General features: G+C 39.2%; 14 protein-coding genes and 22 non-coding genes across 40 annotated transcripts in view; 24 read left to right on the plus strand and 12 right to left on the minus strand.

Annotated features, from left to right (window-relative positions):
• Positions 1–2,024: 2,024 nt before the first annotated feature.
• On the minus strand, positions 2,025–182,859 carry LOC110958865 (nuclear receptor ROR-alpha A-like). 2 transcript variants are annotated; one of them, XM_051937230.1, is made up of 12 exons: positions 182,468–182,859; positions 54,952–54,984; positions 29,859–29,944; positions 21,944–22,085; positions 19,999–20,258; positions 19,076–19,271; positions 15,548–15,669; positions 15,098–15,230; positions 14,571–14,678; positions 12,907–13,017; positions 12,714–12,826; positions 2,025–8,023 (listed from the first exon to the last, which is right to left on the minus strand). In XM_051937230.1, the coding sequence occupies exons 1-12, from the start codon at positions 182,613–182,615 to the stop codon at positions 7,859–7,861; spliced, it is 1,617 nt and encodes a 538-aa protein (XP_051793190.1). In that variant the 5' UTR covers positions 182,616–182,859; the 3' UTR covers positions 2,025–7,858. The 2 variants fall into 2 exon arrangements, with proteins under 2 accessions (XP_051793190.1, XP_022061271.1); XM_022205579.2 differs by lacking the exons at positions 54,952–54,984; positions 182,468–182,859 and adding an exon at positions 47,839–48,029.
• Positions 71,347–71,428, minus strand: trnas-gcu (transfer RNA serine (anticodon GCU)). The gene has a single exon. It is a non-coding gene; the product is annotated as a tRNA-Ser (tRNA).
• On the plus strand, positions 77,194–77,266 carry trnav-uac (transfer RNA valine (anticodon UAC)). The gene has a single exon. It is a non-coding gene; the product is annotated as a tRNA-Val (tRNA).
• On the plus strand, positions 80,969–81,041 carry trnav-uac (transfer RNA valine (anticodon UAC)). Its single transcript has one exon. It is a non-coding gene; the product is annotated as a tRNA-Val (tRNA).
• Positions 82,198–82,270, plus strand: trnav-uac (transfer RNA valine (anticodon UAC)). The gene has a single exon. It is a non-coding gene; the product is annotated as a tRNA-Val (tRNA).
• Positions 84,002–84,074, plus strand: trnav-uac (transfer RNA valine (anticodon UAC)). Its single transcript has one exon. It is a non-coding gene; the product is annotated as a tRNA-Val (tRNA).
• On the plus strand, positions 90,933–91,014 carry trnas-gcu (transfer RNA serine (anticodon GCU)). Its single transcript has one exon. It is a non-coding gene; the product is annotated as a tRNA-Ser (tRNA).
• Positions 93,273–93,354, plus strand: trnas-gcu (transfer RNA serine (anticodon GCU)). Its single transcript has one exon. It is a non-coding gene; the product is annotated as a tRNA-Ser (tRNA).
• On the plus strand, positions 93,964–94,045 carry trnas-gcu (transfer RNA serine (anticodon GCU)). The gene has a single exon. It is a non-coding gene; the product is annotated as a tRNA-Ser (tRNA).
• On the plus strand, positions 124,553–124,634 carry trnas-gcu (transfer RNA serine (anticodon GCU)). The gene has a single exon. It is a non-coding gene; the product is annotated as a tRNA-Ser (tRNA).
• trnas-gcu (transfer RNA serine (anticodon GCU)) lies at positions 126,284–126,365 on the plus strand. The gene has a single exon. It is a non-coding gene; the product is annotated as a tRNA-Ser (tRNA).
• On the plus strand, positions 127,168–127,249 carry trnas-gcu (transfer RNA serine (anticodon GCU)). The gene has a single exon. It is a non-coding gene; the product is annotated as a tRNA-Ser (tRNA).
• On the plus strand, positions 127,662–127,743 carry trnas-gcu (transfer RNA serine (anticodon GCU)). Its single transcript has one exon. It is a non-coding gene; the product is annotated as a tRNA-Ser (tRNA).
• trnas-gcu (transfer RNA serine (anticodon GCU)) lies at positions 129,005–129,086 on the plus strand. The gene has a single exon. It is a non-coding gene; the product is annotated as a tRNA-Ser (tRNA).
• trnas-gcu (transfer RNA serine (anticodon GCU)) lies at positions 129,893–129,974 on the plus strand. The gene has a single exon. It is a non-coding gene; the product is annotated as a tRNA-Ser (tRNA).
• Positions 131,237–131,318, plus strand: trnas-gcu (transfer RNA serine (anticodon GCU)). Its single transcript has one exon. It is a non-coding gene; the product is annotated as a tRNA-Ser (tRNA).
• trnas-gcu (transfer RNA serine (anticodon GCU)) lies at positions 132,125–132,206 on the plus strand. Its single transcript has one exon. It is a non-coding gene; the product is annotated as a tRNA-Ser (tRNA).
• trnas-gcu (transfer RNA serine (anticodon GCU)) lies at positions 133,469–133,550 on the plus strand. Its single transcript has one exon. It is a non-coding gene; the product is annotated as a tRNA-Ser (tRNA).
• On the plus strand, positions 134,356–134,437 carry trnas-gcu (transfer RNA serine (anticodon GCU)). Its single transcript has one exon. It is a non-coding gene; the product is annotated as a tRNA-Ser (tRNA).
• On the plus strand, positions 140,279–140,360 carry trnas-gcu (transfer RNA serine (anticodon GCU)). Its single transcript has one exon. It is a non-coding gene; the product is annotated as a tRNA-Ser (tRNA).
• On the minus strand, positions 148,378–148,459 carry trnas-gcu (transfer RNA serine (anticodon GCU)). The gene has a single exon. It is a non-coding gene; the product is annotated as a tRNA-Ser (tRNA).
• Positions 182,860–221,352: 38,493 nt separating the features above from the next.
• On the minus strand, positions 221,353–224,329 carry LOC110958866 (beta-1,3-galactosyltransferase 1). Its single transcript, XM_022205580.2, has 2 exons — positions 224,089–224,329; positions 221,353–222,677 (listed from the first exon to the last, which is right to left on the minus strand). Exons 1-2 carry the CDS (start codon positions 224,121–224,123, stop codon positions 221,486–221,488), a joined length of 1,227 nt encoding a protein of 408 aa, XP_022061272.2. The 5' UTR covers positions 224,124–224,329; the 3' UTR covers positions 221,353–221,485.
• A 26,526-nt stretch (positions 224,330–250,855) lies between these two features.
• kiaa0895l lies at positions 250,856–266,412 on the plus strand. Its single transcript, XM_022212768.2, has 7 exons — positions 250,856–251,087; positions 253,389–254,169; positions 255,443–255,586; positions 255,686–255,818; positions 259,253–259,558; positions 260,930–261,027; positions 262,802–266,412. Exons 2-7 carry the CDS (start codon positions 253,444–253,446, stop codon positions 262,961–262,963), a joined length of 1,569 nt encoding a protein of 522 aa, XP_022068460.2. The 5' UTR covers positions 250,856–251,087; positions 253,389–253,443; the 3' UTR covers positions 262,964–266,412.
• Positions 266,413–272,700: 6,288 nt separating this feature from the next.
• On the minus strand, positions 272,701–285,666 carry csnk2a2a (casein kinase 2, alpha prime polypeptide a). 2 transcript variants are annotated; one of them, XM_022212769.2, is made up of 13 exons: positions 285,616–285,666; positions 284,376–284,752; positions 283,477–283,588; positions 280,597–280,698; positions 280,403–280,453; positions 280,194–280,253; positions 278,528–278,611; positions 277,296–277,406; positions 277,103–277,204; positions 276,684–276,784; positions 275,306–275,454; positions 274,478–274,559; positions 272,701–273,152 (listed from the first exon to the last, which is right to left on the minus strand). In XM_022212769.2, exons 1-12 carry the CDS (start codon positions 285,649–285,651, stop codon positions 274,492–274,494), a joined length of 1,353 nt encoding a protein of 450 aa, XP_022068461.1. In that variant the 5' UTR covers positions 285,652–285,666; the 3' UTR covers positions 272,701–273,152; positions 274,478–274,491. The 2 variants fall into 2 exon arrangements, with proteins under 2 accessions (XP_022068461.1, XP_051793203.1); XM_051937243.1 differs by lacking the exon at positions 280,403–280,453.
• A 5,654-nt stretch (positions 285,667–291,320) lies between these two features.
• Positions 291,321–296,739, minus strand: LOC110964139 (zinc finger protein 319). The gene is made up of 2 exons (XM_022212762.2): positions 295,800–296,739; positions 291,321–294,758 (listed from the first exon to the last, which is right to left on the minus strand). Exon 2 carries the CDS (start codon positions 294,610–294,612, stop codon positions 292,849–292,851), a length of 1,764 nt encoding a protein of 587 aa, XP_022068454.1. The 5' UTR covers positions 294,613–294,758; positions 295,800–296,739; the 3' UTR covers positions 291,321–292,848.
• A 5,378-nt stretch (positions 296,740–302,117) lies between these two features.
• Positions 302,118–324,974, minus strand: jph3a (junctophilin 3a). The gene is made up of 5 exons (XM_022212763.2): positions 323,549–324,974; positions 312,957–313,737; positions 311,253–311,377; positions 307,668–308,914; positions 302,118–304,019 (listed from the first exon to the last, which is right to left on the minus strand). Exons 1-5 carry the CDS (start codon positions 323,928–323,930, stop codon positions 303,939–303,941), a joined length of 2,616 nt encoding a protein of 871 aa, XP_022068455.2. The 5' UTR covers positions 323,931–324,974; the 3' UTR covers positions 302,118–303,938.
• A 5,257-nt stretch (positions 324,975–330,231) lies between these two features.
• On the minus strand, positions 330,232–340,948 carry psmd13 (proteasome 26S subunit, non-ATPase 13). The gene is made up of 13 exons (XM_022212764.2): positions 340,740–340,948; positions 339,477–339,555; positions 335,561–335,595; positions 335,399–335,454; positions 335,265–335,308; positions 335,070–335,156; positions 333,789–333,960; positions 333,616–333,695; positions 333,400–333,525; positions 332,080–332,142; positions 330,902–330,982; positions 330,579–330,695; positions 330,232–330,490 (listed from the first exon to the last, which is right to left on the minus strand). The coding sequence occupies exons 1-13, from the start codon at positions 340,838–340,840 to the stop codon at positions 330,395–330,397; spliced, it is 1,137 nt and encodes a 378-aa protein (XP_022068456.1). The 5' UTR covers positions 340,841–340,948; the 3' UTR covers positions 330,232–330,394.
• Positions 340,949–340,957: 9 nt separating this feature from the next.
• Positions 340,958–355,618, plus strand: sirt3 (sirtuin 3). The gene is made up of 8 exons (XM_022212761.2): positions 340,958–341,525; positions 341,607–341,658; positions 342,544–342,723; positions 342,825–343,057; positions 351,773–351,873; positions 352,622–352,783; positions 353,161–353,370; positions 353,898–355,618. The coding sequence occupies exons 1-8, from the start codon at positions 341,426–341,428 to the stop codon at positions 353,919–353,921; spliced, it is 1,062 nt and encodes a 353-aa protein (XP_022068453.2). The 5' UTR covers positions 340,958–341,425; the 3' UTR covers positions 353,922–355,618.
• On the minus strand, positions 344,504–349,544 carry LOC110964136 (uncharacterized). Its single transcript, XM_022212760.2, has 3 exons — positions 349,422–349,544; positions 349,273–349,340; positions 344,504–348,444 (listed from the first exon to the last, which is right to left on the minus strand). Exon 3 carries the CDS (start codon positions 347,410–347,412, stop codon positions 345,448–345,450), a length of 1,965 nt encoding a protein of 654 aa, XP_022068452.2. The 5' UTR covers positions 347,413–348,444; positions 349,273–349,340; positions 349,422–349,544; the 3' UTR covers positions 344,504–345,447.
• A 6,822-nt stretch (positions 355,619–362,440) lies between the features above and the next one.
• drd4b (dopamine receptor D4b) lies at positions 362,441–388,571 on the minus strand. Its single transcript, XM_022212766.2, has 4 exons — positions 387,986–388,571; positions 384,802–384,914; positions 382,008–382,600; positions 362,441–367,204 (listed from the first exon to the last, which is right to left on the minus strand). The coding sequence occupies exons 1-4, from the start codon at positions 388,226–388,228 to the stop codon at positions 367,002–367,004; spliced, it is 1,152 nt and encodes a 383-aa protein (XP_022068458.1). The 5' UTR covers positions 388,229–388,571; the 3' UTR covers positions 362,441–367,001.
• Positions 388,572–406,838: 18,267 nt separating this feature from the next.
• Positions 406,839–421,474, plus strand: cdhr5a (cadherin-related family member 5a). The gene is made up of 14 exons (XM_022212770.2): positions 406,839–407,070; positions 409,283–409,455; positions 411,440–411,499; positions 411,612–411,701; positions 411,783–411,869; positions 413,353–413,457; positions 413,543–413,728; positions 414,025–414,115; positions 415,398–415,495; positions 415,617–415,823; positions 416,122–416,235; positions 416,388–416,454; positions 418,925–419,085; positions 420,381–421,474. The coding sequence occupies exons 1-14, from the start codon at positions 406,980–406,982 to the stop codon at positions 420,978–420,980; spliced, it is 2,130 nt and encodes a 709-aa protein (XP_022068462.2). The 5' UTR covers positions 406,839–406,979; the 3' UTR covers positions 420,981–421,474.
• Positions 421,475–434,703: 13,229 nt separating this feature from the next.
• Positions 434,704–483,820, minus strand: ctsd (cathepsin D). 3 transcript variants are annotated; one of them, XM_051937254.1, is made up of 9 exons: positions 483,642–483,820; positions 451,512–451,668; positions 447,361–447,484; positions 447,156–447,274; positions 443,128–443,327; positions 441,736–441,858; positions 440,196–440,340; positions 439,030–439,128; positions 434,704–435,175 (listed from the first exon to the last, which is right to left on the minus strand). In XM_051937254.1, exons 1-9 carry the CDS (start codon positions 483,701–483,703, stop codon positions 435,014–435,016), a joined length of 1,191 nt encoding a protein of 396 aa, XP_051793214.1. In that variant the 5' UTR covers positions 483,704–483,820; the 3' UTR covers positions 434,704–435,013. The 3 variants fall into 3 exon arrangements, with proteins under 3 accessions (XP_051793214.1, XP_051793219.1, XP_051793212.1); XM_051937259.1 differs by lacking the exon at positions 483,642–483,820 and adding an exon at positions 455,860–455,985; XM_051937252.1 differs by lacking the exons at positions 434,704–435,175; positions 439,030–439,128; positions 440,196–440,340; ... (3 more) ...; positions 447,361–447,484; positions 451,512–451,668 and adding exons at positions 465,207–465,763; positions 468,131–468,229; positions 469,416–469,560; ... (3 more) ...; positions 477,128–477,251; positions 480,586–480,742 and having other exon boundaries at positions 483,642–483,806.
• LOC127530484 (nicotinamide riboside kinase 2-like) lies at positions 462,831–464,434 on the plus strand. Its single transcript, XM_051937303.1, has one exon. It carries the CDS (start codon positions 462,831–462,833, stop codon positions 463,347–463,349), a length of 519 nt encoding a protein of 172 aa, XP_051793263.1. The 3' UTR covers positions 463,350–464,434.
• A 76,641-nt stretch (positions 483,821–560,461) lies between the features above and the next one.
• Positions 560,462–560,543, plus strand: trnas-gcu (transfer RNA serine (anticodon GCU)). The gene has a single exon. It is a non-coding gene; the product is annotated as a tRNA-Ser (tRNA).
• Positions 560,544–560,869: 326 nt separating this feature from the next.
• trnas-gcu (transfer RNA serine (anticodon GCU)) lies at positions 560,870–560,951 on the plus strand. The gene has a single exon. It is a non-coding gene; the product is annotated as a tRNA-Ser (tRNA).
• An 8,632-nt stretch (positions 560,952–569,583) lies between these two features.
• Positions 569,584–576,716, minus strand: part of LOC110953411 (alpha-2Db adrenergic receptor-like) — an 11,976-nt gene continuing 4,843 nt past the window's right edge. Inside the window, exon 2 of the mRNA XM_022197395.2 lies at positions 569,584–572,772. Coding sequence (XP_022053087.2) covers positions 571,636–572,772 — 1,137 coding nt within the window. The 3' untranslated portion in view covers positions 569,584–571,635. The remainder of the gene's footprint in view (positions 572,773–576,716) is intronic.

Genomic DNA, 576,716 nt, shown 5'->3' on the forward strand with positions numbered 1-576,716 from the left:
AAATTACCACACACATCACCATTGACCCAAGGAACAACACTGTATGCATCTCGGCACTGCACATGCTATAGCGCCCCCTACAGTATTTTTAACAAACAGCCCCCCCAGCACGTTTCACCTACATCCATGAAATTTGGGAGGCTTATAGAGCACATCAGGACGCACAAAAAAGCCTCTTGGAGCCATGTCCTAAACCCAACAGGAAGTCGGCCATCTTGGATTAATTGTGAGATTTTTGATGATTTTTCTCATTTTTGAGAGTTAATACCTCCTAGGGGATAATTCCAGGAGACCTGAAATTTTGTCAGTCCACACAGCAGGACTTGGTTTGGAAAAGTTATCAAAAGTTTAACCAGAAGCCAAATGGCGTGGCCATGGCGACCATCAGCGTTTTGATGCTTCGCCATGAAACATCAACTGCTGTATAACTCTCCTCTGCATGCTCCAATCTGCCTCAAACTTTCCATGTGTGATCACAATCCAATCCTGATCACATCTACAGGCCAACAGACACTCTCAGTCGCAGCGCCACCTGATGGAGGGACAGTAAATGCTGTATAACTGGCCTCTACATGATCAAATCAGCCTGAAACTTTTCATGAGTGATCAGAGTCCAACCCTCATCACATCCACTGTGTGAAATACACTCTGAGTTACAGCGCCACCTGGTGGATAGACAGGAAATGCTCTATAACTGCTCTGAACATGCTGCAGTCTGGCTGAAATTTTAAATGTATGATTGGACTCTGGTCCAGATGCGATTCAGAGGCCGACATACACTCTCAGTCACAGCGCCACCTGGTGGACGTGCGTGGATTCACGACCAGCGTGGATGCGAGGACCCGTCCATCGCTGCTTGCAGCTTTAATTTGGTTTTATTGTGCTGTCACATTGTCACCTCTTTCTTTTTTTCCAACACACTGCTGCATTCCTGGTTAAATCAGAATAAAATAAAGCCTCAGAGGCCCACAGAGTGATTCTTGTCATGTGAAACAGTGAATCTACACCCTGAAACTGAGCCTCAGCACGGACTCAAACTGTGGCAGGAACACAGTCATGTGTGATCCGAGCTTTACCGTCAGTGTCACACAGAAAATTGGTTTAATCTGCTTGTTCCCTGCTGAAAAACTGACTCTGCTGCAGGTGAAACGTATACACCTGTGCTCTACTGCCATCTACTGGACAGAGGGAGAGATGCAGGCGGCAGCTGAACTGTTTCATGTACTTGTGCTGGAGAAAATGTACTTTACTGAAGTAAAAGTAAAAATACTACTTTATGGAATTATTGTGCTACAAGTGAAATCAATAAAAAGAAATGTCACATTTCCATCAGGTTTTCTGTTTTCTTTTTCATCATTAGAGCATCGACTGGAACTCTTTTAATGACATAAGTGAATGGAAACTATCATAAATGTACGTTTTCTTTTGCTCATGTACCCAACATTGGATTAATATGTTCGCATAGCATTTTGGTAGAAAAAAAAAAAGATATTCCCTACAACAAGTGTTCCTTTTAATTAAATAGAAATTGAAATTTAAGCCAGTTGACTAAACTAAAAGTGCAAAAACACTTGGAAACAGTCCAAATTTAGCCCAATTACATGATAAAATTATACACTGGCTTCAAAAATAAAAAGCACTGCATGTATTTAGGAGCTGTAAAAAAAGTGGCTTTTAAAAGGTGCTAATCTAAAACTAAAAGGGGAATAAAATGAACAGCAAAGGGAAAATCATTATTCTCAGTTATTTGCATGACAATAAAACATCAATTAAACTTTCTTTATCGTCCTTAATGAAAAAGCCAGTCACTTAGATTTCCTCTAAATGATCCAGTTTTGTCACAAATTGTGAAGTTGGAGAATCATCTTTGAGCTGCTAAAATCTTATAAAACTCACCTGGGCCTTATTTAAAGCGACAGTTTCAGCCACAGAAAGTTCTGGATGAATCTAGATTCATTGACTTTTATTATAGTTTGTAACTAAATCAGAAATAAATGACATTTAAAAGAAAGCCAACACAGACATGCATTTCTCTCTTCTCTGTTTTATTGTTTTTTTTACATGTCAGATACAGCAGCTCTGTTTTGTATCAAAAAAAGTCACGTTTTAGCAACTTAAACAAAGAAACCGACAGTCCGAGTCTGACACGCTGATACAGGTGCAGCCTCGGCAATAACGTCCTGTACTATGACGATTCAGCATCACAATACTTCAAAGCAAAATTCTGGTTTTGTACAACTTAGGACGGAAATCCGGTGGAAATTTCCTGCTTTGAAAATCCCTCCAAAGAGATGACCCTGAATTTTAGTTTCTGTAAAAGCTGCGTTTTGATTGGGCGTCATTAAACGACCTGCTGCCGTTCTGAAAATGTTCCCGTCACGTTGTTAAAAACCAGAATATTCCTTTTCCGCGTGTTTGTTACCCTGTGAAGAAACATACAATGTGGCATAGTTGGTAAAATCCAGACCTCTGCTAACAAAAAGCACCACACGCTTATTAAAAACACAAAACGCTCTCCGTTACTAAACTAAAGCTAAACTGAGAGCTGTGCATATCAAACCAGATATCTTACACGATGATGCTCAGAAATCAACAGATGCATCGGTCGCCGTGTTTTTCCTGTACAGAATAATTCATAAAGTCACCGTAAAGTGGCCCGGAGGGAGAAAAACGTGTGATTACCATACGGGTCGAGACGAAAATAACACAGAAGAGTCAGAAGATAAATTAATCCTAACTTTAAATTAGAATCCGCATCGACATGCCGTGTTTTAAAAACTATACACAAAGATTAAAAATACAACATTTACATTATTGCTTGACATTCGGTTATGGCTAAAGTTCATTATTTGCCAGAAATACTGATTGTTGTTGGGGCTTTGGAGATGAAGCAGGTGGTTGATTGATGTTAATCCAGTTTGGTTGGTTGTTTGAAGGTAGCTGAAGAGTTACTGACTGATTCATGCTGTAGGTGGGAGAAGAGGAGCCACTTTTCAGCTGATCTAAACCACTGTGATGTGACTCTCCCGTAAAATGTCTTTGAGATCCCACTGCATTGTCATATCTTAAAAATACAGTCATCAGATGGCTTTAAAATGAAGATTAGAATCTACAGATGTTAACATTTCACCCAAATTTAGTCTAGTTTTACTGTTAGTGCTACAGCAAAGTGGCACTGTAGAGGAATATATAAACCCATAAATGTCTCCTGTGACTTTTTTCAAATCTGAAGTTACTCTTTTTATTTTTACTGAAGGAAACAAGATAAATTCAGCTCAGTTTCACCTCCCAGAGACACCAGGCAGGGAGTCGTCTTCGTGTTTAATTAGGGTCTTCAACCTTTTTAAGAAATAGTTTGGTTTGAGTGGTTTATGGCTGACTGAGTGAAGACCACACTCATTTGTTGCACATTTAATTCTTTCACAGACTGATTTGCTCCTTTTTCTTGAAGCTTTAGACTCACTGTGAAAACACAAATATCAATACGTTGAAAATTCCTGCACATTACCGAATGGGAAGCTAAACTTTTGGTGAAGAAACACCTGCTAGTGGGGAGTTTGACATGTGACATGCCCGTTGAATCATGGGAGATGTAGGATTTGAGAGTTTTTGGGAAAGTCAGGATGTCTGAGCCGCTGGTCTTTGGCCTTTTTTAAAGAATTAACCTGAATAATAAAAAGCTCCCAGCACTCTGTTAGACTGTAGATAGTGCAACACATTGTTATTTCCTGCTCTTCACTCAGCATAGTTCGTTTCGTTATATTGCTTTAATCACGCTGAATCCTGAATCCATTGATGCTGGAATGATTTTTCTTCTGTTTTCTGGCGTGTAAATGCAGATTATGATCAATATGAGAATCCAGAATTCACTCTGGATCATTTTTGATAATTAATGAATCATTTACCAGCTCCTGTTTTCTGGTCTGAGCTTCACACATGTGAGGATTTCTTCTGTTTTATGCTTTTATTTAAAATTATACTTTTATGAACGACACTGTCAGCTGTTTAAATGTAGTTTTTGAATGTTTTATCGGTTGACCTGCTTCACAGATTGACACAAATATGTATTAAGATGAGTTTAATTAACTCATAATGAATGTAACTGTTAGTGGAAAAGTGTTGCTGCTCATGCAAACGTAAAAAACATGAATTGCAAGGAAATTAAAATATTCTGCATTTTAGCGTCAGCGCCACCAGGGGGAGCTACTGACTCACTGCTGACAGGTGAGATCAGCTAAAGCAGCAGCAGACAAACAGGTGAGGAAGAAGAAAGACGTACTGCAGGTGTTTTCTTTCACTTCAAAGTCCAGAATGACTTGAATCTGCAGGAATTATATTCAGTTATGTGGACGGTCCTGTTCTAGATGTGGAGTTAAGCTCTATCTAGATTTGTGACAGCTCTCTTATTTTTTCTTGCTAGTTTTTGTTCGGTTTCCTTTGTGACACTACCGGCACCAGTACAAGACAAAAATCATCTGCAGGATGCTTGAAGGATCGAACAATAAGTGCTTAATTTACCACAAACTTGTGGGATTTGTGCAGACTTTACTCATGAGATCTCCAAAAAAAAGTGTAAAAACCTCACAAATTAGTTTAGATGATACTGTCTGATAAAGTAGAACCAGTATTAATTTTTTTTTTATCTTTTGCATCTACAACTTAGAGCATTGCCGTTTTAAATGTTTAAAAAAAAAAAAAGGTCCAGACAGGGTCAGTGAGCACCACAGAGCAGAGACACGACATTTGAAGTTCTACAGTTCTGAAAAACAGCAGAATGTCCTGGTTTCAATCCGATTCATGGCTTCTGCCTCCGTCACCGCAGACAGCTGCAGACTCAAAACTACAATCTCGGGTTTGCACATGTGGTCGACTGCTAGAAAACAAGATGACAACCTTCTGACTGGAGGAAGAAACGCTGCTTTGTTGTCTTGTTTTGTCTGGAAAAGAAAAAGTCAGGAAGAAAAACAAAACGACTGACTGCTCAACAGGAACATGACTGAGGATGTGGATTAGGACTCAAACTAACAGTTGTTTTAATCTGTAGGGTTTCTGGTTGATAAAATCAGTGTTTCTCAAAGCCTCAAATGTCTTGTTTTGTCTTGTCTATTTTTCTCAAAAACTACAGAAATTAAGTTAGACCACCCTGCTTAAAAACCCTTCAGTGGATCAGTTTCCTTCCACGCTTTTGTCCGTTTCCGTCATCTGACTCTAAATAGCGAGTGTTTCAAAAAATAAACAGGAGTTTTTTAACTTACGGATCAACCAGATGTGTTCACTGACCTTCAAGAATATGTATTTTCAGCCTTCTGAGCCTTTTTGTAGCTGATAATCAAATAAAACAAGCTGAGAGGAAAGATGAAGGTGAACATCTTCCATAAACTGAATAATCCAAACAAAACAACAGAAATCTGAACTGATGCATTTGATGCAAAGCAACAAACTGAGAGAAGGAAGTAGAGATTTAGCTGGAGTGTTGACATCAGTGTTTGTCTGACCTGCAATAGAAAGGGGCTGTGTACCATTTCAAGGCTTTAATTGGAGCATTGGACGGATTTTTAATAAATCTCCGGACAGCAGTTGATCAGTGTCTTCCTGAACTATACACTATAAAATGTCAGATTGGTTGTTGGATGTTGTTCTTCTGTGTTTGGATTGGCCAACCCCTGTTGGTGATAGTTGGGGATCGGAGGTCTCCGGCGGCGTTATTTTTGGGGTTGAAAAGTTTAGGAGTCGCTGCTGCAGACCAGTGAAGTGTTGGTGCTGCTCTGGAACCAGTTTCCTCCAGAGATCCGGTTCCTTGTCTGCTGTAGAACCAATGTGGGATTTTTCACCCAGCTGTCCTGGTGTAAAAGGGGTAACAGCTAGCAGGTTGAGTTGATTCTAGTTCAAAAACTTGTCTTTTTCAAATGAGATATCTGCAGATGTGACAGTTTTGGGTTGAAAAACCTCCTCAGTAAGGTGGATGAGAGTTGCAGCTCTGACTAATTATCTGTCAGTGTTAGCTGATCAGTACTGAACAAAAATGAGCCGTTTTCTGTCAGTCTTTAGATTAGATTTTCACATCTACATTAATACAACGCTGTTACAACTGTGATCATTCCTTCTCTCCATACTGACTCCTACAGCCTTTGTTCTGTGTTGGGATGTTTATAAAGTTCAGCTGAAGCTAACATGAGGCTTCATCAGTCAAATTTTGTTATTTATTGTCCTCTACATTTCTGAGAAAATAATCTTGCTTTTCATAGCACTTTATGTGAAAACTTTAGTCCTTGAACAAATTTTGCTTTTCATACACAAAACATATGAAAACTTAATAAAATCTGTTGCTTTGTTTTGAATTTAACAACCAGATAGTTTACTTAAAGAGAACCCAAATGCTCAGATTGATCAGACGCTTGACAAATCAGGGAGTCACTGGAAACTATTTTGTGATCATTCCGGCAAAAATGTCATAAATAACCAGATTTTAGCATCTCAAACATACAAATCAACTACCTTACCTTTTATTTGAAATGATTTTTTCTTGAAATATAATAAGTTTTTAGTTTGATTGTTGTGGGTTAGGCATTCATCAACTAATGTTTTTGGTCTCTGCTGGATATTTAAACTGTGCAAGAAAAGGAGGTAAACGTAATGCAGAAGCAATGATGGAAATGAGCCATTTGTCAGGTTTATATGGTAATGTGTGAAAGCTTTCCTCATTACTCCACACAAATCTCACTTTTTGCTGATATTTTTTCTATTCATTTTTTTTGAGTGGTTCAGACAGGATCTAACCAATTAGGAAAAAATGCAGATTTAATTGCATTTTTTCTGAAAGATGTTGTAGTTTTTTTTGCAATATAACTTTTTAAAGTGAATCTCCAGTCCACTGTATAACAGATTTAAAACAAGTGAAAAAGCATTAGCAAATGAGATACTATGAAAAGTGTGACTGTTACAGAAGTAGTACGGCATGAATTTATAAAAAAACCCATTGTAACAGCAGTTTAAACTCTGGGTCAGACTTGCCGTATAATGTACTAATTGGACATTTCTGTATTGTAAATGCATTTTTTACTAATTTGGGTTGATGTTAGGTAATTTTCTAATATTCTGCGACACTAAATTTCTGATTTTCATGAGCTATTAAGCCTTAATTATCTAAATAAAAACAAAAAAAGGCTTGAAGATTTCACTTTGCATGTAATTAATACAGAAGATACAAAAGTCTACCTTTTTTAAATTAAATTACACAAAACTTTTTTCCGTTATGTTTTCATTTTCAAAAATGCATGAGCATATCTGTAATGCATTGTTTGAAATTGCGATTTCAAGTCAGACTGTTAAAGCCTCATATTAAGTACAGGAACTGTGTATTTTGTTGTTCATCCTTTATGCTGTTGTTACTGCGCAGTCAGTATGCAGAAGAGGAATAATTACAGTATCTCCATGTCTTTATGCCAGGTGACTGCTGTGTTAAAGTAGTTTAGCTGCATGAGTCTGGTCCTTTGAGCTGGTTATTGGTCAGCAACCGTTAATCCTGTAAAGAGTCGTCATGTTTCCGAAGTAAAAGTAACTGAAAATGTCTTTATATTCCCGTGAAGGAAACACAAACCAGGTTTCAGTGTGAGAACTGAAAGTGCTTTTTAACGTCAGAGTGTTTCTGATCCAGGTCCGTGATCCTGATGTGTTAATGAAGGTGGAGAGAGAAAACCACCTGATCCTCGCTGAATCCGCACAAGTTTGTGTCTCTGTTTGTCCACGAGGAGTTCAGCGTCCACACACAGTCTCTGGAGGTGAGAGTCGCCGGTCCGTTCTCAGGGTCTGTAGAAACCAGGATCTGGATACAGAAGCTCGGTCCTGCAGGGAGCGTCTGTCAGTCGCTGGTCTGCAGAGCAAGTTCCAGGTCGGCTCCAAACAGCTCCTTGTACAGAGGAGGGAAGTGTGATCGAACGATGTCGGGATAAACTGCTCTGAATGCCGACAGCTTCTCTGTGTGACGACTGCAGAGGGAACGCAACGCCGACACCTTCGCTCTGAGCTGAAGAGGAGAAAGGAGGAGGGAAGAGGAGTAGAGCAAGTAAAAACAAGAGGAGTGAATGGTAAGAAGAGAAAAAATAAAGCAAAGAGGAGACGAGAAGAGAATAGAAACGGAAGAGGACAGGAGGAGGTGAAAGGAAGAGAGGGAAGGAATAAAGGAGAGGAGATGAGCAGAGGAGCAGAAGAGAGAGGGAATTAGGAGACCAGGAGAAGAGATGAAAAGTAGAAAATGATGGGAAGAGAAAAGTGGAAATAGTAGACAAGGAGAGAAGACCAGAGGATAAGAGGAAAGAACGAGGATAATGGAGAGGAACAGAGAAGGAGAGGAAAGAGGAGAGAGATGTGAAAGAGAGAGGAGAGGGGAGGATAAGAAAGAGTGGAAAGAGAAAGGAGGAGGAGGAGGAGGAGGAAGTGAGAAGAACAGAAAGAAGTGGTTGAGAAGCACACAAAGAAGAGGAGAGAAGAAAGATGAGAGGGAAGGAGGGAGACACAAGAAGAAATGAGATGAAGAAAAGGGAGGAAAAGCATGAAGAGTAGATGTAGTAGTAAGGAAAGAGAAGAGACCAGAGGAGGGTATGAGAAGAACGGGAAGAAGAGTGGAAATAGAAGAGGAGGGAAAACATGAAAGTGGTGAGGGACAGAGGGAAGAGATGGCAGCAAATGAGTTGGAGGAAATACAGGAGGAGGGAGTGGAAGAGCAAGAAGAGTAGACAAGTAGAGGAAAGGTGAGGAGACCAAAAAAGAGGTGGTGCAGAAAGAGAAGTGGAAATAGGGAAGAAGAAGCAAAAAGAGGAGATGAGGAGAGAAGGGAAGGAGGTGAAATGAGAAAGTTAGTACAAACTAGTTGATGTGTTTAAGACAGTGGTCACAACAGAATCTGTTACAACCGTTTCTTTTTGTAGCGTCTAAAGGTCTGTTGAAGACGTTTCATCAGAAAAGCTTCTTCACTCTGAAGGAGTATCTGACTGGATGTTAGACCTTCTGTGGAGGAAACTCAGGACTGCATTATCAGTCTCTGATAGGTGGTGTTGTAGAGCACCTCCTCTGTTTGCTCATGTTGTTCCTACTGTCTGTCTTCATCCAAATGTGTCCATTGTTGACCCCCAGACTGAAGATTCCCGACTTGAAGAGTTTACTCTCCTGTGATGGAGCAGTTGTTTAGTTTCTCCTCATTGTGTTGAAGTGTGGACACGACACTGCTCTGCTTATTTCTGTTTATTTTGTCTTCAGGATGGACAAACGTCTGCCTCAGTGTGTTTTTGGGTGTCAAAGATCCACCCAAGTTTTCAGATGCATAATGAATAACGGTGTTGTTTTGTTGTGGGTCTTTTTGTGCTTCTGACAAAGGTCCAGTTTGGTTAAAAACAAGTTTGAAGTGCTCCTCTGATGTGTTTGTGTTTCTTCTCCTTCCCTTCTGTCTTTGTGGACTCATTCTGACCTGATGGTGTCAGGTTCTGATAACCTCCAGCTTGGACTACTGAGACTTAAACAGTAAATTTTTTCTGTGTGGATTTTGTGTCATCTTTTTAATGTGAACCACTCAGTTCAAGAAAGCCAAACTGTTTCCTCTGACGTCTTTCAGAGTGAACTGTGTTTTGATTCTAGTTCAGGTGTGATCCATGTACCTGAACTAGTGGGTAGAGCAGTTCTTCACCAGGAGATCAGTGCTCTATTCTCGACATTTTCCACATTGGAGTCATTGATGAGTTCTGTAGAAACCTCATTATGTTGTCAGTAGGGCTGAACCCGAATATCCGAGTATTTGGTCGTGAAGGTGGTATTCGAATATTTGAGATCCCGTCAGACGATGTCGTGTGATCGGTATTCATCTTGTCAATTCGCCCGACGTCGGATGTTACGATATGCACTGATCCTAATATTCAGCTCGTCCTCCATCCATTCCCACCCCTCACCCTCGTCGGACGTTATAAGCCGAACTGAATATTTTGGATATTTGTGATTAATCGGGCCGAATATCCAGAGCCCAGAAATTGCTATTTGGGCCAGCCCTAGTTGCAAGTAGGTGATGGTCTGAGGTGAGGTTGGTTCTGGTGGACAGAGTTTTGTTCTTCAGCAGAAGTTTCCTGAAAGTTTTTGCTGCTTCCAGGGTGAAGGGGCATTGTAGGTTACCATGGTTTCACCTGAGTCCAACTTTATTTTTCTTACCTTCTTGGTACAATCTCGAAGTTTCTGATGTTGAGTGTTTACAACCAGCGGAGTTGAGATGGTGCCTAGCTGTTTTGGCAGTATACAAAGGGTAATGCAGTGGTTGGTAACTTTCTTTGTCTTTTTTCAAGTTGTCGTCTGTTTTCATGTTTTTCTTGTAGTTGCTGGATCTTACCTCAGTGTCTCCTCAGTGGCCATAAGAAGATTGATGACCTTGGTAAACTGCTTAGTTCAGCACCGCTCCATATCTTCCTTTATCAGCCAGCAGGATGGTGATGTGCTGGTGCAATTTTAGCAAATAGCTACTTATTTCATATATGGTGAGGTTGGAAGTTGGGGCTTTTACACTGCTGATACCTTCATTCTGAGTTGTTCCACATAGATAGAGACAGAGAGATAGATACTTCATTAATCCCAAGGCAAATTCAGATTCACATGATGAGGTTTACTTCTGGTAACTGTTGAGATGTTTTCACCAAGTTCAGTGCCGTGAGTAAGACTTCCTCCTTTGGTTGGTTGAGCTCTGTTGACTAAGGTCCTCACATACTGCTAATGAATGCCAGCTGTGTTGTGTTTTCATCATTTCCCTTTCAGGTCAGTTGTTCTGTTTTACGGGAATTGCTAACTTGTGACTGTAACGTTTGGAATCTGTACATCTTGCATGTCCTTGATGTGTTGTGATGTCTGGGTCTTTTCCACATTCTTCTTCCAGGACTTCACTGGGTAGATGTGATGTCAGCTCCTTAAGCATCTGGCCTTTTACCTTTTGTTGAGCATCTGTTTCCAAGCCTTCTGAGGAATTCTTTCAGCTCTGCTGCCCTTTATGGTGGAACCAGGGCGTAAGCTGCTCGGACTTATTCTGTGTTGGCTGCAACTTACGATGAAGCACAAAAAACAGCTGCTCAGTGAGACCTGAGAAGAACGTCCAGATGGTGGCGGAGCTGACATCACATCTACATAATTAAGTCCTGGAGGAAATCAGTAAGTTGGTGGAAAAGGTACAAACATCACAACACACCAAGGGCAAGGAATGACAAATACATTCTAAGCATTACAATCAACACCTAGAGATTCCCACAGAACAGAAGAACTGGAGAAAAAAGGATGAGAACCCAATACAGCTGAACATCCATGAGAAGTAGGTAAAGAACTTGACCGACAGAGTTTATCCAACCAGAAGAGACCCCTGAGCCAAGGGGGACTGAATTTTGCAGTAACATCAGAACAGAAACACAGTAGTACACCTGATCATGATGACAGACTCAGTGATCAGAAATGGTGGTAATATGGAAGATACAGAGGCAGAACAGCTCAGGTTGCAAGTATCAGCTATAGCACCCCCTTCTAACTGCATCATCTAAGAAATTAAAGCACAGGCTTCACAAGAAAGACACCAGAACAACGTCATGCTGCCACTGATACAGGATGATGTACAGTGGTGCTTAACAAAGTAGTTTACTGAGGTAATCAGTCAAAATGAATATCCGGATACCACCGTCACAACCGAATATTCGGGTCCAGCCCTACCACCTACTAACTATATAATAAGGGTTTCTCAATGCCGTTGAACAGAGTATATGGAAGATGTACGGAATAGAGCACTGATCTCCTTCACAGTAAATGTTCCATCCACTGGTTCAGTAGCAACACTCAGAGAGTAGAATCCTTCACAGATCAACAGTGCAGTGGGAAACATCAAATCCATTCAGGAGGACATCAGAGGAAACAATCTGGTCTTCTTGGTCTGAGTGGGTCACATTGAAGATGACAGAAAACTTCACCACTGACCAATATTTACTGTTTGAGTCTCAGCAGCCCTGGAGAACGAGCTGGAGGTTTTACTGTTCCTGAGAATTCACAAACATTTTTTGTTTGTGAATTCCATCGGGCACCATCGGGTCAGAGTGGGATAATAAAGACAGAAGGGAAGGAGCACAAACACATCAGAGAAGAACTTTAAACATGTATTGACCCAAACTGGACCTTTGTCAGAATCATAGACTCAGAACAGACAGAGAGGAAAGAACCATCAACAGAACAACACTGTTATTCCTTATGTTGCAGGAAGATCTGAGAAACTCAGACAACAAACATCACTTCTCCGAGGACAAAACACCCAGAAATAAACGCAGCAGTATTATGAACATAGTTCAGTGCAGTGATGAAACTAAACTTCTGCTTAATAACCCAGGAGAGTGAACTTCTCATGTCAGAACTAAACAATCCAACTACATCTTAAGGACAATGGACCCTCATTGGAGGACAAGTTGAACATGTTGACTTGAGAAGACTGATGGAAAGAAGACTGATCCCTATGTCAAACACACCACTATCAAAGAGGAGGTTGTCTATGATGCAATTTATCAGATGCTTACTATGCAGTCCTGAGATCCTGACCCAGACAGATTAACACCCAGCTCCACTCAGGGGAATGCAAAAAACATCAAACATCCCCAAAAACTCCAGCTGCCTTTGATTAAACATTTACATATTCTCTATTAGAGGGCAGGACGTTGAGACTTTACCTTGTTGAGAACTCCGTCCTCCCTCTGGTTTTTCTGCAGGACGTGCTGCAGAGCCAGCTGGGTTTTCTGCTGCAGCTTCTCCACCTGCAGCTTCTCCTGCAGCCACGACCGATCTACACAAACACACAGTTATTTCACATGAGAAGCTGCTGCAGATACAGTTATCATGATAAACTCTGGTGACAATTCGTACCTGCAGAAAGCAGAACGAACGCTGAGAACAGAGCCAGTTCGTCCTCTGACAGGTGCAGTGAAGACATGCTCTTAGCGAAGTCAAACACAGACGAGATTAAATCATCACAGCCTGGAAAAACACAAGAAAACTGTGACAAACCCATCCAGTGACTTATAGGAGCTTCGTTTTACTTCCCTATTTAGATAAGTGTAATTTTTTGTGTCTGCATGTGTGATCACACTGTGTTTGAACAGTTTGCCAGTAAATGTGCTCTCACTCTGATGTTTTACTATTTATACACTAAATGCAAATCTGTGAAAGTATGCGATAAATTAAACGTGAACTTCTAAATTATTTCTGTGTTTAGGTGCTGAAGGTTTGTGGGCTTATCAGCTTGTCAGTCAACAACATCATTATTAGTTTTTCTTTTTTGCAACTTTCTGTTGATCTGAAGCTGTATTAAGTCATGAAAGATCACACATTATGCAGATTTACAGTTTTCTAATGTTATTTTTGGGTTTTACTGGAATAATCAAGCATTTTTAATTAAGGACAAACATTAGAGGAAGAGAAGTTATTTTAAGGTGCTGCATTTCCATCCAAATGTAGCGCATGTTTTAACTCAAGTTTGAAGTCAAATTGGCCAAAAAACATGAATTAATGCCAGTTTTATTCTGATAATATCAGCATAATATTAGTAGTTGGTTCACTGAGGTAAACAGCTCAAGAAGACGACAGGAAGACTGAACTGACAGAACACAAGCCGAAGCTCAAAAGGTGGAAATAATATAGAAAATATGAGGATGTTCTCTTCTAAATTAGTCCAGTATATTTAATTAAATAAATAAAATACAGGGTTTTTTCCATTAATATTTAAATTAGGAAGGTACATTTCTATAATAAATAATTTAGGTTAACCATGTTACATAAATAATATTGTAAGTTTTCAATAATAATTTAAATTAGTCCTTTAATATTTAAATAGTGTGGGTTATTAACATAATTATCATTCATTATATTATTAATAAATGATATTGTAGGGTCTTGACCTTGTTATTCATAGTTTATTCTACTGTTTAAATGATAGTGCTGGGCTTATCCTAGTTATTTATTATTGATGCTATTATTCAGATAATATTGTAGGGTTTTAACCTCATTCATTAATGATTTTACTATTATTTAAACGATATTGTCGGATCATAACCTTGTTAATTATTAATTCCGTTATTACTGAAATGATAGTGTAGGGTCTTAACCTTATTTATTATAAATGTTATTAATATTTAAATAATATTGTAGGGTCTTCACCTTGTTATCATTAAAATCATTAAAATAATATTGTGACATCTTAAACTTATTATTTACATAAATCAGGGAAAATTTGCTGTTTTTATCTTATGTCTCTATTGGAAAGCATATTGGGTCAACATCTTTTCTAAATGAGTTGTATTAATAATAGTGATTTAACCGATTTTTACATTTTTTTGGAAGTTTAGTTTTTATTACATTTTGCTTTTGTTGACGCACCAACTTTTCCACTACGTCCAAACATAATTGTATAATATTAGAGATTCTTTTATATACAAATTAAGAATGCAAATAAAACCATTTGAATGGAAATGCCTGTGCTATAGCTCACTGTGATTTGTAGTTTCTCTTTTCTACACTACATCTTCACTCACCTAAAGCTTTGAAGACATCAGGACCCGCAAACTTTCCATCGAAGTAAACCGTGTTGTTCTGGGAGTCAAACACTCGACACATTCGGACCAAGACGACCTCCAGAGAACCTGAGAGAGAAAACAAAGGCACTGATGATTAACTGAAGTCTAACCAACTGATTCATCTGATTAACCGGTCATGTTAAGGATTCGAACAGATGACCAATCCCATTGCCATTAAAACAATATTTTGGTAGTTGAAAATACCAAAGAGTCCTTTTTTTCTGAGTGGAAAAATGAAACAAATTGTGTTTTGTATCAAGAGGAGATAGTTTTAAGGCTTTTTACAAAGAAAAAGGTTTCATTTTTGAACCAGGTATCACCGTCCTTTACACACCCCGGTGATTTTACACCATGAAACACGTCTGTAAGTTGACATCCATCATTTCTAGTAACTGCACAACAGGCTAAAAAATAAAACAGCTTCTAAAGCGGCCTCCTTTAGATATATCAATCTGTGGAGACATAAGATCAAACTGTTCTCTCACCAGCCTTCAGCAGGACGATCTGGTCGTTCTGGCAGAGATCCATGAAGCCGTCGATGCGTTTGGCGAACTCCACCACATACTGGATGGCCTCGGTGATCTTCACGGCACACAGCTGCCACATCACCTCCCTCGGCTAAACAGAAAACACAGCAGAAGGAAGTTAAAACACTTAACAGCTAAAGAGACTCTAAACTCAATCACAATGCACACGTACACTGTCTGGTTTTGTCTTATTGGCCAGAAAGGAGCCGGTTGATTGGCGCGAGCATCTTTAAGAGATTTTCTGAGCTATTAGACTCTGAGGTTGAATCAGAACATGATGGAGCAGTTAAATATCTCATCCAGCTTTAAAATGCTTTGAGGGAAGCCTGATATTCATTGGTGGGTAGAGAGCGGGTTGAACTACCTCGCGTAGCGTTAGAAAATGTTTTCATGTGTGAGTAAACCCACCTTGCTCTGGTACGTCTCCACCTCGTCCTGCTCGAAGCTCTGCCAGCTCATCTGCTGCAGCTCCTCCTTCAGGTACTGACACGTCTCCAGGTGAGACTTGGAGATGATCTGGACCAGGTGATCTGGTACAAAACAAACACGGTGGTGAGGGGGATCCAGACAGGAGGTCCAGGGACTATACGATAGTCAGATTCCTTCACACACCAGTCACAGCAGACTCATGACTCTGATTCCTGCTCCTGAAGTGTTCAACGTCTCAGAGCACCAAGGGTAAACCATCACCATGGAGGGAAACATCACTGTTGTATTACAGCCCGATCTCACGAGGATTCGTGAAACTGTCACGTAAGTTTTAGTTTCGGCTTCGTGCGCACCAACACGATTTCGTCATGTTTTTCGTGCCGCTCACCACGAAATGCACACCAATGTATTTTAAACGGCGGACTTTTCGTGCCACTCAGAACGTATTTCAAAAGAATGTGTATATTATATTTTTAATGTAAAACCGTGGCGAATCCAACGCTATATTTTGCATGACATCGTCCCTAACCATAACCCTAACCATAACTTAACCATAAGCCGGTGGTACACTTACCAATTTGCATAGGAATTCCAAGAATGTCCGGCGGCCGGCGGCCGCAAACGCGATCACACAAGCAGTATACGCCGATGGACAGCTTAGATCGTCATGAATCCGCCGGTATAAACCACTTTCAGATGTGATTACCACAGCGAAAAACATTTCGTGGTGAGCGGCACGAAAAACATGACGAAATCGTGTTGGTGCGCACGAAACCGAAACTAAAACTTACGTGACAGTTTCACGAATCCCCGTGAGACCGGGTTTAGGAGAGCTGGATAAAGAGCTGCCAATTTTTACCTGGGGTCACCAATGGTGTTAGAATAAAACAATGGAAATGCCTTTTATGTAAGAACTGATGAGACTTTGGAATTTTTAAGTCACTGCTGAAGAACTACCTTGAGCTTGATACCCTGACTTCATCTTTTACTGTGTTCTATCTTTGCTTTTCCTTTATTTTACTGTGATTTATTCAGCCACTGTGTCTATATCAATGGGGTTGCTATTTATAATTATACAGCACTATTGTTCAGCTCTTGCTGTTTCTGAAAGTGTTTTATAAATAAATTTTACTTGACTATTCACTTCCTGTCTGGTTAAGTTTAGACATTAAATCCATTTGGTTTAGTTTTGAAAAAGACAACTTCTTACTGAGTAAAAAGCAGCAACAGTAACGAGAATCTTTACAAACAGATTCCTGACATCTACATCTGATGTTCAGGTTTTTATACATCTATTATATTACATTACCCTGCACATGGAAAAAAAACACTGTAAAGTACCAAGGAGTCTTGATACAGCAGTAGTATTTGATAAGTTGGAAGTGAGAATTCTGTGTTCAGACTAGCAGTAAAATAGTCAGTTTTGATCGATTTTGCAATTTGAAACTATAGACCGACATCAAAGTTGAACTGGCATTGACTTTTGTTGGCATTTCACAATGGCTGCCTGTCCATTTTAGAATTCATTTTAAAATTCCTTTATTTGGTTTTAAATCCCTAAATGGTCTTGACCCTCCATACTTCTGAGCTTTTACACCTCTATACACTGAGCCGATCTCTCAGGTCAGCTGACCAAGACAAGGCAGAAGCTCAGAGAGGATCGAACGTTTTCTGTTGCAGCTCCAAAACTTTGGAATTAACTGCCGCTGCACATCAGACAGGTCTCCTCACTGTATAATTTCTAAACCTTTCTTAAAACCCACCGGTTTTCTTTGGCTTTTCACATCACGTAGGTTTGTTGTTCCGTGTGCACTTATATTATATCTGTGATGAGCAGTCCAGTCCATTTAGTCTATTTATTGTGTATTTTGGTTTTAGTTCTATTATTTATATCTTCTGACTGTGTCTTTACTCTTCTGTACAGCACCTTGGTCAACTCTGGTTGTTTAAAAGTACTTTATAAATAAATTTGACTTGACTTCATTTGGTGAAACATCAGCCATTCATATGTTTTTGTTCCACCATCTCCAAATACAGTTTTCACTGTTGATTACTGTGGATTAATCTATCAGTTGTTTGATCTATAAAATGTTGAAAAACTTCCTTGGCGTCGACCTAAAATGTCTTATGTCCACAGTCCAGATATATTCAGTTTACTGTCACAGAGACGGAAAAAAAAATGAAAATTTTCACATTTAAGTCGCTGCAATCTGAAAATTTTGATGTTTTGTGACGACTGATTTAATGGTTGACGACTAATCGATAAATCATTGCAGCTCTAATGTCGAACACCAAATTTGGACGCCATCAGAGGTCCAAGCTGAGTCAAAATAACAACCTGTACTTTGTTGCGTTTTCAACTTTGTCTGAAAATGTGTCAACAAAATGTTCCTGAACGCGGCCCAGATAAGAAACAAACTGTTGTTGTGTTGAGCTTCTCTGCTCTGCTGCTAATTGTGCAGCTCCAGTGACTGAACATGAAATAACAGCAGAGATCAAAACAACACAGTACAAGGTTGGAAAATAAAGCCAGTGTTTGGCCTGTCGGGGTTAGCACAATAAGAAGTGAGCAGAAAAACCTCCAGAGACAATAAGAGGATGATTTCCCCCAACGAGCGCCCCGCCACGTCCCAATTGGCCCTAATTAACAGACAGCTAATTACCACACAGAGATTTTAATGAGCTCTGAAGATGAGTTTCCAACCTCCTGCTATTTTAAACCACCTTTCTGTCTCCCTCTTTGTGTCTCCGGCTCTCCTCCGTGGCTCCTTTTTCTTCTGCTTCACCTCTTTCAGCAGATTTCCTCATCTTCTCTGTTTGCTTTTTCCCCCCGCAGCCCTCGACAACCTTCCACCCAAACGCCGGATCCTTTATTTGTTTCTCTGTTTTCAGAGCGCCGCGACTGGACACTGTTGTTGTAGCCGTTACAGGAGGTCACAGTCAAACTGAGCAGCTCTGCAGGGATTTAAGATGCAGAAACACTCCGAATTCTTCCTCCTTTGTTTCTCCTCAGCGCTTCTTTGCCCAGAAGCAATTTTTCAGTGATGCTGTTCAGTCATTTAGACACACAGTTGGAGACTTTTACCTTAATATTTCTTATATCTTCTTACTTTTGCCTCTGTTTTCCACCAGTCTCATTATTTAATGTTACCAGAGAGCAGCTTGCTCTCTCTAAAGACTGACTGTCCTTGTTATCTGTTCAATGCTGAATGTGTTAACACTTATAGAAATGTTTCATAAAGGGGCCAAGGAAACCAGAAGTCAACTGAAGTGTAGTATCTGGCACCAAGATGTTAGCAGGAGATCCTTTAAGTTCTGGAAGCTGGGAGGTGGGGCCTCCATGGATCAGACTTGTCTGTCCGATCCATGGAGATGTTGGATTTGATTGAGATCCGGGGAATTTGGAGGAAGCTTCAGACGAGAGTCGGTTCGTTAACATCTGAATATTTCCTCTATTCCATCATACAGTATCAACAGTGTGTTTTACTCAGTAGTTTGTCGACTCACCGAGTTCTGCCATGGACACTGTGGGTGAAGCGTCTCCGTTGCTGAAGGAACAGTACGGGAAGAATCCGTTACTGGACCCGTAGTCGCACAGCGGCTCCGGTTTGATGCCGTTAATGTCGAGCCCTGATTGGTCCGGAGACGGCTGGATGTCCAGGTAGAAACCTCCACCATCTCCTCCTCCTCCACCAGAGTCGGCCTGTTTGTGGAAGAAGAGGTTAGAACTAGTAGATTATTCAGTTTTTCTCTCAAGATCATCACTACCTCAATTCACCCGTTCATGTTGAATACTGATTGAGTTGATCATGTGCAAAATCTGGGCTCATCAGGAACATTAGTTCTTGAGTTAAACATTCTTTAAAGATGATGGGGACGATTTTTTTTGTTTTTTGTTTTGTTTTCTTCGCACCAATCTGTGGATCAACGTTTGAAGAGTCATAACTTGAGAAATAATGTAGTTAGAGGCCTGAAATTTTGCAGGTCACCATTTCAGGTTCTACCTCATGAAGCTCATCCAGAGAATGCGAAGAGTGTGCAAAGCAGTAATCAAAGCAAAGGGTGGCTATTTTGAAGAATCTGAAGTATAAAACATGTTCAGACTTATTTCACCCTTTGTTGTTCCCTACATAATTCCATGTGTTCATCCATTGTTTTGATGCCTTTAGTGAGAATCTACAATGTAAAGTCATGAAAATAAAGAAAACACATTAATTGAGGAGGTGTGTCCACACTTTTGACTGTATGTCATTTCTCAAATTTAGACACTTCAAACATTGATCCACGGATTGGCGTGAAGAAAACGACGTGACTGTAGGAACTTTTCACTCAAATTGTTACACCTTTTACTTAATAACATGCACAAATACAACAATAAGACAAACGTGAGATGGTCAGGTGTAAACTGTCCAGAAGGTTACATCACAGACCTTGGACGACAGAGAGCCTCCCTCAGGTGAGTCCTGCTCCAGGTAGCGTCCAGCCTCATCAGGCAGCTCTGTGAGGCCGCTGGAGGACAGCGTGTAGTGGGGGGACAGAGACTCGGCCTCCCCAGGACTCGGGCTGCCGATGCTGGGTCGGCTCAGGAGGACGGATCCCTGCTGCTGCTGCTGCTGCTGGAGACGATGCTTCTGGACCTCAGCGTACAAACTGTCCCGCTGCTTCTTAGACATGCGACCAAACTTTACAGCTGCAAGACAAAAAGAGAAGTCAGCTCACAGGTACCCTGAAACAGCACTGAAGTACTGTGTTTTACTTCAAATACTGTATTCACATTCGTTGGATTTTAAACTAACTTGTGACAGAAAATTTATCGGCACTTATTAGTCGATAAAGTTTTATCTTAATCTAACAATAATACATTGGAATTTAATTGTTGATCATATTTGGTAAAAATTAGAATGTTTGGAAGCCAAAAATGTAGCAGGAAATTAAATACTCAGACACAGGTACTGAAAAATTGTACTGACGTACTTTAATCCAATAACAATACACTGGAAAATGGAACCATATCCTTAAAAACTGTATTCAAGTATTGTACTTAAAATTAGTAGTACTAGTTGGACTGATCATTAACATTTTATAGATAAGCTCTACCTGAGCTGACTACATACATAGGACATATATCAATCAAATATCTAGCAAATGTTAATGACCAGTCCAACTAGTACTACTAATTTTAAGTACAATACTTGAATACAGTTTTTAAGGATATGGTTCCATTTCCAGTGTATTGTTATTGGATTAAAGTACTTTGGATTGGTTGGATTACTCTAAAAATTATATAGTAAACTAATATTTAATGTTTTGCATATAGTTGTTGAATACTTAACTAAAATGTGTCAGAAAAGTTGTTTATTGGATACTTTACTCACATTTGTTGGGTAGTAAACTAATATTTTACCAAATTTTATACAGATATTTGTTGGATGTTTTATTAAAATGCGTCAGAAAAGTGAGCAGCACTTATTAGTTTATAAAGTTTTTGCCTTTATGAACATTTTATTGATATTAGCTGGATATTTTATTTGCAGGATATTTCATTGATAATTGTTGGATATTTTATTGATATTACTTGAATTGTTTTATTGATATTAGTTGGATTTTTTAAAATTGAAATTAGCTGGATATTTTACTGTTATTTGTTGGATATTTTTCTAAAATGCGACAAACATTACCAGCATTTACTCATTAGTACAGTCTCGTCATAATCTAATAATATATTTGAATTTACAGTTGATTATATTTGGCGTGATTAATTTAGTAGCTAATGTTGTAAAAAGTACAATAGTGAATTAGCAGAAAATGGACCTGTACCCCAAAATTGTATCAAAGAATTGTGCTTTAATTTAGTAGTAATAGTTGGATCATTCAGCTAAATTTGTTGGACATTTAACAGATATTTGTCTGATATTTTATTATTAATTAATGTACTACGTGTGAAGAAGAGGAGAAATCAGCTCAGATGGAGAGAAAACCGGGAAATAAATTACATTTAAACTCTCTCTGAAGCATCTTTATCTTCAGCAGTGAAGTAGAACATGTAGGTGCAGGTAGTTTGGACTAAACTAAACTTTTAGATGTGATTGGACGGCTTTAAAAAGCAGATGTTGCCGTTTCCGTTCTCCTCATCTGTGTTGTGTTAATATTAAACCAGAAGAAGGAGAACAAATAGCAGATTAGATCTTTCTAACTCACTGACATAAATGAATAAAGTGCAGACTTCTGGTACCAAACTGCTGACAACATGTTGCAGTTTGTGTTTCCAGACAAACATCCTGCAAACTGCTGACCGCCAGATGTTTCTGCAGGTGACAGTGTGTGCTTCGGTGTGTATTTCCGTGTGCTGTGTGTGTTGGAGGTTGTGAGTCTCACCGTCTCGGGACATTCCCACAGCCAGACATTTCTGCAGACGGCAGTGCTGGCAGCGGTTCCGGCTCGTTCGGTCGATCAGACAGTTTTTCTGGCGAGGACACGAGTAGGTGGCGTTACTCTGCTGACTCCGTCTGAAGAAGCCCTGAACGGGGACAGAAAATATATTACAGCGTCAGTGATTTTATTTGTATAGCACATATTAATAACAACCAAGGTTGACCAAAGTGCTTTACAGATTAAAAAAAAGAAAACAAGTCACAATCTGTAAGGAAATGTACAGAGCAGGATGAACAATGCCGTGTATCAGGTGTCAGTGCTCAGCTACAACTGAAAGCCAAGGAGAGCATGTGTGTCTTCAGTAGGCACTTGAAGGTGTCAAGAGACCAAGCAGCTCTAATCTGGACAGTTAAGTAGTTCCACAGACTGGGTGCAGCTACAGAAAAGGCTCGGTCACCTCCGTTTCTGAGCCTGGATCTGGGAACTTTAAGGACCATCTGACTGGCCAACCTCAGCGATAAACCTGGAGTCTGGACAGTTAAAAGCTCAGAAAAATAAGAAGGTGCAAACCCATTTAACACCTTAAAAACAAGCACTTTCAAAAATCTTCAACACAATTCTAAAATAGACAGGAAGCCAGTGGAGTGAGGCTAAAGCTGGAGTGATGTGCTCCCGTTTCTTTGTCCCTGTTAGAAGCCGGGCAGCAGCAGCAGCATCAAGCTTTCAGGGGTTTCCAGTTTAAACTTTAATGCCTCGATCTCACCTAGTTTGTCTGAATGTCTGTAAATCTGTATAATATAAAAACTCTGTACCTTAGAGTTCAACACAAGGAAACAGGCTTCATTACACATGGATGAAAACTGGACTTTCTGTCGCTCAGTTTTATGGATTAACAGGATCAACAAAACATGGAAATTAATACACTATCATTGAAAATGATAGTGTATTAATTTCCATGTGTATTAATGGGTCTGTTTTTCCACAAAAACTCACACTTTTATTCATGTGCTAACAAAACTGCACAAGGGTTTTCTAACCATCAATGAGCCTTTCAACACCATTAGCTAACACAATGTAGCATTAGAACACAGGAGTGATGGTTGCTGGAAATGTTCCTCTGTACCCCTATGGAGATATTCCATTAAAAATCAGCTGTTTCCAGCTAGAATAGTCATTTACCACATTAACAATGTCTAGACTAGATTTCTGATTCATTTAATGTTATCTTCATTGGAAAAAAAGTGTAACCTGGCAATAGCCAGATTAATAATTGTGTAGTACTTGATAGTACTCCACAATATCAATCAGGGACCGCTCCATGTAAATCCGTTCGGAGGAAAGAGGCACGGATTGGACAATGCAACAGTATGTCCCGCCTCTGACAGGTTTGTTTTTAGCCAATCGAGGGATCTTCACAACGAGCGGAGCCAATTGGTAGATTAAACTCTTACCAAAACCCGTAGGTAAAAAAAGCACAAACATCTTTACCATCCAGAAATGCGCAAAGCGCCTCTCGTTGTTCTTCCTTCAAAGAAGCGATAGGAGATTCAGCTAAAACTGACTTAATAGCAGCATCTACACGATCGTTGTCCTCGGTTGCCATGTTTGTTTTGATCTACTGGCGCTTGGTGTCGTCTTCACACCCGGATATCCCGCCCCACACACGAACACTGCTGCGTGATTGGCCCGTGCCAACTTGGCTCTGTACGAACAGTGAATGCGGGAGCGGAGCAAGATGGTTTCTTGAGAGATTTGTGAACTCACAAATATCGCGAGAAATCAACTTGCTGGCAAGGTTAAAAAAAGTGATCTTCTTTGAAAAATAAAATAAGGACATTTCTAAGTGACCCCAAACTTTTGAACAGCACTGTACGAGAGGATGTTATTCTGCCACATGTGGAGCCAGTTTATGGAAATATTTTGCAACAGAACATATGAACCACTACAGTATGTGTGTTCTGTGTATGTTAAGATTCAGAATCAGAAAAGCCTTTATTGCCAAGTGAGTTCACACATACAAGGGATCTGACATGGTGCACAGAGTTGCAGTACTCAGCAAAAGCAACAACAGACAGCAAAAGAATAAATATACAAATATAAATCTAAGAATTTCTAAATATAAATGCTATAGGTATAACAAGTACTGCACAGAAGTAAGTGTAAACAAAGTGCTGTAAAAAAAAAATACAAATTTGCTTAACCAGGGTAATAAATTCCAATGCAAATTAAATTACAATATTGCACATTGTTATTAAGGTATTGCACAGGACATAGAATTATTGTCCATGTATTGGATATTGCAGTGGTAGTTAAACAGGAGTCCTTAATGATTTCCCGATTTATTGTTCATGAGGGATATGGCTTCTGGTGCAGCTTCTTCCATGGTTACACGGCTAGCATATGTTAACTACATTAGTTTCTCTCCCAATTACACATTTACACAATTTATCTGTCAATATAGTCAAACAACTGAATAGCCTGTTAGCTCATTTATTTCTCCAACTTCATACCACACAGTCCTTAATCACATTCTCCTTAATCTGCTGCAAATATTTTTAACGTACTCAAGGAAAATTCTGAAATTTCTTTTTTAAAGTGGTGCAAAATCTATAGTGTGTACTCATCTCTTTTTTCTCATTGTTAGTAACACCTGTGGACACTCAGAGAAACGCTGCACATGCTGACTGCAAGTTTTTACGATTTTTCTAAGATCAAAGAAATTGTAACTTCTGTTTTTTTTTTAACCTTATTTTTTGACTTCTAGACAAGGTTTTACTGTTTCCATAGGGGTGAAGGATTTTATATTGCAATGAAAAATGAATCCAGTAAAAAAAAAAAAAAAAAAAAAAAAAAAAAACGCCAGAAGCAGCCACTATGTCTAAATATTGAAGTTCCTCTGGTGGCCACTAGGTGTCAACTCCAAGAAAACTGTAAAACCAGCATGTTGCTGTGATGCTTCCACCAAAGTTCAGGTCCCAGTGGATGACTTAAACCTGAGATATTAAGGCTTGTTTTTCAGAGGTGCGTCTTCTTTCCTCCACGGCTCCCATCAGCTTATTTTCTCTCTCCGGTGATTGTGAGAAGATAAATCTCCATCAGCTGCTCGGCGGCTGTGAAATGAGCCTCCAGCTGTCTCATCAGCAGCTGCTGCAGCTGAACATACCAGCTTGTTTGGGGAAGCGTTTGAACTGGAGGGACAAAGATTTCTGAGCCAAACGGTCCAGACTGATGGTCCAGACCGGCGTCAAATGTTTCCTCTGATTCGGTTAATGAGGCTCAGTCTGTGGAGGAAACTAGAAGAAGCTGCACAGCTGTCTGAGCAACGCGGAGGAAAACAGGAAAACATGCGGTAATGTCTGTTTGATTATTATTTACAGTTCATGGCTGATAGGAATCAATATCTGTCCCTATACTAATAATATTTATATTGCAGCCACTTAACAGATTTATTTACAGTTTCATGTCTCCGATTAGTGAATTAAAGGCAGCTGAACCACCACACTTGATTCATTTTATTTTACTTTTGGTTTAACGGCTGCTTTATGTAATTACGTTAGATGCAATAACAAACTGAATAACCAAAATATAAAGGATGTCAGTCACTTAGAGACAATAACAAGTGGAAAATAAAGCTTTTGTGTCTGCAAAGGCAGCTTTAGCAGTTAGCTTTCAGTTTGAGCCCAGCAAAGCCAACATGCAAACAAATTTTAACACATACCAGAAAAATGTGTCATTTTAAGAGAAAAACACTTGAAAATTCACAAAAACTAGAAAACGTATAACTCTCGTTGTTTAATTAACAATTTTTCTGTTATTTAGCTGTGCAGTTAGTTTTCCAGATACGATTTTCATGGCGTAGTTTACCGTTTTTACAACTTCAGCTGCGTGAGCTGCGCGATTCCTCATTTAGTTATACAGCTCCAAAAAACACTGTAAAAATACAGTCAACACGGCAGCATGGGTGCCAAAAAAACAAAAACAAATGATGAAATAATGTGACATTCGAACTGGAAACACAAACCTGCTTACATCTATAAATTAATGATATTTGTTAGCAGATTTAATTCCAGTAAAATGGTGTAATATTACAGTAACACACTGTTAAAGACTGTATTACTATTTGTAAAAATAATGATTTTTGCTGTGGAAATTATGTACAATTTGGGTTAACATGTGAATTATTAATTTATTCTGTGATATTATCTTTAATTTTTCAAAACAGGGAAAACTTGTAAAATAACAGTTAAAAATGATCTCACATTTTTTAATGCTTAATCTGTTCTTTTTCTTTTAAAAATAGCAGCAAACATGTAAAATAATAATATTTATCTGATCTAAATACAGTAAAAAAAAAAATTGTAATTTTACAGGACCAGAACATCGTCAGTGGGTGCATCTTATTTAAAAAGGAAAAAATGTAAAACAGTTGTGAATAAAAACATATTACATAACATTTATTGTCCAGGTCTGTGGTACTCTAATGCCCATAATGAGCTCATGTAACTGTTGTACTGATGCAAATATTTACAGTAAGATGCTTAAAGTTTGTAGTTAAACAGACGACGTCACCACGGTGGTTTAAAACAAGACTGTTGCTCAGGAAACACCACATTCCTGCTACAAACTGGTGGAAATGCTGCATTTTAGGGAGTTTTTTGAGGCTTAGTTTTAGCAAATTTAAAAAACTCTTCGAGGAATTCACTCATTTTTCCACTTCTGTTTCGCAGTATTTCTCTATATCGTAAAAACAGACGTTAGAAAGACACACGCAGTGAACATTTGTACGGTTATCTTTAAAATCTTACCACTAAACTGACTTGAAATGCGAAACTCCAAAGTGGTGAACCAACAGAGATGAGTCAGTCCTATAGATTAAAAAAGTTCCCCACCGACAACCTCAAAATCTGACTTACAGGAGTCTAAATGTCAGTCTAAATTTGGCCCTTTTATGTTCAAGGTAGCCACATGACACATTGTCAATAAGTTACACCAAAAAAAAGATTTGCTTTTTGCCTACATTTGATATAAGCTTCATCTTCAAGCAATGATTCCTTCTGAGTCAAAAAGATTTTCCAATATGTACGCTACCATTCAAAAGTTTGTAGTCACTTAGAAATGTCCTTATTTCTAAAAGAAAAGCAGTTTTTCAATGAAGATAACATTAAATTAATCAGAAATCCAGTCTAGACATTGTTCATGTGATAAATGACTATTCTAGCTGGAAACGGCTGATTTTTAATGGAATCTCTCCAGAGGGGTACAGAGGAACATTTCCAGCAACCATCACTCCTGTGTTCTAATGCTACACTGTGTTAGCTAATGGTGTTGAAAGGCTAATTGATGATTAGAAAACCCTTGTGCAGTTATGTTAGCACATGAATAAAAGTGTGAGTTTTTGTGGAAAAACATGAAATTGACTGGGTGACCCCAAACTTTTTGAGTAGTGTATGTATCTGAATTTAAATTCCACTAGTTTTGGTCAACCAACCATCCCACAGGACCCCTGGAATATAAAGTTTTCTCTGGTGAATTATCAAAAAACAGAAAACACATGCAGGGTACCAATGATTGTTTCTATGATGAAAGTTCATCATTAAACTGGGGCACTTTTGCCTTTGAAAAAATGATACATCCCATAATACTGATGTTTGAAGTTGGTTCTAGAAAAAGAAAAATTGTCCTTAAGAAAAAAGTTAAGGTTTTGGCTTGAGATTGTGACACCTGCAGCCGATGTAAAATCAGTTGGTTGCAGTTTTTAACAGAGATAAAATGAGTATTTCAACTCTGAAAATCTAAAGCATCTATCTTGTGTATTTCTGAAGTCATAAAGGATCAAAAATACTGAAAAAAGTAATGCATATTTGAAAAAGAGAAAAATTCAACCTCCTCTTAGGAACTTCAAGGGCCTATAACTAAAAATATTCATAGTATGAAAGTAGAATTTTACCTGTTTTAGTAAATACAGTGCCTATCATAAGTATTCACCCCCTTTGATGTTTTACCCTTTTATTGCTTTCATAAATCAATCATGGTCAATAAAATTTAGCTTTTTTAACCAAAAAATTATTGGAAAAAAACTCTTTAATGTCAAAGTGAAAACAGATTTCTATAAAGTAATGTTAATGAAAGAAAATTATATAAATGAAAATAATTGTTTGCATAATTATTCACCCCCTTCAAGTCAGTATTTAGTAGATGCACCTTTGGCTGCAATCACAGCAGTGAGTCTGTGTGGATAGGTCTCAATCAGTCTTGCACATCTGCCCACTGCAATTTTGCTCCATTCTTCTTTGCAAAACTGCTCAAGCTCTCAGGTTGCGCGGGTATCGGGCATGAACCGCCCTTTTCAAGTCCAGCCACAAATTCTCTGTAGGACTGAGGTCTGGGCTTTGACTTGGCCACTCCAGAACATTTACCTGGTTCTTTTTAAACCATTCCTGTGTAGCTTTTGCAGTATGTTTTGGATCATTGTCTTGCTGGAAAATAAATCTTCTCCCAAGACGTAGTTCTCTTGCAGACTGAAAAAGATTGTCCCCCAGGATTTCAGTGTATTTTGCAGCATTCATTCTGCCCTCTATCTTTACAAGCCTTCCAGGTCCAGTTGCTGAGAAACATCCCCACAACATGATGCTGCCACCACCATGCTTCACAGTGGGGATGGTGTGTTTTTGGTGATGTGCAGTGTTTGGTTTCCGCCAAACATGACGTCTTGTCTGATGGCCAAAAAGCTCAATTTTGGTCTCATCAGACCAAAGAATCTTCTTCCACGTGACCATTGAGTCTTCCACGTGCTTTTTGGCAAACTCTAGTCCAGATCTAATATGACTTTTCTTCAACAACGGCTTTCTCATTGCCACTCTCCCATAAAGCTTTGACCGGTGAAGAACCCGGGCAGCAGTTGCTACATGCACAGTCTCTCCCATCTCAGCAGCTGAAGCTTGTAACTCCTTCAGAGTAGTTGTAGGGGTCTTGGTGGCTTCTCTCACTAGTCTCCTACTTGCACGGTCACTCAGTTAACGAGGGCGGCCTGATCTAGGCAGATTCACACAAGTGCCATATTCTTTCCATTTCTTGATAATTGATTTCACTGAACTCCGGGGGATGTTCAGTGCCTTGGAAATTTTTTTGTAACCATCTCCTGAATTGTACTTCTCAATAACCCTTTCCCTGAGTTGCTTAGAGTGTTCTTCTGTCTTCATGGTGTAATGGTAGCCAGGAATACTGATCAATCACTCTCTGGACCCTTCAGACACAGGTGTTTTACAACTCAGTCACTTGAAACACACCCACACCACTCAGGTGATCTTCATTTCACTAATTGTGAGACTATTGGCAACAATTTGATGGACCTCTATTGAATTAGACCATTAAATTAAAAAGGGGGTGAATAATTATGCAAACACTTATTTTCATTTATATAATTTTCTTTCATTAATATTACTTCATAGAAATCTGTGTTCACTTTGACATTAAAGAGTTTTTTCCAATATTTTTTTCTGTTAAGAGAGCCAAATTTTATTGACCATGATTGATTTATGAAAGCAATAAAAGGGTAAAACATCAAAGGGGGTGAATACTTATGATAGGCACTGTACATTAAAGTTATTGTACATAAAAAACTGCTGATTCTGGAGGAGTCAGGTGACATACAGCTGTGCTCATTAGTTTATATATCCTGGCAAAATTTGTGAAATATTGTCCTTTTTTTGTTTTAGAAAATGTGTTTGATCACAGAAAAACTTTTCTTTCATTTCGGGTAAGACAAATTTTTTTTATTATCACGCAGTTCTATCTGCTCTGATCATTCATGTTTTCATTACAAAATGGTTCACATTTTACCAATTCTGCCAAACTTACGAGCATGACTGTACGAGGAGGCAGGAAGCTGAACAGGTGATGAGGAGGGGGCGGGGCTTACCTTGCAGCCCTCGCAGGTGATCACTCCGTAGTGGATCCCTGATGATTTATCTCCACAGATCTTACAGGGGATGATTTCAATTTGAGCTGCAGGCAGAAAATAAAACCAGTTAGACGCAATTGGGATATCCAAACATCGTGATGCAGCAGCTGCGGAAACATTCAGGACTGAAGTGCAGCACCTGAGCTACAGGTTTGGAGCAGAACTGCATTTTAGAATCTGAACAATTCTGCAACTAAAGTTGGAATTGAGGAACTGCTGAAGGTGATGAGTTGGCGTTTGCACATCATTTACAAGCAGAACCAGAGCATTAAAACGAGCAATAATAAGCTTGAAATGGCAAAAAACAAAACAAAAACAGAACATGTAATTAGCTTCTCAAGAAAAGTTTGGACAGATGAGAAACTTCACTAGCTTCAAACTTTCTGTTGTAAACACAAAAGTAGTTTTCCAGGACTAAATTTGCAGCTTGATGCCAGAAAATCTCACAAACTCTCAAAGGAAACATCGACTTTCAGCTTCAGAAAAAGAAAGAAAAGCTATGACTTCCAAAAGTTGATAGAAGCTTTAAAAGTCTTTAGTTTGTCCAGAATCAGAACCGCTTCAGCTGAAAATCGACATAAAAACATGCCTCATCTCCGTTCACATGAGCAGTTCTGTCCAAAAATCACAAGAATATGTTGAATAATTTGGGTTTACAGGTGTCACATATGAAGTTATAGATCATCTGTGTGCATCATAATACAGTAGAAACATAATATGTAACAGCCCGTACTGAGAAATAATCATGAATTTAGTATAAAAAACACATTTTCTGATGTGTACAAATGAGTGCAAAAATTCCGAAATTCCAAAAATCTATTTTTGTCTGCTTGTTTTTGTTAGTACTACGCTCTGAAAAGCTTAAAAGCATCAGGATTTTTAATATATGGCTTAATCTGCCTTATGTAAGTGCCTGGCAGCGGGCGAGGATGTATGTAGGAGGAAATAAAACAACCCAACGCATTAGAGGGTTTAGCCTTTAGCCACGGTTCTCTGATGTTTTGTTATTAGCCATCTGAATTCCGAGCAGTTTCTGGGTTTCTGTCACATTTTTGCTCTCTGTGGGTTCATTTTCACTTTGATATAAAGTCCTGGGAACAGAAAAACCATGACGAGAAGTAGACAGAACTCAGAAATGTCTTTTTCTGGACAGTATGACACACAATTTAATACTGCAATGATAAAAAAATTATACAACTTGAATTTAGTACAAAAATTGAAAAATCTTGGAAACAGCATGTACAACATACTTCAAAATCTTTGAATACACATTTAACTACTTACATTATTGTGTTTGTTGCACTACTTTGCCCCTCAGCTCTGCAAAGCTGTTTCACCATGCTGAATGTATCTTCCAACAACTCGCCTCTCTGTATACAATGTTTGAGCCATGCTGTATTTATTTTATTGATATTTTATGTTTTATTTTGTTCTCAAGCTCTCAAATTTATTTGAAAACATCTTTCCTCTCCGCTTTGTGTAAACACTGCCTGCACTTCAGCCGAATATTCACAGAATTTTGGTCAACTAATAAGTTTATTGGGTTTAAAATGTAGATTTTCTTTCTTCCTGGATATAAAGAAACTCCAGCAGCTGCTTCCATTTTCTGCATAATTAGTACAAAATGACATGTTTTAGTTGTAGAAAACCTCAGTGGAACCTATAAAATAATGAAAATAAACTGCATTAAGTCGCATCTGGAGAGAAAAACTGCAAACCTGTACCTAATAAGTGAAGCAGGTTGTGCTCTTAAAGAAATACGACAGTTTCTATGTTCGAAGCTTAGATTTGGTATCGATATATTGTAATTTGCTTTCAAGTCTCCTCTTCACTTTGTGTAAACACTGCCTGCAGTTCAGTCAAATAGTCACTGAATTTTGGTTACTTAATTATTCATCATGTTCAACATTCTCAGTTGTGTTGAGAGAGGATGAAATCTTTGATTTAGTTTTGGAGATTTATTTTTTAAATGAGACAGAAAATAAATTATTTTGATTAAATTTAAGCTTAGATTTTCATTTTAAAACTGTATATTAAATGATATGTTCAAGGACTGTGAGAAAAATCCAATGATTCTTGTTCCTTTTACGGTTTTCATCTCTGATTAAGAGGACTAAACCTGTAAAATCTGAAGGGCCCACAGACAGTTTAGTCTAAAAACGGGTCAAGTTCAGCAGGAGTTTAACAGCAGCATCTCATGTTTCAGACGGCAGCTCAGACTGAACCTGAAAACACACTGACTGAGTGTATTTATACTCGCAGCAGTTTGCAGCAGAGTGACAGCTCGGCTCGGAGACGCTAAATTTAGCTGAGGGAAGTTATGTAAGTGTGCAGCCACATTAACACAACAAACACACAACACCCTCTTACCACACGCAAGCTTTAACCCACACGCTGCAAAACAAGGTGCAGAGAAGCTGTTTGTCAGCACCAAGACACTTCTTCTCCCTTTTGTCTGGGGCTAAAATCTGCTGCTGGATGGGACTGAATTTGTACATTTAGACAGGAAACGCGTCCTCAGGTCGGATATGAATGTTTAAATCAACCATGCTGCAGTTAAAAACTGCTACTGCTCATTTTATGTGGAATTAAACTCATAAAAACACGTGTTTACCTATTATCAAGTGAAAATTAAGTGTTTAGAAAAATTAACTGTTTAAAAGATGAAGTCTCAGACAAGCACAACTGATTCATGTCAACATCTATTAATGTTCCAGTTGTTCTACTGTATGACTAGTTTGTCTGTAACATGTTAGAAATGAGTGAAAAAGGCTTCAAAATTACTTGTTTTTGGTAGATAAACACCAAAACATTATGTTTACTATCATGTGCGACAAAGAAAAGAATCAAATTCTAACTTTGCTAAACAAAAATCATTACGTAAATAGTTGTAGATTAATATCCTGTCAGTTCCTGGACTTGTTTTTGCGGCTCTGTAATCCAAACACTGCTTGTTGTGTGACATAACTCCACTCTCTCTCTCTCCCTTTCTGTCCAACTGAGCCTCAGTGTCTGTCGCTCGCCCCCACAGCAGCACTGACCACCTGACCCAGTGAATGAAGATCTGCATGATCCAGTGTCGAACCCGGTGAACCACAGCAGGAGTCAGATTAACTCCAGAGCCTCTCCTCGCTAAATCTCTCTGGCAGCCCTCTTCAGCTTCAGCCAGTCTCGTCTCAGAGGAACTTATTCTTCTTATTTTTCACGGCTGTAAAGCGAGCAGGGCCGCTTTGGTATTGTAGCGTCCATTTTAGCACAGGAAACAAACTAAATGCTCAGAGAAAATGCACAGAAATTACACAATAATAGCTAAAATTAAGGCTTTTACCATCATTAGTTGTTCATTTTTGAGATAAAATACATTTAAATAAACAGAGCACTGCTACACTTCTGTTAAAGTACATATTACTGCGTTAAAATGATGCTTCAGAACATTTCATAGAAGCTAAATATGAATAAAATTGTACTCAAAGAGCCTCCCTTGTTGAACATTTGCTTAAATATAGACACTGCCATTTACAGATGCTCCGTAAATGCCTCACATACAGACTACAGTAGATGCTAGCTAGACAGCTGTGCACTGAGAAGCCTCTAGTCTCCATCTGTTACTACAGTAACAGCTAGGTGACCCAAAGTTAGTTTGAAAAGAGTAAAACGAAGTGCTATTATCTACACTTGCTGTTTTCTATGAGTGGAACGCTTTAAATGTCAATATTACAGTTGATCTGGCAATAGCAATTAATATTTAATCAATGTACAATGTTTAAATGTAAATAAATGAGTTAAAGTAATGAACGGATTTAAATCAGTGTAAAATGTGTTGATTTATTGGACTCCTGCTCTGTAAAATGTATTCTTCAAAACAAGCACTTCACTTCTACTTATTACCAATGTATTTGGGAACACTTGGTCATTTTACAAACTTTGCTGTTTGTAGGGTGAACTTAATAGTAGAGCTTCAACTACGAATATTCAGTTAAGAAATTGGTTGATTGACAGAATAATAATAGACTACTGTACTCATCAAATTATTGTCATTTTTCATGATAAAATCCCAAATATTTTCTGCTTTGTGGCTCCAACGTGAGATTTTGTTACTGACATTGCTGTAGATTTAATAAATAACCAAAAAAGCACTAGGAGAGCGCAGTACTCCGCCAAGGCTGCTCAGTTGTATCATTTCCAACGAATGAAATCTTGAAAAAAATTTGTGGCAGAAATCACCACAGCACCATAGAATGTGTACGTTACGTATGGATTCCGAATCGGGTGATGTAATATGTATAACATGTATTAAATATGTAGCGGGCAGCAGGAATTGATGGGACTCAGAAACACCCCCACAATTTAATCAGTTGTTCCTTGTGTCATTCCTGATGGATAAGTCCCGATAAGTCCACAGCGGTGGATTTGGAGTAGGATCACAATCATGTGATCATCAGCAGGCAGCTGATACAGTGTTCACTTGTTGTCATGGTTACAGTGACACCTGTTGAAATTCTAGTATCATGACAAGCCTAGTGGCTAAATGTGGCTAAGCAAAATTCTAGCACTTTAGCCACAGCGCCTAGAGACAAATTTTCCCTAGTGCAAGAATAGCAATGATATTATTAAAAACAAGACATTCAGGGACATCACTTCAGGCTTTTTCACCATGTTTACACGTCTTATTTACCTTTTTATTTTCAATTAATTGAGAAAGTAACTAGCAGATTAAGTGATAATAAAAAAACAATCCCCTGTCATGCTTCACTGTGTTTATGTTCATTATATCTCATACAATTCATGATACAAAGTGAGTCCATTGAAAAACTACACACATTACTATGATTGGATATTTCCTTGTGTCTGTGCCCCTTTAAAACTTCATTTGTAGTAAAAGTAGCATTTAGTGTCTGCATGATTTGACCATTTATTTGACTATTTACTGTAGAAATAAAGCTGAAATAGTTTGGGTTGATGCGGACATATAATAGCTTCCTTCATATTTCTATTGCAGAAGCTACATAACTTAAATGCACAAGATCTTCTGCTTCATGCTAGCAAGGTTAAAAGAATTCATAGTGAGGCAATGAAAGGTAAAATCTGAAGTTTTGCGATGTCTCAGCACACTTTCTAAAAAAAACCCAAACACTTTTGATTTGATGACATGTACAGGTGTCACCGGTGGTTTCCTGCTGTGGACTGTACACACCACATGTTTTTACAGCTACCGTCTCAAAAACAGGAGCTGAATGTGGTAACCTGACTGTTTCACAATCTTCACTTCAGAAGGAACAAGATGTTATCGTGAGAGCACAGAACACTGCAAGTTGATTGCTTCTGAGTCTTGAAATCCAGACAAAAGGACTTGAAATGTCACCAGTCATTGAATTAATTAGAACAATAAGCGGAATTCTTCTGCAGGTACATCATATTTACACACCAGTCAGAAACCTAGAACATGGCATTAGGAGCTAGCATTTATGATTGCTACATGCTATGCTATTGTTTTTAGATATAAAATTAAATGGCTCCTCTGTCAGTTTAACTTCTTATAACGAGAGGAATTTGCAACAAATTCAAGAAAAATCTCATGTGGTTTGGGAGTGGGCGACCATGTCAGTGTTCATTCAGAAACTGAGTCTTAATTAAAACAGCTTGAGATGTGACAGGGTTAGCGCTACGCTGTCGACACACTGTAACCAAGACCTACATTGCAACTGTCTTGAGGTGCTACAAACAGGAAACTATTCCATTTCCACCTTATCCTATAAGAAATTTAAAAAGCATTTTCCAGGTACTCTGCCATTTCCGAACAGCTGGAATAAAAGGAGAGGAGGCCATTTCACAGGCCATTTACCACCAAACCAGCAGCTTTTAAATTTGCAAATCTCATAAATGTTTCAAATCTGTGAATCCTAAAAGGTTTAGTAAAAAAAGCAAGAAGCTTCAAGGATGAGAGAGGCGACATCTTCAAGAACCAAAAAGCAAAGTCCAGTCGCTTTTTACTGAAGATGTCATGATCACCGTGACCTGGATGACTGAGAATCTACACAGACACATTTTTAAATATGTGGCAGCAATAAAGGGTCAAATCCGATGGTGCAAAAGTTCTTATCACCAAACGGATTCTGCAAGATTACAGCGAGCTCAAACACACAGCCTTAGTAATAAAAATTATCACGAGAATAAACAGAAAGCGGCAGATTCCTGTCTGATTGGTGCTATAAGCTCAAAACTGTCACAAATCAGTGGTTTTCTAGTACAGAACTAGCAGCTTGAAGCTAGAAAATCTCACGAATTCTCCAAGAAAATGTCGACTTTCAGCTGCTGCAGAAAAGGAAAGAAGACCCACGACTTCCAGAAGCTAATAGAGGCTTTAGAAGTGTTTAGTTTGTCAAGAATTTTACAGAAAAAGACGCCCCCATCTATGTTCAAACCAACAGCATCCCCCGCAAAGCGGTTCACGGAAGTCAGAAATGGTTTTTATGGAAGAGTTACAACCTAAAATACAAAACTAAGAGATTCACCAAAGAATGAAAAGTGCTCCAGACAGAATTTTTTTAAATAAATGGCTCAAATTGAATTTCCCTTCAGGGATGAATAAAGTGATTTTATTCTATTCTATTCAAATATTGTTTGTAGAAGATCTGCAGAGCACCTGGTGGAGGATCACTGCAGGGCTGCAGCTGCATTTCTGAAAATGGAGTTTGGGATTGGCTCAAAGTTGAGAAGCAATGGGTTCTTCTCCATGAAAAAAATCCCATCAGAAAGCTGTGAGATTGGTCCAAACTTTATTCTCCAGCATAACAAGAATATACATCCAGACAGAGTCATAAAGAACGATCCTCAAAGAAAAGAAGAACAAGGAGTCCTGCAGCACATGTTCTGAAGTCAGTATCACAGAGTCACTCTGGAATAACACGAAGAGACAGGCTGTTCTCATAGAACCATTCCAAAACCAGATCCCAAACAACAATCACAATCATTTTAAAAACAGTTCACAACCAGCCTAAAATTAAACTGTTCCAAAATCTGATCCAAAACCAGATCTGCAACCAAGCTGAAAATAGCTTAAAGCTAATCATAACACTATTCCAAAATATCAGGTCCAAAGCTAGTCCTCAATATTCCAAAATCAGGTCCAAAACTAGTCCCCAACATACCAAAATCTGGTGCACAAACAGGCACGAAATGACGTTTTAGGGTGAAAAACATATTTGAGTTCTAGTAAAAAAAAATTGACACTAGAACAGAAAAAAAAATGTAATTGCCCCCTTGGGTCCCAAATAATCTAAACTAAGGGTATACAACTGTCAAACGTCTGAAACTGGTCCTTCACTATACCGAAAGCAGGTTCAAAACCAGTGACAAGGAACTAAAACTAGTCCTAAATGTTCCAAAATTATGTCCAAAATCTGGTCGTCAAAAGTAAATAATAAAACAAACAAAACACTCACTAAACCAAAATCAAGTCCATGACCAGGTCCAAAACTAGCTCTAAAGCAGCCATGATTTAGATCCACAACTAGATTCATAAAAGGTAAGTAAAACAGGTCAAAACAAATTCTAAATGATTCTAAAATGAAGCCTACAAGCTGATCCAAAACTAGTCCAAAATCATGACCAAAACCAGGCTGCCAAACTCATTAAAACTCCTTCTAAAGTCTTCCAAACCAATGTTAACAACCAGGTCAACATTAGTCTAAAACTAGTCCTAAATTATTCCAAAATCAGGTCCACAAAATAATAGTATAATGAGATACACAACAGTAAAACAAAAATCTGAAACTGGCCCTTTACAGCAGATCCAAAACCAAGGACAAGAATCTATAACTAGTCCTGACGTATTTAAAAATCCCAAACCAGGTCAACAAAAGAAAAAACAACAAAACAAACAAAACATGTAAAACCAGCATTAAATGATTCGTAAAAGCAGAACCATATTAAAATCCATGACCAGGTCCAAAACTAGCCGTAAGGCAGTCCAATATTAGGTCCACAACAAGGTTCACAAAAGTAAATATGACAGGCCCAAACACAGCCGAAATGATTCTAAAATCCAGCCCACAACCAGTTCCAAAACTAGTTCAAATTAAGGAGTCAAAACCAGGTTGGCAAATGTCAATAAAAAGTCTAAAACTGACCCTAAACTCGTCCACAATCAGGTACTAACCAGGGTCAAAGTGCTTCAAACTCATCCTAAAGTCAACAACCAGTTCCACATTAGTCTAAAACTAGTCCTAAATTACTCCAAAATCAGGTCCACAAGAGTCTAAACACCAATACCAAAGTAATTCTAAACCAAGCTTGAAATGAGCTGAAGCCCTGAGCTCTAACCTCAGTGTCAGGAAGTCACTCTGGGACTACATGAAGCCACAGAAGAAGTGTGGAGAGTTTTCCAAGAACCCTGAAAAACTGAAGCGTACCACGGAGACCTGGAGCTGTTTTAAAAAGCAAAAGGTGCTCATAGCAAATATTATCTTGATTTAGTTTTTCCTCTTTCATGCACAGTGATGAACTCTACAAACACACCCTAAAATTGTATAAAAAGCCTCTCGCATACAAACAGCCTCTTCGTCAGAACAGCCACACACACTCAGGCTTCTGCAGCTTCCTCTCTGCAGTAATTAGCTCTCTGAGTGTTAATCCCGTCTGAATTCTGCAGTTCAACATCAAAGAGGACGTTCAACAAAGCCACCGCCTGAAATTAGAGCCGATGTGGGAGCAGTAGTTATTTATACACCCAGCTGCAAACATCTGCCTGGTGTTTTTTTTTTTTTTTTCTTTAAAGTCCAACTGCTTCCTCCTAACAGACTGAGTGGAGGAGCTGCGAAGGCCATCGAGTGTTTTTGTGTTTCTTCTTCTTCTGTGGCTGATAAGAAAAATGAAAGTGTGATGAGGAAGATGACTGGAAATGCAAATACTTTTATTTTTTTTCCCAGCATTCTGTCTCCTTATGATGAACCTGAGGTGTAAAAAAGTGTAAATTGACACTGAAAAAACAGGATTTGTACCACTTTAACCCTTAAATGTAGAGTGTCTGAGTGTTCCAGCTCGTGGGTTACAGGTTTGGTGCAGAACTGCATTTTCTTTGTTACTGGACGTTTTATGACTGCAGATGAAGATGACCCCGACGCTGCTGCGCATTAAGGGTTAGTTTAGTGCCATTCATGTATAGGATCCTTCTGAAAGCATAAAAGTTACAACGGCATCACTGAAGTCCTTGAATTTGTGTCGTGTCTTTTGGTTGCAGCCGAGTCAACGATGGCTTCTTGCTTTGCTATGGAGCGTAGAACTGTTTCTCTTTTACAAAATCTAATGCAAACAGTTTATTTTTGGTCAATTTTGTAGAAAAAAAAAGTATAGTGACAGAACATATGAATTTATAGCATTAAATATGGTTATTTTTGGGGGGGCGGGGACTATCACACAATTAGTTCAAGTCTCAGAAAGTTGAAAATCAAAACAAATGTTCTATTTGCTGTTTCTGGCTCTTCTAAAGGATGTAACTGATGTAGAATATAAAGCATCATTTCACGCTTAAATTTGTTTATTTTTTGTCACAGGATTAGTTCCATAACTCAAAATGCATTTTTTTTAATGTTTTGAGCTCTGATAAAAGATGTGATTTTGATGATTTTTTTAAAACAAGAAATGTAAAATAAAGTCATTTTAATTAAAACAAAAACATGATTGAAAGCTTAAATAGTTTTTTGTCACAGAAGAAGTTAAATGACTGATAGAAAGCTGCAAATCTAACTATTCTATTTTATAGATTCTTGCTCTGATAAAAGATGTAATTTTGGCAATTTTTAAAACAAGACGTTTTAAAAATAAAGTGATTTTATTTTGAAATAATCATGATTTAATGCTTAAATTTGGTTAGTTTTTAGTTAAATGACTCAGAGAGCTGAAAATCCAAACATTTTTTCTTATTTCATATCCTTCCTGGCTCTTATAAACTACGTAATTTTGGGGATTTTTAAAATGATGCATGTAAAATAAAGTGATATTGATTGAAAAAAAAATCACGATTTAAAGCTTACATTTGTTTATTTTCTTGTCATGGGAGTTAAATGACTGATAGAAAGCTGAAAATCCAACCATTCTTTCTATTTTTACCGTTTCTGGCTGCTGCTGCCTCTAAATTGAATAAACTACACTGAGATGGAGCAATGATCATCACAATGATATTGATTTTGTCCTGCAGCTCCGGCTGACCTTTGGTTTGATAAGTAAGATGTGACAAGACGCCGTCCTCCTCAGCGAGTCTTTACATCAGCCATCCTGAGGGGAAATTGTTTTAATGACTCATCAGCCGTCAGAGCTGCAGCCGTCAAACCACAGAGAGCTTTTCATGTTCGTCAGACAGCAGAGCAGCGACGCACAATCGCTGCTTGTGAATCGGTTGAAGCAGAGGAGTGTTGCTCCTGCGTATGAAACTCCCTCAGAAAGCTCAGCCTTCTTCATCCTCCTCCTCCTCACAGATTCAACACCGATCGTTCTCGTCTTCCTCAGTGCAGTCAAGCTGAGGAGGGACTTCTGTCACAGCTTCATGTGTTTCTAATGTGGATGTAGAAAAGTCAGAACTCGTAGCCACTTCATTCCGACAACGACAAGTTTTCATTTTCAGTGTTTAACAGGGAGAAGATGAAAATTGACTGACTTTATCACCTGCAGTGGTTTTGTTTAGAACCCAACCAGTGACAATAACAAAACCAAAGCAAGTAAAGTGACTAACACTGATTATCTCGTCACAATGGCAGGTATCATAGGAGTTTAAGTATTATCACTGTTTGGAAAAAGAAAACAAAGCCAAAGAAATTAAAAAATAAAAATAAAAAAATTAAGAAAGCTAAAAAGGCCAAAAATCTATCATTTAAAAAGAAAAAATAAATACATTTTTCAAAATAAAAACTGGAACAAAAAGAAAGTTTTACAAAATTTAAAAAAAAGTAGAAAAAAACAAAAAAAATACTAAAAAGAGAGACATAAATAATGTTTTAAAAAGTTAAAATCGGAAATAAAAAAAGATTTTGGAAATATTTTAAGTAATTCAAGGCGCCTATTGCCACCATTTCATGAAATGCATGGCTGAATGATAAAAAAAAAAAGCTGATTATGGGTCTGATGGGTTGGGTTGAAATAATATTTGCAGTAACTGAATGAGCTTAATAAAATGTGTAACTAAAGCTAAAATTTCTCGATTAATTGATTGAAAGCTAAAGTCAACTTGAGGTAACTTAATGAAACTGACCTGATAACTTCATTTTTCAGGACCTTGAAGTCCACTCTCCTACGCATTTAAAATTAGAGCAAGTTCATGTTTTAAAGTTGCCAACTGTTGTTCACAACTAACTGATAGTTAATTAACATTTAAAATAATAAAAAGTAATTGGAATAACTACATTTTGATGAGTAAACAACTTTAAAACTTGTGTTTATGGTATTTATCATTGATGACGTTTATTTTATTGGTTGAATATAATTTCATCAGAACTAATTTTTTTTTTGAGTCAGAGTGTAGTTAGTGCTTCCTTTAATGCTGCTGCAGGTTTCACACCTTTTCACACAACTGCAACGTCCACATAATCTGCTTTAGTTCCTGTTTGTTGTTGATCAGTGGAAAACAAAGTGCAGCTAGTTCGATCTACGATGAGATAACGGCTGATAGCATCTATTTAATGGACTGATAACATCTCAGCGTTTACATGGACAAAGTTCTGTGTGTCTTGAGGTTTCAGATGTTTGAGTCCACATCAGGTTCACTTTATATCGCAGCTGCTGCTGGTGTGAAGGATGGAGTCGACGGTGGACGAAGGCCTCGCTCACGGGCAGGTGTGGTAGGAGGGAACAACACGTTGCTAACAGATTCAGTCCTTTAATCTCCTCGTCCAGTGTCCACGGCGTCTCAGAGTGGATGTAATAACGGCAGACATATGGCGGTACACATGGAGCAGCATCGCGCCAGCTCAGCCTGTCAGCAGATGAAGCAGCAGCTTGTTCATCAGCCACAGTTGGAGGGTCGATTAGTCACCGATCCAGCAGGTCGGCTCAGTAATCCCCGTCTCTGCTTCACCTCCACACACAGCAACGTTACGTCACTTTAAATTCTTCCGTCTCCGTCCAAAAACTGTTTGCTTTGGGCTGAGGTTTAACCCGAACTGTTGACAAACAAATCCAAACAATACTTGCTAAAATAATGGGAAAAGTCCAGTGACAGCACATCTGGAAACAGGTGGTAGATTTCTGCCTGCAAGAAGCTTCACTGACCTCACAACTCTCACAATACAGTCAAGGTTCATTAAAATACCGTTCCCTCCCAGCTCTGCAGAGTCCAGACATATAGAAGAAAAAAAGAGATTTTTTTGAAAAAAATATATATTAAAAGACAAAAAGTTAAGAACAAAAAAATTATAATAAAACAAACAGGGGAAAAATTAAACATACAAAAAGAGGGGTAAAAATAATCAAAAGGAAAAAAATCTAGGATAGATCTAAGAAAAATAAAACGGTATATTAAAACAGAAAAAAGAAAAAACAACAAATACAAGAAAAAGGTTCAGAAAGGAGAAAATTTTTGAAATAACCTTAAAAGAATAATTGTTTCATTCAAATGAAGAAAGAAAAAATATTTTCTGTGGAAAAGTAATTAAAAAAGAAAACCAAATTTAAAAATGTTTTAAAGGAAGGAAAAATAAAAAAAAATAAAAATCGGAATTATATAAAGAAAAAAGTATTTTTAAAAAGGTCAAAAGAGAAATAAAATGTGAGGGAAATATACATAAAAATGTAAAACATTTAAATAAAGGCACAAAAATAAAAAGAGGGAAAAAAATCAACAAAGTAAAATACAAAAATCAAAAAAAAAAAATCAGGTCAGATTTGCAGATAAAATCCAGTGTTTTTCCTCTACACAGCTGTTATTATTGTGTTTGTTAGCAGCCATTTGGTAAAATACTCTCATAATACACTGATATTTTTCCTTTTATCTGTAAAATTCTTTCGTAACATAAAAAATGTACTCCCCTATTTGCAAAAATCACTTTCCCCTAAAATGTGAACAGATCCAGTCTGAAATCTGAGTTTATCTGCAGCTTCTTCACACTGAGGCAGCAGAAGTTCACATGCAGGTGTCTGCTTCTCGTCTGCACTGATTTTATTCACAGAGTTTTCCCTGCAGACGGCCAACAGAAACCACAGCATCATGTGCAATTAGCAGGACGGCGGCGCTAAGTGAAGGCTAATGAGCTGGAAGAATTTCATGAGAGCCACCACTGTTTACTCCAAAAATGCTAAAGCTCGGGCAAAAACGAATCCCTGATGGATAAATTATAAGAAACGGAGCTCTGAAGAAATAATAAGCAGATCAAAGCAGGAGGAGAGAGGAGAGACGCCGCTCAGCCTCTGAAACGTGTCGGGGTTTGTTGGGAATAAAAAATTACATTAAAAAAACGCCTCCCGCTTTATCTTCTGCCGCAGCTCAAGTTCAGCTGAAGTGTGATTTTACTTTTTTTATTTTTATGGTTTTCCAGGTTTTATCGTTTCCTGAGGCTAGCTGAATGTTCAGAGTAAAATTCCTGGATAAAAACTCTAAGGAGAAGAGTTCACAGTTTACACACTACAGCTGCTCCACAAAGCAGGGGAAAAAAGTCCAGGATGCACTTGAACGCACCATGAGCCAACAGGAAACTAGATTAATTATTTACATGGTTTAACAAATAAGCAGATGACGAACCGTGGCCATGGATATTTCTTGGTTGTTTATACTGGACAGTGTAGAATTCCTGGACATGTTCAGTTATACAGGGAACTAGATAATTCCTGGTTGACAATAGGTTGTGCTTGTTTATATGGAGTAGCAAATATTTCCAGATCAACCGTAGATTTTTCTCCTTTAGACAGGGTATTGGATAATTCCTGGTTGACTGGTGTTTGTGACTGTTCATGAGCTTAGTGGATGCTTTGGGTTGTGCTTGGTGGTAAAGGGTAGCTGGTAATTTTTCATTGCTGCAGCTTGAGTATGATGGTACAAGATAATTCCTGGATGCTCTGGTTTGCATTCAGTGGTACAGGGAATAGAACAATTTTTGAATTCTGCAGCTTCTGTACAGTGGCACGAGGTAGTAGATATTTCCTGGATGCTGCAGCTTATGCATGTTGGCATACGGTGGTGGATAATTCCTGGATGCTCAAATTTCCGTATAGTTGCACAGGGTATAAGATGATTCCTGGATGCTCCAGTTTGTGTTTGGTGGCATGGGGTAGTGGATAATTTCTGGATGGTCCAACTTGGTAGTAAATAATTCCTGGATACTCTAGTTTATATTTGGTGGTACAGGGTGGTGGATGCTTTCTGGATGTTCCAGCTTTCTGCTTGTTGGTTAAGGTAGTGGGTAGTTTTTCAATGCAACAACTAGAGTATGATGGTACAGGGTAGTGGATAGTTCCTGGATGCTGCAGGTTATGTATAGTGGCACAGGGCAGTAGATACTTCCTGGATCTTGTTATTTTTTGATGCTACAACTTGAGTATGACGGTAAAGAGAGCTCCATTTTACATTTTGTGGTGGTAGTAGTAGTAGGTTGGTGTTATGTGACAGTAGATCAGGTCTGGATGCTCCAGTTTTTGCTTGTTGATGCAGTGGATGAAAAATTCCTGGATGCTCCAGCTCGTGCTTGCTGGTGCAGGAGATTGGATAATTTCTGGATGACAATCGCTTGTTCTTTTCTATATAGGACAGGATGAATCCTGGATAAGTGGAAGTAATGATTTTTCTCTGCAGTGCAGTGAATAATTCTGGAACGTCTCAAACATGTACATGCTGATAGAGTATAAGTCCTGTTTGATTTGGTTTTTTAGGGCTAAGGATAATTCCTGGATGACAGCATCTTGTGTTTTCTTAGATGTGTTCGAAGGAAATGATGGACATCAAGTTATGATTGTTACACAAATGGCAGTGGATAATTGCTGGATGGCTGCAGATCGTATTCTTTCACACAGGACAGTGAATAATTAACAGATGACTTAAGACATGAGGAGACATTACATTATTCAAGCACAGTCCAGTTAATAGACACATTCAGCTAGTGCTGTTGCAAAGAGTGTGCTCTGTATTTTCCCTTCTCATAAGAACTGTCTTAAAAACCACAGCATAAGAAATCAATCGAAGGGCGTTGGACTGATGTTTGTCCCATTCAGACATTTCTTTCTGCGTTTCAGTGGCTGAGGATGGAGTGATGTCACCACTGATGTCATCCCCTCCCCTCCTCCCGCCGCCGAACAGTTAAATAATCTCCTGGCTGTTGTAATCCTGTGACATAACAGGCTGGCTAAACGCCTCCTGCAGCGTTTTCTCACAGACTGCAAATCTGGACCAGACGGGTTTAAAACACACACATGTACACACACACAAAGACACACACTGCAGCTGCCAAGACCACTGGAAAATACAGATCTGATCGGTTTGAATGAATGAAAAGTTTCTTCCTGGAGGAGAAACACTCGAAACAAACGACCGTCTGCATCGAAGTAAAGCACAGAAAATATACTGCAGATTTAAAAATTAAAGTCTGACAATGAGCTTCACTCGTAACTGAGTGCGAGTAAAATTTGATGCAGACACTCGACACACTACAGTTTGGCTGAATATCTGAAGCGCTGATGCATTGTGGGAACAGCTGGATCTGCAGATATAAACTTGCAGTGAACTCTGCAGATCCAGACTGAATCAGGAGGGAATTTGCTTTTTTTCAGTTCAACAGTGTTTCAGACACAAACAGTGAATTCAGTCCATAAGTTCTGAGCAACAGGTCACATAAATAACTACTCAGAAAAACATCATCCACCGTTTATACGTAACAAACTGATGCTGAATATCTGCAACAAATTACGGATCTGTCACTGTTCAGGACTGTATTCAGGATTCTCACTCAGAAGATGTCCTCAAACAAGAGTAAAAAGAAAAAAATGACCTTAAACAAAAACAATATGACACTAGAAGATGCAATAGGACCAAAAGAGAACACAAAATGACACAAGTGAGACACCAAATGACCACAAATACATGCAAAATGACACAAGAGAGCTGCCAAATGACCCCAAAGCTACAAAAAGACACTAAAGAGACAAAACTCGTCAAGAAAAAAACGCAGAAACAGCTGCCTGCAAAATGGCACCAAAGGATCACAAAATAGACAAAACTAAAATCTACAGACATAAAACGGCAACAAACTATTCTAAATAAGGCTTCAAAAATATATATTTATCAACAAAGACACAAAATAATACCAAAAGTATTGCAAAAACACACCCCAAAAGATGTAAAAATCTACCAAAGAATCACAAAAAATGTCCACAGAGACATAAAAACACTAAGAAGTTCCAAATGAAGACTGACAAGATGCAAAAATCCATCAAATAAACATAGAAAGACACAAAGGAAATAAAAAAATTCCACAAAGACAGTCAATGACACTAAAAAGATGTTAAAGTAAAATGACACCAGAGAAAAATGAGCGCTAAATACCATGCAAATGGCATAAAAAAAACAAAAGGCAACAAAAAATTACATAAAAGACATAAAACGTCTGCAAGAGATTAAAAAAATAGACAAAATAACACCAGTAAGACACAATGTGGCCACAAGGGGCACAAATTCACCACAAAAATGTTCAGAACAAACAAAATATCTTTAAAGTAACACGAATTGACCACAAAGAGACACAAAACGGTCAGAGAGAAACAAAACACCTGTAAAGAGACAAAATGACAACAAAGAGCCAAAAACGACCACAAAAAGACACAAAACAGCCTTAAAGAGACACAAAATGACCACAGACATAAAACAACCACAGAGAAATGCAAAATTTCTTGGCCAAAACGACACAAAAGAGACCAAAAATTACCCAAACAAGGTGCTAAACTTAAGTAAAGCCACACAACACGACTTGAAAAGAGACCAACGACCACAAAGAGGCAAACTGGTCTAGAATGACACAAAAAATGATGGTAGAAAATACAACCACACAGATATACAAAACCACACCAAAGAATTAAAAAAAACAACATAAAAATGTGTCCAAGGAGACACAAAACAGAAACAAAGAAATACAAAAATTGACTGAAAAGACGCAAACTGACCTTCGAGAGTCATAGAAACACACAAGAGTCCAAAAATGCACACAAAGAGGTGCAAAATGTGACAGAAGAGACACAAAATAACCCCAAAGAGATGCAAGATGACCACAGAACCACATTGATGAGGCAAACGTAGCAGAAACCAGCATCGCAAACACCTGCACAGGTGCACAGTCACAGTTTTCAGTGTGGAATTTGTCTTAAAAAAAAAGTACAGATGTTAGACTTCTACATGTCTCTGATGAGGAGTCCAACACTTTCAGCTTTTACACAATTTTACAACAGTTCATGCAGCAGTTGTTGAGATATCTGAGTGTGAATCAAAGTGTTGTAACTGGAGCAGCATGAACAAAATGCTCAGACATGGAATAACCGAGCACTGATCTTCCTCTGTTTTTAATCAAATATTCCACATTCTGGTCTGCAGTGGTCGACATGAATTTAATCAGCTTCTGACAGAACTGAAACCTTGTCACATCTCGTTCTGACCAACAACTCCTGTCACACAACATAAAAACATGGTCGACTTTCATGTGTCACATCCTCATCTGGTCCACTGCACACATCCTCTCACAACTCTGAAGCTGCAAAATAAATCTCAACTACACAACCAGAGAAAGAGAAAACAACCAGAGGAGAGAGCAGGTGATCACAGCTGACAGCAGGAGAGCGAGCAGTGCAAACACAGGCAGAGTGGAGCATCTCCCCGGAATAAAACACACATCTTTGACTGAACTCATGTGCAGCACAAACAGACAAACTCTGAGAGTGAAGTAACACAACTCACAGACACACACACACAGCTTCAACTAACCTTTCATGGCAGAAATGACAAAATACATATTTATAATCCAGAGTCATGGAGGAGGAATCAGCAGCAGCAGCGTCCGGTGTGAGATCAGCAGCAGCTCTGACAGACTCTCACTGCTCTGCACAGCATGTGGAGCCATGTGACCGTGATGTCAGCATACAGGGCCCGCCCTCCACATGACTGACACGGCTCTCAGCCAGTGACAGGACAGAGCAGGTGCTGAGCAGGTGTGAGGCATAAAATGACCACAAAGTGACATTATATGATACAAAATAACAAGGAGACACAAAATGACCATGAAGAGACAAAATGACACCAAAGAGAAATAACATGATGCAAAATGATCAGAAAGAGATACAAAGTGACCCTAATGAAACACTAAATGACCACAAAGAGACACAAAATGACCACAATGAAAGACAAACAACATGATACAAAGTGCTCAGAAAGAGACATAAAATGGGCCATAACAGACACAAAATGACCACAAAAAGACATTTATGGATCCCAAAGAAACTCAAAATGATCACAAAAAGACACAAACTGACCACAAAATGAAACTAAAGAAACACAAAATGATCACAAAATGACACCAAAGACAAAGAACATGATACAAAATGACGAGAAAGAGACAGAAAAAATCCCCAAAGACACAAAATGACCACCGAAGCCCACAAAATGATTCTAAACAAATACAAAATGACCACAAAAAGACTCTAAATGATCCTAAGAAACACAAAACTATCACAAAAAGTCACAAAATTACCATAAATTGACCATGAAGTGACAACAAAGACAAATAATATGGTACAAAATAAGTAGAAGGAGACATAAAATGTCCACAAAGACACAAAATGACACCAAAGAGAAACAGCGTGATACCAAATGATCAGAGAGACACAAAATGATCCTGAAGAAACACAAGATGATCACAAAGAGACACAAAATGACCACATATGATACCAAAGACATACAAAATTAGACTCAAAATGACCCTACAGAGTGTTACAACTTTAAACCAAAGAAACTAAATGACTACAAAAAGTCACAAAATGACGCTAAAGAAACACAAAATGGCCACAAAAAGATACAAGTGGAACACAAAACAAAGCAATGACGCAAAAGAAAGACAAAATAAAACACAATAGCATTCTGTGGCCAAACTTCCCTTCTCCTGATGAGGACAAAGAAAGTTTAAAATGACACCAATCAGACACTAAACAACCTCAAAGAGACACAAAATGACACCAAAGACAAACAACTTGCTACACAATGACTATTTAGACACACAAAATGACCCTAAACAGACTCAAAATTGCACAAAAAATCATAAAGACACAAAATGGCCACAAAAATACACAAAATGATCCTAAAGAAACACAAAATGATCACTAAGAGACACAAAATGTAAAAAGACCACGAAGATACACACCATGATTACAAAGACCCAAAACACCAAAGAGATACAAAACAAGACTCAAAATGACCCCACAGAAACACTAAATAACCACAGAGATACAACATCAAACCAAAGAAACTAAATGACTACAAAAAGACACTAAATGATGCTAAAGAAACACAAAATGACTACAAAGAGACATAAAAGGATTCAAGTGGGACACGAAACAAAGCAATGACGCAAAAGAAAGACAAAATGACGCACAATGAATAAAACACAACAGTATTCTGTGGTCAACTTTCCTTTCCCCCGATGAAGGAAGTTTAAAATGACACCAGTCGGACCTAAACAACCACAAAGCGTCACAAAATGAAACGGACAAACACAAAATGATCACAAAGAGATGAAACAGTTACATGAAAGAGCCAAAAAAATGTCGACAAAATGAACACAAATGCAACGCTGCTCTAAATGCGATTTTAAAAAAGGATGGATTGGTTCAAGCTGCTATTTGTGTCACGGCTTCGTATTCACTGAGTTTTCTCTCCGCCATTAAAAATGAGTTTTCCTCTTCAGGACAGACTCGCACAGATCAGCATCACAAAAACCCCCACACACCATGTTTGTGCTGCCGCCCTCCTTCACTGCGGTTCACAAAACAAACGGTTCAAAGAAACAAGAGGGAGGAGAGACATGAAGAGGAAGGAAGAGAAACAAACTCAGAGAGAGAGAGAGAAAAGAACACACAACAAAAAATAACCAAAGAGGAAGATAACACGGCGAGAAACCGCTGAGAGACGCAGCTTCAGCAGAAATCTGTCAAACACTCACATCCAAGCATCCAGCAGCACAAATCTAAACATATCCAGCAACACAAGAGAGGAAAATCACTGCTTACTGTCAAAAAATTCAACACTTTCACTCACTACATGTACAGCAGACTGTTTATCGGCTCCTACAGAACAAACCATAGCACCATTAAGGTAAAAAAAATCTTCTATTGCACTTATTTTTCTACGATCAGGTGCAGCTGGAGGTCCTTAAAAATCCCCCAACCCAAACGACGCCAACAGCACCACTGCTAACATAACTTTAACAAGCTAAAAGAAGAGTTTAAGCATTTTACTAAATCAGAATCCTTTCAAATACGTTTGTTAGCTTAAAAAATGCAGTTTTTGTTTCACCCAAAGCAGCACAAGTTTCAACAATTTTTGAAGAAAAGGAATTTAATAATTACCTTTTCTAATCACTTTAATGGTTATAAGATGAGACTAACTTTACTGAACTTTCACCAGGAGAATTTATATATAACAGCAGCTAAATTCAAATGAGACCTGGAAGAAGCAAAATAAGAAATATAAAAGTACATTAAAGCTGCTGTCCGGAGTTTGAATCGCAGCGTCTCCCAAAACGCTGTTGGTCCCACCCTCCCTCTGATTTCGCCCCTTTATTTGTGCACGCGCGCAGTACCTGAGGAGTGCCCGGAGTGCTGCAGCAACTCGCCTGTTTTGCTGTTTTCCCCTCTTCTACATTTAGTACATTTAGTAAATAATAAAGGAATTACGTTAGAATTCTGTATTGAGTCTAACTTGTCCTAATACCAAAATAACATGAATCTGCTAGGACGAACTAGTAAAGTTTCAATATGTGATTACACTCGTGTATCCCTCTCGATGACGTTGTTTATCAAACTTAGTGCATTTACGCGTGTATATGTGTTACATTGTTTATTTATTTCTATCTAGAGTTCAGAATTGCATGACTCCTCTGACGAAGAGTATGTCCCAGACGCCCCAACATCTTCCTCCAGAGGTTGGGCATCTAAACGAAGCCGTCAGGCGGGCTATGGAGGCCGTGGTCGGGGAGCGACGCGAGCACCCCGAGCCAAAAAACGTCCTGCAGTCTCTTGGCCTGACAAGCCGTGGGATTGGTAACTTTTCTGGAAGTTGCTGAGCCCTGATGCTCTCTCCTCCACAAGCAAAACAAATGTGCTCGTGGTTGCGTAGTGCGTAGCTCGCCCACCTCTGCATGGGCTTGCTGGCTGTGCGCGTAACCGTTGATTGACAGCATGACAAAGCTGAAGCTCGAACTTGATTGGTCGGCAGCAACCGGCGCTTTTTGGAATAACATGGGGGTCTATGAGAGGAAGGCGGAGCTCAGCAATAAATTTTCATATCGCGTTATACTAACTTTATATTATAGTATCGAACTAGACTAACACATTTAAGCTTTGTTAAACAATGATACATAAATTGAAAACAAACGGAAACTCCGGACAGCAGCTTTAAGGCTTAAAATAAAACTATTACAATAAACACAAGACTCTGTATACCTTTCATTCTCTTGCTAAATGGGCTTTTTGATGACTTTAAACCAGTCTGTCATGTTTGTTCCCTATGCTCTGTGTTGCTAAATTATTTGTATTCATCATCATTGGGTTGTGATGCCTGTAGCATGAACTAGAGGCAAAAAACACACAAAACACACACAAAAAAACAACTAAACAGTAAACCTTATGAACAGAGGGAATCAGTGGCTTCAGAAGCTAACAGGTATAAACTTGGAACTACGTCCAAATATGAAGTATTTTAGAGTTAGACCCAGAATTTAATGTTGTATCTCAAATACTAAAATAATAGGTACTACCCAAAGTACAAACAAGCCAAAAACAAGGGCTCATCCTTTGGTCTAGCACATGATGTCATCCAGATAAGCATATTAACACTGTACCGCTCAGTTTTGGCCAATAGTACACAAGGCTCACTTGTATTCTTCGATCTGAATCCTAAAAATTCCCAAACGGAGTGTTGTTCCCCACAGGTGGTCGTCATCTTTCTCAGCTCAGCTGCCTGCCTGTATCACCGCTGTTCTCTGGTGATTTGTGTTTTGTGTATCACATTAATGAAGTGTCTCTGTATCAGTTTAAATAGAAAAATGCTATCAGGAGTGCTCCAGGTTCAAACTAAACACTGCACTTCTGTCAGGATCCTCTCCTCACCCTATTCCTACCTCGCATTCCAAATATCCTATCTGTCTCCCTCCTTTTTCTCTCATTCTCTTGCTCTCCTCTCCCTCTCTCTCTGCTCTCCCTCCTCAGCGCTTCACCTAAGTGGAATGTGGCCTCACAGCTGCCGCCACTCAGGTGATTAGCTTCACCGTGACACCCGGACAGCTGAAACTCATCGCCAAGATTACACCTGCTGCAATAAAGACCAGCTGAACCGTCCACACCCTGCCAGATCGTTGAACTTGACTACCCGTCAGTACGTTCTTCGAAGGTACGTTGCAATATTGGAGGTTTTCTAACATCTCTGTGTTTTCTGCCCTGCCCAGACCTCAGCTGTCCGGGTTCCCTCCTGCCCAATCTCCTTGGAACCCATCGGAAACCATTCAGCTCTTGTCTTTTTCCCCTGGACTCCCGGATCCACTTCACCTGCGTATGTCTCCCCACCGGCTTCCCTCCTTCGTCTGCCGCCGGCCGCCAGGACTCACCCACCTCCATAACTCATTCACCCAACAATAAAACCGTTTCATTCCACCCAGCCCTGGTCGTGTGGCTCTCTGCTCGGGTCCAGATTCCTAGATTCGTGACAACTTCCTTGCTTTTTGTGCGTCCACCTCCCTTAGAGCCAAAGTCAATCTAATAGAAGCAGATCATAAAGCATTCTGGTGATGGTAGGATTATTAATTTCTTACAAAAATAAGAAGTTAATAGAATGCTTTGTCACAGATTTCTCTGGTCATAAATGATCAATTTGACAAAATGCACATAGCTTGGCGTAACTCATACTCCTCTTGAACCCAAAAGTCTGTTGATTGATTTGACATGTCCTCAAAAAATCACAGAGATTACACCATTCAGCAGCCAGAAAAACTGTGAAAAAAGATTTTCAACTCAACAAATTTTTTAACAGCCTTTGAACAAAATGTGATCAATGGGTCCGTTTGTAAAAACCAACCAAATCCAAGTTTAAAATGTTGGTATTTCATCTAAATCAGTTCAAATCATACAAAGAGTTTGCAACAGATCCTGAAAAAATGACTAATTCTGCACATCTTAGCTCAGCTGAAGGAGCCCTGAATGGCTCAAATGTGACCAACAGTCAAGTGGCAAAATTTCAGGGACTACACTGTGTTTACAAGCAGAGAGGAGACAAGTGTGCATTAGAGCTCCAGAAAAGACAATTAGACACACGTGAGCAACAAAATATTTGCAGCATGGCTCAAAAACGGTATACAGAGGAGCAATATGTTAACCAGTTGTTAGAGGATACATTTAGAACGGTGAAACATCTTTCTGAAGTTGATAGGACTATGGAATAGTTTGCTGGGTTGTAAAAATGTAGATGGCAGAATATCTATTGCATGTGAAGCCATCATTGTTTCCATTACTGGTAACACGTGCACATGTACAAAAAGTAGTAGTAGAATTTTATACTTGAAAAATTAAATTTAAGGACCTTTTAACTCTTTCTACTTCTAGTCATGATTGAGCAGCTCCCACAGATGTGCAGAAGTTTAAAGTACAGAAACAAAATGAGCACACGGTGAGTAAAAAAGAGACAGGAACATACAAACTCCCAGAAACTGCTCTGAGCTCAAAGGGTTCAGGATCATGATTTTACCAGAAACCTGCCCTCTCCACAGTGACTGTGTGACATTTAAGTGCTTCTCCTGCTTTCATGTAGTTTCGGTGAATCTGTGCAGAAACACAGAAAACTTCCTTCACAAAGCAAAGGTAAATAAGACACATTTCAGCGGTAACTGAAAGGACTGAAGCTAACAGGGCACTTCACTGAACATCCCACTCTGCTTCATAAAACAAACCCCGACTGAGCTGCGGAGCATCAGTGAAAACGATTAAGTTCCCTGAAAACAGCCGTGCTGAGTAAATATCGGAGTGCTGCAGGCGAGAACGACTCCTGCCAGCAGAGAGAGGAAACTGAGGAGCAGCAGGAGCTTCATTCTTCCTCCAAATTGGCAGAACAGGGGGATGATTTACGCTTGGAAAGGCTGGTCGGCTGTCGCTGGAGCTCTCCGCCTCCCCTCATCAGAGCCAGTCAATAGATTCACAGCAGCATGTTACGAGTTGTTTGGAAAATGCCTCCACAGCGCCTGGAGGATCAGCGTTCCTCCCTCCGATCGTCCCACGCACGGCCGACTGCATGGAGGATCTCACATTCATTATCCATCCTTATCAGCTCTAATGAGAGAGACTCCACTCTGGCAGCAGTCCCCCGCCACACATTCGTCCTCATCTATCCAGCACACTCACACGTCTTACGCGTTTTACAGTAAAAACGGGTTATACTGTAATGTGAAGAAGAATGACTTTCTGTGCACCGCAGAGATCGGAAATTGCATCAAAACCTCATCTAGTGAATCAGCTGAGACCTCCTGCCCTCAGAATCTCGGTTCAACGGTCAGTTCAGTCACATCACAAACACAGAAAGACCTTCAGCGGGGTCTGGTCATGCAAATAGTTTGGATTTATGCGCTCTGGACTGACTGAGGTGGCTGCAGTCTGGCTCTGGAAGCATTAGCACATTACAGTGAAATGAACAGGCCAGTTAAAGAGCTCAGGGCTGTGGGAAGTGAGTTTAACTTCTGAGCTAATAAAGCAGAAATTGTGACTGAACCACAGATCACCGGACTTCTGTGCTCATTTCCAGTCGCCCAACCACCAGACAGATGAAGAAAGAAGACAGTGAACTTACATGAGTGAGTTTTCTTCACAGCTACTGACAAACCTGCAACAGAACAGAGACAAGAGGAGGTTTTCAGGTTATTGTGGAAAACTTAAATACTTCAAGCTCCCACCCACTTTCATCGCTTGTTCCATTTACTGTTCATCGTCTAAGTTTAAAGTCTCGGTTCTGATTGTTCCACACATCCTGTTGAAATGTTTCTCAAAGGCTGAAAGGTGAGTCAACATGTCCACTTCCACCACAGATATCAGACAAATTCAATCCAATGCAATCCAACTTTATTTATAAAGCACTTTAAACAACCACAGATTGAAACAAAGTGCTGTACATCCAGAATAGGACAAATAAAATGAGAAATACACAATAGAAGCACTAAAAACAAATAAAATCAAAAATACACAATAAAGGCACTAAAAACAAATAAAATCAAAAACACACAATAAAGGCACTAAAAACAAATAAAATTAAAGTCTCATGCTGGACGGAAAGCCAGGGGAAAAAGTGTGTTTCAAGACGAGTTTTCAGAACGGACACTGTCTAAGGTGCAAACACCACTAAACAAAACTATCATTGGGCAAAACTGTCGATGCCGTTAAACTTTCTTAACAACTTAAATGTGTGTTGTGTCTTTACAACACACCTAATGGGGTGGCCTGTGAGTGCGAAAATTCTGATTTAAAGGGTGTATTAGGTTGCTGCTGATGCCAAATGAACAATTGTTGCTGCTGCTTCTCCACTAAAAACATTTGATTTGCAAAAAAATCCAGTGTCTTTTATTGTGAAGCAGCGACAAAAACCCATTGTGCAGCAAAAAGACAATCGGGACTGAAATCTTAAGGATTAAAATTAACATTTTAGCTGTGTAAGAGTTTTAGCATGTCTTTTAATGTTCAAACATTTTAAAAAACTAATAGCTATTAATATTATTTGCAATTGCCACAATAGAGCACTAAAATTGCATTGTTGTTTTATAAATATGAACTGAACTGTAGTTTTTATTCAACTATGCAAAACATAGTATGTATCTGTATTTTGTAATGGTCTTGTAAACACGTCTGGATTGTGTGTAACTGAAGGCGGGACTGTCGATAGAGAAATATTGTGTATTAGCATGTCTTAAAGGGAAAATTTACATCGTATTTTTATAAATCCACAATAAAAACACAAATACCAACAGTGTGACCAGTCACAACCACTATCATACTTTCTTTCGTAAACAGTAAAGCTCAACTTCAACAGTCTTCCAGGATTTTTCCATTTTTTTTCCAGTGACAGGAGGAACAGACTACCTCTGAATGCCCTCAGCTTTAAACTGGTCCAACCTAACGGAGACTGCTGGGTATAACTTATTGAACTTTTATGAAACGTTCACTCCTAGTTGCTCAAAAACAACTGACATCGTGTCAAAGAAGTCGCTGGTGTCGCTGCATTTTGTACAAACCGATGCCTAAAAAGTTGAGTACAAAACTTTTCAAACAGCAGTTTCATATGACAGCAGAACAGCCAACATGAGCAATGATAAAAGCAGCAGCTAATTTATATTCCTGAACAGTTCTTGTGCTGGAATCACCTGTTGATGTAGCTCAATCCTCAGAAACCATGTAAATACGGACAGCTCGGTTGCTCTGGGTCTGTTGGTATCATTTCAATATAAATTAACAGGTTCAAATGATCCAATATACCGCAAATACGAGCTCCTTATGCTGATTTAGACTTTAGATAGAGTGCATTCAGTGTCCCAAGAACATTTGGTTCATCAACAGATAAAGTGCAGAATTTTTTCCCCCTGTGACCGATCGGTTAAAGAGCTCAACCAAGATTTTCTTTAAACAGCTGCAGCTGTGGTTATATTGTAAAACTGCTCAGGTATTTACAGGTGCAGGTTCACCAAAGCAGCAAGTAGATGTACACAGAGTGACACAACTACTCTTTCAGTGTAAACAGGAACTTAACCCCTACAGCGCCAGTGCTACGACTGCATACTCATTTTTGATTGGTGGTAGATTTGAAACCAGATAAGATGGATGGATCATTCTTTTTGCAGATAAGATCTGGGGAGTTCCACTAACATTTCACACATTTGCCACGTCACAGAGCACTTTTTCGATGCAGTGATGGGTTTGTGAAAATACACAATAAAGCGCACATGACAAAAATCTTTATAAATAAGACCATGGCATATTGTGCAACTTTTTGGCATTTACAAATTTAGGTCTGTATTTTGAAATATATGCAAAAAAAACTAAAACAATTCAGATTTTTTTTTAGGTTTATTGCATTTTTAAGCAACTTATTATAGCAGTAAAGTCAATACATATTATTAAAACTTGGGATATAAGGGTTATGCAAATACTCAAAAAAAATGCACAGCAGTATCTAAAAATGATATGTCTTCGTGGATTTGCATAATGGTAGGTCTTAAAGGGCTACAGGACAAAATCAAGACATCTTGATTTTGACAACTTAATTAGCAAATGCTTAAAATGACTTGAAGGCTCATTTGTTTGGTCAAGACATTTTAGTGTGTCCTTTTTGTTTAGAACAACAGCAATCATGACCATCAGGACATACTGTATCACAGCAATGACGTTGTTTAAAATAAATAAATGTCAAACTGATTGCTGGTTTCCTTTTTTTTCCTGGTGGTTCATGGCTCCAGTTAGAGCCTTAAATCCTCAACACAACGAGACAGCGACAGAACAGATTAACACTGAGAGTCTGCGTCTTCCCCAGATGTCTGAGACCTAAAGTGAGGCTGATTATTTCAGGGTAAACGCTGATGCACGGCGGCAGAGCGTGACACAGAGCTGCAGCAGCACGCCGGCCTCCGTCTGAGGGTGGAGGATGGAGGTGGTGGAGCTAAGAAAAAGTCCTGGGGCCAAAATCTGTCGGGGCCTCGGTGACTCGGCCTCCTGGTGACGCTCGGCTCGCTCGGCCCATCTGGACAAGGTCACCGGAGAGAGAGAGAGCGTGTGCGTGATCACAGCCCGTCTGTATCATACGTGTGTGTGTGTGTGTGTGTGTGTGTGTCCACCACCATCGATGCTGACAGACAGGAAGATGCTGTTACCGTGGCGACTAGGTCTCATCTTAGTCCAAAGATCACAGATTACACATTTCCTGCCTCCTTTAGGGCTGTGTGTTTGCTCTTGTCTACAGACGGACAGTGAATGCAGCACCATTGTTTATCTTGTTTTGTTTAATCTGGACGTGGAATATATTTGCACATCTGGTTCACGTAGGAACAGTGTGTAGTCTGTGTGCGGTCGTGTGCTTGTGTATGTGTCTGTGTCGGGTACATATGGATGATTATGTAACGTAAAGTATGCAGCTGTGTGGAGACAGATTCCCCTCCAGCAACACTAAAGTGCATCTTATCTGCTGATTTCACGCGGCATCATGATGGCAGTTTAATTACAACATCTTTTGTATATTGCATAAATCAAAATATTGAAACTATAATTTCAGGGTGTAGATCATCCATATCATTATGGGCTTTTATTCATTCAGCAAAAACAAGTTGAAAATAAGCTCATGTTTGTCTTCAGTTCAATTAAATTGTGGCTATTTATTCATATCTTACACTGAACTGTCAGTTTTAGGAAGTCACTTCTGTTATTTTGATGTTTTATGTATTGTCTTTATTTTTAATTAAAATAAGTTGTTTATTTGATTTTTAAAAAGTGTAAAGTTGTATAAAAAGTTGATAAAGGGAGGAGGTTGGGGTGGATGGATGGATGAACAGAGCACTAGAAGTTATCATAGGACATTGCTTGTGTTAGTTCAACATTTCAAAATTTGCATTGTTTCACTTTAAAAAAAGACTAGAGCTTGACTTTTTATGGCTATCTTTGCATAATAACATGAGAGTAGAGAGTAGGTCAGGATGGCGGAATATATCAATAAAACACTGGACTTTAACATATGACATCACTTGTCTTAGCTTAACTTCTTATATATTTTCTTTTAATTTTGCCTTGTATTCCATTATTTTTGCTAAAAAAATGACACATAATATAGTTTATGTTTCTGTCACTGAACTAATTAACCATTCCAGCTTGACTGACTGAATTTTATTTGTAGTTTTAGACTGCCCTCCTTTAAAATCAGCTGAATAGGCACAGAGAGGAGGTTGGGGTGGATGGATGTATCAACAAAACACTGGGCTTTAAAACAGGAGATCGCAGGTTTTTCCTGTTTCAAATAGAAAGCCAATGTTTTTTTTTTCTTTTAATCGTAACTCATACTTAAACAGGTTGTTTTTGTGCTTAAACATAACCAAACCTTTACCATAACAGTCATGAAAGGGTAATTATTTGTGTTTAAACAGTGATTTTTCTTGCAGTTTATCTACGATGTGCTGTATTTCCTGCTGCTATGGTTCATATCAGTCAAAATCTAAAAAAATATGGTCAAACAGGCTCAAAAACTTGCATGTGTTGTGAGCTGTCATAGAGAATTTGTGTGTCTGAATGACAAAAATCCATCACTTTTTGCAGATGTTATTCCATATGGAGAACTGGTTTACAGCACTTTTTTGTTTCACATGTTGTTGTTTATTCATTGGAACTTGCAAGACGCTGCTCCTCAGTGTGACTGGGTTCAGACAGAATGTCAAATCCAGATTTCAACTCAAGTTTCTGAATTATAGAGAATCGCTTTTAAAACCCAGATCAAATTCTCGGGCGATCGCCGTGTGCTACGCATGTTTTTCCATTCAGCTCTGCCCCTCCGGTGCAGTTCACCTCTCCTGTCAAGTTTTCCCATCAGCCATCTGGTCGCCTGCCATCACACGCACAATGCAACAGGACGGTCCATCACTGTCGAACGCGACCGTGGAGGCAGACGTGTAGCGCGAGGTCTCCTTGTTCAGTCCTCCCAGTCACCTGAACTTTCAGTTTTTACGTTTTTTTAAGAGCAGTCATTAAAATTAAGTCCTTACCTAGATTTAAGGAGGATTTTTTAAAAGCATACCAACTATGCAAATTCTCTTTTTGAGCTCCGGCAAAGTGAGGAAGCCCACACTGGTTTGTCTGTTTCTTGGCCACCACAGACTCAAATCTGGCTTCCTCTTTGGCCAAACCACAGCTAATAGTGAAGTCCATTAGACGGCTTCACACAGCCTACAGTAACTACTATTTTTCTGGAAGAATCTTTTTGTTTAAGCTGTTCTCTCCAGCTGTTGTTGCCACACAGATGCGGTTACTGCTGATGTTGACCAATACTGATTATTATGACTCAAACAAACCGATACTTGGAACCAATATACAGACATTTGCAGTAAAAATACAAAATGTTGCTGGCAAGATTTAGAAGAACTCAAACTCCAGATACAGAACTGTGTTGGAGTACCTTTGTTTAATATAATGCATTTCAAAATTTAATTAATTTACCTGGAATTAAAAGAAAACTAAACAAAACAAGAAAAAAAACAATATCACTATTTAGAAAAATGCTGAATATCAGATCCAATTAACAGCCAGGTTGATAATCAGTCAAATTAAAACAAATAATTAATTTTAATGACAATTAAGGCATTAATTTGGCATAAATAAATTGAGGAATCACAGTGCCTAGCCTAGCCCTGGACTAAACTGACTTTTATTTGAAGATTCTTCATTTAAAATTCAGTTGTTTCAATCTGTGTTTGAAAAACCACCCAAAGATGTCAAGTTACTCACTGAATTAACATGAATTAATAACAGCTGATATGACATGCCAGGAGAGACGTTTATTAATGTAACAACAGATGTTTTAAAAGTAGTGATTCATGATTCAATTGTCAAAAATGACTTTATTCTCACTTTGTCTGTAAAAAACTAAATAAAACCGTTTCCATCCATCATATTCATCCGTCATGTATTATAAACATAGCTTAAGAGGCAAAAAACAATCAGTTCATTGAACAAGTTGCCAGGTATGAAATTAATCATCAACTAAGTTGGTTATTGATAAACTGCTCAAGTAATTTTTAAGAAAAAGCGAGTAAAGAGTATTTTCTAGTTTCTTTCATCTTCCAGTAAACTGAATATCTTTGGTTTGTGGACACAACATTTATCATTGTGGACATCAAGAAAAACAGATCAACATTTTTCACCATTTTCTGACATTTTAGAGACCGAACAACTCATTGAGTAATCAGGAAATAAATAGAAATTAATCAACAATTTAATCAACAGTGAAACAAATGGTTGTTTAATATATCCAGCTGAGATGTAATGAGACGGTATAATGAAAATAACCATACTAATTTCTAAAGCTCTTATCAAATCCCTGATGACCTGAACTGTCTCAGTTTCTTTATTTCCTGCTTCTGGTCACATTTAATGGATTTTCAGTGGAGTCTGAACAGCAGGAAGACAAACTGCTGCTGCTGCTGCTTCAGCTCCCAGATATCAGTGTTAAACTGTCATTTTACCTCCAGCTGCCTCCTGAAGGACAAAGACGACGATGTGCCGGTAAAGTGGAAAATAAACATCTTCATGGTTGTAACTGACAGCAGTTTGTCCTAAAACCATCCGGGGAACAGTTTCAAATAAAACCCTGGAACAACCTTGGCAGCTTATTAAAAACCAAAGCAGGAAAACTGACCTTCATAGATTGAAGTAACCTTTTCAGGTGTCAGCAGAGGAGGAAATGTTCAGATTGTTTACTTAAAGCAAGCACAAGAACAAATCCTATTTGAGTGTAGGAGTATTAATAGGTTCTTGTACTTAAAATATGAGAGTAGAAGTATTTGGAGCAGAGTGTTGTGGAAGTAAGAAGGAAAAACCAGGAATATATGAGAAAAAAGTAGAATTTTAGCTACACTTTTATGTAAATTACTGTACAAAAACATGAGCTAATTAGCTATTAGCTTCTTTATTAGCTTTCTATGGTGAAGATACTTATTTTTGCCATTGATATATTATCTATAGTTTGTCTTTTAATAAATATAATGTAATGCAAGGCACACAGAATGCAAATAACAACAATAGAGCCAAACAAAATAATGCAAAATGAAGATATAGAAAAAAATAGAGGGAAAAAGTTGCAACACATCAATATAAATGTATACAAATAAAACAATAAAGCAAGAAAAACCTTAATAACGAATGAAAAGTTGATTACACTTAAGTTCCTGAATCAGATTTTAGCATGCTAGCATTTATTTAGCACCTATTATCATACATTTAACTATAATGTTACCATATTATAGATTCTTTTGCAGGCTTTTCCTTTCAAACTGACAGAGTTGTTGACATAAAGTCGACAGGATGTGCAGTTTTCAGCCACTTACATATGTAGGGTTAGAAAGCACAGCTGATAGCATCTGCGGGTAAAAGGTGTCACTTCAGTCGACAAACTTACTGGTTTCGATGGTGAATCTGCAAGGTCAGCTTAAAGTTTTGTTCTTACAATAGCAATGGAGGATAAAACTTCCAACACTACGCTTAAAGCTGCTGTTTTTCTGAAGCAGACGATCTCTGTGAGACAAAAAGTGGAGCATTATCTGCAGATTAAAGCAGCTCTCAGAGGAAGCTCACGTTATTTACCTCAGCAGCATCAGTCTGTCCTCAGCCAACATGAGCGGTTTCAGATAACACTCACACCTAAAGTTTCCATCCTCCTCGTTTCATCTGCTTCCTATCAGATGACTCAGAGCAAACAAAGCTGCGGTATAAACCAGGAAACCTGAACGACAAGAGCGCAGTCACGCATGCAGCATCAGCAGAAGAAACAGAAAGAATAAATGATCCGCTTGATTTCATTGATCATCGAACCCTGACCTGGAAAACTACTTGATTTAAGGAGGCTGCAAAAGCCCTCCTCAGCAGAAACTCGCTCTGCTGTTTCCAGGTCCAGCGGTGGCGTCGTTTATCTGCAGCGACCTTTGACTGCCTCCAAAAATTAATCCTGCCTGCACACCAACAAAACGCATTCCCCTCCATGCACTTCATATTTCAAAGACATGATAATAGGCGCTGTCCTCCAGCACCTACAAGGCTTTATCACAGAATCTAGGCCAGATTAGAATATTCATTAGCTCTGGCCTTTTCAACTCCAGGCTGCAGGAGGAGAAGCTGCAGCTCCAAGAAACACACAAAAACGCAGAACTTCAGGCATCAAAACAATGCGAATCAACACAACAGCCTGAGGAGGAGAAACATCTCTGCTAAGGCCTCATGGTTTCTTTGTATGTTTGATATTCTGTTGAATGGAAAACATGAAACTCAGGCTTTTTGACACTTTTTGAAGTAATATTTTGCATCGTTTTGTGCTTCCATTTGTAGGTAATTTGTGCCTCTTTGTCGTCGTTTTTTGCCATTTCATGCCTTTGTTGACATTTTTTTGTCTCCGAAGACGTCTTAATTCTCTTTGTAGTCATTTTGTGTCATAGTGTTAATTGTGTCTCTTTGTAGATGATTTGCTACTCTTTATTTAATTTTTTTTCTCGTTGTTTCTTCTCATTTTTTGTCTTTGTTGCACTTCATTTTTTGTATATCTTTGTTTTTAGTCTTTTGTTGGATGTAGCACTTCTGTCTGTCGATCATTTTCGACTATTTCTTCTTGTTTTTTTCTCTTTGTAGCCATTTTGCATCTTTGTAGACATTTTGTTTTAGATTATCTACTTTTTTTGTAGTCATTTTTGCATCCCTTTGTGAATTAAGTGCATCTCTTTGCAAATCATTTGTGTCTGTTTGTATAAGAGTTGCATCGTTTTATGCCTCTTTGTAGTCAGTTTGCATCTCTTGCAGAGTATTTGTACTTTATTGGTCATTCTGTATCTCTTTGTAGATGCTTTGTTTCTCTTTATTTTCATTTTCTGTCCTTGATGCATCTCAATTTTGTGTCTCTGTTTTTTGTCTTTTGTCAGATGTAGCACCTCTCCATGTAGATAATCTTTGATTCTTTCTTGTCGTTTCTTTTTTTCTCTTTGTAGCATTTGGTGTCTTTGTAGACTTTTTTTTGAGATGATCTGCTTTTTGGTGTTCATTTTGCATCTTATTGTGTCTTTTATTAGACAAGTTCCATTGCTTTGTAGATGATTTGTGTCGCTTTGTGGTCAGTTTGTGTTTTATTGTAGATTATTTGCATCCCTTTATAAGTAATTTGTGTCTGTAGACAAGGTTTTTTTTTGTCTTGATGACATATTTCTAGTCATTTTGTAAATAATTTGCGTCTGTAGAAGAGTTGCATATTTTTGTGTCTCTCTGTAGTCAGTTTGCGTCTCTTGGAGAGTATTTGCACACTTTGTTGGTCATTCTGTATCTCTTTGTAGACAATGTGCTTCTTTTTATTCTGTATCTCTTTGTGGTCCGTTTATATCTTATTGTATATTATTTGCATCCCCCATTTTAGGTAATTTGTGTCTTTTTGTAGACAAGAGGTTTTTTTTGTCTTGATGATACCATTTCATTTACAATTTCATCTAGCAGATCCTTTTATCCAAAGCGACATATATCTCAGAGTAGATACACATTTCGAGTCTTTTTGCCTCTCCTTGTAGAAATTTGGGTCATTTTGTTGTCAGTTTGCATCTTATGGTAGATTCTTTGTATCTTTTTGTAAATAATTTGTGTCTGTTTCACATTGTGGTCACATTTTGTGTCTCTTTGTCAGACAGTGCAAGTCTCTGTGTGGAAATCTGTGCCTCTTTGTTGCCATGATTCAGTGTCTGTGGCCATTTTATGTCTTTTTAGACGTGTTTAGATGATTTGTGTCTCTTTGTTGTTGTTAATTATTTATTTGTTGCCATTTTGCATTCTTTTTCTCACACCTTAAAGTCTTTTGTTTCGTAAACCAGAGTATGGATGAAAAACCTGGCCTCAAATTGAGAGTTTTGAATGGCCAACATCCACCCTGACCACCTCCTTGTGACTTCCCTGCACTTCATTTACAAAAAATTGTTGCCTGTGAATGTAATCCAACCAGAGAATGCAATTGTCAGTATACAGTTTAGGTGGGTATCAGGGTTTGTGTTCAGGTGCAGCAACGACTGACTACTTCAGGACTGCAGAAGCTACAGGTTTGTTGGTATTACAGTGTAGCATCCTGCTTTATAGACATGTAAGAATGTAGTATCACCAGTTAGAGACTTACTGGGTGAACTCTCCTCCACCTCCTCCTTCATCCTCAGTCGGCTCAGACTGTTTCCTCCTCCCTCCTTCAGTTTCCGTCACAGCAGATCACACACTGACACACTGACCCAAAACCTGCAGCTCACTGCTGAAATATTCAGAGCTTCACCGAGTCGACTCTGTCTGTCTGCAGAGAACAGCCGGGTTTCATTATGTGCAACATTTAGGCCGCAGTCATGCTACATGAAAGTGCGTAAATGTAAACGGACCAGCTGGTGAAACAAGAAAATCCCACAGATGTCATGTGCAACGTATAAATTGCTCACGGGCGAAAGCCAGAGAATTACTGTCCAAATGAAGTGGAACTGTTTTCTTTAGTGACTAAGCTGCAGTTTATTATTTTCACAGTGATTACAAAATAGTGATAATGTGAGTTAGAATTGCCGACATCCCACTTCATCACGTCTGAGACACTGGAATCATCAAATGGTGTCATTATTGCCCATTAATATGACTAAAATGCTATTTGTCAAATGTTACTTAACTCCCAAAGCCAGGTTTAAACGGCATGTTTCCTTTAAAAAATAATAATAATAAAAGCAGCCAAAACTAACCTAAAACATGAAATTTCATCAAAATGAATTTCTTTTTCACGTCTCATTTAAAAATTCACCAAAATAAACCATTTGCACCACATCCTATTAAAAAAAAAATCTGCATACGTGCTGCAGCTGAGGAGCATTGACTGACTCAGCTGTGACCAAGATTGATGTGCTAAAAATTTAGGGACTTTTCACCTGAAGCGCAGGCTGTGTTTACACAGAACAGAGAGGAAACGACAAGCGAGACTGAGAAAAAAATACAACATACTGGACCAATAAACTAAATGTAGCATGGCTCAGTATCTGCATAGAGAGGAACAAGTTATCATGAAGTAGTTAGAAGACACATTCAGCACGGTGAAACATCTCACAACACCTGAGAGAACTTAAAAAAAAAGTTCTACATGTTGATTCCATTCTTTTTTTTCTTTTTGGAGTAAAAATAGTTAAAGAAATGTAACTTTCACTTTGTTTGTATGAATGATTTATGGTACTATAACTTCACTACGTTGCACAAAACACATTTCTGAGTTCTCTCTTCTTCTAGTCATGGTTGTGCTGTTTCCATAGAGGTGCATGACTTTAAAATGAAGTAAAAAAAATGAGTCCACAGCAAGAAAAAATCTGACAGGAGCAAATAAGCGGCTAGAAACTGCTTCACGTTCAGAAGGTTAGCTTATCTCTGCAGCTGTAGAATGACAAGTGACAAACTTCAGCTGGTCAGCTTTAATACAAGGAGTCCTCGACTTATGTCAGAGCTCTGTTCCTACAGATTGATGTAAGTTGATTGTCGTCGTAAGTTGGAACTCCGGAGAAAATGTAAACAAAGCCATTACATGCATCACAATATTGATCAGTTCTTAATTTTTAATAAAGACAAAAGAATATGTTGCACTGTTTGTACAACTTGATCTAATAATGCTGATATTTGTCTGTGGTTCGCCTTGTTCTGAGGGTTTTATTCAATTTAATTTCACTACCATGGTGTATTGCCCTTAAGGCAGAATTATTGATGTATTTTATTTTTAAAAAGCCTTTATTTTGAAATGGTCTGTTGACAGTTGTATTTCTGTTGTTTTATTCTGTTTTTGTTGCAGTTCTCACTCTGTTTGTAATGTTTAGCAAGAGTCATAGTAAAGAAGTCATGTTTGCTACGACTCATCATTCATTTTGCAAGCACGAGTTTAACTAGTTGGACAGCTGCAGCTTTTACGTTGCAGTGAAGACAGCACAGATGGAGATGGCTTTCCTTTTCTTCGTAGCATCAGAAGAGTCTGACTTACACTTGGGAGCCATAATGAAGGGCAAAAAGTTTGTGAATGTAGGACAATCCAAGGTAGCGTACAACCGATGAATGCAAATAAAACCATTATATAGCGTCACGTGGTGACGTGTTCGTCCACTCTGCTCACCAACTAGTTCTACATAACCAGTTCTGACGTACCAATTTCTAGGTCGAGGACGTCCTAAACCAAGGACCCCCTGTATTTTGAACAGAAGTTCAATATTTCTTCTGGTTTCATGTAACAGCGCCCCCTGGCTTCAACACTGCAGCTCAATCCTGCATTGCGATAAAACGTTTCTAATGATGGTGCAAAGTCCAACAATGCGTGATGTTGATTATTTGTGGTTTGATGTGTCTGAAAAGTATACCTTCCCAGTTTCACATTGGACGACAAATCTGTTTCCTACTAAAGACAAAATCATTCAGCAGAAAGTTAAACTGTTTCAGCAATAATTCTGTTTTTATATCTACATTCCCATTAGGGGTAAAAAGGTGAAGTATTAAAGTATCATCTTGAGATCTCCTGACAAGGCAGCTGAAGTTTCTGTTAACACCTCTCGTGCAACACTCTACAGTTTGGTCTTTCTCCGGTTTATTCCAAACAAACCTGGATACTGAAAACAGAAGAAAAGTTGAAACTAGTTTTGTTTCTGTGATAGTTTGGTGTCAGTCTGTCATAGAGAAGAGAAGAAGAAAGAATAAAGCTTAACTCCAGGCACAGAAAAACAAGCATTACTCTTTAAACACAGCAACAAACTTTACACCCCGTTCACACACACTGAAGACACGACAGCCTGTCATTCACTGTTGAAGTGAACCCGCTGCCCACCGACGCTCAAAGACTCCTAATAAGGCTCACGGCTGCACAACGAAGGGGAACTGAGCGATGCTGACACCTGAATTTGTTTTCTTTTCAATGCTTCTGTGTAAAAATGCTTCAAAACAAGATGGAAGAAAAAGCTGACTGGCTTTGCAATTCTCTGTGATATTATTTCAGTGAGCCGGCAGGATTTAGAAACCGAGCGATGACGATCTGTGACAAGAATGTTGTACTGACAAACTGTCAGCATATGACGACAAAAACCTCCAAATATTGATGTTCTACCCATGTGTGTTGGAGTCTACCTATCACACACCACCTTGGGCTTTGTGTGGACGTCTTCCACCAGGTAGAAATAAAGACACAATATGTTCAAGAGGATCTGAGGGATATTAAAAATAGTGTTCAAAAAAGAGCAAGTTGTGTCTGAAATCGCACACTACACGCTCTATACACATGTGGACAAAATTGTTGGTACCCCTCAGTTAAAGAAGGAAAAACCCACAATTCTCACTGAAATCACTTGAAACTCACAAAAGTAACAATAAATAAAAATTTATTGAAAATTAAATAATCAAAAACAGCCATTACTTTTGAATTGTTGATTAACATAATTATTTAAAAAACAAACTAATGAAACAGGCCTGGACAAAAATGATGGTACCTCTATAAAAGATTGAAAACTATTTGACCAGAGTGACATGATTAACTCAGGTGTGTCATTTAATTGACATCACAGGTGTTTCCAAACTCATAATCAGTCAGTCTGCCTATTTAAAGGGAGACAAGTAGTCACCCTGCTGTTTGGTGAAAAGGTGTGTACCACACTGAACATGGACAACAGAAAGCGAAGGAGAGAATTGTCCCAGGACATCCGAAAAAAAATTATAGACAAACATCTTAAAGGTAAAGGCTATAAGACCATCTCTAAACAGCTTGAAGTTCCTGTGACAACAGTGGCTCATATTATTCAGAAGTTCAAGACCCACGGGACAGTAGCCAACCTCCCTGGACGTGGCCGCAAGAGGAAAATTGATGACAAATTGAAGAGACGAATCGTTGGAATTGTATCCAAAGAGCCCAGAGCAACCTCCAAAGAAATTAAAGGTGAACTCCAAGGCCAAGGTACATCAGTGTCAGATCGCACCATTCGTCGTCGTTTGAGCCAAAGTGAACTTCATGGGAGACGACCAAGGAGGACACCACTGCTGAAAAAAACTCATAAAAAAGCCAGACTGGAATTTGCAAAAATGCATGTTGACAAGCCACAAAGCTTCTGGGAGAATGTCCTTTGGACAGATGAGACCAAACTGGAGCTTTTTGGTAAGGCACATCAACTCTATGTTCATAGACTCAAAAACCAAGCATACGAAGAAAAGAACACTGTCCCTACGGTGAAACATGGAGGAGGCTCAGTAATGTTTTGGGGCTGCTTTGCTGCATCTGGCACAGGGTGTCTTGAAAGTGTGCAAGGTACGATGAAATCTGAAGACTATCAAGGCATTCTGGAGAGAAATGTGCTGCCTAGTGTCAGAAAGCTTGGTCTCAGTCGCAGGTCATGGGTCTTCCAACAGGACAACGATCCAAAACACACAGCCAAAAACACCCAAGAATGGCTGAGAGAAAAGCGTTGGACTATTCTAAAGTGGCCTTCTATGAGCCCAGATCTGAATCCCATTGAACATATGTGGAAGGAGCTGAAACATGCCATTTGGAGAAGACACCCATCAAACCTGAGACAACTGGAGCTGTTTGCTCATGAGGAGTGGGTCAAAATACCTGTTGACAGCTGCAGAACGCTCATTGACAAATACAGAAATCGTTTAATTGCAGTGATTGCCTCAAAAGGTTGTGCAACAAAATATTAAGTTATGGGTACCATCATTTTTGTCCAGCCCTATTTCATTAGTTTGTTTTTTTAAATAATTATGTTAATCAACAATTCAAAAGTGATGGTTGATTTTGATTATTTAATTTTCAATAAATTTTTATTTATTGTTACTTTTGTGAGTTTCAAGTGATTTCAGTGAGAATTGTGGGTTTTTCCTTCTTTAACTGAGGGGTACCAACAATTTTGTCCACGTGTGTATAATGTTCACCATTGTATAGTGCTGTTCAAATGCTAAGTGACAATATATGTTCACTCAAAGAATCTCTCAATGCATTGTGAAAAGCAGTGAACAACCGATGGTCACTAACGATACGTACCATCATGCATTGCGTCGAAAAAAGAATAGCAGATAAACAAGAGAGCACACTGAAGATTGGTGGCATTTCCACAGATTTCTCACGACAATTTTTTTTGTATTTTCTACAGAATGCATGCTAAGTTTTAGAGATTCAAGCAGTGTCCAAAGCGTTGCTTTTGCCGAGAAGCTCCTACATAGTTTATTATATGGTAGTTCTGAGATAGGGAGGAGGGAAGGAGTGGATAATTTTGGACAAAGCACCAACAGACGCTGCCAGAACTGCTGCTAAACTGGTGCACAACACAATCCAACTTCCTGGTCGTGTTGGACATGTGCCCTTCCATTTTGGTTACTCTTAAACAGAAACTGTATGGATAAGTGGCACAAATGTATGAATACTTGTGTAACTGGACCAGGAGATTCATTATTATATAGTTAAGATGTGTTATTCAAATAATTTGATTAAACAAAATAATGATGTGGGCTGCACAGTTGTGTAGTGGTTAGCACTTTTGCCTGCAGCAAGAAAATCCCCAGTTCAAATCCCAGCCTGAGCCTGGGATCTTTCTGCATGGAGTTTGCATGTTCTCCCTGTGCATGCGTAGGTTTTCTCATGTCATGTGACAATGTTGTGTCCTGCGAGTGACCGCCCACCATCTGTGTGATTTTCAGGTGCATTTACGGGTGGGAGGATCGCATCGAGTGGACACGTGGCTTTACTGTGTGGCATTGAGTCCCAATCTGTAATGACAACGTAGAAGGAAATACAGGTCTCTAACATCAAACTGATCATACTTGTTTCAGACCAGTGTATTTCCTGGTTTCCCATGATCATGTAATTCCAGTATAGTCCTTATTGTGGTGGTAGTCTTTGGGTGATCCACTGATTGATACTTTGGTAGGAGGGACTTGAATCCTGCTGGTAGGGTCTTAGCCATAATAGAAGTTGGTCTAAACATGTTGGAATCCGAACCCACGCGTGCAGAGCACAATGGATTAGCAATCCATCGCCTTAACCACTCGGCCACCTCGTCTGTTGTAACTGTTACCTTCTTGAGTGTAAATGTTTCACCAAAACAATTTCCTGTCACTATATTTAGGACACACCAAAGCTGCATCTTTTGCTTAGCTCCACCAAATACGACTGTGATGGTTTAAAGAATCACAAACAAGCTGGAGAGTTTTCTCTCTGAAACACAATGGTAATGAGTAATAAAATTTACACTGCACCTTAAACTAAGTTTTTTTCTTAATCAAGCAGTTTTAGAGTTGTTGCTCTTTGGGTGATGTGCTGAGTGACACTTTGTCCTTTGGTAAGAAAGACTTGAATTCTGCTGACCTTCGAATCACTGCTGCCAAAAACCTGACAAGTTCCGGAGCTTGTCACTGGATGAAATTTTACAGGAGCTAAATTAAAGCCACCACAACTGCTAGAAAGCTTACACACCGACGAGGATGGGATTTGAACCCACGCGTGCAGAGCACAATGGATTAGCAGTCCATCGCCTTAACCACTCGGCCACCTCGTCTGTTGTAACTGTTATTTTTTTGTTTGCAAATGCTCTACAATTCCTTGTAGCTATATTTAGGGTAAACACACTGGATCGCAGACTGTACAGTGACGTAGTGGTTAGCGCTTTCGCCTTGCAGCAAGAAGATCCCTGGTTCAAATCCCGGGGTGGGCCTGGGATCTTTCTGCATGGAGTTTGCATGTTCTCCCTGTGCATGTGTGGGTTTTCTCCGGGTATTCCGGCTTCCTCCCACAGTCCAAAAATATGCTGAGGTTAATTGATCACTCTAAATTGCTCATAGGTGTGAATGTGAGTGTGATTGTTTGTCTGTATATGTAGCCCTGCGACAGAGTGGCGACCTGTCCAGGGTGTCCCTGGTGTCCCTTCGCCCGAGTCGGCCGGGATAGGCTCCAGCACCCCCTGCGCCCCTAGTGAGGATAAAGCGGTGTATAGAGAATGGATGGAAAATAATGACATTGACAGGCGACTAAAATAGAGAGCACTGTCACAACGATAAAAATATAAATTACTCTGGTTTTAAATGTTGTTGGAAACCTTTGTAATAATGTAAGTGCACAAGTCAAGAAATGATGTCATTCTTGTCAGTTTTAGACATTTTAATCCAGAAATGTCACATTTCATTGCTTTCAATCAAAATGAAAGGACCGTCTAGACAGTCTGGCCCCCATGGCCAGTATTCTTTTAGGAAACAAAACCTAATGCCTGTAACCTCATAGATGTATTGTTTGCTAAGTTAGATATTTTTGAAAATTAATTATTTACAGTATTTTTGCCTGTTTATTTTGTCTTTGCTTTGTGCTTAACCGAGCGTCCTGCATTCCTCCAGGGAGCATGGTGGGCGGTAAAAATATTAAATCGTTTGAAAAAGAAAAAACAATAAAATAAAACATTTGAATAAGTCTAATCAAACACTGAGTATGCACTCAGTACTGGGGCGTTTCTGTCGTCCTGCTCTCCTCCATAATTCATCGGCAGAGCTGAGCAGAAAGCAGCGACATGAGGAAACACATGAGGGACGTAGCGGCTGCTTCCAGCTGGATGCCCCGCTGGAGGGAGGAGGCTTTAAGAAGAAAAGCAGGCGACAGAGTGAGTGGATCCCTCAGGGCTCTGACGGATGGAGCACAAAACCAGCAGAGGCTCAAGGAGGCTGAATAAAGAGAGTCGAGAAACAGCTCTGACAACCAGCTACTAATGCAGCAAGAAGAGCTTTACTATGAATACCACATCTGTGTCTTTACCTTTGATTCCTTTCCCACCAGTGTCTCCTCTCCTGTAGCTGTGTCTTGTGGCATTTTCCAGATCCCAAACTCAAACCAAAATGAACCAAAAAAGCAGTTCATCATGTTGCTTAGTATACACATAGATTTCAGTTCAGCTCCTTATTGTATTAGTGAGTGGATATATCGAATGGGCAGAGGTCTCAGTGCTTTGGGGGTCAAAGAGCCTCTTACAAGTTTAATGGGACTTTTGGGTTATCTTTTTTATTGGACATTTCATCAAAGGGCTAGAAAGGAGGTGCAAAAATAATCACAGAGAGAGGCAAAAGAGAAACACTATAAAGAAATGTAAAATCATGACAAGGAAGCTCAAAAAGACCACACGAAGACAAAAAACAACAAAAAGAGACACACATGACCACAGGGAGATTCAAAATACCCACAAAGACACTCAAAACTCCTGTGAAGACACACAAACAACCACAGACATAAATAGACTATAAACAGATTTAAAACAACCACAGATTAAAAACTACCATTAATGCGCTCAAAAAGACCTCAAACACAAAAATAAGGAACACAGAGACACACAAAGCAACCACAAAGGCAAATAAATGGACCACAAACATATTTAAAACAACCAAAAAGAGAATCCAAACTACGATGAATGTGCTCAAAATGACCACAAAAACAAAAAACGAACAGCAATGAGACACAAAACAACCACAGAGAGACAAAACAACCACAAAGAGACATAAATGGGCTACAAACAGATATAAAACAACCATAGAGAGAATCCAAACTGGCATTAAGCTGCTCAAAAAGACCCCAACCACAAAAAAAGAATCACAAAGAGACACAAAACAACCACAAAGAGACATAAATGGACCAGAAACTGCCATGATGGTGCCCAAAAAGACCATAAAGACAAAAAAAGAATCACAAAGAGACACAAAACTACCACAAAAAGACAAAAAACTATCACAAAAAGACAAAAACTACTGCCTAGACACTGGAAACAACCACAAGGAGATTCAATATAATCACCCAGATGCTCAAACCAATCGCAAAAGGACATCAACAACTACACAGAGACTTAAAAAAGGCCAGAGAGAGATTTAAAACAACCATGAAGATGCTCACAAGCCATGAAGTCACACATAATAGTCATACAAATAACCACAAGTCAGAACAACCACAAAGAGATTCAATATAATCACCCAAATGATTTACCAGGAACCATGAAGATACTGAAAAAGACACACAAAAGAACCACAAAGAGACATGAAACAATCACCACTTCAAGAGATTAAAAAGACCTAAAACTGACTGAAAGATTCACAGAGACAAGAAACAATGTCAATGAAGCTCCTCCAAAGAACCACAAAAACACGCAAAACAACCACAAAGACACTTAAAAAGAGCACAATGTGACAAGAAGCAAACATAAGGAGACTCAAAACTACCATCAATGCATTCAAAAATATCTCAAACATAAAATAGAACCACAAAGAGACAACCACAAAGCAATTTCAAACGCCATGAAGGTGCTCAAAAAGACCACAAAGACAAAGAAAAAGAACCGCAAACAGAAAAAACAACAACCAAGACATTAGAAACAACCACGTAGAGATTCAATATAATCACCCAGACACTCAAACCAATCGCAGAGACACAAATGATCACAATGAGACTCAAACTATACATAAGACCACTGAATGATTTACCATGAACCATGAAGACACTCAAAAATACCATAAACACACAAAACAACCACAAAGAGACAGGAAACAATCACCACGACACTCAATGAGACTCAGAAAGACCAAAAACTGATGAAAAATGGCTGTGAAGATGCTCAGACGATCCACAAAGAGACAAGAGACAACTACAAAGGGACACATAACAATCACATGCAAAATAGCAACAAAGAAATTCAAGGAGGCCAAAATAGATTTAAAATACCAATGAAGATCCTCAAAAGAAGCACAAAAACACACAAAAGAAGCACAAAGACACTTAAAAAGACTACTAAGTGGCAAGAAACAACCATAAGGAGACTCAAAATGCTCGGTTGGTTTTCAGACGTGTTGGGAGCTTTTAAAAACCTAAAGTTCACTGGTAAACTGAAGCTCAGACTGTGTAAGGTTTCATTTTGCTGGTTGACAGTTTATATTTCCAAAAACACATCTGACAGGATCTAAACTAAAGTTCAGGCCTCCAGGCTGCAGCAGGTACAACCTGTGCTGTCAAACACTGCAGTCAGAGCTGCTTCACTGTGTCTGAAATCTGCTTTAAAGCTGTGGAAGATGTAAAACACGGCAGGCTGACACTCCAAAGATGAAGACAAGCAGCCTCCGTCTCCCTCAGCAGAGTTTGCAGCTCCTGCATCTTATAATTGTTCAGAGCGAGCGGCTCCTCGTACCAATTATAGCGCATTAGCAGCCGCCGCCAAAGTCATTTCACCACTGCTCATCAGGGAGCTCACAACAAAAAGAAAGAAAGGAAAAAAAAAGAGAAACCGCCTTCCTCTCGCTGCCTCAGTCGCCCGCAGCATCAAATGAACTGCAGATTTAAGATGGTGGTGATAAAATGAGATTTAAGGATTAGACGGAGAGATGTGAGTGAACTCTCAGTGACTTGTTTAAAAATGACAAGAGGAAGTGAGTAAGAGTGCTGCAGAGTCTTCCTCTGAAATGAAGCACAGGAGAGACGGTTAAAATAAAAACTCCTGCATGTCGAATGAAGGCAAAAACAACCTTATGATAAAATAATGACTTATATTCAGAATATTCTACATGCTTCTAGATGTTTTATCAGCGTCTCACCTGCTGTCACTGAGTAGTAAAGCAGCAAATGTGTCACTAAAGACAGAAAGACAAGTTTTAATACAATTCATTTTGAGTGTGTGTCTCCTACATGATGTGAAAAATCATCACCAACATGGTAAAACACAGCAGCTCTGAACTCTGCTGTCATGTCCACTTGTTTCTTCGGTTTAAAGGAGAAGTCCATGAATCTCATCCAACACACTTTCCATCAGATTCAATAAGTATCTCCTTCTTTAGAGGAGTCATAGCTGTATTAGTGGCCTCACTCCCTCGACTCTTTTTTTATTCAGTTTCTGATTACAGCTTGTTTTGGAGAAATTTGTATATGCACTATATTTATTCCATTTCTTTGTAATGGATTTAACTGTATTGCAAGTTATATTCAGTAATTATCCACACCTGATGTACGTCAGCGGGGTTACTGCATTCGCTTCGGTATCTGGCTGGGTAAGTATGTATGTGGGTGTGTGTGTGTGTGGGTGGGTATGTCCGGTCAGATATCTCTGCAAGTGCTGAAGTCAGGATAATCAAACTTGGCACTGAAGATCAGTCTAAGGTCCCCTGCTCAGTTGTGGAGTTAGAGGTCAGCAGATCAAGTAGGAAGGGATATACGTACAATGATCAAAATTGATACATAGTATCATGCATGGGCGTGGTTCTGCCCTCTACTGGAGGCTCGTCTAGTTTTCTTCTATCAACCCCTGATTATGCGTTCCAGTAACTTGTTCACAAAGCTACTTGGAGTGTCTTCTAGTCTTCATGGTGTAGTTCTATCCAGGACTGGACCTTCCAGATACACGTCTTTATACTATGATCACCGAGGCTACAATTCTAGAGTTCATTTGGCAGACACTTTTACCCAAAATGATGTAGATACAACACAAGCAACGATCTAGTCAGGAGAAAACAACCTGGGTAAGAGCCATAAAACAAGCACAGTTTTATGGGTACTCCAATGAAAATGGAGGGAAGAAAGATGCTAACTATCTGAATACGATAGCTAGCTAAACATCATGCAGTATCGGTGTAGACTGATTCACTAGATATAGATAAAACCCCACCATTGGCTGCACATTTGTTGCGGTATTCCCCTCCAATTCTATTGTCTAAATGTCACTATCTGTAAAAGTCCCCGCTGCTACAGAAAACAACAACAACTACCTCTGAGGACAGGTCACACACTATGGAAGCCAACCACCAACATCACAAGGCAAGCCCTCAGATGGAACCCCCAAGGAAAAAGGAAGAGAAGCAGGCCACGAAAGACCTGGCGACGCGACCTTGATGCCGACGCCATAAAGACGGGCTACACCTGGGGACAGCTGGAGAGACTGGCCCAGGACAGAGACGGCTGGAGAGACCTTGTCGGTGGCCTATGTACCAGGAGGGGCGACAGGGATAGATAGATAGAGAGACCAAAACATTTTCCTTGTCACTGCTTTAAGGGCATAATGTTGCTGCATCTTCTGCTTGCTCTTCCCAATACGACTGTGATTGGTCTAAAGAAATACAATCAGTCTTACAGCAGAAAGATAATGAGATGCAGCCAGACCATTCAGTGCTGGAAAGCTTACCAATGCTACACTGTGAAAATAAACAAATGCCTCTAAAACAGTGGGAATCTGGCAGTAAGGGTGCCAGAAAAAATATGTGAAAAATTAGTCACATACTATAATTTTTTAGTGAAAAAAAAGGAATGCTGAGATTGCATCAGGGTTCCATAGTGTAGTGGTCATCACGTCTGTTTTACACGCAGAAGGTCCTGGGTTCAATCCCCAGTGGAACCAAGATTTAGTGTGAGCAACATCAGTAAAGTCAGAGTACAAGCAAAGTTCTGTCTAAAGACTGCGGCCTGCTCCATATATGCAGTCTTGCTGGTGCTTCACAGTTATTTAAAGGTAGTGCTTCCTTTTGCTGTGTTTTAGTTAATGCTACATTTGATTTTTTTTTCCCCTCTGCTTCAATTTGATGCTACCAGGCACTGAATTGCTGCAGGTGGGGGAGGTACTCTGTCAGCCACATGTCTATCTGCTTCTAAATGCTTCACTTCAAAGGACTGATGCTCTAGTAAAAGTTCTTTTCTCGACCGTGCTTTGGCCCACACTTTACAATAAATGCAACACATAAGTTGTCTGTTTTATCATATCTAGTGTTTCCCCACAGGTTGAGAGTTTACTCATGGTTTTAGATGACGTGGTGTGACCTGTGTGCATGCAGAGGTGGGGAGTGTAACACAGGTTGTTTTCTGAAGTTTACAGATGTCCTCCAAACGCCCATCAGTAAATGCTAGCTAGTCGACTGTGCACGGAGAAGCTTGTAGTCTCCACTCAGATACTGCAGAGTAGATAAAATTCATTTGAAAAGTAAGTAAAAGTCAGTACAATTTCTGTTTCTAATGTTAGTTTTAGCTCAGTTGCATATACATACAGAAAGACCTGCTAAATACATGTTTAGGTGGACCCAACAGATTTATGGTTGCATTTAAAACCAAATAAAAGCCCTGGGTGAGTTTAGTACAAAAGTGTACAAAAGTCTCATCAGCCAAAGTCAATTATAGGCAGTTAAATGCTGAAATTGAGTTGTTATTACTCTATAGTGGCCAAGCACAGTGCTTTTAACCTTCACAACTCCTCCACTGCAGACATCAGTAGTGTTTTTGCCATCAGTTTGCATACTATATATGATGCTTCTGGAAGGACACTCTGAAGGGTATGTGACTTGCAGGTTGACAAGAAATAGTCTTTGTAGGAATCAAACAAGTAACATCTAAAATGTGGAAGTGGAAGCTGTTACTTGGTGGATATTTAGACAAATTTTAGTTTTTGTGCCAAACTACATAAACCATAACTCCACAGTTGATTCACATAAATATTCTCCTTTAACTCTCAATGAGCAAGCAAACAAGAGTATTCCCTGAGATGTTGAACTTTAAAAGTCATTAAGTTTGTTTGGTAAAACTCCCCTTTCTGATCACACTGGAACTGTACAGGAGGATATAAAAGGTTTCTACAATGCATATACACTCTGAGAACAGACAAACACACACACTTTTGCAGCTCCTGGTAGTTGTTTCCTGTCTAACCGCAGTAACGTTCGCTGCCACCTCAGACAGCGACACATGAAAGAGCTACAGCTTATCACTAGCAGCCAAACACAACTGACACTCTGCTGCTGCAACTGAAGCAACTCAAACACTGCAGGTACACACACTGATGAAGTAACAGCAGTAAACAGCATACAACTAGATACATAACCAAACAGCCAGCAGGACGTCTGTGGTCACTTAAAGTCTCAGTCATCCCACCTTCTTCACCTGTCCCGTTACCTGTCTGACCAGAACACTCTCTATAACATTATTAATGCAACCAGAAGTTGGATATTTTGTTCAAACGAGAGAAAACTAAACATTTGTTAACAATTAATCAATATCTGGTGCTGTTGTGAGTCATGTTGTTGTCAAGTGTTTACTGGCATTGATATAAAAAACAAAGCAAACAATCAGAAATCAGAGCTGAAAATAATTAACTGTATTCACAATCAATTTGTTGATTATTTTCTTGATTACATGATTAGTTGCTTGGTTTAGAAACTTTCAGAAATTGGTGAAAATTTCAAAAACATCAATGTTTCAGGCAAACGGTTTGGCACAAAAAGCTCAATCAAACTATAAGGCTCTCATTCATTATATGTGACTTTTTGTGCTTCATAGATTTGTGTTAGATGCCAAATATTATGCAAAAGTCACATCAGATTCTGCAACAGAGCGGCAACTATATGTCGATTAATTACTTTCAAATGTTAAATTAATTTAATTTAATTTATAATTATTATGTCTACTACATTCACAGATCACTGCAAACTCAAAGTGTAATTATAGCGATTATATTCAACATTTTAAGACTTTGTGTAAACTCAAGCGCATTCAGTGTCTTGAAAAGTGGGATGGCTACACTGTTTGCCGGTACCAGCACTGTCGTAGCTAACGTTAGCTCTGGTGCTAACAGCAACATGTTTTCATTGAGGTGATACCGTCGGCTTGATGTGCTGCAGTGACGAGAAAACAATTTGTTGCACAGTTTGCACACAACCACGCTTTTATCTAAGCTTCCATCAGGAAGATTTTTAAAAGAAAACTTTCTGCTCAACAAGCTCAATGTGGTCTCGTGTTCCTTCACTGTTCATCAAACTTCCTTGTGCACTGACATTACTCAGTCCTGTGTATCTTCTTCGTGACAGCTAAACAGACTTTAGGTTCATTAACGCCACCTACTGGGCTGGAGTGCTCATCAGTGTTACCAGTGTGCCAGAAATCAGGGAACTGAGAAAGGTGTGATTAAATGTGTTACTTTTTTTAATACGTTATTTTTTCTGTAATTGATTAATCGAAATGAACGCGTTAAAGTCCCAGCCCTAAAAAATATGATAAACAAAAATCATACATAAGAAGTAGCTCTTCGATATGTGGATATTAAAATTGTCCAAATTTCTAGGGATGTGGAACAATATAACAATATTGCACATATCAAAGGTATTGCACAAGTAGAAATACCGAAAGAGAAGTATTAGTACTGCACATCGTTTAATAATTTTTGAATAAGTCTCAATTCTCTGACTTCATCTTACATGAGGATATTTTCTGGTTTCTATCCTTTATGACAGGAAAACTGAATATCCAAGAGTCGTAGACAAAACAGGACCCTTGTTATCTTGGGCTTTGGGAAACACTGACAGATCTAATTTAGCATTTTCCGATATTTTATAGACCAAACAACTAATGATTAATTAGGAAAAAATATTTACAATGAAAAACCATACAGAGCATTAACACCACCACATCTGAATGCTTTAGCAGCAAAATCCGCAGCTGAAGCGGACTAAAATAAACAGTGTGTGCGTTCATGGTGATGTCAGTCAGTGCAACAGTGTGGCTCATAAATGTGTGTTAACAATGTCCGTTAAAGTCTGGTCAGACAATCAAGCTCTGACACACAACACAGCTTAGTTGATAGACAAATTGCTGGTTTGTATCTGATGACAATAAATAAGGTGTAGAGGAACATCAGACTGATACCTAAACTGCTTCTCACAGACACTCCAATCGCCTCCTATCATGCTTATTAAATATAATAAAGAGGTGGTCTGAGCCTCCAGTTGGTTTTCATACTGGGAGAGAAACATGCTGCTCAGCCTTCTGTGCCCACTCCCCAACCACATAAACACAACCACACACTCACACAGACACAGAAGCACGCACACAGACACACAACCACACATTACATGCCATCCCTTCCCGCCCTCAGGGCCCCCATATGGACCTGATGGATGAGCCGTTTGAAAGCTGCTCGAGCAGACACGAGCAGAAACCCTCCACATGGCAAACAGAGCAGGGCAGTGATAATAAAGTACAGTAGCAGTTCAGTGCAGCTCCTCTGAGTGAGGTTTGGATTTTTGCTGCAATACTGTACAGTGTGGGACACAGATCAATGGGGGGTTCCATAGTGTAGTGGTCATCACGTCTGCTTTACACGCAGAAGGTCCTGGGTTCAATCCCCAGTGGAACCACATTATGTACACACAGTATGTCCTGTTGCAAATAAATGCAGGTTGACCATTTGTCCCGTGTCCCTTCTGAGTATAGTTTCTACAAGTCTCAAGATGTGAAGCTACAGGTCTGTAAAATGCAATTCTGGACTAGGGCTGGATCCGAATATTTGGCCATTACGGTGGCACCCGAATATTCAGATCTCCCCCTGTCGGACGATGTTGTGTGATCGGTATTCATGTCTGTCATCCCTTCGTGCTCCTCCTCCGTCACTCTGGTCCAAATATTCAACTCGTTCAATCGTCCCATTCCCTCCGTCGGACGTTACCATCTGATCCGAATATTCGGATATTCGTTGTTAATCGGGGCCAAATATCCCAGAAATTGCTATTCGGGGAAGCCCAATTCTAGACATGACCAAAACTTGATTTTTTCAACAAGAAGGATTACATGGATGTACTGTGGGAACTGTAATCTGCAAACTAGAAAATCTACTTCATAATCCTCCACGTACACACAAAGTACACATGCAAGTATACATAGATACAATGATGGTGCCATCACAACGAATAACGAGAATCTCAAAAGTCTATTTTTAGGCAAAAAGCCCACAAAATACACCCCAGGTACCGAAATATATTCAGATATGTAAGAATCCTCCTACCAACAGTAAAGGTTGTGTAAAAACCATCTAGTGGACCTCAGGTTTTGTCACAATAGTCGTATTTTTAAGTAAATTTTGAAGTATCACATTAAGAAATTGAGTTTTTACACTCACTGCAGGTGGTTTTTGACCTTTTGAAGAAGGGTTAAGATCTTTTTTAGTTTTAATGTAGTCAACATCTAACTAATGTCACTGATAAGCTGTTTCTGTTTCTGTCGTTGACGTCATCTCTGGGCATCATGAAACATGAGCGATACCCAGCATGAAAGAATGATTTTAATTTTCCTGATTGAAAACAGTCCCTGAAAACTCCTCATCTCGTAGATGGACTGTGCTCTGTTTTCTTCTTCTTATTCTTCTGTGAGGATTTCTGACAGTTGGCGAACAACAACTCTGCTCCATCTATTCATGTACTCTGTTTATTACAGCCATGTGTAATGTCGTTTTATACCACAACCTTCTGACAACACTGCGCAGTCAAATTCATGTCGCTCCATTCCAAACAACACAGAGGTTCCATAGTGTAGTGGGCATCACATCTGCTTTACACGCAGAAGGTCCTGGGTTCAATCCCCAGTGGAACCATGTATCTGTCATATTGTCACAAATGCCGGCTGAAGCCATGATGTGTTGCTTGGGAGCAAAGATTCAGCACTTTTTCAGACATTAAATCACTTAAAGTTGTCTGTAAGTGCAATTCAGGACGTGAACCTGAATTGAACTGAAGAGCCCTTTTCGGCGAGGATGATTACACGGATGACTTATAAGAACATTAATCTGTGAACTAGTGGATCTACTTTATAATCCTCTGGATACGTATGAAGTGCAAATGTAGGAACATGTACAGATTGGTAAAGCAGCATCAATGCTGCTGTCAAATAGACCTTGTGACCTCCTAATCACAGCACAGGAAGGTGTGTACGGGGATTGCTTAGCGATTAATCTGTCATAAGTCATGAGAACACTGATGTTAGGCAACATGGACGAATGTGGATGTCTAGAGGCCACCAAGGCTATCTATTTAGCAAGCTAATGAGTGGATAACCTAACGTAGAAAATGCAAAGGCATAATAAAAGATGAGGCCATTGGGAACACAGACATTGTCCTCAGACATTCTAATATTTCATAGAGATAATACTCTACACGACTAAAATTGCAGCATATGTTTTACCATCCACTGAAAAATGTATGGCCTCCACCATTTCTGAAAATGTCAAGAAACATGTCACAACTCATGAAGTTCTCGGAATATTTCCAGATAAGAGGTTGTGACAACAGGAGGAGGACATTCATAGGAAATCTTCTCAGGAACATGGTGCACAATCCTACCGAATCCACAATCCTGAAGCCCCTGTAATACCATAACTATAAACCTTTAATATACAGCCTTTATGAGGATAATCTCACTGGATCACGAAATATGCATGTTCTGCAAGGCTTCAGGATTGAATCAGAGATGGCTCAGATTGTGATTGGATGTCAGTAGGTGCAAATGTAATCAGTGTGGCCACAGTCTAAAGAAAATAATCCTCACAATAACTTGAAAGGTCATCTGGTTTCTCCCTGTGGAACGGAAACGTTTTCATGTTAGACATGTTTCGATCATTTTTATGGACATATTTAAGGTACCGCATCACAATAGAAATGGCAAAATTCCAGAATTACTACATGCAAAATCAGGTGTGAAGCTGACAAATGTAAGATTGTATCTTAGCAAAACAGGAAACCCCGAACAAAACCTTTCCTAGCTCCACAGAACTACACAGTAACTATATGTAACTATATAAACAGAACAGTATGACTGTGTTCACAACCACGTTTAAACCAAGATTCTGCTTCCCATACAGACAGTTGTGGCTTCAACCCCCAATGAACTCATGACTTGTAACCACATGGCCAAAGTCCATGTTGGAATAACGAATACAGGACTGTGCCACAATCAAAGGAAACCCTGACTGTGGAACCAAGCTGAAAGCAAAATATTTCAGCCAAACTCAACTGCAGTACATGAAAATAAACCAGAAACATAAATATCATTATGGTACAAACTCTAGGTTGTAAAGTACAGTCAACAAAACAGAGGCCATGACATAAACTTTGGCCAAAACTGTCTTTAAACCAAAATATACTCACTAAAACTAAAAAACATCTGCAACACATCAAAAATACAGCAATATCTGTAAGAAGTACATGGTGTTGTGGTGTTTATAGCAGCTGGGACATTATCCCTATACAACATTCATACACTTCACTGTAGCAATCTAAGAAGGCTCAAAGGTTGTTCCTACATTTAGAAAGCTGAAACAGCTCACAGAGGTTCCATAGTGTAGTGGTCATCACATCTGCTTTACACACAGAAGGTCCTGGGGTCAATCCCCAGTGGAACCACAACCTTTCTTATGAGTCACCTCCACCTTCATGAGTTCATTAACATAATTAAAGAGAAACACTGATCTGACCAGAATATCATCACTTTCCTAAAATTGTGGCCTGAGTTGTTTTTGTAAAAGGTTTTTTTTTTTTTTGCCTTAATTCTCTCCTCATGATGCTGGCCACCTCTGGTAAAATCACCTAAATCCTCAGTTGAACACATCTTGCGATTCTACCCCTGTAGTATAATGGCCTAGGTTCAATGTAGTGTGGTTCAGTTTTTTGTGTTTCCAGAAAAACTTGAGAAAAAGACTTAGGCCATTATTTTTAGAGGGTGTCGATATATAACAGATATGTAATATGTAGGCAGCCTGAGGCTGATTTACCAGTTTCACCTCCTATAACAGTTGTGATAGAAATGAGGTCTGGTTTCAATGGTCTGAACCAATGTTTGATAATGTGAAGAGTTTACATTTTCAGTGTGAAACCTCCTGGCCTCCTCCCAAACTAATGATCTCAAACATGTTCAGGATAAGATACAACTTCACTACTCCTGAAGGAAATTCTTTTGCTGATATTTCTAAAAAAAAAAAATCATATATATGTGTGTGTGTATATATATATATATATATATATATATATATACACACACACACACACACACACACACGTGGACAAAATTGTTGGTACCCCTCAGTTAAAGAAGGAAAAACCCACAATTCTCACTGAAATCACTTGAAACTCACAAAAGTAACAATAAATAAAAATTTATTGAAAATTAAATAATCAAAATCAGCCATCACTTTTGAATTGTTGATTAACATAATTATTTAAAAAAAAACAAACTAATGAAATAGGGCTGGACAAAAATGATGGTACCCATAACTTAATATTTTGTTGCACAACCTTTTGAGGCAATCACTGCAATTAAACGATTTCTGTATTTGTCAATGAGCGTTCTGCAGCTGTCAACAGGTATTTTGGCCCACTCCTCATGAGCAAACAGCTCCAGTTGTCTCAGGCTTGATGGGTGTCTTCTCCAAATGGCATGTTTCAGCTCCTTCCACATATGTTCAATGGGATTCAGATCTGGGCTCATAGAAGGCCACTTTAGAATAGTCCAACACTTTTCTCTCAGCCATTCTTGGGTGTTTTTGGCTGTGTGTTTTGGATCGTTGTCCTGTTGGAAGACCCATGACCTGCGACTGAGACCAAGCTTTCTGACACTAGGCAGCACATTTCTCTCCAGAATGCCTTGATAGTCTTCAGATTTCATCGTACCTTGCACACTTTCAAGACACCCTGTGCCAGATGCAGCAAAGCAGCCCCAAAACATTACTGAGCCTCCTCCATGTTTCACCGTAGGGACAGTGTTCTTTTCTTCGTATGCTTGGTTTTTGAGTCTACGAACATAGAGTTGATGTACCTTACCAAAAAGCTCCAGTTTGGTCTCATCTGTCCAAAGGACATTCTCCCAGAAGCTTTGTGGCTTGTCAACATGCATTTTTGCAAATTCCAGTCTGGCTTTTTTATGAGTTTTTTTCAGCAGTGGTGTCCTCCTTGGTCGTCTCCCATGAAGTCCACTTTGACTCAAACAACGACGAATGGTGCGATCTGACACTGATGTACCTTGGCCTTGGAGTTCACCTTTAATTTCTTTGGAGGTTGCTCTGGGCTCTTTGGATACAATTCCAACTATCCGTCTCTTCAATTTGTCATCAATTTTCCTCTTGCGGCCACGTCCTGGGAGGTTGGCTACTGTCCCGTGGGTCTTGAACTTCTGAATAATATGAGCCACTGTTGTCACAGGAACTTCAAGCTGTTTAGAGATGGTCTTATAGCCTTTACCTTTAAGATGTTTGTCTATCATTTTTTTTCGGATGTCCTGGGACAATTCTCTCCTTCGCTTTCTGTTGTCCATGTTCAGTGTGGTACACACCTTTTCACCAAACAGCAGGGTGACTACTTGTCTCCCTTTAAATAGGCAGACTGACTGATTATGAGTTTGGAAACACCTGTGATGTCAATTAAATGACACACCTGAGTTAATCATGTCACTCTGGTCAAATAGTTTTCAATCTTTTATAGAGGTACCATCGGATTCTGCACTAGGCATGCGTTACAGCATCAAACGCGGAAGTGAGCACACTGTGCAACAGAAATAACCATCCTGGACATGCACTCTACTTCCCATTAGCTAGTGATGTTAGTTTGGTTTTGAGCAAAGCTGTGTTCCCCTCATTCCATTGGTAAACAAACTCAATTGACCTTTTTTTTTTTTTGAGCCAAACGCCGGCACCGCACGCTGGAATTCAGACAAGATGCTTGAATGCTTACAGAAAACATACAGTAAAGGTACGTGTCCGCTAGATGCGTTTTTTCTGCATTTAAACAAGCCACGGTCACTAGCGGGCCACAACATTGTCAAATGACAGTGCTTTGCCGTAAACAACAGAAAAGCTGCGCTGCTTTAAATAGAAGCTTCCCGTCAAATTTAAGGACCCAGTTTGTATTGAATGAAGTCTGGGTCCGGCATTTTGTGACCTGGGGTCTAGTATGTAGTTGCTTAAACGAAGCCTCGATTTACAGAATTTTGCCTCGAGAAATTTTAGTAATCGAATAACTCGAGGAATCGTTTCAGCCCTAGTTGACTTCCATTAGGCCAGACTAAATACAGGTTTGTACTATCAGTAGCATCTGTAGACCTGCTTACTCATGCAAATATCCAATCAGCCGGTCATGTGGCAACAGTGCAGATACAGATCAGGAGCTTCAGTTAATGTCGATGTAATCTCAGGGACCGCTGTAATCTCTGATGGGTGGTTTAAGTTAATGTGAACCTGTTCATCTCGTGGATTTTCACACATCTCACCAAGAGCTGACAGTAAAGCCAGCCCCGAATTAGTGATCCTGATGAAGTGAGATACACACACACACACACACATATAGTGAGAGAGAGAGAGAGAGAGAGAGAGAGAGAGAGAGAGAGAGAGAGAGAGAGAGAGAGAGAGAGAGAGAGAGAGAGAGAAATTTTGCTGCCTCAAAATAGAAAACTACGTGGTCTGAAGAGATGCAAAAAAGTGCTGATTTTTTTTGTTCACCTCCTACTAGAGCTTTTCAGATCATTGCCAATAGCTTCCACATTTGTTGTAGGACTGTTTACCTCCACCCACACATCCTTCAGCCTTCAGATCAGACCTCAGTCACATTCTTCACAAATGTCTGGAAATGTGTGGTTTTATGTGAAGGGTGGGGTTAACTCAATGCTTCAAGACCAGTCAGACGAAAATATTTTTATGCTTTTACAAGAGGAGAGAGGTGGCACGTAACAAGACGTGAACGAACACTAAAGCAGGGATTGTTTTATTTTGCGGCGTCTTTAACAGCAGGTTTCTCTCCAGAAGAACTCCAGAAAACACCAATATGTAAATAAATCTGCCTTTTCGTGCATCTGACAAGTGACGTGTTGGAGGTTTTTAACAAGATCTGTGTGTTGTGAGGCCTCGGGGGTAAACAGCTCTGTGACACTGCAGTGTGTTATCAGCACTAACTGCTCTGTTGTGCAGATAGATGAGATGCTGAAGGACTGAAGATACTCCAGCTGTATGCACGTCTGTGTGATTCCATCTCTCTCCTGGTTTCCCTGTAGGTTTATTCCCTCCATATTTGCAATAAACCCATCACTGCCTGAGAAACGCTTTGTTTTTTTTTTCCACTCTGCATGTGCACGGTGCTACTTCATATTTTTGGAAAGGCAACTTCGCATTCAGAGAGAAAAGTTTTCAGTTTGGATGTGGATACAGTTTGTCGTGGATAAGTCTTATGGTTGACGTCCACAGAGATTGGAGGGGCTGGAGAGAAATGATCGCCTACACTGAATGGCATGGCACTTGATTGATTGAAATTCAAATTCAGAGAGAAAAGTTTTCAGTTTGGATGTGAATACAGTTTGTCAGTGATAAATATTATGGTTCGTGTCAACAGGGGTGTTTTGGTTGATTGATAGGTCAATATGATCTAATACAACCAAATTCTCATTGGTTGGATAGGAGCTGGTGATACTTACACAAGGAGAAAAGCTCTACATCAATGGCCTTCCAGGATTAATCCACTATTTTTAGTGGTGGGAGCAACAGACTACCAGTGACCACCTCTGTGTTCACAATTTTAAACTCTTCAACCTAATGAAGACTACGAGGTATAACTTTTTAAACATTTACTGAACATTTACTCAGCGTCAGCTCCATACTAACTGACGCCATGCCAAAGAATTAGTCCACGTTGCTGCAATTTATTCAAACGGATGGAAAAAAAAATCCAACAAGCAACATTGCAGATAATCTAAAAGCAGCAGCTAACTTGTTTTTTTAAATTAATCAATACTTCTACTGTTGGAAAGGCAACTTCATGTTCAACGGTAAAGAAAAGTTTTCAGTTTGAAGGTGGATACAGTTTGTTGTGGATCACTCTTACAGCAACTGTACACAGGTGTGAAGGAAAAACTACTCCTGCCCCTTTCTAAGGTATTCCCTTGCTGCTGTTAGCTGACGTCATCCCAAATTATCTTCCGGCTGGCAGATGCTGTAGGAGGAAGATATGCCAGGATTCTCTGCTCTAGTTCAGGTTAGATACGGTCTATTCTGACGTGACTAAGCAGACAAGTTGTCTCCATATTGGTTTGTCATCTAAATCTGACCCCTTTCCCAACTACAGTATAGACCTGAAGGTCAGAGAGAATCCTCAGAACCGATTGCTTGCATGTACTGCTGCTCTGTTGGTGTCACTTCTCCTGATGTCAGTAAACCTTTACTCCAAACCTAAGTCATCTGAGTCTCCAGTGTGTCTCTCTGTGTCTGCCTTTAAATGTAATAACATGCTGCAAATACTAGCTTTTTATGTTAACGTATAATTAATTTTGGTTGATAAGGCTAGCAGGTAGAAAACAGAGTAGGTACAATTTCAGTTCGCCATAATTTTTCTGTTGACTTCAGGCGTAGAGACTACAACTACAAAATCCAAAAATAAATACAACACCAGCTAAAAAATAGTTTATAGTTGAATTTCAATCTAGCTATTTGTATGCACATTTTCAAATTGCATATAACAGCTAAGTGGAAACAGCAAAAACATATCGAATTATCACACAAAACTTTTCATGCTTGTGTGAGGTTAAAAAACTTGGAGTAGTAATGTAAAGTGTAATAGAACCAGCAAATAAACAACGACATACAGAAATCCTGGACTTAAATGTCACTCCAATTTTGGTTCGTTACCAGAGATCTTCTAAGCGCTCACAGCTGTAACATCAGTTCTTCTAAACTCTACATTCCTTTGCTCGGTGTGCTCTGTGTTACTAAGCTGTCCTGCGTGTTAGTATTCATTCATAGTTTAGTTTGATCTCATCGCTTTGTTGACTTTTGTTGCACAACAGTGACTGGAAAGTAAACGCCAGTTGCTGCTTATGTAATGATTTGATATTTGCATAATGGGCAGAAACGCCCATAAATTGGTATTTTATTTTGCAAATTTTCTGGAAATTTGACTAGAATTCACAACAAATTTGAAAGGAAACACAGCTATAGGCTGTATATAACAATGTGTCACCATTTCCACCAGCAAAGTCAATGTATATTTCACAGTATGTGTAGAGCTATAAGGTAAATGTAGAAAATGACAAAACAACAAGGATGTATCCACCCTCAAAAGACTACATGTAGTCTGAGGTAATTCTGCTACACTGAGAAGTAGTTCAGTGATTTAAATACAATATTAATAAGCATGGCTGTGCATGGTTACTGTACAGACTGACTTTACCAGCCGTGAGCAGAAGCCGAGCGCAACATGACGCCATGAATGGAAGCGTGACTCGTTGTCAGACTGGTTATTTCACTGATAATTCAAAGAACAGATGCAGTAACAGCAGGACAGCCGGTGACATGAGGTAACATCACCTGCCTGTAAGAAGTCATCAGACAGGCCACGCTGTTCCTTCAGTCTAATCTTTCATTGAAATCTTATCTCACTTTACGCAGCAGCTCATGAACAAGAGTCACATGCTGGTTGTTGCTCTGAGCCTGTCAGTGATCGTCTTATCAATGGAAATCAGACTAAATGTCAGTATTGTATTTAGTGGCAATAAACGTCCGATTAATGAATCTCTGCAACTGTATAAAAATGTCTAGAAGTAATGGTTTTGCACTAATAACAACAAAACAATCAATATATGAAATTAAGCGTATAAATACAGTGCATATACTTCCAATAGCAGTAAATGCATACAGAAACAGAAAATCAACTGGAAAGTGAATTCTAATACAAACAAAAAATATTTCATTCTATGTGTCACATATTTTGACAGCAATTTTGTATCTTATATATATATATATATATATATATATATATATATATTCTCTGATCTTGAAGGTCATGTTTGGGATCCATCCATCCATCCATTCTCTATACACTGCTTTATGATCACTAGGGTCGCGGGGGGTGCTGGAGGCTATCCCAGCTGACTCAGGCGAAGGCAGGGGACACCCTGGACAGATCACCACTCTGTCGCAGGGCTACAAATACAGACAGACAATCACTCTCACATTCACACCTATGAGCAATTTAGAGTCATGAATTAACCTCAGCATATTTCTGGATTGTGGGAGGACCCAGAGAAAACCCACACATGCACAGGGAGAACATGCAAACTCCATGCAGAAAGATCCCAGGCCCACCCCGGGATTTGAACCGGGACCTTCTTGCTGCAAGGCGAAAGTGCTGACCACTACGTCACTGTGCAGCCTGCAAGCCAGTGTGTTTACCCTAAATATAGCTACAAGGAATTGTGGAGCATTTGCAAACAAGAAAACAGTAGTTACAACAGATGAGGTGGCTGAGTGGTTAAGGCAATGGACTGCTACTCTATTGTGCTTTGCTTGTGTGGGTTCAAATCCCATCTTTGTCAATGTGTAAGCTTTCTAGGAGTTCAGACAAAGTGCCAACCACCACCCCTTTCATTTTCAACTTTGTCAGTGCTAAATAAGTGCTGGGTTTTGGACCACCTGACTTATTCTACCCCTAAGGTGGAGTCAGATTAAGTGCCTAGGTGTTCTCTGAACAATTGAGTCTTCAATTGTCTCTTAAAAGTAGAAAGGGACTCAGCAGAACGCACAGAGTTTGGTAGTTTGTTCCACCATTTGGGAACAACAGAGGAGAAGAGTCTGGTTAGAGATTTCGAGCCGTGCTGGGCTGGAGGCACCAGGCGTCTCTCACATGCAGAGCGAAGTGGGCGTGAAGGGGAGTAGAACTGGATCAGGGAATCCAGGTAGGCTGGGGCCTTGCTTGTAAATGTTTTGTAAGCCAGGAGGAAAGTTTTGAATTTGATTCTGGCTGCAATGGAAGCCAGTGAAGGGAGATGAACAGGGGAGTGACACGAGCTCTCTTGGGCTGGTTGAAGACCAGACGTGCTGCTGCATTCTGGATCATCTGTAGAGGTTTGACTGTACATGCAGAGAGACCTGCCAGAAGTGAGTTGCAGTAGTCAATGCGTGACATCACAAGAGCCTGAACCAGAAGTTGTGTGGCCTGTTGGGTCAGGAAGGGTCTGATCTTCCTGATGTTGTAGAGGGCTTAACGACAAGATCGAGAAACTGAGGCCACGTGAACCTTAAAGGTCAGCTGGTCATCAATCATGACACCCAGGTTTCTGGCTGAGTTTGTGGGCACAAGTAGGCTCGAGTGAAGTTGGACACTGATCTGAGGCTGAACAGATGGACAAGCTGGAAAGACCATGAGTTCAGTCTTAGACAGATTTAGCTGAAGGTGCCGTTCCTTCATCCATGTGGAGATATCAGCCATGCTGATATCCGAGCTGAAACTGTTGTGTCATCAGGTGGAAAAGAGAGGAAAAGCTGAGTGTCATCAGCATAACAGTGGTAGGAGAAGCCATGGGAGCGGATCACCACATCAAGTGAGGTGGTGTACAGAAAGAAGAGTAAGGGACCAAGCACTGAACCCCGGAGGGACCCCTGTTGATAGGCCATGTGACCTTGACACCTCCCCTCGCCATGACACTCTTAAGAATCTGCCTCTGAGGTAGGACTTGAACCACAACAGGACAGAACCTGAGATGCCGAGCTCAGAGAGTGTGGAGAGGAGGATTTGATGGTTCACGGTGTCAAAGGCAGCAGACAAGTCCAGCAGCAGTAGGACAGAGGACTGACCAGCAGCTCTCGCCAGTCGCAGAGATTCTGTGACTGATAGGAGTGCAGTCTCAGTGGAGTGGTCGCACCTGAAGCCCGACTGAAAAGGGGCAAGTTGGTTGTTGTTCCGCAGATGTTCAGAGACTTGGTTAAATACTGAGTGCTCCGGTATTTTCGACAGGAGTGGTAGAAGTGAGACTGGCCTGTAGTTTTCAACCTGGGCTGGGTTGAGATGAGGCTTTTTGAGCAGTGGGGTGACGCGGGCTTGTTTAAAAGTAGCAGGAAAAATGCCAGTTTCCAGGGAGGAGTTGACAATGTGCGTGACTGCAGGTTTGATTGTGGGCAAGATGGTCTGCGGGATGCTGGTGGGTATTGGATCGAGAGGACATGTTGTAGGTTTTGAGCTCAGAAGAAGTCTGGAAACCTCATCTTCGCTCAGAGGAGCAAAAGAGCAGAGAGAAGGAGCAGAAGTGGGTTTGAGATGACTGGACTGGTCAGGCTCAGAGAACTGGTTGCTGATTGCAGCCACCTTTTCTGTGAAAAAGGAGGCAAACATGTCTGGAGTCAGCTCAGTGGACGGCTGAGCAGCTGGAGGAGAAAGCAAGGAGTTGAATGCCATAAACAAGAGTTGCGGTGGCTTTAATTTAGCTCCTGTAAAATTTCATCCAGTGACAAGCTCCAGAGCTTGTCAGGTTTTTGGCAGCAGTGATTCAAAGGTCAGCAGAATTCAAGTCTTTCTTACCAAAGGACAAAGTGTCACTCAGCACATCACCCAAAGAGCAACACCTTTAAAACTGCTTGATTAAGAAAAAAACTTAGTTTCAGGTGCAGTGTAAATTTTATTACTCATTACTATTGTGTTTTGGAGGGAAAACTCTCTACCTTGTTTGTGATTCTTTAAACCATCACAATCGTATTTGGTGGAACTAAGCAAAAGATGCAGCTTTGGTGTGTCCTAAATATAGTGACAGGAAATTGTTTTGATGCAACATTTACACACAAGAAGGTGACAGTTACAACAGACGAGGTGGCCGAGTGGTTAAGGCGATGGACTGCTAATCCATTGTGCTCTGCACGCGTGGGTTCGAATCCCATCCTTGTCGGATTCCAAGACATTTGGACAAAGCTCTATTATGGCTAAGACCCTACCAGCAGGACTATGCTGGAATTACATGACCATGGGAAACTGGGAAATACACTGGTCTGAATGTTAGAGACCTGTATTGCCTTCTACGTTGCAGATTGGGATTCAATGCCACATACTAAAGCCACGTGTCCACTAGGTGTGATTTTCCCACACGTAAATGCACCTGAAAATCGCACAGATGGTGGGCAGTCACTAGCAGGAAACAACAATCTCACATGACAGCACTTGAGCTTCAGCACTCCACTAAATTGGCACGTGAGCGAGCTGTCAGCTTGATGGTCTTGTAGGCATGTAGGATAAACAAAGCGGCTCAGCTGTAAACTTTCCCTTCTATTTCAAAAACACTTCAGCAAAAAGCATTTCTGAAAGCATTTGAGGCAATAAATAAGCTGTGCAGTAGCTGAATCTCTCCTTTTTCTAGGTCAGCGATGGCTAGTTTAGATGTTTGAGGACAGTTTCACGATACGTGGGATCTCCGCACGTTGCATCAAATTTGCATGAAGTAGAAGTCAAGCCTACTTTATGCAAATGAGACAAATGAAACAAGAAAATAGCAGTTACAACAGATGAGGTGGCTGAGTGGTTAAGGCGATGGACTGCTAATCCATTGTGCTCTGCACGCATGGGTTTGAATCCCATTCTCGTCGGTGTGTAAGCTTTCTAGGAGTTGCAGTGGCTTTAATTTAGCTGCATCCAGCTTGTCAGGTTTTTGGAAGTAGTGATTTGAAGGTCAGCAGAATTCAAGTCTTTCTTACCAACGGACAAAGTGTCACTCAGCACATCACCCAAAGAGCAACACCTTTAAAACTGCTTGGTGATTGCTGGGATTTGAACCGGGGATCTTCTTGCTGCAAGGCAAAAGTGCTAACCACTAATCCACTGTGCAGCCCACGTTCAGGATCGTTGAAAGCATTTTTAACTGATTGGTATCGGCACAAACCTAAACCTGATTCTTTCTTTGTTTCAGCTGTCATACAGGTGCTGTAAAGAGAGAACACAGTTTGTGGCAGGATGCTGATAGTGCTAATTTTGAACAGTTTTCCTAGTCACTAATTGGCAGCATTATCAATCGATAATAGACAAATTAATAAACCAGCTCAGTAGACATCTGTCCTTAGATGAAGTTGCAGTTTTATTTAAAAGACACATGGTATTGTCCCCAACGGTAGCTCTGTTACACACGTTATTGGGATATGGGAACACTGTTATGGTGATCCCAGCTTGTCTTACAAACACTGGCTCTGGTCTGAGGTCTTTAAGAGTCACAAAAGTGTTTGTCATGGTGCCCATTGCAGCAAAACCCTCACAATCCTCTCTGCTCATCAACACAGAACAGCCTATTGTCCAAGCGGCTGCCTCCTCAGGTTGCTACAGTGTTAAATCAGTAAGATCTACAATGTATTTCCTGACATGCATGTAGGCAATGCAGATTTCCCCTGTTCTTTGACGCTTATGGAGCCACAGAACCTTTTCCTCTCTACATTTCAAACAGTGTCCTACCAAAGATTTACAACAGTGTTTGTGAACACAAACAAAACAGTGAGGAACAACTTGGAAGAAGAAATGCACTTTTTTCTCAATGCATTGTGGAGCGATTCAGTTGTCAAGTATACATTTCGAATTATAAATGGTTGCATCCAAGCTCAAAACTCAGTGCCCATAGTGCCTGTCCTGTTGCTGCCTTATGCCTAAGGTAGTGTCTACGGATACGGGTACGTATCCGTAGCCCACAGGCTACGGGTACGGCACTTTCCATTTGCCAGACAGATACGGACCCGTACGCGAGTCTCGCGAGTCAAGAAGCTGCTAACCACTGCAAACTGTTGAAAGGTAAGCAAAGGTTAAGGTTAGGGTTAGTGTTAGGGTCAGGTTTAGGGTCCGTACCTGTCGTACCGATGCTACGGGTCCGTACAGCTAGCGTCTACCGGGAGTCACGTGACCAGATCTCGCGTATCCGATTGGCAAATGGAAAGTGCCGTATCCGTAGTCCACAGGCTACGGGTACGGGTCCGTACCTCTAGCAACAACCTATGCCTAACCCTGACCTCCTAATTAAATACTATCCAGGAAAACGCTGTTAGATTGGGAACTGGTAGATAATAAATATTAAATGACTCGGATTGAGGAAGATGTGAGAGAGACAAAGAGGTTTGTAATATTTATGGCAAAGTTTAAATGCATTGCTTTTGTGTTGAATTTTGCACAAAATTCTGATTAGCACAGGGCTGATTGCATAAGCTGCCTCTTGTAAACCTGAATTATTTTAAACTCAGCTTAAAAATCCCAAAACCAAATACATAAATGTTTCCTGAGGAATGCTGAGAAGGGTCAGTTATGTCTTCCAAGACTTAAATAATAGTCTATAAAAGACATCTGAACTATTTACCGACCCACATCAAACACGTACATGACCAGTCAAAAGTCAATGCTTTTTGTTTATTTGCATTATTTTCTACATTGCAGATTAATATTGGAGAGTGACATTTTTTGTTTACAACATAACTGCATATGTATTCCACAATCTACAAAATAATTAAATAAAAACCACTGAATGGGAAGGTGTGTCCAAACCTTTGACTGGTAGTGTATCTCATGCAAATGGTGCAAAAATATTTGTCATTTAGCATGAAATACTGCAAAAATTTACTTAACATTAAACTTTATACTCCTCTTGATTGATGATTGAATTTCCTTTTGAGGATAGATACATTTCTTGTATTGTATTGTATTATATTATATTGTATTATATCTTTCAACCTTTGTTCTTTAGTAGCTTTTTATAATTGTGCAGATATTGGATAAGGCTCACATCAGATGGACCTAATCAGGGACCCTTTTTTAAAAGAAACCATGCTTGAATCACGAGCTTTAAACAACACACCGAACTGCTGACGTATTTAAGCAAAATGAAAGTAGTATTTTATATGGTTTCATTGTGAAAACAGATCAACCCTGATACACTGTGACATTTAAAGCAATACATGCCAACAGTCGCCACAGCAATTCAGTATTTTTTGTGTTCAATGCAGAAAAAGAAAAGCCTGACATCCACTGTGTGTAAAGTTAAACATGGAACCAAACAGCTGTCCAGTCCACCTCCTCAGACTGTGCAGTGGCTGCCTGATGTTTCCAGCTGTTTCGACTGCATTCGTCCCAGAGATCACTGTGTGTTTCCTCATCTGTTCACGCCAGTGAGCGCATGCTGTGTGTGAGAGTGTTACATCAGAGAGTCATTATGTAACACTGACATCTGCTGGGAGCAGAGTGGGTGTTGGTGATGGGCTGCAGATTCACTGCTGCTGCCATGCGTGTGTTTATCTGTCTGTTTACAAATGCTTGTTTGTTTGTTTGCTCGGTGCTGCTTTTACTCGCTCCGTCAGGCTACGTCTACGTTAAGCAGTTCCGGCGCGAAAAGCCACTTGTGTCCACGCTAGCAGTGTTTGAGCAGAGAGCTCAGTCCACAGTGGAACAACTGAACGGCAAGAAAACAGATAAAATTCTTCAGACTGTTTTCAGCAGGCAAACAACAAAACTGCATCAGAAAAACATGGATTAGATTATTATTTTATAGTCCTGCCAGTGTCTTTTCAAAAAAAAAAACACGACACGGCAACGGGAGAAAACATTAAATAAAGATTTTGCAGATGTGACAAAAATAGACTGTGGTGCAAGATACAGAGACACAAAAAATACAAGGACGACGCAAAACCTACTGCGTAATGACGAAAAATCCAAAATGTAGTAATAATGCTGGTAGCAGTGATAATAATAAGAATAAATTCTATATGTAATGTATGATATTAAGAAATGGAAAGAAAAAAGATAAAAGGTCGGAGGAAAAAATTCAGAATTATTGGGAAATGAAACAAAGTAAATTGACAGTTTTTTTTTATGTCATCTGACTAAATCGATATGAATTCTGGGTAAAAACAGCAGCATGAATCTGCAGTAATGATGTTTATGATGAATGAAAACTGAAAAAGACACAACAGCAACCGACTTGACACAAGAACATAATAGTGTCATAATGAAAAAAAAGGCAACTAAGATTGTTAAATGTCTGTTTTCTTTCTTTCCTATTGGCCTGCATCTATGACACATGCAAGTCTTTTACTGTACACATAAAAAGAGCAATAAAGTCTCCAAAAGGAAGCTGGACGGACAGAGAAGGCCTAAATCACTGGACTTTCACCCAAGAGAATGAGGTCCAAGTCCCCCGTGGGCTTCTGTTTATGCTACAAACTGGTAAAGCCACGAGTCGACATTCATTGTTGCACCAAGGATTAAAACCCCAAACGTCCAAAGTGAAAGCCCTCCGTCTAACTCATTACACTCCAATCTCCAGTCTCCAATCAAAAACGAGCAAACAGGGGCAAGATGAGATACAGAAATCTAGTTTGTATCTAGAGCACTTGAGTTAGAGTAAAAGTTTGCATGGAATTTTTGACTAATGGCATCAAAAATACGCCAAGCCCAGATTTAAGTTTAAAAAATGGTCACTGTTTAGGATAAAGATCCTTTCTGGTGAAAATGCAGCTTTTTGCCTTGTCCATATGATGTTTTAAACATATTTGAAGACACATCGCAGCCAAAATAAGCAATCAGCAACGTGACTGAGCATGTCCACCTTCAAACTAGACTGCACCATGTCTCAAAAACACAGAATCAGACTTCCAGGATTAAACATGAAAACAGTCCTGTCAGTTGGCAGTGTGGGGATATTTGGACCATTATTCTTCAGAAGCGGTTTCTGGTACCAACAGGGACTTCATAGATCTTTATACTCTGAAGAAATCAACTCTGGAGTTACATCTAAGCTATTTTAATGCAGGAAGGGGTCATTTTATTGAAAAAAAATCCAACTTTGGGACACAGAGATGAGTTGTTTGGAGTTTAATGAGCAACTTTAAAATACACGACTGCAGTTACTTTTCAGTGATTTTTTTCCATCACTATTTTTAACGGCTTAAGGTTGTTATATACAGTAATTTTGTGTCCTTTTTCTATCACACTTTGCCTTCTTTTTTTTACGCTACAAAAGTACTTGGTCAACTTCAGATGCCCACATGACACATTCAAGTTCAGGAAAAGTTCATAGTTTGGGTAGAAATACACCCATAAAAACCCAACCACAAAGTTACAGTTGTTTTCTACATTGCTACAGTGATGAGCTCCTAAAACGACAGTAGTATCTCATCATTTTACATTACACCTTTTTTGATCGTGAGACTTGGTGAGATCTAAAATGTGCTGCCTTGCTGTGTTTTAATGGATAACCCTTTAGTACACAGTAAGTCATTCTTGTCTTTAATTACTTACCTTGACAGTGTTCTGTTGTAAAATATCTATTAGTTGATTGCTTGGTGGGGCATTTTATCTATCTATCTATCTATCTATCTATGTAAACATATTAAACAAACTAAGCTCCTCTAAAGACCAGATGGCACTGAATTCTGTGATATGAAATGGAAAAAATTACATTTCTGACCGATACAGCTTCTTAGTTGAAAGCAAGCAAACACACCCAGACATTTAAAGCTGCAGTAATTTAATGTCTGTCCACCTGACATACACACAACCCTGATGCACAATCACCATATAAAGTATAGTATCACCACATGCCGCAGAAACAGGAATATTCATCTTCCTTTGAGCTCTGCTTTGGTCTCTACCATCCTAAGTTAAGCTCCACATGAGTGACCCCTTTCACAATTATCAATTGCTTCATTATTTAAAAATACCAAACAGTGGAGCTTAAAGGCAGTCCTTGACTACATCCTACCTGGTCACACTGCTGCATATGTGTCTTTGCTGCTTCCCCCATCTTTCAGCCTCCAAACTCTCCGGGCTTTAAACATCAACATCTCTCTGTGTAATAAACAGGGGAAATGAATTTAACATGTACTGAAAGGAGCCTCTCTGGCATCCATCTTTTCAATTTTCAGGGGGGCCGTCAGGCTGAGTTTAAGAGCTCTAAACTGGTAGACGATAAGTTAATCCTTTTATGCGAATCCTTGCCGCGGGGCGACCGAAATAAACGCTGAAATGGGAGCTGGGAGGAATCTGGTGGTGGAAGGGAAATATAAGAGAAAGGAAGAGAAAAAAAACAGCACAGAAGGAGAGAAATCAGAAGGCATTAATAACGATGGAGGAGATGTGAAGCGTGTTTTTATTTGACTGGGAGGTGAAAAAGTGAATAAATGTGACTGCTGCCTAAAATATTTAGTGCAGGCGACTTCTCCTCGGCTTCCTCGTGTCTGGTATCTGTAAGTCCTGGTGTGGATTAAAGGGCAGGGTGGCTGAGGTTGGGGGTTGAAGTCACACTGGGAAGCTCCCAGTCTCAAGGCTTTTACCAAGTGGAATAAATTGTGTTAAAACCTCCAGTTTGTGTGGGTGACTTTTCAATAAGCTGCAAAAATACTCCAACAAAGGACCGATCAGACCTTTCAGCTGACACCCGCTTGTTTCCAACCCAATCGCCTTAAAGAAACTTCAAGACTGGATTCTGAAAGTCGATACTGACATCCGACAATATTTGAATATAGCAACTACAATAGTAAAAGCATTCATAATTTCATGTGTCCATGTGAACACTGAGACTTCCTTGCTGTCAACCGACATTTCAACATCTTTTACCACTAAAAAAACACAAAACAACACCGCTGCTTCTTTTACATTTACACTTCGTGACACTTCAACCCTCAGTTTTGGTGCTTTTTTCTGCAGCTTTTATTTGGCAAGCAACAGCTACGTCACTTCAACTGCTTTGACTTTTTGTGTGATGCATCATTGGACAAGCAGAGAAATTTTAAAGGATAAATATATAAAAAGCAGAAGTAAAACAAGAAAAGCACTCAAAAATCGCGGTACTTGCCATGCTGCTCAGTCATTGTATCATTTCCGACGGATGAAATGTTTAATAAAAAAATGACCTTATGGTGAGCACAAGTGCGCGCTATGCATGCATACATTAGGTATGGATACCGAATCGCGTGACCTAAATATGTAGCAGGTGGCGGGAATTGATGGGACCCAGAAACACCCCCACAATTTAATCAACTGTTACTTGTATCATTTCCGTTAAGTCCTGATAAGTCCGCAGCAGCCGATTTGTAGTAAGATCACAATCATGTGTTCGTCAGCAGACAGTTGACGTAGTGTTCACTTGTTGTCATAGTTACAGTGACGCTGTGCCACTATCTCACAATGATTCAGAAATCTTTAATAAATCTGTGGATCCAGACTATCAGTCACATCAGTTGGTCCTTGTGTCTTTTCTGACCTTCTATGAAAATTTCAACCAAATCCGTTAATCTGTTTTTGAGTAATGTTGCTAACAGATACACAGAGAGACGGACAAAGGTACACCAATCAACACATCGGCATTCCTTGGCGGAGTAATTAAAGATTAATTATTAGCATTCACATTCAGTAATGTTATGTTACTGTAATTAATACTATCAAAATAGGTACATTTAAGAAAATCGACAACAAAACAGCACAGACAAATTGCAAGCAGCAGCTGACATTTTTAAAAAGTTAGATTAACATAGGTCTAACACTGCTAATCTAATATTAACAGGTGATGCAACATTAACATTAGCTTCAGATGCATATTTTCACGCTGTTGTGAGAATGAATGAGTCAGTTCCATAATAAATAATGACAGGACTTTATCTAAATCAACACATTTACATGCCAATTGGACTGAAACTAACAAACACTTTTATGTAAGATTGGAACAAAAATCAGAATTAGATGCCAAATGTATTGCTAAACAGACTTTTTTATGTTTAGAACCAAGATCTAGTAGAATCAGGGTCTCAATATTATTTGAAGCATAAATAGTCACATAATTATTTTTTAAATGCAATTTGAAGGAATCATTTAAAACCTAGTGTATTTTTGCATTCAAATGAATCATTCTGCTTGTAAAAGTCTTCTTGTGTGCCTTCATTTAAAGAAAAACTCATCATCTGATACATTTTCATTGCATCCCTTAAGCTCTTTAAGTGCGTCTTAGTTTTTCAACTCAGACCCATATGTTCCTTTTGGGAAAACTCCTTTAACTCCTTTTTATACTTGTAATTCCACCAAAGGGAATAAGCTGCGTTAAAGCCAAGTGTTTATGTGTTGCTTAAATGGACGTAAAGGAGCGCACAGTAAATAAAAACAGATGCTCCTGTCTGCTATTTCTGCAGCCTAAAATAACTGAATGTGAGAGCAGGTGTGACAGCCGTTCATTCATCCTGTTGGTACAGTCGACTCTCACCTGAGCAGCAGCAGAGAGGCTGAATAAATCACAGCGCCGTCTCCAGACATTCAGAAGCTAAAAACAGGACAGCGGAGACGGAGCGAGGCCGGTTCGGTTGTTCCCCGAGGAGAGTCCTGCAACATCTGAAATATCTCCGCTGCCCTGCAAAGGCCGCGGGCTACAGCTCTTGAAGCTACACCGAGAAAAATGGATCCAAAGTTTCCACTGCTGCCCCGGAAAATGACTCAGAACAACATCTCTGCACAGCAACATGAGCTATCTCACTGTTGCTGTTTTTGTTTCCTCTGATTTAAATCTTGGTCCCACCATGACCAAACTCTTTTTTAACCTACATTGACGAGCCAAGACATTACGACCACCACTGCCGAATATCAGTGCCAAAACAGCTCCCGCCCACAGAGGCCTCGGCTCTACAATCCTACAGTGATTTTTTCTGTTCTTTTTACTCTAGTAATATTAACCAGATAGCTTCCAATGTCACTTCATATCAACAATTAATAATAATGAATCTTCCAGGCACACGATATTTAGTCATGGAGTTCCACAGGGTTCTGTGCTAGGACCGATACTTTCCCCACTTTTTACATGTTCCCTTTAGGAAATATTATTAGGAAACACAGATAATTTCCATCACTATGCAGATGACACCCTGCTAGTTATCTATAGGTGATTTTCCACTGCAGTAACTTGGAAAGGCACATGCTTGGTGCAAACATTTACAGGTCCTGCCTTGTAATCTGCCCTTTTTTTAATTGGGCTGTAGGATCCAGCAACATCGATTGAATGCACCAGAACAATGACAAATGGTAGCTACTGGGCATAAATCCACTTCTATGAGCAGTAAGGGAATAGAACAATAGAGAGTTAGGCTGTTATAGTGAGTTTTTCATTGTTGATGACAATGTGAGACTACAAGTAAACTCCAAGTAAAAATGGTACTATTTTTGTCCTTCAAAAGGTTCTACAAGGGCAGTTCTTGCAAGAAACAAGAACAAGAACAAGGGTTTCTGCCACCCTAAAACAAACCCACTGTTCTGAGCAACTTTAGACTTATCTAGGATATAGGGATGTTAATCATTAATCATTAATTGGGAAATTGCCAACAAAAGTTTAACGAATTAAAATAATTTTGTGGGTAAGGCAGAAGACATAAATGTTAGAAAATGTGTTGCAGATTGGGTGTAGTACCAGGTGGAGCTTTGAAAGGTACATGTCCACGAGATAAGGCAATTTCCTGCATACTATTCATTGTCTTTGTGAAACGCACCTTGTTGCATGCTGGTCTGGTTGCAGCGCGTTTCGTGCAACCCAGACCGGGCTGCACTTCATTTAAAATAAACATAAAGAAGATGTAACTTCTACTTTATGCAAATTCAATGCGACATGCTGAGATCTGACGCATAACAAAACTTTCGTCAAATGTCTAAACTAGCCCTTGGTGAACTAAAACAAGGACAGATTCAGCTACTGCAGAGGTTATTTCTCGCCTCAAATGCGAATAAGAACTGTTTTCGTAATAAAATAGAAAGTCTGTGGCAGTCTCTAGGACGGCCTTCTGTCACCTTTATTATATTGTTAAAATTGGGAACATTCTGTCTCAAAGATATGCTGAAAAATTAGTCTATGTATTTGCAACTTTTAGGCTGGATTATTGTAATTTCTAACTGTCAGGATGTGCAAATAAATCTCTAAAATACCTCCAGTTGAGCCAAAACATTGCTGCGAGACAGGAGCTAGCAAGAGAGATCCTACTTCTCCTGTATTAGCTTTTCTTCATTCACTCCTTCTAAAACCCTTCTCCTAACATATAAAGCTCTTAATGACAAGCTCCGTCGTATCTTAAACACCTTATTGTATGATATTATCCAGACTGGGCAGTCTGTTCTCAGACTGCACATTTACTTGAGGTGCCAAGGGTTTCCAAAGCAGAATAGGAGGCAGAAGCTTCAGCTATCAGGCTTTCAAGGTTCCCCTCCATTGTCTTGGTTAGTCACATCTAAAAGGACAGCACCTTTTGGAACATTTCAAGATTTTACACCCACCTATCTGTTATAATCTCCTTAAATAGTCACCAAGTACTGTTGTTTTTCTGCTGAGGTCGAACTACTGTCCATCTGTGATTTCGTGCTTCAAAAATTTAATCAAGAGATGCACTACCCCTCTCGTAGACATTTTGTGAATCTTTTTTTTTTAAATTTTGTCAGAAAAAATATTAAACATCCTCTAAAAGGTGATGCTGGCATCATCAAAGATATATCGTTCACTAATTATACATGGCAAAGGAAAACCTGACATATGAGAAGCAGAAATTTTCTGAATGTTGACTTTAATTTTGGCTTTAATAGTTCAGTTAATCAGCGAACCTCCTAATAAATGGACGGCTTTATCTCAGGTTGTGTTTCCACATTAAGACAGAATAAAACCGACACCGCTGCACAGAGAAAACTGAGCCCAGCATCCATCACGCTGCTGTTTTCTGTCGTTAATTACCCACAATCACTGTTTCCCTGTTGATGCGGACACAACAAAGATTGATACTCCCACTCCAATAAAAGCATTGTTAGCCAATGACCAATGGTGTGACGGGATGCAGGGAGGGATGCTGGGAGTCGGGGGTGTTTGGGGTTTGTCATTAATATCTCCCTGGGCTCGTGGCCGATGCGAAGCAGCAGCAGCAGCAGCTCCGGGGCTCCAGCACATCTTTATCTTCCTCGACCGAGTCTCAGCTCACCGGGCCAGGTGAGAATCCATCACGGCTATTATTACCTGAGGATCCACAATGCATCCATCACACAAACACACACGCAGAAACACACACACAAAGCAGTGTGTTCTGTCTTTGTCTCTTTTTCACACCACTCTGATCTATGGGGAATTATTGCAGCAATATCTCTGTTAATGTGTAAAGTGTTGAGATACTACATCATGAGAATCATTTGTAAATGATTCTCATGAAATCAAACTAAGCTACGAATGCGACTAATTCATGAAAACTTAAATAATTAGCTTAAATTACAATGTACACCTCATTTTTACGTGCTAAAGTTTATTGTCTCGTACCAGAATACTGATTTCAATGTGTTGTTGCAGATTTTTGAATCACAAATTCATTGTACAATAATATCTACCTACTATACGTTCATACTGCAAACTCTGTATATAATGTAAATCATTGCACTATTGTACATACTGTATAAACCTTCCCCGTTTTAACCCTCCTGTTATGTTGAGCGTCAAATTCACCCATTTTAAAATACAAAAAAAACGAAAAATGTGAAAAGCATTTTGGAGTGTAATCAACATGTAAAACGAAAATGCTTCGTTTCACATATTTGCAACCCCAACCTGAACAAAAGCGTGTTAGTTTATCACTGTCAACATAGATAGATAGATAGATAGATAGATAGATAGATAGATAGATAGATAGATAGATAGATAGATGGTTCAAGACTTCATCACTCCATAAAATGAAAAAAAAATCAAAAAGTAAAATAAAATTTTTAAAAAATCAAGCTAAAAGGAGGATGAACATTTATGTTTCTGCTGGTTATGGAGATATTACTGCTTCATATGGTGATCAGTATTGCGTGTCTGTCAGTTTCTTGTGTAGCTTTTCTGTCTTACTGTGGAAAACATTAAATCAGTACAGCTTTAAATGTCTGGGTGCATTTGCTTGCATCCAACTAACAAGCTGCATTTGTCAGAAATGTATTTTTTCCGTTTCTTATCACAGAATTCACCGCCATCTGGTCTTTAGAGGTGCAGTCAGCTTTGATTTTCAACTTTAGTAATCCTTTAATGCAATTTAATAATACTTAATAGCTTAGTGTCTTTAATTTGGACGGATGGATGGATGGATGGATGGATGGATGGATGAATGGATGGATGGATGGATGGATAGATGGATAGATAGATGGATGGATGGATAGATAGATAAATACTTTATTAATCCTGAGGGAAATTCAAGGTGTCTCACTCAATAAAAAGAAAAAAATTCAAAATCTATTTTTTTAAATCAATGGTATATAAAACTATTGTATTGCATATGTAGGTCTTTCCAGTGTACATTAAAAAAGTTGTAATATTAAATTCTTAAAATGAAAAAAAGAGTGAATTATCATCATTGAACCATAATCTGTGAGAAGTAAAGAACATCATTGCACTAAATATTGATTGAAAAGGTTAGAAATTGGGTAAATAATGAGATATAAACAGTGTTTATTGAGATGTTTTGGTTTCTGACATTTGTGGATAATTAAACATGCCCCAGGTCAAACTGACCCAAGAACATCATTGCTGTTCCTGACAAACCAAAATAACAGGAGGGTTAATGAGCACAATTTGCACCTCCGTACTTACTGTGTATTATCCATTTTTATATTACACATTTCTGTATATTGCTACTGCAGTATGCACTTCTGGTTAGATATACTCTGCATTTCGTTGTCTTGCTCTTGTAGCGTGCAATAAGAATAAAGTTAAATCTGATCTAATCTAATTATCACAATGCATCTGATAAAAGAGTTCACGGATTCATGTCAATTTAGCAAAGTAAAGTTTTAATCAAGTTTTAAATTTAAATATAAACTTGCCTGAAGTTGTGTAGTTTTACAGATTGTAATCAGATATAATGGTTTTACACAATCAATAATTGTTGGGGTGAGCACTGAAGAACTGAAGAAGCCTCTTGGGTGAGACTACAAACATCTTCAAGAACCTAAACGAGAAGTCCAGTTGCTCTTTACAGAAAGCTTCTAGAACCTCAAAATACCAAATGTACCCGGAATTCTGTCAAAAGTGAAGTCTTTCAGTATTTAGCTTCTGTTTTTACATGTGATATTTGCAGCAATCCTGACCAGCCTGACACAGAAATGTAACATAAAAGTGGAATCAGAGCAAGCAATCGTTGATCATGTAATCAAAAGAACTTATCAATAAATCGTATTTGTTCACTTTTTTAAGTCAGTAGTTAAGTTGATTTTCTTGTCTTAAACTGAGGGTTTGGTGCATTAGTTCCTTTTAGTTTGTATCCATTTTCTAGCTGGGGTGTACTGATTTTTGCTGTGATCAGACGAGATATTTCCCTGCTTACAGTCCATCTAATCTAACTACAACCTGACTCTGTGCGTAACATGCGGGAATGAAATTGGAAATTAAAGAAAAGAAAAACCACCGAAGCTGAAACAATGACTCAGTAGGGGGATGATTTTCTTCCACTGTGTCGTGTTTTCAGTCGTCTGCCTGGATCTTTCCTTTCAGTTTCCGTCGTGTTTATCCAATGGTTTACATTCCTCTGAGCCCACATTGTGTAACACAATTTAACATTAAACATGCGATCTCCTGCTGCTGAGGCCGGTGACGTGGGCGATCAGACAGGCAGCAGAGGATCCCAAACAGCCTGATTAACTCCCGCTCGGCTCCTCATCCTCGGCTCCAGATGAAGCTCGGCCTGCAGGAGAGCGACAGCCGGCTAATGAAGGAAGAGGCTGTTTGCTCTGCCACCACGGGAGGCCGACGGCAGAGGAGGCCGGTGTTACTGGAAGGTTATTTAACACACACAGAACAAAAAGAGGAGAGCTGGGAAGAGACTGGAAACACTTGTAGCGAGACAGGAGGGATCAGAGCACCACAACAAGTCTGACTTTAGGAAAAGAGGCCAGGACTTCCAGACTCGCATAGTTTCTCTGCAGGAGAAGGTGAAGTGCAGACGCTCATTAGACTGTTATGAAATCTGAGAGAATGATGTATTCACATTTTTGTAAGAAGTATAACAAGTCAGAGTCTGAGAGCAGCCAGAGTTATCACAGAGGAACTGAACTCGTGTTTAATAACAACTGCGATCACAAACAGAATAAATCTTTTACCTCGGCTTCTGAACTTTTGCAGTTTGTCGTTGTATAAATGTCTTTCTCCTCTTTGCATGATTTAGTTCAAATTTGAAATGCTGATTTTTAAAATAAGTTCTCAAGTTTGTTTTCCACTTCTAATTGTATATATCGGAGTTATGTGGCGATCGGTGTGGTCTGTCTGTCTGTCTGTTAGCAACATTACTCAAAAAAAGACGAATGGATTTGGATGAAATTTTCAGGAAAAGTCAAAAATGACACAATCACCAAATGATTAGATTTTGACAGTGATGTGGCTTATCGTCTGGATCCACGGATCTGTTAAAGATTTCTGTATCATTGCCAGATAGAGGCCTGGTGTCACTGTAACTATGACAACAAGTGCACACTACATCAGCTGCCTGCTGACGATCACATGATTGCGATTCTACTAGAAATCAGCCACTTCAGACTTATTGGGACTTAACCGTCAGAAATCATACAAGGAACAGCTGATTAAATTGTTTCTGAGTCCCATCAATTCCTGCCACCCACTTCATATTTAGGTCAAATGATGCGGTATCTGTACATAACGTACACATTCATAACACATGCCTGTGCTATGAACAACATCAATTTGTTTGTGGGTACATCTACATTAAATGGCCACATTCTATGTTCCTGTGATTTCTGATTATCAATAACTAATAAATAAACAAATGCTGCATTTCTAAAAAAAAAATAAATAAATAAATAAATAAAAATGTTGCATTTCTGGCAATGCCATTTGGGGGAATGGACAGCCTTAGGGGAGTACTGTGCTCTCTGAGTGCTTTTCTAGTTATTGTTTCACTGCTGGTCACTTCACAGAGTAATCAGACTTCTTCATTTTTTTCCCCATTTTATTGTGTGGCATATTTAATTTGAAATACATAAAACAGTTTTTGAAACAGAAATACTTTATTGATCCCCCACAAAGAAATTGCTTCTACTATTACTACTTTTAAGAGGCTGAAGTCCCAGTTTTATACCCTCAGTCAGGTCCAGATGGGATCTAGGTGTATCTAACGATATCTATAATACCCAAATGGTAGCTTGGAAAATCCAAACTGGATCTCCATGTAATCTCCTATCTCCATGTTAGGAGATACAGGAGAATCAGTTTGGCATTGGGCGAACTGAATCGCGTTTCCCTCCCGGGAAAGTTTGGTACGACCAATCATAGCACGGGAGGCGGGAGTTAATGTTGCCTCTTTTCACTTGACGTTTCCGACGATGAGGAGGCAGTGGATAACTCGTTACTTTCGGCTTCTTGCCATTGTTTGTACAGAGGAAAATCCCGTTCCAAACGTGTGAGTAAATTTAAGCAACTTTTACACATACGCACCGACTTGGTTTGGCTCCGATTTAAAGTTATTCCTAACACCGCTAATCATTCGGAAGGAGTCTTTTGTTGCGTAGCCTTTTCAAAAATAAGTGTTGTACTTGAGAGTACCCCACGTATTCGCAGATTTTTGTGACAAAAACGGCAGTAATCATTCACCACGACGCTTTCTCGACTGCATGCCATTGTTGTTTGGACTACATGGACTTCAAGGTCGATTTGTCTGTGCGTCACATCTGTGTTACGCTGATTGGTTCTTTCTCGTTCAAGCTGCATTCGTTAGCCCCTCCTTTTTGAAATCGTCTCCTATCATCACAATGCCAGACTGCCTTTATTTGTATTTATATTAATACATAAATAAAGTCAATCTGGATTTTCCAGGCAACCCAAATGGATCTGAGAAGATCCAGCTGTGATCAGGGGGTCAGATTCCTCTAAAATATATTTATCATGCTGGACAACAAAACCGCAAAAAAAGCTGAATCTAAACGAGTCATATTTGTCATTCGTCACTGTGACAGTAGGTGGACTTTAAAGCCGCCTTAGTCATGTTGTTTCAATCAGCCAGAGAGGATTAACAGAAAACCTGGACGTATTTTACCAACTTTCTGAGTAAGCAGGATGGATTAAGTGTCAGAGTCAGGCTCGGAGGAGGAGGCTACTAATATTGCATCGGGTAAGACACAAAGTTTGGTATTTACAACTTGCAAATTAACTTGTTAACAGAGATCATCTGTGAAATCAGAGGATATCTGGTTTGTATTTTAATGACACCATCTGTACAAGGTAAACACTTCGCACATCTATCAAAAAACAGGTGCGTAGAGGAAAAACAGACCATAAAGTTGCAAAAAGAGGCCCCCGCACACTGTCCAACTTGCAATATATCCTTTATTGTGACGTTTCGGTACTAGACCTTCATCAAACAAACATCAAACATGTTTGTTTTCTTTTTGCAACTTAATGACACCATCTGGCATTTTAAGGACTAGTTGGGTGTAATTTAGTTCCTGTAGCACATTTATGGGTCTTTGTGGGTTCAGACTCAAATTTTTGGACTGTAAAAATTCTTTTTATCTACACTTATTTACTCTCGATGATGCCAGGAGTGCTTTCTTTAGAAAGCTTAAATCTCTCATTTATAAGATCCCTTTCTAGCGTTCCACACTGTGATATGTGTTGATAAGTTAATTGGAATCCACATGTGGCAAATTTAATGGTTTAAACAGACGCTTGTCAGGAAAAAAAATGAGCCAAAAACTCTGAGAACTTTAAAAATGCTTGAAGAAATTATGCAAATCTGGCAGTGGGTGTCACAAAATTAACAATAATTAAAAAAAAAAAGAAAGAAAAAAAGGTTGAAGATTGTGACATTAAAAACTGTAAAAAAAAAATATATATATATATATATATCTGTAAAAAACATACTTTTTTGTGGATTAAAATACAGCGAAAAAAGTGTGACTTTATGGACATTATTTACAGTTCTGGCACATTTTTTATTTCTTTTTTTGTAGTCAACATGCAAATTGTTACAGTTTTTTTAAGAGTAACATGTAAATAACAGTAATTTTCCTACATTTTACTAGCTATTATCTATAATTCAACAAAACGGGAAACAGGAAATCTGTAAAACAACAGTTAAAAAATTATTTACTACTTTTCAAACCTTAATGTGCATGTTTTTTCTTCTAAATAATCTATAAAATAATGTTTTTTTGTTGTTGTTTTTTTTAACAATTTTGATAAAACAGTATAATTTTACAGTCAGGTGTTGTAAAATAAAAAATTAACATTTTGAAAACAGACAAGTATTTGCTGTGGACATTATTTTTATACTTTTGGCCTATTTTTTTAATGGTAAACATGTAAATTAAAACTTTTTCCTTCTGACTTTACAAACTATTTTATATAATTTAGCAATACACGGAATATAGCAGTAAATTATTAATATAAAAAAATAATTATTAAATATGGAGCTCATGAAAGAAAATCAGGACCAGAATGAAAAACTGTTACAAGCTAAGTTTTGGCTAAACAAGACACCAAAATAAGCCAACATAAATAAAATAAAAAAAAATTGGTGCAAATGAGAAAAAACCAGCCATGAAGTAAGGCTAGCAGTTTCCCCCCGCTTCCAGTCTTTATGCTAAGCTAGGCTAAAGACATCTAGAGAGATGAAGCTGACATCTGACTCTGGGGAAACTTATGTTTCTGCTCACACGCTGTACTGCAGCATAAATAACCAGGTCTTAGTTGGTATTCTACTGAGGACAGTGCAACGACTCCCATCTGTATTCTGGCTGCTTCCCCTCACCTGAACGTTTGCTAAATCCAGCAGTCGTAAAACCAAACAGTTTTTGACTTCAGTTAAACAGGCTTCCCCTGATTTACTGCTCTGTAGCCCAAAATCTGTCCCTAATCTGTCCACAGATTCATTAACACACATCCAGGTTCAGACTGGCTTCATCTATCAGGGGACTCAGCAGAGAAAAATCAATGTCTGAAGGACAATGAAGAAGAAAGTGGAACCAGAGGAAGCAGAGCAGCTGGTTTAACTATGAGTGATGCAATAAACCTCAGCAGACGACACTCAGGAGCACAGAGTGACCCTGAACACACCGTCATTTACAGGATCACTGTCCTGAAGCTGCGGCGTTACATTTAACAGAGTCAAAACAATAAAGCGTGTCACTGACAAAGAGAAACACCGTGTTGTATTTGGTTTTTATCTCACAGCCAAGTAGGAACTCAAAGATACACGAGCATTCGGGCTACTGCACTGGATCTGTCACATGCCTGTATCTGAATCAAAAATTGGTAAATCACTATAAACTGACTAAAATTATGTATAAATTAGTCTTCCTGCTACACTCCAAGTTGAATTGAGTCTATAAATGTTCAGGTTTGGCTCCTGTATCATTTGGGGGTTTTTTTTCACTTGTTTCACTCAATCTGGAAAAAAAATAACAAAGAAGCACAATGACTGTGCCTGTTTCAATCTTAAAATGGGTTTTAAAATGCACAGAAAACTCATTTCTGTAGTCATGTGCTGCCTTTTTCCTCCATCTCTTTGTGCGGCTTTAACTGCAGCTCCCCGAGTTAAAAGAAACATTTCAAAATTGTTGGAAAAATGCTTTAAATTTGAGATAATAACCTTCGCTTTCTGATTGTGTGCATTATTAAATAGCATTCCTCACATAAACAGAAACCTGCAGGATTAACACACACACACACACACACACACACACACACATTGTCATAATATTTTACTGTCCTTTATGATTTTTCACCCTGTGGTGCGCAGCTAATAGTTATCAACTTAATAATTCTTTCATTTAAAATGATCACATTATTAAACTGTAACTGAACACCTATTAGATAATAACTGAATGACTTCCACAGAGAGCCTGCTAATGATTTGTGACAAAATGAGGTGTGCCTAAAACTCAGAAATCATTAAAATGTCAGCTCAGATTCTACTTCATGATTCTGCACCTTTTTTTTGGTGTACAAAACCCCAATTCTGACTTGGCTTCCAGATCTAATAAAATAACTGAATAAACACATGATAAGGAGCTTTTTGGGGCCTCATTAGCATCAAATTATGGCTAGGACGGTGTTCTTAAACACTTTGTGGAAACTGGATCAGAAGGCCAACAAATACTGAGATATTCTGACATTTGTGGACATTTTCACTGATTCTACTGACATTGTTAAGTTGATCTAATTTGTAACGAAAATTTCTGGAATAAATTCAGAACAAATGCAAACTAGAATAATCTGCAGTCGTGCTCTCAGACTTCTGGACCTCACTGTATGCGCTGTACGTCCTGACGCTGTTTGTTGTGTACTTTACAAACAGCTCCGATGGTTCCTGTTACATCAGGGTTTCATCATCCTGACATCACAGACCAACAGCTCCTCTGGGAGCCTGAACACAGCGTTTGGTTCGTCTACTGCCTCTGCAGCTACGAACTGTCAGAGAGAAATCAAAGGCCAAAACATTTCTGTTCAACACCAGCCAAACTATGTATGCATATTTAAAAAACAACCACGCAGTAAATAAATAGATAAATAAACCTCAGTCAGACGAATCAAACAAATCCCATTAGAAGAATCAGAGTCTGAGAAGACAAAAGTATCAAAGGCTGGAGATCCAAATAGACTAAAAGGTCATCCTGGTCAAGTTTCTCTGGGGCCTGATCCCAATCAGAGTGGTTTAGTTTTGGCTTTGACTGATAGAGAGTCTGATCTGTCACCTAGATGTGGATTTAATTTGTATCTGACACTCTGACAAATCACAGCTGCAGCCTCCAAATCCACAAGCTCCTTTTTTAAAAAATACAGAAGGTTCTGGTTCAAAACTATCAATCAAATCAGCCGAAGCCGCTCCTATGAAATGACACAGTCCCTACTGAAACAGATGAGAGGCTGGAGAGGAGATGTCTTGCCATGTTTAAGTTGTTGGGATACAAAAAGACTACTACAGATTATATGAAAATAAACTCAGCCATGAGTTCATATGTGTTCATACTGCATATACTGTACACTGCCTGGCCAAAAAGAGTTGCACACTAATATTTTATTGTACTGCCTTTAGCTTTGAGTCTGGCACTCATTCGGCGTGGCATCATTTCGATCAGCTTCTGCAATGTCACAGCTTTTATTTCTGTCCAGAGATACACTGATTTTTCACTAAGATCTTATATTGATGATGGGAGTTGGACCGCTGCACAAAGTCTTCTCCAGAACATCCCAAAAATTCTCAGTGGGTTTTAGGTCTGGACTCTGGAGGCCAACCCATGTGTGAAAATGACGTCTCATGCTCTCTGATCCACTCATTCTCAGTGTGAGCCTCATGAATCCTGGCATCGTCATCTTGAAACATGCCCATGCCATCAGGGAAGAAAAACTCCACTGATGTAAAGACCTGGTCATTCAGTATATTCAGGTAGTCAGCTGACCTCATTCTTTGGGAACAGAACGCTGTTGAACCTGACCAACCCCAGATCATAACCCTAACCCCCACAGGCTGGTAGACACTAGACATGATGAGTTCATCACTTCATCTGCCTCTCTTCTTACCCTGGTGCCCCCATCACTTTGGAGCAGGGTAAATCTGGACTCATCACACTACATGACCAAGCATATTTGTGCCTCAAAGACGATGCTTCACCACTATCCTTCAGGTTTTAATCATGCGTTGGACAGTTCTTAACCTGATTTTAGTAATTTCAGAAATCTCCTTAGTTGTTTTCTTTGCGTGATGCAGGCCAATAATTTAACTCTTCTGAGACAGATTAACATCCTTTCCATGACCACAGGATATGTCTTCCAACATGGATGTTTAAGACATGAGAAGCTCCTCACTGCATCAGCTAGGCTTAAATAAGTTGTTGCAGCTGAAACGTATTCATCACTGCAGTAATTATCCAGTGGAAGGCTCTTACCTATTTGCTTTGTTAAATCCAGGTGGCGACTTGTTTTTTTTGGACAGTGTATATTTTCAGGTTTAAGCTGAACACTGCTTCCAGTTTAGTACATGTGTATGTTACATAAAAAAGGGAACAAAAGAGAGACCTCAGGCCCTAATAAATAAAGTCTGTAAATGAAGTCAGACTGATGACGAGTGAAGTTCGAGTCTCAGGAAGCTTTTAGATCAAAGTATGTAATGCCAACTTTGAGTTTCTGATATGATCAAGAAAGACTGTACAAATGACTTGTCAGAGATAGGGATACACATTTTTTTAATCAGGAATGAAATAACCGGATAGACTGGTGACCTGTCCAGCGTATCCCCTGCCTTCCCCCTAAGTCAGCTACATTGTTGATTTTTAGATTACTTCACCTGCAGCATGTGAGCACAAACTTTGGTTAATCAATTAAGGCTTCAACAGTGAAACGAAATCTTGTTGAACATCTTCAAAAGTTAATCAGGTGCATTCTGAGGATAGGAATCTGCTCTGCCACCTCAGTGTGTCGGAGCAGGAGGAGTTGATGGAGCGTCTCCTCCTCCATCTGCTCCCAGCAGGCCGAGGAGGTGAGAGGTGACAATCCACCCGCCTCGCTGTCAGGAGCTGAGAGCCAAGAGAATGAATCAAACGCACACCATCACACGTCGTCGCTTACACAACCTGATGATTATAACCGTGCGTCCGACTTATATGCCACTGTGTTTACATCGGCAACTTGGAGTACTATGATCGTACAGGAGAAATGAGGTGAACACGAACACGAGAAGAGATACAGTTCTTTAAGTCCCGCATATGTAGGATATTTATTTTAAACAAGCATATAAGCTCATTCAATTATTCTATCGAGCATATTTGCACTACTTGGACTGTTGTTACTCATTTGCACTGTGTTGAATATTCTGCACGATATCTGCTACTTTATGTCATGTTTACATTTCACTCACTTCTGCTTTTCTTAGTTCTTAGTTGTTGCTTAGTTTTACTTTCTTTGTTCTTAGTTTACCTGATTCTTGCTTTCTAGTTCTTAATTTACTTAGTTTTTGCCATTTTAAATCTTATTTTGTACATTATATTTCTAAATTTATATTAGATTTTCTATCTTCTAAGTGTTAATTTAATGTCTACTGTTGCATGAAGAGACAGTAATGTAATTTTGGTCCTTGGAATGTCATGTACATATTGAAGAATTGACAATAAAGCTGGCTTTGACTTGACTTTTGATGAATGTATAGACATATAAAATCAAGAAATACTTTAAGAGCAACTTGCAATTAGATTTTTTTATCAAATGTATACTTAATATTACTTGAAAATGGTAATCTGAAACGTAAATGTGTGATTTTGCATGTTTCATGGGACAAAAAGGCAGAAATTGAGATGAAAAGTGGACATTTTGAGCACAAAATATTATATTACATAATGTAAAGGAGTCGTTTCTGCCTCAGTGCACTGTGCAGTAGTAGGAGTTGGTGAGTCTGAGCAGCTGTGATTCAAGTTGGTCTTTTTTGCTGATTTGTATTTCTTCTAATCCTCATCTGTTTCTGGTCTCTGCAACATATATTATCGTCAAAAGTATAAAAATGTGGCTCATAATTCTCCTCCTATGGTTAAACTATGCCTAGATTGGTTAATCTCCCTTTTGTAATGTCACAATCAAGGCATTTTGTTTAAGCAGGCTGACATAGAATTTAACATAAAGGTGTGCATGTTTGAAATAGGCCTAAATGCTACTGTACTGCATATATAGAAATGTCTACTTTCTGATTCCTACACATAATGAAATGGGGTCACCAACCTACAAGTTGCTCTTAAACATGAATACCAGGAACTCAAGTGGTCAGACAGCCCTGATAAATTGTAAATTTAATTACACCAGCAATGCAAGTCACTAACCCAGTGGCAATTAACTGTCTTGCTTTTTATCACCTCCGCCATTCTTCTGATCGAAATCAGAGAGGAACCAAATGGTGTGTCTTTACAATCTAATCAGTTGTTGGAAGCTGTGAATCAGACGTCTTGTAGGTGCCCTAAACATAATAAAAGATGGACACACACACACTCTCTGAAACATGTAGGGTAAACCGGGGAAGATGACCCCCTCTATAACAATGTCCACTCTTTAATAAAAGCATATTTTTTTGGGATATCAAGATATTATTGACATAGAAGCATGCATGAGCAAATCTCAGGGTAGTTAAGTCACGACAGACTGCAACTTTGTTCATATCCATTCTAACCCCACAAGTCACTTGTGGAAACACACACTTGTCACTGATTATCTATATTCTAGAATTTCAAAGCAGATTTTCCTTTTTAACAGTTGGATTATTTCCAATTTATTGTAAATGGACAGGCCTGTAGGACAAAAGTGATGACTTTACTATGTCATAACTGATATTTAAATTCATGACATAAAAATATTAGCAAAACAGCCTGGCTGTTTAGCTGATAGCAGCAAAGAATTCAAGCCAGTTAGCTAGTGCTACAGCAAGCTAATAGAGGGCAGCATTAATACAAAGTGAGCTAGTTGACCTTTCAGACACATAATAATATATGTAGATTTTTTTTAGCAGTCTGATTGTTGCCACCTAATTTGCATGAGATGGGCCTGTGGGACTTTACTTAATTATCAATGATATTTCAATAAAAAAATGTCAAAGCAGCAGTGATATTTAGCTGACGGTAGCAAGCTATCTAGCTAGTGCTACAGAAAGCTATTATAGCATGATAATATTAGCTTAACATAAAGTCAGATAGTTAGCATTAAGACAGATAATACATTTTTACTGCTGCTTAGCTTTCCTGCAACTGTATTAGATAACAGTGTACGTTATTTATTATAAATACAACATTGGTAGTGTCTACGGATACGGGTCCGTATCCGTAGCCCACAGGCTACGGGTACGGCACTTTCCATTTGCCAGACAGATACGGACCCGTACGCGAGTCTCGCGAGTCAAGAAGCTGCTAACCACTGCAAACTGTTGAAAGGTAAGCAAAGGTTAAGGTTAGGGTTAGTGTTAGGGTCAGGTTTAGGGTCCGTACCTGTCGTACCGATGCTACGGGTCCGTACAGCTAGCGTCTACCGGGAGTCACGTGACCAGATCTCGCATATCTGATTGGCAAATGGCAAGTGCCGTATCCGTAGTCCACAGGCTACGGGTACGGGTCCGTACCTCTAGCAACAACCTACAACATTAGCAAGGCTAAAGTTTTGAAGAGCCAGGATGTCTGGGGAAAGTCTTCCTTTAAATGCCGTATTCTTACATTTCCAAGTATTACAGAAAACATTTTGGTTATTTTTTTGTTTAAATGAATGGATAATCATCCACATTACTGTCAAGTTAACAGTAAATAAAAGTCTGTATAGTAATATTCTGAAAAAATAACACAGAAGCGTATTTTGTATATTACGATTTTTGACACCAAAAGCACTTCTTTTGGTTTTCCCAGAGCAGAAAATGATTTCAGTACTACTAAATTATTAGTAGGGTCACCATCACCCAAGAAAAGGCCTGAAATTAAAACTGACTACATCTTTCCTCAGGCTTCTCACCCCCGGTTTGCTCTACGTCTCCGCTGGTTTCTGCTACTAATGACTTCCTACAAGGAGGCTTCTTTTAATGATTTATTATTCTTCCTTTTAACTTACTTGTTTTATGTCCCTGGCTTGTTACTGTTTGTGATGTAAAACCAATCTATCATCTGTGCAGAAATGGAAATATAAAGTCTGTTCTTGAAATAATGAAAATCCTACATGCACACGCTGTCAAATCTAAACTTTTGAAGGACCTGCAGAGGTGGATTCAGTGCAGAAATCACACAGCAATGAACATAATGTCAGAGAAAATGGATTCCTCATTAAAAATTGGAGGAGCGGTGATATAACCCTGCAGGTCGTTACGCAACGTGCTCTCCAAATTCAGAGTGAAATACGAGGGAGTGCGTTCAAACACCACCTGTGTGTGTGTTTTCCACATAATCCAGTTTTATAGAGCCAACACAAGCAGAGGAGGCTTATTAGAAACTTCCCATTTGTGAGGAGGGAAGGAGGCTTTCTAGTATCCGAACAAGGAGGAATGAAGATTTATGTTCTCATAAGGAGAAGAGGAAGACAGAAGATGGTGTTCACAGTAGGAGGCAAGACTGGAAAACATGCAATTTTAAAGAAAGGAAGACAGAAGCTTCCTCCCGAGTTATTAAGATGTGTCTTATCCAATTATACATCTCACCCATACTGTAAAAAACTGGTTTAACTGTAATTTTATTAACAATTTACTGTTGTTTCATAGATTTCCCATGTTTTGTAAAATGTCAGATAGTAACCAATAAAATTAAAGAAAAATCTGTATTCATTTAACACTTACTACATATATTTGTTACTTTCGACTACCTATTTATTCAATTTATTTGGACTGTTTCTTATTTTTATTTGTCTATTACAACCAATTATTTGGTCTAAGTAGTAAGGATCTCTGCTTTTTTGCTGTAAACAGACAAGAACTGTCAACATTGTCCACATCAAAAATCTAGATTGTTTAGAATTATTTATTTATGTATTTATTTGATCATCTGCAAGGTCTGACCATAAAACGTGACTAGTATTACTGCCTTTAAATCAGCAAAAAATGTTGTTAATTTGTAGGTATTTGCAATTTTCTAAAAGAAAAATTATGCATACTAAAGTCTGGAAAATGCAAAATAATTCTTCAACTGTTATTTTATAGATTTTGTCTGTTTATAGATTAAATGACAGAAATCAGTATATAAATTTATATGCGAACATTTAAAAACAAAAACAGGCCAAAACTTAACAATGTCCACATGAATAGTACTTTTTTATTTTTGCAATGTGTGACACATTTTTTCTTGCACCTTTACTGCTGCATTGTCTTTTCTTTTTTCTTTATATGGATTTTTTTACAGTGTACATGACTGTTTAAATGCAAGCCCTGTTGGTCATCTGTCAGTGTCCTCCCTCGGCTGCTTAAAAGACTTTGAATAAGCCATTCTTTTAAATGTTTGCCTAAAAATCGCCTACATTCAGTCAGTAACAGCTCCCAAACTGCCAGGTTAACAAAATAAACAATGTTGTATGTATCAGAGAAACTTGAGAGAATTTAGAAATAGCACTTCTCTTTATCAAGTCTCCTTTTCGGCATCTGTGAAATCTGAAAAACTGCAGCAAAACATTTTACATTTTTACATCCACCTCATCAAAATTCTAAATTAGAGCATGAATAACAGCTTCATAACAATGACTCAGCGCCACTGATGTTATTGAATCTGTTCTAAAAACTGCCAACTGCAACACAAATCTGATGCAGCAGAACAGAGGCACAACAATGCTGCCTCTATTTTAATTACAGTACTCAGTAACTCCTACATTTTTAGTCATTTGGAGGGTTCTGGGGTGCATTAAACTTCACAAAATGGCAGCGGGTCACATTTTAATAGCAAATATGATCATTTTCACACCAAAAACGGTCCATAATGTATCTGCTTAGCCCTACACTCTTCACGCCAGCTCCCAATAAAACTCAAATTTAATCCGGGATTATTTTTTAAAGATCTACTGACTCCGGACATCAGCAGGTCTCTGAGGTCTTCAGATCTGGCTGCGTTGGCTGAAGGTGTAGTTTGTTGCTTTGAAATGGGGGCTCCTAAACTTCAGAACCTTCTCCTCGAATTTAAGCAGTGATTTCTTATTTTTATATGGCGTCTCTGTTTGCTTCATCTTTCTTTTATATTTCATTGTGAAGAACTTTGTGGCATCTGATCCAAAATGTATACATGAACTTTTAAAATTTTCTAAATCATTCTAATGGAAAAGAAAACAGAGAAGACACTTCCTAAATACCAAGAGAAAGATAAGTACTGTAGTGGGAAATTTCTTAAGCAGGGAAGAAAGCAGGTTGGAAGCTTTTCATTTAGAAAGGAAAGAAGAAAAGTTACTTAAAACAGCTAGTTAAAACAGTACTTAATTGTTTTAGAGGACCTCGATGTGGTATTATGTTGTACAGGACTGCAGTTAAATATGATTGTCATTAAAAAAAAAAACAATTTGCTGATTAATTTAGTTATTAATTAAATTACAGTTTGGCTTATAGAATAAAGAAAACGGACAAACACCATGAGGCTAAAAGATCCAAACCTCTAAATTATTAACAATCAATTAACATTGTTAAAAGAATTACAAGAAAAGGCAGCAAATCTCACATTTAAGAAGCAGAATTTGCTGGACGCTAGTAAACCAAAATGAAATCAAAATTAATTTTCTTTCATCTAAAAAAACAATTTATCAACCATTTGTTTCTACTTTGTATTGCTAAGTTGTTTGGGTAAAAAGAAAAAGAGCATCACACTATTTAAATCGTTTCAAAGAAAAAGTTAAGACTCAATTCAATTAAATTTCTCTTGTGAGGGCTCAATAAAGTTTTATCTTATATCTGTTTATTTAAATCTTGTGAATTAGTGTAGTGGAGTAAAAATACTTAATTATGTACAAGAACCTCACAATTGTATTTGAGTAAATGTACTTGGATACATTAAATCCATAAGAGAGGACTGTGTTCGGCTGTGTCAAAACGATTAAGGTGAACCAAACTCATATAAACAGATTTGATTGCTCAAAAAAAAACTTGAATTACATTTAAATTTTTAATCGTCCAATATGACCAGAAGTCGTCGTGACACTAGGCAGGTCAAAAAGTAAACCATTCTCCAGGTGCTGTACGGCTCCTGCTAACCCTTCCCCTCCACCCTGCCCACCAATCACCAACTGATCGCACAGAAATCACACAGACCTAAAAATTCAATTTCCAGAAGTTAATTTACTCCTCCAAGCAGGGAGTGAGCAGCCAATCTGAGTTTAATTTGTGCAGGAGGGAGAGGTGACGGAGGAGAGGTGACTCCGAGAATATTAACGAGCACGCGCTTTTATTTTGAAAAAAAACATCTGCACATTTTATACTTGGGAGGAAAAAAATAAGTGTATTAATCTAAACATCCCTATAGATCACCAACACACACTTTGATGGTGTGATGACACGCCGTGAGTTTTTCTGACACGTGACCAAACAACTGGGTTCTAATTACAGTTTCTGTAAATAAAAAAAATATATAGAAAACAGCTGTCAGACTGCAGTGTGAATGATAAGTCCTGATATTGGAATTTAAATGGGTTTGGAAATGCCAGCCTCCTACTCACACATGTGGCTCAGAGATAACACACACACTGGACAGAGAGTGTGTGTGTGTGTGTGTGTGTGTGTGTGTGTGTGTGTGTGTGTGTGTGTGTGTGTGTGTGTGTGTGTGTGTGTGTGTGTGTGTGTGTGTTTGTATAACTGCTGGTATTACTCATATTGTGGGGACAAAAATCTGTTGGCAGAGTCACATTGTGGGAAACTTATGCATCTTCTGGAGACAAAAATCTAATACAAGTCAATGTGGATTTTAGGACGTAGACTTCATTATACTGATAATTATCAGGTGAAGTCAGTGTAACATTAGAGGTAACGTTAAGGTTGAGGTGATTAGTATGCTACCCGTATCGTTTAAAGTTCTTGAAAAAGTTGTAGCTTACAAGTTCATGTTGAATCAAACATCTTTCTTTTTACACCCTTCGAGCTTCTGTCTGACAACTGATTGTTTCCTTATTGAACAGCTCAAAATGGCACTAGACAGGTCTTTTGTTTGAATTTGTCATTATGAATTAATTGCACAATGTCGTGGATATAGAATAATGGCGCCATCAGTGTTTCGGTTGGTTTAATGATTCATGTTAGACATTACAACAGTTCCTACTTGATCAGGTAGTTTTAATGGTGTTGACTTAGCCTAGCCGCGCTAGACCCAGCTCTTAAGACACAAGGGTCTAGGAACACTCGACAGGGAGGGAGGCGGCTAAAAGGTTGTCTTTCAAATCACTCTGCAACAATTGGGTAGGTATACAACCAATCAGCGCAACAAATAGGCTGACGTAGTTCCTAGAGCGCCGGATTGTGGCTAAGTCCCATTAGCTTCCCAACCAGCGGAGCCAACTGGTATATTAAGGATCTGCCATATCCCGTCGGCATAAGTCCAAATACGTCTTTCTTCTCAATGAAACACTTCAGTGCCGTCCTTTGTTTCTCTTTCAAGTTGAATTTTAGCTTCAAATCTTTAAGGGCTGTGGCCAAAGCCGAGTCGAAAGATAACTGTTTATTGTGCGCTGGTTGTTTCTGTCAGAATCGTTGCGCCTCTGTCGTCACTTAGTTACGCCCGCCTTCTGACTCTACACTTCATGGTGATTCGTCCGGCCAATTTTAGGAGCATCCAACCTCGAGCCTTATGGAGGGTAACGAGACCAATCCTGGCAGAGAATTAAATTCCTTGCCGTGGGTTGTCTAGCGTGGCTAGGCTAGTGTTGACTTTTAATCAGACAAAATGCTCTCATCACCACTCTGTAAAAATACTGCTTGGATCTATATTGTCTCCAACTCCAATAGACCTCTACTCTAAATGTACTAAAAAAAACAATGGATTGTGATCTTTTTTCTGAGTTTTCTAAGCTGTTATCGTTGCTGGTTCATCTTTTTTTCCCACTAGAGCGGCCATGGCTCAGGAAGTAGAGTGAGTGGTTTATTAATTAAAGAGTTGATGGTTTAATCCATGCTCCAAATGTCCCTAGGCAAGACACTAAACCCCAAGTTGCTCCCAAAGGTTGGCAACTGCCTTCCACAGCAGCTCTGCTACAATTGGTGTGTGAACAGATGAATGACAAACATATTGTAAAGCACTTTGTAGAACTTCCCAAAGGTTGAAAAGTCCCTGTATAAGTTTTTACCATTTAGTCTCACTTTGCCAAACCATTCATTATCTTTCAGCTATGGGGGGAGAAACTCTCTGGCTGTTTGTGGTTTCTTTAAATCCACACAATCATATTGGGTGGAGCAAAGTGAAGGATGCAGTCTCGGTGCATTCATAGACAGGGAGGGGGTGACCTATAACAGACGAGATTGACTGGCCGAGTGGTTAAGGCGATGGACTGCTAATCTATTGTGCTCTGCACGCGTAGGTTTAAATCCCATCCTTGCTGGATTCCGAGATGTTCAGACAAAGCTCTCCTACCAAAGTGTCAATCAGTGCATCACCCAAAGACTACCACCAAAATAAGGACTATGCTATCATGGGAAACCAGGAAACATACTGGTCTGGAAAAAGTATGATCAGTTTGGTGGGTGGTTTCTAGCAAGACACAACATTGTCACATGACAGCACTTGAGCTTCAGCACTCCACTAAATGGGCATGTGACCGAGCTGTCAGCTTGATGGTCTTGTAGGCATGTAGGATAAACAAAGCGGCTCGGCTGCAAACTCTCCCTTTAATTTCGAAAACACTTCAGCAAAAAGCATTTCTGAAAGCATTTGAGGCGAGAAATAAGCTGTGCAGTAGCTCAATCTGTCCTTTTTCTAGGTCAGCGATGGCTTGTTTAGATGTTTGAGGACAGTTTCACGATGTGTGGGATCTCCGCACGTCGCATCAAATTTGCATAAAGTAGAAGTCGACTCTACTTTATGCAAATGAGCTCTGGGGAAACACACTGGATCGCAGCTCGAAACACACCACATGTTGCATGCTGGTCCAGTTGCGGTGCATCCAGCTGCGATCCAGTGTCCATCCATCCTTTCTCTATACACCGCTCCATCCTCACTAGGGTCACGGGGGGTGCTGGAGCCCATCCCAGCCAACTCGGGCGAAGGCAGGGGACACCCCGGACAGGTCGCCAGTCCGTCGCAGGGCTACATATACAGACAAACAATCACACTCACATTCACACCTACGGACAATTTAGAGTCATCAGTTATTCTCAGCATATTTTTGGACTGTGGGAGGAAGCCGGAGTACCCGGAGAAAACCCACGCATGCACAGAGAGAACATGCAAACTCCATGCAGAAAGATCCCAGGCCCACCCCGGGATTTGAACCAGGGATCTTCTTGCTGCAAGGCGAATGTGCTAACCATTCTCCACTGTGCAGCCTTAAATCTGCTTGGAATCTTTCACTTCCTGTTTTGTAGTGATGGTGAGATGAAGCCTCATGAGGCATTGAACCACTTGAGCCAATTGGTTTGTGATCCAGTGTGTTTACCCTAAATAGAGCTACAAGGAATTGTGGAAGATTTGCACACAAGAAGATAGCACTTACAACAGATGAGGTGGCCGAGTGGTTAAGGCGATGGATTGCTAATCCATTGTGCTCTGCACGCGTGGGTTCGAATCCCATCCTCGTCGGATTCCAACATGTTCAGACAAAGCTCTATTATGGCTAAGACCCTACCAGCAGGATTCAAGTCTCTCTTACCAAAGCGTCAATCAGCGGATCACTCAAAGACTACGACCAAAATAAGGACTATGCTCGAATTACATGATCATGGGAAACCAGGAAATACACTGGTCTGGAAAAAGTATGATCACTTTGATGTTAGAGACCTGCATTGCCTTCTACGTTGTCATTGCAGATTGCGACTCAATGCCTCATTTCCACTTGATGCAATTTTCCCACACTACAGGGAGGAGGTTGCACTCCTGTACACATGGTGTGGGAACAACAACCTCCAGCTGAACATCAGCAAAACCAAAGAAATCATCATCGACTTCCGGAGAGGCCACAACCAACACCTGCCACTGACCATCAACGATGCTGCTGTGGAAAGGGTACGCAGGACCAAATTCCTGGGGGTGCACATCAGTGAGGACCTCTCCTGGACCACCAACACCACCTTCCTGGTCAACAAAGCTCGGCAGCGCCTCCACTTCCTGCGGAGACTTAAGCAGGCAAGTGCCACACCATCTATCTCAATTCTACAGGGGGACAATTGAGAGCATCCTCACAAGCTGCATCACTGTGTGGGGTGGAAGCTGCACTGACTATGACAGGAGAACCCTGCAGCACATAGTGAATGCGGCTGGGAGAATCATTGGCATAACTCTCCCCTCCATACAGAACATATACACCACCCGCCTCACCCGCAAAGCACTCACAATTGTGAACGACACACACCATCCTGCACACAACCTGTTCAATCCCCTTCCCCCCGGCAGGAGATATACAAGCCTCCGTTCCCGCACTACCAGACTCACCAACAGTTTTATACACCAGGCTGTAAGACTGCTGAACTCCCTCCCCTCTACACCCCCCAGACCCTGCCAGTAGAGCCAACCGATTGACTGGAGTATAGACCCCCAAATAGACCCCCCCCCCCCCCCCCCCCAATCCATCCCATATAAGAATTCACTCTGGATTCTGACACACTATGTAAACTGTATATTCACCCTGGACTCTGACCCACTGATGCTCTATGTAAGACTGTATATATCCTCTGCTGCTATTATCATCAATATTGTTGCTGCTAAATTATTACTGACCCTGCACTACCATTGCACCCTAGCAAACTGGTCAACTGGGACTCAGCACCTTACTCTGCCACTGGATCCTGGACTCACTGACCTTGCACAACAAACCTACCTCACAGTGCACTACCATTTCTTTATCTTATCTTGTCTTTTATAAGAACCACAGTGTCTTTATTAGCATTCTTTATTATTTATTTTTCCTTGTCTAACTTGTGTGTTTTGTTGTGTCTGTGCACTTCACTGTTTGTCCTGTCTTTATACTTGTCCATATGGGACAGCGGGGAAGGCAATTTTGATTCCTTTGTATGTTTAATGCATGTGAAGTAATTGACAAATTAAACTGATTTGACTTGACTTGACATTGTGTTTTGGAGGGAAAACTCTCCAGCTTGTTTGTGATTCTTTAAACCATCACAATCGTATTTGGTGGAGCTAAGCAAAAGATGCAGCTTTGGTGTGTCCTAGATATAGTGAGAGGAAATTGTTTTGGTGAAACACTTACACACAAGAAGGTGACAGTTACAAGAGTCGAGTTGGCCGAGTGGTTAAGGCGATGGACTGCTAATCCATTGTGCTCTGCACACGTGGGTTTGAATCCCATCCTCGTCGGTTTCCAACATGTTCAGACAAGGCTCCATTATGGCTAAGACCCTACCAGCAGGATTCAAGTCTCTCCTACCAAAGTATCAATCAGTGGATCACCCAAAGACTACCACCAAAATAAGGACTATGCTGGAATTACAATAACATGGAAAACCAGGAAATACACTGGCCTGATTTTAAGGGACCTGTATTGCCTTCTATGTTGTCACTGTAGATTGGGACTCAATGCCAAACAGTGAAGCCACGTGTGCACTCGATGCGAATTTCCCACACGTAAATGCACTGCACCTGAAAATCACACAGATGGTGGGCGGTCACTAGCAGGACACAACATTGTCACATGAAAGCACTTGAGCTTCAGCGCTCCACTAAATGGGCACGTGAGCGAGCTGTCAGCTTGATGGTCATGTAGGATAAACAAAGCGGCTCGGCTGCAAACTCGCCCTTTTATTTCGAAAACACTTCAGCAAAAAGCATTTCTGAAAGCATTTGAGGTGAGAAATAAGCTGTGCGGTAGCTGAATCTGTCCTTTCTCTCGGTCAGCGATGGCTAGTTTAGATGTTTGAGGACAATTTCACGATGCGTGGGATCGCCGCACATCGCATCAAATTTGCATAAAGTAGAAGTCAAGTCTACTTTATGCAAATGAGCTGTGGGGAAACACACTGGATCGCAGCTCGAAACACACCACATGTTGCATGCTGGTCCAGTTGCGCTGCATTTCAAGCTGCGATCCAGTGTGTTTATCCTAAAAATAGCTACAAGGAATTGTGGAGCATTTGCACACAAGAAAACAACATTTACAACAGATGAGGTGGCCGAGTGGTTAAGGCGATGGACTGCTAATCCATTGTGCTCTGCACGCGTGGGTTCGAATCCCATCCTCATCGGTGTGTAAGCTTTCTAGGAGTGACAGTGGCTTAAATTTTGCTTCTGTAAAATTTCATCCAGTGACAAGCTCCGGAGCTTGTCAGGTTTTGGCAGTAATGATTCGAAGGTCAGCAGAATTCAAGTCTTTCTTACCGAAGGACAAACTGTCATTCAGCACATCACCCAAAGAGCAACACCTTTAAAACTGCCTGATTAAGAAAACAACTTGGTTTAAGGTGCAGTGTAAATTTTATTACTCATTACCATTCCGTTTTGGAGGGAAAACTCTCCAGCTTGTTTGTGATTCTTTAAACCATCACAATCATATTTGATGGAGCTAAGCAAAAGATGCAGCTTTGGTGTGTCCTAAATATAGTGACAGGAAAATGTTTTGGTGCAACATTTACACACAAGAAGGTAACAGTTACAACAGACGAGGTGGCCGAGTGGTTAAGGCGATGGATTGCTAATCCATTGTGCTCTGCACGCGTGGGTTCGAATCCCATCCTCGTCGGATTCCAACATGTTTAGACAAAGCTCTATTATGGCTAAGACCCTACCAGCAGTATTCATGTCTCTCTTGCCAGAGCATTACCCAAAGACTACCACAAAAAAAGGACGATGCTCAAATTACATGTTCATGGGAAACCAGGAAATACACCGGTCTGGTGAAAGTATGATCAGCTTGATGTTAGAGACCTGCATTGCCTTCTACGTTGTCATTGCAGATTGCGACTCAATGACATGTGTCCACTCGATGCGAATTTCCCACACGTAAATGCACTGCACCTGAAAATCACACAGATGGTGGGCGGTCACTAGCAGGACACAACATTGTCACATGAAAGCACTTGAGCTTCAGCGCTCCACTAAATGGGCACGTGAGCGAGCTGTCAGCTTGATGGTCATGTAGGATAAACAAAGCGGCTCGGCTGCAAACTCTCCCTTTAATTTCGAAAACACTTCAGCAAAAAGCATTTCTGAAAGCATTTGAGGCGAGAAATAAGCTGTGCAGTAGCTCAATCTGTCCTTTTTCTAGGTCAGCGATGGCTTGTTTAGATGTTTGAGGACAGTTTCACGATGTGTGGGATCTCCGCACGTCGCATCAAATTTACATAAAGTAGAAGGCGAGCCTACTTTATGCAAATGAGCTCTGGGGAAACACACTGGATCGCAGCTCGAAACACACCACATGTTGCATGCTGGTCCAGTTGCGGTGCATCCAGCTGCGATCCAGTGTCCATCCATCCTTTCTCTATACACCGCTCCATCCTCACTAGGGTCACGGGGGGTGCTGGAGCCCATCCCAGCCAACTCGGGCGAAGGCAGGGGACACCCCGGACAGGTTGCCAGTCCGTCGCAGGGCTACATATACAGACAAACAATCACACTCGCATTCACACCTACGGGCAATTTAGAGTACTCAATTAACCTCAGCATATTTCTGGACTGTGGGAGGAAGCCGGAGTACCCGGAGAAAACCCACGCATGCACAGAGAGAACATGCAAACTCCATGCAGAAAGATCCCAGGCCCACCCCGGGATTTGAACCAGGGATCTTCTTGCTGCAAGGCGAATGTGCTAACCATTCTCCACTGTGCAGCCTTAAATCTGCTTGGAATCTTTCACTTCCTGTTTTGTAGTGATGGTGAGATGAAGCCTCATGAGGCATTGAACCACTTGAGCCAATTGGTTTGTGATCCAGTGTGTTTACCCTAAATAGAGCTACAAGGAATTGTGGAAGATTTGCACACAAGAAGATAGCACTTACAACAGATGAGGTGGCTGAGTGGTTAAGGCGATGGATTGCTAATCCATTGTGCTCTGCACGCGTGGGTTCGAATCCCATCCTCGTCGGATTCCAACATGTTCAGACAAAGCTCTATTATGGCTAAGACCCTACCAGCAGGATTCAAGTCTCTCTTACCAAAGCATCAATCAGTGGATCACCCAAAGACGACGACCAAAATAAGGACTATGCTCGAATTACATGATCATGGGAAACCAGGAAATACACTGGTCTGGAAAAAGTATGATCACTTTGATGTTAGAGACCTGCATTGCCTTCTACGTTGTCATTGCAGATTGTGACTCAATGACATGTGTCCACTCGATGCGAATTTCCCACACGTAAATGCACTGCACCTGAAAATCACACAGATGGTGGGCGGTCACTAGCAGGACACAACATTTTCACATGAAAGCACTTGAGCTTCAGCGCTCCACTAAATGGGCACGTGAGCGAGCTGTCAGCTTGATGGTCATGTAGGATAAACAAAGCGGCTCGGCTGCAAACTCTCCCTTTAATTTCGAAAACACTTCAGCAAAAAGCATTTCTGAAAGCATTTGAGGCGAGAAATGAGCTGTGCAGTAGCTGAATCTGTCCTTTTTCTAGGTCAGCGATGGCTTGTTTAGATGTTTGATGACAGTTTCACGATGCGTGGGATCGCCGCACGTCGCATCAAATTTGCATAAAGTAGAAGTCAACTCTACTTTATGCAAATGAGCTCTGGGGAAACACACTGGATCGCAGCTCAAAACACACCGCATGTTGCATGCTGGTCCAGTTGCGGTGTATCCAGCTGCGATCCAGTGTATTTATCCTCAATATAGCTACGAGGAATTGTGGAGCATTTGCAAACAAGAGAACAACATTTACAACAGATGAGGTGGCCGAGTGGTTAAGGCGATGGATTGCTAATCCATTGTGCTCTGCATGCGTGGGTTCGAATCCCATCCTCGTCGGATTCCAACATGTTTAGACAAAGCTCTATTATGGCTAAGACCCTACCAGCAGTATTCATGTCTCTCTTGCCAGAGCATTACCCAAAGACTACCACAAAAAAAAGGACTATGCTCGAATTACATGTTCATGGGAAACCAGGAAATACACCGGTCTGGTGAAAGTATGATCAGCTTGATGTTAGAGACCTGCATTGCCTTCTACGTTGTCATTGCAGATTGCGACTCAATGACATGTGTCCACTCGATGCGAATTTCCCACACGTAAATGCACTGCACCTGAAAATCACACAGATGGTGGGCGGTCACTAGCAGGACACAACATTGTCACATGAAAGCACTTGAGCTTCAGCGCTCCACTAAATGGGCACGTGAGCGAGCTGTCAGCTTGATGGTCATGTAGGATAAACAAAGCGGCTCGGCTGCAAACTCTCCCTTTAATTTCGAAAACACTTCAGCAAAAAGCATTTCTGAAAGCATTTGAGGCGAGAAATAAGCTGTGCAGTAGCTCAATCTGTCCTTTTTCTAGGTCAGCGATGGCTTGTTTAGATGTTTGAGGACAGTTTCACGATGTGTGGGATCTCCGCACGTCGCATCAAATTTACATAAAGTAGAAGGCGAGCCTACTTTATGCAAATGAGCTCTGGGGAAACACACTGGATCGCAGCTCGAAACACACCACATGTTGCATGCTGGTCCAGTTGCGGTGCATCCAGCTGCGATCCAGTGTCCATCCATCCTTTCTCTATACACCGCTCCATCCTCACTAGGGTCACGGGGGGTGCTGGAGCCCATCCCAGCCAACTCGGGCGAAGGCAGGGGACACCCCGGACAGGTTGCCAGTCCGTCGCAGGGCTACATATACAGACAAACAATCACACTCGCATTCACACCTACGGGCAATTTAGAGTACTCAATTAACCTCAGCATATTTCTGGACTGTGGGAGGAAGCCGGAGTACCCGGAGAAAACCCACGCATGCACAGAGAGAACATGCAAACTCCATGCAGAAAGATCCCAGGCCCACCCCGGGATTTGAACCAGGGATCTTCTTGCTGCAAGGCGAATGTGCTAACCATTCTCCACTGTGCAGCCTTAAATCTGCTTGGAATCTTTCACTTCCTGTTTTGTAGTGATGGTGAGATGAAGCCTCATGAGGCATTGAACCACTTGAGCCAATTGGTTTGTGATCCAGTGTGTTTACCCTAAATAGAGCTACAAGGAATTGTGGAAGATTTGCACACAAGAAGATAGCACTTACAACAGATGAGGTGGCTGAGTGGTTAAGGCGATGGATTGCTAATCCATTGTGCTCTGCACGCGTGGGTTCGAATCCCATCCTCGTCGGATTCCAACATGTTCAGACAAAGCTCTATTATGGCTAAGACCCTACCAGCAGGATTCAAGTCTCTCTTACCAAAGCATCAATCAGTGGATCACCCAAAGACGACGACCAAAATAAGGACTATGCTCGAATTACATGATCATGGGAAACCAGGAAATACACTGGTCTGGAAAAAGTATGATCACTTTGATGTTAGAGACCTGCATTGCCTTCTACGTTGTCATTGCAGATTGTGACTCAATGACATGTGTCCACTCGATGCGAATTTCCCACACGTAAATGCACTGCACCTGAAAATCACACAGATGGTGGGCGGTCACTAGCAGGACACAACATTTTCACATGAAAGCACTTGAGCTTCAGCGCTCCACTAAATGGGCACGTGAGCGAGCTGTCAGCTTGATGGTCATGTAGGATAAACAAAGCGGCTCGGCTGCAAACTCTCCCTTTAATTTCGAAAACACTTCAGCAAAAAGCATTTCTGAAAGCATTTGAGGCGAGAAATGAGCTGTGCAGTAGCTGAATCTGTCCTTTTTCTAGGTCAGCGATGGCTTGTTTAGATGTTTGATGACAGTTTCACGATGCGTGGGATCGCCGCACGTCGCATCAAATTTGCATAAAGTAGAAGTCAACTCTACTTTATGCAAATGAGCTCTGGGGAAACACACTGGATCGCAGCTCAAAACACACCGCATGTTGCATGCTGGTCCAGTTGCGGTGTATCCAGCTGCGATCCAGTGTATTTATCCTCAATATAGCTACGAGGAATTGTGGAGCATTTGCAAACAAGAGAACAACATTTACAACAGATGAGGTGGCCGAGTGGTTAAGGCGATGGATTGCTAATCCATTGTGCTCTGCATGCGTGGGTTCGAATCCCATCCTCGTCGGATTCCAACATGTTTAGACAAAGCTCTATTATGGCTAAGACCCTACCAGCAGTATTCATGTCTCTCTTGCCAGAGCATTACCCAAAGACTACCACAAAAAAAAGGACTATGCTCGAATTACATGTTCATGGGAAACCAGGAAATACACCGGTCTGGTGAAAGTATGATCAGCTTGATGTTAGAGACCTGCATTGCCTTCTACGTTGTCATTGCAGATTGCGACTCAATGACATGTGTCCACTCGATGCGAATTTCCCACACGTAAATGCACTGCACCTGAAAATCACACAGATGGTGGGCGGTCACTAGCAGGACACAACATTGTCACATGAAAGCACTTGAGCTTCAGCGCTCCACTAAATGGGCACGTGAGCGAGCTGTCAGCTTGATGGTCATGTAGGATAAACAAAGCGGCTCGGCTGCAAACTCTCCCTTTAATTTCGAAAACACTTCAGCAAAAAGCATTTCTGAAAGCATTTGAGGCGAGAAATAAGCTGTGCAGTAGCTCAATCTGTCCTTTTTCTAGGTCAGCGATGGCTTGTTTAGATGTTTGAGGACAGTTTCACGATGTGTGGGATCTCCGCACGTCGCATCAAATTTGCATAAAGTAGAAGTCAACTCTACTTTATGCAAATGAGCTCTGGGGAAACACACTGGATCGCAGCTCGAAACACACCACATGTTGCATGCTGGTCCAGTTGCGGTGCATCCAGCTGCGATCCAGTGTCCATCCATCCTTTCTCTATACACCGCTCCATCCTCACTAGGGTCACGGGGGGTGCTGGAGCCCATCCCAGCCAACTCGGGCGAAGGCAGGGGACACCCCGGACAGGTCGCCAGTCCGTCGCAGGGCTACATATACAGACAAACAATCACACTCGCATTCACACCTACGGGCAATTTAGAGTACTCAATTAACCTCAGCATATTTCTGGACTGTGGGAGGAAGCCGGAGTACCCGGAGAAATCCCACGCATGCACAGAGAGAACATGCAAACTCCATGCAGAAAGATCCCAGGCCCACCCCGGGATTTGAACCAGGGATCTTCTTGCTGCAAGGCGAATGTGCTAACCATTCTCCACTGTGCAGCCTTAAATCTGCTTGGAATCTTTCACTTCCTGTTTTGTAGTGATGGTGAGATGAAGCCTCATGAGGCATTGAACCACTTGAGCCAATTGGTTTGTGATCCAGTGTGTTTACCCTAAATAGAGCTACAAGGAATTGTGGAAGATTTGCACACAAGAAGATAGCACTTACAACAGATGAGGTGGCCGAGTGGTTAAGGCGATGGATTGCTAATCCATTGTGCTCTGCACGCGTGGGTTCGAATCCCATCCTCGTCGGATTCCAACATGTTCAGACAAAGCTCTATTATGGCTAAGACCCTACCAGCAGGATTCAAGTCTCTCTTACCAAAGCGTCAATCAGTGGATCACCCAAAGACGACGACCAAAATAAGGACTATGCTCGAATTACATGATCATGGAAACCAGGAAATACACTGGTCTGGAAAAAGTATGATCACTTTGATGTTAGAGACCTGCATTGCCTTCTACGTTGTCATTGCAGATTGTGACTCAATGACATGTGTCCACTCGATGCAAATTTCCCACACGTAAATGCACTGCACCTGAAAATCACACAGATGGTGGGCGGTCACTAGCAGGACACAACATTTTCACATGAAAGCACTTGAGCTTCAGCGCTCCACTAAATGGGCACGTGAGCGAGCTGTCAGCTTGATGGTCATGTAGGATAAACAAAGCGGCTCGGCTGCAAACTCTCCCTTTAATTTCGAAAACACTTCAGCAAAAAGCATTTCTGAAAGCATTTGAGGCGAGAAATGAGCTGTGCAGTAGCTGAATCTGTCCTTTTTCTAGGTCAGCAATGGCTTGTTTAGATGTTTGATGACAGTTTCACGATGCGTGGGATCGCCGCACGTCGCATCAAATTTGCATAAAGTAGAAGTCAACTCTACTTTATGCAAATGAGCTCTGGGGAAACACACTGGATCGCAGCTCAAAACACACCGCATGTTGCATGCTGGTCCAGTTGCGGTGTATCCAGCTGCGATCCAGTGTATTTATCCTCAATATAGCTACGAGGAATTGTGGAGCATTTGCAAACAAGAGAACAACATTTACAACAGATGAGGTGGCCGAGTGGTTAAGGTGATGGATTGCTAATCCATTGTGCTCTGCATGCGTGGGTTCGAATCCCATCCTCGTCGGATTCCAACATGTTTAGACAAAGCTCTATTATGGCTAAGACCCTACCAGCAGCATTCATGTCTCTTCTACCAAAGCATCGATCAGTGCATCACCCAAAGACTACCACCAAAATAAGGACTTTGCTGGAATTACATGATCATGGGAAACCAGGAAATACACTGGTCTGGACAAGGTTGTATCTGCAAAGATGTATATTAAGGACTGAACAATGCTAAGTACTTCTTCAACTCTTATAAATTTCCTCTGTTTTGCTAAAAAAAAAACAAACAGACAATACTAAGAAAAATCTCAGAAAAAAGATGATATAAAGAGTTCATTTGCAAAAACAGATAACTCTGTTTGGATAAATTTTCAGAAAACATTTTTTTTATTGTTTACTTGAGATAATATCAGTCAAACTCAAGTTGAGTGGATTTGACTCAGTCGAAAAATATATGACAAAATAGAGAAAAAATGAATTATTAATGTTATTATTATTATTATCTCAAGTAAACAATAAAAAAATGAGTTTTCTGAAAACGGAGTTACCTGCTTTTGCAAATGAACTCTTCATATGTTTAAATGTTGAACTATAAAAAACATGAAATAAAGAAAGGAACTAACAGGACATGATGTCCACATCAAAAGTGTCAATTGTCATAATTGTTTTACTGTATTTAAATTTAATTGTATTTAATTAATCAGCATTATTTTACAGATTATTTATGTTACCATCACAGTTTTTTAAATTTTTGAACATTACAGCATTCCACTGTTTTTCAACCTATATTTTGTGGCACCTGCGCTGTCAATATTTTCAATATTTTTAACATGATCTTTTTTTACAGTGTATTAGTTACTCACATAACTATTGACGAAGCCTTCAAGAAGGCAAGTCGTGAGGAAAAGTCTGACGTTGAGCAGGCAGAGAAAACCATCTTAGAATGGACTTTGAGTTGGATCTACTCAGTTTAGGACCCCTGTTCTAAAACTGTAAAAAAAAAAGAAATTTTAAACTGCTTCTGCTTCATTCAGTGTGGATGCTAAAATTCTGAAACAAAAGCGAATCAGAAGCTTGACATTCTTTGAAAAGAATAAGATTAGTGACTTTATGACAGCATGGTGTTAAATGATCTGTCTCTGGAAAAAATAAATTAAAGAAACATTTAACAATTCAACACATTAGAGCTATAAACTGATTTTAGACAGTCTGTCAACATCAGAAAGCAGACACATAAAAATAAGTCTGTCTTTGACAAAAACTAAATGCTTTTAATATTCTTTAATATTCTGCAAAGTTCTGTCACCTGAGGACAAAAGTTCCCTGCTGTCCTTTAAAAAAACAGCCTGCCTGTTTTCTCTTTGTGTTGTCAGTCACTTTGTGAGTCTGTATGCGGGGTTTTCTCCCTAAATATCTCGTCTGGGAAACAGAAGTGGATCATTATGAGACGCTGCCGAGTTCCTGAAGGTGAACAAGAGAGATGAAGATGAAATAATAAAAAAAAAAAAAAACAGAAACTCCTGCAGCAAAGTGAAACATCACTTTAACTTCAACTTCGGTTAACTTTGCTCAAAGTTACCGATGACAAATAAAGCATCAAAAGTTGATAAATCACGACACAGCAAAAAAGACACGTCGACCTCCTTCAGAAAAATTATCATCTAAAGACAGCGCAGTGTGTGTCAGGTCAGTCTAAGAATACCAGCTGTAAAAGATGGAAGAAACCTCCTCATCGATCACCAGCTCCTCAAACATTGTCCCACTTTCAGAGGATAAGACGGCCGAAGCCTCTTTGCTCTCCCTCCTGGAGATTCTGAAACGCAAACGGTGATCAAGGTGAGCAAAGTCATCGCCGAGGACTTGACCGATGTACCAGAGCTCCAGAAGAAATGAACTTCTCTCAGGTGCTTCAGTGCTCAATTGGGATACAAAGATATCAATGAAAAGGATTCAGAGCACTTTCTTCCTCTGTAAAGGTTCCATACGGTGACAATACATTTTTATTGTGTTTTGTGATTGCTATAAATTTGAGGGTGTAAACTAAAGGCTGTTATGACATAAAGACATTCACGTCTATCATTCATTGAGCCCCCCACAACTAGATAGCCTCTCAGCTCTGAGACAACTGGAGCTGTTTGCTCATGAGGAGTGGGCCAAAATACCTGTTGACAGCTGCAGAACGCTCACTGACAAATACAGAAATCGTTTAATTGCAGTGATTGCCTCAAAAGGTTGTGCAACAAAATATTAAGTTATGGGTACCATCATTTTTGTCCAGCCCTATTTCATTAGTTTGTTTTTTTAAATAATTATGTTAATCAACAATTCAAAAGTAATGGCTGTTTTTGATTATTTAATTTTCAATAAATTTTTATTTATTGTTACTTTTGTGAGTTTCAAGTGATTTCAGTGAGAATTGTGGGTTTTTCCTTCTTTAACTGAGGGGTACCAACAATTTTGTCCACGTGTGTATATTACAGACATGTTAACAGAAAGATTATTCAGAGTCGGTGCTAATGGAGCTCCACGACTGTTGTCGTTTTTGTTGTCGACCCTGGCAGAGAATTAAATTCGTTGCAGTGGGTTGTCTAGCACGGCTAGGCTAGTTGTTTCCAGTTGTTTCTGTCAGAATCGTTGCACCTCTGTCGTCACTTAGTTACGCCCACCTTCTGACTCTACACTTCATGGTGATTCGTCCGGCCAGTTTTAGGAGCATCCAACCTCGAACCTTATGGAGTGTAACTAGACCCACCCTGGCAGAGAATTAAATTCGTTGCCGTGGGTTGTCTAGCGCGGCTAGGCTACTCCTTCACGACTTCCATTCAGAAAGAGCAGCTGCTTCACAGTTCAGCTTTATTTACTTTCTAGAGCTAACGTGCTTTTTTTCCCCAGGGTCATTCCTACTATTTGGTGCCATTTCGGCCTTGTTTAATCTTTTAAAAAAATGTTAAAATTTCCAATTTTTTCATCTTTTATCTGAAGGATTACTTATCAAACTATAAGAAAACTATATTGGTCCAGCTCAGGATATCAGTAATCTAATATTTTTACCAAAGTCTTTGCATGTGACAGACAGCAAATGTCCACCCTGTTACGGGACATTCTCACATCTATTACACTATGTTTCCAAACCACTCTAGCTATAATAATTACATTTAGTAAGAGCTAAAATGTCCCTTAATTTACCCTTGAAATATCTATTTTGAGAAATATTAACAAAGAAGTATATGTACAAAAAATGTGCTCTATTGTAAGGCACAACACAATTTGAACACATTTCTTTTCAATTTTAAGATAATTTCAATGGAATCTGCCTTTATTTTTTTGTGATTTCATTATACTAATTAGAAACTGCAAGTAAACACAAAGACATGCTTAATATTTCAGACTTTTTATCTAATCAAAAAAATAATGAGGTAACAGGGTGGACAGACAAGTAACAGGGTGGACAAGACGTCACAGAATGGACCTAATATTTGTGAACAAAATTTTATTTAAAAAAGTAAATTTATTTAACCTTTACATAAACATTAAAATTATTTTAAAAAAAATACTTCCAACAAATAAATAAAAATATCATTAACTAGTCATATGAAAAACATCAAAAACTTCATTAGCATCAGCTTTACATACGAATTCACTGAACAATATAATTCATTAACAATTACAAATTCATTCAATAATTTAAAATAGGAAATTCATTCAATAACTAAAAATAGGAAATTCATTCAATAAAAAAAACAGAAATTTGATCAGTAATTAATGATAGGAAATTCATTCAATAATTAAAGGCAAGAAATCAGTTCAATACTGTTATGTCCACCCTGTTACTGTGTGTCCACCCTGTTACTGTGTGTCCACCCTGTTACTCTACAAAATGGTAACAGAGTGGACGGTAACAGGGGGGACATTTAATGCTAAAGTTGTCCCTTACTGCTCATGTGATGAAAAACAAGTTAGCACTTAGTGACAACCAAGGAAGATTTTTAACATATTTTTTAACCATATTTTTGAAATTACCACAAAAATATAATTTTCTGCTATAAAACAGGGTAACAGGGTGGACATCTTATGCTTTACCACGTCAGTCAAGCATTCTAAAACACTTAAAAAAAGGTTGTTTAAAGAGAGGTACTTACTTTGCTTCCATTAGTTTGATTTTCCCTCCAAAAGTGTAAGCTACTTCCTGTATCATGTGACTAGATGATGTATTGGGGGGGCGTTTGCAGAGATCTTTGTATCAAAGTAACAGGGTGGACAGTTGACTCAGGGACACAACATATTTTGAATATTTTAAGCAGTAAAAATGTATAAATAACAAAAAATAACATTTGGGGAGGTAGATTATAAACGAAGCTGTGCAACAATAGTGAAAAGTGTTGGGTTTATTTCATTACTATTTCTTTTATATGTATTTTTAATTGAGCAAACATGATTTGGGACATGGGAATTTGGCCTACTTATCCAAAAATAAGGGTAATTGTTTAAAATTGAAATATTCCTGCATACAATCATTGTACATTATGGAAGAGAACTGTTAACCATATAAGCCAGGCTTTTGAAAATTAGTATTAGAACATTTTTACCAAAAATATGCAATACTCTGTCATGGGGACTCAAATGGCACCGAATAGTAGGAATGACCCCCCACACTGATCGGCTCGGATGTCTCAATGAGGGTCCCACAACATACTAGAGATGAGAATTGAACGAAAACCTCCACATTACCTGGCGATCGCTCTTTGTTGTGGTCTGTATCCAAAGCTCAGGAAAGCAAATCTCGTTCCGAAATCGCGCGATAGCTCGTGCCAAAACACTGGTTTTGGCGCCAAAACCTGGGCACCTGGAGCTCGAAAATTCATTTCTCCATCACTCACATGTATGAAATGACATATGGAAACAGACCCCAGGTTGAAAAAAACCGACGTTCTCCTTTAACTGTATGCCCACAGGTCAGAAACTCTGGAAACTGTAACGCAAAGTATATTCAGAGATGGCAGAAACTTTAAGATAGATTTTCAAGCAATAAAGAAGGACTCGTTGGGTTACTGTGCTCAAAGTTTCCTACTGTACATCAGTGCAACTTAAATTCAGACTGTGTGTGCACCTGTTTCCTTCTCTCCTGTAAATGGCCAAATTACCAATAAAGTTGTTCTCATTTACAGATTTTCTGTTTCTGTTGTCAGACAGCAGAACACAGCTGATTAAGACTACATGTTAACTAGCAGTCACTTCAGAGTTACTTTGACGTTGCAGCTCTGTACTGCTAAATTACCGACTTTTTAAGTCATGTTTGGTGAGTTTGTCAGATGACTTTGCAGTTATAAACAACAGCTGTAGTGAGAATTCAGTAGTACGTCTATGTACAGTGGTCATTCAGAGTTTAACCTTTAACTATTTGGCCGTATGGGACAGAGCTTATAGTACCATCGCCACAGCATCTGTGGATCAGGTGTAGAGTAGGTTTCCACAGATCAAAAGGTTGGAGGCTTGATCCATGTGACAAAGAATCCTTAGGCAAGCCACTAAAACCACAGGTTGCTCCAATAAGTAGCAAGCTCTACAGCCATTGGTGTTTGAGTGTGAACTGATGCATGAGAGACACATTATGAAGTCCTTTGTAGAATCCAGCTTGGGTTAAATGGTGCTATGTAAGTTGTATGATTTATTCTCACATAGCCAAACCATTTATTATCATTGTGTTATGGGGGAAAACTTTCTGGCTCGGTTTTGGACATATAATATTGGGTGGGAGCTAAACGGAGCGAAGCAAAAGATGCAGCTGCTGTTTGCTTTCAAAACAGAGATGGGGAATTGTTTTGGTAGAACATTAGCACACAGGCCGCTGAGCATTACAACAGACGAGGTGGCCGAGTGGTTAAGGCGATGGACTGCTAATCCATTGTGCTCTGCACGCGTGGGTTCGAATCCCATCCTTGTCGGGGTGTAAGCTTTATAGCAGTGTGTTGGCTCCTAATTTAGCTGATGTATATTAAAATTAAAATTTGTCTAGTGTGAATGTTGGATCACTGAAACATGGAGCGAGTCAGGAGTTTTAAAAATATGTAAAAGGACAGCATAGGGGTAAGTGCTCTGGTTTCCAAAATCTGACTTGTTCCACGTCAAACAACAGATTGCAGAAGGGCAGGTGATGTAAAAACAACAGAGCAGGCAACTTTATGTTCCTGCACGTTTTCTAGAAACATGTTAACAGAATGAGTTGCAGGATAAAAACCACAAACCACAGAGCAATGATGGAAGAATCAGGACAAAATATCTGGAATAAATGTGAGAATGTATTGTGGAACATTAGCACACAGGCTGGTGAGCATTACAACGGATGAGGTGGCCGTACCCGCCAGTAAATGGACTGCTCCGAGTTCCTAACACATCCAAACAAGTTCCTAACACATCAGAACAGTTCCGAACACATTCTTAACAAGATCAAAGAATTCTAAACAATGTCTGAACACAGGTCCGAACCGATCCGAACAGCATGCCGGGTCACGTGATGTAAAAGGGGCGTGGGTATCTCTTCAGAATGTCGGCCCTGTTTTTCACCACATAAGACCCGGGAAAAGTGCAGAAAAGGTTTGGAAACTTGATTAAAACTCAGAAAAGTAACGCAGTGTTTAAGCCGAATATAAAATGATCTGACAAAACAGTATGAGATTCAATTTCCCATCAAGTTAGCAGGTTATTCAACTTGTATTTCTACTTTTCTTCTTAAGTAGCCGCTTTGCTAACGGAGTTCTGCCTGTAATAGCGTCACTGTACATACCAGCATAGTGTGGCGACGGTACGAATATTGGTGATGTGACAGAATCAGAAGACCAAAAATAACTTATTTATTTCTTTGAGTGCCGTGAAAACTTACTTTGCCAATTTCACAGGAAAAGCCTTAAGATTTGATTGAATTGTGGCAAGTTTCATTTTTCGCTAGTATAACAGTAATTTATTGGCTATGTGTGGCATTTTCTCCCCGCCGGTAATGGAGCCTGGTTATGTGTTTGAACATAGCAGACAGATGTATCCAGCTGTATTAAACATGCATAATAAGTAGTATAATAATAATTTAACAATTAAAAATTAAATGTATAATAATTAGTTTAATTTTTCATTCGTTTTACATCTGTCTGTGTAAGACTAATGATAAAAATATAAACAGCAATATTTATATAGCAGGTTTGAATACATTGAGTGTTGTAAATGTGAAAACATTTACAAAGTGCTTCACAACAACAATATAAACATACTTACATGCATAATATCCTCTGTTCTTTGTGTCCACCTACTAGCTTGGCATTAACCTGTTTTATATTTACTGTTTGCAGATGACTAAGAAATGAAAACCAGATAGTTACTGGAAGGACATATGCCTAAAATATGCCCAGGGGCAATACTATTTTTCAACTGGCAAACGGCCAGGGGCCAAGAAATGGAAAGAGGCCTTGGAAAAAATAGATGCTTGCCCCCTGCAGAGCCATACGAGGGATCTGTTTGGGAGAAGTCTGAGGTGCTCCTGTGGGTTCCATAAGGTAAGTGAAATTATTTACTAAGTCATGATGAGTCACTGTAGCATGTGGATTTGTTTATTGAGCAATATGTAGTTGCAGAATTCTGGAGAAAATTAGCAGTGTAGGATTCCTATTTGCATGTAGCATGACCCTGTTTTTGTACATCCTCTCCTAGTCAGCAGATCTGCCATCAGGTGCTGGCTCCAGTGAGGCAGGAGAGTTTGAGACGGAAGCAGGGTGAGTCCGGTTCGACACAGGGAAAGGGAAAGGAGACACGGAGGCAAGAAAAGGAGACACAGAGACAAAGAGAGGAGACACAGAGGCAAGGAAAGGAGACACAGAGACAGGGAGAGAAGACATGGAGGCAAGGAGAGGAGACACAGAGGCAAAGAGAGGAGACAGAGGCAAGGAAAGGAGACACAGAGGCAAAGAGAGGAGACACAGAGGCAAAGAGAGGAGACACAGAGGCAAGGAGAGGAGACACAGAGACAGGGAGAGAAGACATGGAGGCAAGGAGAGGAGACACAGAGGCAAAGAGAGGAGACAGAGGCAAGGAAAGGAGACACAGAGACAAGGAAAGGAGACACAGAGACAGGGAGAGAAGACATGGAGGCAAGGAGAGGAGACACAGAGGCAAAGAGAGGAGACAGAGGCAAGGAAAGGAGACACAGAGACAAGGAAAGGAGACATAAAGACAGGAGCATCAGTGACAGGACAAGGAGTGCAATGCTATAAGTGGAACGAGCTTGTGGAGGCAGAAAAATTCTCTGAACACCTGTCTGATCATCATACGGAGGAGGTGTGTGACACCTGTGGGGCCAAGGTGCAGGGTACTGTAGGTCTTTTGAATCATATTCAAGTGGCTCACTATTCAGCGTTCATGATAACACCATCACCGCAGAAGCCAACACAATCACCGCAAAAGCAAACGCTACCACCACTGAAGCCAGTGCCATCCTTGCTGCCTCCTTCAAATAGCTCTGCCACACCACACTACTCTGCAGCTCCACTTAAACCAGCTTCAGTTAATTGGAAAAGTTTTCTTCCCGAACAGTTTCAGAAAGTGATCCAGGAAGCAGACAAAGTGTGGATTGCAAAGTGCCTTTATGAGCCCTCAGGCAAGCTCAAACAAAAAATCAAGGTTTGCTGGTTTCATCCACCACTGGAGCCCAAACCATCTCCTCCTGAAGCCTGGGTGGTACTACCGGCAGAGGATGTTCATCTGGGCACCAATGAGGATGTGGGGAATTCCACTGAAATGCCCACAGTGTTCCCGTAAAATGAACAGCTCAGGCATCTACAGAAAAGTCAGGGAGGTGATTGATGTGGATAGCCGCTTTTACCTGGTGGGAGGGGACTATCCACGTTGCAGCAAGTGCTCTCAGCCTGTCTGTCCATGGAGCCAGGGTATTCTCTCCCAGCTGGATGTGGCACACAGGAGCTTGTTCCCCACTGTCCTCACTACAGTGCTGGCTCTGGACAGAAAATGTGTGACTTTCCTTAAGCCGAGGACCAGCGGTAACAGTTCCTCCTACATCCAGTCAGTAATAGAGGAAGCACACAGTGAGGAGTGGGCACGTCAGACCATCCACTACCTCTCTGACTGTGAGCGCCATAAGAAGATGGCGAATTTGTCCCCTCATTTTAAAGTCATGTTTGTTTTACAGATCACCAAGAAGCTGGCTGGTGGGATCGCTGACAGCGCGGCATGGATGACCAACATTGGCAATGTGTTTGGCCACGTCTTGAACTCCGTTCTGACGATGGGTGAAGGTGCAGGGTTGGAGGAATTGTGCCAGGGCATCATCACTCGTTTTAAGAATGCAGGCCAAGCTCAGCCTGAAGTCATCTATGTTGACCGGGACTTTTGCAGCCAGTCAGGTGATTGAAATTTGCTTCTTTTCTGCTTCTTTTAATACACATGTGGAAAAATGTTACACATGTATACACACACACACTGTTAGAGCCATTTGTATTGAATGTGTTCATTTTTATTTTTGTTACACTCCAACTACTTGGGAGATTAGTGGTACTGGCAATTGGGCAGCGCCTGAGTTTACTTAATCAAGGTGTAACCACACACAGGTGTCATGGTTTGTGTAATTATCAATGGTTGTTTTTCTCAGGTGTCTCTCCAGTCCTTAAACTCTTTCATCCATGGACATCTGCAGTGCGCTTGGATAGTTTCCATTTTATGCGCCGCTTTAATTGTGGTCTCACCACCGAACACCACCCTCTTTATGGCCTTTTTTGTGCAAAGCTCTCCTCTTGTGTTTTTGAATGGGACAAGGAGGATGTGCAACGCCTGAAAGATGCCAAAAGAGAAGAGTGGAAGAGAAACCACAGTGGGCTTGTTCCCACTGAGGCACAACTCATGGCCACCATCAGACCAGGGGAACTGAAGAGGCACTGCAGGAGGAGGACGCGAGGAGTGGAAGAGATGCGCAGTATGATTTCAGGGCTCCTGGAGTCAGTGTGGGAGATGACAGACACCACAGGGCTGCATCTGGTGAGCCACGAAAGCATGCACCACGTGTGGGAGGTACAGCAAAAGCACCTGGAGTGCCTGCAAGATCCTGCAGGAGTTGCGCTGTACACAAAGGTGGGGACACTCCAGAAGGGTGGGAAAGAACTGGACATTATCAGGTGTGGTAGGGGATCCTCCTCTTTGGAGAGTTTTCACCGACACCAGTGTGCATTGATTCCAGGTACAGTCGCATCAAGTGTCTATGTTATGAGAGAGAATGTGTCAAGACAACACAATTACCACTTCACGTATTCACTTTACAACAGTGGTTGACTAAAGCATTTTGTTTGTTAGGCTTGCGCTGCAATGCAGTACACATGCAGATGTACATGCTGGAAGGAGCATCCAGGTGGAACATGGGTCGGTCCAAGGAGGCACTAGCTGTGGAGGCTGCCTCAACCCTCAGAACATTTGACGTACAATTGATGTCTCACCTCAACAACATGAGCCGGCGAGTCCATGGCTGTGATCTGGTTCCAGAGTTCACCCCACCTGGGAAACCTACTGGTAAGAGAGGCTGGTACAGTAGACTATTGCATCCCCTCAACCCAGGTGACTTGTGTCTTGGGTGCAAAGTTTGTGCTATACATATAGGAGATGTGTATATGTATGTCATTTGTGCATCTTTGTGTTTATACGGTTTACAGGGGAGCGAATTGCTGTCGAATATTTACTAGCCCAGACCAACAGAGGTGACCTGCTCACTCCAGAACAGATGCCTGAAATCCCCTCGCAGGTGCTTGAGGAGGACAAGGACAAGCCAGATGAGCCTGACGCCAGTGTTGTTTTCGTTAACGATGACGATGACAAAATTATTTCGTTGACGCGCCTTTTTTTCATGACGAAAACGAAACAATGACGAAATAAACGCGGCTCTCTGATGACCAAAACATGACGAGACGTGTGCTAGTTTTCGTTCAAGAGACGAGACTGGACGAAAACGTTAATGGATGGTTTCGATCAACTGGTGATATTCAGTGAGTGAGACAGCTGTTACAACGGCAACACATAGCATAGGTGACTGTACCGATGCCTGTTCAAAACACACAGACGTCAATAAACTGTTCCGAAATGTTCTTGTTGTCAGCTTTAGCATTGTCGTTATTGCTCTGTTGGGACTCACGGCTGTTCTGTCTACCAGTAAAATTCTTGGTTTAATGAGGACCTCCACCTAACGGAGTGGAAATATCGCTTCACTGCGGCAGAGTGTGACGATCAGATTAACTGGTGACAGTCTGTGGTCTCAGTCCGACGGTCAGACAGAAACGGCAAGAGAAGTTCTAATACCGTTTTCAAAGCTTACTGCGATAAACCAGTTGGACCTGAGTTGTTATACTTTTAAACAGATTTTAAGTAAAACAATAACATCATATAAACCATCTGACCACATTCTAACCAGAGATTTCACATTCCAGCCTTCAGAACATCAATATGCTTCATCTAATTTTTCCCCCGTTATTCAGGATTTATTTATTTTACTGGGGCATTGCAAGTTAATCAACATTGTATTCTATAGAATCAATGCATTGTAAATTAAATGCACTGACTTTACAGAACACAGAATTAAAGGTATTTTTTATTTCTAAAGACGTAGAACAATAATAGAGACGAGGATATTTATTCTACAAAACCTTAACCTTAACATACTACTCTAAACTGACAAAAAATAAACCCGCAAAAGAATATCTTTGTTGGCTTTTTTGTAGTAATGAACACTGATTCCACTGTCATTTTGTCAGTGAGGTTAATAATACTTAATTTGTTAAAAGGCTAATATGTCTAGACTAAAACAAGACTAAAACCTTTTGAGTTTTCGTCGACTAAAACTGGACTAAAACTATCACTTATAGAAATGACTAAATTGTGACTAAATAGAATAAGGATTTCGTCCAAAAGACTAAAACTAAGACTAAATCTAAATTGGCTGCCAAAAACAACACTGCCTGACGCTACTCTCTGCTTGTCAGCTGAGCTTGGGGCTGGTGATCTCGATCCTCCTGAAGACCAGGTGTTGCTGGAGGGTGACACTGAACCTGGAGCCCTGGTCACAGAGGTTAATAACACTTTCTGTAAGACTATACTGAAAAACACAATACTTGATTGGTTCCATTCCTGGTTATAATCTGGTTACATTTTAATAAGATAATTCAATGTAAAATCAACATTACTCACATAATTAGAAACAAATGTACATTTATTTACTTTTTTCACTTGTCACTTTTTAGACCAGCCAACATGACTCAAGAGGCGTTGTGGGGTGGAAAGCAGTTGATGCCCTAGCAGCTTATCTAGTTTGCTTGAATCGAACAATCACTGCCTTGTCAGCCAAGGAGGAGGCAGACATTGTCCACCTGTACACGGCTCTCCATACCATGGATAAAGCGCCTTTAAGGTACAAAATAATGTTTATTTTGTACACCACAATTAAACAAGCATTCCATAGAATGAATGAAGCATATGGATGTCTCTTTCACTGTTTAGATATGACCAGAAGGCTAAAAAGAAAGGACGTGCATCAGGAGGACCGTGGAGATCACCCTGCATCAACCAGCTCCTCCAGCGCAGCAACTTCCACTGTTGGAGCAAGCGTGTCTTCCACCTCTGCCACATTTTCAGCCAAGGCAACATGCCTGGAGACTGCGCAAAGCTGCCAAGGAAGATAAGGAGCTAGTGGCTAGAGGCGAACCACCAAAGAAAAGGCTGGCGAAGCAGCATTATCACTACACCTGCAAGGAAAAAAATAAAAGGACTGGACACACCCAGCTGAAGGGGTGGTGGTATTGTCCTGACTCAGGACTGACCCTGGATCAGTGGAAGAACAGCTTGTAACGCTGTTGTCTCTCACTCTCTGTCTGTCTCTCTGTTATCTGTTTATTGTTCTTGTCACTATTAATACACTGTTTTGGTGTGTGCTGCCACCTACAGAAGGTTTTAGGAATGTTCAAATCCCTGTGATACGTTGGGTTGTTGCCACTGCTGTAGGTTCGAATCCCAAAAGAGCCATGAAAATCATAACAATGATAAATCTTGCAATTCGTTCAGAAGTGTGTGTAAACATTGTTGAGAAGGTAAGAGAATAAAGAAAAAATGAATAGAGTACATGGTTTCCTCCTTTTTTTCTTTTCTCTTTCCCTCCCTTCTCCCTCACTCTTCTCTCTCTCTGTTTTGGTGGAATATTTGCACACAGAGAACTTAGGTACAATGGACGAGGTGCCTAAGTGGCTCTGCATGCATGGGTTCAGATCCCATTCTTCTAATAGCAAGTTTTCTAGGGGTTGTGGTGGTTGGAAATTGAAAGGTCGGGATTCAAGTCTTCTTGCCCCTTAAATCCTATCTACCCGCTGCATACTGTCAGTTTATTAATAAAATTTCTTATAAACACTGTCCTCCTGAACAGTCGCTCATAGCCTCAATCCCTTTTTTCGTCTTTAAACCAATCAGTTGTATCGGGCGGAGCTAAATTAAAGATGCAGCTTTGGTGTGGACTCAAGACAATGAGGGAATTGTGCTGTTGGAACATTTGCACAGAGGGAGGAGGCCTTTACAGCATATGAGGTGGCTGAGTGGTTAAGACGATGGACTGCTAATCCATTGTGCTCTGCATGCGTGGGTTCAAATCCCATCCCTGTCGGATCTTAAGATTAAATTTTATTTTGGCAAAGACCCTGCCTTAATGTGTAGCATTGATACCCAATTAGCAATGACAACACAGAAGGCAATAGAGGCCCCAACATCACACTGGTCATACTTGTCTAGATCAGTGTTTTTTCCTGGTTGATCATAATCATGGAAGGTAATTCCAGCAATATCTGTCTTTCAGTGACCTGCAGAGTGACGCTTTTTTTTTGGTAAGAAAGACTTGAATCCTGTTGATCTTCCAGTCAGCATCCCTTAACCACTGAAAAACTCATAACTCGACAAGGATGGGATTCGAACCCACGCGTGCAGAGCACAATGGATTAGCAGTCCATCGCCTTAACCACTCGGCCACCTCGTCTGTTGCACTGGTTGCAATTCTGTGTGCAAGTGTTCTACAAAAATAGGTTTTTGTCATTATTTCGAGGGCACATCACGGCTGTATCTTTGCTTAGCTCCTCCCAATACGACTGTGCCTGGTATAAAAAAAATCACAAACAAGTGTACAATAGTCCAAAACTCATTCACAAATGTCAGCTGTTGTGTGTTTAAGTGTTTTTCTCCATGCCATCGATCACTGATGCAGAGAGTCTTCCTCTTGAAGGGGACGGGCATTGCAGCAGCTCAGCTGTATTTAAAGCTACAGATGCTGAAACGGCTTTAAAACAGGACTAAAATCAAGGGTTATACAATCCCGGAGCAATAAACCATCTTTGAGGTATTTTAAACTGAAAAATTGAAAGACACATTCGGAATGTGTCCAGCCCATAAATAACCTTCACATCTTGGAGTCAGTCTGTGATTGCATGAAGACACTGAGTGAATCCTTATCAGAACCGGGATAAATTCACCAAGATGCTGGGACAAAATTCCTGCAAAGAACCTTGAAAATCGCTACAACAGATGCAAATAAGTGACAAAAAAAGACGTATGTAAACAAGGGCGTCCACATACATATGGCAGCATAGAGCATCTAGTCTCCCTCCTGCACAGTCTCACTCTGCTGTCTCCCAGCAGGAGACGATGATTGGTCGAAGCCGGTGGCTGTCAGGCTCCTGATTGGCTGAGACACGGCAGAGTCAGATCAAAGTGATGTGAGCTGTTTTGGCCTGAAGCTCAGAGAGCAGGCAGGAGGCCACGCTGTGCGTTAGTGTCACTGCATCGGCCTCACAGCAGGAGAAGCAACACTTTGGGAAAACAAGGCAAAGAGCTCCGGAGCTGCTGCACAGATACAAAATTTGTCTATTTTCATATTTCAACTTTAAACTGGAAGGGCTCCCTGCTGCTGTGCAGGGTTTTTGAGGAAACTACATGTCTGTCTTGTCTCAGAAAAGACTTTGAAAACAACCCAAAAACCTTTCAACGCCCTTTAGAACATCATTATACAGTAATAATGATGAAGACTCGTCGAAGGAGGAGGCGGGGTGACAGAATTTAATTTTATGTGATGGGGAAAAAAGCATCACTTCTGTTACTCTGTGTGATCGTCACGATCTTGTAAGAGGTTAAAAGGCTGGCTGTAACAAACCTCATCCTCCTCAAAGCTCAAAAGTTTTGCAATTTAGGAGATAGTAACACCTCTTTTTGTGCTCTCTAGCCCTCCAAAACCCGTCAACCCATTTTAAAACCTTTTCAAAGCCATAAAGTCCTTTGAAGCTCCATCAAATTCTGTCAAAACCTTCAAATCCCTTCACACATCCTTCGAAAACACCTACACTTCACCACTTTTAACTCTTTCCATACCATACTGATGCCCAAAACAACATTTTAATACCCCTGACTATACAGCATTGTTGATGTGAACAGAATGTGTCGATGTTGATGTGTTTCAATTCTGGTCATTTTATTTCCAAGTCCCACCTCAAGGTTTTAAGACGTTTTCTTTCTGGCGAGACCTCAATTGTGCTTATAGTCTGGATGATTCAGAAGCTATGGCCACATTTTTGCTCCACAACAGCAGGAAGTCTGAATGGTTAAACAGCACCACATGATCACACAGGGATTTATATGTGACTTTCCAGTGAGCTATGGTGTCAGAGTGCAGTGACGGCTCCCGTAAAGACGAGGTTGCGGTGATGTGTTGTCGTCAGCGGCTGCAGACGGTTTACTCGAGTCTGCAGAAGAGACGTCAACAGCGTGATGAGGCATCAAAACTCCAGCAGCAGCAGCAGCTTGTTTGGCGCTGCAGACTGACATCAGATCAGCCTGTCAGGAAACACCTGCTTTGATCTCAGCTGAGCGGTTTAGTTTTACATTTTAAAGAGCTGCCGGCTGCCAGTGATTGGAAGTCTCTACAGTCCAGAAAAGAGATGAAACGATGCCGAGGAGGTTCAGTGGATTTACAACGCATCACTGCAGCGGCTGAATATCAGCGCTGATATCGATTCACAGACTAAAAATCAATTTCTTTTGGTTTGATTCAATTCTGATGAGTGGATTACATCATATAAATACACATGTTGCAAAAGAACCTCTCTTTTATGCTGGGAACTTTATTTCATGCAATTTCAACAACAAATAAACAACATTGTGAACATATTTGCTGGTTATAAAAGTGAAGATTACTGCACCTGACTTTTAACACTTCGATGGATATTATAAATAGGGCTGCACCATTATCAACTCATTTGCATAGATTTTTAAAGAACAGACAAAGTAAACTCAAGGGTACTAAACTATGAATTAAACCACAAAAAACAAATTATATATTTTGAAAAATTACTATTCCGTAATTGCTCAAACATTACAACACAGCAAACAAGCAGCCGTCCTCCACAATAATAGCCTGTATTGTTATTAATCTCTTCCCAATGGTTTCATGGCACAATAATCTTCATAGCTGATCCAAGTGAAGGAGTAAATGTTTAACCAGCTGCTGCAAACAGCTGCTCAACTGGAAAGTTGTCAACAAACACTGTCGAACTTTATCAGTCCAGGAAATCTGAGTATTTACATCCTCCTCTAAAATGTATTTGTACTCAGAGCAGAGAGTCCCTGATACACTTCTTTGCTTTAGTCTGAATGTTGGTGAATGAGTGCAATCAGATACAGCTGATCATGAACATTAGCAGCTCTCAGACTCTGCTAGTGTTTAAAAAGTATGGTTTAGGATACCCGTGTAGCTCAACAGGTTGAGCTGGTGAGCTATGAACAGGTTCCATAGTCCACCAGCTGTGGCCATGGGTTTGAGTCCAACTCATGGCTGTTTTGCTACATGTCTTCTCCCCATGTTTGTATCGCCCTCTCCTCTATACTAAAGGCCAAAATGGGCCAAAAGATAACTTTGAAAACAATTAAAAATATATAAATTGATATAAAAATTGTAGCTTAGCATGAGCATAAGCCTCACGTTTCTAGCTAATTAGAACAACAACACGACACCATTTCACAAACAAACCATTCTAACCGCAGTTAGACAGCAGGGAGAGGTGATCATTTATGGACGGTCAGCAAACACATCTGTAACTCCATCTCATTAAACAACAAAAAAAAGCACTCAGAGAGCACAATACTCTGCCAAGGCTGCTCCGTCACTGTATGATTTCTGACAGATAAGTCCCAATAAGTCTGAACCAGTCGATCTGTAGTGGGATCGCAATCATGTTATCATCAGCAGGCAGCTGACATGGTGTTCACTTGTTGTCATAGTTACAGTGACGTTGTGCTGCTATCTCGCAATGATACGGAAATCTTTAACAAATCCGTGGATCCAGACTGTGAATCTAATCATTTGGTCCTCGTCTCATTTCTCAATTTTCTGAAAATTTCATTCAAATCCATTGGCTCATTCCTGAGTAATGTTGCAAACAGACAACAATCCTCACATAACTTTGCTGCATTCCTTGGCAGAGCAATAAATGATTTTAGTGGACCATAAATCTTTGGACTATTTTCAGGACATCACCGCAAAGCATTTGTAATGAAACAATCCCAATGTGTTTTAAGTGCAGACTTTCAGCTTTAATATGAGGATACTTACATCCAAATCAGGTGAACGGTGTAGAAATTAAACACATTTTATATGTGCTCTCCACATTTTTAAGGGGCCAAAAGTAACTGGGAAAACTATCACAATCATAAGTCAAATTGTCACTTGCAAATTCTTCTCGAACCTATAGACATCTCCAGATGCTGGGTTTGGTCCCTGGTAGATGCTCTGGCAGGCCTCTACTCAAATGTGTTGTAATTCCTGCAATATTCACCTGATTTGAACGTAAATACCCTCAAATTAAAGGTGGAAGTCTGTACTTAAAGCACATCAGGATTGTTTAATTTCAAATCCATTGTGGTGGTATACAGAGACAAAATGCTGAAAACTGTGTCAACGTCCAAATATTTATGGACCTCACTCTATAGTACATTTTCTTCTGTCTTACTAATTAATGTATTTTTAATCAATGAAATGAATCATTCACATCCCTATTTGTTTTGGATATGTAAGGAATATTTGCTCCTGAGCAGAAAAGGGGTTAAACAGATTAATAAGCATGAGAACTTTCTTAACCTGTAAAGGAAAATGTGATTCTTCCATTTGAAAGAGATTCATAAATTCTGTGGGCATGTGCAGCTGTGCACTAACAAATGGACTAACTGTGGCCTGATGGGAGCTGCTGGACCCACAGGGATCGGTGTGGATGTGTCTTACGTCTTGCCCTCAGCTCTCGCTTTCTTTGAAGGTGTGTGCAGCGATATAAATCAAACAGACAGTCGTCTCTTGTGAGATCAGCCTGTCGCTTTAACTCTGTAACTGATTCATACAGAAGCACAAGTGAGTTCGAGGACGGAAACGTTCTGATACAAACGTGTCTCTATCACTGCTCTGTCATTTACAGGTTAAGAAATGTGGAGGATGACACAATAACTTTGGTTATTTATAAAATTTTTAAATGGTTAATTACATTTAATGACATAATTTATACATTTGCAACGCAATATGCATATGGACTAAACACAGTCTACATTTAAAGGGAAAGTCCATCAATTCTGACTGATAAAATTTGGTTTAGAAATAAGCACATAAATACAAAGGGTGGAGTTTAACATTAACCAGGCAGGTAAATGATACTACTTAGTTGCCGTAGGAGGTAGGATCCAGTGTTTCTGGAGGTAGACAGAGGATATTTTGTGATTCTAGTGCTTCAATTTTGTTTTTCTGTTTTTAAATCTGTTCCTTATGAGTCTACCATCTTAACAGAAGCACAACACTGCTGCCTTTATAAAGCTGCTTTTAAGGAAGCATATGTTTTTGTTTTCCTTTTATTTATGTGCTGTTATATGCTAATGTTTACAATTTTGCCACTAGAGCCACAGATTTAAAACACAGACCTAGAAATGAGCAACATTGTCTAATATTAAATCAGTTAGTGAAGGTGTTTTGGGACAAGCTACAGAGAAACATGTTTGTGTTTTGTCACCTTCAACATGCTGCTGCTTTTCTTTTTTCTACAGGTGACAAACTGAAGGATGAGCTGCTTCTGCACACGTACACAGTCCACCACCTCAGAGGGTATTTTATTGACTTACATTCATTTACTGCAGATTTTACCCAACCACAACCAATAGTGGCCCATACCAAAACCTTACCCTGTGATTTACTTTTTGTTCCTACAAGCAGTAATTCTTAACCAGAGGTATAACATAATACCTATAATCCTTCTGCATTAACCACAGGGGATGTGGAAAGCTCAGCCTAACTTCTCTCAAATACAGAAATTACAATTTAATTCAAGAAGTGTTTGGACCTGAACAGGTTTGAGCAGAATAGTAAACCATTAACTAAAAATAATGGATAACTGATAGAAGTGGACTGTCACAATTAAGTAAATGATTACCATATACATGCAGTGGTTAAAAAAGTGAATAATAGTAAAGATTACATGTAAAACTGTTAGCTAATGGTATGGATATCAGTTGAAACTGCTAATAATATGGATAAAAAGGTTAAACTGTTCACCAACAGTAAGCCTAATAGTTTAAATTGTCAGCTAAAAGTATGGGTAACAGTTTGAATTGATATTTAATACTAGGGATAACAGCTGAACTTGTTAGCCAATAGTAACACTGACAGTTTAATTGCTAGTTAATAGTATGGATAACAGTTTAAATTGGTAGCTAATAGTATGGATAACAGATGAATTTGTGAGCTAACAGTATAGGTAAATGTTGGAGTTGTTAGCTAACAGTAGAGTACTATTAGGTTAGGTTATTAGGTTAGTACTATTAGTTAGCTAATAGTACTAACCCGGAACCTGCGCCTGTGAAAGTGGCTGCAAAGTTTGGTGTCTCCTAACTGTTTTCAGTTTTTGCTGTATTTTTGCGATATTTTTTAAATATTTTGTCGTGTATCATCGACTGCTGATGGAGGTTTCTGCTGGGAGACCGAAAGATTTAGCAAATCTTTCTTGCCATCAGCAGTCAGGCTATTCAATTCAAAATTAAACAGATAAGAACCCTGACAACTGAATTTCCCTTCGGGGATGAATAAAGTGATTCTGATTCTGATTCTGATTCTGAGAAAACAGTTTACATTAGCTAAAAGTATGGATAGCAATTGAAATTGTTAATTAAAGTATACATAACAGTTGAAATTGTTAAAAGTATAGATAATAGTTGTAAATGTGAGCGAACACTATAGGTAAAAGTTGGAGCTGTTAGCTAATAGTAAAGATTAAAGTTAAAATTGTTAGTTAACAATATGGATAAAAAGGTTGAATTGTTAGCTGGTAGTATGGATAACAGTTGAAATTGTTAGTTAATATATGGATAATGGTTGTAAATGTTAGCTAACAGTATAGGTAAAAGGTTAAGTTGTTAGCTAATAGTAGCACTAACAGTTTATATTAGCTAATAGTATGGATAACAGTTGAAATTGTTAGTTAATAGTATGTTTAGTAGTTGAAATTATTCGTCAACAGTATGATAACAGTTGAAATTGTTGGTTAATAGTATGTTTAATAGTTGAAATCAAGTCATCAAGTCATAGTCAACAGTATGGATAATAGTTGTAGTAGTAAAAGTTGGAGCTGTAGCTAATAATAGAGCTAACAGTTTAAATTGTTGGCTAATAGTATAGATACCAGTTTAAATTTTTAGCTAGAAGGTTAAATTGTTAGCTAAAATATGTATAACTGTTTAAATTGTTAGCTAATAGTACAGTATGTATGACAGTTTGAATTGTTAGCTAATAGCAGGGACATCTGGTATAAATAGGCTAACAGGGCTAAGCCCTCCCAGGCCAACACAAAAAAAGATGAGAAAATTATTTTTTAAATAACTTACAACAGATTGTTTTAAGTTTAGGTGAAAAAAAAAGGTAGCAACAGCACCAATCAGTCAAAAGAAAAACATAGAATTTCTCTAAATGAGCTTATTTTCTACAGCCCCAGCAGATACAGTTCGCTTTCATTCATTTCATTCTTGTAAGTGATTGACAGGTGTCATGTCCCGCCCCCGTGATTTACTGATCATTTGGGCTAACTTCAGGCAGCCCACAGGCCTTTGACGCAGCGAGAAAAGGTTAAACTATGGCGGGCGTTAGCATGAACGAGGTGGTTTATTTTCTTTCATGTCCATTTTCCTCAATGTCTTTGGAGGAAAAGCTGGAAGTTAAGAGACTGGGATCAAATCGGCCATCGATGTGAGCTTCTTTTCAAATAAGGTAGGCCCATGTTGACCTGTTAAAGGACTGTGACACCTTGTTTTTGCTGAGGTCATCTGTTGTACTGAAGGCATGTTTTGCACTACATGTCGCCAAACAGTTGTAATAAGACAGATGCAGCAGGCTATCTGTTGGCAGTCGTTGCAGTTGGAACACATTTTGTAGTGGTGTGTGTGTGTGTGTGTGTGTGTGTGTGTGTGTGTGTGTGTGTGTGTGTGTGTGTGTGTGTGTGTGAGAGAGAGAGAGAGAGTGAGAGAGTGAGGGAGAGTGTTGATGTAGAGCACTAAAAAAGTATAGTGTACCTGTAGTTGATGTAACTGTGTGTATCATAGGTGATGTTGCTTTTGCAGCGGTGTTAACCATTTAATCGGTATTATGCATTTGTTAGCCCACCCAACAAATTTCACCACCAGCCACCACTGGCTAATAGTATCGATAACAGTTGACTTTTTTAGCTGCTACTATGGCTAGAAGGTTAAATTTAATTTCTTTAGGTTTAATTTCTTAGCTAATAGTATGTATAACAGTTTAAATTGTTAGTTAATAGTATGGACAAACAGCTAAAAGAGTCAGCTGATAGTCTGGCTAACAGTTGGTACTGTTTACTTAATGTGAATAAATAGCTAAAACAGCTAGCTAAGAGTACGTATAAACATTTGTATGAAAATGTTATATAAAAGAGTGGAATAACAGTTGAAAGCTGTAAGTAATGGATAGAGAGCTCTGACCAAACTGGACTCAATATTAACTACTCAACTAGATTAAAAAAAATATTTAACAATATTTGCTTTTAAGATTTCATTTAAAATGTTCAAGTGAACGCTTTTGAACATGAGAGGTGGTGTTGATGAAGGAGTTCTTTAGTCCATCTGACAGGCCTCTGAGGTTACATCAGATTAAAAACTTTGGTAAACCACAGCCTAGGAGGAAGCAGAGACCTTACAATATGAGCAATACACATATACTTTTAACTGAACAGAAAAACAAACATGTTTGCATCATGTGTGGCTCCCTGGTGGATTCTCAGAGAGAGAGGCAGCAGAACGTCTTTCATTTTCCTTTTGGTTTTAGACTTCAGGGACTCAGCGACGCTTGCAACTGGAACACCTAAGATCTGATGGTGGGTAGCTGGTGGATGCTGCATGACGCGGCTGGTGCAATATAATGCAGCAGAGGTTCAATTAAGAATAGGAAAAAAACCCACACAGATTTAGTTCAAATTCATCATCAGCATCTCTGTCACTTTTTTATGTCATTTCAAGCCAATGGGAACCTTATTGGTCAAATTAAAAACTCTAAACTGGACGCGGGTATGAATAATTCTAGGCTTAACTGTATATAAAACTGAGATATAGCTGGTGAAAGTGTGAAAGAGGGTGAATGTTGAAGGGCTGGAACTGATCTCCTTCCCTTCACTGTGAGGCGTTCAGCACTGATCTGACACAACAATACCACCGTCTTCAGCACTAATCCCGGGCAAGAATTATTCCCATTCTGCATTTTCAGCCGTCGCCCAACGTCACGCCAAATCTGCGTTGAACGAACGAGATAAACACTTCTGACTGATGAAGACAATTACTCTTTCCACACTCAGCGCAAGAACAAAGAGGAGGCGAGAATAGCTTTGTATGCAAATCAAACCCTCCCCCTCCCTCCACACCCACTCCAACCTCCACCGACGCTGGGAAAAACGCACCGACATCAAAGGCAGCGGCTGACATGCCTCCAGTGTGCAGGAGAAAAGGCTGATCGGTTAAACGATGGTTCGCTCTAATCCTGCGGGGAAACTTCACCTGAAACATCAACACATACATCCTCACACATCAGAATAATATTAATACAACAACTGCATTTATGCGGCATCATCGCTGCAGAGTTACAGAGCGCTTCAAAGAAAGAAAAGACACAGAGAAACAAGAGGCTTTGTCTCTGCCGGCTGCTCTGTGAGGCTGTACCTTCAGCTAAATGCTAACAGAATGCTAACATGCTGATGTTTAGCAGGTTTAATGCTAACTGTGTAACAGGTACCAAACAGAAAGTACAGCTGAGGCTGATGGGAATGTCAGTTTTTCAGGGATTTGATCAGAAATTTGAAATGGCTTGGCCCATATATTCCATTGGATCAACAAAAATACATTGTACCGTACCATTTTGATGATGTGTTTTGCATTGTTTCTAGTTTGTTACTGCATGTTTGGTTCATCTCTTTCTGTGTAATTTTTATTTTGTTGCTACTCTCTCCTGCCTGTCACACATGGCTTAAATGTTTTTTTTCTTTCTACAATGCATAAATTGGTCATAACAAATGCTTTCCTCGCATCAGTCCGTTGTGACTACAGTTGAAGACAATGGCGGCTGCAGTAGAGTTCGACTCCAGAGACCAAAATTACGAAGACGTCAGTCTTCAGCTGCTGTAGAAAAATAAAAAGGAGCTACAAATTCTAAGAATCAATAAAGACTCTAAACCTTTTTATTTAGTCCAGAATCAGAAATGCTTAAGCTGACAAAACTACCACAAAAAGACGCCTCATCTGTCTATCCATGATCTAACACATGATTAAAATGAGTGATTATTGTACCAACTTCCTCGGGTTTGGCTTCATTCTGAGAGAAGTTACAGCAGGTTGACAGAAGAAGCATGAAATACAACAAGTTTAAATTGAATTTCCTATAGCAAACAACAGGAACAAATGATTCTAAAAATGCTTTAAATGACAAACCATATTTATTTAGTGTGTGTTATTGGTAATGATACCGAGAAAATGCCTCCTATAAGCGGAAAAACGAAACATGTATTTGAGGCTTAAAATGCTAAATTGTTGGTGTGATGATGGCACTAATTGAAAAGTCAGAGATTCAGCAAACTTACCAGAATTCAATGAATGATTTTTAAAAAATTACTGGCAACTCATCCCTCATTTGACATACATATAAGCCTCTTTGAAAAGTGGTAAACCGACTCACCAAGCATGATTAAAAAGAAAAAATAATGTAAAAAGTGTCGCCATTTGACAGACGTGAAAGATTTTTATCTGTGAGTATCAACTTTGCCGTAACACAAATGAGGATTCTGCTTCTTTCTAAGGAAAATAACTGAAAACACTGTTTGAGGAGCTTCTCGATTGTCATGATATCCAAGACTTTTCTGCTTTGGAGTGAAAGCTCCACATATTTTGGTGTCCCAAAATATCCTGCGAGACCAAACCGCTACAGGCTCCAAATGAATTTGACACTTCTATTAGCGAGGAAGAAATGAAATGATTCTAAATTTGACATTTTAATTAATTCAATTGATTAAGCAATTAAAGCTGACTCTAATGAAAACGTGCAGCCGGAAGCTCATAGATAACACTCAAACTGTGGGGATCAGCAGACAGTCTGCTGTGTTTCTGATCTGCAGAGTTTATCAGCTGTCGGTCGGCCGTCACTCAGACAGATCAGCCTCGTTATTTTATCATTAAAGCCCGACGTATCGACGGCCGTGAAGGATTGTCGTTCAGCTTCCCCTCAGCAGGTTCATTATCTCAATCGTCCTCTCAGGAGCAAAAACCACATTGTGTTTCACTACATGCATCACTTTTGTTTATGAAATATCAACCTCTAAGTCTGTAAAACTCTGTCACATCTATCTGGTAAAGTTATGTCATATTGAAAGATTCTCTTACCTCTCCAGTCGACTTACATATTGAGAAAACAGTTAAGAAAGATGTACGTGAAATACAAGATGTGAAAGAAGAGGCTTTGCAAAGGGACAGTGTTATACAGTAAGTATAGTAGAGACTTTTTATGATAAATCAAAGACTATGTCCAGATCAAGCTTTGGCTCTGATCTGACTCCTTGAACATCATGTATCTTCCAATGCTGGAACCAAACCAAAACTTGCATTAACTTGAATGTTGAACAAATCCACTACTTTTTCATACTGTATATCAATATAAATAGTTTTTACTTATAAACCAATATTGTACTTTAGTGGTACTTAATATTGTTTTCCAATCACACACTCACACAATGGCGGCAGAACTGTCATGCAAGGTGTATTTTTGCGATCGGGAGCAACTTTTTGTTTAGTGACTTGCCAAAGGCCACCTAAGCACACAAATGGATGACAACCTTGATTAAGTACTACCACCAACAGGTCAGATCCACAGCATGCAAACAAAAACATCTGTCAAACATTTTCACTGAGATTTAGCAGGTTTGTTTTTATCTCTGGACATCCACCCAGTTAGATAATCTCACTCTGTTTAAAAACTTTGTCTAATTTTACTGTTTTCAGACTGGGTACACACCTGTAAGATGCTGAGCTGCAGTAACTCAATGGAGACTAGAAGCTTCTCTGTGCACAGCTGGATGGTAGCATCTACTAGAAGTGTTTAGGGATAATCGGTACATTCTAGTTTTACAAAACAACCTGGGTTACACTCTCTAAACTGCATTAAACTTTGGACACACATCAGTCGCATTGCACCTCCCGAGGACATTCTTAACTCGTGGGAAACACCAAGATATGATAAATAACAGCTAACATCATAGCATTTATTGCAAAGAGTGCATCCAAAGAAAAGCTACAAACAATGCTTTTGCTGTAGGAGCATTCGAGTTCCATACTGAGACATCAAAAAAGCAAAAAGTCCCTAAGAAACTCATCTTGTGGTCGAAGTATCTGCAGTATTTCAGCACCAAGTAGTGGCAACCTGAGGCAGTGAGGAGTCGACAACAAGAGGACGAGCTCCTTTTAATAGCTTTGGATCATCTTCATCTATATGTCCAAAGCAGTGCTGGGTAAAATCCTAGTTAACTTACCAACAGCTGTTATAACTTTCAGTCATCTCAATGGCTTCAATGCAGGATATCCAGAATTTAGTCTTAACTTGGTAAAGCTGCAGTCTTCTATTTCACTTTCTGGTCCTGGAATAAACTTCAGAACAAACTGCAGTTTAATGATTTTGTCACACTGAGAGTTAAAAGCTTCAATGAGTAGATATTTACTTGAAAAGTGTCATTAATCCAAAACTGGATTTTAGTTATGTTTATTATGTTTGATTTCATAATGTTTTAACTTTATAATGGCATGACTTCTTGGACAGGTCTTCCTCAAAAAGAGATTTTATTTATCTTTGTTTAAAAATAAATATATAAATGTGCACCTTTGTACTGTTTGTGTGTGAAGAAAAACAAAACACTGTGTGTGGGGAAAAAATCTGCAGTAAAAAAATCTTGAAAATGAAAGTTCACATGGAACCCTGCAGCTGTAGCCTTTTAAAACCAACTAACTTATTCATCACAGCAACTTTATCCAAATACTGAAGCTGATAGGTTTAAGTTATTGATAATATATGAATGAGAGCTAAACTAGGAGATGTGATTCCTGAAACTGTAGTGAACTTTGAAGACGTCTCACTCTGCTGCAGCTGCTGGATCAACAGGAACAGTCTGCTGGTGGCTGCACAGCTGCGTTAAAAACAGTCTTTGGTGAGGCGTCTCGCCGACCAAACACCACAAAAATGCAACATCCGCTGTTAGACTCTGGCCTGAGGATCTTTGTTGCATGTTGTGGCCTTATTTCTTTCTCACACACACACGTTTCCTGTTGCCGTCTGCAATGACTGCCCAAATAAAGGCACGATCTGTGGTGGAAAACTCCACAACCAGACAGAACTCAAGTCCAACTTTGGTCAGACAGGTTTTAGACAAGTGAAAGGCATGAAGGACATTTATAAGAAGCAGCAGAGGGATTTTCTGGAAGTTTTGGTGCTAAGACCTGTGAATTTACTGAAATTCTAAACAAATCAATGTGTGCAGGTTTCATATATATATATATATATATATATATATATGGATATGTTATTATTTATTATAAATTTAATTTATTCTGCTGGGATCAATTCTGTCTTGCGAGATTTCGTCCCTGTGGGAGCTCTATTTGTGGAGATATTGAACCCTTAAAATGACATCTCAGATCTCAGATAAGTTGGAGGGTTTTAGACTAAAAATCCTCCCCAAAATATTTACATGTCTTAAAACATACAAAGTTCTCAAAATCCAGTTAAAACCATTTTTACAGAACCTAGTTTTGGGTCCCGAATAACAAATAATAAGTAAACTTGAACAACATTTGAGATAATGGAGCAACATGGCTATCTGAAATGTTACGAACTGACCTAAATGTCACTTTCTGTAGCTGTAAACCAGCTCCAAACCCAGACACTTTGTACATAAAATGGTTTTGCTCATTTGAAACTCAGAGTATAGATTAAAAAAAATACAAAACACCATCAGCCTTTCAACAGTTTCATCAACCTGTGAACAAAGCAGCAGCCAAGCTCATAAAAGAAACAGAAAAGCATGAGCTAAATTATATTTTTTTATCTGTTTTGGAGTAATAGAAAATCTTGTGTACATCTTATTAATTGTATTTTGGTGGTTTTGGTAAACCTGTGGAGGAATCAATCACAGAAATAATCAAGTTCCCAAAAATGTTGGCTGATAAATTGTGAACTAAATGCAGTAATTAATCCCACTATAATCCTACAAGTTGGTGTGAAGCTTCATTTGAACATTTCCTGACCAGAATGATTTGCAGCAATTTTCTTCCTCTGCGTCTGAACATTTTGATCTCAGCTCGCCTCGCTGCGATCCTGCTGCTGGATCGGGTTCTGATGGAGATAATGAAATTTCCGCGACAGCTCTCTTCTGTCTTTATCGGGGAGCAGCGAAGCGTGTTGGTCCAAACGGGCCTCACAAAGCAGCCGTCAACACTCTCATTAACAGCTGGCTTCAGCCCAGAACCGAGGGGATAATTATCATCGGTACCTCACCTCATGTACGAGTCAGGAGGGAGGAAGAGGAGGAGGAAGGTGATGAGTAAATAACTAGAAGAGGAGTTTCTCAACAAGTAGGAAGAAAACTAAGAAACATCCTACTGTGGATTTATATCATGTTTCCGCTTTGTTACCAGAGTGCCACAATTTCCCAAATGTGAGGAGAACTGGAGGGAAATTGTCTAATATTGTCTCACCAAATCTTACAGTTACTTATTATGTAGCTGTATAAATAATTTATTGAATTTTATTTTTATTATTTAATAAACTCTCATGTAGTTTTTTAGGTTTTTAAGTTTATTCACCTATACTGTCCTGTTCTGGAATTTTCTGAACATTCAGGCTACATTTTTTAAGTTTAATTGTTGGTTAAGACCCATTAATATTTTTTAAAAAATAAGAAAATTTACCTGAGTAATATAAACATTAAAACAACCATAAATCTACCCAAGTTATTTAACAAATTAAGACTAAGATTCTGCAATTAAAATTTACCAGACCAGTTTAAAAATTATAGCTATGAACCTACAATTTAACTACTTATGTAAATTTATCAAAGTAATTTAAATATTAAAGTTACAACCATGCAATATTATTAATTATGTACATCTACTTAATTAATACAAAGTCCTATAATGTTACTACCTGTGTAAATTTACCAGAATAATTTAAATATTAAAGTTAAGATCAGTCAATATACAATTTTATCTCAGTAATTTAAATATAAAACCCAATAATATTTTATATTGTGTAAATCTATTTAACACCCTTCAAAATAAAATAAGTATTTAAATAGCAAGATTAAAACCTGACCATGTAAAATCCAATTTTACCTATATGATTTACATATTAGGGCATACAATATGTTTTATTATACAAATTTACTTGAGAAATTTATATATTATTATCCAGACCCTACATTATAACATAAAATACATACACCCGTTGCGGTTCAGCGGCCCGCCGATGGAAAGCTTAGATTCTCGTGAATCCGCTGGTATAAACCACTTTCAGATGTGATTACCACAGCGGGTAATATAAACACATTTCTCCAACAAACAACAAAACATTTAAAGGGCACATAAAGGGCACAACTCACCTTTGGACGCTCTTTTACTGGTCAAAGACGAAAATAATCCACAAAAACCGGCCAGAATCCAAGCTTCGGCATCCAGACAATACTAGCAAGTATAATATTTTGTCCAAAACATGTCTTGAAATAAGTAAATAATCCACAAATAGCTCGGCTCCGTGTGCGGACACGCGGCTCGTGGCAGCGCTGCTCGTTTCATATTCACTGTATTTATGCGCATATTATTATTCAGTGTGCAGAGATCCATGCGGTCTTGGACTCAAAATGGCGACTGAAGTCTTTCCTTTATGTTTACACCGCGTTTCAACCAATCAAGTGACTCTGACCTGCCTTCAAGCCCTAAACAGCCAACAGTAGCCGAGACTGACCGATCTGGACCTACCTTATTTCGTCAGTAAATTCTGAGCAAATCACGTCAGAGGAAACGTTTGACTGACAGGGCTGATAGCCAATGAGCCTGGTGAATAGCATGATTATAAATACAGCCTCTGCCATCGGGGTTGTGTGACGTTTCACACCTCGGCTGAGGGCAGAATCTGCAGCCTGTCTCTCCCCCTCCGAGTCTATTGTGTCTGATCCCACACTGAAGCTTATCTGAAGTGATTTTTTTGAGTTCTTTATGAGTTTTTGGAGTGAAAATAATGTGAAAACGGGCTATAAAATGAACATATACCATTTTTGCGCAGGGTGTGCAGAGGATGTACAGAGGATGTCCAAAATTGACAGCGCCTGGCCATATCAGTACAGATACATGTGTGAAACACTCATTTCTTGTAGTATTGCTCTGAAATTTTGACCTGAACTATGTAAGACCCCAGGCTGTTGCCTTTTTGTGTTTTCAAGCTGTCACAGTGCTGCCACACTTATTTTCAGGTGTTTTATTAGGGAAAAAATTTAGTCGAGAATAAAAGTCATCCTAATTCAGTGTGTTCCAACATAAAATACTCTGTGCCAGTTGCACCTAGAGTAATTCTGACTACACTGGGTGAACATTCAGGTTGTCAGCTTTCACAGGAGACCCCAACCATGCCTGTACTCCAAACAGTTCAAGAACAGCATTCAGTTTACTTTCCGTACATCTTCAGTAGAAATTTCAGGCGGAAATTGACTGAACCTTTGGCTGCAAAAAACTGAATTAAAGGGAAAGGAAGAAAAATTTTGCGGAAGTTAAAAAATGTGTTGTTTTAAAACCTTTAGGCCAAAATTTTGTAAAGCAACACATTAATATCATGTAAATCCTTATATTAAGCTAAATTAAGTTAAATTTTACACCAATGTTAGACAAATATGCGACCCTCTTATGTAGTTTGTTTGTATTGCAGATCAACTGTTCTCTACTGATTTGCTCTAATATGTTAATTATGTGGGCTGCACAGTGAAGTAGTGGTTAGCACTTTCGCTTTGCAGCAAGAAGATCCCCGGTTCAAATCCCGGCCTGGGCCTGGGATCTTTCTGCTTGGAGTTTGCATGTTCTCCCTGTGCATGTGTGGGTTTTCTCCGGCTTCCTCCCACATTGCCCGTAGGTGCTGCTCTCACACTGGTGTATAAATGCGTGTGAATGTTGGTGGTGGTCGGAGGGGCCGAAGGCATGGATTGGCAGCCACGCTTCCATCAGTCTGCCCCAGGGCAGCTGTGGCTACAAATGTAGCTTACCACCACTAGAGTGAGAATGTGTGAGTGAATAAATAATGGATCCATTGTGAAGCGCTTTGAATGCCTTAAAAAGCGCTATATAAATCTAATCCATTAATGTGAGTGTGATTGTTTGTCTGTATATGTAGCCCTGTGACAGACTGGTGACCTGTCCAGGGTGTTCCCTGCCTTCCCCCGAGTCAGCTGGGATAGGCTCCAGCACCCCCCGCGACCCTAGTGAGGATAAAGCGGTGTAGAGAGAATGGATGGATGTTAATTATGTGTCACGTTAGTTCAGGCAGACCATAAAGTCCATCTGAATCCCAGAACATCAGCTGATTCCTTCAGTCTGCTACACTTCCTGTTCCTTCAACCACTTTCAGCACAGCTTCTCCCTTCATGCTAAATTGGACTTAATCACTGTTGTCACTGATGCTTCTCTGCTCTCAACCTGAAGGGGTTTGTTGTTGCTGCTGCTGCTGCTGCTTTTCCCACCTCAGACGTGCACACGGAACAACTACTGCAGATGAGGTAACAGTTTTCTTTAACTACCGTGGCCCTGACTGGCAAAAAAAAGCTTAATTTCATCCTGTATCATCTCGTGCAATCAGAACTTTAGATTAGTTTTTCAGTGTTCCTTGTGTAAATGGCCGGTCCCTAGTTAATATTTGTACAGATTTTTTTATATATGGAAATTCAAGTATTGCACAGGTTCCATTAAGAATAACGTGGAGAACTGTAAATAAATAACAATAATAATAATAATAAATAACTTCACTGCTGCTTTTGCACTTCTGGGTAGATGCTAAACAGCATTTCATTGTCATAGCACTTGTACTCTGCAGAATGGCAATAAAGTTGAATCTAATCTCATTTAACCTACAAATAACCATATTGCAAATGATTTATGTTTTATAAAGAATGACATTAGTATCGCAGAGATTCTTCCGTGAATTAAAAACATAACAATGATACATAAACGGAAGGCTTTTCTTCTTATCATTAATAATAAAGAGCAAGACAAGAAACAGGAGCTTTCCTTAGCTGGTGTTCAAAGTTCGCCTCTTTTATAAAGCTCTTGTGACGGAGTGGGAGGGCAGAGGGGTCGGCGTGGAAAAAAAGGGTTGAAATGCTGTTAAACTGTTGAGGCGAATGTTAAAAATAAGGAAGGTTTTCCTGCTGCCACCGAGCCAATCAAACACTCCCAGAGCCCACGAGTCTTCAGAGGCTTCAACCCCAGCTTGTCTTTGAGGAAATAATAAATAAAGTCTGGCTGGTCACATGCGAAAACAGATAATTAAATCCCGTTAGTGGCGGTTGTCAGGAGCTGCTGCCAACCACATATCAAAACACTGGAAATCACATCCAGAACCTCCAACGTAACCCTAAAAATCACACACATCAACATGGCGGATGGACACACATTCGCTTCAAATGTTGTGTAGAACTTCTCGGAGAGTAAACACAGAGCTGGTGCACTGAGTTCAGAGTGAAACATCATCTGAACGTCATTCAATCTTTGACCTTGTGGAGCTGCTTTGACGACTTTCTCTTAGACATCCTGTACACATACAGCCGTTGCTTTGTTTCGCACTCATCAGTATCTGTAATTATCACAGTCATCATTAGTGCGTGTAAAAATAACCCGTTTGTTTGCAAGAAAATCCCACAGGGAAGCTTTTAATTTGAAGTTCAGGAGGTAAATTAATATTCAGCTTATTAACCAAAATTAATCAAATGAAGGTTTGTGAAGGTTCAAACTATTTTTGATTCCGACGTTTTTTTCCCCAACGAGGCATCAGCAGCAATGATAGACCGGATATTAATATTTAAAATGCTTTACTCAGAAAACTCAGCCGCATATCCTTCCTAAATAAACATCCAGTCACTAGGGATTGGTCCAGATGTTTCAGCTTCACTTTTTCGAAGACGTAATGCTTCTGCATCCCCATCAAAATACCACTTAATGAAATGCTATTAATCCATTGACTTAGTTAAACTTAAGCTGAAAACATTGCTTTAATGAGTTGTGTTGGCATCATAATGTTGGTGATTGCATCAACTTAATGTTGTGTGTGATTTAAATCAGAAGTTATGCATTAGATGGTTTAAAACAAAATCCAAGTGGCAGTGAATTCATTATATATGAAGTTTTTTTTGCGATACCAGATATTTAAAAACTTGTTAATGCTACCTTTGTTTGTAGTAATACAATACCATCGGTTTCAAAGGGAAAGACTAATTCTACAAACTAAACACAGTTTGTTGGTTGAACATGATATCATTTAAAGCTGTCATAACTCAAAGACTGATGCAAACTGTTTTTTGCAGATCCTAAACATTTGTTTTAGGACTGCATGGAACCCTGTGTAAAATTCTCCTCGATGCTGCACTACAAGTCGCATTAATTTCACCTATTTGTCACTCCAGTAGCGAGTATGATTGTGTCTGATGTATACTTGGGTTTTTAGTTTATTCTTTTAAATTATTCTTAGTTTTTTAAAGTATTAACACTTTTATTTCTGCACTGTGAATGGATGCCAGAAATGTCATTTTGTTTCAGCGTATCCGTACGTGGCTGAATGACAATAAAGCTGAAGTTGAAGTTGTACAAGAGTGATAAACACAAATTCAGATGTCTGGAGCAGACAGTGAGGAGCTGAGAGCCGAACTACAAAGTGAGATTAGTGAGTTAGTGAGGTATTTTGAGCCAAAAGTCAGAGTTTTTAGTGTCCTGAAGGAGGCTCTCTTTTTATTTGGCTAGATCTCCGTGGTAACCAATGCTGTGGAGTTAAGCTGGTCAGGAGCAGGTTCTGTTCAGAGTTTTTGGATTTAAATCATGTGTAAGAAGCATCTTTCTTTAAACAAAGCACTTCCTGGTAATTGTTTATGAGTGATTCCTTTTCTCAGCTGAGGGAAAATGTTTTATCTGCAAACATGCAGAGCTGTATGTTAACCCTTTAAACCACTCCCATTTAATGAGCGCTCTTTAAATTACCGTAACTCCTCAACCATTTGTGCTAGAGAAATTTCAAACGGTTCCTGAAAGAAGAGAACATGCACTTTACGGGGTATTACGGTGTGTCAAAGGAACCATGTGCAATGACGTCCATCACAAAATCCCATGGAAGCGGTGCTGCTCTCATTTTACAGGTATTATAAAATTTAAATTTTTGTAAATATGTATTATAGTTCAAATTTTACATTTTTGATGTCTAATATTTTGATCAGTTTAGTAAAATCCATATCAGTGCTTTGTTTTTTTCCACTTTAAGCTATTGTTATATCGTCTAAACACATAGCTATGTCAAATATTGCCAGATATTGAAAGCTTTGGTTGTTCTGAAAAAAAAGGGTAAAAGCAATCACTCATAGTATGATTTCTGACGCTTTCACAGCCCAGGCAAAAAAATCCAGGTGGCCTGTATGACCCTTTGGTCTTAAACGGTTAATAAAACCACTGAACAAAGCCGTTACATGTACAGTTTACTCATGTAAATAGTCTTCTTAAAAAATAAATAAATACATCTTCTGTGTATATATTGCTCTCTGCATTTTTTGCACTGTGTGTTTCAAATTTTTTCTTCTTGGAGCTGCTGTAACGGTGAACTTTCCCCACACTGTAAATGGTTGTATTTATATAGTGCTTTTATACAAAGCGCTTTACATGATACATCACATTCACATTCACACACTGATGGTGGAAGCTGCCATGCAAGGCGCTAACCACGACCCACCAGGAGCAATTAGGGGTTTGGTGTCTTGCTCAGGGACACCTCGACATGAGCTTGACAGGCCGAGGATCGAACGGGCAACCTTCCAGTTACAAGACGGCCACTCTACCCACTGAGCCATGCCGCCCCCGGCTACACTGTATGTATCACGTTGCCATGGGAACCCGACATTCATTTAGTTGGAACGAACAAACGTTTGATATTTTTGCACAAAAAAACCTGAAATCACCATTAAATTATCAAAACATGTGCTCGTTAATTTTCTGGTAACTGACAGAATCATTCAGCTGTAAAATCTACATGTTACTTTACTATTCATTGTCGAGGTCTGCACAAAAGAGAGTTTTCTTCAAAGGCTCTTCTTAGATTGAAACGCTGCCTTTAAAAACAATGCTTAAATGACATTTAAATGACTTGTTTTGAAGCTAAAAGTGCAAACTATCCTCTGGAATGTAGTTACATTTACCGTCTTGCACTTTAAACGTTTTAATTCGATATGTGCACATTTGGGTTGTCTCTGATTCCACCTGGAGACTCACATCATGCTATAGGAGTAATTTATCATCTCCAAAATAGATATACATGTGTAGATTATGAAACAATATGACCAGGAATTAGAGAAATTGCATGAGTATGAAGCTTTAGGTTAAAAAAAAAATGTAATGATGCAGAAACTGACAGACACTACTACATAAAGAATTGTCTTAGTTTGTTCTAAAAGTTTGAACATCTCAACCTCTGCTTCCGTGTTTGTATTTAACTCATAATCATTAAAGTTCTCCTTGTTATAATAATCAATCATAGATCATTCAGGTCTCTTCGTGTTCCGTCTGTCTTTTAGCATGAATCAGTTCAATCTGACAACATGACGGGAGGTCAGAGTCATCGGAATAACAGCAAATAAAAAACTTCCCGTCTCGCTGAAGCGGCTTCATTATCCACCAAAACCCAGCCGAGACGTTGCTCCGAGCCGCTGAGGGCACGAGATAAAGGTTTAGGTTTATTGTTTGTAATGATGCTCAAACCGACTGCAAAGAGCCACGTAGGCGACACCGACGAACCTCAAGGGGCTGAGACACTGAGTCGTCCCAGAGGAGGAGGAGAAGAAAAAATAACATGAAATGATGAAGGAAGACTGAGCGACATCAAAACCGAGTGAGGACAGAAACGCTGCAGAGACGACAAGGACGAACACAAGCTGAAGAAACAGACCTGATGCAGATTTCTGACGCAGTGAGTTTTAAAACCAAGATTTTAGAAAGGGAGGACATTTTTGGAACATGGAGACCGTCCTGTTTTTGCTGTTTTATTCTTTCTAGAGCTGCACAATGTATTGTTTTAGCAGCAACACCACAATGGAAAGAGAAAGTATGATGTGAAGGAAGGCAAATGAAAGAAATCTCATACAGTTCTCGTTTTCTGTGATTTATCTTAACATCACTTACTCTGATTGAAGGAAAATCTACAAACTTTTCATCTGTAATGTGCCCTATCTTCTCATAAAGTGTAACGAAACTTGCAACATTTAATACAAAGATGGAAAAGCTAAAATATTCTAGAAATGTTAATAAAATGCCTGAAACATCTCTGAGGAAATTAATAAAATACTGGACACTTGGTTTAAATTGACTAATTTTTTTAAAGTTTAAAACACCACCTAAAAGTCAGAAAAAAATAAATTTACTAAACAATGATTAAAAAAATCCAGAATGTCATCAATATATTAATCAAAATATTTTAAAATATTAATAATGTGGGTAAAAATTATTTGTAAAATGTCAGAAAAATTTTTAAATATTAGAAAAATGTATAACATTATGTCATAAAGGTAGAATGTTAGATGAAAAATATTCATCAAATTATGAGAAAAATGCTAATGAAATATGTAAATATAATTATATCAGAAAATAAAATGTCTAAACCTGAAATTTGCTTAATGAGAGCATCTCTAGAAAATACGAAATGTCTGAAAAGAAGACAGTTTTTTTTTTTACATTTTTGTGATTTAATATTGCTGTTTTTTTAAGATATTTTAAAATATTTTTAAAGTTATATCTTCAAAATAAATAATAAAACCATCAGAAAAATGTTAAAACATGAAATAAAATGTCGGATGTTAAAATAAGGTAGAATGTTAGATGACAAATGAAATGCCTGATAAATAGCTATCAAAATATTAGAAAAAATGTGAATAAAACGTCTAAAAATAAGTAAGCTATCAGAACAAAACAATTAAATGTCTGAATCTGAATTTAGCATAGTGAGTGTCACTAGAAAGCATCTGAAAAGAAGACATTTTTGCACATTTGTGATTTAATTTTGCTGTTTTTTAGGATATTTTTTCTTAAAAAAGAGAGGAACAAGGTTATTGAGAAGTGAGATATTAAAAAGATGTTGTAAATGAAAACACGTTTGGTCATAATCCTGCATACTGTACAGATCATGTATATGAGGAGATGAATAATCAAGCTTCTTATTTAATGTGGAGAGAAATCCCTGAATCAATCACATCATGCTATATAAGGAATTCATCATCTCCAAAATAAATAATAAAAATGACAGAAAAATGTTAACATAGGAAGTAAAATGTCTGATTGAAAAAAGGTAGAATGTTAAATGAAAGATGAAATGCCAGACAAATAGCAAAAAATGTTAATAAAATGTCTAAAAATAAATCAAATATCAGAATTAAATAAATGTCTGAACCCAAATTAAGCATAGTGAGAGCATGTCTAGAAAGTATAAACTATCTGAAAAAAGACAGTTTTGCACATTTTCTGATTTAATTTTGCTGTTTTTAAGGATGTTTTGTTAAAAGTGAGCACATTTGTGGTGATGTAAGACATTTTGTAGAGGAACAACATGAGGAGATGAGTAGCCAAGTTTCTGTGAATATAATGAAAACCAGACGTGTGTCACCTACTGTGCTCTCTGAAATCATTAGTCTGTGTAATTTTAGGTCTTTAACTTCCAGGATTATTATTCATAATCGCCTCCGTGTCAATGAATCAGACACCTGTCATTAAAATGCTGCTCAGTTTGCTGTTCTGCAGGAATGTGGGTCAGCAGGTTAGTTTGCGGTCTTAAAGCTGTTCCCAGGTCTGTTTTAAAGCCGTCACTCTGATTCGCTGCCCTTCTCTGCTGTCACCTCTTACATAACACACACTGCTGCCTTCAAGGGCAGTCAGAAAAAGCAGTACTACAAGAACACTACAAGCCAGCTGGAAGTGTTTGTTTAGTCATTAAGTCCTTCACAGTTTTTTAAAATTTACTTTTAATAAATATAAACTAATAATTTTCTTGAGCTGAGTTGATACAAGTTTCAAATTTTACAGCTCAAAGGATTTAGAATTCCACAGTGATATTAATATATTTACAGCCACTTTTCGAATAATTTATATTCTAAAAAAATTGTATTATTTCTTTTTACATTTATTACACAAGCTACATTATATTGTTGTTGTCTACAGCGTGTTAATACTGTATTTATTCATTGTATTTTTCATCCTTCTACATATTGTTGTTATTATTATTATGTTTATGTGTATTACTTCTGTAACAATGTGAATTTCCCCTGGCATGGGGAGCAATAAAGGATTATCATATCTTATATTATTATTTATTTTTTATATTTTACTTATTATTTTTAATTAAGATTTTTATTGATTTAACTAATTGTTTTTGGGATATTTTGTAAAGAAATTGTCAGACATTTTATTGAATTTGGTTTTACATTCTATAAGCAGTTTTTAGTCATATTTTGGCTTTTTAATACATTGTTAAAATATAATACATATTAAATATATTTCAAATAATTCTTTTTTCCCGACATTATATTTTTAATATTTCTTGATAATGTTCTCGTTAATATTCCTCCAACACTTTATCAACATTTTTCTTTTAATTTCAATTTATCAGATGTTTTAAGAATTTTTTAGACATTTTAGAATTTTTCCAGATACGTGTATTTAATATTTTTAAAGCACAATAATAATAATTTTTTACAAATATTTTCCAGACATGTTTCATTTTTTTAAATTTTTTTCCTAATATTTAAATTGAGAATTTTCTGTTATTTTATTAAATGCTGTACATTTTTCACTAAGATAGCTTTTAATCCACAAAGCTCAGCAAAATCAGAAAATAATATTCCAAAGCATGCTAAGAACAGTACAGGTTTTGTAATGGTTTTATACTCCAGGCTTAATTATTAGATATAAGCTGATTTAAAGGTTTTGATGCTGAGTGTCAGTCTGACTGCTTCTTCATTTTTGGGATGGTTAGAATGCCATGAGTCTAAATAAAACATAAAATAAACAGGATGATCTAAATAAATACAATAATAATGAATAATTAAGGAAGTAAGTAAGCATAAATTTAAAAAATGTTTACAGAAACTACCAAAAACAGCCTGAAGAGAAGAATCACTGACAACTACAAGTACATTCTTTTCCACAAAGTGAACAGTTGCTGCTGAAGCTCTCTGAAACAGTAAATATACGAGCAGTAAAACTTCAAACTCCTCACATCATCTTTAAAATATTCCAAAGGAAAGACGTCAGATGTTCGGTCAGTCAGAGTAAAACACTTTGACAGTTTAAGTGTGGCTGCACAAACTAACCGTCACACCTCATGTTAGTTTAATGAGCTACGGGAAGTTCGTCTGTTCAGCGACAGTAAAACTCCTCAGCAGCAGGTCTGAGGTCAGAGGTCACATGTTTCTGCAGCCAGCGACACATTTAAGGTCCTCATTTTATTGTTTTTCTTCTATGTAGAAAAGCGCAAAAACCTTCACAGCGGCAAACTGAGTAAAGTCTGAGTGAGGCGATTTAATTTCTTACAGTTTTAACATGTTTAAAGTTACAGAAACTTCAAATCTGTGCAGCTGAAGCTCTTTTATTGCTTTTACAGTCAAACTCTACGTGTTGAGTTCACGCTGACGATCGGAGGGGAAACTGGGCTTTGACGCAGAGCAGCGGTGGTGAGTCACAGGCTGCTGAACCGAGCGAGTTCAAGGGGAAATCACTGCTCTGATCACGCACAATTATTACACCGAGCGGCACAAGACGACGAGTAAAAGCAGAATTTATCAGCTTTGCAGACCCTCTGAAACTGAAAAATGATCTTCAAACCTCTTTTGACGGAGTGAAGCCACAATAACTGTTCAACTATTTAATCGGAGGAAAATCAGATTGTCTGGTTTAACCATGTAAAACACACTGTTGAAGAAATACTACATCAGTTTTATTTTCTTAAAATATTATTTTTAATATTTTTTTTCTCAAAACTTTCCCAAAAATATATATCTAATTACATATATATTTTTGCATATATTTTTTCTATATTTAGCTTTATATTTTTTTCTTTTTTGTTTATTATTTTTTTTGCTCAGTTTTATTGTTATTATTATTGTTTATATTTTTTAGCTTTATATTATTTTTGGCTATTTTTTTCTAGATTTGGGTTTATAAATATATAATATATGAAACTGAAAATGTCGAGTTTCTTCATCAGAGGCGGCTGGAGTTTGTTAAAGTGCAGCAGTGTGTTTGTCAGCGTTGTAGTTTATTGCGCTGCTAATTTTACTCTGCAGGTAACAACACTATCTGAAGTAGAGCCAGATAGCATCGGCTGTATTTGCCGCAGTCTGCCACAACATCAGATTTTATATTTTACTTCATATTTAAAAATGGATAACTCTTATTTCACTGTACACCTGCTTCCTGCTTTCTTTCTGTTTGTCTGAAAAATACATTAATAATGAATCGAAACGTGTCGGAGGCCTGAACATTAATTTGCTTGCTTTTTCCTGCAGAACACAATCGATCAAAGTTCACAACCGGTTAGTGTCATGAAGCAAAGCCTTCATGCTAACTTTGATAAATCAGGCTGTCTGTTCTTAAAACAATGCCGTCTGTCTGGGAGACTCACCTCAGGTGAGTTATAAGCATGAAAGAAGCTGAGTTAGCTTTACTGAGCCTCTCCTCCTAACTGTGGCAGGAAAACATCAGGTTTGATTGTCTTTACTGTAAACTGGTTCACAGCTGCTGCCCAGTGTTCAGTGATGAGGACACACCAAGACATGTTTAGGATATTTATTAACATTTCACTCACATTTTAAAGGTGTTTATTAATATTAATATCAGATAATTCTTAAAAATCATTTTCAGACATTTAATTATAATTTCTACCATGTAATACATTATTTATTTCCAATATTGCATTCATATTTCTCAGATATTTTAAGCAATATTTGTTTAGACATTTTATAAATGTTATTCATATGTTTTAATTATTATTTGCAGTTACATTTTTATAGATTTGAATTAATATAATTTAGATATTGTATTCATATATTTCCAATACTGTATTTCTCATTTTTCTGATATTTCAAGAAATCTTGTTTGATATAATTTAAACTTTTTCAAAGAAATTTCAATTAATATTTTCTGACATTTTCTTAACATATTTAATAAACTCGTAATCAAGTTTTTAGACCTTTTTGTGTTTTAAGTAACATACTTTAGAGATTTTCTAAATGTTTTTTCATATGTTTTATTTCGTATCTGTAAATGTTTTGGAAATGTTTTTAAAATGTTTTAATTCATACTTTTAACACTTTTATTCATATTTGTCTGGCATTTTATTAACATAACAAAAGATCTCTCCCCACATATTTCCATCTTTCATTTTTAAAAAACATTTTTCTGAGATTTCAATTTATATTTTATTCAGATTTCTGTATATTTTAAAAAATCTGATGTATTTAATATTTTCTGGGACATTTTATTGACATATTTTTTAGATCTTTTCGTAGAATGATTTAAGTCATATTTTAGAGATTTCATAAATGTTTTTCATATGCTTATTTTGTATCTGTAAATGTTTTATTAACATTTTTCAGAGGTTTTCAATTCCTATTTTTGAACATTTTTATTCATATTTTTCCGATGTTTTATTAACTTTTTTTTTTTTAAGGAGATATTTCCATGCATTTCCTTCTGGCATTTTTTAGAATTTTTTTTTTAAAATTTCAAATAATATTTTATTGACATTTTATTCAGATATTCTGCCATTTTATAAACTTTTTTAATGTTGTATTCAATATTTTTCAGACATTTTATTAACATATTTAAGATATTTGTAATCATTTTTAGACCTTTTTGTCAAATGTTTTCAGTCACATATTTTTGAAATTTTGTAAAAAAAAAAAATCATATAGTTCTATTTTATATCTGTAGACATTTTATTTATATTGCTGAATATTTTATTCATATTTTTCTGATGTTTTATTAACATTATTATTTCCATATATTTCTTTCTGCCATTTTTTTAAACATTTTTGTGAAATTTCAATTCAATTCAAGTTTTTTACATATATTTGAATATTTCCTGATATTTAATTGTTGTTTTAACATTTTTCTTACATTGTATTAATATTTTACTAAGGTAGCGAAACACCTTTGCATTGTTTTTTAATGGGTCTTCATTACCAGCGAACATTTTGGACAATATTTGTGTAACTGTTCTACGTACTTAAAGTCGTGTTTCTGTACTTTAATCCAGTCCAGTTATACATTTAAAAAAATCCCACTTACATCCTGTTACATCTGACCCTGATGTAATAAAACGTTATCAGATCCATTTAACAGCTTGTAAGTTTGTTTTTTTATACATCCAGGCTTCAGGCGAACGGCGTCCCAGGAAGAGACACGTTCTCCCTGCAGCAGAATGCAAATCACACGGAAATCAGCCTTGTTTGATTTTATTCTCAGTACTTAAATTAAGTCTATGTTCTGGCTCCACAGCTTCTTTTAAATGTTTCACTATGACCCTAACAACCATTTCTTTCTGTGACTTTTACTAACATGACCTTAGGGTGATTTCACACCATCCACAGCGCTTTAAATGTCGCACTCGAACACATCTCCAGCTGGAAGTTTGGGTTACTCATTACTCATTATTTTCTTTTGCGTCCATTTGTGGTCATTAAGTGTCTTTCAGTGGTTGCTCTGAGTCTCTTTGGAGCCTTTTGGAGTCTGGCACTGGTCATTTTGTGGTCATCTATAGTTGTTTTATGGTAGTTTTATGTTACTTGTGGTAGTTTTGTGTCTCTCTTTACTCATTTTAAATCACTTTGTAGTAATTTTGAGTTGCTTTGTGGTTGTTTTCGGTTGTTTTGTTTATTTTGTGTCTCTTCAGGGTCATTTTGTGTCCCTCTACAGTTTTTTTCAGTCATCCTGTAGTCGTTCAGAGTTGCTTTATGGTCGTTTTGTGTTACTTGTGGTAGTTTTGTGTCTCTCTTTACTCATTTTAAATCACTTTGTAGTCATTTTAAGTTGCTTTGTGGTTGTTTTGAGTCTCTTTGTAGTCGAGTTATGGTCTTTTTGCGTCTACTTGTGGTCAACTTGTGTCTTTTGGCAGTCATTTTGCACCTCTTTGTGGTCAGTTTTTCCATCTATGTGGTTGTCTTGCATGTATTTGTAGTCATATGGTGCTGTTATGTGGTCATTTAGTGTCTCTGTAGTCATTTTGTGTCTCTAAACACTCATTTTAAATCCCTTTGTAGTTATTTTATGTTGCTTTGTGGTTGTTTTGAGTCTCTTTGTAGTCGAGTTATGGTCTTTTTGCGTCTACTTGTGGTCAACTTGTGTCTTTTGGCAGTCATTTTGCACCTCTTTGTGGTCAGTTTTTCCATCTATGTGGTTGTCTTGCATGTATTTGTAGTCATATGGTGCTGTTATGTGGTCATTTAGTGTCTCTGTAGTCATTTTGTGTCTCTAAACACTCATTTTAAATCCCTTTGTAGTTATTTTATGTTGCTTTGTGGTTGTTTTGTGTCTCTTTGTGGTTGTTTTGTGCCTCTTCGCAATCATTCTGTATCTCTTTGTAGTAATTTTGTGTCTCTTTTTAGTTCTTTTAAGCCACTTTGTAGTCATTTGGATTCAAGATATGTTCATTTATTGTTGCTTTCTGGTCAGTTTGTCCATCTTTGTGGTTGTCTGGCATGCTTTTGTAGTTGTTCTGTGTCTCTTTATGGGCGGTTTGTCCATCTTTGTGATCATTGCATGTTTTTGTAGTCATATGTAGTCGTTTTTGCGTCTTTTATGGTTGTTTTGTACATTTCTGCTGTAATTCTCTGTTGGTTTGTGTACTTTGTAGTCCCTTTGAGTCACTTTGTAGCCATTTTGAGCAATTTTGTAGTTATTTTGAGTTGCTTTGTGGTTGTTTTGGATCTCTTTGTGGTCATTGTGAGTCTCTTTCTGGTCATTTTGTGTCTCTAAACTTCCTTGTATTCATCAGCATGCAGCTACTTCTTTCTGTGACCTTTGATAAGAAAACCTGGAGGAGAATTCACCCACTCCACAGCTCTTTAGGTCTACAAATTGCACTCGAACGCATCATCTGACCCACTGATCTCCGCCTGGAAGTTTGGCGTAATTCATCTTTCATTATTTACTTTGGTCCCGGCTCCCCTGCTTTGACTGAACGTCTCAGAAACAGTCTCACTATCTGCTCGTCTCCATTTCCACACAGCCCGAACACTCGCTGTGATTTTTTTTCCCTTTCTCCTTGAACAGCTGTTACGTAACCGGCTCTGCTCTGAGAAACTCAATGAAGCTCGATCTGACCGCCTCTCTCTCTCTCTCTCTCTCTCTCTCTCTCTCTCACTCCAGTCTGCATACCAATAATGAGCTGCAGGAAAATCTGCCGTCAGGCCCGAGAGCTGCACACAGGGGACGTATGACTTCACTCGCTGCTATTAATTATGTGTGCAAGAGTGTGGTTCTGCGTTTATCGGGCTGTTTCCAATCAAATAACATCAGCGCTTATCGTTTAATCAATATAAATAGCGGCAGAATGTTGCTGCACAGCCAATTATACTGTGATTAACTGTGATATACTGTTGCTCTACTAAGTGTGAAGAAGCAATGAGAAAACTCCCACTTCAAACTCCCAGAGGACCAGGTGACGTCTTCAAATCTCAGTTTACTGTCAGACATGGCCAAGAAAAACAACTGGATCCAGACCTTGTGGCACATTTCGCACTTGATAAATAAATGAAATTCTTAACGGATTGTCAAAACAGCTGCTAGTTGCTGATATTTTTCTGCCAATTACAAATCAGAAGAGACAAAGACAAAGTAAAACTCCACAAAAAGCCTTAACTAATGCACTCAACTAGTAATATACTCCAACTACATGGCAAAAACTATATGGACGAATGACAGCATGTTCATGAATGAGCTCCTGGATGGATTATGAAACAACAGATCCCCACCCCTCCTACAGAGAAGCAAGACCACAGGTTGAAAGGGGACTCATATGTTGCCTCCAGCTATGTATATTGCAGATGTTTTGCATCTTTTTGTGTCTCTTTGTGGCCAATTTGACCAATAGTGTGGTCATTTTAAATCTGTTTGTTGTTGCTTTGACACTGCTTGGGGTCATTCTGAGTCATTTGTGATGCTTTGAGTCCTTCTGTGGTCATTTTGTGGTCTCTTTCTGGTCACCAAGTGTCTCTTTCTGGTCATTTTGAGTCTCTTTGTGATGCTTTGAGTCCTTCTGTGGTCATTTAGTATTTCTTTGTTGTCATCAAGTGTCTCTCTGTGGTTGTTTTGTGATTCTGTAGTCATCTTGAGTCTCTTTATAGTCATTTTGAGTCTCTTTATGGTCGTTTTGAGTCTCACTGTGGTCGTTTTGAGTCTCTTTGTGATGCTTCGAGTCTTTTCATGGTCCTTTAGTATCTCTCTTTGGTTACCATGTGTCTCTTTGTGATTGTTGTGTGGTTCTGTAGTCATCTTGAGTCTCTTTATGGTCGTTTTGAGTCTCACTGTGGTCGTTTTGAGTCTCTTTGTGATGCTTTGACTCTTTTCATGGTCCTTTAGTATCTCTCTGTGGTCGCCAAGTGTCTCTTTGTGGTTATTTTGGGGTTCTGTAGTCATCTTGAGTCTCTTTATGGTCGTTTTGAGTCTCTTTGTGATGCTTTGAGTCTTTTCATGGTCCTTTAGTATCTCTCTGTGGTCGCCAAGTGTATCTTTGTGGTTATTTTGGGGTTCTGTAGTCATCTTGAGTCTCTTTATGGTCGTTTTGAGTCTCTTTGTGATGCTTTGAGTCTTTTCATGGTCCTTTAGTATCTCTCTGTGGTCGCCAAGTGTATCTTTGTGGTTATTTTGGGGTTCTGTAGTCATCTTGAGTCTCTTTATGGTCGTTTTGAGTCTCTTTGTGATGCTTTGAGTCTTTTCATGGTCCTTTAGTATCTCTCTGTGGTCGCCAAGTGTCTCTTTGTGGTTATTTTGGGGTTCTGTAGTCATCTTGAGTCTCTTTATGGTCGTTTTGAGTCTCTTTGTGATGCTTTGAGTCTTTTCATGGTCCTTTAGTATCTCTCTGTGGTCGCCAAGTGTATCTTTGTGGTTATTTTGGGGTTCTGTAGTCAGTGTGAGGCTTTTTGTGGTAATTTTGAGTGTCTTTGTGGTCGTTTTGAGTCTCTTTGTGATGCTTCGAGTCTTTTCATGGTCCTTTAGTATCTCTTTGTGGTCGCTAATGAGGCTCCTTGTGGTCATTTTGTGTCCCTTTGTACATGTTCTGAGTCTCTTCTGTTCACTTTTATTCTTTTTGTGTTAAATGAAGGCCTGTTTGTGCTCGCTATGGAACGCTTTGTGGTCACGCAGCCTCTTTTTGTGGTTATTTTGTGATTCTGTGGTCATTTTGTATCCCTCTGTGCTTGTTTTGAGTCTCTTTACGGTCATTCTGTGTATTTTTGTTGTCACTATGAGTCAGCTTGTGGTCACTGGCAAGTCACATTGTTATCCAGCTCAGTCTTTTCTAGTTGTTTTGTGTCTTTTTCTGTCTTCCTCCCATCTGCTTATATTCTATTCCTTTCTCATCAAACTGTCTCTCTTTGTGGTCATTTTTCAGTGTCTTTGTGGTTGTGCCGTTTCATTTAGTGGTCCTTTTGTGTCTCTGTGGTGGTTTTGTGTCTTTTTCCGGTCTTCCTGTGGTCATTTGGCCTCTGGTTTTATTGTGTCTTTTTCTTATCATTGTCAGTCTCTTTCTGGTCAATTTGATTGTCTTTCTAGTCATCTTAAGCGTCTTTCTGGTTGTTTTGCACCTCTGTCTGGCTGTGTCGTTCTACTTTGTATCTCTTGGTGCTGATTTTGTACATTTTTCTGGTCTTTTTGCAGTCATTTTGCTTCTTGTTGTGGCTATATTGTGTCTCCTTGAGTTCACATTTCCTGTATTTGTGGTCATTTTATTTCTTCTTGTGGTTATTCCAAGTCTATTTGTGGTTGTTTCAAGTGTCATTTTGATCATTTTACATCTATTTTACATACTTTTCTGATTATTTTGCATAGTCATTTTCTATCTAATTTCAGTCATTTTAGGTTTCTTTGTGGCTGTTTAAAAACTCATTTTGGTAATTTTACTTCTCTTTCTGATCATTTTTCTTTTTTGTGCTTATTTTGTGTGATTTTGTTGTCATTTTGCTTTTCTTTGTGGTTGTTTTGTGCATGTCACAGTGCCCAATGACACCTTATTCCCCTTGTCCTGAGCCCCGTAGGCCGGTTCAGCCTCCTCTGTTCTCATTTCAGTCTTATGTTAGACCTGGCTCTACTGTTATCTTCCTCGATTCATCTTTTTTGTCGATAAAATGGCATGAAGAAGTGATGAAAGCTTCTGAACATTTCCTAGAGCCAAATGAATCACAGCTAGAGCCGGAAAATTTCCAGCAATTTTCCAATAAGCTGATTATCAAAATAATCCCCAGTTAATTTTCTGCTGATCCACAAATCAATATATTATTAATATCATCATCCACTGATCATTTCTGGTTCCAGTTCAGTAAAGTTCTTCCACTGGAAACTGGAAAACCATTTGTTTCTCATGTTGATCAAGATACAAACTGTTGACTCAAAGTTAGAAGAACACTGTTGTTTAAAATATAAGTGTTTCATATGTTGCTGTATTACAGTGAAGATTTTCCATCACTGGAACTAAAGCTACCAGAAGAAAGCCGACAAAGGCTCAACTATGAAGACAAACGTGTCAGATTCATTTAGTTTCATCTTTTAAATGAATTATTTCGTTCAGGTGATTAATTAATTATAAGAAACGGGGGTTAAGTTAGAAAATCCAGAGGTTTTGTTCCTCCACCTCCAGCTGCAGACTCAGTGGCTGTCAGCTCTGTCTGCAGCCGAGTTTGAGCTACCTTTCGCGGCTTCACAAACACCGGAGCCTCGTCAAAGTGATGCGTTCAAGCGGTGTTAACGTGCATAAAAATCAGTGGATGTTTGCGCTCCGACGCACATCAAACTGCTCCACAAAACCGTTTGAAGTTGCTGCTGCAGCCTGACAGCTCAAACACTCTCCGGCTGCTGTGACTCACACCGTTAAAATAATTATCATTTTAAAGATCCACGGACCTACCTTTGGAGCCGGAGCCACCGTGAGTCCTGACCGGTGCCGGGTGCGGAGTCTCCAGCTTCTGGCTCGCCGGCGTCTCCGCGGCTGGTGTAGCGGGCTCAGAGACGCTCCTGCCCGGCTCGCTCGCCGAATCCTGCGGGGACGACTCCATCCATGAACCGGAGAAATACAAAAAACTCCCTCAAAAACGAGTGCAATATCCCTTCTCAGTGGTGAGTAGGTGTCTTTAAAGGGCAGAAAAGGTGAGGAGAAGAGGAGCGGGTGAAGCGCGGCTGCAGGTCGCTGCTGTGAGCGGCGTGTGGAGGAGAAGAAGCCCGGCGGAGGGAGAGGGAGGGCGGCGCTGTGGAGAGCTCGGCAGCCCTCCCTGGAGGCTGGGACCCGGACTGGATCCACACTTCACGGCTGCACGAAGTCCTGAAGTTGAGTCTGAAAACAGAAAAAAAAGCCACATGTACTCAAACAACAATTCAAACAAACTGCAAAAAGTGAATCCAGGTGTTTCTGCAAACTCCTGTACCCTGTAGAGAGTTTCTGCTGGAGGACACCTGGAGCTGCAAAGGAAACTGGGATGTCTGCACACTATCATGTGAAAGTTTATGGCTGTTGTCATTAAATCTGCAGAGCAGTGTTAGAAGAAGCACACATTTCATCACACATGTACATCTGTGCTCTTATAATACTGTATTTTAATTGTACATAACACCAATTTGCCCTTTATGATAAATATTAACCATTTTTTGTTCTGTAAATACCACCATTTTAGACACCTTATGCTGTTTGTTTGATGTATGCATCTTACAGTTGTATAGTCTTTTTGCTAAAAAAAAAAAAAAAAAAGTATTTTACACTGTGGACCAATTGTGGACCTATTCCACATTTCTTTCAGTAAGTGTCCTCCTGTCCTCTGTGCTAACCTTGGCTATGGTTTACTGGATAACCTCCAGTATCTATCTATCTATCTATCTATCTATCTATCTATCTATCTATCTATCTATCTATCTATCTATCTATCTATCTATCTATCTATCTATCACACAAAAGCACCACTGCGGTAAGTTCTGCATTTAAAATCCTACTGAAAGTATCAAAAGTCAAGTAAAAAAAAAAAACTCAATTAGAGGTGTTTATTAGGATCTTGACACTTAAGTGAAGGGATTAAATAAGAGAAGATAAATCTTTATTGTCATATTTTTGTACAATATTACAACAAAAAATGAGTGCATTATAAAAACATCAAAAATGCAGTCATCAAAAAATAAACAAGAAAAATAATAAACATTCTAAACATATATCAAAATACAATTATCAAAAAAAGAATAAAGATTATGTACACAATAACATTACTTACATTTTTTGGAAGAAATAATGTGCAGAATAAAGTGAAATCTTTTAATTATAATCTTATAATCGGTCTGTTTTTGAGCTACTCCAGAGTAAAATGAAAATAAAGCATGAGATATTGTGCTCTCTGCAATGGAAGGTCATCCTTTCCCATTTTAATGCTTACTGCATGGTCCACATTATTATGACAATGAGTGGTGAGCCACGGTTCTGTAACTGTGTCTGATTTCGCCTGACTTACAGCTGTAATTACAGTATATGCAACGATAAAGTTGTACCTCATTACAAAAATGTCTGCAAATCACTGAGCTACACTAGTTTTAGCTACAAGGATAGCTGTGTTTCGCAATCTGTGTGTCTTGACATTAGTCCAATTAATGATGATTTACAGCTATAATCATCTTCAAAGGTGTGTCTTATGGCAAAAATGTTGCAGAACCACTGAGCTAAACTACAGTTTTAGCTACCAGTTGGAGTTACAGTGACAAATGTTACAGGTCACTTATACTTAAATCAGGGCGACCGACCTTTGAGACTTTAGAAAGTGACTGCTAAAGACTCGTCTTTTCTCAACCTCCCATCTGAGGAAAGCTTTCCCCCCCGATTTCACTGTGTTTGTATTCAGATTTGCCTTTTTAGTCCTTGTGTTCATGTCTTATGAGTTACTGATTTATACATTTACAAGAATTTTGATGAATTAAAAATATTTTCAGAATCACTATCTAGCAAGTTTGCTATGGCCAGTTCCAGTTAATAAATTCAGCTTTGTGTGTGTGAGAGTGTGTGTTAGAGTGCTTGTCTGCATTTATAAAAATATATAAGAAACAAATGTGCACTTTAACAATTCCACTTGTTTGTGAGACGACTAAAGTTAGGATAAAACTAATAACTGCAATTATCCAAGCTAATACGAAATTTGTTTTTCTAGCAAATGTAACTCAACATTCTAAATTTAAATGTATAAATATCAAGTCATTTTGGCTTAAATTTAATGGTAAAATATCGTAATGCTAAAATATCACAAAAAATCGTGATATTTATTTTTACTCTAGGATATCAAGAGTGCTATGCTAACAAGGCTAACACCAGCAGTAATTCTTGTGAAGAGGCTTTTTCCTTCAAATATGTTTAGCAGCTACACCACTGGCTTCCAAATCTTTTATCAAAATACAGCTCATTCATGTGTCTATTCAGCAGACGTAAAACATTTCCAAAATCTGTCTAACACAGTTTTATATAATGCTTAGTCCATAGAACACGTTTAAAACTTTGGGGTTTCTGTATAAATATTGTTGGGTCATAACCAATGTTTAAGTTAGACAAATAAATTTGTATAGTACATAATATTCTAGACTCTCAAGTTTATTTTTATACTTGTTAGATTTGTAACATTAATCTAAAATTACACATTTTTATGGCATTTAAATCAGTGAAAATATTGTTATTTTACAGATATTTGCTGTTATTTGAAAGAAAAACTGGGTAAATTAAAGATTGAAAAATGGCAGTTTTTGAAAAAAACTCTTTCACAGATGGTCCCTGTTCTGTTAAATTACAGAAAAAAGGTACCAGTAGTTGTTTTTATTGTAAAAAATAAAACAAAACTGTCCTTAATGTCCACAACAAAAATCAGTATTACTGTTATTGAAAAGAAAGTAGCAAAATCATGAAAAAATATAAATATTTATTTACATTTTAACCATAAAACACCAGGGCAAAAACAATACATCAATCCACATCATAAATCTGCATTTTTTAAAAAATAGTTATTGTTCTTTTACAATGACTTAAATAGTTTAGCTGTAGTTAAATCAGCTGAAATATCTTTATTTTGGCAGATATTTGCTGTTATTTTCACAGTGTATACAGTTTTGAAAGCTATAATATTCCACTGTTTCTTAATGTGTTTTTATGGCACCTTTGCGTTCTAGTTTCAGCATTTTTACAGTGTATTATAAGGTACATTTCTTTGTGGAGTTGCTTCCTACTTCCTATACAATAAGTGCAGCATAATACAACATTCCCACTAAATAGATTCTCTTTGATAAACTAACTTGCCACATGTAGGAATATTGTAGTGTAGTACATTAAAACTGTAATTACTGCCTGTTGTCCAACACTAGACGTAGTTTTCACCAGTTTTCATCTGATTCTGGACTCTCCCTGTAGTCCTGCTGTCTTACCGCCTCATTTCTACCTTTTCATCATCACCAGCTTCTGCGTTCACCGATTTCCTTTTGGCCAAAATGCCTCACAATGCCTGGAATGGTTTAAAAGGAGGGATATTGCTCCAGATTTCATCACTTAATTAGTTCCGATGAAATAAAAGAGCTGAATATTATGATTATTTAGAGGGCTGAAGCGGCTGGCAGCCTTCTGTAGCCTGCAGTGGAAAAGGCCTCAGGAACGATCACACGTTTTACTCATTTCCATCTCACTGCAGTGTAAAGAAGTCGTCCAACCGTGTTTTTTTTTTTTAAACTGCGCTCAGATTAGAGAAGCGATACTCCGCATTTTAAGCATTGATCAGGGGTTTTCACAAGTCTGAGCTCAGCACATCAGGATAAAGTCGGTGTTTGAAGGCAGTGTGAGGAAGATTTGTTGGAATTTTTGCGACCGTTCTCACGTAAAAATCGACCTTGTGGATTGTTAGATCAGCAGCTTTTTACTTCTCATTTATGATTTATTGGTAAGCGCCCTTAGAGGTCACTTTAGCAAATCCCTCAAGTGAACATAACACATATGTTTACAGTGTTGTATGTATCAGGAAGAGCCTAATTATTGAGCTATGGAGGAAGTTGGGGTGGATAATGGGTCAGCTATGAGAATGCTGTTTGTTTTCCATTTCAAACTAACAGTCAACTAGGGCTAGTTCAGCATTAGCATTTTGGCATTTTGTCTTCTGCTTTACAAACACGAGTGAAGTGAAGTTGGTAGGTCTGCGTGATGCAGCCAAGCAACTGGCCAATGAAAAGTAATGCTGACCCAGAAGGTAACTGCAGTCCACAAGACTGTGATATAACAATGCTTAATAACGGTAATACAAGCTGTTGATGTTTGGATCAATATTCCGATACCATCACCATGACTGAATATTTGGATATTCGGGTCCACCAGCCCTATAGTCACATTGGATTTGTTTGTTTGTTTGTTGTTTGTCCATCTATTATCCAAACACTGCTTAATCTTCATTAGGGTCGCGGGGGCTGGAGTCTATCCCAGCTGACCATCACAGGGCTACAAATACAGACAAACAGTCACCTCACATTCACAGCTACGGATAATTTAGAGTTACCAATTAACCTCAGCATGTTTTTGGACTGTGGGAGAAGTCAGAGAACCTGGAGAAAACCCACACATGTACAGGAAGAACATGCAAACTCCATGCAGAAAGATCCCAGGAAGGCCGGGACGTGAACCAGAGATCTTCCAGCTGCAAGCAACAGTGCTAAACACCAAGCAACTGTGCCAGCCCCACCATAAACATATTTAAACAAGTAAAAACATTAAATAAACATCTGAGTAATCATAGTGGACATATTCTCTTAAAATAAACAAAAGGACATCAAGAAAACAACCATTTATGAGACCGTTCTGCAAAAAATTAACATTATAACTTCTCAATGACATTAATTGTTGGATAACTCAGAACCTTCTTCATTAAACAAATCAGAATCTGAAGTAATTACTTTGGGAGGGAAGCTGGAGCACCTGGAGAAAACCTACGAATGCACAGGGAGAACATGCAGCAAGAAAGGCCGGGGACGCAAACCTGCAAGGCGACGGTGCCAACCACTGAGTCACTGTGCACCCCCAATGGACAACATTGTACTTTGTGTTACATTGTTATTTTAAATGGCAGTTTCAGTGGTTAAGGTTGTGTTCTTCCTGGGATCTCAACCCTGTCTGATCTAATAAGCCGAGATATGGGAAGATTGCGTTATGTTATGCAACGACATAAAGTACATCTTAAGTGCAACAAAGGATCTCTACCTGCAGGATTAGTCCTGATTGCAGTGGCAGCGTCAGTCAGTGCAGTTACCATAACCGCTAAAAGCCTTTTAACTCGCGGTGCAAATGAGTTTAAAGCGTGCAAATGTACAAATTAGCTGGCCACGAGTGACTCCTGAGACACTCGTTAGCCAAAAGCTCACTGTTAGGAAATTCACCTAGCCAGTCCTTCTTTTAGCCGGTGCCGGGATAAACAGCGGCGTATCGGCTGTCGTTAACCAACTAATGACTTAAACTGATGAACAGCGAGGCATTAAACTGTCTGCGAACTGTGGTGGGCAAAGAAACGTCAACACCAACACAACACAGCTTGTCTGCACTCAGGAAGCAGCTGCAAGACTTTAAACTAGTACAGGGAAAACACAGCACGACACACCGGGTCTGGCTCATTTGCTATTGGATTACTAGAGACAATACAGCGCTTGAGTTTAACTGTTATATTTTTTGGTTGAGCCCTTCAAGGCCCCTGATGAAATTTCAGTTTTTGTACTTTGTTAATATGACCACATGATGTTTTTTAATATCTAAAAGCGCATTCTCATGAGAGAAATCGATAATTTCTACCCCTTTAAACTGCAGTCAAATGATGACAGTCTCAAAAACAAGCTTAAAACTTTACTTCCTCCATGGATTACATCGCCACTTGTCATTTTATAAACTGTAACACTGAATAGCGCTGCACCGGTGACTATTTTGTCCTTTTTAACTTCTTATTAGCCGCGTAATTTGTTGTGTAAATTCTTCGAAACATAAGCCCTTTGGATTTGTTTTCAATGTGTTATATAAAAATTACCAGACAAACCTTCACAGTTTGTCAAATTATACAAGATTAGATGAGCACAGAGAACAAGTACTAAGGACAATGAAAATTTTACAAGCCACTTTGTATTGGTGTTGTCTACAGTATATAAATACTGTATTCATTTTCATCTTTCATCCTTGTACATATTATCATTATTATTATAGTTATCATTGTTTATTGCCTGCTGTAAAAAACACTCTGCTGTAGCAATGTAAATTTCCCCTGGCATGGGAAGCAATAAAGGCTTATCTCATCTTAAATGCAGTTAGGGTCTAACCAGAAAGGTTGTTGCTAGAGGTACGGACCCGTACCCGTAGCCTGTGGACTACGGATACGGCACTTGCCATTTGCCAATCAGATATTGCGAGATCTGGTCACGTGACTCCCGGTAGACGCTAGCTGTACGGACCCGTAGCATCGGTACGACAGGTACGGACCCTAAACCTGACCCTAACACTAACCCTAACCTTAACCTTTGCTTACCTTTCAACAGTTTGCAGTGGTTAGCAGCTTCTTGACTCGTGAGACTCGCGTACGGGTCCGTATCTGTCTGGCAAATGGAAGTGCCGTATCCGTAGACACTACCAACCAGAAATGGAAAGACAGCAGAAAGTCATTATAACAAGGTAAAGTGAAAGTCAAACTTAACTATATTGTCAATATCTCTACATGCACAGAGAAACTGAAATGCTGTTTCTCAGTACACAGTATTCAGTATGTGACAGTATAAAGAGAAAAGGGTATTTATTATTTACATCTGAAGAGGTTTTTTTTATAGTTTATCTATAAACTGCAATGCTCGGGAACAAGGGTGACCAGATTAAATGGGGAAGCATCTTCAGTGTCTCTTCAAGAATCTTTTTAAAACTTTGTCTTTTTGGATTTTTAAAATAAATGTTTGATACATATCTGTGTTTTATAATCTCCTTTTCTTTCTCTTTTGTTTTAATAATATGATTTTGAAATCTACACTACCGTTCAAAGTTTGGAGTCACTTACAAATGTCCTCATTTTTGAAAGAAAAGCATTTTTTTTGCAACAAAGATAACATTAAATGAATCCAGTCTAGACATTGTTAATGTGGTGAATGACTGTTCTAGCGGGAAACAGCTGATTTTTAATAGAATATCTCCATAGGGGTACAGAGGAACATTTCAGCAACCATCACTCCTGTGTTCTAATGCTACATTGTGTTAGCTAATGGTGTTGAAAGGCTCATTGATGGTTAGAAAACCCTTGTGCAGTTATGTTAGCACATGGATAAAGGTGAGAGTTCTCAGTGAAAACATGAAATTGTCTGGATGACCCCAAACTTTTGAGTAGTGTATGTTTTCTTGTTTTGTTCCACTCATTTTTTGTTGATGTTTTATTAATTTTTTAACTTAAAAAAGTGCTATGTGAATTTATTTGTCAAACGTATCATTTGAGGTCACCAGTTGTAAAAAGAGGTGAGGATGAAGTGGCATAAGTCACTTCATCCTCACCGGTACGAGCAACTCTTCATGCCTCTGGAGGAATAATAAAAGAAAACAGCTCCGCCTCCACTAAGCTGCACTAATTAGGCCTATTTTTAGCGATTGCTAATAATCAAAGCGGCTTGACGTCGTTAAAACAACCGGTTCAGCCTTTCACAAAAGAAGTCTGTGCAGGTGTGATAAAGGCAGCGACTGGTGTTTCCCGCTCGTCGTCACGGTGACGCCCTGTTGTGATTTCAGAGCAGATCAGGTGAGATTTGTGTCGAGCAGCAGGTGGAGCTCAGCGAAAGAAACGTCAGCAGCTGCTTCGACATCTATAAACTCTCTTCATGCAAATCACAGCCCGAGGGTTTGAAGAAACGACACACGACTCTGCAACAACGCTCGATCCGCTTCATTCCACCACAAACTGTTAACCTTTATGAGGACTATGTGCCAAAATGCAGCTTTTAAAACCATCATTGTTATAATTATATTAAACTCATTTGATGTAAAGTTGTGTTGCGTCTAACAGTAATTTCCATTACTTAAGAATCTGTCATTTGATAGTCTCTATCCAACGAATGTCCAGAAAGACTAAAAAAATAAAGTCTTTCAAAATTCCCTCAGTATTTCTTGAATGCAGTATTCATGACTGTAAGCAGTAAGTAAGTAAACAGACTCAAAGATGACATGTTCTACAAAAAATGAATATTTCAACAGGCCGCAACAACAGAAGGTGTCACTAAAATAATAATGCGCATTCATTTTTGATGTCTTCAATATGCTTGTTTTATCTGACTCACAGCCTAAAACCTTAATATATTCAATTTACACACATTCATCGCAAAGAAAAACAGGAAATCAACGCATGAACCAACACTGGAAGCAGCAAATACTGGATGTTTTTGCTTGTAAAGTGTCTAAAATTATGAATCAGTCACCAAAACAGTTGCAGATTAGTTTTCTATGACTAATTAATCAGTTGTGTAATCAAACTGGTAAATTATCCGCACACTTGGGTGAGGACGAATTATCCCATCACAGGAGAAATGTTAGCTGCTCTCTTTAGCAAATGATTGATTATTCTGTGTATATGGCAGGAAAACACAAGATGACATGTTCAAGTAGTTTTTGCTTTCAGATCAACAGACCAGAACCCAAAGATGTTAAACTTATCATAATATATTAAAGGAGAAAACTAGCACTTTACCACATTAGAAAATCTGCTACAAGTGAATTTGTGTTGGGTTAAACAGTGAATCAGATGTCAAAATGGTTGCTAATTATTTTATTGTCAATAATCTAACAGATGTTTAAGGTCCAGAGTTCTGTGCAGGATGTTCACCTCTCAAAAACAAACTTAATGTTCACAAATTGGGCTTCGTCTTCATAGTTCTTCCACTAATAACTGTTGATTTAGACTCATCAGCTTCACTGTGTTGATCAGCAGATTCGTGTTTACTGAGAGAATGGACATAAAACCTGAACTGATCATCAGAAAACCACACAAGTAAAACTGGGAAATAAGTTTAACAGACTGCTGTTTTGCTTAGACAGATAAATGATGACTTCAGATGTTAAAACAGACAGAGATTCTTGATTTTGTTTTCATTTTAAATACATGCAGAGCGAAGTGAAAAATAACAAACCGACTTAATTTTTAGACAGAGGATCATTTATTTCCAAATTGTGGAACATCTAGCGCAGTTTGTGAATTTTAAATTATGAACTAGAGCCATAATAATCAACAAGTCCTCAAGTGCACCAGAATACGACCCGTGAGAGCGTATTTACGTTAGCGCCCCTACGGGGAAAAGGAACGCATTACGGGATTTAATTCATGAAACGGCTTTTCCGTCGCAAAACGGCTTTTTTCTCACTTTCCCAACACGGGTTTAGGGTTATGGTTAAGGTTAGGGTTAGGGATAGGGATAGTGTTAGATAAAAATTTGTTCATGGTGACGTTTCACCTGCGACTCCAGAGTGTCGATATTTACTCAACCGCTAGAGGTCGCATAGTCAAAACGTAACACTGGGTCGTAATACGGGCGTGTACAGACGACCTATGTGGTCGTTTTTTTTTGAGGACAGGCTGATAATAATACAAAGTGGGCCAAAAGTGGGCTTACACTTATCAACCACCGAATCTGTGCTTTCAAATTTATTTCTCATGTGATAAATTGCCTGGCGTACAGATGGGGGGTGTTAAAGGTTCCCTGCCATGATGTGCACATCTGCTTGACATTTTCACACTTCAAATACTGCTTTAGTACTTTCTTTGCTCTTGATGTAATTTTCTTGCAATTGCTCACAATCCTTGGAAATAAAAAAAAACTATGTAAATCAAAACCAAAACTGGAGGAAATATCTGAACAAGGAAAGCACCCAGAGAGCGTAGCACTCCGCCAAGGCTCCTCAGTCGTTTTATCATTTCCAACGGCTGAAATCTTGAAAAAGTTTGTGGCAGAAATCACAACATCATAGAATGTGTCCATTTAATATAGATGTACCCACAAACAAAATGACCCTGCGTTGAGCACAGGTGTGTGTGTTATGATGTGTACGTTATCATAGGCGTCAGTTTCGGGGGGGACGGTGGGGATGTGTCCCCCCCACTTCTTGTCAGGGGTCATTTTGTCTCCAACACATTCAAATTCTTCACATGTAAGCCGTTGTAACCCCAGTTATTTTCAGCAGTATAGAAAATTCCGACCCTCCTGAACGCACCATCCGCACTCGGCCGAGAGTTGCACAGACATGCAGCACACCTCCGTGAGGTTAAAAAAAACACGTGCAGATGCTAAATTTGCGCCTGTGCCAAGTGAAAGCTCCGACTCAGGGTGTGCATTTCCATCTGACAATGGCTGTGGTGAGTTTGAAAACTTGTTTGCTTGTTTAACCCTGTGATTATCATATTTAATAAATATATGCAAGTGGGGGCGGTTGTTTTGTTTTGACGAGTGGATGCCTTTGAATAACTACACTGAACACACTATCATACCAAATGCACTAATGGTACAATTTGCCATGAGTAAAACGCTCTGTCAGGAAAATGTCTGTACTTGTGTCAATGGTAAGGTTACCATTTTAATATATTTCTTTAATGGTGCCAGAGCATTTTAACCATGGCAAAAAATGTAAATGTTTATATTTGGTATATTAGCGTGTTGAGTCTAAAGATATTTAAGGACATCTAATGGTGATTATTAAGGATTACCAGATTGTTTTAATTTGCCTCAGTGAAAGCCAGAACGTGGCTGTATGGATGGACAGAGTTTTGATAAAATGCCTCATAAGGCCAAAATGTTTCAGTTGTCATTTATTAACTGAAGTTGTTGACGACAGTAATAGTAGTCAAATTGGTCCTGCTAGCTAAAGCAGAAGGTATACTCCGTTATATTCATGGAGTTATTGTACAGTAACTGTACAAATATCAGTGCTATTGCTGTTAGATGGCACTTACGTTGTATTTCTGCGTTGTGAAAAAAGCTCTGATGTCAGTTGCTTTTCTTTTTGACATGTTCATTGGGTATCTGCTGAGATTTTATTAATGAAAGAAGGCAAAAGAATGAATGGCCGCACGCTGGTTGTTTAGGAGGCGGTAAACACAACGTAGCAAAATCGAACTCTTCCAAGAAACACCACAGAAGAAGAGGAGGTCATGACCCGGATTATCCATCCATGGCGGAATTTCACTTGAATTAATAAAGAAAATAATGATAATTATAATTATAAATGTTTCCAGTCTACAAACAAGAAAGGTAATAAAAGAAGGCTTCATATTGTGATATTTTCTTCTTCCGCTGCTTATTTACTGGGTTTTTGCTGCAGTTTGAGTTGAGTTTGAGTCATGAGACAGATTTATCGTGGTGGCTTTTTTGGAATGCTGGCTATCTGTGTTTTTGTAATTTTTCCTTTTACTCCTTGAGTTGCTTTGTGCTAAAACTATTTGATTTGAGTGGGAATGGCTGGTTAGGCTTAAAGTCAATATTCTCCTGGTCACGGATATACGATGCGGTTTGAATGGGTCGTCATGGTAACAGCTTGTGCTCCGATGTTACTCCAGCTATGGTCCTCAGTGAACCCTGGTTTATTCTTTTGTATTCAAAATGGCTTAACCTTCATCTTATTTGCGATGAAGAGAGTTGAGTGGTTGGTTTATGTGCTGTCCCTGAGCTGTAAATCCTGTTGAGATGTAGGTGGTCTATTTGACATGCTGATTTCAACATGAAGTTCAACATCGTTAGGGGTTTGTAATTCATGTAAAAGTGTCGGCACAGCTCTCAAGCGGGTTTTATTCAATACATGAAAATTACTTAAAACATGAAATAACTCTTAAGCATTTTATAGTAGCATACCAAAAGCAACATCAATTACAGTCATCATCCCAAGCACTTCTCAAAAGTCACTTTTGCAAGTCTCCATCCCCCCCACTTTTAAAAACAAACTGACGCCCTTGTACGTTATGTAAGGATACCAGAATCGCGTGACCTAAATATGTAGCAAACGGCGGGAAGTGATGGGACTCTGAAACACCCCCACAATTTAATCAGTTGTTCCTTGTATCATTTCTGATGGATAAGTCCTGATAACTCTGCAGCGGTTGATTTGTAGTCGGATCACAATCATGTGATCGTCCGCTGGCAGCTGACGTAGTGTTCACTTGTTGTCATGGTTACAGTGATGCCTGCCGCTATCTAGCAATGATACAGAAATTTTTAACAAACCCGTGGATCCAGACTATAATCCCCATCACTTCCAAAATAGGGCTTGACATAAATTATATTTTTCACGAAAATTTCACAAAAAAACAACACCGCAGAACAACGCAGTGATCAGACGTGAAATGGACAAGGTGAGATGCTGAATGCTGCTATACACAGCAGAAAGAGACCGATGCTACGGCTGCTGAGCCAACCAGAACCATTACACGTTTTATTCCAATTTTTAAAAAAATTAATATGTTATAATTGTTGTTTTTTAAATATTCCTTACGTTGGTTTAGATTTTTTAGGCTAGAAGATGCTTATTTTACCGCAAAAATAACTAAAATAGTAAACATGTAAAAATACCTTTATACTGCAAAATCCCGCGATACAAAATTATATATATACAATTTAAAAATCTGCAATACAGGGAGACTGCAAAAAGTGCAGTGATATGGTGAGGGAAAACTACTGGTTTGGAATTATGGCTTGGATAAATTAGACCTAAAACGTGAATCAAATAATGAAACAACTGTAAGTCTACTTTTGGCCCACCCTGAACACCAGCTGTCTGATATTATCAGCTAATATTGACCGATCACACACACACTGATATCTGCATATATTGGACAAGATATACAAAATAGAAGAAATCTTTATTTTCCAGAACATTACACAGAAGAATGTGTTCATTTAGGGTGGCATTAAATAGTTTGTCGAGCAGGACGGCTAACATCTAGTAAAACTCTGTGGATGCAGCGCATGTAGCAGAGCAGGAACACAGCTGAGCAGACAGTGATGTGGAGTTAAACAGTTTATTCATGATAATTTGCTAACTATTTACTTGGAACGTTCATGAACAGCATTGCAGCAGCAATTTCCAGATCACAAAACACATAATTTAGACTGAGCTGACATGAGCTAGGTGTGAAAGACAATGTTTTAAAAGCAGACACACACGAGCATGAAAACGACTGTCCTAAAACATGACACAAAAAAGATTTGGAATAAGATGAGCTAGAACTCTGACAGTGCAAATTAAAAATTCATGTGCAAAGTTCCTTTGCTGTCCCTGCACAGAGGGGAGTCATTATGCAGCATTATTGCTGTGGGCTGAAATTACTTTCTGTTGCAGCAACATTAAAGAAGCCTCCCACTGAAAAGTTACACTAACGACATTTTTTAGCTTATTTCAGACTTCTTTATCAGTCATTTCAGTCAAATATTTGAGGTAAAAAGGTTAAAAACGTGTTCTCTTCACAAATAAAGACAAAATTGGTTTTGTTTTTGTATTGTCACGGGTCACTACAACAGCATTTGGTTCGACAGCTTCACTCTTTGGAACAGAAGGCTCCTGACTGAAGGAAAAAGGAACAGTAATCCTGATCTAGTTATAATTCCTCAGCTTCCTCCTGTTGCTTCTTCCCTCCTGACAAGCAGCTTCACTCATTTGTCATCATTTTAAAAAGGGGTTTAGTGTTTGTTGTAGGGAGGCTGATGTATACCACTGTAATATTTAAACTAACTTTGATAACTGAAGCTAACTCTTTATTGCAGATTCTACATTTTCCAGCTGGAAATTTTCCTCATCATTTCTTAAAAATTGACCATTATTTACTTATAAACTACATTCACATTTTCATTAAGGTGCTACTGAGTTTGATATTAATCATGAGGGAAATGTAGAAAGTGTACTTTCTTGTTATATTTAAGTTTTTCAGAAGAAAACTATGTAGAGTGACTATAATCTTCATGAGTCCAAGCTTCTCTTAGAACACTAACTGGACTGATTTTGATTGTTGTGTCATTTTCATGCTCTGGTTCTGCTGCCAGATATCAAAACTCCAAGCAGTTCTGGCATGTTTATGCTCCTTGGACTAAATTTTCACTGCAGTTTAAAGTCCTGCACGTCTATGGACACAGAACCATGACTAGAAAGAGAGAGAATGCCATATTACACAGCTAGATGTGTTATTTGAAAAAAAGACAAATCAAAGAAACCTGGAAGAATCTTCCACAACACTACTGGTACATCAGTTCTATGAAGATGTTTCACTGTGCTGAATGTATCTTCACACATCTTGCTCTTCTGTATTCCCTCTGTGCGCCATGCTGCATTTGTTTCATTGCTAAAATGTTGTATTTTCCTCTCATTTTTTCTAATTTGTTTGTTCTCTGCTGCTTCCTCAAACAAACATTCACACAGTTTTTGAGACTATTAAGCTCAGCTGAGTCACGCGTGGCTTCAGTTGTACCAACAAGTGTAGAATTTTTAAATTTTTTATAAGATCCGCTGGAAATTGTGCATTTTTTTGAAGATCCAAAGAAAAAAACTGACATGTAAAACAGTCATTTTGATAAAACATCACTGTTTAAAGTTAAGATTTTTGTAATTTCCCCAATGGAACAGCACATCACAGATGGTTACTTCAGGGATCATCAGAAAGTTGGAAATTCAATGATTTTTTGCAGTTTCTTTTACCAATAAATCGTGTAATTTTGGTGATTTTTTTTTCTTTCAAACCAAATAATGGGTTTCAAATGGTAAATGATCTGATTTGTAAGTGGCATCAACACTGATTTCTTATCAACAGCACTGTCAGTTGTGTCTTCCTCTGCAGAAACAGTTGTCATCAAACAATAAACCCAGCAAACACGTATTCTCTATCACTGTGTCAGAGTTCAGACATGAGTTTTGGAGAATGTAAAAACCAAAAAGGGAAAAGCTTTTGTTGACTGAATTGGCAAAATCAAAATGCTATTAAAATAAAAGATGTTTCTGTCAAAACATTAAAGCTGAATCAAGCTCAGATGCTAACATGTTTACTGAATCAAACAGCTTCTTCCCATAAAAGGAGTAGAAACTAATGGGTCACACTGACTCTGACACTTTTCCTGTTTTCCATCAGACACTGTGAGTAAAGAGCTGATTTTTCTCTCTTCTAAACCATTATTGAAGCCTTGACTATGACTGTCTTCCTCGTTCCTTCATACCTTCCTCACATGTCGTCTACATTCCAGCACTCCGAGTGAGAGCAGTTTTGCAGAAAATGCAAATTTATGCAGTGCGTCTTATTAAAATGCATCTGGCTAAAAAGAAAGAAAATATTCAGCGCGCGCTAATGCACGGCATTATAATTTTAAAACTTGCCTTTGTAGTTTGTGTTTCATCAGAGCCGGGTGTGATGAAATGATTGTGACACTTAATTAGTGATTCATGTGAAGATGAGAGGGGGAACTGTATGCAGATGGTTCGGTTTCATTACAGGAACGTCAGAGCAGCTTATTATCTGAATCGCAGCTGCATTGTCCTGTTGTGGTTCTACAGTAAAACAACAACAGATGCTTCTCAACCCCATTTTAGACTCACTTTTTCAGCAATATCCAATAACACTTTGGTAAATTTCATGATTAAAGGTGGACTCCAGCTTTCCAACAGTGGATTCAAGCTGCATAAGGAGGATGCAGAATATTCTACGGAGTCACTAGCAGGAGTTTTATCTCATTAACAGAAGCCTCCATGATCGCTGATAACTGTCCAAAATCACATTATTGCTGGATTAAGTTGCTGCTAATTCAAACCATTTAATGTAACTGCTGTCACCTAAAAAGTAGTCATCTGGGGAGCCATGGAGCAGCTTTGAGGCCAGCTTTTATCACAATACTTTAATCCTTCGGTGCAGAAGTGGCTCAAAAGTGAACTGGTGAGGCCGTTTTCTTGTAATATCTTTGTCATGAAAAGTTTGTATCATTTAATATTCCAGCTATTCATTGTGTGGAGAAAAATATAATTCAAACAAGAATAGAAATGGTTATTCTGAACCAAAATGACAACAATGGCATAAAAACACATTGATTCTTATACGGGTCATTTTTGACCCACATATAGAACATTGTTGGGTCCAATCACTGGAGCATTTAAGGGTTGACAACTTAATTCAGTTTCTTGTAATGCAACAATAAATAACTTTAATGAATCTGATCATAGGAATAATGTCCTTCAGTCACATAATAACATTTAATATCGTACTTCTAATTGGATGGTTCCTGTTCCTGTCAACTTGTAGAGCATTTAATTAATCATTTTTATTGCTGTGCTAGCTAGATTTAATGCATCATAGGCTACACTGCAAAGAAACGCTGATGAATAATGTAGAGGAAAATTATGGAATTTATATGTTTCTGTTATCGTTTTACAGATGATGTTGATTACTTTATTTGAAATTTGTCGTAAACTTCTCTAAACATTTGTGCACTTTATATCCTTCTATTAAAATCTTGCCAATTTAGGAGTTATTTCTGCCTAACCAGACTTGCTTCCTATTAAAACGAATACGGAGAAAACCATAATTGCAGACTGATTATGTTTATTTTGTCGTTTCGTATATTTAATTAGCAATTCTTTTGTTCAGACAAAGTTAGTTAGGGAGATTGCTAATCAACCATAATTGCAATTTCTGTGGTCACCAGGACAGAAAATCTGCATGTAAAGAATCACCAGTTAAATCTGATTTTTTTTTTTTTTTTAAATATAAATTTTGGTGATTTTGCTCCAAAATAAGCTTGAAAAACATTTTTAGTTACAGGTATAGGTCTATACAATGCATATATAGTGTCAAAACACCAAACATGAATAAGTGCAACAACGTTATTGGTGGTTATTGGTTTCCCAGCTCAGGACACAAGTCAACCGCCATCTATTGTGATACAGAATCATTAACTGCTTGTTTAGTCATTTACCACATTAACAATGTCAAGACTGTATTTCTGATTCATTTAATGCTGCCATGCTTCATGTCAATATATAAGCCAGCACATTTGAAAGTTCTTCAGAGATAAAAATGGCTAAAACAAGGACCTTAACGCAGGAAACACATCTGAAGATACAGATTACAGCTCCCGCCAGACAGCAAGAAATACAGATGCAGTCCTTCAGCAGCTGAGAACTGACATACTGAAACTGTCGAGAATTTAGTTTAGTTTTTCTTGTAAACAATAAACAAAAAAATACAATTTGTATTTGTTTGAGTCTGTCTAATACAGCTACACCGTTTGATACACAAAAAAGATTTTTCCACAAATATTTCCTGACAATAGTTGAGATTGTGTAAAATTTTGAGGGTGTCCAAAAACTTTTTTCCGCCACTGTATAAACTGCAGGAAAAACACTTTAATTTGGTGCAATGCCTGAATACTTTTAAGGTTTTTTTGTCAGACTGGATTGGTGATTTCATACATGTAGGTTTTATGTCATACATGTAGGTAAACCATTTAGAGTGAGGAGTCTGGTCTTATCAGCCCAACATTACTGTCTGTCAGGACTTTGAAGTTGGCGCTCGTACAATTTGGGGAAAAATGCATTAAGAGGACTGATGATCTGGCCAATGCTGAGAATCAAAATAGCAAAAAAAACTTTCTCCAGAATCACAGACTGCGCTTTTAATCCCGTTTTCAGTTCTTAGAGTGCCATGTTTTATAACCCACAGACTCACCGAAGCTCAGTTTGAAAATCAAACACTGTTCGGCTGTGCAAAAGTCGATCATCTGAGAAGAGGAAGCTGCTCCCGATAAGAGCAGCAACATCCAGCCGAGTGGTTTCACAGAGCAGGACACCGTCTCCAGACTCAATAATTCATACTTACAGAGGAGCGCTGAATTATTGAACTGAGCTGTTAGTCCGACGATGACTCTCATTCTGTTATTCCGAGAGCAGCTTCGGTTTCCTCTGATCGCCCAGCAGACGTCTGCTCTTCTATCAGATTCGCTTTTATTTATCAGACCAAACACTGAGCGCGTGTGCACGTGTGTGTGTGTGTGTGTGTGTGTGTGTGTGTGTGTGTGTGTGTGTGTGTGTGTGTGTGTGTGTGTGTTCAGTGCAAAGGCTTTATGAGGCTCATACTGTATAGATCAATTAAACTTACTGGTTTAGTTGTACAAAAATGAATCTTATCTTTGCTTTACTTATTTATCTTTTATCTGAAAACACGAAACAACTGACAGAATTTCAGATCTCTTCATGTCTGGTCACCATCATGGTTACATATGTTCCTTCTAGAGCTTGTGAGAGCAAAGTCAGTGGACAAAAAACAATCAAGAGTGATGTTTTCCCCAGAGCTCTCAGATTTTTAGCAATTTTAAAGATTATTTTGCTAACACAAAGTAGTGAGATAAACATATAAGTTTTAGCAGTAAATGTGATTCAAAACTAGGGCTGGAAGGGTTAGGGTTAGTAATAAATAATAAATTACCAAAAAACTAACCCCAGATCAGCTCATCTTACTGAATAAAAACACAAATTCCATCTAATATGAGTGAACTGAAGAAGCTTAAAAGAGAGAAAACATCATAAAAGCCTTCAAGTGAATGAATCCTAAGTCAGAGATCTTCGTGTGTGAATGAGACACGATAAATGATTGATCAGTTCATCAGTGCTTTGCAGACAAAGTAGAGTTCAATAAATTGTAAACTCACAAAGTTGAAAAGAAGTCTGCGGATCCCTCGGATTGATCCTTAAAAAAGGAAGAGTGACGGCATCCTGAGTGGGAGAAAGAGAGTGGATGTGATGAATGGTTGATCGGATGATCAGTGTCTTCCAGATGAAAACAGCACTGAATGAACTGTAAAGCCACAAAAGCTGCGACCCAGACATGTATTTTCCAGATTCTATAAGAGTCATGTTAAACCCTACAGCCTAAAAATGAATGAATGAAATTTTTATAATATCCAACTCAGCCTTGTGGAATATTTGTTTTCTGTGTGTTTGTTTTGTAATATTTTTGATCAGTTAATGCTTTTTTGTCTGATTTTGAATTTAAAAATGTGTATCGAGACAGTTATCTATATTCTTCCTTCATAAATGTATAATTTATTACAGGCTGTTTTTCTTTTGGGGGGATTTGCCAACTCCATGTTAGCGTGAATAAATGGTGGTGAACAGAATAATGGTGTTCTTCTAATAAGACTGAGAAGCACAGACTAAGACCCATGAAAAATCCACAATAAACCGAGATACTTTCAATCAAAAAACAAACTAACTGAACCCATCTCCTCTCTTTATGAACTGCCGATGAGAAAATTTGACCTCAGAGAGAAACTGGAGAGTAGAGCTGAAACAACTAATTGATTTAATCGATTAAAATCGATTATTAAAATAGTTGTCAACTATTTTGGTCATCGATTAGTTGGTTAATAAGTCTATTTTTACCGTAAGCGGCATGTTTCGTGCATATTTTAAGCCAGCCTGTAATCACGGTGACCAGGTGTGGCAGTAATGAGCCAGTGTAGGTTTTATGCAACCAGAACTGCAGGAGAAGAAGCAAACAATCAATAGGTTGCCTTGCTTTAGGTCATGTGATGTTCACTCAGCATCATAGACTCACGGTCAGCGGCTGTGCACTCACTGGGAAAGTCTGACAGGAGGTCCTCACATACTCCGGTGAGAAGCTAGTTTCCAAGGGAGAAAATCCATTACAGGGCTGCACAGTGCCGTAGTGGTTAGCACTTTTGCCTTGCAGCAAGAAGATCCCTGGTTCAAATCCCAGCCTGACCCTGGGATCTTTCTGCATAAAGTTTGCATGTTCTCCCTGAGCATGCGTGGGTTTTCTCCGGGTACTCCGGCTTCCTCCCACAGTCCAAAAATATTCTGAGGTTAATTCATTACTCTAAATTTGCCCGTAGGTGTGAATGTGAGTGTGATTGTTTGTCTGTATATGTAGCACTGCGACAGACTGGTGACCTGTCCAGGGTGTCCCCTGCCTTCGCCTGAATCATCTGGTATACTTCATCTGGTATACTTCCCCCCCAAACCCCATGCCCCACCCCTGCGACCCTAGTGAGGATAAAGCGGTGTATAGAGAATGGATGGAAAATCCATTACAGTGGTGGAAGTAAAATGAGGTGAAATACCCCTTTTTGTCAAGGTTAGCAAAGTCCTACTTCTGTATACCAAGCACTACTACACCTGCAGAGCAGCTGTTTTCTGCAGCAGGAAATACAGCCTCTAAAAAGAGAGCTAGCCTTAGCCCAGAGCATGTGGACATGCTAACATTTTTCCACTGCAATGCAAAGTTAATGATTCATTCATTAGACTAATGTTTACATTGTTTGTAAAATGCACTTGTTTTCTCTAAATATTCAGTTGTTTTTTTGTTTGTTTTTTTTAAACTCTTAAAAATGTGACTTCCATTTAGGATCCTGAAATGGCAGTCTCTTTAAGGCCCGCCTCCTGAAAAGCCCAGTCTGCTCTGATTGGTCAACTGCCTATATAAAAGCAGGAAAACATTGCTAACTTAAGTATAAAGCTCCAGCTCCAGCAACTAACGCTAGACTGTGAGGTCGATGTTGAGTCTTTTAGGCCAAACTAGCTGCTAGTCGGGTGTTATTCAAATATGTTGCATGGTGATGCAGAGAAGTAACAGGAGAAAATCTTGGACTCCAAACGAGGTGTTTCAGGCGGGTAAGGAGTTTTCTACGGAAGAGAATGAATCTTGTCAGTGTGGACTTTGGGCTTTGTAACTTTCCAGATCTTTTATGTGCATGAAAAAGCTATAACACACTAAAGGAAAGCCAAAAATACTACTATGAGATCCAGATTCAAGATCTATGAACACCCTGTAGAGATACTCTGTATTTATAAAGCAGGCATGATGCTAAATTAAAGATCCCAAACTTTAAAGCCTCTCCAGATAGGAAGAAAATGTTGTTTTAAAAATAAATATACATATTTATAGTGATTTTACATCAATATTGTATACAGTAAACAATGACACTTGCAGAATACTGGGATAAGCTGGTCTCTATTTGATAAGAAACTAAATAAAAACTAAGCAAACAAACAAAAGAACACATCTATCTATGAACCTTTTCCATCTGCTTACATTCTCAGCATCCTCCCAGTAACATAAATATATTCATTAGTCAGCAGTTGGGTAATAAATATGAACAAACAATCAAGTTAGCAAACAAACACAGACAAAAAGGCAAACAAAAACAAAGCCTTATTCAGATCCTTAATAAAGGGCTTCCAGGGAGTCTGAAAAGAGTTGCCACAGTCTTCAACTGAAACTGTGATTTTTTAAATTCTTTATTGGTCTGGTGTAGTGTCACGTGTATTTTGAACAGGACTGCAGCAGTAAAATGTACTTTATTAGATTGTATAGATTGTTTTAGGCTTATACTGCTTACAGAAACTTTGCAGAGAGGAAGGCTACGTTATCAAATGTTTAGTATAATATGTTAGGTTTATTCTCAGTTGTAGAACTTTAAATTTGGCATAAGTGGTAACTTTGACCTGCTGATGGCGACTAAGAAGAAAAGAAAATGTACGGCAACCCAGGCAGCAGCTATTGAGATATTGTACCGAGAAATATAAAAGTGGTGTACGACATAACTGCATTTGGCCTGATGTAATCTGTGGAGCCTCCCTGGAGTCACTGTGGGCTTTTTAAGTTTGCAGAACTTTTACATTCACAAAAATCAACTATATAATACAACAAAGGAGAGGAGAAACTTAAAAAGCAGAGTATGGGCTCATTAAAGTGATAAAGACGCTTGAGAGCTTAAATACCAACAATTATTTAACTAATCTGCATGTCATTTTCAATCAGTGGCATTTATTAAATTAGTTTTCTAGATAAATGCTTACATGAAAAAGAAACAGGATGAATTATTTTCACTTTTTCCTCCACTGACATGTGAGTAAACCACACTGACAGCAGCATACTTTCCTTCAGACTCTGACCTGCATTCAGATGTTTTGTTATCTGCTCTGTTACGTAAATCTGCCCTGAACCAGCCGGTAAAACTGCTGCTGTTCAATCTGAAATTAAGTGAATTTAGACAACTGTGGAGAAAGACCAGCGATGAATACATCTACTAGAAATGATTGTGTGTGTTATTCAGACTAAATGTTGACCAAATTTATTTCTTTAAATTCAATAATTTTATTTCATTTTTAGTTACAACACTTTGAGCTGCACGTGTTGCATGAAAAGTGTAATAAAAATAAAATGTTTTAATGTCCTGCTGCCACACTTTCAATCTAAAAGCCTCCAGTGTGTATTCATCCACCACTGAAAAAGTCCTCAGCAAATGCACAGTTTCCTCCTGTTTGTTTGACACATAAACTACAGGTAGTAGCTGTTCAAGGAAAATAATGAGCATTTTTTGTATTTTACATGAAACTAAAAACCTCTGAGGTGTATTTTTTTTTAATCTTGGGTTTGATTCTGCTCATAAGATTTTCTGAAACACGCAGAAAAATAGAGAATAAGACCAGGTTTCTATTTGAAAATCCACTCACAACTAAACTAATCTCAACTAAAGTAGCAGGAATATACATCATTTATATAAAATCTTGTCCCCAAAATGGCAAACGTTCTTAGGTTGGTGCACTTTAAGACAGAATTACATCACTTGCTTAAAGTCCTGCAAAAATTAAATTATATATCCGAGAGATTTCTAGGTGTTAAGCTTGAAGCTGAGATGGGGGACACAATTAGCTCCACAAAACACTGAATCTCCTGCATTTTGGTGAATTTGTATGTCACAACTTGAACATCTTCTTGTCTATTTACCGTGGTAATGTCGTTATTTATGTAAGGAAAACACAAAATGAAGGTGTAATGAGCAAAATAGTTTTGGAAAATTAAAAAAAAGCCTTTTGTTTATTTTGTGTTCTAAATGTTATCATGGATGTATCCCCAGCATTCCTTTACAGTTCTACAGCATGTGAAACATAAACAGCATCACCAAACTTAGTTTTATCAAATATTAATTTCCTAAATGAATTTTCTAAATTGTCCGTAGGTGTGAATGTGAGTGTGCCTTCATCCTAAGTCAACTGGGATAGACTCCAGCCCCCCATGATCCTAATGAGGATTAAACGATGTATAGATGCTGGATGGACGGACGGATGGTGCATAACAAAACTGAAAGTATTTAATCTATGAAAGAACATTTTGAACAGCTTCAAATTTAAAGATTTCTTCACTGTTTGCCTTGATGACAGCTTTGCATGCCTCAGTACAGCTTCATGAGGTTTGTTAACTGGAATAGTTTCTGGCTAACTAAGGTAACTTTGCCAAGGCTGACCTGTTAACTGGAATAGTTCCCAATTAACAGCCTTGTCAAAAGTTAACTAGTGGAATTTCTTACCATCTTAACCTTCTGAATCTCAGGCAGTTTCTGGGCTTTTTTCTTTTGCTCTTGTCACATTTTCTCACTGCAAATTAAAGTCCTGAACTTCTATAGAAACAGCACAACTGTGATTAGAAGAAAAAAACTCAAAGTTAGCTTTTGTGCGGTATAACAAATATACATTCATACAAACAACATTCATTTGAATGAGAAAGTGTGTCCAAACGTAGACTGGTAGTGTATTATTTTAAAAATACATCCATCCATCATCTATACACCACTTAATCCTCATTAAGGTCGTGGGGGGCTGCAGTCTATCCCAGCTGACTTAGGGTGAAGGCACCCTGGACAGGTCACCAGTTCATCACAGGGCTACATATAGAGACAAACAATCACACTCATCACACCTACGGATAATTTAAAGTCCCCAATTAACTTCAGCGTATTTTGGACTGTGGGAGGAAGGTGGAAAGCTGAGAGAAAACCCAAGCATGCACAAGGAGAACGTGCAAAGTCCACGCAGAAAGATCCCAGACTGGGATGTGAACCAGGGATCTTCTAGCTGCAAGGCAACAGCGCGAACCACCGAATCAATGTGCAGCCCAAAAAATGTTTAATAATGTATTAAAAAAATAAACTTAATTATAGAAAATAAATCAACCAAATTGTTCTTATCTCTGAATCAAAGTGTTTCTTCTTCTGCAGGCTCATGTTTTGAACTCTACCTCCACTTCCTGCAGCTGCTGTATCTCCTCTGCAGATCTGACCCCTGGGGCCTGCCGTACTGAATCCCTCTACTCAACCCGGCTGAACTCAGAGCTGGTATGTGAGCTTTACAGACTGACGCTGTCTCCGTCTGATGCTCAGATTAACCCTGAAAAACACAACTCTACGTCACTCTCACAGGAATCCAGTGAACTGATCCTTTTGTCTTTGAATTCTCTTTTCATTTGGACATTACATGGCAAAGATGTAAAACAGAAACCTCTAAACATGTGTGCTCTTTGTCGGAACTTAAAATATAATGAGAAAGATTATTTTTCCTCATGATTCTTGAGGAAACGTTTGCAGAATAATAAGGGGGCAGTGTTGTAATTTCCAGTTCAGCCTCATGGTGGCAGCGTTGTCTCAATAGCACAGCTCCATTCCACTCCAGTAGAAAGCAGCTTTTAGCTTTAAAGCTGCTGTCCGGAGTTTGAATCGCAGCGTCTCCCAAAACACTGTTGGTCCCACCCTCCCTCCCTCTGATTTCGCCCCTTTATTTGTGCACGCGCGCAGTACATGAGAGAAGTGCCCGGAGTGCTGCAGCATCTCGCCTGTTTTGCTGTTTTCCCCTCTTCTGCATTTAGTACATTTAGTAAATAATAAAGGAATTACGTTAGAATTCTGTATTGAGTCTAACTTGTCCTAATACCAAAATAACATGAATCTGCTAGGACGAACGAGTAAAGTTTCAATATGTGATTACACTCGTGTATCCCTCTCGATGACGTTGTTTATCAAACTTAGTGCATTTACGCGTGTATATGTGTTAGATTGTTTATTTATTTCTATCTAGAGTTCAGAATTGCATGACTCCTCTGACGAAGAGTATGTCCCAGACGCCCCAACATCTTCCTCCAGAGGTCGGGCATCTAAACGAAGCCGTCAGGTGGGCTATGGAGGCCGTGGTCGGGGAGCGACGCGAGCACCCCGAGCCAAAAAACGTCCTGCAGTCTCTTGGCCTGACAAGCCGTGGGATTGGTAACTTTTCTGGAAGTTGCTGAGCCCTGATGCTCTCTCCTCCACAAGCAAAACAAATGTGCGCGCGGTTGCATAGTGCGTAGCTCGCCCACCTCTGCATGGTCTTGCTTGCTGTGCGCGTAACCGTTGATTGACAGCATGACAAAGCTGAAGCTCGAACTTGATTGGTCGACAGTGACCGGCGCTTTTTGGAATAACATGGGGGTCTATGAGAGGAAGGCGGAGCTCAGGAATAAATTTTCATGTCGCGTTATGCTAACTTTATATTATAGTATCGAACTAGACTAACACATTTAAGCTTTGTTAAAAAATGATACATAAATTGAAAACAAACAGAAAATCCGGACAGCAGCTTTAATTTTATGCTGTTTATATATGCACAGTTTCACTTTTCATGCAAAAAAAGCATTTTAAATGGTGTCTACGTTTCCTAGTGTGCAACATTTAGCTAACAGATGAATATGAAATTAAATTAAAGCAATAAAGTGCAATATTTGGCTGCAAAAAACTTTAAAGCAACAATTAAGGTGCTTTGTTTGGTCTTTGGAAATTGTTTTAGATCCTATAAAGTCTTCAGTTGGTAAATTATTGAGCAGGTTTAAATTAAATGTGTTTAATTGGGGAATATCAGTTGTTTTCCCAGAATTCCCTGCAATCCTGCTTTTTTTTCTTAAAAATAGGAAGATTTTTTCTGGTGGTGCAGACACAGGACGGACAATTTTGGACTGTTCCAGCAAATTATCTGGAGTGCAAAGACAATTTTCTTTAGTTTACAATTAGCTCTTTTGTGAATATTTATTCAATGTAATCACATAGTTCCTTCTTGTCTCATGGCGTTATTCTCCAATGTCAGAAATATGCTCTTTATCTACTAATTTAATTCAGGTTAAACTCCTTCCTGAATAATAGGAAAATTATTAACTACAGCAGTTAGTGTTGGAAGTTCCACCTAGTCTGCAGCCATGGACATTTTCAGTTAACTATTTCTGCAGTGATGCAGAAAAATACTGGGGTTTCATTGAAATACTGACTTTTGTATCCTGTAAAATGTAAAATGTCCTTAGTTTTGTCAAAAATAAGTGAAATCAAGACATTTTTTTGAACTACTGAAGTGCTAAGTCTTTACTACACACACAAATACTGCATTTTAAAATAAAATACTAACTTTATATGTATTAAAAAGTGTTAAATATTCTTAATTTTGTCTGAAATAACTGAAATAAGCACATTTTCTCAAGCACTAAAGTGTCACTTTAGCTCCAGAAACAGAAATACTTCATTGATTCCAGAGGGGAAACTGTTTAAGAAAAAGTTGCTCAAATTCAAGTCTTAGAATTTAAAGCAGTGGAAAAAATATTAGATGAACATGAATAGATTAAAAATGTCCTAAAATATAAACATGATTCGAAAAGTGTAAGCAAAAAACGTAAAAATGCGTATTTAAGTATACAGTTTATTCAGTTATATTTTAGTTAGTTATAATTGAATTATCACACAAAATACATACACGCCTTTTAACATATTTATATTAAGTATTGCATATTTAGATCTTTTTTGAAAATAGTTTTTTTTTAAAAACTCAAGACTGAGGTTATTTATTCAGCTGCAGTGAACAAATAGTCCACATGGTGTCAGCGTGCTGCTTCAGTTTATGTTTAATCTCTCTGTAAATAACTGAGTGTCATTGAAAATACACAATAAACTGAATAAATTGTAGTTTTTACTGATCTCAAATGAAACTCCCTTAAGTGAATATGTTACAGTGTGATCATTACAACATTTTTAGAAAGTAATTATATCTGATGTATTTAACAGGTTTAAGTAAATACATAAAGCACCATGTGGAGGTGTTTTATTAGACCATTTTGAAACGAACACACATTCAGCAGCGATAAGCTATAGATAAACATTGAATAAAAGTTTATGAGGAACCAGACAGATTATGACCGAACCCTCTGCCCTTATCCTGTCTTAATCACCTCACAATGTAAATACTGTTATCACTTTATTACTTTATAACAGCTTTGATTTGCTTTTAATCTGACTTGGAAACCTCACTGTTTAGTACTCCACCCAGGAATGTGGCAGAGTTATGTGATGATCGGTGTACGTTTGTCTGTGAATCTGTTTGTCTGTCTGTTAGCAACGCTACTCAAAATGGATTCATCCAAACCAACAGGTTTGGATGAAACTGACCTTGTGGATTGTTAGGTCAGCAGCTTTTTATGACTCGTTTCATGTTTTATTGGTAAGCGCCCTCTAGAGGTCCCTTCAGTGACGTGCGGTCAGGGGAGGCAGGTGAGGCACTGCCTCAGCTGTCATCATGACAAAAAAGTGTACATAAATAAATATTAATATTTTCCACTGATTTGTGTTAAAAATGCATCTGCAGTATGACTACACATTTTTGACATTTTATTGAGGAAAAATTGCCGAATTTGAGTTATCAAATCTAGGGCAGAAACCCCGGGTGAGGCAGGGGCGAACTGTGCCTCACGTCTGACTGCATGATCCAATACAAACTGGGTTGCATGACGCGTGCCCGTTTCTGTTCCTCAGCATATCGCCAATATGAACTTTACAGAAATATTCGTTATACACCATGACTTTCTGCAGTCTGTGTAATGTCTTTTATGTATGTGTGAGAGAACTATTCCTGCTGATCGCACAATAAAGTGCAGAGAAAAGTCAGCAGGTGAGGCACTCAGTACTCTGCCTCAACTCAAGGGGGCGTACGCAAGCTGGCAGGTGCTTTCTCGCTGCAGTGCTGGCTTTCAACAGAGGAAATCCAAAGTCGGCGTCAAGCTAAAGCCAGTAGATCTGCACACATCTCTGTACTTTAATTTGTTTACGGTATACAGTATATGAATTGCTTAAGGGCTGCACAGTCAAGTAGTGGTTAGCACTTTCGCCTTGCAGCAAGAAGATCCCGGTTCAAATCCCAGCCTGGGTCTGGGATCTTTCTGCATGGAGTTTGCATGTTCTCCCTGTGCATGCGTGGGTTTTCTCCGGGCACTCCGGCTTCCTCCTACAGTCCAAAAATATGCTGAGCTTAATTGATAACTCTAAATTGTCCATCGGCGTGAATATGAGTGTGATTGTGTGTCTGTATATGTAGTCCTGCGACAGACTGGTGATTATTATTACCTCCGCCAAGGAGTTTATGTGACACCTGGCGTTTGTGTGTCTGTCTGTTAGCAAGATAACTCAAAAACTCCTGGGCAGATTCAGATGAAATTTTCAGGGGATGTAGACTATGGTAAGAGGAAGAGCTGATTTAATTTTGGTGGCAATCCAGAAAGGATCCCGGATTCTGTTTTTTTAGTATGTTTTTTTAGTTTGTGGTCCAAAATATGACAAAACATCATAGGTTAGTATGTCGTCCAACAAATTGGAGCAAGGTGTCCAGATAGCTCAACTGGTTAAGAAGGCGATTCATAAACAGAACTGTGTCAGAGATGCAGGTTTGATTCCAGCTCATGCTCCTTGACTGCATGGGTTTCCTGTTTTCCTCTCTATCCTTGGCGGAGGTCTGCACTCTCTGAGTGCTTTTCTAGTTATTATTATCAGTTTATTTAAAAAGGGACCATGTACAATATTAAACATAAATGTTTCCATTTGATGCATTGTACCAAAAATAGCTTTAAGCTAATTTTCATCTGCAGTCCCTTAGTGACCTGTCCAGGGTGTCCCCTGCCTTCACCCGATTCAGCTGGGATAGAATCCCCCCCCCCCCCCCCCCCCCCCCCGTGACCCTAGTGAGGATAAAGCGGTGTATAGAGAATGGATGGATGGATGAATTGCTTAAAACTCAAGATGGGTGCTCTATCCATAGCTATAAAAGAAAGTTCTTTGTAGGACAAATATGTTCCTGTGTATATGCTTGTGTTGGTTTGTGAGTGTAATTGAAAGAGGAATGCTGATGGGATATGAAGCATTATCAGTAGTTGCATGCTGTTGGATGAATAGTGAAATAAGGTGCTTTTTTTCAGTTCTTACAATCGTAAATCTGACTCTTGAGGAGTCAGTGCCTCACCAGCCATGAACCTCACCGCACGTCACTGACCCAGAGTGATATGTGACTAATACGTATGTTTACAGTGTCTTCTAAATCAGGAAGGAGACAAATTATTGAGCTATGGAGGAGGTTGGGATGGATGAATGGGACGACCATGAGAGCGCTGTTTGTTACTTCGACATGATGAGTTCATCACTTCATCTGCCTCTCTTCTTACCCTGATGCCCCCATCACTTTGGAAGAGGGTAAAACTGGACTCATCAGACCACATGACCGACCAGATTTTTCCTTCAAGATGATGGTACACCACTATCCTTCAGGTTTTAATCATGCGTTGGACGGTTCTTAACCTGATTTTAATATACTCACTCGCAAAGGAAACGCAAGTTTCTTTTACCCGATGAAAAATTAAATTTGGTTTCCCAAAACAAAAATGCATTTGGTACTTTGTGGTGCATGGTGTGTTCTTAACATTTTCTGTTGCGTTTTGTAAGGTTGGTGTGAAAACGGAAAACGGAAAACGAATCGTCGCAATACACCAATGCATTGATGATGTGGACATGATTCACACTTTGCACGTGCAATTGAATATGCACGATTTATCTTTTTTTTTTTTTTTTCTTTTTTGTCTGCATTTATTCTCATTGTTTAACTCCATGGAAGGGGTGTCAACACTTTATGAGATTAATGCATATTTTAGTCTTGCAGCCAAATATCTTATTATTTAGTGCATGCGTGTGACCATCACCAGCCCTCCCTGAAAGCTAAGCTGCTATTACATCTGAAGAATATCAGGTGTTGTGTTATTCCCAACTAATAATTACCCAGCAATAAGACACACAAGCAAACACATACACAAGAGAACAGAAAACCAAACAAACAAACAATAAATAAATAAATAAATGAATAATTAGCCAGACAGTACTAAACACCATAGTTGTGGGTGTCATGTTAGTATAGAGTGGAATAGGCCAGAAGATACTAGAGGAAGATACTAGAGAAAAGGAGAGAGGGTTTAGTGTGAGATTAGACTCTGTAGAGAGTCTCAGCACATTCCGGCGGGTCCCATCACTGCTCAACAGCGGAACTCAACAGGAGCTGGTGGGACCTGAGCAAACATGCACATGCAAGTGTGAAAGACCCCGAAGCCCACAACAGCCATCACAGCAATGCAGTGCCAAGCCGACAGGGCACCCCCCCACAGGCCGAGGAGCCACGGGGCAGCGCCCCCAGAGAGCAACCGGGGCCACCGCGTACCACACGGACCCCGAAGACAAGAGGGTGCAGCTACCGACATCCCCAGCACGCCAGAACCGACCCAGGCAGCCCGGGGCAAGCGGACCCACCCGCCACCCAAACCCCAACCCCCACCAAACCCCCACCAAACCCCCACACCCCACCACCCCACCCGCCCACACCCCACCCACCCCCAGGGGGGGACAACGGCCCCAAGCAGCCAGGAAGCCAGACACAGGGGCAGAGCGCCCCACCGAAGGGACGGCAACCAACCCATCACCGGGCAGGCTGCCACCGGAGGCCGGCCAGAGGGAACCGGAGCCAGGACCCAATGCGAGTCCAGAGGGCAAAAATGGACAGAGCAGTGGGGCCCGCCAACGCCAATGGGGGGGCACCCTGCATACCCCCGGGCGAGCACAGCACACCCAAGGCCCCCACATCCCACGACGTGAACCAACCCCCCCACCAGGACAGAGCCACCACACACAACCAGCCCGCGCCACAGCCACAGCACCCACCGGGACAGCCAATCCAGATCCCGCAGCCCAGCAAGAGCCACCGTACCAGCCGGGACCAGTCGGACACGCAGGAGAACCCCCACAGGCCACGGCCCTCCGGCCCCGGGGACCCCCAGCCACAGCGACACGGATGATGGTGCACCCCGCCACCCCATAGCCGTATGGGGGGCCAGATCCCACCAGAGAGGACATAACTGTGAAACCCACCCATTACTCTCCTATTAATACGTCTCCCGATCCCTAACGGGAAACGTTATCCCAGCAGCATATGCACAATTTATCGACACCTTCAGTGGGTATAAATTTCATTCAAGATCATAGGCATTTCACTTGCTGTTTAACTATGCCACGCTTAAACCAAAATGAGAGGAACCAAGCCATCGGACGTCTGCAAGCTGGAGAGTCTGTCCGCTTCGGGGAAGGTCATCGGTGCTCTGTGTGGTGTTGTATCGACGCTGGAGACGGTAAATGGTGGTGATGTTGACTTTAAAGTGACGGGCAATGTCTCGGACAGACTCTCCAGCTTGCAGACGTCCGATGGCTTGGTACACCCCACTTTTCAGTTTTTTATTTGTTAAAAAAGTATAAAATATCCAATAAATTTCATTCCACTTCACGATTGTGTCCCACTTGTTGTTGATTCTTGACAAAAAAATTAAAATTTTAGATCTTTATGTTTGAAGCCTGAAATGTGGCGAAAGGTTGAAAAGTTCAAGGGGGCCGAATACTTTCGCAAGGCACTGTAATTTGCATTTTTTCTTTAAATGTGCTTGGCAGTTAAATAAGCAATCCAGCTAGTGGCGGTAGAAGTCTGATTACTTAGAAAGAGGCAGAGGGAACTGTAAACATAAGAGCTACTAAAGCTAGTTTATTTGCTCCAAAGTAAGTAATGGGAAAAAGCATATATATATATATGTGTGTGTGTGTGTGTGTGTGTGTGTGTGTGTGTGTGTGTGTACAGTTAAACTAGCTTTGTTAGATGGGGCTATATTTACTCAACCACAATAGACAGTTTTGTTTATTAAATGGTCCAAAATAACAAAGAAACGCCCAGATTTCTATTGAATAAGGTAACATTAACCGAGTTTCAGTGGAGCTGTTTGGTCAGTGCCAACATGCTGTGAGATGAAATGTGAGATGTCTAACCTCACCTGTTTTTCGTTGACACTATACAAAAGCATTTTATTGTCAGGAAAGATCAGTCAGTTTACAAGTTACCTCTTTTTTTATTCAAGACATAGAAGAGACCTTTTACCTCGTTTAAAGTGTAATACAAGGAACTCATTAGCAGTAATTTGGAAATCGTGAATCTTGAATAAAAAAGCGCCTACTTGTGAAACTTGACAATATATTTTTGTATACGCTATGAAAAACTAGCTGATGAAGAACTACAGTCATGGAAAAGCAAAGTATGCGGATGACCATTTCAAGTACTACACTTTCTAAAGAGTTCAAATTAGTGCGTATGTAATGTTTGTGTCGCTATTTGGTACCCATTCAAATGCAATCCCTATTTTCAGATAATGCCATGAGTTGCAATTCTGGAGCTGTGGGTTGCTTTATCCATCAATCTTTCAGGTCACAGCTGGAAGGAATGCAGCCGCAGCTTTCACACCCATGCAGGCATCTGTCTTGTTTTGTTTTCAATACAGTATTCCTGCTTGGGGTGTTTAACCAGTGAGTGACAAACGAAAGCAAGTAATGAGGTTATACATCTCACATTTCATCTCGCAGCATGTTTGCATCGTGCAAACAGTTCCACTGAGACTCGGTTTATGTTGCAAGAGAAACTCCCTTCTTTCTAATAAGTGTACTTCTGGGCACTTGAACCGTTAATGTTATAATGTTACCTTATTCAATAGAGGTGTTTACTTGATATTTTGGACCACATATATGTGTGAACCCTGTCTCTTAAAAATGATACATTATTACATTATTATTATTTACATTTTAAGGGTTTTTCTCCTAGATTATGTTCATTTGTGTTATCACAAATACATTTCTAATCAACTTATCTTTGTCATTTATTTTGTTTTTACTGTTGCTCCTTTTCAGATGATTAATCATATGCTAAATTCAGCAGGACTTCACCAGAAAATGGAAGTATGTCGTGAGGTCACATTAACCCAGAAAGCTTCAGTAAAGAACGACTGAAGGTTCTGAAGACGTTCCACCTCTGAAGAACTGACAAAGCCTCTTGGATGAGAAGTGAAACGTCTTCATAACCTCTAAGAGAAATCCAGCTGCTTTTCACCGATGTTTCCAGGATGTGTTTAAGAGAGGCAGTTTAACTGACGCGTTTGGATAAAAATGAAAGAGGATTGGAGCAGGTTTTCCTCGCTCTGATGTCTCCTCTTTCTCTGCCGAGATTTAGCGTTAGATTTGTTCCAGTGTAATCAAACAAGACTTGAAATATCGAACAAAATCAAGAATTTGACATAGAAAAAGAAACACTGAAGCAAAAAATGCAAAAAAAAGCCAAAAAAGAAAATCTCAAAAATACAACTTACAACTGCTGTCTTCTCAGTAGTGTCCATTATTCTTGGCAAAAATAAGTCTCAAAAATAAAACTTCAGTTTGTGTAGGACTACTATTCTTCGCTGTGAGGTCTGGAGTTACATTTGTGCCAATTTTATCAAACAAAACATCTGAAATATCAAACAAGAATAACAGCTGGGGAGAAAAGAAACAAAAAAATGTTATCTCCAAAATAATATTTATGACATACAAGCAAATTATTTGGTATGTTCTGTCTTTGATAATATGCAGTTCCCTCTGCTTCTTTCTAACTAATCTGAGCTGGATTTCTGATTTAACTCGTGCAATACTCCAGGAAATCTTTTATACCTTTAAATTTATTCAAATTTGTGTAATTTTGCTCTTTATAATGCTATTTAAAGTTCGACCCTTGCGTTTTCTTTGCCGTTTTAATGGTTTTACCATCTAAACTCCCAAAAATTGCCCAAAAAAAATCCACAATTAGTCCCCCAAAACAGTAAAAACCAACAGAAAGATAATCGACTTTTCTCCTTTCTGATCGTCCTGTATGTGACGTGCAGTTCAGTCAGGAAAATTACAAGATTTAAGCAAGTAAATTGTGATATTTATTTAAAAGCACTTTGTTCTAGTCATCTACAAGTCATGACATATTTTGAGTGATCTGTTCACTTCTCTCCTATTATCTGTGCTCATATATACTGTACTTTACTACAGTTTCTTTCATATTCTTATGTTTGTGTAAAAAGTTTAGTTTGATTGTCGTGGCACCAATCCATTAGATATGTTTTAACCATTTAAACCTTTAAAACCTGCAGGTTTAGGGTAAGAAAGGCTTTTCATTTACGATAAAAATTGCCCAAAATGCACAATTTATCACAAAAAAACCAGTTGGATTTTCACCGAATTATACAGTCCTGTGTGTGATGTGTGGTTCAGTCAAAAAAAAAAAAATTTAAGCTTAAAATTCTGATATTTATTCTACACATCTACAAATCGTGACGTGTTTTTGAGTGATCTGTTTGCTTCTCCCTCTAAACACTAAAACCTGCTGGCGAGTGTGAAAGACATTTAGGTAATAGAAATTGCCAAAACTACAAAATTTACCTTTTATTGTTTAATTCTTATGTTTGTTTGACATGTAAGAAGTTTTGCTTGATATTGACACAAATTCAAGTCCATACTGGCAAGTTTGAACTCTCTAACCCCCAAAACCTGCTGGTTTAGGGTATGAAAGGCTTTTTATTTACTAAAAAATTGCCCAAAATATACAATTTATCCCTAAAAATAATCATCAACTTTTCACCTTTCCGATTGTCCTGTGTGTTACATGTGGTTCGGTCAAGAAAATTACAAAATTCTGCATATTTGAAAGATCTGTTCACTTCTCTCTTACTCTCTGTGCTCACATATGCTGTGTTTTTATGGAGTTGTTGGACATGTAAGAAGCTTTGCCAGATTTTACTGGAAGAAATGTAATTGTGTACTGAGATCCCTTCAATCTAGCACTTTTCAACTTATTATAAATGTCAACTCTGTCTCCCAAAGGTTACGTTCCTAGAGAGCTAAACTGCATTGTCATTGACGTTCTGAAAGAAACACGTTTTCTCTCTTAAAAGTAGAACTGTGACAGAGTACCAAATGCAGCTGCAGATATCTGTAATTCATTCCTGACTAGTTTGAATTCTTCTGCATATTGTTGCTTCTCGTTTCATATCAACCCAGTAAAGTATTTTTAAAGCGCTACAGAAGTGATAGTGGCTGCCAGGGCTGATAAGATTGTTAGAAAATGCCGTCAAATAGAAAGACGTTATCAGTGACGACTGTGTGCAGAACAAAAGGCTGGTTGAAAGACCAGTGGTTGAAATCTACTCGAACTTCCTCCAGGCAGTAAAACTCTCTGTTGCCATTTGTGGTTATGGTTGCATTGCCATAGTATTAACAAAGAAACAAACAAAGCCGCTTCCAGGTAACTACAGGTACCTACAACTAATGAAAACTCTTAATTCAACACCTCTGTAATTACATTTTGAGTGAGCTGAATTCCAGTTTGAGATTCTGACAAGTTCAAACTTGACTGAAGAATCTAAAGAGGACTAAATAGATTCTTAAATCAAGTTTGTCAGAATGATGATGTTTTGATTAAATCATTAATCTCAAAGCACATTTCTGTCGATTGTTACTTTAGTGAAATGAATAGGTTGACAAATGTGCAGAACTCTTATACAGTTTCTACCTTTTAGGCTCTTCATTCATCCTTTGAGATTAATAGTTTATATATAATTTATCATAGGTATTATTTGCATTTATGAACCCTGTCTCTTAAAAATACCTTCCCATACATACATTCTTATTTATATTTTAAGGGTTTTTCTCCTGGGTTATGGGAGTTTGTGATATCCCAAATACATTTCTGATCAACTTTTCTTTGCTATTTATTTTGTGTCTTTACTGTTGCTCCTTTTCAGATGATTAATCATATAGTAAATTGGGCAGGACCAGAAAATGTAAATATGTAGTGAATGGGACAAATTTTAACCCAAACCTTGAGTTTTTGTTAAACCTTATCATGTAATTTTAGTGTTTAAACCTCATCAAGCTTTTAACACAAAGCTATGGATGTGAAAGTGTCAACTAAAGCGTGATATGATGGCCAAAGCTCTGTTGTTGACTTACATCTGTGCTGTCAGTAACAGATGTCAGATATTTACTCTTTAATTCTGACTGGGCATAATTCTGTCTTTAACTCTATTTTTCTATTCTATCAAGTTCAAACTTGATTTGAGAATCTATTTTGTCCTCTTTAGATTCATAAATCAAGTCTGAAGTTGATTAAAGATTCCAGTTCAAGTCAAGTTTGAATTTGTTTAAAGAATTAAAAAATGACAATAGATTCTTAAATCAAATTTGAGCTTCTGCATCATCATTCTGACAAGTTCACTCTCGATTAAAGAATCTATTTAGTCCTTTAGATTCTTACATTTTTTTAAAGATATAAAACGTGTTCTGAAATATTGCACAGGACAAGCCTAACCTGTATTTTCATTTTTCCCAATTTTTTGCAAAGGTTTGCTTCAAATATGTTTGACAGTTGTATAGAAATATTGCTGGTGAGAATTTTGTTTTTTGAGAAAGCATTTTTAGCTTCCTTTCTTTTAAATTATTATTTGTGTTTGATATTCATAAAGTTTTGTTTGATTATATTTGCACAAATCTAACTCCAAATCTCTGCAGAGAAAGAGGAGAGATCGGAGCGAGGAAAACTTGCTTCAATCCTCTTCCATTTTGTATCAAAATTTGGCGGTGAGACTGTTCCTCCTGAACACCTCCTGGAAACATCGGTGAAAAGCAGCTGGATTCCTCTTTGAGGTTCTGAAGACGTTTCACTTCTCATCCAAGAGGCTTCTTCAGTTCTTCAGAGGTGAAACACCTTCAGAACCTTCTAAAGAGTCGCTCTTTACTAAAGCTTCCTGGCTTAATATGATCTGGATGACTGAGAATCTGCACACGATCCAAAACACAAACTGTAACAGGCAACATAATGACAGCATTTGCCCCCAGTATGCTGTTCATGCAGAGCAACAATGCCGGTCTTTCGTAAGGTGACGACGGGTCTGAACTTGTCTGTTGTGCTCTTGTCTTGGTTGGTGCCAGAAAAATAAAACTACTTAAAAAAGCTGGAAAGAAACATTCATCTAAATTAGCTGAAGGTTGTAACCGTCTGTTAAGGAGTGGCAGACAAACACAGCATAGTTTAGGGTTATTTAAGCAGAACGGTTCTTCTATGTTGGCCACTTATTAGCTATTTCATGTCAAATAAATCACAATGAATAAACACCAGGCTGCTACAGAGTTTCAGTGTAAAATCCCCGTTCAGCAAACAGTCTGTCATGTACGTACAACTGAGGGTGGTGCAACAATTCAAGGACACTGAGAAGGTCATACAGCAGGGTGTGACTGGATTTTATTTGTGCATTACTTTGAATGAAACTTGTCTGAAACTCCAGGCCTGAAAAACTCATAAGTTCTCATTTACAGTAAACAATGAGAGGAAAGGATATTTTATCCTCTCAGATTTCAATTAGTAATCCTCTACTTTAGGGGGAAAAAACTGCAATTTCGACATCAGTAGTGTAACTACAAGGAAGTCAAAGGGAGTTTGGCTTCTCTTAATAAGACGTGAGCTCCAAAAACAATCACTTCAACTCCATAGTCTGAGAAAGACAAAGGTTCTTGATGCCAACCACCAGAATCCAAAACAGAAACACAAACAAGTGCTTAAAACAGGCAGCAGCAGCTTCATTACAAATTATTTATACTCTTATTAATTGTAAAAACAATGAATAAAAGCTAAATGTAGTCCTCTAGAAATGTATCTGTTATTTCTAACTCAGGCTGCAACTGCATTCATCTGTCCATGACTGTCTTGATTGTTGAATCAGTTGTTTGGTCTACAAAATGCAGGTAAATCATTGCTCCATTCAAGCAATAAAGTTTCATTTAAGATGACACTACAGGTAAACACCTTAAAGAATTTAACTTTAACCCTCCTGTCATCCTGTGGGTCAAATTGACCCATTTTAAGGTTTTAAAAATGTGGAAAATATATATATATATATATATTTTCACAGTGAAAAATTCCACGTTTTCAAAATTTTTTTAGGAAATTTAACACTTTTTGGTGGGAAAAAAAACAAATTAATAAAAATGTTTAAGAACTTTCAGAAAAAAAAAAATCAACCAAAATCCAGTGAATTTTGCTGTCAAATTTGAGGGTTTTTTAATTTTAAAAAATGAAACTTCTGAGGGAAACTTTTCAGGAATTTTCTTCCTGAAGATTTTGCAAATTTTTATAAATCTGGGGAAATTTTTTCTGAATTTTGGACTTTTTTCAGACAAGGCAACAACATTTTTTGTTAAGGACAACACGAGGGTTAAGATAACATAAAGCTTCCCCAATTGATTACATACATTAAAACAACAATTTCAAGTTTTCTGAAATTTTACTTTAAATTTGCAAGTGTTTGCCTATAAGTCTGCAAGTTGCATAAATTCCCAAAATGGATATTTTAACACTGGATAAAGCCAGCCTCAGTGAGATTTTAGTCTTTTTTCATTTAAAAAAATGGCCAATTGATCATAAAAATAGTTGGAATTTAGTTTAATAATTTAACCTAATCCATTGATTGTGTTTTGACAGCAAAAAGTGTGTGTGTGTGTGTGTGTGTGTGTGTGTGTGTGTGTGGGGGGGGGGGGGGGGGGGGGGAGTCAGCAGCTGTAATAAAATAAATTGCATTTGATGGCTGGAATAATATTTATTTTTGTTCCCTAGTGCAAAAAGTGTGACAGGAAACCCTTGGCTTTGTGCTCTGTTTAACACTTCAAATTTAAAAGGAGGCGGGAAACAGATTTTCTACAACCATAAAAGGTAAACATCAATATCAGACTTTATTTATTTATTTTATAGTACAGTAATAGTACACAAAGGGTAAGCGGGGCTGAGAAAATTCAGCCATGTTTCTTTTTAATATATTACTTCTATAAATTAAGTGGTTTTTCAGCAGAATGGCCCCGGTTTCTTAAAGTCATTCCAAACCCAGACTCGATCAGTGCCTGGATCAGTGGTGGTCACTACTATCCTAGAATAAGCGCAGCGGTTGTACGGCACAGGAATCACACTGAAGTCGTTCCAGTTTGGTGAGCTGGTCAGAGGGATGCCCAGGTGCTGCATGCATAATCCCAAATGCACATCTTCAATGTAAACAGGTTTCACATGCCTGGAAGCTTCTATCAGCTTCTTAGGGAGGTCCAAAGACAAGACGTAGCCCAGACCCAGAGCATAGCGAGGGTAGTAGGACTCAGGATAAAGCTCCTCAGGAAGGAACCACTTGGACGTTGGGTCTCTCAGGACTTGAGCTCCTTCCACCACCAGTCCGGTCATGTAGTTGGTCTTCGGAGCGTTCAGGAGCATGCTGATCAGCTTGGGCACATTTAGGAACGTATCCGAGTCAACCTTCATGGCGTACGAGGTGCCAGAGCAGTGAGTGTTCAGCCACTCCACCATCACCATGGTCTTGATGGTGAGGTTCTTGTAGCAGTCGAGGAAGTCGGCCTGGAGCAGGTCGTGATGCTCTTTGCTCTCCTGCAGCAGCCAATCCTTGTGCTGCTCGTCTCCGGCCTGCAGCCCCAAAATAAAAAAAAGGCTCACCGCTTGGCCAGACACCGACCTCTCGCTTCCCCATGTGCTCCGGATGACATCTCGGTGCTGCCGGTTGAGAGGAGCCACGGGAACCATGAGGACCACGAACGGCTTCTCCTGCTCACATTTCTGAGGCTCATTTATGGTGAAGTGGTACTCGTGAGGGTACTCCACCAAGTAGGGTCCAGGAGAAACGTAAGGAACCGGTATTGGCTCCACTGACGCAGCAGAAATGAGGCTTTGTGCAGTCGTGTCTGCCTCCTGTGTTGATGTAGATAAATTGGCGGCTGAAGCATTAACTGGCTCAACTGTAGATCTGCTGTGGCTGGTATCAGTCCTGATCTGTGGGACTTTATTTTCACCTTTTAATCGACTCCACCATGCTGGCGAGGAATTCTGCATCCACAATTTGGGGTTCCAGTTGGGCGCTATGCTATTTATGTCTGTTCTATAGAAAAAGAAAATTGCCCCAAACACTAGAATAACGAAGATCAAGTGGTGCCGACATCTCCTGCTGTCCGCTGGTTTCCCACCATTCACCGTTTCCTGCCTGAGATGGAAGATAAGGCAGTGAGATGATGTGTTTTTGCTTTCAACTAAAATAATTAATTCGACTAAAAAAAAAAAAAAAAAAACAAGTCAAAAAAATGCTCTTAAATCCCATGGCCTGGAAACTTTAAGGGTTACTTCACAAACATAAACCCTATAAACACTAAAACCTGCCAGTAGGTTTAAAAGGCATGCCATCTTTAAAAACGAACAAAAAGAAATTTTCAACCTAACATTGGTCTTTTAACACTTAACATGTCATTCCATTACAAAATTTAACCAAATCTGAGCATAAAACCGTTTGTACCCGATTGTGCTAACAAAAGGTGAAAATTCTGCATTTATCAGTCAGAAACTAAAAAAAAAAAAAGAGAGAGAGAGAGAGAGAGAGAGAGAAAAGTGCGATTTTCAATCTTACATTGGTTCTTTAAACATCTGTAAAGTCACCGTCCATCAGAAAATGTAACCAAATCCAAGCTTAAAATTGTTCGGCGTTTTAATAAAATTACTTTATATAGCCCGTTTCTAAAAACGGCTGGAAGAATACTGTTTGCACTGGATTCTACCCCAAAAAGTAACAATTCTGCAGTCTTAGTCAAACTGTGAAGACATGATTGACTCAGCTTTGACCAACTGTCAGGTGACAAAAACACATTTTTCGGTTGAACTCCAGGCTGTGTCTACACTGAGCAGATAAACAAATTACCAAAAAATTAAAAATGTAATTAGTAAGATATCAATAGGTAGAGACACCTTTTTCTTCCAATATTGGTAAATAAATGAAGGATCTTGGCAAAATAAGGTACATGCTGATTCCAGGTTTTTCGGTTTTTCTAAAAGAAAGTAATCAAAGACATGAAACTTTTATATTATTATTATTTTAAATTATGGCATTATAGTTGTGTCATATTGCACAGAAGACATTTCTGAGCTCTCGCTACTTCTATCCATGATTGTGCTGTTTCTACAGAGGTGCAGGACTTTATATTGTAGTAAAACATTAGCCTATGGTGACTAAAAATGTGACAGCCCACCAACTGCTTCGAGTTCAGAGGGTAAAAAAAACAAACACAATTCAGATGTAAAATGGTAAATGGTTGCATTTTATCCAAAGCGCTTTACATGATACGTCACATTCACATTCATACACTGATGGTGGAAGCTGCCATGCAAGGCGCTAAGCACGACCCACCAGGAGCAATTAGGGGATCAGTGTCTTGCTCAGGGACACCTCGACATGAACACGACAGGCCAGGGGATCGAACCGGTAAACCTTCAGTTACAAGACTGGCCACTCTACCCACCGAGCTATGCCACCCCAATCCCTTTAATTTCTGTCTACAGCACCTAGCTTTTCTGTTCCTTGTGTGATAGAATTTCAGCAGAAATGCAAAACAACATTTAAAACATACCTTAGATCACCCTTGAGGAAGCCACTTTCCAGCATGTTGACGCCCTGCCGTCTATAGATGCCAGGTTTTGTCCTTTCTCATATGTAACAGCAGAAAAATGACAAGATGTTGCTTGTCAGTAAAATTCATGACAGAGGCTTCAGGTGTTCAGCGGCATCCAGGTGTGAGTCTCATCTGCTCGTTATCACAGCGAGGAGCAGCCTCGCATTAAAACAAGCTTTAAACCCTGGATCCTGCTGCCTCTCTGCTCCACAGTCTATAGTAACCTTGCAACTGTGAGCCTCCTCTTACCTATGGGAGAGCCACACCTTAGTTTGCTTGACACCCTGGGTTGTTTTGCCTCAAAGCCAATGAATAGCTAGAAATCCTCTGGAGACTCTGGGCCCACCTCTTCTGACCTCATGCGTGACGTTGCAATTAGTGTGTGTGTGTGAAAGCAGAAATGTCTCATTACATTTCTTTTTTTTTCTACTGCACAACCGTTCGGTGGGTTGTTGGACTTGAACTGAGGAGCTGTTTCATCACCTCTACGCCTCCACAGGAGATAAAATTCCCAAGATTAGTCGTTAGAAAACACCAAGGTCCCTTATGTCAGGGAACATATGTAAGAATTATCTGCAAAATGTGTTTGAACCTTTAAAGCTTAAAATGTTTGTATACTAAATACTGAAAAAATGGTAGCATATATACTTTTATTTCAGTGTCAGCATTTGTGTGACAGTTTAGCTCTTTATAGTTAAGTCAAGCAACCATTATTAATTTACAGCTTAGCAGTGCTATTTAAATATGATTATTATAAGATTTGGATTGTAAATTTGTCTGCTAAGTTTAACTATTTAGGGTACGAGTACATTTTAATTTTAATTATGTAAATTTATCTGAAAAGCTTTAATCTTATAGTCAAGACCCGACAAATTTACCGAATATCAATATTAAGGTTAAAATGAAACAATATTACAAACACACCTCTCTCTCTCTGTGTCTCTCTCTCTGTCTCACAATATTCTATATAGCCTAATACAAATTTACCTGAATAATATAAATGTTAAAGTTAAAGCCCCACAATGTTATATATATAATAAAAACTGTAATCCTGTATTTAGACTCTTGACTATTATCAGCCAATTTAACTTTAATTTTCCATATTACAGCTTAAACCCAGATAGCAAACTATGGGTGAATCAATGTTGAATCTATGTTGAGACCTAACGTCGAAATTATACAGAAAGCGCAAGGTTGATAAAATGTTGAGTCAACGTTTGCTTTTCAACCATAAATCACACTTTACCCAGATAGCAAAAGATGTTAAATCAATGTTGAATTAGGGTTAAGAAGGTTGAATTTTGGTTACGGTTGAAGACTGATGGTTGGATCAACGTTGATTCAACAACATTTTGTCAACATTGAAGTTTGTGTTTAAAAGATGCCATTGAATCTACATTGTATTTTGGTTTAATTAAAATGTTTGACGGGTCAATGTTTAATTAATGTTGAATCTATGTTTGCAAACATGTAATCTATGTAAGCAAACGTTGACTCAACATTTTATCAACCTTGCAGTTTCTGTATAATTTCGACGTTAGGTCTCAACATAGATTCAACATTGATTCACCCATAGTTTGCTATCTGGGAAATGAGGCCTATGTTGCAGCATACAGTGTCACTCACTGTATGCAAGTATTTCAGCAGAAAAAGGAATGATTCTAGACTTGCCTGAGGTTTGAAAACAATAATAAAAACATGCTTGTGCTGACGTGACTTGAAATCCTCTGCACCAACAGCCACTAATGAACTCTGTTTCACTGTGTTTTACCGGTTATGTTTGTTGTCACACTATCGCTGTGTTGGGATTTTCTCAGGCTTCGCTGGTGCAGCCGTCTTCTTTCTGTAAAATATTTGCTGACATGCTAGGCGTGCACTGGAGTTTGCTCTATAAATGTACAGTCCACTTTTTAAACTGAAAATAAACTGTAAAATGTAATACATGCATACAGGTTTTAAATGTAAAGTTTGATGCTACTGCCTCTTTGTCAAGTACATTTTGTGTACAACAGTTTGCAGAAAATGACATTGAAAGCCGACAACCTCTCAGCTTAGTTTTTGTGAACTGTTAAAAACAGGAACCACAAAAAAAATAAAAAATAAAAAAACAGGAAGTCAATGCTTTTTTGTCCTAAGAAATAGTTTGCATGAACACACACACACTCCTTTGATCAGAGATCACATTTAAATCCAGCTTTGCTTCAAACAACAAGATTTCACAGATGACAAGAGGAAAACGAGAACTGGTGGTTTGCATGCGTATGCTGGCACTGAATATACATCTTTCATTGTCTAACAAATAGTTCCAGACAACACGATATGTCCAACAACGCAGATTATGTGTCACCCCTCAAGTCGACACGTCCGGCTACAGAGATCTGTGATCGGCCACAGAGCCTGCTGATGACACTGAATATTTGCTCAAACTGTGAGAAAGTTTATTTTCCCACACCGAGGCCTCGATCTAACAGCAGAACAGTGTCCCAATCAGCTCCAGAGAGCAACAACTCATGTTTGTTGGACTTTAGCGAGATGTAGTACGGCCCTTTTCATTGATAGATGGCAGACGTTGCGCTTGACGAATGCAATGCCGACGTCAACATTGTACGGACAGCAGCCAATGGTCAACTACATTTTGAGAGGAAAATCAATTTGTTTTGAAGTAAACTGCCACCCTTGACATCGTAAGAAAGGTTTGAAAGAACAGAAATTTGACATCTGATGAGTTGTTTTAGTTTTCACTCCCTTCCTGGTTACATTTAGGCCCCAAAACTATATGGCTAAGTTTTGGGAAATAGTATGCTTGGACAGACATTTTTACATGTTTAATAATTTCAGGTTTGCCACCAAAAGTACTTGGTTACAGTTTAGAAAAAAGTCACAGTTTAGCTTAAAATGTGACTCTTGTCACTACATGTTTTTTGTCCATTTTCTGGGTTACCAGGGTGGCAAGTCCGGCACCATCAAATATATGATTGGTTGCCTGAAAAGAAATAAAATAAATGTCAAAGAAATGTTTTTGTGAAATGTTAAAAACAAATGCAACGTAGTGGAAAAGTTAATTGAGAATGTAATTTAGGTGTACAGGAAGGCAATTTTGTGTAGACGAGGTGAATGGGATTTTCAATACCCAACAACATCAAGTGACACATTCGCACTTGCATTTATCCTGTTCATTAGCTGCCATTACCTGACATTTTAACAAGACAATGTTCACATGCACTTCCTTAGAGGAAGTAGCTGCTGAAAACAAAACAGTCCGACCAGCAGACTTCCCTAACATGTCACCCACTAAGCATAAGTAAGATTCTCAGAAAGGGCAGGTCCTAAAAGGTGAACCTGTCCCCTAAAACTGTCCACCAACTGAACCTACACCTTCAAGACCAATGCAGCAGCACTACACAAGCAGCATCAACAACTTCATAAAGTCTATGTGTGGCACGACACTATGCGAACAGTGACAACACTTGTTAGTGACTTGTGATTTCTGGTTTCTCTGTCTGCTCATTATCACTTCCAATGTAGTCGTACTTGGTTGTTTCATGCCGTCCATTCTGTTGTAATGATGTTGTGCATTAGACCAACAAATCTTACTTACCTGGGGTAAAAAGAATTAATATAATCTGATCAAATATTACATGCTGCGTTCATGTTGTGGTTCAGTAATAATGTTAATGTGATCAGGTTAGCGTATGCTACATACGCTAAGGTTTAGCTGGTAAAATGCTTACCCCTGTAGTTTACTGTGCTACCATGCTACTTGGCATTAGCAAGCTATTGGATCAATGAAACCTTTTTTGTACAAAAGCAGATTTTTGGGTATAGACTGATTTTTTTAACATAAGTCACGACGCATAATGTCTCCAAACCAGCATGGTATACATTTTATACATTTAGCCTGACATATAATAATAAATCCTATTGCAGGGACAGCAGCTGAGTAAAATAACGTCACAACACAAATTACTATACAGTGGGTCCTCGACTTGTGTTGAAGTTTTGTTTCTACTGATCCTCATAAGTTGATTTTCCCCATAAGTTGGAACTCTGGAGAAAATGTAAACTAAGTCGTCATGTGCATCACGATATCGATCAGTTCTTCAAAAAATACCTATGACTTTCATGCAAGTATGGGTCCTTTTACAAGAAGATAACAGAATATGTTGCACTGATTTTCCAAATTCACTGATGTTCCTCTGTGTTTCACCCTGTTCCAAGTGCTTTATTATGTCAGATTTTACTTCTATTCTTTGCATTTTTTCGAAGCACTGCCATCAGAAGAGTCTGACTAACGCTTGTCAGCCATAATCAGGGCCGCCCCTCCCTACACACAGAACACGAGCTGTGCATAGGGCCTCATCTTCCAAGGGGGGACCCGTTTTGCGCAAGGGGACGCATTTGCGCACGGTAGCGCATCCATTGCGCATATGCGCTATATCGTGAGGCGGAGGAGAAAAAGACACCACCTGTAATCTGACCGCGCAATGATTGTCAGCACCAATCAGATGATGGGTGCGCATGCAGGGAGGTTCTCGCTGCAGAACAGAGGGCGAGATTTCAACATGTCGAAAAGAAATTATGAATCCAGAGCAACCAAGAGAAAAAAAAAAGACAAAACACGAGGAAACTCGTGCTTCTCTTGAAGGTGGGTATGTTGTTGAAATAAAACATCAGTCTCTGTCTAGACTGGAGAATTTTTTTCTTTCAGCAGCCCTAATTAACATTAACTGAATGCCTTGTTAACGCCCTACGCATCACCTCTGTTGAAAAAGAGTGATAAAAGAAAAGACCAGTTGTTGATGGTGTATATAAGCTATAAACTTTAGCCAATAATTGGCTATAGTTTTATATCAGTTTATGCTGTTAAGAAGTTTTTGACTATTAATAAGGAGATAAATGTCACCTCTGTTGGTTAATTTAATTCACAGTCAATTTTTGAGGAGACATTAGAGAGAAACACTGAAATGAGAGTGTAACTGATGACAGAGGGATCCTGAATTATGTTCTTTTTGGACTGTAGTCTGTGCATAATAACAATACAACAACAATAATGATAATAAAAATAGAATAATAATAATAGATAGATAGATAGCAATATGAGTAGTTTTTGTTTAATATTAGTAGAAGTAGCAGTAGAACTACCAAGCCAGTACTACTAGTAGTAGTGGTAGTAGTAGTATTTGTATTATAGTCTATAATAATAGATAGTAGTAACAGCAGTAGTTTATATCATGATTATTATTATTAGTAGTAGTAGTTGTTGTTTTTGTATGATTCACATTAATTGCTTTTGAATCTTTTAGAGGCTAGTATTTACATTAATTTCATCATGTAGATTATCAGTAAGACCAAAACATATCTTAATCTGCTTGTATAGATTTGTCTCGATTTCTTACCATAACAGGGTCAATGCTGAAATTCATCAGCACATCACCAGGGCCATCAAGCAGCATCTTTACACATACAGGTGCTACTCCAAGTGCACAACCAGTTGATCCTCCTCTTTGGCCAGCAAAGTTATCAGATGCTGAACGGGTTGAATTTGTGCAGTGTTGTGAAGCATAGAGATATGAGATGGGCCGTCTGGACAGTCCAAAGCAGATAGTTAAAAGTGGAGGTGTCCATGCGGTCCGTGCATGGTACAAGTGTGTGAGTTGGGAGGGGGTAGAGATGAAGTTATTGCTCAAATTAATTTAGTATGAGATCATTGCGATGTTAAAGATGGAGTCATTGCATATGCATAAGGTTCAGTAAACTATAAATTACATCTGATCGAGACACAAGTTGGGAGTCGTTGGGTGATAGTCGCTTGATGCAAACCAGGGTAGAAATGCCCTGAGCTAAGTGCTATGTGCTGTCACATCATTGCAAGACAGATTTGAGACATTTAGTCAGGTTAAGGAGAAATTTGGTGTGCTGCTTGACTTCAGCCAGCATAAAGGGATGCCCAAGGACACCTTGCAGAAATGCTGCACCGAGGTAGGGAAGACGCTGACTGCAGCAGGGGAGTCTGATATTGATGACGCAGAGATGGCCCAGGAGATCATGAACTTCCCGGAGCTGCCACCACAAACAACTGCTCTGGAGATGTTGTCTTTTCTCCATGAAAATAATTTAGAGGAACTGTATCCAAATCTCTGGATTGCCCTCCGCATAGCAATAACTCTCCCGGTTACAGTTGCCTCTGCTGAGCGAAGCTTTTCAAAACTCAAGCTCATCAAAACATACCTCCGCTCATCGATGGCACAAGAACGCTTAAGTGGCTTGGCTATCAAAGGCATAAACTCAGAAATGGCACAGCAGTTGTCATATGATGACCTCATTGATGACTTTGTATTAAAAAAAAAAGCAGACGTGTGCATCTGTAAAAGGCACACGTGCCTGTTTAGTTGTGCTATTTGTTGATGGCTTTTTGTTATTCAGATTTGTTTATTTTAGTTTGAAGTTTTTTTATTTAATATTTATTTCAGGTTGAAGTTTGTTTTTATTTGATATTTATTTCAGGTTGAAGTTTTTGATTTAATATTTATTTCATGTTGAAGTTTATAATTTGTTTATTTATTTCAGGTTGAAGTTTTTATTTGATAGTTATCTATGTCAGGTTGAAGTTTGTTTTTATTTAATATTTATTTCATGTTGAAGTTTTTTTATATTTATTTGTATCATGTTAAAGTTTTTTTATTTGATATTTATCTATTTCAGGTTGAAGTTTGTTTTTATTTAATATTTATTTCAGGTTGAAGTTTTTGATTTAATATTTATTTCATGTTGAAGTTTTTAATTTAATATTTATTTATTTCAGGTTGAAGTTTTTATTTGATATTTATCTATTTCAGGTTGAAGTTTGTTTTTATTTAATATTTATTTTAGGTTGAAGTTTTTAATTTAATATTTATTTATTTCATGTTGATGTGTTTAATTTAATATTTATTTATTTCAGGTTGAAGTTATTTTTTGATATTTATCTATTTCAGGTTGAAGTTTATATTTTATTTGACTCAAACTATAGTATCTATACTTGAAGTACATTTTCTATTCTTAATAAAGGTTGTCAAGTTAATTGGCATGTTGTTATACAGTCATTTTTGTACATATATATTTGGGACGAAGAGAGGTTTGTGTGTGTGTGTGTTTGTCTGGGGGGGCCTCCAAATAACATTTCGCTTAGGGCCCCAATTTGGTCAGGGGCGGCACTGGCCATAATGAAGGGTAAAAAGTTAGCGAATGTAGCACAAACCAGCGAATGTAAACAAAGCCATTTTATAGCGCCACATAACGACATATTCATCTGCTCCGCTCACCGCGTAACAATATATTTGTCCGTTCTGCTCACCAACTAGTTCCACATAACCAGCTCCGATGGAACAATGAAATGCTGTAAGTGGAGGACATTGTAAGCACCCCCTGTGTACACAGATGTGAAATGAATGATAAAGCTGCCCAGATATCAGCTTAAAGTGTCAGCATAAGATGCATTCTAAACTGCGATGTTAACCTTTACTTAATATGCCAATGTGGAGAAGCCTAATTTACAAAACAGCCCAGTAAGAAAATAAACAAAAGACACAAACTTTCATAGGAATGATGAAAAAACTATTAGAAAGGCCAAATTACCAAAACAATAAAACCTTTAAAAATAAATAAACTAAAACAAGAGCATATGGAGGTCAAATAATAAGGTTACAAGTGACTTAAGTATTAGCTTAAAAGACCACATAAAACAGCTGTGAACAGTTTTGATGAATATACACTGAGGTGAGTCTGTTTTTAAGAAGGTTTACTCAGAAAGAATAGAAAGATGTGTTATCACGTATCAGGTCCATAAGGGTAGTCATTCTTTGTTTAGTTTTAATGTTAACTTCCTTTAAGATCATATTGAACCTATTGAATGTAGAACACAGGTGCAGCATTCTGCCATTGTATTAAGCAGTTTGTTTAAATCGCTGCTGTTAGACACCCAATTCCCATTCTGTTAGCATTTGATAATCCTAGCCTAGTGTTTGCATGAGCCTCTAGTAGCTAGTTATAAGTCCATCAAGTTGTTAGAGGATTTACTGTCATCTCTAAACTGAATATATACTCAGAGTGCGACTGATGCACGTCATCACATTAGTTTGAATGTTGTTGGAAGCTTGTAATCAGAGTCCTGCTATTAGCATCCTGTTAGCGGTTAGCATCCTGTTCACATGTGATAATCCTAGCTTACCGTTAGCATGAGCCTCAGGTGGCTAGCTCAATCAGTCAGCTACCAGAAAGCTTTTACAATTTTATGCAGCAGAATTCATCAACTTGACTGCCATGGTGAACAGTTTGACAGCATGAAGGAGTGCTTGTTTTATGAACTCTTATGGGGCAAACAGCAAACACACCTGTAACTCCATCTCACTAAACAGAAAGAGGCAACCAAACAGGCACTACAGTGCACCAACAATACATTTTCTGACATGCTTCGCCCTCATTATCTGCCTCATTTGTTTCTATGTCATTTATAAATAAATTATTACTGGCAATTAATCGATTAACAGTGAATCACTAACACCCCTAGTTTGAATGTTTCCCTTCTCCAATTTTCCAACTAAATTTTAATCTTGTCTACAACGTGACAACCATTAAGCAGTTTGTTTAAATACATCTGAGAGTTAATACAGCATTTGGAGGAAAAAGGACTCATGTTACAGCAACTGAGGTGCAGTTCTCAGTCTTGGGAAAGAAGGGAGTGGAAGTGGAAGAGGCAAAGGTGAGCAGTGAGCCATGAGAGTCATTAGACTTGAGTTTTATTTTAATTTGGAGTGCTTTTGTGATTCGGTTCCCTCAAAACATAACTGACAATGCAGTTTTGTTGTACCAGATTATGACTTTGAGGGGGAAAAGGGCTGCAGCTGGAATGATTTGGTGATTTGCCACAAAGAATAATAAAATATCTTTAAGAACTTTTCAGATTCGTACCATCCCATATCCAACTTTGTGCCGTGTTTAGTATTTCATGTTGGTTAAAACCTCCTTATGTCTGCGAGCTGAAGTTAAAAGGTTCAGAGAATGTCTCTATAAAAAAATAAAAGCAGGACCTGATTGAAATTTGGCTGCCATCCATCTTTTTATAAGAATTCTCTTTGTGCAGCGATGCTCCCAGTGCTCATGCAAAACTTATCGCACTCCATCAGATTTTCTTCATGTTAATATGATATTCATCACTTGTGATTCAAACTGGATTTCCTCTTCTATGTCATAATGGTGACCCTTGAATTTTATTTTGGGAAAAACAAGAAGTTGCAAGGAATCAAATCTGGTAAATAAAGTGGGTGGAGGGCAAAACAAGGCCTTTACAGGATTCTGGTTGTTCTCAAGATGTCAGCTCTTGTGACGGATTTTATCTTGAAGGCAAAACACTTACTTAACAAAGCTGTTTTTCAGATGCTGAGCACAGCTTTGCTCACTCCTGTCTACTGCATTTTTATTGATGAGGTCAGTTTATTGATAAGTCAATCGCTAGGTGAAGCTCAGAATTAATTTAGCATAAACTGCTTCAAGAGTTGTGCACTCCACTTCTAGAAATTGTGTAAATGATGAATTTTAGGAACAGCTTATTACAGTCTGAATAAGGTATTTTCCTTATCTGATAGTTGACCTCATTAAAAATCAATAATCAATTAAACATTGAAATGAATGAAATGCAGTGGACATTATCCATATGATGCTAAAACCCTTTTTTATCCACTGACACTGAACATTCACTGCAAAATCAGGTGAAGGTCAGGTTGCTAAATTAAAAATCGAACATCAAAGAATAAAATAGCATATATTATCTAAAATGAATATATACTCAGAGTGTAACTGATACATTTAATCACTTTAACTTGAATGTTGTTTAGAAGCTTGTAATCAGAGTCCTGTTGATGTTAGCATCCTGTTAGCTGTTAGCTTCCTATTAGCATTTGATAATCCTAGCTTGTTGTTTGCATCAGCCTCAGGTAGCTAGCAGAACCAATCAGCTTTTACTGCTTTATGCTGCAGAATTCATCAGCATGACCACCACGGTTAGCAGTTTGACAGCGTGAAGGAGCACTCGTTTTACGAACTCTTCTGGAGCGGTCAGCAAACACACGCATCTCCCTCTTCAACTGCTTTATCTGTTAATATATCATTTACTGGTAATTAATCGATTAGCAATGTATCATTACCACCCCTCATTTGAATGTTTCACTTTTTCCAGTGTTCTAACTAGATTTAAAATTTTGTCTACAATGTGTCAGCCATGTTCAGGCCTTTGAATGCATCAAACTGTCACTGGTCCTCCCAGAGGTCACAGAAAATAAATATAAAAACTATATTTGGTGGATGTGTTTCGGTTACAGTTGAACAATGAATTGAAAAACTACTCAAACTGCATCTGGCCAAGTACAATATTTAAATTGTAGGAACTGAATTTTTTAAATCAAGATTAAAGAGTCACAACAATATAAATGTATCACTGTGGTGCTGTAGAGATCCTTCATCCTACAATTTATATTCTCCAGACATGAGGGAACATAAAAAAGATAACAACTTTGACTGAACTCACGTCTCACATCAATCGCAAACAGAATATCTCAAAAAATAATTGTGACTTGTGTTTATTTTGCCTATCGTTCACACCTAGCACCTCTGATATTGTCATACAACTGGGAGTGTGAACCCAAGCAGCAGGCGTAGACAGTAGGGTGAAGTTAAATATGATTTAATTAAAGAAAACCAGAAGATTAACTGAACAGAAACACTGAGTGAGGGAAGCCGGAGGGAAACAACGGAGAGGAAAAGTAAACTAACTAACAAAGGGCGGACCAGTAGGCCGAGAAGAACTAAACCAAAAACTGAACTAAATAGCGGGAAAGAGAACTCACAGCAGTCCAAAGTGTCCAGTGACTGACGAGCGGAAAGTAGGGGCAGAGCAGACTGAGTTGCAGGAAGGGGTGAGAGGCAGGCAGGGAAACAGGCAGAGTAATCCGAAGGAGTAGCAGAGTCCAGGAAACGACGTGTGGGGGACGATGAACGGAGTGCAGGATTCCAACGGAGTGTGTTAAGGCTTGGACGGAGGAGCGTGGCTGAGTCAATGAACCAGCAGCGTGTTGTGCAGAGAAGCCAGCTTAAATGCTGTAGTGATTGAACATGGAGCTCAGCTGTGTTTCCTTGGCTGAGCTTCTCCTCAGCTGAGCTCAATTAGCTGGATCGGGGGCTGGCACAGGAGGAGTGTGACAGATATAGACTATGGGAAGTCTAATTTTGGTTATAAATCCATCACTTTGAATATTTATGACATGTCAAAACACTCCCACAACTGAATGAACTTTGGAGCTCGAGGTTTTATTTATAATTTTGGAAAGTTCACACTTTAGAAGTCCTAACAATGATCATGAGGATCACAGTCGACAGTTCGTGTTATTTTCCTGCTGATCAGGACCTGAGTGCATCTGAGTGGCTGGTTGACTTTGCACAGCTTTGCAATGTCAACCCCAGCCTCGTTCGAATGAATTGGGTGTATCCATGTTTGACACAGAGCAAACATCAGTGAAACCAGCTCTTAACACAACATCTAAAAACACCCTACCACATTCACTTGATTTGCCTCTGGCTGGTCAAATTACAACTCTGGGATCAGGCAGCTTTGTTTCACCCGACGGAACCCTCACGGGACCGGGCTGGAAACCGGCAACTGGATCGATGGGGCCCCTCTGGGGGCTGGACTGGGAACCGGCAACTGGATCGACGGGACCCCTCCTCGGGCCGGACTGGGAACCGGCCATGAGATGGAACCTCTCCGGGGGTCGGGCCGGTAGCTGGACCGGAAACCGGCGATGGTGGGATCTCTCCGGGGGTCGGGCCGGTGGCTGGACTGGAAAACGGCTACGGCGGGACCCCTTCAGGGTCTGAACTGGAACCAGGGCAGGAGACCCCACCAGGGGCTGAGTCGGAGCCGGAGACCCCTCCAGGGGCGGAGCCGGAACTGGAACCGGAGACCCCTCCAGGGGCGGAGCCGGAACTGGAACCAGAGACCCCTCCAGGGGCGGAGCCGGAACTGGAACCAGAGGCCCCTCCAGGGGTGAAACTGGAACCGGCGGCCCCTCCAGGGGTGAAACTGGAACCGGCGGCCCCTCCAGGGGCGAAACTGGAACCGGCGGCCCCTCCAGGGGCGAAACTGGAACCGGCGGCCCCTCCAGGGGCGAAACTGGAACCAGCAGCCCTTCCAGGGGCGAAACTTGGGTCTGGACTGGGGACTGGACTGGGCAAGAACTGGACTGGACAGTTAGCTGAACTGGGAAACGAACTGGACTAGACAGGATTGGACTGAATAACTGACTGGACAGGACAGGACGGGGACAACTAACTGGACTTGACTGAAACTGAACTAGACTTGATTCGGACAGGAGGGACAGAAAGGCCTGGAGGGACAGGAGGGCCTGAATGGCCTGGAGGGACTGACTGGACTGGAGGGACAGGAAGGACTGACTGAACTGCAGGGACAGGAGGAACTGGCTGAACTGGAGGGACCAACCGAGCTGGAGGGACAAAAAAGGACTGAAGGGACAGGACAGGGGAGACCACTCCTGCAGGGGAACCACAGGGTGTTAAAGTGGCCACTGCAGGAGGACCACTCGATGTTAAGGTGGCACAAAGTCTCAGCAGGTGTTGGGGAGAAGAGCTATGCCTCCTCAAGGGTACCGGGGAGGAGCGATGCTCCCATATGGCTGCCGAGGAGATATTACGCCCCTTTAAGGGTTCAGGGGAGGCGGTATGCCTCTTCAAGGCTAAGGGGGAGGCGCTACGTCTCCTCAAGGCAGCCGAGGAGGAGCTATGCCACCTTGGGACTGCCGAGAAGGCGTTACGCCTCTTCAAGGGCTCAGGGGAGGCGGAACGCCTTGACAAGGACAGGGAGGAGGCGGAACGCCTCGACAAGGGTTCAGGGGAGGCGGAACACCTCGACAAGGACAGGGAGGAGGCGGAACGCCTCGACAAGGACAGGGAGGAGGCGGAGCGCCTCGGCAAGGACACGGAGGAGGCGGAGCGCCTCGGCAAGGACACGGAGGAGGCGGAGCGCCTCGGCAAGGACACGGAGGAGGCGGAGCGCCTCGGCAAGGACACGGAGGAGGCAGAGCGCCTCGGCAAGGACACGGAGGAGGCAGAGCGCCTCGGCAAGGACACGGAGGAGGCAGAGCGCCTCTTCAAGGACTCGGGGGAGGCATTCTGCCTCTTCAAGGACTCGGGGGAGGCATTCTGCCCCCTCAAGGCTGCCGAGGAGGTGTTACACCCCCTCAAGGCTGCCGAGAGGGCCTTACGCCTTTTCAGGACTGCAGGAGAGGCGGGAAACCTCTTTAAAGCTGCAGAGGGGGCGGAACGCCTTCCTAAGGCTGCAGCCGGAGCTTCTTGCTCCTTTGACGCTGCATGGAGAGATTCTTGCTCTCTTAACACTGCAGGGGGAGCCCGTCGCTCCTCCAGAGCTGCAGCAGGAGCCTTTAGCTCCTTCAGGGCCGCGGTGGGAGCCTTTAGCTCCTTCAGGACTGCATCAAGAGCCTTTAGCTTCTCTCGCGCTGAAATGAGAGAAGCGTTGAGCTCTTCTAAGGCTGTCAGGCCCACATGGACAGAAGACGGGGCACTGGGCCCCTCAAGGACAGAAGGCAGGGCTAAGGGCCCCTCATGGACAGGAGACGGGGCCATGGGCCCCACTGGAACAGAAGATGAGGCGACAGGCCCTCGATGGACCGAAGACAGGGCGATTGTCCCCATATAGACAGGAGTCAGGGCAATGGCTCCCACAGGAACAGGAGAGGGAGACGGCACAGGGCCTCTCCTCAACCAGGAGTGAAGCGACTCGGGGCCTCTCCTCAGCGGGGAGTAAGGCGGCATGGGGCTTCTCCTTGGCAGGGAGTGAGGCGGCACGGGGTCTCTCCTCGGCAGGGAGTGAGACGGTGTCGACCTGCCTGGGAATAGTGGCAGCGTCGACCAGCTCAAAAGGCGAGGTGGCATCTGGCTCCTCTAACTCAGCGGGCGAGGTGAGAAAAAACTCCTCCAGCACCGCTGGTGAGGTAGCACAGAGCTCTTCAGGGACGGGAGCATGGGGGCTACGTCTTCTTCTATGGCCGCGCCTACGGCGACCAGTCTTCAAGGCGGCAGGCTCTACAGTTAGCGGGGACCCAGGAACGGGGAAACTGTCGAGGGAAGGAAGGCCCCTAAGGTAAGAAAAAAATCTCACGGGCTTCAAAAAAGATTTTCGGGGGGACTATGGCGACGGAAACGCCTGCTGGGTTCTGATATGGCCGGTTCATTCTGTCATACAACTGGGAGTGTGAACCCAAGCAGCAGGCGTAGACAGGAGGGTGAAGTTAAATATGATTTAATTAAAGAAAACCAGAAGATTAACTGAACAGAAACACTGAGTGAGGGAAGCCGGAGGGAAACAACGGAGAGGAAAAGTAAACTAACTAACAAAGGGCGGACCAGTAGGCTGAGAAGAACTAAACCAAAAACTGAACTAAATAGCGGGAAAGAGAACTCACAGCAGTCCAAAGTGTCCAGTGACTGACGAGCGGAAAGTAGGGGCAGAGCAGACTGAGTTGCAGGAAGGGGTGAGAGACAGGCAGGGAAACAGGCAGAGTAATCCGAAGGAGTAGCAGAGTCCAGGAAACGACGTGTGGGGGACGATGAACGGAGTGTAGGATTCCAGCGGAGTGTGTTAAGGCTTGGACGGAGGAGCGTGGCTGAGTCAATGAACCGGCAGCGTGTTGTGCAGAGAAGCCAGCTTAAATGCTGCAGTGATTGAACATGGAGCTCAGCTGTGTTTCCTTGGCTGAGCTTCTCCTCAGCTGAGCTCAATTAGCTGGATCGGGGGCTGGCACAGGAGGAGTGTGACAGATATAGACTATGGGAAGTCTAATTTTGGTTATAAATCCATCACTTTGAATATTTATGACATGTCAAAACACTCCCCCAACTGAATGAACTTTGGAGCTCGAGGTTTTATTTATAATTTTGGAAAGTTCACACTTTAGAAGTCCTAACAATGATCATGAGGACCACAGTTGACAGTTCGTGTTATTTTCCTGCTGATCAGGACCTGAGTGCATCTGAGTGGCTGGTTGACTTTGCACAGCTTTGCAATGTCAACCCCAGCCTCGTTCAAATGAATTGGGTGTATCCATGTTTGACACAGAGCAAACATCTGTGAAACCAGCTCTTAACACAACATCTAAAAACAAACTACCACATTCACTTGATTTGCCTCTGACTGGTCAAATTACAACTCTGGGATCAGGCAGCTTTGTTTCACCTGCTGAGTAATATTAATAGGAGGATACCGCAGTCAAACATCAGGTCAGGTATTATCCACTAGAACCATTTATAAGACTTCAAGTACAAACTCATACTTTGTGCACTGAGTTGTGTGTGAAAACATGTGACCTCTGACACAAGTTGGATTATATTTCACAGTTGAACATGATGTCAAAGGTGACGTGGACGCTTCTTGAAAGCGGTTCCTGCATGCTGACCTTTAAGACAGTGAGGTCTGAAATGACTGACTAACCTTCAGCTGAACACAGGGCTCTGTCTCTTTGATAGAAACACATGATGGAAATACTGTTCCAAAGTGAGCTCTGTGAAGTCTGCAGGCTTTGCTTTGAAACTCTTGCAATGGTTTTCCATGCAAATACATTTGCATGCTGCTGATGCAAACCTGTCCAGACCATTGATCGGACACACCAGGACAAATAATGCTTGGTCATAGAGTTGTTTGCATTTTCAGCCAAATGCCCGCATGTGTTTTACATGTGTACAAAGCTTTAATGACTTTTGTAGTTTGCTAATATATTTAAACACCCTGGAAGCCAAGCACTTAATCAAACTGCAAAATCTAAGCTAGCTACTATGTGCCATCACAACACAATCCTGCCTTTTTTGCCATTCCCTGAACTCATGAACTCACACTGAAGCGCTACAGGTGACAACACTTACGTCTGCGATGTTTTTTAAGGCTTCATCCTAAGTTTGGGTTATTAGGTTACAGAGTTTGGGGGCAGAAGTTGGCAACTGCTTGTCATCAGTTCTTCAATTTCTGTAATACAAACCTATGCCTGTTTGGCTTTTTTATGATTTCTGTATTACAACTGGGACATTTTTGTGTTTTCTCTACTTCCAGTCACAATTGTGCTGCCTTTTTTGTGCAAAATTTTAAACTGCAGTGAAAAATGAGTTCACACCCAGTTCAACAGGTCAAATGCAGCAATACTGAACAAATTCAATTCAATTCAATTCAATTTTATTTATATAGCGTCAATTACAGTCAACTCGTCTCAAGATGCTTTACAGAACCCAAATGCCTGACACATGCAACAAATGTTGCCACAAAGAAAAAATGACACTAGCCAATGATGCCTGCTCCTGCTCTGCTGTAAGTAAGCATATTTATGGTATTCGCAAACATGGTAATTAGTTTACAGTGAGTCTTTGTGTGGCATCAAGACTAAACACGTGTTTGTAAATGCTTCTTGGTGGAGTTAGGCGGACTCACTGCTTCTAAATTAAGCCCTGCATCCGCTAAATGCGTCATATGTATTTGTTTACACAAAGTACTTGACACAGGGAATGCATTACTCCAGTCCTTAATGTGTTTTTGCCTTTTCTAATGCTTTATCGTCTTGTTTTTGATGTTTTGTCGTCTTTTTCTAATGTTTTTTTTGTCTTTTCTCATATTTTATCATCTGTTTTATTTTTGCTGTTTATTGCTTTTTTTCACTGACATTTTTAAAACATGTTTCACAAAAAACTGAGCCAACAGATGTACACATAAACTTGTGTTTATAGGAATAAGATTAATAAGATAACCGGCGGCCATAACAGAGAATGTGTGACTCGTGGGGAGGATTCGAGTGGTTGTAAGTAGCAATTTGTGTTCGTGTGTTAGAGGACACAGCTATTTTCGTGGTAAATTATTTCACATACTTATTGCACAAGTTCACATTCAGATTTGCACATATTCAAATTCTCACGTCAACTTCACTTCGCACAATGCAGGTGAACAAGTATGTTTTGCACTTAGTGTGCTGCAACAATAGGTGCAAAATGTGAGCGTGTCAGTGTTGAAATATGTGACTTGTAGAGAAGGATTTGTGCACCTGTAAATGTGATTTGTGCACCTGTAATTACGATTTTGTGAATGTGTATTTTTGTGTTGTATTTGTGGGAAGAAAAAAAATCGACACACACAAGAAATTATTTTACATGTACACAACTCATAGAGTGTGGGAATTCAGATTTGCTGATACACATACAAATTCAACGTACACAACTACAAATTCGATGTTACAGGTGCTCAAACATTTTGCACCTGAAATACCTTCATACTCCAGCATCAACAGCATCACTCTGCTAATTAGCTGTGGTTTGAGGGAAATCCAGGGTGGACTAAACCATTTTATGCCTTTTGTGAGGGGTGAGTGCGACATTCGTGAACCTTTTTTTGGCATAAAGGTCGCATTTCGGTCTCTCGACTAGTTTACTCAGACAGTTTTAATTTCATTAGTTAAATGTAAAAAATATAAACAAAAAGGAACATTTTGGAGTGACATGAATCATGCAATCATCAATCAAAAACAAACATCAAATTTTACTGCAGTCATGACATCATTGTTGGAAACAGATCTCTTCTACAAAAGCTGCAAGTTCTTTCTGAGTTTCCTTTCAATCAGACTGAAAACATTTCAAACTCATCGTATAAAACTATGTGGACAGCTCACACATTTGTGCTTTTTTTTATTATCTGCAAATATACACAGATCAGGCGTAACATTCAGACCACTGACAGGTGAAGTGAGTAACACTGATGATCTCTTCATCATGGCACCTGTTAGCGGGTTGAATATACTGAGCAGCAAATGAACATTTTGTCCTGATGTGATAACAGCAGGAAAAATGGTGTCAGGATGTTTTTGACAAGGACCAAATAGTGATGACTAGACGACTGGTTCAGAGCATCTCCAAAACTGCAGCTCTTGTGGGGTGTTCCTGGTCTGCAGTGATCAATATCTATCAAAAGTGATCCAAGGAAGGAACAGTGGTGAACTGGCGACAGGGTCATGGGCGGCCCAGTCTTACAGATGCAAGGGAGAAGTGGAGGCTGGCCCGTGTGGTCTGATCCAACAGACGAGCTACTGTTGCTCAAATTGCTGAAGAAGTTAGTGCTGGTTCTGATAGAAAGGTGCCTGAATACACATTACATCGCGGTTTGTTGTGTATGGGACTGCATAGCTGCAGACCAATCAGGGTTCCCAGGGTTCCTGCCTTCACCCTAAATCAACTGGGAAAATCTTCAGCCCCCCACAACCCTAATGAGGATTAAGTGGTGTACAGGGTGACCCAAAAGTTTGGAAACAAATGAAAAGTCTATAGTCCAAATAATATATGTTATTTCAATAAATCAGTACCACAGATATATTCAGAAGAGTATCAGATTAGTTTAAAACGAGCATATTTCGACATGTTCATGTTTGTTTCTTATACAACGACGTGAATGTTTCCACCACTGGTTACACTGGTATCTTCTGGATTGTACCTTCATTTATGCTTAGGAAAGTTCCTCAAACTGGCCAGTAAATGTTGCCTCATAGTACTTTTTGATGTTTAAAAAAATTTAAACTGTCAGATACTTTACCATCAAGAGTTTTGAAATCTGACACTGATGGCCTGCATTTTGAAGTTCTGCTCCAGCATACCTGGACCTTATGGTTCTATTAATTTTCTTCTGAGTTATTGCACTCTGCAAATACTATGCTTTAAGTTATTTTATTATGCTATAACAAAAATGGGTAAAATAAGAGTGAATTCATGCACCCCCAATTGAAATAGACACTGCAGTTAAACTTTGTTTCCAAACTTTTGGGTCACCCTATATAATTTCATCACAGTGAAATGATAAAGGTTCACTGCAAGACAGACAATTTCAAATTACACAGTTACATTTACTGATCCCAGGTATTACAGCAGTAACATATTTACATGATATATCAATACTATTGTACAGTATAAATAGGATGGAATATAAGTGTGGTAAAGCACAAAATGAGCTGTGATAGTATTAAAACACTTTACAGTTGAGTACAGTAGCTGAATAAGTCAATAAATAATTACACAGTTGCATGGCCAAGAGCCTATCCCAAACGCTATGGGGTGGGAGGCGGTGGACATCCAGGACGGATCACCGGTTCATCACAGGACAACCCAGAGACAGACTGATACCTCGACCTTCAGAAAAGACAACCACAACATTTTAAGCAAAATGTGACGTTGAGCTGCTGTTAAATCCTCGTAACCTGACGACACAGCTACTTTTGATATGTTTCACATGCAGCTGAAAACCTTGATAATGGGTAATTTAGTTTACATGATTACAAAAGTCTGAGCTTTCACAACTAGCTAGCATTATCGCTAGTAATTTATAGTCAGACTGTGGTGGCCAATTATTAAGTGCTCAACACAATGTTTTAATAGAAAAATGCAACCAAAAACAATTGTTCAGTAACGAGTACCACGTCTATTTCCAGCTAAATAAGCCAACATGTTGTCTTTGAAATAAAAATATCTCAGATTTTAGAATAGAAAAATACAACCCAAAGCAATGTTTCAGTAATAAGTACTATATCTATTGTCAGAAAATTAAGCCAGAATGTTATCTTTTTTTTTTTAAAAAAAAACTCTCAGATTATACCATTTACCTGAAGTTGTAATGACAGAAGGAATCAGTGGATTTTCAATGTTTCTTGGGTTCTGCAACTGGTCTCCTGACATATGGTTCCTCAAAATAACTCTGTTCTACATATCTCATTGCAAAATTCCCCAAAAATACGTTGTTTGCAGCAGATCCATCAGACCAACAGTCAGATGACAAAAATTCTTTGAAAAAGTTTTCAAGGGAAGTGAACATGTAGACTCAGAGTCAATTAGAAATGCAGTGCTGAAGCCAAAGAATAGTCACAACAGAGAGATCAGCCACCGTAACAATGTGGAGAAGTCCTCATTGTCAGAAATTCACAATGATACTGATACAGGTAGAAAGTCTGTAAAATGTGATGTTTGTGAAAACACCTTTAAGAACAGGTACCAACTCAAGAAACATCACAAAATCCACAAAGGTGTAAAACCACATGCTTGCAATGTTTGCAGAAAAAGTTTTAGTTTAAGGTCTGAGCTGAAAGTCCACATGAGAACTCACACAGGTGAGAAACCATTTTCTTGTAAAAGATGTGACAAACGTTTCAGTGAAAGAGATAATCTGATTGTCCACATGAGAACTCACACAGGTGAGAAGCTGTAGTCCTGGAGCATTGGTGGGAACAAAGCTTTAAAAAGACGCATTCATTCATATCTGAAAATGTAATAATCTAAATGTCCTTAAATGTCCTTAAATGTAATGTTTTATCTAAACTGTTTGTTCTGTTAATAGTTCTCATGCACTTTATTCATTTTGCTGCATTCATATTTTCTTTTTTTTAATTTAGTTTTTATTGGATTCATAATAAGATTTTATATTATTTTGAATTGTACGTTTTAATTCTTGGGATTTTTTGTTTGTTTCCATGTAAAGGACATTGACTTCTGTGTTTGAAATGTGTTTTACAAATAAAAACACTTTGCCATGCCTTGCTGTTCCTTTTAGGTTTTCTGTGTGACGAATTGATTCAACTTGATATCTTGCATTCACTGCACTTATTTTCTCAGGTTCAGTTTTTGTTTTAAACTCAGCAAGTTTCAGACTTTTGCAAGTCATAAAATGAATTTAATCTGATTAAATAAACCAAAGTGCAGTTAACTCCAGTTTTAAGGCAACAGAGGAAGTAAAGTTTCTGAGATGAATGAACTTTAAATCTTTTACAGTCGGCCTGTTTCATCCTGCAGAAAGCTGCGATAGACTGGAGCCTAACTGGATTCAGCACCGAGACCGGAAACTCCAGATACAATCATTCATGATCACAATCACACCTGTATGGCCAGTTTAGAATCACAACAGCACATCTTTCTACCCAGAGTGAACACAGCTGATGGAGGACAGGCGAGGTGCAGTCCAGGAATTTAGTGCTGCTGACCTGCTCCACGGTGGCACCGTTTACAGAGGGTTGTGTGAGGATCTTTGTCTGACCTTCTGAAATCAGTCACCATTTCTTTTGTCCACACTGATAATGAGATTGTAGGATCTGCACCATACTGCGAGCTGCTCCACCTCCATCCTGTAAGTGGACTCATCATTGTCAGTGATGATGAGACCAACCACTGTTGTATCGTCCGTGAGCTTAACAATGTGGTTGGTGCTGAATGTAGCTGTGCAGTCATGTCCAGGACATGTCCTTTAACTCACACATAAAGCAAGTCTGTAGGACTTCCTTTTTTCACCTGCGTAATATTGTAAAAATCAGGAACATTCTGTCTCAGAGTGATACAGAAAAATTAGTTCATGCTTTTGTTACTTCCAGGCTTGACTATTGCAATTCTTTATTATCGGGTTGTCCAAATAGCTCTCTCAAATATCTACAGTTGATCCAAAACGCTGCTGCGAGAGTACTGACAGGAGTTAGCAAAAGAGATCATATTTCCCCTATACTTGCTTCTCTTCACTGGCTTCCTGTTAAATAGAATTTAAAATCCTTCTTCTGACATATAAAGCTCTTAATAACCAATCTCCATCATATCTTAAAGATCTGATAGTACCTTATTATCCTAGTAGAACTCTTCGCTCTCAAGCTGCAGGCTTACTTGTTGTTCCTAGAATTTCTAAAAGTAGAATGGGAGGCAGAGCCTTCAGTTATCAGGCGCCTCTCCTGTGGAACCTGCTCCCAGTTTGGGTTCGGGAGGCAGACACCCTCTCTATTTTAAGACCAGGCTTAAAACGTTCCTTTTTGACAAATCTTATAGTTGGGGCTGACTGGGTGACCCACAGGGGTTCGGCTTGTGTCTTCATTGCACAGCTGACTCCCTCTTGGACGTCCCTTCGTCCTGCCTCTAGTCATGCTGCTATAGGCCTAGGCTGCTGGGGGACTTTTCTTGACACACTGAGCCCTTCTCTGTCTATCTTTACATTTAATATGTATACCGTTATTGCAGTACATTCACTCTGTTTCCCCCTGTGCTATTTCTCCGAGTGTCCCTGGTCCCAGAGCTGGATGCTTCAGATCTGCGGTCGATGTTCCACCAGCTGGTCTAGTCTCCATCATGTCCACTATGGGATGCTGCTGCTGACCTTCCTCCAGCCCTCTGCTTCCAACTCCCTTTTTCCACCAGTCAACTCTGCATTGCCTTCACTATACTTGTTATGCTAACTTACATACTGTTTGAATTTTACTGCTAGCTATATATGGAGTATGTTTAATGTCAGAGCCGTACATCATAAGAGTAAATTATGAGTCAGTTTTCAATGTTAGCTTATACTTTGTCTGTGTCACATATCCTGTCATGCATGTATCCAAATGTGTGTTGTGTTTCCTTGCTTTCCCACCCCTCCCTCTTCTCCCATCCCTCCCCCTTGCCCTCTTCTGTCCTTCTCAACCGGCCAGCAGGCAGATGGGTCCCCCCTATTTAGAGCCGGGTTCTGCTCGAGGTTTCTTCCCTGTTAAAAGGGTGTTTTCCTTGCCACTGTCGCCTTTGGGCTTGCTCTGGGGGTCAGGCATATGGGTTCTGTAAAGCGTCTTGAGACGATTTGACTGTAATTGACGCTATATAAATAAAATTGAATTGAATTGAATTGAATTCATGTGTGAGCAGGCTGAACAATCTTTTCAATCAAGGAACAAGCACCGGAAACTCTATTAATATTATGTTGTACAGCGTTTGTGTGTCATCAGTCAGTTCACTATCATGTGTGTTTAACCCCAGTTTTCAAATATCCATTAAAATATGCAGATGCTGTAAATTTTGTCTATTTTTGAGATACCTAATGGTTTTTAGATGGTTGTTTAAAACCACTGGGTATAGATAGATCTCCCTGTTAGATCCTCTTTGTTCTCTGAATGACTGCATTACATCTGTCAAAAACTGAATAGTTTCCTTCAATATTTTCATTATTGGATCACAGCACATGGCCAAAATGACTCTTCAATTTTGTTAGTTTCTCTTTTTTTCCTTGTGTGCTCCAGTATTGGTTATATTGATGGGAAAGGAGTCGGTCCATGGTGGAGTTCTTAACAAGAAGGCACATGACATGTCTTCTTACCTGAAGAACTCTGGATATTAAGCAACCTCTTCACCCGTTCGTCAAGTTAGCTCTCCAACTTCAGCTGGCTCTCTTTTACAGCATGTTAAGAATTTGGAAAATATTCTCATTGTTTGGTTTGATGGTAAAGAAACCATTTTACACGCTTTTATTTCTTCTTGGATGCTTGGATTTCTGTAACAACCTTTGAACTTGTTTGAGCCAGAAAGTTGTTTTTTGACTTCAGATAGAGAACCAGAACCAAGAAACTGAAGCACATCAGGCTTGTTTTAGCCTTCTTGTACTAGTAGGTTTTAGGGAATTTTTTTTAGATTTTATTCATCATTTTTTAAATTATTTTGTCTGTATGTTTTAGTTTGTTGCTTTGGAAAGCATTTTCATTTTTAAAAGTGCTCAATAACTAAAGATTATTATTATTATTATTATTATTATTATTATTATTTTCATTATTATTGTCTGCTTTCATTCATGTTCATGTGCAGAATGTGATGCTTGAAAGTGATTCATTCTATATTCTGGTTATTTTCTGAGGTTATCTGTGTCTGTGAGTGTGAACTTCACATAGTTGTGTACAACGATGTATAAAATGTAAATAGAAAACATTTAGTTTATGACTTTTAATGAAAACTGTGTCATTTCATGCAGTTAGTGCTCAGGTGGTGTTCTCTGCCTCCCTCCACACCACCTCAGACTGGACCCAGCTGGGCCCTTCAGACATCAACACCACACTGCTGCTCAAGAAGGTGACGACAAACACTGGCAATACGTACGACAAAGACACGTGACTGTAATGTCTCTGGAACTCCTGGATGGAATTTCTCTACATTTGGCACAAAGATTTACTTTGACTTCAGGGTGAACTGATCAGAATTTAGAGCTAACTCAACAATACATTGGCTGATTATGGTAAAATGTCCAATAGGTTAAAATTATGAACTTTTATATCAAAAATGTCAAAGGTCAAGTCTGGCCAGATGTGGATGTGAAATGAGGTGAACAGCCACAAAGGTTTAGGGGTGAGGCCTTCAAATTCAATTTCAAGTGTGTGCAATGGGAGTACATTTGTATACTGCTGTGATAATGCTGGTCAGGTGACAAAGCACTGTTAGTCTATTTCTGGCTGCTGGAGTTGAAACATTCCACTCTGAATAAACTCCTGTTCACAGTCACGTCTAATTACAGTGAAGGAGGGGCGGAACAAACACCATGCCGACAATCTGCTTGCTTAGCAATAGCAAACAATGAAGAGGAAATTAATGCTGATCTCTCTCTTGTTTTTTTTGTTTTCTCCCTGTTTTTGTAATAACTAATCATCTGAATTCGTCCCAGTGCTCCAAGTTGGGCATTTTCTGAAGAGAAACAGACTTCTGCAGGAGGTTTTGGCACCCTCGTGGATGTGTGTTTGGACCCCAGAGATAATGGGGCAGCCACACTAAATCTGAAAGTATGTGCATCGGTGCATCACATGTGCAGTGGAAAGAAGGAAGCTTGCTTTTTGAAATGACTGCCGGTGCAATGTTGTTAAGCTCAACAGGAAACTGATGGAGTAGGTAGCTAGAAGATAACTAACAGTTATTCAAAAAAGAGTGATTGATCTGTGACAGCAAACAAATCAGAACAAAGCAGCATTGCCATCTGTTCATTGTGTAACCGTTCTGTAAATGTTTGCAGGTCTGACAGTGATAGTTCAAGGAGTGAACACAAGAAAACTAAGGTGTTGTGGTGCTGAACCTTCACCAGGAAGTAAGCTACCACAGCCCATAGCTCAAACAAAAGATTCCTTACATTCACTGCAGGTTCAAAAAGAAAAACAAAAATACACAACAGTTTACATCAGTCTTTATGAGTTATGACAACTATGTTTTTTATTCTTAATTAAAATAATAATGGATTAGATTTATATAATGCTTTTCTGGGCCCTCAAAGCACTTCACAATGGATCCATTATTCATTCACTCACACATTGTCACTCTGGTGGTGGTAAGCTACATTTGTAGCCACAGCTGCCTTGGGGCAGACTGATGGAAGCCTGGCTGCCAATCCACGCCTACGGCCCCTCCGATCACCACCAACATTCACACACCAGTGTGAGAGCAGCACTGGAGGCAAGGCGGGTAAAGTGTCCTGCCCAAGGACACAACAGCACATGACTAGGACAGAGCGGGAGTTGAACCGCTGACGCTTCGATCATTGGACAACCCGCTCTACCACCTGAACCACAGCCGCCCAATTTGTTTGATGATTGGAAGTATTAGCAGGAGTTGATTAATCATAAAAAGCACATTCTTGAAACCAGTATTTCCATTTTATTTAACAAGAATAAAGACATTGAAACTTCAGCTAGAGCTGATAAGAAGCTTCCTTACCTTCTTCATTGGTTGGAACAAAAGTGGATATCTTCAGTCTTTAGCTGAGCTTTAGACTTCATTTTTGCAACTAACCCTGAAATCTTTGTCAGGGTGGATCTGTGAGCAGGCAGTGTGAATGACTTGAGCAACGATATAAATCAGAATTATGAGTGTTTTGGTGGATAAGCAGCAGCGCCTGGTGGTTTTCCTCTGTCTGCTGTTTTGCTTGTTCTTTGTGCAATGAACAGTTTGCTAACAGTTTGTTCTTTTGTTATTTTTTGCTTATTACTTTTTTGTAATGTTTTATACAGCTGCAGCTTGTTTCTGTATTTTGCAATGTTTTGTTGTTTGGAATCTTTTTATTATTGTTTTTTCGGGTCATGGATTTTGAGTCTCTTGCCATGTTTTCTGTATGTGCAGATCTGTATTATTTGAATATTATCCATTTGTAAGCTTATTTCTTTTTATTTTGTGCAACTGTTTTCTGCATTTTAGTTGGTTTATGTTTTTATAATGCTTTCTGTATTCACAAATTGTTTTCTATGTTTAAAAAAATAATATTTCAAATATTTTCTGATTGATTCTTTTTATTTTTTGCAAGACTTTGCATTTACAGTCCCCTTTTTGGAAGTTTTCTGGATTTTCAGCTTGCTTCCATTTTGCAATATTCTCTGTATTTGCAGCTTGTCTCTGGATTTTTAGCATGTTTTCATCATTTGTACCTTGTTCAGCTTTGTTTTGGTGATATTTTTTGTATTTTCAGCTCATTTATTTCAATTTTTATCATGTTTGTGATATTTGAAGACTGTTTCTTTCATTTTTCAGAATATTTCATATATTTAAATGTTCGATGTATTACTTTGTGCAATATTTCCTGCATTTTCAATTTTTTATGTGTTTTGTTGTCAGGTATTTTGTCTGTTCTAGCGCATTGAGATCTAAGGTTCACAATACATTTTGTTTACTTTTTTTTATTTCATCAGATCGAATTAAATTAATTTATTTTCGTTTATTTCATTGAATGTTACAAAATCAAAGAGAACTTAAAATAAAGATCTAAGTCTCTTGAATCTTTAAAATTAAAGGCTTTGCAAGTTTCTCCCTCCTTTCACGCTCCCGTTTCTCTTCCGGTTTTACGTAATGACGCCTGAGAACGTCCTTCCCGGCGTAACGCGTCATATCTTCCAACTCAACCGCCGCTTCCTGGCCGGCCCAGGCAGGCGCCTCAGGCCCTGCTTGTCACCGTTCCGCTACCCGTCTATTATTACCTCCTCTCCCCGACGGAAGAAGGCTTAGCCCGGCTCCAGGAGTGAGGAGCTGCTGCCGACATGAGTGAATGAAGCGGCTGAACCCCGCAGAACCTCCGCTGAAGTCCTGGGACTCGCTGCTCGGTAAGTGTCTGTGAGTTGATGTTGGAGAGTTAACGGCTCCTCGGGAACACTGAACTGATTTGTTGTGTCTCTGTGCTGGGAAACTCTGCTGGCAGCTGGTGACATGTTAGATTTTAAAATGAAAATTCCCTGTTTTCTGTCTTTACAAGTAAATCTCTGCCAGATTCTGTATTGTGGATGAGATTTGTTGTTGTTCAAAGATCCTGGGCTTGTGTGTTTTGTGTGTGTATGTGTCTGTCAGACTTGGCCCTCACCTGCTGCCACTCATTTATCCACTGTGATCTAATTAAAGCCTCGTTTTCCTTCTCTTACACACCCTGCAGCTCCAACACAGCCAAACACAGCCATTCATGGACAGGGAAAGGGCAGAAAACCTTTTTAACTTGGTTTAGAAATGACTTTGAGCATTATTTACACAGCAGCCAATAGCAAAAGTTCTTTGGTTAGGATTTTGTGTTTCATTTGTTGAGGATCTGGTTGTCAGATTCGACATTTAGTGTTTTTCCTATAATCTGTAGTTCTTTTAACTAGATTTCCAATAAAGTATATTGATTTACAAATGTCCTGCTTTGGCTGTAGTTCTGCAACTGGCAATTATTTCCACTGTTGATTGTTTTACTCAAAGAATCGATCAGCTGTTTAGTCTATAAAATGCCAAAAATGTTCACCAAAATCTTGGGTGATGTCTTCAAACCTCTTGTTTTGTCCACAAAATGACAAGAGAGTTTGTGTTGGGAAAACAGGCAACCAGAATTGAGTAACTGAGAGACAGCCTGCACAGTTTATTTGTTTAAAAATGCATTTCTTTCTATGTAGGCATCAGAGAATCCTCCTCACACAGACACATCTTTTTAACACTGCCTATAACTCATACATTTCTCTTTTCTTTGTGCTCCCTTCTCCACTGTTTCCTATATTTATTTTTTATTTTTGTTTGTTCCTACTGACTTTGTCAAGCATTATTAAGTATTTTAGCACTATACGAGTATTATTTTTATTATTATTGTATACAGCTTATTTACAGCAGTAGATGGGTACTTCATTGATCCCGAGGGAAACTCAAGAAACCAGCAACTTGTTAAGCATACAGAATACAGAGAAATAAGAGATAAGAGCAGATTACACAGGGGACGAAGAGATATAAAAAATATAAAGGCATGATTGTGCACAGAATGGATAACTATTTTTTGGAGAAAAAAAAAAGCACTGACATAATGAGCAGAGCTGATGCGGTTGCTAATGATTTTTTTTCACTCGATAAATGTATGTTGTTTTTTCTTTGTTTTTTATGCTACCTGGCAGTTGTTGCGTTTTTCTTGCATGGTAACAACAGCTGCAACAATTGATCAATTAACTGATTCGATGTCAACTACTGAAGCAGTCAGCATATATGTTGACAACTGATTCACAAATTTAAGTCATTTTTTGAATCTAAATTCTCTTATTAAATGGGAACCACAGCCTGACATTTTATTTGACATTTTATGGACCAAACAACACATTGATTATTCAGTCCAAACCACTACAATATGATTTTTTTTCTGTCTTTCTTTTCTTTTAGCATATTGTTCAGCACTGGTTTGTAATCTAAAGTTGATGGTGCTGCAGCAAACAATTGTTTTCATTATCATTATCTTTATTATCCTTTTTTTCCCCTTAATTAATCAATGAGTAGTTTGGTCCAATCCCAAGATGTCTTGTTTCGTTCAGAACTCAATTCAGTTTACTGTCACAGAGGAGGACAGAAACTACAATATATTCACATTTAAGAAGCAAGAATTTGAGAATTTTTGAGATTTTAAAATTACTGAAATTGATCAGTTTGGTTGAAAAATAGTTGGTTGTCAGGATAGTTTATTAAGAAATGAATTAAGGGGGAAAAAAGCAACAACCGTGAGGCAACAAGAACCACAAAGAAAAAATAAAAGCATTTAAAGATTGAAATTGAAATAATTCAACCCAAATTTACTTTTAAGAGAGTCAAAAGGCCACGTTTCTTAAATCATTTACATACTGAGACGAAGTTAGCTGAACAAATGACCAATGAAGTGACAAAAATAATATCATAAAACCCCCAAATGCTGAACTTTTGTGGAAAATTCCGGTTTATCAGGTGAAGTTTACATGGCTGACTTCTAATCAATAAAGAACCTAAAGGAGAAGTTTAGCTGCTTTTCTACTTGAGGATAACAATGACCTGGATGACTGAGAGTCTACACAAACAATCGACTATAGGATTGCAGCTCTAAAAAGCTGAATAAGTACAATAAAATAAATGACACTTTGAACATTGTGGTGCAGTGTTTGCAGTGCGAGGTCGGAGCGAGGAGCAGCCTGAGGCGTGGCGACCGTGGTGATGGTGTTGGACTCAGGGGAAGTCTTCATGGATCAGGTTGAGGGTGAAAGCGTTGGGGATCTGTTGGGGCCAGATGTCCGAGCAGATCCACCCAAAACCTCGGGCAGATCCTCCACGAAGCCCAGAGCTCCGGTGAAAAGGAGCACCAAGAGGGAGAAGGTTTCCCACAATGGACTGCCAGCCCAGACGAGCAGCAGCAGCAGCCAGGCGGTGGAGAGGAGGTCATCATCTCTGAAATGTTCGCCTACACCCAGACCGCCGCTGCGCCGCCCCCTCAGCCTGGAGGTGACGCCTCAGCGGCTGCGAGGCTCCCAGGACCTCACGGCCGACCGGAGGATCCTGCAGCCTCCATGGCGCAGCGGTACGGCCGCCCCATCGCCGCCGGCTCGCAGCCTGACCAGCCCCAGCCTGGGAGCCGGTGGCTGGATGCGGCGCAGCGAAAGCACCTGCTCCGTCAACTACTCCCTGGGGCTGAGGGGCGGCAGGGGGCAGATGAGACCCGCCACGTCCCTGCCCCACATAGCTAAAGGCATCAGCAACTCGTCCCTCCCCACCCCGGCCCGGCCCTGTCTGCTCGTCGCCCTCAGACCTCTGAACCTGGAGCAGGAGAAGCAGGCGTTCTTCCAGGCCGACTACAAGTACGAGCCTCAGTTTGAGTACGCTCAGCCGGAGCCGAGGAGCGTCCTGGACAAATATAAGGAGGGATCAGGCCTCTTCCTGGAGCAGGTACGTCTGCAAAAAACAGCTGCTGAAGGTCACTGTAGGAAGAAAGAATAGTGTGTTGAGTTTTCAACCTACTGGGTCACCATGGTAACTGATGCTGCACATCTCTGCTTAGTTTGGGATTTAAATCAGCTGTCAGAAGCATCTCCTTCTGACTTACTAGTTTCCTGATGATTCTCTGTCAGTGATGCAGATTCTCAGCTGAGGAAATATGTGAAGTTGGCAGACATACTGAGCTATATGTCAGTAATCCAACTGAACAAAGTCATGCAGTAAAGCAGAAAAACATGTATACATACAATACTGTTCAAAAGTTTGGGGTCAATCAGACAATTTAATGTTTTCCACAAAAACTCACACTTTTATTCATGTTCTAACATAACAGTACAAGGTTTTTCTAATCATCAATGAGCCTTTCAACACCATTAGCTAACACAATGTAGCATTAGAACACAGGAGTGATGGTTGCTGGAAATGTTCCTCTGTACCCCTATGGAGATATTCCATTAAAAATTTCCAGCTAGAATAGTCATTTACCACATGAACAATGTCTGGACTGGATTTCTGATCAATTTAATGTTGTCTTCATTGAAAAAAAAGCTTTTCTTTCAAAAATAAGGACAAAGTTTTGAACAGTAGTGTATGTTTTTATGCCCCTGATTAGCTGCTAAGTCCATTTTTCTCTGTTAATGTTGCAGCTAATAGAGCACAGATTAGAATATTGATCAGTCTATTAGTGTTTATCAGAGAATATTCAATAAATAGCACTCCTTTTCCTTTGATTTGGCCAAAAGCTTAACTGATATCCTGCATTATGGAACAGTCAGACCTAAATGCACTTCGTCAATGTCATCTTTAAATGTATGAAGCTTAAAATTAAACAGTTTTAATGAGCAGCTGCCATTTTAGAAATAAGCGTCACTGAGTAGTAAACTAAATAAATGATTTGACATAATTAACAGTTTTCTTCCTCTATTACGTAACATTTGCAGTAGCTGCACTTTTTAACCATCATAAAGTTTCATATTCTTTGTAGTTCTCTATTAAAACAACCAGTTCCTCTTGGCTGAAGTATGTGGCACATGTGCAGAAGAAGCATTAAGCTACTCCTTTTTTATGGACGCACACGGAGTCCGAAACGGAAAATCAGGTTAACAAATACACTCGATAATGTCCGTCATGATACGTCTTATTTCTGACTGGAGTTTTAGGTTTTGTTTAGCCGACTACATTGAACTACTTCACATCTGATGATGATGTCTGTGTTTGACGGCAGGCCATTGGGATCATGGAGTGCGTCCTGAGGAAGTTTGGCTCCTATGAGAACTTTGAGGAGGTGACCGGTGGCAGTGTTCTGCCTAAAAGTCAGGTGTGGGCGTCTGTTCGTAAATACCTGCAGAAAGAAGGCTGCGTGGGGGAGGTGAGTGCAGTTTAGATTGAGCTAGTTTGGCTTTTAGTCTCATTATTCTGGTTTGTTTCCTGTCACCTGCTGACTGTGGTGATGGCTGTGTGTCCTCAGGTTGTCGTCCGTCTGTCCGATGAGCTGCTGTCTCAGGCGGTGATGGTGGTGGAAAGCTGTCGTCCCACTCTGACCATCAACCTGGCCGGAGCTCGGCAGCACTGGCTGGAGGGGATGCTGAGGCACGAGATCGGTACGCTGCAGCTCACACACCCCTGCTGCCTGGAGGAGTCTTTCCTCCGAGATCATTAAATACATGTAGCTTTTATACCGCAGCAGAATTAGGTCAGGAGCAGCTGATGTGTCACAGATCAGTTTTATGAGCTTACAAGTCAAATCACTGGCTTCATGTTGAGTCTTAATATGAAGAAGAGTGTGTTTATTTTACTGCAAGTCTATAATGAGGTAGCCTTGTGGATATTTTCACACATACTGCACAAAACCTCTCAAATAGAAGGCAATGACAAAACATAGTGAGATATTTTAGTTACATGAGCCATAAACTAATACATCCTAATAGTTTTTATTTATTATCATGTACACACTGCAGCTTCTCAACCTCCAAATTTACATAAAGTGTAAGCTGCAATAATTAATTAGTGTCAAACAATTAGTATAATAAGTGCTCTGGTAATCGACTAACTTATGTGAGTAATTAAAAATATACTTAATTATAAGACATTGCCATATTTAAATGCACTTCTTGAATGTAATATTTAACCCTTGTAATGCCCTCCCAGTTGCCTTACACCTTTTGCCCTCTGGGGTCCAAATGGCCCCGCCTGGTTTGACTGTTATTCAAAGCATATAGTATTAACTGTCAATCAATTCTGTGTTACACCTTTTAGTCTTTAGTCCAACCCACTATTACCACAATTTTCTCCCTTCATTTTGGAATTTAGGGCCAAAACAACCTTGTTTCATCTAAGTATACGGCAGCAAAAGATTTTACTTGGGATCAGAATGACCCAAAGGACAACACCAGGGTTAAGTTTAAAAGTTCAGAGTTTCCTAATGTGCAGCTGTCATGTTAGAAATAAGCAATCAATCAATCAATCACAATTTATTTATAGCACTTTACAACAACATAAAAGAAGACCAAAGGGCTTTCCATCAGCATGATAAAACAAAGCAATACGATTTGGTTATCACAAAACCGTAGAACCATAAAAACCATAGGCAGCTGCATTTAGCGTCACTGTGTGGTAAACGAAACACATTAACTTGCATCATAAATGTTTTTATACCAACATTATTCTCTTGCATTATTTGCAGTAGCAGCTTTTTTAACTATACATTTTTAGCTTCGTAATTCTCGATTGCGACAACTTGCTCCTTTTGACTGACATAGGGGGCACACGATTGGTCCATTTTGTGCAGAAGAAGAATCACATGATGCATTTAATGTCCCGCACAGATTTTGAAACAGAAAACCTGGCTAAGAAATTAAGTTAATAACCACTGTTGTTGTGATACCTGTTATCTCTGACTGGGTTTTCTAGGTGTAGCCCGTGCAGGGTTTCCTCTACATGTAATTGATTGTATCGCACCGCCACGGCAAAATAAAAGCCGCCACACCTTCAGAATAATGTTTTTTTTTACCTTGTTGTTTTATGTTTATTTTAATGACGATTATTGTATTAAACATGCATGGCAATTTTCCGCGGATCCGCGGGTTTCTGCCAATTTAATTTCAAATTTGAACATTTCTGTGACTCGTCTAAATCCGTTGAATAGTTGTGAAATATGCAAAAAATATGCGCGATTCATCTGGCCGCGGAGGGATGTGTCCTCTAATCAGACACTGGGACTGCTGCGGAGTTACTGGACTGACAGCCTGTGCGCTGGGAGGGGGAGAAGCTCACAGCAGCACCTGCTGCTTGTTGAGGACAGTGACAGTAACTGCTGAATGATCCTATTTTTCTTGTCAGTCTCCAAAACAGCAGAAAAGTTGCTAGATTTGTGGCTAGTCGCTTTTGACAAAAAAAGTCACTTGGACGCTTTGGAAAGTCGCTAAGTTGGCAACACTGGCGCCGCGCTCTGCATCAGCTCGTGCTTCTAGTGTGTGTGAATGCGCGAACTGATTACGTCAGGCCGGGCGTCACATAAAAACTCACTCACAACTCCATTGATATTGGTTACAGTTTTCTCATTTTATGCGGAAATTGTGAAATCAAGCGGGACTCGCATATTTCCCTCTTTTTGTGGAAATGTGAAATTCTTGCGGGAATTATGTGCTGTTTTGCGGGGATTATGCGGCCTTTTGGGAAATAATTGACCCCCGCATAATCAGCGGCATTTTGGTGATTAATGCGGGAATTCGTGCGATCGCATAATCGCGTTTTTCTGGAGGGTCTAAGAAACATTGAAAGAGAAGGAAATGGCTGCAAGAAAAGCCCACCAGCAGCAGTTGAAAATGAAGGCTGTCCAGAGACGTACATAGCTTGCTGCAAAGAGAAGAAAATTGGCAAAATAGGAGTGTTACAGTGAACTGAGTTGTATATAGTGTACATAGTAGTATAGAACTTATAGATTTGTGAAATATTTTGAACTGAAGATAGTGAGAAAAGATTGAAGAACATGTAAGTTAACTTTTCATTATATTTGCAGACTTAAACAAGTCTAGTATTAATATGTTTTTGATCATTTTTATCAGTCTAAATGACTTCTATTTTACTATAAATCTCTCAGCTTCAGCCCCCCCCCCCCAATAATTTTCAGCTGAAATCAGAATTTCCTGTTGCCCACAACATACTAGAGATGAGAAGTGAACGAAAACCTCCACGTTACCTGGCGATTGCTCTTTGTTGTGGTCTGTATCCAAATCTCAGGACGCTGTAAAGCAAATCTCGTTCCGACATCGCGCAGTTTCGTCAAACCCCACCCCCCGTCTTCCACTCGGGCAGACCTCCCCCACAGTTTAAAAAAATCCTGGAGGAAACCCTGCCGTTAACACAAAGAACGCCTGCTCATGTTTAACTTACTTTCTGGTAAATTCAACACGAGTTGCAGTGTGTGAGAGTGCACAAAAACTAGACAGCAAAACGTGAATAAAAGAAACGAAGGTAATGCAGAAATTGCTAAAATGTCAAAGATCTCTTCATAATACTGTTGTTATTCGTAATATGAAGATAATTATGACTAAACTCCCCTGTTCTGCTGTTCTTGTGCAATTGCAAAAGAGTGGTGTAAAAAATGAAAATATTGGAAAAGCATTACAATCTTTAAAATTGTAATATGCTTTGGAATTGTAATAAAAAAAAATTCCCACAATAATGTCAAAGAAAACCTAGGTAGCAGCAAGTCCAGGATCACTGCATGTAACTGTGTGATCCCTGCAATTAAATATTAATAGTAATTCCATGAAGCTATAATATTTATGTTACGGAAGCTAAGAGGTGCAATAAAGGACTCACTTAGTCAACGCTCAGCCTCACAAAGCTACACAACTGGTTGGAGCTCTCATTGTGAGTGCAGACATAATAGATGAATGTGTAAACGGGCCCAGAGGGCAAACTAAAGAGAAAACCTCCCACACGTGTTACGATGTGAATCTCTTCCCTCCAGGGTTTCATAATAAACATAACAGCTGGTGTCGCTACAGCTGACTTTTTTTCCCCCCCTCAGGCACACATTACCTGCGGGGTGTGAACAACAACCTGCAGCCGTGGGCCACCACCGACGGCAGGAAGCAGTTCGGCCTGAAACCGGCCAATCCCACGGAGGAGGGCCTGGCCAGCCTGCACAGCGTGTTGCTACGGAAACAGCCGTACCTGTGGCGCGCCGCTCTGCTCTACTACACGGTGTACCACGCCACCAGCATGAGCTTCAGCCAACTCTTCAGCCACATCGCTCGCTTCGTCCAGGACCCCGACGTCCGCTGGGAGTACTGCCTGAGGGCCAAGAGGGGACAGACGGACACATCGCAGCCCGGTGAGCACAGCCGCCGCTTTATTAGGGACACCTGTACAGTCTGAGGCACTGCAGTCCACTAGGGCTAGAGCCATTACTGAGGATGATATTTAGTTACTCCCCCCCCCCCCCCCCCCCCCCCGATTACTGGTATCTGTGTTTTTATTGGCCAATTAGATTTAACGCTCTACTTCAGGTCTGATCAGCGTCCTCTCTCTGTCTGTTGTCTGTCTGTGGTTTCAGAAATATTTCCTTTGCCACAAACCAGGAAATTAGCTTCTCTCACGTGGCTAAAGCTATGCTAATGGCTTAATTAGGAGGCAACCACAGATTAACCTGAAACAGAATCTGGAAAACAATTAATAATTCTTTAACATGTGGACCTTAGTGGATGATAAAAGTGATTGAACAGTAAAATATGAAGAATATAGAGAAGAACAGCAGAAGACAAACAGATAGTCGATTCCACACAAACAGAGATTGTCCTAATTTAATCACTTCTGTTTCTATTTTACATTTTCAGTTCTAGTCACCCTTATTAACGAAGAAGTCTCATTTGAATGACAGGTTCTCTGCTCTCACAAGCTGTTAAAACATTACATTTAATGTACACCACCAGTCAAAAGTTTGGACACACCTTCTCATTTGCTTTTTGTTTATTTGTATTATTTTCTGTATTGTAGATTAACACTTGTTTGTTTACAACATAATTCCATATGTATTCGTTTATAGTTTTGATGTCTTCGGTATTAATCCACAATGTAGAAAGTGATTCAATAAAAAACCACTGAATGAGAAATTTTGTCTAAGCTTTTGACTGGTTGTGTATATTGACTCAAATATCAGTTAATGGTCTTTCTTGAGTACCAATAATCAATATTAACACTACAAAAGACATATCTGCCGATCCCTGGAATACCTGGACAGTCTCATGCACTGGAGTCCACCTTATGATGCCTGCATTATGTTTCCTGTCAGGTTTTTTTTTTAGCAAATCCTTAAACATCTTGAATTAAGTTTTGCAAAAATTTAGGCCTTAATTCTCCTCAAAAATCACTGTTAAATCCTTGAATCCCTGTTTATAAATGATCCAGACCACAAACAAGATTAGAGTTATGTAGTACTTTCAGATTTGTGTAAAGGTGTTGTGTATCTTTTTCTGTACATTTACAAACCCTGTGTGGTATCAATTTTTCTACCTATACTAGAATATGAGCAACAAATCTGTGCAGTATTAGTACTTCTCTATCACTGTTTCTATTCAAGAAAGAGGCTCTACAATATCTTCTCTTATCTGAGATCCAGATTTAGAAAAGTGACGTGTTTAGTATCACAGTGCAGAATGAAGTTTGCAGTTTTTATTTTCAACCTCTCTGTGTGCTTCTGTCTCAGGTTGCTTCAGCAAAGATCAGGTTTATCTGGACGGGATCCTCCGGATTCTTCGGCATCGAAGGAACATCGACTTCAAGATGTTGACTTCTTTAGGAAAGGTCAGTGTGGACACCTGCTAATAACAGCCTTTAGTATTATTATTATTATTCTTAGCAGATGGTTCGCAGTGTGTTTACAGGCAGAAATAAGCTGGTTGGTTTGTAAACCAGACTAACTAAATGATGTTGATAGAAACAGATGTGACATATTTGCAGTCTGCTGCATACATCACAGGGCTTCTGAGAGCTGAAGGAAAAAACCCACCACCCAGAGCATACTGACTCATGTTTAGCTTTCATCATTTGCAGCTGACTAAAGTTAAAAATGCAGCTGACAAACCTGCAAACTAGCCGCCTTTCAAAGGGTGAAGTGAGTGCATTGTGGGAAGAGCAATCAGGTCAACTTGTGTTCACTTCTATCAAGTTTAATGGCAGCAAATACTAGTGAGGGTAAGAAGATGTCCTAGCTGGACGTGTCACCAAAAATGATTCATTTTTAAGCCGATTTTATGTTACAATTTTAGTTATGGAATGCAGAGCAGCCAAACATTAAAAGTTTTCCCTTCCTTTTATACTTGCTTAGTCCCAATAGTCAATTTAGGTAAACAAACATCTGTACATTGATTAAACTCCATTTCATTTCAGTTTGTGCCAATAAATTTGTATTTACTAGATAGAGATTATTTTGTAAACGGCAAAGGAACTCTGGAACCAGACTTTTAATCTAGATTTATTCCATTTAAACCGTATCCTCTTGAATTAAATTGATCTTTCTTGGTGCAACGAAAATATTTGATAAGCTGCTATTAGTTTAGTATTGTACATCGTTATGTTTCACACCACTTCATGTGCGCCTCAGGGGACTGTGGCTCTGTCCTTGAGTAACATTACAGGTGATCTACGATTTAAACATTACATATACTGTTCATATTTTATGCCTTCACCAGAAGAATTCTCTCATTGTAGTTGGTAACTATAGTATATTATATATTACATATATAGTAATTCCCTCATAGTAATTGTCTATACCAAATTCTAAGCTACAGATCTATTTAGCATGATTAAATAGCCCATGTCACATTAATAAATGTATGAATAGTTCTTAATAAATGTTTCAGAGAACAGGGGAAGTGGCTTTTTTAGGTTTTACAACACTCATTATTGAAGAAAAACATCTACTAATTATACAGTATCATGTCCTGTTTTACATAACACAGAAAACCATAAGTTATCATGATTTAAATATATTTAGTTGAATTTGAAAACTGCATGAACCTGTTGGAATACGTAATACATCCATGTTTAACCACTGCAACTCATAAATGCTGCTCTATCATACGAAATCATTATTACCGATATTAATTCATCATTTACTACTTAGAACACAAACATTAAATAATAAAATGCTTTTTATAAACTAGTCTCTGCATTCAAAACAGTGGAGAGAAACTAATCTTCACCCTTCATCAGAGGGGCTGTAATCTCTGGTCGATGTAAAATCCATCTCAACAGAAATGGGTCCAATTTGACCCAAAACAGCTTCAGTGTACAGAAAATTTTTAGCACCTGTACAAAGTATAATATTTTTGTGTATTTTGGGTCACTTTAGGAAAAGTTTTCAGATTCAGGCTAACAGAACGGCATTTAGGGGATTTTTTTTACTGCTGTCAAATATCACAACTGCTCAAATTAATGGGAACGGTATGTAAGGCTTAATGACAGAATGCACACTGTTCCTTATCCCATGTCTGAAAAGGGCTACTATCAGAAAGGAGTGGTTTCAGACCGACATGTGTGTTCAGCAGAGCATGAATCCAGATGTTTACCTCTGCAGGTGTCTTTCGAAGACGTGGAGAGGCTGCGACATCTGGCGGTGCTGCCCAGGACCAGGATCCCTCACTTCATGCGCGACCAGCAGCGCTACCTGCAACATCTGGACCACATCGTCGCCGTCAATGAGCTGGACGACTCGACGCTGGTCCACCTGCTGCCCTGATCCGTCCTCCCCATCCCCAACGCACCACCTGAAGCCAAGAAGAAGAACTGGAGGAAGCCAGACTGTATCATTTGGTGCCCCGATTATCTCTTAAAATATCAGTATTATTACTATTACTGCTTTAAATGGGCGTTTTTTTTTTTTTTTTTGTAAAACTTGAATGATACGGACAAAAAGGGACGTAAACACTAACACCTCTATCTACATTTTCACTTTTGTCCGATGCATGTTTATGTGGCTTTTCCACAGAGCCGAGTACTTTCACGTGCGCCCCCCTCCCTCGCCTTTAATCCCACTATGAAGTTACCTCAATACTGCAACTCTGCGATGTAACCAACATTATCTATGTAGACTCATGCATAATCACAGATTCATAATCACAGGCTTAATTTATGCAATTTAAGTTTTTTTTACTTTGACAGAACAGACCGAATGTCTCTGGTTTTAGCTTTATATCCTGTTTTTTATTTACAAGATGTTGATTTATGCCTTAGATTGTTTGCATTTTAAGAAGGACACCAAGGACACGACATTTCCAAACCTCCGGGGAATCTGCAACTGAGGCCATGAATCTTCAAAATATCAAGTGCCAGCGGACTCAGCCGAGTGTTTAGGTTTTCCCCGGGTGAGGATTTAAAATATCAGTGTTATTAGGAAGATAATCAGCTGTGTTGTCTTAACAGTGTCCTTGGTGGCCTTTGAGTATCGATATGCTACTGTGATGTGACCCGAGCTCCCCCCGCTGCGCAGCAACCAAACTTTCCCTTAAAGGAGCCGTGCAACATTTTGGGAAAAAAAAAATATGATCGTTTATTAGCCTCCTTGCAGAGTTGAATTCGTATCGACTATGATATCTGTTTTGATCAATATGTAGCTGAAGAAAAGACTAAAAAAGTGGGAAATGGCAACCGGACTGTGCCTGAACTGTAAAAAGAGATTCAGAAAGTGCCCCTTTACATTTTCTGCTTTATCATGTTGCAGTTTTAAATGTTTAAATTCTACACTCAAAACACAAAGGCAACAGTATTGTATAGTATTATCTCGCTAGCTGCATTTCAATCAATGTATTTTGGAAAAGGTTGAAGGAAACGGAAAAAACGTCCTCAATTTCAGTTGCTATGCTCACTGAAAGTGTTTTTCCCTTTCTCTAACGGTTAATGTGAACCATTGGAGACAAACACATTTTCTGAACAAGTTCGTAGCACACTTCTTACTCATCCGTTGTCTTTACCTCTTGACAACATGAAATATGGCCAATGCCAGCTCACATCAAAGAATAATTACAACTTCTCATATCAAAAACAATTCCTGAAGACTTTTGTTTTACCATTTTTCTTGCCTAGATAGCCAAAGATTTTTTCTTTCTTACTGTTAAAGGTTATATTAGTTGTCAAATACGTGTATGTGGTTTTGTTCTTCCTACTCATGTAGCCTCTACTGCCACCTACTGACGACACAACGCGGCCTAGTTTATTTACTCCAAACTAGTCTAATTCATGTTTTCCTATATTTTGTGACTTTTTTTGCGAGTAAATCAAACAAACTAAACTTTTCATAGTTAGCCCAGAATGTACTGAACCCACTGCTTGATGCTAGCAGAGTCTCAGCTAACGTTAGCATCTCTATCATGCTCTGTACTGCCGGTGTTGAGTGAGCTCGCATTCTTTATGTGAAACACACCCTGAAAGCTTTTTCTCTCGCACCGTTAGAAAATAAAAAACACCCAAACAGCCTTTATGCTAGAATAAAATAGCAGTTAAATTTTTCTTATCATGCTATTCTTGTGTTTCTGTATCTCCATATCTTTGATATGGATGATTAGCTTTTGAGGAAGCTAACTTTTGGTCCAGCACATGTTAGCGTTAGCCTTTTAGCCTGATAGCATGTATGTAGCCATCAAGTGCTTTAACCCTTTTTATAAATATTCTTTGATTAAATTGAGTCAACCTGAAGCAAATAAGCTGGAGACCATTTCTAACCAGTTTATGGAACTTGCCTTAGCTTCACTAGTTAACTATAGCTAGCAACAGTTGTAATTTCAGCAAAAATCACAGATGGTCGCCAAACTAAAATTAGTAGCTCCTCTTGTGTACTCATCTGTAATGTAGTTGCTTCACAAATTACAGCATTTTTTTTGCAGTGATCCTGCTGTCATTGTCACTTTAAACTTCATTATGTGCTATAAGCATAGCAACAGAAGCGTGTCTCTAAAGGAACTTTGTGGTTATGTTATGGGAAGTCGTGTACGTTAAATGCTTTATGTTCAAGTTTTAACATCAGTTTTAAGTCATGAGAATACCAATGTTAGGCAATGGAAGTGTAGATGTTGCCGTCTAAAAGCTACTGAGGCTAACCATTTAGCAAACTAGCGACCAGGTACACTATTGTGAACACAAAATGATTGAAATGTACTTAAAGTTGCTGCAGTAGGAGTTTAAATAGGGTCTTTTTTGGTTCAGCCTGAAATTTTGAATATTGAAAATGCTGTAAATGGATTCAGCATCTTCAATAATCATAAAATACACTTGAATGTTGTCCATATCGGCCAAATCATTGTGCTAATTAATACAAACTAATGCTAATCTAAATGCTAAACTTTTAACATTTCTTAATTTGCACAGCTGGTAAGTTATTCCACCACATATTTGGTATATTTATGTGTAAAATACTTCCTCAGTGAAGTAGTATTCACAAACATAACTTCCTGTAAATCAGCTGAATCTTGTTTTTACAGCTCAGGCAAACTGTTTCCCCGCCTGTTTACAGTGTTTGAGCTACCCCAAGTGGTTGCAGCTTTGGATTTATTCAACTACTATGAAGTGATGTCTCATGTAAAACTCTCCAAGATGGCAGACGAGCGTATTTCCCAAAATGTCGGCATGCTCCTCTGTTAGATAAAAGTGCCCTAGCGGCATCTTAAACTGCTTTTTGTGAAACGGCCAGACATGGAGTCTCTGGCTGAGGAGGCGTTGGTGTTGTGGGCGTGCCTTCGATGGGTGTTAGCGCTCATCTGCTGTAGCTAGCTGTGTGTTTGTAGGCTGCTTTTTACTGTGTTTGACACTTAAAACTCCAGATGTCAGTCAGGGCATTCATTTCGGGCCAAGCTGTCCGCGACAGACTGAAAGACGACTGCGGGCTTAACGGCATCGCAGCAGTAGTCCTAGTTTTTAACTTAAAACACTTGACCAAAATGTGAACTCTACTCCTGTGATGCATTTTGAATACTTGGATTTGAAGATTGACATGTAATTGAGATTTATTCTGCTGTGTTTACACTTTCAGCCACTCTGTAAGCAGATAGTGTTTTAAATTTGAGCAGGTCGTCGTCGTCTGCTGAAGCCACCCAAACGAATGCACCTATTTGTAATGCACGAATGTTGCACAAGTGTTTTATGTTCTGGGAAACACCTTGAATTTCCAGTTTATTTATTAAAATGTACACACACACACACTGAGTGAGCTCTCTGGTCTGTTTCATGATGCAACACAACAAGCCAAAAGTTTCCTGAGAATCATGTTTTTAGGTTTACTTCAGCTCTCTCAGTTTAGCCATACATGAAGCACGACCTCAGTAAAATGGCCGCCAACCCTTCAGGTAAATATCTGCTCTTGAGCGGCGACTGAAACCCAGGAAGTTTCTGAGGGACCTTATCCAATCGATTACGGTTTACTGAAATGGCAGATTAAGCACTTTCGAAAAGTGACTGCTGATTCACTACATATGTAAAGATGATCCTGATGAAATTTTATGACCAATATATAAACCTCTGGAAACCAAAACTGTACGTATGTTTTTAAATATGTTGAAGGATTTATTTATTTATCTGACTGTAGCTTGTCGTCATAGATTGTCGCTGGAAGTCTTTCTGTTGATCTTTCTCAGATTTCCTCTGCAGCTCCATCTCTCTGGAACTTTATTTGGGTCATTCCAGAATTGGAGACATTTTACGTACCACCCATCAAATTTCAAATAATCCATGTACAAAATACTGAAGCATGCGGTTGATGTGTAAATGTACTTGCCCTGAGACCAAATCTGAAAAAAATTGAGGAGAAAATGTTTGAAAATATTTTTTAAATAATAAGTCTGGAGACCCCCCCCCCCGCCCAAATTGAATCTCAAAACAGTTAAAATTAAATTTAAATCTCAGGTTTTTTTCTGTAATTTTTTTCATTTGTTTCTTGCAATTGTGGAATTTTTTTTTAAATCGACATGTTAAATTATAATTATGCATGTGTCCCACAACAACCCTGTCAGCATAACCTTTTTAAATGTCAAAATAAGAAAACAGTGAATCATATGATACACTGGAATTAACATCATCAAACAGTTTTCATAAAGAATAAGTAGAGTAAAGCTATGTCCTCTCTTCTATTTATCATATTTTCATCACATTGTCCGCCTTGATTGAATGTCTCACTCTACCTCATTATCTGGATAAGACATTATTTTTACTTTTTTTCCATCACTAAGTTTGTCCTATTGGTCAGCAGTACCAGTTCGCTAAATTTCTAGCTTCTACTCCCAAGAAAAAGCTAACATTAGCATGGATTAGCAGCCCTGTTACTGTGATTAGAGCAGGGTTAGCAAACGACAAATAAAAATGGTACCATTGATGTGTAAGCTGAATCAATCAGTCCTTTGATAAATTATCACCTATTATTGATGAATATGTAGCAGAAAATAGTAAAAGAGAAGGTTTATCTTTCAAAAACTTTGAAGCCCAAATGTCCTCCAGTTCTGTGATGGCCACAGTTACCGCAGTAGAAACCCGTGAAAGGCGCAAGAGGACACAAGAGTCACAGTTTGAGATGACAAAGACTTGTTTCAGTGCCATTACAACTCATTCAAATACTAGTATGATAGTTCCATTTGCATTTTGTTATAACTCCAAGTTGTATTTTCTATACCAGGGGTCGGCAACCCCGCGGCTCTTTCGTCCCTCTGTTGCGGCTCCCTGTAGCTTTGGAAAAGTAATAATCAGCAGGCTATTTAATTAAAATTTATTTTATTTTAGTTTGTTAGTTTTAAAAATGTAATTCTAAATTTGAAGATTTTTGTGATCTTGTAACATCAAAATAAAACGTCTTAATTTTTGTCTGTCAAAATATGCGTCCCAGTCGTCAATCTCCGACACTCGCCGGCCTGCGTGTTGTTATGAGAGTGTGTAGCTCCGTTATGAGAGAGGGAGAGAGAGCAGCATGTGTGTGAGAGGGGGAGATGGAGATGTCCGAGTGACCCTGAATGCAGCGCAAGTGAGGAAGACCACAGTCGGTTTGGGGAGTAAGAGAGAAGAGGTGTGTAGCTGCTGGGTTAGCGCGACTGTATGGTTCAGCCGCTGTTAATTCCCAATAAAGGCTGCAGTATTCTTCAATAAGGTCGGGCTCCTGTGTCTTTGCCTTCTACGACTGCTGAGGAAGTGAAGGGGGTTAACCCCGAAGTAACAACAATAACTTCGGCCCTAGAGAACTGTCCTCTCCTGGGCTTCCTGAGCACTGTCGGGAGCTGAGCAGGAAAGGTTAACAGTGTATTTATTTGGAGTCCTGTTGATCTTTGGATCCCAGTGTTTGCTCTACATCCACCATTCCTAAATCCTAGCCGTCGCTCCTTCAAATTTCTTTCTTTTTTATTGTCGCAAATACACCACCGCCGCACGTCTCCGCCTTCACAGCAGAGTCCTGTACAAGTATATTTCATTTATATTTATCTGTCTACTCATTTACAGATTACTGCAAACTCAAAGTTCATTTGTCACGGTTATATTCAATATTTTAAAGCTTTTTGTCAACTCAAGCACCTTTAGCATCTCAAAAAGTGGTCTATTATGGGATGGATACACCGGCTTGAAGTGCTGCGGTGATCAGAAAACTATTTGTTGTACAATTTCCAAATAACCACGTTTATATCCAAGCTGCCATCAGGAAGAGTTTTCAAAGAAACCTTCTGCCCAACACACTCAGAGTGTTCTCTTCTTCAGTCACTGTTCACCAAACTTTGTTGTGCGCTGACAGTGCATCCTGTGAATCTTCTTCACGGCTGGAAAACAGACTTTAGGTTCATTAGCGCTACCTACCTGGCTGGAGTGTTCATCAGTGTTATCGGTGTGCCAGAAATTTGGGAACTGAGAAAGGTGCGGTTAAATACATTATTCTTTTTAATGCATTATTTTATTTATTAATTGATTAGTCAAAATTAACAAGGGCATAGAGGTAAAAATGCGATACATGCAGTGTTGTCTTCATTTTAAATGCTCAGAGCTCAACTTTTAAAAGTGGACTATAAAGGTGAAGAATGTGAGCAGCGGAACAGATGTGATCAGAAAGAAGTCATTTTCTTTTTTCTTTTCTTTCTGGTTGACTTGATGCTGTCAGATGCAGATGTTGGAGCTGATTCTGATCTTTCAGGAGAAAAAGCTGCTTTTCCTTCATAGACTTTTCAGGAAATTATTCTCTCAGGTTTTCTCTGCTATTTATATTTTTATTATCTGTGATTATTTCATTATTGTAAAATAAAGTTGGAACTGTTGCTTTCACTGACTTTTTTAATAAATAGCAAACAGGAGGCTTTTATTTTTCTGGAAGTAAAAGGAAACGTTGCTTATCTGTAGTTTCGCCACCTTAACTTTAGTTGCACTTTCACCATGTTCTAACTGATAGATCTTATTTTTTATATTAAAATACCTGCAGTTCCTTTGTATATTTGGTCGTTTCTTATGTTGCTGCTGTTTCATTGCAATAATATTTTAATAATATCACTTTAAATACAGATAATTGAAAAGAAAAAAACTGGCTCTTAAAAACTCAATGAACTGATACGTCATCTAGTGTTTAACTGGATAAGAATTCTTAATAATATAAAATGTAACTGACTGAGCTGTATTAATTTGAGATATTTCAAATGGAAAGAAACACATTGACCGAAAGATTTCAGTCATCAATTAAACCTTAAATTCATTTACCTAAGAAACCATCCTTTAATGTCTTACCTTAAAATGACCTACATTTAAAAAAATATATATAGGTGTAAAGTAAAAGTTTCACACTAAAGATGAATCACTGATGCACATTTAATGGCATTAACTAAATTATTATGAGGAAACAGAAATCCATTTCTAATATTTCTATCAAATATGTTTGTCTATAAAATATACTGGACATCAATAACAATGTCTGCATAGTGAAATATATGAAGTCCATCTGCATTTATGTGTATATAAATTATATATATATATATATATATATATATATATATATATATATATATATATATATATATATATATATATATATGTATATATATATTATATAAAATGTGACTTTGAAAATGTAAACAAACTGTAATAAGCGTTAGCTAGCTGCTCCACTTGCTCTGAATATTTTTGTTCTCGTCTTGGTGAAGCCCAAACAAAAAAGTAATCAATATACTGGCAACATTACCGAGGACAGCATCCATGGAGTGACCAGAAGTTAGCCAACCTAGCGGATGAGGTCTGCTCTGGCACGGATTATTACCGTCACACATGTAGCTTTTAAAATAAATCCCGTCCAAGACACAGTGCTATAGCTCCATTTCAGTGTGAGCTCTAATGTTTCTCTGTGTGACTGTGTCTGACTTCCTCTAATAAAACCCTCCTGGTCAGGGCCAGCTGCAGCCATAGATATGTATCCATCCATCCATCCTCTATACACCGCTTTATCCTCACTAGGGTTGCAGGGGGTGCTGGAGTCTATCCCAGCTGACTCGGGCAAAGGCAGGGGACACCCTGGACAGGTCACCAGTCTGTCACAGGGCTACATATACAGACAAACATTCACTCTCACATTCACACCTACGGGCAATTTAGGGTAACCAATTAATCTCAGCATATTTTCTGACTGTGGGAGGAAGCCGGCGAAGCCAGAGAAAACCCACGCATGCACAGGGAGAACATGCAAACTCCATGCAGAAAGATCCCAGTCCCACCCCGGGATTTGAACCAGGACCTTCTTGCTGAAAGGCAAAAGTGCTAACCACTACTCCACTGTGCAACCCTTGAATCTACAGTCTTATCTAGTGCTTCATATCTATGGGCCTATCTACTGATTCATATCTATACTCACTAGTCTGGTCCGATGCAGTCTTGATGATGACGTTTCATGAGTACGTGAGAACGCAGGTATGGACAGTTACGTACTGAGAAACGGCCACAGTCTTCTTACCACAAAGGTACAAAGCTGCTCATCTTCTCCTCTGGCATCAGGAAACGTCTTCAAAGCTTCTTCAAATCCAAATGAAATACAATCAAAAGATCAAACTAACGTCATTGGTGCATTCAGGTGCAGTCAGACAACGAAGTTGCGTTCAGGAATGTCGGAAATCTGAGTTTCAGTGATGTAAATTTCCAACGAAATTTTGTTTTGGGGGGGTTGGGGGTGGGGGCACAGGGGGGGACCACTTCCCCTCTGTTCCCCCATGGAAGATCCGCCACTGAATTGAACACTCACATGTTCCCGTCTTATATCTCTCTCCTTATATCCCTGCTGCTTAATGGGAGAACTGAGCTGCAAGTTGTCCTGTCAGTATTTTGAATCGTGGTCTGAATGGTGTCAGGGTCGTTCTCAAACACATTGGTCAGTCTGGTACAATATTTAGTTTGGATTACATTCATAGTTGAGAAAACTGCCTCATAACTGTATGTTTAGCCGAACATAATCAGCATGTGCAGGGCTACTTTCTTCTCGGTGTCGTGTTATTTGTCTATCTACTCTGTCCTCTTGTCTGTCCTTTGCCTCAAGTGTTTTCTGAACACTGAGCTTGCTTAGCGGCTACAATGCAGAGATTTCATTGGCTGAGTAGCATCACGTGGGATGCCTGAATTCGTATGTAATTGGTCTGTGTGTTTCCTGAGCTGATAACCAACGACATAAACACCGTGAAATTTAAAATGTCATTACAATTTACTGATTACAGGTCTGGGGGAACATGTTGACCAGCCCCACAAGACACCAGCCCACCGGGACAGTGCCCGGTATGCCAGATGGCCAGTCCAGGGGTGCCATCAGTGCTCTTCCCCCCATAGTACTACCCTTGTCAATTGGCTTAGCTAACTGGCAAGCACAAAAGATAATAAAGAGTCATTATATGAAGAATATTTGGTTTGTATGTCATATTAAAGCACCATATTTTGGGTCAAATCTACTTAGAAATGGCGCTTTTCAATCAATAGAGAACCGGTTTGCCTGAGACCCCACTTAGTGGTGATTTTCACCAACAAAACAGGAAGTTCTGCATTAAAATAACTCTTCCAAGCAGCTTCTACTGACATTCAGCAGATGTACATATTGTCACTTAAAGTTGAGTTTCTTGACGACCAGGAAACACACTTATTCTCCATTTTGCTTGTTTGTTTTCACAGTTTTTGTATACACCCATTCATGACACAATTAGCATTTAGCATATGGTTCTCACTGGGAACAAATATTTTAGTTTTCAAACCATCCTACTTTTTATATATATCCTCACATCAGTCCCTCACAGTCAAAAAGCCCTAAAAGACTAAACTCTGGGTTGTTCTGACTCATGATTGTACTGAGGGGGCAGCCAGAGAGCTAAATATGAGCTGAAACTGTACACTGGTGCTACAATCCACAGAGAGCGTTAACTCTCAACTATCTGGACTACAGCAATGCCCATCTATCTGAAATCAAACTTCTGCTCCTCTGATCACTCCTGAGGCAATAATAGTCCAACACATGCCTTTAAATAAAAATGGTTTATTCTCTTTCAATATAGCTTTTGTTCTATCCATAGCAGAAAAGAGCCTCCACGCCACTCAGTGCTAAAACCTGGAACTGATCTCAGGTCGCCACAGCGTCGCAACGACGGACAAATGTCTTTACAGCAACAACGCCGGCTGGATGCCGATCCAACAACTGTCACGTTACTGGTTTTGAAAACAGGTGGGGGGAGTTAGAGGGAGGAGGAGGAAGAAAAGGAGGAGGAGGGAAGGGGTCGGATCTGGTTTCAGATCGGATTTATTTGTGACTCAGACCAAGCAGCGCAGATTCCTCAGGCTTTGTTGGGAGAAGTTGAATCCGTGCGTGTTTGTGTGTGCTGCAAAATTGACATCTTGCTCCAGTATGGCTGTTGATGTGGAGGCAGAGGTTTCTGCCACGAAAAGGTCACAAGTTGAGGTAACAAAGATTCTTCCTGGAGAGACGGAGGACAAAACAAAACGCACATCAAATCATGGAAACCAGAGACATTTGATCATTTAAAAACCTGTCTACCTGAACACACAATGTCACTTTTCGCTGCTTTTGTGCAATTTCCTGACATATTTATTCTATTTACTGGTTCTTATTCCATCTCATTTACCTCCCATATTGTATATATCTGACCTCCCCTGCAGTTGTCATTTTTAATATTGTGTTGTTATATAGGTACATTTGATTTTATTATGAAATGTTGATATTTTATTTCTTATTGCTTGTTGTCATGCACCGTCCAGTGGAAGCTATTTATATTTTCATCATGCCATGTATGACGAAAACCATTCTATTCTATCCTATTCTAGAAATGCTCTGCATAATACTGAGGAGTGATTATGTTTTTTTTTTTTTAGCTCACGCCTACTGATGTAAAACCTTTGCTACAAAAACAGCATTATGCATTCCTCTTAGCTGGGGGCAGAGTCCTACAACAGGTGGAAAAAACGTTGTTTAATGGGTAAAACTTTAGATACATTTATAGGGTAAAAAAACAAAATTAATGGACAAAACACTGAAATAAAACCTAGAAAAAGCAGAAATGCAAATGACTGCAGTACTTTAACCCTTTAAGCTTCAGTCAATTCCAGCCGTTTTCAGTACAAAAAAAATCGCTAATATTCTATTTTTAAATAAAAAAATTACGAAAAATACGGGGAATATTGGACGCGCATCGGGAGGTGCATTTCCTTGAAAACGACCGATTCGGGGATTTTATACCGACTTCAGGACATGTTTTGGACAAAATAGTTTACTGGCTTGTGTCATCTGATGTAAAAGGTTGGATTATGGCCGTTTTTTGTGGAATCTTTTTTTTTGTGTGTAATAATAAACCCGGAAATGTGAGTCGCGCTGTGTGCTTTGAAGCCGTGTATAGAGAACGGATGGATGAATATTTGTTTTTGTCGGACAAATGTGTTTTTCTCACCCGCTGTGGTAATCACATCTGAAAGTGGTTTATACCGGCGGATTCATGAGAATCTAAGCTTTCCATCGGTGTATAGTGTTTGTATAATCGCGTTTGCACCCGTCGGACATTCTTGAAATTCCTATGCAAATTAGTAGGTGTACCGCCGGCGGTACACTGAAGCTTAAAGGGTTAAAAATCAGGTAGTAATATTAAGATAAATCAACCACCAGAGTTTCAAATGCTTCCTAACCTGGCAGCAAGTAAGAAAAACTGGATTTGTGACTTTAAACGGAACCGAGCTTACACCAGAGACTGTGGACGATATTACATGAAAATAAAACTGCTGTGAGCTTTACCTGCTCTCTGGTTATCATGTTGCATTGGAGCTGCTTATTGCCTTTGTGCCGTCTGTGTTGGCGTTTTCCTTCACCACAGGATCTGAGGGATCAACACACACACCGTCAGTTCGTCTGCAGCAACACAACACTGTCCTCTGGTCGCCAAAGCGGCACAGAGGATTGCTGGCTGTCCTCTCCTCTCCCTCATGGACATCTACTCCAGCCGGTGCCTCAGCAGAGCTCAGATCATCATCGAGGACGGATCACATCCCAGTTCTCAGCTTTTTGATCTGTTGCCCTCTGGGAGGTTTCACAGATGCATTAAAGTGAGGACCAACAGACTAAAAAACAGCTTCTTTTAGAGAGCCATCGCCACCCTGAACTCTCACACGGAACAACCCAGCCAAGAATATAGTGTTAAAAAGTGCAGACATACACCACTGTCTCTGCTGCTCCTCCATACTACCTCAATATTCATTCTGTGTTATGTGTACTACCTCAATATGCACCCCCCCATGAAATCCAATCATACCAAAGTGTGCAACACACTTTTTTACAGTGCAATACATTTTTTCCTTTACAACTCTCCGACATTTTTTAAGATATTTATCATATGTGACATTTAGATTGTGTATTTGTAAACCGAGACTGTTTGCACTACCTTTAAGATGATGAAGACTTTTATCTTTCACCTTCTGCTATGTTTGCACTGAAAAGGAGAAGCTCTCTAATCTCGCTGTACACTGTATAATGACAATAAAGCACATTCTATTCTATTCACAGGTCTGAAAAGCACAAATGCGCCTCGTCCCAACAACTCACACAAGGCCCTCAGCTGGTGCTTACAGAAGTATGGGTGCTGCATGGCCTCGGCGGCCGTCAGTCTCTGCTGGTGGTCGTAGCGCAGCAGCTTGTCCAGCAGGTCCAGAGCCTCCGGACTCACCAGGTGCTGGTTCTCTGACTGGATGAACTGCTCCCAGCGCTTCCGTGTTTGCCTGCAAACGTGCACAAAGTGAGACTGAAGTTAACGCCGTCTGTAAACTAAATCTGAAAAACATCTTTCCACACTAAAACCTGTCAGTATGAAGGCTTGGTATGCCATCAGGGTTGTTTTCTGTCTCTTCTAAGGTTTACACAAAAACCACCTGGCCAAATGACATGAAGCCTGGTAGAGAGGTGGAACATGGGCAAAGGAGGAACTACATTTTAGTGCTACATTCTACTAGTTCTGATGCACGGATGTGAATCTTGGAACATAAATCATAAAATGTCAAACAAAACCACTGCAGCAGAGATGTGGTTTTACAGACATGCTATGAATATCTTATATGGCCAGAATAAGCAATGAAGCGGTTTTAAAATTACTAAACACAAATTATATGCTATTGAACGAAATCAGAAAACAGGAATCAATATTTTTTTGGACATCATCAGGAAAGAGACCCTGGAATATTCACAACTGGAAAAATGAATGGGAAGAAAATGATAGGTGGACTGACATCATGGCTACACACGGAACAGGAAAAAGTCACAATTCAGAAAGCAGAAGATCAGATTGGATGGAGGGAGATGATCACCTACTCTGAATGGAGCTTGAGAGAGGATGTGTTCTCTATGCTTCCAGATTGAAATGTTCCATGACTGGTGCTGATTGACGCCACACCGACAAATCTTTTCTACACAGCCTCTCTTTTCATAAATTTTACAAAACAAGCCAAACATCAACAAAATAAAACACAGTTTATATCACTGACAGAGCTGTAAGTGAACCAAAGAAATAGTTTAATATAGCTGTACCTATTCTGATTAAAAAATAGAATGAAGAAAATCTGTACAGTATCTGTGGATGAACTAAATAGGGTGTAGTGCATTGAATGCTCTCTACCTGCATTGATTCTAAATCAACATAAAAAAAAGCGTTAGGGTGTGTTTCTTCCTCTTCCTAGTTGAGGTAAAGAAAACATTGAAATGCTGTGTTTCTCTAAAGCCCAATTTACACACTACGCTGATTTGTGCCCCCTGGAGGCTGTTTTAGAGAAGAAAACTGCCCGATGAAGTCCAGACAGACAGTAAAAACAGCTTAATGTGGTCCCAGACAACCTGAAGCAGCTTCTCATGGCTTTTCACTCACAGCTGTTCTCCCTTCATGACAAGCATCTCTGCAGCTGCCTGAACGTAGTCTGATCATTTCTGGACAACACTGACAACCTGTGCTGATACTCACTGTCCCAGCAGGTCTTTGAAGCGAGTGTCCAGTTCTATGTGATATTTGTGCAGGTAACCAAAGAGCTCATCGGTGCCGAGGACCTTAGCAATACGCACCAACTGCAACACAAGACACATGCACCGTTAGAACCAAAACGAGACCAAACATTAGTGAAAACTATTGATTTTTGGCATTTTTTTAAAAAAAATGAGACATGCAGAATAGAGTGATTTTGATGAAAAATGCAATTTTAAGCTTAGATTTGGTCAATTTTACCAAAAGAACAACACATTTTGGTGATGTTTTGTAAAAAGAGGTCAAAGTCATCAGCAGGATTTGGGGTCTAGAGGGTGAAGTAGAACTTTAAAAAGTAAATTTATACCCCAACCCGATCTGTAGTTGTTTTCACTTAGTATCTGTATTTTATGCCGTCTTACCTGGTCGTAGTTGTCCTGGCCGTGAAAAAATGGTTCCTTCAGAAAGATCATGCTGGCCAACATGCAGCCCAGACTCCACATGTCCAAACTATAGTCATACATCTGAAAAAAAACAAACACATACCACTAATGAGTCCAAAGAAGACAAACAGGCTAAATAAAGATTGTGTTTCCCCTAAATCAGTAAGTGTACCTGATAGTCCACTAGCAGCTCGGGGCCTTTGAAATAGCGAGAGGCCACCCTGACGTTGTATTCCTGAGCGGGATGGTAGAATTCAGCCAAACCCCAATCTATAAGACGCAGCTGTGACCAACAGAAGACAGACAGTAACCAGGTTTCAGGGTTTTAAGTGTTCTGTGCCTGATTCTGATACTAAACCCTAAGAAATCACAACATTCAGTCACATTTTTCTGTTTAACTTATTCAGGTAAATCAGAAATAGGAGCAGTTTTTAATTTAATTGTAAGTTTCAGTAGCCGAGCTGCGCTAGACCCATGTTTCTGACGGCACAAGGGTCTAGGACCGCTCGACAGGGAGGGAGGCGGGCTAAAAGGTTGTCTTTCAAATCCCTCTGCAGCAATTGGGTAGGTAAACAACCAATCAGCGCAACGAATAGGCTGACGTAGTTCCTAGAGCACCGGCGGATTGTGTGGCTAAGTCCCATTAGCTTCCCAACCAGCGGAGCCGCGGAGCCAACTGGTATATTAAGGATTTGCCATATCCCGTCGGCATAAGTCCAAATACGTCTTTCTTCTCAATGAAACACTTCAGTGCCGTCCTTTGTTTATCTTTCAAGTCGAATTTTAGCTTCAAATCTTTAAGGGCTGTGGCCAAAGCCGAGTCGAAAGATAACTGTTTATTGTGCGCCGGTTGTTTCTGTCAGAATCGTCACGCCTCTGTTGTCACTTCATTACGCCCGCCTTCTGACTCTACACTTCATGGTGATTGGTCCGGCCAGTTTTAGGAGAATCCAGCCTCGAGCCTTATGGAGGGTAACTAGACCCACCCTGGCAGAGAATTAAATTCGTTGCCGTGGGTTGTCTGGCGCGGCTAGGCTAAAGTTTCAGAAAAGTTTAGGCAAAATCTTGAGCATTAACCCAAAATAATGATGCACATTTCAAATCAACATGCTTCTAAATACAATTAAGACAGTACATAAGCTAAATAACTTATTTTCACATAAATAAAATTTCATTCATTGTGGACTCAACTTGTCAATGAGCATTTTTAGCGGCATTTAAAAACCCTGGCAGGGAAAGTTCTACGTACAAAGAGATGAAATGGAGGTGCAATGGACAGAAGTACAGGGCAGCATTTAATACAGTATCAATTCGAAGAAATAGAAGACTAAAATTACTGTTAAACAAACTCACTGTCTGGTGTAGCAGATAAATACAGAAATAAGACGTTAAAGTGTCGCTCACCTTCCTCAACTGGTGGTCGATCATGACGTTGTGGGGCTTCACGTCCCTGTGCATGATGCCCATACTGTGACAGTAGTCCAGAGCCTTAAAACACACATTCAGAAAACACTATTAAGTCTTAGAATTGAAGAAAGATTACTATTTACTCTATAAAAATTCATAAAACGGCAAAAAAAAAAATGGGAAGAGCCAAAGGCAGCGTTTCTAAATGTCTGTTCAGTGTTTACAAAAATGATTTTAAGACATTTTACTACCGTTTCTGCAGTCGTACTGCTTAAAAAATGACAAATAATTATTATTAATGAGCAACTAAAATAACCGGGAGCAGATAAGCCATAAATTAAGCAATTAGGAAACATACTGTCAACTTTTTCATGTTTAATTATAAAATTAAATGAGGAAATGCCCTTAGTATCATATTTCAAATGTGATGCTGCAGTTTTATGGCATAGCATCCACTGAACTCCAAAATCCACTAACAAAAAGGAGCGTTATTTTTTAAAAATAGAAATAATTTTTTTTAAAAAGAAATCGCTAAAATTACACCACAAACTGTAAAAACAGAAAGAATCATCAGACTACTTAGAGAAATCATCTGTGATTTGCTTTGTTGTTATGAAATCTTAACCTAAAACTCTGATAATTTATTAAAATCACTTTATTCTGAAGCGTCTCATTTAAAAGTTAATCAAAGCTAAACCTTTATGTATAAAGATTCTGCAAAAAAAATAAAAAATTCTGCACCTCTCAGTGTATCTAAGAAGTCATCAGTGACTCTGCTACGACCAACAACCATACAACCAAAATTCAGGAACTTTTTGGCTGAACTGCAGGCTGTGTTTACACAGAGCACAGAGGAAATCAGTGTAGAAACTGATTAAAAGCAGTAAAATAAGTTTAGTAGGTAGAGCTGCCCCCAGTATTTGCAACACCTGATGGGAATGTTGGTATTTTAAAACGATAAAATTACTCAACTTTCCTATTTTCTTTTCTTCTATTGTGACTCACGGCATTATAATAATTTATTAATAAAAATGACTGGATATCATTAAAATGTCAACTAAATAACATCTGAATTTAGGAACAACCACCTTCTAATTAGCTAAACAATAATAAAATGAGCTTATTCAAAAAATGTTTTGATTGAGTTCTTTTTATTAAGTTGAGATAATCATGACAGATATTTCTTTTTGTCAATATATCAAATTTTATGTGGAAAATAAATTGCATCTGTGTCCGTGTAATCACTTTCTACTCAGTTACCCATTACAAAAACACCTCTCAAGGAAGTGACATGAGCTGCTCGACATGATGTCATTTCCTCCTGAAGAAAAGATTGGCAAGACTCCAAGGCTTTCTGACCCATTTCATATAAAGTAGTGGATTTATCGCATGTCAACAGGTTTACTACAATAGCCTTATAAATTTCAATTTTACTCAATTGTATGCATATTATTTAAAAAGAGTCTTTCTGTAAAAATGTCATGTGGTGTTTGGATACAGGCGGCCATATTGATTTTAGGCCTGAAAACAGCAAAAATGTCAACTATGTTACAAAAAGTCTCACAACTATATATTGACCCGTTTAATATTAATCACAGACCTTTAAAAACAAATTGAAGCCATCATAATGTTTTTTTTCTTTTTAAAACGACATAAAAATTACCTTAAGAAGCTCATACATGTAGAAACGAATATCATAGTCTGTCAGCTTCTGGTAAAGCTCCTGTGGACCAGATGAGAGATGTTCATGTAGAAACCGTTCAGAAGAATCACATATCAGTTCTGCACATGTCCAACACTAACTGGAGGGTTATGCGTGTTATTAATAATGGATATGGTAGTTGTGCATGTATGCCGGCCAAACTCAAGTACCTTAAAATCTGTGTTATTGATGCACTCAAAGACAAGCGCTGGTGTTCTGGACTGCAAAGAGAGGACAACACACGGCTTAACTGAGGAGATCAGCAGGTAGGTAGAGATCATTATCTCTGAGTTAAAGCATGACTGGATTACCACGGCTGATGACATGCCCACATGCAGCAGAGTGAGCGCAGTGTCAAACTCACCACCGGGTCTTTGACCGTGTCCACCAGCCGGATGATGTTGGTTCCTCCTCGAAGGTTTTCCAGAATTTTGATTTCCCGTTTGATCTTCTTCTTCTTGACGGGCTGAAGGAGAGAACAAGTCGGCAAGATTCACAGTCTAAAGATAACATACTGTAGCAAAAAACACATAAAAAAGAAACATTTTCTGCATTTTATTGTCGTTTAAAGAGGATTTAAATCACCTTTCTTTGCACTACCTCATCGTGTGTTTAAACTTGCCAGACAACATTTAGACATTTTCTTATAATGTCTATTTTATTATGGTTTTTTTCTACTTTTATAATAATACATTTTATTTAATGCTCCTTTCAAGGAACTCAAGAACACTTTACAGAGGCATAAAGATTAACAACAATGAGACAATATCTTATCTTTTATTCTATTTTAACTCAGGGAGTAACACCATAATTTTGTGGTATTGTTGTCTACAGCTGTACAACGACAATAACGGTCTTGAATCTTGATTTACTAAACAAAATATTAGAAACATTTCTCCATATAACAAAACAAAACAATTACAACTGTCATAATAACCATCAAGTGGCAATACACGGGGTTTATCCTGCAAAGAGGAACTTTTGGTGAACTCCACTTTCTTATATTTGAGAGTTTGCTGCTTTTCTATCATAGTAAATGACCTTTTAGGGTTTTTTGACTGTTGGCTAAACAAAACAAGACATTTAATAACAAGCGTTTTAGTGTCCCCACTGCCTTAAGTGTGAGAGTTTGCTGGTTTTACTTGTCTCATATTATGGTTAATTACATTTTCAGTTAGTTTGTGACTGTATGTTGGACATAAGACATTTAAAAAGGGCTTTTCTTGCATTGAGGATTTTTCCACACATGTGAAAGAGGTTTTAGCTAGAACCAAAAGAATATTAAAAATAAACTTAAATAGTTTTGTTTATTGGGGCAAAATATACATTTTTGTTATAAAATGGTCAGAAATCACAGGAAAATGCACAGATTTCAGTCAAATAAGATAACACAGATTAGACCAGTCATGTTAACTGTTGTGCATTTGACAACCTTAACACAATTCATTGCAAAAATATTGTCATGCTACGTCAAACAGCAGCCCTTCATATTCTGACACACTGAGAAACAGGTTCAAAACAGTGATTAGAAAATTCTTTTCCAGCTTTAGGGCTGTAATTTGAGGACTATTCAACAGAAAGCATGACAAAACATGCAACAGACTCCTGCAATTTACTACAAAAACAAGGCCGTGTCCTGCTTTTTTACTCTGAGTCACAAAGACGTTTCAGGTGAGATTAGTGTATTATCCAGATGTCTTTTGGCTTAACTCAGGTTTTCCTGAATCACAAAGCTGTTTCACGTTGAGATCACCAAGATAAGCTGCTTTTCAACGTACCAACCCACAGCTTAACAGCAACACGACCTGATGGCAACTTTCTCTCTGCTTGTTCACACTAGTTTACAGACCCTGAAGATTTTAAAATATTTCATTAAAAACATTTGATATGGTATAATTGCCAGTGACGTTCATAGACCGTAAAAAGTGAAGACATAACGAATTAGCTGAATCATTTGCTTTTTACATGTCAGTCACAGAGTTGTTGAAGAGCTAACAGAGGAGAGTTTATCACACTACAAAAAATAACCTTTAATTCCTGATAAGATTATCAGTCCAATTCAGAATAAGAAGACTTTATGAAGATCAAAAATAAAAACTAAACTGTCACAAACACAAAGTCAACCCTGACTTTTATCTTAAATCAAAAATAGTTTTTCCATTGACTCTCTTCTGAAGAAATAAAACATTTCACACACTTACTTATGGCCTTAGCCACTATTTCAATATTAAGATTTTTTTTTTAAGGATTTCTCCAGCTTTTGTTCTGTACAAGCAATTTTGTGTGGCGTTTAACTGCATTTCCTTGTGAGAAATTGAGCTTCATATTGCATATATTCTATTTATTATAAGGAAATAAATTTATCAGTCAAAATTCTGATTCCAGTTTCTTAGATGTGAATATTTTCTGAATCATGCCTCCTTGTATAACAGCAAACTGAATATCTTTGGGCTGTTGACAAAATAAAACATCTGAGGATGTCATCTTGAACTTTAGGAAACACTGACAATTTTCACCATTTTGCAAACAAACATTTGACATTTTGCTGAATCTGAGTAACTAAAAACTGAGCATTTGTATAATTTACATACATAGAAGGCGCTTGTTCCTTCTGCAGTACTCATATTTGACCAGCAGATGTCGCCAACATGTGATAGTTTCAGAACAAACTCCTTCACAGATTTTAAAAGCTTTGTTAGTTTGTTTATTCTTTATTTCATTCATTTGCAAAAAAATAAAAATAAGAATATAATGTAAATACAACAGCTTTACCTGTTATTGTAAATGTGAAGCTTCTAATTTCATTATTTAGACGCACGACTTATTATTTTCATTATTCTTATGCTTTTTCTGGCCGCAGATCTACAATAAGAGCAGTAGTTAGTTTCCCTGGATCATCAGAAGTAAGTGAAATGCTTACGTACAATTTTGAGGTACTTATACTTCACCACTTCATTGGAGTGCTTCCATTTGAAGCTATTTGTTCCAGAAAATATGGTATTTTTACTGGAATAAACAATTAAATGCAGCTTGACAGGATTTAGATGGATGACTGATTGTCACTGAAAATCTTGGTGCATTAACAGTTAAATCAGTGCAAAACTGGATTTAGATGACAGAATTCCTGCATTTAGCTGTAACCAGCTTTAACGTCAGACACGTGGCGGACTGCTAAAGATGGAAGTAAACAGACGCTACATTTGCAAACCCTCATCAAGGAAGAATTGGGGAGGAATGAGCTCACCTTGAGGATTTTCACCACAACTTTCTCATTGTTGGTCACATTTATGGCCTCAAACACTTCACTGTACTTCCCTCTGCCCAGTTTACGCACCAGCTGGTAGTTGTCTTGATTGCTGAGAAAAAGAGGAAACGTTTTACGGTAGTTAAAGCATTTGAACACACTGTATCATGACCACACCTTTTTTAAATTTGATTTATGTCAGACATGCCACGGCATCATGGAGGCAAAAGAGAACATAGACAATACAGAAAAACAAAACAACCAAACCAAATCCACGAATAAGAAGCCCACATTCTGCACATCTACAGGTCCATGTTGTAATTAAACTGTAATTTTGGGAGCCTTCTAGCATACCTTTACATGCTTTAATGTTCAAAAACAAATTATTTTCTCACTCTGTGCTCTTCTAACCTTTCATTAATTTTATCAATAATTAATTTTATCAATTCCAACCATTCTGAAATGCTCCATTTAACTCATGTCTACTGAAGGGCTCTCTTGAGAAAAGCCCATGCTGGTCTGACTGACCAACTGGCCCAAAGAAAGAGAAGTAGAGTTGGTTATGTACAGTAACCCCAAACCTCTGAGCAAAGGGATGTAGATTGAGCAGAAGCAGCTCTAGTGAGGAAACAGACTGAGAGGAAGCTGCTCATTCTTTGTTTGAGAGCATTCAAAACTAGCCGTTAGCCGAGAGTTATGCAGATGTGTTACATGGCGATGCAGATGAGTAACAGAAGAAATTTGAAATCGGCTGTTTTAGGGAGGTAATGAGAAGAGTTTTCCTGTAAACTTTAAGTTTACAGGAATTTACAAGCACAAAAAAGCAGCTTTATGACGCACTGAAGGAGTTACCAAAAAAGTAGAACATGGACTCCTTAGCATGTAACGTTCAGTCGTACCTCCAGTTTGGCACGTGTGCATCATAGTCCCAGTACTCTCTGTTCTTCTGTGTGTTGACGTCGGTGTACACCCGAGCCTTGCTGCTGGCCGGCGTGGATCCGGGCATCGCTAGCTTTGAGGCTCCGTGTCGAGGGCCTTCACCTCTCGCTGAATACTTGTTGGCTCGATACTGGAAGGTGGCGCACCGATTCTGTAGAATTTGCGGCTCTAAGATCCCCTCGCTGTGCTTAGCATTGGCTTTGGCTGGCTGTGCCCTCTGATGGCAGACGTCAGGTCGGTCCGATGCCGCCGCCGTGCAGAACGACAGAGCTACGATGACAGACTGAGCGAGGCCCCTGAGCAAGAAGTTGGGCAGGATGGGATGAAGACCCGCCAGCTGCAGGGAAACAAGGGAGAGGAGCTTAACTGTAGGGCTGAAAGAGCTATTAGTCTGGAGGAATCACTTAATCATTCAGATTGGAAATTATAAGAAAAACACACCCAGGATCAAATATGAAGCGGCAAACAGTGATTATTCAGTCCAAAGAGTTTTTTTCTGCAAAAATTTTGATGATCAATTAATCACTGATATTATTTTCAAGCAAAAACGTCCCAAATCTCAGAGTATTACCTTCACAAATGTCCAAGTTTGCTGCTTTTCTTTGTCTTACATTTTAGAAAATAGGTAGAAAATAAACCTGCAAAATTTTAATTATCTATTAATTATAGACATAATTTTTCAATCAAAAATCACCTTCACAAATGCACAAGTTTACTACTTTCTTTCGTGTTGCATTATAGTCAATTACATTGAATTATTTTATACAAAACAAGATATTTAATGAGGGCTTTTCCTGTATTGAGAAATTTTTTGATGCCCTCCAAGGAGGTTTTAGTCATCAGCAAAGAAAAATAAGCAGCTCCAAAATGACCTGGAGCCAGGAAAAACACTATTTCACGATGTCACATTGTGCTTTGGGAAACTGATGAACATGCTATGATTAAGAAAATAACAAGCAGAATAATTAATAATAAGATGATTGTCATAGCAATGTGATTGTTAATTTGACAAAGAGCACAAAACCCAGAGATTTGATTTCTGAACATTACAAATGACAGAGAAAAGCATCATGCCTTGCCATTTGTGAGGCTGAAACAAGAGAAACTCATTTAGCCTCATTTAGGCTTATTTCTAATTACACCATGTATTGATTTTGTGCATGCTCCCTCCACAGGGGGTGAGGACTCGGTCAGGCTTACAGCAGACGCCGTCATTGACCTCAGCCTCAGGCTCATTCCTGCGTCTTTGGGTGAATGGCATCTGTAACGCTGCAGTTAGAAACATTTTAGGACACTGAAACATCTGCATCCTCCCTGTTTGTTTAATATTATGGTCATTCGCAATAAACTCTAAGCAAGAGTGAACTCTTTCTGGAGTTATTTTTGGCAAGATGACAGAGTCTGACATACTTCGCCCACGATCTAGGTGGTAAAAACAACAGCAAACTGAAGGAGAGGTCAAAGAAAAACTAAACCGTTAACTATCAAAAGGGCTTCTGATTCATTCCTGTCAAATGACTAATCTATTAATTGTCTAATCACCTCGGGTTTCTGTAGCCACAACGTTTTGAGCTTTTAAAACAGACATGGCTGAGCAATGGTATACTTTAAAAACACTTTTTAGTTTTCTGAAAGCATCCGTGAAAAGACAATCAACACCTTTTCAGTTCTGTGACTATTTCTCCAACTCGCATCACATCAGACCTGATTTACTATAAAAGCTATTGAACACAGATGTGTAAAACAGAGACTGGATCACTGTGGAATTTATTCATGAATTTAATGTTCTGTCGCAAAATGCTTCTTTAAAGTCTGCCAATACTGCTACGACCTACTAGTAATACAGGAAAATTCACAGAAGTAGATCAAAAATAATTTTATAAATAAAAGAATAAATTAATAATATACACTGAGGTGAGGCATTTCATTAAATAACTCTGTAATCTGTACTGTGATTGTATTTGTTAGCAGCTTGATTGAATAAAACCCCAATAAGCAAAACTGGTTAAAAAGAAAGCTCATTCTTACTCTTAATTCTTATAATTTGTCTTATTAAATTATGCTATGCGGTCAGTTTCCCCAAAGCCACAGATGAATTCATCATTATCATCTTTTCCAATCTAAATTAGAATAACAAAAGTGTTTAAATGCCAGTTTCACTACATGTATGCATGTATTTTAGGTGTAAACATGGAGGCAAATGGGAAATTTTACAGTCTTTTCTCACTTTAGACATACATCTGGCATCATCTAGTTTAACCACTATAAGTCTCATTCCATTTCATTCGCCTTCACCATCAAACATTTCAGATGAATGTGGAAACTAAACCCTGATTTCCACGCAAAACTTTCACAGTTTTGTTACAAACAAACAATTGGTTTCGGTCCTGTTTCCACACCAAATTAGATCAGCTCTCGCTTAAACCTCACTACAGTTAGACTCGTTAAACCTGAATTACATTAGCGTGTTCCTGTCAGCACGGATGAATTACAAGACGTGTGAAAGCCCCTACGCCTCCAGCACAGCAGCCAAACACTAAAACACACATAACAGTCATTTCACAGGTCTCTAGCTGCATTGTGCTGCCATGGAGTTATTATTTTTTCCTTCATGTTTGTTTTGTGTCTTTGTGGTTGCTTACCCCCTTTTTTAAGGTCACTGAGTGTTACTGTGGTCATTTTGTGTCTTCTGGGGCTAATTTTGTATCATATTGTCTTTTCTGTCACTCATGTTTGTTTTCCCTCTAATTTTGTGGTCATTTTATGTTTCTTTGTGGCTCTTTTATAATCATTTTGTGTCGAATCAGAGAATTTTTCTGGCTCTTGGTTCCTGTTTTAAATCTCAGTGTGGTCGTTTTATTCCGTATGCTCCCATTTTTTGTCTCTTTGTAGTCATTTTACATATTTTTGGTGTCATTTTGAGTGTCTTTGGCATTATTTTGCGACTTTTTGTGGCCGATTTGCTGACTTTTGTGATCATTTTGTGTGTCTTTTTACCCATTTGTGTCTGTTATAGTAGCTTTGTGTCTCTTCATGTAGGCTTAGAGTTATTTTGCATTTCTGTAATAGTTTTACATCACTTTGCTGTTGTTTCTAAATATTTCGGCTGTCATTTTGTGTGTCCTTGTGCTCGTTTTACATCTCTTTCAGTCTATTTGTCGCAGGTTTGTGGTAAATTTGTGTCTCTCCGCGGTTTCGGTTTCTTTGTCCATATTTGTTTTGAGCTTTTCTGTTTTTGTCCCTTTGTGGTTGTTTTGCACCCATTTGTAATCTTATTACATTTCCTATCTACTGTTTTGAGTCTCTTGGTGTCATTTTATGCCTGTTTGAAGTAGTTTTATATTTGGAGTCATTGTTCATTTCCTTATATTGGTTTTGTGGTATTTTTGAGTCTGTCTGTTGACATTTTTGGTCTCTCTGTGGTTGCTTTGTTGCATCTTCGCAACTGCTTTCCATCTCAGATACACAAACAACATTTTACATCAAGCATTTTGTCTCTCTTTTTGCAGTTCCCCCCCCAGTTGTATTACATCTCTGTGTGCACGTTTTGAGCATATATGGTATCATTCTGTGTCCCTTTGAAGTGTTTTTTATATTTAGAGTTGTTTTCAATCTCTGTGTACCAATTTAGCAGCATGTTTGTGTCTTCGTCCATGTTTTGGGTCTCTTTTTGGTTGTTTTCCACCTCTTGTTTTACATCCAACACTTTGTCTCTTTACATTAGTTTTACATCTTTTGTCGAATCGATTTCAGTCCGTTTGTGATTATTTTTTGCCTCTGTGTAGCTTTCCACACCTCTAAATGTCTTCAATTTCTGTATGGTCATTTTAACACATTTAGTGCCATTTTCTTTATCTATTTGAGGCAATTTTTACGTCTCTTGGCAGTTGATGATTTTTTTTGGTTTCTTCAGCATTTCCTGTGCTATTGTGGATACATAATATCTCTTAAATAGCTTTGCATTTCATTTCCAGTCTCTGTGGCTCTTTTGCACCTGTTTGCAATTATTTAACACGTCTTTGTAGTCGATTTGAGCAGACCTGTTGTCATTTCGCGTCTTTTTTCAATAATTTCCCATCTTGTTGTGGTCATTAAGTCTTACCTTCAGCATTTTCTGTTTCTTTTCAGTAGTTTTGCGCCAGTTCATAGTCTTTCTGCGTCTTCCTTTTTGCTGAGCTTGTTTGTCAGTAATATGTTGCAGGTGAATGAGGAACCCTCTGAACAGCAGGCCTGTTCAATAATCCATCCCTGCCTGCTGTGAGGTTCTCCAAAGCCCACAAACCGTTTTCACATCAACGAAATCCTTCATCTAATTCAAGTCCGCCACGACACGGAGCTTTTCTAGCAACTGAAACTACAATTTACACATTCGGTGAGAGACAAACTGCGCTAACAATCAGTCTAACTGGTCACCACGGGATCTTGGGAATAACTAGCATCACCTGCGATGAATTTGACGCTAACTACCAAGCTAACTAGTTACGGTGACCTAGCCAGCTAACTTAGCACAAAATTTAAAAATACCAACTCCAAAACAGCAACACGGAGAAACATACACGGTTATTTTATATTTTTATGCACGCATAAAAACACATAAACAGCAGGTTGTGTGTCGGCATCGATATTTGTGAGCTGTGAAATCAATAACGGGGCTAAAGTTAGCCGGCTAACCTCGTCGTAGAATTATCCGAGCTCCGAGGAAGTCCGTCCGACGTCAACGGGAGTTAGCCGGTTAGCAGCGGCTGTGCGGCGGTTAGCGGGCACACGGGAGGCTCCACCGGGGCCGAAGGTATCGATAAGATGGCTAATATCCGCAGTATCGGTGATTCCGGGATACTGACAGAGGGAGGGTGGAGGTTCATCTAGCAGCGGTTCGTTAACCAGGAGGCTTTCCGCTCTGCAGTAAACATCACCCGGAACCAAACCACCGAGACCCGACCTCCAATACACACCCTTCATTCATATCACCATCACATATATTTATACTAATATTAATAATACCAGTAAAAAGGACATTTACACTTCATTTCATGTACTTGGGTATTTAAAAAAAAATTATTTGTAGTTCTATTTCTCCTCTGTATTTAATCTGACAGCTGCAGCTACCAGTTATTGTTTAGATTAAGATTTTTTTCCTCCAAATAATAATGCTAATAATAATAATAATAATTATTATTATTACTGTCATGTATATATTATCAGTAAATACTTATAATAAATTAGGGTGCTTATTATTATCATTAAAAAATACGAATTATTATTATTGTTATCATTATTTGAATTAAATAATAATTATTGTTGAAATGATATAATAAAAACTCAAATAGAACAGAAATTGTTTGCAAATTAATCAAATAACTGACAGAAAATCCTTTTAGTAATTGGTGAAGAAATAATTTTTCATTTAAAATAATAATAATAATAATAATAATAATAATAATAATAACAATAATAATAATAATAATAAGGTATTTTTTCTAAAAAAAAATTCAGGTTTGGACAGTTTTGTTTGTCTTTATGTTCTTGTTGACAGAAAAATGCCAAATATTTCACGATTGCAGCTTGTCAAACGTGAAGATCTACTGACACTCCGCTTTTGGTTGTTTTGTTTTTTTTAAACTTTGATGTATGGACAGTTTTCTTGTTTGTGGCTGTTTTCCACCTCTTTGAGATAATTTTATATCTCTTTGTAATCACTGATTTTCTTTAGTATTATATTTATTTTTCTTACAGTGTTGCATGCCTTTGTAATGGTTTTGCACATTTTTATGATCATTTCATGTCTGCCCTGTAGCATTTTGTGTCTCTTTTTAGTTGCTCTGACAATGTCAATTTACCAAATAACTGACAGAAAACCGTTTTACAAGTGATTGAAGAAGTAATTTTTATATAAAAATGCAAATCTCGAGAATGCAGCCTCTACCTTTTAATTATGTTATTTTTAAAATAATTTTGAGGTGTGGACTGTTGTGTTTTTATTACAAAACAAGGCTTGTCAGAGTTTTACTTTGAACTCTGGGTGACTATGACGCAGCCTTTTACTATTTTCATAGTTCTTGCAAACTAAACTTACAAGCAATATTTCTTTATCCTGTGCAATATTACTTTACTATTTCATTATCTTTGTTAGTATTACTTCTGACTTTTCTCTTTTGGCTTTAATTTAGTGTCACACTTTTATTTTGATAGCTTTTCTATTAGAAGCAGAGTTTAATCCCATGTTATGTATCAGGCACAATGTTTCTCTCCAGGATTAACAAAGTTTTATCTTTTCTTATCTTAAACAGTCATTAGGGGGTGTGGGAAGTGAATGATTTGGAGAAAATATCCAATTGTGAATTGACTTGAACATCAAAAATTTTTAAAGTCGATTTTTACTTCAACATTGACTGAGTAATAGATTTTAGAACGTGATGGAGACAATCAAAAAAATATTAACTGCTCTGTATTTTGAGGCAATACAACTTACAAATATGAAACAAAAATGTATTTCTGACTTCATTTAACTGGTATAGAACAATTAGCACTGAAGCTGCAACAGTGTCAAAGTAAACAAATAAAAGTGCTCCTTCTCTTTCATGACTAAACTGTCTTGTTTCTGGTTCAACAGTGGCTATTTTTTTGCATCATGAAATCAATATTTGTTGTTAGTGGGTGTGAATTTTTATCCAACTTCAGCCACTGGATGTTCTGTAAATACATCTGGTGCGCTCATGGTCAGTTTCTACAGGTGGTATAAAGTCAGCTGAGGACAGAGAAGAGTCGAATTAATGTTGATCTGAGGAATGAAGAACTGTCATAAAACCCTCAAATGTTTCCTCCTAACATCCACCTGCATCTCCTCCAATGCTTTGACAATGAATAAAACTGCTCCAGCATGTGATGAAAACACCGTACGCCCCACATGTCATAAGGTCGGTTTATTTTAATTGTCTGTATACAGTATGAACAGGAGTCTATATTGATATCCATATGTGTAAATCAGTGCTTCCTTCCACTCGCTCTCCTCCATCGGGAGCTTTAGAAGCAGACTGACCAGGATTTTAAATCATGGCACACAGTCCCCCGTCCATCCCCACCCCATCGGCGTCTAATTCCCTTAGTCCATGACTCTTTTTAAACTCCAAAAACCCTCTTTTAAATATACTGCAAAGATTGTACAGAATATAGAAATCCACACGGTAAACTAAAGTACACACATTTTTTTTCTTTTTAACTTTATCCCTGGTATAAACCAACAACATAAGTGGCAACTTTGAGGCTACTCGGATTAATCTGCTGAACGTCTGGAGGCTAAAATAATGTGAAAAGGCCAATTCTCCAAAAAACAAACCAAAAAAAATAAAATAATAATAATAATAATAATATTACTTTTGTTAGATCTATCGCACAGTAACTAATGCAGCTAGTTTGTGGCAAGTGAGCAACATAATGCTTTGAAGTCTTGTCGGGTTAAATCCTTCTGGAAATGAAACTAAAGTGCTTGCAAAATACGGCAAGCTCATTCATAGTGAATAGAAAAGCAGGTAACATAAGCACTATACAGTTTTCAATGTTTACATAGCGTATACACACAATCTATAATATAACAGAGTAGACTATGCCATGAATCAGTAGTCATAAATATTACATTGTGCATGTTCTATTGCACATGTCAAGTGTTCGTATGACATGATAGGTACGGGTTAGTTACCTAGATGTCATTTGTTTTAATACAAAGATGCAACAACACAGATTTCATAGGACACTGGCTATACATTTTCACAAATCCACTTTGTTTTTGTTTTTTCTTCATCTTCTTAGGATGTTTTCCTAAATAAACCAAACCTATAATACAACAGTGATATTAAAGTGTGATAAATATTCATGCACAAACAGATGAAACTACCTAAGACCTAGTATGTGAAAAGATACTGCTGCACAAGCCAGCCGCTGGGTGGGGGAGGGGGTTTCTCTTTCGGCTATACTGGACATGAAATCAAACACAAAGTGAGTGATTGGTTAAAAAAACAGACGAAAAAAAGAGAAAAAAAAGGCACATGGATTCCAGAGGAGCCTACACATGAGCACACACGGACAACTGTCTGGACGTTCTCGCCATCCTTCTCGACAACAGAACCGACGGTTACACAACAGACGACCACATGCAACCACAGAATAAGGTCCCACGCTCTAAACAAAACCCAGATCTTGCCACATTTTTACATCTTTTTCCACTCTGTTCAAGTTTTTCCTTGTTCTGAAATAAGTAGAGGGACGCAAATCCCCGCGGTCAATTTGCCTTTTACTCAACAAAGGGTGAGGATAAATTGAGTCTGAAAATTACTAGAAATCATAATTCATGGGAGCATGTTAGAAACTACAAATGGGTGAGCGGAGGCTGGCACACTTTGAATGTCACGTTTCCTGCCCCGAGTCGAGAAGCAGCTCGGTTCATGGGATGCAGGGAGCTTCGGGGAAACTCTCGCCCTCGGCGGTGTGCTGGACCGTGTGCTCCTGCAGAGCCGTGAGGTCGACAAAGCGCTCGCCGCACCACACGCACTTAAACTGCGTCTCCCGCGAGTGCACACTCTGGTGCTTGGCTAGGTGCTCACGCTGCTTGAAGCTCTTGTCGCAACTGGCGCACTTGAACGGTTTCTCCCCCGTGTGGACTCGGCGATGGCGCTGCAGCTCGGACGAGTACCTGAAGCGCTTTTCGCAGTCGGGACATTTCAGCGGCTTCTCCCGGGTCGGGTCGCATCGGTGCTGAACGAACTCGGAGGATGAAACGAAGCGCTTGTCGCACAGGGAGCATTTCAGTGGCTTCTCCGTGCAGTGAGAGTTTTGGTGGCGCTGCAGCGTCGAATTCTTTTTGTAACCTTTGCCGCACACATCACACTTGTACGGCTTCTCCACTTCGCCGCCACATTTGTGTCGCAGCAGTTCTCCCGATTGGCTGAAAGACTTCTGGCAGGATGCACACTTAAACAGACTTTCCATCCCGTGAACCTGCTGGTGGTAGAGCAGGTGGGACGGCTGGAGGAAGCCCTTATCACAGAGGTTGCACTTGAAAGGACGATCTGCGGGGTTTTTGTGAGTGCGTCGGTGGCGTACGAGAGCATACTGCTGTTTGAAGCTCATCTGGCATTCTTCGCACTGGAAAGGTCGCTCCTCGGAGTGGGTGCGTTCGTGCTGCCGCAGGTCTGATGGCCGCTTGAAGCTTTTTCCACACGAACCGCAGCGGAACGGCCTCTCCCCTTCTGGCTGGCATTGATGGTGCAAGAGCTCAGACGACTCTTTAAAGTGCATCTCACACAAATTGCACTTGAAAAGGTGCTCGCCCGAATGAGCGTACATGTGCCGCACGAGGTGAGAGCGGTGTTTGAAGCTCTTCTCACACACCGCACACTTGTACGGCCGCTCAGAGCTGTGTGTACGCTGGTGATGTGCCAGATGTGAGGACTGGCTGAAGCTTTTATCACATGTGTCACATTTGTATGGCTTTTCACCAGTGTGTATTCTCTCGTGGCGGGTCAGCTCTGACAAATGCCGAAAGGACTTATGGCACACGGAGCACTTGTATGGCCGGTCTGGCGCGGACGCCTCAAACGCAGGAGGAGACGAGGCACTGATGGCGGCGCCTCCACCGGACGTCTCTCCGGTGGAGGGCTGCTGGGGGTTGGCAGCTGACGAGGTCGGGGTGACGTTTCCAGAACCGGGCCGGTAAGTTTTCTCGCAGATGGAACACTTCATTGGATTGTTTCCGTTGCCGTGCGAGTTGTGGTGCTGAGCCAAGGAAGTGAGCAGCGAGAAGCCCATCTTACAGACTCCACACACGAAAGGCTTCTGCTCCACCTGAACACACTGATGCTCCAGCAGGTCTGTTGCCTGGCTGAAGATCTTCATGCACTGCGTGCACTGGAAGGACCGGTCTTGACTCACCATGCACTGGTGCTCGTGGGGGTTGGCCAGGTGAGAGATATCGTGGCCGCAGGCTCCACACTTGTGCCCTCTCTCGCCCCCTACCTGCAAGGAGGGCTGCTGGGCTTGAACGGCGAGCTGCTGGCCGTGCTGGGGCTGCTGCAGGGAGGCATCTGGCTGCAGGACCACTCCGTACACAGCGCAGCCCAGAGGGTTGTCGGTCCCCTGGGGGAGCGTGTGCACAACGGAGGGTGGAGCCACCGCATGTTGCTGCTGCTGCTGCCACGCCTCTGTCATCCTTCCACTTGGCGTACAAGAGCTCAGAGGATGAGGGGAGAGTTCAGCTAGGATGGTGGCTGTGGCCTCAGAAATAACCAGACCACCAAGAGGAGCTCAGAACTGGGTCTGTGTCTGCACAAGTCCTGTGAGATAGAGCAGAAAACCTGCAGGGAAACACGCAAAAATAAATGATTTAGTACAAAACTAATGCACAAGATGTTCCTGCAACAAGCACAGACAGTGGAGGATGTGAAAGTGCAGAGGGCTGGAGAGCTGTCACAGTGAACAGCATGATATGATTTCCTATAAACAGGAATGTCAGTGACAGCAACTCACAATTCTTCTGTTTACTGAATACATGCAGGGAAACAGGCGTTAATCAGTGTGAGAATAATGCGAACCGCCTGAATTTCAGGTCTTAGTTTGTGATGAGGATAAAACAGCTAGCTTGGGAGGCCTAAAACTTCTTAATCGATTATTTAAAAAACAACTATAATAGCAGTGTATACATACTACTTTCTGTAAGTCTGATAATGTGGTGGCATGTACAAACCGGCAGCATTTACCTCAAAGAAAACTCCCAAATGAATAGTTAGTTAAGCTAGCTCTCATCAAACCAGAATCATCCGGCTCTGTCTATTTCCTGAAAATCGGGAACGTAATGAGCCAGAATTTCGGCCAAATGTGTTCAGTTTAAATGTTCGGTACGAATTAATTTATAAAGCGCGGCTTGTACTACGTCATTTAACTTGTTTTATTTGATATACACGATATTTACAATGAGGACATGTACTGAGATCGTTTCTCTTCCAGGAGCCGACGTTAGCTGCGACAGCTAACGGCTAACGGCTAGAACCAGCTAAGCAACTGGACTTCCTTCCCGAATTACACCGGTTATCTCCCGCTAGAAAACCAAACTAATCTCCGGTGTTTCCGTGAGATAAACTGCACTCGATGGACGAATTAAAACGAGGAGAAAGTGACAGAAACGCCGCAGCCTGCGAGCTACACGGCTCGGCTAGAGATGCCGCTTTATGAAAGGCCACAATAACGTTTAGCGATTTGATACGAGCCTTTACTGCGAACGGACCCCAGATTGGAGTAGGCCTCCCCGGAGCTGTGGGGGGAAATCCGCCTCCTGCAGCCGAGCCCCGCACATCTGCAAAAAACCTCCGTTCACAGCCAAACGATCGGCGTTAACTCACCGGAGCCGCTTATCGGTGCTTTCCGCTGCCCTCTTCGTTCTGGAGTCGACAGCCGTCGTTTTTTTCGGGACTCGGAGGACCGGCGGTGGAGGGGATGCGGGTGAAGCCGGACGCCATCCTCCTGCAGACGGACGGACACCGGAAACCGCCACGCAGCGAGCTGCCGCCGCTGGAGCCGCCGCCGCTACAGCCGCTCCATCCCGGAGGAGCCCGAACCGAGCCCCGGCGGAGGTAAAGAGCCCTGAGAGTTAGTTTGGGGAGCTTTCAAACAAACACAAAGGCGAATAGGAGCCGAATAAGGTAGACTTGAGGCCGGTTTTCCGGTGTGACAGTAGGGGGGAGTGTTGAGCTCAGTGAGCGGATGTAAACAGAAACACCTGAGAGGCTCTGCAACAAATGACAGAAAACACACCTGAGATCAGTATGAGGGGCTCAGCTTCATCTGGAGACTGAGGACATAGGAAGTGGAGGGTCTTCGGATCCTCCTCCAGCACTTTTAGAGAATCAAACTTTCAATTTAGGCTAACCTGATAGTTAATAATACTGCTGAATATGGATTATAGTCAAGTAAAGTTGAATTTTGTATAATTTTTGAAGGCAGAAGATGTATCCTCTGACACCCTGCAAAAATATGTCCTGGACATGTCTTCCATCTTCCCTATAGAAACCTGAAAACTGAACTGTTAACACCCTCAGGATTTCTACCTGCACGTACAGACTTTAAACCAGCACATAAGCTCTTTCAATGATCCTACTGTTGAGCATATTTGCACTATTTGGACTGTTGTTATTCATTTGCACTGATTTGAATGTGCTGCACTATATCTGTCACTTTATCTCATGGTCATGTTTACATTTCACTCACTTTTTTTTAGTTCTTAGTTGTTGCTTAGTTTTACTTCCTTTATTTTTAATTTATCTGATTTCTGCTTTCTAGTTCTTAATTTACTTAGTTTTTGCTCTTTTAAATCTTACTGTGTATTATAATTCTAAATTTCTGTTATAGATACCAATCCTTGGTATGTCATGTACATATTGAAGAATTGACAATAAATCTTACTTGGACTTGATTTGACTTCCTTATATAACTTTTCAACACAATACCACACATCTGCTGCTGTTACTCTGCATACATAAATAAATAAGTCCAATTCTACGTTTCTTCTACATGTCCTTCCTGCACCGTACTTTTTAAATTCAGTTTTGCCCACCGTAATATGATGGTCTTAACTTTCCCACACCATAAATACTGCTTATGCTTTTTGTCCTGTTTTTCTGTACTCACCCTTTTCACTCTGTTCTTGTACTTTCATATTTATTACCTCAGTGTGTTGGAGTCGATGTGAGTGATGAGTGTTTTCTTTAAACAGGTGAATAATGGCACTATGTAGAGACTCAGCAAACTAAAGATTTTATTGCACTGATAACAATAAAGTCTTTAAATCCTTTGAATCCTTGTTAGGTTTTTCATAACATCAGTCTTTTTTTTTTCTACTGGAAGCATTCTGGCATAATGTTCTATTTTTAACCTCTCTGTTTTGTAGTTGCCCATGTAAGTTACGACAGATTACCATATCGCTTTATTTAGGATTTTCAGCTTTTTGTGAGCACATGTTTGTTCCGTTTGCTTACTTTTTTTCTTTAACATCTGGCCTGGAGCTACAGATGAATATTAGCCCATGGCTAACTGTGTTGCATTCCCAGAAATGTTTTATTAATGTATGCTGGCCCTGTTTGAAATCAGCTTCTTAATAAATAAATACTATGTTAGTGTTGGTGATGACTTACTTTTTATGCAGCAATTTGTGCTTTTTTTTTTCATCAGTTTGTGATGGAAAACACAATAATCCAGGTACCAGGAGACAAGTCAAAATGTAATATATGTTAAAGCTGCAGTGATGAATTAACCAGCTGCCAACTTTTAAATCAATCACCAACCAGAATGATAACTGATTCTTTATTTTGAGTTTTGTTTTTTAAAGAAACAATTAGTGTAAGTTCTCTGATTGCAGCGTATTAATGCCAGTAAATTACATTTCTTTGGGTTGTGGACAAAACAAGACATTTGTTATCTTGGGCTTTAGGAAACACTGATTAACACTGTCACCATTTTCTGACATTTTTGTAGAACAAACAACTAATGGATTAATGGAGCAAATAATTGCAACACTAACTGACAAGGAAATTGTTAGTTTGATCATTCTAAACGCTGGCAAAGGGTAAGCTAATTAAATCAACGTCAGATGATTCACTGAGAAAATAAACAGCACATTAATCAATAATGAAAATAGTTTTTTGTGGTTGTCTGTTATTTTGATGAATTAAATCTTTTCTTTTTAAAAATTAGCTATCTTGTCAGATAACCAGATTTTATTTTGTACTTTTCGGGTTTTGCAGTGTGATTGCACTACACATATTAAAATGGGAACTTTTCTGGGTGCCAAATATGCTAATGATAAATAAAGTGCTGGATACTGCAAGAACAATCCTGTTTCTCTGTTTTTTTTATCACTCCTCACTGGACCCAGAAGCTGTTCTGGTTCTCTACTTGCAGGTCGTACAAAGCTCTTATTTCTGCTGAAACCGTCCTTTGTAGAAGTTGGTTAAACACAGACTTTCAGGTGATTATACACTTAGGAAAATGTAATTATGAGTATTATATTCCGGTTCTGACAATAGACCCCTTAAATCCCACATACTGGACCTTTAAGAACAACTTCCTGTTGACTAACTGGCTACTGGCTGAAGCTTTCTGTTTAAATTAATGTACAGACATGAGGATCATATCTATCTTCTTGACTAGCTACGACTTCACATGAAACCCGAAAGTGAAAAGAAATATCTTTTTTTTTTTTTTTACCCCCAAATGTTTCCCAAGCTACATATTTATTATACAGCTGAAAGCCTCACCTGTCACAGAAGGAGGAGGTCAGGGTGGAGGGATGGTCGACAAAAACGGGATTTTTCTGTTTTCTTCTTGTTGGAAGGTGACAGTTTATTTTTTTGTTCCGTTTTAACCCAAACCATGTTCCCTTTTGAAACTTAACCACCTAGTTTTTTGGGTTGTTTTTTTTGCAGTTTTGGGGGGAAATGACACGTGTCGAAATGCTTATGCTCATCGTTTGTACAACAGTCTCTGTTATTCATTAAACCAGCAGGTTTTTTAGGATAATCTTATTTTCCAGCTTGTGTTTTTAAACATTTCTTACAGCTGCAACTCTTGGCTCAAACTCCCACAGGTTAAATTGAGCTAAATGAATACTTTTAGGGTTGCCTGACTCTGAAAACTCTCGTATACTCTCTTGTTTAAATATATGAAGACCTTCACTGTTTCAATCACCAGAAGAAATACTGTCTTATATTTGGATCAGTATGGTAATTTGGGAAGAAAAGCTGAAGTCCTGAAGATTTTTCTTTTACATTCTGACTTTGAGACTCTGGCATTCATCCAACTCTTGCCTACAACATTGTTTGTTTGTTTTTTAAATAATATATTTTGTCTGTTGTCTAAGGGCCAAACAATGAACTACACCCTCAACTGGATTCAAATGTTATCAGCCCAGTAAATGCCAAATAAAAGTTGTCATAACTCCCTTAACTAGAAAAGTACTCAGAGAGCACAGTACTCTGTCAAGGCTGTTCATTCCTCCACGGCATTGTCAGAAATACTAGCATTTATTTGATAGTTACTGACAATCAGAAATCACGGTAACATAGAATGTGTCCATTTAATGTAGATGTACCCACAAACAAAATGACCTTGCACTGAGCACAGGTGTGTGTGTTATACGTGCGTACCTTATGTACGGATACCGAATCATGTGACCTAAATATGTAGCAAACACCCCCACAATTTAATCAGATGGTCCTTCTATGATTTCCATCAGATAAGTTCTGATAAGTCTGCAGCGGTTGATTTGTAGCAGGATCACAATCATGTGATCGAGTAGTGTTCACTGGTTGTCATAGTTACAGAGACACAGCGCCTCTATCTCGCAATGATACAGAAACCTTTAACAAATCCTTGGATCCAGACTATAAGCCGCATCACTGCCAAAATCTAATCAAGTGGTCCTTGTTTCATTTCTGATCTTCCCTGAAAACTTCATCAAAATCCCTTTGGACTATTGAGCTTTCTCTCTCCTCTGTTTATATTTCATAAGTTCTGTACCTTACTATGCTAAGCACTTTGAGATGGCATATATTGTAAATCTGCGCTACACAGATATAATTGAATTTAAAAGCCAAACCCAACTGTCCTTTATGAAAGTTTAGCGATTGGTTTACAACACTTTCAAACCCAACTCCTCAAATTTCGACTCTTACGCTTTTTCAGAAAACATACAAGTCCAATGTTTGGCATCACCACGATTTAGTGAGGTGATGTAGTTCTACGGAGACCAAGTAGTGTGAGGTGGAGGAGGAGGAAGAGGAGGAGGGTGGCGACTTCTAGCTATATGGTAGAAATAAAAGCTATTTAATGTGCAATCAGATGCATTTAGTGTTTTAAGATGAATATTAATGGTTCTCTGTGTAGGATTTAGTGGCATCTTGCAGTGAAGTTGCAGATTATCGACCAACTTCAACCTACGCTAAAAACGCAGAACACCTCCACTAGAACCTGTGTTTGGTTTGTCTCTTCTGGGCTCCTGTAGAAGCATCGTGGATCCTTTGGAAGATGTAAACAACTCATTCTAAGCTAGTGAAAACTCTAACAAAAACAATACATCCCCTTAAATCCAACACTGGACCTTTAAGAACAATATCCTGATGAGTTCTGACACTTTAAGAGATCTACTGTCGCTTCTGGCTTCACCCAGAGAGTTGGGGTGTCGAGCCAAAAAGCGATCATCTGTCAGAAAGTGATTGCAGAGAGTAATTGTCCTTATGCCTCTGTATTATTTTACCTGCTCTGTGCTCTGGATTATAACCAATCTGGTGCTTTTTACTGATTAAAACAGCTTTAAATGACCAATTTAGGTCATTTAACAATTTTCCATCTGCCAAACAGTGACTGCAGCCGGTACATTGTGACAGAAATGTTATTAATGCATCAGAATTACATGTTTTTTAAAATTATAGCCTAGTGTAAGTGCAAAAGAGATTGTTCCTTTATGTTCTATGTGATCTATAACTTGGATTTGTATTCCTGGTTTATGTTCTACTGGCATTATTTATCGTTTTGTTATACAAAGTGCAATCAGGTGCTCTTTGTAGTACAATATGTAATAACATTTTACAGATTTATGGATCTTTTCATGCATTGTTTTACATATTTAAGGTGTATTTTGTGTCTAGTTGTGTGCTTTTGTTTTATTCTGGTGCTGTTTGTAGTTCTATAGAGCTGTAAAATTTGCACTGCTGCCCACAGAAAATAAATATTATAATAAAGTTTATATTATTGTCTGTCAAAACCCACTCATATATCAAGTTAATTACAGTCTAAAGAAGAATATTTGACATCCCAAACAGCTTAAACATCAAAACAATTCAATAATATGGCCTGTAATTGTAAATATCAGGCCGGATTAACCGTTTTTTGGTCATTTAGTCGGTTAAAAGAAACACTTTTTCTTTTTTGATGGACAAACAGTTGTGTGTTTTGTTTGATCCCGATAAGAACAGCTTTAGACAATTATAACTTGGAAAAAAAAACAGCTTTAACGGAAAGAATCCAATCAGTTTTGGTACTAACGCTTTCATAAACCACTGGATCTTATGGCAGATTGTGGAGTGGATCATATTTAACTCTCCTGTTGTCCTCATTTACAGGCATCAAAAAAATATTGTTTCTTTGTTTGAAAAAATATCCCAAAATTCAGCAAAAACAAAATCCCCAAATTACTGAAAATTTGCAAAATCTTCAGGAAGAAAATTCCAATAATTCCTTAAAAGTTTCCCTTTAAATTGAAAAAAAATCCTTCAAATTTGGCAAGAAAATTCTTGTAAATATTTTTTAAAAATGATAAAAAAAAATCTTCCAAAAAATATCTAAAGTGATTACATACAGTATATATCAAGAAAACTTCAAATATTTCCTTTAAGAACATTCACAGAAAAGATTTTTTGTGAATGCTCTTAAGAAGCATTTTTAACATTTCTTTATTTTCCACCAAAAAAAAAAAAATCTAAAATTTCCCAATAATGTTGAAAATGTGGACATCAGAAGTTTCACTGTGAAAATATATTTTTCCACATTTTCAAACTTTAAAATGGGTCTATTTGATCCGCAGGACAACACGAGGGTTAAAACACCTTAACATGTAGCTTTTAGAAGTTTTCGGATCATTAACCACGGTAATAACCACACCAGACTCGTTAATTTCAAACATTTCATTATTTTCTCCACATTAACTTCGAAACAACCTCATAAACCAAAGAGTAAGAAAGAGCATGCTCGGGCATGCAATGATGTCACAACATGATGATGCCACTGGGTGCGAAGTATAAAACATACAGTAGCAGAGAGTTTCTTTTTATATCATTCATAAACTCAGGACATGTCGGTATCCACTGAGAGTTAAAAGCTAGCGTTGTATTTTACACTGCTCTCCACGTCTCACGTAGCCTCGTGTTGCTGGATAAGAGAGACGAGAGGGAGAAACTCACAAACTGACACCAGATTGAGCAGGCTAAACAAACATGCTGAAAAAAATCTCATCCGGCCCAAAAAATAAAACAAACAAACAAAAAAAACCCAGAGAAACGTGTCTGGAAATGACACCGTTAGAAACCCCATTTTTCCCTTTTTGACTGGGAGACAAAACAGTGCATGCCATTTCAGGGGTGGAGGGTGTTGGAGGTGGGTGAGGCGGCAGGGGAGGAGGAGGGAAAAGGGGGTGGAGGATCACCTTTCTGTAAATTTTGAAGGTTATTCGTCTCCTCTTAAGCCTACCCAGGCGGGGTGTTTTGACGTCGGGGGTTGGGTTTAAATAAAGACGGGAAATGAATAAATACGAGGCACTCAGCATTCTCTCTGTTCTTGCAAACTGCAGAAAAGTAACAAACTCTGAATAATAATGACACATACACATATATAGTAGAATTAGTGGTTATAACATAACAGTCTCAAGGCTGTACAAAGGGGCAAGGCTGAATCCTCCTCAGTCTGTCAGCAGTTTAATGTGTTCTATGTTGTGTTTTTTTTGTTTTGTATTTTTAAAGTTTGCGTGCGAATGTGTGTGTTTGTGTGTATGTGTGTGTGTGTGTGTGTGTGTGTGTTTGTGGTGCCACATAAAATTCCCACTCGTAATAAATTCCTCGAGGATTAGACTTGGTCGCTGACATTTGATTTCAAACGTGATATCTTGTGTGTTGTTTTTTTTTTTCCTTAGATTCTGCGATTTTGGTTGGAAAACGTGGAAGTGGAGCGGTGGTGGTGGTGGCGTCGGCGCGGTGACACAAACAGGATGGAGTGCGCACAAATGAAGACAGAACAGTGATGTTAAAGGGATAGAAAATGCACTTTTTAAAACCCCACACAGCCTCATGCAATGGTTGTGTGTGTCCGTGTAGTTTGGAAAAAAGAAAAGAATAAAAGAATAATGACGGAGCCCTTTAAAATGGATCTACTCTTGCAGCATAGTTCTGTACGTAGCGCATAGTGCGAATAGAGACTGGTGGATCGGACTGAGAAGGGGAAAAGGGTTCAAAGGCAAAAAAGGGGAGGTGTTGGGATGGAGTGTGTTCTCTTGGTTAGCATGGTTTTTTTCTCATGATAACCAGGAAACAAAGGGGGGGGGGGGGGGGGGGGGTGTTTGCTATATTCTCGTCTAGACTGGTGGAAAAATGGGCAACACTGCCTGTGCCATCTCCAGTCCATTGACCTGTCGGTGATGGACGACTGGTTTAAAGCTGCGCTCTTTACTTCCTCTTACTTCAACCGCCTCTTTCCTTTTTCCCCTGTATGGTTTGCAAGCTCAAAAATAAGCATTTGAAAAGGAACAGTGCTTTTGTAGAAACTGAAAAGGGCTTGAACAGAGGTGGAAAGACCGGTAGCAACGATAGAAAGGCTCTGCTGTGTCCGTCACTTGGGCTGCGGGCTCCAGTCGAATAGGCAGAATGTCCGTCTCAGTAAGTAATAATATAATATACCGTAGTTATCAATAAGTCTTAGTAGATCTTCATACCTGTATAAGCTTAAATAAAGAAGTGAATGAAAAGAATGGCTACTCCAATATTGAGTAAAATGACCATAACCACCAGAATAGAGCTGGAGCCCTGCGAGAAAAGAGAGGAGAGAAGAAGAGGAAGTTAGTCCAGTTATAGAAAACACATGCAGTTAAATCAGATTATTAGACAGAAATATGAGCCAGAGATTCAACTGCAGCAGACAGATGGCAATTATAAACCGATAAAACACTGGTTCTTGAGGCTAGATTTGCATTAGCATGTAACTAGCATGCTAACAGTACATGCTACTATGTTAGATGGGGCTCCTGAGTGCACATTTAAGCTGCTTCATGACTGAGTTGAGTTAAAACAGTTGCAAAAAAAATGAAAAGTCCTGTTGATTTTTCACACAATTTGGTTCTTTGATAAAAAGTCAAAGCTTGTTGACCTAAAAACATCAAGGGAAATGGTAACTATGGCTCCCAATGTGCATTTCAGCAACAACCGTCCAATCACAGAGCTGAAAATTGCATCATGTGACCTCCTAACTTCAGGCAAGAGCCATTGGAAAACAGAAAAGACATTTTTTTTTTACATATTGTGTGGTCTACACAATAATTAAATTAGTCAGTCTATAAATATTAGGGGTGTAACGAAATGGTCAACTCACGAAACGATACGAAACATGAAACAGGGCTCACGATACGAAATACTCACAATATGAAATAAAGATTAAAGAAAATCCCCAACAGTAGGAAGTTATGCAAAAATCTCATTTTCTTTATTTTCTTCCTTATGCAGACATACAAAAAATAATGCTGTATCAGTAGAAAATAAATGCTCTTTGAAAAAAAATATTTTGCACACGGTTTTTGTTTTATCCGCAATCTTCTCACCGTTCTCTCGTCGTTTACATAGGAAGCCAAAATAGGTCCACACAACCGATTTATTTGACGAAGGAGCGTCAGATAATTCCTCAACCTCGTCTTCCTCCATTTTGAAGTGAGTGTTTTGCTACGGTAGGCGAGGAGGGTCAAAAATAATCAGTCTCAGTGGTGCGCAGCGCCCCTTTGCGTTTTTTATTTCATGCTTATATTTCGTGCGTCTTTGAATTTTATTTTGTCAATTTTTATTTCGCGAAATTTCGTTACACCCCTATTAGATATGGCATGTAATATTGCCTTAATAATTAAACGCGCTAAGTGAATTTATAATACTAAACTTTGGTTCAACATTTGCTGTTTTAAATGCTTAAACTTCTCAATTTCAGCCATTTTACAGCAAAAATGTAATTAAATTGGCTGTGGCTCCTCAACCACGTCAACTATATACATAAATAAGGTTTTTCCAGTGAGGAATAATCTTAAAGTTTCTCTTAGAAGTACCAGAAACATTACAGGTGATAGAGAAAAAGAGCAGCGGGTCTACAAAGTCAGTAAATATTGTAAAAATACCCACAAACATTCTCCTTAAAAATGAAGACAGCAAAAAAATCTGTCAGTTTCTATAGTAGATCTACAAAAGGGACAAATGTTCCGTCTCCAAAATGTACAGAACAACGCGTACAGCTGTGTAATAACTTTCAGTGGTGCAAAAGCAACACTTTAGTTTCTGCAGCTCAGTGAAAGTGTTAAAAGTGCCTCACAAAGGGTCAAAACCGTGAACAACAAGGCGTGTTTAGGCCTCACTGGTGTGATTTATGTGCAAATCACATTAAAATTAATGCAAATTTAGTAAAGACAAGTTCCTCTTGATTACAACAACACCACATGTGTTAATGTTTACTGAGGAGGTGTGATGTAGGGAGGTGAGAAAGAGAGAGAGAGAGAGCCTGATTCTACACAGAGATAGAAGCTGAGGCTCATGGGTATTGTAGTATTCAGCGGCGTTCACCATGAGTGTTGCATCATCCAGGGGAGTCTCATGTTTATGTGAAATAACAAAACCGAACAAACTGTTAGCACAGAAAAACAAGGCTGCTCCAGATAATGTAAGATCCTACAGCTTTACATTATAGTAGTCAGATGGTGCTGAATACTACACCAGGAGCCTGCTGCATGGACGGATTATGAGGTAACAGTCATGTAAAAGGGCCTCTTCACCTCCTTATATAAGAGCAGGCGCTACAGACCTGACAACACATCTTTTTGGTTATTTTGTATCTTTTTGGAGTTGTTTTTGCCTCTTTGTATTTGTTTTGTGTCTTTTTTCCCAGTAATTTTCTGTCTCTTTGTGGTCTATTTGCATCTCTCAGTAATCATGCTATGTCTCTCTGTAGTATTTTTGTGTTGTGTTGTTGTTTTGTGCCTCTATAGAGCCATTTTAAGTCTTTTTTGTAGTCTGTTTGTGTCTCTTCATAGTTTCTTTGAGTCTCTTTGTAGCAATTTTGAATCTCTCTGTGGCCATTTTGAGTCTCTCTGTATGTGTCTTATCTCTTTATGGTGATTTTATAGTATTTTTGTAGTACTTCTGAGTCTCTCTGTAGTAATTATTAGTCTCTGTAGTTAGTCTGAGTCATGTGCTTGTACATGTATTGATCTCCCAAAAAACTAAAGTCAACAGTCATTTCAAACACAAAGGTATCCACTGGGTCAGAGCCCCTCTATTGCTTGTTGTTGTTTGGAAAAGTAATCCAACTTGTGTCTCATTGATGTTTTGTGCCTCTTTCGGGTCATTTTAAGTCTTTTTGTAGTCAGTTTGTGTCTCTTTATAGTTGTTTCAAATCTCTCTGTAGCCAAAGACAGAATCTTTTGGGATCAATATGTTTCTCTTTGTTGCCATATTGTATCTCTTTTTGGTCATTTTGAGTCTCCCTGTAACTGCTTTATCTCTCTGTGGTCATTTTATAGTCTCTTTGTAGTAATTATTAGTCTCCTTGTAGTAATTATTAGTCTCTTTGTAGTAATTTTGAGTCTCTTCGTAGTAATTATTAGTCTCTTTGTTGTTATTCTGAGTCTTGTGCTGGTAAATGTATCGATCTCCCAAAAAGCTTAAGTGAACAGTCATTTCAAACACAAAGGCATCCTCTATTGCTTGTTGCTGTGGGGTGTGAAGGTATAAAGTCTTTACGTCTACATAGCTTTCTGAACGCTTCAATGAATTGCCCATTGGAGCAGGAGTTAACTTCTCTCCTTGTGTTTCATATCTACAGGCTTGTGCCTCTGAAATCTTATCAAAAAACTGGACATTTTCTAACACAGTTTATTCATCGTTTGCACTGATGATTCAACTCGGGAGGGTTTTATGTTCGTCCAGGCTTGGAAAAGTAATCCAACTGTCACTTATCTAACACCGTCTCTGGAAAAATCCAAAACCTTCTTGGCGTTTATCTGATATCTAACTGGTGAGTCACATCATACTCATCATTCTCACTTTCACCCCTTAGAAAACACTGATATCAGTTTCTGATTTATTCCTCTTCTTTCAAGTTGTTGATCAAAATTTTCACAGTGAAACTCTTCAAAACTTCGGGCTTGTCAGCTTTTATTGTGAAAAAGCTGAATTTCATTAACTGGGATTTACTGATGCCTGATGCTTTTAGTTAAGAAACATTTTGAATGCATGACTTTGACTTGTAAAAAAAGCCCTTCAACACTGGTTTTGTTACCTATCTCACCACCATCTGTGTTGCCTTTTGCGTTACTCACACGTTTGTCAGTGTACTATCATAAAAAAACTGTAAGAATTATCTGTTAAATGTGAAAGTTATGAGTTATTGCTACAGGTCCTCATGGAGATAGAGGTGTGTGGACTCACTGAGTTTGATTTGAGGGTGAGATGCTCTCCTTCCTGCTCCAGAGTGATGGGCTGAGACTTTAGGGGAGGGGAGAGGGTGAGGTCCCTGTGCAGCGGCCACTCCTCCAGCTCTGCCCCCACATTCAGGTTGTCCAGCATCTGTACAGAGTCCATGGATCCCTCTCTGACCGGCCGGAGGCCTCGGGATCGCAGCCGGTTGTTTTTGGGGGCCGGGGACTCCTGGCTGAGCCCCCGAGACGTCTGTGTGTCCGGACACTGGAGCCTCATGTCCACCGTATAGTCATTCATCCTCTCCTCGTCCTGCTCCGTGAGGCGCGAGTGGGCCGGGCTCCACCTCAGGGTGCTTTCAGCAGTCCAGCCCCCGGTGAGGCCGTCTAGCCTTTGGTCGATTACAGCATGCTCGTTAAGCCTGTGGTTGGAGGGGTTGTGCTGCTTTGGATGGTGGTTGGAGTAGACATGCTCTCGGGGGTTGTAGCTAGAAGAGACGTGGTCCTTTGCATTGTGATTGGAGGAGATATAATCTTGGGACTTGTGATTGGAAGAAGCATGCTCAGAAGTCTTGTGATTGGACATGTTATGTTCCAAGGCCTTGTGATTGGATAAAATGTGCACCTGCGGCTTGTAGTTGGAAGAGGCATGCTCGCAGGCCTTGTGATTGGTGGAAGAATGATCCCATGTTTTGTGATTGGACGACGAGTACTCCCTCGACTTGTGATTGGAAGAGGCATGCTTGGAGGGCTTTTGGTTGGATAAGGAGTGCTCCCACGCTCGGTAGGAGGAAGCGTGCTCCCGGGACTTGTGATTGGACAGGGATTTCTCCCGCGGTTTGTGGTTGGGTAAAGGGGCTTGCTCGTGGCCGTTGATCTGGCCCTCCTGCTCCTCCAGCAGGGACGGCGTGGTGGAGCGGCTGCTGCCTCCTCGGTCCGGATACATGTCATCAGTCCAGTTGTTGGCACCGCCCCTGGGCAGCTCCACGCCCCGCCCCTCCACCAGCACCTGGATCTCCGCCCCGCCCTGATCGTCCACGGCGCTCTGACGCATGAAGCAAGCATTTCTGGGGCGGTGGGTGTGTTTGGGCGGGCTGTGGGGGGGCGAAGTGGGCACGCTCAGCACGGGGCTCAGATCAGGTGTTATCACAGGCGGCGTGGTGTCCGGAGTGCACAGCTCCGGACTGTCTGTTCCTGTGGAGATGACCTCATGGTCTTTGTCCTTGGCGTCCTGGTGCTTGGGCCTCTGACATTCGAGCCCTACGAGAACAGTAGGAAGAGAAGCGCTGGTGAAGTGATTTGGCAGCGATCCACAGCAGAAACCTACAGTGTGAGCGTGTTTGAGTGTTATTGGCATGCAGGGCAACAAAAGCAGAGGAGAGCCGCAGACAAATGGATCTTGTGCTGCTGGCTTAGAGAGGATTATGGAAGCGAATATATTTGATTTAATTTGAATTCTCGCAGGCTAATCCTTTGTAGTTTGGTGTTTGTTGTGAGATCAAAATATGTATAGTAACACCAAGCCTTGTGCACACTGTACAGCAAGCACTCACAGTTGAAATACATCTTAAGTACAGATACTTATCCATGCCTTTATATAGATTTTACAATAAAATAATGAGTCCAGTTGCATAATTTAGTCACGACTCATGACTAATTGTTACAAAGCAGGTCTCTGTGGGGAAATTTGAAAGGCAGATTACAATAGAAGCAGTGAAGCTGAGAAAAAAGGGTTTAAAGTTTTCAGGCTGGACAGAAAACTGTAGGCACACTGGAAGGTTGTTCTGCTTTCATTTTGTCTTTACAGTCTGATTCATTTACCCCCCAAAAATAATTTGCCATGGGTCCAACAAAATAACTAAAACCTGCAGATATTGCACTGTTCTCCTACCAACAGACTTTTTAAAAAGAAATTAACTTCAGTTTGATTATTGTTTACAGTCCAAAGATGATAAATATCGAGTTTTATATGAATTCAAGATGACACATCACGTGTGTGTGTATTAAATCAGTTTAACCACCAAACCACATGAAATTAAAGTATATGATAGCTACCTTTTAGCAGGACTATAGCTCTTACTTCCTTCTCTGTGAACTGATGTAGGTGCTATTTTATAGAATGTGGAGTAACAAACCGATTAGCCACAAATGCTAATTAATCCGATCTGATAATGTTCACTTAGTAAATACTACATTTACTAGCTGGACAGACAAAAAAATATCTGGTATTCATACAGGATTTTAATTTTCAGCTCAGTTTGTTGTTAGTGCAATATTTTTAAAAGTTGTTTTCACTGAAATTACATTATTATTCCTGCACTATTTTTTTCAAAACAGATAGCCAGAAGTTATAGGGCAGTTTTGACAAATATTAAGACATCTCTTAGCCAAACTGTTCAACAGAAATGTAAGTTACACAGCTCTAATTCCACTGCATTTTTATAATCAACTTTATTAGTAACACGTTCGAGCGTAAATACATGCTTTGAAAGTAGTTTGTTCAAATAAAATCACATTAATTTTACTGGAGGCAGATGATGCAGAACCAGGAGCTACTGCTACTCTGCTGCGTTAGCTGTTAGTTAGCTTGTAGCACCGTTACCACGTTTTATTGTTCTACTGTTATGTTTTTCATGATGCATTATATTATGTGTTTGTGTCATATAACAAGCTTTATTTGTAACATGTTGAAACACCATAATTGATAAAAAAAAAAAATACAAAATCCAGTAAAAAAGAAAAAGTTAAGATGGCTTTAGCTAAGGTTATATCACTAGCCAGTTGAACTAGCCATAGCCAAAGTGCAATCACTGCTGTTTGGTTTTCAACTCTTTTTTTTTTTTTTTTTTTGCTTTTTCCACAAAAAAATACACATTTCTAACACACCATAGTATTTTTTCATTGTAGCAAAGTCTGATTAAATTTGTAGTTTGAATCTAAATAGGCTGTTCTTGCAGCGTTCTTTGTTAGTGAAGCAATGAGCTCGTTAAAGAAGTATATCTGTAAGTAAATGCATGTGATTTAAAGGTATTTTAGAAAAAACTACATGAATTTTACTGCAGTATGAGAATATAAGAGTGGCAGCTGCTGCTACTCTACTATTCTTGGCTAGTTTAGCTTTTAGCAGCACTACAAAATCAACAAATGAGTAAACTAGCTTTAGCTAATGCTTTCAAACTAGCTAGCTTCAACTAGCCCAGTGCTGGGATTGTCCCTTTTTTTTACCGATTAAATTTATATTCTTTGCTTTGGGAACACAAAATGCCTAATGTTTTATAAACATAAAGTCAAATAAAATGTCACAGTCTTAAATTTTGGTCAGATTTGTAGTTTTGAATATTAGCTTAAGCCAGAGACTAAAAAGCTGGCAGTTACTGCTCCTCTGCTAATCTAAGCTAGTTAGCTTTTAGCAGCACTAGTTTATGTAGTGTTGCTTCTGCCAGAGTTTCTCTACATAAAATATACTTTTCTATTATATCATAAAGTTTTCAAACCTCAGGTTTTACCACATGTGTATGTCCTGTGTGGTTTTTTTTTTAGGGCAGCATGTACGTAAGCTGAAGTTTGCTGTAATTAAAAGTCAACCCAGTTCACTCACCATTGCCATAGATGTGAAAGGAGGGCGAGAGCTCTTTGGCAGCTATCCGGGCCAGTCGGCACTCCTCCATGGCCTTCTGCGCCACTCCTTCAGCCGCCTCGGCCTTCCCACGAGCGTGGCTCATTCTGAACAGGACAGGGACAAACACTGAAGTCAAAATCACTGAAGATTTAAAGGTTGTTGATTCTGTATCTGCGGCGTTCTGCTTTGTTTGACCTCATTTAACACCAAAATTGTTGTCCTGCATCCAGGAAAGGAAATCTGATTATTGAAGCTCAGTCATCAACATTTTTCAGCACATTGATTTGGCTGTCTTTTTTTTGCTTCTCTTCTCTTGTTTTGGACGTTTAATTGTTGTTAACACAGAAGAAAATAGGCTGACATGGAGGTAAATGTTTAACAGGCAGGTTTGAAAGGTTTAATTAAAATCTTCTCTATACAAGCACAACAGTCATCAACAAGTATTATTTGTGCTTCAATCCAACAACAAATACTTTCACACAATGTTTACTATGGCCATTAACATTGCATCCTTACTGGTCATATGTTTAATTAGTTATTTTATGTTTTTTGTAGAGTTTTATCATAACACATATATATTTATATTGAATCTTGGTAAACAAATTATTCCATAAATGATATCCTTTCCTGTTAAGTCTGTTGGAAGTTTTTGCATTTGATATTAAATATTAACTCCAGATTCTAGATTTCAAGGTTCAAGACTTAGTTTAATCATCATTATATAACACAAGATTGTATTACAAAATTATAGATGTAGTGTCTTTTTGCTACAAAAAACAAATAATTTATATATATATATATGTGTGTGTGTGTGTGTGTGTGTGTGTATATATATATATTTCTTTTGTGTAATTTTGTTTGAGGTGTTTTGTTGTTTTTAAGAGAGAAGAAAATGGACTGAAACAAAGTTCTGATGAAGTTACAGGTGGTATTTTTCAGATGTGATTCTAACTTCTCTTAAGACATTAAAAACAACACATGTGACTAAACAACTATTATTTCTTGATCTACAATCCAATAAAAATGTTTCTGCATATGACCATGGTCATGAAAAGTGTAGTTTTTTTAAAAGTTTATCTTTTTGTTTATTCTTTTGTAAATCTTTATTAAAAGCATTAATAAAGATTTATCACAACCTGTGGCCATTTAGTAATTAGTTTTTGCACAGAGATTATTTCCGACATGATGTCCATCCGGCTGTTAAAGGTGGTAAAGTTTTTCTCTTTGATATTACAATTTCCCTGATGAAGGCAAAGCACCAAAATGTTGTGCAAATAAAATACCTTTGCAGGTTAGATAGTGTGCAGGAGTCTGATTTGGATGTGCTTGTCCTGCCTCATGAAATAGATACTACAGAGTACCTTTGGTCTCTTTGACATTAAACATTTATTACTCTGAGCAAATATTTATGAGGAGTGTAACACAAACACATGGCCGGATTCGCCTTTTAAGTGTTTCATGGGCAAACATTTGCAGAGGGCCCCCACTGAACCAAAACCAAACCTGCTAAGCTCAAAACAACATTTAAAGCGTCTCAGTTTGTGAATTAATAAATAGATCTGATTTAAAATAATTATGTAGGAGCCACCATAGCTGGTAAAAACTCAGTTGATTGGTTCACAGACCTGTGATGTGACCATGTTATACCAAACCAGATGGTATAAAATGGTGCGTACATCTTACCTTGACATTGCGATCTCTGCTTTCTGCTTGGCGATGTCCGCGGCCTTCTCGGCAGCCTCCACCGCCCGGTCCACCTTCTCTCTGATCTTACTGGCCCTCAGTGGGATCAGGTTCTTGCGTTTTCCGCTCACCAACACGTTCTGCTTGTACTTTCCTTCCTCCTTGGTGCCATCAGGGAAGGTGGTGCATCCATATCCGTGCCTCTTGTTCCCCGCCCATTCGCCAGCATAGTGCAGGCCGTCCGAACGCCGACTCACGCCCCAGCCAGCCCTCTGGTCGCTCCGCCACTCTCCTGCGTACATCTCTGTAACGGTAGCGTCCACTGGGGCTCCCTGCTCGCTCTCGCTGGCATTGGAATGGATGTCGGACGCCGCGGAGCTGACGGTGCTCATGCCGGCCTCGCTGCAGAAGGAGCTCTGCTTGCTGAGCTGACTGGCCAGAGAGCTTTTGGACTCGGAGCGCCGAAGCTTGAGGCCACTCAGGATGGACTGCCGGAAGCGTCCTTTTCGCTTCCTTTGGCGTTCGGCCTCACTTGGAGCCGTCAGGGCGAAGCCGCCCCGCCCCACCGGGCTCCCTGCCAGCCCGGCCACCACCCCATCTGTGGGTGTGGTGGCAGCGCCGTCCTCCAGCGCAGCCGGAGGGCCGTGGCTGTGCTCGGAACGGAGGGAGTTTATGGATGTTCGCAGGGGGAAGAGTATGACAGCCGCCATGCCGTACGGGACGCTCTGCCGTACTCCGTAACCATGACGCATCCCTCCCAGCCACTGGCCTTGGTAGGTTCCTGAAAGTGAAAGTGAGAGTCAGACATGAGCTGTGAGCTGTAAAAAAAAAAGTACATTACAGTGCCCACGATAAATCACTACTCTCTAACCATCTCAAAGAACATTTTATAGATGCCAAGATGACCTCAACTTTCTGAGTCTGAAACCTTAATGTACTACTGAGTGCCACTGAGCTTCTGCAGGCTCAGTATATTAGTAGTTTGGCTCAGTGGATGTAGATCTCAGGTATGTCTGCCACGTTTTCAATATGGTTTTCACCTCCCCTTCCATTATCGATGTGTTGCCATCTTCACAATGCCCTGTACTAAAGGAAACAACCTCCCAGCGTTTGTGCAATAACTCAGGAATGATAATGAGGTGCAGTCAGACCATTCTCCAGTGCTAAAACATCCATCCATCCATTCTCTATACACCGCTTTATCCTCACTAGGGTCACAGGGGGTGCTGGAGCCTATCCCAGCTGACTCGGGCGAAGGCAGGGGACACCCCGGACAGGTTGCCAGTCTGTTGCAGGGCTACATATACAGACAAACAATCACACTCACATTCACACCTATGGTTACACCTAGAGTAACCAATTAACCTCAGCATATTTTTGGACTGTGGGAGGAAGCCGGAGTGCCCGGAGAAAATCCACGCATGCACAGGGAGAACATGCAAACTCAGTGCAGAAAGATCCCAGGCCGGGATTTGAACCGGGGATCTTCTTGCTGCAAGGCAAAAGTGCTAACCACTACTACACTGTGCAGCCCAGTGCTAAAACAGAGCTGTGGAAATAGACTGTATACCATTCAGAGGAATGTCACATATATCAGTATCTAACTGCTACAAAGCTGTATCAGAACCCCAAACTTTTGAAATTCAAGCTATCTTTAAAAAAAAGCGCAAATGACACCATTCACTAGAGTCAGAAAATGTAAAAACAGAAAGAATTGTTGATTTTTCAGCTTTCAAGTTAACAAATACTGTGTGATGTTTGGAAAATTGAGCAAATCTAAGCTTAAATTCATGATATTTGGTCAAAATCACTGTGTTCTGCGTGTCTCATTTGAACATTAGCTAAAAATGGAACGTTTGCACAAGATCCTGTAAAATAAACAACTAAAATATTCTGCGCTCCTTCACACAACTGAAAAACCATTAATAGCTCAGTCTGAGAGTTTTCGGCTGAACTGCAGGAAGTGTATACACATAGTAAAGATGAGGCATGTATGGAAACAAATCAAACATGTAAACAGTAAAATATCTGCAGCAAGTCACCTGGGCACTTGGAAAAATGTTGTACATTCTGATTCCATGTTTATTTTTGTTAAAGAAATTCAACATCTTTTCTTTTTTGTAATATCTGGAGTCATCGTGCACAATACACATTTCTGAGTTCTCTCTACTTCTAGTCATGGTTGTGTTGTTTCCATAGAGGTTTATACTGCAGTGCAAATGAGGGTAAAGTGAGTAAAAATGTGGCAGGAGCAAAATACTCCCACAAACTGTCTGGAGTTCAGAGGGTTAAATTACAACCAGTTGTAGCCTCAAAACTTCCATTAAATGAAACAGAAGCTCAACGCTAAAAGCTTCTCAAGGTTACGGCTGAATGCAGGACTCACTGGAGATTTTACAACCTTCCATCAGCCTAAAAATGTTTCCCCTCATGTGGACTCAGAAAAGAGACACAGATAATAAACCTCAATCTTCCTCGATCCGTGTGAGGAAGACGTTCAGAGACGAGCGACTGATCTAAAAGATTTGTGTTCATCCGGTTTTATGTGAACGCCAGCAAGAAAATCTGTAAAGTGCTATTGTGCCAAACTGAGGCATATTGGCACAACATGAAAGCTCTGAAAATAAACGAAGGAAACCCAGTTATTTAGCATTTTAAAAGGAGGCCAATGTGTGGTGTTCAGTGAGTGAATCTTTATGCCTGAGCTGGTAAAGGTTCAGCAGATTAGATGGAGGTAGGAAGATAAACAAATAGAAGAAACTAAACAAAAAAAAATACTAACACCCAGACCAACTGGAAACAGGCGACCTCCTGGGAGAAACTTTTAAACAGGTCTACAGCAGTCAGAGGTCTTACACTCGCCAGCCTCTCATCAAATCCCGCCGGTGGTTCAGAACAAGAGGTGAAGCAGCTCCAGAGTCAGCTTCATGTTTCTGGGCAGGAAACTCGACAGCCTCCTGTTCACCTCGCGAGCTTGTCAGATTCACTTACAGCAGAGCTCAGCTGCTCTTGCTGACAAAGCTGCAGAGGTTTTTTTTGTTATGAGAGATGTTTTAACAGCTGTCTACACTCGCTTCGTGCAATTTGGGCTCTGTGTTTCCTGCTACTACTGACTCAGTGTTAAAAGTAATCAATCAGGAAAGGTGACTGAAACTGGAGCCACGAGTAACGATTATTTGCTCAATTAAATGGGCAATCTGGAACAATACAATAAAGCTGTGTCTTCAAGTTGCTTCTTTTGTCCAAACAGCATCCAAAACTAAAAGATGATCAGTTTATAGTGGCACAAAACACAGAAAAACAGCAAATTTACAGAGAACGTGTTTTTACGACAAATGATTATCCTAATGACAGCCAGTAGTTTGGATTTACTGAGTAATTAGATAATTGTTTCAGCTGTAACTGAAACCAAAGTCATTGATCATTCATACTAAATTTGAACGGCGACACTGGTTTAAACACTAGCATCAGGTGTAAATCTGTTATTTTTCTGCCCCAGTTAGTTTATTTCTTTTGCACCTTTCAGAACTGCAGTTAGAAGGTGCTTTAAAAAAAGAGCAATGATAAAATATTAAAAAAGACATTTTAAAACATTATGCAAATGATTAAAAGCAGATAAAACCTAGTAAAGGTTGCCACATATTGATTTTAATCCTATAGCACTTACATTATTCATGTCACGATGTATTCAGTTCAGTCCAAATTGACAAACACTCAATGTCAGATTGTCAGAAAAATGGGATCATGTGGACACAAATTCGTACTTTGTGTTTTTAAATTAATATTTGAAAACATGAAGGGTCAAGTTTCACAAGATATTGTTCTCACACAAAAATGGATAATATGTCTGATTATATTTATAATTCTCTTGGAGACGAAACTCCAAGCAAAACAATATAAAACTCAGCTCATTAATTTAAATTGGAAGAAACATTATTTACACTTTGCACTGCATTAACACCTTTTTGGGCGGCGCCACATGCATTAGCAAACACTTATTTACACACCCAGTGGGTTTATTAGCTTCAACATAAATTTAAAGTTGTGTGTGTGGTTACCTGATGACTCTAAGTGCAAAATTTCCTCTGTTTTAGCTCCATTTTGTGTCTCCACCAGCTACGGAGAAAAATCTGCCTCTTTAGCTGCCAAACCCAAAAATTCAGGTTTGTTAACGTTTCCTGAACCTCAAGCAAAGTTAGACTCAGCCAGTGACTAAGGGATACTTTATCGATAGTAAACCAAATCAGCAAGTGTTACTAAAATTTCAATCTGATAAATCACATGGAGCTACTTCTTAGTTTATTTACCTCCTCTCATATGAACCAGTTATTAGAATAGTTCACATCAGATCAGGAAAATATCTCAGCCTTATGCAGGAGTCCGCAAATATATTAAGTGTATACACAAAACATGTTCTATTTATTTTTTATATGAATGTCAAATAAAATATCTTACATTTATTTTCTCATAATGTGTTGTAATTTAGCAACACATGTATCTGCATTTAAAAAAAACAGAGTGTTTAGAAAGAGCTTTGGCCAACAACACAAAAGCAGGAAAGCTGAAAACTAGCTTATCAACAGTTAAGATAAATTCGAAACGAAAAGACTACAGACGCAGAAGTAAAAGAAAGCAATAAAACCTTCATAGTCAAGTCACTGCTACCAACATAGAGCATTCAACCGCTGGAGAGTCAAAGTGTTTTATAATAAAAAACTAAGACTGATGTCTTGAATCTACCGAACAAGATTAAATGTTAAAGACCCGAAATTGTTGTTCAACTTGTAAATGTGTGTGACGAATCTAAATATCAAGGTAGAAACACTAAAATACAAAATCCCAGGAGTCAGCACAGCTACAGCAGTCGCCTCTGTCTGCAGGCCCAGTGAGCAGAATAAATCCTAACTAGCAGACTTCATGTAAAGTGTTATTCCTGTTAATATTTTTCTTGTTGCTGGTTTTCAATCACTCTTGCTTTGCCCTTCACTTTGCTCGGAGTGAACCTACCAAGCGTTATTGCCCCCAACAACATAACAAACCCCTCCACAGGCTAAAGTGTCGATTCTTTAAGGGGGGTATTAAATATCTCATCTGGCCCGGGAACGCCCTGGTATCCCCAGGAGAAGCTGGAAATCGTTTCCGAGGAGAGGGATGTGTGGAACGCCCTGCTTGGCCTGCTGCCACTGTAGGATGGGTGTGGCTCATGTCAGTAACATTACCGCTGTCGACCATCATTCTGCTTTGTTGGGAGGTCGGGAACGTTGTAATTACAGATTTGAAATGAATGTGCTGATTACTTTGTAGGAAATGACGCGAGTCTGTGTGTCATCAGTGCATTGTCTGATTCACAGTGTGCTCTACTCCACACAAGCTGCAGACAATCAGCGCAGAAAGGCACAGCTTTTGAGGAAGATTTATCTGTATTATGTTTTTCTCTTTCCTCACGCTGTCCAAAGATCTAAATGCATTTAGAAAAAAATGTTTTCTCACTTTAGTGTTTGGTGTTAAGATAAAACTTTATTAATCCCAAAGGAAATTCTTGAAGGAAATCTGTGCTATGGAGAGCAGCGAGCAGCGAGCCTGTGGTTTTGTTTAATTTAGAGAATGTTTATTCTGGAAAGTTGACGGAATTAAGCAGTTGCAGTGTGAGAGTTCTATTAACTTCATGTCTAATGGAAGCTATTAAACCACAAAACCCAACAGAAATGCTCAGAAGCTGCAGAGATGTAATTTATTGTATATTAACGGCATAAATACTATGAATATTACTATGTGGTTCTGCTGCATGTGGGGCTTATTGTAACTGTCCGTGGTGCTGAAATCAAACTCTCTCCCAGGCTGTTCTCTGCCCTTCTTTTACTGTTTGCTGGCCTCTCTGCATCATCCATTATTATTAGTGATACACGTATATATCTATGTATATCTATCTATCTATCTATCTATCTATCTATATTTTTTTTTTCTCTTTAATTCCCAAATCATAATCCTTCAGAAAGCCATTCAAGCCTCCAAAAACCCGCAAATAGGATTACCGTGTCCCAATTTCATGCATACTAGTAGCATTATACAGCATTTTCTGTCATCTAATTTCATAGGATGCTGTTTTTGCAGTCGGTACACAAGAAATTGTAGTTTGCAAAGTCAGAGCTGGACTGATAAGAGTCCAGAAAGAGAAAAAGAGAAATTTAAATAGATGAGATCAACCTCTGGCTTTTACCATTTAGTCTCTAGTTTTATGGTTTTTAATCTACATACATATATTTAAAACTTTATAATTCAGTTTTTTTTTTTCTTTTTTTCATGTGCATGGTCAGGAAAGTGACTGATTGACACAAACAGCTGCCCTGGAACCTTGAAAACCAAAGCTCAAGATGTCATTTTTTCAAATTAGTTATTTTTGTGTTCAATAATTTGTCACTGCAGGAGAATTTTATACATTTCTTTGGACATTTTAAGCCTTAGCCTCACTCCAACCACAAATTCTCAAAATCTTGGTCATAAATGACATTATCTCCCTTCATAGACCTTTAACTGTGCAGTAGTCATTTAGCTTGTTTACCATTGTTCCAGCTTCATTATGACTACATCATGTAGGACAGGAAATAACCTCATAAGCGATGTAAGTGTGTAACCTTTGCCTCTTCCTGCTGTAATTACAGTAATTACATCAACACTGTTAATGCCTTCTTCCTTGTGTCTTTGCAGTCACTTTTACCTCTTTGCCTTTTGATTTTTTATGTTTCTTGTCCTTCGTTGTTTTGTGTTCCTTTATGATTGTTTTACTTTGCAGTCGGTTTCTCTCACTGTGAATTTTTGGCTTGTTTTGTGTCACTTAGTGGAAGGAACTGCCATGAATTTTTGTTTCTTTGTGCTTAGTTTCCATCACTTTATAGACATTTTTGTCTATAAGTGGTCATTTTGTGTGTATCGTTGGACTCTTTTTGCATCTCTTGGAGGTAACTTGTGCCTCTTTGTAGTTGTTTTGTGTTTCTGTAGTCATTTTTTGTCACTTTGCCTCTTGATTTTATGTGTTTTGTGTCTCTTTGTGGTCATTTTGGATCTCTTTGTTATTGTTTGGTTTTCTTTGAGGTCACTTTTACTTATTTTGTAGTTGTTTAACACTTTGCAGCTTTTTTATATCATATTTGTGAATTTGTAATACTGTCTTGTTGTTTTTGTGCCTTGTTGCTATTTAGTGTCTCTGTGGCTGTGTTAGATTGTAGTCGGTATCTCTCTCACTGCATTTTTTGTTAGCTATGTGGTCATTTTGAGTCTCTTTGTAACTGAAATACATTTCTTGCATGTAACTGGCAAGTGCATTACACTATAAACTATGAGTCCTGGATTCAAATGTTGTCTCTTTGTGGTCATTTTGCATCTTTCAGTAGTTGTTTTGGTTTTCTTTGTGGTCACTGTCTTTTATTTAGTAGTTGTGTAGCACCTTTTTACATCTCTTTGTGTTTTTTTGTGCATTTGTAGTAATTTCTGCCTTGTGTTTGTTGTGTCTTGTTGTTATATAGGGTCTCTGTGGTTGTCGTAGACTGTAGTTGGTTTGCCTCTTAGTGGATTTTTTGTTAGTTTTCTGTCTTTGTGATATACACTTTGTAATCAAATTCTGTTTCTTGCATGTAACTGCAAGTGCATTAAACTATAAATAGTGAGTCCTGGATTCAAACGTTGTGTCTCTACTGAACCAGAATCCAGTCAAGTATCCTGTATTTTCACCACCCTGCTGGTCCAATATGCTTCCTCCGATCCAGAGCTGTCCATGGTGCTGAAACCAAATCGGGCCTGCCTGCTGCTCACACGAGGCTGCCTGTGGCCTATAATGTGGTCTTATTATTAGGCTGTTATCATTTTTAATGAGCGCTCGCTCTGTTGACAGGCAGCCAGTGTGTGTGTGTGTGTGTGTGTGTGTGTGTGTGTGAGATGGAGGAAACCTGCACATTTATTGGGTTGTGGAAAATGTGTCAGCTCGTGCGTGCTATATTCATCTGTCGGCGGTCTTCCACGTGAGCGGAAATGAGAGGAGCTGTCGCGTGACGCAGTATCTTTTCCCCTCTCTACACTGTCTCCAAACGGAGCACGCAAAAGACGGCCGCGGCCTTAAAGCTCTCGCTGGGAGCCGCTTGAAATATTTCCAACATCGAGCACCGACACGCACCATATTTTCACCCCAGCAGCATCTCTCAGTGACCTCCATCATCCGGGTCCTCAGAGGGAGGGCTCTGCTTATCAAACGGCCTACATTACAAGTGAGGGGAAAAAACAGAGATTGGCAGCAGCAGAGAGCCAATCGGAGAGCGGCAGAGCCTCGAGCTGGTCTCCAGTGACACGCTGACCTGCTGTCTCCGCGTTGCCATAGAGACCTTGCATCACAGAGGGAGTGATGCAGGGGGGAGAAGGTGTGTTTTGATAAGAGTGTGTTTCTAAACAGGAGTGATGGTTTAATTTCTAATATTAGACACACGTCCTGTTTTTACAGCGGCTGTTGTTTAATAATCGCAAACTGACTGCAGGTGATACACACATCTTCATGTACAGCGTCACAACACCTCCACACACAACCTCATAACAACCCCACCAAAACCTCACAACACAACACCTTCACACAGCGTCACAACACCTTTAGAGTTTCACAACACATCTACACACAGCCTCACAACACAACACCTCCACACACAGTTTCGTAACACTTTCACACACAGCTGCACAACATTTCAAAACAGCCTTGCAACACCTTCACACACAACCATGCAACACCTCTACAGTCTCACAACACTTTCACACACAACCTCACAACACTTTCACATACAGCTACACAACACCTTCACACACAGCCTCACAACATCTCCACACACAACCTCATAACAACCCCACCAAAACCTCACAACACAACACCTTCACACAGCCTCACAACACATCCAAAACAGCCTCATAACACCTTTACGGGTTTCACAACACAACACCTCCACACACAGTTTTGTAACACTTTCACACACAGCTGCACAACACTTTAAAACAGCCTTGCAACACCTTCGCACACAACCATACAACACCTCTACAGTCTCACAACACTTTCACAAACAGCTACACAGCACCTTCACACAGAGCCTCACAACATCTCCACACACACGGCACTACAACACCATCACAAACAACCATACAACACCTTGATATACACAATACATCTACACACAGCCTCATAACACTTGCACACACAGCTGCACAACACCAATACAAACAGTCGTACAAACCTCTACACACATAAGAGCATCTTCATTTACAGCCTCACATCTCCATGCTTAACTGTTTGAATTCAGCTTGTGTCTCCAGGGTTTTTTGTGGTTGTTTTGCAGTTGTGTTATGTCTTTGTACAGTTGTTCTACATCGTTGTGTGTCGAACTGCAGTCATTTGCATATGTTTCTGAATTCTTCGTGTCTCTTTTAAGTCATTTTACTTTCTTTTGTAGCAGTTTGATTTGCTTCTTTAGTTGCTGGGCATTTCTTTGTAGTCTCGTGTTTCTGTTTTGTTGCTTGATTTGTGTCTTTTGTCAATTTTTTGCCTGTCTTTGTCGTGAAATTTGTGGGTGCTTTGTGTCTGAGTTTTCTTGATTGTTTTGTGTGTCTTTGTAGTCAATTTATTGTTACTTTGCACCTTTTAGTGTTTCCTTGGAGTCATCTGTATTTTTTATGGTCATTTTGTGTTGTCTTGTAGTTGTTTTGCATCTCTTGTCACTCATTTTATCACTTTGTGTTTTTATTTTTGGTGCGTTTTGTCACTGCTTTGTGCCTCTTTGTGGTGGTTTTGTGTCTTTGTCGTCACTTTATTTCTTTTTTGTAACTGTTTTGCGCATTTTTGTATTCCTTTGCGTTCATGTCTATCTTTCCTTTTTGATTGTTTTGTATCTTTATCACAATTTTTGCACGATTTTGTGTCTTTTTGCTGTTCGTTGTTTTCATTTTACTTCCTAGTTGTTTTACATGACTTTTCAGTCAATTTGCATCTGTAGTTGTTTTGCATCATTTTGTATTCAATTTGTGTCTACATGCAGATTTTTTTGGTGTCTTCACTTCTTGGTTTTTGTGTCTTTGTGTCTTTTTTTGTTTCTTTCTGTGACATCTTGGAGATGAAGCTGAACTCACAGATGCTGCTGTTGAAAAACAGCAGCTTAACTGTATTTAGTTTCTGCTGAAGGTGATGAGAAGTTCCCAGACCAAAGCTTCCTGTACAACGGATACACACTGGTTCTTCTTTACATATTACACTCAATATTTTATTGCACACTATACAAAGTATGGCCTCCTGACCCCCTGGGCCCCTGGTGCGGCGCTCGGCAGGCCTCTTCAGTAATCTATCTGTGCATGTGGATGTGACCTACATATTATTTATGTAGCCTGCATTGGAGATGTGTTACAGTGGGTGTCAGCAGCAGGCAAAGTAAGCAAGTTGCTCCACTTGCAGCCTGAAAATCAGTTTGTGGGGCACGCAGAGACGTTTTGTTCAGAGGAGTCAAACCCGACCGATCTGATCTCTAAACTGGTGCTTAGTGGGTGAATAAAGTAAAGCACAGTCTGCTCAGCATCCTTACCTCCATCAGAGTAGGTTTCAGTGCCGTATCCATCCTGCAGCCCGTTGCTCCACGTCCCCTCGTATCGGGCGCCACTGGCCGTGCTCTCCAGCTGCCCGTAGCGACCTTTGAACCCCTGCGTCCACTCCCCTCTGTACTCCCAGCGGCCCTTGCTCTCCACGCCGATGCCATGCCGCTTTCCCTGCGCCCAGGTGCCCTGGTAGCTGTTCCCGCTGGGCCACGTGTACACGCCCAGGACCTCGAAGCCGTGGCTCCAGGCGCCGGCGTACTCGCCCTGACCCTGGGGCCCCGTGCAGACCCCTCGGCCATGGGCCTTACCCTGCTCCCACCCCCCGCAGTACGACCCCCCGTCATCAAAGTCAAACCTGCCTCCAGTGGACATGCATGAAACAGGTTTAGGCAAATCCTTAGAACGTCAAGAAACAGAAAAAACAAGGGCCCGGTTCACTCAGAAGGAGCAAGGAGGGAGGAGGCCTCGTCTGGATCAGGTAGCATGGAGGTGCAGGGCCTCGACTCTCCCTCTCCTCTTAGTTTAGGATGCAAAACACCGGCTCCTCGTTTTAGAAACAGCAGGACGCGGCCCGAAGAGCATCGCCTTACGACAGAGAAGCAATCCGAGCCTCAGCGATGGGTCTGGAATGACGAACGCAGCGGCCGTGCATGCTGCTTCCCATGGGCATGCAGGCTCAGAGTGCTTCTCATCCTCCTCCTCCTCCACTTCCTCCTCCACCTTCCTGCTCCACGCAGGCCTGTCGCCTCGGCCGTGCAGCGGGGCGCTCCAGACAAGCGAGGTCTAGGCTTTTCCAGCAGTCCCACAGGCCCTCAGAGCGGCGGTGGCGGCAGCAGCGACCAAGCTCGGCTCAATCAGACATTAGAGCATCCCCACCTCTGCCGCACCGGCACACAGATACAGGACAGGGATGCTGCCGCTGCGCTGGTACGCCATTTAAAAAAAAAAAAAAAAACGAGCAGAGGAGCAGGGAAGTTGAAGATATTTCTCTATAGCATGGCCTGGAAACAAGCAATCCAGGCTAACGCTCAGCAGACACACACATCCAAACACACTCGCACACACGCCTCGGCAGACATAACGGAGTGTGAATATCTCCTTCCCTTTTCCTCCCTTCTCATTCTCTCTGCTCGGCTGTGATCTAAAGACGACTCTCCCTCCTGAAGAAGATGATGAGGATGCAGGAGCAGCAAATAACAAATTATTCCTCCTCTTTTCCCTTTGTCCTCTCCATCCCAGTGCTCGCCTAAATCTGGATTGTTGTGGTAATATCCCAATTCCACCAAGTCATCTGTCCTCTCTTGTTTTTCGGCCTCTCTCTCTCTCTTTCTATCTCTGCCTCTCTCTCTCTAAAATCTGCTCATTACAGGACTGTTCCACCCCAGCCAATACCCCTCCCCCACACACACACATACACACACACTGAACACACACTCCTTCTCGCGGCTCTTAAAGAGATAGAGACAGAGGGATGGTGCGAATAGCTGCATGTACGAGGCTCGCTTCCCTTTCCCGTTGGGGATACAGGCTGCTTTTCCTAATTATCCAGCCTCATTTCAACCCTCTCGCTCTCACACTCCTCCTCCCAGATGGAAATCTGGTCAGTCAGCAATCTGTTTTCCTGATAACGGGAGGTTTTGTGCGCTCACTGATCCCGTGCCACTCTCTCCCCTGCTAATTGTTGTTAGTCTTTTTTACAGCTGTTAGCTTTTTTTCCGCTTGTCATCTTGAAAGACAAATCAATGGAGTGTAGCTGTCACTTCACTGAGCTTCACTGAGCAATAAGACCACAGACCTGCAAATAAATGAGAGCGTGGGGTGAAAATGCAAGAACTTAATCACAAGCAAACACAGACGTCTTCACTTTTGGAGCGTTACAGCTGGTGACTATTTTACTAATCAATGACTGATATTGGAAATCTGTGAGTCACTGACCTGCTGGATTCAAACGATGAACAGAAACTATCGGAGAAGAGATAATACAGTTAAAATTGAGGTAAAAAGTGTCTCAGAATTTTCCAGGTACTCCAACTTATATTCATATTTGCAGTAGGAAATTGCTCGACAGTCCACCTTCATTACACAGATAATGAGCATCAGAAACACATAACTAGAGCAAATAAAGGTCACTAGGAAAATAGTGTGGTATTAAATTGATACACACAAGTAAATTTACACAACAATTGCATGTCATAGCATTTTGCACATGGATTACTGTATTTGAAATTTGATGGCTTCCAATCCTGGAATTACCCATAAATACAATTAATAACATAAAAAATACATTTACATATTTTTTTTGCATATACTAATACCTAATTATTTTTAAACAAATACTCAGTGGGCTACATGTATGACTGGCTCACATTTAAAAACTGATCAGATTTAGAAGTGAATCAGTGTTTCATTTTAAATACATTTCATATTCACTTTCAAGATATTCGTCGTTATTTTTTAACCAAATTGTTTTCTTTTTTTTCTTTTTCAATGAAATGCCTGGTTTCTAATGCATTTACCATAATAAGATAGTAAGCAAAAAACATTCAATACACAAATAAAAATAAGCAAACCGTAATATTAATTATTTATTTTATTTATTCATTCATATTATTATGTTTTTCAATATTTAATTATCTTTCATAGATATTTATTTTAGGTGTTTATTAAGTTTAAAATTTTACCACTTTTATTGTTACAGAAAATTAATTGGCATGAATAATTTAAAACAAATGGAACAAAAATACATTTAAAATGTAAGTTGCATTTTTACACGTATTTATTTTGTAAATGACTCGAACATGTATTTGTTGTAAGTTTTTAAATCAAAGTAGTTTTCGGTGAATTTTTACAACTGATTTTATATTTAGTTGCATCTTCTAATACAATCTAATTAAAAAATGTTTTGATTTTTTCTTCATGTTTCATATGTCTAAGCCACTGTACTGCTACACTTTATTCTAATCTGATTTCCTATTCAGTAATTAACTTTACTTGAGTGTACATGTGCTTTTATGAACTGGCATTTTCCTTTTTCCATTTAATTCTGACTAAAATCATCCAGCACAAGAAATGACCCAAGTGTTCACTGAAGCAGAACAACACAAAGCAGGGCTCCATGGAGCTCTTTTCTTTGCATCAACAATGACGACAAACATGCAAAATGCACACAACCTAAGGTCCAAACGACTCAAATGAGGCAGAAAAATGTCTTTAAGGCAAGAAAACAGACCTTTTCCTGCTCATTACAGTGTAAATAACGATAAAAAGCAGATCCAGGCTGACATGTTTCAAGTCTTCATATCAACATTGAATAGTTTCATGTTTTATAAGCTTAAAAAGGTTTTGAATGTTATCCTGTTATGGAGAGTAATCACTGACTACAGCCATGATCGGATTAACAGCAGGAAATATTACGGTGTAGTAAAGCCAAACAAAATGGAAAAACTTCACGGTACAATCCATGTTGAGGTAAAAATATAAAAGAAGGGCCAAAAAACACACAAAAATTAAAGCACAAGACAACAGCTATATATCTAATTCACAAATGCTTTTTCGGCTGTGAAAGTTTTGTTTGCAAATTAGTAAAGGAAAAATTGTTTTTAGTTTCTTTATTTTATAGTAGAGTTGTATACTTTAAGTCCATATTTCATCTGTAAGTACACTACTACGCTACTGTGTGAGATAAACCTAGATCAAATCTAAATGGTAAATAATTTAAGTACAAATATGTGAAGTGCAAAAACAGTACTTATCAAACAGTAACTTTTCCTTTGTGGCAGTCCCCATATGGTCCCCATGTAAAAGTCACATAAGGTGATATTAGCTTTTAAATTTGCTATTGCAGGAGCGTGCATGAAAACATAAAGAGCAGACAAAGTTAGCGACTTGATGGCAAACAATAGTGAAGCCTTTAGCAGATGAAATTCTATAATTTTTTTTTTTTTACAGGAGTTGGTGTATTGTTGTTGTTTTATTGGTTGAATGTGGTTTAAATTGTTAACAGCTACCACATATTAGAACTTCCCGTTTACACTGACCATAATTAGCCACTAATGTTTAGATATACTGTATGTGTTTGTCAGAATCTTGTGATGTTAGCAGCTGACTGGATTGCTGTGAAACTGCACTCACACATTCAAGCACCCAAGAAAATCAATCCTCCTCTGACTTTCCCAGTTACCCAGTGACTGTCTAATAATTGCATTAGTTTAATAAATTTCCCCTTTTTAAATTTTGTTTTAATTTGTTCAGTACTGAGGTTGATATTGAGACATAAGTGTATAGCATTAACAAAAAAATTATGACACACTGTCTCATGATTAGAAGAAAAGAATTAAGATTTATGAGTTCTGGATCTCATAATTAGATATTTTTGAAAAACTACCTCATAATTACACACTATTACACAACAGCTTAATTGGTTCATCACAAAAATGCCTCAGAACCTGCAGTGTTGTTCAGTATTATAGTAATTTAGTAAAAACTGTTGGTACATCTAATAGTAGCTACTAGCAAAAAGAAACCGTTTCTAGCTAATTTGTTGTACTTAATTTTCCAAAATACATACAAATATATGCTAAAAAACAAAACAAAAACAGGGATGACAGTACTGCACACACACATATTTACCATTTATTTATGATGAAATTTGCCAAAAATATTTTTTGCATATAGATTTTCAAGCTAATTTTTATTACAATAAATCCCATTGTGTTGCTACTCCTGTTCTATGATGGGTAGCGATTATTAACCAACTTGGCCTCTTCCCATAATTATGAGGTGGTGTCTTAATATTTTATCCTCTGCTGATTTAACGCACTTTTAAAGGTTTATGACTAAAAAAAATACCTTAAAAAAACTAATGATACTTATTTAGCTAAATCTGTACTTCATGTACATTCAACTAATGGTAGCATTAGCATTCAGCGGCTAAGCTACGCAACCGTCTGCTGTCATACTTTTTTATGTTTAACGCAAATTGGCAGACATTAGCAGGCCAACAACAAAAATTTCCTCTGAACAACACAAGCATGAACATTTACCACCAAATCAACTTACCTTCAACCGTCTTCTGATGGACTTCTTGTGTTTAATGCAAATTAGCAGACATTAGCATGCTAACATGTCAAACTAACGTAAACATTTCACCTGTACAACACAAGCATTAGCATTTAGCATCTAATCTACTCACCTACAACCGTCGTCTGATGTACTTTTCTTTGTGTTTAATGCCAATTAGTAGACGTTAGCATGTTAACCCGCCAATAATAAGGGCAAGTATTTCACTTGCACAACACAAGCATTAGCATTTAGCAGCTAATCTACTAACCTTCAGTCATCTTCTACTGCACTATTTTGTGTTTGACGCCAACGAGCAGACGTGAACACGCTAACATGCCAAACTAACAGTAAATTTCATCTACACAACACATGCATTAGTTTAGCATTTAGCACCTTAACTATTCAGTCACTCATCTTCTGATATATTTTGTATTTATCACCAAACGTTAGCTCACACATTAAACCAAAAGTAAACTACGAATCATCCGCATATTAGCATTTAGCACAAGAAACAAGCTAAAACTATGATATTCTGCTTCCATTGTACTTTAAGTTAGATACCATTTACTGAAAATTAGCATAAGAGACTAGCTAAATTAATTACTTTAAATTAGCCACAGCTACACTGTCTGTTTAGTGTCAAGTAGGAAATATTATCATGCTAACAATTTAAACTAAGAGGTTAAATATTTCACCTGCTAAAGACCAGCATGTCAGCGTTTAGCTTAAATGACCTGCCAAATTAATGAAATCCGATCAGCTTCAACAGTGCTTTGTTTAGTGCTAATTAGAAAACGTTAGCATGCTAGGATAGTAACTCTAATAAATGGGTAAACATGTCACCTAGTAAACATCAGCATGTTGGTTTTTAGCACAAAAGAGCAGCTAAAAATTGATATTCAGTCAGCTTTGTGTTCTAATTTGGAAATGTCTTTATGCTAACTTGCCAAATTAACTGTAAACTATTCAGTTATACGCCATCTAACCTAATGACCATCAGCATCATTTATACCTTGTGTTTAATACAATTTATTTAATATTAACAATTAAACAAGTTGAAGTATGATGGATATTTTATATTTAATATTAACAATTAAACAAGTTGAAGTATGATGGATATTTTAAATGTGTCACCTGCTAAACTTCAGCATATTAGCATTTAGCACAAGACACCATCTTACCTGATAATAATCAGCTTCATCTGTACTTTGTGTCTAGTGCTAATTATCACGTTAGCATGCTAACACGCTAAACTAACAGTACACCTGCTTGCTAACATTTAGTTGTGGATATGATGCCAGCCTCAGCTCTCTGTTGACTATATTTAACATCTAATATTACATTTAACCTTGACACTGCATTGAGTTGCTTGCAATTAAACTCCAAATATTTGCTTATTATAAATAACATGTCAGATTTCAAACCTCAGTTGGAGCATTTACAGCCTGCTAATGTCCCCAAGGTATTAATTTACTACTCAAAGGTGCAAAAACATCAATATAGCTACTCATTAAAAGATGTATATCAAATAATACCTCCATTAGTCAGTAATTATAAAGATGAATGTAATTTTTGTACAGATTGTTGTTTTTTAGAGTCCATCTGGTGAGGATAATGTTACAACAGTTGTTTATTTGTAAAATGCCACAGTGTAATTTACAGATTGGCAACAAACAGTGACAGTAACAGAAGAATGAACATCAAGTAGAAGGAAAAACAATACAAAGAATAGGTATCTATGAGGGCTCCCTCTGTGGATTGAAGGTGAAACCAGATTAGGTGAGGATGTCGTGGGCCTGCTGCTCCACCAACATGGCCATGTTCTTCACGTCGCCACACCAGAAGTCCAACCGCTCCTTCATGCCTTTGATCTGCAACGATGCCAGACAGGAGTGTGTTTATTGAAACAGCATGATTTTAATAGGATACATCAAAACAAAGCGAAGGATGAGCGCTAACCTGCTGCAGGTCCAACACTCGGGGCTGCACCCAGGTCATCTGCACCTTCTGGTCCACCTCATCGATGTTTCCTTTGATCAGGCCCACAGACAGAGCCTTCATCACCAACAGCTCCACCTGCAGGATGACATCTATTAATTAGCATTTTCATCCTCAATAAATCCATCGTCATATTGATTTGTCACTACATCTACATCTGGATAAGCTCTATGTGTCAAGTTAAAATGTAGATCTAACAATAGTTTCCCTTACAATCAAAGAGATCAGTGGTTTTATTGACATCTAGTGATAGACTGATTAAATACACCGCAGACCAAACTGACCTCGTTAACAGGGATTTTGGCACTCTGAGCGATCTCAGTGAAGGTCAGCTGTCTGTGATTCGCAGGACGAGTGAAAGTCATCTAGGAAGAAAAGAAGATATTTCAGCTAGCACGAAGATAAACACGGAAGAATCAGCGACACAAGTTCAGCATAGCTGACCAGTGATTCCAATGAAATAACCTCAAGGCTTCTGGGTAGTTTTTTAATCACTGGTGCTACCAACTTTCTCAGTTGTTCACACCCTTTTGAATTCTTTATTTTGGTAGTACAGTATAACTCAACGTCACTTCTCGCAGATAATTGCGTGTCCTAGTTTGCAAATCCCAGTTTTGCATCAATGCAAGAATGAAAAAGAGTCAAAAATTGATATCTTCAAAACATTATTATCAGAAAATATACAATACTGTTCAAAAGTTTGGGGTCACTTAGAAATGTCCTTAAAAAGAAAAGCTTTTTTTTTTCAATGAAGATAACATTAAATTAATCAGAAATTCAGTCTAGACATTTGTTAATGCGGTAAATGACTATTCTATCTAGAAACAGCTGATTTTTAATGGAATATCTCCATAGGGGTACAGAGGAACATTTCCAGCAACCATCACTCCTGTGTTCTATGCTACATTGTGTTAGCTAATGGTGTTGAAAGGCTCATTGATGATTAGAAAACCCTTGTGCAGTTATGTTAGCACATGAATGAAAAATGTGAGTTTTCATGGAAAACATGAAATTGTCTGAGTGACCCCAAACCTTTGAACAGTACTGTAAGTCCTATGAACTAGGATAAGCTGTGCTGATGGAATAGGCTGGATGTGGTATAAAGTAGTACTGTTTCTTCTTTTGTAGGCGAAGTTGATATTTCCCTGCCTGCGTTTCTCATATGTAGTAGATTTGCTAGCGTTTCAGATATATTGTGCGTTTTTGTTGTTCGTTTCATGGAGCTTTATGGACACCATCAGACTGGGCAACTTGCACAAATACAAAAACACGTAAAAACTGAACTTGCACTATCCACAACAATGCTCACATATGTGACCAGAAGGATTGCGGGTCTAGAGTACTGGAACTGATTTCACACTGACCTATTTTCTGGGTTTTTAGTAGAAAAGTTTCAGTTGTGGGAGAATATAACTTCACACCATTACAGATCAACGTGTTAACCGTTTCCTAGACGTCTCACCTCCATCACGCAGAGCAGCTGGATCTTCTGCATTAGTTTGGCTTCATGTGCTGCGAGGTCAGGCTATGATGAAGAGAGGAAAAAGTCATCAGACAGTTGAAGTTAAAGCTGATTCACATGTACAAATAAACACCCTTCTGCCAAGTGTCAGATAATACTCAAATCTTAAGGTTAAATCTGCTTTTTGGCAGTTTATTTGTACAGATAAGGCAGGAAACACAAGCACAAGTCTTCAGAAATCTAGATTTCAGGTCCTTAGCAAACAAAGGACTCGAATTGTATCTACAAAGATCTTAGATATTTTTTCTTGCCTGCGGTAGACAGTAACATTAGTTATTGCTGTTCTTAATGAGTCTATTATAAGTCAGTATGACTCATAATGGGTGAGTTTCAATTTTAGCAAAAACTTTTTTTTTTTTTTTTAAAGGTTAACCCATCCATCAGTGTTCGTGTATTTAGGCCCGGGTGACGGCAACTGATTTAATTACTGTGACTGACTGTTACACAGCTGGAAAGTGCTGACAAAAATGTCATATAAAAGTCAATCAAATCATGCACTTACTAAATGATACTGATTCCTTGACCAGTAAGAAACAGTATTCACCCTCTGAACCCCAAGCAGCTTCTTGCTGTGTTTTGCTTCTGTCAGATTTTTACTCATTTTTCACAACAACTTAAAGTCCTGCACCTCTTGGGAAACAACATTACCATGACTAGAAGTACAGAAAACTCAGAAATGCACAGTATGAGACAGTTATAATAGCATAAATCTTAAAAGGCAAACAAATAAGTTGAATTTCTTTGATCATATTTTGCAAAACTTCCACAAAAATCAAATCGATATGTACAATCATTTTCTAACTGACCACAGGTGTTACTAGTTTGAGAAACAAAAGGGATCTGCATGCTATAGAGAGGTTATTTGATTAGTTCAATTTACATTTTTACAATCGCTACAATTTTTCACACTACTCTAGAAAGGTGCTCCATATTGCTGAATGAATCTTCCAAAAACTTGCTGACAACTTCCTCCCATATATACTGTTTTAGAACCATGCTACATTAAGGTGCAAATGGTTAACTTGACATGTAGAATAAAATGTTTTTGAAAACATCATTATTTGGTTGCACATCTGCACATAACAGATGATTCATTCAAGAACCGTTGGAAAGTTGAAAATCTGATGATTCACTTTTGTCTTTACAGTTTGATAAAAGGTGTAATTTTGGCAGTTTTTTTAAAGATGGCATTCAGGTTTTGATAGCCCTAAAATCTACAGAATCTCTGGCTAATGTCTCAGTTTATGTTGAAGTTTTCACCTGTTGGCCCCAGGCTGATTTGAAGCCCTGGAATTTCTCCACATTTCCTCCATTGAAGGCGTATAGTGTATCGATGAGCCACTGCTTGTCTGTGTTCCTCAGTGACTCCAGCACAGGATGCATCAGCTGCAAAGACAAACAGCAGACGTGATCATTAAAACACGGAGCTTCAGCTGAACGACATACAATGACTGCTGTATTCAGTTAAAGTCCCACCAGCTCTCCGAAGTTGTAAACTCCTTCGCCTAAGAGTCCAGCCAGTCCCAGTGTGAACGCCCTCTCCTGCTTCTCTGTCTCTGTGGAGTAGACAACAACAGTTCAGGTACTGACACAAGTAAAGGTATTGTGTTTATAAAGTTCAGCTTTATTCCCATCACACCGCTGCTCACCTGGAAGGTCTTTGATGTCCACACAGCCCAGGTAGCGCAGAGCGTCCTTGTAGTAGGAGGCGTGGTTCCCAATGATGCGATAGTATTTGCTGGAGAGGTCGTAAAAGCGGCCGTGGACTGATGTCACACCGGGCAAGTTATTCAACATTTCCTCGACCTCTTCAATGATTTTCTAGAAGAGTAAAACAAAGAGGCAATAACTTCACGGCATCACAGTACAAGCAACAGTCTTTTAAATGTCTGAACCTGAGGCTGTCCTTTCACTTTGTTTACAAACAACAGAAGCAGAAAATGTTTCAGCCACGTTTTCAGAGATGCTAAATTTCAAGTTAAGGTTATTTAGAAATGGTATCATAGAACAGGTTACTGGAAATTTGTGTTCACAATCTGCTCATATCTCAAAGATTAAAAAAAGCAGTGTACAACAGGAACCCAATGTGTTTTTTAATCCTGATCGTTGGATCTGATTCTTGCATTTACTTCAGTGTTGATTAAATATGTACATAACACATTAAAATAACAGATGTAGCCTTCAAAATCCAAAGCACTCAAAAGTCTGCAGCTGATGAGTGGATGAATATATGAATGAGAATTTAACTGGGAGAATGAGATCTGACATTCCAGCTACCTAAAGGTGCATCTTCCAAAGCTCGATTAACACATATTTGTCTCATACCTTGTCACATCATCTGGGGCTCAGATGGTTAAAATATATCCCAATACTTATTATAATAACACTGAAAGAAATATGTAAATTTCAAATTGCAAGAGAGTGAATCTGAATTCATGCAGAGCACCTTCTTATGCAACCTAAACAGCTTCATATATTTTTAATCTCTGAAATAAAGTTTTCACAGTCCTATACATGCACTGTATGTTTGGGCCCCAGTTCTGTTCTTGCATTGCTGCACTGTGCAGTCTGCATGTTCACCTCCTCTGCAGTGCAGCAGAAAATAAAAATAGGTAGAAATGTCACAGTTTGCATGACGACTGCTGGGATTTTCAGAGGGTTCGAGGAAGGAAAGTCTCAGGTGTGCAGGAGTGTGGCTGCACTGATGTGACACCTAAGATTTATATCAGTGGGAGGAGCAGGTACACACTCATGTGTGAGCTCTAATGCACTGCTGTTGTGTTTAACAGTTGTTGGTTTTTGTCGCTCTGCTTCGCTGACACATCACGCGTGAACATTACAAGCAGCTTGAAATCTATTGCAGTTTGTTTCACGTGAACGAGGTGTGAGGCGGGTTTTGCGTCAGCAGCTGAGAGAGCTGAAAGTTTTACCTTTGTGGCAGGGAGATCATTGATTTCCAGTTTCAGGCTGCCAATAGACGTCTTGCAGAGAATGACGGCTTCCTCGCTGCTCTTAACCTGAAACACACAGAGACACGATAATCAGTTTACAGCTGTAAATTTAAAATGTCTATGGTAAGAATAAATACATAAATGAAAAAATGTCAGTGGTAGTTGTTTACTCACCTTTTCCTTGGTCTTCTCAAGAAAAGTGATAGCATCTTTTGGATCTAGATACAACAGACATTTTAATAATTAGCACTCCAAACACTGAAAAAAGTGTCTTCTACAAAAAAAATAATAATCAGTTTTGTCTTTACCTGACATCTGTCGGGCAACGTACAGTATAATCTCCACCAGGGACAGTGGATTGATTCTGATAAGGGAGCAAAATAATACATGAGCAGCAGAACAGACAAACAAGCAGTAAAGATTGAACTGACAGATGTTTATACTGAGTGTTTGAGGTGCTTTTATCTCACCTGTGTTCGAAGTCGCACAGGAAATTTTCATAAAGCTACAGCAAGAAAACAGAAAATGTCAGAGACAAAAGTTAAAATGGCAACTAAATTATATGACACAAGCGATACGTTCATGTTCTTTCCTGAATATCTGAGTGGGTGCCTTGTTTTGTGTTTTCTGTACATTTTATTTCAATTCTTCTTTACCTGTGAGCAGGTAGGTGTTTACACAGCCCGATCTCACGAGGATTCGTGAAACTGTCACGTAAGTTTTAGTTTCGGTTTCGTGCGCACCAACACGATTTCGTCATGTTTTTCGTGCCGCTCACCACGAAATGCGCACCAATGTATTTTAAACGGCGGACTTTTCGTGCCACTTAGAACGTATTTCAAAAGAATGTGTATATTATATTTTTAATGTAAAACCGTGGCGAATCCAACGCTATATTTTGCATGACATCGTTCCTAAACATAACCCTAACCATAACCATAACCATAACCTAACCATAAGCCGGTGGTACACTTACCAATTTGCATAGGAATTTCAAGAATGTCCGGCGGCCGGCGGCCGCAAACGCAATCACACAAGCAGTATACGCCGATGGACAGCTTAGATCGTCATGAATCCGCCGGTATAAACCACTTTCAGATGTGATTACCACAGCGAAAAACATTTCGTGGTGAGCGGCACGAAAAACATGACGAAATCGTGTTGGTGCGCACGAAACCGAAACTAAAACTTACGTGACAGTTTCACGAATCCCCGTGAGACCGGGTTGGTTTACAGTAAGCCTTTACATCTAATAGAAATCCATCATGACGTGCCTTCACTGAATTTATCTAATACAAACACAGTAAAAGAGTGTGTGGCATTTTAGCATAAATCTCAGAATCTGAGCATAATGTTCAACATTAAACAGTCATTATAAAAACAGAAAACACGGATGGAAGGATAGGCAATAATTTAATAACACCACTCAACAACACTCTACAGTGATGATCCTGTATTATTACAGGGTTCCCACTCTTTCCCTGAAATTATTTTCCAGGACTTTTCCAGGACATTTTCAGCCGGTACAGACACACGTTGTCATACACTAATACATTCCCGTCCCCCTCATTCTTTAGAGGTGTTTTTTACTACAATTGTAACTTGCATTTATCCAGATTGTTTATATATTTATTACTCAGACATTTGGTGTGCAGTATATGGCTATAATTTATCTATGAAAAATAATTATGACAAATGTATGATAGAATAAAGCAAACACAGCCACAGATTACGGCGTAGCACTTCACTGGCATGACAAACTGGAGTTATAGTGTTCAACTGGGTAATTCCCAACTCAACTTTCTCTTCTCTCTTACTTTCTCTGGTGCAATTCATTTGAAAATATTTGTAGATTTCAATAAATCACTGAAAAACTATTTCCATTGTTTCATGTCAGTTTACTGCACAATTCAGATTTTTTACACATCTGGCACCTGCATTTCTCAAACATAATTAAAATCAAAATCGCTGCCAAAATACCCAAGCAAATCAAAAACTGTCATAAATATAACTAAAATATCAAAATAAAAACATATCCTGCAGTGCAATACAGTCAATATAAAACAAAGCAATGTCATTCTAATAAAAATGCTCCTCAAAAAAGTTGCTCTGTGATTTTAGCTTCCTGACCCATGCTAGAGGTTCAAATGAACATGTCATAGTTACAGTTCATTGTCAGGGTTCCCCTCTTCCCTGTGGTCTCTGTGCACATCTCACTCTGTTAACAACTACTTTAATTGAAAATTAACAAGATTAAGTCGACATGAAAAGTTGTTAATCTCTCTAATTTCTTCTCTCTATCTCTCTGTGCACATAATAATACAACAGAATTCCTAATGTTTTCATTCACTTATTTTTGTCAGACAATAAGACAAGTGTGAAATACTGAGTGAAACGTGGCCCATTAAGATTTCCTGTTAAGCTCCCGCTCTGCTGAAATCAGAGATGTGTTGCATCTCGGGGCATACAGGTAATCAGTAACAACATACCCTACTATATACATATCTATACAATGTATACTAGAACTGTGCTCTGCCTGTCACTCAACGGAGGACAGAGAGGAGCCTGTGGACGCCCACAGGAGAGAAAACCATCACACTCGTGGACCAACACTAGCCACACTTTTCAACTTACTGTCACTAGTTTGTCTCTAGGCGATTAGTCCTTAATGGGGTCTGAAAAGTCGCTAAATGTAGCGACAAAGTCTACTGGAAGAACTGGGTTGCAGAACTGCTCGAAGCGGAAATGCAGATTTGATTGGCTGGTAGCGTCACGTGGGGCGCTAGAAGCAGAGAAGCGCTATGCCTTAATGTTGCCAAGAAGATAAAGTGACAACAGACATGCATGTGCATAATTTTTAACCTGTTTGCATTAACAGGGTTAGGATAAATATTTTTTCCAGGATAAGTTAACCGTTTCCATGACATTTGACCATTTTTCTCCTTTTTCATATGTTTTCCATGACTGGAAAATTGGTCAATCATTTTCCAGGTTTTCCAGATTTTCCAGGACGTGTGGGAACCCTGTATTAGCATTCTACTGCATTCTAATTCCCACAATAATCCGTCTTTACAAAACTACCTTCTAAAGTTTATTTCTTGTATGTATAGAGGTAATTTGGTCTCCTGATCCCAGAAGATCCACTCATACTCATATAACACAACACAACGAAGCCACTTAATGGATGAGATGACCACAACTGCTTAACCACAAAAGAAACAGGACACTCTACCCAGCCTATAAAACAGAGGTGTATAGCCCAGTGAGTGACCTGGGATTAGGCCTGTATTCCCTCTAACTTCTCCACAATAGAAGTCAAGTGGGATGTGTGAAGCAGCAACAATAAGAACGGTTCAGTTCAGCAGTAATTTAAGCACAGCTCCGATAAAGTAAAATTGATATTTGAACGTTCAAAAAGGCACACAGAAGTGAAACTCAACTCCAAATGAGGTTCAGGGAGAAGCTACTAAGTCCTAAACACAGTGCGACATAAAAACAGGGACCTCTATCGTTGTTCGGACAGTTTAGGCAATGAGAAGAGCAGGAGAGACTGACAGGAGTTGGTCAGCCACCAGCATGGCTTAGTGTCATTACGCCCTGCTGTGACACTGCAGTTTGGTGTATCTAAAGTAACCTGGGCTAACAGAAAAGCCCTATATTTCTTGTGTTTTACACGCTGTGCAAGTCTTTGACAACATCTACTTAACTGTAGTAATCATATGCTGTTTATTTCTGACACGAAACAGCTCTCGATGCTGGTTTGAAAGATACTGGTAACTCAATTCTTACATTTGTTTCAAAGTTTAATGATGGAATACAGCATTTTGCTTTGTACATCATCTATATGTTATTTTATGTGTAATTCTGCATTTATTACCCATATTGTGTATGGAATAATATCCAAAGATGGACAGTAACATCATAATAATGACTTCAAACAGTCCCTCAGATGTGTGTTTGTTCCTAACACACAAAACGAAAACAAATGAAACAAAACACACATTAACTTTGAACCTCCAGAAATCTTAATTTCACACTCTAAATACACAACACTATGTCTGTGTAGATAGGTAGCAAATCTGACTATTAATTATGAGATTAACTATGGCTGAATATCTGTTTGATACTGGTTCTGTGAAATGTGTGGGAATATTCTTGTGACAGGTGTAAATGAAGTGTCTCAGTCCTCAAAGGGCAATAACAAAATGCAGTGAATATGAATTCCCCCCTGAGAGCTTCGCTGGTGTTTATACATTACAGTCCCTACATGCTACTTTGGCAACAAACATTAAAATCTGTGCATTGAAATTAAAGGTGGATGTATTCTCACTCGTCCAAAGCTCTACAAGTGCAGCAGCATAAGATCTGTGACCAAGGTGTAGTTACCTGTATGAGGCCATCTCCTGTTTTGAAGCAAGGATCTTTAACAAAGTCTGTCAGCTTCAGAGTCAGCTGATGCCACAATCTGTAAGTTAAAAACACAAGCATGTCACAGTGTCAGTTAGTCACCAGTTCATCTGAATTACTTATTTTTCAGCAAAAAACTACATCAGAAGACCCTCACAAATAAAGAATACTGTAGATTTGATATGCTGGTGTAAGCATCCCATATTGAATACACACAAATGACCCCTACTTGTCCTAATGTGCTACTTCTCAATACAAATAGTTTGTGGTGTTGGCGATCACTTGAAAAACTACAGAAATGTCCAAAGGAGTAAACATGATTTAAATTACACTGTAAATTGTAAATGTACTGATGTTGTTATGGTCATTCTGAATATATCGAATGTTTTGGTAGTCTCAATTGTTACACAAGTAAACATATACTATTCCAACCACAGTTAACAAATTATAAATGTTACAAAATAAAAAAAATATTGCAACGTTTTTTTTCCCCTAATGTTGTGCAGCACTACCTATGACAGATTCCACATTTAATGGAGCACTTAACCTGTTTACTTATATGACAGCAATAAATAAGACTCCTTAAAAGTTACAAGAATTACTTTTTAATATTGTTATAAATTATTTACTTTGCACAATATACTGGCAGTTAAAAACAGGCCATAACCACACCACAGAGCACTCCACCAACTGTATGCATTTAGTTTACAGTTGTACATGACAAAACTAACATTTCCTCATTTTAGTTTCTTAAACTTAAGAATATATTTGCCATTGTTTCACCTGTACTGCTTGAAAAGCATTAAACAGGTTAATGAAATGTTGAAACAGCTGTCAGTTGCTTCTATAATTACTACATTATTATGGTTCAGTAACGGTGGACTCATCCTTAGCATCCATGTTGCCAACCAGCTATTAAAACTTATGACAGACTGAGAACTTTGTCTTCTACCGGCCTAAATTTTAAGTGTTCGGCTAAATGCTACGACCTACCAAATTTTACTACCCAGAAATGACGGCTTGTTCTAAAAAATATATACTAGAAGCCAACTTTCTGCTCTGAATTTAAACCTGGAGTTTGCTGCTAGCATGAGCTAACCCCCAGCTACAGCAGCTAGCGTTAGCTCCGTGCATGACTCAGCGGCCACTTCCAATGAATGAGTTAGCTAACGTTAGGTAGCCTAGCACTAGCACACCATTTCAACACTAGCTAGCTGCCTTGTTGCGGCTTTTTCTTTTTACCTTTTGTTGTACAAATCCTCCAACGCGTGCCACTCCGCCGCCATCTCCGGCGTGGAGCTATTGCTCTGCTGCTGTTTGAGGTACCCGCTAACATCTTTCATTGTGGCGACAAACTGGAGTTGAATTTTATTCTTGACTGGTAAAGTGTTGTTGAATTTTCTGCTAACGTCAAGTCGCCTGCCGTGTTGTCGGTCTGCGGCTGCGCAACTGCTGGGCGCAAAGAATGATGGGAAATGAAGGGGGCGTTTTCTTTAGCTTCTTTAAAGCGGTAGATTTCCAACAGTTTAAAGACAGTTTATGCTATCAAACGTTTGCATCTCTGTAAAGTCGATTCCTTGGCTCTTAAGGATTAGTATTTTTCGTTCACCTGGATTTTTTCAGGAATAAGCGGTGGACAGTTCAACAAAATAGATGATAAAGCTACATAGCTAACGGTTTATGTAGCTGAAGTTCGGCTATATTGTATATTACGGTACCTTTGACTGTGTCAGAAGGAGGTCAGAGGACAACAACATTCAATTCAGCAGGCAAACTGTCAATATTTATTATTTTTAGGTTATTTTAAGTACAGAAAATATGCCAGCGAGTCGTATAGATGTTTCGGTATCGGCGTGTGTAGCGGTGTTAACAGGAGTCATGCAGTGAACGTCTAATAACAGTTTAATCTTCAGACCCAGGTTGTTCTTATGGCTTCTTTAGTGACCTCCTCACTCATGTCACCTGTCAGACTTTGCTGTTTGTATCGGAGTTTGTGTTCTGGTGTAAATAGGACGATCTTTGCAAATGGTTAGTATACAAACAGAGTTGTAATTAAGTAGCAGAAACAGTGTTTGTGCTAAAGATTTTGACACATGCATGTTTTTATAGGTTTTGGTCCGAGGACTTTGTTTCCAGCTGAAGGTGCAGCACCTCTGTTCAGGTAACTTCACCTCCATGGTCACACAGATAACCTGACAGCAAGAGCCTGACACTGCAGCGTCAGATATGATCTGGGTATTACCAGATAGGTGTCTGTAAAGCTGTGCAGTTTTTGACACGTAACTGAAAGCTTACAGACAAAGGAGAGCGATGGTTAATCAGCTAATTGATGTTGTAATAAAAAGCCAATCTCCAATTATTCTGATAATAATAGTTACATATAAGAAATTCTTTCAGTGTCAGTTAAGCTGTTGATTATTTTCTCAAGTAAGCGATTAGTTGTTTAACCTATACACTGTCAGAAATTTGTAAAAATTAGCCATCAGTGCATCCCAAAGCCCAAGGTGACATCATCTGACCAAACGTTTACATCCTGAACATTTTCAGATCATTACAAAATATAACAACAAAAAGCCTCTTGTATAATGTTTGAAACACTGGAGCCACCAAGGTTTTGGCAATTTTACTTGAAAATTGTCTTAAAAATTGTGTTGAATTATCATTATATTTTCCCAAACATATCCCAAAATCCAAAGTCATTTGGTTTACAGGTGTAGAAGATTTAAAAAACACTTTAGAGATGTAATTTTCTGGTAACCAATTGATCAACCAATATTGGCAGCTCTTTTGTAGCTGCATTTAGCATTTGTAAATGAATAGGTGGTGCATAAAGCTTCTGCTTTTTAGTGATAGTGAAGCACTGAAACTGTGAAACATATAGTAGACATGGGATCTGATTTTAAAAAAGTGAAAAATCTACTAACAAGTAAACTGAATATTGTGAATGTTATAACTCAGGTGGTTGGAGTGAGCCTCTCGTGGACTCCTGTATTTAATATTTATGTGCAAAAAAACAATATGACCACAAAGTTTTGCGTCTTCACAGACAAATTCACTTATTCCGATGCACTGGGACCCGAGGATTTTTCTCCAGTGGCGGTGGTGCATTTGACAAACAGCAGACTCTTGAGGACATTGCCAAGAAGATCCAAGAGAAGCAGTACAAGAGGGTTGTTGTGATGGCTGGAGCCGGGATCAGCACTCCCAGTGGTATCCCTGATTTCAGGTAAAAAGCTTACATGTGGTGTGAATTGTTGGTATTTTTCTGTACACACAACACTGTAAATATGAGCCTCAATCAACAGGTGAGCGTTTGTCTGCTCACAGGTCTCCAGGTAGCGGTCTCTATGACAACCTGCAGCAGTATGACCTACCTTACGCTGAGGCCATATTCGAGATTGGCTTTTTCCACCGAAACCCTAATCCCTTCTTCGCCCTGGCTAAAGAACTGTATCCAGGAAACTACCAGCCCAACCTGACGCACTACTTTGTGCGTCTGCTTCATGAGAAGGATCAGCTGCTTAGGATGTACACGCAGAACATCGACGGACTGGAGAGACGTATGTGTTTACCTCTGTTGAGCATATTCACTTTTTGAGATAGAAAACAAGTTATTTTCTAATATCTGTGTCTCAAAAAATGTTGTACAAGGACCTTTTCTGTTTAGAACAGGCTGCCAGAAAAGGACAAAGTCTGATACGAACAGAACATCTTATACAGTATGGTGAAATGTGATTAGCTACATATCATAAACATATAATTCAAATATTAAGATGTAATTGGCTAAAGGTGGGGATAAACCATGGTTTAGACTTAGTTTTCCCATCAGTTGGTGCACAGATATGTCCATATCTCTTATTGGCACACGATTCATTCAGTCTCCAAGAACCATGCCCTGTAAAAAGAACCCTCCTGGAACCCTCTTCCTCTCCATGTCAGTCCATTCCTTTGTTAGCTGTGATGTGATGCAGCTACTGGTGGTATCTCATAGGGAGGAGGCAGGTGTCTCATAGGGAGGACTATGATGGTTTCCACCCTTGAACAACCTTGAGATAGCAGTTTCAGTGCAATTAGTTGTTATCTTATAAGGAAATAGGAATGTAGTGTGAAGCAAAGCCAAATCTCTCCTATCTTTTTGGTGTGTGTGTATGTGTGAAAACTATCCAGCTTGACCTGCCCCTGATTGTGTCCATCATGTATTCAGTCCTTCAGAGCCTGGGACTGATGCTGTCTTTCTATTCAGGTCAACACAACTCATACATTAATTACACAACAAATGATATTAGTATCAGTGTTATACTACTTATATATACATGGTATCAATTTCAGTGTTAAGCTAGCAGTGCCTTTAAAAAAATAAATCCTAACGCACACCAACTCCAGTCCAGTTAAGGTCATCCATTAGTTCTTAACATAGTAGCTTTTGTTCTCACTTGATGTTCTTGTTATTTGGAGTGGTTTTCAGCACTTGAATGTGAGTGTGTGAGTATATGTGTGTAAGCGTAGCGTGTGTGTTGATGTGTGTATCAGACATGTACGTCAGTGGGTGTAGTGAATGTAAGCAGGTGTGTTTTCCCCTCTCCAGACCTGTCTCCTTTGATTTTGATTCACCCCAAATCTATCCGTGTGGGATATTGTTTGTGGCCCTCTCTCCTGCACAGGTCAACACAACTCATTTTTATTAGCACTATGGGGCTATCTGAATGTTCAACAGGAATGTTTAAAGTAACAGCATGTATGTAGGAATATCAGAAACAGTAAATCCTTACATAGGCCTTGAAGAAGAGATGTGCAGCTCAGTATTATGTTTAACAAGAATACTGAGGAATAAAGCAAGCATATATTTAGCAATAGTGTGATTAGCAAGAATAATGAGGGATAATGCAAATATTATGATTAAAAAGAATAATGAAGAATAATGGAAGTAGTATAGTTAATAAGAACAATAAAAAATAACAGACCCTAATGTTGAGTGTGTTCTATTTTTGAGATTGAAAACAAACAACTTCTCTCAATTAAAACTGTTTATTCTGCTACAAGTAGCTTGATATCAAGGACCAACACTGCTCAGAGGACTATAGATAACAAAGGTGTTAATCTGCAGGCGTCTCAATATTGAGTATACAGTGTGTATTTATGAAATGTGCTACAATCTCATTGGTCAAAAACTGATGGAGATGAGCCGTGGTTTAGACTTGGCTCTCTCTCGCTGGTGGACAGACATGACCACATCTTCTCGCCATTCGATCCTCCAATTAATCATCAGTTCCTGACAACCTGTAAGAGAAGGGGAAACCCTCCCTACTATGAAAGATTAACAGGTGTCTTAGTGTCTTTGTTATTAGCCATAGCCTAAGGGCACAGTCCTAAATGGTCACTTGTAGTCTTCCTGTTAAAGTTGCATGACGGTGCTCTCATTGATTTGGGTGAAGCATGTCTCCAATCGTATGCGCTTTGTGAGTTTTATTTTCTTTCACATGATGTTCTGAAAGCAAGTGTGGCCTTCAATGAGAAGCAGCTGGTGTGTGTGAGCGTGCAGCGAGCATGCATGAGACAATGTGTGTCTGCAGTGCATGTTTGTGTGTCTGATGTGTGTTGAGTGTAAGCTGGTGTGCTTTACCCTCTGTTTGACCTGGTGCTATTCAACTCCGTTTTACCCCAATTAACATGTTGTGAGATAATGTTTGAGACCCTCCCATTCATTCACAGGTCAATACAACCCCTTTATTTAGCGCACAATGCAATGTGTGTGTCTAAGTGGATTACATATTCATTAGTAGTAAAATAGTAGTAAAAGGATAACATTGATCAGTTGTAAAACATTAATAAATGATTGTATATTTGATAGTAGTAAAAATAATAAATCCCAACACTAACAATCCCTCCTGTCACACTGTTTACAGTGTGAATCAAAATCTAGCTTCCTTTCCTCCTTTTGCCTGATGTTACTTCATACAGCAGAGCTTTTCACAGAGGAATCAAGGTTAACGTCCTCCATTTGCTTCAGAGCATCATCTAGATCAACACGTGAGATGTCTGTTGCCTTTGTTAAGGAAGACATCTGGTCGGGAGGAGGAAGAGCTTCCCTGGTCAATGCAGCAGTAATCTGACGGTTAATCAGCTTGCGCAGGCATAGGATGGAGCAACATCCACAAGTTAATATCACAGCAATGGAAATCATTAGTGAGAGAAACAAAGCTTTATACTCCCCAAAGATTTTATAGAGCCAGTCTCCAGAAGGGTCTGTGGTCCCGGAGTGTCTTGCCATCTTATCTGACAGGCTCCTGAGGCCGTCCAGGGCTCTCGTCACCGAGCCACCCGGACCTGTGTTATCGGGAATAAAAGTGCAGCAGGAAGAACCAAACATAGCACATACTCCGCCTTTCTCAGCCAAAAGCATGTCTTGAGCCATCCTATTCTCACCACACATAGGAGAAGTTGACGAGAGCTGTCCAGGGAGTCTGGCTACTGCATCTCCTCTGGGATTAGCCAATCGTTGTGCATTGTAATGCACATAATTTATACGCTCTACATTGTTGTTAGTGGTGGTCTGTGGGAGAATTGATTCAAAACTGTTTGCAATAGGGTTAGCCAATTTATACTCATCTGGAACACCTCTGGGGATACCAATTGCAGCAATGTAAGTGGGAGAATTTGTGGGGAGATCAAAACTAGATGTGGAGCGTGCCTTCCGTGTGGGATGTGTGGGACTTTTCAGGGCAGACCTGTTCCTGTGACCTATCATGGTGAGGGGAATAGCCAAGCGTACAATAGTACACGTACCTGACCATTTTCGGGGCAGGGTATTTAGTAGTTTCAATCCTCCACAGTACCAGTACAAGTCAGCCCTGGAAATGGCAAGCCTAGTCATGTTAGACCAAGTGGTAACATCTAAAATCACTCCACACCAACTGTTTTGTATCTCACCCACTGATTTAGAAGCCTGGCGTGTCAGGCAGGTGTAATTTCCCTCTTGAGGCTGGAAGACTGGAAGCATAGCATTATTGGAGGTTACTGGGAAGAGAGAACTCAGAGCAATGCAGTTAGTAGGTTCTGTATACATATGTAAAGCAAGCATGCAGTCAAAGCCTTGTCGGTCTGAATGATATAGCAGAGGAGCAGGCGTTGTATAAGGTGTCGGCCTGGCAGTAGAGCAAAGAATGCAATCAGTTATGTCAAGTGAGCGTGCAGCATAGTGGACCCAATCGAGCCATGCATTCTTTGCCCCATACCCTGTCTCAACCTGCACTACATCTTCAGTTGAGGTAACATTTACATAGGTAAGTGTGGATTGATCTTTGCCTTGGGAACTCGTTTCATTTGGTTCCTTCAGACTGACCCTAATTAGGCTCATTGGGTCATTTCCGCTCACGTCTACTCCTAAGATGAGGTAGAAATCATTCCCATCATTGTTAGGTGATCTTGCAAAGGGGGACTTTTCAATGTCCCTAATGGTCAAGATTATAGGATTTTGGTAGCTGTTATCCCTCGTCACTAGACCACGAACCAGATTCACATTGCGTTGTAATTTACCAAATTCTCCTGACTGAGAGTTTGTGTAACTGTTTGGACCTGAATTCCACCACACCATATCCCATGTACCACACCAGGGATTGTTTGTAGGTACCCCCCACACAAATGGACACATATACACATCATAGCCCTTCCAATCAATTTGATTTGATCCACATTCTATCACTGAGCACAGGTCAAAGGTTACAGTTGTGGTCTCTCCTTTTGTTATCTCAATAGTCAGTTTGGCCCCATATTGAGCAGGTTTGTTAGAGCTACTGCGTTTCTCTATATTGTGAGTGTGGGTGGTCCAATCAGTTTCACTCCTCCTTGAAGGAAGTAGTAGGACTATCAGTAATGTGATTACTGATAACCCTCCTATCACTATCCACTTCCCATACATGTTGTGGCGTCTGTGTGTTTTTTGTTTTAGACCAAATTGTTTCTCAGATTTGTCTGCAGACGCCGGGTCAGAATGAATTCCAACTTCCCGTACTTGTTCTTCCTTGAAACAACCACTAGATGGAGTCAAAACTCACTGTCTCGGTAGCTATCACTCTTTTATGCCACAAATGATGATCTTTAGTAAAAACACGTCTCTTTTACTTTTAGTCAAAAAACTCTTTTTGTCTTTTACTTTTATCACAACTGTTTTATTCTTCTCTTTTATTCGTTACTTTTTTGTTCTTATCACAAGTCTTTTTGGTTTTAGCGCTTTTACCCTCTAATTTGACCACTCTGCAGAATAAACGACATCACAAACACTAATTCAACGCTTTCAGTGTGTTTTAGCAGATTCTACTCATTGGAATTTTCAGTCAAGCTTGTCTCTTACCTCCTCCACACTCACAGGCTAAAAAACATCAAACTATGCAGAATTTGGTTTTTAGAACAACAGATTTCTGCTTGCCTTTTCAGTTCGAGCTCTTCCATACATTAATTACACAATAAATGATATTAGTGTAACCCACTTCTGAGTATGTACACGTCACTACCTAGGTTCATAGGAGCTAGGAGTAATAGCAATAACCGCTGGACACAGGTATATGCTGTTATTGTGAACTTTCAGTTTTAGAAAACTATTTAGACAGTGCACAACATAATTACAGTACAATACCTATAGGCCCAATAAACTGACAAAAAAAAACATAAAATGTCCATTTAAAGTATTCCTGTGGAACTGGTTCGTTGTGGATCCAATCAAAGTTAAGGTCAATAAGTCAAGGGAGTAGTCAAGTCACAGGAAAGTATCCAAGTACGCTCTCATCAGTGTTGGTCAGTGGGACTGACACAATCCTACCACAGGATCCTCTGAATGGTGTGGTGGAGGCTCAAAGTTCGACTGGGAGGCTCGCCATCAACAGGATCGCTGGTCAACCTTGTTGAACGCAAGGGCTGGAGCTTCACAGTTTCCAGGCATCAATTAAGACATGACCTGTATTTACAAAACAGCTCTATAGTCCAGGTTCTAATGCAGTATCATCCAGTGACATTCATTCAAAGTGTATGGTTTTAACCTTCAGTCACATATAGGGAAGGTGACTAGGCCAGGGTTTCTGCGGACAACAGCAAGTCAAATTTAATGCTTTTTAATGCTATACTGTAAAAATTTTAATGCCACGACTGCAAACTCGACAAATTACACGGGTTTGTTTTTTTTTTTTTGTAAGTGATGATTTTTATATGACAACTGTCCCTACATTTAACTATTTCTGAATCCGGAAACCACCACTGACCACAGGCTGTAGTCATTCTCCGAAATCCACGTTTTTGAGCTATTTTTGCTGGTTTTTGCATTTCCCCACTTCCCAGCTCTCCTCCACCTGGTCCAGCCTGCCAGCCACTTTAAAAACATGCAGCTTTTGGCAACTGTTTACGCAGATGCACATATCTGACGAAATATTTTTCTTGAAAACTGCAGAAAGAATTTTTAATGCCATTGAGAATCAAATTTAATGATTTTTAATGCCATTTAAGGCCTTAATTTTTGCAAAATCAACTTAATGACTATTAATGCTTTTTAATGCCGTACAGAAACCCTGTAGGCACTATACATTGTAAAAGTCTCTCAATGTCTTATTTTATATCTTATTTTAGCGATACAGGACAGACTAATATGAATTTTCAAGTCAAACCATCAAATAAATTCTTTTTAGTATTGCATTAAAAAAAAAAACATAAAATGTGCATTACACTGCAGCATTGTCACCTCGTGGTATTTGCATATACACACTCATTAGGAAACAAGCAGAAGCTGACTTACCAAGCAGGTGGTTGTCATTAGGAGAAGGCAGGACAATTAAAAGTGCGTCTTCGACGGTTCTCCAACCTCTAAAATGCAATTTCAATCAGTTTATATAATCGACTAAATAATTTAGTGTTTATTTCTGCAAGACGAGCAGGTTTTCATACCTCTTTCTCTCGTTTTCATTCCTCATGGCGGAAACAGAAAGTTAAGCTATGTGGAATATTTTAGCGCACTACTTCCTGTCTTATCCAAAATAAAGTTTCGGTTTTCAAAATAAAACCCGCAGTACTTATAAATGTAAGGTGGAAATAACTAATGATCAGAAATGAATAACAATGGTTATTTAGCCCTTCTTTACGCGGGTTACCTTAGTGTCAGTGTCATGCTACTTATATGTATGGTATCCATAGGCGTCAGTTTAGTGGGGGGACGGTGGGGATGTGTCCCCCCCACTTTTTGTCAGGGGTCATTTTGTCTCCAACACATTCAAATTCTTCACATGTAAGCCGTTGTAAACCCAGTTATTTTCAGTAGTATAGAAAATTCCGACGCTCCTGAACGCACCATCCGCACTCGGCCGAGAGTTGCACAGACACGCAGCACACCTTCGTGAGGTTAAAAAAAACGTGCAGATACTAAATTTGTGCCCGTGCCAAGTGGAAGCTCCGACCAGAGGCGTGCAGGGGCAAAATTTCGGCCCGGGAGAATTGGTACTTTAGCGGCCCACAGACCCTTCTACCTGCATGTACCAATAACTCAACAGGTTGAGCCTCCGCCTTTGGTGCGGTGGTTGTGAGTTCGAGTCCAACTTGTGATATTTTGCCGCCGTTCTTCGACATTTTCTCAAAGTGCTGTGGTCTCCATCCCCCCCACTTTTAAAAACAAACTGACGCCCTTGATGGTATCAATTTCAGTGTTCAGCTTGCAGTGCCTTTAAAATATGTATATGAGTAAAAATCAGCTAAGGAGTAATAATGTGTAACAAATCATCTAGACATTCAAATTCTTTTATTGATTACTCAAAGGACATTTTATTACACTTTGATGATTGCCTTAACAATAGAAACAAATGAAAAGATAGTAAAGTAGGCACGTTTTTGACAAGTTTCCAAAATTACGCTTATGTATGTTACTTTTGACGGAAAAAAAGTTCTTTTCGATCCATAATGCTAAAACTTATCACGTAAAAGGCACCAAAAGCATGAGTTAACTGAACTTAAGCGCTGTTGTGCAGTGAGATTTGTTTGCCATCCCAGGCTTTGGTTTCAGCTGTGCGTAGACGGCTGCGCTTTAATTCTGTTCAGTATACAAGTAGTGCATTGACTTTGCACAAAGGTGGGTAGAAAAGTCAGATATTTATAAATATTTTGAATGTACTCAAGTAAAAATGATAATGATAATAATAATAATAATAATAATTAGTACCAAGAAGTAAAAATGGAAGGCTATGTCAGAAAAATGTCTGAATTATTAAAGTAAATAGTTAAAGAAAATATTATAAAACATTAAAAAATATAGGCTACATATTTTTGAAAGAAATAGCAAATCAGTGACTTAGAAAAAATATTAAGGAAAATATATTATCTTTGGCGTATTCTGCCATACACAGCTTTATTAGGCCAAATAACTACAAGAAAACATAGATACAAATCAATAAAGGTCACTCATCTATTAGTTTATTGTTTAACGTACAATAATAATACCTTATTACATAATGCACCATGTTATTACTTTTTCCAGAAAATCAAAAGATTGCAAGTGCATTTTGTAATAATTTTCTCAAAATGTAATAACTTATTACGTAATGCGGCAAAATTTTTTTACAAAATGCGTTGGGTCAGTTTATTACAAAATGCGGCAGTTTATTACGAAATGCGGCTTTATTACAAAATGAAACGACAAAGTTATTACATTTTGGATGTTTATTACAAAATGCACCGTTATTACGAAATGCGGCTTAACAGGAATGTTTAAAGTAGCAGCATGTACGATGGGAATGTCAGAAACAGTAAATCCTCACATAGACCTCGACAAAGAGATCTGCAGCTCAGTATTAAGCAAGTATTAGGTTTAACAGAAATATTGAGGAATAAAGAAAGCATACAGGGTGAGCCGTAAGTTTAAACATTTTATGCTGGACAACCGTTTTTATTTATATAATGTGCTCTATATGATTACCATTGTTTCTAAAGTGCATAGTAATACGTGTTTCCCACTGCTGATGAACTTGCATTAGCACAGCTGAAGTTATGCTTGTAATAGTGTTGGTGATACGTTCCTACATTATACATTTTCCTATTTATGGAAACTTATGGCCCACCCTGTATATTTAGCAATAGTGTGATTAACTAAAATAAAGATGAATAATGCAAATATTATGATTAATAAGAATAAAAAAGAACAATGGAAGTAGTGTGATTAATAAGAACAATAAAAAAAGAACAGACTCTGCCAGCTCTTTTTTTGCCGGTAAGACTGTGCTGTCATTTGAAGCTTGTGTTGTTGTGTTTGTAAGTGGCAGGGATTCCTCCGGCGATGCTGGTGGAGGCCCACGGGACGTTCGCCACGGCCACCTGCACTGCATGCCTGAGGAAATACGAGAGCGAAGACCTCAGAGTGAGTCACAACCCAAACACTAACCATATTCAGGAACAGAACTTTTAACAGCATAATCGCAACTCAGAGCTTGAACTGCACATCAGGGCCTTTAAATTAAACTGGAGTTTTTCAGAGAACATTATTAATTATTCTTTTTATCTACAGACATCAGGAAATTAAAAAAATGTCCATCACAGTTTCCTCAAAGCCATAATGATGCCTTCAAACATCTTATTTCTTCCGACCAACTGTCCAAAGTTGAAAGATTTTTAATTTTCTATGAAGTATGACCAAGTAAAACCTCTAAAAGTCGTTCTTGAAACACTGGAAGCATCAAATTTTGGCTTTTGCTTTTATTACAGCACAGATTCATTTGTTTTTTTAACTCAATGCACCTCCTGCAAGTCTGTATTTTCAGATGTGGTTTCAAAACTGTTCAGAGTTAAAGATAAACTGAATGGCAGCTGAATAGTGGTTTGAAAGATGCAACTAGTTCTTGCTATTATACTTCTGCTGTTTACAGATGGTGTGTTGTTGAGTTCTCATAGATCATTTTAAGGTATCTCTTAAAACTAGTTGTTTTAGAAGAGAATTTGCCCTTATTTTTAACACTTAGTTTAGCGGATCCCTGAGGAAAGTTGTATTTGCAGGATTTCAGCCTTTTCTTTTGCATGATTTGAAATTCCTTTGCACCTGTTGAACATTTAAAGATTAGTGTGAACTCAACAATCTACACAAAGTGATTTTACATTTTGTGTCTCATTAGCCAGATGTGATGAGCGGGACGGTCCCCAAGTGTCCCACCTGTAAGGGCGTCGTAAAACCCGACATCGTGTTTTTTGGGGAGGAGCTTCCACGTCACTTCTTCAAATACCTCACAGACTTCCCACTGGCAGATCTTCTGATCATCATGGGAACTTCACTGGAGGTGGGCACCATCAAACTCAGGAGGGGTTCTTGTAAATATTTGAAAAGGTTGTGGTGAGGGATGATGGTTGAAGATTGGACAGGGTGAAATTTAAAATATATAGAGACACAAATGCCACAAATGTTGGATCCAGCAGCCACCACAATACAATCATTCTGTGTAGTTTTGCGATGTATTGCGCAAAATATGTTGTGAAAAGTTTGTGCCTGTGTAATTTGTGCAAAAGTGTAAAGACTAGAGTAACCACCAGAAATGTTTGAAGATTTGATGTGAAAACACAGCTAAATTATTTTACTGACGCAGTTCTTGATAGTTAAGTGTTTTACAGAGTTATTTTTAAAGATGAATTCAACATCTGCTCCCTCTTTGCCCTGCAGGTGGAGCCCTTTGCCAGTCTGGCCGGAGCTGTGCGAGGTTCTGTTCCCCGTCTTCTCATCAACAGGGACTTGGTGGGACCGTTTGCCTGGAGCCGCCGGCCTCAGGACGTCGTGCAGCTGGGAGACGTGGTCAGCGGTGTGCAGGTTCTGGTCGATGCCCTCGGCTGGACTCAGGAGCTGGAGGCTCTGATGGCGGCCGGCGCTAAGAAAGTGAGTATTTGTTTTGTTTGCAGAGTCAGGCATACTTTAGAAATCTGCTGCTTGTTTCAAACAGCTTCATAGGCAACCCAGCCGAGAAACCGTCAGACACACAGTCCCATGTAAAACTGCTAATTGTTGTTCATTCCTGGATTTTTGTACTGATCCTTTACAAACCTGCAAAGATCTTCGATACAGAGTCTTTGTTTCTTACTATTTCATGTTCTTCTTTCAACAATCTCTTTAGAAGTAATCTCTGAAATTGTGCAAGTGCATACAAATTATGAGACAAAGATACGAAAATTCTTATAAAGAGACAAGAGCATTTTTTCAGATTTGTAGCACAAATTTAGTTCCATAAGAATGATCAGTAGAGACTTAAATATGAGACATGTTACATCATATATCAGCTTCTGGTGCACATTGACAGTTAAATGATGTGCGGTTGAGCACACTTTCCTACAATTTTGAGCGTTTAAGTGACCAAGTGCAATCCTCATCATTAGCTTCATGCAACCTGTGTTTACTTTTCTCTGCAGACTGTGACAAAAACCGAAGAATGAGAGGATTTAACTTCACCACAGCTGGAGGTTTGACTCTATTCACTGCACTCAAACACCCAAACTGCAGGATAACATCTAACTGACTTATTTTTGCTCATGTTTTCCTGAGATTCTTGTCTTGAAACTGATATCACTGATCAGTGGAAACTCACAGACTGACAAATCTGGAACTGCTGCAATGGAAATACAATACAACTGATCAATGATTGTCAGTTAAATGTCATTAAAAAAGCAGGTAAGTGATGAAGAGCAATAATGTGGAAAAATCACACTGGGGTCTATTTTTCTTTGCAAAAAGAAAATGTTCAAGATATACTTCTGTTTGCTGAGTTTTATGTGCAATAGAATACTTTCTAGAGATGACTGTCATGTTGATCTGTAAGTACTATATGCCATAATGCACATATTTTATTTATAAGCCTCTAGTTTCTTCAAATATTGTGCTCAATTTATGCAGGAAAAAATGTGTCCTTGATCTTGAATCAAATATTTAATTCCACTAAACCAGCCACTTTAATTATGTTTTTCTGGAATTACAATGTAACGGCTAAATATGTCAGCATTAAACAATGAAAATACATCAAATTGAAAAAGATAATTTTGCATTTCAGGTTTTTGAGGACGGATTCCAACATGGAGAAATTCAGCTAATATGAGTTTTAGTCAGGATGCCAGTTTTAATTTAAATGTGTTAATTTTTTCTTGCATAGAGAGATGCATATATACATACACTTTATTGTACCACTGGAAAACTTGTTTTTGGCTCAAAGCCACTGAATCACACTGTGCTTTTGTCAGCAACGTCATCACAAAAGTACTTGGAGAATAAAAAAGTGCCTAATTTCACCCACAAAAAAGTTACAGACAATAAAAAGTAATAGAAGAACAGTAATTTTAAATGTTAAAGAGTTGTTGTGACTATAAACACATGAATATGGATAAAAAACACACTAATAAATACTCAAGCCACTCTTTGTGAAACCCAGTGAAATCAGAGTTCTACATGTTCATATGTAATATTTTGATGTCGGACGGCATGAATGCATTTTCAGATCAGTTCAGTTTCTTCTTTGGCATCTTGAACCTTCTGTCTGATGTTTTACACCTCAGATTTTAGATTCAGAATGTGATTCATATCTTACAGATTCTTCTATGCCTTCCTCAATGCAGATTTTTTTTTTTTGTATAGAGATTGAAAGTAGTTCTTATCTGACCGTGCTGACAGTTTTCTTTACATGTCTGCTTTATTAAATTATACCTTCTAAAAGGTTTATTGCTTAGACTATAGAGTCTGAGCCCTATCAAAAAATGCATCCTCTTCTGCAGGCTAAAGCAAAGGTTACACCAAAATATTTATATAAATGAACCGGATTTATATGTACGTTGTGAATAAGACCGAGACTATGATCAATAATTACCTTTAAATTGAATATCGTCTCCTCAAATCCACAGACTGTTTGATTTCAGAGTGACAAAATGATGTGTTTTGATCTCTTTGCAGTAATAAATGGTGTCATCAGACATTTTCACAATATAATTTTAAGGTGTTTTTGCTCAAACATCCATTGTTTTATAAAGTGAAGACAACTGGAGAGCTTACACACCCCTAAACTAGTAAGCTTGGGGCCAGATGTTACTTGTTTACTTTAACTTGTTGGACTCTGTTGATTGAAAAAGAAAAATATGACAATACACAATTTACATTCAACTGTTCCAGTTTGTCTAATAGTAAGTATAGCTGACGAGTATTAAAAGTTGAGCTAAAATCAATAAAAACTGAACAATGCCTTCATCGATACAGTACAACTGAATATAAATTTAACTGTACTGATGAGAAACACTGCACAGATGTAAACTCAAAATAGCTCATGAATAAACAGTTATAACTCCTAGAACAGCTGGACACTTGAAGTTGGACTATTTTCAGTGGTGGATTGATCCACAGTGGTGTAATATCTACCATGGATTATGTGTCTGTCAGTGCAACAGTGTGGCTCATTGATGTTTTTATGACTGTTTTTGGAGCATTAATGGAGCTCTGTGACAGAGGAAAAAGATCTATCTTTTATAGTTTTGTATAAACAGTCAATCAGGCCACTTCTTAGGATGTGGCGACAGTAAGAAAAAATAAAGAAGACTTATCCTTTAACCGGGTAAATGAAAATTAAGTACAGAAGAACTGAATGCGTTGTTAGCCAGCAGATGGAGCCAGAGGACAGCTTACAGTGTAACAATGTAGTTTTAATACTGATAGATGCAGCTAAAAGGTAAAGGTTGGTTAAGGAGAGCAACTGAGCAAAGTAAAAAAAATTAAAGCTCAACAAGTGTGACGTTTCCAACTAATAAGTGGGATTGAAGTGACATCTCTTTTCCAAATCAGTTTTAATCTCCTCGTTCCACTGCATTCAAACATGACAACTGGATACTGTCTGTTACAAAAAGTTCTCATTTTCAAGCAATAAACGTGAGGAGCAGCAAATTTATTAAGCCCAACACAAAGTAGCAATGAGGAAAAATGTGCTTTTCACAAGTAAATGGAAATAAATGTGATAGTTGTCTTACTGAAGAAGTGAAATCCGTATAATAACTGCCATCATAGTTTATATTTATTAAATGCAGCCCAGTACAGCTTTGTCACAATTACTTGCACACTTCTATCGACGTTATGTTGTTCACATCCTGGTTTCTGAAACATGTGAAAGCTCACCTCTTCTGATGCTAACAGGAGTTTTCCAGGTTCTAAACTTAGTAGAAGTTTACTCCACTTTAAACTGGATTTGTGCTTACGGATTTGTTGTCATTAAACATTTTTATAGAATGAAAAAGGCCACAGTCCGCTCACTGCTGAGCCCCCACAGCATGTTATTATTAGTAATCTGTTAGCATTTCCTCTGAGCACGAGTGGTATTTGTAAGTCTCCTGTTGTGTGCCAGGGTGTTCCTGGTATGTGGCGGTTTAACAAAAGTGGTTCAAGGAAGGACAAGCGATGAACTGGCATCTAGGTTATGGAGGTTATGGAGGTGTGACGCCCAGTGATGAAGACTGGATTGTTTGGTTTGATCTTACAGAAGAACCTTTGTGGCACAATCTGGTGAAAAGTTTAATTAATGCTGCTGTGACAGAAAGGCTTACTGTGTATGAAGCTGATGACGCCTGTCTGATGCTAAAAACTCCTAAAAATGTGTCATAATTGGACCATGAAGCCATGACAGAAGGCGACCTGGTCTGATGAATGAAATTTTCTTTTCTGAACATGGACGACTGGGTGGGTGTGCGTCGTTTACCTGAGGAACAGATGGCAGCAGGATGGGAAGAAGTCAAACCGGCAATGGCAGTTTGATGAGCAATGTTTGGTCCTGCATTCCTGTGGATGTTACTTTGACAACTACTGAACATTGCTGCAGGCCAGTTATACTCTTTCATGGCCTCTTTAAGCAGGATAATGCTCCTTGCTGCACTACAAACATTATTCAGGAATGGTTTGAAGACATGATCATGTGTCTAAGGTTTTGACCAAGGTGATGACCATCCTTCCCATGTTCGACTATGGTGATGTCCTCTATAAAATGGACCCAAAGTGTGCCCTTTACAGGCTTAATGTCCTCCATCACTCAGCCGTCCGTCTTGCTACCAGTGCACCTTTCTCCACCCCCCATTGTGATCTTTAAAACTGGTGGGTTGGTCCTCCCTTTACATCAGGCGACTCCAGCACTGGCTTTTACTCATCTAAAAGGCCCTACCAGGGAAGATACCTCAATACCGCTCCAACCTCCTACACCCCTCCCATAACATCTACCACCTGAGGTCCAGTGATCTCATAACACTCTCGCTCCCTAAGGTTCACACCGTCTTTGACCGAAATTCCTTTCGCTTTGCTACAGCAATCGATTGGAATTCCCTCCAAAAATCTCTGAAACTGTCATCACTTCCGTCACCTTACATCTTTAAGCAGAAACTGCGGCAGACCTTAGCTGGCCACTGCACATGCTGAATGTTTTCATCGAATAGCTAGCATTAATTTAGGGCGTTTTTAATCTCTGTTTAAACACTTGTGTGTAAGTTTTTGCATATGTATTGTTTATTTGTTATCTTTCTACCTGCTGGGGCCTCTTGCCAGGTCATCATTATAAATAAGAAATTGTTCTCAATTGATCCTACCTGGTCAAATAAAGAATAAATAAAATGAGTCAACCTTCAAATCTCTGCCATCTCAGTCCAATCGAGCATCTGTTAGAAAAACAAGTCAAATCAATGAAGGATCCACTTCACAGCTTCCAGGATTAAAAGCATCTGCTGCTAACACTGTGGTACCTGATGCCACCAGGTCGAGACCTCAAATTGTCACAGCTGTTTTGGAGACCTACACTATATTAGGCGTGTGGTTTTGTTGTTGTAACTGATCGGAGTTACTAGTTGTATTTCCATGTTCGAGCATAAATAGATGAGAAAACAGTGATGATGTCCGAAAGGCAGATCTACTGTTGTGCCACTTCAACAGTTTGTGTTAAAAATTAACCAAAACATGGATGAAATCGGAAGTTTATGGTTCCTTGAACAGGTTCGACAGCATCTTAAGATGTTTCTCTCCTCCCATACGTGAGTGTCTTCGATGATCCATTCAGAAAGTTTCTAATGATACTTTTGGGAGACGAATGGACTTTATGTTCATCTTCATCCATGAAAGCCTACTCAGAGTGTCCACGTCAACGTTTTGTCAGTCCACCTTTATATTTCCCAGGATGTTTTTTACTTAGGCCAGCTGAACTGCATTTATATGTGAGTTTTTCTAGTTAAGATAAAACTGACTCGGCCCCAACTCTGAGCTAAAAATCCAGCATTCACACCTCACCCCAATTTTCACCTCTACTTTCCCACCAGTCCTGAAAATAACTTGTTTTCAAGGCTGCTGCTGACACCTTTGTAGCAAAAATACTTGCTGATATCATCTGCTGCAAGGTGTATAGTGGTTTTTTTTTCTTTCTCTCTTGTACCCGAGTTCTTCTTAAAGAATGAATGAAGTATTGTAGTATTCATAAAGGCATTTTCATTGGTGCGTAATTATCTGAAATTTTGAATTGTTGCATTTTTGTCGGTTGGGAATGAGCCTTTCATATCCACAGAAGCAGCAGGAGCCTGTTATAGTTATACAGACAAATCAAACACTGACTTCAGAGAAGATCTTGTGTTTTTACTTTGGAGATAAATCCACCATAACTTCTTCTACATGCTTGGACAGCGGTGAGTATTCAGTTTCTTGTAATCTCCTGCCTCACCACTAGATGCTACTAAATCCTGCAGTGCTAAAAAAATTGACCATAAAGCCTGAACCGCTGCATCACTGTCATTTTGCACCACATTTGTAGGATTGCTCATGACTTTAGTAACTAGTGTGTGAAGCTTGTGTTGTTTCTCCACTCTTTTAATCTTATCAAGCTTTTAATTAGTTTGTCCAGTTTCAGGGATGTGACAGTGAGACCTACAAGTCAAATTGAAGTTTGTATTTTCAGCAGTGTGACTCAAATATCTCAGCAGTTGTTGCATGGATTGTCATGAAATTTTGCGCAAGCATTCAGCGGATGAATCAGCCTCACTTTGGTAAACCTGTGACTTATCCTCTAGCACCACCAGCAGGTCAACCTTTCAGCTTCAGGCCTTTGGTTTATAATCAAATTTGCTTCTAACATTCCTATCAAGAGCAGGTGTATTTTGGCCTAATTAGTAAAAGCTGGCAAGCTTAACACAGTAAACTAAGAGAATAAACATACTTATTACCATCAGTATGTTAGCTAAATGCTAATAATAATAATACCAGCATGGCTCTAGGCGAACACTAAACAGGAAGTTGTGATTTTAAGCCAATGTAAAAAAGAAAGACCGAGTCTGTCTGCTGAGGATAATCGAGTTAATCAGTCAAAAACTCCACAACAGTGACCAAACAGATGTCCAAGTGTCAAAGAGTCGCAGTTACCTGCAGTATATCTAATCGTAGAAAAGATTAAGACTACATGATGCTGAGTCGTTTCATCGACAAAAAGATTCTGTCCTTTTGGTTTGAGCACCTGTTGAAATGCCAAACCTCTAGCTGGTGAGCACTTTATTGAGTCACATTGACTTGCTTTGTAGCAGCACTACAAGAGAAGAAGTGCACATGGTGAATGGAAATAACAGAATTTTGCTAAACATTATCACAGTAGGAGGTGTAATAAGACTCGGTACACACCCTGCCGTCCAATTTGCACATCTCAGCCGGGTGCCTATTTACGGTGTATTTTTCTCTCTTGGTGGCAGGACATTACCTCACCTCAATTAATCCGACTTTGATTTAGAGGCATTAGTGCTGGTAAGGTAAAACTGTGTCGCAAAGTCTGTCTTATACCGGCGTCTGGTGCTTACCAGTGTGATCAGAGAGGAGAACCTGCACTACACTTTTCTGTAAAAACATGGAAGAATTACTGAATGGACTGGGTTCAGGTGTATTTTGTCAAGTTAGCTGTGATAGTTGGTGTGGTTCTGTTGGCTTTTGGTCTCCAGCTTGAACAAAATACAGCTGTTTAGTTTTTCTAAATTATATCAGCAGAAGGAGAGTTCTGCTTAACCTGTAAAATGATGCTGATAAATAAACAAAATGATAAATAAATGTAAAATGACCACAACAAAATGTAAACAACCGCAAGGAGACCCAACATGGTCAGAGAGAAGCCAAATTGCAAAACAAAACCAAAACGAGACACAAAAAAGAGACACAAAACAAATACAAACACACAATCACTACAAATGGAGGCAAAACAAAGGGAAACAAAACAACCAGAGACCAGTATGGCCACAAGAACACACAACCAATAAGAGGTGCAAAATGACCAGAAACCGATGTAAAGTCAGCACAAAGAGACATAAAGAGCAAATAACAAAACAACAACAAAGACACAAAATGACCATATAAAAATACATGTCCCAAAAAAAGGAAAATTACAACACAAGACAAAATGGACACAGAGACACACAAAAAAGCCAAAAAAGAGACAGAAAACAATCACAGCGGTCACATTTAGAGACAGATTGACCCTAAAGAACAAAATATGAACAACAAAACAGCAAGCAAGTAATTCAAAGGTACAAAATGACCACACAGAGATGTGATATGACCACAAAACTAAAAGACACAAAGCAACAACAGAGATGCAAATAATCACAGGGGCACAAAATGACAATTAGGAGACAAAAAGAGCCAGAAAGAGACACAAGATGACCACAAAGACACAACTACCTTCAAAGAAACGCCAAGCAAGTACAAACACTCCACACTACAAATAGAAAATGGAAAAAGGACGCGCACACTCACACAAAGTGACCACACAGACCAAAACAACCACAAAGAGACACAAAATTACCGGAGATGTAATAAAGCAAAAAGATGGAGAGATGGAGAATGACCAGAAACAGATGCAAAAAACCCATAAAAAACACCAAAAAATCCACAGAAAGATGCAAAGCAACCCAAAATGATCACAAATGCATGGAAAGCAGCACTAAGACCTAAAACACCAGCAGAGAGCTGCAAAATGACCGCAAAGAGACATGAATTGACTATAAAGAGGAAAATGCAAACAACAAAACAAAAACAGAGTGATGCAAAGACACAAAATGACCATATAAAAATAGGAAACATGTCCGCAAGAAGATGTAAGATTACAATACAAGACAAACTGGCCACTAAGAGACACAAAAAGCCAAAACAGAGACAGCGGTGACAAAATTAAAGAACAATATACAAACAACGAAACCGCAGGAGAGGTACAAAAGGTACAAAATGACCACACAGAGATGCAGTATAACCACAAAACAAAGAGACACAAGATGACCACAAAGACACAACTAACTACAACGATAATCGAAAAGCTACAAAAAGACACAAAACAAGTACAAACACTCCACACTACAAACGGAGGCAAAATGAAAGACACATATAAAATGACCACAGAGACCAAAACCACCACAAAGACACAAAATGACCACAGAAAAATGCAAAAAGACGAGTAAGAAAGACAAAAGTACCACAGAGGCTCCAAAAAGAGACAGAAATCAGCTATATAGAGATGCAGAATGACCAGAAATGGATGAAAAACAGCCATAAGAAGCACCAAAAAATCCACAGAAAGATGTAAAGCAACTACAAAGAGACGCAAAATGATCCCGAACGCATGCAAAGTGACAGCATAGAGACCTAAAATGACAGGAGAGCTGAAAAGTGACCACAAAGAGACACAAAATGAAAATGTAGAACAAAATGCGAATGATGAAACCATGGCAGAGTGCTGCAAAGGTATAAAATGAGCATTAAGAGCCATAGTACATCCAGAAAAAGATGGCAAATGACCACAAAGAGAATTAACCAATTATAAAGAAACACGAAACGAGCCGTAGCATGTTCTTGGTGTTTAGTCTCTTATAGACTCGAGCACAAACTGTTCCAGCACACCAAGTCATGTCATAGGAAAAGCAGCTTTCAGCCAACGTTTACAAAGATGACACTTTATTAGAAAGGTTTCCACATAAAACGTGGATATGGCGTACAGTAGGCACAGTCAGTAACCAAACAAACGGACTCACGGTGGTGACAGAGCCACTCAGACAGCAGAACGTGACACGACTTCATCACAGGAGGATCGTGACTCTAATGTGCAACATTGTCGAGACACGATCTGGAAAAGCTTTGCAACTCAACGTACAGCTTAGAGCAATGAATGAAAGTACAACCTCTACGGTGTTTTTATGTCATTTGAGTATCAGACTGTTTCAACAAAGCAAAGTAATACTGTAGGAACAAAACGGCAGCAATTTGTGCAATTCTCCAGAAATCTGTTTACCATTTAGCATTGTGACACAAAATATTGGCTCAGTCACTTCTTTTCACATCATTACAAGGTACTTTTCATGTTAAAGTGACATTTTTCTTCACGTATTTTACTACATATCAAGTCACACAGTTTCAACAAGAAAGCAGAGAAAACATTTCTCATCAACAGCATAAAAAATGTTTTTTTTTAATCTTCTGTGGCGCTTGTTTTCTTGCTTCTAGCTAATTATCTTGTTATAATGAAGTTATTTTCCCAGTATTTGAGAAAAAAAATATTCAGTTTTGACAGGAAACCTTTTTGTCACGAACAAAACCAATCTATGTCAGAAAAAGAATAGTTTCTCATCATTCTAAAATGAAAAGTTGGGCTACATACACATTCACCCCATTTATTTTGGGGAATTTTCACCTCTTTGGAGTAACCAATATGGAAAAGCTTACAGCAGAAGAACTGTAAGGCTAAAATGCTTGTTGTGCTTGTTTAAAATGTAGAGAAAACACCAACCTGGACTACATTAGTTCAAACATAAACCTAACAAACTTTCTTGTCCTCGACTATAAAGGAAAATTGGGGGAAAAAAGGATGTTTTCAGTATGGTTCTAGCAAAGCTGGTAAGACCGTGCTCTAGAATTATTATAACATGTCATTATGATGAATTAAAAAACGTTTTCTAGTTGTGACTGCAACTTTAACAGGATGCTGGAGTTATAAATATTTTTGGAGAGGCCTCAAAATGAAACTTTATGATGTTTCAAATGTAGTTTTGTTCATTCTGGTGAATCTGTTTTAATACTTTGGAGCTCATGGTTTCCATAAAATTGTAAAAAAAAATCAAACTATATTTTCAACACATATACCAGCATTGGAGGAAGTAAAAGTCAAACTTAAGTACATTTTTTAAAGCATCATAAAGCAAAAACTGCTCCCAAATTCTTGCAAAAAAAAATTTCAAGCAAAACAGTTAGAATACAAGTGGCCTTACTGCTATTTATCTAACTCATTATCATCCAGATGTCTATTTTTCTTTTCTTTTCGTACTTTGAACTCTCTGAGCCACCGTACTTGACTGTTTATTTTACTTTATCTCGGAGATTACAATCCTAATAGCCTTACTTAAGGTGGAAATTTCTTTCTTCTTATAATAATATACCAACTTATGCTATAAAAATAGAAATATTTTCTTCTAAAGAGAGAAAAAATATATGTAATGATTCATTTTATAACAGAAATAATGGCATGTGGTAATAATAAAAACTTATGAAAAATATGTTCTATAAGTTTCTGGTCATAGCATACGGACTGATAACATTATAATCAGACAGCTTTGTTGTTTTAACGAAAAAGAAACAAAGATAATGACAAGTCAAAGGTTGATATTCAGTTATGATGAAAGAACACGAGAAGTCTCTTGTAATGAAAACCTGAGCAAATATCGTGTTTGGTTTTTTTAAAATAAATCACTAACAGGCAGCAGATCTACTTTTTATCTGCTTTGTGGTGCTTATTTTACTTTTTATTACAACTTGATGTGTTATCCTCTCAGCGCTGTAATGAATCATATTACTCTTGTGAAAAAGCAGAGAAAACAGGAAACTGTCATTTCCATAAAGTCGGGACGATAATGTGTGAATTACAAATCTGACAGGAAATAGGAAAAGAAATAAGCTTTGACAATTTCAAAACTACTACTCTGGGACCTGATGAATGTTAAAGTCTATCACTATGGACGGTAACATCCTTTGAACTTAAGGCGTAATGCTGATCATGATATTAAATGGATGTTTTCATGGGTTCATAGCTCATAGTTACAGTTAAATGCCCTGGTGAGTTGTTTCAACTGCGCCGAGTTCTCTACTGTTTAATAGTTTGTTGAATCATATCCTTCACAGCGATTCCTTTGAAGGAAAAACATCCCAACATCGTGTTTCAGTCATGAGCAGGGTTCCACATTCCTTCCATCAGCCTCTTCATCTTCTCTTGGTGCTTTATGTCTCCCAGATAGACTTGGAGGATGCTTCTGCTCCATATACAGGACGTCTGAGCCCAAAGTTTGGTTTGTTTGATAAGTGTCAGGAACTCAACAACCAGATGTAGACTTCAGGTGTAAGTCCACTGGCTTCCCCTTCCACTATTTATGTGCAACCATTTTTAAAATCCCTGTTGCTTCCGGAAACAACCACAACGACCTCCGAGCAGCGACCTACACACTGAAAATGTGAGGTTTTGCTGAATATCTGGATCGTTTCGTAAGGCAGACCTGCTTGGTTCTGTCAGTGAATTTGTTGTTCTAACCCTCTGAACCCCAAAACCTGCTGGCAGATTTGGTATACATTGTTTCTTTTTTTTTTTAAATCCCCCAAATTACCCGATTTATCAAAGCCAGAAACTGTCAGAACAGAAAAATTGATGAGATTTTCACCTTTTCGACAATCATTGAACTGCTCATGAAGTGGGGGTGTGGCAGTCACTGGGTGTGCAAAGGTTACTGTTGATAATTATTTATATCTTTAATGATTTGTTTTCTTTATGTGTATTATTAGTTGGGTCTTTCCTTTTCTTTTTGTTGTGTTTTGCTATTGTTTGGTCCTTTTGTCTTTGTCCGTTTGTATAAATGTAAATGGGCATATTAGTGTATATTTATTATAAATCATGTTCACTATTATTATTATTATTATTGGTATTATTACTAATAAAGGTAAGAAAGGAAGAATAGATCATTTGTGTAAGGAGGAGTGGGATTAGATAAGTTTAGACTTCTTCCCATTCCTTTTTGAGCAAATTATTCATTGTCTTTTGTTGTTTTCTTTTTATGTTGAAATATTCAAAATAAACTTTCAGAAATCAAAAAAACCAAAAAAAAAGTAAAAAAATTAAACTCATCTGTGATGTAATGTTCTATTGGAAAAAATTGACAAAATTTCAGTAAATAAAAATCAGTGCTTCTTGGTGTAAATATGAAGCCATTAGTCCCTCAGATAATACCAGTGGTCACATGACAAAAATTCAAGGCAGTGTTTACACCAAGCAGATGAGAAACAAATGGACAAAGGGAAACTAATTAAACATTTCAGTAGATAAGTATCTGTGTTATGTAAAGCGACCATTTCTTCTAAGTATTAGTAACACCTTTGAGCACTCTTTGCACATGTTGATTCCAGGTGTTTTTCATTTTTTTCTAAATGAAATAATCAATGAAATTCAATTTTTGTTTTTCTTTCTTTTTTTTTTTTTTTTTTTTTTAGAATTTATGCCATTTTAACTGTCTCATGCTACACACAAGACATTTTAGAGTTCTTTTTACTTCTATACCATAGAAGTTGCAGGAGTTTCTATTTTGCAGTGAAAAATGCGCCAACAGTGAGCAAAAATGTGACGGGAGAAAAAACCATCCAGAAACTGCTTGGAGTTCAGAGGGTTAACTACAGTTTATGTGAGAGCAGAGAGCAGGAGAAGACTGAACAGAGGACAAACTGAGTGTGTGTGAAGACAGAAACAACTGTAGTGTATCATTAGAATAAGTTGTATAGAAACAAGCATTTGAAAGCTGCTCTAATGAAATGGATCATGGAGACAGTGGAATACAGTCCTGTTTTTTTCTGTCTTCACTCTAAGCTAACCAGGACATAAAAGCAGTGTCAGAAACGGGGAGCTATTGCTCTGAACTTATCTTCAAAAGTGAACACGGGGTGCTGATTTTAGAGGATTATTTGGTCGCGAAGCTACTTTCAGCTGTTTGTTATTCTGCTCTGCTGAAGCTTATTCAGTCTTTCTGTAACCTCTGGGATTTTCTTGCCCTGAGATTATCCTTTCAGACAGTAGTGCTGCTCAGAATCGGTACAAATCCCCACATCCTTGGCTGGAACTTGCAGACCATAACCCCAACCAAGGCTGATATGTGGTTTTACTCCAAAGAAAGAAGAAGTGCTATATAGACAAACTGAAATCTTCATTTCAGACTGGGGAGTCAAAGTTCAGCTGTTTTCTGCAGCTTACCACCCAAACAGCATCACTTTTTCTCGCCAGTAATCCGCAGGGATCAGAAAACCTCATCAGCAAATCAGAAAATGGACCTGGGGATGAAACTTTTATCACTTTTCCAGCAACCATCTTCTTCTCGTACAGAGTTAATTGGTGAAACTGGAGGCCTCAGACTTCCCGGTCGATAACTGCGGGCTGTAAAGCCAACCGAAACTTCCTCTTCGAGTCTGTGGAGGAAAATCTGTTGTCAGCAGCAGCTGCGGAAACACTTCTTGAAGAATTTCTTGAACTCGGTGTTGAAGATGGTGTAGATGATGGGATTGAGGGCGCTGTTGACGTAGCCCAGCCAGGTGACGGTGCTCATCAGGCCGGGAGGGATGTCGCAGGTCAGGCAGACGGCTCGAGTCGTGTGGACAACGAAGAACGGAGTCCAGCAGAACAGGAAGCAACCTGCAAGAAAAACACAAAGAATTAGCTCGAAGTCAGCCATCGAGGTTTCCTCTCTTTATTTTATCACCTACAGGATCAGAAACACGTCTCGCTTTACAAAAGTTTAAAATATCAGAGTATTGACAGACTCTGACCAGCGGCGCTTGTTTTCACTACAATTGCATAAATCAATGTGAAATGTCACACGTCAGCGAGCTCGTATTATTTATTTTGTTTGGTTATGTGCATTTTTAACCAAACTCAATAAGAAAAAAAAAACCTTCACAGCTTTGAGGTGAAGGCTGTAATTTTCATCAAGCTGAGCAAAAACATGACTAAACAGAAGATGCAGCCGTAGAGATAACAGAAAACTAGAATATCAACAATATTAGAGGCAAATGAGTGAATGTAAAATAATGAAGAGAAAATAGAGCAAACAAAGACTGTATCACTTTACTGTCAAAATGCAGTAAGTAATGTTGTATTTCTCCCTCTATGTTGCACCTTGATAATTACTCTGCCAGTTAACACCTATAGTGTTTTTATTCCTATCGACGTGATGATTGCTCGCAGTGCAGACCTTCCCCTGGCTTTCTTCCCCGTTACTTGTTCTTCCTTCACAGCCAGCTGTCAACAGATGTCTTTTGTACATTCCAAATCTGAGGATTCTGCCTGTAAACTCCACTAATGAGTTTGTAAGCTTCTTTTCATATGTCATGAGACAAAGAAACCTCATGCAGGTGTTTGTGGCTTCACACACTGGCAGATGATTTGGCAGGTTTTCTGCTCAGAAATGTATAAAGAGAGACTTCGGACAAAATAAATGATAGAGCTGAAATAAACACTGTTCAAAGCCAAGAAAAGATTAGATTAAGGCTGCAGCTACCAATTATTTTTCATTTGAATCCAGAGCTTTGGTTATAATTAATTATTTAATCTATGAAATATCAAGAAATTCTGGAAGGGTGCATCTGTAAATGTCGTGTTTTTCCTTTTATTTGATGTTTCTACATCCCAGAATAAAACTGAAGCCATCAAAACTGTGAAATAATACATATGAAATGAAAAAAAGTGGAAACAAAGCAACATAGTTTATATTTCAGATTCCTCAAAGTGTCCATTGTTCACCTTTAATGACAGCTTTGCACACTGTGGTCTAGTTGTAAACCCATTATCGCTTTGGCTGATTATCACAACACCAACATTTGTTATTTTTTCAGTGACTGGAATCCTTGTTGTTTGTTTATTTGTTTAATGGCTTAACAACACTGAAGGATGAATATAAAAAAGAAATTTCTCTTTTAATTACACATATGCAACATTTATTCAATCCAAAGCGTTTCAGTGAAGCGTTGTCCCAGAGTAAATGAAAAATTCTGACTCCAACATTTTCATTGTGACTGCAATTGTAGATCTATCATATCATCTCCTTAATAACCAACAGTCAGTATTGATATCAGCCCTGAAAAGACCTTCTCAGTCGCTTGCTATTGACTTCAGTTTTGTTTCACAGAGTAGAAAATGATTTAAAATATAAAGGAAAACACTCAGATTAGTAGTTGACAAAGAAGAGCAGTCAATCTTCTAATTTTAGAGACCAGGATCAGAAAATAGTTTGCATAATTTCTCTCCCTTTGTTTCATAAATTGCTGACAATATTAATCAATTATCTAAATAGCAACAGTTTATTTTGATTAATTTAGTCATTTTTTGTCAGACTGTAGACAAAACATATTTCTTGAATGAGGTATTTAGAACAAACAAAAGCACTCAGAGTGCAGTACTTCGCCAAGGCTGCTCAGTCGTATCATTTCCAGGGGATGAAATCTTGAAAAAATTTGTGGCAGAAATCACGGCAACGTAGAATGTGGCTATTTACGATAGATGAATATCAAACAAAATGACCTTGCGCTGAGCACAGGCATGTGTTATGCACGTGTACGTTACGGACGGATACCAAATGTGATCTAAATATGTAGCGGGCAGTGGGAATTGATGGGACTCAGAAACACCCCCACAATTTAATCAGTTGTTCCTTGTGTCGTTTTCGATGGATAAATCTGCGGTGGTCGATTTGTAGTCGGATCACAATCATGTGACCATCAGCAGGCAGCTGATGCAGTGTTCACTTGTTGTCATAGTTACAGTGCTGCTATCCCGCAATGACACAAATCTATAACAAATCCGTGGATCCAGACTATAAACTGCATCACTGCCAAAATCTAATCACTTGGTCCTTGTGTCATTTCTGACCTTCCCTAAAAATGTTTTCCAAATCCTTTAGTCTGTTTTTGAGTAATGTTGCTAACAGACAGACAGATACCGATCACTCCACCATTCTTTGACGGAGTAACTCTCTACACGTGATCAGGCTGGTTTGTGTGTCCAGACATTACCAAACTATCCGCATAACTTGTTGTACTAATAATGCAGATGTTAATAACTCTGAGGCAACGCTGAGGATGCGACTTTCCAGTGTGGAAGTTTGAGAAATGGAGTTCTGTAATGTTGCCGTCCAAACAATCACACAATCTGCTGGTGGTAGTATAGATTCTACTATAGCACTACAGCACTTTTGTCAATTTTATCTGGATTTCATGTGTAGTTGTGTCATTTTGTCTCCATCCTGGATATAGAAGATGCATGTAGCCTTCAGATCTGAAAGTTGAAGCCTTAAACCTGCATTTGTATTAACAGCCAGCAGGGGGCAACTCCTCTGTTTGTTTGGTCTGTTGTCTGGATCTCTAGGAGAAAACTACCCTAATTCTTCGTTAATTTTCTACCTCAGTGAGCATTTTCCTAACAAGTTTATGGTCTCAATTGCTAATTTCAAGCCTTCTTCAGTACAACTCTGTGTTTGTTCTGTAAATTATAGTCCCATTTAGAGGAAAACAGATGATAAAGCAGGTTATCTTGTAGGGTGTGGTGGCTATGTGACTGACGGGTTGCTAGAGTATCACCATGAGTGGTGTTTCTCAGTCAAATCCACCACTCACTGGCCAAATATGGTTTCCAAAGACTAAAATGCTGACAGCCAAACTTAAGGCTTCAAAGTGATACTCCACAAACCAATGGGTGTCATTACTGTGGCTACTTCAATGTTTTTATGAAATTTATAGTTGCGAGTGATGCAAAAAAACACAGAAATCCAATATTAACAGACAAAACATCTAAACTGAGATGCTTCTGAAACTTAAACTTATTGAAATCCCATTTCAAACTAGCTTTTTATGTGTTCTAGATCTGATTTTTAATGTGTTCTTTGCTGTCCGGACATTCTAAGCTCTATCTGGATATGCTGATAAAAGTTGTTTTGACTCTAGTTGAGACAAAGGTGGTAAGGAGTAGAATTTGACAAACTGAATCATGCAAATGTTCATACTTTAATGATGAACCCTTCAGGAACAGACTTAAACATACAAGATTGAATTACAAAGTTTGCTAGTACACACTCTAATGTAGCTCTCAAACTAATATTACAGTTACAAAACGTGTTTGATCCAAATCCGAGCACCTCTTTCAACTTTTCATTCCCTCCTGCTGTGTTCTGTCCCGCCTCAGCACCCTTATTCAATGGAAAATGCGTCAAATTAAGGAATGATGAGTTTCACTGCATCCTGATGGTGTGACTCTAAATGATTCATGAGCAGACCGAGTTCATTAGCGACAAAGCAGAAAAGTACAAACCCTAACGTCTCATCTTTTTAACTCGCTGCTTGGGGGCATTCAATAAATTCAGGATTTCTTGACTTTTTTTCCTCCGTGCTCAAGTTCACAAAGGGAATAAAGATACAGAAGCACCTTCATTATAAAGCCACCACACAAATGGGAAAAGATGGGAAGCTACGTTTGCTTTCACCCCGGTGTGAAAACATGATTTAGAGCCCGTCCTAAAATAATCTGGTGCCATCAGAAGTCGTTCCTTCAGCTGCAATAGGCCTTCGAGAACAAATGCAGATGAGCTCCGGGTTCAGCCTGGAAATGATAATTCACCTTAATCAGCTCAGTTTCCCTGATCACCGAGGTCTGTGAATGACAAATCAAACTGAGGCCATTTGTCTCTGGTGTCGTCTCACGTTGGCGATAACACAGAACTGAGTAATTTATTAGCTTTCCGTAGAGAAGTTGATGGATGAGATTTATGTCTTTCTCTTCAGGAGACTGGACCATTTTGCATAATACACTACAGCTCTCCTGTCACTACAACATTCTGCATGTTTTTTTACTCATAAGACGCATTCAAGCCGGCCCAGATCACACCCAGTTAAATGTACAGATCCTTCCTGTAAATGTGTTTCTGTCCAAATGCCGCAAATCAAATAATGAAAAACTCCAGAGTTAGCATATCTTAGAATCCAGACTGTGCAGCGCCAAAAATTGAGTTTTTAACATTAATGAATCTCAGCAGCTGTCGCAATTCACAGTTTTATCTACGGAGCGCTCTGACTGCAGGGCGGCATTTATACTGCAGGCTACAGGACACTTTTGATGCCAGCAAAGTGAATATTTTTGCATAATAAAGCAAACCGAATTTAGGGATGTCCACACTAAACGCTGGTTCCATTCTAAAGCTGTGGAACAGTTTACTAGATGCTTAGCAGTGGTTGTTTTTTGAAAACAGCTCTGCAGCATTGCAATCTTTAGGCTCATATACTGTTTCCATTGACCAACACACTTACAGGTTTCTATACAATTACAGTTTCTGTACAAAGGTTCAACAAATGTACACTAGGAAACGTGACCTCCTGCAGGTGAACTGGTTGGTTGGTTGGTCGATACACTCTCATCTGGCCTAATTTGCATTGGTTAGACAATTGCCATTGTTGCTTTCGTAAGGAGAGAAGGATTTTTGCACAACTTTGAAGGGTTCCAAATTAAATCGAGACTGCTGGGTTGAACTTATTTACCACTTATTTAACATTTACTGAATGTATAATTGCACAATCTGTGTTTTTTCATAAAGAGAAACGGCTTTCCAGGATAAATCCATTGTTTCTGGCAGTGGGAGGATCATGCTACATGTAAATGGCCCTCATGTTTTCATGACTTTGTACTGGTCCAAAATAATACAGACTGTAGGCCTCATTTTGATAACATTTACTCAGTCGACTCCAAACTAACGGACAGCATGAGAAAGAAGTCAGAATAAAACTAATTAAGCCAACGTGTTCATCTAGTTCAACAGGTAACACTGAAGGGAATGCTTATACCCCCTTAATGGCATCATCAATTTCTGAAATCTGGTCCTTAAGTTGATTCCATTGCTCAGGACTTAGGGAGATACCCCTTTCCCCAGCGTCATCTCCCCATCTTGGTTCATCCAGTACTCTCTGATGTCTTCTGTGGTTGAATTTTGTTCAACTGATGGCCAAAAAGTTGAATTTAGACATTGCATATAGTAGTTTTTATATCACAGCTCACCAACCAACATGGCAGATCATCTAAAAACAGCAGATAACGTGTCTGTGTTATATTAAAAAATAGTTCTTGTGCTGAAATCACCAGTTCCTAAAGTTGTATATTTAGAAATTATGAATGTAGGAAGGTGGCCAAGTCTGTTGTTATCATTTCAGTGTAAAATATCCAGTTTTTTCTTTTCTTTTTTTTTGTCTGCATATCTGCTCACAAATGACACCAACCACCCATGGTGTCATTACTAAAGCTTCATGCAATTTTTTTCTTATTTGTGACTGTGACCATCACCTGCCCTCATGGCAAATTAACCTATCATGTTTATTTCAAACTGTTTCCTACATTATGCCATTGAGGGCTGTGCACACCCAAGTGAAATATTAAGTCAACAGGACAGACAGCAAAGTGAGGCATAGACAGTGTTCTGAGAGAAAAGGTGCATTCTATTTATTTGTGCTCTTTAATTCACACTTTGAAACCAGTTACAAATCTAAGACCCTTCATAAACACCAGATACGACAGAATCCCAACAGGTTCAATCATGAAGATGTCAGGAGGCCACAGGAAGGATAGATGAAGCAGGGTGAGATCCACAGACACTAACCCAGCAACCTCCACTGACTCACCGACCGGAGGAACAAACTCTATTGAGTTTTGGTAGGTGCCAGTGTGGTGGGTCTGGCATGCATGAAAACCTCCACCAAAAGGAAGGAAACTGTCTCCTCCAGCCCAAGGAGGCCCACACTGCCCCCCCGCAGGAGCTACCGAGCGGAGAGCCAGCCCAGGAACCCGGAGCGACCCCCCCCCCGACACAGCCAGAGCCCCAAGGCCCGCGCAGCAGAACGGGCCATAGCAGACCTCCACGGCGCCCCACCGGCCCACAGCCCACAGCCCCACCTCCCCAACGACCACCCGACCCCCCCTGAGGATCACTCTCCCCCCGTCTCTGGAGCCCACCCAGGGTGTCGGGAGGGCAAACATTGAATATATCCAAAATATCCAGTTTTAAATGATTTAATATGCTGCAGATGTTCATTTTTCATGTTTGTTTACATTTCATAAAGGCAAATAGGCTAGCAGGCTAAATGCAGAGTAGGGTTAGTATTTTAGTCGACTAAGATTTTCTGTGTTTGACTACAGACCTTCTCCTGATGTTGGGAATATTTCAGCACATTTAATTAATATCTTAATCACATTTAATCAACAATTAATTGCATTAATCTTAACTCATGTAATCATCATTTATTCGCCTTTAACCACAACTTGCTTTATCATATAATCAATTTTTTATTAATGTGTTGTTGCAACTGCAATTTATGATTAACCAATGCAATCAAATATATTACTATACTGTGCTTATAATGTGTTACCTAAGCACTGACCTCTCACATCCAATCCGAAATGACAGCTTAAGAGAAATGCTTTCAATGCCTGCTCAGGTGACAGATGCGTTAGGGGAAAATACCCCACGCTTACTGCCAGGTATCGCTTAACAGAAAGAGAAATCTTAAAACAACAAACGGACCTGACGGGTGTCGCTTGCAGAAATAGATGTGCTGAAACAACAGAACGGTCAAATGCGTGGAAGAGTGAAGTCACAGCATTTCAGAGAAAAGTGACAGGAAGCACTCGCAGTATGTCACTCTGAAAGGTCAAAAGGATAAAACGAAGAATAATCACTCAAAAAGTACCAAATTCTGAAATATCTTAGAAAAAGGGAACCAAGGAAACACTGAAACTGCAATATATATATATATATATAGTACTTATAATATTAATAGATAACACTTAAAGAAACCATATTGAACAATATCCTACACAACAGTTAAAAGGATAAAACTTATTTAATTATACTTATATAATTAATTATAAATATTATATAATTATATAATAAATTATAGAATTATACTTATTAACTTACTATTGAATTTCCCTTCGGGGATGAATAAAGTGATTTCTATTATACTCTAAAACAATGAGGATCCTATGTTAATAATGAAGATAAACTAAATAAATCAGCCTTATATCAGTGGTTGAATAACTTAAAGATTTATATTAATCATCTTAATTATAAATTGAACAAACTGAATAATGAAAACTTAAAATTCAGATGCAGATAGACAAAGAGAAGCCCATCCTTGTGCAACAAATGCAGGAAGCCACACCTAAGTTACTTTTGTATCCTAAAGCTCACTCACTGATTACAGGATGAAGATGATTCGGATTGGATGGAGACTGAAGACAACAGCGGAAACTTCCTTACTATAGACCAATCAGATAGCAGCAGATTTCCATTTAAAAACCTCTGTATAACATGAAGTTAGCATTCTGATCATCCAATGCTTTCTAAATATTCTTAAATGAATATTTTTGTTTCTTAAGTCTTCATTGCTTCAGAGTGATTCCTCAATAGCAAATAATGAACGCACATGACACTGACACAGAAGAAAGAGCTGTTTCGACTGAAGATGTGTAATGCGGCACAAATATCACAACAAATCATTCGATGCACGAAAAAAAAGCATCCAGTGTTATTATAGTTCTGCATGGAGAGACTTGTGGTCTCCGTAATTTGCGCAATCAAAGACACAAAAACCATAAACGTGTCTTCAGAGGGATATTTACATTTACTTATCGTACACCAGGCAAGACCAGTTCTGTCCCTGTATTTTTAGAAGTATTTTAGGGACAAAATCCTGACAGAAGCTTTGCAAAAAAGCAAATTAACACCCGGCAGTACCGATATTACTGACCTTCATCTGATCACTGGTATATACAGCACACACAGAGAAATGTCAAGACTGCTTTTGAGATCAGAAACAGATTTCCCAGCAGAGAACATGGAGAAGTTTAGTCTCCAGCTGTAAAGCATCTTGATCAGATTGTATCCTGGTCAGAGTTGTTTGATATTGACATTTTGTTTTTATTGTCATTTTAAATTACGTCTCAGCAACAGCTGTGCCTTGTTAATTCTTATTATTTACACATCCAGACAGCACACAGCAGCAACAGGATTATTTTAGGTAGTGTCTACAGATACGGACCCGTACCCGTAGCCTGTGGCCTACAGATACGGCACTTTCCATTTGCCAGACAGATACGGACCCGTACGCGAGTCTCGCAAGTCAAGAAGCTGCTAACCACTGCAAACTGTTGAAAGGTAAGCAAAGGTTAAGGTTAGTGTTAGGGTTAGGTTTAGGGTCCGTACCTGTAGTACCGATGCTATGAGTCCGTACCACGAGCGTCTACCGGGAGTCACGAGACCAGATCTCGCGTATCTGATTGGCAAATGGAAAGTGCCGTATCCGTAGGCCACAGGCTATGGGTACGGGTCCGTACCTCTAGCAACAACCATTATTTTAAGGTCATGTTTGTGTCCATCCAGTAATATTTTTGCTCTTTTAGCTCTGCTGCGGTATTAAAGGATTCCTGGGAGACTTATTTGTCTGTCTAGCTACCAAAGGTTTTCTTTCTTCACCAGATACACTCTAAATTTGCAGCTACAATGAAATGTTAGAGCTTTCATTGTTTACTAATTTGTCTTTTCTTTTTTAAAATTTATTTATTACTTATTTGGTCTTAAAAATATCAGGAAATGTTTTAAAAAATGTCAATCAGTGTCTCCTGAAGCCCAAGATAACATCCTCATATGTCTTGTTTGTCCACAACCAAAAATATTCACAATGAAGACGCCCAAATGAGAGAATTTTGACATTTCCCCCCCTTAAATAATCACTCAAGCTAATTAATCAATTATCAGAACAGTTGGTGTTTAATTTAAAAGCTGACAATTAATCAATTAAAACTTGACTGCTAGAGACACTAATGTTGCCAGTAACAGTTTTCACACAAAGCACAGTCTTTTAATCAGTTGTTTATGTAAAAATATTGGTTAGTGCAGCTTAAAAAACCATTAGTTATTTATTTTAAAAAGCTTGTTAGTTTTTGTAATGCAAGATATCAAACGACAACACATTTTGTACGTTTTTACAAGGTTAAAAGCAAAAAACAAGAAGATAAAATACTGATATTGATGATTATTTCTTTTTTGTGTTGTTTAACTGTCGAGGCTTTCTACTGCATGTTCAAGGTCTTTTTTCCATTAGTTACTCAGACTAGTTTTATGGTCTCACATCACTGCTTTGCGTCAGAAATTCTACTTTTATGAACAGCTACTGAATTAAACTGCATCCTGTCTGCTGGCTGAACTGTAAAAGCGTCTCAGGCTGTTCTGAGTCTCTGCTCAGGAGACACGGTGTGACTGTAAGATCATGTGTTGCATAATAATTGGATTGAGGGCTTTAAGCCATAATGACGCTGTTTGTTGAGAGACGTTCAGTCAGAAGTGATGCTGCTATCCTGACACTCTGCAGGAGAACATTAGCGGCCTCACTGCTTCCAGAGCTGCAACACAAACATTCATTAACCCGCAAAGACAAACTGTAGAAGTTCCAATCTGGAGGCGACGTTCATTTTCTCTTCCAAATGTTCGAGTCGTAAACATTTAGCAGATTCTGTTGAAGATGCAGGGGAAACTAGATTAAGAGATGCTGTTGGGATTGCATATGTTCATGATTTATCTTCTAATGCAGTTTAATTTGATTGAAAGGAGCTAAACACAAACCAGTACTTACAGCAGCTGCATTGCTGATATTAAACAGGGTTGTAGTTCCCATATTTGAGCAGGAAAAACACTTCACCTACTATTAGGTGCAATTTTACTTCAACTTCCTGCCTTTGTGAATCAACAGGAAACTAAAATACAAATTAAAAGACACCTAAGCTTTGTAATCATCTGACTCGATGCTCCTTCAAAGCTGAGAATACAACATTTTAACTTGTAAAACTTTGATAAGTTGTACTGAGGCTGTAGTCAAAGAGGATCTTTATTGACTGAAATCGAGCCAAATGTTCAACCAATTAAATGACTGAAGGGAAAAATGTACATTATCTTTAGATGAATTAAATGGTCCATGGTGCACTGAGCAGCTTTGAAAGCCTAAATAAATTTTAAATCAACATAAAAAGCTTGCAGCATACTAGACCATTTGGTTATTTTATACTGATCTAAGGACAGACTAGCTGCACATATTCATATGATTTCTAAACAAAGCTACGTCAAATGTAGCCTAGCCGCGCTAGACAACCCACAGCAACGAATTTAATTCTCTGCCAGGGTGGGTCTAGTTACCCTCCATAAGGCTCGAGGCTGGATTCTCCTAAAACTGGCCGGACCAATCACCATGAAGTGTAGAGTCAGAAGGCGGGCGTAACGAAGTGACGACAGAGGCGATGATTCTGACAGAAACAACCAGTGCACAATAAACAGTTATCTTTCGACTCGGCTTTGGCCACAGCCCTTAAAGATTTGAAGCTAAAATTCAACTTGAAAGATAAACAAAGGACGGCACTGAAGTGTTTCATTGAGAAGAAAGACGTATTTGGACTTATGCCGACGGGATATGGCAAATCCTTAATACACCAGTTGGCTCCGCAGCTCCGCTGGTTGGGAAGCTAATGGGACTTAGCCACAATCCGCCGGTGTTCTCGGAACTACGTCAGCCTATTCGTTGTTGATTGGTTGTACACCTACCCAATTGCTGCAGAGGGATTTGATAGACAACCTCCCTGTCAAGCTTCCCTAGACCCTTGTGCCGTCAGAAACATGGGTGTAGCATGGCTAGGCTATGTCAAATGGAGATTCCAGCACAAGAGCTATCGAGGAATAAAACAGACAAGTTAGCTGCTGTTTTTTAAAAGATCTATCATATTGGTTGTTGAGCTTTGATATGCAAAAACTGCTGCCTGCAAAGTTTACACTCCACTTTTTGACTATTTGTTGAACAAAATGCCACCACATCGGCGACTTCTTAGACATACTGTCAGTTTGTTTGGAGCTGACTGACAGCAAATGTTAAATAAATGAGGCCTAAAGTCTGCATTATGTTGCACCAGTACAAAGTTCTAAAAACATGGGGGGCATTTACATGTAGTCTGATCCTTCCACTGCCAAAAACAATCCTAGAAATCCTAGAAACTTGTTTCTCCTTATAGAAAAAAACACAGGTGATCCTACTGTGTTTATCATCTTCATGTACTTCAAACACCGGCAACTGAGTGGATCATGTTGAAGTTGAAACCTATGAATATTGTAAAACTTTCTCCCTAATTACTGCAACACAGAAAAGAGAGAAGACGTCAGAACTGATTGAATCTGATCCTGAAAACAGTATATGACTACACTGGTAGAAAACTAGCTGTTGCGTTTGCATTATGAGTAAGACGGACACGATTACAGTCCGGTTTTTATTCTTCCACAGAAGTAAAGCCTTTGCGCAGATCAACACAGGAATCTGCATCACTACAATGTGTAATGACATTTCCAGGGAGAGCTACAGAGTACAGAACGCAGTGTCCCTAGAGCATATCTGTGTAGATTCAATGATTAAGTAAAAATCGAGCTTTACAGGACTCCACATGGGAGCTCCAAGAACTGCAAATTGCTTCTTGTGATTTCCATGGCATGTTTCTGAAGTAGGTTGAGTTTGTTGATGGAAATTCTGCCTTTTTCAGTGGAAAAAATTCAACAAAATAATCACGCTGCAGACCTTCTGACTGCAATAGTCGCTCTAGATCAGGGGTCGACAACCTTTAACACTCAAAGAGCCATTTCGACCCGTTTCCCACAGAAAAGAAAACACCGGGAGCCGTAAAATCCTTTTGGGATTTAAAATGAAGACAACACTGCATATATCGCTTAATTTGGACTAATTAATTAATTAATTAATTAAAAATAATGCATTAAAAAAAAATATGTATTTAACCGCACCTTTCTCAGTTCCCAAATTTCTGGCACACCGATAACACTGATGAACACTCCAGCCAGGTAGGTAACGCTAATGAACCTAAAATCCGTTTTCCAGAAGAAGATTCACAGGATGCACTGTCAGCGCACAACAAAGTTTGGTGAACAGTGATTAAAGACGAGAACACTCTGAGTGTGTTGGGCAGAAGGTTTCTTTTAAAAATCTTCCTGATGGCAGCTTGGATATAAATGTGGTTATTTGGAAATTGTGCAACAAATAGTTTTCTGATCACCGCAGCACTTCAAGCCGGTGTATCCATCCCATAATAGACCACTTTTTGAGATGCTAAAGGTGCTTGAGTTGACAAAAAGCTTTAAAATACTGAATATAATCGCGACAAATGAACGTTGAGTTTGCAGTAATCTGTAAATGAGTAGACAGATAAATATAAATGAAATATACTTGTACAGGACTCTGCTGTGAAGGCGGAGACGTGCGGCGGTGGTGTATTTGCGACAATAAAAAAAAGAAAGAAATTTGAAGGAGCGACGGCTAGGATTTAGGAATGGTGGATGTAGAGCAAACACTGGGATCCGAAGATCAACAAGACTCCAAATGAATACATGCAGGCCAGCGAGTGTCGGAGATTGACGGCTGGGACGCATATTTTGACAGACAAAAAATTAAGACGTTTTATTTTGATGTTACAAGATCACAATAATCTTCAAATTTAGAACTAGATGAGCCCTCAGTAGAGGGCAGAACCACGCCCTCTACTGGCGAAAACCCTGTCCTCCCTATACAAATGATGCAATATGTATCAATTTTGATCATCCTACGTATATCCCTTCCTACTTGATCTGTTGACCTGTAATTCCACAACTGAGCAGGGAACCTTAGACTGATCTTCAGTGCCAAGTTTGATTATCCTGACTTCAGCAGTTGCAGAGATATCGGACTGGACATACCCACATACATACATACATACATACATACATACTTACCCAGCCAGATACCGCACCTAATGCAATAACCCCGCCGACGTACCCGTCGGGCGTGGTTAATTAAATTTTAAAAACTAATAAAAGAAATTTTAATTAAATAGCCTGCTGATTTTTTATTTTCCAAAGCTACAGGGAGCCGTAACAGAAGGATGAAAGAGCCGCGGGTTGCCGACCCCTGATCTAGATGAAACAATGGTTGTAAACACAGATATGATTGTAGGTGGCTCTTCAGGTTCAGGACACATTTGTTAACACAAGACTATAGGAAGAAAACTCCATTGTTGAAATTGATCTTTTTGAAGGAGAAGATTCCTAAACTTGTATCGTATTTTGTCCTTTAGCTTGAAGTAATGAATGACTTCAGGTGGTTGGATTCGTTAGGCATCTCGATTTGTGTCTAATAAAAAAATACATTGATTGGATGTTTTCAAGTTCAAAAGTATGTCATGCATGTCATAGTAACCACACAAGTCATGAGAAAAAATGAAAATTTGTCACGTCTAGTTTGAAATTCTTTGACTTTTTAAATTCTGAACTTAGTTAAGACAGTACCCAGTAAAAACTAAAACATTAAGCACAACACTACAATTACATTAAATTGGAGACAATTTTTTTTTTAATGGCCCAAGTAAATCATTCTAATCTATGCAACACAAAAAATATATACTTTAAAAGTGTTCAAAAGAAAACACACATTTTGGGTATGGGCTAAATGATTTTAGGAAAATATCTAATTGCACTTTTTCTGACAGATATTGTAATTGCACCTAGATTTTCCTTTTTTTTTTTTTTTAAATGAAGCTTTGGTTCAATATAAATTGGGTTACAGATTTGAAATTAACATCATCATGAGCTACCATCAACAGCTGATGACCACTCAAGGAGGACGCCATGAATTTGTAAAATCATTAACACAACAGTAGAAATATTGCTTTACACCCTGCATTAACACATATCCTCTAGTCCATTGTTTCAGTCTGTGATTTACGATTAATTATTCAGTATTACACCATAGTCTGTGGAAATACTGGATTGTAACTTTGGTTTTGTACCGAGCAAACATCTATAATATTAGATATATATATAGATAAAACACTTCAAAAGATGCGAATTTGCTGCTGGATAAAAAGTGAGAAAATGTTAAATGTGACCAAAACCTAAGAATCTCAGTGGTGAAGTCATTATGCAGCTAAAACTTAACACACTCTCAGATACTAATGATCAAAAATATTCAGCCACAAAGCAGTTCAGCCGCTTTTCTTCAGGCCTTTAAACCGAAAAATGTTCTTACTTGACTGTAAAACTGGAAAAGCACAACAACATGAAGAGGCACGTCTTCACAACAATCGAGTTTCGTGAAGAGCTGCCTTCAGCCATCTTCAGGTTGTTTCGTGAAGAAGCACCTGGATGCAACTGTAGTGTTTCTAATCTTAGTGTGTAGCCTGCTGTGGTTTAAAGTAAATGAAAGAATTACTGTCACTGATTGAACGCGTGTCCAACAATTCAGATTCTACACTGCAGGTTTCACAGCAGGACTCCATTAACTGCTTGAGTTAACTATGAATCCTGTGACGTGCAGCTGTTAGACTGAAGCTCACTCACCTACGACGACGGGCAGCACCCTCATCGCTTTCCTCTCCCTGTTGTTGATCTTTGCTCTCTTCTTCATCTGCTGCTGGCTGAAGGTCACCGTGGGCACCGAGTTCTCCCTATACTGCCGAGGATAAGGGATCTCCTGGTGGATGTAGTCGCCTGAGTCGTCCAGCCGACTCTGGGCCAGGTCCCTCTCTATGATCCTGGGCAGCGGCATGGGCAGAGGTCCGGGGATGGTTCCAGCCAGCGGGGGGAGGGCGGTGGCGACGGCGGCGTGCTGAAGCTTCCTGCAGGCCTCGATGCTGCTGCGAAGCTTTGCCTTCCTCGTCTCCTCCCAGCGCTGTAGCCCGCGAAAAACCCCACAGTAGAGCAGCACCATGATGGGGCAGGGGATGAAGAAGGAGCAGACGGAGGAGTAAACCACATAGTTGTTGTCCTCCAGCTTGCACTCGCTGGGGTCGCGGTCAGGCACGTTGTTGATGCCGAAGATGACGGGGGAAGCCACGGCCAAGGCCAGCAGCCAGGTAGCAGACAGCAGGATGAGCTGCCGCTGGTCCACGTGTCTACGGTTGTAGTTCAGGGGGATGGACACTGCAATGAACCTGCAAAACACAAGAGTTAGCACTTTAAATACACATCTAACAGAGTGACTAACCTGTACTTAAATCTGTGACCCGCTGCCTCTTTATTATTCTTTGAGTCGCTCAGTTAGTCTGTTACATTATCGCATAGCTTTTTACATAAGATTATTACTATCCTTTAGCGCATTTCAAGTTGTTCACACTACCAATGGACTGATTATTGTGGCCGATATTTGGCAATTTTTTCCCAATTAACGGTATCTGTATATTGTTGGCCAATGATGCTAAATTAAATGCTCTAATTCAGGTCTGATGTCCCTTCCTCTCTGTTTTCAGCACTCTGTCGTCTCAGAAATGTCTTTCAATCAGAAACTGAACAAGAAACACAAACCCGGACATTAGCTTCAGTGTCAAGCCCTGCACTGCAGTTTTTCAGGGCTAGTCTAGAATTTACCCCATGGTAAGTACTTTATTCTCCCCTGGAAATGGTCCAGAAAAAGGCTCTATATGGGTGGTTCTTGTGGGTGGAACAAAATCAAGCAAGTTCCTGCCATGAAAAACAGCTTTCTGAAACTATCATTATTCGATTTTCTTTAAAAAATGAAGACATAAATACAAAACTGACACATCACAGATGTTTGCAAACAACTGCCTACATATCCAGGAATGCATAGAACATAGTTTGAAGCTCCGTTTCTGAACACCTACTAAAATCTTTCTCCAAATACCGATGCAAAAATCCCGACTGTTTAGCAGCTAAGTGTTCCACTGTGTTCATTATTACTAATGCTAACTTTGCTAACTTTGTCCATCTGCTGTTCCAGCAGATACAACGTCTGCTGGAAACTAAATTAATGAGTGCATGACAGTCGCAGGCAACCTGGAGAATACTAAACACGAAGCACGACTGTTTTGACCTTATATATAGTTCTTCTTTCCGTTGTCGATATAAGAATGGATTAGAGGAGCTTTAACATGATAAAACTTTGTCTTTGTTTGGTATACAAGATAAAAGTAAAAACATTTTTACTCCATCAAGGAACAGTGGAGTTGAGGAACGACATACGTTTGTCCTTCCCTCTGTCTGCCTGTTAGTAACATTACTCAAAAATGGACTTACACATGTGGATGAAATTTTCAGGGAAGGTCTGAAATGACACAAAGACCAAGTGAATAGATTTTGGCAGTGATGCAGCTGATATTCTGGATCCATGGATTTGTTAAAGATTTCTGTATCATTGCAAGATAGCAGCACGACATCAATGTAACCATGACAACAAGTGAACACTACATCAGCTGCCTGCTGACGATCACATGATTGTGATCCTACTACAAATCTACTGCTGTGGATTTATCAGGACTTATCCATTGGAAATCGTACGACTGAGCACCTCGGCAGAGTACTGCTCTCTGAAGCTTTTCTTGTTCTGTATTTTTTCTAAACTTCAGACACAAACATCATTAATTTACTGCCATAGAACTTTTAATTTCAAGATACTCTAATATTTCATCCACCCTATGATTTATTGTGCATTATTATCATTTTAATAAATGCAATCTGGTACCAATCACAGCTTCAATAATAATCAGAACGGAAACCTATCACCTTTATTTATGCATTTTTAATTCTATTTTTTTTTGCTTTGAAAGGCAGATTTATCAGTCAAAGATGATAAAGATATAAGGGGAATTTTTCTTATGTCATTTTTTCCCCTTATTTGTTGTAACTGTTTCTTGAGGGAGCTGCACAGTGGTTAGCACTGTCGCCTCACAGCTGGAAGATCTGGGGCCTGCGATCTTTCTGCATGGGGTTTGAATGTTCTCCCTGTGCATGCATGGGTTTTCACTGGGTTCTCTGGCTTCCTCCCAAAGTCCAAAACATGCTGAGGTTACTTTGTGATTCTATATTGTTCATAGGTGTGAATGTGAGTGTGATTGTTGGTCTCTATGTGTAGCCCAGTGATAGACTGGTGACCTGTCCAGGCTTCACCCTAAGTCAGCTGGGATATATTTCAGCCAACCCACGACCCTAGTGAGGATAAAGCGGTGTATAGATGATGAATGGGTGGATGTTTCTTGAGGTAGAACATTAGAATAATAAACCAGAGTCCGTGTTGTCTGGTTCACCCAAACTCTCAGAGCTTTTTGACGTCTTCACTTCATTTAAAGGCAGCAGAGATGATTTATTTCTCCACCTGAACCTTGACAGGACCACCACGTACCTGTCCACGCTGATGGCACACAGGTTGAATATGGACGCCGTGCAGAGCATCACATCCATGGTCATCAGGCCGTCACACATCAGCATGTTCAAGGACCAAACGCCGCCCTGAAACTGCACAGAGAAACAAACACAAACAGCGAGTCGTTAGCTGTCCCCAGTCTCACGGTAAATATCTGTAATCCTCTCAGCTCACCAACATTCCTGCTGTAAAAACTCTAGCCTATCCACTCTCTGGTTTTCACGACTCTCCTCCAGGTGAACGTTGGAGGTTTTAACTTTCCATCTGACTCCTTCTAATCCAGCGACTGCATGCGGCCAAGCCACCGGTGTGACACTCGCTAGATTAACCGGCTGCAACCGCTGGCACAGGTAACGAGATCAAACGCAGCTAATTAAGGAGGACTTAAGGGGAAGCCTCAGCGGGGCCTCTTGGATATTTAGACAGACAGACAGGCGGGCAGGTGGCGTTTAATTCTTTTAATGAGGGCTACATTACACCCTTTAAACCTTTATCGGTCTGGAGAAATTGTGAATTATGGATCAGTGCTCTCCACTTACCCAGTGTGAATCTCCCACTGCTAAATGAATTAATCCTGACTGACAGCGCGGCTTCTATTTTGTGTCACGATGAACTGGTTCTGGTGGGTTTAACTGGCAAGCACACCTAATCACATTAGCCCAAGTGTTGAGCCTATTTATAATTTTAACCAGGATATGTTCCACTTGTGAGAATTATGAGGGCTAAGAAATGTGTTTTTCTGCGCTGTAACGTTATCTGCAGGTTTTGGTCTGTTTGACAATGAGCCCCTGCAGAGACCCCCAATGTAAAGCACCACATTTTGTCACATTAATTCTCTTTATAGTCTTTCTCTGCCTCTTTGTGATCATTTTGTACGTATTTGTATTAGTTTTGTGGTCGTTTTTCATCAACACGAGGACTTGCTGCATCCCTTTGGAGTCATTTCTGCATCTTTTTCGTAGCATTTTTGTGTTTACTGAGTCATTTTGTGTCTCTTTGTGGTTGCTATGCATCTACTTGTAGTCATTTTGTACCTATTTGAAGTCTTTTTGCATCTCTGTGGTCGGTATTTGTCAGCTTGAGGATTTTTTTGCACTCTTTATGGTCATTTTGCGTGTATTTACAGTGATTTTACATGTATTTGTCTAGTTTTTGCTTCTCAACAAAGTACTTTCGTCTCTGCAATCACTTTGCATCTATTGTAGGCTTTTTGCATCTGTTTAGTTGTTTTGTGCCTCTTTGTGATCATTTTGTACATGTTTGTATTTGCTTTGTGGTCATTTTTCATCAACATGAGGACTTGCTGCATCCCTTTAGGGTCATTTTGTATCCATTTGCAGTCATTTTGCATCTTTTTTCGTAATATTGTTATGTTTACTGAGTCATTTAGCGTGTCTTTCTGTCTGTTGTGCATCTACTTGTAGTTGTTTTTGAATCTATTTTAAGTCTCTTTGCATCTCTTTGTGGTTGGTATTTATCAGTTTGCACACTTAATGCTCATTTTGCATCTATTTATAGTGGTTTTTCATGAATTTGTCTTGTTTTTGCTTGTCATCAAAGTCATTTTGTCTCTCTTTGTAGTCGCTTTGCATCTATTTGTAGGCTTTTTGTATTTGTTCAGTCACTGTGCGTCTCTTTGGCGTTATTTAGCATCTATTTATTGGGTTTTTGCATCCGTTTATTGTGTTTTTGTGTCTCCTTTAAGTCATTTTGCCTTCCTGTGTAGTCATTTTACATTTCTTTGTAGTCTTTTTTGTCTTAATTTGTCATTTTGCATCTCTTTATCGTGTTTTTGCTTCTCCTTAAAGACAGTTTGTCTCTCAGTGCAGTTGCTCTGCATCTATTTGTCATTTTTATGCATCTGTTTAGTCATTGTGCCTTTCTTTGTCGTCATTTTGCATCTTTTTCATAGTGTTTTTGTGTTTACTGAGTCATTTTGCATCTTGTTGTGGTTGTTTTGCATCTACTTGTAGTTGTTCTAGATCTATTTGCAGTCTTTTTTGCATCTTTTTGCTGATGATCATTTTGCATCTATATTTATAGTGGTTTTTCATGCATTTTTCTTATTTTTGCTTCACATCAAAGTCATTTTGTCTCTCTTTGTAGTTGATCTGCATCTGTTTGTAGGCCTTTTTTTTAACATCTATTTAGTCATTTCTGTACTTATTCATAGTAGTTATGTATGTACTTATGGTTGCTATTCATTGACATGGAGTTATTTTTGCATCTATTTTTAGTGTTTTTGCATCCATTTGTTGTGTTTGTGTGTCTCCTTTAAGTAATTTATCCTCCTTGTGTAGTCATTTTACATTTCTTTGTAGTCTTTTTTGTCTTAATTTGTCATTTTGCATCTATTTGTAGTGTTTTTACTTCTCCTGAAAGTCCATTTGTCTCTCTGTGCAGTTGCTTTGCATCTATTTGGTGTCTTTATGCATCTAAGTAGTCATTTTGCGTCTCTCTGTAGTCATTTTGTATCTTCTTATAGTAAGTTGGCATCTATTTGTCACCTTTTTGTATCGCATTTGTCATGTTTTTGCCTTATCATTTTGTCTTTCTTTGCAATCGTTTTTCATTTATTTGCATCTCTTGCAGTAGTTTTGCACATGCTGTGTAAGTATTTACTGTTGTTTCACATTTTTTCCGCCTCTATTTAGTCATTTGTTTGTTTGTTTTTTGCATCCATTTATGGTCATGAAGTCTTTTGTGTCTATACACAGTCATTTTGCATCCCTTTTTGACCGTTTTGCATCAGTTTGTAGTCATTTTACTGCTCAGTGTAGGCATTTTGCCACTCTGTAGTCTTTTACATTGTGTTCCTCTTGTTCTACTTGCTGTCATTTTTTGACTTTTGTGGCTGTTTTGCATCTGTCCTATTGCACGCCTCCCCGTTGGCATTAATTTGGTGACATTTCACATCAATTTACTCGTACTTACTTTTTCAGTTCCTTTGTGCATCTTTGTATCTCTTCTGAGTCTACTTAAATTTAAAAACTGGCTACAGCTGTTTCGTCTATTTTCGTTTCATTTTGTGTATCTCTGTACTTCTGCGTGGTTGTTAGACGTTTGTTTGCTGCCTAGAACTGCAGAACACAACCTCATTTGACACTCCTGTACACATGTATGACACAGCTGACCCTCGGTAATCCGTCGGTGTTCTTCTTACCTCTGCGTAAACGAAGAGCGGCAGCACCAGCACCGCCAGCAGCAGGTCTGCAAACGCCAGACTCACTATGAAGTAATTAGTGGTTGTTTTTAAAGCCTTTTCCAGGTAAACGCTCAGACACACCAGCACGTTTCCTCCAGTGACCACGACGATCAGCAGGATCCCGAATATGAGCGCTGGGAAGTTGTAGTCTGCGGCTGCGGCCACCGGTACGGTGTCGTTAGTGACCGAGAGGTCCGACATGGTCGCCGGTGCTGCTCCAGACTGACAGGCTCTTTGTCCGACGGAGAAGCTCTGTCTCCGGAGTGGTTCTCATCTATGAGCCGTATCCAGCAGACCCGAGTCAGGCAGCAGGGTCAAGTTCTCCCCGGAGGACGCTCAAGTTCCGCACTGTGCGCTCCGCTCTCCGTGCGCAAAACTCCGGCAGCGCGCCGTATCCAGGTTAATCTTTATCCGTAATATGCAGCCTCAGGTTCACTTTTCCCTCAGATTTATTGAACTGCCCTCAGTGTGAAACTCCAGCAGCATCGTGTGATCAGTTCCTCGGTCTGCTGATGCAAGAATAAGTGAGCAGAGCGACGAATCAGAAGGCAACAGCTTAAATCCGTCCACACAAATCTGCTTACTGAGGCTCTGCCCGCTGTTTGAACAGTCTGAGCAGGTCAGAGCAAGGAGCAACAATCACATTAGTAATCAGTTTATCAAATGTAAACCCATATATACGTATTTATACTGTAGAGGAAACAATAGGTTTGTAGCACTTCATTCTATTAGAGACACAGAAACAGCTGATGGACAACACACTGAGCTACAAAACAACTACTGTCACTACTGCATTTAACTTTCAGAGACCGAGGGCTTAGTTTGATTTATCCCCAAGGAAATACAAAAATACTAAAGTTCAGTCAAATGGTGCAAAGGTTCACAGAGAGGCAAAAAGAATAAAAGCAAATGCAAACATGCACGATCAGTATTTAGCTGCAAAATTCTACAAAATGAATATAGATTTGTAAAAGACTAAATGCAAAAATAATAAAAGTGCGTGCAAAACAGCCACAACCAAACACAAAATGGCTATTCTGTCACCCAAAAGCAGAAAGACTACAAATAAATGTAAAATGACTAGAAAGGGGTTCAAAATGAATACAGAGATGATACTTCAAAGTTGATTAAAAATGACCATGAAGAGATGCGAAGTGAATATGTAGATAGGAAACTATCACAAAGCCATGACTATATGGCTACAAAAACCCCAATATTTAGATGCAAAAATACCCAAAGTTATGCAAAAAGACTAAAAATGCATGCAAAATAACCACAAGCAAACACAAAATGTCTTTTCTGTGATCCAGAATGACTAGAGAAACAGAAAGACTACAAATAAATGCAAAATGACTTAAGAGTTGATTCAAAATGACCAGGAAGGGATGCAAAGTGAATATATAGATATGAAATTATCATAAAGAGATGCAAAAGGACTATGTAGTTATTTTTTTAAAGTACAAAGTGCTGTAAAATGACAAAGTGCAAAATTACTACAGGTTGGTGCTAAGCAACTACAATGGGGCACATAACAACCACAAAGATACAAGAACACTGCAGATGGATGCAAAATAACCATGAAGTGGCGAACAATGACCACAAGCAGACACAAAAAGATGACATGTCGATGCACAAACACTACTAATAGATGCAAAATGACTGGAAACAGATGCCAAACAAACATAAAATGATGCACAATTACCACAAAGATGGGCAAAAAAATTGTAGATGCAAAACAATCAAATAGATGCAAAATGACCACAAATAGATAGAAAACAGCAACAAATACATGCAAAATGACTAAAAATAGATGCAAGTGACTATGAAATGGCGCAAAATGACAAAACAGATACAAAAAGACTTCAAATGATACAAAAATACTTTAAATATATGCAAATGCCTCAAAATAGATGCAAAGCAATCACAATGAGATGAAAAACAATCACACTGACACAAAAAGGCTGCACATAGATGTAAAAACACCACACACAGATGCAAACCAACAGTAACAGCTGCACTTGTGAACACGAGACACAAAGACTTTATGTGCAAAATCACCCCAAAAAGATGCAAAATGACTCAAGAGATCCAAAACAATCTTAAATTGAACCAACAGAGACGCAAAAAGACCACAAATGGAGGTAAATGGCTGCAAATGAACCCACAATTATTAGAAACCTGTAAAGTGGCACAAAATGACGGCAAAGATAAGCAAAAAGACTAAAAGCAGATGCAAAGCAACCACGAAATGCAGAAAAATGATTGACAGAATGAAGATATATGGCAGTAAAATACACTGACAAACATTTGTTTTACAGCACGTCAGCCTGTGTGAAAAGATGATTTCCGATCTGGAAAACAGCTTCAGAAACACTCTTCCTTCTGTTTACGACAACCATTAGCTCTGCTAACACTGCAGCTTTTCTACTGTCTTCTGCTGCACAACATCTACAGACACACTGCGACACTTTGAGGTTCGCATCCATAATTAAATGCATCGTAATTAAAGACTTCGACATCGACTTTGACTCTCGCGGCTTTGATGTGAGGAAGTAAAAACGGAGAGAAATGAGATCAAAATGTGAGATCGTTTTCACTGAGTCATCAGGATAATTAACAACACCTGGTGTGGCTGCCTCGTGAAATGTAATTTTACCTGAACATCCCTCCAAGTTTATATTTCTGTACTTTGAGAGTGATTATTATCTTACTGAAAGCCCTTTAATCCCAGTAGGTGATTTGTTATTTTTTGAAAGTAGTGATGACCAAATGGGATTTAGAATAGAGAACTTCTATTAGGTAATGTGTATGTTTTCTCTGTATGTTCTTTCACTGGATGTGGACATTCGTCTCCTTAATGATGTTTATTGAGTTACTATAGCAGCTGATTACAGTGCAGGTAATTTCTTCATGTCGCTCCATGAGGAGGTTCTGGTCGTGAGCACCAAATCTGTTAGCAGCGAGCAAACTGAACTGAACATTTTAACACAACCAGCTACGTGTGGTTGTGTTAAAATGAGGCCAAAGCGAACAGGTTCAAGGCAAAAAGTCTAGTCCAAGAATATAGAAATTACAGTGCTTCGTTGTTTTGCAATGAAGAATTAGGCAGTGGTACTATTATAATTAATACCAGGGGAACATTTGACATTGTTATTTTGTTAGTTGAAAAACAAACCAAATACTACTTACTGCCACTACTGTGTTTAACCTACAGAGGCCTTCATCCTCCATCTTGCCTTGTAAAAGTACCATCAAGAAAGCTTTTAATTCCAGGTCTCGTTTTCAGCCAAACTTAGACTCAGATATCACATGGAGCAAACGGCTGACAAGGTGTCTCACGACTCTTTCCTCTGATCTCAGTGAAAAGGTGTTTGGGCCACGGCGCCTCCTGTGGCATGAATATCATTAGAATAAAGTCTGCAGCAATTAGCTTTTCGCACGTTGTCACAAAGCCTCGGGAAGAAAAGGACTTGAAGTATAGCACACATGCTTAGAAAAACACCACGCAGATGTTTAACTTGCTCTAAGTCCTTCAGGCAAAATACATAAAGAAGAAGTGGAAATAAAGGGAGCCATTTGAGCGCCTTTCCAAGAGAGCAGGGCGGTAAAGTTTCAGCATCTATGAATCAAACTGAGATAAACCTTGAGGCTTGGTGGTTATATTCAGTGTCATATGTAAAGATCCTTTCAAAGTGTGCTTGAAGACGTAAAAAAATACTCCACTCCACTTTTTGTGCATTTTGGACCAGGTTTTAATTATCAGCAAAGTCATGTTGTCAAAAATCCTCAGAGTTAGGATGAATTTCTACAGAAAAGTTGGTTTTCTGGTGTAGCGCACATGTTTAACAGTGTTAACAGTGAATAACACATATTTTTAAGTGACAAAAAACTGCTTGTTATCAAAACGATCTCTGTCTGGAAGCTTTTGGTTTCGAATCAAATGGAAATTTGGGGATGAAGATGGAAACTTAGAGAGGTAAGAGCTCTGCAGAAGAAAAATCAGATGGAAAATGTTGTAAGGCAGCATGAGTTAAATTTTGTTAAGATTTAAAGCATGAGGTTTTCATTTAGTGACCTTTAATAAATGTAAAAACAGAGGTAGTACCAAAAAATCAAGCTATGTCAGGAATGATGTTGGGCCAATCGCCACCAAAAGCATCAAATATACTGATTTGTTTTGATGCTCCTTTAACATGCACTTTGCTTTTCTGCTGCTCTAGTGTGCAAATGTGCAGTATTAGTTTAAAGAACTGCTATTTTCCCATCAAAAGCGTTCATGATTTGGTCAACAAGCACAGTAATATAAATACTAATATCCAGTAAGTCATGCAATTGCCCTTCACTTAAAGCATGAAAGTATGGCTATTGTTTGAATCTACACTACCGTTCAAAAGTTTGGAGTCACTTAGAAATGTTCTTGTTTTTGAAAAAAAAAAAAGCCTTTCTTTAAATGCAGATAACCTTGAATTAATCAAATTCAGTGTAGACATTGTTAGTCTGGTAAATGACTATACTCGCTGGAAATGGCGGATTTTTAATGGAATATCTCCATAGGGGTACAGAGGAACATTTCCAGCAACCATCCCTCCTGTGTTCTAATGCTACATTGTGTTAGCTAATGGTGTTGAAAGGCTCATTGATGATCAGAAAACCTTAGTGCAATTATGTTAGCACATGAATAAAAGTGAGTTTTCATCTGAAAACATGAAATTGTCTGGTTGACCCCAAACTTTTGACCAGGAGCGTATACATTTCTTTAATTGATATCTTCTTGTTAAGGTGATAATCTTGTTTTTCACCTTGTTCACGTGTCCATATGGTGAAACGTCTGAAGTAAACTCAGCAGTCAATGTGCTGAAACCAGTGACAGCCACAAAAACACAGACTCCGTGGTTTCATAAGTAACAAACCCCTGAACAAATGTTGCGCACAGACGGCTGCCGGCTTCATGGACATGTGGTTAATTCTGGACAATATGTTTCATTCATGTGTGACAGATTTGCAACTATATATTCATCAACATATTGAAGTTGCTGTGATCGCAAAAAATTGGATGGTACATGCACAGAGCCGCTTTTAAATCCACTGAATTTCCAACACTTGAACCCGAGCAGACGCTCGCATACGTGGAAAGGTCAAAATATATTCCTTCCATGTGTTGGCAACAGTATGTCTAAAATAATTTCCATACTGTGCCAAGAAAACAAATGGTCACACCTTTTATAATTAATCACTGAAAGAGTTGTAATGGAAATAGTCGCTGTCAGACTTTGGAGGTGCTCAGTTGGAAGTCTTAAATTCTCCAGATATCCCGTGCAACTGTGTTCAGCACATCTCAGGAAAAATGTCTACTTCCATAGTGTCTAGTTATATTATTGCATTAGTGAGGGAATCTCCATAATTAATTCAGCCTCAACATAGAGTCAAGTAAATGAGTATTTTAGGTCATTTTTGTAGGATTTAAACCCTCATATGTGTAATATTCTGTACAGTTAGACCTTAAATAACACTGCAGGGTCGTTTTTCATGTTAAATTATTTTTGTAACACCAGTGATGATCTTTATTACTGGAAGGCATCTTGGTGTAGCGCCTTTAGTCTTGGATTTTGTCTTGACTGGACTCTTTAGTCTTGTTGTTGTTGCATGCTTGTGATATTAGGAGTTGACGTAGAAGCGTTCTAAATGAAGAAATCCCACAACTTTTCAACTTTTGGTGGTTTCCACATCTGTGTCGGACAGTTTTAGATTTTTTTTTTAATTAGCTATCAAAAGGTTTCCACATTATCATTTCAGGTTATTGAAAATACATTGATTGGGGGAAAAGAATGCAACTTCAAATGAAATCTATAACATTTTTAGGTATGCAGAAAGTGACGAGTTTGAATGTGTTTTGAAGCATTTTCAGATCTGATTCTGCTTCCCAATGCTGTTAGAAAATCATAAAAATCAATACATTACATTATGTAATACTGTGTCTCACCACCCTAATAGAACTGTAAAAGTTGAATTAACCGAGGACTATTTTTGCACTAAAGTGTCAACTGAACCTATTTTTTGACTCACCTTGTGCACAAAAACAACATTCAACCTGAGAAGAGTCACAGTAATAGTCTTTTATTATTTTTACCCTCAAATAAAAGACAGTGAAGCTCTGCATGCTTCAGGAAGTCTAATTTAAAATGCTGCTACCACCTGCCGAGCATCTTCTTTTGCCTTAAGCTCCTCTGGATCCACTTTAAGTGTGTTCCTGCCACTTGACCACAGTTTTTAGAGGTCAGCTTGTCCTTAATTGATCCCATGAAGGCTTTGCAGAGCTGCAGGTGGTCGGTAACACACCTGCATATAAATGAAAAATAATCCCCTTATAGAGCAGCCTCTGAATTAATTTTTTTTTTTTTTTAAGAAAAAGGTTCAAGATGCATTAAAATATTCATTAAAAGGCAGGAGGGTGGTAAGAACAAGCTGACTGAGTGGATAGGGCTAATTACTGAGGAGTAGTGTGTATGAATGTGTTCAGAGACGTGTTTGCTGCTGCCTTTGTGAAAGAGGAATGATGCAACCTGACAACTTAGCGAAGATCCACAGTGGAAAGAGATGAAGATAAACAGAAGCAAACGCGTCAGTTACAAATATATTAATACAGATATAAGAAACAGCGGTTAACAGACAGAAGGCAGAGGTGAATAGGAGCATTTTGCAGCATTAGAAAGTAAAAAATGGTTCAACATTTCGCTAAACAGTGAGCACTAAACCCTTCTGGCATTTTAAAATTTAGCTGCTTAGTTTTCCTCCCCAGATGCATCCTAATTTACACCACGACCATTTGCCAAGCAGCGGCAGCCAAAAGCTAATTGAGATCCATTTAAGTTTGCTTTAGTACAGAATGACGTTAATAATGTAAAAATAAATAAACCATCATCTGTTATTTGAATCACCCTGTATTTTCTCTTGATTCTATTATGTCCACTGCTATATTTACAGTGACAGCTGTATTTTTAGGTTTGTTTTTTTTAGTTATTAGGACTAATAGTTTTAGAAATACTGTAAATATGCAAAAATCTCTAAAAAGACAACCCTAAACTTTTGATTATATTTTGGTACCAAATACAAGTTATGAGCTTAATGTTGTCCAGGTTTCCATCCAAATGTAGAGAAACATTACTTGAAAAAAGGTGCAAATTGAAGCAAGGTTCATTCAAATTTCAGCTCAATTGTCTCTGATTTACCAGGAATATTTATTAGATTAGTTTTATTTATTAGTTTAGATTACAATACCTCACAAACTATTAAAGATACAAGCCTGAAATGTTCAGTTATTTCTCATCATGGAATAAATTGAGAATGCTGGACAACTGGATCAAATGATCTCTGATTATGGGCAAGTGGAAATACATTTTAAAAATTGAAGCCATCCTGAAAAGTCCCATCTTTGAGCTCACTTCACTGAAATAAATGTAAAATGCATCAGTCAACTGGTGATATTTCTGAACCATATGTAGCTTCATGTCACAATAATGCAAAACAAAACAGATTGAAAAGTTTAAAATATGAAATACTTGGTCACAAAAATGCAAAGAAAGTCGTTTTCATTCAGTCTTTCATAACCAATTGAGCAGGTATGACCAGTTATATTGCTAGACAGTCTGATTCAAGCCTAGCTCTAAAACAATGTCTTAATGAGAATTTGCAGATGTTTGTCTTCAACAGTAATTGAAATATTGTCATTTAAACAGCTACAACTTTCAATGTGCAAAAAATATGCAGAAAGTGGATTCACGAGCATTTTTTTTTTTTTTTTACAACAAGTATCTTGGTAAGTACTTGATGTATCCGGATGTAATTTTAAGTAACCATTCAAATGTCCATATCATGCAAAAGGTTACAGAAAATCAGAGGTAGTCAAGCAGAAGGCCTCTGATGATTTGAGATGGAATAAGTCTTATGTGCATATAAGATGTTAATTGCAGAAGTTTGGTGCTATTAAACATCCATCCATGTGGTGGATGTGGATACAGCAGCAGGTGCTTATTTACACATCCCACGGCTGCAGAGGAACAATATTATTAGTTTGAAATTAGTTTTACATCCATCTGATGAGCATGACTCCAATATTTCTGCTCTTATAGCTCTGTTTTTGGTCTCCACCAGCGCTGATTGATATATCTGTCTGTTAAATGCTGCACCAGCTGCTTTCTGATGGTGTCTGTCAGTACAGCTGCTTTTTAGAGTGATTTAGAGCCCAGAGAGAGAACCAGAAACAGGAAAGTTTAAGCAGGGCATCTAAACAATGAGATGAAATTGAGGGGGGCTGGAGTCAGGTGGTAATTTGCATTTTTATTGGATTATTGTTAAATTTAGCCTCAAAGCAACTCTGAGCAAACCAGTCAATCAAATTTGATTTAAATTGCATCTTCCATACAAGTCGAATGTGATTAGAATTCTTTATGAGTGATTAGAAACAAGCAGTTGGTAAACAAACAGGCTGGAAATCTGTCCTGGAAGGCTAATAAACACCAACATGTAAGTAAAATACCAAAAATAGCACAAGATGACTTTTAAAATTAAAATTTATAATGATAATATATTACTCAAGGGCTTAATAAAACCATTTTTAGAAGAATTCATTTCATAATAAAGCATTAAATGAATTAAATTGTTAGAGAACAGACAAATAAAAGACAAATGGTACACAAATGGTAAAACAGAAACAGGTTTATTTAAAAATGAAATAAAAGCATTGAGAAATTTGTAGAAAAGAATGGAATAGAACCATCGTCAAACTTCTTTGAATAATACAATAATAAAAAATACAAGAAAAGCACTTGGAGAGTGCAGTACTTCACCAAGGTTGCTCAGTCGTATTGTTTCTGGCAGATGAAATCTTGAAAAGATTTGTGGCAGAAATCATGACACCATAGAATGTGGCCATTTAATGTAAATATACCCACAAACAAAATGACCTGGTGTGTGTTATGCATGTGCACGTTATGTACGCGTGACCTAAATATGTAGGAGACTGTCCTCCTTGAAAAAATGACCACATAGGTCATCTGTACACGCCCTTATTACGACCGAGTGTTACGTTTTGAAGTTAAGCGACCTCTAGCGGTTCAGTAAATATCGACACTCCGTTGTCTCAGCTGAAACATCACCATGAACAAACTTTGACCTAACACTAACCCTAAACCCGTCTTGCAAAAGTGAGGGAAAAGCCGTTTCGTGATGGAAAAGTTGTTTAACGAATTAAATCCTGTAATGCCTTCCTGTCTCCCGTAGGGGCGCTAACCTAAATACGCTCTCATAGGTCGTATTTCAGGGGTATGTACATACGACCTCTGTGGTCGTATGAGTTTGAGGGCTTGTTGTATATAGTGGTGTCCGGAACTGATGAGACTCAGAAACACCCCCACAATTTAATCAGTTGTTCTTTGTATCATTTCCAACAGATAAGTCCTGACAAGTCCACAGCGGTGGATTTGTAGAAGGATCACAATCTTGTGATTGTCAGCATACAGCTGACATAGCGTTCTAGTACTTCTAGTCATAGTTACATAGTTACCTTGCTACTATCTGGCAATGATACAGAAATCTTTAACAAATCTGTGGATCCAGACTATAAGTTGCACCACTGCTAAAATCTAATCAGGTGGTCTTTGTGTCATTTCTGACTTTCCCTGAAAATTTCATCCAAATCTGTTATTCTGTTTTTGAGTAATGCTGCTCATAGACAGACAGACAGACAGACAGACGTACATTGATCGTCACATAACTCCGCTGTTCCTTCGCAGAGGAATAAGCATAAACTAGTGTGGTTAGGAGCAATTAATTATGATATATGTAAATACAAGCAATAAAAGTGGAATAGACAGATATAGATTGAAATAAACCAAAAAATAATGAATACAATATTTGCACTAACAAAGTTTTAAAAATAAAGTTTTTCATCTACATTTAATATTCTCTGTATTTTCTGATCCTCTGGAGGCCGGTCGAGGAGCTCAGAGCATCATGGCCAAAATAAACAACCTTGAGGCTCTGATTCTCCTCCCGCAAAAAGAGAAAAACTGGAGAGTCCGAAGGACCTTCATGGTTTATAAGTTAAAACTTTGAGAAACAGTCTGGTGCATGACCATGTAGCTGCTAAACTCAATGCAGAAGCTCACAGATAAAAATAGGAGTAACTGCAGAATTCTGCTTTAAATGTAGCTGAATTAAAGGGCAAAGTTGTATTAATTGAAAAAGCATGCATTAGTCTCTGCTGCTCAGATTAATACCTTTATATACAGATATATAACAGGCTTACACTTCACCTAAAGCTTCAGTCTGCTGTTCAGTTTGTCCAATTAAACCTGTTAGCTTTGTGAAAAATGTCATCAAGGTCAGCAACACATATAATAGACTGGGTTAAGATTTCTGTCAGCCTTTATCACAACTTTCTCCAACATCAGTGACAGCATTGTGTGGTCATGTCAGCTGCAGTTTTTGGAGCGTCAAGGAAAATTGCTCTCATTGTTGAACTTAAATTAACACTTTGCAGCATCTTTGGAAGATTTAATGAAGTAAAAAATACAGGAAATAGCAGTTAATGGAGGTTCTCCATGGAAACAGGGAGAGAGACGACATCTTATTTATAACATGACAGTGAACACAACACAACACAAAGCAGCTTCTTCTTAATGTAACACCATTTATCTGAAGACCTGACACCTTTGTTTATAGGTACTGGTCATCCTTAGTCAATCCTGAACATATAAGGAGTTTATTTTTGTCAAAATCAATGAACATGGAAGAAATAGATAAGATAGATGCTTCACATCATGTTTCACAACGTGATGCTTCCACCACTGTGCTTCACGTGATGATGCTGCCACCACCGTGCTTTATATCATGATGCTGCCACCACCGTGCTTCACATGATGATGCTGCCACCACTGTGCTTCACGTGATGATGATGCCACCACCGTGCTTTATATCATGATGCTGCCACCACCGTGCTTCACATGATGATGCTGCCACCACTGTGCTTCACGTGATGATGATGCCACCACCGTGCTTTATATCATGATGCTGCCACCACCGTGCTTCACATGATGATGCTGCCACCACCATGCTTTACATGATGATGCTGCCACCACCGTGCTTCACATGATGATGCTGACACCACCGTGCTTTATATCATGATACTGCCACCATCATGTTTCACATCATGATGCTGCTACCACTATGTTTCACAGTGGGGATGGTATGTTAGTGATGATGTTTAGTGTTCGGTGTCTGTCAAATATATCGTCTAGTCTTATGGACAAAAAGGTCAGTTTTGGTCTCATCAGACCAAAGAACCTTTTTTTGTCGATTTCAGAGTCTATCAAATACCTTCTGGTGAACTCTAGTTGAGATTTATAATAAACTTTTTCCAACAATGTCTTTGTCTTTGCCGCTCTCCCAAAAAGCTTTTACAGGTGAAGAATGCATAGTCTTGAAACTCCTTCAGGGGAATCATAGTTGTCTTGATGGCCTCTCTCACTTGTCTCGTTCTTCCACAGTCACTTAATTTTTCAGGACACCCTTCCATTTCTTAATAATGGATTTAACTGCACTCCAAGGGATTTTCAACTACTTGAATTTTCTTGCACCTAATCCCTGACTTATGCTTTCAATAACCTTTTCACAGAGTTGTTTAGAGTGTTCTTTAGTCTTCAGGGTGTAGTTACATAATCTTGTCAAAAAAGACAAACAATGATTCAATATCAAGAAGCAATAAAAAGACATAGCTATTTTTTATAGGTGCTGTATTCTCGAATTAGTCTAGTGGCTGCAAAATTTGCTTCGCGTGTCGTTGACACTCATTTCTAAAACCGTCACACTTGTGTCACACATCCGCCTCCCATAATCCTCAGCGTGTGATGTCACCGGGTCCGCTTCAGGTCACACCAGGTGACTCATTCTCACCATGAGCGCTAATCATGCAGGTCATTTCAAGGATGGAAAATATGAGGTGTAATTGCATTTTTTCCATCAAGCCAGGCAGCGTTTCAACAGGAACAAAATAAACAGGTTTCAGGTGTCATGTACACTAAACAAAGCATATCATAGAGTTACTAAAGTGCTGTTCATGTTTTAAGGCAGGCAACAGCAAAAATATGTGCATAAACACAAGATAGCTCTTAATTTACAATCTATTGCTTCTGATCGAGACACTCCATCAATGATTCTCAGCTTGGATGCTGAGAAGGCATTTGATAGGCTGGACTGGATGTTTTTAAAGCAAACACTGGCTCACATGGGCTTTACTGAAACCTTTTTGAGTTGGAAAAGTGTGTTCTATATAAATCCACGGTCAAGAGTGCGAGTTAATGGCCACTGTTCGGACTTCTTTTCCCTGGGAAGAGGAACAAGGCAGGGAGATGCTCTTTCCCCCACCTTGTTTGCTCTAAGTATTGAGCCGCTCGCAGAATTAATTAGAAGCAACCTCCTTATACATGGAATAAAAGATGAAGGTGGGAACCAACATAAAATAGCCTTATATGCGGACGACGTATTATTATTTATTGAAAATCCCGTTGATTCAATCTCGGCTCTCCTACAAAATCTTAATGAGTATGGTCTAGTATCTGGCTATAAAGTTAATACTAGTAAATCAAAAGCGATTATGGTGTCTGGGGAATGGCCTAGCCAGCTTGATGATGTAGTGAGCTTTTGTAGATCTCTGCAGGGCTTCAGACACTTGGGTGCCACACTTACTCCCAAAATTGCTCAACTGTACCAGGCTAATTATAAAAAACTATTTGAGACATTTAAAAATTATTTGGCAAGATGGGATGTACTTCCTTTATAATTTTGTTTGGTAGAGTAGAGGCTTTTAAAATGAACCTTCTCCCGAGGCTCCTGTTTTTGTTTCAGTCTCTCCCAGCGTGGATCCCGATGTCGGCTTTCAATTGGTTGGACAGGCTGATATCGGGATTCATATGGCAAAATAGGAGACCACGAGTGAGACTTAAATTACTCGCTCTTGGGAAGAACAGGGGTGGAATCACCCTCCCCAATATAAAATATTACTATTGGGCAGCGCAGTTAACAGCAATAGTAGTTTGGATTAATAAGGATATAGAATCAGGGTGGGTAAATATAGAACAACATTCTCTGCCATCTATACCTCTATCTGTTCTCGCGTTTTTGAATAAGCAGTAACAGGAAAAAATTGAAATAAAAAGTGTTTGGGTGAAACATACTTTAAAAGTATGGTCCACTGTACAGAAGAGATTTAGAGGGGCAGTTGCCCTTTCACGGGCTATGCAGATTGTTGGAAACCCTAACTTCCCTCCTTCAACAACAGATATCACTTTTAAGAGATGGGCAGACAGAAAGCTAAGGGTCATTGGTCTATTATTTTGTGATAATGTTCTACAGCCATTCTCATATCTCCAAGATAAATTCTCTCTACCTCAAGGTGATATGTTCCAGTACATTCAAATTAGACACTATATAATGAGTCATAAAGATTGGATTATGATTCAGAATTCTCCAACAAATGTAGAGATGTATTTTATTAGTATAATTAAACATCAGCTACCTAATAAGAAACATGTTTCTTATATATATAGAAATCTGTTACTGGATACTCCAGACAATACTTTACATATTAAAAATAAATGGGAGCTGGAGTTAAATGTTGTAATTGAGGATGAGGAATGGGAAGCAACATGTGAGGGATGCCATATAGGTATTAATAGTCCAATGTGGAAGGAGTTTGATTGGAAGACAAAATTAAGGTTCTTTAGGACCCCTTCAGCGGTGGCTAAATTTACAGATAACCCAACAGCAATCTACTGTTGGAGAAAATGTGGAATGATCGGTGATCATTCACATATATTCTGGGATTGCCCAAAGATAATTCCTTTTTGGAAGGAAACAAAAAAAGAAATAGATAAAATTTTGGACATTGATTTACCTTTCACCCCATGTCAGTTTCTTCTAGATATAACTCCAGAAGGCATGTATAATAACTCCGAAAAACAACTTTTACACATACTCCTGATAACTGTATAAAAAAAGGTAACAGTAAATTGGATGAATCCACTGCCACCTACAACAACACAGTGGGAAGAGAAATTGAGGGAGGTGTATGGAATGGAGGCTTTAACTGCCCAAGTACAATTGAAGGCAGAAGATTTTGGAATGAGGTGGCTACCTACGTATATCTAGATATCTCTTTGGGGAGAACCGCTAATACTTTGTAATGTCGAAAATACTTTGTATTGTCTAAAATGTCAATTTCTTTATATTTTGTTGAACAGATATAGAGGCCTTGAATGATTATTTTGACTTATGAGGGCGTAAAGCTGCAGCTCTTTGCTTCGTTGCTTTTCTTTGGGCGGAACAAGAATGCTATTAAGTAGGTCTCTAATGAGATTAGTTTCTCTGCTAAACTCCACCAACCCCAAGTTACAGTTATGTCACCAACAAATTATTATATAAAAAGGGTCAGTAAGAAGTTTTGCATCACAAACACAAACACGTCTGGAGCTACACTGCTGCCACAGTGAGGCTGAAACACTCGTTTTACAGCTACAAATGGAAATGCGCTGCACTTCAGCACATTATATTTGTGATTTTTAGCTGTTTTCTCTGTCCGAGGTAATGACGTCAAACAAACCCACCTGTGTTTGTTTCCTTGGTGATTTACACACTTCACACATGGACGGATTATGAGGTAACAGACCTCTGAGCTCTGACATATAAGAGGCTCCACAAGCCCCTGAGAAATAGAAGCAAAATCCACGATGAGACATAAAACAAATGTAAACTACACTTTTTGCATTGGTTTATGAGCACTTTGTTTTTACTAGTTTTGTGTTTTTTGACTTCTTTATAGTCATTTAGTGTCTCTTTGAAGTTTCTTTGTGTGTTTCATGTTTGTCTTGCATCATTTTGTCCATCCTCTTCATGTTATTTTGATGCTGTGTTTCCCTGCAATAATTTTGCATCTTTGTAGCTTTTTTGTGTCTCTTTGTGGTTGTTTTGTGTCTCTTTACGATTGTTTTATTTCCCTTTGTGGTTGTTTTGTTTTGCTTGTGCCTGCTGTGTTTTTCTTTGTGGTTGTTTATTTATTTTTGCAGTTGTTTTGTGTCTCTTTGTGGTTGTTTTGTTTTGCTTCTGGTTATTGTGTTTTTTTGTGGTTGTTTTGTTTCTTTTTGTTATTGTTGTGTGTCTTTGTTTAGTGCTGTTTGTAGTTGTTTTGTGTCTCCTTGTGGTTGCTTTGTTTAGCCTCTGATTGTTCTGTTTTTCTTTGTGTTTTTTGTTTCTTTTTGTGGTTATTTTGCTTTGCTTGTGGTTGATTTTGTGTGTGCTTTGGTTGTTGTGTGTCTTTGTGGTTGTTTCTGCCTTTTATTGTTGTTTTGCTGCTGTTTGTAGATGTTTTGTGTCTCTTTATAGTTGTTTAAACATGTCCAAAATTAATCACTAAAGCTATAACAATTGCAGTTGAAAATAGTTGCCAACTACTGAATTATCCAGCATTTTAACAATTGATTCATTGGTTTGAATAAAAAGTCAAAATTGTCTTAATCCAGTCACTTAAACACGAACATTTTCTGCATTCTTTGCCCTTCTGTGGCAGTAGACTGAATAGCTGAGCCATGAACAAAACAAGACATTTGAGAATTTCATCTTGGACTTTGGGGAAACATTGATATTTTTCAACATTTTCTGTAATTTTGTTGATCAGAGAGCTCACTGATTAATCGAGAAAATACTCCTATCAACAGTGGAAATAATCAGTAGTTGTGGGCATATCAAAAGAAACAGATACTGCTTTCACCTCTGTCACATACAGAACTCTTAAAGGAAGCATATAAAATGTAATAAGACTATAAGACATGTCTATTATAACTTCTGAGAAGCATCTGTAACTTGTGCATAAACATGTAATGACAGGCTTTTAAATCCATATAAAATACTGTAATAATTCACAAAATTAATCTGAAAACATCTGAATCTCACGAAACCGAAACTAAAACTTACGTGACAGTTTCACGAATCCTCGTGAGATCGGGCTGGAATCTCTTCAACATGTTGGTCCAGCTGTGATTTGAAGAGCTCAGGCTCCTCCTGCTGGTCAGAGGAGGAAACTGCAGCTTTAAAATCCGCAGCTTGGAGGCTTTGACATGTCGCCGAACACCTCCAGTGCCATTATTCAACAACGTTCAGCAGAGTTTCACAGTTTCAGACCTGTCAGCTGTGCGTCCTGTATTAGCAACAACATCTCTGCATAGGATAATGAATAAGCTCCATGTGACATCATGACACTATGAGCTTGTTGTTCCCACACAGATGTGGGGAGAGTCGTCCTATTACAGCCTCCTGTCTGCACAGAGCTGCCTTGTCCACATGCGAAGCCATTATGTGTCCCAGTTTGTGCCAGTGTAACTTTCTGTCATTATTATCATGCGAGGGATCGGACAGGGAAGGAGAGAAAAAGTGTTTATAATTAGATGGAAACTTTTACTCAACCCAGAACAATAGAAATATGATTAGTGCACTAGGAAAATCACCTGATTCATACAGAAATCCAAATTATGTAACCACAAATTATTATGAAATGTTAAGAGACAAAGAGGAATACAAATGCAGAAATGCAACTTTGTGTCTCTAATTTAAACAAACTTTCAATGCATAAATATAAACTATCACCACATCTAAAATACACAAGCAGATGCTTCTGAATAGTATTGATGAGGCTTGGTTAGTTGGGTATGCAGTTGCATTGTTGTCAATGTCGTTGTTTGTTAACATTTTGAAAGATTTTGTATACATTTTTTTTTAGAGTTTTTTCTCACTAATTAAATTTTACAATAATTTTCAAAAAGTAATTAGAAACTGGGCCTGTGTGGGATTCTCTGCTGTTCTTTTTTTAAAGTTTTGATTTGTTTAGATTTTGGATGTTATTAGTTGAACACAAGAGATGGTTGGGGTCGAAACCAGTTAAACTAGTCATTAATATTAACTGTCAGAAGTCATCTACTCTAAATTAAAAATTTCTGTTGCATACAGAGTGTTTTTTTTTCACATTTTTGAAACAGAAACATCTCTACTTTCGACCTACACAAGACTTGTTGAAGAGTGTTGAAGAATTGTTGTTTTGGCACAAGTTTTTGACCTTGCACTGGTCTTATTTTGTTTGTCCTGTTTTTATTCATGCTTCCCACTGGTTCAGTCAGGTTCCCTCTTTTACATCTCCTAAAGTAGCTGCAAAGTGTTTAAAATCATTTTATTCTATTTTATGTGTATTTAACATGTGGCTAAATTGGACACTTTATTGGTACACACACAGATCCCATCATGATAGAATCCATAAATGAAAGAACTGTAGCAAGTTCTGCATGATGATCCTTAACCAGTCAAAAATCCGACCCACAATGAGGTCCACAGCCAGGTCCAGCACAATCTAAACAAGTCCTGAACCTGTCCAAAACCTGGTCCATAACAGTCTGAAATTAGGTCTGAAACAGTCTAAAACTAGCCCTAAATCACTCCAACACCAGATTTACAACCAGGTCCCAAATAGTTTAGAAAAAGTCCAAAACCAAGTCCACAAGAAGATGTCAAAACTGTCCAAAACAACGTCCACAACCTGGTCCAGTCACTACCAGGCTAAAATACAAGTCTGAAACAAATCCAGAGTCCTGATCTCAACATTGGCATCAGTCTGGGATTACACAAGCACACTGAGACTGACTGAATCCACTGAAAAACTGGAGCAAGATCTGCAAGATGATCCCAAACCCATCCAAAATTAGGTCCAGAACAAGATGCAAAACCAGGTCCAAAACTAGGTCCATAGCAAGGTACAAAATGATTTGAAATCAGCCCAAAACTACCGCAACATCAGGTCCACAACCAGGTCCTAAACAGCCTAAACTAGCTCTAAATCAGGCCAAATGCAGGTCTACAATGAGGTCCACAGACAGGTTCATTTCAGTTCAAACAGTCCAAAAGCAAGTCCACAACAAGATTAAAAAACAGCCAAAACCAGTCAAAAATCTGAGACAAGTCTAGAGTCCTGATCTCAACACTATGGAGTTAGTCTGGTTTCCCATAAAGACACTGAGACACAATCAACACCAGAACTGTAGCAAGTAAACCCCTCCAAAATGAGATCCAGAACTAGATGCATGACCAGGTCAATAACCATCTTCAAAACTAGGTCAAAACAGCTACAACTAGCTCAGGCCAAAAGCAGGTCCAAAACAAAGTCCACAATGACTTCCACTGACAAGTCGACATCTGTCCAAAACAACCCAATTATTGGTCCTAAATCAAAATCAAGTCCAAACCAGACTAAAATCCAAATCTGAAACAAGTCTAGAGTCCCAATCTCAACACTGTGGAGTCAGTCTGGTTTTAGAAGAAGACACTGACAGAATCCACTGAAGTAATGTAGGAAGTTCTCCAAGATGCTGAGAAACCTTCCTGTCTGCTCCCTAATTTCTGGAGGCATCCTGCTTGTGAAAAAGTACCTGAAACTTTTATCTGCTTCATGTATCTCTGCAGTATGTTTATTTGTGTACTGTATTTATGTTTAATCAGTTCTTCCTCTTCATTGTCTTTGACCAGGTCCATCTAACCTGCTCAGTGTTTTGATATGTGAGAAATATTTCCAGCTGCCAACATTCCTTCGCTGGATTCCTCCCAGAATGCATCAGGGCCACCGGGACAGAATGAGCTGTCCAGCTAAAAGAGATGCAAGTATTTTAGTGGGAGGCTGCGAGTCCTCTGCTGGCAGGCGCTTAATGCAATATGCGGCCGTAAGATGAAGTCACAAACATTGCGACTGTAGTCTACTCCCACTCTCGGGGCAGCACAGACAGGCCATTATGTGGACGAGTACCAGCTGGTACCACGGGCTCCTCATCCTCCTCGGGACTTCATTTGTTGCTGCCTCTGAAATCAGGACATGGAAGTGAAATCGAAGAGCAAACCTGTGGACGTTCTCCTAGGATGCATCGTCGCCATCTGCTTTTCTGCACTTTGTTCGGCTGAGAGACGTGAGTAGAGCTCTGGTTTGTGTGGAGGGCGTCATCTGTCACTATTAGAGGGAAGGATGGGCTGAATATACGTGTGTGTGTGGCAGGTTTTGGCCCTTTAAAGTGGCAGATCTCAACCTTATTGTAGGTTTGTGGCCCTTAAAATGAAGATTAATTCTTTTGAGAGGTTTTTAAAGGCCTGAGGAGGTCAAACTAATCTGAAATTTCACAAGAAATCAGCAAAACAGACCAATGTTTGATGATTTCTGTGATGTTTTTGCGACCTCAGAGCCGTCAATGGAAACATTTCTCCAGTTAAAGAACATAAAAGCATGCATTTTAAACAGTAAATGAGAGGAACAATGTTAAGATTTGTTTTAGAACAAGATTTAGATCAAATCAGAGATTAAAATTCAGTGTATTGAACTCAACCTGGACCCTCAGAGGCCTTAGAGTCTCCTGTTGAAGCTTGTGTTGTTGTTGTTGCACACGTTTTCATAAATCTAAATAACTTACCGCCACACTAACAAAACATTGGTAGCTGTTTTTTGCCACTCTTATAGAGGGGTTAAAATCTAGTTTTTAAATCTGTACTATTTCAGTTTGTTTACTTTTGTTTACAGGATAGACTTCAGAGTGTCCTGACAAATTATGGCATTTTACCAACCATAAGATGATGCTTTAACCCTCTGAAGTCTAAGTAGTTTCTTGTCGTTTTTGGTCTCATTTTTCTCTGCATTATAAAGTCCTGCACCCCTATGGAAACACAACAACCATAACAAGAAGAAGAAAGAACTCAGAAATGCATTTTGTGCAGTATGACATGGCTATAATACCTTGTGTCATAAGAAAGACTTAAATAAAACTCGATTTTCTTTATCTCACAAAAAATGGTAAAAAAACAGAATCGACACGTACAAGATTTTCCAATCGCCCACATGTTACATATACAGGAAACAAATGGAGGCTCTATATTATTAAAATTCTACAAATTCCATTTTTACAGTCTCTAAAAACTCTATTTCCTCACTACTCTAAACATCAGTTGTATAAAAGATGTTTTACCATGATGAATGTGTCTTCCAACAACTTGCTCCTCTGTTTACCTTTTTTGGCCATGCTGCATTTATTTTATTGCTCCAGCAGGTTTTATTTTCCCTCTCATTCTTTCTTGTTGTGTCCTCTCTGGTCTGTGTAAACACAAACTCTCTGAATTTTTGTCACGTGACTGTCAGTCACAGCTGAGTCAGTTGTGTCTTCTTAGTTACACTGAGATTTGCAGAAATATTTTTTGAAATTTTTTACAGGATGTGTTGCAAATAGTTTGTGGCAAATATTTGAATGAGACACATAGAGAAAAGTGATTTTGATTAAATATCTCAATTTTAAGCTCTTTGTGGTCATTTTTCCTGACAGAATCCTACATCTCACAGTATGTCTATAGATCATCAGAACGTTGAAAATCTGACAGTTGTTTTTGTCTTCACAGTTTATGATAAATGTTCTCATTTTGGGTTGTGATATAACAAATGAGAAAGAATGTCCATATTTGCCCAATAGGATGACTGTAGGACCAAGAACCCCCAGTGTTTACCTTATTATTTGAGTCTATATCATGTCGTTCCTCATAAATTTCGCATTTTGCGCCGCTGAAGTTCAACAGCACACACAAAGACTAAATCTAAACTCTGTCTGTTTATCTTGAATGCATTTTTGTAAAGTTTATTTGATGAGATCACTTCCATATTTCATGTTTGTCAGACACTCAAGACAGAAAACCTTGGGCAAAGTTTTGTTTCCCCCCCCCCCCCCCCCCCCCCCTCAATGAGATGACTGTGAGGCTGCAACCAACAATTATGTTCATGATCAATACATTGGACAGTAAAACACAAACTTGAAGGACATATTCAGATGTCTTTGAGCCTCAAATTTAGCTTTGTTGTGTTCTTTTTACTTAAACCATCCATGTGGAGTTGAAAGGAGAGCTGTGACAACAACATTCGGCTTTAAATAGAGAATAAATGAGCTCAATGAGTGTCCTTGAAACTGCAGTGAATGACAAACTGGAGGAGAACGAAGCAGGTGGGGATCATGAAAGGTCTCCATCGGATTAATCCAGAGATGATGTCTGCAGATTAATGACATACAGCAGAGAAGGTTTATCATTACTTTTACTTCCTGTCCTGTGTTAGATGCTTCTGATGTATAATATTTTATATTCCTCCTCTCCCAGTGTGCACGGTGCCTCCTGGTCCGGTTTCGGTCCCAGAAAACAACACCGCTGACATCCAGGTGGTAAAAATCATCTCCGGCAGTGATGTGACTCTGACAGTCTCGGTGAACCCTGAAGATCTTTTCTACCTGAAGGGGAACCTGCTGATGGTGAAGAAAGGCCTGGACTATGAGGTACGAAGAGATGATTATTCACTGTCTGAATTTAGTGTCTTAAAGACTTTTTCACTATTAACTGATGCAGAAAAATCACATGCAAAAAAAATGACCAGAATGCAGGAAGACGACACCCAGATCTCCTGGTGAATGTGTCCAGTATTCATGGAACACAAATAGTCGATTTAACAGAGATTTATATTTCATTTTCATAACGCTCTTAAAGCCAGATTCTTCGAAAGATATGATTCCTTAAAGCAGGGGTGTCAAACTCATTCTAGTTCAGGGGCCACATACAATCCAATTTGATTTCAAGTGGGTTGGACCAATAAAATCAGAACAAAATAACCTATAAATACCCACAACTTCAACATAGTGTAAATAAAAGTACATTCTAAAAATATTCACATTTAATAAACAGCCTGAAAAATAAGTGCCATTTCAACAATAGTATGCCTCAGTTTATCATTTCCACATTAAAACTTAGAGACCACAGTTTATCTACAAAGACACAAAACATTCAGTCACAAAGGTTAGGAGCTGCACATCTGGAATGAAGATGGGGTTTTAAATGCACACAGGGTTTAAGAATCAGGCTTTTTTACTGGGTAGGTTTTTTCTGTGGTGCAGACCAGGAAGCTGGGCTGCCAATGAAATCCCAATGTGAGGGATGTCCTCATTTTTGACAGTTTGGTCAATATCTGTTCCTGAAACAGGAAATGCTCTTTTAGGATGAATTTTTGCATTAAATTTTTTTGCACAGTTACTTTTGAAATGTTGAATACAGTCTTTTAAAAAACAAAATCCCCCATGGTTGTTATATTTTACTTCATGATCAAAACAAAAAAACAACAACTTGTCAAGATCGAGAAATTGTTTAAAAGTTACATTCATTTCCACATCTGTTTAATAATCCCGACCACCTGCCCAGGAAGAACGTTAAATTATCCCTCTGCCTTGTAAATGTATAACATTTCTACCTAAAAACATACATAAAAGTTGTGGCAGCACAGTGGACAAATTTAAAATAGTAGTTGCATGTACTGAAACATTGCAGTTAATGTCTTATCTATAATTATTACACTTTTGTGAAGTCTTCCCTCAGGCTGGATTGGGCCCTCAGACAGGCCGGTTTTGACCCACAGGCCTTATGTTAGACACCCCTGCCTTTAAGAATCATCACCAAACACATGTGGCCTGGTAGATGCAAAGCAATAAAGGTTCAGGGTGCAGCTTTATTTTAATTATAATATTAATTATAATATGCAGGTTTGTACTGTGAAATGCAGTTTTATGCCCCAGAAAGTAACAGATTTGATGTTTTTACATTATAGTCTGGACTCTTTTGATATCCATTTTGTTGTAATGCCACATGTTAAGCATTAAAAATGTTTAACAGTAATGCAGAATTTGGATTTCTAACTCTTTTTTTTTATCTAGAGGTGTGTTTAGTTTCTTCAGAAGTGTAGCTTAACAACAGGATTAACAGAGTGCTTTTTGTCATTCATGGCTGGATGGATCCGAGAGGGTCAATTAGAATAGAATAAAATCATAAAATAATGTTTTAAAGTGGTATTAAAGTATAACATATAAAGGGAAGCTGAATATATTTATAAAAAAAACTATGCTTATATATATACACACACGAAAATTTATCTACATATCGTTTAAGTTAAAATACAACTAAACATTCAGATTACCGTTAGATTTGTAGGATTAATAAAAACAAAAATTCATGGACGAGATGTGTAGTTTTTTGACAAACAACAAAGGAAAAGCAGGTGTTTATCTGAAATATGATGAAGCCCAGAGCTCTCTTAAGTTTACCCTCAATGTAAGAAGTGTGATTTTTGTCTTCTATTTCTGCATAAGTTTGGGTTTTTTGGTGTGTATGATCCATGCATTTGGGTGGATATGATTGGAGCCTGACTTGAGCCTCTCCTCCATAGTAAAATTCTTTAAGTTTTACGGTCTCCTGATGTGTCTGCTGTGTGTTTTGCAGTCGTTGTCCAGTTCAGCTCTGGTGGTTTGGGTTCACTGCAGCAGATCAGGCTCCAGATCTGTGAGTAAAACCATCACATCATACACATTAACACAAGTTTTAGCAAAAAATAAACCAATGAAATCAGAAAATGGACAAGAAACTGGAATCACAAGGCTTTTCTCTCTCCAAGGTGAACGAGTCTGTAGAGGTTCTGGTGGAAAATGTGAACGATAACCCTCCAAACTTCGCTCAGAACCACTATGTTCTGGACGTGAATGAGGTGAGAGGTGTCGCTCATCCACGTTTACAGAACTGCATCCATTTATTCTCTTGATTTGACGTTTAGTTTTGTTTCCTTTAGCTCATTCCAGTCAACTCCAGCGTTGGACTGATAGAAGCTACAGATGTTGATTCAGAGCCGCTGTACTATCGTCTGGAGTCTGCAACAGTAAGGCCGCACTCACTGTGTTTATCTAATTAGACAAGAAGGTGGTACTGAGTGATGGAAACATCAGGAGATGATGCACATAGACCAACTGCATTTAAACGTACAGATTTTAACACTATGTGGTTCCCAACCTGAGGCCTGTGACCCCCATAGGGACGTCTTAGGAGGTCACAAGAAGACTGAATGAAAGGACTGCTTAATTAACACAACCTTATGTTTAAGTGTGAAGGTTCATGCTTAACTTTGAGAACAAAGTATTGTGTATGTGTCACTTTAAAGCTACAGAAAATGAGCCAAACTACTTTCCAATAGATTAGTAAGATTAGCACTGCAAAATTACCTGATTGTTATATATTAAGGTTAAGACTCCACAATACTATATGCCATAGAAAATTACTTGAGCTCACAAAATTATACAGAAAACCCTGAAAAATCGAAAGATTACCTGTTGAGCAAGTACTTAGCAACCTCCAGTGTAGTCAAAAGTTCCCTAAATGGGGATTGGGGATATTTTGTGCCAAAATTTCAATTGTTCTTCTCAGTTTCTCATGACTTAAAAAAAAACACTGAAAATTTACTCTTTGAGCCTCTAGAAATCCTCCAAATTCAATATATCCTAAAATTATGACAGATTCAGGAGAAGCCAAATCTTTCTTTCGTTTTGTTTTCTAAAGCCTTTTCTCGTTTTTTTGTTACATTTAATAGTGAAATCAACTTTGCTTTCGTTGTAAATATAGTCGGTGATGGAAGAAGTATTCAGATTCTTCACATATAAGTACTGATACCACACCGTAAAAAAAAAAAAACAACCCTAGAAGTAAAAGTCATGCATTCAAACCCCTACTTAAATAAAGGTATGCAAGTATCATCAGCTAAATTTACTTAGAGTACCTTATTCTGCAGAAAATAGTTACTGTCAGTCTTTTAAAATTAAATATGTTGATTTTGGATTAATATTGCAGCTGCCTTAATGTGTACGTTGTAATTTACTGCTGTTTAAAGATGAGCTGATTGAACTATTTTATGTACCACTGGGTAGTTTTTAAACCACAGCAATGCTTCACTTTCTATAAGATCATCATGTTTGTAGTGCTTCTGCTTTGTGAGAACTCAAAAATACAGCCTGCTTTCTAGCTTTGCGACAGTTTCCAGCTGTGCAGCACGTTCATTAAATAGCTGATTTAGTTTAAGAAGACAGAGAATTTTTTCAACTAGTTGAAAACAATTTAGCACAAACCGTTAAAATCACCAAATCTGGAGAAATGTTGTTTTGAATGGACAGAAAAAGTAGCTAAAGCTGTCATATCAATGTAGTGGAATAAGAAGAGCCTCTTAGATGTCATAGAGTGAAAGTATAATGTTGCACAAATTGGAAATACTCAAGGAAAGTATCTACAATATGTGCTTCAGTGTTCTATTTGAGCAAATGTACCTTCACGTCTGAGCATAGTTTATCATTATTGATACTGTGTCTTTCCTTCAGGATAAATATTTCCGTCTGGAGAACATAAACTCTCCAAAGATCCTCGTTAAAAGCCTCCTGGACTTTGACGTCATACAGAAGATCTCTCTGGTTCTACATGTTCAGGTAAAGTCAGGATTTATTAAAACATCTCCAGGTTCGCTCTTGTCTCTTTCGACCTCTGACCTCAGAAACGTGTCGCCTGTTTCAGGACACGTTCAACGGTTCGGCCTCCAATGAGCCGTTCTTCACCTCCGTCGCCACCATCACGGTGCACGTGAAGGACGTGGACAACCGGCCCCCGTGGTTTCAGCCGTGTCTCCGGATAAACTCAGGAAACGCCAAACTGTGTGTGAGCAGCGGCTACCGAGGCAAAGTCAACCTCACCGAGAAGGAGGTCAGCGACTGATTTACTGGAATTTATCATAATTCACTTCAGACACAATCACATGCAGTTGAGATGAACAGGAATCTCCAAAGTGTCCATTAAAGTGTGAATTTAATGTTCAAATTTAGCTCAGAACAAGCAACAGTTCCGTTTTAAGGGTTTCAGCAGCTGACAAGTTAATTTAGATGCAAAATAAAATGTAATTTCTCACAGGTATAGAGCGGTGAGCTACTGAAACAGTTAAAACTGTCAGTGAAAGACTCATTTTGACAGTTAGATAACTACAGATTGATTTTAATCCTCAGGAAGGTCCGCTGGTTCTGGAGCCCGGTCCGGTGTTTGCCAGGGACGGAGACAAGAACAGGAGTGAACAGATCAGCTACAGAATCCTGCGAGGTTTGAACTGAAACACACAATTCATTTATTCAGAACTTCACTTTTACTGCACATTCAGGTACCTTTTCTGATGCCGACATGAATTAAACAGAGAGTTTTTAAGCAGTAATTACTTAACAAATAGCACTTAAATGTAAGTTTTCCATTTGAACATTAATTCTTATTAATATTTAATGTTTCAGAGAACTGTGTAAGCTCTAAAACTCATCAGAATTTACTTTCCCTTTTTTATGGATAACCTGAAATATGGACCAATGACATTAAAATTATCACTTAAATCATTTTTCACATGTACTGTTCTTACAGCTGAAGATACCTCAGGTTTTTTCTGTTACTCTAAGCATTTGGCTATTGTTTTGTTCATGTTAAACTGTATAGCAGAGCTTTGTTTGTAATTTGTTGTCAGTTTGTTTTTGTTTATATCACTAAGTGGAGCGTAAATAACTTAATTATAACCCACAGTTAAATTGTCACAAATTTAAAATATAAACCAAAATTGTAACCTCCTCAATGGAATTGTTTGCTTTGTTTTATGCTTTAGTTTTAGTTAGGTGTACCAAAGAAAACAGGCAGCAGCCTAATGTAAATTTAAAAGGTCCCATTTAAACCTTAATTTAACCTGTATAATGTTAATAATTCCTAAATAAAGCACTAAATCACTCTGGTGAGCAGAGAAAACACTCTTTCTATCCACAAAATATAATAATTTTTGCAGCTTTCTTGCTTTATAAATGCGTTTTTGACGAAATACAATTAAAAATATGATTTAAAGGTAGTTTAATCAAACAAAATCTCATAAATTACTATGTGGTCGGTCACTGCTACTCTGTTCTGCTAAGGTCGTTAGTATTTAGCTGTGCTAGTTTGCTGTTTTTTTTCTAAATTAGTTCAGTATCAATACATTAAGCTGAAGATTGTGTGTGTGTGTGTGTGTGTGTGTGTGTGTGTGTGTGTGTGTGTGTGTGTGTGTGTGTGTGTGTGTGTGTGTGTGTTATACTAAAGTCTTATTAATTAACTTACAAACATGTGAGAGCATCAGATTCTTAAAATATAGACACAAGAGGAAAACTCAGTAAATTAGCTTTAGCTGATGCTATCTCACTCATCAGTGGTGTATGTGTTTTGACTATTTCTCCTCTGTTTCATAAAATTACACATTTCTGTCGTATTTTTAGTGTTTTAATGTCAGAAATTCATATTCAGTTTTGTTTGCTGTGTTTCTTTCTTTGGTAGCATGATGTATAAAGAACACAGTGTCATTTAGTTTTTCCTCCACTAACAGGAAATGAAGGAAACATTTTCCAGATCGATGAGGAAACAGGAAACATCACGATGACTAAAGCTGCAGATATAGTTGGACCAATAACCCTCACAGTTGTCGTAAGAATGAATCTTTTTCTACATTTGTTCTGTGGTGATTTTGAATGAAAAGTTAGTTACTGCAAGACATTTGAGACGAACCATCCTGACTTGGGTGATCTAACTTTCTTGTGGCCTTCAGGCGTCACAGGTGACCAACAGAGATCAGTTTGCGGTGACTCAGGTGAGCATCGAGGTGATGAAGAAGAGCAGGAATCCTCCTCGCTTTGAGAAGGAGCGATATGAAGGATTTATCTACAGCAACTCCGTCCCAGAGAGCATGATCCTCCGAGACCGGAGCACCAACCGGCCCTTCAGGGTCCGAGCCCGAGACGAGGACTTCGCCGGGGTGAGCGCCTTTGATGTGAAACTAATATCCAGATTTTACATTATATCTCTGAGAAACTGGCTGGAAACAAGAGTGGATTTAAGAAATACAATCATAAATTCAATAAACACTCCAATCAAAATCAACTTCTTAAAATATATTCCAATCCTGTGATAATGCATTTTGTTGTTTGTCTGCAGCCACGTGGTCAGAAATCACTTAATGCAGCTTTAACTATACAGCTGCTGACACAAAATGACAAAACAATAAATAAACTTCTTAAATATTTTTATTTTTTATGCATCTTTGTGTGTCTCAGGGCGTGAATCCGGATGTAAAGTATGAGGTTCAGTACAGCAGCTACGTCAACGTGACCTCTGATGGTTTTGTGATCCTGAAGAGAGTTGTGAAGACGGAGTCCTTCGCGCTTCAGGTGACTGATGTCGGCTTTATAGCCCCGAACACAATGACAACGTCTCTGCGCACACTTCCTGATGCTGCCTGCTGGTTTCTAAGCTATAAATCTTTCTAAGTTAAAGTCTCTTAGTAATAAGTTATAAGCTATGAATGTTTCACTGCCTGCAGCTCCGAGCCGTGGATGCTACGACGGGGGAGTCTGGAACTGCAGCTCTCTCTGTCCAGGTCATTCCAGGTAAGACCACCTGTTATATCAGAACCTGTTTTAGCTAGTTTGCAATGCATGTCATCCTAAGCGGCCTGAAAATTGTGAATTTTTACTTGTTAAAGGCTTTCTTATTCAACAACCACTGTGTTAAAAGCAGACATACATTACCAGCCAAAGGTTTGGACACACATTCTCCTTCAGTGGTTTTTATTTAATTATTTTATGCATTGTAGATAAATACTGAAGGCATCAAAACTATAAAAGAATACATATGGAATTATGTTGTAAACAACAAAATGTTAATCTTCAGTATTAACCTACAATGTAGAAAATAATACAAACAAGCATTGAATGAGAAGGTGTGTCCAAACTTCTGACTGTTAGTGTATTTAGCAGTGGTAAAGTGCTGCGCTACTGGGCCAAAATAATAAATTTAGACAATAAAATTCTGACAAAATTTCAGTGCATCAGCTTCCTGCCCAACTCACATCCGGTTTAAATCAGCTCTGCCAGAATTATGTGTTATAACCTTAAAACAGGGCCTCAATCATAACCCTGTTTCTGGTTTTACTGTTAACATTTAAAGCATATTGCGACTGTTATTCTTTAGTTTTATTGTTATAAAAATGCTTGTAATGTTTTAATTGTCTGCTCTGGCTGTGGCTGTTACCTCTGAGCACATTAAGCCATGAATGTCTTTGATGACTTTTTATTATTTATAAAGCATGTTTTAAACAGCAGCTGCTGAGCCAAAGTGTTTTCCAGTAGAGAATACGACTGATGTTATGAATGTACCAAAAAAATCTTAATATTAAGGCCCTACAGTCTTCTTTTAAAAAAATTATATCAAATAATTTAAATGTGATTGTAAATACTTCCTGTATTTTTATTATTGAAATTTAGCTAACTTATTTAAAATTCCAGATAAGATCATACATATTAAATGTGTGATACAGATTTACCCAACTAATTAATTATTACAATTAAGACTTTACAATATTATATATAATGTGAATTTACCTGACAAATATAAATATTGAGGTAGCTACTTTCCAAATCATTTTTTATACAAATCTTCACAAAATGCAGAAAACCTCATGAACATTCTCTATGAGCAAACATGTGCAGCAGTGGAGAGGAAGAATTCCATTTTAACATAGAACTCCATTAGAACCAGGCTTAAATTATAGTAATTACAGTTTCGTCTTTAAAAAAAATGCTCAAAAATACCCCAAGACTGTGAGACACTGTAGTCTTTATCCAGTGCTACTCAAAACTGAGGAAATTATTGTTTTAATAATAATGTATTTATATTTATGACATTTTTGAAAGACAAGATAATTTAAACAAACGTAAAACTAAAAAAAATGCCAGACATAGGTTATATAAGGTTAGAAATAACACAAAACTATTGACCGTATAACAACAGTTCCTCTGGTTTTTGCCTTTAGCCTTGTAAATTGTGAGCACTCTAGTGATATAGTCAGCCGCTACAGGATCCATGCATTTAAAAACTCTAATCTAAAATGCACACGTAACCGTGGACTTGTACTGGATTGAGGCTGATTTAAATGTTAGTTTTTGTGTCAGCAGGGTGTTGTGTTTGGGGAGACTGAGTCAAAATAATAGTGTAACAGTGTTCATGCTAATGAGGGAACATGTGACCCGGGGCAACAGTGCAGCTCATTGATGAGGTTTAATAGTTGTAGGAGCAGCAGAGTAAGAGGATACACACACACAAGATGATTTGCTGACAAGAGGAAACGCTACAATATCTTTAACTTGATATTCAGTTTGCTGCATTAGATTAATTCTGACTCTTCTAAACACACAGTTACAGCTCATTTTGAGTCACTGCATTCAAATTTCCCCTCCAGTTTGGAGAATTGTTTGATTTCTCTCCTTATAACACTGGATAATCTTGACCTCAGGAAATAGGCAAAAATATGTGCCACAGGAAACTAAATTTGGATTTTTAAAACTGAATATGGAAGCATACAACGTTACATTTTCTGCATGGACCAAATACCGGGCTTTGCAAAAGTTCTGTTACACTCGGTTTCATGATCTTTAGAGATGTTTACATGTCGGAGTGAAAAATTCCATTAAATAAACTGAAAGTTCTACCTTATAGGCAGGTAAACTTAATACAATTTTTTTTCTCCGGTGAAGTTGTATCAAGATGGAAGTCAAAAGAGTTGAGATATCTGCTCTCCTTTGTGCTGAACATCAGCCGGATGACCGTCCACAGAGTCGCGGAGAGGCTAAAGAATGGTGAAGATCTTTCAGGTCTTCACCATTCTTGAAAGATCACTGAAAGATCTTCACCATTCTTGAGCCTCTCCGCGATTCTGTGGACGGTCATCCGGCTGATGTTCAGCTGCTTGGCTCTGTCAGACTTGTTGTGGCCAGCATGAAGGAGAGCAGATATCTCAACTCTTTTGACTTCCATCTTGAAACAAATAATTCATCCTTTTCCACATGTGTTCCTCTGCAGCTGTGGCCATACCGTCTCCATCTAACATCGGCTACCGTCCAGGTGACATGGCGCTGCTGGGTCTGATCATGGCGGCTCTGCTGGTGCTTTGCCTCATCGTGATTGGCTTCTTGATTTCCCGCTTGTGGAAGGGAAACGCGAGCATGGACAAAATATGTGCGGTCAGTCACTTTAAACGTCACCCTGACTTCATCTGTGAACACAGTCATCACTTCAGGCTTTTAAACTGCATAAATAGTTGTTGAGAAAGGAAGCACGAAGATGATTTGTTTTAAGAATTTACTTTAGATCATATTTTTTTGTTCAAGAGTTGTTTTGATTACATAGATGCAGTTAGATAAGATATAGCAGCCTTGTGTGAGAGACAGCGTGTGAATAGCTTAACATAAAGAGTTCAACACTGTATTAATCTATTCACAGAAATTTCTGTTTGGACTTAACAAATGATGCTGCATTTATTCAGTGATCCTTTAGAGATGCAGGATGACATGATGCTGTTTCCCCTACCTCCACTTTTAATGCTAAGCTAAGCTAATCATCTTCAGAGTTAAGGCTCCAAATGCTGCAGACATAAGACTAGTATTGATATTTCAGTAAGAAAAAGCAAAGAAACGCTTTCCCTCAAGATGTAGGACTATTCTTCTAACCCATTTGTGTTGCACTCTCTCATATAGTTGAGTGAAGGTTGAAACTAGAAAATGTATAAAAGGTGAAATTAGTTTTGTTATTTTATGTTGTTGTATGTAAGCTGCTGAACATTTGAATTTCCCTCGGGATTAATAAAATATCTATCTATCTATCTATCTATCTATCTATCTATCTATCTATCTATCTATCTATCTATCTATCTATCTATCTATCTATCTATCTATCTATCTATCTATCTATCATCACCAGTGACAACATAATTTAATGGACTGTAGTTAACTACGCTATTAGTTGTTTTTTGTCCATAACCCAGTGATAGTCAGTTTACTGTCATAAAGTGGGGAAGAAACTGAAAATTATTCACATTCAAGAAGTTGCACTCAGAGGTTTTTACTGATAAAAAACACTCAAACTGATTCATTGATTAAATCTTGTAGCTGTAAGTGATAAATGCTTGTAAAAAGGAACTTTTCCTGATTAACAATAGTTTCCACTACAGCTTTGAAGCCTTAAACAATTACCCAGAGGGGATAATTAATGTTATTCTGATTTATTCTCTGTGACAAATGATACAAAAGCACCTCCGTACTGTCATAGTTCAGATGTCAGACAGACTCTGTTTAATGTGCAGATCTCCTCCTGAGCAGCTCTGATGAATATTTATCAGCTGAAACCCACAGAGAAGCTCTGTGTTAAAAGTGTACTCTCTCTGACACCACGGTGGCAACTGTAACGTTGAACAAAGCTTCTATCTCCTCTATACTCCATTAACTGCTGTATTAATGAGGGGCCTCTCTCGTCCCTGTAGTGCCTGGGCCCCTGCCTGCGCTCCGACCAGCCCCGGTCCGGCCACCGAGACTCGCTCCAGTACACCAACGACGGTTTCCAGAACGAGGCCGACCCGAGCCGAGGAGGAACCAGGCGCTGGAACAACGTCATGCTCAGACGCAGCACCTTCCCCCAGCCTCGAGGCCGGGTCCTCCCCATGGACAGACGGAGCCGCCACTGCTCCTCCTGCGGCGTCTACACCAACCACGTCCCCAAGGGAAGCCCCTCGGTGAGACCCGCCAGGAGGGGCCGGGGAGACGGGGACGAGTACAGCATGAGGTCCATCCTGACCAAGCAGCGGAGGAGGGAGGGCCAGAAGACGGTGTGGTTCAAGGAGAGCGAGGACTCCTCGGACATCGAGGTGGAGATCATCCCCGACACCGTGGGCCGGGTGGAGGAGGAGACGGAGGAGGAACTGGAGGGGGAGGTGGAGATGGAGGGTGTAGTCAGAGACCCGGCTGCTCCGCTGAGAGAGTCCGACGGCGGGCAGGAGAACCAGAACACGGAGTCCAGTGAGGAGCAGGACTCTGGGAACGGCAGCTTAGAAAAGGAGAAGGGAAACCAGGAGCAGGAGCGCTGACAGCAGAGGAACTGGACACTGAGCAGAACGCTGTTTGTTTTCTCCTCACTTTGGATTCTGTTCCTGCAGCAGGCCGGGACGACACGGCAAACATCTCTGAACAACTGGCAAACCTCAAGAAGGATCCAAAAAGTATTTATCTTCTACTGTGAGTATCTTAGATTACAGACTCAGTGGGCATAACTTTATACAAAATAGTCTTGAACAAGGATACACCACAAGTTAAGATTTTATTATAACACTTATATGGATGATTTGTTTTCATAGTTCTGGTTATCATTTATGGCCGTAATAACATTATACTCATTAATCCTTAGAGCTTCAGCAGAAAGCAAATTGACTTTTTTTTCAAGATTTAAGATTTATTATTTGCCAAACAGACAGTTTGGGCACTTAGAAATTCTCTCAATCAAACTAGGAAGTACAAAAAAATTTCAAAAAAAGATACTCTACAAGATTAATAAAAGATAAAATGTGAAAACATGACAAATAAATCTGAATGCTACAAGGAATTAGTAATGTACCAGCATTTGTCCAGGAATAAGTCGGGGACATTGCACATGCATCACGTCATAATTTTTTTATTTTTATTTTTGATCCTCTCATCCAGTATCCTCCATTCTGATTGATTTGTGGGGAGTTCTAGCTACTTATTCTCACCCTCAGCTCAATGACTTGAGGTGTAAACATCTGGAAGGGATGTCAGGATGGCATTATACGTACTTGGAAAGTGGTGTTCCAATTCAATGACTTCAGTTGTGGATATTGCTGTTTTCAAAGTAGATCCTTTATTCCTTAGATGCAGATTGACAGCTGGGTTTATGGCACATTTTTGCTCAAGGTGGAATGGTGTATAAAAATATACAGAATATATCCCCTTTGCGCCCCACAAGTCGTGTCCTTTTCCACTACGTAAGCTGATCCTTTCCAACCCCACAGTGTTTGCAATAGCATCCCCATCTTCCAAGCATGATATCTGGATTTTCCTAAATGGTATTCTGTATTAATGGCTGGCTTCATTCCTTTGGGAATCAAGACATTGAAAGACCTGAAAAGGCTGCTCTCCTGTGGCTGTTTAGTCCCTACAGGTCTGTGTACTCCTGGCTGCATTGAACTGTGCATACGACTCTGCTTAGCTTGTGTTTAGCCGTTTCATCCTCAGGGTGAACCACTTTGTGTTCTGAAGTGCACTTTGTGTTCTGAAGTGCACTGGGATGTTGTGGTTGGAGAAAATCCTTCCAAGTTTCTCTCTTCTACATCTCTGCTGAGTTGATGAAGTCCCATTTTTTGGGATGGTGAAGGGTTTTAAATGCTTTCTTAGGATGTATGTGCTTTTTTGTTTTCCCTCTGTCTTGGAAGGGACAGTAGAAAGTTTTGATAAAGCCATAGTATTTTTTTCTAGTTGGTAGTGGAAGTCAAACAGCTGGTATTATTCTTGAAATTGTGAGACTTTGGCCTCCTTAGTGTGGCACAGTTCCCCAGCATTCTACCTGTGAGCTTTGTGCTTCTATTTATTAACCATGCCTGACGAACGTCAGCGGGGTTACTGCATTCGGTGCGGTATCTGGCTGGGTAAGTATGTATGTATGTATGTATGTATGTATGTATGTATGTATGTATGTATGTATGTGGCTATGTCCGTTCCGATATCTCTGCAAGTGCTGAAGTCAGGATGATCAAACTTGGCACTGAAGATCAGTCTAAGGTCCCCTGCTCAGTTGTGGAGTTAGAGGTCAGCAGATCAAGTAGGAAGGGAGATACGTACGATGATCAAAATTGATACATATTGTATCATTTGCATAGGGAGGACAGGGTTTTCGCCTGTAGAGGGCGTGGTTCTGCCCTCTACTGAGGGCTCGTCTAGTTCAGGGGTTCCCAATCTTTTCAGGCCGCGACCCCCAAAATAGGATCATAGGAGACCCGCGACCCCCCCTTTCCCCCACATGTCCAAAAGTAAAAAAGAAACTGTTAAATGTGGATTAGCAGTGTTACGGGTAAACATTTGTCAGTCTAAAACAGCACAGCAGTGCGACGGATTATTCAAAGTTATGAGCAGTGCTGCACAACAATTACTGCGTGTTTGAAGAACTCACCTAATGCGATGGGTGGGCAATATGCACTGAGCAAAGAAGATCCAGTCTCGGTTTGATTTTGGAGACGGCAATTCGGAGATCGTCCTCCACATTAAGTCGAGATCTGTGCTTGTTCTTGATGTAAGTCAGTGTAGAGAAAGTTTTTTCGCATAAGTACGTAGAGCCAAATGGCATCAGTGTGTTCAATGCTGCTGCAGACAGCTGCGGGTACTCCTTCCTCACCGAAATCCAAAACTCATCCAGGCTCTTGGCATCAAAAAGCGCTCTCAGGGTTCGGTCAGATGAAAGTTCAATCAGCGCATCCTCAAAGTCAGATGTCAAATGATTTGTTTTTGCAGTGAACGGGGATCGGATCCAATCATGCCTTTCAGGAGCAGTTTCTTCTGGGAAATACTTTTTAAAATGATCCACAAGAGACTGAAGGTGATCCGCTACAGACGCCCTTACAATGTTCACACTCAAAGCATTTTCTTCAATAAAATCATCCAGCTCAGTAAACATGTCCATATGTCCAGCTTCAGCGCGCTCTCTCCAGCGCTCCAGTTTACGCACAAATGCTTGCACTTTGTCATTGAGGGTCAAAATGCTTGTGTTTTCACCTTGCAGTGACATATTCAACCCATTCAGTTTGCCAAAAACAGATGATAAATACACCAGCCTTGCTACCCAGTCAGGATCAGAGAGGTGTTCTGCGAGAGGTGATCTTTGGTCGGCGAGGAAGATGCGCACCTCTTCCCTCAGCTCACACAAGCGGCTCAGTACATTTCCCCGGGAAAGCCATCTCACCTCTGTGTGCAACAGGAGGCCTTGGTGCTCCGCTCCCATTTCGTTACAGAGGGTTGCAAACAGTCTGGTGTTAAGCGGACGTGATTTTATATAATTCACGATTTTCACTGCTGTGTCAAGGACGTGCTTTAACTCTGCACTCAGTGATTTACATGCAAGGGCTTCTCTGTGTATAATGCAGTGGGTAAAGCAGACGTGAGGGGCAACTTGCTGGACTCGTGCTCTCAACCCCTTCTTTTTCCCCAGCATTGCCCCTGCTCCATCTGTGCACACTGATAAGCACTCACTCCAGGACATACCTTCTTCTTTTAGCTTGCTGTCCAGTTTGTTAAAAATGTCCTCGCCTGTACACGCTCCTTCCAGCGGCGTGCAAAAGAGCATTTCTTCATTAAGCTTCTCTTTAAAAACGTATCTCACAAAAACAAGAAGCTGGGCACAATGCGAAACGTCAGTTGACTCGTCCAGTTGTAAAGTATACTTTCCTTCTTTCACTGCATCAATGAGCTGAGTCTTGATGTCCTGTGCCATCTCACTGATGCGGCGGGATACTGTCCCATCTGACAGCGGGACTTGTGTCAGCTCAGCGGCGGCTTTATCCCCGTGCATGACTCGACTCATCGCCACCGCGGCGGGTTTGATCAAACTTTCTCCAATTGTGTGAGGCTTTTTTGCTTGAGCAATTAAATATGCCACTTCATATGAAGCCCTCTGAGCTTTGGCAGGGATTGTAGTTTGTTTAGTTAGGACCCTCTTTTGCCCTCTTAGTTCTCCCTCCTTTCGGCGAAAAAACTCTGCTGGTTTTGACACAAGTGAAGGATGTTTAGTCGTCAGGTGTCTCAACATTTTCACCGGTTTAAGGCTCTCGTGAGCAAGGACCTCCGAGCACACTACACACTGTGGGTGTTGTATACCATTTACAACGTGACACACGAATCCATACTTAATAAATTCATCCCTGTATTTTCTTGATTTGGATGAAGAAGTGTCCGATTTGTGGGCTTGGCGGGCTCCCACCTTAGCCGCTGCCGGGCGATGCTCTGGCGGTTCTGTGTCGCAGTCCTCCGCAGACTTCTCTGGTGTTCCCACGGTGCTTCCTGCTCTGTCATCAGGCCTTGCCGCTTGCAAATCTGGCTTTTCAACTTCACTCTGTTTTTGAGTTGTGGATATTAGCCACCGTTTCATTTTGATAAAGGTCTTAATCGCAACTTCAGAAAGCTAGCTCTAGCATTAAGATTAAAACGAAGGGCACGTATGCTGCGTCATAGACGTAAACTTCATTTGTAATTGACGTAATGTTAAAATAATAATAACAAAAAAAAACTTTTTTTTCATATAGTTATTTAACTATTTTAAACAGATATTTCAGCAACAAAAAATATATAAAATAAAATTTAAAGGCCCTCTCGAAAAAATTTTTTCTTTTTTTTTTCTTTTGCTGTTCTGGAAATCATCTCGCGACCCCCACGGAGGGGTACCGCGACCCCCCGGGGGGTCGGGACCCCCACTTTGGGAACCACTGGTCTAGTTAACTATAAGACTTCTACTTCTTGAGTTTTGATTCTGACCCAGCTGTCGTCCACATATCTTAACTAGTGTCTGGAAGATGTTCCCTAAAGGAGCTCAGTGCTCTGCTTTCCACTTCCTTAAAATAGGTGACATTAAAAAACCCTGACAAAACCATGCTGTACACCTGCTACCTGTTTGGATGTGAAGACGACACCTGAGTCAGAATCGAAGCCCAAGAATTTAGAATCCTTTACAGAACAGATCAACTCTGGGAGGAAACAAGCTGACATTTTTGGAATATATTGTGCACATTGAGGAGGATAAAGGCTCAACACTGAAATTCACCAGTAAACCTTCACACAGAAGTCGATAACTGCTGTTTGATTCCCACCACCTACTGGAACAATAACTACTGGAACTTTACAGCACCGTGCTGAGAATGTCCATACCAAGAGAAGTGAAAAAAAGGAGCACACACATCTTAAGGGGGAGCTTCACCCGGCCGAGTACTAAAAATGACCAATGTTGAAAGTTTCATATTGCACACACTTTTTAAGATAAGGTATGCAACCTGTACATTTTTTGAGACCTCTAAACACCAACTTTACTGTGAAACCATTTTTTTTTTCATGTTGAACAACTGGATTGAAATTAAATACTGTTGAATTATGGAACCCGAAATTACATCTTGTATTTGCCCCAAGCAAAATCTCATGCAATATTATTTAACATAAAATGATGCCAATGCACCACGTAGTACTTTAAGTATGGACCTGTGCACCTATTAGGCATTTTGTCATATTTCACTGTGGTTACCATGGTAATGAAACGAAACAATTGCTACAAAGATTTTCATATATAACTCAGCATAGAATGAAGTTATCAAAAAAAAATGGCTAACAGGTGCATTCTATATAGCATATACTACCAGCATGCCAAAAATGGGATTTTTTGGTCAAAAGCCTAAGAAGATAAATTAAGGGGCAGTTTATGTGTGTCCGAAAATCAAGTTTTGAGAAATCGGCACTTAAAGTTTATGATTGATGTTGACTCATTATATAAGCAATCAAATCAAAAAAACAATTCATCAGGGGAAAGAATACATGTTACGGTATATGATGATTATCTTTTTTAAAATTTGACTTTTTCACCCAAATCTATCATATTTGAAGGTAAAGCTCCCCCTTAAGAACCGTGGATATCTACGAATGGACTTTCCGTGTGTCCCCTCGTGCAGCCTGAGATCCTCGGGTGGGTCCCTCCTAGTTGTGGCAAAGTCGAGGCTTAACTCCAAAGGTGACCGGGCCTTCTCCATCAGGGCCCCTCGGCTTTGGAATGACCTGCCCGAGGTGATAAGGCTTGCCCAGTCAGTCGATTCTTTTAAATCGCTTCTTAAAACCCACTTTTTTAGACTCGCCTTCATGTAAAAATTTCTTTTATTTCTCTTTCATCACCATGTTTTCCCTGTCAAAGCACTTTGTGAATGTTCTTCTGAAAGGTGCTATACAAGTGAAGTTATTATTATTCATTATGTCATAAGATCTAGAAAAGACAGCACACTAGAGACAAAAAGAGGAACAACATTGTCATACTGCATTTGGCTAGAGTGTTGAAAACTTTTCTTCAAGCACAGAAGAATAAAACAGACAAACACAAGTTGAACAGTGTTGTAGATACAGTCCAATGCAGTGAGGAGTTCACAGACAAAACACCCACTTAACACAAGAGAGCAGCTCCTCAGAACAACACTCAGCCATCGACCTGCGCCTACAAGATAAGAGACGAGTAATCAAAGCCCACATTCTGGAAAGAGAAGGCAGATGGGTTGAGAGAGGAGTAAAGGAAGCCATCTCTAAACAAAGGAGGGTCTATGACACCACTTATCAGGTACTTACAATGCAGTCCTGACATCCTTCCCCAGGCAGTTTCACCACCATTAACACCCTGAGTTGTGTGGATTGGGGGTAAAAAAAAATAGACACCTGGAACTTCCTCCCAGTTTTTCTGAGGAAGCCTCTTGGATGAGAGATAAAAAGTCTTCAAGAACCATAAAGAACTAGAAAATAGTCAATCTGCCTTCTACTGAACCACTGAGGATTACCATGACCTGGATCACTGAGAATCTACAGACCTGTTTTATTTATGAATAGTTTTCTTTATTGAATTCCCAGGAAGCCCACTATCACAGACAACTACCTACTGTAATAGATTTTATCCTCATCACCTGCTCCTACGTTGTCACCTGCAGTCAGGTGAGTAATTTCTGTCTGCAGTGAAACTCCACTGTGGTGCTGTCGTGATTTTCTGCACACATTCTGCACGAGCTTTACTAAACCGAACAAGTGTCTGGATTTTATGGTGAGAAACACATGTGAGGACCGACTTTATCTACTAAACAGCTGAAAGGACTTTCTATTTGGACTGTATTTTATTGAGGATGTTGGTTAAAATAACTACTTTTGTGGGGAACTTTGTGGTTAATGTATAGGTGACATTTTGTACATTTAAGTGATGTTTGAAGGAATAATAAAGTTTGAGTCTCGGCATGGCCTTGCTGCTTTTATATTTATACTTCCTGCACCAAGTTTCACATCAGCTTTTTGTAAGAAATTCTTATATTTAAAGGAACAGTTGAACAATTGTGTTACATGCCCTGTGTGTTGGTGTGCTGCTTTGTGTTCTCTCTCTCTCCCTCTCTCTCTTCAGGCTCCTCTACTGCTGTGAAGGTGTGGCAGGTGCTGGTGTTTAGTCTGATTGAGCAGGAGAGTACATGTAGCAGGAGAGAGCTGAGGTCTTTCTCCCTCTTTGGCCTCTTCTCTCAGCAGTCCTGTGTGGAGCAGTGGTGACCTGTCGGCTTTGTGGAGCTGTTTGTTGTGTGAGTTTTACAGGCCTCCAGTGGCTGAAGAGCCTGCAGTAGTTTGGTAGTTTCCTTTGTTCTCTGGCTTTTTAGTTTTACCAGGTGGTATATGGGCTTCCCTGTGGTTTTAAATTATCAAGTTGTGTAAATAAACATTCATCACCTTTTCTTTTCATAATTTGTCTCAATTTTCTTTATTTAACCTGGGTTCAAATCATTGTTACTTTCTTCATACCCCTTTACCATCTTTTAGATCGTAACAATTTGGGGGCTCGTCCGGGATTCATTTAAAGTGAAGTTGAGCTTATATGAAATAGGTGAGTTTGTTTTTGTATTGTGGTTTATTTTCCCATGTGTCTTACATGTAAGTATTAATGTTTGCATGCCAATCTGACTAACCTTAATTCTTGTGTTAATGGCTTCCTCAGATTAGTTAGGGGAGTGTCTAGCTGGGCTGTTTCTGCCTTTCCAACAGACACTCATTTATTGTTTTGCCTTTTTTATTTTCGGAGTAACCCTGGGCGGGGATTTAGGTCTCCAAAGGGGGCTGGCATTTCAGGGTCTCGGCCGCTGATGTGTTGCCTTTAAGTCGCCTTGAGCCCGGCACACTCCAGAAGATAAGTAGGTAAAGTCAAATTAGGCAGGTTCTGGGGAAGTTTGTTTAAGGTTAGATTGTGTCTTTTACCTTGGTTGGCATCTGACATTAATCTTATGTGTGTCACAGGTGGGTGGGTTTTCCATTAGTGATAGATTTGGTTTATCTTGATAGCGTTGCTAGGTCACGTTGCTGCACTTTTTTTGACGATGGCAGCTTTTGATGTAAATGATTTTGTTACAAATCCAACATTAACACAGTTGGATAAATGTAAAAAGAGTGATCTGCGTGAGATTACAGAGTATTTTTGTATCCCTGTGTCCAGCTCTCTTGTTAAAGCTGAGTTGAAAGCTGTTCTTTTGCAAGGCCTAATTAATAAGGGTATTTTCAGTTTTCCTGTATCTGAAGCTCCTGAGTTAGCAGGTGTGTCCAATGGTAACTCTGATTCTCCAGTGGAGGTGAGTGAGCAACCTGTTGGTTTGACTCCTACTGTAGAGCATGGTAGGGCTGAGGTAAAGCCAGCAACTTTACCGCAGTTTATTCCATTTTCAGCTGAGTCAACTCCTAGTTCTAAGCTTGATGCCCGATTGAAGGTGCGGTTAGCACACCTTCAGTTGGAGAATGAAGAGCGTGATCGGGAGTTTCAGCTCCGCAAAGAGTTAGAACTGAAGAAGTTAGAAGCAGAAACTGCCATTAAATTGCGGCAATTAGAGTTACAGGCTGGCTCAATAACTACTGTTGCCAGTACTGTGCCCCCTTCTGGTTCTGTTACTGCTTTTGATGTGAGTAAACACATTTCTTTAGCTCCTGTTTTTCGTGAGTCTGAGGTAGAATCCTACTTTGGTGCGTTTTAGCGAATCGCTGCTGCTTTGTATTGGCCTGAAGATCTGTGGGCTATACTGTTGCAGTGTAAGCTAACAGGTAAGGCTCAAGAGGCTTGTGCTTGCTTGTCAGTGGAAGATGGTTTGATTTATGAGGTTAAGAGCATTATTCTGCAAGCTTATGAGCTAGTGCCAGAAGCATACAGACAGCGTTTCCGTGGCCTTAAGAAACCATCTAATCAGACTTATGTTGACTTTGCCAGAGAGAAGAGTATTCTTTTTGACAGATGGTGTGCAGCATGTAAAACGGCTGATTTTAACTCTCTGCGTGAGTTAATGTTGATAGAGTTCCGAAACTGTGTACCTGACTGTCTTGCAGTTTATTTAAATGAACATAAGGTTTCCATTGTGCAGCAGGCTGCTATGCTCGCTGATGAGTTCAGACTCGCACACAAGAACGTGTTTGTCACTCGTGAGTCCTCTCCCTGTGACACTTATGAGAACTGATGTAAATGTGTGTACTTCATCCGGTCCTAAGGGTAAAAGGCCCTGTTTTTTCTGCCATAAGCCTGACTATTTGATTGCTGACTGTGCTGTGTGGAAGCACAAGCAACAAGGGTCAAGTTTAAAACAGCCTAAGGGGGTGGGGTTCATTAAAACTACTTCCAGTGCCCAACTTCCTGTCCTAAAAGAGCCAGAGGACTGTTTCAAACCATTCATCTTTAATGGTCTAGTTTCTCTTACCGGAAAAACTGAAGATCAGCGTCCAGTCACATTGTTGCGAGACACAGCATGCTCACAGTCTCTTATCCTGTCCAGCGTCTTGCCTTTTAGTGAACAGTCGGCCTGTGCGGTGAGTGCAGTGGTAAGGGGCATTGAAATGGGTTTTGTGCCTGCACCTCTCCACCACATTCATGTGCAATCTCCTTTAGTTACTGGGTTTTTTGATGTTGGTGTCCTCATCTTTCCCCATTGATGGTGTAGACTTCATCATGGGAAATGATATAGCTGGTGGCAAAGTTTACCCTGTTCCTGAAGTTGTGAATGTTCCATTTCCAGATTCTGAACATGACAGCTTAGTCCAGAAACACCCCAACATCTTTACTGTGAGTGTGTTGACCAGAGCTCAGGCCAGTAAGCATGCCCAGGATGTAGATTTGTCTGACACATTGTTTGCTTCTGTTCTGACAGACAATTCGCCCTCTCCAGGTACACCAGTGGACTGCACCTTAGAGGCTGAAAAGGTAACAGAGTCTGTCACAGCTCCTGTTCCTCTCCCTTTAACTTGAGAGGCACTGATTTCTGCTCAGCAAAATGATCCATCCCTAGCTAAATGTCTCTCCACAGCTTCTCAGAGCTCTAGTGAGTGCAGAAAGGGCCTGCGTTTCTTTTTTGATAAAGGTGTGTTGATGCGCAAGTGGATATCTGTCAGTTAGTGCTGAAGACAATTCAGGTGATGATTGGGGTACAGTGTATCAGATAGTTGTGCCAGTTGGTTGTCTGCAACATGTGCTTGCACTAGCACATTAGCACCTATGGTCTGGAAATTTAGGTATAACAAAGATGTACAACAGTGTCCTAAAACATTTCTTTTGGCCAGGAATGAAGAAGGATGTAGTACATTTCTGTAAAACCTGTGGTATCTGCCAAATTGTGGGAAAATCAAATCAAGTGGTGCCTCCAGCTCCGTTGCAACCAGTTCCTGCTATTGGAGAGCCTTTTGAGCATGTTATTGTTGATTGCGTGGGTCCTTTGCCCAGAACAAAGTCTGGTAATCAGTTCTTACTCGGTGATGTGTGTTGCTACCCACTTCCCAGAAGCTATCCCTTTGTGCAAGATTACCGAACCAGCAGTTGGCAAGGCATTGCTAAAGTTTTTCACCACTTTTGGTCTCCCTAAAGTAGTTCAAACAGATCAGGGTACCAACTTTCTATCCAGAACCTTTAAAAACACTTTGCAGTCTTTGGGTATCTCTCACTCTGTTTCCAGTGCAGATCATCCACAGTCACAGGGTGCACTTGAGCACTGGCATCAAATGCTTAAATCTATGCTCAGCAAATTCTGTCAAGAGACTGGTAAGGACTGGGATGATGGTGTACCTTTCGTTCTGTTTGCAATTCGGGATGCTAAACAGGACTCTTTAGGTTTCAGTCCAGCTGAACTTGTATTCAGTCACAATGTGTGTGGTCCGTTGAAAGTGTTAAAGGAGAAATTTGTGAATAACGTTTCTCCTAGACTTAATGTGTCTGATTTTGTCTCCCAGGCTGAATCCCAAACCGCCCCCTACACACTATCCCTACACACTACCCCTCCGTTTGCGCGTTCTCGCGGAGGGTCCTCCATATTAAGGGCCGTCCCAAACCGCGTAGTGCGGAGGGGGAGTGGACTGTTCAGCCCTTAAATAGCGAGTCTGCATCGATGCTCACTCTGGACAATTTTTTCAGGAAGTGCAATGTCAAAATGGAGGAGGAAACAACATATCGATGTAAGTTCCACATGCGTCCATTATTTCTCCCACGCCTTTTTCACACTGACAGAACATCACAAAAAGAGTGGTGTAAAAAGATAAATCAAAAGAAACAAATCTTCTCTGCTGACGTTTGATTTAATTGTGCACCCCCGACACCTTAAAATTTGAACACAACTGACAGAATTCATTTATTCATTCATTTGTTGGATTTGAAATGCCAGATAATAGGATTGGAAAACATGCGAGTGGAAAAAAAAGTGGGATGCTTTCGTCTTCTGGAAGCAGCAGCGATCCTTGTTAGTTGCAACCTGTGCCACAGCGCTACAGCCATGCACAGATAACTTGTCATATCTCCCGAAAGTCCAGCGGCGAGACGTAACTGATTTGATCTATTCCTACCCCACCTAACACAGTGATGTACCACTGTGTTAGAGCATGATATTGATGTTGGTAATGCTAGACCCATTAAACAGCACGCATACCGGAGTTCAATGGAGAAAAGGGAACGCATGAAGAAAGAAGTCAGCTACTTGGTAGAGAATGGTCTTGCTAAGCCCAGCAGTAGCCCTTGGAGCTCTCCGTGTTTACTTGCTCCCAAGTCTGATGGAACCCCTAATTTTTGCACAGACTTTAGAAAAGTGAATGCAGTTACTGCACCAGACTCTTTTCCATTGCCTCGTATGGAGGACTGTATTGACAGCATTGGTCCCTCCACCTTTATCAAAAAGCTGGACTTGCTTAAAGGTTACTGGCAGGTTCCTTTAACCTCGCGTGCATCTGACATCTCAGCTTTTGTGACTCCTGATGCCTTTATGCAGTACATTGTTATGGCATTTGGCATGAGAAATGCACCAGCGACCTTCCAGTGCCCCATGCCCCTTGTGTTGGGGGATGTGCAGAACTGTAATGTGTATCTGGATGATGTAGTGGTGTACTCAAGTAGTTGGGAAAGCCATGTTTGTACCCTTGCTGCAGTTTTCCAGCAACTTACAAGGGCATCCTTGACACTCAACCTTGCAAAGTGTGAGTTCGGCAAGGCCAGTGTTACCTACTTGGAGAAGCAGGTTGGAAATGGGCAGGTCTGTCAAGTGGATGCCAAGGTGGAGGCTGTGCTGTCTTTTTCCAGTCCCCACTTCAAGGCGTGAACTCTGGCGTTTCCTGGGGATGGTGGGTTATTACAGGTGCTTCTGTAAGAATTTTTCTGTTGTGGTTGCTCCCTTGACTAAGTTGTGTAGTCCTGTGGTTCCTTTTGTGTGGACAAAAGAATGTGACTGTGCATTCAATGATGCAAAGTCTCTCCTCTGTTGTGCTCCTGTACTGGCTGCACCCAACTTCTCTTTGCCTTTCAAGCTTGAAGTGGATGCTAGTGCCACTGGAGCGGGTGCTGTGCTCCTGCAGGATGCTAAACCAACGCTACTTTATTTCCATCCCATATGAAGAATGCAAAAAGAAGAGGTGCTCTAGGAAGTCCACGGTGCCAGACCCCCCTAGCCTGTTCGATGGCCACATCTGGACCATGGATACTTGAATACTTGGCTAAAATGCTTTGCAGTTGACCCAATGTCACAGATTAGCTTCCCTCCCAAATGTACTTTCTACTTCTTGAAATCTGTATAAGTCCTTCATAAAACTCCATTTCAAAGGAACCAAACTAACCCATTTAATTTAAGTACATTACCAACCAGCACTTAAAGGGCACTCATTGAAATACTTTGAAATTCAAACAAAATTTCAACCCTGGAGTGTTATTGGAAGACATGAGGTTTTTTTTTTTCTTTGTGACATTTTTCATGTTGGAATTCAAGGTCAATGAAGTTACTATATGTGGTTCCTTGCCCATTAGTGGTAAAAAAAAAATATATTCCAAGAAATGGATATATTATCACTTAACACAACTACTCAACCGTGAAATGTGAGAGTTTCGTTAACCATGGTTAGTTTTGACGTTTCGACTGCAATTATGAAAGAGGACCGAGCGGCAAGTCTGTCTTTTTTCAACTTCAGAGAGAAGAGAAAATTTGATACTTTTCAGGCCTCTCCTGATTCTTCAAATGCTACGATGTGTGATCTTCGTCAAATAGCTGGATGAAAATCACATGCTTCTCGACCCACTGCGGGAGTTCCCAAATGTGATCACTTGCCCTATGAATGGCTAAGCTCATTTATCAACATGTTGGGTCTTGATGGCTTAATCCAAACAACAACTGCAGTGGAGAAACAGAATAATATGCTGGACTATTTCTTGGTCTGGAAGTTTTGTTATTACCATGAGATTTGTAAAATCCCAGAGAGAAATTACTGCAGCCTGACTCAGCATAAAACCTCAACAACAGTGTTACATTTTGGTATTTGTGTGGAGAATAAGACATAACATGAGCTTTAGATGTGCTAACAGGCTAACTATTTTTATTTGTTTCAAGTGTTTCTGCTCAGCAGCTGCTTTCTGTAGCTTCACATCAACCTTCTCATTCATCTACAAAAACCAACATCCTATATAATTTATTTAAAATGTTATTGTCATAAGAGAGTCACCCAAGAGCCAATGGTCTGTAGCTAAACGCAGATTTACTCATGAAAGCTACAAAACACAACACATTATCTTTTAAAAACAGTTTATTAACACCAATCATGTTAAGATACATCTGTCAGTAGTAGAAGACCAACTTCATCCTAAAAAACCTAATTCAAAGTTCTCTTCACAACAAATCCCTTATTTAAAAAATACAACCTACCAAGCTCCAAACGCTTTCTCTCACGCTGTCAGAAATTACACAAATTCTTCAGATCAGTGCATTTAGGCCCTACACAAAGTCTATTGCTAAATACGGTTTGATTGCAAAGCAACAGAAAACGTGTGCAGCTCAGATATTGAAGCTTGAACTTAATGCTTGAGTGCAGGATGTGCTCATTTGGATTTAGCGAAGCCCACCCTGTTGTTGTCGCGGTCGAAGACGGTGTAGTACTGGCCGATGAACACGTCTCCCAGAATCCACAGCGGCCCGGCGGGGGCGGGGATGTCCAGACCCATGAAGCCACTCAGACAAATGGTCTGTCCAGCCTGAGTCTCCTGTGGGATTGAGAGGACCAAGACACAGTCAGAGTCATGTAAACCTCTGAACATTTAAAATAAAAACAAAACATTCACCTACGGCTACACAATCCAGAGCCAAAAACTGTAAAAATGGACAAAAAGCTCTGATTTTCAGCAATAAATCCTTTGAACCACTACAATTTCTGATCATTTCCCTCCTACTCGTCACATTTTAACTCATTGTGGACTTATTTAACTGTAATATAAAGTCCTGCACCTCCATGAAACAACAATGACAAGAAGTAGAGAAAAGTGAAAAAGTGGATTTTGTGCAGTATGCTACACTTTTACTATTTCACCATGCTGGATTGATCATCCAAACATCTTGCTCCTCTATACTCTTTTTAAACCTTGCTGGGGTTTTTTTATTTATAAAGTATGATATTTTTCATCTCCTCTACACACATAATTAATTAATTTTTAATACAGTAGCTGGCGCAGACTTGATTTTCAGCTAATTTATGAATGACGGGTAATTCTGAATAAATATCACCATTTCAAGTGTAGATTAGCTTTAGTTGATTTTCTTGATGGAACCAGAAGTCAGAACAAGTGTTAAAATTGTGACATTCAATTCAATTGCTTTATTGTAGTAGTAATAATAATAATAATAATAATAATGACTTTATTTATAAAGCACTGTTTATACAAGAATGCACGTCACAGTGCTTCAAAATCATAAAATATAAACATTAAAATCAACTAAAAGATCGCTATCATAGTGAATAAATATAAAAGGAGGAAATGCAATAATAAAAACAACAAACAACAATACAATAGAACAAATAAAACAAAACAAAATAATAAAAGACCTAACTATAAGCCTTAACAAATAAAAAGGTTTTAAGCCTGGTCTTAAAAAGAGAGAGGTTATCAGCCTCTCGAACTGAAGGTGGGAGCTGGTTTCACAAGAAAGGAGCCTGGTATCTGAAGGCTCTGCCTCCCATTCTATTTGTTAAAATTCTAGGAACCTCCAATAAGCCAGAATGCTGGGAATGAAGTGTTCTGCAGGGATGGTATGGGGTTATCAGGTCTTTGATGTATGATGGGGCTTGGTCATTAAGCGCTTTGTATGTGAGAAGAAGAATTTTGAATTCAACTCTGGATTTTACAGGGAGCCAATGAAGAGAAGCCAATATGGGAGAAACATGATCTCTTCTGCTAGTTCTTGTCAGTACATGTGCTGCAGCATTTTGGATTAGCTGGAGGCTTTTCAAGGGGACATCCTGAAAATAGAGAGTTACAGTAATCCAGTCTAGAAGTGATAAATGCATGGACAAGCTTCTCAGCATCTCTCTGAGCCAACATGTTCCTAATTTTAGCAATATTACGTAGATGAAAAAAGGCAGTCTTGGTGACATGTTTAATATGTGAATTAAAGGACAAATCCTGATCAAAAATAACTCCAAGATTCCTCACAGTGGTACTTGAGGCCAGAGTAATGCCGTCTAAGGTAACTATGTGGTTGGATAATCTATTTCTAAGGTGTTTAGGACCGAATATAATAATTTCAGTTTTGCTTGAATTGAGGAGTAAATAATTAGAAGTCATCTAAGCATTAATGTCATTAAGACATGCTTGGAGTTTGAGTACGTGATTGGTTCTGTCTGGCTTAATAGATAAATAGATCTGAGTGTTGTCTGCATAGCAATGAAAATTAATGTTGTGCCTCCTAATGACGTTGCCTAAAGGAAGCATGTATAAAGTAAAGAGTAAGGGTCCTAACAGAGCCCTGTGGAACTCTATAATTAACTGTGGTATACGTTGAAGAGGAATCATTAACATGGACAAATTGTTGTTGGTTTGATAAATAGGACCTAAACCAGCCAAGGGCTGTTCCTTTAATGCCAAAGACATCTTCCAGTCTCTGTAATAGGATCTGATGATCAATAGTATCAAATGCAGCGCTGAGATCTAACAGGACAAGCATAGAAACAAGCCCTTTGTCTGAAGCCATGTGAAAATCATTAATGACTCTCACCCAAGGCTGTTTCTGTACTATGATGAATTTTAAATCCAGACTGAAATTCCTCATACCGGCCACCATACCGGTCTATACTTGGCTAAGTCGCCAGGATCTTGGATAGGCTTTTTAAGGAGGGGGTTGATAACGGCCACCTTAAAAGCCTGCGGCACGTAACCTGTTGTTAAGGATAGGTTGATCAGGTCCAGCGTGAACGGGCCAATGATCGGAAAAACATCCTCATACAGTCTCGTCGGGATGGCATCTAACAAACATGTCGAAGGTTTAGCTGAGGCGACTAATGAAGTCAGCTCAGAGAGATTTATAGGAGAGAGACAGTTCAACGATCCCACAGCCTCCTCTGAGGCCACTGTAATTGATGATACATCTGTGGCTATAGAAGGCGTCAAATTGATTTTGTCCCTCATAGTCAGAATTTTATTAGTGAAGAAATTCATAAAATCATCACTACTCAGTGTCGGAGGGATACTGGGCTTGACAGCGCTGTGACTCTTTGTCAACCTGGCAACAGTGCTGAATAGGAACCTAGGGTTTTTCTTGTTATCCTCTATTAATGATGAGAAATACGCAGTTCAAGTATCACGGAGAGCTTTTTTATATATTAATAAACTCTCCTTCCAGGCTTGATGAAACACTTCTAATTTAGTTGAAAACCATTTCCTTTCAAGTTTTCGTGATGCCCGCTTTAATAAACGTAACTGTGTATTATACCAGGGAGCTCTCCTTCTCTGAACCACCACCCTCTTTTTAGTGGGGCAACAGCATCAAGTGTCGTACGCAACAAGGTTGCAACAATATCAGCAAGATAATCAGCCTGTGTAGGAGCAACGCTGCAATGACTGCTCTCAACTGGATTGGAATTAGACATAGAAGTAAATAGCGATTAAATGTTTTCCTTGAACTTGCTGACAGTATTGTCAGACAGACATCTACTGTACTGTTGTTTCTTCCCTGGTGCCGTACACTCTATCAAAGTAAATTCAAAAGATATTAAATAGTGATCGGACAAGACGGGGTTATGTGGAAATACAGTTAAATGATCAACTTCAATGTCATATGTCAAAACGAGATCAAGGGTGTGGCTGAAGCGGTGAGTGACTAACTGAAAAATTAAATTCAGTGCTTCTCTGTACAACTGAGAAGACAAACAATAGTCATGAGACTAAAATGCAGTGATTTCTCTACTGAACTGTGAGTTATATTTACACAGAGCAGATAAAATAAAAGCATAATGGATCAACAAAATAAATGCGGCACGGTTATGAACGGCATGTTTGTTAGAGGATACATTCATCATGATGAAATATCTTTTTACTGTTGAGTGAAAAACAGATTGTTTGTAAAAATGAAAATAACGGAAGTCAAATGCCCTACAGCATGGTGGATCCCCATTTTCTACAGTATTAGTAAAACATGTGGGCACTTATAAAAAAGTTAAACATGTTGATTCAGTTTTTTTAAATGTGTAAATGACAAATCAGATTTCCAGTTAAGCCAATATAACTTTGTTACACTCCATAGCAGGTGCAGAGCTTTTTAATGCAGTGAAACATTAGTAAACAGTGAGTAAACTAATGCCCAGAACCTGCTTGAAGTTCAGACAATTCCAATGGTGAATAAAAGCTGAAATAAAAGTGAGAAATGGACAGTGCAGTAGTGAGCAGGAATGAGGAAAACAAACTGTAATCCTTCCTCAGACAACAAACCAGCCTCCTCCTGGCTTTTCTAAATGAAACAAAGCTGCACTTGTTCTGTTTTTATGACGTAACTCAGAGTCTAAGTGTTGTTTTGTTAGTGCAGGAGGCCACTCGGTGTCACCCCCTGCTGGATGAATCTACAGCCTCACCTTGAGGATGTACTGGTCTCCTGTCAGACTGTAGCGCTGTCCGCCCACGTTGAAGGTGATGACAGGAAGCGACGGGATCTTATCACAGTTTATCATGTACTGCAACACAGACAAGTTTCAACACTTCAGTTTCATTTACTCAGCTCAAGAATAACCAAATGCTGTAATTGTTTTCCTCAGTGATCGAACTTTTTACATTTTCACTTTAACAAATTTAGTGAAACCGTTTGTAGACCTGAAATTAATGATCGTTTTATTAATCTGCTGATTATTTTTATGAGTAATTGTTCGATAAATAAGAAAACTGTCAAGAGGCGACCTTTGAAACTATCCACCAGTACAAAATGTTCAATTTATAGGAGTTTAAGATAGAATTTAAAAAAAACAAACTAATTTTTTAAACAGCCCTGAACGGGCAGATGTTTTGGATTTCATCTTTTTTTATTAAAAAAAAAAGGAAACATTATTTGATGATTGATTAGATTATCATTAAAATAGATGCTGTTTAATTAAATGATCAACAGAAATTCAACCAAACCAACTGGTCAATGATATTTAACGTGAATGTCAGGTAAACTTGGCCAAATGTTAAAAAGGTTACACAACTGGATTTGTATTGAGCCTGCGCTGATCTTATAGTTTCTGAAAAAAAATGAATGTGAAATTTACATTAAAGCCAAGAAAAATAAAATCTCATTTTGAAAGAACCGTGCAACAGCAGATGCATCACATTTTGTCTTTAAAAATGACAAATTAATAACCAAATATTATTTATTTGGTTGCTAATTAATTAATCGATCAACAGAAAATGTATCAAACTGGTTGGATAATCTTTGATATTTAATGTGAATTTCAGCTATAACTTGGCCAAATGTTTAAAAGGCTGCAGAAGAAAATGAATGAACATCCATCCATTCTCTGAATTGATTTGAACCGGGGATCTTCTTGCTCCCAGGCGAAAGTGCTAACCACTTACACTGTGCAGGCCTGAATGAACATCTGATGGAAATTAATTCTCTCCGTTTGGCTAAAGTGAAATGAAACACCAGCACCAACATGTTTTACCTGTGGAAGTAACTCGATAAACTCATGTGTGCTTCTAAAATGCAAACTAAAGCGCGTTTTCTGCCGAGTGTGGTCTGAAGTGTTCCTCTGGATCGTCTCACCTCTCCCTGGATCAGTGGGAAAGCTCCGATGGCGTTCTGCAGGGCCTTGACCTCGGCTGAAGGTCCGGAGATCAGAGACGTCCCGGTGTCCAAGATGGCCTCACAGCCGCCTTTACACAGATCCAGCTTCCTGCCGACAGCCAACCTGCAACACAAAGACACACCACAACACATCAACACACAGCAGAAAGTTGGAAAGTATGATCTGGAGCTGCTGCAGGTCAGACGAGGAGCCTCCAACTACTGTTCACTGACTGACATCACAGACCTTCACACGCTTCATCTGGGAGGGATCTGAGTAATTTGGTTCATCTGTGTAAATATTTGCTTCTTTATTTAATAGGGACAAAGCAATTAACATAGCTTCAATACAGTTCATGAATCCGATGCGTTGCATACAGAGTTTTAGCTCCAGCTAATTCTCAACTCCTGTCCCTAGCTGGGCTTTTATTTCTGAATGTAATCATAGCATCAGTGTGTCCTGTGTTGAAAGAAGGTTTGAAAACTAACCTAAGTCCCCCTTAAAGCAGCTTCAACAAACCCCAAACCTGCTGGTCGGTTTGAAAGGGAAGTTAAATGTGGAAAAAATGTTAAAAAACCAAAAACTCTGCACTCCTCTGCAAAACTGACGCCACAACTGAAACGGAAAGATTCTGAGTTTTCTGCTGACCTGCAGGCAGTTTGTACACAGAGGAGACGAGAACGGAAACGAGTAAAAGACGTGAAACTACTAACATACTAAAGTCTCAAGAAATTTAAAAAAAAATCCTTGAGGAAACAAAAATACACTTTACAGTTTTAAAGCTGCAACGTGGCAGTTTTTTTTTTTTTACAAATACTTTATAGAAGGGACAGAACTATATTATTACTACAAATAAGCTTGGCTGAAATAAAGTGAAAACTAGCAGAGATACAATTTTTGAAATTGGGAAATTCTTTGTCAGGGTAGAAATTATTTAACCTCCTAGGACCTAGCATCCACATATCTGGACAACATCCGCCCCCCCCCCCCCCCCCCCCCCCCCACCACCACCACCCCCCCCCGAAAAAAAAGAGCATATAGTTCATAATAATTGTAATAAAATAATAATAGAACACAAATATTATATAAATATAACTAGATATTATCTGATTATTATGTTTATTGGTTACTCCTTATCCCAGACAACGAGAAGAAATCTAAAACGCAAAACCAACCAAAGCTCGAGTCTCAAGAGGTTCATAATAATGTGATTACTGTAAAACATTCAGTGGGATCATTTAGTTGTAAATGATCCTAATATAGAGTTTTGTGGATGTTTGCTTCAAATTTTAACCACATCTGACAAAAACTGAATGATTGTTGAGACTTTAAAGAAAAGAAATTGGAGATAAGTTTTAGGATTATTTAAGGTTCCATGAAGTAAACATGAGTTCTGACGTGATGTTTTTTCAAGAAAATCCCTGAACATGAACTTAGAAGGTCAGGTGAGTAGGAGTTAATGTTCTACTTGCTTCTAAACCACCTGAACATTTCTGTGTGTAACGTTCCAGCGCTCACCCGTCCATGTGGACCTGCCAGTAGGCCTGGCGGCTGATGTTGACGTAGTGGAAGTCACCGCTGTAATATTTGGGGTCGGTTCCTCCCAGCAGCAGCTCACCGCCGGGCTCAGTGTCGGGGTTCCTGAAGAGACCAAACACAAACGTCAGAGTTTGTTTGCGGCCCTCAAAGAACATAACAGTCTGTTATATTAAATACCATCCCAAAGCCAGTTTATCATACAAATAAAACCAAATCAGAAAAGCTAATCAAATCAGTCGTCACCACGTTTGAACACCAGCAGGTTTACCAGAGTTCACAACATCACTGTTTTTTTGTTCGCTTTTTTAAACACCACATAGAAATGGATTTGATCATCGCCCCAGTTCTGGCCAACAGTTCAATAAAGAGTTAAATTAAGGACCTGAGCAGGAGCCTGGTAAATCTTTAAGTCAGTGGTGTTCAGAGTTCAAACCTGGTGGACTTTACTTCTGGTCATGATGGTGCTAACTGCTGACATCAGCTTAAATTTGACCCACTTAAGGTGTTTTTGTGGTGGAACTAAATTCAGTGCTGTCAAACTTTAACAGCTGCAGATGGGTTGGATGATTCACTATTTATTCAGCACTTTTTAGACTGTTACCAGAGATATTTTAACAGTTCAGAATAAATTAAGAAGAAGCATTACACACACCTTAAAGCTTTGTGATGACAAAACTTAAAGACTATGAGAACTGATGAACCAGAACCACAAGTCCTGCTTAAAACCTGCAGCCTACATTACCCAGAGTGCAACAGATATGATTGTTTGTTCATTAAATAATTAGTGAGAATGTTCCTCCTGCACCATGTGTGCTATTAGTGATCCTGTTCACATCAACCAACAGCGGCTGCCGGTCGACACATGAAAACAACAGTTTACAGCTTTTAAACCAGCACCTATGCAGCTTTAAACTCAATATGTGACCCACAGATAGATGCTGCTGCTACTGTTGATGTCATTTATAGTATAATATGGCGACAAATAACTTTTTCTGACCTGTTCTTCCCTTGTAGAGACTAAAGTTAGATAAAAACAAGACTGACTGTCCCGCTTGTACAATCTGAACCTCTTCTAAACAAAAAGAAACACTGAAATGTGCAGAGAACCTGGAAATTTCAGTTAGTGGTCCTTCAAAGCAAAGCAATAGGGACACAAAGCAAACAGCAGAGGAACCCTGACAACTGGCTAATAGGATTAAAAGGATTATTTGTATTTTTCTGTGTCTATTGCGTCTATGGATCATTCTAGCTTCACTCTTCCCCTCAGATGTTGAGATTCAGAAACATTTTAAACATTCATTTTTGAGTCTAACTGAAATAAACAGATTTTCTACATTTTCTACAAAACGCTGCCACAGAGTTCCCTCTCACCTGTTCAGGTAGAAGGAGAAGACGTTCTGCTCCACCTTCTTCTGGTTCATGATGTTGTCAAACACTGGAGCCGCTCCGGCCACAGAGATGCGAGGGTACGCCATGCCGAGGATCCCATCGAACTTGGCTACGATGAAGGCCACGCCGGGCTGCTTGATGGCCTCCCCGAACAGCTGCTTCTCCACCGACAAGCCTGCGATCTGGAAGAGGAAGGACAATTTAAAAAAATAAAGGTTTCATGTGACTGTTGGATCATTGCACCTCGAACCTTCACATTTCACAACGTTTTCTGCTCGACCATCTCTGATTTGTTCTAATAGTAAAAAATAAATTCAAATTCTTAAGTTAAATTTGGAGTTTCTACCAATATTTCTGTGGCACATGTCAAACTTGCTCAGTTATGAAAGTTCAATGAAAAGTATTTCATACTAAGTATTCTATAGGTTTTATTTGGCATTACTGTGACCTGCAGCTACACATGGTTCACAAAATATCACTATTTGACTTCTGTATTATTGATATATTTGTTAATATTTGCTCACAGATAGAAGTTTTTAATGACCCCTTCTTCTTTTCCTTTCGGCTTTTCTCTTCAGGGGTCGCCACAGCGAATCAATTGCCTCCATCTAACCCTGTCTGCTGCATCCTCTTCTCTCACACCAACTACCTTCATGTCCTCTTCAACCACATCCATAAACCTCCTCTTTGGTTTTCCTCTAGGCCTTCTGCCTGTCAGTGGGAAACTCAGCATCCTTCTATCAATATATTCACTCTCTCTCCTCTGGACATGTCTGAACCATCTCAGTCTGGCCTCTCTGACTTTATCTCCAAAGCCTCTAATGTGCTGTCCCTCTGATGTACTCATTCCTGATCCTATCCATCCTGGTCACTCCCAAAGAGAACCTCAGCATCTTTAATTCTGCTACCTCCAGCTCTGCCTCTTGTCTTTTCCTCAGGGACACTGTCTCCAGACCAAACAACATGGCTGGTCTCACCACAGTTTTGTAAACTTTCCTTTCATTTTAGCTGAAACTCTTCTATCACACATCACACCTGACACTTTTCTCCAGCCGTTCCAGCCTGCCTGTACACGCTTCTTCACCTCTTTTCCACACTCTCCATTGCTCTGGACTGTTGACCCTAAGTACTTAAAATCCTCCACCTTCTTGATCTCTTCTCCCTGTAACCTCACTCTTCCACTTGGGTCCCTCTCATTCACACACAGATACTCCGTCTTGCTGCGGCTAACCTTCATTCCTCTCCTTTCCAGGGCAAACCTCCACGCCTCTAGCTTCTCCTCCACCCGTTCCCTGCTCTCACTACAGACCACAATGTCATCTGCAAACATCATAGTCCATGGAGACTCCTGTCTAACCTCGTCTGTCATCCTGTCCATCACCATAGCAAACAAGAAAGGGCTCAGAGCTGATCCCTGATGTAGTCCCACCTCCACCTTGAACTCCTCTGTCACACCTACAGCACACCTCACCAATGTCTTACAGTCCTCATACATGTCCTGCACCACTCTAACATACTTCTCTGCCACTCCAGACTTCCTCATACAAAACCACAGTTCCTCTCTGGGCACCCTGTCATAAGCTTTCTCCAGATCTACAAAGACAGAATGCAGCTCCTTCTGACCTTCTCTGTACTTCTCTATCAACATCCTCAAAGCAAATATTGCATCTGTTCTACTCTTTCTTGGCATAAAACCATACTGCTGCTCACAGATGTTCACCTCTGCCTTTAGTCTAGCTTCAACTACTCTTTCCCATAGCTTCATCGTGTGGCTCATCAGCTTTATTCCTCTGTAGTTGCCACAACTCTGCACATCTCCCTTGTTCTTAAAGATGGGCACCACCACACTTCTCCTCCATTCCTCGGGCATCTTCTCACTATCTAAGATCCTGTTAAACAACCCAGTCAGAAACTCTACTGCTACCTCTCCGAGACACTTCCATACCTCCACAGGTATATCATCAGGACCAAGTGCCTTTCCACTCTTCATCCTCTTCAGTGTCCTCCTCACTTCATCCTTACTAATCTTTGCTACTTCCTGGTCCACAACAGTCACCTCTTCTATTCTTCGTTCTCTCTCATTTTCCTCATTCATCAACTCTTCAAAGTACTGTTTCCATCTTCCCATCACACTATTGGCACCTGTCAACACACTTCCATCCTTATCCTTTATTACCCTAACCTGCTGCACGTCCTTCCCATCTCTGTCTCTCTGCCTTGCCAACCTATACAGGTCAGTTTCTCCCTCCTTACTGTCCAACCTAGAATACAAGTCATCGTAAGCCCCTTGTTTGGCCTTTGCCACCTGTACTGTCACCTTACGCTGCATCTCCCTGTACTCCTGTCTACTCTCTTCAGTCCTCTCAGTGTCCCACTTCTTCTTAGCTAACCTCTTTCTCTGGATCCACTCCTGCACCTCCTCATTCCACCACCAAGTCTCCTTATCTCCTTTCCTTCCAGATGACACACCAAGTACTCTCCGACCTGTCTCCCTGATCACATTTGTTGTAGTTGTCCAGTCATCTGGAAGCGCCTCCTGACCATCCAAAGCCTGTCTCAACTCTTTCCTGAAAGTCATACAACACTCTTCCTTTTTCAGCTTCCACCATTTGGTCCTCTGCTCTGCCTTTGCCCTCTTCATCTTCTTCACCACCAGGGTCATCCTACACACCACCATCCTATGCTGTCTGGCTACACTCTCACCTACCACTACTTTGCAGTCACTGATCTCCTTCAGATTACACCGTCTACACAAGATGTAGTCTACCTGTGAGCTCCTACCTCCACTCTTGTAGGTCACCCTATGTTCCTGCCTCTTCTGGAAGAAAGTATTCACTACTGCCATTTCCATCCTTTTTGCAAAGTCAACCACCATCTGTCCTTCTGCGTTCCTCTCCTGGATACCAAACCTGCCCATGACCTCCTCATCATCTCTGTTTCCTGCACCAACATGTCCATTGAAGTCTGCACCAATGAAAACTCTCTCACTTCTAGGGATGCTCTGAATCACTTCATCAAGGTCCAACCAGAATTTCTCCTTCTCCTCCAGCTCACATCCTACCTGTAGAGCATACCCACTAACAACATTGAACATCACACCTTCGATTTCTAGCTTCAGGCTCATCACTCGATCTGACACTCTTCTTACCTCCAGGACATTCCTAACAAACTCCTCCTTCAAGATAACTCCTACTCCATTTCTCTTCCTATCTACACCATGATAGAACAACTTGAACCCTGCTCCTAAACTTCTAGCTTTACTACCTTTCCACCTGGTCTCCTGGACACACAGTATGTCCACCTTCCTCCTCTGCATCATGTCAACCAGCTCTCTACCTTTTTCTGTCATAGTTCCAACATTCAAAGTCCCTACTCTCAGTCCTAGACTCTTGGTGTTCCTCTTCTCTCTCTTCCTACGAACACACCTTCCCCTCCTCCTTCTTCGACCAACAGTCGTCCATTTTCCACTGGCACCCTGTAGGTTGACAGCACCGATGGTGGTCGTTGTTAACCCGGGCCTCGACCGATCTGGTATGGAAGTCATACATTTGATTCGCATGTTTGATTTGGCTAAAGTTTTATGTCGGATGCCCTTCCTGACACAACCCTCTGTATTTATCTGGGCTTGGGACTGGCACAATAAGACACTGGCTTGTGTCCCCTTGCAGCTACATTCTTTTTAATTACCCCTTCATTTTTTTATAGCTTAACTCATCAGTAATCTGAAACTATTTGATCTACTTGTCTATTGTGGCAGAATCTGAATTAATGAGAAATAACAGTCTCAAATTTCAGGCTTTTATCCTGAAACGAAATTCAAACAGCCTCAAATTTCAATGTGTGAGAAATTGTGTAGAAAGTGGGTGGATTTCAGAAAGTATTTGATATATTAAGCTGGAACTGCACAGATACAATCCTAAATATCAACAGTCTCCAACAAAAAAGTATCAGGGTAATCAGAGATGGCTGAGCAGAAGCCCCTGATGATTTCCTGTAGCCAACAGGCTTACAGTGCACGTGTCCTGGCTGAGGTATCCGGACAAACTTCCACTTGGATACCGGAAGACGAAGCCGGTGCCGTTCTTCGCATATGTGCTGGATTTTCCAGAGTCATATTTGTGGTGCAGCACTGCAGGAGGAAAAACAGAACCCAAGGATTCGTCAGATGCTCTAAAAACAGTGCAGACGTGATGTTTCAGAGCTGACGGGACTCACAGCAGGCGATGTCTAAGATGGAGCAGTGGACCGAGGGGACCCACAGGTTGGAGGAACCGGTGTCGAACACCACGGTGAAGGGCTGAGGAGGAGTTCCTATGCTGATCTCACCATAGTACTGGGCCTGGGTGAAAAAGGAAACATAAATGAGCTGAGAGCACATAATTCTGCAGCTCAGGAAGCAGATTACAACTAGAAAGGCACTCGGAGAGCGCATACCTCCGCCATGCCGTTTGTCTGTCTGTGTGTGTGTGTGTGTGTGTCTGTTTGTCTGTTAACAGACAAACAGACACACACACACACACAGACAGATAAACAAACTCCGGTGATTACATAACCTCCTGGCGGACGTAATAATGTGGAGTCAAACAGAGCAGATCTAATGATTCAAAAACAAGGTCTCATTGTACAACAGGTAGTTAGAGTGAACAGGCCGTCCTGCTCTCACAGCTGTTGGTGTCAGTGAGTGTTTTACGGACGCAGGTCAAATAGTTACTGAGTCATGAAATCAGCTGCTTCAGGTCAGCAGTAACCACAAGGAGGAAACTGTTAGTCCACAGATTCAGGACATGAAGCAAACTGCAGTTTCCTGTGATTAAAAGCAACCCTGGTCAAACGCTTCATTGCTAAATAACGTCAAAGTTTGTGTCGAGTCACTCAGGAATCTTTGTACTTCCTTTTTCTGAGCAATAAGAAGAAGTCAAGCATCTCCGAATTACTCTGACTTTCTCTTATGCTTAGATATTTTTACTTATCTTTGAACAGATGTCAAATATTTGTGTTTCCGCAGATTCCGTTCACCTGAAGACATACAATTTAATCTAAAACATGTTTCACCATCATTGGAAACCAGCAGGAGCAAATGAAGCTGCTACTGTATCACATTTATAGCTGTCTGACAGTAATTTCTGATGATATAATGGTTCAAATGAATGGATCAATGGATTAACCACTTAAAAATGATCATCCTTTGTAGAGTTGTGAAGATTAGTTCAATAATCTTCAATTTAACTAATATTAATTCCCAATATTCTTCCTTTTTTTAAAGCAAATGTGGGAACTATTTGCTGGTTTTAGCTGCAAAATGTATTTTTTGTGAAAGGACATATCTCCAAGTTCTGTACAGAAAAACAAACAGATCAATGGATTAACAAATTAAAAATCATTCACTCTTTGTGGAGCTCTGTGGATTAGTTGACTAATCTTCCATTTTAGAAAATAAATTAACAATTTATGTCATTTTGCAAGCAAATATATGAAACATTTACTGGTTTTAGTTACAAGTAACACTCAGTAACAACAGTTTAGTTGTAAATTATCCTAATATTGAGAGTTCCGGATGTTTGGTTCAAATTTTAACCAAATGCAACAACAAACAAAAAATATTGTGATGTTAAAGAAAAAAATTTGGTACTTTAAAATTAATCAAAGATGAGTCTTAGGATTATTTATGGTTCCACGAAGTTAACAGGAGTTTTAACAGGAGTTTTAACATGAGTTTTTTTTTTTTTTTTTTTCAAGAAAATCCCCAAACATAAACTTAAAAGGTCAGGTGAGTTAGAAATAGTTTTTTTTCCTTTTACATTTCTTAAACACCTAAATATCTCTGTGTTTAATATTCCAGTGAACAAAATGTGAATATTTTTGTCAGTTGCAGACGCTTTTTCACACTTTATGAAAGGCTTGTTTGGGTGCCTGTATAGCTCAACGGGTTAAGCGGGCGACCCATGTACAGGGGCTGGTCTCCGACCCCCGGGTTCGATTCCAGCCTGTGGCCCTTCCCCCCACTCTTCTTCTCCCCCGTTTCCTGTCTACCTTCACTGTTGCTATCGAATAAAGCCGAAAAAGGCAAAAAAATAAAAAATTACTATAAAAGGCTTGTTTAATGAAACTGAATTCACAGATGTTGGTAGACCTCTGAAATACACAAAATTTCACGAGAAAAAGACAAATGGAGGAACCTGAGCGATTAAAATAATGTGAACAGCTCAATACCACTGGAGGATTTTATTTATGCAGACAGTCATGCTGAGTCCAGAACGTAAAAAGCCTCTTAAAAAGATATGATACAACTCTGGTAACTCAATTATAATTAAACAATAATATAAAACAAGTAAAATCTTTGTTTCTTCTAATTTAATTTACTACAATTAAGTTGAACTATTTTGAAAATAATTCAATTGAAATTTACAGACAGTGTGATATGAGATTTTTTTATTGTCAAGTTTCAGTGCAATAGATTTCAAACATGTGATGGGGCATTATGACGTGTGATATCATCAAACTTGTGACTGTCACACGAGCCAACAGCACACTTTAAACTGGGTCAGTCGTCCTACATTGACCCAGTGTCCTGCAATGTCAGGAGATGGCTGTTAAACAATAAAACTGGGCTTCTGTCAGCCAATCTACAGCGTATATCCAGAACCACACAGTCAACGTTGATCAATGGATGAGCATAAAAAAACATCTGAGAGTTTAAACTCTACTCAGAATATTATAAAAATGGAATTAGTCTCACTCAGCAGCCACACCTTGTACATCATAAACTGCAGCTGTTGTATCCAAACTGAGTCTCTATGATTCCCGTGATATTTTATTGTGTACATTTTAGTGGAAAAGCAGTCCAACCCTAACCCAAATATAGCCTTACAGTTAGACCATTCTGGAAAACACAAAACTTTTAACCCACTTTTCTTAAAGACCACAGAAGTGAGCAAGACCACTCTGCTTCCAAGGCATCATCTCAAACTGAGATTTGGAATAGATTCATGGTTAAGCTTTACTGTTAGCTACACCGGGCTTAAACAATCCAGCAGCCTTCCATTAAATCCTCCTTCAGCGAGGTTCAAGAGTTCAGCTTTTGCTTGGAGGATGTAGTTTCTGCTGCTGTTTGAGTGCAATGTGTCATAGAGAAGGGTCTTCATAATATTTAGCTGCTCTTGTTATAGCAAATACTGGGCTTTGCAAAAGTTCTGTTACACTCAGTTTCATGATCTTTAGAGACGTTTACATGTCGGAGTGAAAACTTCCATTAAACAAACTGAAAGTTCTACCTTATAGGGCAGGTGTCCTTAATACAAATTTGTTCTCCAGTGAAGTTGTATCAAGATGGAAGTCAAAAGAGTTGAGATATCTGCTCTCCTTCGTGCTAGCCACAACAAGTCTGACAGAGCCAAACAGCTGAACATCAGCCGGATGACCGTCCACAGAGTCGCGGAGAGGCTCGAGAATGGTGAAGATCTTTCAGGTCTTCACCATGAGTGTAACAGAACTTTTGCAAAGCCCGGTATATTAGACAGAACTTGTAAAGTGGGTATAAAGCAAAACTACCTGCCAAGGCCTAATATTACTGGAGAAGCATGTGAATGTAGCATCGGCGGAGATTATTTTTAAACCAACAGCAGCTGAATGCAGATGACTTCCTGCAGTTTTAACCTGTGCCAACCTCTGAAGTGGAAATTTAAGAAGTATAAAGAATTACAATGAGCTAGTTTTTGATTTTAAAAGGAGGACCAGGACATTTAGGAGAGTAAAAGTGACAAACCTTTAATATATCTCTGGTATTTTTGTGTTGAAATTTCTCGTCAATCATTGGCTCAGCTATACAGCACTAAAACCAGTCTGTGATAAGAAAGCACTGGGCTGATATACTGGCCAATATCTGGTCATGTAACTCACCAAACGGGGCCAACCGAATGGTAAAACAGTAGCTAGACAGAAGCTTATCAGACGGGTTTATGCTTCTCTTCTGGGTTTACAATCTTTGCACTGTGACTGATGTGATCATTGCAGGAAAAAAAGTTGATTACTCAATACGCTCCGTCAAACTGGAACCGAACAAACAAACTGTCAGCTGATGAGGATCAAGAGGCTTACAGCTCAGCGAGTCTGATGCTAAAGGTTCCTCCTCTGTCTTTCTCACATTTTAAATCAGCCTCTCTGAGAACTTACTCTATGTTTGCAGGGGATTTACTGGTCTTGACAGACTCTAGTCTAATTTTCGATGCAGCTTTACAGAAAAAGGTCGAGGCGGCCGCAACACAACAGGACCTTTGTTGTGGTTCTTCCCCCGGTGTGGCTTTTAGCTTCTACATGGAGCATTAGGGAAAGTGAAGTTCCCAGGTCAGTGGTTTGAGAGGGATGCTTACGTCAAGGTAGTTCTTCAGGGTCTCTGGAGTGGGAGCATTGCTGGAGGGGAAGCCAAAGTTGTACTTAAGGGAGTGTTTGTCGGCCAGAAGCTCCTCGGCTGTTCTCCCCGAGTCGGTCAGCTCACGTCTGATGGAACGGAATTTCTTTAAGGGAATTCTTTAAGAGAGCAAACAATAAAATCAGTTAGTCCCGTTTACCTGTAGCCTGATAACACACCTCTGAATACCTGCCCACATCTGTGATTCATATCCATTATCCAAGGCAAATAATAGGGAGAGCTGCACACAGTAATCTTGAACCATTCTCTACAGGATGTTTCTGTTCTGAGAGAATTAGCATCCTAGCAGGGCTAACCTTTAAAGGTGGTGTCATGTTTTGTCACAGGACACATTTTAATCAGCTTTTCTGCAGCCAAAACCAGCAACTTTTTGGATATTTCTATTTCATATTTGAGAATAAACAGCTTAGAGTCATTTCTTATTGACTGAAGAGCTGCAACTAATGATTATTTTCATTGAAGATTTATCTGTTGATTATTTTCCTGATCAATAAATTTGCCATTTGGCCTGTAAAACTACTAATTGTTTTATTAGAACCCAAGGCCCAAAATGAAAGCTTCAAATATCTTTTTTCACAAGCCTAATATATTCAGTTTCCTATCACAGAAGAGGAAAGAAACTAGAAAAATATTTACATGGAGTCTACTGGAAGCAGAATATTTTAACAGTTTTTTTCCTCACAAAATTACTGAAATCAATTAATGGATTATCAATTTATCATCTGAATCATTGAAGCTCCACAGTTTATTTATATAACAACATTTTACAACAACTGGAGTTGGCCAAAGTGCTGTACATGTAAAAAGATGAACAACAACAAAATACGTGCAAAAGACAAAAATGGATCAAATGTTTAAAAAAATAGATTAAAGTTTTAAATAGCAAGACAAACAGAAAATTTGTACAACGAATTCTAAAATTAAAGAAATACATAAAATACTAAGATATTAAGACCACTAGGAGCAATCAAAACTGTGAAAACATGTCTTCAGTTTTTTCTTGGCAATGTCAACAGACATTTGTCTAAAGGAGGAAGGTTATTACGAAGCTTTGCTGCTGCCACCACAAAAGCAGAAAAACAAGTGAAAAAAATGTTATTTTATGCATTTCCTGTTATCTCTCCTGTATCAAAAGTAGACTGAACTGTGACCCCCAAACAGGGCTCACACCACATCAGGAATTCTGTCAGACAACACGAATTCCAGGCTGATCAGACTGAATGAGATCATTTGTAAATACCAATAAAGCTGAAAACCTTACAGAAACGATCTGACCAACATTTTGCTTCCTTATCGGCTCAACATTTTATTGCAGTGTTGTAAAATCTGCAACACACATTATGCTGCAACACTGACCATGACTGGGGGGAGGGAGTCTATGTGATGACACTTGCTATAAGACAGGTACTTGCAATGGTTTCCATAACAGTGTTGGACCACATGAGGAAGGTTACAAGTGATGTTAATAAGGTCATCTTGTATCGCAATACCAGTTCTGCCACTAATGAACAGCCTCGATTTGGTACGAACAAAAAGACAGCCGGGTTTGTATTATGATTTAATTTCATACTTGTTGAGTTTCCTGGCAACAAAAACAGAAAAAACGTGCATGAGAACAACTATATCATGGGTTTGAATGAAGGAAAACACAGTCCAGGTGGTTAGGAGTGTTGTTCTTCTCTCGGCTGTAAATGATGTGAAATAAACCACCTGTGTCAACTCTTAACAGTCCAACATCTATATCTCTTCCTGTGCAACAACACGTCTTATCACAGTTTCCTTTTAACATTTTAACCATTTTTTAATCTTATAGCTCTTCCACTTTAGAACATCGCTGCACATTAGTTTTTTTACAGCCTCTGAGTGCAACAAAATTCACTTAACATTGCTTTCCTCCCTGCCCTTTAGCTCCTTAAGTGTAAAAACCGTACGCAAAACTGTTTCCATACAGATTGACAACAAAATGTTCTCTCATAGCTCTTCGGGGTCAACAACATCCTGTCAACACTCTTTCCATAACCCTTTGAATGCAACAACAGATACAGCCATGGCCATAAGTTTGGACACAAGTACCATGACGCTTGTGAATCTTAGAAAATACCACAAAATTGTCACTTACAATACAATACACAACTCCTGAGAACTATATTAAGTTTCATATTTGAAAAATACATCAAAAGAGTTTGGTGTCATTTTGTTATTCTTACCAAATTCGGTTGTGAAAGTACTGCATTTTTTTTTGTTATTTTCTTCTAATATTATGTTTTGGGAACAAAGTTGTTCCAATTGTTGGAATTTATTGATAATATTATATCCCTTGTTGATTTGTTGACTAATTAAACTGGTGCTGTCAAAAAATATTAGTTATGTTCTGTAATAGACATCAAAACAGACATAGGAAGTCATGCTGAGTCCAAACGTATGGCCATGGCTGTATGTAGGTTTACTATTCTCTACAAAAGTACATTAACCACCCTGTGCAAATCCACATGTATATTCATAATGCACCACCTATGCATGTTATAGTGTACAGTCTCCATTACATCATTATATTTGAGCCTTTATTGCTTGGTTGTATCATGTCAATTTCCTCAGTGAGGGCTCAAAGTTTTTCTTATCAGACCTTTCTCAGGGCAGACATTTTGACATGACAACGCAGGTATACAAACATTTGTACGTGCTGTTCCACTTTTCAACCCGCCATGACCTCCTGAGTCACTGTTATCAGTTCCACCTGTGTTTTCCCCGGAAACGCCCCTTGTTGTCTGCTAGCACAGGTAATAGCACAGCCGGCTAACAAGTTTAGCTAGAAGTCACAAGATCAACTCAGACTGACAAAGACATCACGTGCTGAGTGCAGACATTACAGGCTAACTGCTGTGGCTAACGTCAGCTAGCTGTTAGCTAACAAACACAGTGACCGTTGAGTGTTTGCTAACAGAGTTGTATAAGTTGCCAGTTGCTCGTATCGATAGAGCTAAAACAACTAATCGATTTAATCGATTAAAATCGATTATTAAAATCGTTGTCAACTATTTTGGTCATCGATTAGTTGGTTAATAAGTCTATTTTTACCGTAAGCGGCATGTTTTGCGCATATTTTAAGCCAGCCTGCAATCGCGGTGACCAGGTGTGGCAGTAATGAGCCAGTGGAGGTTTTAAGCAACCAGAGGTCACCTGACGTTCACTCAGCGTCATAGACTCACAGTCAGCGGCTGTGCACTCACTGGGAAAGTCCGACAGGAGGTCCTCACATACTCTGGTGAGAAGCCAGTTTCCAAGGGAGAAAATCCGTTACAGTGTTGGAAGTGGAATGAGGTGAAATACCCCTTTTTGTCAAGGTTAGCAAAATCCTACCTCTGTATACCAAGCACTACTACACCAGCAGAGCGGCTGTTTCTACAGCAGGAAATATAGCCTCTAAAAAGAGAGCTAGCCTTAGCCCAGAGCATGTGGATATGCTAACATTTTTGTACTGCAATGCAAAGTTAATGATTCATTCATTAGACTAATGTTTACATTGTTTGTAAAATGCACTTGTTTTCTCTAAATAATCAGTTTTTGTTTGTTTTTTTAGAAACTCTTAAAAATGTGACTTCCATTTAGGATCCTGAAATGGCACTTTATTTTAAGTATTGTTTACAGTTTCACAGCATGTTAATAAGCTATAAAACTCGTTCTCAGGTGAAATCTGTGTTGGTTTTTGGAAAAAATGAAATGCAGTTAACAGCAAAATTGTTTCTATTTTCTTTCTGTTCTCAAATTACTACCTTAAATTTAGTTCACTACTTTTGGAGCCCTTAATTGTGATATTATTGTAGTATAGCTTAAAATACATGGGTGCCCAGAAAATGCTTCTCTACAGGAAAGATGTTTTAAAAGTATAAATGTTGCCTTGGTGAAACTTCATTTAAGATCTTGTGATGTTGGATGGTTGTATGAGTATGTATATGTTGATGAGTCAGTGTTTTGATTGCTGCTAATTAAGACATACTAAAATCCAACTCTGGATCGGTTTTTGAAGAATTTAGGACATTGTAACATGGTTAAAAGCTCTTAACATGTACGTTGAATGACATAGGCCCTTTATAAATATTTTACATTGGAAAATAAAGGCAAAACTAAAATGTAAGCGCAAAAAACGATTAATCGACTAATCGAAAAAATAATCGACCGATTGATCGATTATCAAAATAATCGTTAGTTGCAGCCCTACATGTAGCTAACAGTCACTTTAGCCGCGCTAACAGAATACATATTTGAAATTAACGTTTTTTTTATTTCCTCACCGGACCAGACCCTCGGTGGTCAGGAGCAGGGCGGCGAACACACACAGGAATCCGCTCCTCATTGTGGCAGTAGGACAAACGCAGAGACTCGACAATGACTGAGCTGTTTGTGCTGCTCCTGGATCAACAGCAGATTTTTATCAGCTGATTGACGGGAGGCTCCGTCACGTGAATTTTAAACTACTAGCGAGTGACGTCACTTATTGCTTTTTTTATAATGCCAGTCAGCCAGTCAAACTTTCTGCTAGCTTGTAGTTTTCGTCGTGATTCAGCAAATAAACTGAAAATGACTCCAATAAAAAGCCTCATTAGAGTCAAGATCTGTCACGTACACAAAGCCTTCTGTTTAATATCTCTCAAGACAGAAAAATAATTATCATTATAATCACAAAGCTTCTATTTGTTTTCTTCTGATTGTTATATAAGTGTGAAGCCACTCCTATACCAAACAGTGAAATATTTTATCTTCTGTGCACAAGATAAGCTGAATAATATTTTCTTATTTTCCATCTTGTAGTCAGTTTAATTTATTTTTGAGCACCAGACAAAGGAAACAACCTCGCCCCTTTAAAGGTGGTATTATTTCAATAAAAGCTCATTTTAGAGGGATATCAAAGCAGACTTAGCACTTACCAACTGCACCTGTGTTGAATCAGATGAGTCACTTTGAAGAGTGTTAGGACCCCAGAGCTTTTGTCTTCTGCTGTTCCTCTTACAGGTCTCTGGCTGGGCAGAGCTGTAATCATCTAACAAGCTCATGTATACAAATACTCTATGAACTAGCTACACCTGGGAAGTGTAGCAAGGCGTATATAAGCCAGCAGACTGGGCCAGAGCTTTCTCTACTCACCTCCATGTCTTCAGTCAGCCATCCGGTCCTTTAGGGTATTTTGTTTGTTTTACACTGACAACATGCACTACATATTTCCACTACCTCACACACACGCCACTATTTTGTTTTTTTTCTCAATAAATATTCTTTTGCGAAACTTAAAAACATGTGCATTTCCTCCTTTGTTGTGCCCTGAAGAACCAGTCGAAACAAGGGCAAACACTTATGCAGTTAATTATTTTTCACATAATTAATTACCATTATATTGTGGAAATTTGTCTTCACTTTGAAACAGAAGCATTTTTGGGGGGCAAATTCTTTTCCAAAAAGCCAAATTAAACTGTGATTCATTGTTGAAATACAATCAAAGAGTTATTTGTCCACATAATAAACAATTTTGATGAAAAACTTCTTCACATACACTACTGCTCAAAAGTTTAGGGTCTCTTAGAAATGTTCTTATGTTTGAAAGAAGGCAGTTTTTTTCAATGAAGACAACATTAAAGTTATCAGAAATCCAGTCTAGACATTGTTCATGTGCTAAATTACTATTATAAATGGAAACGGTAGTGTATGTGTTTTTATTTCTGTGTTTTCTTCCCTATATTTCAAACAGAAGAGAGAAAATTCTATACGTAAATGGAAGATTTTTTTAAATTACAGTGTACACAACAAAAAGAGTATTTTTGGGGCTAAGGCTGCAACTTCACAATATACAGTTTTGCTTTCATGCTAATAGGCATGCATTTTAATGTAAATATTTCTGATTTAATTCCACAGAGCTGCTCATCTCTGTCAGTGAAATAGCATAAAGATCATGCATCAGTATCAAACTCTTAAATCCTAATTTTCTGGTTTAAGAGTTAACTAGATTTCTGACAGAGGAAGTTGACAGTGATGCAGTTTTATCCATTTAATACAATCAAATGCAAGGTAGCAACTTATTAGAATCAGTTTTTGGATTTTTTGCATCTAATTTTCTGGATTTTCTTTTTTTGCTTGTTTTTTAAGCTGAAATTCTAAGCTGAGGTGTGAATAAATAAAACCACAACTAATAAAGGTTGACAGTGTTTTTGCTGAATGTAATAAGTTATTGTGGCATTTCATAATAATGCCAGTTGGGGAGTGAACTGCAACTTTCACTTATTTGTTTTAACCACTAGGGCCTCTAGGGGGCATAATTGTCTTGTCTTGAATAGAGTTCCTGTATAGAAGAGTTGCGACAACTGGGGATTTGACGCCATTTTGTTTCCATTCACTGTGCCACGCACTAATGCACCCATGACTGTGTGTGTACTCGCTTAGCACGCTATGTGTTTTACTTGGATTTTTACATTCTAAGCTTTCTAGTCATCATTCAAAAGTAAAAAAAGGATGATTGCTTATCAATAATAATGATTTTTTGTTACAATTTAGAGGACAGATTTGTGTATAAAGACAGGAGAAACGGAAAGGGGGAAGGGACACTTATGTAGACTTATTTGAGCAATGCGAAATAATTTGTTTCGGCATTCTTGTATATTCTTTTGGTGCCCCCATCTTCTTCATTATTCTTTCTTTTTACCTTCTCTCTCTTTAACTATCTCTCTTCATCTCTCTCATCGCGTGTTCATATCATCTCTCATCTCTTTTATTCATCATCTCATCTTATATAGGTTCTCTCCATCATCTCATCTTACATTTTATCTTTTTTCATCTCTCTTCATCTCAGCTTTTTTCTTCTCTCTTCTCATCTTCAAGCTATTCCATGTTTCTATCTCTTCATCTTATCTCCAATCTCCTTCTTTTCATCTATCCTCTCTCTCTCTCTCTCTCTCTCTCTCTCTCTCTCTCTCATGTTCATCTCATAACATGAAAGTACATACATGGGACTAACCTGGCACAAAAACGATGATGAAGTCGATTTCATCGCACTCTCTGGACTTTATTTTCGCACAGTTTCCTTCTTTCACAATTACTGGGAAATCTAAACATGTGGAATCCCTTCTCTGATCGATTTGTGCACCCAAAGGCACAACAGCCCGTCATTTTTCAGGTATTTAGGAAGTGTTGGAAGACCTGGAATTACTCTCTGCGGTGTAAACAACGTTAACAGGAAAACCCGACGTTCATGAATTGGAAACAAAATGGTGCCCATAGAGCACATGACCAAATTTTTTTTGGACCCGTCATGTCGCAACTCTTCTATACAGAAACTCTAGTCTTGAACCTGCTACCTTCCACTTGGTAGTCTCTCTTCTTACCCCCTGAGCGACTTGCTCAGATACTAAGTCTTCTTTTTTTTGCGCATTTATCATCTATTTTTTGTCGTTTTCAAGTTTTTGTTTTAGGCAACACTTCAGCCTTTGTGCTGGAGGGTTGAATTCTCAGTTCCAAGACTCTCCAAAGCCTCCAGACCTCTCGAGTCCTCAGGACCTGAGCTTTCACACAGTCTGAGGGCTGAAAATTTTTAAGTCCCACAGTAGACCTCTGTTAGATTTGACTTTCAGACTGTCTAAGGACTCAGACTGGCGACCTGTCCAGGGTGTCCCCTGCCTTCGCCCGAGTCAGCTGGGATAGGCTCCAGCACCCCCCCGCGACCCTAGTGAGGATAAAGCGATGTATAGAGAATGGATGGATGGACAGTCCAAGGACTGAAATCTTCTAAGTTCCTGAGTAGATCCCTGTTAGTTTGAACCTTTCGACAGTCTGAGGACTGAAAACCTAAAAGTTCTTGAGTATTTCTCTGTTAGTTTGAACTTTCTGGTTAACAGAAGCCTTAAAATTTGTGACCATGAGTCTTAATTTCACATTTAGACCATCCATCTGAGCTCTTCTCAGACCTTCACCTGTGGGTTCTTTAGAAATCCTGAACAAACTTTGATTCTCTTCACTGAACAGTAAAGTTTGTGGAGATCAGAAGGTAACATTAGTTTGAGCGATACCTTCAACTACTAGTAGACTTGATCTGGAAAGCAGTTTTCTGAAATGAGCTCTTAGTAAACCTGTCCACAATCAAACCAAAAACATAGAAAGAGGAAATGTTTGAAGAAACAACTTGATGTTTTCATTTCAGACTAGAAAACACTTTAAGACCTTTATCTGTTTTTGCTCTTTTTGATCGTTTTATTGTCTCTTCTGTTTAATTTTATCTTCTACAGTCTAACTGGTGTCTTTTCAAATGCTTTTTCTTTAGTTTGATTCTTCTTAAATGTTTAGTTTTGCTCTTTTCTCACCTTTTATTCTTTTGTAATGTCTGATTTGATTTCTAAATGTTTTGTCTTTAAGTTTGTTTTTTCACATTTTATCGGCTTGTTTGAAAAATTTCCTTTTCTTTCCAAATGTTTAATTAAATCTTTAAGGTTTTTCTTTTTAAATATTTTATCACCTACTAATGTTTATTTTTCTTTTTAAATACTTCATTGTATTTTCTGTTTAATTCCTTTTGAAAGTTTTCTTTCAGATTTAATTTTCTAATTAAACATTTAATTTTTTGATTAAATGTTTTGCCTTTGAAAAGGTTTAATAATTTAACTAAATGTTTTGTATTTTTAAATGTTTAATATTCTTCTTAATTGTATTTTTGAAATGGTTAATTATGTCATTTCATCTTTACTGTTTGATATTTGGGTTGAAAAAATGTTTAATTTTATAATTACATATTTTGTAATTTCTCTTTAATTATCTAATTGAATATTTTGTATTTTTAATATAATTTAGTTGTATTTAATGTTTAATTTTCTTTATAAGAGTTTTATTGTATTAAATGTTTTTTTCCTTTGTTTCAGTTGCTTTTTTATGTAATTTTTCTTTATTCTTTTTTTTCCTGTTTAGATTTTAACCTCAACCTTAAAAATGAAACAAACCCTTAAATCACAATAAAAATACTCCTGTTGTCACAATCATGAGTTAGTCAGTTATTCAGTTTATCAATTCAACTTTATTTGTTTAACACCTTTCACACAGATGACAAAACTAAACAAGCAAAGAAAAAAAGCTATGCTAAAACAAGTATTAAAACTCAAAAACATTTAAAAAAAAAAAAAGATTTAACATGGTAATAAAATGTGTTCAGGGGATGGAGGGAGTTTATTGAAGTCTTCTTGGGCTCACACGGTAAATCATTTAAAATAGAAACTTGATACTCAGTGTAAGGAAACTGCAGAGCGACAGAAGAACCAACAATATCGCCCGTTTTCTCCTTTAAGGAGTCGACTCTTCTTGTGCTTTCAGACCAAAGAACTACAGACTCTTCACAACCTGCTCAAACTCTTGGTACAGGACCTCACCACACAGGTCAAGATAGTTTCCTTCTCATTTCTACTCTGAAGCTCACCTTCTCCTGCTCAAACTGCTGACAACTATTTCTGCTGCTCCAAAGTCTGGTCTCCAGAACGTCCTAAAAACTCTCAAAGTCTCTTCTGCTGCAGGTTGCTTTGTAGAACTGTTACAGAAAACCTCACTAAACCACATGGAGGGACCTCAAGATAGTCGTCCAAATGAAACCGTACTAAAACCAAACTAGCACAACCCAAACACTAAAGTCTCCTGCAGCCTACCAGAGAACCTCTTTAAACAGAATCAGGACAGGAACTCTTACCTTCTGGACAACCAGCGTTGGTTCACAAACAAGAGTACAGAATGTGTCTGACCAAAAACCTCTAAAGACTCACTACAGCCAAGATAAAGACACAACTCAGCTGTACCAAATCCACTAATCACTGCACACATTAGCACCATGTGCTAACTGTGGCTAAAGAACCACATTTACCAAGACAACTATCCAGTACAAAGCCCTAAAACACACCAAGAAACACATTAAAGACAATTTTACTGCTGGAAGTTGCAAGCCAACGCCTAAAGAACAAACTAAAGCAACGAAGTTAAACCCAGTTCAGTGAAGAGAAGCAGAGGAAATGTTTGACTGCAGACATAAAGCAGGAAGACACTGAGCTGCTCAGGTGTTCCTGATAACACCAAGCAGCCTCCTGGACAGCCAATAGGAACACAGCTTACTGGAAGTCCAGTGGGCTGGCTTAGTGAAGGAAATTTAAAGTTGAAGCAGAAAGTTAACAAAGAAAGTAGAAAACCACCTTCTGATACTTGAAACCTCTGAGTTTTCACACAAAGAACACCTGAACATGTCAAACTGGTTCCATAGTAGAACCTTTACTGTAAAAATGTCATAGTATGGTGTGTTGATCAAAAAACATTACGACCTGTCATAATGACGGCTGTCTGGGTTGCCGAGGAGCAACACAAAAACAGGACAAACACTGGTTTCCAGGGGGTTAGGAGGATATTTATTTGAAAGAGTAAGTTTACAATAACACAACATGTGAGCAGAAAAATCACAAAGTCTGTCTTTAGTTCAGCTGAAAATATTAGTTTTTGTCTTTTTTATTGACCAAACTTTTCAGGAAGTAGATGAAGAATAATTAAAGCTCTCATGTAGAAGTCCAACTTATTTTGGATCCTTGTGGAGAGTTTAATCTTAGAGTTTGTAAAGCTGTTGAGTTTTTAGAGTCACATGGATTGTTTTGACATTTAATAACTGAGTCCTGAAATAAAATTACAGTTGTGGATTTCTGTCATTTAGTCTGGACTAAACAAATAACAGCAGCATAAATCTCAAACGTCTTTATGAGGAGTCTGGATTGAGGTTTCTCACTTGATAATGATCAAAACATGAAATTTAGGTTAGTTTAAAGGAATATTCCACCTTAAATCTTTGAATGTTGACCTAAAAGGTTGGTTTCAGGAAGTATTCCACCTACAAGGTCCTCACACATCCACCTTAAAGGAACATTCCACCAAAAATCCCTGGACATGCACCTAAAATGTTGGTTTAACCGAGTATTCCATCCAAAATTCTCAGAGACCTGAGGGGCTGGTTAAAAGGAATATTCCACCTAAACCCTCAACTAGGGCAGTATGTGTAGCAGCGACAGCAGAAAGAGGTCCTCTCTGGGTGGAAGAACCGCGTCCAAGTAGCAGCTCCCTTTCTGCTCTTACCTTACTCACTGAACTCAAGTGCCATGGAGGACTCCAGCAGTTGACGTTTCCTGCTGCAACCTTCTCTTTTTCAGCTTTCTTCTATGTCCTATCACTCTCGACCCGGTTTTTGACCATATTTCCGAGCTTTGACCAATCTGAAAACATGAAGTACATCATCGACATCGGCGGCGTAACCAATGGAGGGAAAACCACCCTCACCAATCACCTGATCAAGAACCTGCCCAACTGGTGCGTGATCCATCAGGATGACTTCTTCAAGTCCCAAGATCAGATTGAAGTTGGTGAAGGTGGCTTTAAGCAGTATGATGTCATCACTGCTCTGGACATGGACGCCATGATGAGTAGGACCTACGCGTGGCTGGAGAACCCGGTGAAGTTTGAGAAGTCTCATTGTGTTAATAACACCCTGGACACAGAGATCGTCCCAAAGTCCAACCACAAAGAGGAGGAGACTCACATCCTCATTGTGGAGGGCTTCCTGCTTCACACCTGCAGGCCTTTGATGGATGTGCTAAACCAACGCTACTTTATTTCCATCCCATATGAAGAATGCAAAAAGAGGAAGTGCTCTAGGAAGTCCACGGTGCCAGACCCCCCTGGTCTGTTTGATGGCCACGTCTGGACCATGGACCTGGAACACAAGAACATCTGCTCACTGTGAAAGATTATTGAGAGCAGCTTTTTGTGATTTCTATGCAGAACACTATGTTTGCTGAGCTGTGAACTATTAAACAATTTAAGAATATGGAGTATTGCTACTGTTTATTATTGTTCTCAGGTTTATTGTTAAATGTTTAGAGTGCTTCTTACTGTATTTTAAAATTTACATTACTGCACAGAGCATTTCAGATTATTTTACCACAGATCAAGGGTACAGATTGTTGTTCACTGTGTATTGGGTAGTACTCATTTTGATTTAGACTGATTAGTATACAGAACCCACTGATGTTTCTGGTTTACAGCTGAGAACTCGTTGCTAAAAGAACAGAATATTATTTCTTATTTTAGGTGTGATAATTGTCAGTAAACATTCCAAGAAGTGGAAATTAACAGGGTTGTATATAGTGCTGTTCTTGCACAATATTTGTCACTTAATTGTCCTCAGGATTCTGTCGTTGAGCTTCCTAGTTTTACATAACAGACAGATGCTGCAGCTGATGATGCTGTAATTCACATAAACAAGGAAACAAGTCCATCATAACTTGAATGTTAACAGTCTAAAATGAAAAGGTCATATCGAGCTTTCCTATTGGGTTAAAGAGTCAATAAAAACATGAAAAATACTTCTTAAAAGTGAGAGGTCGGTGTTCCAGCAATATGGTGGCATATATGTAGGAATACAAAAGTTCTACGTTTGAGAAAAAAGCAGCACCAAAGACAGCTATCTAAAGATAGAGAGAAGTGAGAATATTTTAAATATAGCATCCACTTTAACTGATTTTGATCTTACTTGGCTAAAATGCTTTGCAGTTGACCCAATGTCACAGATTAGCTTCCCTCCCAACTGTCCTTTCTACTTCTTGAAATCTGTATAAGTCCTTCATAAAACTCCATTTCAAAAGGAACCAAACTAACCCATTTAAGTACATTACCAACAAGCACTTCAAGGGCACTCATTGAAATACTTTAAAATTCAAACAAAATTTCATCCCTGGAGTGTTATTGGAAGACATGAGTTTTTCTTTTTCTTTACTTTGTGACATTTTTCATGTTGGAATTCAAGGTCAAAGAAGTTACTATATGTGGTTCCTTGCCCATTAGTGGTAAAAAAAAATAAAAAATTCCAAGAAATGGATATATCATCACTTAACACAACTACTCAACCGTGAAATGTGAGAGTTTCGTTAACCATGGTTAGTTTTGACGTTTCGACTGCAATTATGAAAGAGGACCGAGCGGCAAGTCCGTCTTTTTCCAACTTCAGAGAAAAGAGAAAGTTTGATACTTTCCAGGCCTCTGCTGATTCTTCAAATGCTACGATGTGTGATCTTCGTCAAATAGCTGGATGAAAAAAAAATCACATGCTTCTCGACCCACTGCGGGAGTTGCCAAATGTGATCACTTGCCCTATGAATGGCTAAGCTCATTTATCAACATGTTGGGTCTTGATGGTTTAATCCAAACAACAACTGCAGTGGAGAAACAGAATAATATGCTGGACTATTTCTTGGTCTGGAAGTTTTGTTATTACCATGAGGTTTGTAAAATCCAAGAGAGAAATTACTGCAGCCTGACTCAGCATAAAACCTCAACAACAGTGTTACATTTTGGTATTTGTGTGGAGAATAAGACATGAGCTTTAGATGTGCTAACAGGCTAACTGTTTTTACTTGTTTCAAGTGTTTCTGCTCAGCAGCTGCTTTCTGCAGCTTCACATCAACCTTCTCATTCATCTCCAAAAACCAACATCCTGTATAATTTATTTAAAATGTTATTGTCATAAGAGAGTCACCCAAGAGCCAATGGTCTGTAGCTAAATGCAGATTTACTCATGAAAGCTACAAAACACAACAACACATTATCTTTTAAAAACACTTTATTAACGCCAATCATGTTAAGATACATCTGTCAGTAGTAGACCAACTTCATCCTAAAAAACCTAATTCAAAGTTCTCTTCACAACAAATCCCTGATTTAAAAAAAAAAAAAAAGAAAAAATAGATCACTTGGATGTTTTGAAAAGGGCAGTACCAATACAACCCACTGACGCCTGGTCATATAAACTCCCCACACAACCTACCAAGCTCCAAACGCTTTCTCTCACGCTGTCAGAAATTACACAAATTCTTCAGATCAGTGCATTTAGGCCCTACACAAAGTCTATTGCTAAATACGGTTTGATTGCAAAGCAACAGAAAACGTGTGCAGCTCAGATATTGAAGCTTGAACTTAATGCTTGAGTGCAGGATGTGCTCATTTGGATTTAGCGAAGCCCACCCTGTTGTTGTCGCGGTCGAAGACGGTGTAGTACTGGCCGATGAACACGTCTCCCAGAATCCACAGCGGCCCGGCGGGGGCAGGGATGTCCAGACCCATGAAGCCACTCAGACAAATGGTCTTTCCAGCCTGAGTCTCCTGTGGGATTGAGAGGACCAAGACACAGTCAGAGTCATGTAAACCGTTGAACATTTAAAATAAAACTAAACATTCACCTACGGCTACACAATTCAGAGCCAAAAACTGTAAAAACGGACAAAAAGCTCTGATTTTCAGCAATAAATCCTTTGAACCACTACAATTTCTGATCATTTCCCTCCTACTCGTCACATTTTTACTCATTGTGGACTTATTTAACTGTAATATAAAGTCCTGCACCTCCATGAAACACACAATGACAAGAAGTAGAGAAAAGTGAAAAAGTGGATTTTGTGCAGTATGTTACTATTTCACCATGCTGGATTGATCATCCAAACATCTTGGTCCTCTATACTCTTTTTAAACCTTGCTGGGGTTTTTTTTTTATAAAGTATGATATTTTTCATCTCCTCTGCACACATAATTAATTTTTAATACAGTAGCTGGCGCAGACTTGATTTTCAGCTAATTTATGAATGACGGGTAATTCTGAATAAATATCACCATTTCAAGGGTAGATTAGCTTTGGTTGATTTTCTTGATGGAACCAGAAGTCAGAACAAGTCTTAAAATTGTGACATTCAATTCAATTGCTTTATTGTACATGCCTCATTTAAAATTTTTGTATTAGATCCTGTAAAAAATTAAATTCAGTGTTTCTCTGTACAACTGAGAAGACAAACAATAGTCATGAGACTAAAATGCAGTGATTTTTCTACTGAACTGTGAGTTATATTTACACAGAGCAGATAAAATAAAAGCATAATAGATAAACAAAAATGCGGCACGGTTATGAATGGTATGTTTGTTAGAGGATACATTCATCATGATGAAATATCTTTTTAGTGTTGAGTGAAAAACAGATTGTTTGTAAAAATGTAAATAACAGAAGTCAAATGCCCTACAGCATGGTGGATCCCCATTTTCTACAGTATTAGTAAAACATGTGGGCACTTAAAAAAAAAAAAAGTTCAACATGTTGATTCAGTTTTTTAGATGTGTAAATGACAAATCAGATTTCCAGTTAAAGGTCCCATATTATGCTATTTTTCAGTCACGTCATATAGGTCTCAGAAGCCCAAAAACATAGTATTTAATTTTGTTCGCCCCAAAATCATCCTTTGTTCGGAGTTTCAGCGGTCGAAAAATTCATTCTCATCAGCTCTCCTCAGAACAAGCTGTTTCTGGGCCTGCTTCCAGGTATGCAAATGAACGCATCTGTCCACTCCCCCTCCCCTCTCTGGGAGAGGACGCGCTCAGTGCTACATTGGTGTCAGAAGTGGGATGGCGCTCGCTCGACTGCAGATGGAGGAAGAACTGAGGGAGCTCCAAACAAGCTGTCACCGAGGGACAGAGCCGCTCTTGGGAGCAAACCCAAGAGGAAAAGAGCCGGCCAGCGGAGAGTTCGCTCCCGTAATCCCCGACAGCTCCATCACACCAAGAACCCGCCGCCCCTTGACGAAACGGTGGGCCGCCACAGGCAGCAGCCGCTAGCAGGAGCGATGCTCTGACAGCCGGTAGGCGGAGCATCTCCCCAGCCGCCGGCAGCCAGCCAGGGGGTTCTGGAGTGGCGGTTCCCTCACAGTCCCACTCAGGGGCGCAGTCAGGGGGAGGAGCTAAATCCGCTTATTTCGTCATAAGCGGACCCAAATCAAAATCTGACGTTTGAGCAGGCATTTCCACAAAATGTGGTGTAGCAAGGCAGGGAGGAAACAGTTTTCAAATTCGAACCTCATAATGAGCTACTGCAACACACACTACTGTAAGAACACTTTCACAAAGTGAGGTTTGCATAATATGTCCCCTTTAAGCTGAAATAACTTTGTGACACTCCATAGCAGGTGCAGAGCTTTTAAATGCAGTGAAACATTAGTAAACAGTGAGTAAACTAATGCCCAGAACCTGCTTGAAGTTCAGACAATTCCAATGGTGAAGAAAAGTTTAAATCAATCCACTGGACTTTAAGAAAGTTCCTTGAAGACGTTTCACCTCTCATCCAAGAGGCTTCTTCAGTTCTGGAACTCTTGGATGAGAGGTGAAATGTCTTCAAGAAACTTTCTTAAAGTCCAGTGGATTGATTTAAACTACTTTGGATAACCATGACCTGGATGAATGAGAACCTACATGGACATGGTGAATAAAAGCTGAAATAAAAGTGAGAAGTGGACAGTGCAGTAGTGAGCAGGAACGAGGAAAACAAACTGTAATCCTTCCTCAGACAACAAACCAGCCTCCTCCTGGCTTTTCTAAATGAAACAAAGCTGCACTTGTTCTGTTTTTATGACGTAACTCAGAGTCTAAGTGTTGTTTTGTTAGTGCAGGAGGCCACTCGGTGTCGCCCCCTACTGGATGAATCTACAGCCTCACCTTGAGGATGTACTGGTCTCCTGTCAGACTGTAGCTCTGTCCGCCCACGTTGAAGGTGATGACAGGAAGCGACGGGATCTTATCACAGTTTATCATGTACTGCAACACAGACAAGTTTCAACACTTCAGTTTCATTTACTCAGCTCAAGACTAAGTGGAAAATGCAATTGTTGTAGCATTTTTACTTTAACAAATTTAGTAAGTGATTCTATACCTCAGATTAGTGACCAATTTATTAATTTGCTCATTATTTCTATGATTATTCTTGATAAATCAAAAAAGAGGCGACCTTTGAAAATACCCAACAGTACAAAATGTTCAATTTATAGGAGTTTAAGATCAAAAACTAAACAGCCCTGAACGGGCAGAGGTTTTGGATTTCATCTTTTTTTATTAAAAAAAAGGAAACATTATTTGATGATTGATTAGATTATCATTAAAATAGATGCTGTTTAATTAAATGATCAACAGAAATTCAACCAAACCAACTGGTCAATGATATTTAACGTGAATGTCAGGTAAACTTGGCCAAATGTTAAAAAGGTTACACAACTGGATTTGTATTGAGCCTGCGCTGATTTTATAATTGCTGAAAAAAAAAAAAAAAAAAAAAAACATAAATCACCATATGATGGAACTCACCACCAACTACAAACTCACAGCAGTAGAAAATGAAGGCGTATAGCCGTTTTTGTTTTGTGACTCACTTGATTTATTTCCTCCGTGAGCATAAAACAAAAATATGAAGAAGATTGAAACCCTACGCCTGCTCACAACATGCAGAACAATGATTAAACCAGCAGCCTGCAGCGTTAGTTTGGCTCTGGGGCTGAAACTGATCAATCAGAAAACATCTGTCACAACATCTTTGAGCTCAAGGTGAAATTTACATTAAAGCCAAGAAAAATAAAATCTCATTTTGAAAGAACCGTGCACCAGCAGATGCATCACATTTTGTCTTTAAAAATGACAGATTATTTGATTTATTATTTATTTGGTTACTAATCGATCAACAGAAAATGTATCAAACTGGTTGGATAATCTTTGATATTTAATGTGAATTTCAGCTATAACTTGGCCAAATGTTTAAAAGGCTGCAGAAGAAAATGAATGAACATCTGATGGAAATTAATTCTCTCCATTTGGCTAAAGTGAAATGAAACACCAGCACTGACATGTTTTACCTGTGGAAGTAACTCGATAAACTCATGTGTGCTTCTAAAATGCAAACTAAAGCGCGTTTTCTGCCGAGTGTGGTCTGAAGTGTTCCTCTGGATCGTCTCACCTCTCCCTGGATCAGTGGGAAAGCTCCGATGGTGTTCTGCAGGGCCTTGACCTCGGCTGAAGGTCCGGTGATCAGAGACGTCCCAGTGTCCACGATGGCCTCACAGCCGCCTTTACACAGACCCAGCTGGCTGCCGACAGCCAACCTGCAACACAAAGACACACCACAACACATCAACACACAGCAGAGAGTTGGAAAGTATGATCTGGAGCTGCTGCAGGTCAGACGAGGAGCCTCCAACTACTGTTCACTGACTGACACATCACAGACCTTCACACGCTTCATCTGGGAGGGATCTGAGTAATTTGGTTTATCTGTGTAAATATTTGCTTCTTTATTTAATAGGGACAAAGCAATTAACATAGCTTCAATACAGTACATGAATCCGATGCGTTGCATACAGAGTTTTAGCTCCAGCTAATTCTCAACTCCTGTCCCTAGCTGGGCTTTTATTTCTGAATGTAATCATAGCATCAGTGTGTCCTGTGTTGAAAGAAGGTTTGAAAACTAACCTAAGTCCCCCTTAAAGCAGCTTGAACAAACCCCAAACCTGCTGGTCGGTTTGAAAGGGAAGTTACAGTGCCTTGTGAAAGTATTCGGCCCCCCTTGAACTTTTCAACCTTTCGCCACATTTCAGTCTTCAAACATAAAGATATAAAATTAAAATTTTTTGTCAAGAATCAACAACAATTGGGACGCAATCGTGAAGTGGAATGAAATTTATTGGATATTTTATACTTTTTTAACAAATAAAAACCTGAAAAGTGGGGTGTGCAATATTATTCGGCCCCTTTACTTTCAGTGCAGCAAACTCACTCCAGAAGTTCAGTGAGGATCTCTGAATGATCCAATGTTGTCCTAAATGACTGATGAGGATGATAAATAGAATCCACCTGTGTGTAATCAAGTCTCCGTATAAATGCACCTGCTCTGTGATAGTCTCAGGGTTCTGTTTAAAGTGCAGAGAGCATCATGAAGACCAAGGAACACACCAGGCAGGTCCCAGATACTGTTGTGGAGAAGTTTAAAGCCGGATTTGGATACAAAAAGATTTCCCAAGCTTTAAACATCTCAAGGAGCACTGTGCAAGCAATCATATTGAAATGGAAGGAGTATCAGACCACTGCAAATCTACCAAGACCCGGCCGTCCCTCGAAACTTTCACCTCAAACAAGGAGAAGACTGAACAGAGATGCAGCCAAGAGGCCCATGATCACTCTGGATGAACTGCAGAGATCTACAGCTGAGGTGGGAGAGTCTGTCCATAGGACAACAATCAGTCGTACACTGCACAAATCTGGCCTTTATGGAAGAGTGGCAAGAAGAAAACCATTTCTCAAAGATATCCATAAAAAGTCTGGTTTGAAGTTTGCCACAAGCCACCTGGGAGACACAGCAAACATGTGGAAGAAGGTGCTCTGGTCAGATGAAACCAAAATCAAACTTTTTGGCCACAATGCAAAACGATATGTTTGGCGTAAAAGCAGCACAGCTCATCACCCTGAACACACCATCCCCACTGTCAAACATGGTGGTGGCAGCCTCATGGTTTGGGCCTGCTTTTCTTCAGCAGGGACAGGGAAGATGGTTAAAATTGATGGGAAGATGAATGGAGCCAAATACAGGACCATTCTGGAAGAAAACCTGTTGGAGTCTGCAAAAGACCTGAGACTGGGACGGAGATTTATCTTCCAACAGGACAATGATCCAAAACATAAAGCCAAATCTACAATGGAATGGTTCACAAATAAACGTATCCAGGTGTTAGAATGGCCAAGTCAAAGTCCAGACCTGAATCCAATCGAGAATCTGTGGGCAGAGCTGAAGACTGCTGTTCACAAACGCTCTCCATCCAACCTCACTGAGCTCGAGCTGTTTTGCGAGGAAGAATGGGCAAGAATTTCAGTCTCTCGATGTGCAAAACTGATAGAGACATACCCCAAGCGACTTGCAGCTGTAATTGCAGCAAAAAGGTGGCGCTACAAAGTATTAATGCAAGGGGGCCGAATAATATTGTACGCCCCACTTTTCAGGTTTTTATTTGTTAAAAAAGTTTAAAATATCCAATAAATTTCATTCCACTTCACGATTGTGTCCCAATTGTTGTTGATTCTTGACAAAAAATTAAAATTTTATCTTTATGTTTGAAGCCTGAAATGTGGCGAAAGGTTGAAAAGTTCAAGGGGGCCGAATACTTTCACAAGGCACTGTAAATGTGGAAAAAATGTTAAAAAGCCAAAAACTCTGCACTCCTCTGCAAAACTGACGCCACAACTGAAACGGAAAGATTCTGAGTTTTCTGCTGACCTGCAGGCAGTTTGTACACAGAGGAGACGAGAACGGAAACGAGTAAAAGACGTGAAACTACTAACATACTAAAGTCTCAAGAAATTTAAAAAAAAATCCTTGAGGAAACAAAAAAATACACTTTACAGTTTTAAAGCTGCATTTATCAAAACATGTGGCAGGTTTTTTTTTTTTTTACATTGCAGGACCAAATACTTTATAGAAGGGACAGAACTATATTATTACTACAAATAAGCTTGGCTGAAATAAAGTGAAAACTAGCAGAGATACAATTTTTGAAATTGGGAAATTCTTTGTCAGGGTAGAAATTATTTAACCTCCTAGGACCTAGCATCCACATATCTGGACAACATCCGCACCCCCCCCCCAAAAAAAGAGCATATAGTTCATAATAATTATAATAAAATAATAATAGAATACAAATATTATATAAATATAATTAGATATTATCTGATTATTATGTTTATTGGTTACTCCTTATCCCAGACAACTAGAAGAAATCTAAAACGCAAAACCAACCAAAGCTCGGGTCTCAAGAGGTTCATAATAATGTGATTACTGTAAAACATTCAGTGGGATCATTTAGTTGTAAATGATCCTAATATAGAGTTTTGTGGATGTTTGGTTCAAATTTTAACCAAATTTGACAAAAACTGAATGATTGTTGAGATTTTAAAAAAAAAAAAAGAAATTGGAGATAAGTTTTAGGATTATTTAAGGTTCCATGAAGTAAACGTGAGTTCTGACGTGATGTTTTTTCAAGAAAATCCCTGAACATGAACTTAGAAGGTCAGGTGAGTAGGAGTTAATGTTCTACTTGCTTCTAAACCACCTGAACATTTCTGTGTGTAACGTTCCAGCGCTCACCCGTCCATGTGGACCTGCCAGTAGGCCTGGCGGCTGATGTTGACGTAGTGGAAATCACCGCTGTAATATTTGGGGTCGGTTCCTCCCAGCAGCAGCTCACCGCCAGGCTCAGTGTCGGGGTTCCTGAAGAGATGAAACACAAACGTCAGAGTTTGTTTGTGGCCCTCTAAGAACATAACAGTCTGTTATATTAAATACCATCCCAAAGCCAGTTTATCATACAAATAAAACCAAAATCAGAAAAGCTAATTAAATCAGTCGTCACCACGTTTGAACACCAGCAGGTTTACCAGAGTTCACAACATCACTGTTTTTTTGTTGGCTTTTTTAAACACCACATAGAAATGGATTTGATCATCGCCCCAGTTCTGGCCAACAGTTCAATAAAGAGTTAAATTAAGGACCTGAGCAGGAGCCTGGTAAATCTTTAAGTCAGTGGTGTTCAGAGTTCAAACCTGGTGGACTTTACTTCTGGTCATGATGGTGCTAACTGCTGACATCAGCTTAAATTTGACCCACTTAAGGTGTTTTTGTGGTGGAACTAAATTCAGTGCTGTCAAACTTTAACAGCTGCAGATGGGTTGGATGATTCACTATTTATTCAGCACTTTTTAGACTGTTACCAGAGATATTTTAACAGTTCAGAATAAATTAAGAAGAAGCATTACACACCTTAAAGCTGCCTGTACAATCTGAACCTCTTCTAAACAAAAAGAAACACTGAAATGTGCAGAGAACCTGGAAATTTCAGTTAGTGGTCCTCCAAAGCAAAGCAATAGGGACACAAAGCAAACAGCAGAGGAACCCTGACAACTGGCTAATAGGATTAAAATAATTATTTATATTTCTCTGTGTATTGTGTCTCTATGGATCATTCTAGCTTCACTCTTCCCCTCAGATGTTGAGATTCAGAAACATTTTAAACATTCATTTTTGAGTCTAACTGAAGTAAACAGATTTTCTACATTTTCTACAAAACGCTGCCACAGAGTTCCCTCTCACCTGTTCAGGTAGAAGGAGAAGACGTTCTGCTCCACCTTCTTCTGGTTCATGATGTTGTCAAACACTGGAGCCACTCCGTCCACAGAGATGCGAGGGTACGCCATGCCGAGGATCCCATCGAACTTGGCAGCGATGAAGGCCACGCCGGGCTGCTTGATGGCCTCCCCGAACAGCTGCTTCTCCACCGACAAGCCTGCGATCTGGAAGAGGAAGGACAATTTAAAAAAATAAAGGTTTCATGTGACTGTTGGATCATTGCACCTCGAACCTTCACATTTCACAACGTTTTCTGCTCGACCATCTCTGATTTGCCAGAAATTTTTAGAGTATAAAGCATGGATATTGATAACATTTGCTAAATTTTAGCTTCATACATCAAATATGGAGCTAAAACAACTCTGACATAATTTCCCTTTTTAAAAAAAATAAAAATAAATTGCCCAATGACTCCTTTTCAGCATGTCATTAAGCTTTAAGGCAATCTTTGGATAATAATATTTCAGGAACTATTTAAGTTAAGTTCATTTTTCTGTTACTTCTCATCATGTCATTGATCGAAAAATAAAATTAAAACAAAATTTTTATCTCTTCAAGACCAATGTCACAGGCAGAGAGCAAAAGTGCGAGTATATGTATACTTCTTTTCCAGTAAAGAAAAAAAAAAAGAATTTAACAAGTGTAACAGGTAAAGTAACAGTTCAATCTGTTTCTCCGGATTACAAACTAGGGTCCAAAAATGAAAAATGTTCTAACAGTAAAAAATAAATTCAAATTCTTAAGCTAAATTTGGAGTTTCTACAAATATTTTTGTGGCACAACATGTCAAACTTGCTCAGTTATGAAAGTTCAATGAAAAGTATTTCATACTTAAAAGTATTCTATAGGTTTTATTTGGCATTACTGTGACCTGCAGCGACACATGGTTCACAAAATATCACTATTTGACTTCTGTATTATTGATATATTTGTTAATATTTGCTCACAGATGGAAGTTTTTAATGACTGCTTCATTTTTTTATAGCTGAACTCATCAGTAATCAGAAACTATTTGATCTACTTGTCTATTGTGGCAGAATCTGAATTAATGAGAAATAACAGTCTCAAATTTCAGGCTTTTATCCTGAAACGAAATTCAAACAGCCTCAAATTTCAATGTGTGAGAAATTGTGTAGAAAGTGGGTGGATTTCAGAAAGCATTTGATATTAGAGTAAAACAGCCAATGGATTTAATCAATTATTAAAATAGTTGTCAACTATTTTGGTCATTGATTAGTTGGTTAATAAGTCTATTTTTACCGTAAGCGGCATGTTTCGCGCATATTTTAAGCCAGCCTGTAATCACGGTAACCAGGTGTGGCAGTAATGAGCCAGTGTAGGTTTTACACAACCAGAACTGCAGGAGAAGACGCAAACAAACAATAGGTTGCCTTGCTTTAGGTCATGTGATGTTCACTCAGCGTCAGACTCACAGTCAGCGGCTGTGCACTCACTGGGAAAGTCCGACAGGAGGTCCTCACATACTCCGGTGAGAAGCCAGTTTCCAAGGGAGAAAATCCGTTACAGTGGTTGAAGTCAAATAGTGAAATACCCCTTTTTGTCAAGGTTAGCAAAGTCCTACCTCTGTATACCAAGCACTACTACACCAGCAGAGCGGCTGTTTTCTGCAGCAGGAAATATAGCCTCTAAAAAGAGAGCTAGCCTTAGCCCAGAGCATGTGGACATGCTAACATTTTTCCACTGCAATGCAACGTTAATGATTCATTCATTAGACTAATGTTTACATTGTTTGTAAAATGCACTTGTTTTCTCTAAATAATCAGTTTTTGTTTGTTTTTTTAGAAACTCTTAAAAATGTGACTTCCATTTAGGATCCTGAAATGGCACTTTATTACCGCCGCCAGGAGGTCATGTAATCACCGGAGTTTGTTTGTTTGTTTGACTGTTAACAGCATAACTCAAAAAGTCATGGACAAACTTTCACCAAATTTTTACAGGATGTCCGGAAGACCAAAAGTAACAATCGATTAGATTTTGGAGGTGATCCGGATCAATTCAATTCAATTTTATTTATATAGCGTCAATTACAGTCAAACCGTCTCAAGACGCTTTACAGAACACATATGCCTGACCCCCAGAGCAAGCCCAAAGGCGACAGTGGCAAGGAAAAACACCCTTTTAACAGGGAAGAAACCTCGAGCAGAACCCGGCTCTACTGTCTGGATCCAGGATTGTTTTGAAGGAGTCTGTACAATTGCGAGGGATGGCTGCCAGGCCATCTCTCAACTGTACAGACAGAGGTTGCCAGATCGATCCCAGGCGATGGCCGAATTCCGTGCGGCCGGTTCGGGCTGCCCGAGCGAGTCGGGACCGACGAAACGAAGCGGCAGCGACACGTACGGTACCATCACACGCGCGCGTGCAACGCTACCGTTAGGTCCGTGCGGCGCCAAAACACTGTGCTGTTACACTGTACATGCATGTTATGCTTTGTGCACAAACTGTTAAAACTAAATTAAATCCGTCCATGACGTTTTGGGTTATGCTGTTAACAGACAGACAAACTCCGATTGGTCATCTGTACAACTGAGCGATGGCCTGGCATAGGTCTGCGCTCTCCGAGTGCTTTTCTAGTCTTAAGTATTGTTTACAGTTTCACAGCATGTTAATAAGCTATAAAACTCGCTCTCAGATGAAACCTGTGTTTTTTTGGAAAAAATAAAATGCAGTTAACAGCAAAATTGTTTCTATTTTCTTTCTGTTCTCAAATTACTACCTTAAATTTAGTTCACTACTTTTGGAGCCCTTAATTGTGATATTATTGTAGGATAGCTTAAAATACATGGGTGCCTCTAAAATGCTTCTCTACAGGAAAGATGCAAGGAAAGTATAAATGTTGCCTTGGTGAAACTTCATTTAAGATCTTGTGATGTTGGATGGTTGTATGAGTATGTATGTGTTGATGAGTCAGTGTTTTGATTGCTGCTAATTGAGACATACTAAAATCCAACTCTGGATCGGTTTTTGAAGAATTTAGGACATTGTAACATGGTTAAAAGCTCTTAAAATGTACGTTGAATGACATAGGCCCTTTATAAATATTTTACATTGGAAAATAAAGGCAAAACTAAAATGTAAGTGCATAAACCGATTAATCGAAAAAAATAATCGACCGATTAATCGATTATCAAAAATAATCGTCAGTTGCAGCCCTATTTGATATATTAAGCTGAAACTGCAGATACAATCCGAAATATCAACAGTCTACAACAAAAAAGTAGCAAGGTAATCAGAGATGGGTGAGCAGAAGCCCCTGATGATTTCCTGTAGCTAACGGTCTTACAGTGCACGTGTCCTGGCTGAGGTATCCGGACAAACTTCCACTTCCATACTGGATGGCGAAGGCGGTGCCGTTCTTCACGTACGTGCTGGATTTTCCAGAGTTATATTTGTGGTGCAGCACTGCAGGAGGAAAAACAGAACCCAAGGATTCGTCAGATGCTCTAAAAACAGTGCAGACGTGATGTTTTGGGACTCACAGCAGGCGATGTCTAAGATGGAGCAGTGGACCGAGGGGACCCACAGGTTGGAGGAACCGGTGTCGAACACCACGGTGAAGGGCTGAGGAGGAGTTCCTATGCTGATCTCACCATAGTACTGGGCCTGGGTGGAAAAGGAAACATAAATGAGCTGAGAGCACATAATTCTGCAGCTCAGGAAGCAGATTACAATAATGTGGAGTCAAACAGAGCAGATCTAATGATTCAAAAACAAGGTCTCATTGTACAACAGGTAGTTAGAGTGAACAGGCCGTCCTGCTCTCACAGCTGTTGGTGTCAGTAAGGCCGTTACGGACGCAGGTCAAATAGTTACTGAGTCATGAAATCAGCTGCTTCAGTTCAGCAGTAACCACAAGGAGGAAACTGTTGGTCCACAGATTCAGGACATGAAGCAAACTGCAGTTTCCTGTGATTAAAAGCAACCCTGGTCAAACGCTTCATTGCTAAATAACGTCAAAGTTTCTGTCGAGTCACTCAGGAATCTTTGTACTTCCTTTTTCTGAGCAATAAGAAGAAGTCAAGCGTCTCCGAATTACTGATTGACTTTCTCTTCTGCTTAGATATTTTTTTACTTTTCTTTGAACAGATGTCAAATATTTGTGTTTCCGCAGATTCAGTTCACCTGAAGACATACAATTTAATCTAAAACATGTTTCACCATCATTGGAAACCAGCAGGAGCAAATGAAGCCGCTACTGTATCACATTTATAGCTGTCTGACAGTAATTTCTGATGATATAATGGTTCAAATGAATGGATCAATGGATTAACCACTTAAAAATGATCATCCTTTGTAGAGTTGTGAAGATTAGTTCAATAATCTTCAATTTAACTAATATTAATTCCCAATATTCTTCCTTTATTTAAAGCAAATGTGGGAACTATTTGCTGGTTTTAGCTGCAAAATGTATTTTTTTGTCATATGAAAGGACATATCTCCAAGTTCTGTACAGAAAAACAAACAGATCAATGGATTAACAAATTAAAAATCATTCACTCTTTGTGGAGCTCTGTGGATTAGTTGACTAATCTTCCATTTTAGAAAATAAATTAACAATTTATGTCATTTTGCAAGCAAATATATGAAACATTTCCTGGTTTTAGCTACAAGTAACACTCAGTAACAACAGTTTAGTTGTAAATTATCCTAATATTGAGGGTTCCGGATGTTTGGTTCAAATTTTAACCAAATGCAACAACAAACAAAAAATATTGTGATGTTAAAGAAAAGAAATTGGTACTTTAAAATTAACCAAAGATGAGTCTTAGGATTATTTATGGTTCCACGAAGTTAACAGGAGTTTTAACGTGAGTTTTTTTTTTTTCAAGAAAATCCCCAAACATAAACTTAAAAGGTCAGGTGAGTTAGAATTAATGTTTTTTTTTCTTTTACACTTTTTAAACACCTAAATATCTCTGTGTTTAATATTCCAGGGGACAAAATGTGAATATTTTTGTCAGTTGCAGACGCTTTTTCACACTTTATGAAAGGCTTGTTTAATGAAACTGAATTCACAGCTGTTGGTAGACCTCTGAAATACACAAAATTTCTCTAGAAAAAGACAAATGGAGGAACCTGAACGATTAAAATAATGTGAACAGCTCAATACCACTGGAGGATTTTATTTATGCAGACAGTCATGCTGAGTCCAGAACGTAAAAAGCCTCTTAAAAAGATATGATACAACTCTGGTAACTCAATTATAATTAAACAATAATATAAAACAAGTAAAATCTTTGTTTCTTCTAATTTAATATATTTAATACTATTTTGAAAATAATTCAATTGAAATTTACAGACGGTGTGATATGAGATTTTTTTATTGTCAAGTTTCAGTGCAATAGATTTCAAACATGTGATGGGGCATTATGACGTGTGATATCATCAAACTTGTGACCGTGACACGAGCCAACAGCACACTTTAAACTGGGTCAGTCATCCCACATTGACCCAGTGTCCTGCAATGTCAGGAGATGGCTGTTAAACAATAAAACTGGGCTTCTGTCAGCCAATCTACAGCGTATATCCAGAACCACACAGTCAACGTTGATCAATGGATTAGCATAAAAAACATCTGAGAGTTTAAACTCTACTCAGAATATTATAAAAATGGAATTAGTCTCACTCAGCAGCCACACCTTGTACATCATAAACTGCAGCTATTGTATCCAAACTGAGTCTCTATGATTCCCGTGATATTTTATGGTGTACATTTTAGTGGAAAAGCAGTCCAACCCTAACCCAAATATAGCCTTACAGTTAGACCATTCTGGAAAAGACAAAACTTTTAACCCATTTTTCTTGAAGACTACAGAACAAGACCACTCTGCTTCCAAAGCCTTCATTTGCTAATTGCATTGTCTCAAACCGAGATTTGGAATAGATTCATGGTTAAGCTTTACTGTTAGCTACACCGGGCTTAAACTAATCCAGCAGCCTTCCATTAAATCCTCCTTCAGCGAGGTTCAAGAGTTCAGCTTTTGCTTGGAGGATGTAGTTTCTGCTGCTGTTTGAGTGCAATGTGTCATAGAGAAGGGTCTTCATAATATTTAGCAGCTTGTGTTATAGCAAATATGGTTTATTAGACAGAACTTGTAAAGTGGGTATAAAGCAAAACTACCTGCCAAGGCCTAATATTACTGGAGAAGCATGTGAATGTAGCATCGGCAGAGATTATTTTTAAACCAACAGCAGCTGAATGCAGATGACTTCCTGCAGTTTTAACCTGTGCCAACCTCTGAAGTGGAAATTTAAGAAGTATAAAGAATTACAATGAGCTCGTTTCTGGTTTTAAAAGTAGGACCAGGACATTTAGGAGAGTAAAAGTGACAAACCTTTAATATATCTCTGGTATTTTTGTGTTGAAATTTCTCGTCAATCATTGGCTCAGTTATACAGCACTAAAACCAGTCTGTGATAAGAAAGCACTGGGCTGATATACTGGCCAATATCTGGTCATGTAACTCACCAAACGGGGCCAACCGAATGGTAAAACAGTAGCTAGACAGAAGCTTATCAGACGGGTTTATGCTTCTCTTCTGGGTTTACAATCTTTGCACTGTGACTGATGTGATCATTGCAGGAAAAAGCTGATTACTCAATACGCTCCGTCAAACTGGAACCGAACAAACAAACTGTCAGCTGATGAGGATCAAGAGGCTTACAGCTCAGTGAGTCAGATGCTAAAGGTTCCTCCTCTGTCTTTCTCACATTTTAAATCAGCCTCTCTGAGAACCTACTCTATGTTTGCAGGGGATTTACTGGTCTTGACAGACTCTAGTCTAATTTTCTATGCAGCTTTACAGAAAAAGGTTGAGGCGGCCGCAACACAACAGGACCTTTGTTGTGGTTCTCCCCCCGGTGTGGCTTTTAGCTTCTACATGGAGCATTAGGGAAAGTGAAGTTCCCAGGTCAGTGGTTTGAGAGGGATGCTTACGTCAAGGTAGTTCTTCAGGGTCTCTGGAGTGGGAGCGTTGCTGGAGGGGAAGCCAAAGTTGTACTTAAGGGAGTGTTTGTCGGCCAGAAGCTCCTCGGCTGTTCTCCCTGAGTCGGTCAGCTCACGTCTGATGGAACGGAATTTCTTTAAGGGAATTCTTTAAGAGAGCAAACAATAAAATCAGTTAGTCCCGTTTACCTGTAGCCTGATAACACACCTCTGAATACCTGCCCACATCTGTGATTCATATCCATTATCCAAGGCAAATAATAGGGAGAGCTGCACACAGTAATCTTGAACCATTCTCTACAGGATGTTTCTGTTCTGAGAGAATTAGCATGCTATCAAACACTGGAACAACCACCCAGTTAGCCTGAAGACATCTGTAGAGCTACACACCACATATTCTCAATAATCAGACATGTCAGCACTAGTCCATTTTAAACTGTTTCTTTTTATCTAAGTAACATTATGTTTTGATTTTATTGTTGTTGCTACTTTCGTTTTATATATTTTGAAAATTTTATCTTGAATAAGTTATATATAAATGTATGTGTAATCTGATGTATTTTATTGATTAGCTAAGGTTAATTTTTAGAATTTGTTTAATATAATGTTTTATATTCATTTTATATGTATCTGCCCAAGGACTGCAGATGGAAATTAGCAATAGCTATAATCTGGTGCAAAGCATCTTTTCTTTTTAAGATTAATGTGTTTGTACATTGTCCCTGTTAACTAAACTAATAAACTAAACTTTAAAGGTGGTGTCATGTTTTGTCACAGGACACATTTTAATCAGCTTTTCTCCATCCAAAACCAGCAACTTTTTGGATATTTCTATTTCATATTTGAGAATAAACAGCTCAGAGTCATTTCTTATTGACTGAAGATCTGCAACTAATGATTATTTTCATTGAAGATTTATCTGTTGATTATTTTCCTGATCAATAAATTTGCCATTTGGCCTGTAAAACTACTAATTGTTTTATTAGAACCCAAGACCCAAAATGAAAGCTTCAATTTTTTTTTCACAAGCCTAATATATTCAGTTTCCTATCACAGAAGAGGAAAGAAACTAGAAAATATTTACATGGAGTCTACTGGAAGCAGAATATTTTAACAGTTTTTTTCCTCACAAAATTACTGAAATCAATTAATGGATTATCAATTTATCATCTGAATCATTGAAGCTCCACAGTTTATTTATATAACAACATTTTACAACAACTGGAGTTGGCCAAAGTGCTGTACATGTAAAAAGATAAACAACAACAAAATACGTGCAAAAGACAAAAATGGATCAAATGTTTAAAAAAATAGATTAAAGTTTTAAATGGCAAGACAAACAGAAAATTTGCATAATGATTTCTAAAATTAAAGTAATACATAAAATACTAAGATATTAAGACCACTAGGAGCAATCAAAACTGTGAAAACATGTCTTCAGATTTTTCTTGGCAATGTCAACAGACATTTGTCTAAAAGAGGAAGGTTATTACAAAGCTTTGCTGCTGCCACCACAAAAGCAGAAAAACAAGTGAAAAAAATGTTATTTTATGCATTTCCTGTTATCTCTCCTGTATCAAAACTAGACTGAACTGTGACCCCACAAACAGGGCTCACACCACATCAGGAATTCTGTCAGACAACACAAATTCCAGGCTGATCAGACTGAATGAGATCATTTGTAAATACCAATAAAGCTGCAAACCTTACAGATATGATCTGACCAACATTTTGCTTCCTTATCGGCTCAACATTTTATTGCAGTGTTGTAAAATCTGCAACACACATTATGCTGCAACACTGACCATGACTGGGGGGGGGGGAGTCTATGTGATGACACTTGCTATAAGACAGGTACTTGCAATGGTTTCCATAACAGTGTTGGACCACATGAGGAAGGTTACAAGTGATGTTAATAAGATCATCTTGTATCGCAATACCAGTTCTGCCACTAATGAACAGCCCCGATTTGGTACGAACAAAAAGACAGCCGGGCTTGTATTATGATTTAATTTCATACTTGTTGAGTTTTCTGGCAACAAAAACAGAAAAACATGTGCATGAGAACAACTATATCATGGGTTTGAATGAAGGAAAACACAGTCCAGGTGGTTAGGAGTGTTGTTCTTCTCTCGGCTGTAAATGATGTGAAATAAACCATCTGTGTCAACTCTTAACAGTCCAACATCTATATCTCTTCCTGTGCAACAACACATCTTATCACAGCTTCCTTTTAACATTTTAAGCAGTTTTTTTAATCTTATAGGTCTTCCACTTTGGAACATTATTTTCTCCAGCCTCTGCCCTTTAGCTCTTTAAGTGTAAAAACAGCATGCAAAACTGTTTGTTTCCATACAGATTGACAACAAAATGTTCTCTCATAGCTCTTCGTGGTCAACAACATCCTGTCAACACTCTTTCCATAACCCTTTGAGTGCAACAACAGATATGTAGGTCTACTATTCTCTACAAAAGTACATTAACCACCCTGTGCAAATCCACATGTATATTCAAAATGCACCACCTATGCATGTTAAAGTGTACAGTCTCCATTACATCATTATATTTGAGCCTTTATTGCTTGGTTGTATCATGTCAATTTCCTCAGTGAGGGCTCAAAGTTTTTCTTATCAGACCTTTCTCAGGGCAGACATTTTGACATGACAACGCAGGTATAAAAACGTGTGTACGTGCTGTTCCACTTTTCAACCCGCCATGACCTCCTGAGTCACTGTTATCGGTTCCACCTGTGTTTTCCCCGGAAACGCCCCTTGTTGTCTGCTAGCACAGGTAGCACAGCCGGCTAACAAGTTTAGCTTGAAGTCACAAGATCAACTCAGACTGACAAAGACATCACGTGCTGAGTGCAGAAATTACAGGCTAACTGCTGCGGCTAACGTCAGCTAGCTGTTAGCTAACAAACACAGTGATCCTTGAGTGTTTGCTAACAGAGTTGTGTAAGCTGGCAGTTGCTCCTGTAGCTAACAGTCACTTTAGCCGCGCTAACACAATACATATTTGAAATTAACGTTTTTTAATTTCCTCACCGGACCAGACCGTCCGTGGTCAGGAGCAGGGCGGCGAACACACACAGGAATCCGCTCCTCATTGTGGCAGTAGGACAAACGCAGAGACTCGACAATGACTGAGCTGTTTGTGCTGCTCGTCGATAAACAGCAGACTTTTATCAGCTGACTGACGGGAGGCTCCGTCACGTGAATTTTAAACTCCTAGCGAGTGACGTCACTTCCTCTTTTTCCGGTCAGCGGAAGTAGGAAGTCAAACTTTCTGCTAGCTTGTAGTTTTCGTCGTGATTCAGCAAATAAACTGAAAATGACTCCAATAAAAAGCCTCATTCGATTCAAGATCTGTCACATACACAAAGCCTTCTGTTTAATATCTCTCAAGACAGAGAAATAATCATCATTATAATCACAAAGCTTCTATTTGTTTTCTTCTGATTGTTATATAAGTGTGAAGCCACTCCTATACCAAACAGTGAAATATTTTATCTTCTGTGCACAAGATAAGCTGAATAATATTTTCTTATTTTCCGTCTTGTAGTCAGTTTAATTTATTTTTGAGCACCAGACAAAGGAAACAACCTTGCCCCTTTAAAGGTGGTATTATTTCAATAAATGCTCATTTTAGAGGGATATCAAAGCCGACTTAGCTCTTACCAACTGCACCTGTGTTGAATCAGGTGAGTCACTTTGAAGAGTGTTAGGACCCCAGAGCTTTTGTCTTCTGCTGTTCCTCTTACAGGTCTCTGGCTGGGCAGAGCTGTAATCATCTAACAAGCTCATGTATACAAATACTCTATGAACTAGCTACACCTGGGAAGTGTAGCAAGGCTATATAAGCCAGCAGACTGGGCCAGAGCTTTCTCTACTCACCTCCATGTCTTCAGTCAGCCATCCGGTCCTTTAGGGTATTTTGTTTGTTTTACACTGACAACATGCACTACATATTTCCACTACCTCACACACACGCCACTATTTTGTTTTTTTTCCTCAATAAATATTCTTTTGCGAAACTTAAAAACATCTGTGCATTTCCTCCTTTGTTGTGCCCTGAAGAACCAGTCGAAACAAGGGCAAACACTTAGCAGTCAATGCAGTTAATGATTTTTCACATAATTAATTACCATTATATTGTGGAAATCTGTCTTCACTTTGAAACAGAAGCATTTTTGGGGGGTAAATTCTTTTCCAAAAAAACAAATTAAACTGTGATTCATTGTTGAAATACAATCAAAGAGTTATTTGTCCACGTAATAAACAATTTTGAGGAAAAACTTCTTCACATACACTACTGCTCAAAAGTTTAGGGTCTCTTAGAAATGTTCTTATTTTTGAAAGAAGGCAGTTTTTTCCAATGAAGGCAACATTAAAGTTATCAGAAATCCAGTCTAGACATTGTTCATGTGCTAAATGACTATTATAAATGGAAACGGTAGTGTATGTGTTTTTATTTCTGTGTTTCCTTCCCTACATTTCAGACAGAAGTGAGAAAATTCTATAAGTAAATGGAAGATTTTTTTTTTTAAATTACAGTGTACACAAAAAAAAGAGTATTTTTGGGGCTAAGGCTGCAACTTTACAATAAACAGTTTTGCTTTTATGCTAATAGGCATGCATTTTAATGTAAATATTTCTGATTTAATTCCACAGAGATGCTCATCTCTGTCAGTGAAATAGCATAAAGATCATGCATCAGTATCAAACTCTTAAATCCTAATTTTCTGGTTTAAGAGTTAACTAGATTTCTGACAGAGGACGTTGACAGGGATGCAATTTTATCCATTTAATACAATTAAATGCAAGGTAGCAACTTATTAGAATCAGTTTTTGCATTTTTTTCCATCTAATTTTCTGTTTTTTTGGGGTTTTTTTTGCTTGTTTTTTAAGCTGGAATTCTAAGCTGAGGTGTGAATAAATAAAACCACAACTAATAAAGGTTGACGGTGTTTTTGCTGAATGTAATGCCGACAACTGAACAGCTAGTGGCTGCCTCATCCCACAAATCAGAAAACCATCCAGAGTCCCTCACTGTAAAATCACATCCGTCTCTTTTAAGAAAACCTGAGCTACTTCAAGATTGAATATTGGCTCTTTCTGCCTTTTGAACATATTATCAGCATACTGGCAGTTAATTATTTTCTGCTGCTCATTGGACAGCTTACAGAAAGACGTTTTGATGAACCTGCTTCAGTAGATTCTTAATTCAGTAGGGAAATGCACTAAGCCTAAATGTGACTCAAAATTCAAAACACTGAAGCATACAGGCATTATTTATCCTTTGATAAACAGTATGTCGGTTCCCTTTATGAAATCTGCTTAAAAGAGCTGCGGATGAACTTCTTTCCTAAATCTAATCTGTAAGAGACCAAGATATATTGTAAATCAATAAATTCTTAGCATATGTTACTAAAGAGTCCTAATTCAAACAAATGCATTTTGTTTCAGAATTTAAATTACAGACCCAAGTCTACAATCATTATGTCACCAAATATTAACTATGAACTACTCTGTAAACTTTTGGATAAATGATTATTTTTCATTTGTCGAACAAAAATAGTAAATATTCTGTGGTTTCAGCTTCTCGGATGCGAGCATTTGTTGCCTTTCTTTCATAGGAGATAGTAAATTATAAATTCTTAGCCCTTAGAGTGTTAATCGCACAGAACAAGGGCTTCCAGAAATGTTTGCAGCATTTTTATGAACAATTGAGAAAATGAGGAGATTACCCCATAGTGAAACAGTTGCAGTGCTTTACAGGATAATTCCAGTTTATTTATTTATCATATTGTATTTCCTATTAAAGAGGTCATATGCACATTTACAGATGTATAATTGTACTTTGGGGGTCAACTAGAATAATGTTCAAAAACAGATTGAGACACGCATTGTTTTTAGATAATTTGACCTTTGGAATTTCGCAGACCTTTTACATGCAAGAAAAAGTAGCTGTATAACACATTAAAGAAAATAGAAAGCCCCAAAAAGGAAAAGACTTAAGTTTCAATGGTAACTCTATGGGCCATTATTCTGCACCATCTGTCTCTATTGTAGAGACTCTGGAAAAGAAGAAGTTGGAAATAACACAGTATGCTAATTTTTTTGATGATTCACGTGGTATTGAGGTCTCAGCTTCTACTTAACCCTAATGTCAGCACTGAACTCTAGAACTTTACATAACACAGCGACTGCCTTCTGGACTGTCTTTAACAAATGTACATACAACATACATTAGTCCTCCTCTGAGCTTGGTATCTAAAGTCTCACAGGAGCTTGATGGTACAACTACTGTTACTACTACTGTGCAGGGCAAGATGGCAGCACCTTTATGCAAGACATTTTGGTTTTACCTCTGGGCAGTACCATGTCATTCATCTTTAGTCTGTTTTACATATGGTAACTATTGCACTGTTTCCGAGTCTTTTGACATGGGTTCGATAAATCAGATTTTTTTTGGTTTTGTTTTGCATTTTTTAGGGCTGATGCCAATTCAGATTATTGCTAATCAAAAAAAGATAGATAGCCAATATTTAGAACTGTTAAACATTACATATGTTTTATCAGCATGATCTGTCATTCATATTGAGGCTTCTTCATTAATAAGGATAACTATAATTGAAAAAATAGAAACAGGAGTGATTAAATCAGGATGCTCTGATCTGTTCATGTGGATCAACTGAGATTTAATAGTTTCTCTCCTGCTGTTCTTTTCTATTTTCTTAATCTTTCCGCTGTTCTGTCACTAAGGTCCATATAAAGCAATAAGGTATTATTTATTTTTTCCAGATGAGGTTTCAGTTGATGTGGCTGCCCTCCAACTTAGCTGCTAGCCGTTAGCTTAGCCTTTGTGAGAGAAACTAACTTCGTGGTTTGTGGCAATGTCTTGTGCTTCTTGTTCAGTTTTTGCTGCTTGAGAAAAATTTCTGAGACCACAGAGTGATGGCAGACAGAGAGGAGGCTGATCAGATCGGAAGTAGATCATTTAAAAGGACAAAAAAAATATATATATAGATAACAAAAAGGCCAAATATTGGTTGGAGAAATTTGGTTGTTCATCCTAAACATACTGGAACAGACTCAGATGAGCAGGGGATCATTCTCTGAGACCATGTTAGACTAAAAACGGTCACTGAAAGGACAGATAAGGCTCAGGCACTCGACCACTGCTCAGAGAGGAGGCTGTTTGGTCCTGACACAGCTATCTGTACAGTATGGCGAAGAACTGTCCAATCAACTGGGAAAAGGAACAGCACCCCGTGTTATTTTTGATACAAGTGCCTAAAATTATGTTTTAACCCAGAGATGTTGAACTCATTTCAGTTCAAGGGCCACATTCAGCCAGTTAAATTATGGCGAATGTGGCGAGATTAGAAGGGATCTTTGTACTTAATCAGACCAACTATGGTTTCGACAACGCCACCTGGGGCTGACGCAGGAAATCTAGCTCTGGTGAGTTTCCAGTCACTAGACCAACTCAGATCACACATGTTCCATTAACACAGGAGGGGCGAGACATGTCCAATTTAACAAGGTTTATTAACGAATTGTCTAAGAAAAAACATAATCATACACCAGTTAACATATGCCAACTTAAAGGAAGAATGGGCAACAAGGAATTAAAACCTGGGCTGGGGCTTACCCTGCAGCAGGACAACCAAAAGGGGAGAAGAATCCTCAAAGTAATCACCCATAACCCTGCAAATCATACACATACAAAAATCAACAAAAAAAAAAAATCAAAAAAAGAAGGGGACCGTGAAGGAAATACCACCACCAGGGAATAACTGCCGCAGTAAGACACAGCACCTATAACAGAAGACAAAGAAAGATTAATAAAACATGCCCAAACTAACCATAACTCGTGTGGAGAAAAGAAAACAGAACAATAAATGATGAATTAAATCCAAAACATGGGACAAAATACAAAAGCAAACAACAAGAAACAAACAATTAAGCCAACTAATACAAGAAAGCAAACCAAACTAGCAAAAGAAATAATTAAAGCAATATCTAAATCAACAGTAAAAAAACCCAAATCAGTTAAACAATTGCAGGAGCCCGTGTCACCAGGCATCAGTCCTCCAAAGTCCAAACAGGTGACACGGCCTCTGCACAAAGCAGGCCCAGGCTGCACTCAGCAGTGCTGGGCCAACATGGTACTCAACCCCAAGTTGGCAGCCGAAATAAAAAAAAAAAACATAAACAAAAACAAAGCAATACCAAAAACAAAAAGAAACCGAAGCAAACCAAAACAGCAGCATGGGTCCACGTGGTGATGGACTGGACGGCTAAAGAGAAAAGATAGAAACCTATAATTAAATAGATAGACCTAAAGATCAACTAATTTCAACGGCCAAAATTCACATACCTGGTGAGCAGAGGATGTAAACCCTGGAGATACAGCCCACCCACGTCTTGGCCACACGCCTGGAGCTGAGCAACAATCGCGCACACACTGCAGGGCTCCACACCCCAGGCCAGCAATCAGCCACGCTAAAAGGAGCGGTGATTTTAATCACTGCATGTAAATACATGCAACAACAAAAAAAAAAAGGACCAGAGCACTCACATATTGTAGAGTGCGCGCCTTGACAAGCAATTACAACAGCTGGACACAAAAAATGTGGCTACATCGAGAACGTCACCATGCCAAACCACAGCCACCACGACAGCAACCAGAGTGGAAGACAGTGAACTCCACTGCTGCACACCTGAATATAAACGGCACGGTACCGCCCAGCAATTAAAGTAGACACACTGCTGGCAGAGTGCCTTACAGTGGTCAGCAGGAAAACATCCTCCTGTCACACATAGTAACCCATAAAACTCAATTTTTCATTTGTTTTCGTGCAAAAAAGTATGTTCTTCAAATGTTTACAATTAACTAACAAAACATTATGAACATGAAGTTTCTTCAGAAAAATGAATTCAATTTCAGCAATGCCCCAGTTTATCATTTACACATTACAACTTACAGATCACAGAGTGTCTACAAAGGCACAGAACAGTTGGTTATGATCAAAACAGCAGTCAGACAAGAAAAAATAAAAAAACAAGACAAAATATGACAAAAGTGAGACAAAATGACAACAATGAGGAAAAAACAAAAAATGAGACAAACTGTCATGAACTGTGGTGGACTGAACCCATGCAGCAGGCAACAGGCAGGCGGGTGAATTAATATGAATTTAATATGTATTAAACAAACAGAACACTCCATGAAGGAGGCACAGGGAAATAAACAGAACAGGGAACTAAGCACGAACTAAGGGTGACGGCGTGGGTCCACGGTGGGGCCTAAACTCAACTAAAAACGGGGAGAGGTGACTCATGTAATGTCCGGGGGTCGGGAGACGGGGCAGAGGTAGAGCTGATGAAGCCGGTGGTGGGAATGTGACTGGGGCAGCAGAGCAGGCAGAATCCGTAGCAGATGAAAGGGGAGTGCGGAGTGCAGAGCGGAGACGAAAAGACATGGGTTCCAGGGTGAGGGGAGGAAGATGGAGCAGGTGAGGAAATCCGAGGCTGACATAGTCCAATAGAGTTGTGTGCTCAAAGAGGAACCGCATGCAATGGCCCAGTGGTGAGCTGTGGGGAGAATCTGGCTTTCATGATGCTGTGATTACTGATTACAGGCAGCTGCTCTTCTCCGCAGCCGCTCGTAATCATAAGAGACAGAGCACAGGAGAGGGAGGGGGCGTGACACAAACGACACCAAACAAAAACAGAAAAGAGACAAAACTTAGGCAAAAAAGTTACAAAGCGCCAAAAAAAAAAATGGATAAACTCACAAAAATAAGACAAAAACCTATACAAGCCAGACAAAAAAAAAAAAAAATTACAAAGCCATACACAAAACAAGAGCAAAAATACAAGCGTGACAAAAAGGAAACAAAACGACAAAAACATGAGAGAAATGACAAAACTCAGTCAAAATATTACAGCAATGAGACACAAAGCAACAAAAGAACAATAAGCAATATAATATTTTACTTAATCAAAACAACTTGTCCAGAAATTATTTTAAATTTATAGTTTTACAAATTTCAGATATACAGTTAATGTCTTCTCTGTAATTTTTACTCTTCACAAAATCATCCCACGGGCCGGATAGGACCCTCTGGTGGGCCGGTTTTGACCCGCGGGCCGCATGTTTGACACCCCTGTTTTAACCACAAGTGCCGTCCTTGTAGAATATCTTTCAGGACTGTTTTCAAGGGTGAATAACGTACCTATAGCAGGGTGGGTATCTCTGAGAGACAGAAACACTGTGGTGTGGGTGTCAATTCTGAGTGGTTAAAATGGAAAAGGAAAAAAAAGCAACCAACCTAAATTTCACCGCATAGGGCAACAAAACAAACCTCCATTGTCCTTTATTTCTTATGTTCAATTATTTGTTGTTTTGGTGCTTTCAGGGTTAACATAGTGGATAAAACTGTCAGATCCTTCATCACAATGGAAAGAGAAAAGGTTTAAAGGTCAATAAAGAGGACCATTCCTGTCAATCTTTGCACTACCTTGGCCTGACCTGAATTCCTGCAGTGGAAAACATCTTTATGGTTATTACAATGACTCTGTATTGGACCCTTAAGGCTTTAAAATGTGGATGAAGGAGTGTTGCAGGTGCTGTGTCGAAACATTGCTGTTTAAAGTGGTGCTCTTCTTTATTTAGGTAAGAAAGAAGCTAAAAAAAGGACCAAAGAAAACATAAAAAAGCAAAGATTGTGCTTCTATTACTGGCTGTCCACATGAAGCTGACTCCAGGAAAAAACTTTAAAACAAATGAATCATCATAGTCGTACACTGTGTGACCCTGTAAGCATTTTAATGTGAGCTTTAAAAGGGACGTGACACAGCAGATCTGCAAAATCATGTGAGTCCAAACTGCAAGAGCAGAAGGAAAAGGTCTGGAAATCACGAGAACATTTAACAAACACAATAAAACAGAGACAATAAAGAGGAACGAGGGTCATAAGGTGAAACTAACCAACAGGGATGTGATTCATGTTTAATAATAGCAATGCAACAGATACTGACTGCAGCAGCAAAGCAGTTTATCTGCTGATGTTTCAGCCAACGAGTCCCTCTGCTGGCTGCTCAGAGTCTCAATGAATTAACAGAAATAATCAAACACTTTGACTCTCCAGCTAAACTTTTACGTCACACCAGAACTGACTGTTTAGGTTTGTGAAACTTTAAGCACAGTTTTCTTTAATTACAGCCAATAATGAGCACAGTCATTAGTGATGCTACCTGAACCAGAGCTGCCGAGCTCCGATTAGGGGACATCTAATGTTGCTGCACGCAATTAGAACTTACAGCGATATGCTAACAGTTTGTGAAAAAAGCTCATTCCTGTTCATGGGGAGCTGCTGAACTGGACCCCATATTTATTTTCTTCAACTTCAGCCTTCAAAAAATAAATTTAAAAAAATGAAATCTGCCACCAGATTTTACCAACAGAAGATGAACTGATCTGGTTAGAAAGAAAACCCCCCCACAAAAAAATAACAGAATAATTGATGAGGCAAAGTTGAGCAGCAGAACGGAGGAAGTTTGGTGATGGAGTCATTAACATTCATCCATTAGAGTCTGACACAACAAGCTATAAATATGGATTTTATATACATACGCAAAACCTTCAGGCAGTAAAGTGAAGATGCTTTCATAAATAATAGCAAGGATAGTTTTTTATTATGCAGGAAAGAGAAAAAAATAAATCAAATGAATGTTTGATTTGGGTTCTTTGCCTGCAGCATCAGCTCACTTCAGTTTGACAGTAGTAGCAGGTAAGTTACTCCAAGGTTCTTATAAACTTTGACAGCTCTTCTGTGGATTCAGTCTAAGTGTCTCTACATGTGATCCAGAGTGGTGACATGATGTTCAGATCAGGGTCTGGACTCGAACGTGTTTCAGACTGGTTTCAGGTTTGGCTTCTAAAGGGTTTCAGACTGGTTTTACACTGGTTTTGGTGTGAACCCGGTTTTGGACCAGATTTTCAACTGACTAGTCTTTTTAGGCCTGGATGAGACTTTAGTTCAGATTCATATTCAGAAAACTTTATTTGTCCCCAGGGGGCAATTAAAAGTTTAGGGTTTAGTTTAGGCTCTTTTTGGACCTGATTTTAGAAGGTTTATGGCTAGTTTTAAAACATTTTGAATCCGTTTGTGGCTTTGTTGAGGACCTGATTTGGACTGGTTTAGAACTGGTTGGGACTGGTTTTAGACTGGCTTTGAGCTGGTTGTGGAGAAGATGGTTGTGAGCCTGTTGTTTCCTGATTCTGGACCACTTTCAGGCTAGTTTCAGACTGTTTTTGAAATTGAAGTGAACCTGGTTTTGGGCTTGATTTTGGACTGGTTGAGGACTACTTTTAGACTTTTTGGACCTGGTTGGAAACTTTGTGTGGAATCTGGTTTTACACCTGATTTTGGAAAGTCCAGGACTGTTCAACAGTTTTGAATATGTTTTTGACCTTTGCTTAGGACCTAATTTTGGACTGCTCTAGGACTTTTTTTTTTTTACCTCATTTTAAACGGGGCCCGTTTTAGACTGTTTTGAACCTGGCCTTAGTTTAGGATCTCATTTTAGACCTATTTTTGAGAAGGATTTTTTGAAAAGGATTTACTGGATTTACACAGTTTTTGAATTGTTTTTGGTCTGCTTTAGGATCTAATTTTGAAATGGTTTATTAGTAGTTTTGACTGTTTTTAGGACTGTTTTTGAACTGGTTGTAAACCTGTTTTTTCATTTGATTTTCGGCTGATCAAGAACTAGTTTTAGACTTTTTGAATATGGTTGGAAACATTGGTTTGGGATCTAGCTTAAACTTGATTTTACACAAATTTAGAATTAGTTTGAAACTATTCTTGAGCTGTTTTGAATCTGTTGGTGGCCTTTGTTTAGAACCCACACTGCCAGTCAAAAGTTTGGACACACCTTCTCATTTAATGTTTTTCTTGATTTGCATGACCATTTACATTGTAGATTCTCAGTGAAGGCATGTTGTAGGACTCAGTGTTCTTCTTGTAGGTGAAGGTAGTTCCTTTAAGTTGGATGTTTGGGCTCGCTGTTTGTGCTGCAGACTAAATTACAGACCAGTCAGATGCTTCCCTGATATGATATTGCAAGATTGTAGCTAAGATTGACAGCACTATGTATACATGACATTAAAATGTGAGGACAGTGATGCTGAATGAGATTCCTTCAGGCAAGAGCAAGCACATGGAATTCACAGGACAACCCCAGTAGTTGTGATTCAAGGACAAGGCGGAAGCATACTTGAATAAAAATGAGCAAAATCCAATGTATAGCATAAAAAGGGGGCACACACTTCTTCTATCATCAAAATCATTTATACACGTTTATATTAATGTCTTTATCTGAATGAATGTTTTGTAAAGAATATGGGATATTTTGCTCCAAATTATTACATAGAATGCAGTTTTAAAATAACCAAAAGGTCATAAGGAACTCATAGCAGAAATCTGTGGTATTTATTAATGAATGCAACTTTCTTCAAAATATAAATGCATTGAAAAATAGTGGCCATTCCCTAGTGTTTACTGCTTTTACTCCGAGTACAGCGCGGTGCAGATTTTAATCCAAGAGGCTTTGATTTATTTATTTTTTTAAACTGTGACAACTTCTTGTACCAGTTTAACATCTTTCAGGATCACAAATTTCCCAATATTCAGCTCAGATCATCCCTCACCTCTTTGCCGTTTTGTTGGCAAAGCCATTTGCCATCTGTTCCAAACTCTACCCATCTGGAACATCCAGTAAAACACAGCATTCATCTCTGAATAAAACGGTTTTAAAACAAATCTGTGTGCTTCTGAACCCACTGCAAACATTTCTCTCTGTGAGCTTTGCTTTGGCTCGCCTCAAATACAGAGTTATTCACTCCTACCAGCAGCTTCACACGCCCGTTTGCTCAAAAAGTGGCTTTTTATAGCTGATCTTTTAATACTATTAATTATGTCTGACAGAAACTTTCCTTAATAAGTCTTTTTCTGACTGCATTCCTCTGAATCACTCACAGATCTGTCACCGTTGGATGATCACATACTGCAGGAGAAGTGTGACTGGCTTAATAATGATGAACAACCTCTTTCAGTGGGATTCCCTTTAATTGAGAGCACCTGGCAAACTCATTAACAACCCTGTCAGAGTGTATCTAAGAAGATATGAACCGTGAAAAGACATAAACTTTGCTTCATGTCACTGAGGACTTTTTCCTCTACAACAACCAAGATCATAATCTTTGCTCTCAACAAGTAATGTGAGTGATTAAACATAAGTCGTCTACTGCGGCAGAACTAATAGTATTACTGTGGAAACAAGTGAAGCAGGCTGTCAGGGAGTGTTTTAATGATTCATTCAGGACAAACAATCTGCAATTTATTGGTTAAAGTATAAGATTTCCTCATTATGTTAAAAACATAATTCAAGTAGCAAAATGTCTCAATTTTTGCTGCATGAAGAATGAAAAAGGGAATTTTAAAAGGAGCTGTCCAAAGCCAGCAGACTTTCTTGCCAGTTGTTGTGTGAAGAAGATGTGTGAAGATGAAGCCCACATCTCCTGATTCTAAAGCTGAGGTTTTAGACGAGCAGAAACAAACATCAGTGCATCAGTGTTGTACTTCAAGCGTCCACGTAATGTAAGTCTCATCTTCTCACTTTCTCTAAAACACAAGGAACTGGATTTCCAGGAACATTCTATGAAATACAGCTCAGCTTTATCCTCTTGAAGTCAGTGATGGCAATATGGAGACGAGCCAGAGTTAAAGCAGAAGTAAGAAGCAAATGTACATTTATTGTGACTTAAAATTTTCTCAGAATGAATTCTAAGACATTTAATTCTGTTTTACTTCATTTAATGCTCTTGTAGCTTGTCTGGAACAAACTACTGCATCAGTTTATTAAAGACATGTTCAACGTTAACGCTACAGGCGTCCGCATTCTCATGACCTTCACACCTATATTTCTTCTGCTACTTTTTGTTTTTCTTTCTTTCTCTTCCCTTTAGCGGGGCTTTCATACAAGAACAGTCAGACATCAATCTGTCTGAATGCTGAACAAGTTAGATTTCAGATGAAGAACTTCACTCAAATGATTCATGACGCTCCAACACCAGAAGGCACAAACTCAAAAGAGTAGCATCAAATAAAGAAGAAAAGTCTGGAGTGTCTTTACTCGATGATCAATAAGTAAAGATTTTTTGGGGAAAAAATCATATTCAATAGATAAATATGCTCCATCTTCATAGTGAAATGGACGAAATATTTTGGAGGCTCAAGACAAAAATATAAACTTGTGAAAAAAGACTCTTCTGTTATCTGAGATAAATTCCAAAATTAAAGAACTCAGAAAAAAGGTGTTTTTTAAAAACATTTTTATTTACTTTTCTTCCAAAATAACTCACATTGCTTTATTCTGCAAGACTGGCTCAACATGGGACACATCACAAACAGTGCTGTGAACAACGCCATCAGATCATACTTTACATCTGGATGTAGCCATAAAGAAATAATTATGGTTTCAGCTCAGCGTCGCTGTGTTATCATTCACGTCAAGATTTTGGCGAGAGATGACTTTGGTCTGTTCCAAAGAAAACACTGATTTTAAACAGGCAATAATAAAGCAAAGTCCACATTATGGGTCACTCTTTGTCTAACTGTAACTTTGCAAAGTGAAGTAATCTTGCTCCTTGACATGACAAAAAAAGTCTGAGTTTTATGTCATTACTTTGAAAATATGAGTTGCTTTCTTGCAAATTTATGACTTTACAATTTCAGAGAACATCCAGGTTTTCTTCATGTATATTTACAAGGTAAATCTTTAGAAATTACAGTTTTTCTTGAAATATTACTTCACTTTCCTGGCTTTCTATCTATCTATCCATCCATCCATCCATCCGGCCACCTACCTACCTACCTACCCTGTGAATTGCTTATTTGTAATTTCAGTGTGTGCAATAAAAATTCAGACAAATATTTTTGTCTTTTTAAACAATGACCATACTGTTCTGTCATGGAAACATAGAATAATTAACCCCCCAACACTTTCTTAGTTATTCGTCATAAATCTGTGACTCTCAGATCAGAGAAGTTTAAGTTTATTTCTTGCAAATTTTTCACTGCATATGTTCAAAGAATACCCAAGTTTATTTTTTGTAAATTCATAGGTTTAATCTGAGAGATTTTAAGCTTTTTCTTGAAATAATATCCCACTACTGTTGGTTCTGTTTTTATTTTTCAACATAAATATGTTTCTAGTCAATGAACCAACTACTCTATCGTAGAAACATGTAAGAATTAAACAGGCAGACTTAATAATACAGCCTATGATGTTGTATGAATGAAAAAGTTATGAATAAAGAATCATCAGTACTTATCGTTTCTGTGCAGCAACAAAACTCTTTTTTTTCTTAGTTTTATGTCATATATTTGTGGCGTCAGATCAGTGAAGATGAGCTTCTTTCTTGCAAATTTTGAACTTTACAATCTCAGGAACTATTTGAGTTTTCTTCCAGTAAATTTCAAAGTTCAATCTCAGAAGTTTTGAATTTTCTCTTCAAATATTCCTCCAGTCTCCAGGCTTTCTTTTAATTTCTATATGGATAATTAAAACATGTGAGAATTAACCAGTAAGACTTTATATTGCAGTCAAAGTTTAACAGAGTTGTATTATTCTATGGATGAATTAGTCATAAAAAAAGAATAAAATACTTTTTCGTATCTTGTTATTGTCATTTGAAATATTATTGCACTGTATAGAAGAATGGAAGTTAAAACACTGACTTAACAGATTATTATATTTATAAGTCTATGTAATTAAATCATTTTTTAAAAATTTGTTCTGAAGCACCATCTTTAGATCAAAATATTCATTTATGCAAGACTTTGGTTTACAGTCAGATTCCTGCCAAACTAATGATCTTCCCACCAGTTCTAGTTTATAATATTGCTGACTAACAAATGTTCGCGCTGGATGATAAGATGGTGAATATTTCCCGCTAAAAATCTCAGAGCTGCTTGATCAGCTGAGACTTTTGTTTTTCCATTGTAGTTCTTTTTCTTCTTCTGCTCCTTTCAAGATGTAAAAGAATTATTTGCTATTTTTGAAACACAAAGTTTAAATCAGGAGAGACAAACTGAGAACGAAGCCCTTTTTTTGTTTTGTCCAAGTGACTTTTTCAAATCTCTCCTTGCAGATTTCTTAATTAAAAACAACAAACCTCAGCACATGTCCGGAGGCTCGTTTCATTAAATGCAACAAGCGAATAAATGAACTTCTCAGCAGTGAATGAGCCCGGAGTTGATGCACCAACCTTCAAAGACCCTGAATGTGGAAGGGAGCGCCGAGATGATGGAAGGAAATGAACGATTCAGACCAACTTTAACTGCATCTTTTCATGCCGTCTGAGCCACAAAGAGTTAAAAAACATCAGATCATTTTATCTGCAGAGGCCTTGTGCACTCTTGATATTTAGTTAAGGTTGTTTGTTGGGGCTTTTTGCAAGAGAAAAGTGCGGTGAATCACTATTGAAGTATTAATAGAACCGAGCCGATGGAGAAAATGTAAAGTTATAAGAAACACTCTCACATGATGACACATCCATAGTCTGCCGCGCAAACAGTCGGTCGCCTAATTGCGGGGCAAATGTTTCTCTTAAATGTGGGTCACAATCCGAAGTGGGTATCGGCCGTCCTCGCTGGGTGTAATTCAACACACAGCGAGACGACTGAAGCTCTATTCAGCCTCCAGAGCGTCAGAACAGACAGACATGAGTCAATAAAGTATTCAGAGAAAGAAGCCAAGCGAACCGCAATGAAGATTTCTGCCCTTCCATAATGGATTTTAATTAGAGGCTGTTTGGCAGCCTAATTATCCCCTTGCTTTGGCTCCACTGCCTTTAAATAGAGCTCCGTGCATTAGGTGGCAGTTTATATGTATTAGGCGCTTTGCTAATGGCTAACAAGTACGTGGCGAGGAGTTTGACATCTAAAAACAGAAAATAACAGTATCATTATAATGAGACATTGGAAGAAAATGTTGTAATGATTAAAAGTTTGGGGTGTTTTATCTCAAGAGGCCGAGCGAGGAGTGGAAATCTGTCAGACGAGGCGTTGTTTCATCACCTTTGACAAGATATTAGAGTTTAAGCACAAAGCTTTCAACAATTTTAAGCATCTTTGAGCCATTTCTGGTGCATTTGGTCTTTTTATAGCAGAAGTCACACAAAGCCTATTTTCTGTTTTCTATAAAAAGATCAATACGTGGCAACGCTAAGAATCCAAGCTGAGAACATGACTGATCCCCGTGCTCTCATGTTTGTGCTTGAAGCTCGATCAGTGGCTCCACACGTTGGATCATCTGTTCTCGTTACTCTTCATTTCACACGAGATGCTTCAGCACCTGCTTCCAGGCCGATGGAGGGTCACTGCAGCGCCGGTGGCATCCAGTGCATCCGGAGGCGCATAAATCAGGAGGAAAAAAGGAGTAAATATGTTTGATCAAGTGCTTTTTGTGACTACAGGGTGAGATATTGGCAAACAAAGGTGAAGTTTCTGGGAAATATTAGCTTTCTTCTTGTGTGATAAGAGTTCAAAGGGGAGAAAATCCACCATGTTATCTTTTTTTTCTTGTCATATACAGAAAAGAGCTACAAAAAACAACAACAACAAGTAACACAAGTAAGTAAATGTGTTGCAGGTTGTCTTAAACATGCAAATGAAGTGTTTTCGGTCTAAAAGTGCACAAATTTGCATTCATTTCCACATCAGGAATCTGCGTATTGCACAAAGTTTGTTTCATTTTCTTGAAACAAGAAAGGTACCAGAGAGGTGATTTTAAATATCTATTTTATAATCATTTTACAAATCACAAATACTGTCAACAGCCAGAAAACAAAAGCAATTTTCATCATGCTTTAGCGAAGAAAATGTTCTGTCAGAAAATGAATTATTTAATACGAGCAATGCCCCGTGGAAAAACCTTCAGAATACAGATGGAAATTAATCTAAAGTTTAGAGAAGTGTAACTATAGTGGATATTTTCTGACTGAGTCTAAGAAAATATGATAAAATGACATACTTTTTTTTATTGGAAATCAATATTTAAAGGTAAAAATGTACCTTTTAACAGTTTTAGCTGCTGTTTATGTACATTAAGACTGTTTTGGTGGTTGTGTGCACTACATGTTTGCTAAAAAAATTATGTTCAAACATACAAATGAGGTGCTAATTATCGAAAAATGCACAAATTTGCATTAAATCCCAGATTGGAAATCTGAACAATGCATAAAACTAGCTTCAAAATTTTAGTTTTATTTGTTTGAAATATGCGAGTCAAAGGTTTTCACAGAGGAGGTTTTTGAAATCTGTTTTTAATCATCTTTACATCAAAAATGCCGTTGACAGCCAGAAATCAAGCAATTTTCATCATGCTTTAACAAATAAAATGTTTTATTATTCAGAAAAAGAATTATACAAAAGAGCAATTCCCTGTGGACAAACCTTCAGAAATTACACTAAAATTTGGTGGGTGTAAGTGCGACGAAAGTAGAGACGTTCATTCTGAGAAATATGATAAAATGACATGCCTTTATTGGAAACTACTATTTATGTAGATAAAATGGTACGTAAAATGTACCTTATAGCAGCTACACCTGTTGGTTTACTTACATTAAGACATTTTTTTTTCCCACAAACAACTGGTTACATTCAGTATCATTTTTCTGCAAAAACAGAACATATTTCTTCACATTCCAGTCTTTGGCATGGAAAATATATGCACCAAGAGATTGAAAGTTGCCAGAATTGTAGGTGATGTCAGCTTCCAAGCTAATGCAGGTGATAAATCAGTTTCCAGGAGCAGCAGAGTGAACCAGAATGAACTCTGAGATGGAGCAGATCTCTCATCCAGTGCATGCTGGGATATTGCTGGACCCCCGAATTCAAAAATGGATGAATTTCTGCAAAGTTTCATTAAAAATCCAATCATTGAGTTTGGGCTTCTGCTACGTGATTGACAGGCAGGGGAGTCTGCGGCCGAGCGCTGGTCTTTCCCCTCCAGATTTCATCACGGAGGAGGAGATAAATCAACCGAGTCACTTCTCCTCTTTCATCCCGACTTTGACGAGTCTCTGTCTGCAGTTTGATGGCGTCGCCGATAAGATTTTGTTCTCTGATGATTCTTTGAGATAAAGACGTTTTTCTTCGCAGGCGTTCATCGAATATGACAGCTCGGAACCAATGGCACAATGTGTCTTTCATAAATTAAGCGGCGTTTCTCTGTAACTGTGTAGATATGGCAGCTAAGTGTGAAAAATTAGAGCTAATTGGTCTCCACACCGACACCCCGATGCCTGGAGACGAAACAGTAATTGACTTGGTGAAGTTTGCAGATTGAGACACATGTGTAAGCAGCAGGCTACGCAAGTTATTGTTATGTAAATTAAAAGCAGCCTCCATAATCCTGCAAAAACCCTCAGACTAAATGAGAGTCAGCTGGGGCATAAATAAAACTAATTCTAGGGATTCAACAGGAGCCGATTTGCTAAATTTCCACCTGCTACTTGTCTGAAGCATCAAGTCTCGTCTCCACAAGAGGAGTTTCAAATAAAGTTTGAAAACTCTTTCAGCTCTCTAGACCTACTGATAAATGGGAAAATTTATCAGAATGCAAAGAGATGATGATGATGATGATGCAGCAAACAGTGACTGGCAGCCGGAGAGGGATAGGGTAAAACACACTCATGCAGCTGCAGACAGATAGGTTGACATCCACATCCTGTTTCCATGGCGACCAAGTGAACAGAAATCCCTGCTCAGATTGACTTTTCTTATGTTTCCAGTGGAAACCAGTCAGCTTTTCTGTACGAACTGGTGCCAATGTGCAGCCTCTGAAGTATGACCAGGTGAAAACTTCTGAGATCTGAGGAGAAACTAATTCACTCATCCAGGCCGAGCTAAAGATGCAGATGGTCCAAGCCCATCATCTCGTAGTGGCCAGACTGCTCTGAAATGTAAATATTTGTGGTCCTACAGGGATGATGCAAGCTGGTGCAACCTTAATTTATGGAAACAAAAAAAGGAGTCAATAGCTGCTCGGTTAACATAAAGGCTGTAGGAGAAGAAACTTGGTGCCGAGTGCAAGATTTATGTCAACACTTCTTAATTTTACTCCACTAAGCTCCTCTTGTAGATGAAAGAAAAAAAAACTGTTGATTAACCCTCTGAACTTCCAGCAGTTTCTGGGCATCTTCTGCTCCTGTTTTATTTTTACATTCTGTGGGCTGATTTTTCACTGCAATACATATAAATACAACATAAAACTCTATGGAAACAGCATGACCGTGGCAAACGTACTTCCTGCGGGTCAAATTGACCCATTTTAAGGGTTGAAAATGTGGGGGTAAAAAAAAAATTTTCACGTTGATAACTTCCACATTTTCAACATTTTTTGGGAAATTTTTGAACATTTTTAAGGTGGAAAAAACAGAAATGTTAAAAAAATGTTTCTTTAAGAACATTCAGAAAAAAAAACAACTAAAATCCAGCGAAAATCGCTGGATTTTAGTTGTTTTTTTTTTATTTTAGTTGATTTTTTATTTTTTGAAAATATTTACAATTTTTATCTTTAAATTTTGTGCTGCACAGTGGAGTAGTGGTTAGCACTTTCGCCCCGGTTCAAATCCCGGCCTGGGCCTGGGATCTTTCTGCATGGAGTTTGCATGTTCTCCCTGTGCATGCGTGGGTTTTCTCCGGGTACTCCGGCTTCCTCCCACAGTCCAAAAACATGCTGAGGTTAACTGATCACTCTAAATTGTCCATAGGTGTGAATGTGAGTGTGATTGTTTGTCTGTATATGTAGCCCTGTGACAGACTGGTGACCTGTCCAGGGTGTCCCCTGCCTTCACCCGAGTCAGCTGGGATAGGCTCCAGCACCCCCTGCAACCCTCGTGAGGATAAAGCGGTGTATAGAAAATGGATGGATGGATTTTTAAATTTTTATTTCTTGCCATTTTTTTAAGAAGGATTTTTTAGAATTTTGTTTTGGAAGATTTTGCAAATTTTTAAAAATAAATTTAGGGAATTTTTTTTGCTGATTTTTTTTAAAAAAAAATTCAGACAAGGGAACAATATTTTTGGTGCCCGTAAATGAGGACAACAGAAGGGTTAATATGGATGTAACCACAAACAAAATGAGCTTGTGCTGAGGACAGGCGTGTGTTATGCATGTGTACGTTATGTGCGGATACCGAATCATGTGACCTAAATATGGAGCAGGTGGCAGGAACTGATGGGACTCAAACCCCCCCCAAAATTGAATCAATTGTTTTTTGTATCATTTTTACGGATTAGTCTCGATAAGTCCACAGCTGTGATCGTCAGCAGGCAGTTGGTAGGGTTCCCTGCTGTCAAAATTACAGTGACGGCGTGCTGCTATCTGGCAATGACACAGAAATCTTTAACAAATCCGTGGATCCAGACTATAAGCTGCCAAATCTAATCACTTGGTATTTGTGTCATTTCTGACATTCCCTGAAAATTTCATCCAAATCTGTTTGTCCATTTTTGAGTAATGCTGCTAACAGACAGACAAACAGACAAATGTACAGATGTCATATAACTCTACCACGTTCCTTGGCTGAGTAATAAAAAGGTTTCTTTTATTATATGTTTTTCTGATGATTATTTATGTTTTTACAGCTTCTGCCTCTGATAACTGAAGCCAGTTTAGTGATGTAAAAAAATAAATCTTACATGTACTTTTACTCCGTTTTTTAAGATCGACCTGCTCGAGACAGATTTTCACATGCGCCATATTCCTTTTCTTTCTTAACATCTTTCACTGTACTCCACTCTGATCGGCGTGAAGCTACGTAGCCTTGTACAGAGAAAGCTTTTCCATTATAGCAACATTAAGCTGTTTTTAGTTTATGGTAAAGTAGTTCTTCTGTGGGATTGGAACATCACCTTTGACGCTCATGACTGTTGCCAGTTTTGGATGCTAGTAAATTTCTTTTTTCTCTGGTCCAATCCAAATCATTTGATATTAGTAGTATCTGCTGATTCTTAGTCCCAATCGTACGGCATTTTTGTGAATAATACACATTTTAAGTTTGTAAAAGTTATTGAAAATCATTACAGTGTCCATGATTGAAAAATGAATAACTCTCCAAAGCATTTAGGAAAAAATGCATTTCTGCATCCAAGAAGTTCCGTAATGTTACATAGGTGGTCACAAACTTTGTTGTAAAGCTCCAGTAGGATTCTGTCTAAAATGTAGCGTGGAGAAAACCTGTTTTGTCTACATGTATGACAGAAAATGTATTGTAGATCAGCTGTAGTCCCTGGTTGTTCCACCAGGTGGAGCCTCTGACTCTGACACTAGAGTCCCTATATTACCAGAGTAACGACATGACGGGTCCAAAAAAAAAATTTTGGTCACGTGATCTATGGGCGCCATTTTGTTTCCTATTCATGAACGCCGGGTTTTCCTGTTAACGTTGTTTACACCGCAGAGTAATTCCAGGTCTTCCAATGCTTCCTAAATTCCCTGAAAAATGACAGGCTGTTGTGCCTTTGGGTGCACAAATCGGTCAGAGAAGGGATTCCACATGTTTAGGTTTCCCAGTAATCGTGAAAGAAGGAAACTGTGGGAAAATAAAGTCCAGAGAGTGGGATGGAAACCGACTTCTCATCGTTTTTGTGCCAGGTTAGTCCCATGTATGTACTTTCATGTTATGATGTATGGGTGAATGACAGCCAGAAAAGTTTGATGTGATTTTAGGCAGTTGTGGTTATTTTGACTTTGACCATTTTCATGCATGGAGATGTGTTACTGGTGACTGCGGCCCGTATTTGGGCCGTCTTGAGATGTACAAACGTATTTTGCTAAATTTACCGAAGCTGCAAACTCAATGATAGAAACATTATACACGCATGGAAAGCTTAGATTCTCATGAATCCGCCAATATAAACCACTTTCAGATGTGATTACCACACCGGGTAATATAAACACATTTGTCCAACAAACGGCAAATAACGTAAACAGCACAACTCACCTCTGAAGGCTCATAACTAGTCACAGATGAAAATATTCCACAAAAAATGGTCATAATCCAACCTTGGACATCCAGACAAAACAAGCCAGTAAAATATTTTGTCCAAAACATGTCTTGAAATTAGTAAGCAATCCACAAATAGCTAAGCGAGTACACACACAGTCACGGGTGCATTAGTGCGTGGCACAGTGAATGGAAACAAAATGGCGTCAAATCCCCAGTTGTCACTACTCTGGTAATATAGCAACACGGTCTCACGGGGATTCGTGAAACTGTCACGTCAGTTTTTGTTTCGGTTTCGTGCGCACCAACACGATGTCGTCATGTTTTTCGTGCAGCTCACCACGAGCAAAACCCGCTGTGGTAATCACATCTGAAAGTGGTTTATACCGGCGGATTCATGACGATCTAAGCTGTCCATTGGCGTTTGCGGCCGCTGCTGCGGCCGCCGGACATTCTTTAAATTCCTATGCAAATTAGGCGGATTCATGACGATCTAAGCTGTCCATCGGCGTTTGCGGCTGCCGCCGCGGCGGCCATTGCGGTTTATACCGGCGGATTCATGACGATTTAAGCTGTCCATCCGCCGCCGCGGCCGCTGCTGTGGCCGGATGTCTGGCGGCCGCAATGGCCACTTTCAGATGTGATTACCACAGCGGGTTTCGCTCATGGGGAGCGGCATGAAAAACATGACGACATCGTGTTGGTGCGCACGAAACCGAAACAAAAACTGACGTGACAGTTTCACGAATCCCCGTGAGACCATGACGACATCGTGTTGGTGCGCACGAAACCGAAACAAAAACTGACGTGACAGTTTCACGAATCCCCGTGAGACCGGGCTGAATATAGGGACTCTATTTGACACTGCATCAACCAGAGGAGGCATTACTTTGACTACAGGAAGTAATACATTGGTGAGCAGTGTGGAGATTTATCTAGCAATGGGTACCATGATAAAGACTTCTGTGGTGCTTATTGACCGTACTTGATCAGAACGAGGTAACAGCGTCATCTTTGCAGGCCAAATCATCTGTCTGTTGACTTAAACAGTATTATCAGTATTATAGTTGGTGTTATCTACTAATTCATTACTTATTGATAATGCTGATGATTACTGATTTTACAACTATGTAACATTTACATCTCTAGCATCCTGCCACTAATCGTCCTCTCATTATAGAACATCTAAAAGCAGGTGTAAACAAAAGGTCAGACTTAGATTTGTCCAGATACTGATTTTATAGTTTCAAAAAATCGAATTGAAACATTAACTAACCGGTATTAACCACTTCATACTGCAGCAACTCACTGTTTGACAAAGTCTTCCAGTTCTTTCGCTGCATTTTTTCCTGCTGCCAGATATATTTCACCTCTCGACAGATACCTTTGGAAAAAGATAATAAATGTTATTCGCTTCACCTGAATGTTGTGGCTAATCGGATTCATAAATTCCTGATAAGCCAAGTGTTCTGGGAGTAAGAAAGAAAGAATAGCACTACTGATATGAATGTAAGTGATACCAAACCATCTCTAGCTTGTTCTGCTTTGTTTTTAGTATTCTACAATTCTACAATTTCACTGAGCAGACGCTTTTATCCAAAGCGACGTACATCTGAGAGAACACAAGCAAGGATGTAGTCAGGAGAAACCAACCTGGATAAGAGCCATAAAACAAGTCCAAGTGTGATAAGAGGACCTTAGTGCCTACAGGTAGTACAGGAGGTAATTTATTTCATTTTCTGCTTTTTGCAGTCTGTCAAGTGCAAAGGTGTTCAGTGAAGAGTCTTTTCTTGAAGACTGGAAGGGATTCGGCAGATTGAACAGAGTTTGGTAACTTCTTCCACCACCGAGGAACTACAGAGGAGAGTCTAGCTATCGATCTTGGCCAGGCGTAGTGAGCAGGAGGGAATATAGACCCGAAACTTGTGTTAAATTCCTTTAGAAATGGTTCAAACGCCCACACAACAGGCTCCACTTACAGGAAATAAATGTTTGGCAAGTATGTGCATTCACCGGACAACCTACTCAGCAGATACAGAAGTTTTCACACATACGTTTGCAGTAAAGTAATAAAAATATAATATAGTGATGACAGAGGCTTAAAAAATAATGCCGCCGCTGTGCTTTTTGTCAGTTATAAGTTGAAAATGAAGATTTCCAGCAGCGATATGCAGAAGCTGCCAATCATCTTCGTACTAAATAAATGAAAAGAGTGTTTCTTCCTTTTCTGCTCCACTAAAATGAAATCACGCCGAATCCCTTCCTGCTCCTCGTGTCCTGAATAGTGTCCTGAACACCTATTGTTGTTGTCGTGCCTCCTCCACAGACTCCTTTCATCAAGGATTTTTTTTAGACATGGGTTCTTACTCACTGCCTGAATCTCGCCTCGTTTTCTCGTTTTGTTTTCTGAGGCTCGCAGTGTTGTTTTTCCTGTTTAATCTGCGCTGTAACAGGTGGTCGGGCAAGTTGTGGAGTTCAGTTCAGCCTCAGAGAGTCTCGGTGTGGCGTAAACAGAGTTTTGATGTCTGAGGTCGGTGGGAAAGCAGAGATAAGTGACCTGAGAGCCTCTTTAGCTCACCTTGGAGGCCTCGGCTCTCAGCTGCGTAATGTCTGCCGCTAATGAGGTTGTGATTTCTCTGACGGTGTCCTGAAATATAGCCCCAAATTGGAAATTCCATTAAATCTTAGCCAGCTGTGGTTGATGTGTTCTGAAATATGAAGCTGCTGCATTATGATGCTGTTCTCATAAAAATTATATTAAAGTAAATTACGTCTGCAGATATTGAAATGGAGCTTTATTCTAAATGTCCTTTCATTGTTTTGGTTGATGTAATATTAATCTGAGTATGTGGAAGTTTGTGCTGCACTGACATATTTTTGCTTTTTGTTTGTGTGTGTCTTTGCTTTTTCTCCTTTGCAGACAGAAAGCAGATTTGATAAATGCAAATTTAATCCCCATCCATCCATTTTCTGCCTCCACTTCTATTCTCAGAGTCGAGCTTTTCCCAGCATGCACTGGACGAGAGGTTACCGGTGGGGACGTCTTGTACTTTATAATAACAACAGTAGAATCCAGAGGAAAACAAATATCAGAGCGAGTTGACAGATCCCAGTTCTTTATTTTGGTTTGATGCAATAACAGAATAATGTCACATATAATTATGTATATCAGTCACAGGAGAGATTTTACCTCATAACAAGTACTTTTACTGTTTTTTGCTAATAATATGTCTATACTTCTGGCATTTTTGCTCGGATGGGTCTCATAGATTTTCCATATTGTATATTAATGTTGTTGAGGCAAGCTGTTCATTGTGCATGTTTGGATGTGAAGTTTCTCCATTTAAAAAGCTTTGAGAAAACCCTGTACAGGCTGGCATTTGTCTTTTGTAATGTTTTATTTTTTGTCATTTTAAAGTTTGAGTTCATGTCTTTGTTGCTTTTTAATAATCCTGCAGATTTCTCTTTTTTAGCAGATTAATGCCAGCCTCGTGTCACACAGCCCGATCTCACGAGGATTCGTGAAACTGTTACGTAAATTTTTGTTTCGGTTTCGTGCGCACCAACACGATTTCGTCATGTTTTTCGTGCCGCTCACCACGAAATGCACACCAATGTATTTTAAACGGCGGACTTTTCGTGCCACCCAGAACATATTTCAAACGAATGTGTGTATTATATTTTTAATGTAAAACCATGGCGAATCCAACGCTATATTTTGCATGACATCGTCCCTAACCAAAACCTTAACCATAACCTAACCATAACCTAACCATAACCCGGTGGTACACTTACCAATTTGCATAGGAATTTAAAGAATGTCCGGCGGCCGGCGGCCGCAAACACGATCACACAAGCAGTATACGCCGATGGACAGCTTAGATCGTCATGAATCCGCCGGTATAATCCACTTTCAGATGTGATTACCACAGCAGGTTTCGTTGTGAGCAACACGAAAAACATTTCGTGGTGAGCGGCACGAAAAACATGACGAAATCGTGTTGGTGCGCACGAAAAAGAAACAAAAAATTTACGTAACAGTTTCACGAATCCCCGTGAGACCGTGTTGTGTCACAAGAACACGTCTTCCAATTTTTCAGCTCAAAACACTGCAAGGATGCTTTATTCTACCACGGCTGTATAAATCCTGATATTCTTCCATTTCTTAACAGGCTGTTTCAGTGTCTTTAGCTCTGAATGTAGTTGAGCTGCTGCTGGCCCCACCCCCTTCAGGAAGAAGACTCTCTCTGACAAACATGACTTAGTGCGTGTTTTTCTGTCATTTCTAACATTTTCTTTGAGCAAACAATATATAAATGAGAACAGTTTCATTGGGAATTCAGCTGTATTAAAACACAGTTTATGTGAGCACAGAGAGCAGGAGAGAAGCTAAGTTTAGGTTTAACTGAAGCACAACATGTGACATGAAAACACAGTAGAAAAGTTTTTGTTTATTCCTCCGTCAAAGAGGTGGAATCTTAGCAGAGTTATGTGACGATCAGCATTGGTTTGTATGTCTGTTAGCAACATTATTCAAAAACGAACTAATGGATTTAGATGACATTTTTAGTAAAGGTAAGAAATGACACAAGGACCAACTGATTAGATTTTAGAAGTGATGCGGCTTATAGTCTGGATCCATGGATTTGTTAAAGATTTCTGTATCATTGCAAAATAGCAGCACTATAACTATGACAACAAGTGAACACTATGTCAGCTGACGATAACATGATTGTGATCCCACTAAAAATCAACCGCTGTGGACTTACTGGGACTTTTCCGTCAGAAATGCTACAAGGAACAATTGTTTAAATTGTGGGGGTGTTTCTGAGTTCCATCAATTCCCGTCGCCCGCTACATATTTAGGTCACGCAATTCGGTATTGGTACATAAAGGACACATGTATAACACATGGCGGAGTATTGTGTTTTGAATGCTTACTTTGTTGATTAAGTCAGTCTTAAAGTTTCAATTGTCCCTGTATTTCCCACAGTGTTACAATTTCCACAGAGCTCTTTTCATAAAAGCTAATGGTAAACCTTCCTTCCTTCCTTCCTTCCTTCCTTCCTTCCTTCCTTCCGTGTTTTTTGCTCGTGACTAAAATCTGTTATACTGCAGCATATAAAAACTGTAAAACTGGTGAAAGCAACAGAAAATAATGGCATTTCTATCTGATTTAAATACAGCAAAATAGTATAATTTGACGCTCAAATGATGTAAACGAATTAACCACCATTGGTGGAAACGCACATTTTTGATGTGGACATTATTTACAGTTTCAGCCTGTTTTTTTTTTTTTTTTTGTGGTTAACATGCAATTTTTTGGTAGTTTTATTAGTTATCTCTACTTTAACAAAACAGAAAAAAAATCTTTAAAACAACTGTACATTAGTAGTCGTTTAAAATTGTAAAGAAGCCTACATTTTTGTACAAGTGTACAAATTGAAGGTTTCATGTTCAGTCATTGCATTCAGCCTTGTTCTATCCTGGATTGTTTATTTCAGCCTGGTTTATATCCCAGTTATTCATCTAGTTTATCTCTGCGCTAACTTTGCACTCTCCACCTCCTGTGTTAAAATAATTCAGGGGCAACAAGAAGTGGCACCAGGAGGCGATAAGCACAAACTCCCTGCAGTTTTTACAGAAACTAGATTTTTCCATGAATCATTTTTTGTTTTAAGTCTGACATTGCTGAGTGTCTGTACACACTGTGCCATCATTATTTCATATTTTCCCACATACAACAAAGCAGAAAAACAACTGTTTACATGTGAGAGCAGCTGGTGGGTGGATACCTGTTGGATGCTGAGATGAGCCTGTTTAGGTCAGATTCCTGCTTCCAGCTGAACAGCTCATTACCGCCGTCTCTGCACACCTCCAGCACCTAGCCAACCGGTGGTCCAGGGAATTGGTTTTAAAAGACAATGTGCTGCTTCATTAAATTAGATGGGGAGCCAGTGATAATTATTCTGGTCATTACTTTATGCAGATTAATGTGAAGTTGGAGATGAAGGTGTTTGGGTGCCAAGGCCGAGGCAGTGGAGCAGCTGGTGATCCGCTCGGCCCTCCAAATGATCCCACTCTCAGATGTGCTGAAAATATGAACCTTCTGTGTCCACAGAGGAGGTCAAGAGCTGCTGAAGAGCCGGTCGACAGTATAGAAGTGTGGTTATTTTCTCCAAATCACGAATATGATTATAAAAGGCCGCAAGCTCGAATTAAACAACAGTGAAATGTAAAAGCTGCAGTGCATCTCCAAGCCCATCATCAAAGGTTAAAACAGCATCACTCATCAGCTTCATGTGGAGGGTTTCTCTTTAGCTGAGCCTCTCGTCCAATACGGCCTTTGGTAAACTAAATTTTTCAGTTAGAAGGAGGAGGAAGCACTTGAATGTTGTGCAGCTTCTTTGTGGCTGCTTTCTGAAAATGTTGCTGATCCTACTGACCAGAGTGTAAAGAACAAGGAACAATAAAAATGTGGCAGCACGGTGAAACAGTGAAATACTGTGACATTAAATACTGTTCAAACTGTGAAAATAACAGCAAACATTTGTAAGATCATGGTTTAGATGCAGCAAAACGGTTTAATTTTACAGTCAAACCTTGTAAAAGAATGAATGTCAAGCAAATAATTCAATTTATATCTGATTAAATACAGTAAAACAGTGTAATTTTACAGTTAAACGTAAAAGAACAAAGTACCAAAATTCAGGTATTTGATGTGACATTTAATTTTTTTATACAGTCAGCATGTAAATTAATACTTTTTTGTGTAGTTCTGTTATTTAACATAACTGGACAAAATTGTCAGTATTTACAATTATTTTTTCAAATTATAGGAAGCATCTGGAAAATAATAAAAAATTCAAATACTGTAACAAAACAAACAGCAAGATATAATTGTAAAGACACACACACACACACACACACACACACACACACGCACACAAAATGTAAAATAAAATCAACATTAAAAAAAAGACATTTCCTGTCTTGTCACATTACAGATATTGTATAATTATATAGTAAATGAAAGAAAAAAAGCATTTTTAAAAAAGCATTAAGCATTTAAAAAATAACACGTCAAAACTGTACATAACATGTTCACATCAAAAATCTATTTTTATACATTTTAGAAATTTATTCTTGCATTGTCTGAGTAAAAACCACATTATGTAGTTAATATTTAAATTAATCAAATATTATTATGCAAGGAGATATTTGCATTACTTGAATGAATAAATTATGTGTGTTAATTTTTACACCTATTACAGATTTCCCCCCCCCTTCTTAAGTTACAGACAATGTCTGTATATAGGGTTGTAAAATTCGCAGAAAAAGTAATAATTTACATGCTGACGGTAAAAAAATTTTTTAAAAAACAAACAAATAAACAAGCAGAGCATACCAAAACTTTAATGTCACATTCTAAAAAAATAGCAATTAATTTTTGTATCATACATCAATGTAAAATTGTATTGTTTTTCTGTATTTTAATCAGCCTTTTTTTTTAACTTTACAGTTTTTTGTTTTTTAAAAATCGATTTATTTGGGCACTTTGGCTGACAGATTTCCAGTTTTTCCTTTTACAGTGCAGCAGCTCAGACAGATCTGTGACCAGAAATTAGTTCGAAAATACAACTATAAAGGCATCTTCCAGTTAGCTTTTAGTTGTTTGTGTTTTTAGTTTTTGTTTTGTCGGCCTGCAGGATTGAAGGTAATTACTCACGACAACCGAAAACAAGTTCACAGACCCTCGACTTCACCTTCACTGCAGAAATGAAATTGGGAAAAAACCTGTTCACCAGTTGAGACGAGCAGCTCCTACGGATGATGAGCTCAAAAACACTCAGAAATAAATGGATCTGAGCCCCAGAAGCCTGACAGGATGACAGATTTCATATTTCATGTTTCACTCTTAAAGAGAAAAGGCTCCAGTGACGAGGACTCTCTTCAGAGGGTTTTAAGAGTTTCCTGTTTTCAGAGGCTTTTTTCTCAGAAACACGTGTTGGAAAGCGTCTTGTAATTTGGGTCATTTCCAGGCTCAGTGGCGTCCAGTCAGTCTTTTCTTATCATAATTAAAACCCAGAGAGATTTCTGTCTAGATACCAGGAAATTGTAATGATTTCTCCTCAGTGTAACGAGGAAACATTTCTAGATAATGGAGCTTTTCACAGGTGAGAAACATCCACCTGAGTCACTCAACAACTTCTTACATTAAACACATCTTAGTGCAGTTGTTTAAAATGCATGTTTAAGCTGTAAAGTCATTGGGGTCACTTCCTGATTCCTTAATGCTGATGTGCTGGATGCAGTCGGTCCAAATTACTGTGCAGCAGCTCGTCAAACACCAGGACACGATCAGCACGCCTCATTTCTGAGCTGATGCTAATCATCAGATCCACTTCGGCTGCAACATTTTAATTTTACCTGATGTGACTCTTCAGCTGTCAGCCTCTGACTTCTCCCCACTAGAGCTGAATGAATAATTTATCTCTGTTAACAAGGGAAAACTTGTCTGTAAGATATTTTGCCGCAGCAAAGAGACACTTGCCTGTTGGCGATTTCTCAGCAACAGACAGTTTTATCCTTATTGCACCTTAAAGGATGATTCTGTTTTATTTTAAAATGCTGTTTTTATCATTATGAGAGTCCAAGCACCAAATGGTGTGAAGACCCTATTGAAACTCATGAGTTTATTATTTTTCATTCTTTGTCCGTCTTTTGAATCGCAGTTTTGAAGGCCTAAAAGTACTGGAAAATGCGTGAAATTTTGCACACACATCAGGACTTGTGAACAATTTGATATTTTAGGGGAATGGCATAGGTGTGAGCGAAAATGACTCAATAGCGCCACCTTTCAAACAGTAACTGTGACCAGTACATGTCACCTACAGCTATGAAATTTGGTACACATATGTAACTCGTCAAAACGGACGAAAATGAAGTTGACAACCACACCTAAAACACAAGAGGAAGTCAGCTATTTTGTAATATGCATCATATTTTGGACCAATTTTTGTACATTTTCAAAGGCTATAAAGTCAAAAAGGGTAACCCCAACAGAGCTGAAATTTAGCCAGGATGTACAGCAGGCATAGGTGATCAAAAGTTATCAAAATGCTTGAGAAAAGCCTGAAGGCGTGGAAATGGTGGCCCCACAAGTCGCCACGACACAGGAAATGCTATATAGCTAGCCTGTTCACGCTCTAATCTGCCTGAAACTTTACATGTATGATCAGACTCCAGCCCTGATGAGATCCACAGGCCAATATAGTCACAGTGATAGCGCCACCTGGTGGACAGTTTTGATAGTTTGCCATCAACAAGGCCACAAGCCAAAATACACTCAGTCACAGCACCACCTAATGGACATGCTTTGATTCGCTGGCCAGCAAGGATGCGAGAACCCGTTCAACGCTGCTTGCAGTTTTAATTGTTTTTACTGTGTTTTTACTGGGTCAGGCTAAATTTGCACCCTGTTATAAAAATTCACAAGGGGCTGCACAAAACAGCGTATATTGGTGCAAAAAGTGCAAGAAAACTAAATGAAGTATTGAATGAATCATTTTAAATTATTTTTTGTTATAATATCAACACCATTTGTAGCATTACTTTTCTCGATAGTTTGTGCAAAATAAGTTTCTGTATCATTTGTAGGATTTAAGTTCATTTTAATTCCAATATGCAATGTGCAGTATTTCATATTTTCATTTCTCAAATGCAGTATTTCAGTTTCATGTACAACATTGACAGTGTTTCATGCAATATTTTCCATCTCCTTTTTAAGGTACAATATTGTATCATCATATGTAATATTATTTATTACCTTTATACTGTTCTGATCTAGTCTTACTTATTTTACTTACACTACTGTTCAAAAGTTTGGGGTCACTCAGACAATTTCATGTTTTCAATGAAAACTCATACTTTTATTCATGTGCTAACATAACTGCACAAGGGTTTTCTAATCATCAATGAGCCTTTCAGCACCATTAGCTAACACAATGTAGCATTAGAACACAGGAGTGATGGTTGCTGGAAATGTTCCTCTGTACCCCTATGGAGATATTCCATTAAAAACCAGCCGTTTCCAGCTGGAATAGTCATTTACCACATTAACAATGTCTATGTCAGGACCCTCCCCTCATCCCATTCCCACCTGACATCCCAAAAGACCCCATCCTATCTGTCTCCTCTCCTTCTTCCCTTTTGTGCTCCTTCTTCTCTTTCTCTCTCCCTCTCGTTGCAGCAGTACACCGAGCAGAGTGTGACTGCACAGCTGGCCTCACTCAAACAATCAGCCATCTCCGCCGGAGTCTGGGCAGCTGATGTTCATTCCGTTGATTACACACCTACAATAAAAGATCGACTCATCCTTCCACACCCTGCCAGATCGTTAGACTCGACGTACCCCATCAGTTGCCTTCTAGCCTCTTGCTCTGTTGCCTGTGTGTTTCAGCACTAATCCTGTTCTCTTCTATGTCTCGCCAGAACCAGCTGCCCGGATCGCTATCTACCATACATTACTGGAACCCTTCCTGGACTGAATCCTCTCCAGAATCCCCCCTGGCTTCCTCCCCCCTCCTCCTGGAATCCCCGACCAGCTGCCAGGGATCCCTTTCCATCCGACGCCACACTCTGTTCCCCCCTTGGGGACTATGACGGCCGCAGATCCCCGGCTCAGACACTGCCCACCCGGACCCATTCCCGAACCCCGCCGATACCTCCTCTGGCTCACCATCCGCCATCTCCACTCCCCTCTTCCCACAATAAACAATCCTTAAACTGCGTCTTTGCCTCGGTCGCTCGAGTCCTGCCTGGTTGTGTGACAGTCTAGACTGGATTTCTGATTAATTTAATGTTATGTTCATTGAAAAAAAAGCTTCTCTTTCAAAAATAAGGACATCTCAAAGTGACCCCAAACTTTTGAGTACTAGTGTATGTGTTTTTGCTTTTATAATTTCAGTTTCTCATGTTTATGTCACTTAATTTTTTCTTGAGCTTTATCTTAGACATGTTTGCTAACTGCAACATTGATTTCCATACAACATGAGTTTATTTAGGAGAACTAACAGTCAAATACAAGGTGGCAGGTTTATTTATTCAGCTGAAAAGTTTTCACAAGGATGTTCCATTTGCATCCACTTTTTCGGGCCAGTGGAGCATGTTCAACATCCATCTATCTATATGTGCTCAGTGGGAAAATTATCTGTCGAGCTAACATTGTAATGATACCAATCACATTTTTTGAGTCACGACGAGCTTTTTTTCCCCAATGCAGGAACTTATAGTACACTTTAGTGACCTTAACTTCTTTCAGGGTTGTTTCAGGAGAACAGGAAGGGACTAAACAATAAGCACCATTTCATTATGTTTTTTTTATATGTTCATTTTTGTAACACTTAGAAACTATACTCACTGTTTAACAGATGCAGCTTTTCTAGAGTTCACCTTATGATAAACGTGGAGTTTTGTCATCTGCAGTTTGACCGATTCAGCCTGAAGTTATCTGTTCATGCAGTTTGTTTACATGTGAGATTTTGTGTAAAGCTTTCTGTTTGTACTATAGCATTTGCATCAAACCAGATATCCAGCTCATAAAGTGATTTTTTGCTTGTAACAGCTTTTACTGACCGTTTGAAGAGCTGCTTCAGCTGCTCTCGGTGTTTTGTTCCAGGTGATGTTGGGGAGGTGAATCACCTTCAGAATATTTATCAAAGCTTCATTAGTTGGAGCTTCGCTGCTGGGATTACAAATCTGCACAACGGAGGTGGAAAGTACAACATTAGCATGACTCACAGACACTCAATAGACACAATAATGGGAAAAACAGCCGGCTGAAATAAACCCGAATTAAAGAAAAGTAAGAAAATTGGAGCGAAGATACTGAAGATTTCCACTAAAGGCTCATTGAAAGAAGAACACAGTGTGAATCATCATCCCACACAGGGTAGAATTAAAGGTCTAGAAGGGAAAGAAACTCTCTGATTCAGTTTTTTGACCATAAAATGAACTTGCCTATAGTAAATAAAGTAGCGTTTTTGAACTCCTAAGACGTCTACAGCTGTAAGACAGTACAATGATAACAAAAGACTTCAGTCAGTGTAGCAGAGAAATATCATTATTCCCCATTTATTACCCTGTCGCACATTTCTTTTGCTGTATTCATTGATTTATTGTGAATTTATTATTTTATCTTTTCTTTGTACTGTGATGTTTCTGTGCAGATTTCTTTAATGTTTACATTCTGGCTTTTGTCTGTGTCCTTCAGTTGGCACTCACATAAGAGGGATTGTTTTTCACGCCAGCGAAAGACGACTTTAATGGAAAACTGAGAGAAAAGCAGGAAGGTGAAATGACTTAAGACAGCGACAGCTAAAAGTGCTGCACAAACTGAGCCAGAATAAGGGAGGTCATGGGTGTTTGGATAAAAGCAGAAAGTTTAAGGCACTATATCAAAGTAAAATATTGCTCTTAAACGTCAATACATCAAAACAAGGTCAGACGCAGCTGCTGTGAAATTTCTCCTCAGTGCTGAAACTAAAGCTGATCTACAGTCTCTGGGCCGGAAAATGATCTGTCGTGCTCTTCCAGCAGTCCTGTAGCTACACAACAGCAGCAAACTTTGTCCTTTTCTTACAAAAACAAAGTGTTACCTCCACTGCTGTGGTTGTATGAGCCTAAACGTAAGATATATTAAAAGTATAGCCTAGAAAAGTCATCCTACAGGCTCAAAATCAGGACCAAACCACACATTTTTGGATTGTATCTCTTGCAAAAGTAAAATTTTCCACCAGGAAGATTCCAAAAAGTCTTTGTAAATTCTATCCAGACCTTAAACAAGTCTGTTGATAGGAATCAGAATCTGATCGGAAACCTAAAGCTGCTCAGCTGTCAAGTACATCTAAACAAGTGAAGGTGTGTTTCAGGCAAAGTGTGTGTCATATAATGTCATGAAAGAATAACAAATGCAAACTAAAATGAGTCAAAATTTGCTTGAGGGAACAACTGATACTGTAATTCCTGCACAGACATAATACTCAGGAGTTAAAGAAGAGTCGTATTATATCCTGATTATTAGTATTAATGTGTTAGTCTCAGTTGATTTAGTCCAAGCATAGACTGAATATTCAAGATGGATGGAAACACTGTGCTTTTGGACTGCTGTTGTAAGCCTGATGTTTGGAATTTGACTTTCATTATCTTCCTTTTTGGAAACCAAATGTGACAAATCAGGAATGAATCTGACTGAGAACTTGAAGACACTACACACTGTAAAATAAAAGGACCCTCACTGAAACATAACCTATTCTATCGCCTCTTTTCCTCTAAATGGGACCATAATTTACTAAGTTAACAGCATGCTGTATTGAAGGACACTTCAAATTAGCAATTGAGACCATAAACTCATTAGGAAACCGTTTACTGAGGAAACAAATCAAATTAGAATTAAGCAGGTTTTCTAATAGACTTTTATCACTTATACCGCCCCCTGCTGGCTGTTGTAAAGAATACATCTGCCTTGACTTCACTTTCCAGACTTGGAGGCTGCATCCATCTTTTTTGTACAGTGTGTGGAACATACTGACCTTTTTGTGTACTATACACTTGTAATGAATTAATGGTGCAGCTAACATTTGCTTTAATTGTCAATAATCTGTTGTTTACTTCCTTAGTTAATCAGTAAGTTGTTTTGTCAGAAACATTTTAGTTTACTATCACAGAGGAGGAAAGAAACTTGAAAATACCCCCAGTTAGAGAAGCTGGAATCAGAAAATTTGGACTTTTAAAAAAAAATTACAAAGACTGATTAATCAATTATCAAAACATTTGAAGATTATTACAGCAGCTAACAGATAAATGATTAGTTGCAGCTCTATACATTATATATGATCACAACTAGAACAACAGGGAGCATGTGTAGTAAGTAGAAGTATTTAAAAACCTGTCTGCAACTCATGATGTGACACAAACCAGAACAGGAGTGACGCTGGATTTAACTAGAATATAATCTGATTGTTTGGATATTATGAGATCTGAGCCTCAGGGGCATCAGTGAATGTCTGGACAAATGTCTAAAAAAGATTCTGTAATTGAGAAAGCTGTCATATTTAATATACAATGAAACTTACAATAATACAGAAGATTTAGTATTTTTGATAGAGGCTTTTTTTTTTAGCACAAAACATCTATTGATCAGGAATCAGCAGGCAGGCTGTGGAAAGGAACAGACTTTAATAGAGGAACTTACTGGGTTGTACAGGTGAACAAATGAGAGGCGGCTGGTAAAAATTCATTCAAAAATAAAGAGGACAATCCAACCAAACTAAATCCAAAAATCCACAGAAATCAAGAGTCCAAAAACACAAACTAAAAGAGCAAAAAGAAGAAGTGAAAGGCAGCAAAGCAGGACGACAACAGGACCGGCAGACAAAGACAAAACTGTTTAAATCTTCAGAACTGATTGAAGAGGTGAGACTCATGTGGAACTAATGAGGGTAATTAGAAGGGAGGGGGAAAAGGAACGAAGAAGAGTAGTAAAAAAGACAAGAGACACATAAGGAAAGGGAATTTCAAAATAAAACAGGAAGTAACTGAAACATAAAACCGACAGATTGAAACAAATGGAACCATAAAAATACACAAATTCTACATCAATGTATAAATATATAGAGAGAAAATAAAAGAAGTACTGCAAGTGTAAATATATATATAAAATAAATGAAAAAATAGTACATTTTGCAAAATAGAAAAAAATATATAAATACATTTGGAAACATAAACAAAAATAAAAATAATTATAAAGGTGTAATGAAATAAAATAAAATAAAAAATCATAAATAAATGTGGAAATGTAAAGAAGATTATACAAAAGCATAAACAAGTAAATTAAAAATAAAATAAAAAGTGATAAGGAAATATTATGACAAATGAAATTCATAATTAACATGAAAATGTAAACATGAATAAATAAAAGAATAAATAAGCATGCAAATAACAGACAAAACAAAACCTGAAAGCAAAACTCATGAACCATAAAATGTGGTCCCTTATGTCAGCTGATGATGTGTTTTAATGGTGCAAACAGTGATACCACACAAAAAAGGATTACTTAATTTATGACATACAGTTAGCCTAAAATTTTCTGCTCCTTAAAGGTCAGAGTTTGTATAACATTTTGTCTGCCAAAACTAAAGAGAAACATTTTAAAGCATAATCAAAGGTCATAAACAGAGGGCAGAATATGATAACGGTAGGTATGAAAAGGGGCATTTTTGGATGACTGTACAACACTGCAGAGGAAGTTTTGTTTTCCTTAAATTGATGCAAATGTGCAAAAACTGGCTGCACCTGACTGGACAAACACTTCACTTTTGGGTTCTCTGAGTCTGACTTTCAAACTCGACCAACATGGCAGCTCTTTTGGAAACCGTCTCTTATTTTCCGATAAAAGTTCACCGTTTAATGTGTTTCTGAAATAATCCCTCCAGCTGCTGAATCCGTCCTTATTGTTAGATTGATAACAGTTAGTTTGAAAGTTTCTCAGGAGTTTCCAGACGCGGCGAGTCAAGCTGGATGCCCCTGATTTGCATAAAATAGCCTAAATCTCAACTTTATGCAGATAAGGAGCTGAAAACGTGATGCCAACCAGAATCACTGCACGACTGCTTACATCGAGAATGAATGGGAAATGCAGAAATTACAGACACTCACTGTGTTGTAGCTGTTCTAACATCGGAAAGGGACAGTTTTTGCTTGCAAAGTGATCAACAAAGGCTTCTAAAAGCAAAGTTTCTGCACATTTGCTGAACAAACACACAAAAAGAACAGCATTGTTTGGGAACTGTACAAAATTAGCCTGAGCTTTTATCCAGATTAACGCACAATGAACTCCAAAAAACTTGTGAAAGCTTCCAAAATATCAACAATACCAAAAAGCCGCCCCTAAAAGAAATGTAAAGAGAAAAGGTGAGGGAGATTGTATTAAATGTAGAAGAAAGGTGTTTAATTCCAGCCTAATCTCCCTCCAGCGACTGTGAGGATCTTCTCCTCTTGAACAACATGCATTAGTGGTGAGAGCTCGAGCTGTTTCCAACTGTTTTCTGCCCTCAGAAATAATGAGTCAGCACCGCCAGGATTTCAGGTCATTATATTATCTGTACAAAATGGAAAATGGTTTTTTTTTCCTGAATGGGGCAAAGTTGGGCCTTAATTAAAAGTAACATAAGTAGGAAGGAGTGAATTTGCGGTTTTATTTGGTGTATATTAGAAAAATACTCCAGCTCAGAGTGGATTTGCTGGTCTGAATAGATGCCAGATGATGCATAATGTATACGCAACATGTGTAAGGATGTTGTGTGGATGTGTCTCCATGGCAACAGAGTCGACTGCTGTCAGCCGGGCTCTTTATCATTTGCATTGAGCTTTTGCGAACCTACTTTCCTCAAAACTGGACACTAATTAACAAAACAAACACCATACTGTCCTGAAGGAGATTTAAAACTAGCAATTGAGATAATACATTAATTAGAATATTGTTTACTGGAATAACAAATCAGGTGAGACGTGGGATGATATTCTCATGGACTTCTATTGAATCAGGCTGCCTTCGCCCCCTGTTGGCTGTTGTAAATAATGCATCTGCATTGGCTTCACTTTCCAGACTTGGAGGCTGCATCCATCTTTTATGTTTTTCTTATTATATAGATATTGATTTATTACGAGCATAGATTGAATATTAAAGATGGATGGAAACACTGTGGTGCTTTTGGACTGATGTTTTGAAGCCTGATGTTTGGAATTTGACTTTCATTATCTTATTTTTTGGAAACCAAATGTGACAAATCAGGGGTGAATCTGACTGGAGAACCTGAGGACGGTACACACTGTAAAATGCAGGAACCCTCACTAAAACAAAACCTGATCTATCATTTCTTTTTCCTCTAAATAGAACCATAATTAACTAAATTAACACTATCCTGTATTGAAGGAGACTTAAACCTAGCAACTGAGACCATAAAGTCATTAGAAAAATGTTTACTGAGGCAGCAAATCAGGTGAGATGTAGAATGATGTTATCAGAGACTTCTATTCAATCAGACTTCCTGTCGCCCCCTTCTGGCTGTTGTAAATAATGCATCTGCATTGGCTTCACTATCCAGACTTGGAGGCTGCATCTATCTTTTCTGTACAATCTGTGGTACATATTAAACTTCTTCCACCTGGGTTTCAGGTCATTATATTATCTGTAAAAAAGATTTTAAAAAAAGGATAGATAATGGATATTTTATTCCTGAATGGGGCAAAGTTTGGCCTTAAAGTAACATGAGTAGGAATGAGTGAATTTGCGATGGTTTTATTTGGTGTGTATTAGAAAAATCCTCCAGCTTGAGGTGGATTTGCTGCTCTGAATAGATGCCAGATGATGTTGTGAGGATGTGTCTCCATGGCAACAGAGTCGACTGCTGTCAGCCGGGCTCTTTAGCATCGAGTGTGTCAGCTTTTGTAAACTGCTGCAAACCTATTTTACTCAAAATTGGGCACTGATTTATAAAACAAACATCATGCTGTCTTAAAGGAGACTTAAATCTAGCATTTGAGATCATAACTTCATTAGAAAGATGTTTACTGAGATAACAAATCAGGTGAGATGGCAGATGATTTTCTCATAAATTTCTATTCAATCAGACTTCCTGTCGCCCCCTGCTGGCTGTTGTAAATAATGCATCTGCACTGGCTTCACTTTCTAGACTTGGAGGCTGCATCCATCTTTTCTATACAATCTGTGGAACATATGGAACTTTATCCACCCGGATTTCAGGTCATTATATTATCTGTAAAGAAAAAAAGAATGGAAAATGGGTTTTTGTTTGTTGAATGGGGCATAGTTGGGCCTTAATTAAAAGTAACATACACTACCAGTCAAAAGTTTGGACACCTTCTCATTCAATGCTTTTTATTTATGTGTATTATTTTCTACATTGTAGATTAATAAGAAAAACACTTTTTTGTTTACAACATAATTCCATATGTATTCTTTTATAGTTTTGATGTTTTCAGTAACATTGTTAAATGAGAATGTGTGTCCAAAGTTTTGACTGGTAACATAAGTGGAAGGTGTGAATCTGTGGTGGTTTTATTTGGTGTATATTAGAAAAATCCTCCAGCTCAGAGTGGATTTGCTGCTCTGAATAGATGCCAGATGATGCATAATGTATACGCAACATGTGTAAGGATGTTGTGAGGATGTGTCTCCATGGCAACAGAGTCGACTGCTGTCAGCCGGGCTCTTTAGCATCGAGTGTGTCAGCTTTTGCAAACTGTATACGAGCTACTTCTTTTCTTTGTTTGTGTGTTTTTTTACAGCAAGGACACTCTGCATCTCCTTCCTCCTGCTTCTTTCTGCTCTTTAATCCCACTGAGCTGCTTTTCCATCATCCTGGATTTTTATCTGTATCCCCCTCAGGCAATCCTCCCCCATTTTCCAGAGCAGAGTTAGTTAGAGGAGCCCACCCTCAACCCCGAACTTCTGACAGATGAGGAGGAGGAGGTTTAGGATGGCCGAGAGCCAGAGTTTCTCCCGGATCCATCAGGGAGGTGGTGGGCTGCTGCAGAGTGGAAATTTATCTTGAGAGAGAGGACAGGAGGAAAAACAAAAATGTGTCTGCAAAAATACAGCCAGACTCCTGTACGTCCCAGCTGTAAAATAACAATTAGATGGAGCTTTATGTAAAATTGAAAAACGCATCGATGGCAGTAAAATGCGAAAAATACCCATTGATCAAAATGTCAAGCAGATTAGATTTCTCTGCGGCTGGTGAACAGGATTTAAGGCCTCGGTGTGAAAATGGTTTTGCATCGATCCAATAATTTGTCTGTGGATCTGCAGGAGTGTTTGCTCCACCTTTTCTAATCTTCTAAATAACTTTAAGTACTTTTGGGAAGGCGATGCCATTTTTGTCTGATTCAGCAGTTGAGGGACTGCTGAAGTCTAATGCTGTCTGGCTAAAATTAGATTTTTTAGAAATGAGTTGAGCTTTACTGCAATAACAACACAATTTTTTTATTTACAGAGCCTATAAAAAGTATTCACTGCATCTTGGAATTTTTTTTTCTTTTTAAATGCTTTTTACCACTGAATCAGGGTCAGTACAATTGGATTTGTTTTTACAAGAATTTGCAAAACGCTGTCATTTCATGTCAAAACGAATTTTAGAAGAAGAAATCCATCCATCCATCCATCCTCTATACACCGCTTTATCCTCACTAGGGTCGCGGGGGGTGCTGGAGTCTATCCCAGCTGACTCGGGCGAAGGCAGGGGACACCCTGGACAGGTAGAAGAAGAAATTAAAGAGTAAATTTAAGAAATATAGAGATATAAAAAAGTATAAATACAAAATATATCAGTGAATTTCAAACAAATTGAATCACAAAAACAGACAAAGTCTAAATCAGTATGTAAATATAAAGATATAAAAAGAACAAATACTTTTTAAAATGCATGTAAATATACATAAAACAAATTTGTTTAGTTTTCAGTGTAGAATCAGCAGTTGCTTCAGTCACACATACAAGGACTTTAAAAACAGATTTATTTATAAAAATATAGAATAAAGAATACATTAAATAAAAATATTAATAAATGCGGACATATAAAGTAGATTAAATAAAAGAAAAACTACTATAGAAATCAAAGAAATAAAAAGAATAAAATAATAGAACATAGACATATACATGTATAATATTCTTATATGTACAAATATATATACAAGATAAATAAAATAATAAACAATAGTGGTAATATAAAGAAAGAATATAAATGCAATAAATAAATGTGGATATATCAAGATGAAAGAATAAATGTGAAAATATGAATAAATGATTTGATAAAATCCATTTATAAAAGATATTTTCACATTTATCACTCATCATGATCGGTGTACATTTGTCCGTCTGTTATTCCCTCTGTGTGCAACATTACTTAAAATGGATTTGGATGAAATTTTCAGAAATGGCACAAGGGTTAGGGTTGGATTACATTAGATTTTGGCAGTCATGCAGTTTATAGTCTGGATCCATGGACTTGTTAAAGATTTCTGTATCATTGTGAGATAGCGGCACGGCATCACTGTATCTATGGCAACAAGTGAACACTACATCAGCTGATTGCTGACCATCACATGATTGCGATCCTACTACAAATCCACCGTTGGGGACTTATCGGGACTTATCCATTGGAAATGATGCAAGGAACAATTGATTAAATTATGGGGGTGTTTCTGAGTCCCATCAATTCCCGCCGCCTGCTACATATCCTACATAACGTACACATAACTCATCGCAAGGTCATTCTGCTGGTGGGTACGTCTATATAAAAAGGCTACATTCTATGGTGCTGTGATTTCTGATCATCAAAAACTAATAAACAAAGAAATGTTGCATTTATATATATTTTTTTAAATGCTGCATTTCTGACAATGCCATATGGGAGAATGAACAGCTTGGTGAAGTACTGCCCTTTAGTGCTTTTCTCGTTTGTTAATTTGTGTCTAAGGGCAAATGCATATAAATATAAACAAGAATACTAATAAAATACTACATTACTTTGGTTAATTTTTATGTTTTCATGTTTTTTTGTTACTCCGCCCAGGAAGGTGGTGGAGTTATGTGACGATCGGAGTGCGTTTGTCCTTCTGTGAATCTGTCTGTGAAAGCATTTTTCAAAAGCGGACCAGCGGATTTGGATGAAATTTTTTGGGGAAGGTCAGAAATGATGCAAGGACTAAGTGATTAGATTTTGGCAGTGATGCATCTTATAGTCTGATGATTTCTATATCATTGTGAGATAGTGGCATGGCGTCACTGTAACCATGACAACAAGAGAAGGCTACATCAGCTGTCTGCTGATGATCACATGATTGTGATCCTACTACAAATCCACCAGTGTGGACTTATCGGGACGTATCTGTCAGAAATGATACAACAGCTGAGCAGCCTTAGTGTAGTACTGTCCTCTCTGAGTGCTTTTCTTGTTGAATTATTTATTCTCTTATTTCCTCTTTCCTTATTATTTTTTTATTGTTCTCTTATTCTTTCTGACATACTTTCTTTTTCTTTGACACTCCTGTGACTCTTTATTCCGGTGGGAGTCTGACTTGGTCGGAAATATCTTACAGCATTTTTAATTCCGTTGCCGTTAAAAGTATTTCAGATTACAGAGCCGCTGATGTTTCTGTGGCTCTGACTCACCACACTGAGATTATCTCGTCAGGAATCGGTCGACCACAGACACAATAATTTCAGCTGTTCATCAAACATCACGCGGATCCGTTTGCCTGTTTTGTTGTACAATTTGTGCCGTTTACGTGTTTAAGTTATTACTTTAGGTTTTCGCGCCAGAATTGAGTTAAGAACCCTTCAGGGTGCATTTAGTGCTGCTTTCACTTTATTAAACATCACATTACTGGTCTCTCTTCTCTGACCTACTTTCTGTGTGACAGATCTGCTTTCCTTTCCCATTTTGTTGCTTTTGAAGCAGAAGTTCCTCAGCAGGAAACGTTCCAGTAACAGGTAGCCGGCTGCATTTTATTTTATTTTTTTTGTCCCAGTGCTGAGAAGGAGAGAGCACAGCTGCAGATGCGACATTGAAAATAATGAAAGTGGGTGTGTGCCGTCACTCACTCCTCCAAATCGTCCAAAATAGACAGAAGAAAGAAGCAGGACACTGAGAGCTGCAGATTTTACCATCAATATTTTAAGACCGGCCATCGTTTGAGTGACACTTTTCTCCTGATATGTGAGAAAATGGATTTTGAAAACTTTGATGCTTCAGTGCCCAAAACTGTGTGACAGATAAGAGGCTGCAGAAATCAAAAGGCTGCAGTCTGCCAGGCTTTGTTGTGGGAAAAGAGGCTTGGAAATTTAAAGGCAGCCTGTGTACCTGCGCTGCTGTCGCCCGTCCATGGAGTCGCTCATCAATCAGCTACTTGTCTTGACGAGGACCTGAGAGGAAACTTTATTAGCTGACATCAAAACAATAGTGTGCAGTTCAGAAGTGAAGCTGCTAGTGGGAAAAAAATATCACAAACCTGCCAGTTCTTCAATTGGACTGAATCATAGTCAAAACTAAGCAGCATTTGACAGGTGAAGAGTTCTTTTAGTGAATATTAATGTTCTCAGCATCTCAGATTTCTAATTGCACAGTAAATAATCTTCCATTTAGGCTAAAATGACTGAAAAAAATGACTGCTGATGCTGAAAAGAATAAAAACCTATGTAATTCTAAATAAAAATGGAAATAAAGCTGCATAGAATATACTGTAAATGCATTTTGAAATATTAACAGAAAGAAAATAATTACTAAAGGTGGAAAAATAGAGAGGCTGAATAAAATTGTAAATAAATGAAGTGAATAAAATAGTGGAAAATGGCAGAAGTGTGCTGCTTTTGATTTATTTACATATTTTTTTATTTTTTTTACAATTAAAGAAATGTCAAAACTGAGCAGCAGGGAACAACATTTCACAGGTGATGAGTTATTTAACGAAATATTCATGTTCTGAATATTTCAAATTTGTAATTGCACGGTGAATAATCTTCCTCTTAGTGACTGAATTAAAATGACTGGAGATGCTACAAAAAGAAAAAAAACATGTATAAATATAAAGGTGAACAAAGAAAATCAATAAATAAATATAAAAAATGGGAAAAAATGTACAAGTGAAGCTGTAAATAAATTTAGAAATATTAAGTGAAATAAAATTATTAATAAAAGTAGATGAATAGAGAGGGTAAATAAAATTAGAAATAAATTGACTGAATAAAATAGTCAATTAAAATGACTGCGGATGCTAAAAAAGAATAAATAAATGTGTAAATATGAAGGAGAAAAAATAAAATAATTAATAAATAAATATTTTTAAAAATTGGGAAAAAACCTGGATCAAAGAATTTGGAAATAAATGTAGAAATATTAGGGTAAGGATAAATAGAAAGGGTATATAAAATTATAGATAAATAGATTGAAAGAAGTAACATAAAATGGCAGATGTATGCTGCTTTTGGATTTTCGAATTAAAGAAATGTCTCAAACTAAGCAGCAGGGAACAGCATTTCACAGGTGAAGAGTTTGTAGCTGCACAATCCGAAACAGAAGTATTAAAACAAAGAAAAAAAAACAGAATAAATACATGTGCGAATATGAAGAAGAATTTAAAATAAATTCCATGAAAAATATTTTTTAAATGGAAATTCACACAGAATAAATTAAATTCTGAATACATTTGAGAATAAAACAATTATTAAAGGTGGATAAATAAAGAGAATCAATAACATCATATGTAAATGGACTGACAGAAGTAGTGGAAAATGGTAGATGTGTGCTGCTTTTGGATTTTCCAGTGAAAGAAATAAACTAAGCAACAGGAAATAACAGCATCAGCAGCTGCTAATGTCATGCATAGAAAATATCAAGAGAAATTTAATAAAAAAAATAAATACATGTGCAAATATAAAAAAAGAAAATATTAATTAAAAAATGGAAATAAAAACAGAATAAATGCATAGTGGAACATTTTACAATGCAATATAAAAGAAATATTCTTACAAGCTAATTATGTAGTTAAAAACTAGGGCTGGTTGATATACCTGAAAAAAATTATCATAATGAAATGTCTCATTTTAGTCAATAATCATGATTATTGATGATTTTTTTGGGGCCTGTTTTTGACAAAGACCAGCAGAAAAAAGGCTTTAGTCTGCTCATCAGGGCACAAACACAGTCATTTTAATGCAAACACACACAAACAAATTAATTTATCCATACTTACATAAATCAGTAAGGGCAAAGTAATCATTTCACCTTGATAGACATTAAATAAGGAAAACTTATTAAAGCACTTCTACAATGTGTTACTTATTCACGCTCCAACGCTGGCAGAGCTGCGAGGCTTTAATCTCCTATTGGGAGCAATTTAGGGTTTAATATCTCCTCCAGGGAAGCTTTGGCAAACAGAGGAGCTGAGGATTGAACTGTCAACCTGTGATTTGTGGTTAACCGGCTCCACCAGCTGAGCCATGGTGAACCTAAAAAAGCCTGGAATTGGTGGAAAACACTGATTTTACACCACAAAGCTCATCTCTCAAGAGAAACCACTGATCCACACCAAGTAGCGAACTTCAATGTTGAAGTAAAAATAACTGCAGTTCCTCCAGTGGCCACCAGAGGCTGCGTTCAAAAGCATGTCAATCCCCATAGACCTCCACATTCAAAATGTCCAACTTTACAGCAGAAATAAACACATTCACAGCCTGGTGAAGGAGCAGCTTTGGTCTCTATAGCTCATATTTTCATTCATGACATCTGTAAAGGAGATTATTGTATATAAAAATCCCCTGCTTAAATTGTATTAAGGCTTAAAGTTTCGCATAATTAAGGATGTGGCTGCCGTAATAGTACAGTTTAAGGCCAAGAGACATTTGCATGACACACCTCAGCTAAGTTTTGGATTAGCCAGCACTTCTTCAGGGGTCCACAGTGCCTGAATACATGATCTGGACCCAAATCTCCTTCATCAAACCGGACTCAAATGTACCTGAGTACAGTTCAACAACAGCCAGAAGTGCCCTAAATGTAAAACTTGTGTCCACAAAGAGGAGAAATCCAAATTAAAAAGCTAAAACTTCACCATCTGTTAACACAAGCCACAATCAGAATTATTTCCAAGAATGAGTAGTGAGACTCTCATTTGATTTCTGCATATTTTTGTATGTATATTTCTATTTAAATAGATGCAGCTGACGCTTTTCTTACTCATTTTTCAGGTTTTGATTTTCCTACATAAAGGGCACCATAAACAGAGCTGATTTATGATGTGATAAATATTAATATTGGCTGATATGAAATAAATTACCATTCTAGACATTCTGTTGTTGTTGTTGCCGATGCGTGTTGAAGATTGTCTCTTTTTTAAAAAAAAAAATCTGTCGAGGAGGTGGCAGCAGAGTCTGTCTGTCCCAGTTTTGTTTAAAGGAATACTCTCTGATTTGAAATACTCACATATATGAGCTTCCGAGGTGCTTCTGAAAGGTTTGCGTCTCCTTCACTGGCAGTCGACTGAGATTCACAGAGCGAAGTCAAAGACTGACCCAGTTTCACGGCATCAAAACGTCCATTGAACCTCTCAAACTGCAGTGCAATCCCCATCTGTCTGTCCATTTGTTCCATACTGTCACATTTTTACCCACATAAACATGAATGTACAACTTCCATCTGCCGATTTTGCAGTTAAATTTGCATGTATTTATCCACAGCCAATAAGTTGTGTGTTAAAACACTTATATATGCACAATGAGCCAGGATTATTTCATTCCTTTAACCTTTTGAACACCAAGCAGTTGTTTTTTTTTTTACTCCTGTCATATTTTTACTCATTTTTCACTGAATATAAAATCCTGCAGCTCAATAGAAACAGAGCAACCATGACTAGAGGAAGAAAGAACTCAGAAATTTCTTGTGTACGGCTTGACACAACTTAACGCCAGAAACTATAAAAATGTTTTATTTAATTTTATGTTTTACAGCAATTAAAAAATGAAAACAAGAAAAGCACTAAGAGAGCCAAGGCTGCTCAGTCGCTGTATCAATTCCGACGGATGAAATCTTGAAAAAATTTGTGGCCGAAATCACGGAACTACAGAATGTGGCCATTTAATATCAATGTACCCACAAACGAAATGACCTTCTGCTGAGCACTGGTGTGTGTTATGCATGTGTATGTTATGTACGGACATCGAATCACATGATCTAAATATGTATCGAGTGGTAGAATTGATGGGACTCAGAAATACCCCCACAATTATTCATCAGTTGTTGCTTGTGTCAGAAGTCTCGATAAGTCTGCAGCGGTTGATTTGTAGTAGGATCGCAATCATGTGATCATAAGCAGGCAGATGATGTAGTGTTCACTTGTTGTCATGGTTACAGTGACGCCATGCTGCTATCTTGCAATGATACAGAAATCTTTAACAAATCCGTGGAGCCAGACTATAAGCTGCATCACTGCCAAAATCTAATCAGTTGGTCCTTGTGTCATTTCTGATCTTCCCTGAACATTTCATCCAAATCCGTTAGTCCATTTTTGAGTAATGTTGCTCACAGACAGACAGACAGACAGACAGACAGGCAGATAAATCAACGCCGATAGTCACAAAACTTCACCAAAGCTCTGTATCCTTAGTAGAGTAGTAACAAAAATCCTGGAATCACATACATCATTTACGTCATGTACGACTGTTTTTGCTGCTGAGTCAGTCATGGCTTCTACTTACTTACTTACTTACTTACTTATCCTCTTCATCCCTGGTGGGACATAAGGCCACAACAGTACTGCACCACTTTCTTCGATCTTGTGCTGTCTTTTGTGCTTCTCCCCATGTGAGGCCCATCTCTTCCAACTCAGCTACCACTGTCTATCGCCATGTTGTTTTTGGCCGTCCCCGTTTCCTTTTCCGTGGTGGTTTCCATCGTAAGGCTATATGTGATATACGCTGTTGTGACATTCTAAACACATAGCCAAGCCATCTCATCCTACGCTTCCTGATCTCCGTGGCCACACTGTGGCAACCTGTCATCTCATATAAGTCTCTGTTTGACACTTTGTTTGGCCAAAAGATGTTACACATTCTTCGCAAGCAGTTGTTATGGAAGGACTCCACTTTGACCATGTCTGTCTTGATTATTCTCCAGCATTCTGAGCCATAAAGCAGTACTGATTTCACGTTGCTGTTATACAGCCAGATCTTGGTCTTTAAACTGTATTGCTTTGACTTCCATATTTGTCGGAGTTTGGCAAATGCAGTTCTGGCCTTCCCGAGTCTTGCCTTAATGTCCTTGTGTGCACCATTGCCCTTGCTGATAACGCTGCCTAAGTAAGTAAACTCATCCACAGGCTTTAGGTCCTCACCATCTAAGGAGATGGGGACAGCAGGTGTTGTGTTGATGTGCATCACCAGCGTCTTTGTTTTACTGATATGTAGGCCCACTTGCCTAGCATACATGTCTAATCTAGTTGTTTTCTCCTGTAGGTGAGCTTGCTTGGTGGAAAGTAAAGCCAGGTCATCAGCAAAATCCAGGTCCTCGAGATGGCTTAGCAGATTCCACTGGATACCTCTTGGTTTGTCTGAGGTTGTGTTTCACATGATCCAGTCAATGGTAATGAGAAACAAAATTGGGGACAGGATGCACCCCTGTCTTACTCCAGACTCAATAGGGAATGCCTCCGACAGTGTGCCGTCGAGTATCACTCTACATTCAAAGTGGTTATAGAACTTGCCAATGAGTGAGACGATCTTTGCTGGAATTCCATAATGTTTCAGGATCTTCCATAAGATCTCTCTGTGCACACTGTCAAATGCCTTCTTGAAGTCAACAAAGTTTATGTGCAGGGGGGCATTCCATTCCAGACACTGCTCAATGATGTTTCGTAAGGCAAATATCTGGTCGATACATCCCCTTCCTTTGCGGAATCCTGCCTGGTCTTCTTTCAGTCTGGCATCTATTTCCTCAACAGTTCGTCCAAGAAGTATTTTACAGAAGATTTTGCTTGGGATTGACAGCAGGGTGATATCTCGCCAGTTGTCACAGTTTAACAGGTCTCCCTTCTTTGGCAGTTTGGCAATGAGGCCTTTGCACCAGTCATCTGGGATGGTGTCCGTTTCCCATACACTGTGAAAGAGGTCTGTCAGTACCCTGGTAGCTGTACTGATATCAGCTTTGAGCATCTCCACATGGATAGCATTTATTCCCAGGGCTTTTCCACTCTTTAGGGACTTCATCGCACTTCTAACCTCTTCTTCAGTGGGTGGGTCAGTGCCTATCCATAGATCTTCGTCTGATGGATAGGGATTAGCTGGGTCGTCTGGTTCAGGTTGATTTAAAACTTCTTGGAAGTGTTGTACCCACCTTTCCGCCTGCTGTCTTTCTATGGGTAGGGTATTCCCATTCTTGTCCTTTTACTGGGGCAGAGTGACTTGAGCTGGAACCACACAGCTGCTTGGTGATCTTATACACTCTGCTCATCTCTCCTCTCAGGGCAGCCTTCTCAGCCTCGTCAGCTAGTTCTTCAACAAACACCCTCTTATCTTGTCGTGCACTTCTTTTCACTGCTTTATCTTTCGCTTTATAGGCAAATGCAGCTTGCTCTAGCAGCCTAGGTGATTTAGTATTCAACCACTTCTTCAACTTTCTCCTTTCTTCTACTTTGGTCCAAGTTCCTGATGAAATCCATTCCTTATTCTTCTTTTTCCGAAAGCCGAGGACTTTCTTCGCTGTTTCCACATACGTACTCTTGATGTTATCCCACTTTGTGCCAACTGCAGTCTGTTCTTCTTCATCTGTTACACTAACTAAAGCGGTTTCTCAACTAGATAACAAAGTCCTTCTTGACCCCAGGCAGTGTTAGTCTGGCATTCTCAAGCTGTTGTTATCGCTTATTTTCCCTCTTAGCTTGTCGCAGCTTCAGTTTAACAGATGCTGTAACTAGATAGTGGTCGCTACTGGCATCCGCACCACGAAATACTCTCACATCCTGGAGAGATCGTCGCCATTTGTTGTTAATGATGACATGGTCGATTTGATTGACAGTTCGACTATCTGGTGATTTCCAGGTGAGTTTGTGGATATACTTGTGCTGAAAGATGGTGCCTCCTATGACTGCATTGTTGTTCATGCAGAAATTGACCAGCCGTTCACCATTGTCGTTGATCTCACTACAGCCGTGCCTCCCCATAGCCTTTTCGCGATCCGTATTGTCAGTTCCCACCTTAGCATTAAGGTCACCCACAGTCAGCAGCATGCTGGGGAACTTTGGATATGGCAAGTTGGAGCTGCTCGTACCATTCATCTTTGACTTCCTCTTCTGCATCGTTAGTTGGAGCATAGCACTGAATGATGTTGAGTTTACAGTACTTGGAGTCAAAGCGTACTCTCATAAGTCTATCACTAATGGGCTCCCACTCTATGAGGGACGTGGCTACTTCTCTCCGTACTATAAGGGCGACACCACTGGTATGAGTATCATCTCGACCTGAGTAAAGAATGGTTGATCCATCACTAAGCACTCTACGCCCAGAGCCTGTCCATCGGCATTCACCAATGCCTAGAATGTCCAGTTTGTACCTCTTTATCTCATTGATAACGTGTGCCATCTTGGATATTTCATACATGGTCCTCACATTCCATGCAGCCAGATGTACCTTTTCTTTGGGCCTCAGAAATGGTCATCCTGCCGGTTGGTCGGCTTGAGTTCTCAACAGGGCCCGTACTTGTAGTTGTAGTTGATATTGTAGTTTCTGTAACCTAATGTGTTTTATGGGGTGGGATAGTTAGCCCCACACCCAACCCCCAACCTGGAGGACCAGGGACTGCACATTTGGTCTGGCCTCTCCCCCTCGACCTGTCCGGCAAGGTTAAACCTGTCAGAGACTTAAGTGTCCGCCGACATAGCTCTCAGGATCGTAAAGGCACGCAAGCCCCTCCACCACGGCAAGGCAGCAGTCCAGTGGGAGGAGTCATGGCTTCTACAGATAGAACAAAATGATTTTGGTAAAAACAATGTTGCGGCTTCCCCTTACCAAGCCTCGTAGCCGCTGAGAATGTGAGGTCAGGTCCTAGGTTCATACCTTTGTGACGCGCAAGAAGTTTTATGGGCACAAATACGCTCAGATCCTCAGATACATTTTGTTGCATTTATTGCAGGACAAAAAGACAGAGCTATCAAAGCGCAGTAGTATGAACAACGTAACATGAAAAAACATATAACTAAACTGTAAAAATTAGGTATAGAAAAATGAGACGCGGTCAACAAAAAATACGGCTATGCCCGACCCTGACTCTCCATCTGCGCCATAGGTGAGCGCGCACCTTTACGCACAACCTTTCACACGTGCACACACCCACTCTAAGTGAAACACCGCCCCTGCAACACACACACACACTCAAACAGAGAGTGCACCTCACTCTGTCTCCTTCAAACAAAATCACAATTTTAAGCTTAGATTTGATTACTTTTCTCACTGGAACTGCATGTCACATATAATTTGTTCAAGAACTGCCAGAAAGATAAAAATCGCCCCCAAAGCTTCTGTTTTTACAGTTTTTATCCTCAATAAATGGGACAATTTTGGTAATTTTTAAAACTAAAATCTTTCTTTTGGGCATTCTATTAGGGTTTAGGGTTTAGAAGAGTTTTTACACTCTGCAACCAACTATTTTTGTGCCATGTTGCATTTATTTTATTAATCCAGTATGTTTTAGTTTCCTCAGTTCCTCTTCTTCTTCCCTTTCTGCATTCACTAAACACTGCCTGCAGTTCAGCTGAATATTCACAGAATGTTTGCTGCATGACTGTTTCTGCAGCTGAGTCACTCATGGCTTCTGATTTCTGAATGAGACGAATAGAATAAAATGATTTTAGTACCAACAAAATCACAATTTTAAGCTTAGATTTGGTTAACTTTCCCATTGCAACTGCGTGTCACATCTAATTTGTTCAAGAAAGCTAAAAATCCAACATTTTTTTCTGTTTTTACAGTTTATATCCTTCACAAATGATGCAATTTTGGCAATTTGTGAAACTAAAACATGCCTTTTGAACACTCTGGTGGGTTTAGGGTTCAGGGGAGCTTCATTCTACTGTCGGGTTGTTTCTGTAAAGCAGCAACAACAAAACGGGAACAGATTTTAACACATTACATCATATTTACACAGAGGCTTGAAATCAAATTGAGATCAACTTGCTTGAGAGTGTGTGAGAGTGAAATCACCCCGCAGCAGCTCTGTGGTTTGATTTCACTCCAGGGAAAACCAAACTAACAAACTCCCATTCAGGGCACATACAGCGCTCAGCATATACACATTGTTAAAGAGCCTTTCTGAGTCAAGGGCGTAAACAAATGAGGAGCAGAGAGTCGAGCTGCAGCCGAGTAAAATCAAGCAACAGGGAAAAAGGCGAGCAGAGGATGAGAAGGTTAGATAATATAATAAGATTGACATGAGGCTGCAGACAAAAAGATAAAACAGATCAGAGAAGGGAGGAGGTCGCTTTCATGCATCTCATTATCATCTCATCAGAATATCAGTATTCCTCTTCTTCCCTCTTGTCTGATGAAGCTCCACTGCACTTTCTGAGCTCATTTTCTTTTAAAAAATAACATTTGACCACATTAAACCAAATTCATGGAGCTAAAGAAAGATGTTTTCTTTGCACTTTCACCACCCAACATGCAGCAGACTGATTATTACAGCTGCTGAGCACATGCGTGTGTTTGTGTGTGTGTGTTTGAAGCATTTTCAATTTAAATGACTATTATTATGTGACGACAAAACAGTGATTCACACAAACTCATAATCCCCCATGGAAATATTACCAGGCAATTTATTTCAGCAAGCGAAATTGGCTTTTAAAAGGCGTTTAATGATTAAAAATGTCATTTTATGAGATGAAGATGATGCAACATAAATGCTGTTGTTGTGGCTTAAAGAGAAAAGGTTTATCCACAAATGAAACCCTCAGAAATAACAAAATGTTTCACCATTTTCCCAGAAAATTAAAGATATCCCTCGGTGATATAGGACATTTAGTTAAATGAAAAATGCAGAAACAGTTCATTCATCTGTACACAGGTGTAGGTTTTGTTTAAGGAACACATTAAACGGGGTCCTGGATGTTTCTCCCAATGGAAATCTACTTAATTTCTTACATTCTGAAGAATTTTGTGCACCTATTAGTTTCTTTTCTGCATCTATCTACTGTAGAAATGTCTTTGTTTATGTGAAAGAAGCGAGACCGAGCTCAAACAGGGAACCGCAGGCAATGACCCAGCACAGCGTAGTGGGAGCCAGGCTTTATCTGCTGGTGATTGCAGATTGCGAGCGACTGCGCTCCTTCACAGCCACTCGTAATCAGCCGAAGCGCAGCACAGGAGAGGCAGGGGCCATTACAATGTATGTGTTTATGATTTAAAAAAAAGAGACAAAATTCCGGCGTCTCCACTAAAATCTGCACAGATGCTTCAGCAGACAGTAAGTAAAATATTTCAATAACATAATAATTAAAAAGGATCACTTTTATTCTCTTTACTGTATTGTTATAGAATTATGCTTCAAATAAAAGAAAAAACCCACAACACCTGAGTTCAAATATTACACACATTTTTGGCAGTCTTTACAGTTTACTTTTTCATTATAATTAACTTTTTAAACTGAAGTACTATTCAGGGGTTGCACAGTGGTTAACACTAGAAGATCCTTGGTTCACATCCCGGCCTTCCCAAGGTCTTTCTGCATGGAGTTTGCATGTTCTCCCTGTGCATGCGTGGGTTTTCTCCGGGCACTCCGGCTTCCTCCCACTAATGTTAATTGATAACTCTAAATTGCCCATGGTTGTGAATGTGAGAGTGATTGTTTGTCTGTATATGTAGCCCTTCACCCTAAGTCAGCTGGGATAGGCTCCAGCCTATAGCGCTTTTTCATAGTAAAGCGCTATACAAATACAGATCATTAACCAAACAAAATAATGGAGTAGAGAAAATGTGATTTAAGTACAAGAAGCACAAGACAGTAGTAAGGTTATATAATCTGCCAGATGTTTAATGCTTTGTTGCATGTTTTTGTACATGAAAATTTCTCTCTGTTGTAAAATTTAACAAATATTAAAGGATAAAGCATTTTAAAACAGTAAAATGTTCTGCTTGTAATTCATATCTTTGTTGCTATAGGCATCAAGGAGCCAATTTTTTTTTATTTTATTCATTATATATTTTTAAAATAATTCAGCTGATTAATTGGTTATTGGTATTTATTTTCCTGCTAAATATCAGAATCAGCCTCAAAAAATCCATACCGGTTGGGCCCTAGAAATAAATGTAGCTTTCATTTGTTGTTTGCTTTTGGTTTTTGCTCGCTTTATTATTCAGCTTAATTGCAACATCTATGTGTTTAATTGAGGGGGAAAAAATCACACTTTTACATGATGGAAGCCTGGTTAAGTTTAGGCACCAAAATTAGTGGTTAAGCTTTGGAAAAACATCATGGTTTGAGTTCAAATGTGACCCTTTAGCTACTATTTAAAGCATCTCCTCCATTTTCTGTGTTACCACGGTGACAGGCCCCGTCCCATCTAATATATGATCGGTCGGCAGTAAAATAAATGTTGAATCTAAGCGATTTTGTGAAACATTCCAAATAAATGTGATCCTGCAGAAAACATGTTTCTCTGTCAACATGTCTGAGCCTAGTTTAGCTGTACAGGAACATCATTTTGTGGGTTGCAACAAGAAATAACCCAGAAACGATCCTTTCAAAATAATACATGAATACAGGATGGGGGCAATTATTTCCTACCAGCTGCACCTTCAGGTTCCTTGTGAGCCTATAAGCACACATTCATGGTTATAATAATAATAATAATAATAATAATAATAATAATAATAATAATAATAATAATAATAATAATAATAATTTACTTTATTTATAGAGAAAGTCCAGGTCGCAAAGTGTTTTACAAGACAGCAAATAAAACAGACTCAACCATAGCTTAGTGCATAAAACCAACACAGCTAGGAAGGAACAGTATTAAATATAATAAATAAGACAACTGAAAAGAACATTTAAATGCAGGAAGGCTCTCTGATAAAGAACGTCTTAAGAGGAGAAACCACTGATTCATAATTGATAATTTTCGTGGCTTTAGAAGTTGGAGGCACATTTTAAATTAGTTTTATTGTTTAGTTTTGCAGGGACGGAACACAATTAAAAGTAATCGCTAGAAGCTAATTTGCATCTGTTATCTTTGGGCAGGAACAAACCAAAGAACAAAAATACACGACATAAATTAATACAAAGCTTTTAACATCTCCATAATAACACAGAAGCGTCTGAGCCTCCAGCTGCTGCTAATCTGAACAACTTTCCATGTTTGACTAGTTTACATTTTCAGTGACACATTTAGTTGACTTTTTGGAAGCTTGTTTCTCTCTTCTGCGCAGAGAATCTGTAGAAAAACAGCTCCTCTGCTCCCATTGTTGTTTAATCTAAATTCAAATCCACACAGAGACGCTCCACTTTTATTTCATCTTTCAGGCTGAGCTACTGCCTTTCTCCCCACAGCTGCATGAAAGCTGCCTCCTGTGGGAAAAACCTGCCGGTAACTCAGGAAAATCTTGATTATTTGCCAATTGGGCCTTTTCTGTCGCCACTTTTAAAACATCGGCGAGCTGTTTGAGTGCAACCGTGAGCTGATGAGGAGGTGAGATGCTCCTTCTTCTTCTTCCAGCTTCCAAAGTCTGAGCGTCAGTTTACATAAAGCCTCCGTCAGGAAAAGTGGGACGATGGTTTCTTTGATAATCTGGGTTATATGAATTCCAAAGTGGGTAGAGTCGGAACCGCCGCCTGTCACCATCATAGAATTTGAGAAAACACTGCATGTCCTTGGGACAAAGTCAAATTACTAACTGGGTATTGCGTTAAATTTGCACTGGGGAAAATAAACCGCCTCCTTCGCTTCATCCTCACACGAATAATAAGTGATTTTCTTCTCACTTTGACTTTCCTGGGCTTTCAGTAGCCATTTTCTTTTTAAAAAAATGAAAGAAAAAAGGACGTAGTGGAGACGACAAAGAGCAAAGGAGGCCCGAAGGATCAAAGGAGAGAAGAAAATTAAAGGAAAAAATGGAAGCAAACAGAAGAGAGCAGCAGAAGTGCGAGTCCCTGTCACTTCTGTTTGGTATTAGATATCCTCTCGCTTTGTTTGGGTCCTCTTTCTGTTTTCATCTCCACACAACTGACACAAACACAGACGAATGAATTTCTCACCTTTGTCAACTCCAAGCTGTCAAACAAGAAGCAGGATGTGATTTCTGTCTCTTCCTGAGACTTTATTAGTGTTTCATACTGAAATAATCAAAGTTCAGGGACAGAGGAAACAACAAAACAACACAGCTGATTGTAAAAGCTTAAACTGGCATTTTTTAAATGTGGCACCAAAGTAAAGCTAATTTTCTGCTACTGTACTTCAGTTAAAGAAAACTAAACCATCTGAGTGTCCTGCAAAAAAACAAACAAAAATAAAACATAACCACAAGTAGAAAAGCACTCGCAGTACTCAGCCAAGGCTGTTCATTCCCCAAATGGCATTGTCAGAAATGCTCATTTGTTTATTAGTTATTGATGATCAGGAATCACGGGGCAACATAGAATGTGGTCATTTAATATAGATGTACCCACAAACAAACCGACATTGATCTGAGCACAGGCGTGTGTTATGCATGAGTACATTATGTATGGATACTGAATCATGTGACCTAAACATGTAGCAGGCGGTGGGAATTCATGGGACTCAGAAACACCCCCACAATTTAATCAATTGTTCCTTGTATCATTTCCGATGATAAGTCCTGATAAGTCTGCAACGGTCCATTTGTAGTGGGATCACAATCATGTAGTCATCAGCAGGCAGACAACGTAGTGTTCACTTGTTGTCATAGTTACAGAGCCGCTATCTTGCAATAATTCAGAAATCTGTAACAAATCCATGGATCCAGAACATAAGCCGCATCAATAAATTGGTCTTTATGTCATTTCTGACCTTCCCTGAAAAATTTCATCCAAATCTCTTATTTCATTTTTGAGTAATGTTGCGAACAGACAGATGTAGAGACGGACAGACCAACACTAATTGTCACTTAACCATCGTCGTCATATCGTTATTTTACATATATTTGGCATTATTTTCACCTTTTTGACAGTTTTTTGAATGTGGCACTATGCCACTATTTTTGATCATACTTTTTCTGTCACCTTTGCTGCCAGATTTTCACTTTTTTGATTTTTTTTTGGTGTTTTACAGTGCAGAGTTGCCGTAGAAAGACCTGTAAAGTGAAAGGAAGTTGTCATACATCGGTTGCAGTGCACCATCTAAGCATGATATCAGGCCCGTTAAAGAAAGACACTGAGAAATACTTTTTTAATAGTGGTGTAACTCCACAGTTCAGTTCTACATGGTTCCCAGTGTTTTCAGCAGTTATTTTCTGACTTGTCTTTTGTGCTTAGAAGTAAATCTGAATCTTCTTTCTGCAGACTTCATGATCCAGAACAGTCATATTACAAAAAGATTTGATTACACAACTGAAGTACTCTAAAGTTACACAATGTCAAGTTGTAATATTGAAGTAATTCAGTCACACATCCTGGAGTCAGAAACAAATTCCCTTCCACAGACTTTAGCATCCAGAACAGTCTGAATATTTAAGATATTCTGTAGTAACGTGACTGGATCTTATCCCACTATGAGCTGTATGTTATAGATAGATGATAGATAGACAGATAATACTTTATTAATCCAGAGGGAAATTCAGGTTTGATTTTTGTTTCTTGCAGTAAAACGTTGTGCAGCATGTGATGATACGGAGTGTATCAAAATCTGCAGCACACAGAGGTGATAAATAACCTATTGTCAGTTCACTGAAAGAAAGAGCATCTTGAAAGTTAGAAAAATCAATCAGAAAACCTTGAACACGCTTTAGAAAAGGATCGGCAGTAATGCAACGCCAGTCTGATCCAAATTTCTTTGGAGGTTGCGTTTATTATCATGGAAAGTTATGTAATTGTATTATGTAAATGCATTTATTATGTAGCTGACTGAGATGAAACTGAAGGTTGAAGCACCATCAGGCTGGAAAAAGGTGCAGTTCAAAGTAAAGTGTTTTCACAGAGAGCAGTTTTAACAGCAGCAGGCGGCTGATGGGCGATTTGTCAAATGAGATCAGCTTTTTGCTCCTTTACTGGAAACAAAAACAGTTAAAAATATGATTTTAGGGGCACACAGTCATCTGGATGGAGAGCATAATGTGAGCTCATCAAACCCTCTAGCCGGTTGTCAGAGTCCGGGAAATGAATTCCCAGATGTGATTGAAAAAGCAGCAAAGCACAGAAAAAGTCTTGTTCCAGTTAATGGCCTGTCGCTGGGCCCGGTACGCAGCGGTCAGGAGGACGTGACGAGTCCAGAGTTTGAAAGACAGTCCAGCAAAACATCAAAAAGCATCACCTCAGGTACTCACAGAGGACTCAATGGGCTTGTGGTGAACTCATCTGAAGACAAAATTATTAACATTATCAATAATTATTTGTTAAAATTATATATTTTGTTGATATTTTCTTTATTGCTTAAGGTGTACTTTCAGTTTTAGTTGTTAGTGGACATTACAGTGTATTTTTTGGTATTATTTGGTGTCATGATGAGAAGCTTTTGCTGTTTTTACAAGATAGTTTTAAATATATGTAAGTGTTCTGTTTCTCATTTGGTGTGTTTTACTTTCTCTTTTGCTTTTATGATACTGTGGCATGTCTGGAATAAAGCAACAACTAAAAAAGATGAACAAAGACAAGAGAATATAGGAGATATTTTTTCATGTCATCATGACCTAATTTTTACAAGAATCTTTCCCCTTTATAACAACATACACACGTGGACAAAATTGTTGGTACCCCTCAGTTAAAGAAGGAAAAACCCACAATTCTCACTGAAATCACTTGAAACTCACAAAAGTAACAATAAATAAAAATTTATTGAAAATTAAATAATCAAAATCAGCCATCACTTTTGAATTGTTGATTAACATAATTATTTAAAAAAACAAACTAATGAAATAGGGCTGGACAAAAATGATGGTACCCATAACTTAATATTTTGTTGCACAACCTTTTGAGGCAATCACTGCAATTAAACGATTTCTGTATTTGTCAATGAGCGTTCTGCAGCTGTCAACAGGTATTTTGGCCCACTCCTCATGAGCAAACAGCTCCAGTTGTCTCAGGTTTGATGGGTGTCTTCTCCAAATGGCATGTTTCAGCTCCTTCCACATATGTTCAATGGGATTCAGATCTGGGCTCATAGAAGGCCACTTTAGAATAGTCCAACGCTTTTCTCTCAGCCATTCTTGGGTGTTTTTGGCTGTGTGTTTTGGATCGTTGTCCTGTTGGAAGACCCATGACCTGCGACTGAGACCAAGCTTTCTGACACTAGGCAGCACATTTCTCTCCAGAATGCCTTGATAGTCTTCAGATTTCATCGTACCTTGCACACTTTCAAGACACCCTGTGCCAGATGCAGCAAAGCAGCCCCAAAACATTACTGAGCCTCCTCCATGTTTCACCGTAGGGACAGTGTTCTTTTCTTCGTATGCTTGGTTTTTGAGTCTATGAACATAGAGTTGATGTGCCTTACCAAAAAGCTCCAGTTTGGTCTCATCTGTCCAAAGGACATTCTCCCAGAAGCTTTGTGGCTTGTCAACATGCATTTTTGCACATTCCAGTCTCGCTTTTTTATGAGTTTTTTTCAGCAGTGGTGTCCTCCTTGGTCGTCTCCCATGAAGTCCACTTTGGCTCAAACAACGACGAATGGTGCGATCTGACACTGACGTACCTTGGCCTTGGAGTTCACCTTTAATTTCTTTGGAGGTTGCTCTGGGCTCTTTGGATACAATTCCAACGATCCGTCTCTTCAATTTGTCATCAATTTTCCTCTTGCGGCCACGTCCAGGGAGGTTGGCTACTGTCCCGTGGGTCTTGAACTTCTGAATAATATGAGCCACTGTTGTCACAGGAACTTCAAGCTGTTTAGAGATGGTCTTATAGCCTTTACCTTTAAGATGTTTGTCTATAATTTTTTTTCGGATGTCCTGGGACAATTCTCTCCTTCGCTTTCTGTTGTCCATGTTCAGTGTGGTACACACCTTTTCACCAAACAGCAGGGTGACTACTTGTCTCCCTTTAAATAGGCAGACTGACTGATTATGAGTTTGGAAACACCTGTGATGTCAATTAAATGACACACCTGAGTTAATCATGTCACTCTGGTCAAATAGTTTTCAATCTTTTATAGAGGTACCATCATTTTTGTCCAGGCCTGTTTCATTAGTTTGTTTTTTTAAATAATTATGTTAATCAACAATTCAAAAGTAATGGCTGTTTTTGATTATTTAATTTTCAATAAATTTTTATTTATTGTTACTTTTGTGAGTTTCAAGTGATTTCGGTGAGAATTGCGGGTTTTTCCTTCTTTAACTGAGGGGTACCAACAATTTTGTCCACGTGTGTACAATGTTCACAAGTTCAGCTCATTCACAACTCACTTCTCTTGTTATTACATGATAAATTGTTGTTATATCAAGATGTTTTTAAATGGTGTTAAACTAAATAAAATTCCCATTAGAGAATTTATATATTCATTTACTAGTCATTCTGCTATATTAAAATGATGTATTCTACCAGCTCAAGAGGACAGATACAGATATTTAAATCCTTCTCCAGTCATTGACTCTAAAAAATTATAGCATTTATTACATAATGCTTGTTCTAAAACAAGTGAAAAATAAATCTCATAAAAGCTTATCACAGTTATCTCTGTGTATTAATATATACAAGGATATTTGTATTTCATATTAACTCTTGTGCCTGCTTGCTCAGGGACTGCAGATAGAAATGACCTAGTAGTTAATGTGTTTTGTGTACAAATAAATAAATTATAATTCAGGTTTATATCAACCTCCACAGCTGTGTCAGTGCTGGGGAATGGTCTGACTGTGCCTCATTATCGTTCTGCTGTGAATGGAGAAAAACCTTCAGTCTTGTGCTTCTTTAAACCAATCACATTCATCATGGGCAGCACTAAGCCCACGATGCAGTGATGGTGCCCCTGCACAACTAAAACGACGCCCTGCCACAGGAATATTTGCATAATTTAATTTATTTTGACCTAGTATTGCATCACCACACCAATCTAAACATCTGTCAGCACTAGAGAATGGTCTGACTGCACCTAATTATCATTCAGCTCTGTGGGGGAAAAACACTCTGTCTTGTTTTTTCTTTCTTTAAACCGATCACAATCATCTTTGGTTGTACTAAGCCCAGGATGCAACAATGGTGCTCCTGCAAAACGCACAAATTTTTGCATAATCTGGTTGAAATTCATTTACTTTTCTTAAACGCTGGATTATCCGGTCATCAGCAGTGTCCGTTAAGCAAAAGAACCAATAAACATGCTTGGAGTTGTCGTATTGACATTTAAGGTTTGTTGATGGATTGACAACATCACCTTGAGCACTGAAAGAAGAAAATAATCCACCTTAAAAGTTGTTGGTAGCTGCTGGTTGTCTTACAATGGCAAACTTAATGACATTTTTATTGTCCAGTCTATATGTGAACTAATAAATATGAATACATTTGAATAGCTAAAATAATCAAATCAAATAACTTATAATTAATAAATCACTTACTAAAGTTTCATTTATCAAGGTGTAAAGTCAGGTCTCAACACAATTATTTACAAAAATGCCTTCATTAAGCTGTTGGCTCACTGTCTAACATTAGTTTAACTGTGAATTACTGTTGAATTAGTGCTTGAGCAAAATACTACTACAGTATATGGACATACTTACCCTAGAAATGAGCCAAAAATGAATTGTGAGCATTGCATACAGGGAGCACTCTGGCATTTAAACAAATAGCATGACATCCCTGGATGGGGCTCTGTCATTCAAATGCTAATTCCCCTAAAGGACCAACCAGGCCTGCATGATCCAAATCCTCAGCAAAACCTGACAGTTTCAGTTTCTAGGTTGTTGTTTGGAGGTTGTTGTTGTTGTTTCCTGTAGGCAGAGGGATTTTGAAAATAGTCTGTGAAATGTGAGGTGGAAATGTAGACTTTAACCCCTCGTCAACATCCAGGAAGTTAGAATAATTTCAACATGCAGCTGAGTTAGCACAACAGGTACACACTACTGTTTAAACATTTGGGGTCACCCAGACAATTCCATTTTTTCCATGAATACTCAGACTTTTATTCCTGTGCTAACATAACTGCAAAAGGGTTTTCTAATCATCAGTTAGCCTTTCAACACCATTAGCTAACACAATGTAGCATTAGAACACAGGAGTGATGGAAATGTTCCTCTGTACCCCTATGGAGATATTCTATTAAAAATCAGCTGTTTCCAGTTAGAACAGTCATTTAGCATATTAAAGTCTAGACTGTGTTCATCAGTCATTTAATGCTATCTTCACTGACACAAAAAAAAGAATTTATTTCAAAAATGAGGACATTTCTGAGTGACTCTAAACTTTTGAATGGTAGTGTAGCAACAGCAGCTCATTAATGGGAAACATGCCAAGCTGAAATCAACCTGAATTATCCTTTAAAATATGAGAAGAATGGTGCCACTTTTTGTGTCTTTGTGGTATCAACATGCTGTTAAACGAATACTATGGTTAACCTCAAACTGTCTTTCCATGCACCGACTAAACAGATCTCAAACATCAGCTGTTTCGTCTTCAACGGTCCTTAACGGAGCAACTTTAACAAGCACACAGGAAAGCGTTGCATTTTGAAATGTTTTCACTGAAGTTTTATTTTCGGCTGATTGATTTTGGGGCAATTTGAAGCATTGCCTGAGCTTCGTGTTTTTTAACGTGTGGGAGGAAAACCAGGCACTCGGAGGAAACCCACGCAAATTCAGAGAGAAGCATTCAGCCTCTGCACGGATAAAACACGCTGTCCTGCAACCCAAGACTATTTTCATTATCAATTATTTTGCCAGCTGGTGATTAATCCATGCAGTTTTTGGTCCTTAAAATGTTAGAAAACAGTAAAAAAAAATTCCTTGTATTGTCGGAGCAACCGCCAAAAGCTCACACATATTCAGTTTACAGTAACTGATAGTGTTCCTGCTGCCTCTCTTTCTTTCTGGAGCTTCATTTCTACAGTTATTCCTCTGGATCGTCTCCTGTTGCTTCAGCTCCTTCTTGAGTTTGGTCTCTCCTCTCTGAAGTATCTTTCTCAGCTCTAGGTAGGTTTGTGTCTCCACTCCCAGATCCTCAATCTGCTGCTTCATTGGACTCGTCCTGGTCTTTATTCACCCTTTCAGGCCAATTCTTCCTCTGAAGCTCTCGCTGAGGGATGTTTCTCGCCGGCTGCAGCTGATCCTTCATCTGTCTTCAGCTAGAAGCCGAGCTCATTAGCATTTTTTTTCTCCTGACAGATCAGCGCCCCGAAAACCTACAGCCTTGTTTTCAATCTCGCCTCTCGTCAGGGTGCAGGACTGATCGATTCATTCCCCACAACATAATCCTGTCTCTGATGAATGCCCGGGTCTTTGGGTCCAAAAGTGTGAAATGAACTGTTTCTGCATGAACACTCAAAATAAACACAGATGAACAATGTGTATAGTTTCAGCATCAACATGTGCAACATTGTCACATCGGATAAAGCTGAGGAAAGTAAATGAACACATCATGATACAGCTTTCTTTTCTGCTTGATACCAAAAAAAACTATGCGTTTCTCATTTTCTGTGACTAATCCACATCACATGGGACATAATTTACTTTGATTTAACAGTTTCCTAAAATGCAGGCTCCAGCAAAATGAGTGAGGAACATGGAAGAAACACAGAAAAAGACGATTTGTTTGCAAAAGTAAATGCGGCATCGGGTGTATTGAATCATTTCAGCTCCAGGTACAGGTTCTCTGTGAGCACTGTCAGAGCAACAGAATTAATTTGTTTGTCACCATTTAAATCACCACCACAAAGACAGCTCTGAATGCCGTCCAAAGCTGTAAACTATTTCAGATGCAGCTGCAGGTGTTGCACCATATGAGAGACTCTAAACAGCAGGGAGAAGCACTGATGTAATGACTTCACCTCGTAATACATGACACCGATTAACACATACGCCAAAGACGGCTTTATAAACATGACAAGCAGCATGTAACACATCATACATCATTCAGCTGTAGAAAAAAATGCAGAAGGTGAAACAGAGCTGTTGAGATGAATATTATGCAGCTACAGCAGACGTCTGGTCATTTTTACTCATTTACTCATTTTCATTGAAATATAAATGCCTGCACCTCTATGGAAACAGAACCATGACTGGAAGTAAACAGAACCCAAAAATGTTTGGCGTACTGTATGAAACTGTTTATTGCCAGAAATTATTTTTATAAAAGTTTAATTTCTTTCCTTCTTTAAATTGAAAAAAACTTGAATCACCACATACAACAAGTTGCTACTAATACAGGAAAACAGTGGTAACTCTATACACAACAGGTATTTTACTACACTACTGTACTTACTTTAAAAAAATAATTTCTACACATGCTGGATAAACAGTCTGCATTTCAACTGAAATGTCCCTAAATTTTTGTCACTGTTAGCGTCACAGTTTTGCCCGAGGATCACCAATCTCTTTTTGGCTTTAAGCAAGTTAATGTTCGGCAAGCTTTTAAACAAGACATAGAATAAAATGCTGTTGATAAAATAGCAGGTCTTAAGCTTAGATTTGGTTTAGTTTCTTAGTGAAACCTCATGTGACAGGTGAGTAGTTTAAGGAACGTTGGTAATCTGATGAGTCTTTCTGTTTCACAGTTTCTGATAAACGGCTTAATTCTGGTGATCTGTTAAAGATGACATGACTTTTTTGAAGTTATTTTTTGCCCTTTTGTTGGCTTTATTAGATAGATGTAGTTGAGAGGGAGACCTGAAGGTAGGGAGAAGACCTTCAGTAAAGGGTCATGAGCTGGAATTAAACTCAAGCTCCTGTTCACAGGCCGCACACTCAACCAGTTTAGCTATTTAAGAGTCCAATGGCTTTTAAATCTACTGTCTGGTTTTGGGGTTGAGATGATTAATGATTAAGCACTTTGAATTGTCTTGGACATGAAAGGTGCAATACAAATATGCCTTTCCTGAATGCTCATACATCAAAACAATGACAGACGTCTTTGCTGCTCTGGGTTTCAGTGAAAGACCCCAAGACCTTTGCATACCATCAGACAATCAATCCCTAAACAAGTGGACCAGGCATGGTAAGTTACACCCATTCCTATTTACTGACTCATGTATATTTTTCATAAAGTATATCACAGAAAAATAAATACTGCAATGCCCTCCTTACCAGTATCATGCTACTCTAGTTACAGTTGTTTTTGTATCTTTACATCTTGTGTACGTGGATCTTCTAAAAGGTAAGAAGCTTCTGTTTTTAGACTGGTTTTGCTTCAGACTTTTTCCTGTAATTGCATTAAGACATAGTTATGTATTCAGCATTTTTTACTCAATGCCACTCCAGTGTTACATTACTGTACTTCAGCAGAAACATACATTTAAATTTAGCTGTTTTCTAAATGCAAGCACCTTTACAGCAAGTCTCCAGAGGTTCTGCTGTTGACAAACAGCCAAACTGAGCTTCCTTCGGAGGGTTTCTGAGCTCACCATTAGGGAGCTCAGGGTGTAACTGAGAGCAGCAAGCCAAGGTGATTTGGGCATCTCTCCACTGAGGCTTATCCAGCTGGGAAGAGAACCAGATAATGCTGGGGGGGATTACCTAATATATAATCTGGCAGTAGAACACCTCAGTCCCTCTGAAGACCCGAAGGACGCAGCTGAGAGAAGAAGCTCTGGGAGACTTTGCTCAACCTGCTGCCAACCTGAACTCTAATAATGAGTGGATAGACCATGAAATGCACCAAAACTGTGTCATAATTAAGTAAAGGTTAAATATGGACCGACACCTTATGGCATCAGCAAACCATTGACGAAACATTGGAGCCAGTTTATAAAAGTCGTTAGAAGGTTTTGAATTATAGACCCACCGAGGAAGATTTTAGCGGAAATGTAGCGTTGCTGAAGCAACGCTACATTTCCCGTGAGCCTCGGCGCGCACTGTCGCAAACCGTCGTAAACGATACGATGTAGCTAATACCCACACAGTGTTTTTGCCACAAAGTTAGTCAACTAAACCAGTCACAGTCAAACTAATCCCATAGTCTACTAACCACACATCGCAAGCAACACACACAAAAGACAAAAGAATTGTATCAAACTTACAAAGAGCTAAAGTTACGTACCTGTCTCGGAGAAGCACAGCCAGCTCGGCATCTGTTTTGATTCCTTTTTGCTCCTGGAATTCTCTCCACCTCTGAAATGCCTGTCCAAGATGAACTTTTCTTTTGCTTTGTTGTCGATCTGACAACCTTTTTTGCTTGCAGACTTTGCTCCGTTTGCTTCCTTTCACGCTCCATGTGTGCCGTCTTCTCAACCAACTCTCCGCTCTGCTACTGCTAAAAACAACTAGCTCCGCTCTGCTACGCTCCGTCAGCGCACGCGCACCGTATTTGCTGTAAATCGCTCCATCTCTCACAGGAAATTCTAGACGAGTCGACAAAAAATTTATAAAATACAAATATTTACAAAACCAAAATGATTCATGAATCGAAAATGGGGGCATTAATAAGTGTAAATAACGAAGATTCATCCACATTAATATGAGACTTTGTTACGAGCATAAAAATCTTCCTCGGTGGGTCTTTAATTTCAGGAAGCTTGTGTAAAAAAAATGAAAATACTTTGGAGTCTTAGCAATCATACAGGACAAATCTGAACTATATAACTGAGCTACTGCTTCTTGGCACATACTTTTAGGTTTTTTTGCCACCACCTACAAAGAAGCAGAACGCAAATATAGTCAGCAGAGAGCATGGAGGATCGTAGAGGTCCAAACATTGGGAGAACAGGAGGGAAAAACAATGGTCCCCACTGTCCAAATGCAAATCATAGTACCACTAATCAGTCACAGTTACCATCCTCCTAAAAGGACCACGTCTATCTGCATGTCTCCATCATGGTTTCACATGTAAAAGGCATAAAAACTGAAAAATCTGTTCATCACTGTACAGCCCCCGCCGGCGGGGGCAATCCACATTGGCAGTCGTAGTCAAGAGGTATAGAAGCAGCCATAGTATCACTAATCAGAGATGCCGTGGATGTCCTAAAATGTTGCCACGTAGAGTTCCCTACTTGGACGATCAGGCTCGATGGGCAGGCGTAAGGGTTACTAGTAGTAAATCAGTTTCTGACAGCTCAGATACTGTGAAGGGCACTGCACAATATCAATCTTTATGGAACGGCATCTAAGAACAAAACTGTTGTTTGGTCTTTGGTAAAAAACTGGAAGATGAAAATTTTCAAATGAAAATAAAAGAGGTCTGATGAATACTGGGAACACATTCTTTGCTCACATGGAACCAAGATAAATGTTTTGAGCTCAGCATGTTTGCCATGAACTTGTTTATGACTACCACAGTGAATGCATACTCCTGACAGTAAAGCACAGAGCTAAGACTGTGACTGTTAAGAATCAAAACATCTTCGGCAATTACCTGTCTTCTCAAATGTAGTCGCCGTTGCCTGTGACAGGTAGCTACTACGGTGCAAAGTCAGGAAGGGTCAGGAACAGCACTTGTATGGTTACGATGCGCGAACGTTGTTTAACGGCTACACATGCAGTGACGTATTGAGGTTTCACAGTGACACAATGACGTGGCTCTAATTTGGCTATGAGGTTTGAACCAACTAGGCATCGAACTAGCACCGTTCTTGATGGAAAAGGGGTAAGTATGGGGCTGCATGACTGCAAAAACTGTTGGAAAGATGACGTTTACAGATTGCACTGTGGATTTACCAAAAATACTGGATGACAAGATGGCTCCCAGTCTGCAGAAACTAGAAGGAGAAGAAAAATTCCAATATGATTACAATCCAAAACACAAAATCACAAACCTAATGATAAAAAAAGAAGTGAAAAATATGACCTGAGTGAGTGTGTTCCCTGACTTGACTCCAATAGAAACACCTTTGGGGTATTTTAAAGCAACGCAAACCTCCTGCAAAGAACAGCTTAAAAAAAAAGAAGGCCTCTATTGAGTCTGCTGTGAAAACAGTATTGAAAAAAAAGATTTGCATCTCAGTAATGACTTGCTTTTATACCAAGTTACTACTGTGGAGGCTGAATTTTTATAACAGAAAATCTAAACAGTTTTAAATTTTGCATAAGAACCAATACTCTACATCCTCTAAACCAATACTCTAAACCAATACTCTACATACTCTGATGCAGAACTATTCTAATTCCTCTAACTCTACAAAGTCTAGGATTATTTGATGTTTAAGAGAATGTACTACTTTTACTTGTACTTACCTTCGTAAAAAAAAAAATTAAAGTAAAATTTGGGTTTACTTAAGAAAAAGAAAGAGGTCTCAAGGATCTCAGAGTTAGAAATTCTAATTCAATCCTTGGAGGAAGCTTATCGTGTTTCTCCAGAGGAGCACACGCTGAAGAATATAAGACAAGCTAAACTTGAACTTAATGAAATTATAGATAAAAAAACTAAATTCATGGTGCAAAGACTTCGCTTAGAGAACTTTGAACATAGCAATAAATCTGGTAAATTTCTGGCCAATCAATTAAAAGTAAACAAAGAGAAAACAACAATCTCTGCTGTCAAAGACCAAGATGGAAACATCCCGTGGACGAGGGGTCTGTGGCTAGCTGCGGGCTGGGGGCCTGCTGGTCTTTGGGGGTGAGCAGCTGTCCGCATCTGGGTGGGGTGGGGGTGAGGGGGGGCGTGGGTGGTGGTGTGGGCCCGGTTCTGTGGGGAGGGGATGGGGGGTGGGGTGCCCTGGATCCTTGGCTGCGGCGGGGGCGCCGGCCCATGCCGGGTGGCTGTCTGGGGTGGCTGGTTCCCCTGGCGATGTTGACCCTCTGCCTGGGGGGCGGGGGTTGCCTCTTGGATGCCTGGGGCCCGGGGTCCTGTGCTGGGTCCGCCCTGGGCCTCCGGCCCCTAGCGGGGTCAGCGGCTGCCGGTCTTGGTCGCCTGGGGCCCGGCCCCGCTGGGCGCTGGGGGTCCTGGCTGGGTTCTCCCTCTGCCCCCTTCCGGGCCGATCCGTGGTCGTCCTCGTGGTTTGGTGGCTCGGATCTCTGCTCTGGGATTGCTGCCGGCTCGCCTGGGTCTTGTGGGCTCTCGGGCCCGCTTCTGGCCTTCACGGAGGTCAGAGGTCATAGTTGCATGATCACAGTCACAATTGCATCGTACTCTGCATGTGGACATAGCAACCATGTTGTCTTGTGGGATGTTAAGTTTGTCCTGGTGCCAGAATATCAAAAGACATGTTTCCTCAGTTTGTTTGTTTCACATAGACCATCTGAACAATTACTAACTGTGTTTCCTAACAAAACCCGTAGGATGCGTTCCGGTGTGTCTTTGTTAAGGTATACTAGCTTGTTGTCTGTTGTGTTGGTTTCAATTGAAAGATAATTGTATTCTTGCACCCTTCCTTTTCTCTTCACTATCCCCCCTTGTTGTTGTTGTTTTTTTTTCTTTCTCTCTTCTTGTTTCTTTCTTCCTGCCTTTCCCCTGTCAGGTCCGGCAAATTTATGTATATTTAATTAATCAACAAGTATTCAAACTAAATAAATTACTGTACAGTATCAAGGGGAGTCTTATACTTATAAACTCCCCTTGGAAAAGCAAACTTGTATGGCACAATGCAGCAGCCAGATCCCCATTCTGCCTGCTCTGTTGCCGGACAGGACAAAAAGAGAAAATAAATAAATAAATAAAATTTGGGTTTACTTTTCAGATATTTTCTACTGTAGCTGATGTGGAACACAGTGTACAGTATGGTGGTAGTTATTTTCAAATGGACCATCATGTTTGATCCCAAACACACCTCTGGTCAAAGGTTCTTCTGCAAAATTTCTATGAACACATCAAGTGAGCCGTGAACCAGCTAAATACAGACATGGAGGCTTTTTGTCCCACAGTGACACTGAACTTTCAGAGCAGCTCGTTCTGCGCCGTCTTGCACATCAGCTGTAATGACTTCTGTGACTCCTGAGCTTAACTGTCAGAGGGAATCTCACAAATGTCACCAGCAGCAGTTTATTCATCTCAAAAATGAAATGAGATTGAGGTTACTGCCTCAGATGGTCGTCTTGCGGACAAAATGGCCCAAAGGTCAAACAAAAGTTGATCTGCACCTTGAAACGTGTTTTCTCTGTCTGGAAATCTTCTTTGACTTGGTTTCTTTGCAGTGTAGAATATTAAATGTTCGAATTTGCAATGAAATTTGGAATTTTGGAGGTAAATGTAGTACCGTTCAAAAGTTTGGGGTCACTTAAAAATGTCCTTATTTTTGATAGAAAAGCAGTTTTTTCAATGAAGATAACATCAGAAATCCAGAATCCAGAAATCGGACTTCACAAAGACACTGAAGGATACACAAACAATGTTTAGACATTGTTAATGTGGTAAATGATTATTCTAGCTGGAAACGACTCATTTTTAATGGAATATCTCCATAGGGGTACAGAGGAACATTTCCAGCAACCATCACTCCTGTGTTCTAATGCTACATTGTGTTAGCTGATGTTGTTGAAAGGCTAATTGATGATTAGAAAACCCTTGTGCAGTTATGTTAGCACATGAATAAAAGTGTGAGTTTAAGGAAAACATGAAATTGTCTTGTCTTTTAAATGGTACTGTATGTGTTTGCGCAGGAATTAATCATAAAATCAGCATCAAAATTACACTGACTTGATCAGTTTATTTTTAAAACTGAACAGGAAATGAATCAGTTTTGATGATATATCACAATATGGGTATTTTAATCATATCAACCAATCAACACATTTAACAGAGATGTCAAACATGCATTTCTAGCCAAGTGATGAATTTAACTGCAATTTATATGTTTATTGCTCTAATTTAGATTCCAGCAATTCCTAAGAAAGTGTTCATGTGTCTCTTGCAATGGACTTCATTCATGTTATTCCCTACAAAGCTGTTCAAACTGTGTACATGTCAGGATGTTAAACCCTGGTGCTGCAGCTAAAAATTACTGAGACTGGTTGTCGTTGATTCAGAAGAGTCAAAACTGTTTAGTCTTTGTGAGACATGGAACCTGTAGCTGTCCTGATTCATCAGTCTGGTGAACTGACGGCAATCTGTCATTCAGATAATGGTCAGTTTTATGTTAATGTTTTATTCAGTGCAATATTTGTCACACACATGAGACTGGACAGAACATGAAGTGACAGAATGTATAAAAAGTCACTGATATTCAAAAGGCTAAATCTAAATAATCTGTGACGAATGATGTTGCTTTAGCTGATCAGCTGTGACAAAGAAGACAAGAAAAGTACAGCGTGACCTGGTGTTAGATCCTGTCTCCATGTTGGAGAAAATACATGAAAACACTTCTATTTGGGGTCACTCAGACTATTTCATGTTTTTCATGAAAACTCACACTTGTATTCATGTGCTAACATAATTGTACAAGAGTTTTCTAATCATCAGTTAGCCTTTCAACACCATTAGCTAACACAATGTAGCATTAGAACACAGGAGTGATGGTTGCTGGAAATGTTCCTCTGTACCCCTATGTAGATATTACATTAAAATCCAGCCATTTCCAGCTAGAATAGTCATTTACCACATTAACAATGTCTAGACTGGATTTCTGATTCATTTAATGCTATCTTCATTGAAAAAAAAAATGATTCTCTTTGAACAAAAAGGACATTTCTAAGTGACCCCAAACTTTTGAACAGTAGTGTATAAATATAAATAATTCATGAAGCTGCTGCTACTTAGCTTTGTCTTTTTGAAGACGGTAATATGGATCCTGGTTCAGGTATAAACTGAATACACTCAAGAGTAACACCTGGAAGAACTTAATTCCTGGATTACATTAATAAATAGTGAGTCTTGCTAATCTGACCTGTTACAGACTCTGCCTTCATTGCTGCAAACTTTTATTTTTTGGGCTGTTTCAGTCTGTGAGGGATGAGAAACTGTGGAGCAGAGTGGATGAGAAATGCATTTTGTGATTTTGACACTCAAATTGTATCTTTCACTCTGTGTGATGTTTTTGGACCACCGTTGGTACTGAAATGTGAAAAAAAAAAAAACACTTCCCTAAATCCCTTCACACAGCTCAGACTACAGCACTAGTGTTTGTCTGTTCATTAACTGGACTACATGCAGTTCAGACTTTTGTAGTGCTGAAAATTGCACAGAAAAGTTACGAGTTCCAACCCAGTAAGATCACAACTTTTACCGAAAAGTGAATAGGATGCTGATACAGACATGAAACCGACACGTTACGATTAACACACTTTAGCTATCGCAGCAGAGCTTTTTAACCCTTAGAGCTTTCATGTTTTCAGCCCAGCGGCTCGTCTGTAACTGTAGGTTAACAACATCTCTCCTATGGCAGCTTATTTCTGCTTCATCCAGTTCTCCTACAGTGAGGCCAGCAATGAAACTATTCCACTTGCAGTGGATGTTCCGTAATTGTGTGAAGTTTATCTACTTCAAGAAGTTACACACTTCGTTGCAGGAAGCACTGAGATGCCTACAAGTCAATGCAAAGGGCACACAACGGTCCACTACAAATAAATTCAGTGTCCTCTAATTTGGTCAAAGATTTTTGTCAACTACATTAATTTTACATTGTACCACTACTAAAAATATGATGTTATTTATTATGCTGCCAAAGAATGCGGCAGAGTGTGATGCTTGTCGTGCATTTGTCTGTTTGTCCGTTTTTGAGTAATGTTGCTAACAGACAGACAGACAGACAAACAGATTTGGATGAAATTTTCAGGGAAGGTCAGAAATGACACAAGGACTAAGTGATTAGATTTTGGCAGTGATGCAGCTCATAGTCTGGATCCATGAATTTGTTAAGGATTTCTGAATTATTGTGAGATAGTGGCACGGCATCACTGTAACTATGACAACAAGTGAACACTACATCATCTGCCTGCTGATGATCACATGATTGTGATGCTACTACAAATCCACTGCTGTGGACGTATCGGAATTTACCCATCGGAAATGACACAAGGAACATTTGATTAAACTGTGGGGGTGTTTCTGAGTCCCATCAGTTCCCACCACCCTCTACATATTTAGGTCATGCGATTTGGTATGTACACATGCATAACACACGCCTGTGCTCAGCACAAGGTCATTTTTGACTTAAGTAAAAATTAAAGTTAAGATTTAATTTGTTGGAAATGATACGACTGAGCAGTCTTGGTGGAGCACTGTGCTCTCTGAGTGCGTTTCTTGTTGTGCTTTGGCGTTATGTTTGGGTTCTTTAAAACTTTCACCTCAGTTAAATCTGAACACAAAGATAGATGGCATATATTTTTAAATTCAGGGTGAGTTATCTCTGATGTAAGCATCTTTAAATCTACATTCTGTCAGAAGCTGCCCATGAATCATCCTGTTTAGGCTTTCTTGAGCCTTTAAGATAATCTGGTGATAAATATCCACACCACTATGACTACAATGCAAACAGGAAGTGCTACTAGTTAATTAAATATACTTCTAATGGAGCCAGATAACCAAAAATATAAACACATGGAGCCTAGAAAAGCAGAATTTAACTTGTAGGTCACAGCTTCATTAACAGGAAAGTGACACTTCCTATTTTTGTCCTGCAAAGCGTTGTGGAAGGTGTAGTTTGCAAACCTTAAGTGCAATGTTCTCCCAAACAAAAGAAAGACAGATACTGATGGTAGAGGTGACAGAATCACCAAATGTGTCTATGACTTGTCAAGCCTCTTGGAGCCTAATTATTTCAGCATCTGGTCAGAAACTCCAGAACATGCCTCAGAATGAAAGACAGGAGCTAATGGTGTCTACATGGGGGGTTAATGAGAGCTGCAGGATCCAGCATATGTTCACATGAACCAAAGACGCCGCAACAAGCTGCAAAGTTTAATGGGAATAGTTTTTTCCAGCAGCGACGGGACGGAAAGCATTTTAAAACCAATTTAATAACAGTTTGAATGAAAAACATACTTTGTTTGTTTGCTGGAGTGTAATTTAGCAATATTTTTAACGCAGCAGGAGAAAAGACATGTCAGGTTGCTTCTTACCCAGCGGAGCTTAATGAGCGTTATCACATCACTGCTAATTACTCTCAAGTGTTCTGTGTGGACGTCACTGCAGAATCCTCTGAATTATATCGTTTTTAATAGAAAAAGTCTCCAGTTGTTCATTGTGCTTCTGGAGCATGTGCATGACGAGATATCTACAGATTAATTAATCAGAATTTTAAGCAGATTTCTAATCCGTCCGCTCGCATTTCTCTCTCCAGTTCTGTGATTTCATCAGCGCTGCAGACAGCCGAGCAGGAAGAGTTACCCCTGAAGAGAGATTTCTGAAAAATGTGGCAGATTTTCCATCCAGCTTGTCTGCACCTGACAGCCGTGTTCTGTTTCACATAAACTGTATACAGAGCTGGAGGTTTCAGGGGGGATGCAGGGGAAACATCTCCATCAGAAATCACAACAATATCAAATGAGACAAGTTGACGTACAGGAGGATAGATGTTTGAAAGCAGCTCGGAATGACAGAGAACCTGAGATTTTGAATTACAATGGAATATTTGATATATGTGTTTTCCTTTACATAAATGAAGACATTTCCAACAAAAACTGATGCAGAAATTATCAAATGGTGCAGAAAATTCCTGGGAGATGATGTCCTAACTCTACACTTGCACAAATGTTTCAACAAACCCTTTGCCGTGGCTGTAAATCAATACTTCTCCTTGACCTTCATAGAAAACATCGTACGGTGAAGGAAGGATGTGAAAGAGAAATCATGAGGACAGATGAAAAGATAAGATGCTAAGAAATCCTAACGGCACTTTGATGAGACTCTATATTCATGTGACAGTGGATTTTGTTAATGGAGGTCTCAATTTAAATGTATCTGCCATCAGGAATTGTGGGACGGCATCATCTGCTTTCCTCTTGTAACGGCTGGATCAGTGTATTCTATGTAAAAGGAGATAAGAAAGGAAGAATTAAAGCATGTTTTCTTCACACTGAAAGGCTTCCAGATAATTTCAATCAGTTAGAAACCTTCCTAAACCAACAAAAAAAGACATTTCAACAGCAAATCATGTTGAAGACACAATTGAGTCCGTTTGTGTTATTCCAGATAGTGTTGTTACTGATTAAATGAGTTCGAGTTTACTTGTTTGTTATGTCGGACCTAAAACTAAGTCCCGTGAAATATTTTGTCTGACTTTTAAAAATTTAAAATGTTTACATCTTACCTGGGAAGCCACTTTATGGGTTCAGTTTCTCCAGGTATGAAATTCCTACAGCCATGAAATTTGGTGAGATCAGTTAGCTCCAGTAGAAAACAAATTTTAACAAGTGACTTGTGAAAATGGGGGAAAAAGTGCAAAAATACCCAAAGGTGGTACTGAGGTCCCAGAAACTGTAGATATATGTGGATGCATCCATATTTGCCACTAAAGATACAGTCTTTGTTTGACTTTTCACCATTTTTTACCCTTTACATGCATGCCTCTTGTGTACATATTATATTTGTATTCAAAATATGTGTTTTAATAATTCTTCAGGGGTTTATCTTCTAATTTAGCATATTTCCTAATATGTGTTTGATATGTTTAGTATCCTTGTTTAAACCGCCTCTATTTTGACAGTAGACTGTAATTAGCTCTATTTATGATGATTTATATATAAAATAACACAGCAACAACAACCATGAAAAATAGTGTGTTATGACGGAAAGGTGATGCAAAAAAAAGTTTTAAACACTAAACAGCGGTCAGTGAATGCAGCACACTGCTCCTTTTCAGCAACAGTTTGTTTCATGAGTCAGAACGACGCCTCATACTTCAGTCCACAGTCAGATGTATGACACACAAACATGGCAAAATATAGCATCCATTCTGCAGAAATACTCTATTTTTAAGCCACAAAATCAACACCCTGCCCTACTGTTCGGACGAGTTTGGACTTTTATTAAACACCCACACAGGATCTACTGTACCGAGGTCGTCCAGTCAGCTGGTAGCAGCGGCTAAAACCAGAGTCTACCTCATTACTGCGACCTCTGGAGTCTTTCTAACAGTTTTACTGCTGGCAGAAAAACTGTTGTTTTCCTGTTCTGTCTTGGTGTTTACAGCTGCTGGTCAACTTCTGTCTCCCTGACTGCACTACAGTATACATGTGACTATATTTGGCGACTTATACAACTAGCAAACATCCATCCATCCATTATTTATACACCGTTTAAATCTCATTAAGGTCATAGGGTGGTGCTGGAGTCTATCCCAGCTGACTTACAGTGAAGGCAGGGGACACCTGGACAGGTCAACAGTCTATGAGAAGGGTTACATATACAGACAAACAATCACACTCACATTTACACCTATGAACAATTTAGAATCAGTAGTTAACCTGAGCATGTTTTTGGACTGTGGAGAAAACCCATGCGTGCTCAGGCAAAACATGCAAACTCCATGCAGAAAGATCCCAGGCTGGGATGTGAACCAGGGATCTTCTAGCTGTGAGATGACATTGCTAACCACCAAGACACTGTGCAGCCAAACATTGTAGACTGAATTGAACCATTTTACATTGCATTCAGTTTTCTTGGCACCACACTTATTATTCCAGTTTCAGCTGAAGATGCAATGCATGCTTTTGCACCCCTGTAGAACTGGGTCTGTTTGTCTCCATTAGGGCATTATTTGTCTTGTTTTGAACCAAACAGATTTTACTCACCTTTACCTGCAGGTCTGGACTCTGCTACATTTTGAAATAAAACTGTGGTTCTTTCCTGTCACCAAGTGAATTTTGTGTGTTTACAATGCTGTTGAAAAGTTTGGGGTCACTTAGAAACGTCTATGTCTATGTATTGTTGGTAACGTGTTTTGAAGCACCAGTTTAATGCAGTTAATACTGTGCACTCTGCACTCATTTGTATTCGTTTCTGTTGTCTGGTGTGGGTGTCAATGGCTGATACAAGTGGACGAGGTGGCTGAGTGGTTAAGGCGATGGACTGCTAATCCATTGTGCTCTGCACGCGTGGGTTCGAATCCCATCCTCGTCGAGTTGAGAGTTTTCAGCAGGTCAGTGTTTAGCACCTGACTTTGGCACGGGAGATTCAAACCCTGGTCAGGCCACAATTGTTTAGGTTGGACCCTCAGGCAAGGTCCTTAGTGCTGCCCCACCTACCTACTTTGTGTTGTATCATACTGTTCAACAAATATAGATATTACTTTGATATTGGTTATATCTGCTCTCATATGTGTAGCAACATCCACGAGCTCTGTTTTCCGGGATTTGATCACTGTTATGTTGACATTGTCACTGAGCAGTAAATTGCTTTACCTGACCAATGGCATCTGTTTGTGTTGGTGGATTTTATAGACAACAGACGAGGTGGCCGAGTGGTTAAGGCGATGGACTGCTAATCCATTGTGCTCTGCACGCGTGGGTTCAAATCCCATCCTCGTCGACTTGAAAGTTTTCAGCAGGTCAGTGTTTAGCACCCATGATTTCGGTACAGGAGATTCAAACCCTGGTCGGGGCACAGTTGTCCAGGTAGGACCCTTAGGCAAGGTCCTTAGTGCTGCCCCACCTACCGACCTGATGTTGTATCTGCTTTCAGATGTACGTCAATTTGGATAAAAGCGTCTGCCAAGTGAAATTCTGAATTGTGTTTAGGTTTGGCTAAGGAACTTAGATGTTCTGTTTTTTATTTAGTTAGATTGAGAACTCTGTTATCCTTTGTTTGGTTTTATTAAGTTCTTTGAATTTAGCAACATCCACCAGCTTTGTTTGCCCTATGTATGTTTTTGATTCAAGAGATTTTGTCCCAGGAGACCAATAATAAATCTATGAAAATGATGTTCTTCAGTGATTCCATAGTGGAAAATTAAGAGCTGTAGGCATCATTGGAAACCTGAGACTGCAATGACATGCATGTTCTTTAGAAGTAAATGTAAAATTGTGTTCACAACTGTATGTTCTTATTCCTGAAGACAGCTCTGCACACTGTGGTCATCATGCTAACCCGCTTCATGAGGCCTTCACTGGAAATGATTTTCAATTAACATGGAAAACTTAACTAATTTGTGTTCATTAAACTTTTAAAAGGGCCAAAATTCACAGAAAATGTAAATTTTAAGTACCATCAAGACCTAAGAAGGAAAGAAATAACATCAAACTAAACTGAGGTACTGAACAACATACAGCAATATTCTTAACTCATGTATGATATAACCTCAAAAATACATCTCAGATTTCCAGCTGTGCAGCTTCACATCCTACAAACTGCCAAAAATTCAACTGAAAGATGGTTTAAACTTCAACATCATACTCAGTTACGCTTGTTTTTCGTCAGCTCGAACTGAAAAATAGAATTAAAACCTCACTGAGACAAAAAAAACCAAACAGGTATCTTCAAGTAATATCTGAGTGCTTCACAAGATTATTTGTTTTTGCTGTGAAAATATACGATTTTATCATATTACGACTTCCCTGAATTTCCTTTTTTTGCAGAGTAGTCAGATCTGCTGGACTTTATGTAATTTTGTAAAACAAAGTGTTCAGCAGTTGCTGGGACTCGCTGTACTTTCCTCTCTGTTTAAACATTTGCTGCATGTCTATTGTCCTGGACTCTCAGCGGCTTTCTCTCCACATCCAAAACACCAATTAATATTCTCTTTGCCCCTTGTGCTCCTCTGGTTTATGCACTTATGGGCTGTTGTTAAGGTGCACAGCATCAAGCCGCTCTCTCTCTGGGAAACATTTTCCTTCATCTGTTCGATTTTTTCCATCAGAGGTCCGAGGACAGACGGAGAGTCGGCGTTTGTGGACAAAACACGCTGCTGGTGGTTGATGCTTTCTTTGCTTTTGCACTGTGAAGCTCCACAGCTGCTTTCCCGCTGGATACTTATTTGTATGTGCACAAAGCAGCGTTGTTTGTCCTCCTGATGACAGCTTCATCTTTCATTTGAGCACGACGCAGAAAGCAAACATCCTGTTGCTTGTTTTGATGGATGATCTTATCATCAGAAGTCACAATGTCACAGTAACAGTAGCTATAATGTAGTTTAGTGATAGACAGATTGATAATTTTAATTAAACAATGATATTTAAGTTTTTGCAGCTACACGTTCAGACTCTCTGTTGTATGAAAACAACAGCTGCAGCATCACACAGCATGTGAACAGGATTTATCACTCTAATGAGAATACAAAGAGCTTAAAATCAATATATGCTGCATAAAGGTCAAGAGTCGCTGTCTGTAAGTGTGATCTGTGTAAATATAGTAAATTATCTACCACCAATATAAAGTTAGCTGCTATGATGGTCGAGTAGTTACAGCTTGGAGTTTGACTGATTATTGGATGAACTATTATTTAACTGATTCCCAAGAATATAAATGAATGTTACAATAGTTTATTTTGGTTCTGATGGCACAATCTCTGTATGTCTGTAATCACCACTTTGTGTTCTTGAGCAGCTACATCTGACTGGTGACACATCAGGAGTAACAACCAATCAACGCTCAAGGATAAATATTATAAAAATATACAAAAGCATTGCAACAAAGGTTTGCAGTTTTGACACTGCATTTATAGTGCAAATATCAAATGGTTCCAAGTATCAGTTATTGGCCTACTTGATTATCAATAATCAGTATCGATGTCGTCCTGACAAAGCACTTTATCCATCAATCCCTAATTAGAGTGTAAGTCACATGGCCTAAATTGACTGTAGCAGCTGGATTGTTGGTTTAGTTTCTGGCCAGTCACACCTTTTCTGTATGAGTGTCTCCACAACATAATTTAACTGCTACCAGTCCAACCAGGCCAGAAACACAGAGGAATTCTAACTGTTTTAAAGTCCAGGGATGAGCAATGAATCGACAATGCAATAAGAAAATTCTAAGTATCTAAACAGTTTAGTAATTGGTTTTACAAATTCTACCATTCTCCTTGTGTGAGTCACACTTTTGAAGGTATCTCACGTGGTAATGCTCTTTCACATGGTTTAAATAAATTAGAAAGGGGCTATTTAGCTGAAGATTGTCTTCAAAATATTGCATAGCAAATCAAATGGCAACATACACTGACTGGCCACTTTATTAGGTACGCCTTGATAGTTAAAGGTTGGATCCCTTTTTGCCTTCAGAACTGCCTTAACTCTTCGTGGTATACTTCCAACAAAGTGTTGGAAACATTCCTCAGAGATTTTGGTTCATATTGAAATGATAGTTGCTGCAGATTTGTTGGCTGCACATCCATGATACCTGTATCCCATTCCACCACATCCCAGAAGTGCAGATGGTCCACTGTGGTCATAAAGGGATGGACATGGTTGGCAACAATACTCAGGTAGGCTGTGGAGTTTAAATGACGCTCAATTGGTACTAATGAGCGCAAAATGTACCAAGAAAATATCCCCCACCATCTAAATGTCACAGGTGAAATGGAGACTCATCAGACCAGGCAATGCTTTGTCCAATCTTCTATTGTCCAGTTTTGGTGAGCCTTTGACAATTGTAGCCTCAGTTTCCTGTTCTTAGCTGACAGGAGTGCCACCCAGTGTGGTCTTTTGCTGCTGTAGTCCATCGTCTTCAATCTTGGACGTGCTGTGCATTCAGAAATGGTATTCTGTATTCATTGGTTGTAACCAGTGCTGCCTTTCTATTATCTCTAACTAATCTGCCCATTCTAAGCTGATCTCTCACATCAAAAAGGCATTTTCATCCACACAACTGCCACTCACTGGATATTTTCTCTTTTTTGAGCCATTCTCTGTAAACCCTAGAGATGGCTGAGTGTGAAAATCCCAGTAGATCAGCAGTTTGTGAAATACTCAAACGAGCCCTTCTGGCACCAACAACCATGTTCAAAGTCAGTTAAATCCCATTTCTTTTCCATTCTGATGCTCAGTTTGAACTTTAGCAAGTTGTCTTGACCATGTCTACATGCCCAAAAGCACTGAGTTGAGGCCATTTGATTGGCTGATTACCTCTTTGTGTAAACAAGCAATTGAGCAGGTGTACCTAATAAAGCGGCGGGTGAGTGTATGGCTGAATCCCAAACCGCCCCCTACACACTCCCCCTACACTACCGAGTGTCACTCCAAAAGAAGTCACACTCGCAGCTGTGGAGGGCACTTTAATTGAAGGGGGAGGGTATAAATACGATCGTCAGGAATGGGACACCCTGTCGCCTCACCGGAAAACGGAAGACATCATCGCCATGGTAACACAAAGACGCCTACTGTGCATGGCTGTAGTGCTGTGGCACAGGTTGCAGGCAATGATGTAGGGGCTACATTCTGCTTCAAATAATGTGAAGTCATCCCACATGTTTTCCAATCCTATTATCTGGCATTTCAAATCCAACAAATGAATGAATAAATGATTCTGTCAGTCGTGTTCAAATTTTAAGGTGTCAGGGGGTGCACAATTAAATCAAACATCAGCAGAGAAGAAGATTTGTTTCTTTTGTTTATCTTTTTTCACCACTCTTTTTGTGAAGTTCTGTCAGTGTGAAAAAGGCGTGGGAGAAATAAAGGACGCATGTGGAACTTACATCGATATGTTGTTTCCTCCTCCATTTCAACGTTTCACTTCCTGAAAAAGTTGTCGAGAGTGAGCATCGATGCAGACTCGCTATTTAAGGGCTGAACAGTCCACTCCCCCTCCGCACTACGGGGTTTGGGACGGCCCTTAATATGGAGGACCCTCCGCGGGAACGCGCAAACGGAGGGGTAGTGTGTAGGGATAGTGTGTCGGGAGCGGTTTGGGATTCAGCCTATGTCAGAAGAATTCCAATTAGTCCTCAAATTTCCTCAAATCTTAAAGATGATCATCATGAAACTGTTTTTCACTACAGGAACTTGCTGGCTGCTTAAGTTCGCCCTGAATCTCAGTGACTACATGGGTACATGGGATATTTTAATGAATTGCAGTGAAATGCAAGTATAAAGCAGCAAAAATTTTAAATATTCAAAAGTACAAGTAAATTTTCAGCCAATAGAGATCACTTTTCTTAAAACGCAAACAACTAATAGATGCTTTGCTGTGAGATTTCGTTCAGATAAGATAAAACTTTATTAATCATTAAGGAAATTCAACTTACTGGATAAATTGCAATAACTCTGGTGATTAAAATAGCTGCAAAACTGAAATGTTAAACTCGACAAAACTGTTGAACAAGGTAACTACAAGAAGAAACACCTCCTTTCAGTTTTCTTCAATTTTACTCCATCCAATCATTTTATTTGCTGAAGTGCAATGAGAACTGTAGCATCAGTCCCGCTTTTATAGATGTTTTTTTATGTTTAGTTACGTCATTAAGAGAAGAGATGAAGGATCACTTCAACTGACAATCCACCTTATTCACATCACATTGTATAAGAAGGTTCAAAATTAAACAATTGTTTAACAGAAATGAGCTGCAGAGCTTCTCCTATGCACTCTAACTATGCACATAAACTCTACATATATTTCAATTACTGCTCTTCTTTTTTTTATCATCTGAACAGTAAATTATTGTGGTTCTGGTGTGCAGCTGCTCACTGACGCCCACACAATTGCTGACAGCTTGGGATGAAATGTGTTGAGGATTTGTAGCTTCGGTGGGTCCAAGACCTCGTCTTCGTCGTTCCACCTGGCAGCAGGAGAGTCATTGTGTTTTTCATTGTGGACGGTGAGCCTCCAAACCAGCGAGCTGCCAGGTTTTACAACAATCTCCTGCATCCATTCAGAGGAGAAGAGGATGCCTGAGCTCTCTGGGCTGAAAATAGATTTATAGGAGCGAATACAACTAATGTCTGGAAAAGTGTTTTATGTTAATTGGATGTTCCAAGAAGTGTTAGAATAGTGAGAGTAAAAGAAATGCATGTTAAAGGACACTTCAGTTTAATATGGCTTGGATATTATTGGATGGTGATTACAGCAAAATAAAATAAAATATTATGAAATTTGCATTGTAATGTATTTGATAGCAGCCTTGTTCATCCTCTTGTTGTGGTGCAGGGTTGTGCTAATTTAAAAAAAAAAAAAAATTAAACAAACTACTGAGAAGCCAGAAAAGACAGTGCCTGATTTATCTACTGACAGAAATGAAGACATTTAATGGGACATTTTCAAAAATACTTTGCTTTAAAAATCATATTCAAGGTCATATTCATTAATGTTAAATTTAATTAAGTATGACCACTTTAACCTTTTCAACAGATTTTATGAAATAATGTCTCTAAAATCCTCATTCATCACTATCATTATTAAATGTACCAAAGGCATTAAACAAGGCACACTTAGAAAAATAAAAGCTGCAGTTTAATGGTTGGAAAAGTAAGAGAACTTTCTGTTGCACCATTGAATTATCCTTAGCTTGCGTAGGAATGCTAGCCACTTGCCGAGGATGCTAGTCATTAGCTTAGGAATGCTACTTACATGCCCAGTAAAGCAGATCATTAACCTAGGGATGCTAACCACTAGTCCCACTAGCTGCTAGCCTAGAAATGCTAACCACCGGGCTAGAGATGCTAGTCACAAGGCTAGCAATGTTTGCTACTGATCTATGAATGCAGGCCACTACCATAAGGGTGCGAGTGGCCAGTTCAGGTGTGTGAGTGGCTAGCCTAAAGATGCTAGTCACTCCCCTAGAAATGCCTGTTACTAAAGCAGGGATGCTAGTGACTAAGTATGCAGGTCATTGGACTACGGATGCAGGCCATGAGCCGAGGGATCTTAGTTGCTAGTCTAGACATGCAGGTCACTAGCTGAGGGAAGCCTTAGCACTAGCCTAGGAAAGCTAGTTATTAGGCTAGAAGACTATGAGTGACAATCACTGGGCAAGGGATGCTTGTCATTCACCTAGGGCATGCTAACCACTAGCCTGAGAAGGCTGTCACTAGCCTAGAAATGCTACCTGCTGGCCTAGAGATTGTAGTCACAAGGCGAGAAATGTTAGTTGCTGGTCAAGAGTGCAGGTCACTACCATAAGGAGGCTAGTGACTATACTAGATATGTGTGTGGCTAGCCTAAATGTGCTAGTCACTAGACTGGGGATGCAGGTCAACAGTCTAGGAATGCTAATGGACATCTTAGGGACACTAGTGGCACAGGAATGCAGGATACTAACATTAGAAACATTAGTCTAGAGTGTAAGAATGCCAGTGACTAGCCTAGGGATGCAGTCATGAGTTGAGGGGATCTTAGCTGCTAGTCTAGAGATGCTGGTCACTTGCTTACAAATGCAAGCCATTAGGCTAGGAGACTAGCAGTGACAATCACTTACTTTGGGATGCTCATATTTCACCTAGGGGTTCTAGGTGTTGGCCTTTGGGTCTTTGTGGCTAGCCTCGGGATGCTATTCATTAGGCTAGGAGACTAGAGAGATAATCACTGTCTAGGGATGCAGGCCACAGCTGAGAATGCCAGTGTTAGTCTTAGATCAAAGAAATGCTAGTTACTAGTCTGTAAGATGCAGGTCACAAGCCTAGGAGGACTAGTCACTAGCTTATGGATGCTAGTTATTAGTCTGGAGTGCTGCTGGCCAGATAAGGGGCACTAATGGTTCTTTAGATGTGTACATTTTCCGTTGAGATGATGAATCTTCAAGTAAACAATATGTAATCACAATGCTGAGAAGTCACACTTAGTTTTTGCATAATTAAATTGTTGCTATAGCTGCTATGGGACACGAGTGGCTAGAGATACTTGTGAGTAGCTGAGGAACACAGATCATTGACCTGGGGATGCCAATCCAACACTAAGTATGATACTGGCCCAAGCAGGTCCATATCCTTTGAGGTGTCAGGATGTGAATTACTGTACTGATGGATGGGCAGCCAGCTTGTCTCATAGAGTCATAAGGAAGAGTTTCTCTCACTCACGTCTGTCCATCCATCAGTAGATAAATCAATCACTGGCTTCTCTGTTTTCTCCCAAGTCTTATTTCTAGTATAACTTCTGCACCGTGCTTTGTATGATCATGTACTGCTCATTATTTTTATACACTCATTTTTTTTGTTTGTTTTTTTACCAGTATTATCCTATTTATAATAAATTACAGGTGAGGTACTACAGTACACAGATTTATAATTGTTGTCAGACTTGGTGTTGCCTGGCAACCACATTGATTTTTCTGGACTTTTAGCTCCTTCTGCCACCATCAACATTCGTGTCTGTACCTCGCTTCATTATCATCTTTGTCTGTTCCTGCATTAAAAGCAACTGGTGCCCTTTGACAGCACAAACTTTGCTGCGGTCTGCAGGAAGTGACTGATGAACTCAGTGATGATTGGTGCTCTGCGTCCAGTTATTTCCAGGTCAGGTCAGAGTTCAGGCTCTTTGCTGCTCCACAGAAACAGCAGAGACATGAGCGTTGAGTCATGCAGCCCACGGCAGCCCGCCCAGTTATTTCAGCCCGAGCCTTAGAGGATAATTATCTATCACTGTACGAGCCTGAGGTTGATTATAATTATTCAGAGGCTCGGGTATAGTTAGGCCCGGGCTTTTCTTCCCTCTGCCTTTCTCTTTTGTCCTCTCTCTTTCTGTTTGCAGCAGCTCAGCCCATCTGCTAGCTGCACATGAATTTTTCATGCCTTTGCCCCGAGCTGTGCAGTGTCCAACAGAACATTGTTGCTGCTAACTTTCACTCTGCTCTCTCTTCTCTAAGTCTCTACTCCAAGTTTAAACTTTATGTGCTGCCGGTGTTTAATTACTCTCGGGCACGGAAAACCTTTTAAAACACTTTGTGTGTTATTCTAAGCGCACTTGTTTTTTCTCAGTTCCTTACAGCCTTTTTTTGTTCTCTCTGCTTCAGTATAAACATTGCAGAATCAGTCCGCCTGCTACAGTGCACAGACATCTTGAGGCTCCATGGGGACGTAGTTCGCAGCCCTGCGGCCGTTTTCCTCTAATTAACATTCAAGTTCAGACACAAGCCGAGTTGTAATGTCGATGTGTTATTGCATCAAGGGGGCAGGAGTTTGAAACACCTGCCTCCACACCATCGATGTGTCATAATCACCATCCTCTGGTGTGTTTACACTGGAATTGGGAGTAATTATTTAATAAATTAGTGAGCAGCTGAATAATAAATCAATACGCCGCCTGTATGACAAGCCCTTTAATGTCGATATGACAGCACAGTGGAAAACAGGGTTAAAACTGCACATTTGTGTTTCATTCTGTGTCACACAAACACATACATTCCAGCCCTGTCCACCCAAAAATCACAATCCCACACAGCTAAACTGCAATTACACTTTAGGAAAAACGTGTTTTCTAAAATTTAACACATCTTAGTCATTTATTTCATTGCTTCACTGCCACCCATTTTTAACCAACCATATATTAGATGTGACTGTGGTTACCCAGAAAATGTAAAAGAAGCTTCATAGAGGTTGAGGAAGAGTTATAAACCATGATACTTACCCAAACCTAACCACATAAGATTGATTTATAAACATATCCAAGCTTCTACCATGTAGTTATGTTAAAATGTCAACCAAAGCGTGATGTTTTTCTGAATTTAACCACGTAAATTTGGTGCATAAATCTAAACAAAGAGTGAAGGAAAATAACTACAAGATGCACAAACCCCGGCCTCCTGGGTGCTATTGCTGACTTAGGCCTTGATTATATTCTGGTGTAGACACCACAGATTTAAAGTTGTTGAAATTTTACTTCTTTTCTGGTCTTAGTCAGCCTGCTTGGAAGACTCCGTTGCATGCATGCACAGCAGGTCACACCTACGTTTTCATGCATGTACACTACTGCAGACCATGTGCATTATTGCTCTTATAAGTGAAGTCACTCTACGCAGATTCTGGACTTCATTCAGATGCCTGTGGAGCAGTTCATTGACTCTTCCAGAAGCTGAATTATGTGGTGTGGACTCTTTCATACTTGTGCCCCCTTATGTCTTCATCCTGCTTCCCTTTCTGCCCCCTTCAAATTGGAAGCCTTTTTCTGCTAGCGTTAATACACTAGTATAATATGCCGATACTAGAAAAGTACTGTAATATTCTGCCATTTAAACTGATACTAGATCCCATTTTAACAGTACCAGTACTTTTTTGAACAGCAGTGTTTAGCTGAGAGCAGCGTTTCCGATGCTTAATGTCAATGTGTCACAGCAGGGCAGTGTGATTGTAGTTGTGGTGAGACATTCCTGCCACCATAAGGCAAACGCACAAAAAAATAAGGAATTGTCGCCTACATAGCTGAAAGTGAGGGTGAAACACCGCAAAGCCTGTCTGCAAAGGATGTTTTATCTATGCAGACTGTTGGAGTCGCAACGTCCAACTTAGTAAAGCCTCTCACCGACAGACATGCTGACTTTTACAAAGAATTCAAAGAGCGACAGGTTAGTGAATGTGAGAGATAACAAAAGTACATCATGTCCTCAAATATAAGTCAACTGTCTGTGAGATTCGTTTTGAAACAATTTTTTGTCACCATCCAAGTTTAAGGAGGTCATTTGCAAAGACCAGCGACAAATGTTTCATATGTTCTAATCTTTTAAGCCATCTTACCAATGTGGTAGTCCATTTCTATCATCATCTATATGCAAACACAGCTTTTGTACTTGCAATGCTAACTTTTCCATAGCTTGCAAACTGTTTTAAATCAGGTGTTCACAGTGTGCTGACACACTGTCAGCACCAGCTGTGCTGACCAACTGAATTCCTGCTAAAAGAGTTAAAGACTAAAATGTGCACTAAATTGCTGCTGCACTTACTTCTGCAAGGATTGAACCTTCACTAAGAACTGCTTTTGCGGAAGAGTTTCTCCAGTTCTGGTTGGACATAAAAATGTTTGAACACACTGTGGTACAACAATTTATCTGTTGTTACACAGCTTTTTCTCACATCCTTCACTGCCTTGCAATGACATTATAATTACTGCAAATCACTGCATATAATTGTAAAGTCCCATCTTCTGTCATCTATTATTCCATTACTTTATCTGATGTTTCAGATTTTGTCTGTGGTATCATCTAGGTATCGACTTATTCAGGCAAGGATGGTTGGTATTGTGATGACATTGCAGTCTTACATTTCAGGGAAAAAATCTGGTTCTTTTTAAAAATTGTAAATGAGAGTGCAGTTTAGTTGTGTGGAAATGTAATTTTTGGGTGACAGGGTCGTACATTTTCATCTTAAGTCCGTTTGTGAGTCTGGAATAAAATCTTCTTAAAGGCCCTCCTAAAGTCTCGGTTAAAAATCGTGTATATGATGGGGTTCAGGCAGCTGTTGCAGTATCCGATCCAGAAAAACAGGTTGAAGAGCGTGTCGGGGATGACACAGTTCTCCCTGCAGACAGCGTGGAGGCTGTAAGTGAAGAAAAATGGGAACCAGCAGAGCACAAAAACGCCCATCACCACAGCCAGAACAAATGTGAAGCGCTTCTCCCTCATTTGTGCCACTTTGTTTTTGGAAAGAGACATCTGCCGGCTGCGGAGCGGCACCGGCGAGGGGAGGAGATAGTGGTTGGAGCAGTGTTCAGAGGAGGCCCAGGATATGGAGGCGCAGGACGGAGGAGGAGGAGGTGGTTTCAACCTGTTTGCTGCTCCCTCGGCCTTCCCCTCCTCTGTTTTCACTCTAATGGCGGCTCTCCTGGGGAAGCGCAGAGACGAGGAAAACGAGGAGGATGTTTTCACGTCTGCCTCACAGCTCTTCTCCTCTAAGTCGATGTCGTCCAGCTCATCTCTCCGTTGGCCGCTGCTGTTGCTGTCCACGTTGGAGGAGCTGTGTCGGTTCGCAGGCCGTGGACTGTCCAACTCGTACTGGGCTCCTTTTAACTGGCAAGTCCTGGCGGCGCCCACAAAGCAGGTCTCGGACTGTGACGGCTGCCGCTCCATCACGTTCTTCGCCACGAACACGGTGGAGGCTCGCTGTTTGGCGACGCGGTAGATCTTACAGTAAACGAGTATCATGATGACTCCTGGTGCAAAGAAGGACACGAGGCAGGAGGAGAGGATGTACCACGTCTGGTTCATGAGGAGACACTCCTGCATCGGAGCGTCGCTCTCGTCCTCCAACTCCACGTCCTTCTCCTTCTGGGTCATGAGGAGCGGCGGGGACGAGATGACGATAGAAATGAGCCACACAATGCTGATCATCGCTTTAATCCGCTTGGGTGTCCGTTTGCGGTTGTAGCTGACGGCTTTAGTGACGGACCAGTAGCGGTCGAGGCTGATAGCACAGAGGTGGACAATGGAGGAAGTGCAAAACAGGACGTCCAGAGCCAGGTAGAAGGAGCACCAGGTGGAACCAAAGTACCAGTAGCCCATGACCTGGAAAAAGCAATTAAGATATGTTAATTAGTCGTTTAAAGAAGTCAGCTTCAGTCACGCAGAGAGGCCTTGATGCAGGATAATTTCGCCTCAAAATAACAATTCACTCAATATCTCACTGCTGGCTGCTGCTGTATTTACTTTGGAGGAAACACTCGCAGTCAGTTTGCTAGTTTCACACCAGACACCTCAAAAATTATGTACAGTCTTTTCACAGCTGCAAGAAACTGTAAAATATCCATCAAATTCCTGCATAGCTTGTGCTTCCAAACAGACTCCCCTGCAGGGATAAAACGTCTGTCTGAAGAGGTAAAGATATACCGCTTCATCGTCTGTATTTTTCTGTCTGGCAGACGATAAAGAAGTAAATATTGCATTACAGCACAGTTTGGTTACAAAAACACCTGTATTATGCAGCTTTAGCGTTTCTGAGGAGCTTTACTCGCAGTTTATGACTTTAATGGGGTGAAATGAGGCTGAAGTTCAGAGAAAGGATGAGATGGATCTGTCGTCTTCAGTGTAGTCAACAGATGTATGAATCTTTTAACCAAGAATGACAAATATTCTTCATTTACAGCTCCTCAAATGTGAAGATTTACCGTGACTGTAACTGGATATCTCTTGTTTGCTCCAAGGATAACATATCTGATCCACCACTTTGACAGGACTACTGTATGGGCTTTTATGAAACAAAAAGGCAAAGTCCGCCTCTTCCGTAGATCCCAATGGATTTTTTGCCGAAAAAGTCAAATCAAGGTTCTTACCCTGATAGTTAGAGGCTTAACCTTCACAGGACAGCACTATTAGAGTCTTTGGGTGAGCATATTAGAAAATAAGAAGTTTATGCAACAACTACAAGGGGAATCAAAAGTGTTTATATCTCCAAAACAGCAAATTTGAAAGCATACTGAAGAACAGACTGTCTTATTCTCTTTTGGAAGGTCATTCAATATCACAATGTGCCTCAAACGCTTGTCTAACAAAGTAAAGAAATACAGAGCTACAGCGAATTTCTGATTGTTGGATGCTGAAAATTACCAGAGACGCCTTGGACACAGGTCGCTCCCACTATCAGCAGAAACACAAGGTTTTCCAAAGCTGTTCAAGCCTCCAACAGGCAGTTCAATGAGGCCGTGATGACTTTCTACATTAAAAAGTAATCTGTTTTTCAAAAAGAATATAAACTCAGTATTTGGGAAGGTAAACTTAGACGTGAGAAAAACCATCAACTGACTGATATATTCAGCAGTACATTGATGCAATTATAGTGGGTCTGCATTTCCTTTGGTTTTTCTCTCCAGTCTCATATTATCGCTCATTATAATTTCAACCAGTCACTCGACCGGAAAACAAGGAAAGCAAACAGCAGTGATAAAAGCAGTTAAGGAATAAGATGATAAGCAAACCAGACAAAATGACCAGGATGACCCAAAGTACAGACTGATTGTGCTTTGAGGGAAAAAAAGAGTCAATAAGAAACTTTCCAACAAAGAAACACTGAGAAGCCAAAAGTTCATTTTAAAGGAAAGAAAAGAACTATGTGAGAACGTCTCACCATTTTAATGCAGACCAGCGAGTCCCGTCACTGCTAGATCAAAATTAATTTGAAGTTGTCAAGTCAACAGCAAAGGAAACAAACAACTTCTGTGATGCTTAATTGTCCTCCAAAAGTGCACTTCTGTGTAAGTCAAGCCAGGATCAATTAGGGTGCGTACCTATTTATCAGTGGCAAAATCTAACAGCCCAAATTTTGCGTTTTGGATCACGTGTTAGATGACTTAAATTAGCAGTATCAGCACATGGCGAATGCCTAGCATGCTTAGGTTATATTTAAAATCAATCAATTATTGATTGACTGTGCTGCTGTATTGGACAAATTTTTTAACTTTGCAACATCTATGTTGACAGCGGAAGTAAATAAAGGATCAGGCTTAAGTTTGTGGCAATATTGATCAGTGTAAAAATGTTTTGATCGGCTGCGATCCCAATCTTAGGATCAGTGTAGGAATTATTTCCTAATAATGAGGTTGCTTGAACGTCAACATCACCCCCACCAAAGAGAAGACTGACATAGATGAGGTGTTTGCTTTTAAATGTTTTTTATGTGTTTCAAGTTTGTTCTGCAAATGATTGTAGGTCCAAATAAAAACTAAATTTGTTGCAAGTGGACTTTTGGAAAATGAAGTGTTTTTTGCTTTTTGCTACTAGGGGTCCACTACATTGCACAGCTTTTACTTTCAAATGCATATGTAGTAGCAATTATTGACCAATTTTTGAGAAAATTGGCAAGAGAAACTGCAGATGAATGTTTCTGATCCACAACCATTATGCAAATATTAGGAGCTGAAGTTGCTTCAGTATAGAAACAGCAGAAGAAGGTGCAGAAGAAGACGAGGTGAGGAGATGATATCATTCAAAGACCTCCTGTTGAGACCGAAGAGGGAAAAAATGTAGATGAAACTGGCAGTTTATGTTTTCTTCATGTACTAATGTCCAGATGAGCTGATATTACAACTATTTGTCATCTCCGGTGAAGCAGAAGCATCATGTCTGTTATCATGTATTATTCATTATTTATCTGTTTCCATTGCATGCTTCATTCTTTTTTTCCAATTCTCAGCATTTCCCCTCGGAGTGTTTTATGGGCAGATTGAAAATGCGCATAAAAGCTGTAAATGGAAATGCTCTTATTGATCCACAATCCCAGATAAATACAGGTTTCCAACAACAGAACCTCATGCATAACGCAAAGCCCATTAACACCTGATTTCATCACGCAATTTTTATCTGGGTACAAGATTTAGATGCAACATCTTCTTTTGCACCTCGTACTAAACACCTTCACTTGATTCTGACTGTAGTATGATAAAGTTTTTAATTTAGTATTTATTCAGAAGAAGTGCATTTTAAAATTTGGGAGGGCTCATCTGCAGACTGTTGAGACATCACGAAAAGGGAATGTTAGATTTTCAACTAGTTGGATGGATTTTTAGTCAGTTGGTCCACAACTTTGGTCCAGACAGAAATATTTCCACAGATATTTGATTGATTACAGTGAAATTTTCTACAGACGTTTGTGGCTCACTCAAGATGAAGAACTTTGGCCCATTGACTTTCCCTCTGGTGCCACCAAATGGTTGATAGATTTGGTTTTTGGGTTAAATGTCCCCACAACCATTCTATATGAAATGTAGCACAGACATTTATGTTATCTGTGAACTGTGGTTGTTCTCGTTGTCTTACACCAACATAATCTCAAATTTAAAATTGAAACAACCAAGCTTCTGAAGATCTGCATTTATGCACAAAGAATGAAAATTTGAGGAAATGTTATTCAGGTTGACAGGCTCATACAGATCTTTTGGCTACATCTGTTGTTTCAGATTGTCCACAGTTTGTTCTTCAATCAGGTCACCAAATGGGAAATGCCAGAAAAACTACAAATGCTTATATTGATTAATGTGTTTTAACAGCTATCCTCTTGCACTGATATGAATAAGTGCATGTAAAGTCCTTTAAGTGGTGGGGTTGTCACTGTGGTTCCTTTTTGATGGGGCGAAATTCACCAAGAAGAAACTTGATGTAGATGCGAAAGCATCTTTTTTAACCCAAACCATATTTGACAACAATACTTAAAAAAAAACAACTCTGAGTCATCTATAATTGAAAATGACCATCCTACACACAACACAAAGTTTGATGTATTAACTTTGAGTGTTCTATCTCCCATAGTTCATGTTTTGTCCTTTCTACAGGTGTCTCTGGATCTGGAGGTACACGTCTCTGATTATGGGTTGTTTGTCCTTTTGTTTTCTTTTCTTTCTGCTATCCTGTTCATCATCAGGTGGCCACAGCAAATATCCAATGAAGCGCTCAGAGCCTGCACAAACCAGCCCAGAGCCTCCTGCCTGGCTGCACAACGTCGCATCCACTGGTTCGGCCAT

The sequence above is a fragment of the Acanthochromis polyacanthus genome, chromosome 2 (assembly GCF_021347895.1).
Source record: "Acanthochromis polyacanthus isolate Apoly-LR-REF ecotype Palm Island chromosome 2, KAUST_Apoly_ChrSc, whole genome shotgun sequence".
Taxonomy (NCBI): domain Eukaryota; kingdom Metazoa; phylum Chordata; class Actinopteri; family Pomacentridae; genus Acanthochromis; species Acanthochromis polyacanthus.

Excerpts from the sequence above, each read along its gene's own strand:
- LOC110958865 (XM_051937230.1), bottom strand. The coding sequence starts at position 182,615 with ATGGAGTCGTCCCCGCAGGATTCGGCGAGCGAGCCGGGCAGGAGCGTC. Across the intron at positions 15,231-15,547 it reads TGGAGACGTACCAGAGCAAG|CCGAGGGAGGTGATGTGGCA; the intron begins GTGGGTTTACTC and ends TTTTCTGTTTAG. Across the intron at positions 13,018-14,570 it reads TGATGTCTTCAAAGCTTTAG|GCTGTGATGATTTAATCTCG; the intron begins GTGAGTGAAGAT and ends GTGTTTTTCCAG.
- LOC110958866 (XM_022205580.2), bottom strand. The coding sequence starts at position 224,123 with ATGCTGGAAAGTGGCTTCCTCAAGGGTGATCTAAG. Across the intron at positions 222,678-224,088 it reads TTCCTCAAGGGTGATCTAAG|GCAGGAAACGGTGAATGGTG; the intron begins GTATGTTTTAAA and ends CTTCCATCTCAG.
- kiaa0895l (XM_022212768.2), top strand. The coding sequence starts at position 253,444 with ATGGTGTTGGACTCAGGGGAAGTCTTCATGGATCAGGTTGAGGGTGAA. Across the intron at positions 255,819-259,252 it reads GATGCTGAGGCACGAGATCG|GCACACATTACCTGCGGGGT; the intron begins GTACGCTGCAGC and ends TCCCCCCCTCAG. Across the intron at positions 261,028-262,801 it reads TGTTGACTTCTTTAGGAAAG|GTGTCTTTCGAAGACGTGGA; the intron begins GTCAGTGTGGAC and ends TTACCTCTGCAG.
- csnk2a2a (XM_022212769.2), bottom strand. The coding sequence starts at position 285,651 with ATGAGCCTGAGGCTGAGGTCAATGACGGCGTCTGCT. Across the intron at positions 278,612-280,193 it reads ACATGTATGAGCTTCTTAAG|GCTCTGGACTACTGTCACAG; the intron begins GTAATTTTTATG and ends GTGTGTTTTAAG. Across the intron at positions 277,407-278,527 it reads TCGACCACCAGTTGAGGAAG|CTGCGTCTTATAGATTGGGG; the intron begins GTGAGCGACACT and ends TGTTGGTCACAG.
- LOC110964139 (XM_022212762.2), bottom strand. The coding sequence starts at position 294,612 with ATGACAGAGGCGTGGCAGCAGCAGCAGCAACATGCGGTGGCTCCACCC.
- jph3a (XM_022212763.2), bottom strand. The coding sequence starts at position 323,930 with ATGTCCACTGGAGGCAGGTTTGACTTTGATGACGGGGGGTCGTACTGC. Across the intron at positions 311,378-312,956 it reads GCAGAGATCGCAATGTCAAG|AATGAGCCACGCTCGTGGGA; the intron begins GTAAGATGTACG and ends TGTCCTGTTCAG. Across the intron at positions 308,915-311,252 it reads CTTTCACATCTATGGCAATG|GGCTCGAATGTCAGAGGCCC; the intron begins GTGAGTGAACTG and ends CTGTTCTCGTAG.
- psmd13 (XM_022212764.2), bottom strand. The coding sequence starts at position 340,840 with ATGAAAGATGTTAGCGGGTACCTCAAACAGCAGCAGAGCAATAGCTCC. Across the intron at positions 335,157-335,264 it reads TTGAGAAGACCAAGGAAAAG|GTTAAGAGCAGCGAGGAAGC; the intron begins GTGAGTAAACAA and ends TGTGTGTTTCAG. Across the intron at positions 330,983-332,079 it reads AGCTGCTCTGCGTGATGGAG|ATGACTTTCACTCGTCCTGC; the intron begins GTGAGACGTCTA and ends TTTTCTTCCTAG.
- sirt3 (XM_022212761.2), top strand. The coding sequence starts at position 341,426 with ATGGCTTCTTTAGTGACCTCCTCACTCATGTCACCTGTCAGACTTTGC. Across the intron at positions 343,058-351,772 it reads CATCGACGGACTGGAGAGAC|TGGCAGGGATTCCTCCGGCG; the intron begins GTATGTGTTTAC and ends TGTGTTTGTAAG. Across the intron at positions 352,784-353,160 it reads TCATGGGAACTTCACTGGAG|GTGGAGCCCTTTGCCAGTCT; the intron begins GTGGGCACCATC and ends TTTGCCCTGCAG.
- LOC110964136 (XM_022212760.2), bottom strand. The coding sequence starts at position 347,412 with ATGTATGGGAAGTGGATAGTGATAGGAGGGTTATCAGTAATCACATTA.
- drd4b (XM_022212766.2), bottom strand. The coding sequence starts at position 388,228 with ATGTCGGACCTCTCGGTCACTAACGACACCGTACCGGTGGCCGCAGCC. Across the intron at positions 384,915-387,985 it reads CGCTCTTCGTTTACGCAGAG|TTTCAGGGCGGCGTTTGGTC; the intron begins GTAAGAAGAACA and ends TTCTCTGTGCAG. Across the intron at positions 367,205-382,007 it reads GGTGCTGCCCGTCGTCGTAG|GTTGCTTCCTGTTCTGCTGG; the intron begins GTGAGTGAGCTT and ends TTTTTCTTGCAG.
- cdhr5a (XM_022212770.2), top strand. The coding sequence starts at position 406,980 with ATGGAAGTGAAATCGAAGAGCAAACCTGTGGACGTTCTCCTAGGATGC. Across the intron at positions 407,071-409,282 it reads ACTTTGTTCGGCTGAGAGAC|TGTGCACGGTGCCTCCTGGT; the intron begins GTGAGTAGAGCT and ends CTCCTCTCCCAG. Across the intron at positions 416,236-416,387 it reads CGGAGTCCTTCGCGCTTCAG|CTCCGAGCCGTGGATGCTAC; the intron begins GTGACTGATGTC and ends CACTGCCTGCAG.
- LOC127530484 (XM_051937303.1), top strand. The coding sequence starts at position 462,831 with ATGAAGTACATCATCGACATCGGCGGCGTAACCAATGGAGGGAAAACC.
- ctsd (XM_051937254.1), bottom strand. The coding sequence starts at position 483,703 with ATGAGGAGCGGATTCCTGTGTGTGTTCGCCGCCCTGCTCCTGACCACG. Across the intron at positions 451,669-483,641 it reads ACCACGGACGGTCTGGTCCG|AATTCCCTTAAAGAAATTCC; the intron begins GTGAGGAAATTA and ends GCTCTCTTAAAG. Across the intron at positions 441,859-443,127 it reads TTCTCCTTCTACCTGAACAG|GAACCCCGACACTGAGCCCG; the intron begins GTGAGAGGGAAC and ends TGGTCTCTTCAG.